The sequence below is a fragment of the Eleutherodactylus coqui genome, chromosome 11 (genome assembly GCF_035609145.1).
Source record: "Eleutherodactylus coqui strain aEleCoq1 chromosome 11, aEleCoq1.hap1, whole genome shotgun sequence".
In the NCBI taxonomy this organism is placed as follows: domain Eukaryota; kingdom Metazoa; phylum Chordata; class Amphibia; order Anura; family Eleutherodactylidae; genus Eleutherodactylus; species Eleutherodactylus coqui.
Genome location: NC_089847.1, coordinates 62776941 through 63260670, shown reverse-complemented (window position 1 = coordinate 63260670; position 483730 = coordinate 62776941). Strand labels below are relative to the sequence as shown.

At 44.1% G+C, this 483730-nt stretch overlaps 3 protein-coding genes and 1 non-coding gene across 11 annotated transcripts; 3 read left to right on the top strand and 1 right to left on the bottom strand.

Annotated features, from left to right (window-relative positions):
• Positions 1–28218: 28218 nt before the first annotated feature.
• On the top strand, positions 28219–28298 carry LOC136582928 (small nucleolar RNA MBII-202). Its single transcript, XR_010787255.1, has one exon. It is a non-coding gene; the product is annotated as a small nucleolar RNA MBII-202 (small nucleolar RNA).
• Positions 28299–40615: 12317 nt separating this feature from the next.
• MBTPS1 (membrane bound transcription factor peptidase, site 1) lies at positions 40616–94992 on the top strand. Of its 4 annotated transcripts, none has more exons than XM_066582232.1 (23): positions 40616–40738; positions 48415–48877; positions 51410–51667; positions 53802–54005; positions 55116–55226; positions 56612–56721; positions 58371–58487; positions 58572–58639; positions 59520–59622; positions 71727–71878; positions 74670–74831; positions 75675–75819; positions 75902–76090; positions 78658–78824; positions 80310–80425; positions 80543–80699; positions 82999–83123; positions 83200–83277; positions 88188–88328; positions 89065–89196; positions 89876–90002; positions 93285–93415; positions 94433–94992. In XM_066582232.1, the coding sequence occupies exons 2-23, from the start codon at positions 48715–48717 to the stop codon at positions 94627–94629; spliced, it is 3153 nt and encodes a 1050-aa protein (XP_066438329.1). In that variant the 5' UTR covers positions 40616–40738; positions 48415–48714; the 3' UTR covers positions 94630–94992. The 4 variants fall into 4 exon arrangements, with proteins under 4 accessions (XP_066438329.1, XP_066438327.1, XP_066438330.1 ...); XM_066582230.1 differs by having other exon boundaries at positions 78655–78824; XM_066582231.1 differs by having other exon boundaries at positions 40687–40840; positions 78655–78824.
• A 35056-nt stretch (positions 94993–130048) lies between these two features.
• SLC38A8 (solute carrier family 38 member 8) lies at positions 130049–164497 on the top strand. 2 transcript variants are annotated; one of them, XR_010787075.1, is made up of 11 exons: positions 130049–130276; positions 132747–132945; positions 133529–133685; positions 149049–149150; positions 151816–151873; positions 152897–153011; positions 153907–154054; positions 157496–157695; positions 158117–158168; positions 161714–162337; positions 164116–164497. XR_010787075.1 is itself a non-coding variant. In XM_066582209.1 (10 exons), exons 1-10 carry the CDS (start codon positions 130088–130090, stop codon positions 161814–161816), a joined length of 1323 nt encoding a protein of 440 aa, XP_066438306.1. In that variant the 5' UTR covers positions 130049–130087; the 3' UTR covers positions 161817–162607. The 2 variants fall into 2 exon arrangements, 1 of the variants encoding a protein (XP_066438306.1); XM_066582209.1 differs by lacking the exon at positions 164116–164497 and having other exon boundaries at positions 161714–162607.
• On the bottom strand, positions 163877–421790 carry NECAB2 (N-terminal EF-hand calcium binding protein 2). Of its 4 annotated transcripts, none has more exons than XM_066582210.1 (13): positions 417915–418142; positions 397192–397216; positions 308417–308525; positions 258709–258734; positions 255311–255408; positions 201878–202014; positions 194929–195038; positions 194304–194383; positions 173490–173546; positions 170520–170632; positions 169206–169283; positions 167815–167906; positions 163877–164747 (listed from the first exon to the last, which is right to left on the bottom strand). In XM_066582210.1, the coding sequence occupies exons 1-13, from the start codon at positions 418128–418130 to the stop codon at positions 164719–164721; spliced, it is 1170 nt and encodes a 389-aa protein (XP_066438307.1). In that variant the 5' UTR covers positions 418131–418142; the 3' UTR covers positions 163877–164718. The 4 variants fall into 4 exon arrangements, with proteins under 4 accessions (XP_066438307.1, XP_066438309.1, XP_066438311.1 ...); XM_066582212.1 differs by having other exon boundaries at positions 194947–195038; XM_066582214.1 differs by lacking the exons at positions 258709–258734; positions 417915–418142 and adding an exon at positions 421713–421790.
• Positions 421791–483730: the final 61940 nt, after the last annotated feature.

Sequence of the window (483730 nt, the reverse complement as noted above, 5' to 3'; positions counted from 1 at the left end):
AGCATAGTGGTGAATACTTGTCCTACTTTTGTAAATTCTCCCCTTAGGCCTAATTTCCACGGGCGGTAATCCGCAGCGTTGCCCCACAGCTATTAGGTTCTATTGAACCTAATAGCGCAATGCTCACGGTGCGGAATTCCACCCCGTGAAATCACCCGTAATCACCCGCGGCATGTTCTATTGCCGCGGGCGTACATGCGTACGGCTTCCATTGCAGTCAAGGTTTTTGTGTCGGGTTCTTGCATGCTAAAAAAAAACCATTGCATGTGTGAAGGAACCCATCAGAAAGCATGAGCTTCACATACATGCAATTTGTAGCATTGTAGCAAAGCGACAAAATCGCATGACTTTGTCGCCCGTGTGAAGGAGGCCTTCTTAGCTAAGAGGTTACAGCTTACATGTTCTTAGGAACATCAATCTGAACCAGCAACCCGGCGAATCCAAACAGTAGTAAGACAGAGTATCTTCTCTAGTAGACAGACAGGCATGACACCTCCTAATCCCGTCACCAAAGGTTCCCCTGAATTCTAAGGGTTCGACAGATATGACACATCCTCATTCTGCCTCCAAAGCTTCCAAGGCTTCCTAAAGTTCCAATGTATTCAAAACTTCCAATTTGACTTGAGAAGAATGGGACTTCCTCTACTATTCTAATACAGATGACTACATAACCACATTCCAGACTTCTGAACAGAAGTGGAAATCAAATAGTAGCATATCATAAATGTTGACTCCTCTTTATCTGTATGCAAACTAAAAATACATCCTCCCTGAAATAAACATTTCTCGTCTGTATCATTGGGGGATACCGTTTGGGTATAGCTACTGCGACTAGGAGGCGTCACTAAGCATAAAAAGTGTTAACTCCTCCCACTAACTATATCCCTCCTGCAGGCATCCAGCTAATTCTGTTTTTAACTTAGTGTCTGTAGGAGGTGGACGGTCTCGCCAGTAAGACCAATTTTTCCGGATGGACCAGGGCTAACTGGAAGGTAGGACTCTCCCTGTTAACCCAATCGAGGAGGGCGAACAGAATGGGACCAACTTTCTGTTGTCGGCCCTGTCCCCTTAGAAGAAAAGGAGGCACATCCAGGTACTCTTGCATGTGTTCCGCCAGCCATAGAGCCCCCCTTTCTTCCGGGCAGTCCGCATCCCTTCCCCATGCAAGCGCAGGCAATGGTGGGGGAGAGCTCTGCTGGAGTTGAAGAGCCATTCTACCTAGGAGAAAGGTAAGTATCCACCGTAGTCCCTCCACACCTTACCCCCCCCCCCCCCTCATTGCGGCTCTTCTGTGGTGTGGTCTTTTACACCTCTGTGCTGAGGGTGCCCGGCCTGGAAGGCCAGTACAGGGCCTTCCCTTGTGCTGGGGCAGGTTCCTTGCAGGCGTGAGTCTCTCCCTTTGCCCTCCATGATGGCCTCCACTGTGCTGGCGTCCTGGGCCGGACTCTGATGGCGTTTCTTACTTTGTGACCGATGCACCTGCGAGCGGTATGTTTGCCAGGAGGCAGGATGGTACAGTGGCAATAGGGGCCTGCTGCTATTTTTTTCTGTGGAGCAGCTGACCGCTGTGCTCTTTCATATTATGCTTAGCCACTGTGCGGCAATATTGGTTGACTGCTGTGCAGGATTATCTTGGTCGCGGTGTGGCGTTATTTCTGGCCACTGAGTGGTGTTATTTCTGGCCACGGTGTGGAGGCATTTCTGGCCACGGTGTGGCGGCATTTCTGGCCACTGTGCGGCATTGTGCTTAGCCGCCATGCAGCATTATTGCTAGCCGCCGTGCGGCACTATTGCTAGCTGCCATGCGGCATTATGCTTAGCTGCTGTGCAGCATTATTGCTCAGACGCAGTGCGGCATTATTGCTCAGGCGCTGTGCGACATTATACTTAGCGGCGGTGCAGCATTATGCTTAGCCACTGTGCGGCATCATGATAGCGCCAGGTGGCATTATTAGTTAACCACAGTGCGGATTTACTGGTTAGCCGCAGGGCGGCATTATTGTTAGCTGCAGTGAGGCAGGTGCGCACACAGCCTGGTATATGTAGCCAGGCGGCATGTGGTTACTGCTGCAGTAACAGATCTTTTGCGCGCAGATGGTCCTGTGGGACAGGGACTGTGAATGAAGGTGCTCCCCACTTCCAGAATGGCAATGTGCCCTATTTCGAGGCGCCAATCAACCTAGGATTGGTTTCTGGCTCGGGTTGAAGCCTTGCCTAGAAGCTAGCTCCCCTCTTGCCCCTCCGGCAGTCCCCTGCAGGCAGCCTTGGTGTAGTGCCCGTGTCCAGGACGATGTGGGGACAGGGGCCTGCCAGATCCACATACAAGTGCAGCATTACTCCGGACTTGCTGACTCCTGTCGGATTCTATGAAATTATCGCTCCTCGTGTCTTCTCCGGACCAGGTTGAGCCTTACCTGTCAGTAGCTCCCCTGTTGCCCCTCCTGCTATTCCCTTCAGTCAGCTTCAGTCCGTATCCAGGATGACACATGGATGGGGCAGCCAGATCCACATACTATGTGCGCTCTCGCTATGATACGACGTGTACATCCAGCAGAGAATATCTCGTCTTATGGACGACAGTGGTCAGACTAATGGTCAGCATTACTTAGGGTTAGCTGACTCCTGTAGTAGCCTCCATAGAGAAGGAGTACTTGCACAGGGAGTCTCTCGACTCATCGCCCCTCATGTCCGCTCCACACCGGGTTGAGCCTGGTCTGTCGGTAGCATCCCTGTTGCCCCTTCTGCAGTTCCCTGCAGGCAGACGTACTGCAGTGTCAGAGTCCAGGATGACATGCGGACGGGGGCGGCTAGAGTTACGTACTAAGTGCGCTACAGTACGAGATTTTCATCCAGCAAATCTCGTATTATGAACAACAATGTTCTAAACAAGTGTGCATGGCAGTACTGAGACCTGTGGTACCTTCCATGGAAAGACTACTTGTACAGAGATTCGCCAGATTCATCGTTTCTCATGACTGCCCCGGTCCAGGTTGAGCCTTGCCTAGCGGCTCACCGGGGGGTGGCCAAATTCTAGTCTCTGCAGACAGTCTTCGTGCACTAACCATGTCCGGGAGTACAGACGGAAGACGTGCTATGTCCGCTCTCGCTCGAGCGTTACATCCAGTAAGAAAGTTTTTTTTCTGAACAAACTGGCTCGAGCTGGTTATCAACAATACGCTGGCCTTTCTGTCACCGGTGGGACCTTCCATATGGAAGGCGTACTGTGCACAGAAAGTCTGTGGTTACATTGCTTCTCTTCTCTGCTCCGGAACGGGTGAACCTTAACTAACTTTTAGCCCTATGATGGCCCGCCTTCAGTTTCCCTGTAGGCAGCTGTAGTGCGATCTCCAATTACAGGATGAGATGCAGGCTGGGGACACCCAGAGACGCATACTATGGGCGCTCCACTACAGTACGAGACTGACGTCCAGTCAGTCGAAGAATATCTCGTCTTTCAGACAGTCTGGTTATCCAAGTACAGCGGGAGTCCAGGGATCTAACCTCCGACAGGGAGTCTGGATGTGGTAGGTCCACCTCCGGTCAGCTCTAACGTGGACTGCTCTGGGTCCGGTCCCTCTCCAGGCGGCCTCAGAATCAATCCAGCATCTAGTGCTTTCTAGGAACACTGGACTGCTAGCTCAGCAACCGTGTCCATGCGGATGTGGGTCACTCATGTCATCGGTGACAGAGTAAGTAGTACTCTGTAGCAGTCCTAGAATGTTTCTTCATGGATCCTTTATACACAGATACTGCGCATTAAGGTAGGGTCCAAGCTGAAGCTTTTCCGACAGCAGCCTTGCTATGCCGAAAGGATGGAGTGTCCTGCATCCTCATTTTGGCGGGAGTCAATTCGCTCTATGGCCGACGCGCCTCCTTTTAAATGGAGCTTGGCGTCAGTGGAGTATGGCCAGAGGTTTCTCAGTAAGGCTGCCTGTCCATGGCCAGGATGAAATATTGCTAGCGATACTCTGCCACGGGGGAGGAGGTGGGAGCACTGACAGGTCTCCGTGATGAGCCGATCTAATAGATTGGCTCCCTGCCGAGAATCGCGACATACCGCAATTTGAATCCCACAAGCAGAGAATCGCTGTGATTCTCTGCTTGTGGACGTCCGGCTGCACTTTCCATAGTTAGCCTATGAAAACCATGCCATGCGAGGTCTGTGGGCTATTTATCATCACAATGAAAACTTGCCCGTGGACAGGCAGCCTTATGATTCAGGTGCCATTTTCTTTCCAGGGTCTTCTCATTTGCGCAGGCACTCTGAAACCAGTTTGGCTAAAAGTCATTGGTAGTGAGTTTTTGTTCTTTCAAAAAAAAAAAACATTTCTGGGTCAGTGCTTGGTCTTCTAGGGCGCAGGCGGGAGTCAAGGCGTTTTATTCACGTGGATCCAGAAGCACGCTGTGATCCTCTGGCGCATGTTCTGCCTGCATGGTGGCGTGCAGGAGACCATGAAACAGTTTACATGGATACGGATTCCAATTCTTAGCGCTCACCCCTCGGATGTTGTTTCCGCAAAGACAGACGAGATCCACACCCATTTTTTTCTGGACATCCAAAAGGGACACCATTTATAAGGCTAGACTTCGTCAAAAAAGCCACAGACTTTCTGCAAAGGTGGATGCTGCGGCCATGTCACAGGCTCAGAGGCTGATACTGATGGTATTTTTGAGCCATGCATTTACAGCTCCTGGTTTTCCTGTTTACACATCTGGTGGTCACATGTCGGGCAGTTACACATCTGATGGTCACACGTAAGACGGTCACAGATCGGACTGTCACACATCAGGCTGTCACACAACGGGCAGGTGTTAACACATCTGGCGCTCATACATATGATGGTACACATATGGCGGTTAAATATCTGGCGGTCACACATCGGGTGGTCATACATCAGACAGTCACATCCGGGGGGGGTCGCACATTGGGCAGTTACACATCTGGCAGTCACAGATTGAGGGGATCACACAACGGGCGGTCAAACATCAGGAGGTCATCTGGCGGTTAGAAATCTGATGGTCACACATCGGATTGTCAAACATCTGGCGGTTACACATCAGGCGGTCAAACATCGGGTGGTTACACACCTGGCGGATACACATCTGATGGCCACACATCGGGGGGCTCACACATCTGGCAGTTGTACGTCTGATGGTCACAGATTGGGCTGTAACACATCTGGCGGTCACGAATGAGGGACCACACATCGGGTGGTCAAAAATCTGGTGGTTACACATCTGCTGGTCACACATCTGGCGGTCACAGATCGGGAGGTCACATCAGAGCGGTCACACATCACACAGGGTGGTCAAAAATCCAGGGGTCAGACATCAGGCGGTTAGACATCGAGGGGTCACACATCGAACAGTCACACATCAGACAGGCGTTTACACATTGGGTGGTCACACATCAAGGGGTCACACATTGGGTGGTCAAACATCGATTGGTCACACATATGGCGGTTACACGTCTGATGGTCAAACATCGTGTGTTTACACATCTGGCGGTCACATCAGGAGGGTTACACATCTGGCGGTCATACATCTGGTGGTTAACCATCTGATGGTCACACATTGGGCGGTCACACATTGGAGGGGGTCACACATCTGGCAGTGACACATCTGGCAGTGACACATCGGGTGGTCACAGATTGGTGGGGTCACACATCTGGGCGGTCACACATCAGGTGATCACACATGCATGCAACATCCATCAATTGCAAAGGGACTGCTGGGAGGAGCTGAGTGTTTGAACTCATCTATCTCCAGCAGCTTCATTGACATGCGCTGAGAACATGCGGCCATTGCTGCAGTCATTCGTAGCACCACACCCCGTTCTCAGGAGTCCCAGCAGTCAGACTTCCACTGATTAGCAGTATCCTGCGGATAAGGGATAACTTGCTTGTGTAGGACAAACTCTTCCAGTCCTCATATTGGCCTTTCTTGCTATCTCTGTGAGTTCTGATAATCCGCCATGGATCAGGATGCCAAAATACTGGCTAGAGGGAATAAGGATTGTATTTGTGAGGTTCCCATTAGAGATGAGCGAGCATATACTCGTTAAGGCAAATTACTCGAGCGAGTATCGCCGTTTTCGAGTACATGCCTGCTCGTTCGAAAAGCTTCGGGGGGTGAGCGGTTAGTTGCGGGAGTGAGCAGGGGGGAGAGAGATCTCCCCCCGTTCCCCCCTGCTCTCCTCCGCCGCCCCCCGAATCTTTTCGGGCAAGCAGGCATGTACTCGAAAACGGCGATACTCGCTCGAGTAATTTGCCTTAACGAGTACGCTCGCCCATCTCTAGTTCCCATCCTTTGATTCCTCCTTTAACAGTCAGCTGACATTTTTTTTAGTTTGTTTCTATAAAATTTGGCCCTTTGGCCCCTGAAAATATGTAAACCAAAAAAGCCCTGGAAAGTATTAATAAAAAAACCTAAACCTTTATGCTTCATACTCTATACTCTGCATCATGTTTGCTTATAATGTTACTGTTTGGAAGTCTCGTGACAAACAATGACAAAAGCGCTGCAGTTTTTGTTTTGCTGTTTATTGCAGTAGAATAAAAACGTGGAAAAACGTAAATGAAGAGAAATTCTGTCATTCTCTGCACCAATTTCTTGGACTCGGTGGCACTCACAAGGCTTTGTTCTCCGCATGATTTCAGGATGCATCTGGCCCACTCTTTAGCATCTCCTGGAAAGCGAGGGCTATCTAAGGCCCAATGACCACGTGCGGATTTTAATTTAAAAATCTGTGCATACCTCCTATGCGGGGGATCTGCACCTCTTCTTGCTCATAGGGATGCATTAGCATCCGCACTGCAAGGAGAGGCATGCGGATGAGATTTTTTTTTTCTGGCGTGCGGATTGCACGCATGGGAAGAAGTCGCAGCATGCTCCATTTTCCTGCGGGTCCTGCAGCAGCGGCTTACATTGAAGTCAATGGCAGCCATCCACGCTGCGGCATACCCACAGCTGTCACTGTAGAGATGCCGTGGATATGTGGGAAAGCAGGGGATTCTAAATAGAAAAAAAGTGGTGCATGCGTCGGCCAGCGCGCCCGGAGATATTCGCTGTGCTGAAGAAAGAAGATTCGGACTGCACAGAGTGGACCAGCACTGGATCCGGAGAGGTAAGAAGCTGCCTTTCTCCTGTCATGTCTGCGGGCACGCACGGATTCCACTGCGGGATTTATCAGTGGAATCTGTGTGTACAAGTGGACATGATGCCTAACAGAAGACAAATACACACAGGGAGGCAGTGGCACAGAGTGTAAGCAGCATGAAAAGGATGGCACTTGCCTGCCCTGCAAACATGATTGGTCGCTGCCCCATGGCATGAGTGTCACAAATGTTCACCTTGATGACCTCACTGAACGGCACCTTGATTCCCTATAGAAGAAACACATCACAAGATCAGAGTCTCATATAAATTGCAGTCACCTTAAAAATCTCAACCACTGTTCATCCGGAGCTTCATGGTTCATGAATAGCATACAAGAAGCGCATAACTACTGTCACAGGAAGAGCTGCAGTAGAGAACGAGGCGAAATGAAGTTGGATGATTGTCCCCATACGGCCACAGTAATCTAAGCTGATATAGGTGTCACACGCTCTATAGTAATGCCGCCACCCCCAAACACCACGCTGCTATATCCATGTGTGAGTAAATTCCCAGCTCGAACACATAGCAAAAAGAACTGAAACTTTATTAAGAACGAGTCTGGGACTTTCACGGGTTTTGTTTTAAGCATTTACAAATCCGACAGATGTGGTTCGCTCTTCAACTCCTCAAATAACTAGGGATTGTGCGCAGCCAACCGCGATTACTAGTTTACCAGTTGCTGTTGAAGTATTGCCTGCTTTATTTCTGATGTGCATTACTACTACTGTTTATATTTGTTACACTATAGAATGCATAGAATAATCGTGTCATTCCATTCCTAGTTAGTGATAGTCAGGTTTGTGCAACGGAGCAAAAGAATTTCTTTATTTTCTCAACTGTTTGCTGACAATTACATAACCATTCTCCTTCTGCAGTTTATTAGTTATAATGACATTCATAATTTTGTAACTCCGTTATTGGCTTCTTATCCCGGTACCTGTATCCCCTACCATCTACCGTGACATCTGCAATCAAGCTGTGACCCAGATAATAAGGCAAAAAACTGAAAACTTTAATATGCAAGTCAATACTTTGTGGAGCCACCTTTTGCTGCAATCACAGACGCTTGGGGTTTGTTTCTGTTAGCACATCTAGACACTGGGGTATCAACCTATTCTCCTTGGCCAAGCTTCTCCAACTCCTTCATAGACGAGTTGTGTTGGTTAGCAGCAGTCTTCGTCCTGCCACAGATTCTCAGTTACATTTGGGTCTGGGCTTTGATTAGACTATTCTTAGACATCTCCATGTCTCCCCTTAGACCCCTTCAATGTGGCATTAGCAGTATGTTTAGGGTCAATGTCCTGCTGGAAGATGAACATCCCAGTCTCACATCTCTGGCACATTGAAACAGATTTCCCTCAAGGCCTTCTCTGTATTTACTGCCATCCATCCTTCCTTCCATCCTGACCAGTTTTCCAGTCCCTGCAATGAAAAGCCTCCCTGTGGCATGATGCCACCACCATCATGCTTCACTGTGAGAATGCTGTTCTTGGGGTGATGGGAAGTGTTGGGTTTACATCACACAGGTGTTTCCCATGATGGCCAAAAAGTAGAATTTTAGGCCTCTTTCCCATGGGCGACACTGATATCGCTGCTAGGTACACATGATTTTGTAGTGTCAGTGATGCTTTTTTCTTGGGAAAAATGTAGCATTGTGTCACTGCTACCCACGAGTTTATAGTGAGAAAGTTAATAGGACTTTCAAATGCTGAAATCGCATCACACGAACATCGCAAGTTCGTGCTATGTGATGCAATGCACAAGGAGGCTCCATAGGCCACCTGCACACGAACAGGTCGGATTCCAGCTACGAGATCTCACAGCGGAATCCAACCCTGTGCCTGGCTTCAATGGAAGCCGTCTGTGCGGAGTCTGCACAGAATCACAACATGCTGCGATTTCTTTTCCACGAGGGGAAAATCACAATCGATTTCTACTCATGCAGATGAAATCGCGTTTTGCCATTGCATGCTATGGGCGGTATTTGTTGCGGAATCCGGAGGCGGACGCCCTGCTATCTGGCTAGACATCATTGCTAGAGAAATCTGTATTCACCTAACTGCACAGTAGAAGAAGGAGATTTGGCTTTTTAAGAGCCATCTCTATACTAACGATACCCAGCTATACACCTCCTCCCGGGACATCACAGCAACATTCCTCCAGAACATCACCAACTGTCTGCCTGCTGTCTCTAACACTATGTCCTCTCTCTACCTAAACTGAACCTCTCAAAAACTGGCCTTCTCCTGTTTCCGCCCTCTACTAACAGACATAATCCTGACATCTCCATCTCAGTGTGTGGCACCACCATAACTCCTAGACAACATGCCTGCTGTCTTGGGGTCATATTCGATTCCGATCTTTCCTTCACCTCCACATCCAATCTCTCGCCCGAACATGTCAGCTGCACCTCAAGAACAGTGCTAGAATATGCCTTTTCTCACTGTGGACATGTTAAAAATGCTCACTGTTGCCCTCATCCACTCTCGGCTCGATTACTGCAACTCGCTGCTGATGGGCGTCGCCTGCTCCAGACTCTCCTCCCTTCTTTACCTTCTGTATCACCCCATTATTTGTAGTATGTAAGCTCGTTGGAGCAAGTCCCTCATCCCTACTGTTTCCATCAACTGATTACTTCATATAACCGTGGCCTTTTTTTATTTCCCCTGTACTGTAAACACTCCGGAATATGTTGGCGCTATATAAATTAAAATTATTATTATTATATATCCTTCTGGTGTTGAACTATTTTATTTGTCTAGGAGATCCACTCTGGGAGAAGGAACATCACAAGTGACAATTGGACTTAAGGTAACCCCCGGTTACTATCCCTGTAATCTCCCCCAGCGGCGAGGGGGTTGGGTCCCGAGCTACCCTCAGAGAAGATGGTAGAGCCCCGTGACAAGGATAACATCTCTACCTGAGGGCCTGCTCCTCAGACGCTGCACCTACACTGATGTCAGGGTCTCGGTGCATCAGGATTGTACAAATGATGCACTGACACCCAGACAGTGCATCACGTCTGTCGGGGAATGAGTGCTGTGAAGGGGAGAAGCTGTCTGCAGCACAGAACAGCTTCTCCATACACAGCATGCTGCCGGGGGAAGACAAGCGGAGGCAAGAGAATAATTAACACAGCGCTGGGGACAGATCCTGTGGCACAGAAGCAATAAAATATATAAAGCAGGCTTTATTAATAAAGTGTTATATGGGAAATGCTGTGTCTACAGCTGCACTAGAAGGAACACTGCAGGCATAGCTGGAGCGCCCTCTTCTGCTATGCAGCTATGTGAATATGGATTTCCCTAGTAACAACTTCGAACTGCATAGCAGAAGAGGGGGTTTGAATAAATAATGTACAGAATAGGCTAAAGAAAACTATTGCTAAATGCTTATAATCACCTATCCAGTACATAAAAAAAGTTAAATGACAGTTACACTTTATTGCTTTCTTTGCTCAGCCTATGAGTTTTGGCCGGCAGCCTTCTCTTATCAGGTTTGTAGTTGCGCCATATTTTTTTTCATTGTGATGTAATGGAGCTCCGGGGGATATTCAAAGTTTGTTATATTCCTTTATAACCAAACCCCAAATCTATACTTCTCTACAATGTTGTCTCTGAACTGTTTAAAGAGCTCCTTAGTCTTCATGTACTTTGCAGTAAATATATATATATATATAAATGGGGGAACTACATATAAATAGGATGAATACATACGCACTCACAACTTTTGGATTTTTACTTATTTCTTAACCTCTTAAGACCGGCTACACATGGGTGAGAAAATTGTGCACAAATCTCACATGAATATGAACCCCATTCTTTTGAATGGGGTCATACACGTGAGCGATGCCTTCCCGCATCGCACCACACCGTGATGTGGGAAACAAATTGCGTCAGTCATATTTTGGAGCATGCTCTCGCATTGCATCTTCCATTTTTCTCAATGGGGCCGGCAGCAGCATCGCACCATATGCTAGGCGCACACAGTGTGATGCAAGGTTTCCCCATTGAAGACATTGGGAGAAACTCCGCGATCCTCTGCCGCGGCTGACAGGATCGCTACTTCCCTGAAGTGATGCAAGGCAGCTTTGAGATAAGAACACCTCACAACGGTGGGGAAATCACATGTTGACAAGCGTGATATCACGCTCACCTGTGTGACGTTAGTCTAAGGATGAGGCCAAGTTGGATACGAAAGGATGAAAAGATTGTTTGAAATTTTCATCTCCAAAAGCCATAACTTTTTTTATTTTTCAATCGAAATAGCCATTTGAGGGCTTGTTCTTTGTGTGGCAAACTGCCATTTTTATAGATACTATTTTATTGCATAACTTTTTTTTTTTTTTCAGGAGGAGGGCAGGGTGAAAAAAAACACATCAATTCTGCCTTAGTGAATGCAATAAAATATCCAAAAAACTGCGTGGTATAAATGACATGATAACTTTTTTGTGGGTCAGTGCAATTACAAGGATGCTAAAATTATATCTTATAGGGTTTTTTCCACTTTTGCACAACAGAAAACCCTTTTTTGGAGGCAAATATATAGTTTTTGCATTATTGCATTTAAAAACCAAGAACATTTTTATATCTCCATGGAGCGAACTGTGTAAAAATGTTTTACTTGTGTGACAAGCTGTATTTTTTAATGGTTTATATATGGTTTTTTTTTGTTACTTTTATTGCGTTTTTTTAGAAGGCGAAATGAATTAAAAAAAGCATTTTGGCTTAGGTTTTTTGCTTTTTTTTAACAGCATTTGCCATGCAGGATAGAAAGTGTGTTAAATTTATTGTACGGATTGTTATAGATGCAACAATATAAAGCAAGGGTTTTGCACAAAAAAGAATTAAAAACATTTTTTTTACCGAAGAATATTTTTTACTATTTTTTTCACCTTTTTATCTTCCTGCAATCTTATGATAGCTCAGATAATACACTGTATTACTTGTTTACTGTAGTGTATTATGTGATTTTACTTGCCAGTGACTGCTATGGCAGACCCAGAGGCTACTGAAGGCCTCCAATTGCAAATGGCAACCCATATGCAATGAGCTGCGGAGCAGCTGTGACTGATAGCTGCTGCATCCAACCAGGAGGCCCCAGCAGTTGTCAATCACAGCTGTTCCACAGCTCATTGTGCATAGAAGAAGAGTACTGGAGGTAGAAGGTCTGCCCCCAAAGCACAACAGTGGGTAGTGTAGGTATGTCTGAACCATGCTTCTTATATTCTTTATTAGTCCATAGGAAAAAAAACGCGACGTTTCAACCTGTCAAAGGGTCTTTATCAAGCTTGGTTAGTATAGACAATATGGCACATATATATACAAAAGTTAAAAATAACAAAATCAAAACACCTGTGAAAAGGTAAATTGCTATTGATCCTTAACCTGCCGGTGATTAACCGGTTCAACACCAAAGTATTACCTTATTCAGTATTACATAAAGGAGCCGTCCCTGCTGGACACCCAAGTAGGGTTAATCAAAGTGTACCGGAGCCAGCGCGTACTCGCTATCAAATGCGCATGCGCAAGATAATCAGAACATAACACGATATCATGGAGAACATATGTCCAACTATTAGCTCCTCAGCCATAAAGGGCGCATGCGTCAGTGACGCGGAATCACATGATCGTCTGACAACCAATTATGTGTATGTCATGTGTCCAAATAAGACGCGCCTACGCACAAATTCAATATCATTCCGGCAAGTCACCTCTACATCAGAGGAAAGTGCACATGCGTACAGATGTAATGTTAATCCAATACATATGCAAAGTGACTATAGCCCACAGCACATATATATATACACCTCCCAAGCCCTCCATGATGTCACAACACAATCATTCCATGAATAACCCAATAGATTGCAATTTAGGAGGTCTTTAAAAAATTGATCATCGCATTAGTGCCACTAGTGGAATAACCATCATAAGGAACCCATGATGTTATATTCTAAATATATGACCAAAGTGCACCGTGGACTTATTAACCAAGTCACAAGATGGATGCACAAAAGATACTCAAGATGTAATCTAATAGTCTGTATACGAGGGGGTGCTGATAAGTCTTTGGCTTTACCCAGAAAGAAACAAGATAGGAAGATGAAACTTTACATTTATTGCACATACTCTCTACTGATGTCAACACACTTCTTAAATCGGTATTCCAAGTTCTGTAAGCCTTGTAAAAAGAAGGATTTCGGTTGTGCCTCAAACCAGTCATCCGTAGCAGCCATGGCATCAGAAATGGTGTAAAATTTGGTACCCTTGAGGTGTTTCTTCAGGTTTGGAAACAGATGATAGTCAGAGGGAACTAGATCTGGTGAATAATGTGGGTGGTCAACCAGCTGGTAGCCTAGCTCCACCAGTTTTGCCGTGGTCGCTTGTGCTTTGTGAGCGGAGGCGTTGTCTTGCAGGAACAAGATTCCTTTGGACAGCTTGCGGCGCCTTCTGGCCTTCAGAGCTGCCTGCAATTGGTCCAAAAGTTCAATGTAATACCTTGCATTGATGGTGGAACCATTTTGAAGGTAGTCCACTAGCAGCACTCCCTCCTTATCCCAGAACACAGACGCCATCACCTTAGTGGCTGATTTTTGCACCCTGAACTTCTGTGGACGAGGAGAACCACTGTGCCTCCACTCTTTTGACTGCTCCTTGGTTTCAGGGTCATACAAATAAATTCAGGTCTCATCCATAGTGACCAGTCGATCCCGGAAGTTCTTATCAGTCCAGAAACGCTGACAAATGGATGGGGAAGTTTCCAATCACATGCTTTTCTGATCTGTTGTAAAACATTTGGGGACCCACTTTGCAGATCGCTTCTTCATGTTCAAATGTTCATGGATAATGACACAAACCCATTCACAAGAAATTCCCATGATGTCTGCTATTCCTTTCGCTGAAATTTGCCGATTCTCCAGTTTGAGGTTGTGCATGGTATCGACGATCTCCGGAACAACAACCTCTCTCGGTCGTCCAGATTGTTCCTGATCATTGGTGCTAAAGTGGCTAAAATTTTGAAAACATATATTAGACACATAAGGCTTTCATGTGATGTAACATTCGTTACCATAGAAACAAAAAAGAACACAAAACCAAAGACTTATCAGCAGACCCTCGTATTATCAACCAAAATAATCACCCATAATCAACAAACGCCAAACTGTCTAAAATTAACCATTAAGCAACCATGGCAAAACATCCATACCCAGAAATATCTTTTACCATTCAATAAGAGGTAACCTTATGAACAATAAGGAGATGATAAATATGTGAATATAGAATCCATTTTATTGGACTATCCAATTTAATACAGATGAATCAATGCATGACAAGTTACGTGAGAAAATATGAGAAATTCATATATGTATTTTTTATTAATAATCACTAAATATCACGTTCACCACAAATAACTTGATTTAGCAAAAAATCAAGGGAATATCCAGCAGAAACGGCATCCAAGCATGGTAATGATCTTCCTAGCAATTCACCTAAAAAATAACAAATCAACATATAAAACATACATAAGAAATATAAAAATATGAGACATATTCAATCCATATGGTAACACATTAGAAGAGACGCCAGATCATAAAATCATAGAAAACGTGTAATCTGATACTCTATATTCATACCACTAGGTTGTAATGTGTCAAGAGTATAACTCTACTGTAATTATTTCTTTTTTTAATAATCTTAGCCTACCCACCCTTTCCAGAATTGGTACATGATCAATAATCTTAAAGCGTAGTTGACTAATGGAGTGCTTGAATTCTAAAAAATGTTTGACAACAGGTAAGTCCTTAACTGCAGTTCTAATTGTGCTCTTATGTTTAGTTATTCTCTGTCTGGCTTCTTGTGTTGTCTCCCCTACATAAGCTATACCGCACGGACAGGTTATCAAATAAATAATAAACGTAGATTTACATGTATAATGTTCCTTGATTTTCTTTCAATATATTTTATTGATTTTACAATATATATATATAACTTTATCTTGTCAAAAGCGATAGAGTCGTGATTTCGCTTCTCCATCGTCTTATTGTAACCATTAAAAGAGAACTTATGAAAACCAACAAGATATAATTGTTACATTCAGTTACTTGACAGACAGAGGCAAAGGGGAGGGTGGAAAGTAGAGGTTGGGATGGAGGAGGGGGGTGTCAGGGGGGGGGTGCTCCAGGTTGGACCCCTTGTCTAGTTTTACCACTTGTGGCGTCGTTAGGTCAGTCATAATTGCCATTCTGCAGCCACCTAGTGAATGAGTGTGAGTTACGTGCGTCTATCCAGACCGCCCAGGTGTGGTAAAAGCTCTCATGTCTGGTTATGTCATCCTGTGTCCTCAGTTTCTCTAGTCGTTCAATCTCGTCCATCGCCCCCACCCACGCACCTCTGGAAATTTCAGTGTCCTGCTTCCAGAATCTGGGAATTACTTGTCTTGTGGCCATAATGAAAAATTTCAGTAGGCCTTTTTTAAATGAGTGGGTGCCGGGTGGCGGGATAGACAAGAGTGCCACCTCAGGTGTCAGAGATAGCGGCTGCCCGCTCACCTTCTCGTATAGCTTCTCTGTGTCTTTCCATATGGGTGTAATCATGGGACACTCCCACCATATGTGTAGCATCGAGCCCACTTCCCCATGGCACCGCCAGCAGGTGTCTGGCGTCGCTGGAAAGAGAGAATGGAGTCTTTCCGGTGTCCTGTACCACCTTGACAAGATTTTAAAATTCAGTTCTTGTAACCTACTGGACACCGACATCTTGTGGGTGTGTTGGAATGCCTTGTTCCAGAGCTCTCCGGGGATGGGTCGACCCAGCGCCTCCTCCCACGCGGCAATCCACCTGGGGGTGTGGTCCCCTAATCGCTCTTCTAGTAGTTGACCATATAATAATGACACAGTATGTCTAGGTGCCTCTTCCATGTCACATAGTTTCTCGAATGGTGTGAGCGTTAAGTTCCACCCTCGTTCGGGTCTTATCTTACTCAGGTAGCTGCGAACCTGCAGATATTGCATCCATGAGCCCGGGGGAGTCCCCCCATTCCCCTGTAAACTCGCCATGTCACGGATGCCCTGCGCGTCCAGCACCTTCCCCACCCTTGCTTCAGTCCCAGAGGGCAAAAATCCCAGACTACGAGTGTCCAGCGTTGCCGGGATCTGTGGGTTTCCTGCTAATGGGGTGAGGGGACCCGGGATGGATGTCCGGCATCCCCCCTTCCATGCCCCTAGGAGCGTGACCATCAGGGCCGAGATCTCCACCCTTAATGTTCCTTGATTTTAAACGTCCGCCCAGTAAGAGGATGTTGAAATGTGTCTCCACGCTCCAGATTACCGCAGCAAGAGCAGTTTAGGAAAGCATAATTTCCAGGTTTTTTAGGACATAAGGTTTTCTGACTGACAACAGATATAGGTCTATAGTAAGGGTTCACCAACGTATCACGAAAGTTGTGTCCCTGTCTATAGGCCATCATTGGTAAGTTCACCAGTTCAGGGATTTCTTGGCAAGTTCTAGCTACAATAGACCAATGTTTATATAGTATGTTCTTAATTGAACCACTAGTATCACAAAACGTGGATACAAAGGGAATTCTCTTGGGTTTGGGTTCTTTAGAACCCGGTGCTAGAAGTTCATTTCTAGATTTAGACAAGGCTCTATCTCTCATAGTCAGTGTCAGATCAGTTGGATATCCTCTATCTTCAAACTTTCGACACATTTCATCCAATCTTTTTTCCTCATACATATCGTCAGTATTATGTCTCACCCTTAAAAACTGACTGTAAGGTAAAGATTCTAACATCCGCCTCGGGTGATAACTGTCAAATCATAATATGTTATTTCTGTCGGTCGATTTGACAAAAAGGTCTGTAATTATTGTACCCGATTGTTTTTTAATCAGAATGTCTAAAAATTGAATACTCTGATTAGATATCGTTAATGTAAACTGAAGGCTAGTGTCAATGCCATTCAGCCAGTCCCTGAACATAAAGAGTTCAGATTCCGAACCATCCCAAACAACAAAGATGTCATCCATAAAATGTAGCCAACACTTAATCTTCTCAAAATGATGTGAACTATAGATGTACTGTTCTTCAAAATACCTCATGAAAGTGTTGGCGTAAGTGGGCGCGACATTTAACCCCATCACAGTGCCCTGTCGCTGCCGGTAATATCGTCCATCAAAGACAAAATAGTTTTTACTAAGAATAAATTCCAGTAGCGACACGGCAAAGGATTGGCTGGCAGGGGAGAAATCAGACTCTTCAAGGTAGTACTCGACTGCTTCAAGACCCTTGTGGTGTTTTATAGATGTGTAGAGAGCAACAACATCAAGTGTGACCAAAAACATAGAATCAGTTTTCGTGAGGTCGTTAAGTTTAGTTAGAAAATGGCTAGTATCTCTTATGTAAGAGGCTGCATCAACAGAAAATCTCCTCAAGATCTTATCGAGATGGCTGCTCTAGAAAAAATAGAATCACACCAGGAGACAATTGGCATCCTGGGTGGATTAATCAAATCCTTAATGTTACCATGTGGTGGTTGCTGGTCCTCCTGGGGCGGCGGTGTGTGGGGCCCCGCGGTCAGGGCGCGTCCCCCTGGCTTGTTGTCTGGCTGCCAGGGGTGCGCGGCACCGTGCGCACCTGTGAGTGCAGCTGCCGTGCAGGAGCTCCCTTTTTGTTACGGTGTACTACCCTTGATACTCCAGCCCGGGTGCCCTAGATCTCACCCACAACCCCTGTCCCTGCTTGCTTGCCTCCACTCCTGGCTAGCCCCAGGCGGGCAACTGGCCGGCAGTCCCTACTCTCACTAGGGACCAAAAAGGGATGCTGGCGTACCTGGATGGAAAGGGTAGAATACCAACAAAAAAGGCAGATGAAAATAACCAACACGAACAATGCTAAACAGAACTGAGGCAGATGGAAAAACTTGGCGGACAATAGCAAAGTATGCAGACAAGATGACAGAGGCAAGAGACCAACAGAGGCAGACTAGCTAGCACACTGAGGGAAACCAATAACTGGCAGTGATTGCAAGTCTCTGTCTGACCTTTAAACAAAAGCCTCCGCCCGGGGCAGCGAGAGGGAGACAGCCAACTCCCAACAGAAAGGGGACAAAAGGTTTCAATAATGACTTATGAAAAACCCTATGAACCCTCCATGTATCTGGCAAATCAAGTTCATAAGCAAGCAGATTTACTACCCGCGTTATGACAAAGGGACCCACGTAACGCGGTGCCAGTTTCAAAGACGGAATCTTCAATTTGAGATTTCTAGAAGACAAATATACCTTCTGTCCCATGCTGTAAGGTTCAGATACTGACAGACTCCTCCCACTATGCAACTGCATACGAGCTCCCGTTGCTTCCAGGTTCTTCTGTACTTCTTTCCATACCCCCTGCAGCGCATCTGTGGTGACATCAGCTGCAGGACAGGCCGACAGAATAGAAATAGCTGTAAGGCAGCGAGGATGCTGACCATATATGCAAAAGAATGGAGATACCCCAGTGGAAGAACAAGTACGGTTGTTTAGTGCAAACTCTGCCAATGGCAGGAATTCTGCCCACTGGTGAGCCTTTTCGCTAGCAAACAACCGTAAATATTGCACTAAATCCTGGTTCTTCCGCTCAGTCTGACCATTAGTTTGTGGGTGGAATGCTGCCGAGAAGGGAAGCAACGTTCCCAGGTTTCTACAGAAGGCTCGCCAAAATTGCGCAACAAACTAAACACCGCAATCAGATACAATATTCTCGGGAACCCCATGTAGACAAATGAATTCTTTTACAAAAATCTTGGATAATTCTATCACAGAAGGTAGTTTCTTTAACGCCACGAAATGTGCCATCTTTGAGAAACGGTCTACAACAACTAAGATGGTGGTGAACTTCTGAGACTCAGGTAGATTGGTGATAAAATCTACCGATAAATGCGACCATAGATGAAAAGGCACCGATTACGGTCTCAGAGGCCCCTCCGGACTCTGATGCTGACTTTTACCACGTGCACAGACAGAGCATTCCTTAACAAAGTCGCGGATCTCCCAAGACATGCCTCGCCACCAGTAGTATCTAGTACAAAGATCCAGAGTCCCCTGAGCCCCTGGATGGCCCGCGAGAACAGATGAGTGAGACTCTTCAATGATTCTGAGACACAAGGTCTCTGGCACAAACCATCTGCCCTCCGGCACCCCCGAAGGAGCATCCTGCTGACAATTTTGTAGATAAGGAACGAGATCAGATTCTACAGCTGCCACCACCACCCCAGGTGCCAAGATATTCTCGGGAGCCACTGTCTCACTTTCCGGCGAACTGAAACTCCGTGAGAGGGCATCTGCCTTCACGTTCTTCTCTCGTGGAATATATGTAACGACGGGGTTAAACCTGGCAAAAAACAACGCCCACCTGCCCTGACAAGCCGTGAGTCTCTTAGCATTGACGAGATATAGTTTTTATGATCAGTATACACGGTAATGGGATGCCTTGCCCCCTCAAGAGACCATTTAATCGCCAATAACTCACGATTACCCACGTCATAGTTACGTTCCCCTGAACTGAACTTCCGCGAGAAGAACGCACATGGACTATACCCAGGTCTTCCACTGACTTCCTGAGACAATACAGCCCCCGCCTCCACCTCAGACGCATCAACCTCAATGAAGAACGGTCGCCGCGCATCAGGCTGTACAAGCACTGGGGCAGCAGTAAACGCCCTTTGGAGACGACTAAAAGCCTCTAGGGCCTCAGGTGACCATCTTACCAAGTCAGCACCCTTGGTAAGATCGGTCAGGGGTTGAGCAATAACAGAATAATTCTTAATGAATCTACGGTAGAAATTTGCGAAACCTAAAAACCGCTGGAGAGCTTTCAGGTTTTCTGGTCTGACCCATTGGGAGATTGCAGCCACTTTATGAGACTCCATTTGAATCTCCGTGGGTGAAATCACATAACCAAGGAAAGACACTTGTTTAGTACCACAAATGCATTTCCCCAACTTGACAAAAAGTTAGCACTCATGCAAACGGGTCAGAACCAGCCTCAGGTGCCGCACATGTGAGTCCCAGTCTGGGGAGTACCCCAGAATGTCATCGAGATATATGACCAAAAATACCCCCAGGAAGTTGTAGAAGACCGTGCTCATAAATCCCTGGAACACAGCGGGGGCATTACAAAGTCCGAAGGGCATGACTAAACATTCAAAATGTCAGAGGTCTTCCACTCATCTCTCTTTTGGATGCAAATTAAATTGTAAGCCCCCTCAAGTCCAATTTGGAAAACCAGTGGGCCCCTACCACCTGATTCAATAAATCAGGAATCAGGGGCAAGGAGCACTGGTTCTTCACTGTAATTTTATTCGAAGACCGATAATCCACACAAGGCCTCAATGTCCCATCCTTCTTCTCTACAAAGAAGAGACCTGCCCCGGCAGGGGAACTGGATGGCCTGATATGTTGTTTGACCAGAGACTCTGAGATATAGGACTTAAAGGGGTTGTCCCGCAAAAGCAATTGAAGTTAAACACTTCTGTATGGCCATATAAATGCACTTTGTAATATACATCGTGCATTAAATATTGGCCATACATAAGTTATATACTTACCCCCCCCCCCCCGGTGTTGGTGTCCCCGTCTCCATGGCGCCGACCGAAGCCTTCTTCTGCCTCGATTAGACACGCTTGCGCAGTCTGCTCTTCTGTCCCGTTGAATGGGGCCGCTCCGGCAGAAGAAGGCTTCGGTCGGCGCCATGGAGACGGGGACGCCAACATCGGGGGGGGGGGGGGAATAAGTATATAACTTCTGTATGGCCAATATTTAATGCACGACGTATATTACAAAGTGCATTTATATGGCCATACAGAAGTGTTTAACTTCAATTGCTTTTGCGGGACAACCCCTTTAAGGGCTTCGTGCTCACGCCCAGACAAATTGAAAATGGCTCCCTTAGGGATGGAACTGTCAGGGATAAAAATCAATACCACAGTCCCACTCCCTATGGGGAGGCAAAGTCTCAGACAGTTTTTTGGAAAATACATCATGAAAATCGGACAAATACTCAGGAATAAGTATGTTATCTGCTGAACACATGGATATAGTAGCTAAGTGACTATAACAGGAGAACCCCCAATGTGTCAATTCCCAAGTGGACCAATCAAATCAGGGATTATGCAGTGCCAACCAGGGCATACCAAGCACTACATCAACAGTCATCCTTTCCATTACCAAGAACGACAGATTCTCAGAATGGAGAACACCCACAGGGAACTGTAACATGGGAGTCCTCCATTGTACAACCCCTGCAGACAGAGGAGTAGAATCAATACTAGTGAAGCGTATGGGAATTTTTAACGCCGAGAATTCAGTCATCAGAAGTCTGACAAAACTTTAAACTAATCAAATTGGTGGCAGCACCTGAATCAATAAAAGCTTGACCGGACCGAGTGAAATTCCGGAAGCCAATCTGACAAGGCACCAACAATTTAGGGAGTACCTGTGATCCTAGGCATTCCTCCCAAAGATGGCCTAGGATCTGAAGTTTTCCGCCAGTTCAGACTGATGTTGTAGACGCTTCTGAGAACAGGTCACTACCCGATGTCCAGCTTTCCCACAATAGAGGCAGAGGCGATGAGGTAGAGGCGATGAGTCATCCGGAATCGTCGCCGTTCCTCGAGACTTAGCTGATCCACTTCCATAGGCTCAGCACCAGAAGTTGGCATGGGAGAAGAAGGAGCGGGCCTGCCGGATTCCTTAGCCTTACGGGCCTGACGTTCCTCTTTTCTAGATCTCAGCTTCCTGTCAGCTTTGAGCGCCAATTTCATTGCATCATTGAGTGTCACAGGAGCAGGATGAGAAATGAGTAGATCCTTGACAGGGTTAGAAAGACCCAACAAGAACACATTCTTAAGGGCGCTATCGTTCCAAGAGGTTTCACCTGCATACAGTCTAAATTTAGAGCAATAGTCCTCAGCCCACTGCTGCCCCTGACGTAGAGACATGAGATGAGATACCGCCAACCCCGCACGGTCTGGCTCATCAAAAATACCTCCAAGTTCCTGAAAAAACAAATAAACTGACTGTAGGCAAGCTGAACTCTCAAGCAAGGAGTAGGCCCATGTCTGGGGGGAAACTTGAAGTAAGGACATAATTAATCCAACTTTCTGGGATTCTGAGCCGGAGGAGCGGGCCGCATCTGAAAATACAATCTGCATGCCTGCTGAAAAACAAAAAACTTGCTCCTCTCCACTGAAAATACCTCAGGAAGCGGACACTTGGGCTTGGGAATAGAAGGGGTGGCAGAAACATGCACTAACTCCCCCTGCTCCTGGGCCACCATACGACCGGACAGGTCTTGGATCACGACCACTAAATCCTGCAACTGACTTGCGAGGGTACTCATGACCTCCATTGGAGAGCAATTTTAAGAGACAGTTATTATGTTACGGTGTACTACCCTTGATACGCCAGCCCGGGTGCCCTAGATCTCACCCACAACTCCTGCTTCTGTTTCAGCTACGCAGTACTCACCTGCCGGTCTCCCTGTCCCTCCTTCTTGGGGTCCCTATCACTAGTGCAGCACAGGAACCGTCGCCCAGTTGTCGCTCTGGGGCCTAGCCAAGGGGGGCAAGAAGGTAGGGACACGGGAAAGGGCTGGCTTAGGGATCCCCTGTCCATCTGCCCCTGCCAGTCCTAACAGAAACACTGGCCGATATTACTGCTGGGTACCCATTGCGACCTTCCCGCTTGACCCCTGATATGGAGGCAATGGCTGCTCTTGCCAATCAAGTGCAAGTATTGACAGGTATGGTGGAAGACCTGTCCACTTGGCTCCAGCAACAGGAGCAGACCGCTCCCAGTACTTCGGTCACAACTGCTACAGCCCCGGGGTCGGGGGTCGAACCTAAGATTTCTCTACCTGACGTTTTCTCTGGTGACTGTAGGACGTTTTTCTGTTCCCGGGAAGCGTTCAGGATGTATTTTGAGGAGCTGACGTAAGACTCGGACCGAACTGCCCGTGACCCGATCTGAGTATCTGTCCATGACCTCAGCTACCGACGAAGTCGAGTCAATGGAAGTGGGCTCTATGTCCCCATGAGAACGCAAGGAATTCCAGCTCAGGAACCGACTATGCCTTTATTGCAGAGGTCCAGGTTATCGGGTCGCCAACTGCCTCAAAAAACAGCCGTCGGAAAACTTCCGCTCTTAGGGCGCCTACCCACTTGCGATTTTTTTTCCTGCGATGTTTTGCGGTTTTTCTCAAGAGCAATTAGTATAGAATGTGTTCTTGTCCATCTGGGGGTTTTTTCCGTTTCGTGAGGTTTTTTCACATAGGAACTGTCAGTTGCATATGTGTCCTTATTTTTCTCTTAATGCACCCATGATTGTCAATGGAGGGCTGCAAAAAACGCGCAAAAAAGCCGCGAAAAATGTGCAAAAAACGCGCAGAAAACGCACAAAAACGCCGCATTTTTCACGCACAAAAATCGGCAACGCAAGTGGGTAGGCGCCCTTAGGCAATGTCCAGAGGGATCGCCTAAGAGCTCAGGTACTTCCGGAATGTTCGAAATTGTTTGTGCCATTCTCTATTTCGTATAATGCTCATCACCTTAACGGTCGGGCCTTCATTGATTTGGGGGCTGCTGCGAACTTCATTAATTTTGAATTTGTCAAGTGCATGTCTGCATGCCTTTTACCATTGAATCCTCCAATCCAGGTCTCGGGTATTGATTCTACTCTGTTGTCTGCCAGGTTAATCAGTACGAGGACTCCTGAGCTAGCTTCTTCTGTAGGGGCGCTACATTCTGAGGTGTGTTCTTTTCTTGTGATGGAGAGCCTCTCATTGGATTTAGTCCTTGGGTTACCCTGGCTCTGGCTTCACAATCTCCAGATTGATTGGTCCACCTCTGAACTAGTGCAATGGGGGCAGGGGTGCAGTGAGCATTTGGTCTCAGTCCAGGTGCATTCCACTGAATGTAAGGGAGGGGGGCTACCTCCATATATTGAGGATTTTTCTGACGTTTTTTCGAAACAACTTTTTGAGACATTACCTCCACACCGTGAATGGGATTGCAAGATCGATCTTATTCCCGGGAGCAAGATCCCCAAGGAGGGAATATATAATGTAACAGTCTCTGAACGCAAGGCGATGAAGGAGTATATTACGGAGATTCTCGCCAAGGGACATATACGTCCTTCCAAATCACCCACAGAGGCAGGGTTATTTTTTATGGAGAAGAAGGATGGTGGCCTTCAGCCCTGTGTTTATTATAGAGCCTTAAACAAGATAACCATTAAGAATCAGTACTCTTTACCCCTGATTCCTGACCTCCTCAACCAGTTTATAGGAGCCCGTTGGTTCTCTAAGCTCGATCTTTGGGGAGCCTATAATCTCATTCGCATCAGAGAGGGGGAAGAATGGAAACGGCGTTTAATACTCCTTTAGGGAATTTTGAATGTCTAGTCATGCCATTTGGGTTATGTAACGCGCCAGGTATTTTTCAAGGTTTTATGAACACCATATTCCATGACATCCTGGGCACGTTCATGGTTGTATATTTAGATGACATTCTGATATTCTCTTCTGAGTGGGAGAGCCATTTCAAGCATTTACGGACAGTTCTTTCCCGCCTTCGAGACCATCATTTGTATGCTAAGCTGGAGAAATGCCTTTTCGGAGTACAGGAGATTGTTTTTCTTGGATATGTCATTTCTTCATCAGCCATTCAACAAGGTCAAGGCCATCACCGAATGGGTGCAACCCGCTAACTTAAAGGCATTACAACGCTTTTTGGGGCTCGCAAACTTTTATCGAAGATTTATTAAGAACTTTTTGGTGGTGGCTGAACCTTCGACTGACCTGACCAAGAAGGGGGCTAGGGTGGATTCCTGGTCGGAGGAGGCTGTGAAGGCCTTTACACTTCTTAAGAAGGCTTTTTCCACAACACTGGTTTTGGCTCAGCCGGATCTAGATCGCCCGTTCATCACTGAAGTGGATGCCTCAGAGTATGGTGTGGGGGCTGTCCTCTCGCAGGAATCTCCTGTCCGATCTGGTCTCAACCCCTGTGCAGTCTTTTCCAGGAAGTTTAATCAGGCAAAACACAACTATGATATTGGCAACAGGGAATTGTTGGCCATAAAATGGGCATTTGATGAATGGAGACATTTCTTAGAGGGCGCTCGTCATACTATACGGTCCTCACGGACCATAAGAATTTGGTTTATCTAGAGTCCACTAAAAGCTTAAACGCTCGTCTCGCAAGGTGGACATTATTTTTTTCGCGCTTCAATTTTGTAGTTACATATGTGCCTGGGTCCAAGAATGTCAAGCTGATGCTTTCTCACGCAGCTTCGGGGTTCCTGAGGTAGAGGAACCTCAGCTGGAGAGTATTCTGGGCCTGGGCGTGGGGTTAGCTGCCCTTAAGTCCGACACCTGTGCTTTACTCCTGGCGGCTCAGCAGTCCATCCCCGAAGGCTTCTCTGAGGGGTGGTTATTTGTTCCCAGTGCCTTGCGGCTTCTCATACTGGAGGAAGTTCATTCATCAATCTTAGCAGGTGATCCAGGAGTCAGAAATGCCCTGGAGCTGTGTGGCCGTTTGTATTGGTGGCCACAAATGTCTCAGGATGTCAGGGAATTTGTCAAGTCCTGCCCTATTTGTGCCCGAGTGAAGAGAGTACAGAGACGGCCGGAAGGTCCGCTTCATCCTTTTCCCGTACCAGAGAGGCCATGGACCCATCTGTCGATGGATTTTATTACCGACTTGCCCGAGTCCCAGGGGTGCTTGGTCATCTTGGTAGTCGTCAACAGATTTTCCAAGATGGTGCATTTTACTGCTCTTAAGAAGTTTCCTTCTACTCCTGAGTTAGCCACCATATTTATCAAGGAGATTGTGTGCCTGCATGGGGTCCCTAAGGATATTGTTTCCTACTGGGGAGTCCAATTTGTTGCCCGGTTTTGGAGGGCTTTTTGTAAGAATATCGTTATCAGGTTGTCTTGGTTAGGAAATGGAGAAAAAAACTTCCACGCTCGTGTGGAATAGATCATGGTATTCAGTCGCTTAGATATCTCTTAGTAAATCGCAATTATTTTATTTAAGAACTATGAGCAATGCGTTTTGGCTAGTGTAGCCTTTTTCAAGCTCTATAATACATACAGTAAAACAACATGGGTATATATAGCACTTACATGTTCTATGATTTTGCTGCGAGAGGACGCCGTGAGTGGTCCTCTGACGTCACAAGGGAAGGAGAATCCCGCTGCGAGGAGTGCCACGTGATCGTACGTCATATGGAGCGCACGTAGCGTTCCAAATTTTAAACAAGCTTTATTACACTTTGACTTAAAAGACAAGGTGTCCGCAAAATATTGTATCTCGAGAGCTAGTATACATCTATATATATATATATATATATATATATATACCTGTTAAAACTAACAACTTTAAACAAATACTAAAACGTCTTTTTCTACCAACATTCATCTACTATTATGTATGAATAAATATTACAAATAATCACTTGAAAAATATAAAGATCGCCATATGCGAATAAAAATTAATTAAATATCCCAATATCGTTTAACCATATTGCTTGGTATTCATTACTCATATCTAAAATTAATATAATTATAGCCATATAGACATTTAGATAATATATTTTGGCTGGATTACTATAAAAACACATTTAAATTTTTTCTAAAATTTCATTTAACCCATTGGGTACCAAGGTGTTCAGTCTATGAATTCAAAACATCTCCTTTCGCCGTAGGCTGATGATGGAATTGGAAGGCATATATTCCAATGGGGTCACCTGCAGCTCACGGTAGTTGGAATCATGATGGTCATTGAAATGTCTTGACACGCTGTGCAGTCGGAAGTTCTTTTTGATGTTTAGTCTATTATTATTAATAGGAGTTTTTAGTTTATTTTTTGTTCTTCCGAACGAATGGGCAGACGGAACGTATGAACCAGGAACTGGTTACCTCAGTAACCTCAGTATTCTCAGTACCTCAGAATGTACGTGAGTGATTGTCAAAGTCTCTGGGTCAATTATTTAGCGTTGGCTGAATTTGCTATCAATAACCATACACATTCAGCGTCTGGCGTGTCTCCCTGCTTCTGTAATTTTGGTTTTAATCCCAGTTTTGCGATGTCTTTCCTCTCTTCCTCTAACAATCCTTCTGCAGACACTCTGGTACAGGACCTGCGGGAGGTATGGGAGAAGGTGTGTGGCAACTTGGAGCAGTCCAGAGGTGCGGTGCTTGGGAGGAGCAGAGGTACACATAGCATTTCTGAACCTTTTTCTGTGGGCTAGTTGGTATACTTGTCTTCCAAGAATCTGAAGTTAAAAGTGCCTTCCTTGAAGCTGGCTCCACGATTTGTGGGCCCTTTTCCAGTCAGCAGAGTGATTCCATGATTAAAATACAAGGCTTGAGGGATATATCTTTTTATAAGAAACAGACTTAATAAAAGGGACGGAGGTATTGCATTGTATGTTAGGAAAACATTCAACTCTACAGAGATTCAAGCTTCAGAGCATGGTAGTTTTGTAGAAACTGTTTGGGTAAGAATACAAGGAGAGAACAACACAAGGGACACCATTGTGATGAAGCAATGGAATGAAACTGAAAGGGAGGGGACACAGATTAGATATTAGAAAAAACTTTTTGACAGTGAGGATGATCCATTAGTGGAACAGGTTGCCACGGGAGGTGGTGAGTTCTCCTTCAATGGAAGTCTTCAAACAGAGGCTGGACAAACATCTGTTTGAGATGATTTAGTGACCCTGCATCGAGCATGCGGTTGGACCTGATGATCCTGCCATCTCTACCATTCTAGGACTTGTTTGTACCTGCTGTTCTATGGGGCTCATGCAACACTCTCTCAAAGAGCCCTTTATAGCCATAGCAATCAAACTTTAGATATTTGGTTTCAAATATAAACAACAAGAGCACTTTTTCTGAGATTGATTAGGTAATATGACGAGGTGGAAAAGCATTTATCCCAGGTCACTGTCCCAGCTGATTGCTCCAATTTATGCCAATGCCATTTTCTCCGTGTATCTCTTTCTATCTATAGTCAGAGAATGACAACTTCTCCGGAATCTCTGCATAGCTGTGATGATTTCTTTGAACCATTTGAAGCTGATGACCCTCTATGTGTAGTCTCTACAACACATCAGTATACTAATATTGTATTCCTTTCCTATTCCAGACTGAGGAGTTGATGATGGCCACCCAACTTAATGCAACTGCCATGCCAATTCATTGTGTAAGTGCTAACCATGTTGCAATTTTTACTGTATAGCGAAGCTTTCCTAGTAATCTTCATTTTTTGGTCTGTTTGTAATTTCCATCCAGCAGATAGATTTGTAGTTACATTTTCTTTCTTCTTTATCAGCTTTGTTTCTGTTTCCTCAGTTGTACCATAGGACTGCACTCCAAATCAAGCCATCTCTTCACTGTGGTCTGGAAGTCACTACATATATGCTTATGAGATTCCCACCGATACAATGAAGAGGCTGCTTGATTCAGGGAGTCTGAGTGCTGTCATATGGTGCAACTAAAGGAAAGGAGGTTGGTAATTCAAGACGAAAACCATCAGTAAGACAATTGAATGGATCTTATCATCAGAATTTTGCATTAAAAGCTTCCAACAGTGCGTTATCAAGGCCATGGAACACTCACTGGCTTGAGAGTAAAGGCGTATTTAGACTGAAAGACGTTCACTCAAAAATTGCTCAAACTACAGTTTGAGTGACAGTTTTGAGTGATCATCTTTGCATAACTCTTAAGTAGCTAATTGGCTACTTAAAGAGTTATGCAGGCAGAGTGGGACACTGCTGGTAACTTCGAGAACAAAGCAGCTGTTTTGTATATGCAAACAGCTGCTTTGTTCTCGCTGTGTCCCGCTGAGCCGATAGCTCTGAGAAACAGCAGGAGCGCTGACAGCTCCCTTGTTCTTGGCGCTTTAAGCCGGTATCCCACTGAGAAGTGCCAGCGGGATACCAGCTGAAAGAATGCTATCAGTGCCGCCCACTGAGAAAATCAGCGTGCGGCACTGATAAGATTCATTGATTTCTAGCTTGCTAAAAATCAACTATGAACGAGTAATGCATGAACAGCGCATGATGGCAGCGCATTTAGACACGATTATTGCTCAAAAAAATGGATTTTGAGCGAATTTTAAGCGATAACCATTGTGTCTAAATGGGCCTTTATGAGAGCCATTGCAATACTGTTTATGGGAGCTAAATGCACAGTTACCGCAGGAAGTTATGTTACTCTGATTACAGCAGATAAATGTTTGCAGGTCATTGACACGCAAAGTCATTAAATATCCTAAAAAACGGTCTTAAAAAATCATTGATGAAATAATCCCCCTGTAAAATATACCTTCTCCTCTGGGTTATCGGCTGTGTCTGACAGCTGAGGACCCAACCTACTAGATTGCAGGTGCAGGAGCTTTAATGCTGCTCTATACTTTTGCAATTAGGGATATGACCAAGAAAAAAAGTAAAAAAAAAGAGGGGTGGAGGAAAATCCATAGGAGTGTGTTGGTGAGGAAAATTGCAGGTTTAAGGAGTGCGATAGTACTATAAGTAGTAGAGGTACCGCCTATCAGATACCGCACCACCTGAGTGGGCGTTAGCGAACAAGAGAATAAGACTAAAAGAACTGGTGGTGATGGCGTAACACTTCTCCTGCTCCTGCCTGACCATCACTACACAGACAAACAGGATCTCATTAACTCTTTTGGGACCCACCAATTGCTTGTATGTTTTAAACACCAGCTGAACTGATGAAGGGGTTTTCCGAAACGCTTTTTCATAAGCTGATCGCGTACTTTATTAAATAAAAGAAGATTCCCAAACGTTTGGTCACTTCTAGAGATGAGCGAGCATACTCGTCTGAGCTTGATGCTCGTTCGAGTATTAGGGTACTCGAGATACTCATTACTCGGGACGAGCACCACGCGTTACTCGAGTCAATTCCATTTCCTTCCCTGAAAGTTTTGCGCCATTTTCTGGCCAATAGACATGCAAGGAAGGCATTACAGCTTCCTCCTGTGACATTCCAGCCCTATCCCACCCCTCTGCAGTGAGTGGCTGGTGAGATCAAGTGATCCCTGAGTATTTAAAGTGGGCCCGCCCGCGGCTCGCCTCAGACACACACTGGCAGAGATTAGGGAATGTGTTGCTACTGCTATAGGGAGAGTGTTAGCGTATACAAGAACCCCAACGGTCCTTCCTTGGGCCACAGCTGACCTAGTGCATTACTGTTGTGGCTGCTGGTAGCAGTTTTGCAAATTTTTTTTTTATATCGGGCGTGCAAGCCATAGCGTTCTCAGGCTGCAGTCTGTACTACATAGTATAGGGGCAGTATTGGTCAGGCAGGGACAGTGCTAGTGTGGAATCCTGTCTACAAGAACTCCAACGGTCCTTCTTAGGGCTACCTGTGACCGTGTGCATTTAACTCCGTGGCTGCTGGGAGTTGTAGTACCTCACTATTGCACAGCTAGGCCTGCGTGCATCCTTCCGTATAATTGTTTTCTGGCTGCAGTTTGTGTAACATAGGCGCTGTCTGCCTCCAACTGCACGCCAATAGTTCAAAAATTTTTTACACTGCTCTGTGTCTGCCGTCAACTGCACGCACATCGTACGGCGACAGCCCCTGATAGAGAGACAGTCAGATACACGCTATATAGCCTGCATTGCATTTCCAAAATTTAAAAAAAACAACAAACTTCTTCTTACGGCTACCTGTGACCGTGTGCATTTCACTGCGTGGCTGCTGGGAGTCGAGGTGCATCACTATTGCATATTGCACAGCTAGGCCTGCTTGCATCCTTCCGTATAATTTTTTTCTGGCTGCAGTTTGCGTAACATAAGCGCTGTCTGCCTCCAACTGCACGCCAATAATTAAAAATTTTATTACACCGCTCTGTGTCTGTCATCAACTGTACGCACAGCGTACGGCGACAGCCCCTGATAGAGGAAAAGTCAGATACACGCTATATAGCCTGCATTGCATTTCCAAAAAATTTTTTTTAAAAACCTCCTTCTTAGGGCTACCTGTGACCGTGTGCATTTAACTGTGTGGCTGCTGGGAGGTGAGGTGCATCACTATTGCATATTGCACAGCTAGGCCCGCTTGCATCCTTCTCTATAATTTTTTTCTGGCTGCAACTTGCGTAACATAAGCGCTGTCTGCCTCCAACTGCACGCCAATAATTGAAAAAATTTTTACACCGCTCTGTGTCTGCCGTCAACTGCACACACAGCGTACGGCGACAGCCCCAGATAGAGGGAAAGTCAGATACACGCTATATAGCCTGCATTGCATTTCAAAAAATGTTTTTTAAAAAACTTCTTCTTACGGTTACCTGTGACCATGTGCATTTAACTGCGTGGCTGCTGGGAGTTGAGGTGCATCGCTATTGCACAGCTAGGCCTGCTTGCAGCCTTCCGTATAATTTATTTCTGGCTGCAGTTTGCGTTACATAACCGCATCAGCCACCAACTGCGCGCCAATAATTCACAAAATTTTTTACACCGCTGAGTGTTTGCTCTATTCGTAATCCACCATGCTAAGGGGTAGGGGTAGGGCTAGAGGATGTGGACGTGGACGCGGAGTTCCAAGTGAGGGTGTGGGCATAGGCCGAGTTCCTGGTCCAGGTGAATCGCAGCCCGCTGCTGTGGGATTAGGAGAGAGAAAAGTTTCTGCCGTCCCCAGCTTCATACCACAATTTTTGGGTCCACGTCGTAGACCTTTATTACAAAATGAGCAGTGTGAGCAGGTCCTGTCATGGATGGCAGAAAGTGCATTCAGCAATGTATTGACCACCCATTCTTCTACGCCGTCCACTGCTGCAACTCTGAATCCTCTTGCTGCTGCTCCTCCTTCCTCCCAGCCTCCTCACTCCATGAAAATGACACATTCTGATGAGCAGGCAGACTCCCAGGAATTGTTCTCGGGCCCCTGCCCTGATTGGGAAAAAATGGTTCCTCTCCCACCTGAGGAGTTTGTCGTGACCGATGCCCAACCTTTGGAAAGTTCCTGGGGTCCGGGTGATGAGGCTGGGGACTTCCGGCAACTGTCTCAAGAGCTTTCAGTGGGTGAGGAGGACGATGATGATGAGACACAGCTGTCTATCAGTGAGGCAGTAGTAAGGGCAGTAAGTCCGACGGAGGAGCGCACAGAGGATTCAGAGGAAGAGCCACTGGACGATGAGGTGACTGACCCCACCTGCTTTGATAAGCCAACTGAGGACAGGTCTTCAGAGGGGGAGGCAAGTGCAGCAGCAGGACAGGTTGGAAGAGGCAGTGGGGTGGCCAGGGGTAGAGGCAGGGCCAGAGCGAATAATCCCCCAACTGTTTCCCAAAGCACCCCCTCGCGCCAAGCCACCGTGCAGAGGCCAAGGTGCTCAAACGTGTGGCAGTTTTTCACTGAGAGCGTGGATGACCGACGAACAGTGGTGTGCAACCTTTGTCGCGCCAAGATCAGCCGAGGAGCCACCACTACCAGCCTCACCACCACCAGCATGCGCAGGCATATGATGGCCAAGCACCCCACAAGGTGGGACGAAGGTCGTTCACCGCCTCTGGGTTTCACCACTGCCTCTCCCCCTGTGCCCCAACCTGCCACTGAGATCCAACCCCCCTCTCAGGACACAGGCACGAGCGTCTCCTGGCCTGCAGCCACACCCTCACCTCCACTGTCCTCGGCCCTATTCAGCAATGTCTCCCAGCGCAGCGTCCAGCTGTCGCTAGCAGAAGTGTTGGAGCGAAAGCGCAAATACGCCGCCACGCACCCGCACGCTCAAGCTTTACACGTCTACATTGCCAAATTGATCAGCCTGGAGATGCTGCCGTACAGGCTTGTGGAAATGGAGGCTTTCAAAAACATGATAGCGGCGGCGGCCCCGCGCTGCTCGGTCCCCAGTCACCACTATTTTTCACGGTGTGCCGTCCCAGCCCTGCACGACCACGTCTCCCGCAACATTGTACGCGCCCTCACCAATGCGGTTACTGGGAAGGTCCACTTAACAACGGACACGTGGACAAGCACAGGCGGGCAGGGCCACTATATCTCCCTGACGGCACATTGGGTGAATTTAGTGGAGGCTGGGACCGAGTCAGAGCCTGGGACCGCTCACGTCCTACCCACCCCCAGAATAGCGGGCCCCAGCTCGATGCTGGTATCTGCGGCGGTGTATGCCACCTCCACTAAACCTTCCCCCTCCTCCTCCTACGCAACCTCTACCTCGCAATTAAGATGTGTCAGCAGCACGTCGCCAGCAGTCGGTGTTGTGCGGCAGTACAGCGGTGGGCAAGCGTCAGCAGGAGAGAAGAGGCACACGGCCCACGAACTATTGCATGGTCTGACAGAGCAGACCGACCGCTGACTTTCGCCGCTGAGCCTCCAACCGGGCATGGTCGTGTGTGACAACGGCTGTAACCTGGTGGCGGCTCAGCAGCTCGGCAGCCTCACGCACATGCCATGCCTGGCCCACGTTTTTAATTTGGTGGTTCAGCGGTTTCTGAAAAACTACCCACACTTGTCAGACCTCCTCGGCAAGGTGCGCCGGGTCAGCGCACATTTCCGCAAGTCCAACACGGACGCTGCCACCCTGCGGACCCTGTAACATCGGTTTAATCTGCCAGTGCACCGACTGCTGTGCGACCTGCCCACATGGTGGAACTCTACGCTGCACATGTTGGCCAGGCTGTATGAGCAGCGTAGAGCTATAGTGGAATTCCAACTCCAACATGGGCGGCGTCTACCCAGATGGCGAGCGGCGATGCTGCAATCATTAGCATCACCATTCCTCTGCTATGCCTGTTGAGAAGTTCCCTGCAAAGCATAAAGGCTGACGCTTTGCGGTCGGAGCAGGAGACGGGGAAAGACAGTATGTCGCTGGATAGTCAGAGCACCCTCATGTCTATATCTTTGGAGGAGGGGGGGAGCCTGAGGAGGAGGAGGGAGAAGAGACAGCTGGGCCCACTGCAGAGGGTACCCATGCTGCTTGCCTCTCATCTGTTCAGTGTGTATGGCCTGTGGAGGAGGAGGAGGATCCTGAAAGTGATGTTCCTAGTGAGGACAGCGATGTCTATTCTGGCCACTACAGATTACTGGGTGTACACACTGCTCGACCCACGGTATAAGGAGAATCTTTCGACTCTCATTCCCGAAGAGGAAAGGGGTTCGAGAGTGATGCAATACCACAGGGCCCTGGTGAGCAAACTGATGGTAAACTTCCCATCTGACAGCGCTAGTGGCAGAAGGCGCAGTTCCGAGGGCCAAGTAGCAGGGGAGGCGCGGAGATCAGGCAGCATGTTCAGCGCAGGCAGGGGAACACTCTCCAAGGCCTTTGCCATCTTTATGGCTTCCCAGTCAAGGCTGAGTCGGAGGGAGCACTGTAAAAAGATGGTGAGGGAGTACGTAGCCGATCGTATCACCGTCCTCCGTGACGCCTCTGCTCCGTACAACTACTGGGTGTCAAAGCTGGACACGTGGCACGAACTCGTGCTGTATGCCCTGGAGGTGCTTGCTTGCCCTGCCGCTAGCGTCTTGTCAGAGAGGGTGTTTAGTGCAGCTGGGGGAATCATCACGGATAAGCGTACCCGCCTGTCAACTGCCAGTGCCGACATGCTTACACTCATAAAGATGAACAAAGCCTGGATTGCCCCAGACTTCTGTTCTCCACCAGCGGAGAGCAGCGTTACCTAAAGATTCTTTTCGCTGCAACCGCGGATGCAAGCATTGTTCTCTATCACCGTAAAAAAGGGGACATTTACCTTTGTCAATCTGTGTATGATATTAGTCCTCCTCCTGCTCCTCCTCCTGAAACATCATGTCATCACGCTGAACTGCCAATTTTTCTGCGGCCCAAAAGGCTCATATAACTTTTTTCAAACAATATTTCTACGTTTCTAACTAAAGCATTGAAACTTCAACATGAACCAATTTTTTTAACAGGGCTGCCTCCAGGCTCTGTTACAAATTAAGCCACAGTAAGGTAAAATATTAATGGGTTTCACCTGCCCACTAGCTTGAGCAATTTTTCTGGGGTACATTTGTACTGTTGGTACACTAATTTTTTGGGCCCTCGCCTACACTGTAATCCAAGTAATTTTTCTGGCCTTCGCCTACACTCATGGTACACCAATGTGTCAGGGGTTGGCCTACACTCTTGCTACAGAAATGTAACTCGTGTCTGCCTGCCTATACTTCTGCCACAGTAATGCTACAGGGGTCTGCCTATACTTCTGCTCCTGAATTGTTACTGTGGTCTGTCTATACTGTTACTGCTGAAATGTTACTAATACTGGGCTCTGCCTATACTGCTGCTATGGAAATGTTACTGGGGTCTGTCTATACTGTTACTACTGAAATGTTACTAATACTGGGCTATGCCTATACTGCTGCTGCTGAAATGTTACTGGGCTCTGCCTATACTGCTGCAACTGAAATGTTACTGGGGTCTACCTAGACTTCTGCAACATAACTGTTAGTGGGGTCAGCTTATACCTTTGCTACAGGAATATTACAGGGGTCTGTGCATAGTATGGGTGCACTAAGTTTTCCCATTGCGGTGTTCTACGTATCTGGCCCCAAAAAAACTCAGCCTGACTAGGGCATGCAGTGTGGCCCGAAGCCAACCTGTACTTTATCTCACGTTACCTCAGCTATCCAGGGCACTGCAATGGGATTAATTTATGTACCGTCGGTGGATTCCTGGGACCCACCCATGCTGTGAGTCCACACAGACTTCCCATAGCGCAGTTGTACCTGCCTGGCACTATGAAAAAAACCCAGCCTGACTAGGGCATGCAGTGTGGGCCGAAGCCAACCTGTACTTTATCTCACGTTAGCTCAGCTATCCGGGGCATTGCAATGGGATTTATTTATGTACCGTCGGTGGGTTCCAGGGAGCCACCCATGCTGTGGGTGCACACAGACTTCCCATAGCGGAGTTGTACCTGCCTGTGACTATGAAAAAAACCCAGCCTGACTAGGGCATGCAGTGTGGGCCAAGGCCAACCAGTATTTTATCTCACGTTACCTCAGCTATCCGGGGCACTGCAATGGGATTTATGTATCTACTGTCGGTGGCTTCCTGGGACCCACCCATGCTGTGGGTCCACACAGACTTCCCATAGCGGAGTTGTACCTGCCTGGCACTATGAAAAAAACCCAGCCTGACTAGGGCATGCAGTGTGGGCCGAAGCCAACCTGTATTTTATCTCATGTTACCTCAGCTATCCGGGGCACTGCAATGAGATTTATTTATGTACCGTCGGTGGCTTCCTGGGACCCACCCATGCTGTGGGTCCACACAGACTTCTCATAGCGGAGTTGAACCTGCCTGGCACTATGAAAAAAACCCAGCCTGACTGGGGCATGCAGTGTGGGCCGAAGCCAACCTGTATTTTATCTCACGTTAGCTCAGCTATCCGGGGCACTGCAATGGGATTTATTTAAGTACCGTCGGTGGGTTCCAGGGAGCCACCCATGCTGTGGGTGCACACAGACTTCCCATAGCGGAGTTGTACCTGCCTGTGACTATGAAAAAAACCCAGTCTGACTAGGGAATGTAGTGTGGGCCGAAGCCAACCTGTATTTTATCTCACATTACCTCAGCTATCCCCCATGCTGTGGGTCCACACAGGCTTCCTATAGCGCAGTTGTACCTGCCTGGCACTATGAAAAAAAACCAGACTGACTAGGGCATGCAGTGTGGGCCGAAGCCAACCTGTATTTTATCTCACGTTAGCTCAGCTATCCATGGCACTGCAATGGGATTTATTTATGTTCCGTCGGTGGGTTCCAGGGAGCCACCCATGCTGTGGGTCCACACAGACTTCCCATAGCGGAGTTGTACCTGCCTGAGACTATGAAAAAAACCCAGCCTGACTAGGGCATGCAGTGTGGGCGGAAGCCAAACTGTATTTTATGTCACGTTACCTCAGCTATCCGGGGCACTGCATTGGGACAAACAAGAGGAGCGATACAGCTCTAATGAGACGTTCACAGCTTCGCTAGCATTGGAGTCCGCTCTAGGCCCGCAATTGCTGAGGGTTTGTGCAGAGGCCTATGTCCTGGGTGCAGTGAAAGTCTGCTTCCTGCCTACGATTGCTGAAGCTGTTGGCCGAGGCCTATGTCCCGGGGGAACTGCAACTGCGCCAGGTTGGGGCTGTGCAACTTTTTCCTGGCTAATCCAGTCATTGGAGCGGTGAAAGGAAAGGTAACTGATTTACTGAGCCCGTCGCAGATGAACTAGCATCGAAGTCCGCTTCATGCCCGCGCTTGCTGAGGGTGTGGGCTGAGGCCTATGTCCCGTGGGAAGTGCAAGTACGCCAGGTTGGGGCTGTGGAGCTTTTTCCTGCTAATCCAGTCATTGGAGCGGTGAAAGGAAAGCTAACTGATTTAATGAGCCAGTCGCAGATTAACTAGCATCGAAGTCCGCTTCATGCCTACGATTGCTGAAGCTGTGGGCCGAGGCCTATGTCGTCAGCGTGGTACAAGTCTGCCATGTTTGGGTGCTCTGATTTATTTATTGTTCATGTCTTGGGTTGCCTAGGACCCACCTATGCTGTTGGTGCACACTTAGTTCTCATCTCGGTGTTTGACCTGTCTGGCGCAAAGACACCGACTGACTTGGGTAGGGGGCTAGTGCAGATGGCTTTCCTCTTGCAGTGTCGATTGAGCTATGCGAAACCTAGACAGAATGAATACTGTGTGGGCACATGGATTCCCCATAGCTATGTAACTCATGCCCACGTTTGCAGCTCCTGACGGAGGTGGCACAGGATTGGAATGATCGAACGTCAATTTCTCATTGATTCTCTACAGCATTGTGGGCTATCGCCCCGCCCCTTTTAAAGAGGGTTGCTGCCTGGCCCTGCCAACCCTCTGCAGTGTGTGCCTCCGGTTCCTCCTCATGGCAGACGCACTTATAAATAGACATGAGGGTGGTATGGCTATGCAGCCAGCGTGTGGCATGAGGGCAGCTGAAGGCTGCGCAGGCACGGTTTTGTGTGCGCTGCGGACGCAGGGTAGTGCAGGGGGGTTGGGCAGCATATAACCCAGGAGAAGAGGCAGCGGTGTGTCCCGCAGGCAGTGATTGTGCTTGGTTGGAGGTAGTGTGGTGCTTAGCTAGGGTGGGCCTTGCTAATGAGGGTTTGTCCGAAGTAAAAATTGTTAGGGGGGGGGGGCTCACTCTTGCCGCTATTGTGACTTAACAGTGGGACCTGGGAGCCTGAGATGCAGCCCAGCATGTTGCCCCCTCGCCTGCCCTATACGTTTCTGTGTTGTTTCCATCACTGAATGAAAACCTTAGCGGAGCATCGGTCATATACAAAAATGCTCGAGTCGCCCATTGACTTCAATGGGGTTCGTTACTCGAAACGAACTCTCGAGCATCGCGGAAAGTTCGACTCGAGCAACGAGCACACGAGCATTTTGGTGCTCGCTCATCTCTAGTCACTTCCTATTTGCTTTCACCTGGAGTGTTGCGCCTTCTCCACTGCCAGTTTTTTAGTCCTATTCTCTTGCTCTGTCACGTCCACTCAGGTGGTGCGTCATTTGGTCAGGCAGCACCTCCACTACTGAAGTCACCACTTCACTCTCTTCACCACATATATAGTATCATTGTTCACAACAAACACAACTGTACGGGTTTTGCTCCACCCCTCTTTTTTCTCCTCATCCACATAATGAGATATATGTCCATTTTCATATTATTCTTTTAGAATATGGCTTCTTTCTTCCAGAAACAGCACTTGTCTGTTTGCCTTATCCGCCTGCTCTGGAAATTATATCTTCGCTGGATTGCAAGCAATGCCATTTCTTGCAGAGTTTAGAACTTAGCGGGATCCACTTCATACAATACAAATGAGGGAGATTCAACAAACCACTAGTAGAAGTGGTGGCCCAACTCACTCACATAATGACTAGAGGTAGAGAGGTACAGGTACTATTGTACATTGCTCACTGTGGGAACCTGGAGGCGCTGGAGGAATCCCCCTGCAGTGAGGCAGTGCCTCTGCTCCCTCACTGCTTCAGCTCTGCTGTCGCCGCTTTCTGTGTGTCTCCTGCTTCCACTCCCAGCCTTGCCGCTGCACTTGTGGGATTAAACATGGCTGTGCGTCTCCTGCTGCCTCTGGATCTTCTGTCGCTGTTGCCGGTGGCGCCGCCACTGCTCCCACGCTTGCCACGGTCGTCCCCTGCTGCCGTTGGCTCTGGATCTTTTGCATCTCCTGCTGCCGTTGCCACCGCTCTGTCAATCTTGTCTCAACCGCTACTTCCGGTGGTGACAAGATACAATAATACCAGAGGCACAAGGAGAAGGGTGCAAAAATACACTTCAAAAAATGAAAGAGATTTCTCTCCTCCCACTTCCCAGAAGCGGAAATATCCTCAATAATAACCCCTTTTAGATATACAGAATGGTACCTAATGGAGGAACTGAGGGGAGCGCTGGGCAGGCTAGTGGTAAGCGAAGAGCAAGCAAGGGGCAGGGAACCCCAACCATAAGGCAAAAACAGCTCCTGGTCTGTCTCTTGTAGTAAATGTGCCGCAATTTTTTTTTCCACTCCAGATCACAGGAGTGAAGACATCGCAAATGGGAATGACACCATCGAAAATCATTGGTTTCATAATTCTGCGTTTTCGCTCCCTCTCGCATCGCTCAAAAAACGGGCAATTTTCTCACGTGTGAAGGCCCCCTTAAAGGGAACCTGTCATCAAGTTGTTACAATGCAATCCACGATGAACCTTAAGGCCTCTCACACAGTGGTTTGTGATAATGCAGCGTTTTTCACGCACCCCATCACTGCGATCGGTGATGCGGTGCATCAATACGCCGAACGCACGAAAATACATGAAACATTCAGCATTCGTTTTAACGCACGTTAGAAATACTTCGCTAAAACGCTCACCTGAGAAGCCGCATTGAAATCCATGCTCAGTACGGCGGTTTAGCGAGCGTTACAGATGGACACTAAACGCTGTAAGACCGCCTGTGTGACAGCGGCCGGCGCAGCGGAGACTTCCTTGTCGCTATTTGGTTTTGTACTGCGGATTTTAATGCAGAATTGAAAATCACTTAATTCTGATGGCAATTCTTCATCAAAATCCGTGATGAGACGTGCAGGTTTTGGGGTGGAATAAGTGGAGGATTTGGTGCATAATGTGAGCTAATTCTGTGTAAAAGCACCCTAATAGTAAAGCAAATGTGACTACAATGTGGAGCCGTTGCCCCTAGCAACTAGATCCCAGCTCTCCTCTTCCTGCAGCCCTTTCAGGAATGGTTGTGATGAAGCCAGCTGTATCGGGGTGTATCTGCCGCTTTCTCCCGTTCACTGAGCCTACTCAACGAAAATCTCTACATCCCTATTTGTGTGCGTACTACGTGGACAATAAAACTTTTCTTGTTCAAACCAATAAAAAAAGTCCAATCCCCAGAAGCCCTCTCTTCTTCCGGTGACGTCACGTAATATTATACATACAGAGAAGGAAATTGAAAAAAAAAGACAAGATGGTGAAGATTGGCGACCGGATCTGAGTCGGAGGAAGTAGTGAGCGGCTCCCGGTATCCCGTGTGAGTGCCCGGTGTGGGGGCGGCGGGCGGTGGTTACACGAGGACCTGCAGCCGCCCTCCATTACTCTGCGCCCTTGTCAGACGTTGGTGGAGGGGTATGAGGTAACGAGGACTGCACGACATGCTGGTACTTGTGGTTCCACCACGGCTGCTGCCGGCGCCTGGTTAGACTTACGGTGCAGCTGTGGTGTGGGGCTCTCCCCGGGCTGTGGTTGGTGTCTGCAGCCCTGATAGTGGCTGCAGGCGGTTGTGTACGACCGCCGGCCGGGGGGTGTGGGTGACAGGCAAGCCGCCGGCCGGGGGGTGTGGGTGACAGGCAAGCCGCCGGCCGGGGGGTGTGGGTGACAGGCAAGCCGCCGGCCGGGGGGTGTGGGTGACAGGCAAGCCGCTGCAGGCTGCCCCCCTGTACTCTGTGCTGCCGGTCCTCCCGCCACAGTGTTTGTGCAGCTTCTGCTGCCCCCTGCTGGCTGAGGCCGCGGCTCACAGGGGCTCCTCTGAGCAGCACGCCACAGCTGCATTAAAAGCCCCACGGTTTTCAATCTCCGTCCGCTCTTTTAGTGCTTGCTAACGCCCCTCTTCACCGCCACAATGATGGCAGCGGTAAAACTCTGCAGTGCCGGACATGGCGGTTTGTGAATGCATGTGAGAGCAGCCTAAGCCTGTGGGGGGCGCTACTAGCTGCGCTCACACTGCGCAGCTGAAGACCGGTGTGTGACCGCTACAGCAGGCCGCATATTGTGATGTATGTATGTATGTGGTATATAGGGCCCATGTGGGAGGCAGGAGGCTTCTAGGGCTAAAACCTTCTTTAGTCTTGGAGAAGCCATGACAGAGCAGTAGTGGCGGAGCCGGATGCTCCCTGACAGCTGCTCTGTCGTGTGTTTTCCCTGAGACTAAAGCAGCTCTTCGCCCCAGGAGCCCCCTGGCTCTCTTACATTTGCCTTGTTACCGGCTGAAGCTGCCGGTTTTCTGGTCTGGGCTCCGTCTAGCATCGCCCGGCTGTGAGGGCCCCACTATAAAGGCTCAGCTCGATTTTGTCTTTCTTACCGCACACTTGACGGTTTTTAAGGACAGCATATCGTCTGCGCGGAAGAACGCGTGCCAGCAGGGAATGGCCTCACAAGGTATCCCAGCCCCCTGGGCACACTCGTCTTTCGCTGAGGTGATATTCTCTTGCGTTGTCGTGGTGAGAGCAGTTCAGAGAGCCTTTGCGGCGGGCCGGTGCCCTGTGGGGCGCCGCTGGTTCATACTACTTTAAAGGGGTTGTCTCGCGGCGAAATCGATTTTTAAATGGACCCCTGCATTATGCCCTGTGAAAAAGAAAGCATGTGTTAGTTTTTAAAAAGCACATTGCACTTGCCTGCATCAGCGTTCTGCAGCTTCTTCATTTCTTCTTTTAAAGATGGCGCCGCTGGTCTTCTCCCATGGTGCACCGCGGGTCTTCCCATGGTGCACCGTGGAGTTTCTTCTTCTGTCTTCCGCGTTCCACTGCCGATACAGCCACCTCATTGGCTGATCGGCACCACGTGACGGAGGCGGAGCTACGATGACGACGTGGTGACCAGCTCTCCGGCGCGCGTGGCCCCATTCACCAGGCAGAAGACCGCACAGCGCAAGCGCGTCTAAAAACGCCAGAAGACAGCGAAATTAGACGGAGCCATGGAGACGGGGACGCTAGCAACGGAGCAGGTAAGTGAATAACTTCTGTATGGCTCATATTTAATGCACGATGTATATTACAAAGTGCATTAATATGGCCATACAGAAGTGTATGACCCCACTTGCTGCCGCGAGACAACCCCTTCAAGGCTGCCTGTCCATGGGCGATGATCCGCTTGCAATAAATCTCACACAGGTCACGCTATGAAAAGCGCAGAGAATCATGGCACTTCTACGCTCGCGGAATTGATATCGCGGCATGCTGCGATTTGCTGTGATTCTCCGCAGTGAGCCTATCGCTAGCGATATTCCGTCACGGCCGTGGGCAGGCAGCCTTACTTGTGGAGGAAGAGCCCAGAAGAACAAGCGGAGGTTGCAGACGGCCCGGGCGGCTTGCTGCTCTGCAGACTGCCCACAAGTTCCTGCTGTCTTTATACATTTGTTATCTGGTCTTCTAGCAAAGTGCGTACGAATCCACACAATGTTAATCGGTATGCACTGCGGACCGGATGCATCCGTAGAGATTAATGGAGTTTATATGCCCGGAATCTGCTGTAAAATGGAGCATGCTGCGGATTCTGCAATTTCTACCTGCTCCCCTAACTCTCCAAATATGGAGAGATCTCTAGGAGATCCCCTGTAGCTCCCCCTCTCTGTCTCTCCCTGCTATGGGGGATTCTCTCACAATCCCACGGAAATTTCACAGCTTGACTGCACCGAAAAACCGCAAGATTTCCGCGGGGGAGCCGCAGCTTCAAACCCCGCGGCATATAGCCCTGGGTTTTGGAGTGGTTCGGCCGCTGGCATTCTGCTGCGGCTTTCTCTACCCATAGAGAGGAGTGAGGCCAGAGTGGGGAAAAAAATCGTCATGCCGTGGAATTGAATTCCGCGCCGCATGACCGTTTCCTCCTGGCTTTGCCGCAGCGGATTGGCCGCCCTGTGTGGACGAAATTTTTGCAAAATCTCATCCACATGGCTGGCTAATCCCGGGATTAGGAGCTGCGGGCAGAATTGCTGCACGGAAATTCCACGGCAATTCCTTCCCGTGTGACCCCAGCCTAAAGGCCCATTTACAGAAGGCACAGGAACGGCTCAACAACTCTTTTTGCTTTCAGATGGTGATTGTTTACACATAAGATAAACCCAGAAGAACAAGTGGAGGTTGCAGGCGGCCGGCTGGACGGATTGTTGCTCCCCAGACTGGCCTGCATTGTCTGCCCACAAATTCCTGCTGTCTTTATACCATTTGTTTGAAATCCTCGCCATTTCCCTGCTTTGCTGGGTTGTTTGGTAGTGTTTATAGGGACATTGATAAGATAAGTGGACGATTTTGTGTGTGTGAGACCCCAATCTCTAGGTCAGTGGTTCACAAACTTTTACAACTATGTAGCAGTTTTTGAAGCAAAAGTTTCTCAAAGCCCCAATGTGTGGTCAGGGGAGGGGTTACAGGCGTGGCTTATCACAACATATGATTTTTACCTCCATCATAATAAAAAGGACAGGGCCGTTTAAGAAAAACAAAAAAAAAAACCAGAGTAAGGCCGCCTTGCAGATGGCCGGTCAGATCCCACTGCGAGAATTCTCAGACCTGCAGCTCACCTGCTCCCGGCATCTCCTCTGCTCTGTGATGTGCTGGCTGCCGCCCAGCCGGCGCATGTGCGGAGTCAGCCTGTCACCACTGACTTTTCTGTGCGGGCCTCTGCGAGATCCGCACAGAAATAGAACATGCCGCGATTTGTTTTCCGCACGTGTTTTCATGTGGACAAATCGCGGTTGTCTGCCTAGGATTGCGTTATGTAATGCAATCCAATCCTATGCAAGCGGGCACAAGCGGAAATTCTGTGGGAAATCCCCGGGTGCAGGGGGCCTAACGCTGGAGCACTGGATGGGCTATTGATATACATCCATATTTAAGATTAACATGCTGTGGAATTAAATCCCCCACCACATGTCAGTGTCTGCACCGTTTTTGTGCAAACTTTTTCCACATTGTGTGGATGGGATTTTCAAAATCTCATCCGCTCTGCTCCTACAGCTACTGTAAATTCTGCAGCAAATCCACCTCTTGTAGTAATAGTGACCTCCTATATTGGTGGCCTCAGTGGCGGTGGCATCCTCCCCCAGTGGCGGTGGCATCCTCCCCCAGTGGCGGTGGCATCCTCCCCCAGTGGCGGTGGCATCCTCCCCCAGTGGCGGTGGCATCCTCCCCCAGTGGCGGTGGCATCCTCCCCCAGTGGCGGTGGCATCCTCCCCCAGTGGCGGTGGCATCCTCCCCCAGTGGCGGTGGCATCCTCCCCCAGTGGCGGTGGCATCCTCCCCCAGTGGCGGTGGCATCCTCCCCCAGTGGCGGTGGCGTCCCCCATTGTTGCTATGCTCTTCTAATCAAGGAAGAGGTTTGGCAGTAAAGATTACAATAGGGGCGATTGGGACGGCCGTGGGCCCCCTTGGACTCTCAGGCCCGGCAGTCGCCCAATTGCCTCTATTATAATCCGCCATTGGTCCCTGCTCTGCTCACGGCTGTAGCAGTATCCGGAAAGCCTGTTCTATCGTACCTTACGCACGACTTATGATTTCACAGTTTGTGCACCTTACGTATGACTTCAGTTTGCACAGTTCTTTCGCACCTAGCGCACGATTTCTGACTGCACGTTCGCGCACCTTACGCATGACTTGAGTTTGCACAGTTCGCACAATGTTATTGCACCTAGCGCATGATTTCTGACTGCACGGTTCGCACAGTTCTATCGCACCTTTCACGATTTCACAGTTCGCACAGTTCGACGCGTCTCCCTGTCAGTCAGTTGTTGACTAAGCTCTTGATTATTCGAACCCTAAAATTGTCTGGCTGCAGTGCATCAGAGAAACAATATGAGACGATGCCCATTAGCCACCAGGATAACTGGCGTGTATTGAGGATAGAGTGCTTGTTAATGGAACTCGGGCCAGAAGCGACTATTTTTCTAGGAATGCGTACTTTTTAGCACTCCACACTTTAATGCCGGCCTTTCTTAAGGTCAGTGAACACAGTGGCATCCATTCTGACTAAGGGTTTAATATTTCAAACATATTGGAGAAAGTAGTTTGTCATGTTGGATCAGAAAGTTGCATAATGCAGATGTGTGGCAATGGGCCAGGAGTGTCTGGAATTGGAGGCCGTTGACTGGATACAGATCGTCTGAATTACAAGATGAAGTGCAAACAATGGGGTTGGACAGACCGGACCTGCTTGACAGATGGAATGGAAACTGAGCTTCTGGATACACTCGATTCTAAAGTGATTACCCGTCATCATTGTACAGCAAAAGCACAATCTCACTATATGAAGGAACTGAAAGTCTGCCAGACTCAGAAATAATAGTGGAACATGACTCTTCAGAAAATGATTCAATAGTAATTTAAAATATGAAACAAGGATTTAATTGGGCAAGTGCTCAGGTCACACGTCATCCTTTCATAATATATTTTTTTATTTTTCCCATGATGACACCAGAAGAGGGAGAGGCTTCTCCCCAAAGACAGGAGACCTGCCTATAAAGGTGGCTCCTCTGATCTCATCCTTGGAGAGAGACCTGGTAGGGTGAAGATACCTGGAGTGAAAGCAGTGTCCTTCCATGGATGTTCTATAGTTTTTATTGGTACCATTTTGGGGAATGTACGGCTTTTTGATCACTTTTATTGCATTTTTTGTGAGGCAAAATGCTAAAAAGTAGCATTTTGCCTCTGTTTTTTAGCGTTTTTTTTACGCTTTTTGTCGTACAAAATAAAAAGCGTGTTCAACTTTTTGTACACGTCGTTACGGACGCGTCAATACCCAATATGTGGGGTTTTTAATTTTTTTTCCCTTTTTTTATGCTAATATTAGAAAAGGCATAAAAAGGGGGGTTTTTAACTTTTTTTTTTTTACATTTTTCTTTTTTTTTTACACTATTTAAGTCCCTCTGAGGGACTTGCCGCACTATGCCTATGATCGCTGTCATAGGGATGGCAGAGCTACTGCTCTGCCATGCCTTATCGCTTGTATAGCGATTATAGGCATAGGCAATACAGGACGCCAGTGTCTGCTATGGTGACAGGCCGGGCTCTCGTGATGACATCGCGAGAGCCGGCCGGAGACACAGAGGGAGCGCAATCCCTCTGTAAACGCTTTCCCTGCCGCGATCTACTTAGATCGCGGCAGGGAAGGGGTTAACAGCGGGGGGTGCATCTCCGATGCCAACCCCCCCCCTCGCTGTTGCAGCGGGACGCCGGCTGTGACTGACAGCCGGCTCCCACTGCGGGATAGCGCGGGATCTTATGTGATCCCGCGCTATCCCCAGGACGTACCGGTACGTCCTGTTGCGGGAAGTACCAGGCTCCCAGGACGTACCAGTACGTCCTGGAGCGGGAAGGGGTTAAGCGTTTTTAAATGCAACGTGTCGCCCATTAAAATCAACGGAGAGCGGTATCAACGCTGTCAAAAAGCATGGTAAAATGCTGTGTGTAGCATCCTATGTCACCTAAGTGGAAGCGGTGACGTCATCGGTCTTCCTTGCCTGCATTGTTACTGTGCTAAGCGCTGTACTGTCAGCACCACAATACACCGTGGGCGAAGCGGAACCTGCAGGCGCGGCTCCTGTTGATTTTAATGCCACTACACATCCACATCTGGAAGACCCATTAAGGTACAAATAAATCCGGTCACTAAAGCCCCATTTGGACGGGACAAGTGTCAGGCAAACTATGCCCGGCACTCGTCCCCACAGACATCGTTTCTGCTGCACCCAACAATCCTGAGTACTCTGGGGGTCTGTACACAGCAGGGGCTGCTTTGGGCTTTTCCCAATGTGGTTGTGTAGGAATTGCTACTTCGGCCCTGTGTTCTTAGATTCTTAACCCTCTGCGTCATTAGTGTTTTGGTGGGACAAGCCTTGAATCCCCATTGGCAGAGAATATCCTGTGTAACTCTGCACTAGTGCACATTGTGGTTTGTCATGTTTGTATTTATGGGCCCAGCTTTACCGCTGCGTTTGGTATCTGTATTCATTAGGTCCTTGGCGTCTTCAGGGTATAATGACTCTTGTCCGTACACTGCCAAGCCTTATTGTATTAGTATTGTTCACTTATTAGAAAAGTCTTGGGCTGGCCATTCACATTCAAGTTCAATTGGCCAAACAGTCCAGCTGATCATCCAATATGTATGGTGGTCTCACAAATTCCTCTCCCCATACAATAAGGATCGGGTAGTGTTTTTTTGTTTTTTTTTTTGTCACCTGATACATTGTCGGCTTGTTCAAATGGTCTGAGCTCTGTAATCCGCTCCTCTATAATCCAGCCCTATGAACAGCGGCGGTTGCGCGTACCTGTACTTTTGTTTCTCTACTGCGGATGATCAACACAGCGAGTTTTTCAAACTCCTGCTTTTCCCCTTTCATTGCCTAGCAATGACGTGGAGTCCGCAACCTTTCCGCAATGTGATTGCAGATCATATGGCTTCCATTTGACTTCAGTGGAATCCTTGAAAAAAATGGAACCGGCTGCAACTTTTCCTTTGCTTGAGGAAACACAACTGGTTTCCGCAAGTGTGCAGAAAGAAACTATTTCCCATACCATGCTATGTGCGCCATTTGCTGCAGTTCCGCGGTGCGGACGCCCGCCTCAGATTCCGCAGGAAATATTCGTTGGTGGGCAGGAGTCCTAAGACAAGCCATAGACTCATAGAATGGTAGAGTTGGAAGGAATCTCCAGGGTCGTCGGGTCCAACCACCTGCTAAGTGCAGGATTCACTAAATCATCTCAGACAGATATTTGTCCAGCCTTTGTTTGAACACTTCCGTTGAAGGAGAACTTGCCACCTCCTGTGGCAACCTGTCACTCCGCATCCAATCAGTCACCTATACTTTGTCCTAGCAAAATGCTAAGGTTAGAGGGGGAGACCCCTTTTGTTGTATGCTCAAGTAAACTTGTATTCTGCTAGAATCTGTATATTTGACCAATACATACATATACTATAAGGTAACTTTTTTTTTTTTTTTTTTAAGTTCTTGCAGCATTTCTTTCTTGGCGGTCGTCTTGTTCTTCCATTATGGATTTTGAATTCTCTTCTTCCCACACCGAATGAGTGAGGAGTCTGTGCCGCCATGGAGAAGAAACGCAGAAAGAAATGAGAGCTGTGCACCCGGGCTCCAGGCCTCTGATATGCGAACTTTCCTGAATCCCTAGAATTATTTGTCATTACCCGGCTGGACATTGCCAGGCTGAGCCTACAAGTGACACGACGCACTGTGCCCATCTTACCTTTGTGAACACGGGCCGTGACTTCATCGTAAATATTTGTGAACATGAGGCTTGCCAAGTTCTGGCTGCAGCTGGTTGTGATTTTACTTTGTCTGAAGAAGCACCAGAGCGCCCAGCCGGGGAACTCCTCCCACGACCTGAAACCCTGCAACGGCTGCTCGCATCTGACACTTAGTGTGGACTTTTCTTCCTCTGTGGTGGAACATGGTGAGTTTTATAACGGTATATGTGTATAATAGGCTGAAATGTAAACTTTTTACACAGATTAAAACCATTTTCAAATTGTTTCTCTAACTTACTCCTGCTTTGGGTTGTGCCGCATGGTCCTCTTCTATAGAATCTGGTATGTTTGCCTATTTAATGGCAAACCTATACACCTGTGAACATGCCATGCTTGCCAGCCAAGCTGATCAGAGAAGTCTCGGCTCCTATCAGCGGTGACTGCTGTGCAATCTTGATACTAGAGTGCACACGTTTTACATTGAGCCTGCCAAGAGCAGCGCTTCTGTGTAGCATCTGTAGCCAGTGTATCAGATACATGTTATCTCCTTTTTGAAGCATTTAAAGGAGATGTCTCGAGGAAGCAGTTAAATTTTTTTTTTGCCCAGTCCCCCCCATTAAGTACACATTACTAAGCCCCCCTGTAAATGACATTTCTAGCTGGTTCGTACTTACCGTTCCAGCGTTTCAGCAACTTATAAAAGTTTCCTCAAGATGGCCGCCGGCTCTTTCCCCGTCGCTCGCTGCAGCCCGACGTGCGCGCTCCCGAGACGCCGCCAGCTGTGTCTCCATGGCAACCGGACGCATCGCAGCCGCCGACCAGACGCCCCGCAGCCGCCGACCAGACGCCCACCGCCAGGCAGCAGGTAAGGCGCTAGCCCCCGGCTCCCCAGCGCTAGACCCTCAGCCCAGGTGAAGGCCCCGGAGCCCAGTGCTAGGTTCCGGAGCCCAGCGCTAGTTCCCCCGGCCTAGCGGCAGCCCCCCCCGGCCTAGCGGCAGCCCCCCCCCCGGCCTAGCGACAGCCCCCCCATCGCAGCGACAGCCCCCCCGGCCTAGCGCTAGTTCCCCCATCACAGCGGCAGCCCCCCCCGGCGCAGCGACAGCCCCCCCATCGCAGCGACAGCCCCCCCCGGCCTAGCGACAGCCCCCCCATCGCAGCGACAGCCCCCCCCCCCCCATCGCAGCGACAGCCCCCCCCCCCGGCCTAGCGCTAGTTCCCCCATCACAGCGGCAGCCCCCCCCGGCGCAGCGGCAGCCCCCCCCATCACAGCGGCAGCCCCCCCCGGCGCAGCGACAGCCCCCCCATCGCAGCGACAGCCCCCCCCGGCCTAGCGACAGCCCCCCCATCGCAGCGACAGCCCCCCCTGGCCTAGCGACAGCCCCCCCGGCGCAGCGACAGCCCCCCCCCCCCGGCGCAGCGACAGCCCCCCCCCCGGCGCAGCGGCAGCCCCCCCCCCCGGCGCAGCCCGGCGCAGCGGCAACCCCCCCCCCCCCCCCCCCCCCAAAATCACTTACCTGGGCGGCTTCTCGGGGCTGCTGGGCTGGGCTTCTCTGCTGGGCAGCTCCAGTTTCTGCACCTTCCTCTAACAGAGGATGGTACAGAATGGCCGCTGCAGCGCGCTCCTGAGCAGTGACAGCTCGTCTGCGCATGCACAGAAGAGCTGTAGCGGGGAGCACACTGAAGCGGCTCGTGCTGAATGGAGAAGACCGGACTGCGCAAGCGCGTCTAAAAAAGCAAGCTGCCAGCGAATTTAGACGGAACCATGGAGACGAGGACGCTAGCAACGGAGCAGGTAAGTGGAATAACTTCTGTATGGCTCATATTTAATGCACGATGTATATTACAAAGTGCATTAATATGGCCATACGGAAGTGTATAACCTCACTTGGTTTCGCGAGACCACCCCTTTAACTTTCACTTTCAATCGCCAAAATATCCCTTTACCCTAAAAAGGTTTGTCTAGTAAAGCTAGGAAACCCATCTTTCAGAAGTCATTTAGACCATACAGCTGCTACCCTGAAAAATTCAATGTACTTTAAATTGGTAACTATAGAAACTACAGGACGTACCCTCAAAAAAAAAAGCTTTCACACAACTATGTCAACAGAGAAAAAGGTATTGCAGTCGGGAGATAACATCAAAAAATTATTTTTTTTTTTACAGCACAGCAAAAAAACTATATAAATTTGGAATCGTCACAATTGTACTGGCCCATAGAATAAAGTTATGTCACTTTTGCTGCAGTGTCTACGCCATAAAAATGAGACCGCTGTACAACGCTACCATTCATTTCAATGGGGCTGTTCACACAAGCATCAAAACGCTGAGCTCTGACAGGGATGCATGTTCTCTCTTTGGCCGATTTCTGCCCTGCTGAAAATGTTGAACTAGCTGCACTACAAAAAAAAAATACTCCCCTAGCAGGCACTTGTCAAGCCGACAGGATCATTTTTCTAGTGAAATCCCTTTGCCTCCAGTAAGAGATTGCTCTGATTTGGCTGAACGCTGCTGAGTGTTAGCTGGCGCTGCCAATTACAGCCAGAGCTGGATGCATGAATCACAGCCGTCTCTTACTTGAGGTAAAAATCCTGTTCTCTCCATGCCTCTCAGGGCAGGCTGGTTGTTTTGTTCTTGTGCCCCCATCCCCCCTGTAATACTGAATTGGGGTGCCCCATCACTTTGGGGACCTCACCTGCTCAGAATTGTTTACTGAAACTTTCATGACAATTTTTATACAGAATACATTGTAGTATTCAAAGGATACTTCACAGCAAATGCACGGAGCAAGTTCATTAGCAGTGCGCTGCGGAGCCGCGGTATTGAGGACTGGAGGATTGTACCAAGGAATAACCCCGCCAGTGATTACCCAAGTGACTTTGAACTTATTGAGATCAAGAGTGCTCAGCATGACACCGTACAGACATTAGAAGACCACCCCAACATCAAGAGAGTCACCCCTCAGAAACGGGTTATTCGCTCTCTCAAGTTTTCAGATGGTGAGTTTCTGGTGGTTATTGCTTTAAATGTTAGTCCCGGTGATATAATTGTATTACCAGTAAGATTCTGTATTCTGATGACGACAAACCTGCCATTCATGTAAATTACCCGGCAGTTGCTCTAATTCAATGTCTAGAGCAGACTTATCAATGCAGTTTCATCACTTTTATCACTGATCTATTTGTATTTGACGTGTTTTTTGCATGGACATCCTATTTGTGACGCGCTCCTCAGTGAGAGGGCCTCCTGCTCCGGTGCCCTCGGCATGACCATTACTGACAACGCTTCAGTTCTCCTATGCTTAACCCTTTTCTATCCAATAACCTTTTCAGAGCTGCCCACTAAAATCCTAATATTTTTGCAAGAAAATTTTAATGCATATATTTTTCATTATAAAGCACAAATACAATAAAAGTTGGTTATTTTGTTGTGTAATGAAAAATTTTGGTAAAGCAGTTTCCAGCAATAGGTGTTCAATTTTTAGAATGGCATGTACCAGGGGACATAGGATGGCTAAGGGGCACTCTGGCAAACAAAACTTTTTTTTTTTTTTTTTTTTTTTCTATCCCTGTAGTGCAGCCTCCTGTCTGATACTTTTCAGGCACCATCTTGATGTTGAGATTTGCTCCTGCTTTCTCTTTCACTTGTCAGTGCTGTCAATCCCATGATGCATCAGCACAACAGCCTATGAGCAGATAGAACCTGCAGCATCAGCCGGCTGGGAAGACTCTATTCTCTCCAGCTACATACCAGACAAGAGGCGGACTTGGGATATCTAATAGAAGTTTGTGTTACCCTTTTAAAAACCTTGTGTTCTACGGTCCATCACACTCGAATTGTGCTGAGTGAAAAACCGACTTTGAGCCAACACAAAGCCTACTGCAACACCCCAGAGGGGTGATCCTGGGCTTCTGGCTGACATGAAGAGCTGGGAGGGATAAGTGCTGTTTTTGTCACGACAGCATTTACCAAGTTCTGGTCCCGGAGGGATGACAAGCAGCCAAGGCCAGAGTAGGATCGCAGGCCAGCTCCCACACTCTTAGGATATTTGACTGCTTATTACGTGCGATAGAGCCCTATTCTCTATGGGTGCGTGTAAAACGCTGTACATATGTAATTAAATTGAATTGCAGCGTTTATGCGTAATGTTGCTAAACGACAGAGCCGGAAACTTTAAAAAAAATGACGCCAGAAAGACCCTGCATGACAGCGTGCCTGTGATACACCGATATATTTTCTATAGATCTTCAGTAATCCAGTTGAGGACAGGCCGGCAGATGAAGTGTTTGCATTTGCATATGACACAATTTTTCAGAGGGGAAAACCCATCTGTCTGTCCTCCTCCCTGCGCCGCTGCCAACAGCAAGCATTCCACATCAGGATCTTCTGCCCGCTGGTTTCTGTCCCTCCCTGATAGTCAGACGTGATGAAATTCAATTCTTAGTAATGGATTTTGGACCCAGATGTACTTTGCTCTTCCTTGCAGATTGTAGTTGAATTCTTATGCTGATATTTAAGAATTGTTCCTTTACTTTTTAGTGCTCTTCACACACTTATGATGGCGCTAGCTATATAGTGTACTACCAAGCTGCAGGCATCGGGGAGTGATACGGTTTTGTATTTCACTATGAACTTAGAATGCTCCGACATCGTGTATTTAGTATTTGCATTGTCAGCGGTTTCATTGTTTGTGCACAAAACAATTGTGAAGGAGGTGTATTGATAGGGGCCAGGTATACAGTAGCTGTATGTGCTGCCTACACCCAGGAGTTTCTATGAATACCTGACTGCAGATTCCCGCAGTGGAAGACCTGCGTGCCATTGTGGAAATTATTTTTAAATGCTTGCTGGCGATGGTGGATTCAATTTCCCTCCCCTCCCCCCCCCACCCCTCGCAGATGTACTGCGGCTCATCTGCGCTGAAAAAATCCACACGGGATCCGCACTGAAATGGAGCATGCTGCGATTTGTATTCTGGACCAAATCAAATTTGCATGCTTAAATTCAGTTGCGTGTGCCCCCTATGTGCACTTTGAATTGCGGAATCCGCCCGTGGACATTGGGCGTTAAGCAAATCTTGAAGTACAGTTTACATTGTATCTTCTACTCAATATATGTCTCCTTCCAAAATAGGTGAATCTTCAGCCTCCTGCAATGAGACAAAGTGGAGTCAGAAATGGCAATCCTCTCGTCCGCTCAGAAGGACCAGCCTTTCTCTTGGCTCTGGATTTTGGCATGCTACCGGGAGACACTCTAGTAGACGCCTCCTGAGAGCCATCCCACGGCAGGTCGCTCAGACTCTTCAGGCTGATGTATTATGGCAACTGGGATACACAGGTCAGTGATGTTAAACCATTGATCCATGTTAAAAAAAAAAAGTAGTCTTTAAAGGGTGCCAATACTTTTAACAATATGAAATATCAATAAGTGTAGTGTTGTAAAAAGGAGTCTTCAATACCTTATTGAAATTCTTACAGCATATACTACATATGCATTGACCGAAAATATAGTAGTATTAAAGTTTATACAGTGAAGACTTAAGGAAAGCTCAAGCAATATATGGCCAGGACAAATGTTGCGCGTTCACGTATGCATCCAACAAGAAGAGTAGTCCGATGTAAGCACACAAGACAGTGTAGCATATTTCAGAAGTGCAACTTTTTGGCTACGTGTTTTGAATATAGGCAAGATGCTCCTCAGCACAGTATACTGATGATGCTGCCACTTGCTAGATGAGAAGTCATTCTAAAAAGCCAGATTTTATTCTGAACTTCAAGGCCCAAAACATCCTACAGGCTAAAGCCCCATTTAGACAGGACGAATGTTGGGCAAACCATGCCCGACACTAGTACCCCCACGTACACGCTCCTGTGCTGCTGCACAGGAGCTTGCATCGCTGGCTCACAGTGGCACGGCAGGAGCAGATTTCAGTTCTCGCTCCCCCCGCCCCACTCCATTCAGTTAACATAGCGGCCGTTCAATACTGAATTGCTGCTATTTACACTGCACTGTTATAGTTAAACTCATATCTTATGCTGCATAAACTATGACCGATGACTTTAACTATGACATTGCAGTGTAAATAGCTGCTGTTTAGTATTAAACGGGCTCTATGTTAACTGAGTGAGTGGAAAGGAGTGGGGGGGGGGGGGGGGGGGCGAGAACTGAAATCTACTCCTGCTGCCCCGGTGTTAGCCAGCGATACAAGCTCCCCTGCAGGAGAAGTCATGTAATGCTATAAATTAGCTGGCTATCTTAGCATCTAAGCTGTATGTTGCACTTCTGATTTTTTATAACCGCTGCATTTTATTTCACTTGGCTTCAAGGATTGACCGCTAAGTTGTACCTTTTATAGATGTACTGATTTATGCAGACATGTAAGGATATTGTATTGACCATTTGTAAGGTGTTTTTATATCTCTTGTGCTTGGTATCCCCTCCGAGCAGGTAGTAATGTAAAAGTTGCTGTGTTTGACACTGGTTTGAGTGAGAGACACCCACACTTCAAAAACGTGAGGGAACGAACCAACTGGACCAATGAGAAAACCTTGGATGATGGTGAGTTGATGACAGTTTGCTATTCACTGTGCAGTTTCCTTATTTACCCCGCCTTGAGAATCTTGTAGTGCTTGGCTACTCCTTCAAGGTAGTTGTGCCAGGCCTTGTAAAGCACCTTTCACATCTTGCTATGTGAGTGGTCATTCCTGGGTCTGCAAAAGATCGATGCCTGGAACAATCCGACATGAGTTCACCGCTTATTCTGAGGATGGTAGGCAATGGGGGTTGTCATGCATCTGATATACTGGGGCTTAAGGTACCTTTACATGGGACAACTGTTAGGGCGTAAGCTCATGAGTCGTCCCAATGACTGTCGCCCCTGTGTTTTCACACAGGAGTGTTCAGTGAATGGAGGTCGAGCAATTAGTTTCCAAATTGTGCCTATGAATCTCAGGATGATTGTCATGTTAAAGAGGTTTTCCAGGGAAATACTATTGATGACAGCTTGCACCCACTCAGCTGATCAGTCGGGGCCCCGAGTCATGGAACCCAGCTGATCAACTATTGATCCATTTGGCCAGAACATATGTGATGAGTCATTTGAATCCTGGTGATAAGTTTCTATGGGATAATTGATGTTTTCTCATTGCAAGTTGATGTGTGTTCTGGAATTTGAGGACTTCTGTTGAATGACAGTCCTTTTAGGACTGTTTTTGGGTTTAAAAAAAAACAACCAAACAAAAAACTTTGGCCTCATTGTTTGTAAAGCGGACATGTCTCCTCTCCTTTACAGTATGTACACTTTGAATCCTGTAGCATTTTGCTTCTGTTGCTCCACAGTTTTCAATATTTACACGGAGTACATTATATGATGTGACGTCAGTGCAACATTGCATGGCATGTGGTTGTCACACCACAAAATACACAATGTAAACCGCAAGGAACAGGGACCTGCAGGCACCATCAATGCCGGAAGACGATAGAACTTAGAAGTTGAGCATTGCAAATGTTTTTCATGTTTTAGGTCCAGTCGGTAAAATTAAAGGGTTCTTGGCACTGGACAAACCCTACTTGTTGCAAGGGTCCCTTAACAATAAGCTGATCAAAGCATACCCCAGCTGGAATATGTGGGTGACCGTGGCAGTAAGTGCTGAATTTCTTTGCAGCACCAACAAAGGAGAAATTGAGTATTACATGGCACCAATTCAAGTGTAATGTGTAACTGGGGGTCTTCCAGAGTGAGTGACATTTTTTTGTACTCGGTCTCCAAGAGATGAGGGTCCTGAACCGGGAGGCCCCATCAAGTAACAAATTCCCTAATTGGGTATATATAAAAAGGTTTCTCTAAACTAGACAATCCCTGATGGATATGAAAGTATCTTGTCTTTGCAGAGCGGTTTCATAGTACTGGCAAACATACATAAACTTTCTTTCTGCTTTTTTAGGACTTGGACACGGGACTTTTGTGGCAGGTGTCATTGCCAGCATGCGAGAATGCCAGGGACTTGCCCCAGACTCTGAATTACACATCTACAGAGTCTTCACCAACAATCAGGTACTTTATTTTGTGTGACTACCTTTTTGACTTGGACTGAAATCTGTACAGAGCTGATCCCATCATTGTGGTTGCAAAACTTTGGGCTCACCTCGTTTAGAACACATGCTCATTCGCAAAGGCATTTTCTTGGGTTAGAAGAAACCCGAGTTTGATTACTGAACCAAGCCCATAAACAGGGGTGACCTTAATTTCTGTTAAAAACAAAAAAACTGTCAACACATCATGATCAATCGGTCATGTCAGGGGTACTATTAAAAAATGATGGCGTGACGCCAGTATAAACACAACCTAAAGAACAGGTCTTCTGCGCATGCGCAGACCAGCTGTGCGGCGCGAGCACGCCGGAGTGGCCCCATTCAACGGGACAGAGAGGCAGACTGCGCAAGCGTGTCTAATCGAGGCAGAAGAAGGCTTCGGTTGGTGCCATGGAGACGGGAGCGCCAACACCGGGGGGGGGGGGGGGGGGGTTTAGTATATAACTTCTGTATGGCCAATATTTAATGCACGATGTATATTACAAAGTGCATTTATATGGCCATACAGAAGTGTTTAACTGCACTTACTTTTGCGGGACAACCCCTTTAAGATGTTGCCCAAACTCCTTTGATCTGATTGTACTTTCAAAACTTGACATGTCCGAGACGTCAAACGTTGTGATTGTTGGGGGTTTGGGTGCGGAGATCCTCACTGATCGCTGGAATGAAGCAGGAGTCCTTATCTGAGCACCGCCTCCTTGTTAGCTGAAGATGGGCTGATAGACTTTCTATTGATTCTGCCTTCAGCTAGTGAGCAGAGACGAGTTGGATGAGCACTCCTGCCACTTCTTTCTAGCGGTCGGTTAGCGTCTCGACATCTTTTGATATATCTGTGACATGTTAAAGTTGTTTTTTGAAAGTAGCTCCACTTTAAACAGACTTTTTTGTGAAAATTTTGACTCAAATCCTAGAAAATGATCTATCCAAGCTCGGCATCTCTTTATATATCGATAGTGTTACATAAGAGACCTGATTGATCCGCTTTTAAATGAAGTTTTCAGCTGACTCTCCTGATGCTGGGTGTGGACTGGGTTAGTCAACTGGCTTTTAATTAAAAGCCTATTAAATATGCAGTGTAAATAGTTTGTAGGACAGGCGGGGATTATTATCTCCAGCTCTGACTTCTACCTTGTACATTAGGTTTAATGACTCTGGACGTTTGTTTCCTTTGGCTATGGACGTTGAGAAGAGGCTTGCTTTGGCTGGAACCCAGTATAATAAACTCCTTCACTTATTTATTTTTTAATTTGGCCCTATTCTTATTTTGTGTATTTAGGGCTTAGAGATGTTTTCTAGCAGGTGGAGTATTTGCTCCTCCTACAAGGAGACAGGATGTGGTGGGTACGTATCTGTCATTATAGTGCTAGACATTTGCCAGGTAACCGCCATCACTTTGGTATGTAGAAAGTCCATTGACAAAAACTGAAACTAAAACCTCTCCTGAAATGTAGTAAAGTGGACTTTCCTCTTGTAGTGACTGATGTGCTTAACTTACAAGTTTCTGGAGCTTCTCTTCCCACTGCTCTACTTGCTCATGTTGGTTTTTCTGCAATATTATCAAAGGATTTTGTGAGAACGTTAGTAAAGAGTTCATATTTCAATTCTCTCCAGGTCTCTTACACATCGTGGTTCCTTGATGCTTTTAACTATGCTATTCTTAAGAAAATAGATGTCCTGAACCTCAGCATTGGTGGGCCGGACTTCATGGATCATCCTTTCGTTGATAAGGTATGTTATCAGCGATGTCTGTATTGTTTATCCCAAACCTTTGACACTGGCCAATGATTAGAGACTCCTTTTTGTACGTTGCAGGTTTGGGAATTAACAGCCAATAATGTGATCATGGTTTCTGCAATTGGAAATGATGGACCGCTCTACGGGTACGAACAGTGGAATGATATGTTCTCAATTGTCCTCCTAAAGCTTTCATATATGCTTTATACAAAATAGACCTCCCCATGCCATCTATAATGTGTATGCCATGTCAAATTAAAAGAAATGAGAGAACCCGTAAAATCTTAATATGAATTATTAATGGAGCAATATGTTAAAGACATGGCCTATTTTGGCCTTGAGGACCAAACAATTTTTGGTAGATTTTCATCTCCATTTTTCAAAAGCCATAACTTTTTTATTTTTCTGTTGACGCGGCCGTATAAGGGCTTGTTTTTTGCGTGGCGAACTTTAGTTTTTATCAGCGCCATTTTTGGGTACATAGACTATATGGTAAAGCTTTCTAATTTTTTTTATGATCGTAGGGAGAAAAACGCATCAATTCTGCCATAGATTAATTATGCAGCATAAATGACACACTACATTTTTTTTTCTGTGGGCTGGTACAATACCAAAATTCTTCCCCCAGCCCCCCCCCCCCCCCCCCCACTTCTCTGCAATAACTTTTTTGGAAATCTTTTTTCTAAATCGCTGCATTTAAAGTCCTATAGATTTTTATTTCTCTATGTACGGAGCTCTGTGGGCTTATTTTTTGCGAGATGAGCTGTAAATTTTATTGGTACCATTTTGGTTACATACTTTTTTTTTCTTTTTTTTTTAATCACTTTTATTGCGTTTTTTGGGAGGCAAAATTCTAAAAACTGCTCGTTAGCTGAGTTTTTATTTTCTGTATGCCCAAACATTAAAGAAGCTGTACATAGAAATAGAACAGGTTGCTCATAAGCCACATTTTATAAGATGTAGCATATGTTTTACCTTTTTGGTAGTATAAAAATACACTTTTTTCTTTTTCCTCATCTTGTTTAGGACTCTGAACAACCCAGCAGACCAAATGGATGTCATAGGAGTTGGCGGCATTGATTTTGAGGACAATATAGCTAGGTTTTCTTCAAGGGGCATGACCACATGGGTAAACCAGTTTACTGATCTTTATAATTTTCTTTATGAACAGCATGGTAACATTGCAGGTTTTCACTGAAACTTTCACGTCAATTATAGTTGGTTTCGAGGGGCTGTCTGGGGCTTTTTGAATTGTTTTTGATTGATGAACCGTCCTCTATGCTGTAGTGACAGCATCAGGAATCGGCTGATTGACAGAGATCCCGAGCAGCGCACTCCTGCCATTCTATTGATGACATATTCCTGAGGACAGGTCATCAATAGAAAATATCCAAAAAGTCACGAAGCCCCTTTAACTTAACCTTAAAGGGGTTGTTTCACGCCGAAACGGTTTTTTTTTTTATTCAATAGGCCCCCCCGTTCGGCGCGAGACAAACCCAAGGGATGGGTTAAAAAAAAAAAAAAAAGTTTATTACTTACCCGAATCCCCGCGCTGCGGCGACTTCTTTCTTCCTTTACCAAGATGGCTGCCGGGATCTTCACCCACGATGCACCGCGGGTCTTCTCCCATGGTGCACCATGGGCTCTGTGCGGTCCATTGCCGATTCCAGCCTCCTGATTGGCTGGAATCGGCACACGTGACGGAGCGGAGCTACGAGGACCAGCTCTCCGGCACGAGCGGCCCCATTCACCAGGGAGAAGACCGGACTGCGCAAGCGCGTCTAAAAACGCCAGAAGACAGCGAATTTAGACGGATCCATGGCGACGGGGACGCTAGCAACGGAGCAGGTAAGTGAATAACTTCTGTATGGCTCATAATTAATGCACGATGTATATTACAAAGTGCATTAATATGGCCATACAGAAGTGCTGAACCCCACTTGATTTCACGAGACAACCCCTTTAACTTGCATGCACATGGTGGGTATAAAGCAGGGTCGTCAGGAGCCATGTGTACCACATAACAGGTTGGTTGTGGCTGTTTGAAGCAGCTGACACTCGCCTCAAATGGCCCTGATCAAAGCGAGTTCCAATTCTGACTGTTGGACAACTTTGCATGCCCAGGTCAATGCTAACATTAATACTACAGTACAGGAGTATTGCAGTGTATTGTACAAGCAATTGTAAGTTCAGGTCCCCTAGTTGGGACAAAAAAAGAGGGGCAAAACATAGCTAAATAATATTACTTTCTCGTCTGTATCATTGGAGCACACAGCTCTGACCTTGGGTATAGCTTCTGCCATATAAGTGTTAACTCCTCCCACTAGCTATTCCCCCTCCTGCAAGCATAATGCTAGCTCAGTTTTTAGTAGGAGGCAGACTGTCTCTTACAGAGATTACTTTTTTAATGTTTTATTTTTCACTTCAACTTTTTTCCAGAAGACCAGGGAATAACGGGGAGGCAGGACACTCCCTGTTAACCCACCGAGGAGGGCGAACAGAGGAGAACTAACCTTCTGTTGTCTGCCTGTTCCCTCAGAAGGCAAGGAGGCACATTCAGGCCCTAACCTGGATGTGACCCGCCAGCCGTAGAGCCCCCCCCCCCCCTCTTTTTTCTCATGGTCCGACATCTCCTCCCTTTCATAAGGCAGGCGATGCTGGGGAGAAGCTCTGCTGGAGCCGGGAGGCCACCCTACCTCGGTCAAGAGGTAAGTATGTGGGTTTATTTTGTTAGTCGGCCGCTGTGCGCACCGTAATGGGGTGTCCCCATGTGTTTTTGCATTTGTGTTGTACGCCTGCGGCGGACAGTGGGCCGCCTGCAGCGGACAGTGGGCCTGTCCCCCGCGCTCGCTATGATTCTCCGCTTGTGGACGCCGGCACTGCAGCTTCCCACAGCGTGATCCGCCGACTATTTATTGTTGCCGATTCTTGCCTGTGGACATGCAGCCTTATTGTGGTGTTGGTGGTATTGGTGTTGGTATTGGCGGTTCATAATCTAACTGTGACAAAAAATTATGTTGAGGTGTTTTTTGTTTTGTTTTTTCTTTTGTAATTGGAAATGAAGAAGAGAAAATGTATAAATTAAAGAATTAAAAATAAATGGTACCATCAGTACCATTTTTGGGTACATACGGCTGATCACGTTTTATTTTTATTTTTTTTTTAAAGTGTTTTTTATTAAACTTTTTTCACCTTTTACATATTATTAAAACATTTCTTACATAACTTTGGTTTCCCCCCCTTCCCTCCCCCCTCCCCCTCTCCCTCCCCCCCTAAGATCTCTCTCTGTGTTCAGTTCTTTGGGTAAACTGTCTCTAATTAAACAATGTGCTTTATCGTAGCCAATAGTAACAGTTCTTGTATTGCTTGTTTGTTTTCTTCTTTGGTCTTTTTGTTGCTTGTCCTCTTGCTGTTTTCTTTTACTGGTTCAGGGTTATTTTTTGTTACATACACGGGGCGGCGCCATATCCTTTGCCCCTTGTCTGGTCTCTCTCTCTCTCCCATCCCTCCCTTCCCATCCTATCTCGTTGATCCTTACCGCTTTATTTTATTATGTAGCGAGTCTGTAAGTTATTCTACATTTCCTAATAAACTCTGTATATATCAATTACATGCTTTGTTATGTCCTATTAGATCCTCGGTTTACTGGTGCTTCCCCACACGGCTCACCACTCCACTTATGCATTTGGTCCAGCACTGTTACTCTGGGCGTGTGTCCATCTCAGCCAAATGTCCTGATATTTTTGGCTGACCTTGCGCTTAGTTATATATGCTCCTTTCCCACGGTAAAATTTGGTTGACCTTGTTTTTGAATTCTCCCAGCGTGGGTGGTTCTTCATCCAACCAACGCTGGGCTATTGTTTTTCTGGCTATGTACAGTAGTCTAGCTACCGCTAGTTTTTCATGGTCATCCAACGCTAGGTCTTGTATGTATCCCAGGATGCACACGTATGGAGTAAAGTCCATACGTATGCCAAATGCTGCGTTTATTGCATTTCTTATTCCCACCCAATATCTATGCAATTTCGGACAACGCCATAGCATGTGGATTAGGTCCGCCGTGTGGGTTTTGCACCTTACACATATCGGGGAGGTTCTCATTCCTATATTGTGTAAGAAGGCCGGGGTGCGGTACACTCTGTGTATTAGGAATATTTGTGAGACTCTGTGTGACTCACTCAGAGATAACTGGGGTGTCATTTGCAGTATTTCCTCCCACTGCGACTCCTCAATGGGCCCTATGTCTGCTTCCCATTTTGCTTTTGTTAGTATCGGGTTTCGTGCATTAACCGTGTCCTGTATGTGGGAATATAGTACAGATATTTTCCCTGTTGTGGTGGTGGCTTTTCCTATTATGTCCGCTACTATATTAGTTGTCACTGCTATTTCTGTCGAGTTTTTTTCCGCTTGTATAGCGTGTCTAAGCTGCAAATATTTGTAAAAGTCACTATTGGGGATGCTGTAATTCTGTCTTATCTGCTCGAGGGTTTTTAGTTCCCCCCCTCCAGTATCTGATCCATTCTCCTGACTCCCCTGTCTTTCCACCCTTGGAAGCCTCTTAGCTTGTTGATTTCTGGCAGGTGTGGGTTATTCCATATGGGGGTATGCTGGGTGCAGCTTTTTATATTGAACATATTTCTGGTCTTCCACCATATTTTATGTGTCATTGTTAGTGTGGGGGCGCTTTGACCGTTTTTTTTAAACGCTCCACGTTCCAGGGTTTCGAGCAGGTGTGACCCCCTGAAAAATTTTTTAAGAATTCTAAAACTAGCATCTTGTGTCTCTTCTGTCTCCCATCCCCTGAGATGCTGCAGCTGTGAGGCCACGAAATACGAGAACGGGTTGGGCAAAGCTAGTCCTCCCTTTTCTTTTGAGTTGTATAATAGCTCCAATTTTATCCTGGGTGTCTTCCCTCCCCATATGAGCTCTCTAAATAATCCCTTGACCTTGTGGAAGAATTTTTGTGTTATCCAGTGTGGGGAATTGTGTATTAGATATAGCAGTTGGGGCATCCATATCATTTTTATTAGATTCACTCTTCCTATGATTGACATGGGTAGTTTCCGCCATATGTGAAGTTTTTGTTTCCATTTTTCCATAAGTGGTTCTAGGTTTATTTTCCCGTATTCGCTGACGTTTTTCGTAATTTTAACTCCCAGGTATTTAATTATTGGGGTGCATTTCAGGGTTAGTTCTCTATTAGCAATTTGCATACCTGGAGTATCTACCGGTAGTATTTCGGATTTCGTCCAATTGATGGTGAGTCCTGAGAAGGCTCCGAATTCTTTTATTGCTAGCATCGCGGTTTCCAAGGATTTTTCCCCATCCCCTAAGAATAATAACATGTCATCCGCATATAGAGCGATTTTTTTTTTTTTTTTTTTTTTTTCCTCTATATTTCCTCTTCTGAATCCCACTATTTCCTGATGTGCTCGAATTTTGCATGCCAGGGGCTCTATTGCAAGCGCAAACAGCAGTGGCGATAGTGGGCACCCTTGCCTTGTCCCTCTATGTAGTGGGAAGGCTTCTGATGACCCCCCGTTAATGGTCACATCCGCCTCCGCTCCAGCATATAGAAGTTTCACCCGTTGCACAAATATTGGGCCACAGCCCATTTTTTCTAAAACCTTCCACAAGTATTGCCACTCGACGCTATCGAACGCCTTGGCCGCGTCTAATGAGCATATGGTTCTATCTCCGGTGTTATCTACGGGTATTTGTAGGTTTAGAAATACCCTACGGATATTCGTTGCCGTTGATCTTGCTGGTATAAATCCACTCTGGTCTGGGTGCACCAGTGTGGATGCCACTTGTGATAGCCGCTTTGCCAGAACTTTTGCTATAATTTTGACGTCCGCGTTTAACAGCGATATTGGTCTATACGAATCCATCGACAGGGGGTCTTTTTCTGGTTTTAGCAGAATTATTATTTTTGCTTTTCGCATTGTTTGTGGCAGTTCCCCTTCCTTCTCCGCCCCCACCCATGTCTCTAGAAGTTGTGGTAGTAAGGTGTCTGCGTGTTGTTTATAAAATTCTATTGGGAAACCATCCTCCCCTGGGGCCTTGTTATTTTGCATGTCTTTCACCGCCTCCTGCATCTCCTCCAAGTCTATTGGTGCATCAAGGAACTCTCTCTGTTCCTCTGACAATTTACGTGTTCCTATGTCCGCTAAGTATTCCTCGATTTGTTCCCCCGTTTTTTCCAGTTTCGAGGAGTACAAAGAGGAGTAGAATTCACGTGCAGTCTCTCTTATGGCTGTTGTATCCCTGACAATCTCGCCTTGTGTGTCTTTTAGTTCAATGATATACGTGGGGCTGGTTTGTGCTCGGGCAATAACTGCCAGCATATGTCCCGTTTTTTCTCCCTCCTCGTAATATGTCTGTTTTCGGAACCCATTTTTAGTTGCCGCCGTGTCTAGTACATAATTATTAAGGGCCTCTTGAGCTTGTTTCCATAGGTTGAGTGCTGTTACTGTTTTCTCTTTTATATAGTTTTCTTCCGATTCTTTTAGTTTGTCACGTATTTTTTGTCCTCTATCTCTATGCCCCTTTTTCGCCTGCGTGATTTGTTGTATGTATACCCCCCTCATATATGCCTTCATGGCCTCCCAGCAGACCGTCATACTTGTGGTACCCTTATTTAGTGTAAAATATTCCTCTAGTGTCGTTTTCACTATTTCCTTGTTTAATATATTTAGCCAGTGCGAGTTCAGATTCCATCTCTTTTGGGGGTGACTATCGGTGTTGCTATGTTGTATGTCCAGGCGTAGTATGGAATGATCAGATACCATTCTTGGCAGATATTCTATCCGGGTTATATCTCTATATATCTGGATATTCCCTACCGCTAGGTCTATTCTAGATAAACATTGGTGTGTGGATGAGTAGCAGGAATATTGTTTATGTGTGGGGTGCCGTGTTCTCCATATATCTATTAATGATATTTCTTTTATTAGTTTACCTAATGGTGTTAGGTTCCTTTCTTCGTTTACGCTTCCTGCCCTTAGTCTGTCCTGTGTAGGGTTAATGACCGAATTAAAGTCGCCTATGATAAGGACTGGGATGTCCGGTTTGTCTGCTATGAATCCTATAACTTGCCGCATTGTCGTGTTATTGTATGGTGGTGGGATATATACTGAAGCTATAATGCATGTATAATTGTATATTCTGCAGTGTAGGCATATGAAGCGGCCTTCCGGATCGATTTTTCGTGATAGGCATTTAAACGGTATATTTCTATGAACCACTATGCTAACCCCCCTGGAGTACCAAGTGTGTGTGGAGTGGAAGCTCTGTCCCATCCCTCCTATTTTGAGTGTGTCCGTATTTTCTTTTGATAGGTGCGTCTCCTGCATACATATAATAGCCGGGCCTTGTTCCTTAATGACTTTCAGTATTGCTGATCGTTTTGTCTGGTCGCTCATACCTCTCACGTTCCACGATACGACCCTAATCTTACTACTCATTTTTTGGGTTTTTTGTTTTTCGCAGGATTATTTTCTGTGTGTTACCACCCCTTTTTGTTTTTGTGAGTGAGTCGCACTGGGAGGACCCCCGTCTCAATATTTGTGTCTCCCCCATGTCTCCCCGTATATGTGTATGTGTACTACTATTTGTTCTCCGCAATGGGCCTCTCCAGCAACATTTTGGTTTGGCCCCCCACCTCCGCCAATACATACATTTATTCACCTTTGCAATGCAGATTTTCGTTATTTGCAGTATACTATTCAACCGTACAATTACATTAACATTTCTTCCCCTTATCCCTCCCTGAACCATTTTTCTATCGTTTAACCTTATCCCTTTTAACTGTATACTATCTAGTATTTCCCAACTATGCGAGAGAGAGACCAAACAACAAACATCCCCAACACATAACTCACTGATCCGTTGTCTCATCGGATCGGGGTACCAGTCCTCCATTCTCCTACGCGATGCATCCTGTCGTCCCAGGAGCTCCTTTCAAAAAATTTTCGGTTCCCTTTGTGTGAACATTTCTTTGGGTGCAGCCTCTTCATGGTGACTTGCGCGGCGATCTTCCCCTCCGGATCTGTTCTTCATTTTGATCTATCCAGTGACCTGCGTCTTTTGGGTTTTCGAAGAATTGTGTTGTACCCAGCGCCGCCACTCTCAGTTTAGCCGGGTACAACATCCCATAGGGCACTTGTAGGTTTCGCAGCCGTCTTTTTATTTCTATAAATGTTGCTCGCTTCTTTTGTATTTCCGTAGAGAAGTCTGGATAAAAGGAGATTTTCGCGCCGTTGTATTGAACTTCACCCTTTTCGCGGGCCTTTTGAAGTATGGTGTCACGGTCTCTATAGTGCAGCACTTTTATGAGTATCGGTCTGGCGGGAGCCCCCGGGGGGAGGGGTCGTGTCGGCACGCGGTGGGCTCTTTCGACTGCAAACATCGCGGTTAGGGTGTTTCTTCCGAACAGTTCGGGCAGCCATGTTTCGAAGAATTCTGCTGCGTTTCTTCCTTCCGTCTTTTCTGGGAGGCCCACAATTCTCACGTTGTTCCTTCTTGACCTATTTTCTAGGTCGTCTACCTTGTTCTGTAGATATTGTATGTCATGCAGATTTTTTCCCACGTCTCGCTGCATCGGCTGTATTGCGTCTTCTACGTCGCTTATACGTTGTTCAGTTTCTGTCAGACGCTCTGATATTTTCCTCATATCTTGCCGTAGCAGGTTTACATTACTTTGCATCGCCCCCATCTGCATGTTAAGGTTGTTCAGTGACGCATTGCCTTTAGTAATTTCGCTGAAGATTTCTTTCAGTGTAGGTTCTCTGGCGCATCTATCGCCCTCCTGTCTTTGGTCTTTTTTGGCAGCATCTTCTGTACTTTGATAGGTGTCTCGTGTAGGGCTGTCTGACGTGTTTGCATATTTTGCGCTGTGCATGCAGATGTCTGGGCTGCTTGTACTGTTCATGCTGTCTCTTGCATGATGTTTTTCTGTGTTGGCACTGTTTGCATCATTATTATTGTGGTTGGTGTTGTGGGCATGATTTATGGCTTCTTGCCTGTTTCCAGCAGAGTCTTGTACAGCATGTGGACTGCTTTGTTTGACTTTATCTTTGCTGTGTTTAACAGGCTCCGTTAGTGTATTTACTTTGTCTGCCCTCTCCTTGTCTCTCTCACTTTCTGTGTATGCTGTGCCGGTGACTTCCTCCTCCCCTCCTGCCCCCACCATCTCCGTGCTTCTCTGCAAACTCTCCTGCTCCCCTGTGTCTCCCTTTTGTTGCTTGGGGCTTATGGGGACTTCTTTACTGCCTCCCTCTTCCCTGGCATACCTTCCAAGTTTGCGTGCAGTGTCTGCACTATTTACACTGAGCCGCGGTATGAGTGTTCTCGGCTCCCTCCCGCCGGCGCCATCTTGCCTCTGCCGGCCACCGGCTTCTTCTGCTTTTCCCCGCTCCTTGCCTCGCACCATTATTGCTGCTGTCACTCGTTTCACCTCCGGAGCTTGCTGCTGTGCCTCCGCTGCTGTTTGGCTGCTTTTCGCTGCCTCTGGGTCCCGTTTTCAGGATGGGATTGTCGGGTCTTTCAGGAGCTACACTGAGGTGCGACTTTCTACATCTCCGGCCAGGCTCCGCCCCCCCACGTTTTATTTTAAATAATGCACAGTGCCAGAGTTGTTAATGGGCAAATTACAGTTTGACCCACAACAACAACAACAAAAAAAGCCATCATACAGGTCCTGCATCTGACTGGGTAAGCTCCGTCCCCAATGTCTCCTCGCCCCTCCATGTACAAGCCATCCCTCTCCCTTATAGTTGGTAACCAAACTACCATAGCAGTAAATCTCCTGTTACAGTCCTCATGCTCAGTCCCTAGCAGGCTCTGATCTGGAGTGGACATGTCTCCTCTATATGACATGCCTCTTTACCTTAGTTACCTTGACCTTACCATATAATCCTGTGTCATATCAGGTGTCACTCAGCTGGACACGTCTCTCTCTGGGACACGGCAACATGTCTGTCAGACAGCTCAGCCATACAGTTTACATGGGCTTGTATGACCCCCTTCCGTAGGAGGAGTAATGGGAACGGGGAGAGGCGTATGTGGGAGTTGTGCCTAAGCGGCCTTGGAGACGCTTACCTGCTTAATTACCCTTATCCATCCAAGGAAGAGTCTTACAACTAGAGACTGTACCTAACGTGACTACACGGTTACAGCGAGCATCTGCAGTCCCTTTGCCCTTTCCGTAGGAAGGCAAGAACATTACTGCTGGTCTCCGTAACACACGGCTACAAGTAACCAGCATCGGATGCTGCATTATTCCTCCCATAAAAAGGCATGGGTCCCAGACTGGGTCCGATACAACTGCACAGTTGCAGTCTTATTACCACTTCGTCTTTCTCAGGGCAAGTACTGCCAGACTTTGTATATGATACACCAATAGGCAGTAAGAGTCATGCGCATTTATTTTTCCCATTCCTTAGAGTAAGTGTAGTACTGCTAGAAACTGTCTCACATGCTAACCACTAATAAGGAGAGCTGGCTGCTCCTAGAAGGGGGATCGTGTATTGCTGCTAGAATCGGTATCTCATGCACACAGTGTTGGTGAGCACTTGCATTTTCATTACCTTTTTACTAATGGGGAATTAACATATTGCTGCAAGACCTAATGGAGGTAAAGAACCTCTTTCCCTCCATAACCAGGATAATACTATTCTCTGATCTGTTATTGCGGCATCGGCCATGTTACCCTCTTCTATTATAGGAGCAGTGACATTGCTATTACTGCTAGAAATTGTTTTCATGCTGATCGTGTGGTACTTGCAGGTATTTGGCAGCTACATCACCCTTTTGCGTCATTTTCTATAGGAAGGATCTTCTCCATGCTGCTACACATCCTTTCTGGCTGTTTCTATCCTAAATTCCTACAAAAATCAGCTGTCCTCAATAAGCGGGTCTCTGCCAGTACTTACTGCCGTCTCATCTGTCCATTTGTTTTCTTCAGCTGTACCTCTTAAAGGGACAAGGGCATCACCCTCCCCCTAGGTACCACCTTACCATCAAAAATCGCCTACTTCACAATCTCCAACCTATTCTGTTGTCACAGTAAGCGATCCAGCCTTCATTATCTCTAAGTCCTACAGAACAGCATTACTTGGCAGCTGCCAGTGGACTTCTTGCTTCCTTGCAGGCACTGCGCACAGGCTAACCACACCACCTTTTCTTTTCCGTGAGTCTTAGTCTGGCCATCCTGCTCTTCAGTAATATATCGGTCTTATACAATTTCAGGACTTCTCTGTTTGTTACTTCCCGTCCAGGGTATACGCAGCAGCTTTTGCCAGGATCACAGCTCAAACACATCAATCCTTCTCCTGTCGGCTTTTTTTTGCAGTTCAGCTTTCACACCCATACATGTCTGTGGGGAAAACGAAGGTTTGCACAAACCTGCGTTTAGTTGTTATGCCGATCCCTACTCTTCCAGATTTTGTCCATGTTTAGTTTCATCTCTGGCATGGATTCTCCAGCCTGGTCAATTTTCGAACCAATTTTTACATTACCATAATTTATCATTCTTATAGTACACAACTCCAGTATAGCAGTCTGTTATAAAGCCTATGAAGCTTCATAGGCCACTGTAGCTGGTAGACCCGCATGCCATGTTCAAGCCTCCGCATGCCATGTTCAAGCCTCCGCATGCCATGTTCAAGCCTCCGCATGCCATGTTCAAGCCTCCGCATGCCATGTTCAAGCCTCCGCATGCCATGTTCAAGCCTCCGCATGCCATGTTCAAGCCTCCGCATGCCATGTTCAAGCCTCCGCATGCCATATTCACCCATCAGGACACTGCAATCACATCAGGGGGGGTCCAGTGGGTAGAAGATGGAGCCCCCTCCCTCTCAGCTTTTTACCTGTAACGATCGCAGTGACCGTGGCACATAGAGGAGGCTAAACAGCTGAGATTAGAGGTTTTCCTAATCCCCACTGTCTGAACAGGTGCCAGGCTGTTATCCAACAGCTGAGCACCCGCTTTCCCTGGCACGGGAGTGCCCGGCTTCGGATACTCCTACCGTAAAAAGGCAATTGCATGAGAATAAAGCCCGTTAACTCCCACCATCAAGATGTATGGGCAACTGTTCAGTGGTTAAAATGTTTAATATATCAAAAGTAGTAAAACCTTATGATACCCCTCCATTTAATTTCACACCACTTAGTTTATCACTGGACAACCCCTTTAAACTTATCGATAGCCTATCCTCAGGATAGATGATCAATAATGGATCAGAAGGAGTCTGTCACCATGGAACCACAATGATTGGCTGTTCTCATGGCCTCTGTACTTTTTCACACACCTGATTTCTGCAGGATGCAGACAGCTCTGCTCTCACTACAGTGGCCCGACTTGGTATCGCAGGGCAAGTTCACATTCATTTCAGACAGCTGCAATCTGCTTCTTGCAGAAATCCGCTTGTTGCATGAGCGCATGGCCCTAAACAGGTGATCAGTAGGGGTTCCTGATGACTGACCCTCTCTGATTTATTAATCACCTAGCCTGAGGATGGCCATCAATTGTTTACAACTGGATAACCCCCTTTTTAAAAGCTTTTCAATACGTTATATGGAACCATCTCATACTACTTATCCTGCAAAAAAATCAAGCCTTCGTGTAGGGTTTTGTCAATGGCAAGAAAAAAATGTTACGGCTCTAGGAAGCCAAAAATGGAAAACCAAAAAGCCAATAAAATGGCTGATTAGTTGAAGGAAATGTCCAGTCGAAATGATCTTCTGATGTTACAGATGCATAGAAGATCACCGGAGTAATGTAGTTTGACATGAATAATAACAGAATTAGGACCATGTAGCACTACTTATAGATCATGTGACTGAGGATTCAGTGCAATATTCTGATTGACTTCTATCCCTCTTGATAACTGCTTTAACCCTTTCCAATCCAATTTGTATCCTGGTTTTCCTAAGGGGCTTACTCTTTTTTCTGCTGTTATACAACAGCGCTATATGCTGGCTAAAGCCAGTACTGCATGAGGTGACGTGTTGGATAGGCTCCGACAGCAGAGAGGTTGGCAATATACAGTAAAAACTCCGGACATCTTCCAACATCAGAGCTGCACAGCCTTAAATCATAATGTCTTTAGACGTCAGTCAGTGGATTGGAAAGGGTTAAATGTAAAAATAAATGTGTGATTTAAAAAAAAAATATATATATATAATAAAATAAAATAACTAAATATATATGAATTATTTCATACATTATAGGAACTACCTGGAGGGTATGGCAGGATGAAGCCTGACATTGTCACCTATGGCTCTGGCGTGAGAGGGTCTGGTATGAAAGGTGGTTGCCGCTCCCTGTCTGGCACAAGTGTTGCTTCCCCTGTTGTGGCCGGAGCAGTCACCCTGCTTGTTAGGTAAGTTATTTTCAGTAAATATTGTGCTGTTCTGTAAATAAATCTTCCATATGCAGATAAGTTGGAGTCTGCTGCATGTTTCTTGTGGCCCTGTGTCCTGCTTGCTCTGGGAAGTGCACATTGTGTAGTTCAGTGCAGAACAATGGACCACTGCACTGCTCAATTGTATGATACATAGCTTCTCTTTGAAGAGAGGAAAAAACAAATATTTTGCTATATACACCTATTAGGCTATGCTCACATCTGCTTTCCATTTTTATGTTCCATAGTGGGAGCATAAAAATGGAAAGGGCAATCCCCCCCCCAATGACAGAACTGATCAGACACATCAACTATCCAGTATTTATTATTTTTTAATCAAACAATGTTTATTGAGGCTAACAAGAAGGCCGCTATCGCACATGAACGTGGCAAAACGCCACGATTTCAAATGCGGCACTTGGATGCGATCTTTCAGCCGCAGCTTGCTGCGGCCAACAGCGTGTTTCAGCACACTCCATCATTGTGATGGGTGATGAGGTGTGTTAAACGGGCAAATATAGAAAAGACTCCACTTGAAAATCGCGGTGTTGAAAAAGTGCCATTGAGCGCTGCGATCGAGCACATCTGTGAGGCTCCATAGATTTCAATGGGAGCATTATACCGCGATTAACGCAGCGTTCAAAATGGCTGGTAAATTGTGGTAAAAAGCACCTGTGTGAGAGTCCTAAGAACTGGGTGAAACAGTGAACCATAAATGTTCGCGCTCGTAGGGAGAAACACAGTATTTTAAACTCTAATACAATTTATTAAACTATTAGTGACAATTTAGTAAATTGTATTAGTTTAAAATACTGTTTCTCCCTACGAGCGCGAAAAATGTTTTTTATTTTTTACGGTATCTTGTCACAAGCGCCCTATATTGGTGTTGCTTGCTATGTCTGCAGCTCTCCGTACTCCTACGGATTTGGGATTGAAAGTACCTGCTTTAAGCCTTCCTGGACTACGGGTGTCAGCGTGGTACGTCTAGTCAGATTTACCTCGCTGTGCACCAGGTCAGTGTTTGGCTGTTCAATTACTAAACTCACCTACTTAATTTACTTGGCACATCCTTAACCTACTATTTGGTTTAAGAACTGGGTGAAAAGACTTAGCTGCATCCAATGAAAGTATGTTGTTGCCCGGCCCTCCCGGAGCTGCCTGCAGATTAAGAAACAACCTACGAAAGTTAATGTCTGTGGACTTTATAGAGCATAAACCCGGTTTGATCCAGATGGATTACCGCAGCAGTCGCCCTACTCTCTGTTCACCAAAACCACTGCCACAAACATTGCAATAGCTTATATTCACTTATGCCATGATAACAGTATCAAATGTATAATGCAGCATACCGATAGCACTTCCTAAAGCCATGGTATGTGTGCCAGTGGTAGCCCTTTACCCCACAAGAAAAACAAAACTTCCCAATATAACTAAAAAAAAACAGACTTCCGGTAGTATTGTATCTTGAAGCCACCAGGAAGTACTGGTGGAGACAAGATTGACAGTGGGGTAACGCCCCCTGTATGTGATTGGCTGGACAGCTTGCTGGACTGCAGGTTTTGTCAGGCCACTAAAGTAATTCTGCTGCTGCACTCCTTTCCATCCACTGTGCCCTCTCCAGCCGCGCATTGCCCCAGCTGAAATGGGCTGCACCCCAATTCCTTCATGGCCCCCGTTCCACAAGTGCATTGCCCCAGCTGAAAGCCCCTTCCCCTCTGGCATTACAGAATGCGCCCCCCCTGCGCGTTGCCCCAGCTGAAAGCCCCTTCCCCGCCAGCGGTACAGAATGTGGGCCCCCTCCCGTATTGAAGCGCAGAGTGGGGTCGCCACCAGCGAGCCCACACTGCCGTAAAGCGCAGCACAATGGGTGTTTGACATAGCGGTCGGCACCAGGGGGGGACAGTGACTCGCACACTTCGCACACACCAGGGAGCCGGCGGCACGGGACAGTCCCTTACATGCCTCCCACTGTCCGCACAGTGTGTTACGTCAGCAGGGACGCAACTGTTGCAGTGGACTGAGTTATAGGCAGTGTCCGCAGACAGCAGGAGGGAGGCCGGGGGACAGCCGGTTAGCTACGGTAACTGCGGTGAAGCACAGCACCAGATCAGGAGCTAGGGGTATGACAGGTGCGTTCCTCCACAGAAGCCATGTCAAACCCCTAGCTTCCGGTGGCGTCAAGATACAATAATACCCAGGCTTCCTTCCCTCCCTAAATAAGCAAATGCAAACAAAGCCTAGTGTTCTGTTGCCTTCTCTGAGGACAGTTGGGGCATTATACAAGCGCCCAGCTATGACCAAGCAGCAGTAGATCAAACATCTAATTGTCTCAAAAAACAGCCATTTTTGTGCATAGAGGATAGCAGTCTAGAGGGCAGAAGACCAGAGAGGCCCCCAGCGCTCTTCTCTGCTGCTCAGAGGGAAGACTGAAGGTAATGTCCACATAGAAGCACCCCAGATTCATCTTTGTTCAGCACAACAATTCGCTTTTTACTGCCCGCTTCATGGATTTTTGTTTGTTTATACTTCTGATTTGTAGTCCCTGAACTGGCACACTTTCACTCAGTCTTGTTTGCTTATCAAAGCGCTGCAGTTTGTAGTTTTGGCGAGTTTACCAGCAGGGAGCATTCCCTGATAAAGCAGTCTGTGATCCAATACAGTATTATACAGGCTTCTGATTGGCTCACACAGAGAACGTCTGCTGTTCCAGAAGCTTGAACTCTGAAACACATCTCATGCGATGTTACTAATAACTTTGTCTTTTCTGAAGTACCGTTCAGAAGAGGGAGTTGGTAAATCCAGGCAGCATGAAACAGGCTCTTATTGCTTCAGCACGTAGACTTCCAGGGGTCAATATGTTTGAACAAGGACATGGTAAATTAGATCTACTTCGAGCCTACCAGATCCTCAACAGCTATAAGCCACAAGCCAGGTATTTTTGGAAATATATTAGCTCAACTAGGACTAATATCTATGCTAGCTTGATATTCCTGTACTTCTATCCTTTTATAGCAGCCTTACACTAGAAGGTGTCACACAGGCATAGAGTATTCACACAATAGGCTGTGTATTTACACAACCGAAATATGGGATGACTGTGTATTTAAGCGCACAAAAAAGGTACAGGAGATTTCTCCTTCCTGTATAAAGACGCACGTATCATGCGTATTCCCTGCGTATTTCTACCACTCCCATAGACTTGCATGGGCTATTTTGTTCCGTAATATATAACGTGCGGCGACACCTTTTTTTTAAAATTTTTTTTACATGTTTTAAAAAAAAATAAAAAAAATGCATGCTTGAATACCACAATGCAAACTTATGGGGTTTCAGCACTGTATTATGTGCGTAAAAAAAAAAAAAAAAAAATCACACATAATACGCAGACAAAATATGCTTGTGTGTGAGCCTTAAGACTAATCCTGTGAATATGCCATACATGGTGTATAATATAAGTCCTAATGACCAGAAAGTGTTTTTTCACCTGTGCAGGTTGTATATCTGATTCTGTTTTTTCGGAACTTGTGGAAGGAGCCTACTGTTATGGTGGCTTCTCTACACTGTGTACAGAGAACTGCAAATTCTGCATTCTGCCAGTAACAGACATAACCTAGTACAGTGTACAGCAGTACTGAGCTATGCAAATACAAAAAAAATCAAATAAATAACTTCCCGTTAGTTTTAAGCAAGTTTATGTGAGTCTCTCCTTTTTTCCCTCCTCTTCCCTCCCTTTTGGCTCTTGGTGCATCTATAATAGGATTTTTTTTTCCTCTAGTTTAAGTCCCAGCTACGTGGACCTCACAGAATGTCCCTATATGTGGCCCTACTGTTCTCAACCTATTTACTATGGAGGGATGCCAACAATTGTAAACATCACTATTCTTAATGGAATGGGAGTTACGGGAAGGATAGTGGACAAGGTGAGTTGGTCAAAAATGAGATTGAATAATATTACAGATTTTATATGTTAATTTACTAAACATTGGTTTTTAACTTTTGCAGCCTGACTGGCAGCCGTATCTACCACACAACGGGGATAACATTGAAGTTGCCTTCTCATTCTCGTCTGTACTGTGGCCATGGTCTGGCTATCTAGCAATCTCCATCTCTGTAGCAAAAAAAGCAGCTTCATGGGAAGGCATTGCCCAGGGTCATGTGATGATTACAGTGGCATCTCCAGAAGAAAACGAGGTGCGTACAGGATTAATGACCTTTATGATTTTACTTTAGCAACACTAATCTTTCTATCTGTCTTTTCTAAATGTCATTGTCTTACCTCTGCGCTATTTTGTCAGGCTCTTTAAGGCTCATTTACACGGCAAGATGATCGCTCATGCGGCAGTTTGAGTGGCAGTTTTGAGCCGTTACTTTGCATAAACTCTTGAGTAGCTAATTAGCTACTTAAGAGCTTATTAGTTTGTAAATGAAGGCTCCCGCTGTATACAGAAGACAGTGGGAGCGCTGTCTTCTGCATACAGCTGCTTTGTTCTCTGAGCTCTCAGCTGGTATCCTGCTGAGAGCTCCGAGTGGGGTATGCAGAAGACAGCTGGAGCACTGACTGCTGCTTTGTTCTTGGATTTTTCAGCTGAGGGCTCCGAGCGGGATACCATCTGAAACAATACTATTAGCTGGTATCCCGCTGAGAACTCTGCACGCAGTGCTGATAAGGCTCATCTCTGATTTTTAGCTAGCTTTTTTTTTATGTCTTAAGGCCCATTTAGACAATGATTAAGTGCAGAGGAAAAGGCAATAGGTCACTAGTTATGTCATTCAGGTCAGCGTCTCCTTGGCCTGCACAATGTTGCCAGAAGACAAATGGTGGTTAAACAGAACAAGCATTCTATTGCTGACAGAATCATGCAGGGTTATGTGAAGATGTGAATGACATCACTAATGACCTTTGGGTGTGTGTCTCCCACCACCATTTAAATATATCTTAATGGCCTGCAAGAGTAGTCAATCCGACTTTGAAATGTGTGGCCAATATCATTCAATCTGTTTCCTGGAGTCGCATTCTTCTACTCAACAGGGCTATTACAGCACCTCTTCACACTCCAGTGTGTAGGTGAGATATGTTTGAAAGCTCTGTATAAGTTCTTTGTACAAGTTCTTTGTACACTATAGCAATTTGGTGATGCTGTCGGGCTGCCTGCCTCCATTCATAGTTAAAAGGTAGAATGGTAGAGTTGGAAGGGACCTCCAGGGTCATCGCTTCCAACCCCCCTGCTCAGTGCAGGATTCACTAAATCATCCCAGACAGATGCCTGTCCAGCCTCTGAAGACTTCTATTGAAGGAGAACTCGCCACCTCCCATGGTAACCTGTTCCACTCATTCATCACCCTCACTGTCTCTTTTTTTAAACATTTATTTATTTTTTCCTCTCCAAGTGGTGATTGGCTGCCTGTTTACATGGGCAGATCGTAGTTTTTATTTTTTTTATGCCTACATGATAGGATTGAATTTTCATGTATCATTCAGATCGTGCAGGCATTTATGATTTATCATTCAGAATCCCTCAATCCAGTCGGAATCTGAATGATTGTTCAATGTTAAAGGACCCTAAAGCAGTTGTGCTGCCATGGCAAGTATCACATAACTACAAAGTTGGTGATCATAAACTGATTTGTGGGAGTTGATGGGTGATAAGTTGCTATGGTGTGACAACCCCTGTGTTCACAAGGATCAGTTGTCTGGCCAGATGTTAGATGCGTGGGTGTATTTTTATCACTGAACTGATTACTTAGTTTTTTTTTCTTCTTATACTGGTTTGCCATCTGTAGCTGGAAAAAACGCTCAATGCAGGCGATATACAGAATTACAATAGTGCATTGTCTTGCAGTCAGTGACACTTGAATAGTAATCACAAACCTGCTCTCAAAGGATATGAGTAGGTGTCATGTGAATGGGCCCCTAGGATGCTTTTAAACGGAACGATTATCATTGAAATGAATGAAAGTGAATATTGATCGTTTGGTCTAAATGTGAACCAGTAAGCGAACAATAATAGTTTGCTTTTCACTCGTCCATTTTATCATAAAAATCCTCATTGGCTCGTTCACTCATCATTCGGTTTAAACAGCGCTCCTTTCAGTCCTTCTCATTCACCCATACAATGAATGTGAAAGACTGAATGACTTCTTGTTTAAACGAGCCAGCGATATATCTTCCTGTTTAAACAAAGTGCATGAGAAAATTATGACATCATTCGGCCAATCCAATGGTAAATCTGCTCGTCTAAAAGAGCCCTTGGAGAATCCTAATCTGTACTTTGCTAGCTATTAAAGGGGTATTCCAGAGACTTAAAACTGCATCACAAACATGCTGTCCTTCCTGGTTGCTGCGACCAGGAAATGTGACTGCTGTAGCCAGTAGTGGGCTATCGAAGGTCACTGCTGTAGCCAGTGACTGGCCGCAGCAATCGCATGCCCTGGTCGGCTGCAACCAGGAAGGACAGCGCGTTTGTGATGCAGTTTTAAGTCTCCAGAGTAATACCTTAGTGACCACCAATGCACCTCTACTGCAGTCACTAAGGAGCCTTCTGATGCATACGCTTTTTCACGCTACAGCATTGGAAGCCCCAAATGGGTATCTTGTTCCAGGTATAGTGGAAGCTTAAATGGCCGGGATGCTCCAGAACAACTCCAGAAAAATACAATTATTTACTAAATTTGTCCTCTCTAGAAGCTATTTTAATTGGTTTCTTATCTCCTGTTGATTGCTGTTTTTTTTTTTTCTTGATTAACTTTTGCAATAGAAGAATGGAGATGACCAATTCTCTACAGTTAAACTGCCAATCAAGGTCAAAATCATTCCCACTCCACCACGTAGTAAGAGGGTTCTTTGGGATCAGTACCATAACCTCCGTTACCCACCAGGCTACTTCCCAAGAGATAACCTAAGGATGAAGAATGATCCCTTAGACTGGTGAGTTCATACTATTTCCCATTGTTTTAATATTTCAGCTCTGCTACCTTCACCAGAAGAAGCCTTATGTGTGTTTTAATTTTTGCTGGCCACTTGTCGGCCATTACAGTAAAAAAAGCAGCGCGCTGTCATAAACTATAAGGGCACTAGTTGGCATGTTAGTCATCCATGTGCACACACACAGACAAGGCAGTCTTCTCTGCACAGGCAATCCATCTCATGGCATTGTTGATGTAACAGGACTCCCTGGCAACCAGCTGAATACAGAAGCTGTTAAGCACTGTTTTGAGCTGATTTTAGTTCCCTCTCGCAGTACAGAATTTAACTGTCCACTGAAGGACCCAGACCTACTGGTGGCACCGCGTGCACAGGGCCTTCTGAGGCTGTATATTAGCACGCTTCTGGCACTGTGCTACAGTATATGGTTTATGGTTCAAGGAAAATTTATTTGAAATCTGACATCAAAAAAGTTTTACAACATGCAGTTCAAAAATGAAAAGAGTTATCCTCTATACAGGCAATGGAGAATGTACAGCATACAAATTAAGGAATTGATGGAGAGATTCCGGTATAATTCAATAGCCTTATATAATTCAACAATAGATGAGAAGAACTGAGTGAAGAAGAAAATGGAGATCGGCAGAAACAAGAGAATTTAGTGGTGTCTGACAGTGGCTTAGCCAATAACACATCTATTTCACAGTGAGATTGAAGATGGAAGGCTAGTCTTAGATAGCCAAGTTGAAAAAGCTGGTGGAATAAAAGTTTGAAGTAGCACTGTCCTCCTAAAGATCTAAGCTCTTCCATATAGTTTAGTGACACCAGGGCCTCAACTCACAATACCCTAAATGGGGAGTGACTGACTTCCAGAGTCTAGGAATTATCGGTCTTGCAGCCATAAGAAAATGTCTCAGGAGACCCCTCTGTGAAAATCTTGCATAGTGTTTCGTATAGGGCACAGATGTCCCTCCATAAGGGAGTTACCAGCGAGCAAATATGGAATGTGGTTCTGGTTGCAGCAGAGCACCTCCAGCATAGGTGAGAGAGCACTGGTTACATGTTATGTAGTGTGGGGAGTTCTGTACCGTTGAGAGAATTTTAAAATTCTAAGCTCCTGCAGGCCCTGGAGGTGCCTTCCAACTCCACCATTCTAGGACTCAAACCGGTCAGATCTGCACCTCCTTTTGTCTGTCTGTAAATTCAAAATTTCAACCTAGAATATAAAGTCATATTGCAGACAGGGCAAATGGGGAAGGGCTGCTGCTGCAACCAGTTGCCTCGCAGCTAGAAACAGCTCTGCTATAGGCTAGTGAAGAAAGTGGAAATGCATGATCTCCTGGGACATCTTGAAGAATATTTTATGTATTTCTCAGCTTTATTTGCAGTGTAAGATGGGATGAAAGGAGAAATTGCTGAGATCGCTCTAAAACATAAATGTGTTCAATCCTGCCCTGATGTATTTGTCTTTGTCTAAATGTCCTGCAGGAATGGTGACCACGTTCATACCAACTTCAGAGATATGTACCAACACCTGAGGAGTATGGGCTACTTTATAGAAGTATTGGGTTCACCCTTCACATGCTTTGATGCCAGTCAATATGGTAAGAGACCGTTATCTTGCAAGTATTAGCCGTTTTCGTGCTGATCAATGTTAGATTATGTAACAGAAATTGTAATTATCTTAACAATGAATTGATTGTCGTGACTTGGATCTCTAGGAACTCTGCTTATGGTCGATAGTGAAGAAGAATTCTTCCCTGAGGAAATATCTAAGCTCCGCAGGGATGTGGCCAATGGACTGTCATTAATTGTCTTCAGTGACTGGTACAACACATCTGTTATGAGGAAAGTCAAATTCTATGATGAGAACACCAGGTACTAATCTGTAGACCTAAACATTTTATTTTTCATACTTGGTTTGATGGGAAACTTTTACCGCTTAATGAAATTGCTTGGTTAATAAGGCACAAAATAGGCCAGTCACGGTGTGCCCCTGCCAATCACTGCTGCACAAACCTTTCATTACACTAAGTGCATCACGTCAAGACCTGTTGACACTTTAATTTTTCCACAAACACAGAGGTATCTTTTTTTGCAGGATGAGTTGGTTTCTGTTCTTGAGAAAATGGCGCACATTTCAGCTGCAGGGGGACTCATCAAATTCTCAGTTTTTGGTTTTGGTTTGTACATCTACCCATTAGTTTCCCAAGCAAATCCCTAAGTTAGTATTGGACAGTGGGGTAATAGAGAAATACACTGAATATTAAGCAGTTTATATCCTTGTACTCTGGATGCTGGATTTGGACAGCAAATGTCCGTCTACTTTCCCCTTTTTACATTTGTCCAATCTGTATATGGAGCTAGTTTTAGGTGACAAATATGGCACCCTCTCCAGAGATAAGAGACCCCCTCCCCCCGCAGAGCGCTCTTCCTGCAATAGGAGATTTTGGCCAGTGTGGAGAGCTTTCCATATAATATCAAGTTAACCTTGTGGGTTTAAAATCTATGCATATGTATGCAATCATCACATAGACCCTGTTGGCTGCCTTCACTGCATGGTTGCTATTGGCTGTGACATGTAAGGGCTTAAAATGGAATTTGAGCTTTTCCCGGTTTGTGACTGTCTGACAGCAGAGTCCTGGCTGTTTCTGGCATGTGACTCCCATGCCAATCTTAGACTAGGCCCCTAATGTGACTGCCATGTAAGAGAGAAAAAGTACTTGAGGTAAGTAACGTGTTAAAGGGTATTTGTGACCAGGAATGATTCCCTTACTGCACTTGGGCACCTAGCAGAAGCATGACCCTTTTCATGACCAGGGCTGTTCAGGACATCTGTGCCTTTTGTGCCCAGAGCAAATTTTCACCTTTCAGAATGTTGCAAATTCGGAAGGTAGCAGGACTTTTGATGTCATAACCATGTAACCTGGAAGCTGCTAGAGGGGGTCATGTATGTCTACACTTGTATGTAGGGGATTTGGTGTTAACAAGATCAGTGTTTTACATGGCAGCTGCCGTTGTGTGCACGTCTGTAGCAGATGTGTGCATGTATGCAGCAGAGGTATATGAGCTGTGAGCATGCAGTGTGTGAAGTCAAGTTCTTGCGCCATTGTTTGGACACACTAGACTTATTAGGAGCTTCCTGCTCTTTTCTATAACTGAACACCAAAGTTAATGGAAGCTCCTCTGTGTTGTTAGACCCCCAGGGACTTTTAAATTAGTGTGAAATAATTTTTCACTGCTTTCTGTTGTCTAAACCTGGGATGCGCCTCATAGTCAAATATATTCTATAATCCGAAAAATAATCCCCCTGACTCCCCCCCCCCCCCCCCATCTATTTTTATTTTATTTTTTTAACTTCAACTTTTTCCAGCACATTATATGGTACATTAAATAGTCATGGAAAAAGCAAGTGGCGCATCCAGCACCAATTAAACTATCCAAAATGTATCCAGACATAAAAAAAAATAAGAAAAGCAAGACCGTGTGTATTGGTGGTGCTTTCAGCTAGTATGAGCTTTAATCCTAGTATACCAGCAATCCAAAAACCACACATTTTGAAGAGTGTGTGTATATAAAGACATAGTCCTGATACAATAGGAACTCCTCCTTTTAATGAATCTGCATGAAGATAAGATGTATAGGTATGTAAAATATATTATGTAGACATTTAGTATATGAACATTTACCACGCAGAATAAATAATGCGTTACTTTAAGAGATTGGACGCATACGGATGCATTGATACCAAATGTTTCTTGGTTTTTTAAAATTTTATTTTGATGTTTTTGTTAAGTATGGGAAAAGGTTTTTAAACCTTTTTTTAAAGAATTCAACTTTTTTTTTTTTTTTGCTAATGTTTACATTTTCTTTTGTCCCTTAGCTGTAAAATGTAGTACTATGGCCTGCAATCTGACAGGCTGTCTATCAAGTCAGACCACAGGCATGGCTTCATAGGCAATCTGCAATGGCTGTTGCCACTTCCCATCCCGCTCTATACACACCCCTTACCTCCATGATGTAACTGTAAGTCATGGAGTGTTAAGCTAGCCACCATGTCCACATTAACCTCTTATGTTTGTGTGCCTGTAAGGGTTTATATCACTATCACAGTTAAGTGGCTGGTTTTACCATAAGCTTACTAAGGTGTTTTTATGGCCCATTTTTCTTCCTGTAGGCAGTGGTGGATGCCAGACACTGGAGGATCAAATATACCCGCCTTAAACGACCTACTGTCTGTTTGGAATATGGCTTTCAGTGATGGTATATATGAAGGCGACTTCACCATGGCTAATCATGACAGTGAGTACATGGAAATAATATACATATTCATTCTTGGCATTCTAGAATATACCTACTGTTTTTTCTGTGATTACAGTGTATTACGCTTCTGGCTGCAGTATTGCTAGGTTTCCTGAAGATGGTGCTGTTTTATCACAAACCTTAAAGGACCAAGGTAAAGTGTAAGACCTTTCATGCCTTCTACAGCATCTTCATCTTGATGTATTTTCCTTTTAACAGTTTTAGTATATTTCTTTCTTGTTTGGTCAGTTCCGCCAGACATCTATTTGTTCTGTGCTCCTGTTTCTGCTACTGTACTACTATATGCTATGGTTCTGTTTTAACCATATTTCTGCTGAAGTGTCATGTAATCATAAACTGCGTGTCTTATAGCTCCTCCATCCTGAAGGTGCGATCACACGTTGCAGATTTGGGGCAGATCTGCAGCTACTTTAACCACTTCAATTTGAATTCAAGAGAGAGCTGCAGATTTGCATCAAAATCTGTAACAAATCGGCCACCCTAAGGGTACTTTGACACAGGCCAACAGTCACCTGGGTAATCACTCAGAAGAGCAATTACAGGCACTTGTCGTCCTGTGTAGACATGGGACTTGACAGGGCAAGTGAGCTCCGCTAAAAACCAAGCCACTGTGTAAGCAGGAAGTCGTTCATCTATGAAGTAAATATAAAAAAAAGTGTAGTTATAGGCGCAATCCCATTTAACTCAGAGGCACGAGACGTATTTTTGAGCTCGACTCCTGTTTTTGTTGAAAATTAATCCTGCATACAGACGTGTTTCGGGGCCGTTGCACCCCTTCCTCAGTAGTTTAGCTGAGGATAAACTGTACATATAATGGAGAATGTTTGTTTGTTTGTTTGTTTGATAGGGAGATCATTTAACATTTTTAAATTTGATAGTAAGGAAAGACTTATCAGAGATTAATAAATAAAAATGAACACAAGCAAACAATTAAATTAACAATTAAGAGTAATTATGTACATAACTTTCAATTTGTTAAATGAACTAGGTGTGACGTTTCGTGGACTGGCTGCAGCCTCTTAGATTCGTCAATCGATCAATTTCACTCCCATACTTAGAATAAGGGAGGAAAAAACAATTTTGAAACCAAAACATCGGTATATAGATTTGCTCTGCTCCTTTTTTTTTTTTTCTTCTCCTCTTTCATTAGTTTACCAGTAAGTATTAGGACATTATGGTAGCAGTGTTTCTGGTGGCACATCACACTCACATTAGCTTGATTACCACAAAATACAAACACAGCTTGGCTCCTCCCACAGCAGTGACATCACCACAGGTCCTTCAGCCCACTGGATCTCTGTGGTGGTGGTAGGTCAATGTGTTCTGTCAGGACCGCTGAGTTGTGTAGGAAATTATAGTCCCAGTGTTTCTGGTGGCGCAGGGGATGCTGGGAGTTTACATGTCTAACACGTTCCCTATAGAATGGTTAGATTCTTAGGTATATTCATATGTGTAGTTAGCATGATACTAGTATCCCAAAGTAAGGGCTTATTCAGATGGGCGTATATCGGTTGGGTTTTCACACCCGGACCATATATACGCTGCCCCTCTCTGCAAAGGGCGGAGGCGGGACGGGAGCTAGTGCACTGAGCTCTCGCGCCCTCTCCGCTGTTTGCAATGGGATGGGGTGGAACTTGGCTCCGCCCCTCCAATTGCAAACAGTGGAGAGGGAGCGTGAAAACCCAACAGATATACGACCGCCTGAATAAGCCCTAAAGGTGTATGAACGTGGCTCAAATCTGCAGTACAGGAGTCACCTAGATAATATGTACTACAGTCTGCAGTTAAAAATCAACACCGCCCCACCGACCTGTTTCACCACAGGACAAGGCCATCTCGGTGGAAAAAGGCTATGTAATTATAGCCCTTTCCCTCTTTAGACTCTAAAAGTCTAACAAGTTCCATACAGAATGGTTAAAGGGGTTGTCCGCCACCCAAACTGATTTTTTTTTCCCCCCCCCCATTAATGCCCTGTGGAGTAGAAGCATCACACACAACAGCCTTTCCCATAAAAATCGATATTCTGCTTACCTTTTCATTCCTTTTCTTCCCTTTATAAAGTTTGCCTGAAGAATTCTTCAAAGATGGCGCCGCTGGGTAGTTCCCATGATGCACTGCTGCCTCTCTCCTCAGCGTGCACGCTCCGGATGACACCGGTCACATGACTGGAGGACCGGCATCATAATGCAGACGCACGCTTCACTGCTTTGAATAGAGCCGGCAGCCGTCCGGTCCCATTCAGAGCAATGAGAGGGCAGGGAGAGCAGTGCGATCTCCTGCTAGAGCTGTGACAGCTGTAGCAGTAGATTCCTTCATCTCCCTGGCATGTCCCCTCATCACTGGATACTGTGACAGCCCTGTCACGGTGTCCAGTAATGAGGGGACATGCTGAGGAGATGAAGGAATCTACTGCTAACAGCTGTCACAGCTCTAGCAGGATCGTGATCTGTAGCAGCACTTTCAATAGCAGAGAATCGCGATCCTCAGCTATTGAAAGTGAAAGTAGCACCAAACATGACTGACACACACACAGCCCCCTCCACACATGCACCCCACAGTGTCCCCCTCCAGTGCCCCCCCTCCCCCGCAAGCCACCAGCTGACAGCTCTGACCAGCAGCATCCTTCTCTCCCCCCCCCTCCCCCCCCCCCCCCCTCTCCCACTGGCTGACAGCTCCGACCAGCAGCATCCTCCTTCCCCCCACTGGCTAACAGCTCCGACCAGCAGTTCCCCCTCACCCCCATCCCGGGACTACTGACTGACAGGTCTGTCACCCCTACACCTCCCCACCTCCACCCCTGACTACTGACAGCTCGCAGCACCCCTCCCCCGTGAAAGACCGGCACTCCACTCCCCCTCCTCCACTCCCCTCCCCCTCCTCCACTCCCCTTACCTGTCAGCTGAAGATCCCGCAGCCGCGCGTCCCCTGCAGGCAGACCAGAGCTTCCTGAAGCAGCTGGCAGAAGAAGACCTACTGCGCATGCGCGGAGTAGAAGAAGCGCGTCCCCATGCAGAGAACACCTGGAGCTTGCCCGACAAGAAGTTTGGAGCCCTGTCTCACTAGTGGTCTTTTCTCTCATTTTGTTGCTTTTTATTAGTGTTGGAACTAAAAATTCACACCTCCTGTTTAGAGCTCATCCCACAAATCAATTGACTTTCAAAGGAAACCTGTATCTAACAATTTGCCCTCAATCCACTACAAGAACTTGGATTTTGTTTTAAAAATGATGTTCCTCTGATCACTAAAAGGCTTTTCAATTACCCCCTTATACCTGAATAATTCTGTGACGGTTTCTGGTGCTGTATACTAATGAAGTGCGATGAGTCCAGTGTGCGCTCTGCAGTCTAGATGGGTCCAGCATAGTCATGAGACACGGTTAACCACTGCTCCTTAGGTTTGATAGCTTTCTCAATCTTCTACGTACAGATGAACGCTTTCATCCGTATATTGATTGTCTTGTCCAGAAGAGAATGCGCTGTACTCTGGTTTGGCCTCACAGATCTGTGTCAGGGCCCACATGTGGGGGATAACGTGACGGCAGTGTCTGTGGTCAGACTTGTGCAGCGTAAGGCGATCAATGTGCAGTATTTTAAACAAGAGTAGGCATATTTATGAGCAGATTGCACAATCACGTGTCAATCGGGCAGGAGGCAGGGTTGCAGAGTAGAAATCTGCCCTACTGACAGTCCTAGTAACTTACATTCTAGTTGGAAAAAGTTTTACCTAAGGCCTCATGTCCGCGGGCAAAAGAAGAATTAAAATCCGCAGCGGATTTTAACTCTTCTCCTGCCCGCGGATCCGCACCCCATAGGGATGCATTGACCACCTGCGGGTAGATAAATACACGCGGATGGTCAATAAAAGTGATTTTTTTTTTTTTTTTTTTTTTTTTAAATGGAGCATGAAAAAATCTGGACCATGTTCCATTTTCGTGCAGGTCTCCCGCGGGCTTCTATTGAAGCCTATTGAAGCCTATGGAAGCTGTCCGGATCCGCGGAAGACCAAAATCGGAATTTACTCACCTGCTCCGGATCTTCCCTTCGCCGCGGCTTCATCTTCTCTCCGTCGCGGTCGGGTCTTTTTTTCTTTGGGCCGGCGCATGCGCGGGGCACGCAATTGACGTGCCCTGCACATCTGCCGGGCTGAAAAAAGATCTGGCCGCGGCGAAGGGAAGATCCGGAGCGGGCGAGAAGTGAGTTAATTCTTATTTTTATGCCTCATGTCCGCGGGGCAGGAGGGACCCACTGCAGATTCTCCATGTAGAATCCATAGCGGGCCTGATTTTCCCCGTGGACATGAGGCCTTAGTATTACTTGAGTTAACTGTGGCTTTATACCCCAAAGAAGAGAAAAAATAATAGTAATTGTACTTGAAGCAACTGCAGCTTGGCAGTAGTATTTTGTGTGGTTAGAAGCTGGTGACAGGGTGCTCTTTAAATCTTACCCGTCAAGAGATTTGCACTACTGTCAATTTTCACAAACTGCCATGGGCTTGGAAGGCAGGTACAGTGGGGTCTCTGCACTTCTGGAAATGCCAAATCCTCGCGTTAATTTTTAAAAATGTCTCCTTTTAGGTGGTGCTGCATTGCACATTCAGTTCAGAGGACCGGTCATTTCTGCCATCTGTTAGTAAATGCTTGTAGTAGTATCATTTCATGAAGAATACATTTTTACTAGGAATACTGTATTTGCTGTTCTACTGTTCCTCTTTTAGAAATTCATGAATTGACAGCTCGGTCTTGCCATTCTCCTCGTCAGAATGGTGTGTACCTATTAGGCCAGCACTGGGTGTGCAGTATCAGACTATGTAAGGACACATCCCTTCGGTAAGGGGAATGGTAACACCCAGATGTCAGTTTGGTCATGTGCACCAAAACTATTTGACGGGGAAGTCCATTTAAAAGACCAGACGCTGGAATGGTGGCAGGTCCTGTTCTAAACCTTGTTCCCCACTCCATCTATATTATAGACCTTTTTAGCTTTTGTCACACAATAGGTTTATTTGTCTTTCTTCCATTACTCATTTTGCTTCTTTTCTGTACAGGACTTGAAGTGTTGAAACAAGAAACTTCTGTGGTTGAAAATGTCCCTGTGCTAGGGCTCTTCCAGACACAAACTGAAGGAGGGGGCAGAATTGTGCTGTATGGAGACTCGAACTGCTTAGATGACAGTCACCGCCAGAAAGGTATCATTAAACCAGCAGTACTTGGGGACAGCTTGGATAAAAAACAGTGCAGCACATTGTCTTGTAAAGTTACAATTGTATTGGCAAATAAGGAACATGAGTTAATTTTTTGTACTCTATATTTTTTTTGCATTGAAAACATGGAGGTGTAGTGAGGGGGAAAAGATTGCAACTGTCCTTTTCCTCCATTCTGTCTCTGTCTCCTATAAAAATCCCTATTTTTTTTTTTTTTTAACAAATACGGTTTCCCTAAAAATAAGACCTACCCAGAAAATGAGCCCTAGCATGATTTTTGAGAGTGCTTGAAAAAAAAGCCCTACCCCAAAAATATAAACCCTAGCTACATTTAATGAGTCACTTTTAAATAGTGTCCGGGCAGCTAGATATGTGAAAAAGTAAAATCTTCTGGAGCAAAATTAATATACCAGTCATGTATGCACAAGAATCCATATTGATTAGTCCCAAAGGTTGGGAGCCGAAAGAAGAAAACATGGCAAACTAATGTGCAGTAACTCACGCTGTCTGGGCATCAAGTAACCCTGAAAAGGGGGACAAATCTAACAACTATCACACTATGAATATGAACTATCTGAATGCCAAGAAGGATCTCCTAACAGGAGACAGCAGAGGCATTTAAGATGCTTCTGACCCATCCCTTCGTGTTCTCGCTCTACAAGACCTATTAAATGTTGATGATACAACATGGAAAGAACTTTTTTTCTTTTAAAATCTGCAGATTGCTTTTGGCTTCTTGACTCGTTACTCCAATACACTTCCTATGGAGTGTTACCAGCAAGCATCAGTCACTCTGAGAACAGACAGAAGCCTCCAACAGGTGAAGGGAGCCAACCGCCAGAGAGAATGGAAGGTAACTATTTCACATTTAGAAGGTTTCCTGATCAAGACGTTAAATACAACTTTCTTTAACCCCTTAAGGACATGGCCTATTTTGGGCTTAAAGGGGTTGTCTCGCAAAAGCAAGTGGGGTTATACACTTCTGTATGGCCATATTAATGCACTTTGTAATATACATCGTGCATTAAATATGAGCCATACAGAAGTTATTCACTTACCTTCCCTGCGCTGACGTCCCCGTCTCCATGGCTCCGTCTAACTTCAGCGTCTAATCGCCCGATTAGACGCGTTGCGCAGAAGGGTCTTCTGCCTTCGGCTCGGTTCGGCAGCAGCGGCGTTCTGGCTCCGCCCCCTTCTACGCGTCATCGCGTAGCTCCGCCCCATCACGTGTGCCGATTCCAGCCTCCTGATTGGCTTGGAAAAATGTGTTTTCACTGGAGTGGCCCTTTTAACCCCGAATTGCATTCGGGTTTTTGAAGTTTACTATTTGAAATTGTCAGATGAACCTCTATCAACTTGTCAGAAAATAACTTCTTGCACTGCCTATATGTAATGGCACTTAACAAAACGCAGATTACAAGAGCAAGTTCTGGGGATGCTTAAAAATCTCAGTTCTGAAGCCTGCAGTGATCTGAATAGAAGTTATGATTTGCACTACAGTAATTCACTTGAAAACTTTGTTCTCTTTCCAGGAAACCATCTTCATCGCTATTCTAAAGTGTTAGAAGCTCATTTGGGAGATCCCAAGCCTCGACCATTGCCAGCTTGTCCTCATCTATCTTGGGCCAAACCACTGCCCCTCAACGAAACTGCTCCTAGGTGTGTAATCCATGGACACATTAGTTTTACTTGGTTAGAAAGATGAAACGTAGTAACTCGACAACCTGTAGTAGCATCTAAATTGTAGTTGCACTAGTGTGGTATGTTGGCTTCCTCTTGTCTGCACTGTAAGTTGGAGGATAGTAAACAAAAGATACAAGTTCATAGAATTTGTGTTCAACTGCTTCTTGGTATAGATGGATATTGGCTTGTGTTATGATGACTTTGAATTTCAAGGGCTGTCTTTTATACCACACACTCAACAGTAATCATGTGTAAGGAAAAGCTAATTATTTTATTATAGGGGCTAAATTATACTTTTTGTTTCTGGCAGCAATCTTATCGGCTGTTTTTAGTAACAACTGTCAGAACTGAGTGCAGTTCTAAACGATCTCACACGGTGTTAACCCCTTAGTGACCGCCCCATTGCCTTTTTGCATCCTGGCTAAGTGGGCTTTAATCCTCAGGGCCATAAAAACACGCTCGCCCTGAGTATTAAAGCCACGGGGCCTGTGTATGGGGGAAGGGGGGGCTGCGGGGAACAACCCCCAGTCATGCGATCGCCGCTACCTACCGCATGACGGCGATTGTATAGAAGTTTTAAAGTTAAATCAAGTTAAAGTTTGAGCTTTCCTCATGGATCGGATCCATGAGGGGAGCTGAAAGTACTCACCCCTGTCTTCTGTGATGTTCTGGCCCTTCCAGGACATGGTGCCCACTTCTGTGCATGCGTGAACAGATGTAAACGTCTGTTGCGTGCTCAGAAGGGCTCGTTGCCCGGGAAATTTAAAATCTATCTGGCTCCTGGCTACCATGTGTTGCCGAGAGCAGAGAGATAGCACCAGAGACCGCTGTATGAGGTTACTGGTAACATGGCTGCCGTTATCCAATGGTTAGCGGTGATCATTTAAAGTAAAAAAGAAAAAAGTGTAAGAAGTAAAAACAAGTTTAAAAAGTTCGTTTCATCTCCCCTCACAGATCATATCCGTGAGAGGAGATGAAATTACGTACATAAGGCCCCCAGATTTATTTGTGGACCTTACCCTGGGTTCTGCACACGTGCCTGTCGCTAGAATGGCGGATGAATGTGCAAAAGCTGCGGATTTCCAGGGTAATTTAAAATCTCCCTGCTCCTAGCTACCAAAAGTAGCTAGGAGATTTCATGGGGGGGGGCGCGGTATACAGTCCCTGGTCATGTGATCGCCGCTATCCAATAGCTAACAGCGATCACTTTAAAAGTAAAAAAAAAAATAAACATTTAATTTCACCTCTTGTCATGAATCCGACTTGTGAGGATAGGTGAAATTAATTACCTAAGTGCTCCAGCAATGGCCCCTGGCGGGGACCTTTCCCCAACTTCGGTGCGTGCGCCCGTCGGCAAAACCGCAGACATAAGCGCGGAAACTGAGGAGGACTCAGAAAATTTAAAATCTACTTACTAAGGTAACTTGAGGAAGTCGCGGTTCTTGTGACGAAACGTGTCGTACTGTTTTATTTTGGAATAAAGACCATTGTCTATTCGGAGGAGTACACTAGGACTTCCCTTTTGAGCGCCGAGACCCCTTTTTTTTGCTGCATTTTTGTTTGATTCTACTTGTTACTAAAGGTAGCCTAGAGCAGTGGTCCCCAGTCATGTGATCAACAGTTTTTAAGTCCATTGGAAAACTGTGAAGTGTAAAGCTCCTTTCGTTTGGGCCCTGTTGTGTATACAGACATAAGATTAGGGCCACAATGGGTAAGTTTCTGAATCCAGTACAAACAGGGGGATCCATTTTTGGGTGCAAATCTTCATTTTCATGTGCATTATAGAAGAATAAAACTGTCTTTTTAAAATGACAGATTTGCAAAAATATATGAAACTTGTTATCCTAAATTGCATTAACTCCTGAAAAACTGTGGGGTCAAAATACTCATGACACCCCTCAGTGAATATATTAACCCTTTGCAATCCAATTTTGGAATCTGGGGTTTTCTTTCTGCCATTTATACAATAGCGCCATCTGCTGGCTAGAGCCAGTACTGTGGTATGGGACATGCTGAAGAGGCCCCTGACAACAGAGCGGCCAGTAATAGACAGTAAGAATACCCTGCCGGACGTCTTCCGACATCGGAGCTGTACAGCCTTCAATCAGAATGTCTTTAGACGTCAGACAGTGGGTTGGAAAGAGTTAAGGGGTGTTTTTAAAATGGGGTCATTTGTGGGGGTATCTATCATTCTGACGTCTATGAGCCTTTGCAATCTTGGCTTGGTGTAGGAAAACAAAATATTCCTCAAAATGTTGATAACTAATGTTAAATTTTGTACGTCTCCTAAATAGTTAAAAATAGTTTTTCAAATGTGTGCCCATATCTTATCAAAAATGTGTACAGTACGTTTGCACATATTTAAAATATTTGCAGTTGAAAATGTGAGACTATTTTTGCTAAATTATCCCAATTGTGGCACTTTTAATAAATATACACAAGTTCTATTGGTCTATCTGTACCACCTAATTGAAGTACAATATGCGGCGAAAAAACAATGTCAGAACCACTCGGATATGCAAAACCTTTACGGAATTACAAAGGGGCAGTTTTCTAAAATTTGGCTTTTGTCACTAAGGTGCAAATGAGCTTCGTCAGTAAGGGGTTTAAATATATAGAAGCTATAGGTTGTATTCAGATGAGATAAACTGTATAACAAGAAAAAGACTTGCGCTGCTTTACTTGTAGGAGACGGATTAATCTCAAAAAATCAGTCTCAAATTTGAGTTTTAGCAAGTATTTGTTACTCTATGAGGCTTTGCCCTCTTTTATTGTATAAATAAACTTCTTTCTCTCAAATTTGAGACTGATTTTTTGAGATTTATTAATCAGTCTCCTACAAGTAAAGCAGCGCAAGTCTATAGTCTTTTTCTTGTTATACAGTTTATTTGTATTATTCGACCTCTTATGAGGGACGGAGTACTTTTATGACTTGCAGCTCTCCAGTGCTCTGGATTATCTATTTGTCGGTGTGTGGATAAAGTAACCGCTATAAGCCTACCAGGATATGGGGTGCTGACATGATCACCTTAGGGTGACATGTCTGGCACCAGGTGAGTTATTACAGTATATCATTTTGATCCCTTTTGAAAAGTGCTCGGCGCTCTCCTTGATTTTGATCTCCTTCAGATGAGATGCAACATAAACATTTTAAGTGGCAGTTTGAGGTCCAGATTTTAGCACAAATCATAACCTATATGTTTAAGAAAAATGTACTTCTTGAGACATAGTCTTCAGAGATGTAATCTTCTCGTTCAGTAACCTGTGGAAGCACCAGAAACTGCTATCTATAGACCTGGATAAAGTGGCTTTACCCAACGTCCGTCAAAGTCGGCCACAAGTGAGACCCTTATCACCCGGTGAAAGTGGAGCCTGGGATATACCTGGAGGTTAGTATATATATATTGCTTTGTATACAAGTATAGATGATATAGGGACGCTAAAGCCAGATGTGAGTAAAGGAGACAAGCTTACCAACAGACTGCTTGTCAATCTGCAGGATTTTCTTTGTTCCTGAAACAAGTCCTGTAGAGAACGGAGCGTAATTTCCTGTTGATCAGTTTTGTTGTTTACTGGTGAACTGAGCAGGTGGGCCTTGACAAAGGGGAGGAGTTTAATCTTTGTGTTTTACTGTAGTGGGAGAGGCTCCTGCTGCTGCCAGTTACTTTAGCTGGGCTGAGCTCATGGGACCCACAGAAGATCTTTTTCCTTTATTTTATATCTCTTCAGTTTTAATCGCATTGTGATCAAAAATGATGGTGAATATTAAGTGTGCATTAGTGGGATATTGTGTATTTAGTGCTCCTTTATAAGGTTACATCACCGCTAACTGAATAAAACACTTTGATGGTTGTGCATTATTTTGCATTAGTGGTGAAGTGTGCTTTTCAGTTACTTGGTAGCGTCTTATGTCTAAGATTTAACTCCTTTTATCATATGTAACTAAAACCTGAATTATAAAATTTCCCATATTTTCTGAGAGACCTCTGTCACATTCTGCCCGTCCCCTAACATCTTGATGCAAAATTGCATAAAGGTAACCAGGAGTCTAAAGCTTAACATCAAATAGGCGAAGAAAGAGCAGCTTGACATGTCTCTGGCAGTTTTGCTCTGCAGGAAGCATGGTGGTGTATTATGGGCAACCCACAGATGCCTATGGGCAGTGTGTAATGCTTCGTTCTCCCTGTGGTGGTCTTCCAGGATGATCCCCTGCAAATTAATGATCTCAGAATATTCTGCTGTAAGAAATCAACTTCTTTTTAAGGGACCCTCCTGATAAAAGGAGGTGTTAAAACACCTTTAACATCTCCCACTGCCATTAGGGGGGTTATGCAAAGGGGCTGCAGATGCGAAATGCATCTGTGGGACTAGTTTTCTCATCATTTGCTGTTTTTCTCTCCTTACAGGCATTATGCCTGGACGGTATAACCAGGACGTGGGCCAGACCATTCCAGTCTTTGCATTTCTTGGCGCTATGGTAGTTCTGGCTTTCTTTGTGGTACAAATTAACAAGGCCAAGAGCAAGCCAAAGAGACGGAAACCTCGAGTCAAACGACCTCAACTTATTCAACCGTTTCACCAACCAAAGACTCCATCTGTCTGAGCTATGGCTGATTTGCCATCTGCTGCCAAAGACGGCTGTACGAGCTCTAAAACAAACTTTACTGTAGCCTCTTTCTCTGACCAAACCGAACATTGGTAGGAATCGCTTCTTTTATATATTATGTAAAATAAATCCCTTTTTCGAAGCGCTTTTCACTACCAAAAAGGGACAGTGGGGCAAATGCAATATGTAAGAAGACTTGTGCTCAGCACAAACCAAAACTAGACACGTCGTTTTAAAAAGGATGTTTACCCCAAATCAGTGACTTTTATTTTTATAAATGTTTTTGTAATTTTGATCATTTTTCCATCTTTACCGGTGGATTTTGTTTTCAATAAATAAACTGCTTGTAATAAAACTCCATGTACTGCCTTCTAAAATCGCACAGATGTAATCATGGGATATGAAGTGCTGCATGTATGGTCTCTATACCCGTATGTGCCTGAAACAGGATGTGTGGACAAACCCAGCATGTTCCTGTATGGTCTACTGTCCTACACAAGGGTATTCATATGACATGTATTGTGAGCCTCTTGTAGGTTGTGATCGGAGCTGGCCAATACACTTATCACCTGCTCACCATGGAATGTACACAATCCGTGCTCATACAACATTCAGTAACTGGATGCCGCCCCACTATGTATATGGAACCAATTAGCTTTTATCTCGCATCCTCTAGCTTTTTACTGGTAGAATAATAATGGACTGCTTCTTCTAAGTAGTGTCATTACTCTGGTCCCTTTTTATTGTATAACTTAATGTTTAAGTACTTTGGGAGTCATGTAAATACTGTGTTGATATTAAGCCTTTAGTGACTGATAAATCCCCCATAAGCAGGTGCTAGTTCCGGTCCCCTGATGTACCTATCAATTATGGACGTGCATAAACATGGTCCCAAGTCTGTGGTTGGTTGGTCCCCTGACACCTTACTGTGTCAATCAGAATGGTACCCATTTGGAGTTCTGTGATTAGTCAGTTCTAATCTTCTGTCACTGTCTGTCTCATCAGACCAGTTAGTCCTTTAGATGCTTTTTGGCAAACTTCAGATGGACTTCCATGTGTGTGTTGGAGAAGCTTCTTTCTGGCCACGCTACCATATTCTCCAGATTGGTGGAGTTCTGCAGTGATGATTGAGCCTCTGGAAGTTTCTTCCATCTGCACACAGGATCTTTTGAACTCTACCAGGGTTGACCATTGGGTTCTTGGTCACCTATCTTACCAAGGCCCTTCTCCCCCCAATTACTTGGACTCTTCCTATAGCTGGCCAACCAAACTTCTATTTAACCCCTTAAGGACCAGGCCCTTTTTAGGGATTTTACCCATGTGGTTTTACTCCCAGATTGCTTTCCTTTTAGTTAACAAAATTATAAAAAAAAAATTTTTCCCGTGATACACAGGGCTATTTTTTTAATTATTTTCACTGATTACTTCCCCCCCCCCCCCCCCCCCCCTTTTTTTTTTAAATTGGGGGTAAAGGGCTAAAATGTTTTATTTTTTTTTTTTTTAAGGCCGCCTGCACACGGGCGGAAATCCCGCAGCGGGATTTCCCACGGGATTTCCACCACTGAAAGCCTGCATAGGAGTGCATTACAATACGCACTCCTATGCAGACAGCCACGGTTTGGCCGCGCGAAATCTCGCGCGGCAAACGACGCGGCATGTCCTATGAGCCCCGCACAGAAACGTCACTCACCCGGCCGCCGGCTCCGGTCTGCGCATGCGCCGGCTGCCCGGCAGCCAGCACATGAAAGAGCCGGGGCCGCCAGGCGCGGGTGAGTACGCGCTCGTCCCTGCAGGCTCTCGGGTCGGGTCCCGCGGCGAGAATTCTCGCCGCCGGATCCGACCCGCTTGTCTGCAGGCGGCCTAACATTTCTAGTTTGTTCGTTTTTTGTTTTTTTTTTAATTTGTATATTTACACTAAAAACATGGGAATGGGTTCCTCATTTTGTTTTGAACATTTTGATATGTAATGTGTATGGTTCTGGTTTACAGGGCGCTTATAACAATGTTTTTGGTTGGCGTCTGTTTTGGGTTATTTTCTTTCTTATGTATTTAGTTTTATTCTGTAACTTTTGTTTTACTTATGTTTTTACTATCTATGTCACCCATGACGTCCTATAAGACCTCTGGGGGACGTTCCCATGTCGTTTTTTTATTTGACACTTTCTCACTGTAGCTGGGGCATCCATAGGAGCCCCAGTTACAGTGGGAAACAACCCCTGCAGTGATATTAGTCACTAGGAGAGTTGGTCAGGGTCTAGTACGACCCTGCAGCTCTGCCATAGCAGAGAATCCGGCAGTCACATGACCCTCCGGCTCCCGTAGTGAAAGTTACACTTTTACTTTCGCTTTTGAGTACACAGCGCTCATTGAGCACTGTGTACTTGGGGAAGGAAAAGGCAGAAAGGGTGAAAGATTCCTCCTGTTAGTGACAGCTGATAACCCGTCCTTCCTCTGATTGCAGAGGAAGGAGGCTTAAAGCGCTGCCGTAATTTTACATACGGCTAGGCTTTAAGCCCAGGACAAGGCACCGTAAATTTACAGTGCTTGGTCCTAAAGGGGTTAAGAATATATATAAGCTCTTGGGAACTTTCAGTGCAGCAGAAACGTTTTTGTAGCCTTCTAGACCTGTGCCTCCATATAATCCTCTTTTTGGAGTCTACATGCAGTTTTTCTTTCCTCTCTTCATGGCTTGCTTTTGGCTATTATATGTATTGTGAGCTGTGAGATTTTTTACAGATGAGGGTGTCTGGACATAATTCTAAAAATCAAGGTTTAGAAACATCCTGAAGATGATCAAGAGAAATGGGACTTCCCCAGAGCCAAATTTCAAGTGTCAAACCAAAGGGTCTGAATACTTATAAGGCATCGGTCAGACGAATGCATTCTTTTTCGCTCCTATGCGTGTTTATTAGAGCAATTGGTGTCCTATGAAGTTTTCACATGTCTGTTTTTTTTTTTTTAGAGGCGCAAAATACTTGCACCTGCAGAAGATGGGACATGCGAGTGCCAATGCACCCATTGACTCGAATTTTGCACATCCGTGGAGCCGTGTTTCTTTTGCACACATAGGTGCGCAAAAAAACACGCTGATCTAACCACGGCTTAACGATGTACAAGACATAACGTAAAAAGTGAAAGGATCTGAAGACTTTCTGGACCAACTATATGTGTCAGGCAGATATGCAGCTGATTATAGTTGTGGCATTATTAAATTAACTGTCTTGCCACCCGAGGCACTAAAAGTGGTTCCTCCATTGGACTATAAAAAGGCTCTCAGAAGTCAACCTCTTTTCCGCTTGTGTAGAACTTCTTGACCACAATCAAAGATTTCGCCCAGCAAACAGTTTTGAGAGGGGCACATTATTGGAGTGCAAGAAGCTGGATTATCGTATCAATGAATTGCCTGTCACCTGGGCCGTTCCAACCAGACTGTTGGGAGGTATGGGGACCAGTAGATGTGTGAGGGCACGCACACAAGGTGACCAGGCCTGGGGTGCCCTCAACAGACCACAGGGAGAGGATCATCTGACAAGCATGAGCCGTTCCCCCTGCCTCTTTGTCCACCATCCAGAGACTGGTAACCGACCCATTGTAACCGACTCCTGTGTCTGTCAGAACCATATCCAGTTGCTTGGCTGGAGGGGTGGAACCAGGTTGTCTTCAGTGATGAATCCAGGTTTATTTTGGGCACAGATGACAGTGTTCATGTCTGGAGACCTCAGGGTGAGCGCCTCAATCCTGCCTTTTCTGTGGAGCGGCACACTGCCCTCTGCTGGCGTGATGGTCTGCGCGGGTCGCATATGGCAGTGTACATTAAGTGTTTATGTACGAAAATAGCAAAACCTAAAAAAACTGTATAAACTTGGTATTGCTGGAATCATGCTGACCCACAGAATGTTATCGCTGTATTTATTTTGCACACTGAATGCGGTAAAAATGAAATCCAAAAAAACAAATGGCAGAATTTTTTACCTAATTCCTCCCCCCACCCCACCAAAAAATTATAAAAAAATGATGGCATTAAAACATACTAGTCCTGCAAGAAAACAAGCCCTGATTTAGCTATGTTAACTGAAAAATTAAAAAGTTATGGTTCTAGAAATTTGAGAAAAAATTTGATAACTGTTCCAACCCTCTGCATGCAGAAAACTGATCGAGCCATTCACTTTTAATAACTGTTTGTTTACAGTGAATGGAGGAAGAGCCCATGTAAATGAGGCATAAGGGGTTAATCTCTTATGGGCGCTGTCATGAGCCTAAGGGAAACAACAACAAAAAATCACTGGGGCAGAGGAATCAAAAGATTCTATAGCACTTTCACTGATTTGATACCTAAAATATAACTTATTTGAATCTTTTAAAATTTGCTCCAAAACAAACAGTGTATATCCCCACCACCTTTTGTCTAGTCAATGCAGTCAAATATAATGTAAGACGGCAGAACCAGACAGGCACACATCTCAGGGCCTATTAAGGGCTTAGCCGATATACGCTACCATGTGATGCACGGGCTCCACGAATATGCTGTCCAGCGGGGTGGAGACAGCTTAGCTCTGCTAAAACTCTCCCCTTCCCTCCCCCCTCGCCGGCTGTTTGCAATGGGAGGGGGCGGAACTAAGCTTAGCTCCATGCCCTCACACTGCAGACAGCTGGAGGGAGGAGAGAAGGGGGAGAGAGTTTAGCAGTCACACTGCTACACTCCCTCCCACCTTCCTTCTCTGGCTGCTGTCATTGGCTGCCATAGCAGTCTATGGCAGCGGCCGTAATCCAGCCAGGAAGAGAGCTCCAGGACTACTCTGGAATCCAATGCCTCAGATGGTAGCGTGAAACGGCTGCTGATATACGCTCGTGTGAATAAGCCCTAAAATAGATCCCAAGTCCATGTTGGCAGAATATATTGGACATGAGATCCTATTATGGTATAACATAGGTGGAAATGCACAACCCGTTTCCCTGTAAATACAGCTACAGAGTGTGTGGGTACATTTTAATAGATGACCATGACCTAACTGAGCATAGCAATGCTTAGCAGCAAGCTGGGCTATAGTTTGCGGGTGGTTTCAGCACTGGCTCATAAAGTAACCCCTTAGGGCAGTGTTGGCGAACCTATGGCACGCGTGCTGGAGAGGGCACGCCGAGCCCTTTCTGCCGGCACGCGTGCTGTTCGCTAGTATCACCCGCTCCTCCGCACTGCAGCTCAATAGGAGAGCTTCCTCCCCTGTCAGAAGTATAGGCGGGCAGTTCAAATCCAGCACTGACGGCAGCCTGAGGTGAAGGGGATGGCCGACACACACTGTTATCTAGCAGCTCCTCGTCCCCCCTCTGCACAGCAGCCTAAATCAGAGCGCTTCCTCCCCTGTCAGAAAGAAGGCGGGCAGTTGAAATGTGGAGCCGATGGCAACCTGCACTCAAAGTGATTGCCCTGTGAGCAGGGTAGAGCGGAGCTGGAGTGCAGCAGTAAGGAAAACCTGGATGGAGGTTTGCGACTTTTCGCTCACGGATGGAAAATGGCAGCATGTTCTATTTTGGCCAAACGCACAAAGCATTGCGGAGTCCACAGCGGGCGTCCACCTCCGGACTCCACAGCAAATACCGCCCATAGCATGCTAGGGAAATACGTGGTTTCACGTGCATGAGCAGAAATTGATTGCGATTTTATGCTAGCAGAGGAGAAATCGCAGCATGCAGCAATTCTGTGAGGACTACGCACGGACGGCTTCCATTGAAGTCAATGGAAGCAGTTTATCCTGCAGACCATTTTGCAGTGTCAACGCGGCATAATCTGTACTGCGCATACACGCTGTCTGACACATCCGCAATACAGATTATGAAGAATCCAGATAGGTACGCGGGGGTCACTGGCCGGGCACAGGGTTGGATTCGGCTGCGGGATCTGACCCAGCTGTGTGCAGGCGTCTCAAAGGTCACATTTAACCCCTTAATGACGTGGCCCCTTTTTTTTTCCCCATTGTTTTTTTCCTCCCCTCTTAAAAAATCGTACCTCCTTTATTTATCCGCCGCTGTATGAGGGCTTGTTGTTTTTTGCAGAACGAGTTGTATTTTTCAATGATGCTATTTAACGCACCATATAATGTGCTGAAAAACTCTTAAAAAATTGTAAGTGGAGTAAAAAATCTTTCAGTGCATCTTGATTCTACGGCGCACAAACTGCAACAAAAGTGACCTGTTAACGTTATACTTTGGGTGAGTACGATTACTACAATACCAAACTTATACCAGACATCTAATTTTTAAAATTTATTTTCTGCCGCCATCTTCTGCGCGCAATAACATTTCGGAATACATAGGACTTTTTGATTGTTTCTTATTGCATTTTTTCTGGAAGACAGGGTGACTGAAAGTGCATTTCTGGCATTCCTTATTTTTTTTTCTGACTATGTTCACCATGCGGGGTAAATATTGTGCTACTTTGATAGATCAGACTTTTACTGACACGGTGATACCAAATATATGTTTTTGTTTTATGATTTTGATTTTTTTATTATAGATATGGCAAAAGGGGGGTGATTTAAACTTTTCTGATTATATTTTTTTAACATTAATAAAACACTATTGCTCTTATTTGTACTTTTTTTTTTTAGCCCTCCCCTAGGGGACCACAACTAGCGATGCTTTCATCGCTTCTGCAGTATGATGTAATGCCGCAGCACTGCATCATACTACAATTCAGCAGGCAGCCTATCAAGCCATCTCACACGGGAGGTGGGCGTACGGGACCCCCAAACATCGTTTGCGGGAATTTAAAAGTTGCTGCCGATTGCAGCTATTGCCCATGGGTGTCAGCTGTAGTAAACAGCTTTCACCCACGCTGTATGAAGAGAGGTCGCCCCGCGATCTCTCTTCATACATACCCTGGACCTGCATGACCTTAATATACGTTATATAGCGGGAAGGGGTTAATAAGCAAACTGTAAACATATCAGTGGGGTTCACACGGAGTGGTATTCTGCAACATTTGCAGTATTGGCAAAGTGGACAAGATTTTGAAAATCTCGCCCACAAGCTGCGGAAAAAACCTGGACAAAAACATGTGCGAAACTGACGTGTTGCGGAATTTAATCCGCGACCTGTCAATTTTATCGCTGTCTTTGTTGCAAAGTTCACCCCTCTCAATAAAGGCTCACACCCACTTGCGTTTTTTTTAACGCTGCGATATCGCTGTGTTTTTTTAAAGCGATTGTCAATGGGACTTTCTAATGTTAAAAACACATTGCAAGTTGGTGATGTGCTATTTTTGGCTTAGGGCTTAGGGCTCACACCCACTTGCGATTTTTTTAACACTGTGATATCGCTGTGTTTTTTTAACACGATTGTCAATGGGACTTTCTAATGTTAAAAACACATTGCACAAAAATAGCACATCACCAACTTGCAATGTGTTTTTAACATTAGAAAGTCCCATTGACAATCGTGTTAAAAAAACACAGCGATATCACAGCGTTAAAAAATCGCAAGTGGCTGTGAGCCCTAAGCCTATTTTATCTCTGCCTACACAACTGAGCTGAAGACCAGAGTAGGCCATTTAGGGTGAAAACAGATGGCCGTATGTGCACCTCCGCTCACCAGCACGGGGAGCAGTTGCGCCTGAATGAGGGCATTTCTTCCCCTTTGCTGGCCATTCATACACTGCACCACAGCGCAGGAGTTTGAAAAAGAAAACTGTGGGAAAATAGGTGTTGCCCGATCTTCCCCGCACGTTCTGTTTACTACAGAGCAGGGCTAATCTTTTCTCGGCCATAGTATTAAAGGGCAAGTAAAGAACTAGTTAAAACAAAACCACTAAAATCCATTGGCTTTAGTGGTTTTTTTTGGTCCCATTATACGACCGTGATTATTACAGCAGCATAAGCGGGGAAACCACGTTTGCCTAAAAACTACCCCTAAGGGTAAAACAGATGGCCATATGTGCAACTATGCTCGCCACTACAGAGCATAGTTGCGCATGAACCGTTTTTTTTTAATCATTCAAACTCCTCTGAACCCACCCTTCCGGTTACATTGCCGCATTGGCACTTTGCAATAAATAAGTCGGTGTTGGGTTGCAAATTGGCCACTCGGTCTCTAAAAGGTTCACCATCACTGCCTTAGGGGAACGGCTGGGAGTGCAGTCTCACCCTGTCTCCAAGAAAAAAATGCAATAAAAAGCAATCAAAGTCATATGTATTCCAAAATGGTACCAACGCAAACTACAGGATGTCCTGCAAAAAATGAGCCTTTGTACAACTATGTAGACGGAAAAAGAAAACCGGTAATGTGGGCATAAGATGGTGGCAGAAAATGTAAAATAATTAAATGTCTTTGAAAAAAAAATAAAAGTAGTGCAGCAAACAAAAAAAAAAAAAACTAAGTTTGGTATCGTAGTAATCATACTGACTCATAGGATAAAGTTATTATAGAAACAAGACGCACCAAAAGATGGTGGAATGTTTTCATTTTACTCCACTTAGAATATTTTTAACATTTTTCAGTACATTATACGGTACATTAACTAGCACCATCGAAAAATACAACTCGACTCGCAATAAACAAGCCCTCATTCAGCGACGTCGATGGATAAATAAAGGAGTTACGGGGAGGGAAAAAAAGGCTATATTAAGGGGTTAAAGAGATCTGGGAGGTTCCTGTTTCCTGTCTGGAAGAAGGCAGACTCTCTCATAGGTGCTGGCATGGGCCCATGGAAAGCTGATTACCGGTGAGTAAGCTTGTTTTTGGGGGAATGGGAACGGGAACATCTATTCTGCTTTTTTATGGTGTTCATCATGCAGTATAAATTCCTGGTTTTTTTTATGACCCTAATTTTAGTTTTTGGTTTAAACAAAAACATTTTGGTATTGCTGGATTCAAATACCCATAACGTTATTTTTCCATAGATGGAGCTGTGTGACGGCTTATTTATATGATGAGTTATAGCTTTTATTGGTACAATTTTGGAGTACATACAACTTTCTTCTGATCACTTTTATTGCATTTGTTTTGGAAGACAAAATGAGCAAAGAGGTTTTTATTCCTCTTTTCTGGGAGGGGTGTTAAGTGTTCTATATATTATACAGGTGGTTAGGAATGTGGCGATGCAAAGTTATTTTCTTTTCTTTTTAATATTAACCTGGATGTTTTTACACCATTATTTATTTATTTGTCTCTTTTCCTATAACCTGGTAGGGGACTTGAACCTATGTTCCTATAATCATGTGGGTAATTCACTGCAGTAATGCAGTGTTTCTTGTCATTTGCACTGTTTCATGGCAGAAACCACTGTTCAGCCTCTAGTTGCCGTGGCAACGCACTGACCATCTGGAGGACCAATTATGTCTCACATGGAGCTCCTTCTATTAACATCTTGCATACTGTGATCAACATCCATTGTGTCTTGTAAAGTGGGTTAACCATTCCTGGCCATTCTCTCCAGTCTGGGCCGATGTAGTGGGACCCCAGCTGTCAGTTACAACCGGGTCTCGATGCAGGCTCAGCTTCTTAGCCCGTGTATGTAACTTCTTGGACAGGTCTTCCCTCCTGTTACATTCGTATATGGCATAGGTTAAAGGGGTATTCCTGGGACTTTCTAATATATCTATGGTATATGCCTTAAAAGTTCAATAGTTGCATATTCCAAAAAAGGAGTTCAGGCCCCTACCAGCCCCGGTATGGCCGTATGCAGTGACTGGGAAATGGCCAAGTGTTTCTGTAACTCCCATAGTAGTCAAAGGGCATTAAGCAAACAGTTTAGCACAGTGAGCCACGTGGTTTCTGTAACCTTAAAGGGGTTGTCCCGCGGCAGCAAGTGGGTCTATACACTTCTGTATGGCCATAATAATGCACTTTGTAATATACATTGTGCATTAATTATGAGCCATACAGAAGTTATAAGAAGTTTTTCACTTACCTGCTCCGTTGCTAGCGTCCTCGTTCCCATGGAGCCGACTAATTTTCGCCGTCTAATGGCCAAATTAGCCGCGCTTGCGCAGTCCGGGTGGTCTTCTGTTCTCAATGGGGCTCCGTGTAGCTCCGCCCCGTCACGTGCCGATTCCAGCCAATCAGGAGGCTGGAATCGGCAATGGACCGCACAGAAGCCCTGCGGTCCACGGAGGGAGAAGATGCCGGCGGCCATCTTCAGCCGGTAAGTAAGAAGTCACCGGAGCGCGGGGATTCAGGTAAGCGCTGTGCGGATTTTTCTTTAGGTCCCTGCATCGGGGTTGTCTCGCGCCGAACGGGGGGGGGGGGGGGTTGAAAAAAAAAAAAAAACCCGTTTCGGCGCGGGACAACCCCTTTAAGGAAATAGACTGTAACTTCCATTGACTTCTTTATAGTAGGAGTTCTGGAAACAACCTGGCACAGCTGTTTTTAGTGCAGCCATGTTTAGCCCAGATGGGAAAATCCTTTTACAAGCTAATGATCACTATCCAATAAGATGAACTTGTATTTTCCATTGAGCAGTATGTACATGTTATAAATGACTTTAAAATAAGAGGGTATCCTATCTCTAAGACCATATGCCTCTCAATTATGTTTCCTATGATCAATACTTCTGGACACACAATTAAACCCGCTCATTGCTGAATTTCAAAGCCAAACACTCACCATGATCAATCTGAAGGGAAATTGCTGTGATTTGTAAAAGAAAAACGTATGTATTTTTTATAATTTTCTTCATCATTGTAAGTAATGTTAAAAATGGCTGCAGATTAGCCACATAACTAATGAGGCTTCTGCCACCCTCCGCTCGGACAGACTGCTAGCAAAACCACTGCACCATTTTGATTTTTATCTTCCAATAGCAGTAGTGCAGATGAGGCGCAGCAGACCCCTGACTAGGTACCTACAGAGTCGTAAATTCCATCTGTTCTGCAATGTAATTCTGTCATGGCATCTGGGCCAATATTATTGGTTTAGAGAATCATTTTTTTAAATTTTTGTTTAGAATGAAAAATTGATAACTGGGTAGACAAACTTATATGTTGCTCGGTTCGTCGCCAATAACCCCACGTCCTGTTATGTCACAGTAAATGTGTGATGCCCTGTCAATGTGGCACATACAGTTTAAAATTTTGTGATGCATTTCAACGATAAATTTGCACCCCTGAAAGAAATATTGTTGTAACAAAGCCCTAATCTTTCTCTCCTCAAGGTCAGTGGCAGTTTAAGTAATATCTGCTGTAGCTGTGCATTACACAGAATGACCTGCAGAGTGTGCTAGTCAGGCATTCTAATACCTGCAAGAGGGAAAGAAAGGGTTAATACCCTAGTTGTAGCAAGAGTTAACTACAAAAGAGGCAGCTGTGCAGGAAGCAGCAGAGATAGGACCAGTACAGCAGAGCTTAGGTGCTGCAGGCTGGTGGCCCAGCAAAGGCCAGAGTCCGACAGGGACAACAACCCTGGACTCACACCCACGGTGGGGTGAATATGAACTGTGTTTTCATTGTATGCTGTGTGCTGTGAAAATAGTCTGGTAGGAGCCAGAGATAAAGAAATCCACGTCTCTGGAGTTTCTACATTTGTGGTGCGCCATTTCCATATAAGAGAGGTCAGCGATCCCGAGGCAAGTGGACCCCACTTGCTACATATGGTGGAGGATGCGCTGGCATGATCTGGAGTGGCGCACAAAGCAACACGTGGATGTTTGCTGGGAGCAGTGCTGCTGTATGCGGTTTAAAGGGCCAGGAGGCCGAAGTTTGCGGTTGCTGTGGGAGCAGCAGAGGACCAGGCAGAGGAAGTCTGCGAGGCAAGTTTGTGAACTTATTTATTATGGACTATACAGTCAAGATGGCGGGTGGTGCAGGAGGCAACCAGAAAGAGCCATGCTAGGGGTGTTTGCAGATGGACTTATTCGGATGTCCAGTGGCAAAGTGGCCAATAACACCCCACTGGTCGGTGTTGGAGTCTGACTACAGCGCTTTGAGGGCACAACAGGAGGTGTGCCTGCTAAAGGACTGTGATAACATTCCATGAAGTGGTGAGACCACTAAAAAGACTGTGCGGTATGGACTTGAAAGTGAAGAAATTGATGCCAATGTGGTTAAAATGCTGCATAACAGAATGTTTTCCTTGCAGGAGAGTACTGAGAAAACTGCAGTGTCTGCACTGGGTGCAAAAAAAGTTAAAAAAAAAACATATGGTACATAATGTGTTGCATGATATGTTTTCTGTGCACGATGATACCATGAAAGCCGCACAGTGTGCACGGACCTTTAAGGAAGATTTGTTCTGAGAACTGTGTTGCTGACTGGGTGGTGCAAGAAATGTCCATTAACCCTGAAATGTCATGTGTGGGGGATGGTGGAATGTATTTTGTACCTAATATGTGTAGATATGTTTCGCAAATGAAGTCAGGATGTGAACAGGTTGCAATGAGGAGTGCAGCCAATGCCCATGTGAGAGCCAGTGCAAGTATACCTCTAGTGAAAGAGGGAAGTAATAATGAAGATAGTGTGTGTAAGACTAGAATTGCTGGAGTGAGTAGTACTATGCCTTTAGAAAGAGAAAGGATAGATTGTACTAAATCTGCAAAAAAGAGAAAAAAGAAAAAAGCTGCTGCTAGTGAGACAAGTGAGGTTGTCAGTGCAGATCCTGAGGTTCAGGGTGAGACAGCAAGAGAACACTTGTTTAAAATTCACGAGGGATTTGCACCAATGCAAGCGCATGTAAAGTTTCTTGAGGAGGCATTGCAAACTGCTAGTAGAAATTATGAAGTTCAGTTACAGAAAGAAAGGACTATCTTGTGTCTGCTTGGAGAAGAGGCCAAGAAGCAAAGGCTGTTAGAGGAGCAGACTGATAAATTCCTAACAGAAAAGGAAAGTATTCTCCAAGACGCTGAGCAGCAGAAAGCAGAGAATGCAGCTCTCAAAGGAGAATGAGCGTCTTGAGAGATTGGCTAAGGAGGAAGCTGATTACTGGGTGTTGCTAGAACAGAAGAATGTTCAGTGTGAACAGAGATGAGAAGTGAGAAAAAGTATGAGGGATATCTTTCAACAGCCCATGAAGAGATACAAGTCCTCAGAGATGTAGCCAGAGATGAGGCTGAACGCAAAGTATGTCTGGAGGCACAATCTGTGCAGTATCAACAGGACTGTAAGAAACTGCAAATGAAAACCCAAGAGTTGGAGTTGACGTGTTGCAAGTTAGAAAGAGCTTCTACAGATGCACGGAATCAAACTACAGGTTTGCAGAATCAGGTTGCAGAGTTGAAAATGCAGTTGGCAAAGAAAAATGGTGACTTGGAGTGCCAAATAAGTCAGCTCAAGGAAGAGCTGGAACTAGAGAAAGCTGTTTGCAGTCAGGCAGAGAAGCAAGCAGAGATCTTGAAAGACGTACTGGGTTACAAGAAATATCAGGAGGCATTGCATGAGAGACTGTTGTCTCAGCTACAGATGAGCCTGGATGAGGAAGCTGAAGAATATGAAGCTCAGATCCAGGACCTTAATCAGACCCATGCGCTAGCTATGAAGGAACTGTCCCAACAGTTAGAACAAGCTGAAAAGATGAATGAAACCTTTGAAGAGGTCAAACAGGCTGTGGAAAACAAGTGTACTGAACTTACCCATAAGTTGAAGGTCCTTTTGCAGGCTAAGCAAGAGTCTGAATGCAAGAGAAATACAGTAGAGATGCAGCTTCAAGAGCTACAAATAAAAATAACTGAAGGTGACCGTGTGCAGACAGCATTGTCTGAGCAGGTGAGCAGACTGCTGGTGGAGCTGGAAGCTCAGAGTGAAGAGTCCCAGAAGTTACTGCAAGAAGAGACACAGCAGAGGCTAGGTCTCAGTGCAGACCTGAGGACTATGGAAGATGAGAAAAATGTGTTCCCCTTAAGCAGGTAGAGGAAGATGCAGAAGCTAAGAGAAACCTGTCAGAGCAGATTGCAACACTTCAGGCTGAGGTGTCTGACCTAGAATATAGACTGGAGAAGAGTGCTGTGTGCTTGGATTCTGTGGAAGAGCAGAAAAGAGAAATACAAGAGGAGTTAGAAGCTACAAGGTAGCAGTATGAAGAGAAGACAGCTGCCTGTGATAAGCTTGAGAAGGTTAAAGTAAGTCTTCAGCAAGAGACAGATGTTTCTGTGGAGCTTGGTCTCCAAAATGAGCTTGTGTTCAAACTCAGATGGACACAGAAAATGTGAACAGCAGCTTACAGAGGAGAAAATCAGGTCTGCAAGATATGTCACTGAATGTGAGCGTGCTGAAGAAAGGGTCTGTATGAAAAAGACTGAAGGGTTAACTTTGACACCCTAAAAATTATGTCAGAGAAAAAGGGGCTGTTCCAAAAGTCTGCCAAGAATTTAAGCGTGAAGATGAAACGCTGGGCAGCAAAGTGGCATGTTGCTGAAAAGAGGGTTCAGAGACTAGTGCGGTCTAGGAGCCAGTTCAGACAGCAAGTCAAAGAGAAGGGCTTGTGGAAGATTCCCAATAATGATGCTGGAAAGCGTACTCTGGTACAAAGAAAACGCAAGGGCGTGGTCCAACAACCGGTGGCAGGAATGAAGAATTGGTAAAAATAAGACACAAGTGGTGAAGCATACCAAATTATGTGAAGGTGACCTGGGCACTCCAGGTGAACAGTTTGTAAAGACTTGGACGGTCAGTTTGAAAGTCTTAACAAGCCGTTGTGCACTGAAATGGGGGACTTAGTTAGCTCCAAGGATGATGGTGAAAAGGGTGAACAAAGTTGCACTGGGAAGTCAACCTGCAAGCTGGGAGGGCACAGTCTGAGAGAGATCTGCAAGGATGTGATGAGCCGAGTGAAGACAAGAATAGAGAACTTGTCAGACAAGTAAAAATAGAAAGAGACCCCCGAGCCTGGAGTTTTGACCCTGGAGGGCCAAAAAAAAGTGTGATACATCCTACGGCCTATATCAAGGGAGGGAGGGGGGGGGGGGGGTAGCGGTGTATTACGCAGAATGACCTGCAGAGTGTGCTAGTCAGGCATTTTAATACCTGCAAGAGGGAAAGTAAGGGTTAATACCCTAGTTGTATCAAGAGTTAGCTACAAAAGAGGCAGCTGTGCAGGAAGCAGTAGAGAGAGGACCAGTGCAGCAGAGCTTAGGTGCTGCAGGCTGGTGGCCTAGCAAAGGCCAGAGTCCGACAGGGACGACAACCCTGGACTCGCACCCACGGTGGGGTGAATATGAACTGTGTTTTCATTGTATGCTGTGTGCTGTGAAAATAGTCTGGTAGGAGCCAGAGATAAAGAAATCCACGTCTCTGGAGTTTCTACATTTTGTTGTGCGCCATTTCTATATAAGAGAGGTCAGCGATCCCGAGGCGAGTGCACCCCGCTTGCTACACTGCCTTGTACGAGGTGCCAACTTGGGCTACAGACTAAAATTCAGGGTCTTTGAGGGGAAAGACACCAAGATCATTCCTGTGGAATGGACTTGCCCTTCACCAAACACAGCAGGAAAAAGTTGTCCTTTGCCTTCCCCTTTTAGATAAAGGGCACCACTTATATATACTACTTTTCAGCTGCCTTTCTGCCCAAAAGACAGTGGCCTGTACCACTGTACACCAGAAACAGAGCCCAAAGGCCCTAGGTAATCAGTAATTGAGGATTTGTAATGTCAGGGGCCTTTTATAAGGCTCTAATCACACGGGTGAGAAAATCATGCAAGTTTTATGCCTTGCAAAACGCACAAAGCTTGCGCAAAAATACAACCCATTATTTGTAATGGGAGTCTTTACATGGGTGATTTTCTCTTGCAGTTGTGCTGACAGAAAAAAAATTGCAGCATATCCTATATTTGTGCGAGTCTCGCTCAAGAATGGAATATGCAGATTTGCGGTTGCCCATGTGAATGCACCCTGATGAGGACTTGCTGCTTCTAAAATATTGTGACAAGAAAGATGTCCTCTGTGTCATCTATCCACCCTGTACACTGGATAACTGTGTGTAAACCTGCTAATATACAGGAATATAATACATACACGGCTATAGTGGACCTTTCGGGCCAAATCCTGCAGCCCTACAGCACAGTGTAGAAATGCCATATTTGGTACAAAACTTGCAGGCCACCTTATTGAAGTGGACCTGTATAGTTCTTGTGCCATCCTTAAGAAAGTCGGGCACCTTCCTGCAATCTCAAGAAAAAATAATTAAAAATGTAATATTTGGAGATCAAGCCCAATGGAGGGGAAGTGGCATAATTTAGTCAGGCCAGCCCAATTATGCCCAGTCAACAATTTCCACCAGAAGTCCCCCAACTGCCAAAAAAGCCGATCCTAAAAGACACAAAATAGAGTATGAATAATCGAAAAAAATCCCTGATTCATGTGCTAATACACTCCCCAGTGGCGAGCATATGAGTGTACATGCCCATTTGTTTAAACTCTTACTATAGTAATATAAGGCACCCTATCGAACCTTATAATAGGCCTTGCAACATATCCCTAGGGCAGTAATCTGATTTAGTTAATTTTAACCTCTCTTGACCAATCTTCCATTTTCTTTTCCAGTCCATTTATTTTGAGTGATGGAATAATTCCCCTCTGCATCACTTATTGGAAATTAGCTTCTTAAGGGCTCCTCCACACTGGCGATCGCGATATCGCCGCAAGAAAATCGCAACTTTGCTCATGAGATTTCTGAGTGTCACCGATACTTTTTCTTGCAATTTTCTCATGTTTTTTCGCACATTTTTTCGCACGACTTTGCCTCGAGGAAGACAGTGGGACTTTCTAATGTTAAAAACGCATGGCATGAAAATCGCAACTTCGTGCATTGTGATTCAATAAAAAGGAGGCTCAATAGGGAAACATTGGAGAGAACAAAACGCAGAAAGATAGGACATGTTGCGATTTATTTATTTTTCCACTCATCGCTTGAGTGAAACAATTAAAAATCATTGGTTTCACAATTCTGCATTTTCACTCACTCTCGCATCGCTCAAAAATTGCGTGATTTTTCTCGCAAGTGAGAAGGCACCCTATCGAACCTTATATTAGGCCTTGCAACATAATGGTAATATAAGACACACCTGAGTATTTCTTCACTCACTGGCAGAGCCTTTTCCTAGGGAGCATTACATGGCTTGTAAGACTCCCCTACAAGACTCTACCCCCTTCTGTAGCTCTCCTTCCCACTGGTCTCACATTGATGGCTTCGCACCCAGCCAACCAGAGCGCTATTGTATAGTGATGAGGGGTAAAAACCCTGAAATAGCTGGCTGTATATAGATACTCTACAGAGAAAATGAACCCGCTCGCCTACAGGATGTACGGACTTGACCGGAATCAATTGCAGAAGACAGCAATAGAAGGATCCAGCATCCATAAACTCTTGGCTTTATATTAAAACCCCAATAGGAAGGACATATAGATGGCGCAACCATCTAACGTGTTTCAAGCTGTCGCAGCAGCTCCTAGTCATAGCATAAGAACATGGTGCACTTGCTCAGTTTAAAAAGAAACGTACAACCAATTGCAGCATCCAAGGAGTGGGCCCCCGCCTAGGAGACAGTGGGATACAGTTTGGGCCTTGTCACTGTGGCTCTACCACCTCCCACCCGGAGGGTAATCAGGGACACGTCCAAGGGGCCGAGGGCAGGCTATGAGAACCGGGAAACCCACTAATGGATTACCTTAGTCCTTTTTATCATGCATGATGCCACTGTTCTATCCTCTGGTGAATCCCAATTGATGTTGGCAATAAAGAGTCCACATACAGGGACTTAACTTTCTGACTCAAACTGGGAACGGTTGGTGGAGCTCGTTTACAGGCAATAACTTGGTAATACACACCAGCAGGAAAAACAGTGCAAACTTTAAAGTGGTGTGACAGGGAGAATTCATGGGTGGACAGTAGAAACTATAGTCCTGTTATTTGTGGGTCCTGGTCCCGGCAACACTTTCTTCTCTCCATCGGTCAACACTCACATTTGGAAAAGAGGGGTGCGCTGCATGGCAGCTCCTCATTCTCTTGCTCTCTCTCTCCTTCCGTGTCCAAGAGCGACACTGGCATCTCCTGGGTGAAGTCGTCCCAGGGTAGGCTTTGGTTATTTCTCAGCCTCTTCCATTCTGGGCCACACAGGACTGAAGGTGACTGTGTGGCTCGCCTGCAGAACTCTTAACACTCCTCTTTTGCAAGCCCAGAACAGAACAGACAGCCCCCACTCATGCACCTTGCATCCACATATATATTACAAGGTCACATGACAAATGAAAGATACATTTCCAGACAGACATCTAACATACCAGACCGTTAACTCTTTCAGTGTTGTAACTATGCAATACACATCATGCAACACAGAAGACACTAACATTAAGTAGACAAATGCATGCATACTGTTATGGAGGGGCCCTATTGTTCTGGGCCACTACACAATGAACAAACAAAGAAGTAATTGTGTGACTAAGCAGAAAAAGGAAGATTGGACACATTAGCATACATCATGGATATTTGCGTTATTTCAAACAATGCAAAGTTTTACCAATCTCACTATTTAATTGGTTAGTTATAGAAAAATGAAACTCTCCCACTGAAAAGCTCTTGATAGTGTGAGTGCGGTGACATGGTACCCCCCCCCCCCCCCCAGAATGTAGACGTATTTACATGTTGATGATTAAGGGCAGCACTCAACTGTAAGGGCCCATTTAGACGGGACGAGTGTCGGGCAAACGATGTCCAACACTAAGGTATTAGTGTATCTTGACGCCACCAGGAAGTCCTGGTGGAGTCAAGATTGACACGGGGTGAATCCCCCTGATGCTGATTTGGCTACACAGCAGCCTTGCATATAGGTCTTTGAAGGTGACTAAAAGGCAATAGAAAATACATACAGCTGTGTCAAAGTGGATGGAAAATACATACTGCATTCTATGCTGATAATGCACTGCCACAGCTGCAACCTCTGCCCCGAGGCAATCTGCGGAACCTGGCTCACGGTTGTAACAACGAGGCAAAAGCGTAATGAAGGGGCCTTTTCCTGCGCCGCCGGCGCACTACAACTAGCACCTCCACCCGATGTAAGTGTGCCATACAGTGTTATGTGGCGACCACACACTGCTGGAGCACACGCCGGCAGCCTCCTACACCCCCCCCCCCCCCTTCACTCACACCCTGACTTCAGGTTGCCTTCCCGGCGCCAGAGCAGAAGTGGAGGACTGGCCGGCAGGGATCTTACTGTGCCGCTGGTGGAGCACAAGTGCTCAAAGCGGCAGCTTTCACCGGGAGAGCACCACCCACAGAGCGGCCAGTACCACCGGAGGAGCTGTAGCGCTGACGGCGGCACCTGTGAGCGTTCCAGCGGGCAACAGGGAGCCGACCGTTCCAGTGACGGAACACAAGTGCTGAGGGCGGCAGCAGTGAGCGGGGTACCTTAGGGTGAGGGTAACATAAGTGGTTAGGCGTACGTTATTACATTTTAATGCTGCCATGTTAGAACAGAAACATGGCAGCATTTATGCACACTCGCCTACTAGCACCTTCCTGACTTGACCCGATCGGGAGCTAGGGGTGTGAGAGGGGGGGGGGTCCTCCTGTCAAACCCCTAGCTTCCGGTGGTGTCACCAAACACTAATACCCAACACTCGTCCCTGCACATACTAGCTCCCGTGCTGCTGCAGGGGAGCTAGTATCGCTGGCTCACAGCACGACAGTTAGGAGGAGATTTCTATCCTCAGTCTCTCCTGCCACTCTCCATTACCTTAACATAGCGGCCGTTCAATACTGAATGACTGCTATTTACACTGAGCGATCAGTCCATCGTTTATGCAGCATGAATTTTGAGCAGATCGCTGAATGCTTAGTGTAAATAGCAGCCGTTCACTACTGAGTGGCCACTATGTTAAGGCAATGGAGAGGGGCAGGAAGAGGGGGAAACGAGGAGTGAAATCTCCTGCAGCCTCCCCGCTGTGAGCAAGCCATACAAGCTCCTGTGCAGGTTTGTCCCATCTAAATGGGCCTTTAATCTAGATAAGAAATAGAAAATGTGTGGAAAGAAAAGGAAACATTCTTGATGGATATAGATACTCTGGTTTGGCTTAACTGCTTCAAGACCAGAGATTTTTTTTCCTCCACCTTCCAAGAACATTTAGAAGTTTTTAGGTGGGTTAAAATGGAAAAAAAACAAAACACAATTCCATGATTTTTTTTTTTCTGGGGGCGCGGCTTACTTCATTCATGGTTTAATACAAATGACATACGCATTTTGTTCTGTGGGTCAGTACGATTACAGCTGTACCACATTTATATAGTTTTTTTTTATGATTTATTACTTTTAAAAGGTAATAAAAAAAGATTGCTTTCCATTGCCAGATTTTATGACCTGTAACTTTTTCGTTGATCGTTCTATGTGAGGGTTCATTTTTTGCGAGGCAGGCTGTAGTTTTTAGTCGTACCATTTTGGGATTCCAGCCTTTTTTTGACCAGTTTTTATTTAATTTTTTTTGAGAGCCAGAGTAACCAAAAAAACCCCACAGTTCTGGCATTCTGTATTTTTTTTTTTTTTTTTTTTTACGGTATTCAGTGATACAAATAGTACAATACTTTAATAGTTCTGACTTTTATGAATGCGGTAATATTAAATATGTGGAGTTTGTTCTTTTTTTCTTTTTATGGCAAAAGAGGCTTTTGGAACTTTTAATATTTTTAATGTTGTAAAAAATGTTTACACCTTTTTTACGTTTTTATTAGGTCTCATAGGGAACTTGTGATCACTTGTACTATACACTGCAATACTTCAGTGAGTGATATATATAGTGATTTTCAATATGCTCATAAACCCCAGCCATAGGCCGCCTGCAGACGAGCGGAAATCCCGCCGCGGGATTTCCCGCGGGATTTCCGCCGCTGAAAGTCTGCATAGGAGTGCATTACAATACGCACTCCTATGCAGATGGCCGCGGTTTGGCCGCGCGAAACAAACCGCGGCATGTTCTAATTTCCTGCGGGGCACGCACTCACCTGGCCGCCGGCTCCGGTCTGCGCATGCGCCGGCTGCGCGGCAGCCGGCACATCAAAGAGCCGGGGCCGCCAGGCGCGGGTGAGTACGCGCTCGTCCCTGCAGGCTCTGGGGTCGGATCGCGCGGCGAGATTTCTCGCTGCCGGATCCGACCCGCTCGTCTGCAGGCGGCCATAGGCAAGACTTTATAAGCATCCATGCATGGCAGCCCTAGACGCCTTCAGTAGACTCCAGTCTGCCATGCTTGCTCATCAGCACCCCATGATCATGTTGCGGGGGGCCAATTGGACTTCGGAAGGGCACACAACTCTTGTCTGAGTGTTTAAATGTATGGTCAACTTTGACTACAGCATCTAAATAGTTAACTGCCATGATTAGAGCTGACTCTTACTGCAGCAGTTGTCAACACCTGGCAGCTTTCAAAAACATCTGATAGGGACTGGGAGTGGAGTGGCCTCAGTTCTCCACCCCTTGCCATTCACAACCACACAGTGTAAATTTATTGTCGATTTGTCACAAAGCAGTTAAATCGACGGCCATTTTGCTCAGGCCTATTAAAAGCTTAGATATTGACTCGTATGGTATTTACCTTGCTATAGGTGGCGCTATGGATGATTATTTCATCAGTTTTGTGTTTTTGTTTTGTTTTTTTTTTGTTTTTTTTTATAAACCCTACATTAAAAAAACACTTCTATTTTTACAACACTTGAAATGGAAATATTTTCTAACTTTATGACAATAGGCTGAAGCCTAAACCAGTGTGACTCAATTTCAATTCTCAAGTCCCCCCAAGAGGTGGATATGCTATAGAGCGAACACTTGTGACAATGTCCGAGGCACTGGCAATAATTACCTGTACCATACTGAGGAAATCCTGAGATCCTGCCCTGTGGTGTGGAGTTGAGAAACACTCACTGGCCTAGAAAACCCTTTGTGAAAAAGTGACTATTGTACTGGCACTTTCTCCTCTGTGTCTGTATAGTTTCCCTACCACTGGAAGACGTAGGAAGCATAAAAGAATTTTAGAATGTTGTTACTGTACAAGTTAGCTAAAGGAAGCTTCACATGCCTGACTGGTGGGATCCAAATACCAGAAAGTGCCGCTCGCCCTTCTAATCTACTTTTCAATAAATCCTGTGTGAAAATGCTGCTTCTGATGTCCTGTCTGTGGGAACCGCCCCTGCTGTACGGTGAAGTGGATACAATCCCTTTTAGGTTGAGGTCAGTTGACCTGGCACATGACCTGTCCTGTTGGATGCTTCCCAGACTGGCAGATCCTCTCTCTGCCTGGTACCTGCGCAGGCAATAAGAGCACTTATGTAGTGTGCCTGATTTGATGTTTGTCTCCAGTTGTATTGGTAGGGCGGATTGGGGTTATTACCAGTGCCTTTGTGTTTGCAGAAAAGGAAGATCCAACGTATCCCTTAGATAATGTTTCATTTTATTTTCACTGTTCTCACCAACCTTGTGTTTGCTGTGCAGTTTCCCAATAATAGCAGATCCTTTTAGTCTCTTTCAAATACAGGATTTACATGGGACGACTGTCGTCGAAACGCTCTGCATGAGCGCTGACCTCACCACTAAGGTTGTTAGCGCTTGTTCAGAGCGTTTAGACAGCCAGATCACTAAAGGTTATTGCTGACTTGCCGCTTAACGCTTCACATTTTACACGAAATGAGAAGTCAGCGATCCAGCGATGATTTTTATGTTGGTTGAAAGTAAGTGACAAATGAAAAGTAAACTGTTTTTGCATTCAGACGTAACGATTATCGCGTATTTTCATACATTTGCACAAATTTTGCACGATAATCATCCCATGTAAATGGCCTTTTATACATTTCAGCTTGTGGACATCTACACAATGATGGCGTTTACGCATTGATGCAAATCTAACGAGGAAAGCATTTAGATTGCCTACTTAATGAAAGTTTGCTTAGGTGCACATTGCTTACGTAATAAAAGTGACTTAAAAGGGTATTCTGGTAAAGTAAAGTTGCCCCCACAGGATAGAGGATAACTAGCTGATCTGTGGGGGTCCGAAAACTGTCCTCCTAAGCAACTGGCAAAATGAATGGAGTAGGGTTGTGCATGCTCATCTGCCACTCCATTCTTTTTTAATGGGAATGCCAAAGCTAGCCAAGTTCAAGCACTTGGCAATCTTTGGCACTCTCGATGAATTGAATTGGAGCGGCGGACATACCATAGCACTTGAACTCTATGCTGCAATTGAAATAAATTGGAACAGTGGCCGAATATGCACACTCCGTTCATTTTGCCAGTTGCGCAGGAGATGCACACCCCCCTTTCTTGCAATTGGTGGGGTCTCAGCAGTTACACCTCTACCAATCAGCTACTGTTTCCCACGAAAATAAACCCTACGCTGATAGTAAGCCCTAAACCTATTTTCAGGGAAAGGGCTTGAAATATAAGCCCTTCCCCCGAAAATAAGCCCTAGCTACACTAGATTTTAAAAAAGAAAAGCAATACTCACCTAGCCACTGGAGTCTGTGTCCCTCATGCTGGTCTCCGGCGCTGTGGCAGGCTGCAGTCCTAGGCGCTGACGGGATCCTCTTCTGGTGATGGGGCTTTGAATACCCCACCTCCAGTAAGAGAGCGCTGTGATTGGATCGAGTGCCAGCAAATCAAAGCCGGCGCTCAATCATTCAAAGCCATTCAGTGAATGACATCACTGAATGGCCGTGATTGGTTCATCGAGCGCTGGCTCTGATTGGTTGGCACTCGATCCAATGACGGCGCTTACCGGAGGCCAGGTATTCAAAGCCCTGTCACCAGAAGAGAATCCTGTCAGCGCTGAGAACTGCAGTAGCGTGGGGACCAGCGCGAGGGACACAGACGCTGGTGGCTAGATGATTATTGCGTTTTTTTTTACCTTATTGCTTATACTCACCCCACCGCTGATCCCCACGCTGTTGCAGGCTGCAGTTCTTAGCGCTGACAGGATTCTCTTCTCCTGTTAATGGGGCTTTGAGTACCCCGTCTCCGGTAAGCACTATGATTGGATCGAGCGCCAGCCAATCAGAGCTGGCACTCGATCATCCAATCACAACGTTTACCAGAGACGGGGTATTCAAAGTCCTGGTACCAGGAGAAGAGAATCCTGTCAGCGCTGAGGTCTGCAGCAGCGCGGGGACCAGCACGAGGGACACAGACGCCGGCGGCTGGGTAAGTGTAAGGCACCCTCCCAAAAAAAGGTAACACGGTAATTAGCCCCTATCGTGTGGATAGAGGATAACTTTATTGAAGTACCCCTTTAATGGAGAAGGTATCTAAACACTGTGTTCCTAAGCTGGCCATATACATTAGAAAGAAGTGGGTTGCTAATTGAACAATCAACTAGTGAATTTTTATTGTAAAACACATCTTAAGCCTGATTTAGACACAACGAGAATTGCTCAAAATTTGCTCAAAAGAATTTTTTGAGCAATTCTTGTTCATTGTGCAGTTTCCGTGCACGAGTCACTGATCGCTGAATTCTAGCTTGCTAGAATTGAGAAATCAGCTGTTATCAGTGGAGCAGGCTGTTATCAGCCGGCTGCACTGATAAGATTCTCTGTGCCTGTGTCCTGCTGTGAATTGTTTGCTTATGCAAAACAGCTGTAGTGTTCGGTGAGAGATTAGCCTTCATATCCCCCTGCACCTGCATAGTTGTACAGCAGCTAATTAGCTACTATAAAGTATGCAAAGATGATCGCTCAAAACTGACACTCAAACTAAAGTTTGAGTGGCTTTTGAGCGATCATCTATCAGTGTAAATGGGGTATTAGTCTGTCTTGGCCATCACAAGCGTTCAAACTGGCCATACATGTTCAATGACATAGGGTGATGGAAGAAAGATCTTTCTGGGAACATTCTTTCAATGAAAGATCTTTTATACAATTATTAGATGAATATTTTAAATGCAGCCAACTCCTTTCCAGACGATGACCCTCTGTCATCGGTCTGCTGAAACAATCATTCCCCGATGGGGAAGGTAAATATAGCACATCTATAGACTCAGCAGGTGACCTACTTTCAACCCATAAACTTCGCTTCTAGCACTAAAAGTAGGTGACAGATTCCCTTCTAGAGTCCTTTCACACAGTTGGAGCATTTGCCCATAATAATGAGTGCTGACTAACAATTTGTATGTCAATCAACACTCATTTAGTATATTTTACGTGATCAGATGATCTGCAGTATGGAAGTGATCATTTGTCCCCATGCAGCTATCATTGGTTGGCTGTATATTATACCGTTTACTCTGGGAGATGTGCCGCTGATGAGTGAGCGTTTTTATGCTTGCAAAAATGAGATAATCAGCAAATGAACAAGACTGCCAGATAGTAATACATCCACGGCTAAAATTGGATTACTTAACCGGCGCTGCTTCACATTATAACTAAAAGGTCAAAATTTGTTCAATCCAATCTCTCACATTTTAATTGTCTTCACCTTGCAACATGTTCAAGCCCAAACCATGCTTTTCATCAGTATCTGAACACAGAGTACATATTAGGTCTCATTCACATGAGCATATGCACTTCTACACTGACCGCATCGCGGCCGAAAACTGCATCAATAAGGAATAGCTGCGCTCAAGTCCTGAGCTTAATTAGGGGCAAGAGTGTCAGGAGACATTCTGAGGGGCCTCTTCTTCCCTTGCCCATTCCGTCCAGGCCCTGTCCATGGACTTCATTGCTGATTTGCCGTCGTCACGGGAATACGGTCATTTGGGTCATTGTAGATCGGTTCTCCAAGACGGCACATTTCTTTCCTCTGAGCAAGTTACCAAATGCCAAACTATTATTGGACATGTTTATCAAGGAGGTTATCAAGCGGTTGCATGGGGTTCCTGAGGACGTGGTCTGGCGAGCTTTCTGCAGGAAATTGAATATTGGTTGGTCCTTTTCGTCGGCTTTTCATCCCGAGTCGAACAGGCAAACAGAGGATGAATCAAGAATTAATTCCATACCTGCGACTGTTCGTTTCAGAAATCAAGATCTGTCGGTTAACTTTCTACCTCTCGCCGAGTTTGCCATTAACAATCAGGTAAATTCGTCCTCTCAGGTGTCGCCGTTCTTTTGTAATTATGGTTTCCATCCTCGATTTTTCTTTTTCTGCGCCCTCCGTTTCTGACATTCCGTCTGCGGATTCTGCCATTGATGAACTGTGCACAGTTTGGGCCCTGGTTCGTAAGAACCTTCAGGGTAAACTTCTTGGTCAAACGAATAAAAGACGCACGATCTCTGCACCATTCGTGGTTGGGGAGCAGGTATTACTAGCCTCAAAAAATTTGAGACTTAAGGTCCCATCCCTAAAGCTGGCTCCCCGCTTCGTTGGTCCATTCATCATCTTCCACAAGGGGCTGCTTAAGGAATATGTAACTCCAGTTCTGTCTGCCCTCTCCTACTCTTGTTCAGGTGGAACTGGAGTATGAGGTAGAGCGTTTGATTGATGCTCGGCATGTGAGAGGCGTTTTACAATATCTGGTACATTGGAAGGGTTTTGGCCCTGAGGACCGTACATGGATTCCCGCCTGGGATGTACATGCACCACTGTTGGTTCGACGGTTCCACAGGGCCTTTCCCCTTAAGCCCGCTCGGGTCTGGTGTCCCCCTGTAGAAGGGGGGTACTGTCAAAACCAGCGGCTCGCGGGTCCCTTGTGCCCTCACCGCCGCTCCTGTCACACGGGTGACTGCGGCGCAGGGGAGCCCCGGTCTTCATCACCTCCCCTCGCCGCTGGGTTGCTAGGGACGCGGCAGGTGTTACCCCGCACCGCGTCCTCCGTTCCATGGCAACTCGGCATGCGTCTCCTTCTCTGCCTCCTGCAGGACTGGGGGCGGGTTCCCCAGTGCTGCTGGGTGCACTCAGCTGCTGTCAGACTCCCCGCCCCAATCAGCTGCTGGGGCGGGAGCTCTGACAGCATTTAAACCTGCTTGTGTCTGCATACCAATGCCAGTGTTAATTTGGTCTTCCTGCTACACCAGCGTTTTGCCTGACCCTCTTGTACTGTGTACCCTCTCGTTGCCGACCCGGATAGTCTGACTCCCCTTGCTGTTGTTTGTTCCAGTGTCTGTCTGTTTGTTAGTCACGGTGTTCCCCTTCCCTAGTGAGTCTAGAGACCGTCGCCCAGTTGTTGCCCTGGGGCTTTTCAGGGACCTCGTGTTTCCCGGACCCCGAGTCCTGACAGGAATAAATCAAATACATTAAAGAATTATTACTTGTGAATACAGCCCAAGGTTGGCCATGTAATGTATTTCATTCTCTTATCATTCATAATTCTGTTTCTGCAAGCATAAAAATCAAATTGTGAGATCTCAGGCCCACCCACCTCCATCCACTGAGCGATCCTCTAAAGTCATCTCTTGTCATCCCTCCTTCGCCCAACATCATCTGTTGGGGGACAGTTGGGAGGTCCCAGTATACATTAGATGTTCAGCTGGTTCTGTTGGGTGTGGTCAACCTCCCATGTGCATGGGGCATTAACAAAATAGCGTTTCTGTAGGATGAAAAGAAAACTATATTTGACCCCTTCACCTTAGCTAGTTTTGAACTAGCTAAGAATTAAGGCCCATTTAGACACAACGATTTTCGCTCAAAATTCGCTCAAAGGCAATCTTTTGAGCGATAATTGTTGTGTGCATTTACACGGCAGTTTGAGTGACATTTTTGAGCGTTTACTTTGCATAAGCTCTTAAGTAGCTAATTAGCTTAGCTGAGCACCCCGACCGGGGTATACAGATGGCTGGAGCGCTGCCTTCTGCATACTTCTTCTGTGTTCATGGAGCGCTCAGCTGGTATACAGCTGAGTGCTCCAAGTGGGGTATACAGAAGACAGCTGGAGCGCTGACTTCTGCATACTCCTCCTGTGTTCTCTGAGTGGGATACCAGCTGAAACAATAGTATCAGCGGTATCTCGCTGAGAACTCAGAGCGCGGTCCTGATAAGGCTCATCGTTAACTTTCAGCTAGCTGAAAGACAACGATGAGCGAATCGTTAACGGAAATTGCACGATGGTCGCGTGTTTAGACACAATGATTATCGCTCAAAAGATAGCTTTTGAGCAAATTTTGAGCGATAATCGTTGTTTCGAAATGGCACTTAATTCCCCAATACTTTATCTTTATGGACCGTTATGGGACATGGCAAATTTAGATTTATTTATGCAATGAAAATGTGAACTTTGCTTAATATTGCAATTTATGTAGTACACCATTTCCATTAATTCATATAATCATTTCAGAAATCTTTCTCTGAAAAGCCTTTCACTTTTACATTAATCTTCTTAACTACATTGTAATTAAAGAAAATAAACAGACTGTGTAATCTGGAAAGATCTATGCAAATTCAGTACTGTTCTACTTCTATAGTTCAAGGACCTCTCAGAGACTCCTGCAATCCTATTAGATCAGGTAAGCACACAATGAGTCATTATATAAAATCACACTTTTCTGACCCAGACTAAGTGACTGCAGTCAATGCTAATGCAATACACACCACTAGACAATAGCAGCTTTGGTAGACCCCTCCTTTGTACAAGAAGGGACCTGTCCGATTTTTTTTTTTTTTTTTTAACTTACAGCGCTCTGGTTATCTCAGTGCAATCTTAACACCCAGTTTATTTCCCATGTGTCCTTGGCTTATATGGAATGACTGTCTATAGCAACTAGTTACTACTGCTCTCTTGTTTTGTAGAGCTAGTGGACGTCTTGGGTATGAACACCATGTTGCAATGCTTGCATTTGGGAAAGGACTGGCCACCAATTGGCCCCCAGTTCTGACATGATTATAGTAACCAGAACCAGACCATATACATGGCAGTTTAATATGCTGACAAATTAGTGTACGTCCGTGCTGCCAAATACTTAATCTGGATTAGACATAATAGTGGTATAGATTTACACACAACTTGTAAAACGTGGAGAACAAAACTATTTATAACAAAACTAAAAATGGGGAAAGGAAAAAAGTAACCTATCACACTTATATGAGGAAACCCTACCTAAAAGTGGGGTAATCACCCTGAAGAAGATGTCCCCATGTCCAGAACCTGGGCGCAACATCAACTGTCCCTAGCTGATGACAATTTACAGAATTCACAATTGACACAACAGTACTAGAAAACAGATGTTACTTAGACAGTCTGACGAAGAGGGTGAGATATCCCTGAAAGCTCGCTATAACATCATGTATTTTGTTAGCCATTAAAAGGTATCATGTCTACAAGATTATTTGGTTTCTCTTACTGAGAACAATCACACTTAACCAATAAAACACTTCAATCAGATTTGAAAGTATGATGGCACTAGGAGGAAGCAGACCGCACCAGAACTCCACCATGCAGATGAATAACCGATACCCTCTGAGAAGGAGGGCTGGAATATACATATACTACAATAATGGTTGATTGGCCAGCTGGGGGAACCACCTCCTAACTGATCAATCAAACCCCACATCATCAAATAGTTGTTAACACGTTGGCACCATTGTCACATGGGCCACGCTGACATGTCGTCACACAGAACCCTCTCCAGTGTTGCAACCGCCGCACTGTGACGTTGGTGTGCTGACAGATCTGCTTTGATTGCAAAGAAGCATCAAAAACTGCATTACACTTATAAAAAATAATTGAGGTAACGGATATAAAACGCCACAGTAAATGAGCATATTAATATATTAATGTAAGAGCAGCTGTGGTAGACTTTCTTCATCAGAACAAAATACACCAAGAACGCTAAATAATAACTAACGATCATAGTGTACATGGTGCCCTCTCTTACAGCCATGTACTGTACAAGATTCAGGAACGCTATATTTTCTCCTTAGGGAGAGCACCTAGAAGATGAGTGAGTGAGGAGACCTATAAGGCCATTCATGCTCCTCTGGGTAATATGCAAATAAGGAGATGGAACAATACTGCTGCAGCGCCACCTATTGGAACACAACAATACCTAAAGTCAATGTTAGACTCTTTATACAAGCCTTGCATCAATGACTGGGAATTGAAAAGTCAGAATCCATACACAGACAGCTGTTTTGGGGTGTTTGACCCTCATCAGTGTGCAGTAGGTTTCTGGTTTAGCTATTGCGGGGCTTATGACGTGGGTGAGGATTAAAACTCTGCACAGTTACCTAGTCTGACCTGTTGTAAGTAACAGCATGTTAGGCCGAAAAAATATATGTATTCCTCAAGTTATTCCTCCCCCTTCTCTCCCAGTGTTTATCCAGAGGAAGGCAAAAAAAACAAAAAACAATGAGGTGTTAGATGGCCAACAGTATTTCTGTGCTACACACTGTATTAGGCTAGGGCTTGATCGAGCCAGGGTTCCACTCTGGTGTTCCAGTGAAACTATGAAATGACCACCTGACTACTGGAGGAAACCCAGCCATATCTGATTTTTTTTTTTTTTTTTTTTGCATTCGTTGTAAGTTGATATATAACATTTTACGCTATGTTCATGACTTTACCGTGAACTGGTTCTCTGTGAGTGGGAATCTGCACATTTCTGAACCACAGCCAGATGAATGAACTGCCCCCCAAAAAGAAAAGGTTGTAGACATTTTTACACCTCTTCTACTCCAAAATCTTCGTTGTGGTACTTTGTATCAATAACTCCCATTTTCCTTTCCAACGTTTAATCACTCTCAGATGCTTTTCACTGCCATGATAGATCTTTTCCCCTCCCATTGTGGGTTCACTGCCAGCTAATACCTGCTCACATTTCCCAAATAGCCGTGCTTTATTCTGCTGCTAAATTCTATCAAAGGCCCGTACAGATTTCACACACTTTCCTGCTGGCTGGAATTTTACAAGTCAATGGCCAATTTTTTTATAAAATCACACAAGCCAATTATTTTGGAATTCTTTTGAGCAGAGCTAATGAGGTAAGGACCACTTTAAATGACTGTACACACCTCCATACACAGATGTTAATCAAGGCGACAGCCACAATTAGCTGTCCAGAATTCCTTTACGCAGCAAAGTTAAATCTCTTTATCCTTTCTAATATGGTCAGGAGGTTGTTTAAGAAACATATCAGTTTACAATATGTGCAAACAATAAAGGGTTAACTTCACTTTCATTTTTATGTGGACAAGACGTTAGGCCGTCTGCACACGAACGGATTTGCATTGCGGAATCTACGATTGGTGTCCGTACCATGAATCCGCAGCAAATCCCATTTGGTACATGCTATGTACCTTGTTCCTGCACACTTCCGCGAGCGGAGGAAAAATCGAATGTTCTGTTTTAGTATGGATTCCGCAGAGACGACTTCCATTGAAGTCAATGGAAGCCATCCAACCCGCGGCCCGTCCGCAATTGTCATTGCAGAAAGGTCACGGATTCCATGTTATTGCTTAACGACTGCGCGGGAAAAAACTGTACTGTGCATGTCCTCCGACGAGCTGTCCGGACTAATTGCAGTTCAGATAAATACAGGTACACGGACGCTGGCTGGGCACAGGATCGGATTCCGCTGCAGGCTCCCGCATGCGGGATCCGACCCGTTCGTGTGCAGCCGACCTTACTGTAAGGCTGGGTTCACACAGGGCGGATTTGTTGCGGTTTTCTGCGTTTTTTTTCGTTGCGGTTTTGCCGCAGAAGAACTGTTTCTGCAGCAAAACCGCTTCAAAGGTTATTGTTTGTCTTGCAGATTTTCCGCAGCGCTTTTTTACTTTTGCAGCATATTTTGGTGCGGATTTTGCTGCGTCCATAGAGGTCTATGGACAAAAAAGCGCTGCGGAAAAGTCAAAAGAATTGACATGCTGCGTCTTGAAAAACCGTGCCGCAGTCGCATTTCCACACTGCGGCAGTGCGGAAAAAATCCGTCCCGTGAGAACAGATTTTTGTCCAAACACATTTGTACTGCATTGCACTGCAAACGCAGCGGTTTTGCCGCAGTGCGGATATGCAACGGCAAACCGCAGCAAATCTGCCCTGTGTGAACCCAGGCTAAGGGTCTGTTTAGACCGGCTGATTTGTTGTTTGAATGACTGAACGATGTCGGACTCGCTCATGCAGGCTGTTTTTTTTGGTCTTGGTTTAATTTTGGATTTTAAAAGCCAAAAGTTGCTGTCTTTTTGTTAGCATACTATTACAATCCAACAATGTTTTATTTTTCGTATAGCAACAATTATAAAAAATGTGTGAATGTTCTTAGTTGTCATGGCAACGTTTGTTTAGTAAACTTCATTGCAGATGACAATTGATAATAATAGTCATAATAATAATGACTAATAACTCAGACATTTTTTCACCATCCCATTAGATCATATAATAATAATTTTTATGCTTTATCTCCCTAATATTATATTTATAATTCATTACTTTTGATAATCTGGAATAACATTAACATAAATTTGTGTTTCCTAACTGGGATTCCCCAGAACTTGGCAGCAGCAGCACGATCTGTCACTTCTACAAAAGGTATAGCAAACTAATTTCAGTCTTTTCACAGATGCTTAGCAAACCACTCATCAAATTTCTGCTATTTGGCTTTTTCTCAACACTCAAATCACGTCCTACATTTTATCTGATGGAAAACTTATTTTAAGTTCAAACGACCGAAAATGAGCGATAATTGTTACATGTAAATGCGGGCATCGTGCACTTTTCGTTTGAACAATGATTTTATGGTGAACTTAAAATCCATCATACAGACACTGAGAGATAAAGTGTCTCTCAATAGACTGAGCTTGTCTCTCAATAGTCACTGAGCTCGGTCATTGACTGCAGCAGCCTGCTTATGGGACATCACAGGCTGCTACAGCCTGTAAGAAATTTGTCCGCAAGACGACCCAAAGCTACGGTGGGAAATGTGAATATAAGCTCTTTATTATTTTTTTCCTATGATTTTACAAAAAAGCTCTACTTCGGACAACGCCTTTAAGGGTTAATACGAAGAAACTGACAACTGTCTCAAAAATCCTCCAAACATGTTAATGAAAGTCCTCTGAACCCACCAATTTTGGTGGATCTGGCCAGCTGTTGCAAGCTGTTGCTGGGGGAAAGAAGGATCAGGCACACTGAATTTCAACACTTAATCCTTTGTAGATAAGCTGCCACCAGAGGTGTCTCGCAGTGAATTTCTTCACTCACCCCATGGAAAACACATGAAAGCTTGGCCCAATCAAGCATTCATGTGTGTGGGGGAGTCGGAGGAAATAGCTGTTGGCCAAAGCCCATGGACACCCACATCAATGTGACAAAATTAAAAGCCCTTTTACACGCGGCGATTATCGGTCAAAATTCATTCAAATGGCTGAAAATGATCAATAATCGTTACATGTAAACGTGGGCAGTCTGGCACTATTCATTCAATTATTGTTAGCCAAGGTTTTTAAGGCTGGCATAAAATCCATTGTTTGACCGCTGGAAATTCTTTCAGTTTGTTCAGTGTTTCCAGGGGCTAAGCAATGGCTTTGTTTTTCTTTGCATATTCAATGAGTGCAATGTTTTACTCAGCTGTGAGGCGAACAATGGAATGTCCCAACCAGATGTTTGCTCAGCAGGGCAGAGTGTTCAGGCAATAACAATCGCATAAACACACGCCCAGCTGAGCAACCAACTAGTGGAGAAAAAGACAGATGATTACTGCAATTAATTTATTCAAAAATGTCAGCAGCTTGCTTGAAGCTCATTGAGTCGTGTGGCAGTTTTAGCGATTATCCTTGCGTGTAAAAGGGCCTTAAGAGTTGGACTTGTTGGACCTGTGTCTTTTTCAACCTTTGAACTATGTAGCTAGGACTCCGCTACTAGTGGCATAATTAATACTAACAGTAGACATCATGAATGTTCATCTCTAGGATTCAGAGTTATCACATCATGGAGACCCTTGGTTGATGTCACTGGAGTTTCCTCCATTTTATCGGAGGGGAAGGCCTCCGATAAAATGGCATTTCGCTGTGGGTTTTGGAGCAGTTTGGCTGCTGGCATTCCGCTGTGGCTTTCTCTCCCCATAGAGAGGCCGCAACGAAAAAAAAAAGAATTGACATTCTGCGGTTGTCACTTCCGTGCCGCATCTCTGGTTCTGCCCAGCTTTGCCATGATGGATTAGCTGCTCTGTGTGGACGAGATTTTTGCACGGGCGGATTTGGCGCACAGAAATTCCGCACGGAATTTCCACGGCAAATCCTTCCCCTGTGAACCCAGCCTATAGGGGTTTTCCAGTGAAATACTATTGATGACCTATCATTAAGATAGGTCATTGATATAGTTGATCGGCTGGGATCCATCGCTTGGGACCCCGACTGATCAGCTGAGTGGCCACATGCTGTCAGCACTGCAAATACACAGATGTCGGAGTGTAAGCCTCCGCAATTACAAGCGCATGAACGGCATGTCCTATCTTTCAGCGTTCCTTAGAACAATGCATCACCCATTGTTTTCAATAGGACTGTAAAACACATTGCATGGCATGCGATGCAAGGTTTTCTATTGCAAACAATGGGATACGCTTGCCGATCCTCGACATCATAGCTGAAAGCTGCTCTGGAGGATCGCAACTTCACAAAAGTGATGGGAGGTATTTTTCCCTGAAAAACGCCTTGCATCGCCGTGAAAGCACGCGTTAGCGAGCGCAATACTGGGCCGAGTTCCGTGGGTTAATATTGCGCTCGTCCATGTGTAGGTAGCCTAAGAAAACGGATACATAAGTGTTATAAACTTGCAATCTTGCAGCTTGTCAACATACCCTCAGGAAGATAACCCCTTTTTAAATGGAAACGTTAAAGATCAACTCTAGAGGGATTTGGCCCTAAAAACATCAGTGCTTTCAAATGCACAAAATGACTGTACATATGCCAATTACATTGACTATAAGAAAACCCTTTAATAATGACTCTTAGCATTATTTGCTATTGTAATTTCTGAAATTTTCTCTATTGATTTAAAAAAAAAAATCTAATTTAAATAATGTAGCTTTTAAAAACTCCCCAGAGCACTTTTTGCTTAGGTTGTACTTATTGACTTCAGTGGGGCAAAACATGTCATGCAAAGAAATGTAAATCTTAATGTAGTTTAGATCTGCCTAGTTTCTAACATCAATGTAATATATTTTACAATGTTGCACCAGACATTTTATGACATTTGATTAGAACCTTAGTGTTTACCCTTTAGTTGGAAATCTCTTTAACCGAGTTGGAGTTGTCCCCAGACACAAAGTCCCACTATCATGAGAGTTAATATGTCTGTTTGCAGAGAGGCTCCTATCTAACCACACACACACCCTGTCAGTATCTCACACAACCCTGTGAGATCAGTTACTTAATTCTGGAATCTTGCTAATTAAACTTGCAGAACTTTCCTCTTGTGAATTAGGGACAGTCCTGAAGCTTGTGCTGACCAGTGATTGGAAGGGCGCCCCCTCCCTCTCTTGTGTCTCTGGTGTGTTAATATGGGTAATTGGAACACACCTATTTAGAGTTTCATCTGAGAGTTCAGGGGTTAAATTAGAACAAAAAGGCTAGAATTATGGGAGGTCTTCCTGGTTAGGTTAAAAAGCTCATACTCAGTCATTGTCCTGGGTCAGTTTCCAAAAAAAGGACTCAAGGATGGAGGAACTGGCTAGGGAGAGCATTAGCTTGCTGTCCAAGTCCGGTTCGGAGTTTGGGACCCCTGGTTTATCTTCCATGGGAGCCATATTTATCATGTTAAAGTCTGCATTGGGAGCCGGACTCCTTAACTTCCCATGGGCATTCAACAAAGCAGGTGGGATGCACACGGCTGTCATGGTGGAATTGGTAAGTCATGGTCTCTGGATGTATGTCAGTATTTACCATCGCTGCTTCCTCACTGTGGGGCCTCGTGCATCTTAAGGGATGGTGATTTTTGGTGATTTGTCACTGCAATTATATGCCAACATTTCTTATTGGTCATTGCTCTGTATTTGACAGCAAAATTCTGGTATCTGTCTCTAAGAACATACCGTACTTGTGCTCACTATGTGTAATATCTTACTACGACCAAATCCATGAACATCTACTATCTGCAGTGAGACTGAGCATCATTTCTGGAATTCTATATCAACCCATAGCTGGTGATTAGGTTAAGCCTTGTGCCATAAATCCTCATGCTTCTTTTGAAACTGCTATAATGTATATTATGAATGGGAGAAATACAAGTTTATCTATCTAGGAGAGGTTTTATATAAATGGGTATTGTACTACAGCTAAACTCAGTTGTTAAGGAGCTTGTATAATGTCTGTTAGTTCCCGGAGTGCTGATCTTGGGGACTACTTTATATCTACGTTGTACACCCTTCATGGATTAAGGCATTTACAGTAAAAACACAATTTCCCCTCCACCAAAGTCACAGTCCCCTGAGATTAGCGCTTTGCAGGCAATACTTCATGTTCATGTAAGCATGGTAAGTATCTAGCTTACACAATATTTTATTTTAAGAGCTTATTTAATGCAAGTGACACTTTCACCACTGGGTTTTAGGCATGGTTATGTGTGACTGCATGTTTTTTAAGATCGGTTCATTGCTTTCTTAATTGTATTGTCTTCAATTTATGAAAACCTTCTATGGATTAACATAACACCTTCTTTTCATCCTTCATATATTAACTGACTTCTGTAGGATAGAAGAATATATCTTTGTATGCACTGTAAGCCCAACTTTATTCTTCCCTGCTTTCCTGATCTGATTATTTTTATTCATGTATTCAAGCTACTTCTCTATTAGACTTGCATTTCGTATACAATGTCATTGTGGTAAAAAAGAGAATGAGTTGTGTCATTCCACAATTCGCTTAACATCACAGTCCAGAATCACTCAAAACAAAGACACTTAAAGGCATGGCAAAAAAAGCAGAAGGGCGTTTAGCTTACCTGTATGAACACTGCAATGTAATCTCTGTGTGTGGAAACCAGTTGTCTCTGCAGATGTACGGACCTGGAGAACGTCCAGCATGTCAAGAATCGCATGAAAAAGTCTTATGCAAAATACGAATACAAAACATACAAAGGTCTAAAAATTTCCTATGTGTGTCAAGCAATAGCTTGGATTCATGACCTGTATTAAAGGCATGCGTTCTGAAAGCAAAAAGAATGATGGTTTGGATTAAAAGGGATTTTTGGTTGCCATATCTATGTCTGGATGGATAGATGGATGGATAGATAGATAGATAGATAGATCTTATTAAATTACAAATGTAGCACATTTCATTTTTCTGTTAGCTCAAATTGAGAAGAAAGAGTTTTAAAACAATTAACTGTATGTCGATTGATGTAAGCTTTTTATTACAAAGCATTAAGAGCATGCTCAGATGTGCCGACCGTTCATGTATATGAGAGCATGGGCTATCTAAAATGTATGAGCCGAGTTACCAGAGCAGTGCTTTATATTCACAATCATTCTACTCAATCACTGAGTAGAATGAAGCCCATAGAAAGGATTACTGATCACAAGTAGTCAGCGTTGTAGCTAAAATTCAAAAGTCCCCAGTCCATGGGCGTTGCGAAGTCCCGCGGCGGGAGCCGCCACCCGGGAGCAGGAGCCAGCAGATGGATCTCCGCGGTCAGCGTATCTGACAGATAGGCTGACCGCGGAGAATTACCGGCCGCGAGCGGAGAATCGCAAGGATTCTCTGCACATTGACACGGGGCCGGCGCTTTTCATAGCAATGCTGTGGAAAGCTTCAGACCGCGTGATTCGCTGGCATTTTACCACCGGCGAAATCACGCCCGTGGACAAGGGGGCCTTATAGCAAATTCAGGACTTCCCCTAAACTGAACTGCAGTAATGCAAACCGCAGCATATTATTGTTACAGCCCTTTTACGTGAGCCGATAAATTGTTCAGATTCCCGCATCCAGCAGATAATTATCGTTCAGCGTAAAGGCATGCCTGACTAAACCACGAATGCAAATTCATTCCCTTCCCATTCATCATTCTGTTTATGCATGCAGAAAACTGAACAACAGATTGGCTTGTGTAAACCTCTATGAACGACTGCCTACTTACTGTGAATGGAGGCGGGTGGCTGGAATGATCCCCGACCCGCTCCGACTCCACTCACTAGCAATGATTATCACTGGGACAACCTGTCAAGCATCTGTGCCCGACAGATCGTCCCATGTAAAAGGACCCTAACTAAGCAATGGATAACGCACAATGCAGAACCCATATAGTAGAGATAAACATTGATTTCACATTCCTTTGTCCATAATCTTACATGTTTTTCTTATGATCTTTCTTTATGTTAAGGTTTCCCTCATCTTTTTGATCAGTGGGCTGGTAATCCTTGGCTACGCCTCATCCATCAGCAGTCATTCTACATATCAAGGTGTGGTTAAAGATGTTTGTGGCCCGGCTATCGGACAACTCTGCGGAGTCTGCTTCATATTCAATCTCTTCATGATCTCTGTAGCTTTTCTCCGTGTGGTAGAGGACCAGTTGGAAAAATGTAAGTTATAGTTTGTGGTACATTTTATGTTCAAACTCCTACAATAAAGACTGTATATGCCAAACCACAAGCATAAAAAGTAACATAAAAAGGTTATATCAATACGCATGATCTGTAAAAACAGCATAAAAAAGAACAGCCGTACATAAGACAATACAGGAGCTGATCAAGGCAAAGTGTAATAAGTCTATGGAATGGTCATTATAACAATATGTAATGATAAGGTTATTGGATATAAGATCATGACTATAAATACAAGAATAATAATCACATATGACGCACCATAATAAATGCAGACCAGTAGAGTGGACGGCTCTGCCCCCCCCTGATATTACATTTGATACTTGTGGTCAAGCCATATACCATGTGCTATGTATAGGACATGGTATATATTCATATATCATGTCCTACCATAAATATGACATGGTATATGAAGTAACATATACCATGTCCTATTTATGGTAGGACATCGTATATGTTACTTCAATATATGTTTTGCTATAGCTATTTTGCCCTATGCTATATATATGTGTGTGTCTTCTATGAACTGTTGTATGTTTAATGGCATTTTGCTTCTACACAGTATGTGAGACTCTTCATACAAATGTAACAACAGACGCCATGGGGGGAAACCTCCGACCATGGTATCTAGATGAAAGATTGGGCATGAGCCTCCTCTGTCTGGTTGTGATCCTTCCACTCTCCATCCCCAAGGAAATCAGTTTTCAGAAGTATACAAGGTAAGTAGCTGCCATGCACAGATAATGTTATGGCATATCCGTTACATATTTCTGCTACCGTAGTAGTTTCATGTAATAAGCTAATCCTAATAGGTAACATCTGCATTTTGCTGACAGCTGTGTAACACAATTGTTAGATGCCTAATTTTAAAAAAACTGTTATCACATGCCCCTATTAGGGAAATTTAATTTGATAGAAGAAGGTCCATAGTGGAGCGGAGAGTATCTACAAAGAGCATGACTCGCTCTGATAGACCTGTCCTTTTTTTGCATTTCACAGACAATGCAGTAATTAAATGGACCCTGTATATCTGTAAATGACCCCTGTGATAGTGCTGCAAAGGAAACAGAACACTTACTGCCGGGGGCCCCCTCAATTACAGCTGATTCCGGGAGGGTCCAGCAGGGGAGCACTTTGTGATTAAAGGATCCTTCTAAAAAGTAGGATTGTGCAGAGGAAATAAACCCCTTTAAACTGTAACTGCCATTTATTGTTAAGTCAATATCTCCTGACCGGGACTTAAGGGATGAGGTGAAAGGGATGCCCCCGCCTGCTGTGACAGACTAGGATGGTGGACTGACACTGGGACGCAACATGGGGAACACAAAACATCCAGTCATACACTTTGAATCATGCATACCATTCATGCAGTTTCATACACACGGGAGCATTTTTAAATTAAGCATTATTTACTTTAAGGGAATAAATTATTTTAGCAAAATAACCATATTTAAATTATTTTAGAAAAATAAGCATATAGTTACTCCCGCACATGACTAGAACATTATAATGTTACATAACATTCTCAATATGAAAAAACATTAGTAGACTTTGAAACAGGTGAATAACTGTGCAGTCCTTTTTATGAAAAGAGGCTTAACAAGGGAAAAACAAGAGTCTTTTACATAAAGAGTCCATCTTTAGGTGAGGAAATGGTTATGGGACTGGAGCAGGGTAGCAACCACCACCTCCTGGACCTCCTCACTCTCAGTCGGTGATTGTGATGGCGGATGACGGTCTGGTACTTACAGGAACCTCCACCACCGAACTCTCCGAAGAACTGCTGTGCAGAAGCCGTCTGACTTCCTCATTGCACTCGGACACAGCATAACTGGCAGTAGAGAGAGAGGCCTGCATGGAGTCTCCCCCTGAAGATGTAGTGTCCCAGATTGTAATTGGAGAAGCAACAGGTCCCCGTTGAGGTTGCCACAGAGGCGGGTTAGACAGAACTTGATGGTTTCCGGCAAAGTAAAGGGAAAAATTGTGATCCTCGAAATCGATCACAAAACATCTTAGGAGATCAGGAAGACAATCCTTCACTACAGCATTGCAGCGATGGATCAGTATCCAAGGGGGTTACTCCGCTTGGGCAGTGACGTCTTCCCATCTGAAGGTATACAGGGGACGAGTGGGTTTTGCAGCATCTCCTGGCTCTGTCTCTTTGGTGGCCACATCAGGTGGTGGAGAAGTGGGAGAGCTGCTAGATAGCAGTAGAAGTCGCAGGTTTTCTCCCCAGTAGCAAGGCTGCCTTCTGGGAGAAGCTCCGGCAGGAGCACCTTCAAATCAACGCAGCCATAGATGCCTTCTTACAGGATCCATCTCTACATAAGCGGTGTCACAAGTGTTCCACTTTGAACAGTCTACAGCTGCAGATAACTCCATCTCTAGTGGACGGGTTTCAAGGCATGAAACTTCTTCAACTTCACTTATTTTTCTCTTTTTACGTACCTCTGCAGTATTGCAGGTGAATTGGTGTGGCACAGAGGAGATGATCTGGTTCGTGACACCATAAAGAAGTAGGGCACTGCACCATCCCCTAGGGTGACTCCGGACACAGGGCTTACGCTGAGGAGCTGGGAGGGTCGAGTGGCCACAGTGGCACTTACCAGACTCCCCCCTGGAGTGACACATGTAGCCTCAGCCAGAGCAGCGCTGGGCCTCTTCCGGACACCCTTAGGAGAGGAATGGCCAATAAACATAGGAACAGGGATAAGGTTGTCACGGGTGACGCCACCGTTCCGTTACCCACCGGAATTGCCCTCAGCGGTAAATAAAGGAGCTGCAGACTGTGTAACATACCTCAGGTCCCTGGGAATGGTCAGGGCCTGGCAAAACTTTACTTGATAAACGTGATAGAAGGCACAATTGCAAAAGACGGCTGTGCAGGCAAAACAACAGATTTGAGATCAGGGAGGAAACACAGGATGGCACCGGTCCTGCAGTCTCCGTTATCTGACAGGAACCGCTCCTAGCAGGGGAACTCTCCACAGAAGGATAGGCGAAGGGTCACTCCATAGATATTCTTGAAGTACAGTACCTCTGCAAGGGGATCTTGCCCTTTTCTGGACACCCTCACTCTCAAACTCTCTCTCTTTCTCTCTATTGGCTCCTGACATTAGGGTCCTCTAGAGACATTTCTTCTTCTTCCATTCTTCACCACATGAGGGTTGAAGGTACCCTCATGTGGCTGGCACTCTCTCTCTCAGGAACCCAGAAGAACAGAACTCCGAGACTCCTCGCTCACTCATACTTTTAATCTCTCACATACCATGTGACAGGACATAAATTGATACATTTGCAGGCATCTCCTAGTCTCATGCAAACATTAACCTCTCACTTGCTGCAGCTGTGCAATACACATAACAAGATGACTAGACAACTTTGCACAGTGCATTTACACAAAAGACATTACATGTATGACATTTATGGAGGGGCCTGAAATATACATTATGGGCCACTGCAGTTGCTCTTCTTTCCCTGCAGTCTTCTAAACACCCTTACTGGCACTCTCTTATCTTCTGTTAGACACTGGGAAAATAAGCCAGACTCTTCACAGGTAGCTGCATTCATCTTCTCTTCACAGTGTGCATGGCTGGCAAAGGAACGGAAGATAAGAAAAAAATAAATTCCAAACTGTCTAAAAGCCAGCAGCATTAATACAATGCTATAATGTGTATTGATGTGTGCCATAAGAGTTAAGTTGGAAAGCAGCTGTCCGCATACTCAGCGGTTGCATTCGGCTATGCGGCTGAAGACAGATCGTCCTTAGCATTGTTTCTCAGTTGCACAGCTGAATATGATGGAGGCGGCCTTTCAAAAACGGTTTCCATTATGGCCTCATGCCCACGGTCGGGTCAGATTCCGCCTGCGAAATATCACAGCAGAATCAGACTCAGCGCTTGCAGAGACCCCATACTCACCTCTCTGGATCTGCAGTGATAGTGTCGGCCGGCAAGCATGCGCAGTGCAGCGCATGACGTCCCGGTGCTGGGTGGTGATGCGATTTCCCGTGATATGTCTGCTGTGCTCACAGTGAAAGTATCGCAGGACGGACGGCTTCCATTGGCTGCCATGGAAGCCATCCGTGCGTTTTTCCGCACAAATTAGAGCATGCTGCAATTCTTCCCCACGAGCGGAAAATTGCAGTAGATTTCTGCTCGTTGGCAGGGGACAATCGATTACCACAGCATGTCTATGGACGGTTATTGATGTGGAATTCACGGCATGTGTCTGGCCGGGAATTCTGCAGCAATAATCCGTCTATGGGCATTAGTCCCAAAAGCAACCTGATTGTGTTAATTGAATAAAATGCAAAAAGTCTTAAAATCGCCTGCTTCTTACTTAAAATAACTATAAATGACAGATACGATGTCACTGCATTTAAAATGAATGTCCAATTGTGAGCTTCAAAATGATGTGTCTGCCTAATGATATGACTCTAAGGACTCCTGCCACAGTCAAAAAGTGATTTACAGAAAACAGGACATAGCCTATTAAAAAAGAGCAAATACCACCAAAACGTTTTCAAAATTTTCTGTTAGAGCCTTATTTAAATAATGACATTTCCATATGATAAAGCCTCTTTAACACAACTGTCCTTACTTGTACATCAAAACTTTTGAAATGTGGTGTTAAAATGTATTTAGTATGATAACCTTCAAGCATACATTATATTATGTACTACAGATTTGCCCTTATATCTTCTGTGGAATAAAAAAAAACCACTACAGACTACAGCTAGCAGGACAGAATAATGTCAGTGGATATATCACCGGTTAGTTGGTCAGATGCCTTTAGGCTATGTTTATTCAGTGTATATAACTTAATTTTAGCACATAAAATCTAGGTCGTTTCAACCTTTTTCTTGTAATTTCACATATCTCCAAGCAGTACGTTGTCCCAAATAAAAAATGGAAACCCAGAGATGTGACCCAATTTACAGTATTTTCCATTGCATGGTTATAATATATGGCAGTGCTTGCAGTAGCATTAGAATGCACTGATCTGAATACAGTATATCCTCTGTATAGTCCTGTTTTAATTGCCTTCAGTCTGCTTATAATGGATTCCAGAATTACCTAGTTTTCAGCATCTTCTACAGTTCACTCGGTTGTGAGCTTTTTCTGTGCTCTGAACTCTTACTTAAGTAGGGTTATATACCACACTATGCAAATATATATTCTGCACTTATATATAATGTGTGTGAAAGCCTTTACTGACTGACTGACTCACTCTCCCCTAATTCTCTAACTTCACGGTGTCATACAAACATGAAATTTGGCAGGAGCATTCTTTAGGTCCTTAATAGGAAAATTAAAGGGGTCACAGCTTGTTATGCAATGCTAATTGCTAAAGTAAGTGTACCCCTATGTAATGTAACTTCCCAATGTTATACAAGCGTGAAATTTGGCACAAGCATTCTTTAGGTCCTAAATAGGAAAATTAAAGGGTTTACAACTCGATTATTCAATGCTAATTACAAAAGAGGTTAGGAGGAAAGTACAGAAACAATACGGCCCTTTAGTCCACGTTATCTATATGTCACCGATCCTGGAAATTGGGTATACTCCAGAGGAGGTAAAAGGTAGGGGTCTCTCCACATACTCTGGCAGACAGTAATAGGGCTTAGCATAGATGCACCCCACACAACATCCTCATGGGTGTCACAATTATGTACCTCTGTGTGGTGATCCTAATGGCGGACGGCCACACAGAAAAAAGATGTCTGTAGTGTGAATGGTTACCTGTTTCAGTAAACTGGGAAGTTGCATGCTCTCTCTCTAGCTGGAAAGGACTCGCACCTTGCCTCTCCTGAATCTGCTGTGAAATCTTTCATTTATGTCATAATCTGTGCGCAAGGGTATGTCCGATTGCTTTATATCAACTGAATCGACTCTATTTGTTACCATATGTATTTTCCTCATCACCTCCCCCAAATAGTTTTCTCCCTCTCTCATTTTAGAGAGTCCGATTCTACCACCCCCGCTGCATTATTCTATGATGGCCTGCAGTTCTCCCAGACCCCCAGATCGGATGACAGGCGCGGAGTAGGCATCATCCTCTCGCCTAACTGTACCTTCCAGGTCATTCCCTCGGCTTCCTCACTCACCTTCCAGTCATTTGAAGTCCACACCTTGCGACTCTTCCGGCCATTGCCCCTGCATGTTGCAGTCATTTAGTGACATCCAGGTCCCACCCGCCTCCTCCTGGACCACCTCGCCGCCTGGCTTCGCTACTTCCTATCCTGTGAAATCCCAACCCTCATCCTTGGCGATTTCAACATCCCTACTAATTACCCCAGCTCCTCATCTTCCTCCCAGCTTTTAACACTTACCTCCTCCCTCGGCCTATCGCTAATCTCTGACTCCCCCACTCATAGACATAGCAACACTCTCGATTTTAATCTTCCTCTGTCTCTGCTCTGCCTCTCACTTTACTAACTCCCCCCTTCCACTCTTAGATCACAACCTTCTCTTTTTCTCCAGGAGGCACCCTAGCATCTCCCCTGACCCTCCAATCTATCGCACCTCTAGAAACCTCCAGTCCGTCTGCACTCAACAGTTCGCCGAGATCATTCAGTCCTCCCTCTTTTCTATCTCTTTCCTCACCTGCCCTAACCTGGCAGCCAAACACTACCACACCACCCTCAGTAGTGCCCTGGATAAAGCAGCACCACCCGTGACCCATGCCATCAACCGCAGACCACAGCAACCTTGGCTCACGTTCCAAATGCGCTTCATCCAGTGGTGCTCTAGGTGTGCCGAGCGGCTGTGGAGAAAATCAAACCCGCCTGTAGACTTCGTCCACTTCAAATTCATGCTTAAAACTTATAACCTAGCCCTTCACCAAGCCAAACAAGTTTATTTCACCTCCCTTGTCTCCTCACTATCCCACAACCCCAAATGACTCTTCAAGACCTTCCTCCCTCCTCAGCCCCAAAGAAAAGACCCCTGTGATGGATCTGACTGCTGGAGAACTAGCTGCCCATTTCATAGACAAAATTGACAACAACCAAAAAGAAATCTCTGAAAAGTCCACGGCTAGCCCTGATCCCACTCTCCTCAGCACTGCATCCAGCACTTGCTCACTTTCTACGTTAGAACCGATGACAGAGGAAGAGGTCTCCAGGCTGTTTTCTGCTGCTTGCCCCACCATCTGCGCTAGCAACCCTCTCACCTCCTCCGGTCCCTTTCCCCAACTCTCATTACTCACCTCACCACAATCTGCAACCTCTCCCTAATCTCTGGCTCTTTCCCCTCCTCATTTAAACACTCCATCATATCCCCTCTGCTTAAAAACCCTGGACCCGACTGATGCTGCCAACTACCAACGCGTCTCAAACCTCCAAATTACTAGAACGCCTGGTCTACTCCTGCCTCACATGCTTTCTCTCTGACAACTCACTCCTCGACCCCCTCCAGTCTGGTTTCCGCTTTCTACACTCGACCAAAACTGCCCTCACAAAAGTATCAAACGACGTGTTGATGGCAAAGTTAAGGGGTGACTACTCCCTATTAATCCTCCTTGACCTGTCTGCTTCATTAGACACTGTTGACTATGACCTCCTTCTCACTATGCTCCGCTCTATTAGTCTAAAGGACACTGTTCTGTCCTGGTTCTCCTCCTACCTCTCTGACCACTCTTTCACTGTCTCCCTTGCTGGCTCTATTTCCTCTCGCTGTTGGGGTACCCCAGGGCTCAGTCCTTGGTGCCCTTATCTTCTCTATTTATTACAGCCCCAATTGGACAAACCATCCATAAATTTGGCCTCCAATACCATCTCTACGCTGACGACACCCAACTATACACCTCTTCTCATGAGATCTCTGAACCATTCCTCCAAAATATCACCATGAAACAATTAGGACAGCGCTCCACTGCCAGAATGGTGTATTCTGATATATATTAGATAATATAAAAACGGGACTTACCCGGTGTCTAGCGGGATCCCCTTCTGGGAATCTACTAGCACCTCCACGTCCCAGTGAACCTGTAATCAATTTACTGTAGGGATCTTCTGGGTCTTCCTTCTTATCCTGTCACTGCAGGAGAGCTGCTAAATACGTACTGTGCCTACTATATACGCACAGGCACAACTGAAGAACGAATTGTAAAGTGAAAAAATAATATCCAGCGCTCAAAGGAATATGTTCTGGATCCTCCTTTACCCCCACATCCAATCTCTGGCCCAAACATGCCACATGAACCTCAGAAATGTTGCTAAAAAAAATAGATTATACCTACCCGCTAATCGGGTTTCCAGGAGTCTCCACGACAGCACTAATTGAGATTGCCTCCTCCTGATAGGACAGGAACATACTGAGAGGTTAAAAGCTCCCCCACTACCCCACTTTCCTCAGTGGATTCTAACGAATTGCCGGGGTAGGAGCTCAACTTAAATTTTTACCCTAACTGGGTTTTTTTTTTGGACAATTATATTCTATAATTTCTTTCCTATGTTCTTGGGGGAAGGTACAGGTACAGGTGCTGTCGTGGAGACTCCTGGAAACCCGATTATTGGGTAGGTATAATCTATTTTTTCCCCAGTCGTCTCCACGACAGCACCAATTGAGATGTACCAACTAAAGTCTTTTCCTAGGGTGGGATTGCTGCCGAGAGGACTTTGCGGCCGAAGGCCATGTCCTTGTCCTGCTGCACTTTTACCCTATAGTGTTTAATGAACGTGTGGGGCTTCTGCCAGACTGTGGCTTTGCATATCTGCTCGACCGAAGCTGAGCTATGTTCGGCCCATGAGGATGCTACTGCCCTTGTAGAATGGGCTTTAAGCGCTAAGGGGATTTCCTTCCCGAGTGCCCTATAGGACTCTATAATGGCCAGGCGGATCCACCTGGCTATGGAGCTTTTTGCTGCTTTACTCCCTTTGTTTGGGCCACTGAACTGGACGAACAGGTTGTCGTCCCGTCTCCAGTGGCTTGTCGCATCTATGTAGCCTAGGACTGCTCTCCTAACGTCCAGGCAGCTTAGGGTTTTTTCTTCCTCGTTTTTTGGCTTACTAAAGAATGAGGGAATTATTATATCTTGGGACCTATAAAAATGTGATACTACTTTCGGCATGAAGGCAGGGTCCGTTTTAAATACTAATTTGGTGTCCGAAATTTTCAGGAACGGGTGGCAAATGGACAAGGACTGCAGCTCGCTAACCCGCCTTGCGGAGGTGATGGCTATTAGGAAAATGGTCTTGATCGTAAGCATCTTTATCGGTAGTGCTTCGATCGGCTCGAATGGTTCCGCTGTCATGGCCCTTAGGGCCCAATTAAGGTTTCAGTCTGGAAAAAGGTTTATGGGCCTAGGTCGTAGTCTCGCTGCTGCTGTCAGGAACCTGCTGACCCATCTGTTGTCCGTGAACTTTGTGTCACATATGGCGCTAAGGGCTGCGACCTGGACCTTCAGGGTACTTGGAGAGAAGCCCATCTCTAGACCCTCCTGCAAGACCTCTAAGATCAAAGGAATATCCGGGATAGAATCCCGGGAATCCCTTCCCTGTCTCCATGAGGAAAACCTTCTCCAAACCTTCTGGTAGATAAGGTGGGTCGTCTTTTTCCTGCTGGACATTAACGTTTCTACTACTCTCTCTGAGAATTCCTTCCCTCTTAGTGAGGATTCCTCAAGAGCCATGCTGTTAAGTGGAGCTTGTCTATGCCCGGGTGGTTCAGTGGCCCCTGTGATAGCAAATCTGTCCAGGTAGGAAAGGTGACTGGGTCCTGGATGCTCAACATTGTCAGAAGACCGAACCAACTTCTCTTGGGCCAGAAAGGGGTCACCAGGATTAGCGTGCATACCTGGGTTCTGAAATGTTGTAAGACTCTGGGGATCAGCGGATCGGAGGAAAGGCGTATGCCAGCCCCTCTCCCCAGTCCTGGCCTAGGGCGTCTGTTGCTGTAGGACAATCTCCTGGCCGGAGGGAGAAGAAGTTGCTTACTTTGGCGTTCTCCCTGGTTGCGAACAGGTCCAATTGTGGGGTCCCCCACCGGTTGGTCAGGATTCTGAACGCTTCCTGGGAGAGAGACCATTCTCCTGGGTCTATTTGCCTCCTGCTGAGAGAGTCCGCTTTTTGGTTTAGCGTCCCCTTCAAGTGTGTTGCCGTGATCGAAAGGATCCGGCCCTCTGCCCAGTAGAAAATTTTTGCAGGGCGGGAGACCTTGTGCCCCCCTGGTGCCGAATATGGGCGACCGCGGTGGTATTGTCCGACAGTATCTTTATATGCTGGTTCTGTAGCGAGTTTCCTAACTGCTGTAGGACCCGCCATACGGCCTGTAGCTCCCTGTAATTTGAGGATTGTTCTCTTATCCTTTGTGGCCATGGGCCCTGAAGGAACTGGTTCCCCACATGCGCTCCCCATCCCCAGGTGCTTGCGTCCGTTGTGATGTGCGTGGCTGGGTTCTGTAGCCAGTGGACCCCTCTCTGCAGGTTCGCTGGGGATGTCCACCAACGCAGGGATGTTTTCACTGCGTTTGGGATGTGCATTCTTGTCCCTAGAGAGGACTGTTTTTTGTCCCACGTGGATAGGACTGAGGCTTGCAGAGCTTTGGTGTGAGCCTGGGCCCATGCTACTCCTGGAATGCATGACGTCAGGCTTCCCAGGAGAGGCATGGCTTCCCGAATTGTGCATGATCGTCTCCGTAGAAAGGTTTTGACCAGCCCTCGGATTTTTTGTATTTTCTCCTCGGGCAGGCAGGAGCATTGCGATTCTGAGTTGAGTGTTATGCCAAGAAACGTTTTTTTCCCTGTCGGGGTCTAAGCTGGATTTTTTCCAGTTTATGATCCATCCTAGGGACTGGAGAAGTTCTAGCACTATCTCCAGGTGTTTCATTAGGAGTTCTCTGGACTCTGCTATTATCAAAATATCGTCCAGGTAGGGTATTATTAGGACCGACTTCTTCCTCAGGTAGGCGGCTACCTCTGCCATAATTTTGGTGAAAATTCTGGGAGCTGAGGAGATCCCGAAAGGCAGGCATCTGAATTGATGGTGCTCTATTCCTTTGCCCATATCCACTGCGAACCTTAGGTATTTCTGGGACCCCTCGTGGATCGGCACGTGGAAATAAGCGTCCTTTAGATCGATGAATGCCATGTAGGCCCCTTTGGGAATCAACTTTATTGCTGAGATGGACTCCATTTTGAATTTCCTGTATTTGACGCAGGCGTTCAGAGGCTTCAGATTCACTATCATCCGCTGTTTCCCGCAGGGTTTTCTTACTAGGAAGAGCCTGGAATAATGGCCATGTGTCTCCTCGTTTCGCGGTACGGGGGATATTGCCTTTAGTTGTTGCAGCTCCCGAACGCTTTGCCTTAGTAGGTGTAACTGTTGCCCTAAGCCTCCCGTGGTAACGAATTTCCTTTTGGGGAGGGACACCAGTTCTATATGGTATCCCTGCTGTAAGATCTTTTGGGATCCATGTGCCTTCGCAAATCGCGGCCCATTGATCCACAAAGCTCCCCAGCCTTGCCCCCACGGGGATGGCGTCAGGGTCTCTGCTTTGGCTCCCCCTGTTGGGGGTTAAAGAGGATATTCCTTCTTCTGCCCCCCCTTGGGGTAACTCCAGCATCCCGTCTTCCCCTTGCCTCGGTAGGTCTCAGGCTGTTGCACTGGAGCCCGGAAGAAGGTCTTCCCTCTCTGTGGTTTTTCTTCCGGGAATCCCCTCTTTCTGTCGGCCGCCTTCTCCAGGATCTTGTCTAAATCCGGTCCGAACAGAAACTGACCGTAGAACGGGAGGGCGCATAGCTTGTTTTTAGAGACTAGGCCGCCTGACCACGACTTCAGCCATAACACCCTTCTGGCTGAGTTAGACCGGGCTGTAGATTTCGCCGAGAGCTTGACTGTTTCGGCCGTGGCATCTGCTAGGAAATTTGTTGCCATCCGCAGGATAGGGAGAGAGTTTAGGATCTGTTCCCTTGGCATCTTATTGGTTAAATGTAGCTCCAGCTGTTCTAGCCATACCCCCAGAGTCCGCGCCACGCAGGTGGCTGCGATCCCTGGCCTAAGTATGTTTGCCGCTGCCTCCCATGATTTTTTTCAGGAGGCCTTCAGCTTTGCAATCCATGGGATCTTTTAATTGTGCGGTGTCCTCGAAGGGCAGGGTCGTCCTCCTAGCTACTTTGGCTACTGGGACATTTACCTTGGGTACCTCCTCCCAGCTTGCGAAAACTTCCTCCTCGAATGGGTACCTTCTTTTTACCCCTGTAGCGGAGAAGGAACCTGTGTCGGGTTTCTTCCACTCTTTTTGGATGATTCTAGTGATATTTTTGTGGACAGGGAAGGTATGCCTACACCTCTCCCCCAGTCCCCCGAATATCTTGCAGGGTGCGTGGTTCTCTGGGCTCTTCCATTTTTAGTGTAGCCCTGACCGAATTAATTAGTTCCGTTAAGTCCTCCTGATGAAAAAGGTACTTTTTGTAGTCTTCATCATCTGAGGACTCCTCGGCCGCCGGTTCCTCTTGCTCCGACCCGATTGAACTCTCGGAGTCGGAAGGCTCGTTGGGAACATACGCCTTTTTCTGGCGCTTAGCTGGCGGCGCTATCTGCGACGTTAGGGCTGATCGAACCTCCACTTTCACCAGCTTCCTAACGTCCTCCATGAATCCCCCCGATTCCTCTTTGACTAGCCTAGCTGCGCATGCCTTGCATAGAGGCCTCTGGTACGTAGCTGGCAGTCTCGTCCCGCACTCCACGCATTTTTTGAGTTTTGTTCTCGGGGGAGGGGACGTCTTTTTTATCCCCCTGACAAAAGAGAGCATTTTTTGCAGGTAAATATGCAATTTTCCATACACAATACACTGCATTTTGCATTTGTATTTTTGCCGCACTGGCTACTTACGGCCGCTGAGGCTGAGGTTTCAGCTGTCTCTGGTGCTGGAGCACTCATTACTATACCGGTGCTGCAGACACCTTGCGACTTGTAGTGCTGGTCCACCTTCTGGCTTCTCGCAGGTTCCTTTTTTTGAATTTCGTGCTCCTGCGCTAAGCCCCGCCCCCTCCGTGCGCCTCCTGATGCTAGCGCGATGACGTCATCGCGCTGGACACGTGACGCGACACCCCGCCCCCGCCGTCAAAGGGCTTCCTGGAGCGCCGAGCTGTAACTCTGCAAGGAGGAGGAGGGGGACTGAGGCTCCCACTTTGTACCCCCCATGGGCCGCCACGGGAGGAACCTGGCCCGGGGGCTACCACCCCATGTGGCGTCCTGGGAGTCGTCTGGCTTGGAAGGGAGGACAGGCTGACCCACTGCCCTCCGATCCGCCCGTGAGTAGATTCTGGCTGGCTTCTCCACCAGCCTCTCTCAGAGATCCTGCCTCCTGGCAGGACAGGAAGACACTGAGGAAAGTGGGGAAGGGGGGGAGCTTTTAACCTCTCAGTATTTTCCTGTCCTATCAGGGAGAGGCAATCTCAATTGGTGCTGTCGTGGAGACGACTGGGGAATACATCTGTTCCTCACCACGAACACGCTAAAGACACTCGTGGTCGCCCTCATCCACTCCCAACTTGACGACTGAAACTCGCTACTCATCGGCCTCCCCTGCACTAGACTCGCTCCACTCCAATCTATACCTAATGTGGCAGCTAGGCTCATTTTTCTATCCAGCCGTTACTCAGACACCTCTGCACTATGCCAGTCGCTGCATTGGCTGCCCATCCATAATCTATTTCCAAGTTTTTTCTTTTGACAAGCGGTTGTGGGTGGTATTTTTTCATATTACATTTCTACATGAGATATGTTCATGCATTTTTCCAGTCATAGATTAAAAAAATAAATAAATAAAAAATACAAGGAAAATGTATGAAAAATTGCTAAATTTAGAACATAATGTGTTTAGACAAATACACCAGTGACCCAAAAAAGTACAATCAATGATGAATAACTCCACAAGAAATAGACTATTTTTATTTAGTCTGTTTTACACTTCAATATTGGCTTGGAGCTAACATCTGCTGCAACATTTTTTTTATAAAAACAAAACGAAAAAAAGAAATGCTGTAAAAAAAGCAATGTTTTGACGAAAAAATGTGATGAAACCACCTAAAGGTTGCATTCACACTTTATGGTAAAAGTGCATATTTCTCAAGCAATTTCATGGTAATTGTGTTTTTCACATATTCTCATGAACTTCTCTATAGGACAGTAGATAAAAAAACATATTTTAAATGTTTACAAAATAAAAAAAAATAATGAAAAACACAGCTTTTTTTATTTTTTTGAACAAGTGTTTAAAAAACGTCACCAACAAAGACCACACACTGGACACAAATAATACCAAAAAGCCACATTTTATCAATATACATTTACAGTCCATACAGTAAGATACAACCAAAAACACAGAAGATAAAACAAGGCATGTAGTCCCTTGCATATGTATTTCACAAATAAATACAATCTGATAGATACCAAACTAGAACCCCCTAAAAGTGCATCAAACTACAATATAAATTAATATATCATACATATATACTAAAGTGCCCGTGCTCATGCAATAATCTCATATAATCACAAGTCCTATAAATAGAGATGAGCGAGCATACTCGCTAAGGACAATTACTCGATCGAGCATTGTCCTTAGCGAGTACCTGCCCGCTCGGAAGAAAAGGTTCGGCTGCTGGTGCAGGTGAGAGGTGAGTTGTGGCAGTGAGCAGGGGGAGCGGGTGGGGGGGAGAGAGATCTCCCCTCCGTTCCTCCCCGCTCTCCCCCACTGCTCCCCGCCCGCCGCCGGCAGCCGAACCTTTTCTTCCGAGCGGGCAGGTACTCGCTAAGGGTAATGCTCGATCGAGTAATTGTCCTTAGCGAGTATGCTCGCTCATCTCTACCTATGAACACATAAATATCATAAACTGCAAGTACATCTAATATGGCATACAAAAACAGGGAGAACCCACTACGCCCAACATGCATTTCACTAAGGCTTGGTCTGTGTTAACCGTAATGCAAGGGACTACATGCCTTATCTTCTGTGTCTATGCGTTTTTGCTTTCATCTCATTATATGGATATTCCGCGTGTTGTGCTTATTGGTGAAACATTTTGTATGCATATAGGACTTTCATAGAAGCTTACATAACTTTTACAGGTGTTTAAGCCTGTGCCTAGGAACCCTAAGCCATCTATCACACATGCCGTTTTGATATGGGTGGATGATTTGGGGGCTTATATTCTAGGTAATTAGCTTTTAATACCAAATTCATATTTTTGCTCTTTTGAGTCCATTATGTGCAGACACCAGCATTGCACATCACATGCATGAATGGATGTCTTTATGGTATTTTGGAGTAGGTTTTAGTGTTTAGTTCAACCGTAATACATTACGCACTTAGGAATCTAAGATTTTCTATTACAGTCCAGGTTTTTTATATATCGTGTCAAATGCTTATGGAGCAATGCAAGCAGACAAGCCTGCTAACTAACCTGTCAAATGTAATTGCATACCCATACACCTCTCCCAAATTACGTACCAGTGGCAAATGGGTGTCAGACATTGAATCAATGTTCTTGTGTCACTGCAGTTTCTGCTTATTTCAGATGACTTTACAGAATAAGTTGCCGTGTGTACATGAGGAATAACACTATTTCTGGCCATTGTATGGCTAGAATCCTACATTTTCTCCCATTTTTTCCCCCCTGTATAGGTGCTGCTAATTCTCAGTTTTCTCTGAGCTGGTGGCTGGAGACTATATACTATGCACTCCTTTATACACTGCTCACAGAGAAAAAAGATTCTACTCTCTAACTCTCTGTACCTCACAAAGACATATCATCATGGAGGACAATAAAAAGCTGTACTGAGCACTGGAGCTATGATTTCAGCAGCTGTAACACAATAAATCACGTAGCTGCTATTCTATACAGAGACCTCCAGTAAGAAAATGCATAGCCTGTGAGCGACATGTATCTATACTGTGACATGTGTTGAATGCAGCATTACAAGAGACTAGTTTTTGTTCTTGGTATGAAGGACAACAGTGCCCATGTTTATAAATGAGTTAAGATGGCAGACTGTAGACTTTTTTTTTTGGTAACTGGGATTCTGGGAATTATAGTTGATACTGATGTTTCTTTTCTTTTTTTTATTATCCTGCAGTATTCTTGGAACATTGGCTGCTTGTTACCTGACTGTGGTAATCATTGTGAAGTTTTACCTGACAGAACACAATGTTCTCCATAGACATGAATATCCCTCTAAGTGAGTATATGGGCCAGAGCCTTCCAAATAAATACTGTTCTTGTACGCCCTGTCCAAGCTCTAATGAGTTTGCCCACAAATCAAATTTGGAATTCACTTATTTAAAGAGCTTTACTGGGAATACAGACAAAAACCATTTAGTTATGTAAAAGACGTAAAGAAACAGTACAGGATGGGATGTAATCTAACTAAACTATTCCAATTTAATGGGGTTGTACTAAGAAACTTTAATCACCTATTCATATGATAGATGATAAAAGTCTAATTGTTGAGGGTCTCAGCACCGAGACCTCCACCGATTCTGAGAATGGGCATCCCATGACCCCCTCTTCTGTCACTCAGGATGCTTCTCTCACACACCATGTATACATCAGACTGAATACATGTGTGGCTGACAATCCATTATTTTCAATGGGGCTAAGTGAAATAGCCAAGAACTTGTACTTGGCTACCTCTGGCAATCCCATTGAAAATGAAAGGACTTCACTGTGCAGCCATCACTCCATTCAGTCTCCTTCTGACTATGGGGGGTGCAGTGAGCCCACAGTGAAAAGTGTAAGGAATGGGGGGGGGGGGGGGAAACACAGGGATCACCTTTACCTGAAACTGTTGCTACTCGAGGTAATTATTTTTATAGGAATCAATGTAAATCCAATTAATTTGTTCTAGACATTTGAAAAAACACACCAAACCACATTTAATGGAGAATAAATATGGTCTTTAATACCAAAAACAATAATAAATGAATATAAATAAATGAACATTTAACGTTATTGAACATGTTACTGTGTGTTATCTGTCGTGTTACATAGAACTGCAGGTGACGTTATCTGTCCTCAGCGTTATCACTGTGTTCTCTGTGGTGTTACATATAACTGCAGGTGACATCATTATCTATCAGTGTTATCACTGTGTTCTCTGTGCTGTTACATTGGAGTGCAATTGTACTGTAGTGGTGTATTACCTGTTGCCGATGATGAAGGGTGGGTTGCATCAGCAGCAGGAGGAGGAGGAGATGCTGAGCAGGAGATAATGTGGGTTCAGCAGCAAGGTCACATTGGCACATGCCAGTGTTGTTAGAAGCAACCAATGTTACTAGAGACAATTTTGGCTAAAAACACTGCCTTACTCGATCGGTCTTAGTAGAGGTTTTACTGTATTTGTAATTCTGTGATATTTTACAAAGTTTCCCTAAAATTTATTTCCATCCAAGTGGTCTTCTCTGCTCATCTACAGTGATCTATATTCAGCAGAATCTATATCTATTCAGATTTCAAACCCAGTGTCGGCATGCGTTAAAAATAAACTCCACATAAGACCATTTTAATACCTGTAATTTATGAACATTTTAATAATGGATTGTAAATCTTAAATCATCAGATAATCTATCCCCATATGTCAACTACGATTAAAAATCAACAGATTCAAAATCCGTATTCTATATTCAGCACATGTTCTCTCACATTTGTAATCCATATAGGCTTTAAGAGCATTAATTCACCAATGTCTGTCTATACTGTCCTAGCAATGGGACGTCTGCTGTTCACACTTTCCACATTAAATGTTGGGATCTGATTCATCCTTACTGCATCTAGCAATCATTAATAATGTATTAACCCTCTGTAGTGAATATTTGCAATCCTAGCCATCATGATTTAATTATGTGACATACTAACAAGTGTGGGGAAGGGGGGATAGCAGTGATCTTTAGTCACTTGCAGTATATCCATATGTAGCCATTGGCAACAAATCGTCTGAAAATCTGCAATGGCAAAAATCACACCAAAACGGTGCGTTTTTTATTATGGATTCTATTACAGAAATGCTGCAGAGTTCACCCTTTGCATTGCAAATCCACAGCATAAATTGACATGGGGCATTTCATACTAGAATTTTGCATTCCATTTAGACTCTATTCATATTTGTGTTATGGCTTCAATCATAATTCTGTTGCTCTTCTGTTTTTGGAGCATAGAAATGGAATTGTGACTGACGTTTTACCGTAGATGTGAATTGAGCCTTAGCTGTTTTGTCGTGGGAACAGGGAAATGTTTCAGTTCTCCAGCCCATAGAAAAGTTACCTTCCACCAGTATTCACTAGCTACGTCTCACCCTTGAGGCTACCTTTATGCCTCATGTACACGGCAGGTCCAGACTCCATCCTTGACCCTGCATACTTGTTGTCTTCTTCACTGGCGTCCGTGTGTACCTGTCTTCTTCTGGCTTCTTTTTACTGTGGATGGTCCGCAAAGCTCGTAGGACAATAGAGCATTTTTTAAAAGATCCGCTAGCGGAAACTGGAATTGGTTTCTACTCGTGTGCATTAAGAATCATTTTTCCATAGCGTGTTATGGAGGGTTATTGCTGTGGAACCCAGAGGTACACACCTTCTCCGCATTCCGCAGAAAAAATCTGCCCGTGTGCATGAGGCCTTACAGCGGCAATGGCTCCTAAGCAACTGCAGGGTCCATGATGATCTCATAGTTACACCCATCATTCTCTGGCAGAATGTGAATGCCCCCTGGCTTGTCTGGTCAGATACAGATGTGATCGGGGTTCACCTGTAGTTGAGACTCAAGGCAATAAAGCAAACACATGGTAAAATGTGGAAAAAAGATGTAACCCGTGACTGCTTTATAACATGCTCTGTTTTGCTCTATTTCAGCATATCTTCTTTGGCTTCAATGTTTAGTGTGATTCCAACCATCTGCTTTGGCTTTCAGGTAATTTGCTGATATTGGTGGAATCAAATAATTAAAAACTGCAGATTCCAGAAAATAAAATATTACAAATGCTAATTTATTGACACAAACAATATGCAGATTTTTTCTAAGTGCATTCAATAACTGAAATCGGTGCCGCTGTATCCTGTAATACATGCACAGTGGCAGAAGATGGCTCATGTATTTCATTCTAGTCTCATTAATTAGATTTAAGTTGATAAAATTAAAATAATGGGGAAGATTTATAAAGACTGTCCATAGGAGCTTTCATTTCTAATTGTGCTTTTGAAAGCTGCAATTGATTGTTATGGGCAACAAAGTTTATTATTTCAGACGACAGAAAAAACTGTCCATTAGGGCGCCTGCAGACAGGCGGAAATTCCACGGCGGGATTCCCCGCAGAATTTCCGCATAGGGTTGCATTACAATACGCAATCCTATGCAGACGGCCGCGGTTTGTCTGCACGAAATAACACGCAGAAAACAAACCGCGGCAAACTGCGTGTTATTTCGCGCAGACAACCCGCGGCATGCTTTAATTCAGTGCGGGGCTCACAGAGCCCCGCACAGAAACGCCACTCACCAGCTGCCGGCTCCGCTCTGCGCACGCACCGGCTGCACGGCAGCCAGCACGTGAAAAAGCTGGAGCTGCAGGAGCTGGTGAGTTCCACGCTGCTCTCTGCAGGCGCTCGGATCAGGTCCCGCTGCGAGAATTCTCGCAGCCGGATCCGACCCGGCCGTCTGCACTCCGCCTTAGGGCGAATTCACAAATAGATGACTTGTTGCAGAATCCCAAAGTACATTCCGCAGCCAAAATTCGGCTACAGTACAGTTGTTAGTGGATGGGGTTCTAACCAACCTCATTCACTCACAATGGAAGATGTACATTTTCAAACGAAGCAAGAATTACATTATAACCTTGGTTTAACCCTTTTGCAATGGATCAATGCAATCTGGCCATCTTAATCTGACTTACCCATCAAATGGACAATGTTCTGAAAGCCATCTGTTTCTGTCTTGCAGTGCCATGAAGCCTGTATTACCATCTATAGCAGTATGAAGAACAAAAGTCTATCAAACTGGGTTGTGGTATCTGTGGTGTCCATGCTGATCTGTCTATTCATTTATTCTCTAACAGGTAAAGACAAAACTCTCATTTTTTGCAAAGATTTCCCTGTAATTGTACTGGCCATTAGAATGGTGAAGAATAGGTGTATCTGATTTTTCTAAACTGGAGAATTCTGGTTTATTAAAGAGGTGGTTCCATCAAAATAATTTATCAACTATCTGCAATATAGGTAATAAATGACTGAGTTTGACTGGTGGATACCCCAGGGATCACGCAAACGTGACATCCTGAGTCCCCTTACTGAATGGAGAGGTGGTGTGCATGCATGACCACCGCTCAATTCACTGTCTAAGGAGATAGCCATGTGCATTGCTTGGTTATCTCCATCAGCCCCATAAAAGTGAATTTAGTGGTGATCACATATGCTGCCCCCCCCAACACACACACACACTATGTTCGTTCTTGTGATCCCTTGTGGTCCTAGCAGTCTGAGCCCCACTGATCAATCAGTCATTTTGGTGGGATAACGCATTTAAGGATTTATGACATTGATTATTCATGCATCACTACTATTCTAATGTGCAACTGTGGTCACTTATTCCTCCTAAATAAACATATGAAGCAAGTCTGCAACATCCCCAGCATAGTGTACTTGTACAGCACTTGTATATTCCTGTTCACGCTATGAATATAACAGTCATGTAAGACTTTTGCGTTCTGCAGCTTGCACTGCGGATTGGATAGGGGAACAACAATTTATAAACATATCTCCCAAGTGGCATAACTATATAATATGCCAATTATATTTAGAAAGCAATCAAGTCAAAAGGAAAGACGCTATCTTGAAAGGCAACAATTTCTGGTGCACAGTTTGGCCACATTAGATTGCGGGTTCTAAAAAATATATATATATATTCACATACTCATCCCTATGAAAACTGTTGTCTCCCTTCTCCACCTTTAGGCATCTATGGATTCCTTACTTTTGGGGAAAGTGTAGCAGCGGACATCCTGATGTCCTACCCAGGGGCTGATGCTGTGGTAATAGTAGCCAGATTGTTGTTTGGTATCTCCATTATCACCATCTACCCAATCATACTCTTACTGGGAAGGTAAGTGGATTCTGATATTCTAGTTTATACCACATTGCGAATTTGTTGCTAAAGGATTACTCCAGATATAGGTACCCCCCCCCCCCCCCACCACCCACTTTCTAAAACTCAACATGGAGAAAATAGAATTAATCATCTTTCCATCCTCTCATTCAAAGCACCCATCAGACCACAGCTAATTACCATTACTGGCCTGCCTCTCCCCTCTGCTAATCCCCCCCCCCCCCATGTCCTGCCCACTGCCCAGTGAAGACAGTTATCAGTGACATACAAGGCTGTCCTCAACCTGCTTCCTATCTCTTAATATACTGACACCTCATCCACACGTAATCTCACAATTCTTCCTCCTGCGCTCTCGTCTAGTCTGCTTCTCTCACAACCATATCCTATGTGTCTCCCATACTCTGGAATTTCAAGAGATATCTCATTCACACTCTGCGGTAAAAACTCAGCATTGTAAGCCGGCCTGCTGTGCAGATTCTCAATCCACAATGTCTCATTTTAAGCAGTGGATTTTCATTATGGATATCATTCCTTCATGTGAAAGGATGACATCTGCAGCAGTTGCACACCAAAATCTGTGGACGTACCCTGAGCAGGGAGCGGAGGTATAAGCTTTGGACAATCCATAGTCCTTAGAACAAAAAGCTGATCACAGGGTGCTGTTGTGCGGTACCCCATGGCGACCGAGACACGAGACCCCCGCTGAGGAGCTGGCGGGGGGTAGAGGTGTCACTTGTCACGGTGGCTCTATCAGACTCCTCCCCGGAGGGACGCACGGAACCTCGGCAAAGGCACCGCTAGGCCTCTTACAGGCAACGCTGAGTGGCGGTTACCTGAATAAGTGTAGTGAACTGGATGACTTGTGACGCCATTGTTCCTTCACACGGTTTATTATCCGGCGGTAGAATAAAAAGAGTCCACACACACGAATTGAACTTGTAAACTCAATCACTGGGAACAGGCAGTGACCGGTGAACTTTACTGTATACTTGAAGACAATACAGCTTACTCGCACATGCAGGAAAGACAGCTTTTCAGTAAACTGTCAGGGAGGAGAACACTGGATGAAATCGGGCCTACAGTCTTAAGTCAGTGATGGCAAACCTTTTAGAGACCGAGTGCCCAAACAACAACTCAAAACCCACTTATTTATCGCAAAGTGCCAACATGTCAGTGGGCGGGGCTTATCATGACGTATGATTTTTTACCTTCGTCGTTATAAATAGGACAGAGCTGTTTTAAAATAGACAAGGTGCAGATTTTGACTACTTTTGGATGCGGAAATGCTGCGGAATTTGCCATAAAAATTTCTGCGGAGAACATTCTGCAGCATTTCCGGCACGTGTAAACATAGCCCGGCAGTGATAGTCACCCCCAGAGTGGCCCCAGCAGTAATAGTCACCCCCAGAGTGGCCCCAGCGGTAATAGTAACCCCCAGATCGGCTTCAATAGTAAGTGACCCCCAAAGCAGCTTCAATGGTAATGGTGACCCCTAGAGCGGCTTCAGAGGTAACCGTCACCCCCGGCGCGGCTTCAGAGGTAACAGTCACCCCCGGAGCGGCTTCAGAGGTAACAGTCACCCCCGGAGCGGCTTCAGAGGTAACAGTCACCCCCGGAGCGGCTTCAGAGGTAACAGTCACCCCCGGAGCGGCTTCAGAGGTAACAGTCACCCCCGGAGCGGCTTCAGCGGTAACAGTCACCCCCGGAGCCCACAGTGGTCCTAGCGGTAATAGTGACATCCCACAGTGACCAAAGCGGTAATAGTGACATCCCACAGTGGCCCCACTAGTAATAGTGGCATCCCATAGTAGCCATAGCAGTATTAGTGACATTCCTCAGTGGTCCCAGTAGTAATTCTATTACTACTGGGGCCGATATAGGGGACACTATTACTAATAGTATCCCCTATATCAGCCCCAGTAGTGATAGTGCCGCCCCCTGAGACCCATATACATACCCCCTCCTCCTCCGCTTGGCGCTGCTGCTGGCACTGATCCCAGGTGCACAGTGAGACGTCAGTGTGTGCAGCCGGAGGAAGGAGGATCCCGGCTGCACACTGACGTCACAGTGTCCGTCGGGATCAGCTCCGCTAGCAGTGCAGCTGAGTGAATACCGTCAGGAGAGCTGCAGCAGTCCTACAAAAATTCACAACTGTGGTGAGTAGCGGATGGTGCGTATGCCAGCAGGGAGGGCTCTGCGTGCCACAGGTTTGCCACCACTGGTTTAAGTTATCTGTAATGCTCCACTCCTAGACACACACACACTCTGGGACTCGGAATAACTCCAGAGGGGAAATGCAACACTCCGCTGACACTCACTCAGTATTCTTGAAGTGGACACTGCATGGTGGATCCTTTACTCCTTTCACTCCTCAGAGGTGGTTCCCAGCATTGAGGGCATCAGGGTACCTTTCCTCCTCTTCTATCACTTCACCACATGAGGAATGAAGGTACCCCTATGTGGCCAGCACTCTCCCTCCTTTTTCTACTGTTGAAGATAATAGAATACCTCACCTTTCTCTCAATCACTCATACTTATAGAAGGTAAGACATCACATGACTAGACACAATTGTTACTTTCCCATACATATCCCAGCCACTTTTTAGATATTAACCTCTTCAATGCTGCAGCTGTGCAATACACATAACAGACAAGACACTTTGCACAGTGCATCCACATAAAAGACATGACCTGTATGTCAATTATGGAGGGGCCGGAAATAGGTGTTTCTGGACACTACAGTTGCTGTCACTGCTGTATTGTCAGACATGTGACCTAGTGAGGGAAATTTGGTATCAAATTAGCTACAATAAAATTGTGGAGCTATTAAAGTAGCAAATTATGGCGCATGTCACATTTGCCTAAAAATTTGTCATTTTACCTTTTTATGCTACATCACTACTTTTTAAAAGTGGTGAGAAAAGTGTGTGAGAGTTTAATAGTAATAGTAACAGATTTACGATCGATTATGCCAGACATTGGTATAAATTATAATGCAAATCTATCCCTGCTCATAGCATGAGGAGATTTCAATTTGCGACGCATGGACAGCCAAAAAAATACCAAGTTTATTAAAAGGTGTGCAACTCTTAATAAATTTGACGCATTTGACTTTAATGTATTTTGGATTTAGGTTGGCCTGTAAAAAACACTAGTAGTCTTAGTAAGTTCTCCCCAGTGTCTCCATTCTAACTATGTACCAGGTACCTGAGCTCCCACAACGCACGGCTCCGTTAACAATTTGCAAATTTAGCTATTTAACTTTTTGTCTGGCTAGATAATAAAGCATCATGTAATTAAAAAGCAGTGCATGGAACACATTTACTAATTTTAATATTTATAGGTGCAGTGTATTTGAATAGATTAATATTGCAGAATGTTGTTCCAATGGAAACTTTCCTTCAAGAATCCACATTTTTCTGATATTCCCATCCACAGATCTGTCATTCAGGAAGCTTGGTTGGATCACAAATACATGACTGCATACGTAACTGTTTCCTATGAACGATTTGTGCGAGTCACACTGACTGTTCTCTGGATCCTGGTTACACTCATCATTGCTTTGTTTGTACCGGACATCAGCGAGGTCATCTCAGTCATAGGAGGCATTAGTGCCTTCTTCATCTTCATCTTCCCAGGTAAGCTTACTCCTTGCCCCTGACCAAAAGTTCTACATCCGAAATTGCATTAGCTATTCCCAAAGTTTGGTGCTGGGTTATCAAGACTGATCCGTTACATCAGGTGTCAGACATGAGGTAAAAGTCTCCTAATTACTATGTTGCATAATTTGTTGCCAAATAAACGAAGTCAGACATTTATCATGTGACTTGTACCTACTAGCTATTCTCACTTACATTGTCAGCTGTGGTGACAAATGGTAATTATCTTGTATACGAACCGATACAACAGCGCTCCCACCTGTCAGCTCTTATACCAATGGAAAGCTGAATCATTCCCTAGAAATAATAGCAGATAAGATTTTAATTGGCACCGTTTATGTAAATGTCATTCATATCCTGACTATATTTTTCACTAGTGTATGTTATCTGATTTTTATAGGGCTGTGCTTGATTTGTGCAATGGAAACAGAAGTAATGGACCAGAGGAAAAAGTGAGTGGTCTACACGTCATACTGTTTATATATGGGGGAGTAACAATTAAGAGATGTATGGTCCTCAGTTCTAGTTTTCCGTATTTTTCTGGGCCGGAGTTCTAGGGAGGGAACATGGAGCATGTTCCCTGAGGCCTCCAGTTCTTCCCAGATACTTTCAGCAGCAAAAATAGTTTTAGAATATTCATGTCTACAGAGATACAAATTAATGGGACTAAACTGCAATACTGTACAGAGGCCAAAGAAAAAACTACTGCAGTTCCCTAATCCTGGTCAATCCCTTTAAGACATTGACATTTTATGACATAAATGTACGTCATGAACTGCCTCACCATAAGGCTCCATGATGTACACTTATACATTTATAAAGATTGTGTGAGCACAACTGTGATTGACAGATGGGATCAGAGTAACCTCTAATTACGGCAATTTGATTCCTTGCATGCCACGGTCATTAGCAACCCTGTAAGCTAAAGCGCCATTTACACTGAAAGATGATCGCTCAAAACGGTCACTCAAACTGTCATTTCAGTGGTTTTTCAGCTATCATCTTTGTGTAAACTGTTAAGTCGCTAAGTCGCTAATTATCTACTTAAGAGTTAAATGAAGGCGGAGCGAGATACTGCTGATAACTCCAAAGAACAGCAGCTGCTTTGTATATGTTAAAGGGGTTGTCCCGCGGCAGCAAGTGGGTCTATACACTTCTGTATGGCCATAATAATGCACTTTGTAATGTACATTGTGCATTAATTATGAGCCATACAGAAGTTATCAAAAGTTTTATACTTACCTGCTCCGTTGCTGGCGTCCTCGTCTCCATGGTGCCGACTAATTTTCGGCCTCCGATGGCCAAATTAGCCGCGCTTGCGCAGTCCGAGTCTTCTTCTTTTATGAATGGGATCGCTCGTGCAGGATGCCGGATCCGTGTAGCTCCGCCCTGTCACGTGCCGATTCCAGCCAATCAGGAGGCTGGAATCGGCAATGGACCGCACAGAAGAGCTGCGGTCCACGGAGGGAGCAGACCCCGGCGGCCATCTTCAGCAGGTGAGTATGAAGACGCCGGACCGCCGGGATTCAGGTAAGCACTCTCCGGTTTGTTTTTTTAACCCCTGCATTGGGGTTGTCTCGGGTTTAAAAAAAAAAAAACCCGTTTCGGCGCGGGACAACCCCTTTAACGGCTGCTTTGTTCTTGGAGCTTTCGAGTGGTTTCCCGCTGAGAACTCAGCATGCGGCGCTGTTAAGAGTCATCGCTGACTTTTAGCTTGCTAAAAAAATCAGCGATGAACGAATAGTGCATGAAGAATGCACAATGGCGGTGCATTTAGACGCAACCGTTATCACTCAAGATGGCTTTTGAGCGATAATGATTGAGTCTAAATGGGCTTTTAGGAGCATGACACTGAGGGGTCTTTCTTAGCCCATTAACTCTCCACACCCAGAGGCATGACCTAATAGACTGCCAATTAGTGATTCATTGACATGCAGTATTGCTTTGCAATACTCAGTATATCAAGCAGTATGCATGTGATCAAATGATTGCAAAAGGATTACTATTAAAATGTAAAGTTCTATTAAAAAAGGTTTAACCAAAAATTATTTGTCCCAGAATGGTGCCAATAAAATCTACAATTTGACCTGCAAAGCCCTCATAAAGTTATGTTAAAAGTTATGGATCTTGGAATGTGGAGACGCAAATGCCTTTTTTCCCCACAATCCATGCTCTTGCTACCAAATATGAGTAGTATATTTACACAAGTTTTTTCCATCTTCCCCCAAAAATTGAATAAATTTTAATCAGCAAGTTATATACATCCCAAAATATTGCTAATAAAAATTAAGACTCTAGTAACTAGAGATGAGCGAGTAGTGCCTTAGTCAAGTATCTGCCCGCTCATGTCTAAAGATTCAGGTGCTGGCGGGGAGGAACGGAGGGGAGATCCCTCTCTCCTGCCCGCTCCCCCTGCTCACTGCCGCAACTCACCTGTCACCCGTGCCGGCAGCCGAATCTTTAGAGACGAGCGGGGAGATAGTCGACTAAGGCACTACTCGCTTGAGTAGTTAGCCTTAGTGAGTATACTCGCTCATCTCTACTAGTAATCAAAAGCAACTCATGATACAGCTTTGTTGAATGGAAAATAAAGTTTTGACCTTTTGAATTGCGTCAATGAAAAAAAAAACCCCTTATTTCGATGGCCCAAAACAGGTAGCAGATTATGTTAAGCAATGAGCATACGGTCTACAGTCAGATGAACAACTAGTCTGTATGAACAAGAAGCTCATTACAACATTTTCACATCTTCCAATGTGATCTGATTGCTATGCTCCTTTTTGTCTATATTATGTGAAGCCTGTACCATGTGAATACATGTGAACTCGGCTTGGTCAATGAGTCTTTATTTATTTATTTTTTTACTTCTGATTGGGATCACTAGAATGATCGCTGGACCTTCAGCCATTTCCCCAAGAGATTTCTGAGCTAATGTTTAAGGGACGACTGTCAGCCAAATTTAGTATATGAAGCTAATCCCAATATGCAATATGCCAATGACAGATACAAGTAACTGCTTCCTTTTTTTCCCGACATTTCTCTGTTCTTTCAAATGTGAGAGATCTCCCTTTCTGTGCTTACCACGCAATATGTAAAAGATCATAGAACCATCCTATGGGAAGCGTAACACTGAAGTCATCTAGGTTCTCTTTCCCTCTACACTTCCCCCACCCTTCCAGTATCTGTGCTTCCGCAATGACACATGTAGCCTCAATGATCTGAAGTGCATCCGCCAAGGTTGGAAGTGCGGCGCAGACACACGGCATCTCCAGCCGGGAGTGTGCTTCCAAGTATGAAGGGGAGGAGAGCCCGGACAACTTTGGCATTAGAACCACCCATCAGACGGGGTTCTATATTGTTTGACATACTGTGTTGGAAGTAAGAAAAATTGAATATTTTGAATTTTAAAGCATGTAGAAAGGAAAAAAAAAAGTAATGTATATTAGGATTAGCTTCATATACAAACATTGGCAGGCAGACTTCCTTTAATGTTAGGTTGGGTTCATATTTCTGTTTAAAGTTTCCATCATGGAACGCACACAAAAAGGAATGCTGGATTTGTCAAAGGACAAATTAGTAGCACCTGCTGGAACCCAAGGCCTATAATGAGGTCTGTCCAGTTTCTGTCATTTTTACCAGAAAAAAGGTCTACAGTTTTGTTTTTTTTAATGGCATTTATGGTGGAAGCTCTGAAGGAAACGGAGCCTTGCAGTCCCACTGAATTGTGCTGTGACTTGGTCAATACTTGTCATCTCAGAGCTCGAAGCTGAAAGGCCAAAGGTCTGGGAAGAGCACAAGGGCTGTTTGTTCAGTATCAGCTCGCAGACCCCATATCTTCACATTGCACCTTCTTATCAATTATACAGCCTGTGTTAAACCATTTCCATAAAAGATTTTGTATATTATCCCTAAAGAACTGCTGCACAAAACTTCATGGCTTGAGTGCTGGTAGACAAATGATTTCTTACAACTGCTACAATGTTTCTTCTATCCGCAGATCATGCCTCACCATCTGGGGGATCATCTCTGTTCTTTGTGGAGCCTATGTATTTGGGCAGAGCACGACTACTGCCGTTATGGAACTAATGCATAAGTTCTGAGATGTCACACCGGCCACTCTACTTGTCCAGATGTTCTGGATTTCATTTTATTTAAGTTAACTTTATTTCTTTTTAAAAGCTTAAACTCCAGAAATCTCTTATCTGTGATTCTTATGATTCAACAATGCTCGCTTATCTACTATAGGTCAATGAATAGTTTGTAGATGTAATATGGAATAAATAGGAGTTCTTGTATAAATAATGTAAAACCCCTTAAAGGGGCTGTACCAAGATCACAAGTTATCTCCAATTCACACAGTCTCATGTCTCCCTCTCCTGTCATTGCAGGATTAATTCTTCCCCCTGCAATGATGTCAGAATAAATGGGAGTGTTGGCTGAGGAGGCGCAGCCATAGCTCCATTCATTTCAGAGGGGCTGACGGAAATACCCGAGAGCTTTTACTTGGACTATCTCCGGCAGTCCTAGTGGAAGAGAATAGTAGTGAGACCTTCACCGATCTACATATCTCCTATCCTCTGGATAGGGGATAACTTGTGATCCTGGTACAACCCCTTTATAGGTAAATACCTCTTATATTACTTAGCTGCATTAGAATTAAATGTAAGTTACTTAGTGGCTTCATGCAACTTGAAAAATAGGGGTGTGTGATCCCCTTACTCCTGCAGCTGAGACCTTATAATGCAGCAATAATAATCCACCATTGTGTTTTGGGTTACATTTTTACAGTGATCACTATATGCACTAAATGTGAGGCATTATGATTAGGGTGATACTAAATGTTATACAGTTTGTTTTACTACTTTTGCATAATAAATATATTTTTTCAATGCTTTGTTTTTCGTGTAGCTGCATTCTGAGAGCCACAACTTTATTCCATTTTGCTATCAACAGTGCTTTATGAAACCTTTTTTTTCTAGTGTGATGAGTCATGCTTTCCCTTTTGTACCATTTTGGAATGCACACGACATACTCATTAACTTTTACTACTTTGATGGTGATAAACAGCATTGTTTTTTTTTTTTTTGCATTTTAAACTATTCTGAACACTTATGAGTCCATTATGGTACTTGACCTTGTGATCCTTTGAGTGCTTACATACAGCAATCTCCATTTCCTTCAAGACTTATGGTTGTTTTTATGGTCACTAACTTTTCAAACAACTTGTGATAGCCTGTGTGGTAACTAGCAACACTTATTTACCTAAATTAACATTTTTGTGCTAAAAAAGTACTCTAACGTGCTGTTGTCTGCCTTCCTCTTAGCTTACATTGCCTGTTCTCAAGTGATTGACAAGAAACCTGGATACGGGGGAAACAGGGTTGGGGGATGCGTATCCTGTACACTGTCCTTCATAATGATTTTACGTCTGTGTGTTACGGACATTTAGAGAGTAGGAGCTGCAGTTCTCTGTGTACACTCTATAGAACATGTCTCACACAGCACAGACCCCAGGCTTCTCCCAATAGTCATAAGAGGATAGAGAATCAGATGTACATCCTGCAGTGGGGAAAGTAAAAAAATACAAAATACAAGTGATGTAATGACGAAAAATAGGGTTATTGCTCATGTACACACACACACAACAACTTATTCTGAGAAGCTGAGTTTGCTTTCAAGACTCTTTCAAAACGGGTACAAACTTCACAATAGCTCTTCACTCCGGCATTACACATTAGCTTTGGAAGTTCCATCCCTCCTGCTAGTTCTTAATTGCCAAAAATAGAGCTTGCAAATGAAGCAAACTTATTCTGGCAATGTTTTCTTCTCCCTTGACCTGGGTTTTATTCCCATTCATGGTAAATAGTAACATGCTAAGAATAAACTCCTGATCACAAAGTGTATATGCAGCCTAGTAGAGGAGCATCCCCCCTCCTACCCCCAAAATGCATATGCCCTCATGAACACATCCAAAAGTTTACGGTGATATTTTTGCCCAGACACAATGCAGAGACAGCTGGGCATCATTCTCTTCACTTGAAACTCTTCATGTCTCCATCACAAGCGGTTCTGGATAGCGCCATGAGCCATTTTTAAAGCAATAGCAATTACTACCAAGAGTGAAAAAAATGGTTTATGGTTAAAATAAGAGAATCCAAAGTAGTGTCAAGACTTTTATTGAGTATAATCTTGGCTGTACATATCCTATCATAAAGAATTCCTTTGGAATGACATTTTCTAGCAACTTGCATTGTACTAGTAAAACCCATACGAATAGTAATCAGTTTACAGAGTTATAGAATATCAAACATGACATTTGAAGAGAAAAAAATCCATGTTCCTGCATATTAATCATTCCAGGATAAAAAGAACTTTATTATTTACCAGCTGTTATATTAGCTCTCTGCGTCTAGCCATACATCAGTGGATGACGCCAGTGGAACCAGAGGGAAGAACACTGCTCAACAGATGGTACAACCTGAACTAACAACATAAGTAGCTCTACCACAACAGTGTGTACGTTCCAGTACTACAGACCAGCAATGTACGGAGTTAATATGGTCAGCTGGCTCACTTGTTTTTCTGTTAAATATTCTCTACTCTAAGATTTCCTCTGGAAGGCAATACTATCTACAACAGTGGTAATATACAAATGCAGGAGGATTCATCATGCATGCACAAGAGAGAAGATCTGTGCCATGGACCTATTTTATCAGCCCCCCCCAGATATTCCTCAAGATTATCCAAGATCCTTTATGTGTTAAATATATGTTTTGAGGCATTTCAAAAGTGGGATATCAGTTCTAGGAGGGTTTCCCTTTTTTAACAAGCAAATACATTCCCCACTATGTGGATTTAAGAGACAGCACTTGGAACAAAGTCATCAGAAGGAGACACATCTCAGCTAGAAGGTTTTTGAAGGCTCCTGGTGAGATGGAGACACAATACTCAGAGCCAACAATGCCACAGCCAGACTTCTGGTCAACTTCACGAATGGTACAGTCAATCCCGACCAAGAATGCACCAAGCAGCTGGAAAGAAGAAACAAAAATCATTTATCCATGGAGGTTCCCAATATTTTCATATTTTACAGCTACTGGGCTACGTTGTGCTGTATTTTACACTTAGCACTAGAGGCGCATGTCTATAGGTTGCCCTGAAGGGAAAGATCCTTAGGAACAGAATGGATTATAATTGATTAGGTAGTCTCCATTCAATACATAAGGCTGGTTTAGACGGGAACTCATTATACTAATTGGCCATTTCAATGGCTGAGAACATTGCTGCTCGTTATTTTGTGTGCGCAATTGCGCATGACTTGCATGCAGTAAAAGTGCAGTAAAAACCGGTGTTGCACATGCAAATATGAACGGCTATTTAGCAAAAACTCTGTGCAAATGTGTGTGTAACACAGGGTTTGAGACTGTCCTTGTTGCCCAGAGCAACCAATCACAGAGCAGTTTTCATTTTACCTTAGCAGCTTTGAAAATGAAAGCTACGCTGTGATTGGTTGCTCTGTGCAACAAGGACAGTCTTATTGTTAGATACTCAAAAATTTTCAGTTATCAAAATTATCTGTTTCCATTGATATCAAATTTATGTATCCGAGTGTCATTAACCCTGATTATGTTGCAGCAGTTCTATTCTTGAGACTCTCCTGTGATAATATAAATTTCAATTTAACCCCTTCTCAACTTCTCCCATAAATGTACGGCACTAGTAGGTGGCATTTTCTTAACAAGAAATGCCCCTAAATGCGATCACATGGTGCTAATGGGCTAAATGAGGCTCCCAAGTCTGCCATCTTTGAACTCCTATTAACCCTTTCCAATCCACTGTCTGCCGTCTTCAGACATTCTGATTGAAGGCTGTACAGCTCTGATGTCGGAAGACATCCGTCAGGGTATTCTTACTGTATATTACTAGTCGCTCTGTTGTCAGGGGTCTCTCCAGCATGTCCCATACTGCAGTACTGGCTCTAGCCAGCAGATGGCGCCATTGTATAATGGCAGAAAGAGAAAGCCCCCTAGGAAACTCTGAATCCAAAATTGGATTGCAAAGGGTTAAGCAATGCCAGAGGCAGGATCTAATACAATGCCTGACAGTTTTAATTGACAGTCAGAATACACTACAAAGAGAAATTTTGCTGTGCATTCTAGAACTGATCAAACAATTGCATGGTCAAGTCCCATAGTGGGGATTAAAAAAAATATATTCAAAAAAGATGAATAAAGATTTTTGAAAGAAGAAAAACATGTTTTTTTTTACAGTAAACTTTAGCTTTTTATAGCTAAAAATTGAAAAAAACCAAGATATTTTGCATCATAACGTCCCTAATGATCGAACTATAAAATGATCATATTATTAAACCTGTATGGTTAATGCTGTAACACAACCTGCAAAACAATGCCAGCATTGAAGGTTTTTTTTCTGTATTCTGCCGCCTACAAAATGGAATAAAAAGTGATCATAAAGGTCATATATACCCAAACAAAATAACATAATATAACATAAAAACTATAGCTTGGAGTGAAAAACAAATCCCTCTTTTGATAGAAAAATAAGGTCATAGGTCTCAAAATATGTTGACCCAAAAATACTTTTTTTTTTAAGTATTGTCATTGTTCAAAATTTGTAAAATCACTACTAAAGCTGTATAAGGGCTCATTCACAGAAGCGCTGTCTGCCCGCAGTGTAGCCGCATGCATAGCTCATAGCTATACTGCCCCAAATATTAGATGAACAGGCTATTTCTAACTACTTTGAAATAGTCCGTTTACACGATCTGAGTTGTGGGCTGTGTGCTTTCCAGCTCCCATAGGGGTGTATGGAAATCACGCAGCAAAGACAGGACATGTCCTATCTTTGTGTGCACCTTGGAGCCGACATGTGAGTTTGCACTCACATGTCCTATCTTTGTTAGATGTGTGGATTCTGCGCATCTAACAATTGTCCATGTGCACGCTTTTATAGGAACCCATTGGTTTCTATAGAAGTGCGTTCTGTGTGCACCTCCTATGCGCGCAGACAGAGCCCGTGTGAATGAGGCCTAAAATTTAGTATTCCCTTATCCACTCACCCATGGCATAAAATTGACATGTCATTTATACTGCCCAGTGAATAGCATGAAAACAAAACATGATGGTGGAATTGGTGTTTGTTTTGTATCCCCAGTACTTTGCCATAAAAGGGCTTATTTTTGGTGGGATATGTTGACAGAAAAACAAAGTTATCGCTCTTGGAATGCAACAATGAAAAAATTACAAAAGTCGCTTCAACCACAAGTCCAAAGCTGGCTGCAGCCTTAAGGCTTTTACCCACTAGCGATTTTTTTAACGCTGCGATATTGCCGCATTTTTTTTAATGGGACTTTCTAATGTTAAAATTACATCACAAAAATCGCAAGTTTGTGCTTTTGCGATTTTTGTGCGATGCAATTTTAACATTATAAAGTGTTATTGAAAAAAAACGCAGCGATATCGCAGCGTTAAAAAAAAAAAAAAACGCTAGTGGGTAGAAGCCCTTAAAGACTATCTGCACTTTCAGAAAACTTTTGACATGTCATAGAGACATATCAGAAGTATGGATCAGTGGGAGTCCCGCTGCTGACACTAGAATGAGGGAGCTGCAGAGCTTGCGAACATAACCAAAGGTGTACAGAGTTTAGGTGAGTGCTGCAGCCCCCTCATTCTAGTGATCAGCAGGGGACTCGGCTGCAGGACCCCTGATCAATACTTTTGACAGTCACTTTTTAAAAGTGTTAGCCCATGCACAAAATGCATGACCTATCCGCTGGATAGGTAATAAATGTAAGATCAACGGGGGTCCGATATCTTGGACTGGTATGGTGGTCATTGTTCATAATGGGCCATCCACGTTAAGGGGTTAAAACATACTTGCCTGCTCTCCAAGGTTGTCAGCTCCCGCTAGTGGCCACTGGGGCAACTAGAATTTTCACACTGAAAACTATGGCTGTGTGAAGGGAGGTAATAGACTGGTGTGGTTTGTAAGTGTGTAAACTTATATTATGGGCAGGAAGCAGGTACGATGCAGAGGCAATGTACAATATGTAACCCAGAGGGGAGCCTCAGGATTTACCTGGCACAAACATTGTGGAGATGGATTCTGGCTGGGTCAGTGTATCCACTTTTACATGTTGGAACTTTTTGCAGGGTCCAGTCTGAAGATGCCTAAATATAAAGACAGGCAAGGTTAATTTACAAATACTTTACAAACCTTTCCACCTAAATTGAATACAACTCCTGGTGTAGCGCTGCTACTCCTTCATGGCAGCAATGATCCTGCAGAAGGAATAAGGTGAAGGGGCCCTAGTAGTTCTGTAATTGTTATGACTAGCACAGGTCACAGAGACCGGATTTCCATCGATTATGTAATATGCTATCCAGATTTTCCAGAAACAGCTATAAAAGACAAATGCATGAAATGCTGTTTAGAAATCCTGCATATTTCATCATATGTAAATGGCTGCAACCAAAAATTGCCAGTATATTTAATATAAGGACAAAAGAGAGCCAAGATGACTACTTTATCTGGTCACCCCCACTGACACTTTTTGCTGTACATACCAATCAGACTTCAGTTTCCATTGTTCCAGAGCAATTAAAGGAAACCCGTTGCCACGTTTTTACTATGTAAATTACCAATACCACTGTATTAAGTGTGTGAAAGAGACGTTGGCAAAGTATCTTTTAAATTGCAGTACCTTTTCTTTAATCTGAACTTTTTCCCGCTGGGCAGGTGATATCATTGTAGAAGCTCTCTAACTCACACCCCTTGGCCCACTTTCTACAGATATCGCTCCAATTCCTGCGCCTGCACCTTATGTGTCAGTGGCAGTGCAGGCACAGAAGTAGCTGTGGATCCCCGTGGACTTCCTCAGATTAATGCTCATGCGTTAGTGGAGGCCTCAGCTGCGTAACGTAATGTCTGAGAGGTCATACTGCCCCCTGAGTCTAACGTGGAAGAGAGGAATCCTCCACCGGAGCATGTGCAATAGAACACGGAAGTCCACCAGGATTCACAGCGACTCCCACCGCTGACACGCAAGATGCAGGTGTGGGATCTGTAGCAGGGACAGCACATAATGAGAACTAGCAGTCAAGCAGAAGGGTGAGAAGCCGACAATATGCTGGACTCAACTTGGCCCCAACAGGCAAACTGGCCTCAAATCTGCCTAATTAGCATACCCAACAGAAAATGTTTGGACCATGACTTCAGGATAGCAAAAAGGTATTGCACTATAAAAAAACCCACTTTGCCAATACGTCTTTCACACTTAGTACAGCGATATTGGTAGTTTAGGTAGTAAAAAATTGGTGACCGGGTCCCTTTAGAGATATTGAAAAGGCCAGAAAAGGACACTAGGTGGCCTAATATTTCACTTGACTAATTGCCATTTTTCAAGCCATAACATATCTGGCTGATTAGAAAACCTTTTGTTTGTGCAGGTCATACATTATCATACTCACCTCTTCCATTCTTCCTCCGCCTCCCAAAATTCATAGATAATAAAAGTATTGGTATCCGGTAGCCGCACAGCAGTTACACTAAGGAAATCACAAACAGAAGATACAAGAAACTACATGAGGATTGTAAAGTTCTTCTTTCCATTGCATCTGTTAATACAAACATTTTCTACAAGAACTAATGCTCTTGCTGCTATGAGGTCCATGTAGAAGGGACAATCATGGCAATGTGTACCTACATGGAGCTCCTTTACCATACTGCTATCTATAGAGGGTGTAAGCCAGAGATACGTTTACAGGATGGTTACAAATATTGAATCAGCAGCATGGAGGGATACAGTAAAATTGTAGTTTTTTTCTCCCACCACACAGAAATAGTAGCAACGTTTCGGCCTTACGGCCTTCTTCAAGAGCTTGAGGAAGGCTGTAAGGCCGATACGTCGCTACAATTTGTGTGATGGGAGAATAAACTACCATTTTACTGCATCCCTACATGCTGCTGATTCAATATTTTATATCTACTGGACTCTCATGGAGTTGAAGGTTTGAGGCTCCTGACCAGATTCAGGAGGATATTGGTGCTGCTCACACAACTTGTACTTCTCACGTTTACAGGATGGGTCAGGGGACTTGACATGATCACCTACCATGCGACTGCAACACCTTGGGTTATGGAGGGGTGCCGTAACTCTGACAAAGTCATACTTATGGTAATGATTGTCTCTTGGAGTTAGCTCAGGAGGCTCAGCACCAAAGAAACACTGCTACAAGCTCGCTTGAAGAATAACAGGTTGGATGGTGGTCTATAGTGTTCCTTCCTTTATGTTGTCAATTCACTTACATGGAAACCCACTTCACACAATTTACCCTTTAGGGCGCTTATATACAGGATAAAATATTCTGCAGAATGCTTCTGAAAAGTCAGCACCAAAGCCTGCATATCCAACATGTGGATTATGATGTGGAATTAAAAGTGGCAGAATTCTTCTGGTAATTCTGTCTCAAAATCTGCACTTAGACTTCAGTATTTGGACAGCAGAATACTCTTCCGTGTGAAGGTCTTTCTGATCGCTGGTTCAGGATCTCATTTTTAGCCATTTAAGATGGCTGCAGCAATTTTCTAGCTACCTAATGCACACTGTGCACTGCTTTCTGATTGGACAGTAGTGCTCTCTTTGATGCTTTCTGACTTCCTGTGACATTTACTGCCCTACGCCTATCATAAATCCTGGTTATCTATACTTATACGTCTACATGGTCATTATTGGCAAAAACACACCATCCTACTACACATGCCCCATAACATCAGACACTCACTGGAAGCATTCCCCTTGTCCTGATACATTCTTCAGATATTGTTTCAGAGAACTGCAAAATTCGCCCACAGATTTCTGGAAAACGTGCATTTCCTGTCGCACCAAATAAAGATACTGAAGAGAGAAGCAGAAAGAGAGAAGTTAAAAGACATCAATACAAGGAGTGGTGCAGAGTTTTGGTTGCACAGTATGTAAAGAAGCAACTTCAGCTCCCTTAGAGCGCACAGCAGAAGGGAGATGGCGATGTCTCTCACTAGGCAGGGGCCGGAGTTTAGACAGCTCGTTGCTGCCTCCGTGTGTGAACTGCCCATTGAACAGTTCACAGGACATTTGCATATCAAGAGAACACCAATTATAGGGCTGGGAAGCAGTATAAGTAACAAAAAGTATCAATACACTGACTTCCTTTAAGCTGAAATTTTTTTTCAAGCTGCACAAAAACCTGCTTGAAAAATGTTTTAGAATTTTGACCCAAGTTTGGTTCAGTAGAATGGGGCATTTCTGAGTCTTGCAGCCCTAATATGGACATTTAAATGGGTATTTCTATCTGGACTTTTCACAGCCGGGATGGGAAACCACTGCTATTGTTACTAACCACCTGCATGGAGTCTGCGCAAACAGCTGAGTGCTTCAGCCCAGCGCTGTTTCCATTGCTCTCATTGAAGTGAATGGGAGATGAAGAAACAACATAACATGGCGCGGTACACTGTTTCCAAATCTTGGGCATAACCAGTTGAAGTGGGAATACCACTTTAAGTGCCCTATTTTACATACCCCAAAAATCAGCCTTACAATAAAAATCAATGTATACTATCAATTGTGATAAGTATATGGATAATATCCAGAATGATATTAACCCTTTCCAACCCACTGTCTGGTGTCTGAAGACATTCTGATTGAAGGCTGTACAGCTCCGGTGTCAGAAGACGTCCGGCAGGGTATTCTTACTGTATATTACTGGCCGCCCTGTTGTCGGGAGCCTCTCCAGCATGCCCCCATACTGCAGTACTGTCTCTGGCCAGCAGATGGCGCCATTGTATAATGGCAGAAAGAGACCCCCCCCCCCTAGGAGACCCTGAATCAAAAATTGGATTGCAACGGGTTAAAACAACTGTGATGAGAAACAATGTGGTGCTGTTAGTAGGTGGGTAAGCCACGCCACTGGATCAAATTACAACATGTACCCAAACTGAAATTAGCCTATAGTTCCTGGAAAAGAAGGGAAGATCAGAAACGAGAATAAGAAGAAAGAAAAAAAGAAAAGATGTTAGGGGGAGCCAAGAGGAGGAAAATAATCCATCCTGAGGTGGGTGGGGTAGAAAGGGAGGTTGGGGATGTTAAATCTGACTATACAAGCTCATTCAGCCAACAGATCCTGACCCACCACACACATGGGACAGAGAATGGACAGAGGGGGGTAAGCTGCTTATTTCACTTGAAAACAAAAAAAGAAGATGTTGAAATCCAACTGCCCAGTTCTCACCTTCCCGTACATCTGTCATTGGTGAGAGTGGGGAGGCCCTATTCACAATAGATGGTTGGCTGACAATAATCTAATATGTATGACCAGCCTTACCTATTCTCTGAAGCACTGACATATTAGCATAATGATGTGTCTGAATAAAAGGTTTTTAAATGGGGTTTCTGGAAACTGGACAACTTTTTTAGGATAACAAAAAATGAGTGGGACAGCGCCTTGATATGCATTAATTAAATAGATAGATAGAAGGGGACTTACCCGGTGCTCAGTGGGGTTCCTGTATAGGATACAACCCGTTAGCAACTCACAGTCCTGGCTTGCTTCTCTATAATCCAGTAATTTTAGGGTCTCACACAAATCCAGATTATGATAATAATAAGGAGAGCGGCAAAAGAGAAAATGCCTAAATATCCAATAAAGGCTCAAGATGAACCAAATAAGCAATATAAAATAAAAAGTTTTTCTCTGTGCTCAAAAATTTCTGGGACTGTTGGAGCTAGTGAAGTTTTAATGTGAGGTATCATTATAATGAAATAACCAAATAGTGCAGGGAGTGTAGATCAAGTAGGTGAATACGCCATGTTTCAACGCACAGATTGCACCTTCTTCAACCATGGGAACATAGACAATATCAGACAAATTTATAGTATGCATAATACACATAGAAAACATCCTCTGCTCCAACAGTCCCAGCATTTTTTGAGCACAGAGAAAAACTTTTTATTTTATATTACTTGTTTGGTCTAACTTCCCAAGGACATCTGTAACTGCATTAAAAAAAAAAAAGATCTGTACTTACCCCTCCTGTGCTTCCGTGATCCCATGCTGTAGCCCGCTGTGGTCCTGCTGTTTATTGTGGAAGATGATGTCCCTGGAAGTCAGGTGACCGCAGCACCACTGCCTGTTCTCCTGGCATCAACTCTCACATTCTGGGCACCACGATGCCCAAGAGTTCAGAACAGCGAAGCTACAGTCTCTGATTTGCTGCAGTGGTCACCTGACTTCTGGCAACATTTGCCACAACAAATGCTGAGACCACGACAGGACTGCAGTGCTGGATGGCGGCAGCACATGAGGGGTAAGTACATTTAATGGAGGAGAATATTGTCTAATTACTGGACAACCCCTTTAAAGCAGCAATTGGCTAACATTCTGCAGGTTACACTTTCAGACATTGGAACAATGTAACACTAATACAGTATGTTAAGCTAAAGATATACTCAGCAAGGTAGCAAGTTGTCTCATGTAAATCCTCGGCAGGGGTGGATAATAGAGCGAGTGCTGCAGGCAGGATATGTCTTAAGGAATAAATTGTGACACATTCTGTACAAAACTGCTTGTGACATCTCACCAAAATGTCAGAGCAGACCGAGCGCATCTGCAAATGATATCACGGCTGCTGTGTAATTACACATCAGCCTGCGTCTTAGCGCAAAGAAAATGGGATTAAAGATCCATCAGAAGGTTCCTCCTGTCATATCCTATACTCACCGCTGAAGATGTATCCTCATTGTCAGTGAGTCTCTGGTGCAAATCAAAGGAAAGTGTCTGAAAGGGAAAGGCAGTATATGGAGTCTACAACCGTTATACCACACAAGGAAAGCCATTTCTGCGGGAAGCTGCTGAACATTGCTGCTAGAAGATACAGTGCAAAATACATTGCTGATCCTTCCATCATATTTAATTATTTATTTATCACTCTTTGTTAATGTAGCACCAACTTATTCTGCACAGCTGTGCATAGAAATACAGCTACATTTCAGCATTTATTACGGACACAAAGCATGAACCCCCAATGCGGTTCTACTAAATTGTACTATGGTGATTTCAGATCAAATGAATTAGTAGAACCAGGAAGGAGTTTTGCAGCCTTAGATGGGTTGTCCAAGTCGGAACTACTGATGACATATCGGCAGAGTAGGTCATCAATAGCAGATTGGCAGGGTTACTATTGCTCAGGTCAACGATGATCAGCTGTTCACAGGGCAGCTGAAAGCAGTCAGCTTCAATCCTTCTGCAGCAATCTGGCGTTGCACTGTAGTACAAGTTCACATTTTTTTACTAAGAACTTGGCCTGCAATACCAAGCAGGGCCACTGGAGTGGGGATGGAGCTGTCTGCTTCCCACACAAATCAGCTATGCTCCCGAGTGCAATGGCCCTCCAAACAGCTAATCAGTAGCAGTACCAAATGGTAGACTTCCGCCAATCAACTATTAATGACCTATTCTGTGGACAACTCATCAATAATTCTGACCTGGACAATCCCTTTAATACAGACCCAAAAAAAGCAGCTATATTATGGTCATGTATAGCTGGCCTAAGGCAAATTTCATAGACAATTACAGAAACAGGAAGTAGCCAAGTCCCCTGTTGACCCCCCCCCCTTCCTTTTACTACTGATGGATACTGGTAGCCATTTTGCTCCTTAGTCAACACTAATATCTGTTGGTTCAAGTTGTTGTAAAGGTTTTAGGACCATTGCTTAGTAACAGTATTTTTAGGAGGTGTAAACTACTTTCTGATGAATAATTACAATACAACACTTGTCTGAGTTACCATTTAACACAAGTTTGCCTATGTGGAAACCTCAGTACTTTGAGAGATAAATGGGTAAAGATACAATGTTCCCTAAACATGATCAATATCTCAGGACTGCTTTAAAGTAACATAGCTGCCTATAAATCAATCAATTGTAACCATGCAACAAGAGTGACGTTACACTCAAAACCAATGACCAGTATGTTAAAAAGCCGTACAGGATAAGAATAGTTCAGTTTTCCTCAGATTACCAGACATACACTATCCTACCAACAGTAATTGGACACCTGAGCAAGAATCAAAAGTAGTATTTATTTACATGCGTTAATACTTAGTGGGGCTCATTTGGTCCTAATGACATCGGATATTCTCTGTGGCATACTTTCTACTAATGTCTGATATATTTCATTTTCCTTCGTTCATCTTGCAAATGTCTGGTGAGTTCACTCAAAGAAGATCGATGTTGTTCATTTTTCCTGACCTGATGTTCCAGTTCATCCCAAAGATGTTCAGTAGGGTTTAAGTTGGGACTCTGTGCAGCCAGTCCAATCGTTGAACATCCATATCCTCAAACTATCACAAGGTGCTGGATTTATGACAAGACGCGTTGTGTTGTTGGCAGTATGGCTGACCATTCTCAGAGCATTGCCACATTATCAGCAGCACATTACTGTCTAGAATGTCAAGGTACATCTCCGTGTTCATGGTTCTTGCACTAAAACCAACAGACTGAGATCAGGCCATGTAAAGCATCCCCCAGACCATAATGGAACCGCTGCCAAACTTAAGTATTCGCACAATACATTCAGGCAAAAGGCCTTCCCCAGGCATCCTTCACATCCAGGTACGTCAGTCTGATATGAAGATGGAGTAGTGCAATTCGTCACTCCATAGAATGTACTTCTATTGCTCAATTGACCAGTGACGATGCTTCATGCCCTATTGTAGACAGACCGATGTATCTTCTTTGAGAGACCTACTCAGATGTTTTCAGGATGAATAGAGGGATATACCAGCTAAAGTGTAACACACGTTAGTAGATAGTATGCCACAGAGAGAATCCAATCTTATTAAGGCCAAAGGAGGCGCACTAAGTATTGACATATGGAAATAAATACTACTTTTGATTCCTGCTCAGGTAATCCAATTACTTTTGGTAAGATAGTGTATAAACCAGGCAGCTTATATGATCTAAGAATGAGAAGAACAAGTTTGATGGTTGCTTCATGGATTTAACGTTCTTTACCGATTTTTGAACCCACATATTAGTCAATATTTACTTGGGACTCTGGATTCTGCAGTAAGCTTGTAGTAGAAGTAACAAGTCTGAGAACTTGTCTTTGTTGTTACCACTTTCAAAGGATCAGCAGTAGAAATGACTGAATAAAGTAAAAATTGCTTGTATTTGGTCTTCACCTAATCAATAAATTGTTATAATGGAAACTTTCCAATCTCAGTTTAAGATCCTAGAGTAGAGCTACAGCCGTAGAGCAATGCTCTCTCATCGCTGAGGTGAATGTCAATCTATACTATAACTAAGTGTGTAAAGATGGTGGAGGTAAATCTTGTCACTACAGTCTGAAGTTTTGACCATTGTAACATCACAATCTTGTATCTTACAGAGTTACTTCCATTACATTCAATGAGATTGACCTATTAATATCAACTATTTTAGATGTCTTAGAGTGTGCCAAGACTGAAGGTTAGGATTATTTACAGTCTTCTGCAAATGGAAGAAGAGGTAAAAGAGGCAAAGAAATTATCACAACCAAACAGGAAAAACGAGGAAACTATTTAACCATAATAGAGAAAAAAAGAAGCCACACAAGTGTTCTGCTGCCAACTACAAGACTATCAGAGCTTTCTTTATACATGAAACATCTCAGCTGGTGCTGTCTGGTTAGGTCTGATGCCACCTAATCATGCCTTCTGTTCTAATTAGCTGCGGTTACCTTTAATACAGTACTCCGCAAAAACTTCACATCCCAAAGCAATTCCCATCTAGTGAGATCAAACAGGTTATTTACCAAGCAAAAATCTATTAATGGGGTATTCTAGGACTTCAAAGGAAAAAATGGGAAGGAACGGAATGACCAACAGAGAATCAAGGATAGGTGGAGGGAATACTCAGGGGAACTATATGCCTGCAACCACATACCTGGTCCAGTCTGTGGCCTTGGAGCTCTTCATTATGGAGTCAGAAGTTGTTATGGCAATGAATCAACTAGCCAAAAATAAAGTGCCAAACATAGATAACATACTGGCAGAGCTATTGCTGGCAGTACCAGTGAAAACCATCACGGCGCTATGTCAGGCAGTATGGGTATTCATTGAATGGCCTCAGGACTTATAAAGCTCTATCTTCATGCCTCTGCCAAAGAAAGACAATTGCCAGAATTGCTCCAACTATCAAACAGCCCCCATTCTGCATGCAAGCAAGATGATTCTCAAAATCATACAAGAAAGAATGAGATCAGTAGTTGAAGCGGCACTCCCTGATGCGCAGGCAGAATGCCGGTGAGGACGTGGCACTCGCGATCATATTGTAAACCTGTGATGGACCATGGAAAAAGCTTGAGAATACCAACAGAATATCTACATGTGCTTCATCGACAAGCTATGGCAGACCTTACAAGAGCTGGGCGTATCGGCACATCTAGTCAAGCTGATAAAATCACTTTATGCCAATCAAGAAGCCACTGTGAGAACACAGTATGGGGACACAGATTGGTTTGGGATCAGCAAAAGCGTCCGACAGGGTTGCACCCGCTCACCCTTCTTGTTTAACCTATATGCAGAAGCAATCATGTGGAAAATGGACCTAGACAGATTAGAAACCGAGGTGAAAACAGGTGGCAGAAACATCAACAATCTCTATTACGTGGATGACACAACTCTGCTTGCAGAAACATAAGCAGGTCTGAAGCAGCTGATATGTAAGATTAAAACTGAAAGCGAAAAAATGGGCCTCTACTAGAGATGAGCAAGCGTACTTGGAAAAGCACTACTCGCTCGAGTAATTTGCTTTATCCGAGTATCGCTGTGCTCGGGTCTGAAGATTCGGGTGCCGGCACGGAGCGGGGAGCTGCAGGGGAGAGCGGGGAGGAACGGAGGGGAGATCTTTCTCTCCCTCTCTCCCGCCCGCTCTCCCCTGCTCCCCGCTGCGACTCACCTGTCAGCCGCAGCGGCACCCGAATCTTCAGACCCGAGCACAGCGATACTCAGATAAAGCACATTACTCGAGCGAGTAGTGCTTTTCCGAGTACGCTCGCTCATCTCTAGCCTCTACCTAATTTAAAGAAGACTAAAATTATGACAACTGCAAAAAACGGCTAAATTCAAGCGCAATGCCTACACATGACAAAATCTGGAAAAAGTAGGGATTTCGGTACAGCAACTAAACGCAGGGTAGGGACTGTGAAAAAAGAGGTGATAGAAGGAGGATTGATGTATTCAACTTGTGGTGCTGGCGAAAGCTGCTGTGTATGCCCTGGACAGCAATGGTAACAAGTAGGGAAGTCTTGAAGACAAGATGGCCGGGCTCAGGCTCATGTATTTTAGCCATGTAATGTGAGCAGAGTCACTAGAAAAATCTTTAATGCTTGGACAGATCAGTGGCAAAAGAAGACCTGGTGCCAAAGAACACAATGGCTTGATGCTGTCAAAGCTGATACTCAAATAAGGGAAATGGAACAATACCTCTGCAGCGCCACCTATTGGAAGACAGCATTCCTGCAAGTCAATGTTAGACTCTTTAGAAAAGCCTATTGTTCCATTGCCCTTATTTGCATATTACCCAGAGAAGCATGAATGACCTTATAAGTCTCCTCACTGACTCACCTTTAAGGTGCTCTCCCTAAGGAGAAAAGATAGTGTTACTCAAAGCTGATATTAGCATGGATATCAATACAACTAAAAGAAGCAGTGCAAAACCGAAAAACATTGAGTGAACTCGCTTTTAGGGTCGTCGAGGATTGTGAACGACTAAATGGCTTCACAAACTTCTAACCTTTTACCACAACCTGCTATGGTGAAGCAGGACATAAGGGTTTATTCACATGAACGAGATTCTCACGTGAGTTTTGTGCGATGTGATAACACACAAAATTAAAAAATATGGGATCCATTTTTTTTAATGAATTTATTCATATGAGTGATTTTTTCCTCACTGTGATGATGCGAGGAATCAATAATAGCAGCATGTTCTATTTATGGTCATTCCCATAGGAGGAATCGCCTATTGTTTCCTTTGGGACCTTGGAAAAAAAAAAATCGCAGGGCACTCACATGCCATGCAATGTGCATGCGAGTGTGATTTTTCCCATTGAAGTCAATGGGAAACAGGTGTGATCTTTTCATGCGCATGAAGATTGCAATTTCACGAAAGCAATGTATTTTTTTAATCAAAAATTCATCACCTCGCAATGAAATTCACAAGTTGCAAAGCGCAGTATGGAGCTGAGTTTCTTGGCTCAATATCACGCTCACCTGTGTGAATGTAGCCTAAATATGCAACCCTTTTTGGCAGGCATTTTCATCTCCACTTTCTTTTTCCAATAAAATGCTTATTGAGATTTTACATTATACTTGACAGTAAGACTAATCAGCAGAGGTTTCGCTGAAATATACATTTAAGTGGTGTCATCTAATAAAAGAACATAGGAGTCACAAAAGTAAAGTGAATAAACTTCAAGTGCCTTTTTCCAGTAGAGAGAATTTCCAGTACAGCCATATTCAGTTTGGATACAGTTGAACACATTGAAATTGAAATATCTATAGCCCTATAGTAACATAGTTTGTAAGGCCGAATGAAGACAATGTCCATCTAGTCCAGCCTGTTTATCCTCTTATGTTGTTGATCCAGAGGAAGGCAAAAAAATCCCAAGAGCAGAAGCCAGTTAGCCCTTTTGGGGGAAAAATTCCTTCCCGACTCCCTAATGGCAATCAGACTAATCCCTGGATCAACCCCTAATATTTCCTACCTGCTGTGTACCCAGATTAACAGTTAACCTAAGATTTATATCCTGTAATATCCTTCCTCTCCAGAAAGACATCAAGTCCCCTTTTAAACTCCTCTATGGATTTTGCCATCACCACTTCCTCAGGCAGAGAGTTCCACAGTCTAACTGCTCTTACAGTAAAGAACCCCTTTCTGTGTTGGTGATGAAACCTGCTTTCCTCTAGACGTAGCGGATGCCCCCTCGTTACCGTCGGAGTCCTGGGTATAAACAGATCATGGGAGAGATCCTTGTATTGTCCCCTCATGTATTTATACATAGTTATTTGATCACCCCTTAGCCGTCTTTTTTCTAGAGTAAATAATTCCAATTTTGATTCATTTGATTCCATGTATTAGTTTAGTTGCCCTTCTTTGAACCCCCTCCAGTACTGTAACATCTTTCCTGAGCACCGGTGACCAGAACAGCTTATCTAGGTCCGTTTGTAGCCGCACATTGTCCTCCATTGCATTAATTATATTGTATAATTTTGTGTCATCTGCAAATATTGATATTTTACTGCGCAGCCCCTCTATCAGGTCGTTAATAAATATATTGAACAGAATGGGGCCTAATACTGAACCCTGTGGCACCCCACTAGCAACGATGGCCTAATCAGAGTACAAACCATTTATTACCACCCTCTGCTTTCTATCATTGAGCCAATTCTTTACCCAGATACACACGTTTTCACCCAATCCGAGCGGTCTCATTTTATATATTAGCCTATTATGCGGCACGGTGTCAAATGCTTTAGAGAAGTCCAGATATACGATATCAATAGACTCTCCAAGGTCCAGCCTAGAGCTTACTTCATCGTAGAAGCTAATCAGATTGGTCTGACATGATCGACCCTTCATGAACCCATGCTAGTGAGGAGTTATTCCGTTGTTCTCCTTGAGGTACTCTTCGATGGCGTCTCTCAGAAACCCCTTAAATATTTTTCCCATTACTGAAGTGAGACTTACCGGCCTGTAGTTACCAGGCTCACTTTTGGTCCCCTTTTTGTAAATTGGAACCACATTGGAAATGTGCCAATCCAATGGTACAACCCCAGTCTTGGTAGTATCCACAAATATTAGATATAGCGGCCTAGCTATCACATCCCTTAGTTCCTTAAGTACCCTTGGGTGTATTCCATCTGGGCCTGGCGAATTATCGATTTTAATTTTCTTTAACCGGTTCCGTACTTCCTCCTGCGTTAGGTATGAGATATTTTGTGAGGGGTTCATTTTATTCCCCTGCATTTCGTGTGGCATTTCCTTTTCGTTTGTGAATACGCTTGAAAAGAAACTATTTAATAGATTTGCCTTCCCTCCATCATCTTCAATGATTTCTCCTACACTATTTGTTAAAGGGCCAGTGCTCTCGATGCAAATCCTTCTGCTGTTAATATAGTTGAAAAATAGTTTTGGGTTGTTTTTGCTCTCTTTGGCGATCAGTCTTTCTGCCTCCTCCTTAGCAATTTTTGATCTTTGCATAATTTGTTTTTTTCCCTGTACGATTTTAGTGCTTCTTCGCTGCCTTCTTGCTTTAGTAGTTTGAACGCTTTCTTTTTTTCATTTATTTCCCCCCTTAGCGTCTTGTCGAACCACATTGGTTTCCTTTTACTTGAAGTTCTTTTATTTTTAAAGGGTATGAACTGCTCACATGAGGTAATTACGATGTTTTAAACTTTTCCCATTTCTCCTCTGTACTGATATTTTTGAGGATGTTGTCCCATTTAATGTTACCGATAGTAGTTTTAAGCTCATCAAATTTTGTTTTACTAAAGTTTAGTTTATTTGTTGCTCCCTGATAAGGCTTCTTATTGAATAACAGCTGGAAGTTGATTATATTGTGATCACTGTTCTCTAAGTGCCCCTAAACCTGTACCCCCTTTATTTGGTCTGGTTTGTTAGTTAGTACTAAGTCCAGAATGGCCCTCCCTCTCGTTGGTTCCCACACAAGTTGGATAAGGTAGTTATCTTTAATTGTTCTCAGAAACTTATCACCCCTGTGAGATTTGCAGGTTTCATTTTCCCATATTATATCTGGATAATTAAAGTCCCCCATGATAATTACTTCATTGTGGTTTGACACCTCTTCTATCTGCCTTAGTAGTAAGGTTTCAGTTTCTTCTGTTGCTTTTGGTGGTCTATAGAAAACCCCTATCAGTATGTTGTTATTTTTTTCTCCCTGTATCTCCCACCCACAGAGATTCAACGTGTACATCTCCTACTCCTATATCTTCCCGTAGTCTCGGCTTTAAGTACGATTTAATGTACAGACATACCCCTCCCCCTTTCTGGTTCCCACGGTCTCTTCTGAAGAGATTGTAACTCTGTAAGTTCGCCGACCAATCGCACTCATCCTCAAGCGATGTTTCCGTTATTCCAACTATATCATAGTTTTCATTGGCCATTTACGCTTCAAGCTCAGCCACTTTACCAATCAGACTTCTTGCATTCGTGGTCATACAATTTATACAGTTTTATTTTGTTCTTTAGGGCTGGCGATATTTTCTTTCTTGCGCTGCGAGAGCACGTGAAAACTCTCGCCTCGCAGCGCAAGAAAGACTCCGAAATAGGACCGGAATATAGCCAGTCTTTTCAATGGGGCCAGCGGCAGCAGCGCTGGCCCCATTGAAAGGATGTGGAGAATTCAGCGGACTTCTGCCACAGCTGTCACACCTGTGGCAGAAGTGCAGCATGCTATCCCACTGCTTTCAATGGGATCGTCGCTGCTGCCGGTCTCATTGAAAGCAATGGTTTGTAGCAAACCCTGCATTATGATTTTCGGGGAAGGGCTTGAAATGTAAGCCCTTCCCCGAAAATCATCAATAAGTGGTAAAAAAAAAATTACTCACCTCTCCACCGCGTTCTCCAGCTGGCTCCCCAACACTGCTGTCCAGCACTTTCAGCAGGCGGGGATTTAAAAATCCCCGACTCCTGAAAGGGCTGTGCTGATTGGCTGAGGGCTCAGCCAATAGCAGCTAGTGCTTAGCTATTGGCTGAGCGCTCAGCCAATTACAGATAGTGTTTCGCTATTCATTCATGAATAGCACTATCTTGGGACGCGTCTGAGTGGCGGAGAGGTGAGTAAAGATTTTTTTTTTTTTAACCAGTTAATGATGATTTTCAGGGAAGGGCTTATATTTCAAGCCCTTCCCCGATAATCATACTGCGGCGCTTGCCAGAAAGCACTGCTTTCAATTGGATCGGCAGCAGTGCCGCTCCCATTGTAAGCAATGGGATATCATTCTGCACTTCTGAAGGAAACTTCTGCCACAGCTGTGACAGAAGTCCATGGTATTTTCCCTATGTTTTCAATGGGGCTAGCGCTGCTGCCGCTGGCCCCATTGAAAACACTGGCGATGTTCCAGTGATTTACCAGCGTTTTTCTCGCACTGTGCTGCGAGACTTTTCACTTACTCTCGCAGCGCAGTGGAGAAAAAAACGACAGTGGGTGTCCACCCTTAAATTCGTACTATTGGCTGATCTGACAGTTCTAACTATACTAACCCCACCCCTGCTCGACCTCCATTCCCATTGCTTAGACCCAGGTCACTAGCTACACTGACTACCCCACTATTTCTCTTTTTGCCCTCCCCCCAGTCCCTAGTTTAAACACTCCTCCAGCCTTCTAGCCATCTTCTCCCACAGCACAGCTGCACCCTCCTCATTAAGATGCAGCCCGTCCCTACGGTAGAGCCTGTAGCCAACAGCAAAGTCAGCCCAGTTCTCCAGGAACCCAAATCCCTCCTTCTTACACCAACTCCAGAGCCACTTGTTTACCTCCTTAAGATCCTGCTGCCTTTCCAGTATGGCCTTAGGTGCAGGTAGTATTTCCGAGAAAACTACCCTGGAGGTCCGTGCCCTAAGCTTGGACCCTAAGTGCCTGAAATCATTGGTCATATAGGTTATTGTATATATAGATCAATCAGAACATCATCTTCAAATAGGGAAGGATTGCAGCCAGGAGTCCCAAGCATTTAAGGCTTAAATTCTACCCTGCTTGGTTGAGAACACATGTTCATACAGGCAGTGTTCAGATATCATTCCCATCAAGGGTTCGATAGATGTAGAGATAGTAGACTTCTCTTTCATCGCTATCATGAATAAAGCTGCTAGCATGATAATAATCTGGTATCTGGAGGGAGGTTTTTTATTCCTAGGGCCAAAAGAGCCATAGCTATGTCAAATAGAATGTTGATCTGAAAAATCTCAGAAAACCGCCTAAAGATAGAGTTCTACCATTGATTAACAGCTGGGCATTCCCAAAAGATGTGAAGGAGAATACCTGTTTATCCACAATTACTCTATCACAGATTAGAGGTACCTGGAAATACTTGGATCAATTTCGAGATGCAGAAGTACCAGAGAAGTAGTAGTTTGTAATATACTTCTTGAAAATTGATGCATATTAAGGCTTTTTAAATGAATTTTATGGCTGAAAGCCATTGGGAGATGGAGAAGGTTTCACCCAGGTCTCTTTTCCAATGAATCATATGTATTCCTTTGAAAGCCTCTGCTTCTCCATTTACACAAGCATACAACAGTCTGATAGAACTGAGTTCTGGTTTAAGATCATCAAACAAAAATTCAAAGACTTATTGTGGAAGCTTTATAATAATTTGTATTTGAGAGTCCAGGTAATGTCTAACCCTGACATATGTAGAAAAAATATCTCTGAGGGAGATGAAATTCTGGCTCTAAAGTTTGAAATTTCTTTATTTTTCCTTGATGAGTTAAATCAGATATGTAAATTATGCCCTTTTTAATCCTGGGTTTGATATCTATGTCAGGGATAAACACGTCCAGGGCCTCTAGTGGGAGATGAATGGAGGTTTGCTGGGTAGATTTTTTAATAGAATCTGTCAAGGTGAACCAAGATTAAAAGGATGCCACTAAGGTGGGACTTAGAACCCATTTACATGCAAAAATAATCTTTCAAAGATTAGTGATCCTTTTGTATAAAGTACTAATGGGCACTAATGCGTGCAAATGAGCCTCCAGTAGCTTCTTGCAGAACTCAGCAGCTGGTTTGAGCTCTGCAATTAGCATCATTGTTCAGCCATGGGCTGCTTAGAGATTACAATGTAATCTCTAGCTCCCATGGAGACAAAACCCTGTGGTCTGTTTTCTCTAACTGGCTGCAGAGAGAATACAATGTAATCTCCAGCTCCCGTGGAGAACACAGTGTGCAGTCTGAACCATGAATCTTAAACTCATTGTTCAGATGAAAAGTGCACGATGGTAGCATTTACACACAACGATTATTGTGCCATCGTTTTAACGATTTTTGAGCGATAATCGTTGTGTGTAAATGGGCCTTTACATCTGTAGGTATATGCCTTACAGTGATGCAAGTCATAAGATGTGTGCATGAGGATATTCTGCCCATTAAGTTTTGTTTAATAGCGGGCAAGCTTTGGGTCAGTGAGGGCTTATAGCATTGCCTAAGCTGGTTCAAAGTGATAGCATTATAATAAGCTCTGAGGTTAGGGACACCCATGCCCCCTCCAGCTTTGCGTTTCTGCAGACTAGATGATGCTATTCTGTGTTTCTTTCCCCAACATACAAAGTCATTTAAGTGGTGTATTATGGAGCTAATAATTGGGATAGTTATAGGTATAATAGTTTCGGTAAAATTATCATCTTGTATAGCATTATTCGGCCTATCGACGGGGGTTCAGTACTTGTAAAAATTTTAATTGGAGGTGTATGTCTTCTAAGAGAGGAGCAAAATTGGCCGTTGCCAAATTTACTAGTGGGAAGAGTAGTTTTGTGCCTAAATAGGGGATGCCATTCTTTGCCCATTGGAATGCAAATTTGTTTTGGATGGCTACATGCAGGCCATTTAATATATAAGGGCCCAGCATCTGGGATTCACTTAGATTAACTATATAGTAGGATATTTCCTCAAACTGTTTCAGAGTGTTAGATACTGCTCACAGAGACAACAGGGGTTTGTCATAGTAATAATACTGACTGCAAAAAAAAACAATCTTATGATCTCTTAGACCAATATGAATACCCTGAATATCGTGATGGGATCTTATAACTTCAGCCAGAGGTTCTATAATGATTGTAAACAGTAGAGGGAAGAGCGGGCAACACTTTCTACTACCATTAGTAATCCCAAAAGGCTCAAGTAAAATGCCATTCGCCAGGACGCGAGCTGAGGGGAAGGTATATGAAACTTGTACAGCCTTTACGATGGCTCCTTGAAAGCCAAATTCTTTCAAAAATAAAATAGCAAAACCCCAGTGTATCCTGTCGAAGGCCTTCTCTGCAGTCAAATTAAGAAACAGGGAAGGTGTCCAATCTCTCTCTACAGAGGCCATCAAATTAATTATTCTTCTAGTACCATCAGATACTTGCCGCCCTTTAAGAAAACTATCTTGGTCCAAATGGATTATATCTGGGGATATGCTTACCAAATGAAGCACTAGGATTTTTGAAAACATATTGTGTTGCAGTTCAAAAGAGATATGGGTCGAACATTTGCGGGGCAGTCCGGAGATTCCTTGGTTTGGGAGAGCTGTCTAGATCAGATTTGGAAACTTTACAGAGCTGAATATTGGAAAGAGAATTGTGGACCATTTTCTCGGTGAGTTGACTGAAGGAGGGGTCGCCTTTGAAGTCATCGAGTCCTGCATAGAATAAACTAAAAGCATCTGCAATGTCCCAAGGTTGGGTCAGTTTATGTTTTTTGTCATTTGACTATATAAAGGGAATTTTAGATTTTATGCAAGCTTATTTGATCCTTTGGGCTATTAGTTTGACTTATAATGGGTCAAACGGTTTCGGGTCTTGTCGTATGTTACCATAGGATGGAAACGAAGTTGCAAGTGTAATTTAGGTAATGGGAAGGGACACATCATTTTGAAGCTGCATTTAAATAATTTTTATCTGCTGAAACAATTGCATTATATCTTTTTGCCTTTGTTTTTATATTGGGAACCCAGTTGAATCATTATACCTCTTGTGCAGGCTTTATGGGCATTCTAGTGAGAAATAGTAGAGATCCCTGGAGCTTGGTTGGTCTGAAAATAATTTTTGAATGGAGTTTCTATTCACTTTTTAAATTCTGGTATTTTCAATAAGTAGGTACTATTCCTCCAGGATGTTGTGGTGTTAACGTAAGGGCCTACATTAAAGAAAAAGTGGATGTTATAGTACCACTTTCAGCCTGTTGTGCATTTTGAAGTGACCAGTTGTAAAGGAGAAGTAAATGTATTCTTGAGAATGTCCTATATGTGGATGAGGCGTTTAGGCATCTATAGGAATCGTACAGTTCCTCTTCGTGTAACCCGGGTGAAAGTACTGAAGAGTGGTGCGTCAGCTTGTTTGTAATGTTGTGTACTCTGTCTGGATTAATATTGTAGTCCCCGCATATTATTAATTTGCCTTGCTGAACCTTTCTAATTTTTTCATTGTTCTATTAAAGAACCGAATTTGTGTGGAGTTGGTAGCGTAGAAGTTAGCCGTAGTCAGAAGATGAGCAGAAGCGCTACAGATAAGTGCTATTTCAATCCAATCCTAAGTGAGTGTGCGTGGCTGACATAACTGTACTGTGTTCTAAGTGTACTGAGTCAAAAGTGTGACTTGGGATTAGTGACTTTGGTTTGGGGGACTTTAAAAGAGTCCCTTGCATTTAATTACTGTTTATCCGTTTGAATTTTTGCATATACTACTTTCATCTAATGTATCTGTACGAACCACATATAGAATGTGCTGCATGACTGACAATGACATCCAGTGTACATCTTGCGCCATGTATGTAGTCTTTGAACGGCCATTAAAAGTTGTATACTGTTGTATGAGATGTGAGTGTGTTGCGCATTTGGAAGCCCATATGCTGGCTCTAAATGAGCAGCTTTCAACACTGAGATCTATTTGCAATATGGAAAGGAGTTTGCTGCTCACTGAGCAGGCACTCGCTGGGGCAGATGTGGCGGTGGATGGTAGTTAGGGAATGCAGGATGAGCAGGCAGCTAGCTTGATAACAGAAGGAGGGGTAGAGGTATGAGTAAAAAAAAAAAAAGTGCCAGTGAAGCTAGTCCTGAACTGGCACATTCCAAAAAATTTGTAAAGTTGGCAAATCAAAGAATGGTAGAGTTGGAAGGGACCTCCAGGGTCATCTGGTCCAACCCACTGCTCAGTGCAGGATTCACTAAATCATCACAGACAGATATTTGTCCAGCCTTTGTTTAAACACTATAATTGAAGGAGAACTCACTACCTCTGGTGGCAACCTGTTCCACTCATTGATCACCCTCACTGGCAGAAAGTTTTTTCTTATATCTAATTTGTGTCTCCTCCCTTTCAGTTTCATCTCATTGCTTCTAGTCTTTCCTTGTACAAATTAGAATAGGGCTGATCCCTCTGCACTGTGACAGCCCTTCAGATATTTGTAGGTAGCTATTAAGTCTCCTCTCAGCCTTCTTTTTTGCAAGCTAAACATTCCCAGATCCTTTAACCGTTCCTCATAGGACATGATTTGCAGACCGTTCACCATCTTCGTAACTCTTCTTTGAATATGCTTTAGTTTATCTATGTCTTTTTTAAAGTGGGGTGCCCAGAACTGGACACAATATTCCAGATGAGGTCTGACTAAGAAAAAGTCAAGGACCTCAAAAGTAGTATTTTCTGAAAAACAACTGGTACCACGTGCCATACCAGAAAGGCAGCAAAAGATTAGAGAGGTAAACAAATGGCTCCAGATTTGGTATAGGAATCAGGGGTTTGGATTCCTGGAACACTGGGCTGACTTTGCTGTTGGTTACAGGTTTTACCGTAGGGATGTGCTGCATCTCAATGGGGAGCATACAGCTGTGCTGGGGGAGAAGATGGCTAGAAGGCTGGAGGAGTGTTTAAACTAGGGACTGTTGGAGAGGGCAACCAGAGAGATAGGGAGCTAGACAGTGACCTGAGACTAAGTAATGGAAATGGGGGTGGAATGGTAGGAGGAGTTAATATAGTTAGAATTGGCAGAACAGTTAGTAGGGATACACGTAACATAAAAAATAGCCAAAACCTTCCAAACTGTATGATGCCTAATGCTAGAAGTCTGACCAATAAGGTGGACAAACTAGAAGTAATAATTTCTGAGGAAAATTACGACATAGGGGGAATAACAGAGATCTGGTTGGATGAAAGCTGTGACTAGGCAGTGACCTTACAGGGTTACAGTCTGTTCAGAATGAATCGTAAAAACTGAAAAGGGGAAGGGATTTGTCTTTATGCAGTCCACATTACGGGAAGAGATATGGAAGGGAGATGAGCATATAAAGTCTCTATGGGTGGAAATATAAGAAGGGAATATTAATAATAAAATCCTCTTAGCGTTTTATAGACCACCAAATATAACGTATAAAAACATTCTAATTACTTACAGTAAGCGGGTCACACCTTAGTGGAATAAAAGTAATAGGAGAAAACCAAAAATGTAAAGGGAGCAAAAAACAGCAAAAATAAAGTGTTTAAACTACTAAAACAAGAAGGCAGCGAAGAAGCACCAAAAACCTATGAGGAAAAAAATAAATTATGTAAAAATAAGATAAAAACAGCAAAGCTAGAGACAGGGAGATTAATTGCCAAAAAGAGTAAAACTAACCCTAAACTGTTCTTTTGCTATAAAAATAGTAAAAAGATTAATACTGAAAGTGTTGGCCCTTTAGTAAATAATGTAGGAGAAATTGTAGAGGGTGACGAGGAGGAAACAAATCTATTAAATAGTGTTTTGTATATTCACAGAGGAAAATGAAATGTCAGATGAGATGCAAAGTGGTAAAGTAAACTCTCCATTCAATGTCACTAGTCTAACCCAGGAAGAAGTGCAAAGCTGTCTTAAAAAGATTAAAATAGACAAAACGCTGGGTCCCAATGGCATACACCCCCAAGATGTAAAGGAATTAACTAATGTGATAGACCCTTGTTTCTCATATTTAAGGACTCTATAGAGTCTGTTCCACTGGATTGGGGCATAGCCAATGTGGTCCTGATAAAAAGGGGTCAAAAAGTGAACCTGGAAATTGCAGGCCGGCAAGTCTTACCTCTACTCTGGGTAAAATGTTTGAAGATTTCTAAGAGATGCTATCCTGGAGGACCTCAAGGAAAATAGCTGTATAACTCTGTATCAGCGTGGGTTTGTGGGAAGTCGCTCTTGTTAAAACAACCTGCTCAGCTTCTACGAAGAGGTAAAGTTCTAAACTGGATCGAGGAGAGCCAAGGATCTTGTATATCTAGACTTTTCCAAAGCATTTTATACTGTGCCACTTAAAAGGTTGGTATATCAAATGAGAATTCTTGGTCTGGGCAAGAATGTATGGAAGTGGGTAAGTAACTGGCTCAGTGATAGAAAGCAGATGGTGGTTATAAAGGGTACATACTCTGATGGGGTCACGGGTACTAGTGGGGTACCACAGGCATCAGTTTTGGGCCATATTCTTTTTAATATATTTATTAATGACCTGGTAGAAGGATTACACAGTTAAATTTCAATATTTGCAGATGACACAAAACTATGTAAAGAAATGAACAGAAGAAAGTACGCAAGGCAGTTGCAAGAGGATCTGGATAAGTTCAGCGTTTGGTCAGAAAAGTGACAGATGATGTTTAGCACTGCTGAAGGATGCACATGGGCAGAGGAAATACATGTCACCATTACACACTAAATGGGAAACCACTGGCTAACACTGACACAGAAGAAGACTTGGGAATTTTAGTTAACTGTAAGCTTAAAGGGGTTGTCCCGCGAAAGCAAGTGGGTCTATACACTTCTGTATGGCCATATTAATGCACTTTTTAATGTACATTGTGCATTAATTATGAGCCATACAGAAGTTATCAGAAGTTTTTCACTTACCTGCTCCGTTGCTAGCGTCCTCGTTTCCATGGAGCCGTCTAATTTTTAGCGTCTAATCGCCGGATTAGACGCGCTTGCGCAGTCCAGTCTTCTTGTTTTCTGAATGGGGCCGCTCGTGCCGGAGACCGGCTCCTGGTAGCTCCGCCCCGTCACGTGCCGATTCCAGCCAATCAGGAGGCTGGAATCGGCAATGGACCGCACAGAAGCCCTGCGGTCCACCGAGGGAGAAGATCCCGGCGGCCATCTTCAGCAGGTAAGTAAGAAAGTAAGAAGTCACCGGAGCGCGGGGATTCAGGTAAGCGCTGTGCGGTGTTCTTTTTTAACCCCTGCATCGGGGTTGTCTTGCGCCGAACGGGGGGGGGGGGGGGGGTTTGAAAAAAAAAAAAAACCCGTTTCGGCGCGGGACAACCCCTCTAAGTTCTTTCATAATGTCAGTGGTTTCCCATTTTGTGCGTAACGGTGACATGTATTTCCCTGGCCATGTGCAGAACGTTACATTCATCAGTGTTAAATCTCATTTGCCATTTTTCTGCCCATCACCTAACCTATCCAGATCCTCTTGCATTCTCCTTGCGACCTCTCTAGTATTAATTTTTTTCTACATAGTTTTGTGTCATCCGCAAATATTGATATTTTCCTATGCAATCCTTCTACCAGATCATTAATAAATATTTACTCTGTATTGCTCCCTTTACATCTTTATATCTTTATTAAACCATATTGGCTTTCTCTTATTACTAAGTCTTTTATTCCTGTAAGGTATGAACCTCTCACAGTAAGTAATTAGGATGTTTTTAAACATTTCACACTTATTGTTTGTGCTCTTATTTTTGATAATGATATCCCAGTCAATACGGTTAAGGCCTCATGTCCACGGGGAAAATCTGGATGGCTGCGGATTCTGCATGCAGAATCCCACAGCGGGTCCCTCCTTTCCCGCGGACATGAGGCCTAAGGCCTCCTTCCCACGAGCGTGACAGGGTCCGCCGCGTAATATTACGCAGTGAAGCCCGTCACGGCGCCCCCCAGAGCCCCTATACTTACCTGCGGGAGATAGCGTGAAATCGCTTCCCCGCCCACCACCGCCGCGTCACCGCCCGTCACCGCCCACCACCGCCGCGTCACCGGCCGTGTCACGTGCACGGCCGGCCGTGTCACGTGACGCGGCCGGCCGCGTCATTTGGCGTCATATGACGCGCGGCGGTGGGCGGGAAAGCGTTTTTTCACGCTATCTCCCGCTGGTTACAGCGGGAGATAGCGTGAACGGACGGCTTCCATTGACTGCAATGGAAGCCGTCAGTGCGTACAGCCCGTCCTCACCCGCAGAAAATAGAGCATGCTGCGGGTGAGGATGGGAGAAATCGCGGTGCGTAATTCCGCGCTGGAATTACGCATCGTGAGCATTGTGCTATTAGGTTCAATAGAACCTAATAGCTGCGGGCAACGCAGCGGATTTTCGCTGCGAATTACGCGGCGGAAATCCGTTCGTGGGAAGGAGGCCTAAAAAGAAGATTTACCTACCTGTCCGGACGCTGCAGATCTTCCTTCCGTCCGATCACTAAAATGGAGCATGCTGCGGGTGTTTTCCCACACACGCAATCTGCGCCTCAAGGGAAAATGACATCCGCAGGTATTTAACTACCTGCGGGTGTCCAATGCATCCCTATGGGGCACGGATCACGCGTGCGGGACACCCGCTGCGGATCTGTCCCAGTGGACATGAGGCCTTAGGGTATCACTAAAGGCCCTTTTATACCAGCAGATGATCGCTTAAAAATCGTTCAAAAGACAGTTTGAGTGACAGCTTTGAGCGATCATTTTGCATAAAGTATTAGATAGCTACTCAGCTACTTAAGTGCCAATTAGGCGTGCAAAGGAAGCCTTCGCTCAACACTGTTAATAGCCCGAGGGCTATTATCTGCGCTCAGATCCTTTGTTCTCCACGGGGAAACAATGCTATCAGCACTCCCCGTGGAGAACTTCTGATAAGAGTGAACAACGATTTTTAGGTTAGCTTGAACTTAACGATTAGCTAACAGTGCCCGAAAAGCGCATGATGGGCGCACATTTAGAAGCACCGATTATCGCTAAAACGATCGCCGATTAGCGATTTGTTAGCGATCATTGGCTGATGTAAATGGGCCTTAAGCTGATCTAACTTGGCCTTCCTAAAGTTTAGTATTTTAGTAGCTCCCCTATAAAACTCTCTCCAGAAGGACAAGATGAAATGTATTATATAATGGTTACTAGTTCCCAGGTGCCCTCCAACCTGCACCCCGGATATTCTGTCAGGTTTATTGGTTAATATTAAGTCCAAAATGGCCATCCCCCTAGTTGGGTCCTGTAACAGGGTGAAGTAATTATCCTTAGTAATTGACAGAAAGTTGTTACCGTTATGAGATCCACAGGTTTTGGCTTCCCAGTTAATATCTGTATAGTTTAAGTTACACATAATAATTACCTCAATGTGATTTGCTGCCTCATCAATCTGTTTCAATAATAGATTTTCAGTAGCTTCTATTATATTTGGTGGTCTATAGAAAACCACTATGAAGATTTTATGGTTGTCTCCACATGTTCATCTCCCTTCCCATATATCTTCCAGTAATGTGGGCTTTAAACAGGATATTACATAAAGACAAACCCTGACTGACTGTAACCCTGTAATTTCACCTTCCAGTCACAGCTTTCATTCAACCAGGTCTACGTTATTCGAACTATATCATAGTTTTCCTCAAACATTATTACTTCTAGATCATCTACTTTATTAGTCAGACTTCTAGCAATAGTTTAGAAGGTTTGGGGTATTTTTTATATTAGGTGTATCCCTACTAACTGTTCTGCCAGTTCTAACTGTACTAATCCCTCCCACCGCTCCACCCCAATTTCCATTACTTAGTCTCAGGTCATAGTCTACATGGTCTTCCCCCTATCTCTCAGGTTGCCTCCCCCCCCCCCCCTAGTTTAAACACTCTTCCAACCTTCTAGCCATCTTCTCTCCTGAACCCTCCCCATTGAGATGCAGTCTATCCCTACAGTAGAACCTGTAACAGCAAAGTCAGCCCAGTTCTCCAGGAATCCAAACCCCTCCTTTTTACACCGTCTCTGGAGGCACTTGTTTACCTCCCTATTCTCCCCCTGCCTTTCTTGTGCTGCACGTAGTACAGGTAGTTTTACCTACTTTGGAGGTCTTTGCCCTAAGCTTATATGAAAGTTTCCTGAAATCATTTTTAAGGACCTCCCACCTACATCTAATTTTGTCAATGGTGCCAATGTGTACCATGACTGCTGGATCATCACCAGCCTCTCCCAGTAATCTGTCAACCCGATCTGCGATCTGTCGAACTCAAGCGCCAAGAAGACAACACACTATTCGACGATCCTGGTAAAAGAGGCCAAATTAACGCGAGCCTAGATTAAACGCGAGTATAGTTTGGCCCAGGCCACAGTATACCCCGGGGAATAAACTGTCCTCTCATTGAAATCAACGTAAGCTGTGTCTACAGTTACAAGCGCCTGCCACTACACAGAGGTCATGTAACTACTACATTAAGGCATGTAAGCTGCCAGTGGCATTTGGAAGAAGCCCATATAACTAGGCATATCAGGCTCAGGCACAGATTGTAATTGAACCGAAGAAGTTAGTTGCGCTTATTCTTTACAGTTTTAGCACAACCAGGTTAACATTTACATTAATTCACTTTAGGTAGAGACTGACTTTGCAGTGCCGTGATTCAGACTTGCTATCACAGTGGGCACAGAAGATAAACCAATGCTATGACATTGACATTACTACTTTGTCTCACTTCATACGTAAAAAGGTTAACAGCACATATGAACCGCATAAACCATCGTGCTAGCTGCTGCCTCATCACTATGATGCATGATGTTCACATCCAGAGCACAAAGAATCACCTTATTTTCCAGTCTCCCGATCAGCTCGGCAAGTCGGTTAATCTGCGCCTCTAGACCTTCCTCTTTCACATCTGAGCAGCCTGAATACAGAGAAAACACAGTATACACATTCAACAGGATTAAAGGAAAACTGCGGTAGTGTCTGATCATCAGATTCAGGACACATAAAGAGCTTAGAATTGTATGACGGGATTACGGGCAGTGGTATCAGAGGAAATAACACTTTAATATGAAGGCTGCCACTAAAACCGCACCTCCATCGTATATGACAAAGCTCAAATCAACTTAAAACATGGCTAACTGGTTAATCAGTGCTAAACTTGATAATAATGTTAATTGGACTGCAGATGAGAAGAAAAGTTTATTGACATGCTGTTTATCCGTATATGTAGTGCCATGTTTCTAGAGCGATATGGAAGTATCTCCTCCATTATTCCCCATTCGTAGATAAAGGGTCCCATCATACACATCAGAAGACCAAATTTCAGTGTTTATTCATTCCCAGGTGGCAATGAAACTTTGCAGTAGAACTAAAAGTCTAGAATTTCCATTAATACAAACTTAGTAGTAAAGAGTTTATTAGGCAGAAACATGTCTTTATATAACTGTAATATAGTGTGCTCACCGCTTTTTATGCTCTTACTTAGTTCCTTGGTGGAACTCCTAGTTGTAGGGTAAGTAAGTACAGGATTTTCATGCCACCCATCAGTCATTACTGGTTCTTTATAGCAGTGTCTGCAAAATAAAGAATTAATAGTAAAACTATTACCGTATATATGAATCAGATCTAGAAAGCCAACAAAATCCAGCTTTATACAAAGCCCTTTTCTCAATTTTCTCCTTTGCTCACATATAGGAGAACATTCTACTCTTCCTTTATAGTGACTAAGATAGATCATTGCAAAAGCAGCTCTGAAATAATGTTCCTGTAATTAATGACACTATTTAAATGTCCCACTGGGCACACAAATCCAAGCAATTTGTCAGCAAATGAGGCTACGCCTGGCACTGAGCGCTCCACATGCTGTCCCCGCATGCCCACTACAGATAACTGTCTATACTCAGAAGCGACTGCTACAGGGTTCTAAGGAAATGTGTCACTCAACATTTGTAGCAACGAACGTGTCACCACCATTTGTCTGGGTCAGTGAAAGATCTCTCCTATATCAGTCTTGTATCGTTCATGTATTACTACTGTATGAGAAACTGCACCTGTAATCTGTAGATAGCAAGTTTTTAAAGGTTGACAACAACTGATCCATACAGTACATTACTCCCCGGCTAATGAAAGTTTTATTATTATCAATTATATTCGACTGCACTGTTTTACGGTTCTGTAATAAGTACCGTATAAGATCATAGTGATCCCATCCTAAAGGCTATGAACACTTTTGTATTACCAGTGATACATATTGAATGTGAGTTCTGCACTAGCTCACATGCATTAGCATGACTTCATTACTGTACTGCTTTCTCCTTTTGAAGCCCACAAGGGATCACTACTCTCTTGTACTTATAGATACTGAGGAGCTTGTGATTTCCTCTCCTCCGCAGTGGGTGTTGTGTGTTCTTTCTAAATTTGTACATGGCCTCCTCCTGCAAACATCTTTGTGCATGTACTTCTAGTTATCTAAAGCCTACGTGATCTGCCCTCCCTGATAACTTGGATGTTTTCTCCCATTCCACATTCTGATCTGCTAAATATGGTACATCCTCCTACCCCTCCTACAGTTATTTCTAATGGCTTGGCTGAGGAAAGAAATAGCAGGTAGTTAAAATCAAACAACATAATCCTTATCCTTCTCGTCATCTGCCATCAGAAGGGTCAGGAAGCCCCTCAGCTGAACAAGCAGAAATCAGTGTGTCCAGCCAATATACGTCTAATATATGTATCTACCTTAAATTAATGAGTAACAGATAACTCCTCCTTATTGGGAAACGTGTCTAAAAAGACTGAATGAGTGAAACAATTTTGTATAAGCTGCAGTTGCTGTCACAGTATAGCTGCTTAAGATAAAGGGCAACATACTCTGTTTCACTGAAAATAAGCTCTACCCTGATTTTTCAGAATTTTCAGGGAGGCTTGAAATATAAGCGCTAATTGCCCCAATGCAATGGCTGTGATTGGTTTATAGAGTGCTGCATTGATTGGCTGAGCAGCTGTCGAAGAACCAATCACAGCCATGGTGCTGTGGAGGCAAGATCTATGAATTGGCCAATCAATGCTGCAACTCAGCCAATTCATAAGTCCTGGAACCAACGCTTCCTGGACACAGGATTTATGAATCCTGTAACCAGTAAGTGATCTTCTGTGGGCGGCTGAGGACTACAAGAAGCACGTCGGAGCTTTGGAGAGCAGTGGGAGAGACCTGGACCGGGTCTGCTAGGTAAGTATAATAAGACATCTTAATAAGCAATGAGGTATGCATTTGTGTCATGTCCTCTTAGTCTGAGTCAATCCTGCCTCTTACACTAAAGTGTATTTGAAAGACCTTTCTGGTGCCTTTTGCACATATCACAAATTTATCACCTTGTGCTTACCTAAAACTCACTTCAGCTTACATATAGAGCAGAGAGGGGACAGTTCTGTGAACCTACTCCAGTCCATGGGGGAGGGGTAACCAGGACTTTTGTTCATACTTGCACTTGGATTGTCACATGTGGGTATCTCTTTTGCCAGAAAAGGAGTGAAGATGAGCAAAAGTAGCAAAAACAAAAATGCCAAAATGACTATAAATATTAAAAGTCTAATTTTATGGAAACTCACACAAAAATTAATCCACAGTACGAAAAAAAAAAATTGCTGTGTCCTAAAAGAAGTTTCCCAGGCTATTTCTACTAATGTCCTATAATCAGGATAGGTCAACAATAGTTGATTGACTGGGGTCCACCACTTGGGACCAAGACCGATCAGCTGTTTCAGTGCTTGCAGTCAGCACCACAGTACAGTGTAGGAAATGGAAGCAAAAAGCCCAGATCCCTCTGTAGTAGTAGCTGGTTTTCGTAATTGCAGGCACAACTTTCATTGATTTTACAATGGCAATGGCCACTACTGAGGGGTTGGAACTCTCTGCTTCCGCCCCTTATACTGTGTTTTGGCACTAATGGAGTGCCCAAACCGCTGTTTGGTCAGGGTCCCGAGAATAGGTCATCAGTAGAAATAGCCCCAAAAAAACAACCCCTTTAAAGGTGTTGTACTATAAAATAAAGTGATCCCCAATCCACGGAATAGGGAATAACTTGTTGACACGATCCCTAAGAATCTCAAAAACTAAAGTGTTCAGCAATGAATGCAGCAGTAGTCACACACGTGCACCACTGCTCCATTTTTTTCTGTGGAATCTCCAGAGATAACAAAGTCCTTGAGCTTGACTTTCTGCAACGGTCCTACTTAAATGAATAGCGGGGTGGTGTGCACATTTGAAAGCTGCTGCCTTCATTGTGGAATACTCTGGACCCCCATTCTCAGGATTGGTGGGAGTCCTGGCCGTCAACCCCCCACATTGCAGTCAGTGATCCCCTATCCTGTGGTTAGGTGATAAAGGAGTTGTTCCACAAAATTAAGTTAAGGCCCAAAAGAGCTTTGTCCTTAACGGGTTAATGCCAAGGACAAACTGGCACTGAAGTCAAATAAGAGGCAAGAAGGTTTGGTAATATTCTTGAAAGACTTGGTTGCAACTCGCATTGTATACAGTAGCGCATGAACACCAGTCCATGTGCTATCTAATATACATGGACATGGCACATTCTGGTGCATTAGTATGGTGCTATAGGTATAGGGCATGCGATGAGTTTATTCACGTGCAACATGTGTACGCATGAAAGACCGTCCATCTATACAGCATCATAGGCTGTAATGGGCCGTGTGCAGTCCATGGAATTACACAGACAGCACACCGACCCAAAATACACTAGTGTGCATGTAGCCTAAAAATGATCCTTACCTAGTGCAGTGCCAGAGAGTGATTCGGAGAACACCAGAGGGAATTTGTCTAGATTGCTCCTTTAATCAGAATTTTGGAACATTTACTGGTTCATAACTTGTTTTCTGTATTTCCAATACAGATCTGCAGAGTAAGCACGGAGAATCTCAAACTCCTTGGAGCTCTACGGTTTATTACTGGAATGCTTCAGGATCTCTCACTACTAAGTACAAAGTCAATTTTACAGCAGTTTGCTGATAAAAGTCTGTAACTGGAGGAGGATGGGTTATGCTGAGATTTGAAATCAGCATTTTTCCTTACGGGTTGTTTTTAACCCCTTAGTGAACAGCCTATTTTGTGCCTTTTTTGTTTTTTCATCTACACATTCCAAGAGCCATAACGTCTTTTTCTCGTTGACATGGCCATAAGTTTGTTTTCTTGTGGGGCAAGCTGCAGTTTCCCTTTGTACCTTGTTCGGGTTCATATGAATGTTTTTAATTGCTTTTTATTGTGTTTTTTTTGTACTGTGGATACACGGCAAAAAGCAATTTGGGCTTTTTTTAACATAATTCACCGTGCAGGAAGGATAAAATAATATATTTATAGCTCGGTTCATTAAAAAGTGGCAATCGTTTTATTAAAGGGTTAAAGAGTTTGTAGGGTATTTTTTAATTAACACTATAAATTGAGATGCAGCACTAGTAAAGAGGGACAATTTCTTTAGATACATTTTTTTAAGAAACGTTTATTGGGTATTCTCATACGATATAATACAAATATGCAAAGGAAGACACATCAGCAATATTTTGTGAATTTCAATAGTCAAAACTGTTGAGCTCTTTTCATCCTTTCTAACTACATAAACTCTTTTATTTGTTTATTCCCCCACACACCCCCTTCCCAAACAACAGAACCCTAGATTCCCAATCTGGGAAATTGTAATAACTACGACATAAAAACAGTCAGTAAAAAAGCAGATTATGAAACCAATGATTTACAATGGTTTCCTCCCATCTGCGATGTTTTCACTGATGCGTTACTGTGAGAACAAAAAAATCGCGCCGCGCTCTATCTTTCTGCGATGTGCAATTTTTTTTATCCCCCATGTTTCTCTATGGAGCCTCCTTTTTGTCACATCGCAATGCAACAAACTTGCGATGTAATGAGATTTTAACATTAGAAAATCCTACTGACTTACATGATAAAAAAATCATGCGTTTTTATTGCGCAATTTTATCGTGGGCAAATTTATTCTACAAAAAAGCATTGCTGACGCCAAAAAATCATGGGAGCAAAGTCTCGATTTTGCCTTGATTTTCTCACAGCAAAATCGCGATCGCCCGTGTGATACTAGCCTAAGGACGCTTTCACAAATAGCTATTTTACCAAAAACGTTGTAAAAAAAACAATGCGGTGGTCAGATTAGTTGTACACAAGAGAAATCCATAAAGCCTCGTACAAAGGGGCCTTTTTGCGGTCTTTTCCCTCACTAGTGGTGCATTTGCAGGTTTTTGATGCCTGTTTTAAAAACGCACGTATGATGCTTTTTCATACACGTGTATAAAAATAATGTCACTAATAACATGCTTGTAAGAAAATACATGAAATTCATGGAGTCTTTCACAAGCCTCAACAAACTATGCAAACTCTTTGTGAAGGAAGCCTTTCAGGACGTAACTATGCAGTTCGCTAACATCAGCTAATATTCTACAAGCCTTCATACGACCACCACTGGTATCCCTCACTTGGATTATAGCAATATGTAGATCTGATCATTGAAATCCCTGGATACATCCCAGACCCAGAGAAGAAGAGGCCACAGAGGAAGATGAAGCCAATGCTATTCATGGAGAGCGTTCTAACACCTTGTGTCCTGAATAGAAGTGGCATTTTTAATATCTCTCTGCTGTTATGCTCCATCAGTTTCCATGGTTACACAGAACGATTCTCATCTCTATGGAGACATATGACCCAGACCAACATCAAACTGTCCTGCACACCGCCATATCTCAGGTACTTTTGTTAGCATCTTTGTTCCTCTCAAAAAGTAGCAATCATTGTCTCTGACAGCTTGCGGCTGCCAGCCTACGCCTACCATGACTGTCAACCTGCTGATTAAGGCTGCCCATACACATTAGATAGCTGTCAGTTGTACGCCCCTTCGACTGTTCCTTAATTTTAGCAATGTTAGAATGCCCAATGGGCTCTTCCTAAAACTGATCTCTCTAGTGTCTGTAGACGCTAACTACCTGCCCAGTATGCCTTTCGGCGTGCCATCATCTGTGTAACCAGTACAATTGTTACATTCCTTTCTTTTATATGTTTCAACCTTCATTAGTCGTTCGTCCTCATACCCAGGTTAGCCCAATATTTATGTGAGGAGAGCTGCATCATCACCTTGCCATGTCTTGTTTGTGAATGCTCATGCACTAACAGACCGATCAGCATAAACTGCCTTAATTATGTATTTAGCTCAAGTATTGAGGCATTCTTATGTTCGCTTACCTTTACAGCTATCATTTTAAGTACCAACTACAAAGGTACATCAACTCTTAGTAAAATGCATCATCTTGCAAGTACAGTTCCAGTGCCGACCTGTGGCGCACTATTCACCCACACAAGAAGGCAAATAGTTTAATGGGATTGTGTCAAGTTATAAAATTATTATCTGTCTATAAGATAGAGGATAACTTTATGATCAGTAGGGACTTCCACTGATCCAGACAATGGAGGTCTGGAAGGTCCCTACATGAATGGAATGGGAGCATCAGAGATTGCTGAGTGCTTATATTTGACAATTTCTGTTGCTCCCATTGAGGACTTTCTGGACCCCTACTCTTAGGATCATTGGTCAGACCCTCGTCTATGATAAAGTTATCTCCTATCCTGTGGATAGAGGAAAACTTTTTAAGTTGGTGCAACCACTTTAATAAAAGACAAAACAGTCTTTCAACAAAAAATAGGTGAGTCACTGATAATGCAAGAGACCCCTGGCAGTCCCTGTCCAAAGCCAGGTAAGCACCTGACACGCTAATTATTTTACCAATATACATATTCTGCAGCGCTGTACACAGATTGTTCTTGGTTGATATTGGGCTTGGTTCCCACATTCTAGGATCACATATGTTTTTGAAGTGTGGAAGGAAACCACACAAACGTGTTGACAACATACAAATTCTATGCAGATGTCCTTGGTCAGATTAGAACCCAGGAGCTCAGTGCTGCAGTTCCACCCCATTTTCAAGGCAAGTTGATTCAGCTGAGCTGACACACTCATTTGTGGATTCAGATTTCTATGCCCACCATTATATTCTCTGAGGGTGCCCATAAACCGTACGTAGTTGTCAGCCATTCAAATACAATTGGGAAGTTAAAGCTTCTAATCTCCTTGACTTTTTTCTGTTGCAAGGCAGGCGGTTAGAGAACACCTGCAATGGAGCTCAGCATACCGTACACCGCTCCAGGGTAGTACCTACCAGCATTTCTTGTACTGTTACCTGAGGAGTCAAGAAATGGCTAAAGGCATCATCTTCAATACTAATACTAGTTTAGGGAATAGTTGATTATATAATGTTACACATATTTTAACTAGAGGTTTAAGCAAAATGAAATATAAGCATTTTGGTTAAATACATTTTGTAGATATCTCACCTGATTGGATTAGTTTGCTCATCTATGGCGTCTACAGCGCTCTCCACGGAGCTGAGAAGAGACTGGATCTGATTTGCTGTCTCCTTCAGCAGAAACCGTGTTACAAACTGGTCAACATTAGTACCCTTCTCGTACACCTGTGGAGATAAGTCAGCATTGTGAAAATAGTTAACCATGGTGGGCAGCGAATTTGAGCACTTCCAGGCAACATATGACATCCTGAAACACTTATGCCGGAATAAGTACCATATTGATACCTCAGCTATATGTGTAGGAATAGAGGGGAGAATTTATCAAAGCAAAAGAGGCGTAGTAAGGTTACAAGTTTTGACGCAGGTCTTTTTTGTGCAAACTTGTTGCCACTTTTTCACTTTTATACTGCTCATGGCACTTTTTAAGAATGTGAGCATAACTTACCGGATGGGGCATGGTCACCTCTGACATGCCAGATGTACCATAATTTATGCCAAAAGCTGGTGTTAACTATACCGAACGTCTCGCTTGTAGCTGGTATAAATTTTAAAGCTTAATTTTTTGCTGCACAGAAGGCCCAAGATATTTCAATTGTGTTATGAGGCATCTTCCTCCAAATTAAGACCATTATATGAAATCCCAGTCTTTAAAAATTCTCCCCACAGAATGTGTAACTCCTTAGACTCTGCTCATCAAGAAGGTCACAGCTTAAGTCATGCATGGCTTTGCAATGCTTGCTTGCTCTTACAACATAAAACTCCATTCACACGGGGCAGTTTGATTGCAATAAAAACCGCACCAAAAAGTGCATTTGCAAAACTGCGTGCGTTTTTTTGCAACATTTTACTACAAACATAGTAAAAACACACATGGTTTTCGCCAATGCACTTTTTGGTGCGTTATTTATTGCAACCGAACTGCCCCATGTGAATGGAGCCTAAAATGGAATATTGGGGTGGATTTCTCACATGTAACAGTTTCTGCAGTTTTCTCTTTGTTCCTTTCTGGGTGTCCGTATTATAGTTTCACAGCAATGTGATCATCTAATTAACTAATACAAATGAATACACTGTTCAATGAGGTTAGCTGGGGAAATGGCCAGCAATCTCCACATCTAGCCATGTATATGGCAGAGAGGAAGATTGTAGCATGCATCGATTTGCATCAGTCCCAAAAATGTGATTTAAGCGGTGGTCAAGCATGAGCACCACTGCTCCATTCACACGGGCAGCTCAGGATGCACAGATGATGGGATCACTGGGGTCCCAGTGGTTTGACCCAAGCGATCAGACAATTATCCCCTATTCCATGGGTAGATGATAAATCACATTGGTGAGAAAACCTCTAAACAGTCTAAATAAAGAAATCCATACTTCTTTTAAAGGGGTTGTCCCGCGGCAGCAAGTGGGTCTATACACTTCTGTATGGCCATAATAATGCACTTTGTAATATACATTGTGCATTAATTATGAGCCATACAGAAGTTATAAAAAGTTTTATACTTACCTGCTCCGTTGCTGGCGTCCTCGTCTCCATGGTGCCGACTAATTTTCGCCCTCCGATGGCCAAATTAGCCGCGCTTGCGCAGTCCGGGTCTTCTGCAGTCTTCTATGGAGCCGCTCGTGCCGAATGCAGGCTCCGTGTAGCTCCGCCCCGTCACGTGCCGATTCCAGCCAATCAGGAGGCTGGAATCGGCAATGGACCGCACAGAAGCCCTGCGGTCCATGGAGACAGAGGATCCCGGCGGCCATCTTCAGCGGTAAGTATTGAAGTCACCGGAGCGCGGGGATTAAGGTAAGCGCTCCGGTAAGCTTTCTTTACCTCCCTGCATCGGGGTTGTCTCGCGCCGACCGGGGGGGGGGTTGAAAAAAAAAAAAACCCGTTTCGGCGCGGGACAACCCCTTTAAGTACCTTGGTGAAGTCCTAGATTGAATTCAATGAAAAAAGACAGCCTGATCATACAAAATCAGATTCAATCACAGTATCAATAACAATCTCTTCCACTCCCCAACTCAATATTGCTTTAGTTTATTCAACCATCTGCTGGCTGAACAGAACAGTAATCCACACGGGCGGATATGCTGCATATTTTCTATCTGGATTTTCCAGGCAGAAAAGTCTGCAATAATTACAGTAAAATCAAAATGGATGTAAAAAATCCACGTGAACTTAAAATCCATAGATTGTTGAGTTATGCTGTGGATTGCACCCCTTTCATTGAATGTAACACTGGGCTAAGATTCCTCAGAAATGCTGTCAGAAGCTGATGTCTGGCCAAGCATCACGTTTAGCGAAGTTCGAACCACAACAGCATTAGACGATTTGGTTCACGCAGCACTAGTGTTGAGCTATTCAAATTGCAAACAGCTAAAAATTTGTATCTTTGTAAAAAAGAAAACAAATTTACAACATGGGTTGAATTTTGATTGCATTCGACGTTCATCACATTACATTTTCAGGACAACAACAAAAAAAGAAGTACAACATGACGGTTTGTAGAGACATCATTGGTCACAGCTAGCACAGTTCACACCAACATACAAACATATATACACTCACACCTAGAAAGCACGTACGGAGGGGTCCATTACCCCACCACTCCAGCAAGTAATAGCAAAACCTATATATTAATTCCCAATATCATTTGTAGAAGCCGAGGCACTTAACCAATCAACCCAGATTTTTACAAAGTTTTGTGGACATTTGCGGTTTATACAAAGGACTTCATAAAATGGGATGTAGAAGTATACAGACTTAAGCAGTGAGTCAGGGAAGGAGAATCTGTAGATTTTGAAGACATAAAATCAAAAGATCTGTGCACAGAATAGCAAAAAGAGGAAAATAAGAGTCTTATATACACTACCGTTCAAAAGTTTGGGGTCACATTGAAATGTCCTTATTTTTGAAGGAAAAGCACTGTACTTTTCAATGAAGATAACTTTAAACTAGTCCTAACTTTAAACAAATGCACTCTATACATTGCTAATGTGGTAAATGACTATTCTAGCTGCAAATGCCTGGTTTTTTGTGCAAAATCTACAAAGGTGAATAGAGGCCCATTTCCAGCAACTATCACTCCAGTGTTCTAATGGTACAATGTGTTTGCTCATTGGCTCAGAAGGCTAATTGATGATTAGAAAAGCCTTGTGCAATCATGTTCACACATCTGAAAACAGTCTAGCTCGTTACAGAAGCTACAAAACTGACCTTCCTGTGAGCAGATTGAGTTTCTGGAGCATCACATTTGTGGGGTCAATTAAACGCTCAAAATGGCCAGAAAAAGAGAACTTTCATCTGAAACTCGACAGTCTATTCTTGTTCTTAGAAATGAAGGCTATTCCATGCGAGAAATTGCTAAGAAATTGAAGATTTCCTACAACGGTGTGTACTACTCCCTTCAGAGGACAGCACAAACAGGCTCTAACCAGAGTAGAAAAAGAAGTGGGAGGCCGCGTTGCACAACTAAGCAAGAAGATAAGCACATTAGAGTCTCTAGTTTGAGAAACAGACGCCTCACAGGTACCCAACTGGCATCTTCATTAAATAGTACCCGCAAAACACCAGTGTCAACATCTACAGTGAAGAGGCGGCTGCGGGATTTTGGGCTTCAGGGCAGAGTGGCAAAGAAAAAGCCATATCTGAGACTGGCCAATAAAAGAAAAAGATTAAGATGGGCAAAAGAACACAGACATTGGATAGAGGAAGACTGGAAAAAAGTGTTGTGGACGGATGAATCCAAGTTTGAGGTGTTTGGATCACAAAGAAGAACGTTTGTGAGACGCAGAACAAATGAAAAGATGCTGGAAGAATGCCTGACGCCATCTGTTAAGCATGGTGGAGGTAATGTGATGGTCTGGGGTTGCTTTGGTGCTGGTAAGGTGGGAGATTTGTACAGGGTAAAAGGGATTCTGAATAAGGAAGGCTATCACTCCATTTTGCAACGCCATGCCATACCCAGTGGACAGCGCTTGATTGGAACCAATTTCATCCTACAACAGGACAATGACCCTAAACACACCTCCAAATTGTGCAAGAACTATTTACAGCAGAAGCAGGCAGCTGGTATTCTATCGGTAATGGAGTGGCCAGCGCAGTCACCAGATCTGAACCCCATTGAGCTGTTGTGGGAGCAGCTTGACCGTATGGTACGCCAGAAGTGCCCATCCAACCAATCCAACTTGTGGGAGATGCTTCTAGAAGCGTGGGGTGCAATTTCACAAGCTTACCTCAACAAATTAACAGCTAGAATGTCAAAGGTGTGCAATGCTGTAATTGCTGCAAAAGGAGGATTCTTTGACGAAAGCAAAGTTTGATGTAAAAACAATGTTATTTCAAATACAAATCATTATTTCTAACCTTGTCAATGTCTTGACTCTATTTTCTATTCATTTCACAACGCATGGTGGTGAATAAGTGTGACTTTTCATGGAAAACACAAAATTGTTTGGGTGACCCCAAACTTTTGAACGGTAGTGTATATCAAATGTTCGGAATCAAATATCCCCAAGAGGTATAGCCAAGGGGACCGAAAAATCAAAATGTGATTAATAGAAGAGGAGAACCAAAACCCAACGAAAGCACAGATCACCATCAGAGATATTCAGTGTTGTTAAACATTCAAGGGTATAGTAAACTTTGTGAAGACATTCGTACTTAATTAGAGTATCACGGGCATTGACCACTATAGGACAGAACGAATCTCCCCCTCTCCCAATCTTCTGCATTGAGCTCTGAGATGTTTACCTTCAAATCATAGAGGACTTTATCAAAAGTTGTCTTCCCCAAGACTGGAGAATAGTGCAAGGGGCTCTGCTAGGTTGGGTGTATGAAGCAAATTCTCCAGATTAGAACCAGCAAATGAATCTCGCTAAGATGTAAATTCTGCCTGAATGGCGTGGGAAAGGTTTTAGATACCTTAAAAAGCCTGAGTCAACTATTTTAATCTCTTAATACATGGAATTTTAAAAAAGATGAGAAGCCAGCAGGCTTAGGGAAGACTTGTTCAATATACTTTATGCCGTATGATGGTCCATCGTAGAGTGCCTATACGGATGAGAGAGATGGGGACTGCACTGTAGTAGGGTTTTGGATGACAGTAAACTGGAACCACCATCTAATTTAGCTTGGGTTACCTTCTAGGTGCTTGAAACCACTCTAATGCGGAGCAGAGACCATCTCTGGGGGATTTCTATATGAATAAGGTATTAGGCAGGCCCTTCCAGGATCCACCTAATGTGCTATAAAGTGCAGTGTTTGCATCACAAAACTTTGTACATGCAAATCTAGCAGCGAGTTCATCTGATGGTTCTATCTTCAGCCCCTCCCCCCCCCCCCCCCCCGCCTTGATGATCTTCCAAGCAGATTTATGACGGCATCAAAGTTTAACTTTGTTTTGGTCATAAATCAACTTATCCGATGAGCTTACTGCCGGATCTGCTAGTGTAAAGCATTCTGCAGCTTGCTGTATAGAATGATATATAAAAGCTGCAGAAACCAAACAATGCAACATTTTTTATTAAAACCCTATTGCAAAAATGCTTTTCAGCCAAAAATTGTTGCACTTAATTTTAAAAAAATGCCCCCAAAATAATCCACAGCCGTTTAAATGGCCCCAAACCTCAGAGTACTGTGGTGTTGCAATAACAAGTGGGTGATGTTATAATAGGGCAACATGAATATTCTATAAGAGCATATATAATTTCAGTCATTCCACCCCCAACAAAGCACAATAGCACATAAAGCAGCATGAAACCTTCAAAAAGAATCACATTAACTCCTCATTATTTTAGGTGCCCTTGTCTACAACTCCCAAGAGATTAATTTAAGACAGAACATTAAAAATCATATTTATAGGAGCGAGAGGCAATTTACCCAAGATAAAATAGTTACAATTACTAATGAGACTACACAGAAAAGATTTAGACGACGGTATGCAATTAACCATTGCAGTGGCAAAAGCTTGGCAAGTGACAGGACGGCTGGCAATGCAGAGAACAGTGATGCCAACAGAGCACGATGTCAGCCATGCACTAATGTCACTGAAATGCCTTTCTGAAGTCACACCTGTAGCGGAATGTGTGTAATTCTGTGTTTTTTGGAGCTCAGGCAGAGAAAGGGTTATCACAATAGGCGAAAGAGAAATTCACGGCTTCCAATTTATAATTAAGAAGTAAAAATTGCTGTGCTCGTTATCTGGATAAAACAAACCGGTCTCCTCACTAATCATCTGTGTAAAACAAACACCCATCTGAACTCTGCTCGCTGCAGTCTGCTCGCCGCTAGCTGCCAAAACGAGATTCTTTTGTTCCTTTATTCTTCGTGACAATTTATTGCAGAGACAGGATATTTTTACTGACTTTATTCTGTCAATATACAGCAGGCAAGTGGAAGGCTTTCATTTTCAAAGATTGAGACACATATGAAGGTTTCAGCTCCCCCAGCAAAAAGAACCGATGGAGTCAGATAAACTTTGGATAACCTGCTTGATTTATGTGTCATTCCCTACTTAACAAGGCAAAGCTGCCTGTAAACACACTGATAGTTTGGTCAATATAACCAGTAACAAGTATAATGACTATAAATGAATGGGTTGTATAAAGGGTCCTGGACAGAGCATCATTCTTGTCCATTGGCTATGTTGGGTCTTGCAGCTGAATGGGGCTCAGCTGCAATACCGCACACAGCCTATGACAAGTGTGGCGCTATTTGTGGGACAAAAGCAACACTGTTTTCTAACCTCATATGTCGGTAATTGCATGGATAGCAGCTTCCTAATACAGTCTTAAAGGGGTTATCCACCTCTACACTATTCATGGCCATACTCAGAATAAGTCATCAATAGTTGATTGATGGTGGCCTTCTGCTTGGGACCCTGGATGGTCAGCTGCTCTGACAGCGGCTGTCAGTGTGTACAGAGCTATAAGCAGATAGTTCCCTACACATTGCAGCTGCCTGGTTTGATAATGCAAGCACTGTTCCCATTGAATTCACCTCCAGGATAGGTCATCAATAATGTAGAGGTGCAAAACCCCTTTAAGACTATGTTAGGCAGCTGCTGTTCATATTCCGATGTGTGAGGTTAGTAGAAAAGTTTTTTTCTCAGAAACAGCGCCACTGTTATATGCTATGTGTGGTATTGCAGCTGAGCCCCATTCAAATGCAATACCCAAACAGCCAATGGACAAGAGTAATGCTCCGTCTCACACCCTTCATGCAACTCTTTTAAGGTGCAAGCATTATACTTGATAATGGTCATACTGCACAAATGATTGGAGTGTTTATGGACAGCTTTACCTTTTAGTTAATCCGTGGGGGTGAATTCTATAGGAGCAGTGAATGCATTAGCAAGCCAGGCAGCTGCAATGCGTAAGAAGCTACCCATTCCAGCTCCGTACACACTAACAGCCACTGGCAAGACAGCTGAAGAACACTAGGACCAAAAATACCATCTACACAGAGAGTATAACCAGCACCTTCTGTCCAGAGGAGCTGCTTTAAATAACCAAAGACTTGCTGATTGACTGGCTGAGCAATCAAAAACCCCTGCCAGCCAATTAACCACTTAACAGCAAAAAGTAATTAACTCCTTGCCAACCAGTGCCGAAAGACAATGGAGCCAACACTGAAATACCACCCTAGGACTATGATCATTCGCCAGCTTACTGCTGTAAGGGTTAAGTCACGAGGCGCAATTTTATGCCATTGAAAAAACTGCTGAAAAAAACTCTTATGTAAGAAATGCAGATTTTGATATGAATATAGCGTTCATTTCTGTGGGTTTTTACAAAGGGTCTAATCTGCAGCAATTGCGCATAAAATTCCACATGTAGGATTTGTCCAGGGTGTAAAATTTTAAATTGCACCCATAGTTCTATCTAATAACGATATGGATGAAACTCGTGTGTGAAATGAGCACACTGATTCCAATGTGTTTTTTCCCGAGCGATTTTTCTGTCGTAGCAATGCGGGAAAATTGAAAAGCTGCTGTGCTCGTATGTTATATTTCAGGGGATTCATTGCAAGGAATCATCCATTATTCTCTGTGGGATCTTTCAAAAAAACGGAATCCCACTCGCATGCCATGCGATTTGTATGTGAGTGCAATGTGATTTTTACCACTGAAACTTTTGGAAGCACTTGGGATTTTTTTAAAAGCATGACAATCGCACGTATACGTATAAACACAATGCGTTTTTAAAGCAAAAATGCACTGTGCTCGCAGCCAGAATTGCACATTTAAAGTTGTTATATCAGTCGGAGTTTATCCCAAACAGATATACTAATTTAAAAGAGATATCCAGCCATAAATGACCTTCTAACGTGTTCCTTCTACTCACCAGGAGATTAGACTGGTGGCAGGCATGAGTTTTTACCACCCTTGATTTCCACAATGGATTGAATATAAAGGAACCCCAAAGCAGTGTAGAAACATGGTTAGCGCAGTAAGGCACAGCAACGTCATCAGAGAGCCACAAAGAGAACTGTACTGTGGTCTTTACGGAGAGAGGAAGAGCTTTTAATGTGGAGGAGGGAGCAGTTGGTCACGGCCATTACACAGTAGCAACACCAGCAGTTTCCCGCCTATTTGAACCTTGGGTTGCGTTGTACGGGATGAGGTAGCGATTGTCAGACCAGTTGGTTGTTTCGAGGTGCGAGCTGAAAAGTTGGCAGCAGGAGTTGGGCAGTGAAGTGTGAGTGAGACTGTGAAGTTGACGTTGTTATGGAGGAGCAGTGTTGAGTTCCCTCTGGGCCTATGACGTGGCTGGAGGATGAAGAGGCAATGAGAACTAGAGCTGCCACTTAGAAGATAATATAGGCAAACCACCTTCTCTCAGATTAGGTTCCCCATTGCAGTGCAATTCACATATTGTTGTTGTCTACGTTTTAACTAGAGATGAGCGAGCATACTCACTAAGGCAAACTACTCGAGCGAGTGGTGCCTTATGCGAGTACCTGCCCGCTCGTCTCTAAAGATTCGGGTGCCAGCAGGGGAGAGCGGTAAGTTGCGGGACTGAGCAGGGAGGAGCAGGGGGGAGAGTGTGAGAGAGAGATCTCCCCCCTGTTCCTCCCCACTGGCACCCGAATCTTTAGAGATGAGCGGGCAGGTACTCGCATAAGGCACTACTCGCTCGAGTACTTTGCCTTAGCGAGTATGCTCGCTCATCTCTAGTTTTAACATTAAGATTTTAAATTGATTGTCATCACCAATACTGACTAACTGCTGTGGCCTATAAAGATCTACTTAGTTTAAGGGGGTTCTGTAGTAATTCACTAGAACAATGGGTTGGTTTTAGAGGGGCAAGCACGTTGACTCTATGCCAGTCATGTTCTATAGAACACTCAAATCTGTTCCGCTCTGTTTAGAACTTCCTGTTCATAGAAATCTCTGAAAGGTTTTAAGGGTCGTTAATTTCCATAGCCTTCCACTAGAATGCCATGTCAGAGGATTCTACTTACAGCCTATTCACACGCTCTATTATTTTGTAATTGGTGTAGGACTGATCTCAAGCTCCACCAATGTAATTACATATCTATGACTAATTATTAAAGCTCACTTTCGTGTGGTTTTCACTTTAGGGAGATCTAGTCAATGATATATGTTCAAAGATAGAAATTCAGTGGAAAAACTATGTATGATTATTACAGTACTAATATTTACAGATGCTGGATGTGTACTAGATTAGGGATTAAAAAATCTAATCATGGCATAGGGCCTTGATCGTGCTGAGAGCAGTACCTTGTATTGTATGCAGCCAGCAGGTACACATTACCAGTCATGCTCAATTACCACTCACTGTGCACATACACTGACACTGATTTCTCTCATACCAACTGTGAATTATTTTATGCGATTTGTATCTACATTTTGTATTGCTTTTAAGTGCCTGTTCATGCTATGATCTATAACCGCCGTTTCATGGTAAACGCTGTTGACATGTAAGATGCAGGTTAGCTGTTATGATGGCGCAGCAGTGGACAGGTGGAGATGACACAGTTTATGCAGTACAAAATAAAACTTTTACTAAATACTTTTATATACTTTTCCACTCCATAGATGAGCACAATTAATATCCTCAAGTGTTGAAAAAACACATTAGAGCATTGGAGTCACAAATAACTGATGGGACGGCTATGCGCTGTGGTAAACAGTCTCTATAATGTAAACTTTCATGCTTGATAGGGTTTACTATTAAACATAAGCACACAGCAGTGTTTATACTACTGTACCTAGTCACCCGAGCAACCTCCTTGAAACAGGGGAGATATAGGTGGCTGGAGCATACTCTTTCCCTGGCTCCGCTGGATGTAGGGGCTGATGCATGGCCCAAAGTATCGCAGTATCCAGGGACATTAACTCTTCATGTTGTCTCCTCCTGGATCCCAGACTGGTCCATGGCTTGGTCTCATACTGTGTCCATGTCATCACCGCAGCCATCATCACATATCAGCCTCTAGTAATGTCGGAGAAAGATACTTCCTCTCCTGCCATGTGCTGCTCATCTGTGGCCTCCTTTTAAAGTGGACACTGTGAGAGAAGCTATAATGTTCTCGTATTCGCCATCTTGTCTTTGTCTATGTATTTCGTTTCCTGTATCTTTTTCCTGTACCTCTTTAAGCGTACATCCATATGTGCTGGCTAATGAAGAGAGCAATCAGAGAAATTCAAGGTCTCCAACAAGGCCACAGATAGGAGCTGCAATTAACTGTCTTTTTTCTTGCCTATACAAGGCTAAACTGCAGCTGAACCCATCTCCCCTATCCCCAGGGCGAGGTCGGCCGTTTGAGGGTTAAAGATAAGGGAGCAGAAACTGGACTTCATTTAAGAAAATATACATGATTAAGCTGTTTAATAAAATTATTATAATCATTTCTCTCTATTCATATGCAAGGCTAGATATGAATCACTTACATGTGATGGGAGTTGTGTGCAGCCTGCGTGTCTCTATCATATAATGTATGACTTTTATAACTCTATGACTCCGCTATAAATCAATAACACTGGATAAACTACAGCACAACCTAACCCTCTGTATTCCATAATGCCGCTGATTGGCTGGAACTGCTTCAAACTTTCACTTGTGTGGGTCTCTGGGAGTTGTATGCCAAGTGTCTTTTCAGAACACTGATATAAACCACAACTCCCAGAGACAATTGAAGGTTCCAGCTAATCAGCGTCATTATGGAATACAACGGGTTAGGTTGTTCTTTAGGTTATCCAGTGTGATTGATTTGTAGCGGAGTCATGGAGTTAAAACAGTCATACATTATATGATATATCATGCATTCTTGAAACATAATTTATAAAAATGGCTGAGAAGAAGAAATGCTACCAATATTCAAATGAATACTTGAAATACGGATTCATCCCTTCTCCTACAAACAGACAGCTTCCATTGTGCCTCGTTTGTGAAAAGGCATTTTCGAATGAAGATTTGAAGGCTTCGAGGCCGAGTGATCACCTTGCAAAAATGCATTCAGAGAAAATGGGTAAGCCTATTTCATTTTTCCAAGGTTTAAAGTAAAAGTTTGAGAACCGCAGCACTGTAGGCAAGCTTTTAGGAAAATCTGCTCTCAATGCTGTCAAAGGCCTCCTTGCTTCCTATTAAAGGAGATGTCCCGAGGCAGCAAGTGGGTCTATACACTTCTGTATGGCCATAATAATGCACTTTGTAATGTACATTGTGCATTAATTATGAGCCATACAGAAGTTATAAAAAGTTTTATACTTACCTGCTCCGTTGCTAGCGTCCTCGTCTCCATGGAGCCGACTAATTTTTGGCCTCCGATGGCCAAATTAGCCGCGCTTGCGCAGTCCGGGTCTTCTGCAGTCTTCTATGGGGCTCCGTGTAGCTCCGTGTAGCTCCGCCCCGTCACGTGCCGATTCCAGCCAATCAGGAGGCTGGAATCGGCAGTGGACCGCACAGAAGAGCTGCGGTCCACGGAGGAAGAGGCCATCTTCAGCGGTGAGTAGAGAAGTCACCGGAGCGCGGGGATTAAGGTAAGCGCTCCGGTGAGCTTTCTTTACCTCCCTGCATCGGGGTTGTCTCGCGCCGAACGGGGGGGGGGTTGAAAAAAAAAAAAACCCGTTTCGGCGCGGGACAACCCCTTTAAGTCTCTTTATTATTAGCGCAATGTATCAAATCACATACAATTGGGAAAACACTTGTTTTACCCGCAGTTAAAGAGATTGTCAGTATTATGCTGGGGCCTGACATGTGTGCTATGTTGAAATCAATTTCTTTGAGTAATGACACAGTTTTAAGAAGAATTGACGAGATAGCTGCTGATGTGGAAGAAACACTTTTGGACATCTTTAAGAACACAGAGTTTGTAATGCAAAGTGACGAGTCAACGGTTAGAGACAATGAAGCATTGCTGCTAGCTTACGTTCCTTTCATTCATTGGAATGAACAGGTAGTAGAGGAACTGTTTACCAGAAATTGAACCACTGGCATGAAAGGCTCCTCTTAAACATCCCTTTAACAAATGTACTTGCTTGTGCAACCGACGGAGCTGCATCAATGATTGGTCTATATCGCGGATTTATAGCCCATTTAAAATCTGCTATACCTTGCATAATGGAAGTCCATTGTGTGATCCATTGGCAGCACTTTGTTGCTAAACATTTATGTGAGAGATTGCTTGATTCTCTTCACTATGTAATTAATACTGTTAACAAGATTAAAGTGCACTCTTTGAATGAATGTCTTTTCCGCAAGCTCTGTCAAGACCATGAAAAAGAATTTGAATGTCTACTCCTACACACCAAAGTGAGGTGGCTGTCAAGAGGAAAGTGCGTACGATACTTCTACGCACTTTTTGACATAGTAGTCGAGTTTCATTGGCCGATTGACCCAAGCCTTTGTGATGCAATCGAACTACAACGTCTTGACATTGCCTATCTTGCAGACATATTTGACAAACTCAACAAAGGTCAACACAAAGCTACAAGGAGACAAAATGAATTTAATTAGGGCTAAAAGTATAATCTCTTCCTTCATTGCCAAACTGGACCTTCATACTAATAATCTGAGTTGATGCGAGCGCTTTCAGATTCTGAGTCTTCAAGAAATTGCACGAGAAGATGGAGACAAACTTCAAGATGTTTTTTGCTCAGACCTCAAACAAGCCAAAGAACACCTGCAAACTAGGTTTCATGATCTATGTACCCTTGAAATACCAACGTGGGTACTCAATCCATTTTCAGCAGATGCAGGAGAATTTCATCCCAGATTACAAGAGCAGTTGATCGACTTGAAACATGATAGTGAAGCCCGAGCACTTTTCCAACAATGTGTCTATGAATGTTTTTGGGTGAAAGTGAAGAATTCCTATCCTATCGTGTGGCAGGAGGTTAAGTTGCTTGTGTTAGCTTTTCCATCTATGTACTTAGAGAAGAGGGGCTTCAGCCCAGTTCATCAGCTCCTGACAAAAGCGAGAAACAAACTTCAGATATGTGTAAGGGGCGATTTGAGTCTGTGGTTGACGAAGATAGAACCAGATATTGGTGTCCGCTCATCAGGCCCATGGCAGTGATTAATGACACGGCTTGATTATGGCAAACATTATTATTAGTTGATTTTCATTGTTCTTGCATTTTAATTAGTTTTCTGACCATTAAGGATTAAGGTGTATCTTGCATTTTCTTTATACGTTGTACATTTCTATCGAATGATAAGGTATTATGGCTTGCTTCCCCCCAAAAATTATCTTCTTCAATAAAACCTATTTATTATTGTATCCGCAATTAACCTGTTTTTAAGTATTTAGCAGCTACAATTTAGCTGATTAAAACCCTTTTTTGGTAATTTTTAGAGACATGTTTTTACAATTTCTGTTAATCTGTTAAACGCTATCAAAGTTAAACTTTTAACTTTGTAAACAAGGTAAACTTTGACTGGGTTTAAACTAGTAAGGCTTGTGGGGCATTGGCCACCATCCCAATACCTACAGGGGAAGCTGGGCTGGAAAAGGTTAAGAACCACTGGACTAGATCTCTTAAAAATGTATATACCCTTATAGGTCCCCCTGTGGAATCTCATGTTTTTTATATCTACAGACAACAGACAACACTGGCAGTCTGGTAAGGATCCCTGTTATCTTATGAAATGTATTGATTAAACCACAAAATATGGTAATACACTTTAATATTTATTTTGCAGTAATGAACAAGTGTACCAGAATTAATCGAGAGTGGTAGGACTCCCTGCTGGGAGGGGTACGTACAGGTATGGGTGTATTAAAAATTAATTAGCATGGAAGTAATGAAGAACACGGTAACATGTGCAGGTGTGGATGTGTCACAACTAGAGATGAGCGAACGTACTCGTCCGAGCTTGATATTCGTGCGAATATTAGGGTGTTCGGGATGCTCGTTACTCGTAACGAGTACCATGCGGTGTTCCGGTTACTTTCAGTTTCCTCTCTGAGACGTTAGCGCGCTTTTCTGGCCAATTGAAAGACAGGGAAGGCATTACAACTTCCCCCTGTGACGTTCAAGCCCTATACCACCCCCCTGCTGTGAGTGGCTGGGGAGATCTGATGTCACCCGAGTATAAAAGTCGGCCCCTCCCGCGGCTCGCCACACATGCCTTGTGAGTTAGCTGAGGGAAAGTACTATCGTGCTGGTGCTGCTGTAGGGAGAGCGTTAGGAGTCAGTGTAGGCTTCAAGAACCCCAACGGTCCTTCTCAGGGCCACATCTACCTGTGTGCAGGCTGCTGCTAGCAGTGTTTTTTTTTTTTTTTCCTCAAAATCGGCAGTGCAGAGCATTGCACCCGGCATTAGGGACAGAAGTGGTGTATAGGCAGGGAGAGTGTTAGGAGTGAGTGTAGCCTTCAAGAACCTCAACGGTCCTTTCTAGGGCCAAATTTAACCGTGTGCAGTACTGTGCTGGCTGCTGTTAGCAGTGTTGCATATTTTTTTTTTTCTAAAAATCGTCTGTGCAGAGCATTGCACCCTCCATTGATACTACAGGGACAGAATTGTGTAGGCAGGGCCACAACACAGTTATTGTTCATTGAATATATGCAGTGGGTCCTTCCCTTTGCTAAAAAGGACAAAAAATTTTATTTGGCCAGCCTGTGTCAGTCCTAAGGTCTCCGTGTACGTGTGTGCTGCGTGGAGAACGTACAAAAATCAGACGCAACCAGCTACGGTTTACTGCAGGCTTGCGCCATTGTCTTTCCTGACTGGCAAATACCTGCTCTGCTAGAGTTAATAACTCTGCTACACTAAAGTTGTGTGTCACTTTTTCAGGGCCACACTACAGTTCTAAAAGTTATTGTTCATTGAATATACGCAGTGGGTCCTTCCCTTTGCAGAAAAGGACAAAAAATTATATTTGGCCAGCCTGTGTCAGTCCTAAGGTCTCCGTGTACGTGTGTGCTGCGTGGACAACGTACAAAAATCAGACGCAACCAGCTACGGTTTACTGCAGGCTTGCGCCATTGTCTTTCCTGACTGGCAAATACCTGCTCTGCTAGAGTTAATAACTCTGCTACACTATAGTTGTGTGACACTTTTTGAGGGCCCCACCACAGATATTAAACTTCTTGTTCATTGAATATACGCAGTGGGTGCTTCCCTTTGCAAAAAAGGAAAAGAAATTGTATTTGGCCTGCCTGTGTCAGTCCTAAGGCCTCCGTGTACGTGTGTGCTGCGTGGACAACGTACAAAAATCAGACGCAACCAGCTACGGTTTACTGCAGGCTTGCGCCATTGTCTTTCCTGACTGGCAAATACCTGCTCTGCTAGAGTTAATAACTCTGCTACACTATAGTTGTGTGACACTTTTTGAGGGCCACACCACAGATATTAAACTTCTTGTTCATTGAATATACGCAGTGGGGTCTTCCCTTTGCTAAAAAGGAAAAGAAATTATATTTGGCCTGCAGGCTTGCGCCAATTTATTTCCTGCCTGGGAAATCAAATCACTGGTAATACAGCATGCTGAGGGGTAGGGGTAAGCCTAGAGGACGTGGACGTGGCCGAGGACGCGTAGGCCCAAGTGAGGGTGTGGGCACAGGCCGAGCTCCTGATCCAGGTGTGTCGCAGCCGACTGCTGCGCGATTAGGAGAGAGGCACGTTTCTGGCGTCCCCACATTCATCGCCCAATTAATGGGTCCACGCGGGAGACCTTTATTAGAAAATGAGCAGTGTGAGCAGGTCCTGTCCTGGATGGCAGAAAGTGCTTCGAGCAACATATCGTCCAGCCACAGTTCTGCGCCGTCCACTGCTGCAAATCCGAATCCTCTGTCTGCTGCTCCTCCTTCCTCCCAGCCTCCTCACTCCACTACAATGACACCTGCTCAGGAGCGGGAACACTCCCAGGAACTGTTCTCGGGCCCCTGCTTAGATTGGGCAGCAGTGGTTCCTCTCCCACCAGAGGAGTTTATCGTCACTGATGCCCAAACATTCGAAAGTTCCCGGGGTCCGGGGGAAGAGGCTGGGGACTTCCGCCAACTGTCTCAAGAACTTTCTGTGGGTGAGGAGGACGATGACGATGAGACACAGTTGTCTTGCAGTGAGGTAGTAGTAAGGGCAGTAAGTCCAAGGGAGCAGCGCACAGAGGATTCGGAGGAAGAGCAGCAGGACGATGAGGTGACTGACCCCACCTGGTGTGCAACACCTACTCAGGACAGGTCTTCAGAGGGGGAGGCAAGGGCATCAGCAGGGCAGGTTGCAAGAGGCAGTGCGGTGGCCAGGGGTAGAGGCAGGGCCAGACTGAATAATCCACCAAGTGTTTCCCAAAGCACACCCTCGCGCCATGCCACCCTGCAGAGGCCGAGGTGCTCTAAGGTCTGGCAGTTTTTCACAGAGACGCCTGACGACCGACGAACAGTGGTGTGCAACCTTTGTCGCGCCAAGATCAGCCGGGGAGCCACCACCAACAGCCTCACCACCACCAGCATGCGCAGACATATGATGGCCAAGCACCCCACAAGGTGGGACAAAGGCCGTTCACCGCCTCCGGTTTGCACCGCTGCCTCTCCCTCTGTGCCCCAACCTGCCACTGAGATCCAACCTCCCTCTCAGGACACAGGCACAACCGTCTCATGGCCTGCACCCACACCCTCACCTCCGCTGTCCTCGGCCCCATCCAGCAATGTCTCGCACCGCACAGTCCAGCCGTCGCTAGCGCAAGTGTTGGAGCGCAAGCGCAAGTACGCCACCACGCACCCGCACGCTCAATCGTTAACCGTCCACATAGCCAAATTTATCAGCCTTGAGATGCTGCCGTATAGGGTTGTGGAAACGGAGTCCTTCAAAGCTATGATGGCGGCGGCGGCCCCGCGCTACTCAGTTCCCAGTCGCCACTACTTTTCCCGATGTGCCGTCCCAGCCCTGCACGACCACGTCTCCCGCAACATTGTACGCGCCCTCACCAATGCGGTTAGTGGCAAGGTCCACTTAACTACGGACACGTGGACAAGCACAGGCGGGCAGGGCCACTACATCTCCCTGACGGCACATTGGGTGAATTTAGTGGAGGCTGGGACAGAGTCAGAGCCTGGGACCGCTCACGTCCTACCCACCCCCAGAATTGCGGGCCACAGCTCGGTGGTGGTATCTGCGGCGGTGTATGCTTCCTCCACTAAAGCACCCTCCTCCTCCTCCTCAACCTCTGTCTCGCAATCTAGATGTGTCAGCAGCAGCAGGACGTCGCCAGCAGTCGGTGTCGCGCGGCGTGGCAGCACAGCGGTGGGCAAGCGTCAGCAGGCCGTGCTGAAACTACTCAGCTTAGGAGATAGGAGGCACACGGCCCACGAATTGCTGCAGGGTCTGACAGAGCAGACGGACCGTTGGCTTGCGCCGCTGAGCCTCCAACCGGGCATGGTCGTGTGTGACAATGGCCGTAACCTGGTGGCGGCTCTGCAGCTCGGCAGCCTCACGCACGTGCCATGCCTGGCCCACGTCTTTAATTTGGTGGTTCAGCGCTTTCTGAAAAGCTACCCACGCTTGTCAGACCTGCTCGTAAAGGTGCGCCGGCTCTGCGCACATTTCCGCAAGTCCCACACGGACGCTGCCACCCTGCGCACCCTGCAACATTGCTTTAATCTGCCAGTGCACCGACTGCTGTGCGACGTGCCCACACGGTGGAACTCTACGCTCCACATGTTGGCTAGGCTCTATGAGCAGCGTAGAGCTATAGTGGAATACCAACTCCAACATGGGCGGCGCAGTGGGAGTCAGCCTCCTCAATTCTTTTCAGAAGAGTGGCCCTGGTTGGCAGACATCTGCCAGGTCCTTCGAAACTTTGATCAGTCTACCCAGGTGGTGAGCGGCGATGCTGCAATCATTAGCGTCACCATTCCTCTGCTATGCATCTTGAGAACTTCCCTGCAAACCATAAAGGCAGCCGCTTTGCGCTCGGAAACAGAGCCGGGGGAAGACAGTATGTCGCTGGATAGTCAGAGCACCCTCCTGTCTATATCTCAGCGCGTTCAGGAGGAGGATGAGGAGGAGGGGGAAGAGACAGCTTGGCCCACTGCTGACGGTACCCATGCTGCTTGCCTGTCATCATTTCAGCGTGTATGGCCTGAGGAGGAGGAGGAGGATCCTGAAAGTGATCTTCCTAGTGCGGACAGCCATGTGTTGCGTACAGATACCCTGGCACACATGGCTGACTTCATGTTAGGATGCCTTTCTCGTGACCCTCGCATTCAACGCATTCTGGCCACTACGGATTACTGGGTGTACACACTGCTCGACCCACGCTATAAGGAGAACCTTCCCAGTCTCATTCCCGAAGAGGAAAGGGGTTCGAGAGTGTTGCTATACCACAGGACCCTGGCGGACAAGCTGATGGTAAAATTCCCATCCGACAGCGCTAGTGGCAGAAGGCGCAGTTCCGAGGGCCAGGTAGCAGGGGAGGTGCGTAGATCGAGCAGCATGTACAGCCCAGACAGTGCAACAGTCTTTAAGGGCCTGGCCAGCTTTATGGCTCCCCAGCAAGACTGTGTCACCGCTCCCCAGTCAAGGCTGAGTCGGCGGGAGCACTGTAAAAGGATGGTGAGGGAGTACGTAGCCGATCACACGACCATCCTCGGTGATGCCTCTGCCCCCTACAACTACTGGGTGTCAAAGCTGGACACGTGGCCTGAACTAGCGCTGTATGCCCTGGAGGTGCTTGCTTGTCCTGCGGCTAGCGTCTTGTCGGAGAGGGTGTTTAGTGCGGCTGGGGGAATCATCACAGATAAGCGTACCCACCTGTCAACCGACAGTGCCGACAGGCTAACACTCATCAAGATGAACAAAGCCTGGATTTCCCCAGACTTCTCTTCTCCACCAGCGGACAGCAGCGATACGTAAGCAATACGTATTATGCACCCGCGGATGGAAGCTACGTTCTCTCTCACCATCCAAAACAGGGACATTTCTGCTTCATCAATCTGTGTCTAATATTCTTCCTCCTCCTCCTGCTCCTCCTCCTGAAACCTCAGGTAATCACGCTGAACGGGCAATTTTTCTTAGGGCCACAAGGCTCACTCATCTAATTTTTCGAAACAATTTTTATATGTTTCAATGCTCTTAAAAGCGTTGAAACTTTAACTTGAACCAATTTTTCGTTAAACTGGGCTGCCTCCAGGCCTAGTTACCACTTAAGCCACATTAACCAAAGCGATTAATGGGTTTCACCTGCCATCTTGGTTGGGCATGGCCAATTTTTACTGAGGTACATTAGTACTGTTGGTACACCAATTTTTTGGGGCCCTCACCTACAGTGTAATCATAGCAATTTGTATGTTCTTCACCTGCACTCATGGTACAGAAGTGTGTGTGGGGTTGGCCTACACTTTAGCTACATAAATGTAACTTGGGCCTTGGCTATACTGCAGCTACTGAAATGGAACGAAGACTGCGCTCCCACTATACTGCTGCTTCGGAATTGTTACTGGGGCCTGTCTTGAGTGCTACTATTGCTGACATGGAACAAAGACTGCGCTCCCGCTATAATGCTGCTAGTGATATGTTAGTGGGGCCTGTCTTGAGTGCTACTATTGCTGACATGGAACGAAGGCTGCGCTCCCGCTATAATGCTGCTAGTGATATGTTAGTGGGGCCTGTCTTGAGTGCTACTATTGCTGACATGGAACGAAGACTGCGCTCCCGCTATAATGCTGCTAGTGATATGTTAGTGGGGCCTGTCCTAATGCTACGGCTGAAATGTTACGAATTCTGGGCTCTGCCTATACCGCTGCTAATGGTATGTCTCTGGGGTGTGGAAACAGAGGCTTCCCAAAGACATGATGGCGGCGAGGCCATTTCCCACCAACGCGGTTACTGTAAAGGTGCATATAACCACGGACACGTGTAGAGGACACGTAGTGCCTCAAAAACATCCCCCTCCTCCTCCAACAGGGAAAACAAACATTCTTGGCAAATGCCTTTGCATTGGTTCGTCTGGTGGCAGTCCAAGAATTTCACCTTTACCGACACTACAAGAGAGACCCCCCACCATCCCCCCGCCACGGCCCACTTAATCCTGGCCACATTCCGAAAACCAACAAAATAAAACCGCGCTACTAGGTCTGCAGTCACCACCACATTACCACCAACGCGGTTACTGTTAAGGTACATATTACCAGTCTGACTGGGGCATGCAGAGACACCTTGACAGAATGAATAGTGTGTGACACATAGGTTCCCCATTGCTATGCCCACGTGTGCAGCTCCTGATGGCGGTGGCACAGGATTCTATTTCTCATTGCTTCTGTACAGCATTGTGGGCTATCGCCCCGCCACTTTTAAAGAGGGTCGCTGCCTAGCCGTGCCTCTGCAGTGTGTGCCTGCGGTTCCTCCTCATGGCAGACGCACTTCTAAATAGACATGAGGGTGGTGAGGCATTAGGGCAGCTGAAAGCTGCGCAGGGACACTTTGGTGTGCGCTGTGGGGGGGGGGGGCGGTTGGGCAGCATGTAACCCAGGAGAAGTGGCAGTGGAGTGTCATGCAGGCAGTGATTGTGCTTTGTTGGAGGTAGTGTGGTGCTTAGCTAAGGTATGCCATGCTAATGAGGGCTTTTCAGAAGTAAAAGTTTTTGGGAGGGGGGGGCCCACTCTTGCCGCTATTGTGGCTTAATAGTGGGACCTGTGAACTTGAGATGCAGCCCAACATGTAGCCCCTCGCCTGCCCTATCCGTTGCTGTGTCGTTCCCATCACTTTCTTGAATTGCCCAGATTTTCACACAAGGAAACCTTAGCGAGCATCGGCGAAATACAAAAATGCTCGGGTCGCCCATTGACTTCAATGGGGTTCGTTACTCGAAACGAACCCTCGAGCATCGCGAAAAGTTCGTCCCGAGTAACGAGCACCCGAGCATTTTGGTGCTCGCTCATCTCTAGTCACAACTAATTTACCTGCAGGCACAATTGATGCCATCCTTGTTTTTGCCACAACATCTGATGTTGGGATATGATAGAGATGTACTTACATTATTTAACCTAAACTTTGCTTTACACTATGATATATTTGGAAATGTTAGCGATTTTATCAAATTTTTGCAATGTAGTTTACAATTTATATATATTTCATGAAAATGATAAAGTACAATTAGATCTAATGACAAATAAAGAGTGAGTTTAGAGAAACATTTTTAGGCATATAATACCTGCTGACGTCTGGACAGCTCAAAACCACAGAGTGTTCAATGTCAAGAGATCTTCTGCTTTGGATAGTTCACCTACTTTACAGTGAAGATTTTTGTGGTACTTATGTGTGAGTTTGTGGTACTTACTGTGATTTTCGGCCCACCTTTATATCACTATCACTGTTGGTTGCCAAGATTTGAGGGTACAGTGATTGACAGCAAGAACGACACTCACAATGATGATAATTGTGTAAGGATTTTGGATGGTTTGGTGCGTGGGCAGAGTACGGCAATATATGAACCCTGCCTATTACAACACTCAGTGCGCATTTACGACTGGACGGAATTGCCACCCACTTTCGTTATGTTTACAGCGATCTGTCTGCAGCACATTTGTGTGGTCACTAGCCAAGAACTACACAAATGTATAATTTAACTCTTCCATTTTCAAGTTGTCTATGAAATGTATTCTTACTACATTGGTTCAATAAAACAAACACCTTTCTGCCAGATGTGGAACAATCTGCAATGCTATATTGGCACCTAGATATACTATCCATGACACAAATCTCTATATCTGTTCAACGTATTGTCCGTTCAATAGTAACCACAAAACACCTAAGGAGCATCTGGAGGTTACAAACTATTCCTTAATTGAAGTAGAAAAACAAATCATAATAACATCCGAATGGCTATTAGAGATAGCCACTAAAATACAGGCAGATACGGGTTGCCATTGGTATGACATATTTACTGGTGGGTCAAATACGCTACCCCGCACTTTAAATTGGTTCATACATCCCATGTTGGTTGTGCCTATACTCTGCATTTTGCTAACTGCGTGGAACGGTTGCCCTACATATCGGCCCTGCAAATACATTAGAGAAGTGACTGCAAGTCACATTGACTTGCTCAGAACAATAAGCCCCGGTTATAATCAAACTGTTGTGTCATACTTCATGTAATTTGTAATTACATCTAGGTGACAGGTAGGGATAGGTAAGCGAGACATACATCCCCCTCCTTGCAGAGGGTAACTCCATGGTAGAGGGCTAGGTAGCCTTGAATCCTTCCTAGATATAGGGATAAGGCCCTTTCCGTTTTTGCACAAATCGTTGTGAAGTACTCACAAAAGGAGCATTTGTGAGAGAAACCATAATTTTCTCTTATACACCATCTTGTCTTTGTCTTGTTACAAGTTTCGTTTCCTGTATCTTTTTCTGTATCTCTTAAAGTGTACATCCAGTTGTGCTGGCTAAGGAAGAGAGCAATCAAAGAAATTCAAGGTCTCCAACAAGGCCACCACAGATAGGAGCAGCAGTCTTTTTTCTTGCCCAAACAAGGCTGAACTGCAGCTAAACCAACCCCCCTATCCCCAGGGCGAAGTGGGGGGTGTGGGGGTTAAGGACGAGATAGCAGAAACTGGACTTCATTTAAGAAAATATAAATGATTAAGTTTTTAATAAAATTATTATAATCAGTTCTCTCTATTCTTATGCAAGGCCTCTATCTATATCTATATCTGTGTATGTAAACCTATATAACTTATAGGTGAATGAGTGTATATATATATATATATATATATATATATATATATATATATATATATTTCACTAGCTGATATACCTGACCTCGCCCGAGTTAATTTGATACAGGTGTTGATGTGTTTGCTTTGAAAATTTTATGAAGTTAAGGTTACTTTAGAGTAACCAAGAAATAAAATATGTATACACATAGAGGAGCGTTAGATTCTACTCAGGTTGCATGTACGGATATCCCTCTGCAGAATGTGCCACCCCTCTCACTCTCCTCATTTAGGACCTAAAGAATGCTCGCGCCAAATTTTACGCTTACATAGGGGTGCACTTAGTTTTATAATTAGCATTGAATAATCAAGTTGTGACCCCTTTACTTTTCCTATTTAGGACCTAAAGAAGGCTTGTGCCAAATTTCATGTTTGTACAACATCGGGAAGTTACATTACATAAAGGCGCCGATACTTTTGCACTTGTCATTGAATAATCGAGTTCTGACCTCTTTACTTGTCCTATTTAGGACCTAAAGAATGCTCGTGCCAAATTTCATGTTTGTATGACACTGGGAAGTTAGAGAATTAGATTTGGTATGTTACATAGGGGGGCTAATACTTTTGCACTTAGCATTGACTTTTTGAGTTGTGACCCCTTTACTTTTCCTATTTAGCACATTAAGAATGCTCCTACAAAATTTCATGTTTGTACAACATCAAGAAGTTAGAGAATTAGTGGCGAGTCAGACAGTCAGTCAGTGAGGGCTTTCACCTTTATATATATAGGTATATAAATTAAAAACACATGAATTTATATGCTTCAAAGAAGCCTTAAAAGACTAATGATTGCCAAACACTGACAATAAGTTTTTGAATGATAATATATATATATATAAAATCAGAGAATCCTAGAATAGTAGGGTTGGAAGGGACCTCCAGGGTCATTGGGTCCAACCCCCCAATCCCTGCTCAATGCAGGATTCATCGAATCATCCTGCGAGCTTGACAAAGACTGGTGCATGCAGTCGAAATGTTGCTGTATCTTCCGATTGTGAGCAAATAAAGACTCATCCTCTTGAGTGTTTGGGCTTTCTGCACCCTAATTTTGCTGTCTTGCAGTTCTATTCTTCTACATACGATTTCTGTGGATTTGGATCCAGCCTAGAACGGAGCGAGCAACATTGGTCACTGATTGTGACTGGAATGGAGTGCTGCTGGATTCAGATTTTTTCCAGGATTAACAGTCAATAATCATGTGAGCAGCTCGAATTTTAACCCCTAATTTGGAACACAAGAATATACCTGTAGTGCTTCATTGCACTAACACTAATGAGCCTTTAACCCCTTAGTGACGTTTGCGCCTTAATGACCAGGCCAAATTTTGTAAATCTGACGTGTCACTTTAACATAGAATAACTCTGTAAAGGTTTTGCATAGCCAAGTGATTCTGACATTGGTTTTTCATCACATGTTGTACTTCATTTAGGTGGTAAAAATAAAACCGATAGAATTTGTGTATATTTATTTAAAGCTCCAAAATAGGAAAATTTTGAAAATATGTGCTAACATACTGTGCAAATTTTTTAATGAGATATAGATTTCCATCTGTTTAGTTTTTTCTGGATGCACATTTGAATAACTATTTTTTTTAGCAATTTATATATACAAATTTAATGTGAAATGGTTATTCCAGACAAAATTTAATATTTACAATCTTGTATGTTGATAAACAATCATCAACATACAAGACTTTACAAAATGCCTACCCTACGAAGATGCAGCCATTTGTCTCCCTGACACGCCAATCACGTGACCCGAGAAGCAGCATTTTCAGGGCTTCTGCTGACGTCCTGACCTCTGTAATCCTGTGCACAGTGGTCGGGTTCTCAGCAGACTGCTGGCTTTACTCCTGTAGTGACATCTTTGTTGGTGTCAGTGTTACAGAAGCAGGAAGTTTCTTCACAATTTGGGCATGCGCAGTAAAACATGGAGGCGGATGGGCTGTGCATGCCCAGTGATATACTCTTCATTGCCCAGTGCTTGTAGAGCAATGAAGGGTGTCTCATATATGCATGTGCTGACAATATCAGCCAGACACTGCAAGTGACTGCCAGCCCTCCCTGCTCCTCCATGGCCAGTGTTTGCATTGTGGGTGTTTCTAGTGCTGGCAGAGCAACCAGCCTGAGGGCTCATGGGAACTGAAGAGGAAAGAAGAAGGAAGTGACGTTACTGAGACTGAGCATGTAAAAAAACAAGGAGCGAGGCTGCAGGAGCATACAATAGCAAAAAGACATGAAAATACAAGATAAAGGGTATTTGGAAGAGCTTATTGAGTTGATTGCTATACAAGAATAGGCTTAGATAAAAAGTGACTTTTGTGACCAGAAAAACCCTTTAATTACTTACATTTTGAAAAAAAATTAGTTTTCCCACACCAAACCAAGATTTCAAAGGCTCATAGGTGACAGAATGATACATACCTCAACAAATGACCGCATTTTAAAAAATACACATCTTAATGTATTCACTGAGGGATGTCAGGAGTATTTTGAGGAGTTAATGCAATTTAGAGAAAAAAATAAAATTTCATATATTTGCAAATATGTCATTTTAAAGACAGTTTTTTTTCTGTAGTGTACATAAAATTGAGGATTTGCACTCCAACGTGCTTCAGGCCCCATTGCACACTTATAGGGCCTTTGAACAGCCAAAACGATGGAGGACCCCCACAAATGACCCCATTTTAAAAACTAGACCTCTGAACAAATTCATCTAGGGTTGTACTGCATATTCCGACCCCACAAATTTTTAATGAATCTAAGCAAAGCAGAAGGAAAAAATACTATTTTACTATTTTTGGGCAATTGCGTCATTTTACAAGCAGTTTTTTATTGTACAGCACACACATAAATGAATACTTGAACCACAAAATGGATACCCCTGTTTGTCCCGTGTTCAGAAACATACCCATTGTAACCCCAATCTGCTTACTGGACACATGGCTAGGCCAGTAATAGAGGGAACACCCTTTGGCTTTCAGGGCACAATTAAGTAAATTGCAAGCCCCACTGCTCACTTGTAGGGCTTACTCAGACGATCATATATGTCGGGTTTTCGCGCCCGACCGATATACACTGTCCCTCTCTGCAAGGAGAGGAGGCGGCATGGGACAAGAGCGAGTGCATTGAGCTCCCACCTCTCACCACTGTTTGCAATGGGAGGGGCGGGATGGGGCGGAGCTAAAACGATAGGTAATTTGTGTGGGGTGTTCAAATTTGAAATCTAGACCCCTTAGCCCATTCATCTAGGTGTGTACTTAGCATTCTGATCCCACAGTTTTTTACAAACGTTATTATAAAGCAGCTAAAAAATAAATGAAATTAAAATATTTTTTTAACATATGTCACTTTCATGACAGTTTTCTTTGTTTTAAGCAGGAAAAACTACGGAGACGCACCCAAAACATTACAGCACTAGTTCTTTTGTGTTTCGCAATACCCCCATTGTAGCCCTCAATCTACTTATAGGTCACATTGCTAGGCCTATAATGGAGGGAATACCTACTGGATTTCAGGGTGCAACTGAATAAATTCCAGGTCCAATTGCTCACTTGTTGAATAACAAAAAAAAAAAAAAAAAACACTTCCTAAAAATATTCCCCACCCCCATCCTTTTTGGCATTTCCTAAATCTTAGATAAAATTAATAATGTAAAACTCTGTGGTATGTTTATAGTATGTAGTGGTACATTATAAAAACAGGGGTAATTACAGTGATCTGCTGGTAACATCTTTGTGCCTGATACCACAGGACACCTTCAGAAACCTTGTAGAATCCATACCTTAATGCATCAGAGCTGTTTGGGAGAGGGACCTACACCAAGTTGGACAGGTGGTTTTAATATTATGTGTATGTTAGGCCTCATTCACACGGGTGATTTTACGCGGCTAATTAGCCATGGTAAAACATCGTCGAAAAATCGCGACCATGTGAAGCATTGGATTCTAATGCATTCATCCACATTGGTGATTTCCTGGCGCGTGAAGAAACTGCACCGTCAAAATGTCAAATTGGCGACTGCTTTTGGTCGCCAATTTTTCACCCTATGTCACAAAGACAGGTCTTTACCTATCTTTTGCCAAAAAATGCTGGAAGCTCCAATGGGAGCTGAAAAAAAGGGAGGGGAAGGGCTTTATTTAGCATTAGAAGTCATTCCAAGGATTTCTGCCAACGAATGGAATTCCGTACTGGAGCGTATTTTTCATGCGATACGCCCATGTGAATGGACGAGAAAATGCTAATTAATCTTGGGACTCGATCACGGCTATTCTTTATTGATGTGATTTTTGGCCACAATGCAACCGGCGTAAAAACGCATCGCCTGTGTGGATGAGCCCTAAGATATATAAAATATCTCCTACAATCAATGAAACTCATATGCGGCTAGATCTGTACCAGGAACCAAGCTCTTCAAGGCAGCAGTACCACCCCCAAAGTCATCATACTGCACAAATAATAATTATATTACCGTTGTAAGTTTATTGATACGGAGCCTTCTAGAAGGAAGGTTTTGTTGTATTTCTAACCGCAGGGCTCAGTGGTGCAGTTGTGTACAATCCGTAGATTCCCACAATTAACATTTATCACCTATCCAGATAAGTAAGATATCCATAAGACCGCTGATAAATGTCTGATCATTGGGGCTCTGACCGATCACAAGAATGGAGGGTCTTGTGTCCCCCTTTCCTACTCAATGCACCCCATGCAATGAGGAGGAGTTTCAGTATAGCAAGAGCCAAGCATATGCACTGCCAGCCTATTCAACTCTACGAGACTACCGAAAATAGCCGAGTACTTGTATTCAGATATCTACAGCAGTAGCGCACATGACTTGCTTCATTTAAGTTCCTCCTCACTGTGTGGGGGTGCAGTGAAGAGAAAACGAGACCCCTGTTCTTGTAATTGGTGGGGGGTCCCAGTGGTGAAGTCCCCATCAATCAGACGTTTATCACCTATCCTATGAATAAGTGATAAATGTAATCCGGCAAAACTGTTTTAAGTGGAATAGAACTTGACACAGATCCCCCACTATTGGAGCCTTTTACAGCACTACTGAGATGGGTTGACTAATTGTGCAACTATGAAGTATATGAAACAGAAACAAAACGATTTGTTTGAAGTGGAGGTGAGCAGATTCACTTTTGAAAAACTGACATTCATAATCTGCCAATAGAGGATATGTTGTTTTTATTTCCAGGTGCCACCTCACAGAACGTCCTTCGACTGACTAGTATTAGGATGTTGTGTGATTCCAGGTCTCAGCAATAATGAGGACTGCATTGATGAATGGTAATTAAATTTAGGCACTTAGTCTGAGGTATGAATTTACTTAGGGGCCTGAAGTCACAGTACCCGGGCCATGCAAAGTATTGGAAGTAGCATTAGACTAAGGAATCTGTGTTACTATAGAAAGTAACTTTTAGAAAAGTGAAATACTAAAGACGTTTGAGAAACTGCAGAGATGCGTTTTAGGAGCAGTCGTCATGGCAGTCTGAGCAGGATGTAGAACATTAGGGAAACAGAACTATAAACACAAAAGAAGTGCTATATGCAGCAAGGAAGTACATCATCCCCTTAATGGTGATGTATCCTCATTCCCAAACAGGAAGGTTTTCTCTTCCCAATTCTCATTCTGTGTAGGTGAGAAGGGAGGCACTAGTCACAGGGCAGGTTTTTTTCTCTATTATTCATCAGCATTGCACTAATTGTCCTTCTGCCCATTTGTAAGTGGAAGTGGGGTAGCCTAAATATAGGTGTACCTTGTACCTTTTCCACACGGTTCAGACAGAGAGTAGCTGCATGGGTGCACCCTCTACGTTACGTATGTCCTTATCTATAGAATAAAACAGGCATGTCTTTAAAGCAACATGAGATCCTATCAGACCTATTTACTGAAAGGCTTCCCACATGCTGGCTTTTAGTACTATTTTCTGTACTTGAGATATATTACTGTTGGTTCAGACAGATATTCCCAGACCCATCAATATGTAGTCATAAAAAGGCTTTGTCCTGACATACTACTGCTTCTTTCTAGGATTAGTAAAAGGAGATAAATGACATCTCAGTCATCAAAAAACTTCCCATCTCCAAGGTCCTAATAATAATTCCCCAGGCACACAGATTATTCTGTGCTCTGTGGAAATACAGGACAATTCATCCTGACAGGGTGATCTCTGTACTTTCTACGAAAGGGACATTTGGTACTAGCTGAGGATTAGAAACTTCACTTACACTGTTATAGATTAATCACAATGTCACAGTTCGAGCAAGAGGGTCCTGAAAACCATCAGTGGGGTTCAATATTTCAAGGGAAGGTGTCATTTAAAAGTGACTTATTGCATACATAATTTTTTTAAAGAATTTTTGTTGATTTTTTAAAATTGTCACAATCTATATTGAAAAAGAATTCTAAAATCCTGCAGTTTTCACACTGAGTACTAAACCTAATAATAGTCTGACACTTCCTGTGCTGTAAAGAAAACTTTTCAGCAGTCATGCCATTATCATCACGGGCAGGATTACACTGAAAGCTGATACTTATCTACAGAAAACACAGGATCCACCATTCACAATAGGTGATTGATACAGCTGACCTCCTCCTCCCTTCTCACCTCTGCACAGGTAACAGAACATGCCCACAACACTCCCCCGTAGAAGTCAATGGGTTAGTTCCTGTCCAGTGTGTGAATGGCACATGAAGTTGCTGTAAAGCATATCTCTGCGGCAAAGGCAAGATGGCCAGCCCCATAGTCATGTATAAACAACAGAATAACCAAAAATAGAAACAGAAAAAAAAACAGAAAAAAATTGAAAATGTTTTACTATCTGATTTTAACCCCTTAAGGACATGGCCTATTTTGGGCTTAAGGATGCAACAATCTTTGGCGGATATTAATCTCCATTTTTCAAAAGCCATAACTTTTTTACTTTTCTGTCGACGCAGACGTATAAGGGCTTGTTTTTTGCATGGCGCACTGTAGTTTTTGATGGTGCCATTTTTGGGTACATAGACTATATTGTAAAACTTTTATTATTTTTTTTATGATAACAGGGTGAGAAAACGCATTAATTCTGCCATAGATTTTTTTACAGCGTTAATCATGCAGCATAAATGATACAATACATTTTTTCTGCGGGTTGGTACGGTTACAACAATACCAAAATTCTTATTTTTTTTTACGTTTCTCCAGTTTTCTGCGATAAATCACTGCATTCAAAGTCCTGTAACTTTTTTATTTTTCTATGTACAGAGCTCTGTGAGGGCTTATTTTTTGCAAGACAAGCTGTAGTTTTTATTGGTACCATTTTGGGGAACATACAGCTTTTTTGATCACTTTTATTGCATTTTTGGGAGGCAAAATGCTAAAAATTAGCATTTTGCCTCTGTTTTTTAGATTTTTTTTTCTAGCTTTTTGCCGTGCAGAATCAAAAGCATGTTCAACTTATTGTACGCGTCGTTATGGACACGTCAATACCAAATATGTTGGATTTTTTTAGCTTTTACTTTTTTGTACATTTTTATTATCTTTTTTTACACTATTTGTGTCCCTCTGAGGGACTTAAAGCACAGCACTGATGATCGCTGTGATATGGCATGGCGGGACTTCTGTCCTGCCATGCCTTATCGCTTATACAGCGATTACAGGCTTTGGCAATACAGGACGCTGGTATCTGGCATCCGGTTGCCATAGCAACTAGCCGGGCTCTCTGCTATTATATAGCGAGAGCCCGGCAACTTTACAGAGGGAGCCCGCTCCCTCTGTGAACCCTTCCCATGCCACAATCTACATAGATCGGGGCAGGGAAGGGGTTAACAGCAGGGGGCGCATCTCTCTATCACTATCCCTATGACGTAAGGGTACGTCATTTTGCGGGAAGTACCCCGCTCCTATGACATACCCTTACGTCATGGGGAGGGAAGGGGTTAATTAGTAAATGACTTATAGGTGATGGATTCCGTTTAAAGGGAGAGATACTGTAAAGTTTGGCTCTCCATCGAGATCACTGCACATAGAATACTGTGTACAGTTTTAGGCACCGGAACTCCTATCAGAGCCTTAGTGGGTAGAAAGGCGGGAAACTAAAGTAATAAATGGAATGGGCGGACTACAATACCCAGAGAGGTTATCAAAATGAGGATTATTCACTTTAGAAAAAAGACAGCTGAGGGGCGATCTAACCATAGCTATGTATAAATATATTGGGAAAATACAGAGATCTCTCTCATGATCTATTTATACGGAGGGCTTTGACTGGAACAAGGGGGCATCATCTGCATCTAGAGGAAAGAAGGTTTCTACACCAACATAAAAGGGGGTTCTTTACTGTAAAAACAGAGAGATTATGGAGCTCTCTGCCTGTGGATTTGGTGACAGGAAATTCGATAAGAGTTTAAGGCCGGCTGCACACGAGCGTGACGGGCTCCGCCATGGAATAGTCCGCAGCGAAGCCCGTCACGGCGCCCCCCAGAGACCCCATACTTACCAGCGTATCCGGCGTCTTCGCTCCCATATGACGCTTCCCCGCCCACCGCCGCCACGTCATATGACACGCCTACCGCGTCACATGACGCGACCGGCCGTGTCATGTGACGCGCCGGCCGCGTCATATGACGCGGCGGCGGTAGGCGGGAAAGCGTTTTCACGCTATCTTCCGCTGTGTTACAGCGGGAGATAGCGTGAACGGACGGCTTCCATTGACTGCAATGAAAGCCGTCAGCGCGTACACCCGCGGCAAATAGAGCATGCCGCGGGTGAGGAAGGGAGATTTCACGGTGCGGAATTCCGCATTGTGTGCCCTGAGCTAATAGCTGCGGGCAATGCAGCGGATTTTCGCCGCGAATTACGTGGCGGAAATCCGTTCGTGGGAAGGAGGCCTAAGAGGGGCCTGGACACCTTTCTTGAGCAATACAATATTACATGTTATAGTCACTGATTACTTTAGAATGGTTGTTGATCCAGGTATTATTAACATAATATGTTCACCCTGCATGATTAACTGTGGCAAAAAAAAAATGCAATGGCAAAATTGCACTTTTTTGGTCACTATGTCTACAATAAAAAAAATTCGAAAACATATGACCTTTGGTAGCTTTTTATTCAAAGTGGTAACAATACAAACTACAGGTCCCTCTGCAAAAACAAGACCTCACACAGCCTCATTAACAGAAAAATAAAAGTTATGGGGGTCAAAATATAGCGACAGGAAGCTATTTTTTAAAAAGATATTACTATACAAAAAAAGCTGTCAATTTGGTATCGCTGTAATCGTACTGACCCACAAAATGAAGATATATAATTTTTAATGCAATGTAAACCCCCCTAAAAGTGTTTTTTTCCCGTTTCTCCCCACTTTGAAATATTTAAAAGTCTTTAAATACATTATATGGCACCACTGAGTAAAAAAATATGGGATCAAAAGCTCTATAAATGCTTCCTGTAACAGAGCTAGTAATAATTAGTAATATAAACCATAGCAGTTCTTAGCCTCAAGCTTCCTGGTTACTTATCACAGACAGTAACCAATGTGGAGTCAGCAATCTTCAATGTTCTGTATTATAGGTAGTGCTGCGCAGAAACCTTTGGGCTATTACAGTTCAGTACAGTGGCAATATTCAATTGGCTCAAAATGAAAAAAACTTTTCACATGATATTCTGCAAATAAAGCTTCAAGGGCTTGTTTAAGGATGGCAGCGCCTGTTCATATGCTGCATTGGAACATTAGAGAGCAGTTCTCCCACTTGGGAACCCTCTTTACGACCTGGAAAGGAAAGCCACTTGGTAAAAGCAGCTCCTATTCTAGCAGACCTTTGGCTATCCTGGTGTTACAGGAAGCCATTCATGTGGATGTCCTACAATATTCCCCACTGCAGGGGGAGTGTGTAGCCGGCTATGTCTTTCCTTTGCAAAATCCGCCGATTATCTGAGATCAAAACATGGGCTGTTCACTCTGGACCCGTATTCTGGGAGGGGTTGAGCATCTCCGTACAGCCCCTTTGATCAGTATACAATGACAATTTCTGTACCTTCTACATATATTTTGTACTTCATTTCCTTGCCATTTTCAAAATCGCTGCTGTCAGATGGGATTAATATGTGTGCAGTCCACATAAGTTACAAATAAAAATTCACAGCTGATGGGCGATTTCAGAGGGGCGTATGTGCAACTACGCTAGCTGGTACGAAGCGTAGTTGCGTTGAAAAAAGAAAAAAACCTCTTTCATGCGCAACTACGCTTCGTACCAGCTAACGTAGTTGCGTATGAAAGAGGTTTTTTTCTTTTTTCAACGGGTTTTCAAACTCCGCTCCATAGCACAGGAGTTTGAAAAAAAAAACTGCAGAAAAATAGGTCCCGTCCGATCTTTCCCACACATAGTATTAACTGTGTGCAAGAAAGATAAGGCAAGTTCTTCCTTTTCTCGGCCCTACAATTGAAGGGCAAGAATCCAAATAATTGAAACTAAACCACTAAAATCAATTGAAATCAGTGGTTTTGTTTGGTCCTGTTATGCGACCGTGAATATCACGGCATCATAACGGGACTAAAACATGTTTATGTGTTTAAGCCCAAAATCTAAGGTTCAGCCACAGATTTCTACCAGTGATTATGTGGCAGAGGAACATCGAATTTTTCCTAGGCAAAAAAACTGCTATATGAATGTGCCCTAATACATTACATAAATCTGCATGGAAAATCCGCAGCAATGCTGGTACTTGAGAGTTTTTCCTCAGGCGTTGTTCATGCATATTGCAAATATGACACGTATTTTACTAGAAGATCCATGACAGAACTTTGAAGCTTACCCTTGGATTTCTGCCATGGATCTGCTGCAAGGGTGCAGCAGATCTGTGCGAGGATTAGTCCCACTGCCATTGAATGGGGCTAATCCTTAACTTTTCCACGCAAAATATGTAGCATGCCACTTATTTTCATTTTCCTTTGCATGTGATACCCATCCTCCACCTATTATTATAATGAGCTTTACTTTTAGTTAATCACGTCACTGTACAGTAAGGCCAGAATCACGTAAACGTTTTTGTACAACGTATTACACACTAAATATTTGAATGCGCACTACGCAGTGAAGAAATTATTGAACAGCATGTATGCAAGTACTTGGAAAAAAAATGGAGCAATTAACCAGAGTCAGCATGGGTTTGTAATAGAGATGAGCGAGCACCAAAATGCTCGGGTGCTCGTTACTCGAGTCGAACTTTCAGTGATGCTCGAGAGTTCGTTTCGAGTAACGAACCCCATTGAAGTCAATGGGTGACTCGAGCATTTTTGTATATCGCCGATGCTCGCTAAGGTTTTCATTTGTGAAAATCTGCAAAACACAAGAAAGTGATGGAAACGACACAGAAACGAATAGGGCAGGCGAGGAGCTACATTTTGGGCTGCATCTCAAGTTCCCAGGTCCCACTATTAAGCCACAATAGCGGCAAGAGTGAGACCCCCCCCCCCCCACTGTCAGCATAAAGATCGTTCTCCTCTGCCACAGCTGTAACAGCTGTGGCAGAGAAGAACGATGTTAGCTCATTGAATTCAATGGAGCCGGCAATACAGCCGGCTCTACTGAAAGCAATGGGTTGCCAGCGTACGCGGGATGAATTGTCGGGAAGGGCTTAAATATATAAGCCCTTCCCTACAATTCATCCAGAAATGTGTAAAAATAAAAAATATATATATACTTACCTGGTCCCGGCAGAACGATGTTAGCCCATTGAATTCAATGGAGCCGGCAATACAGCCGACTCCATTGAAAGCAATGGGCTGCCGGCGATCGCGGGATGAATTGTCGGGAAGGGGTTAAATATATAAGCCCTTCCCTGCAATTCATCCAGAAATGTGTAAAAATAAAAAACATATATATACTTACCTGGTCCCGGCAGACGGAGTTCAGCGCGGCAGGCTGCAGTTCTCCTGAACTGCTCTGAACAGCTGTGAGTAGTATTCAGCAGCCATTCATGAATTCATGAATGGGTGTGAGTGAGGGATGCCTCTGATTGGTCAGGCTGTGACCAATCAGAGGCATCTCATTCAGCAGGCGGGGATTTTAAATCCCCGGCTGCTGAATACTACTCACAGCTGTTTAGAGCAGTTCAGGAGAACTGCAGCCTGCCGCGCTGAACTCCGTCTGCCGGACCAGGTAAGTATATATATATTTTTTATTTTTACACATTTCTGGATGAATTGCAGGGAAGGGCTTATATATTTAACCCCTTCCCGACAATTCAACCCGCGATCGCCGGCAGCCCATTGCTTTCAATGGAGTCGGCTGTATTGCCGGCTCCATTGAATTCAATGGGCTAACATCGTTCTGCTGGGACCAGGTGAGTATATATATATATTTTTTATTTTTACACATTTCTAGATGAATTGTAGGGAAGGGCTTATATATTTAAGCTCTTCCCGACAATTCATCCCGCGTACGCCGGCAGCCCATTGCTTTCAATAGAGCCGGCTGTATTGCTGGCTCCATTGAATTCAATGGTCAGTGCTCGTTTAATCGAGACGAGTACCGCGTGGTGCTCGTCTCGAGTAACGAGCATCTCGCGCACCCTAATACTCGAACGAGCATCAAGCTCGGACGAGTATGCTCGCTCATCTCTAGTTTGTAACAAACAAGTCGAGCCAGACGAATTTAATTTCCTTCTATGACAGAATCACCGACTGGGTTGAACAGAGAAATGCAGTGGATATAGTATATCTTGACTTTAGTAAAGCATTTGACAAAGTATCTCATACCATACTTATTAAAAAAAATAACCAAATATGGGATTGACAGGGCAACTGTTAGGTGGATTCACACCTGGCTGAGTGATCGTACTCAAAGAGTGGTCATAAATGGCTGTACATCCAAGTGGAGGAATGTATCAAGTGGGGTACCACAAGGATCTCTGCTGGGCCCAGTGTTGTTCAACATTTTTATAAATGATCTGGAGGAGGGAATTGATGAGAAACTGATCAAATTTGCCAACGACACAAAGCTAGGAGAGATAGCTAACACTAGGGAAGAGAGCAAGAGCATTCAAAAAGATCTAGAAAAGCTTGAACAATGGAATGCGACTAACAGAATGGTATTTAACAAGCAGAAATGCAAAGTCCTACATCTGGGCAAGAGAAATGAAAAAAAAACACATACAGAATGGCAGGGATTGGGGTAAGCAGCACATGTGCAAAAGACTTGGATATACTAATAGATCATAGACTGAACATGAGTCAACAATGTGATGCAGTAGCCAAAAAGGCAAACACTATTCTGGGATGTATTAAGAGAAGCATAGAGTCTAGATCACGTGAGGTAATTATCCCCCTCTAGTCTTCCTTAATCAGACCTTTAAAAAACCTCTACTCTTCCTTAGGCATCCTATTTTAAAAAAGACAGACAAACTGTAGCAAGTTCAGAAAAGAGTTATTAAGATGGTGAGCAGTCTGCAAATCATGTCCTATGAGGAATGGTTAAAGAATCTGGGAATGATTTTTAGCTTGCAAAAAAGAAGGTTGAGAGGAGACTTAACAGCGACCTACAAATATCTGAAGGGCTGTCACAGTGCAGAGGGATCATCCCTATTCTCATTTGCACAAAGAAAGACTAGAAGCAATGGGATGAAAATGAAAGAGAGGAGACACAAATTAGATATTAGAAAAAAACCTTCTGACAGTCAGGGTGATCAATGAGTGGAACAGGTTACCATGGGAGGTGGTACGTTTCATCTTCAATGGAAGTCTTCAAACAAAGGCTGGACAAATATCTGTCAGGGATGATTTAGTGAATCCTACACTGAGCAGGGGGTTGGACCTGATGACTCTGGAGGTCCCTCCCAATTCTACCATTCTATGTTTCTATTATTAGCTTTAGCTTTTCTGACACTTGCCCTACAGTTTCTGCAGACCGCATTATATTCTTCTTTAGATATTCCCCCTTGTTTGATAATCATATTTTTCTTCCTTTTTAACATGTGTGCAAGTTTTGTGTTTATCCATCCTGGTCTCTTTAAATGCTTCCCATTCTTCCTTCTTTTAGGAATTGTCAACGATTGTGCTTTGAGAATCTCGCAAAATTTCCCAATGGGTTTGTAACAAACATGACTTGCTTGTTACAAACCCATGCTGGTTTTGGTTAATTACTCCATTTTCACCCAAGTACTTGTATATGTGTTGTTTAATCATTTGTTCAAAGATCGTCACAGGCCCATAGTTTCCTGGATCCAGCTTCTTCACTTTCTTGAAGATAGGGACATTTGCCCTTTTCCAAACTTCTGGGACTTCTCCTGTTCTCCATCAATTTTCAAAGATTATGGCGATTGGTTCAGCAATTACCTGTGCTGCTTCCTTTAGTATCCTAGGATGTAATTCATCTGGACCTTGAGACTTGAATTCATTTAAGTTAGCCAAGTGTTCCCTCACCATCTCTCTGCTTATAGATAGCCTGCATTATTTTATTCCCCCAATAGAACAGGGAAGATCAGTTGATGTTACATCTACTTTCTGAGAGAAAACATATACAAAATAAAAATGTAAAAGTTCGGCTTTCTCAAGATCATTCTTCACCAATTCACCATTTTCATCTTGTAAGCATCCAATAGCGTCTTTGACTTTTCTTTTGGTTTTGACATAACCCCAAAATCCTTTTTTATTCCTTTTGGCCTCTGTTGCCAGCCTCAATCCATTATTAGCTTTAGCTTTACTGATACTTTCCCTACAGTTTCTGCAGACCACATTATATTCTTCTTTAGATATTCCCCCCTTTTTGCATTTGATAAACACATTTTTCTTCCTTTTTTAACATGTGTGCTAGTTCTGTGTTCATCCATCCTGGTTTCTTTAAATTCTTTCCATTCTTCCTTCTTTCAGGGATTGTTAATGATTGTGCTTTGAGAATCTCATTTCACAATATTTCCCAGCCTTGTTGGACATTGCTGTCCTTAAGAACATCCAGCCATTGGATTCTTCCTACCATCTTTCTTAGTTCATTAAAATCTGCCTTTCTGAAATCCAACCTCGACGTCTGAGTTTTCTCAGGTCTTCCTCTCCTTCTTATCCAAAATTCAAGGATAGAATGATCACTGGCTCCTAAGGTGCCAGCCACTCTTATTTCCTCAACCATTCCCTCCCTGTTGGTAAGAATTAGGTCCAAGATAGCAGATCCTCTTGTTTTCTCTTCTACCTTTTGGAAGATAAAGTTGTCAACAAGAGTGGATAAGAATTTGTTGGACCCATTACCTTTACCTGAGAGAGATTCCCAACAAATGTCTGGATAGTTAAAATCTCCCATAATCACTATGTCATGCTTTTTTGAGAGCTTGGCCATCTGATGTAAAAAGAGTTCATCAATATCTTCTGCTTGCCCAGGCGGCCAATAGTAAATGCCGACAATAGTGTCCTTTCTGTTGTTCTCTCCTTGTATTCTTACCCAAACAGTTTCCATGGAACTACCATGCTCCGAAGCTTGAATCTGAAGACTAAAGCAGATGAATGTTTTCCTAACATAAAAAACAACACCTCCTCCCCCTTTTTTAGGTCTGTTTCTTATAAATAAGTTATATCCTTCAAGCCTTGTATTCCATTCATGCGTATCATTCCACTAAGTTTCCATGATGCCTATGACATCATATTTCTCTTCCGGTGTTAGGAGCTCCAATTCTCTTGGTTTGTTTTCCATGCTCTGTGCATTTGTGTAGAAACATTTTACTTTGTGATCGGTGTCTTTTGCTCCTCTACTTTCCTTCTGAATTTTTTGTCTTTGTTCTTTCCACTTCTAATAGCAAGGTTCTCAAATGTATTTATTAGCTGTATATGTTTACCTGCCCTTTCACTTCCCTTCGCATGATCTTTGCTGATGGCACCAACAATGTAGTAAGTTGATCACCTCTAGAATCCTGTTCCATCTTTTTATTACATGGCCATCCACTGGAAGGATGGATGAGAAGACCACCTGTGATCCTAGTTTCTTCACCTTCTTTCCAAGGTCTTCAAAGTCTCTGCAGATAGTTGCAAGGTCCTTTTTTGCAGTGTCATTTTCCCTACATGTATTACTAGGAAATGGTGGTGTTTTGTAGGACTGAAGTCTTGACATCCTATCAGACACATCTTTGTGCACCTGGAAGACAGCACACCTCTCGCGAGGTGTCAGGTCTGCAGACAGCGGCCTCTGTTCCTCTCAATAGAGAATCCACCACAACCACCACTCTCCTTTTCTTCTTCACAGCAGCATTTCTTTTTCTCTATTCAAGAGGACTCTGTGTGCTTACTACACAGTTCTTTGTGGGTAGAGTCATTTCTTGCTGTACCTCTTTCTCCTTTGCTCTGTTCTATGTGGGTAGTCATTTCTTGCTGTACCTCTTTCTCCTCTGCTTTGTTCTTTGTGAGAAGAGTCATTTTTTGCTGTGTCCATTTTTCCTTCTGCTTAGGAACAGTACCAGGCTCCCCTGCATGAGAACCTCAAATTATTTTCCCACGCTAACAGTTCCTCAAATCTTTAAAGATGGTTTATTTGTTTGTACCACTGCTGGATGGTAGGGGCGCTTGAGAATGCCAGAGTTGCAGAATTAATTGTTTGGCATCTGTCAGCATTCAGGTTGCACGGTCATGTTCTCTCAGTCTAAAATTTGTGGTAGGGACCCAAAGTAAAATCAATTCTGGTGAGAGACAGATGTCAGTTGAGCATAGCTTTTTAATTACAAGCCTCACTTGACTCCAAAAGCGGGAGAGCATAATGAATGAAAGCCACAAATGAAATAAATTGCCTGGGACTGAATGACACCTCCAGCAAACATCTGATGAGATGACTGGCATCTTACACAATCTAGTCACAGTTTTAGAAGAGTCCGCCTGGATTTTAAGGCAGCCAGAAAAGCCATGAGAGTGCCAGAAGAGAAACTTAATCTCATTCCTTGTAAAATTCTTATTCAATTTGGTCTCCTGAACCCTAATATAGATATGTGTGTGAGTGCAAAGGAGTCAAGTATTAACTTATAAATTCTCAATAGTAACTTAGTGAGCAGTTTAGGAAAAAGCAGGCAATTCTCAGTGCAGTTGGTATCTCGCAGTGGGGTATTAATTTTCCTAGTGAGACCTCTGCATTATTGTCTGAAGGTCAATTTGTGAAGGAACATAAAGTCTCTCATTTTATCAACTGAAGCAAGTTTGTCTACGTCCAATGGTTTATTGTCTGCGAAAAATTTACTGAATGTGAGAACCCACAGATAAGGCCAAGGTAGTGAGCACTCCAACTGGCATTCATACAAGAAAGAGGGGCCACCACAGTGGTGTTCAAGGTGTAGAAGATGACCAAGCAACGTATTCCGACTGAATAGACAGCTATAATCTTAGGGTACCCTTTTTAATCTCACTAGTAATCTGGAAGTGCATGGAAGTAATCACTCGTGGCCAAAGAAAAAATTTAAAGTCTCGTCCCAGAAGGGGTTTTCTCAGTGTTAATGTGTCTTTTGTCTGTATTAGCTGAGAATATGAGCGTCTGTATGAAACTTATGAGAATATGAGATCTTGCTATTCCACCTGATAAATAAATTCCTGGTGGTTTTAATGAAGAAGTGGGGAAGGTGGATTGAGACCGTCTGCATCACTTGACCGTCAGAAAAATAAAACACTATGACTACGTAGAAGTCTGTTCATAATATCATACCTCGTATGCTGTATACATTGTATTCTCACTGTATATACTAATTTTGTATGCACGCCTATATATTAAGCTGTTTTTTCAAGATTCAGGTTAGTAATTTTAGCAAAATAAGGCAGGTTATAATAAAGCATTAAAAACATGTAATCAATTCAAAATCTTTTTTCCCCATTGAAGCACACAGTTTGGGCTTAATTGAGACCGTTCTACAATGACAGGCAAGCTACCTCTGAAACGTTTAAACTCTATTACATGGATTGCCTTGATGAGCAGGTAAACGCACCTTACCAACACAAGTGAAAGCTCTGTTGATACTATTTTCATCATCGCTTCACTGCGGGCAGCAATGGCAACTAAGCCCCTGACAGGAGAATTTGCGCTGTAATTTAATTGGCTACCTATCAGTGGCACTGTGGGGGGCACAGATTAGTTAGAGAGGGCAAAAGCAGCAGGACAAAAAAAGCTATTTAATCTATGGAGAAAATAGACCCAGATTGCCTTGCAATTAAAATAAAAAAACACCTGATTTTCTAAGCCTTTTTAGAGACATATTAGTTTGGAGAAATATGAGACTTTATGACTGGTGACGTATGGCCCAATTCAAAACTTGTAAGGGTACCCTCCCACATATTGGTCACTGCAAGACTGCCACAAGACTGGGCTGCGACAGCGAAGCAGCCAAGAACCTCGCTAGTTTTGCTGGTCTGTGTGACTTACCAGTGAATTAAGTGTTCAGTAGCTGTAGGTTTTTTTAAATTCTTTATTTTCACATTTTCAATTTCCAAAAGAACATTCTACCGCATTTCTGCAGCCATAACATGCATATTACAATGATGATTCCGATAACTATTCCGCAGAAATCACCCATCTTTAAATAACAAAGAAGCCCCTACCCCCTCCTCCAGAAAAACAAAAAACCCAAGATCATCATTATGTCTATTTTCTCCCGACTCTGAGGTTTCTGCATCCTCTCTCTTAATCATAGACCTTCTTGTCTAGAGTTGTCAAGATGGGACTCCACTCACTAGCAATCTGCCTGTTTCACATATACACACGACACATATGGGAACGAACACAAGGGGAAAGAGAGGGGAAAAAAAAAGAAGGAAGAGAGGAGAATGAATCACTACTCAATGAAGAACTAGATAATTGCCTTTATTCTTCTGTATTCTGGAACTCTATTCAATAGAACCATGTCTTTACAAACTTTTCTTGTGTCCCTGTAAGTGCTGCTGTGAGGTCCTCCATTTCCATGATCCAATTCACTGTATTGAACCACATCTTGATAGTGGGTGGAGAGCTCTGTTTCTAAAGTCTGGGAATGCAGGATCTGGCTGCCCCTACCAGATGCCATACCACTGACTTTATATTGGGATATCGCAGTGACGCAGGAGAAAAAGGGCTGTCGATTTTGTCAGAATTGGCTGAGTAAACCTAGAGGTAATTCGCCATACTTCCGAACAGAAGTCCGCCAGCACCGGAAAGTCCCAGAAGACATGTATCAACATCGCTTGTTCAGCCTCGCATCTCCAACACAGGGTGGGGACTGAGGGCAACATCTTGTGGAGGTAGGAGGGCACCCTGTACCAGCGCAAGAGAATCTTATACCCTGATTCTTGTAGCTGACTTGATGTGTCACTGTTAAGATTTTTTCCCTTTCTTCCATACTAAATGTGATATTAATGTATTTTTCCCATTTCTGCAGGAAACATGGGGGCGTGGCCTCTGGATGTGAGTTTATGATACTGTACATTCTTGATAACGTGCGTCTAGAGGGACCTTCTGCACTGCATGACTTTTAGATCGCCACAGATTTTCCACTTGTGTTCAGCATATTTGATTGAGTCGAGGAGGGCTATCATGTTTGCATAAGTCTCCTTCATGTTGGATCATGGTTCAAATTCAAACATTTCATCACGTCATTAATGTCGCAGCAAACAACCAGATAGTTTTTCTTCTCAAAAAAAGGAAGCAGATCCCTTTGACGTTCTCTGTACTGTAAGACCATGACATCACGTTGGAGAAGATTCCATTGCTCTAGTCCTGACCCTTCTCCTTTGACAAGTCAAGGTCTCGAATAAGATCACTCAATTCCGCTTGACTCAGTCTGTGCGGTATATCTTCTTTTACCTCAAAGTCCGGGTCATGGGATGTGGAAGGCTTGTTGGGTTCTTCTTTTTCCACACTTTCTTCATTTTATACTTCAAGCTCATAATGTTGGGATGGAGTAGGAACTGGTAAACTATCTGAATGTGGAATATGTCAAATAGCAGATGGAAGATTCGGGTATTAAACTGTTCCTGTTTTCTTCACTAACAATCCTGCCTTTATAGGCGGAGTCAAGCAGAAATAGCAGTCATCTGTATGGTTTGTAAGCTCCCAACAAACAATAGGCACAGCAAAAGCCATTCTCGTAGTTTAATTGAACAAGAGTTGCAATATATATGTGGAGTCCATGACTTATCCCGGTGTCCTACCTTCATACCAAAATAATGATGATAGGCAGTCTTCACAAGAGGCGTCCGATTGCGTTTCTGTGACGAAAATGTTATTTCACCACAAATGTAACAAAAATTATTCACTAAATTTACACATTTTCGTAGCATTTTGATATAGAAAATTTTACACTTCAAAAGTACTCCAAAACCAAAAATTCTGGAAAAAGAAAAGCAGAAACAATATGAAACTTAGTCATAGCAACATTTATTAAGTCTATAATAACCTACAAACATATCGAGATGTTGTGTTAGGTCGGTTGAGAGGTGCGACAACTCCCCCCCCCCCAAAAAAAAAATTCCCACAACATAAAAATGTAAACTCTAAAAAATGACATGTCGCTGTATCTCTAAAGCAAGAGCTAATCGGTCATTTTTATGGTGACTTTTGAATTCAGCAGATGGAAATACATAGGAATGCACCAATTTTGAGTCCAAAACAAAATCATCGTTGGGCAGTAAAATCATTAAAACGTTTGAAATAGGAATCATTTATTTTCATCAACTTTAGTCTAATGTCTATGGGCACCTTCAGACATCTGAAGATCTCCAAGTCAAAAAATGAAGGGGTAAAGCCCTTGGAGGAGTACCGATGCCCATTATGTCTAGCAACTGGAGGGGTCACTTTAAGACAACATCACCTCCTGGCAGATACATAGGTTTCCTTAATGCTACACTAACTCTTATATAACCCACCATCCAGTTTACCATCTGGATTAGAAATTATTGTGACCTGCTCCATTTTTTAAAACTTTTTGTTTTATTACAATCTTTAGGTTAATGGTCCTTAAATTTCCCTGACAAAATCTTTTTAAGGACAGAAAACCCCAGGATGCTTTTGAGGTCACCCTGTCTAATGGATTTAGGAAATGTTTAAACATGCTGGTTTGACAAGAACTCAGCCAACATTGGCACATCATCTGCTAAATAATGTACAGCATATGGGGGGTTTGCTGTCTTCCCAGAATAACAGAACGCCGTGTTCCACGTCCTCATTAGTCCCACGCCATGACCCGCTGACACCGCAGGCCTCAAAGTATTTTCTTCAAAACTAAGAAGAGAGAAAAAGCTCAGACTGCAAATATATTACAGAACACAGACGCTGCAGTTCTGTGAACAAATGTCCAGATGCAATCTGTGGGGGACACAGCTGATAAAAGGGAAATGCATCACTGCTATCCTATATGACACGGATGGTGATTGTGTAATCAAATTTTGCAAACACACAAAGGACCAGAAAGTCTACAGTAGCTGCTCTGTGCATCATTCATATAACGTGGACATTGATCAATGGTTAAAGAAATTTAATGTGATGACCAAATATGACGAGCAGGTTTCACATGGAATCTTTTTTAATGTTTATTGCTCTTTTTGTAGGCTACAGCATGAAACGTGGTGGAAAGTCAGTGATCCAGTTACCCCAATTCAAAAACTAAATGCGAACTAATGGTGACAGGTCCTCAAATGCAAACATAGCTGTTCAGATTAACCCTAAAAAGGACAAGACATTTTTCATTTTTTTATTCCCACTCTTCAAGAACCATGACTATTTTATTTTTCCATTGTCATAACCATATGAGGGCCTGTTTTTTTGATGGAAGAGTTGTATTTTTTAATGGTACTATGTAAAAATTTAAAATTGTAAACATTTTTAATATAATAGCAGAACGATATGCAGAAAAAAAATCTAATTGCATAATTGCTTTTTCGTTTTGATTTTACGGCATTCGTGGTAAAAATGATTTTATAACTTTATTCTGTGGTACAGTTAATATAGTTTTTTTGGTAATGTTTAATTTTCTCCATTGTATTTACAGAGAAAAACTAAATTTCAGATGACACACAGGTTGATAAAGTAAACTCTCCACTAAATGCCACCAATTTAACCCAAGAAGTACGAAACCGCCTTAAAAAGATCAAAATAGATGTCATACACCTCCAGGTTCTAAGGGAATTAGGTAATGTGATAGACAGACCTTTGTTTCTTATATTTAAAGACTATGGTGACAAGATCTGTTCCACTGCATTGGCACATAGCCAATGTAGAGTTAATATTCAAAAAGGGGTCAAAAAGAGAACCTGAGAACTATAGGCCAGTAGGTCTTACTTTTATTGTAGGTAATATTTCTGAGGGAGTTTTTAAATACCTCAAGGAAAATAACTGTATAACACCATATCAGCATGGGTTCATGAGGGATCACTCCCGTCAAACCAATCTGATCAGCTTCTACAAGGAGGTAAGTTCTAGACTAGTCCAGGGACAGTCATTGGATCTTGAGTTCCTGGACCTTTCCAAAGTGTTTGATACTGTGACACTGCTTGGTCTGAGTGAGAATGTGTGTAAGTGGGTAAGTAACTGGTTCAGTGATAGTAAGCAGAGGGTGGTTATAAATAGTACATACTCTGATTGGGTCACCATTACTAGTGGGGTACCACAGGGACCTGTTTTTAATATATTTAATAATGACCTGGTAGAAGGATTGCATAGTAACATATCAATATTTGCAGCAGATACAAAACGATGTAAAGTAATTAACACGCAAGAGGGCAGAATGTGGTTGCAAGAGGATCTGAATAAGTTTAGGGCTTTTGCAGAAAAGTGAGTGACAAATAAGGTTTAACACGGATAAATGTAAGGTTCTGCACGTGGGCAGAGGAAATATATGTCATCATTACACACTAAATGGGAAACCACTGGGTAACACTGACATAGAAGAAGACTTGTGGATTTTAGCTAACTGTAAGCTTAACTGGGGCAACCAGTGTCAGGTGGCTGCTGCCAAAGCAGACAGGATCATGGGATGCATCAAAAGCGGAATAGGGGCACATGACAAGAACATTGTTCTCCTCTTGGTTAAACTACACATGGAATATTGTGTACAGTTTTGGGCACCGGTACTCAAGAAGGACATATCAGTGCTTGAGCGGGTACAAAGGTGGGCAACTAAAGTAATAAATGGAATGGGCAGACTACAATACCCAGAGAGGTTATCAGAATTGGGGTAATCTAGTTTAGAGAAAAGACGGATGAGGGGCAATCTAATAACTATGTACAAATATATCAGGGGAAAATACAGAGATCTCTCCAATCAACGATTTATAGCCAGGACTGCGACTGTAATAAGGGGGCATTCTCTATGTCTAGAGAAAGGAAGGTTTCTACACTGACATAGAAAGGGGTTCTTTACTGTAAAAGCAGTGAGAGTATGGAACGCTCTGCCTGAGGATGTGGTGATGCCTAATCTTTCGCCTTTTCACTGTGTTCGCTGTGTGGGTTAAATAATTTAATATTTTAATAGTTCAGACTTTTACAGACATGGCGATATTTTTTTTATTGACTATATTTTTTGTAAATATGGGAAAAGTTTATTTGTAACTTTTTTTTTTCACAAAGGGGTTTTACAGCAGTTTGTATTGCTGATCAATTCTCAGGATAGATAAAAGAAATTAGATATTCAAGAGAAAAATAATTAAAAAATAGCAAAAATAGTAAAAAAAATAATAAAATAATAAAAACAGCACATATAAAACCACAGACCAATTAAAAACATTAAAAAATCATAAGATAGCATCATGGAAAAATGGAAAAATACACTCCTCTAATAGTGGTTTCATATATCACTTACAAATGTTCTGTAAAGATGTAAAATATCTCATGCACATTTTACACACATATATACAAAATATTACCACTATGAAATCACAAATAACTCATATCTTAGGTATAGATTACTTACAAAGGCCTTAAATGTATAATCCCATGCATATATTGTACACACATGTACAGAATGTTTCCAATAAGGAGACACAAATGATTCACAATTTATATAACCCAGTATAAAGAATAGAAAACTAGCCTAAATATACTGATATAAGATCAGCCATAAGCAAATGAGCGGCATATGGAGTACACAGCATAGCTGTCTACTGTCTGTGAATTCACGGGCAGTCCTCAAAAACACAATGCTTTTTTTCCCTGCTGTCCATAAAATCATCGTCTATGATTTTTTTTTTGCACAAACTCCAGCGTGCATGCGCTAGAAGTTTGGGCATTTGTAGCATAATCTATAGTAACAAAACAGGAACTCAAACTGGATGGCATGGCAGTCATTAGGAGTCAGAGGGTGAGAGAGAAGCTAGGAGAACAAACTTGACAGGAGGACTAGAGTTGGGGCAGGCTGGTGGCAGCTGTATGTGACGGACCCCGCAGCGTCTCATGTACTGAGAGTCACGCTGAGATGAGCAGGGCACAGACTAAACAGTTGGGGGACTGTGCAGATCCCAGGTAACAACTACTAATATAGTAATGAGAGTGATATAGGTATGTAGTGTATGACATGTTATAAGGGGAAATCTGCCTATAAATAGAGCAAAGCAGCAAGCTCTTACCTATAGCTTATTGCTATGGATATACCTACCCATATATGTGAATCTATATTACCTTTATATATCATAGATATATCCATCTTGTTATTTTGTAAATGTATTTAGTCATCTTCATACACATTTGAGACACATTCTTGATCTACATCTATATTGTCTTTATGTTCAACACCAACATAATTTGCCATTGTCTCCTCCTTATACATATTTTCTGTATAACATAGTCTAATTTAGTCTGAATTAGTCTAAATTAACAGTTCCCAAACTGCGCTCTGCGGAGTCCTTGGGGCTCCACGAGCGACAGTCAGGGTCTCTGACCGAGCCGTGGTGGGGAACCTAGGGCACCTGTGCTGGAGGGGGCACACAGAGCAGCTCCCCAGCTAGTAGTCATGCAGCGATGCTGATCCCGGGGCACACTCTAACGTCAGTGTGCCCCTGGGATCCTCCTCCCCTGAGTCTTCTCCTCCTTAGTTCCACAAGAGAGGATAAGGGAGGAAACTTTCCCGGCTCACGCACTGACGTGTGCACCCGGGATCAGAGCAGAGGAGAGGAGGAGTGGCTCTGACTACAAGGAGGAGGTAAGTAATTGGGTTGGGGGGAGGTGGTTATTACTACTGGGGCTATTATGGGGTTAATATTACTGGGGCTACTTGCTCTGGGGTTAATATTACTGGGGCTACTGAGGGGTTATTATTACTGGAGCTACCTACTGTGGGGTAATATTATTGGAGCTACCTACTGTGGGGTTAATATTACTGAGGGGTTTAATATTATGACTAGGGATACTGTGGGGTTATTATTACTACTGGGGCTAATGTGGGGTTAATATTACTATGGGGTCTGTGGGGATCACTATTACTACAGGGGTTGCTGTGGGGTTATTACTATTACTGGGGCTACTGTGGGGTTAATATTACTACTGGGGCCACTGTGGGGTCAGTATTACTACTGAGGACAAAATAGGGGATGCTATTACTACTAGGGCCACAATAGGGATCGCTATTACTACTGGAGCCACAATAGGGGCCACTATTACTACACAGGGCCAATAAAGGGGACGCTACTACTACTGGGGTCACCGATATAGGGTCACTATTACTATGGGGTGGATTTGCTGTGGAATTTACAGTAGCTGTAGCAGCAAAGTGGATGTGATTTTGAAAATCCCATCCACATCCTGTGGAAAAAATCTGCACAAAACCCGTGCGGATATTGACATGGTCTTAGGCAGGTTGAATCTGGTGACAGGTTCCCTTTAAACAATATAATGGGGGCGACCCGAGCGGGAGGGCTGCTGTGACGGGGAAGACCACAGGGAAACCAAGATGGATGTCACGGGTGGCTCTGCAATCTCTCCTGCCAGCGGCGAAAACTTGGCCTACCTCAGCCGCCCGCATTACATAAATGTAACAGTGAAGAATGTAAATGTCACGTGACACCAGCACCCCTTCAAGGCCGCTATTTACATGGCGCAAAGTAAACAGTCCACAGTCTAATAATGAATTTTGCAGAAAAACAACCGGAGGTGCATGGTTGTACTCTTTACTCACAACCTGGCAGCTTTGAACCTTCATCAAGTAGTTACTGGTGGGAAAACAACAATTTTCTGTACAGATGCTTTTCTTCACATCACCGTTCCATTCTTACTAGGAGACACTCTATCCTCCGAACTCAGAATGTTTTCAGTCCCAGTTATCGGATAGACTGTCCATGGGGCATACGCTTCTGACTTATTAGCAGCGTTCACTCAAGATTCTTGCTCTTGTTCTCAGACTTCTTGCAATAACTTTCTTTCTTTTTCCCTGACAGAAAGACTGTTACTCCATGCTTAGCTTAGCGTAGGCACGTCCACCTCCTCCGAGTACATTTTTCTCTACCTTTTTTCTCCTAAACTCCGCCTCCCAGCTACTCACGTCTCTCAACCACGTCACTCACGCAGTTAAAGGGATACACACACAGAACTCACTTATAGCAACCATCCACATACATACACACTACCGCTTCGGGCCATTACAACAACAGCTCATTTTCTGATGCAACATTCACTTAAAGGGGTTCTATTATTACTATAAAAACTTTTCCAGCAGTTGGTCTTGCTCTAAAATAAAAAGATAGCTAATACTCGACTCTCCTTGAACCCTCAAATTGGAGCCAAGTGGCTCACACTGCTTCGGCTTCCAGGTTGACGGCTGGGCAGAAGCACATGCCTGCTGCGGCCAATCAGATGCCAAAGTGTCCAAACTCCTGGTTTGAAAGCTCACTATAACATCATGTATTTTTGTTAGCCATTAAAAGGTATCATATCTACAAGATTCCTTGGTTTCTCTCACTGAGAACAATCACATTTTACTTTGTAATTAAGATGTGCATGAGCCCACAGCCTTATGAGAGGTTGCGTGTTGTTGAGGGAATGATATCTGTATGAACATGACAATCTGGTGACAGAACCTGACAATTATATGGAATGAGCAAAGATATATAGGTGCTGTTCAGCTCTTCCACATATGTAGTGTCACAGGTCATTTCTGTTACTTCTCCAGAGTCAACCACTGATTGATTTACTATAAGTGATCCACCTCATTAAAAAAAGTTGTTCTTCAGCAACACTAAAGTGTATTATACATCACTGTGTCCCAGATGCTGCAAAAACATCAATCACAACTTACATGCTACTGCTTTTCAAAAGGATGAGTGCGCTTCATATCAATCAATGGTGAACAGGAGTATCTCCTGATGGCTAGTGGAACACAGACGTATTTTTGGACTGTGTGCTGTCAATGTAATTTCACAGATAGCATACACGGTAGCCCCATTTAAGCCTATATGAGGCTCCTGTATACACATGGGCACTGTTAGTCTGCATGAAAAAACCCTCGGCATGTCGTATTCCAGTTTGCTTCATGGCCAAGAAATAGGCCATAAAATAGTGGTGAATATTTACTTTCAAATGCAAGTTGTGGCCAAGTTTCTTGGGCCCAATTCTCAATTACAGTTGTGTGCCACTATGCTTATGGGATCTTCTCATGGGTTAGAAATGCTGCATATTTTCAGCAACAGAATTAGTTGGGGAAATCTGCGTCAAAATCGGCACCATTTGGTGTGGAACCCAAACTGCAGATTTTCTGTTTCAGGAAATCCACAGCAAATCCTCAACATATGAACAAATCTTGAAGGGGTTATCCAGACAGCATATGCCAGAAGCGCTACTCCAACCCCTGTGTAGTGGCCAGAGCTTGTAATTGCAAGCACAGATCTCATTAAAATCAATGGCAGCTGTGCTTGTAATTGACCCCAGTATCCCGGCGGGCTCCTTCTGGATACACACTTTACAGTTCTTTTACACACTTTTTTGTGGTACTTTTTTGAGAGTGTAAAAAAATGCAATGAAATTCATACATTCATACATTTTTTTTCAACTTTTTTTTTTCGGCCACACATTTTTTCCAGGCGTCCTTTGGAAAATGCCCAAAAAATAACGCTATGCCTAGAGCATGTTGCGTTTTGAGAAAAAAAAAAAGACACTCAAAAATGCAGCTAAATGCTGTACTTTTCCAAAAAAATGCTATGCGGCAAAATTACTACTGAGAATGTGACAGTTTTCTGTTTGAAAAATTGCCAGAAAACTGTTGAACACGCTTTATGCCATATTTACTATATGTTTTAGACACTTTCTTACACATTTTCTGGCATGTCTGTTAAAGGGGCATGCCTACGTAGATAAGGAGGCAAGGCCTAAATGTGTCACCGCGTACCAAAAAATGCCCCGAAATAGTCACAATCTTTGTCATAAACTAAGCCATCTAATAGGTGGAATAAATTCAGACTAGACAATCTTAAAAATCAACAGATTTCTCATCCAGCAGAATCACTGTGATAAACCTGATGCATTTGGATTGTTTAGTCCACGTTCGTACTGTCTAATTACACTGCACAACAGCATTGCATCTGGTGTGCAATATATCATTTCTTACTGATTTTTGGGTGTAGACTCTGAGTTTATCTTTAGAAATGATGTATCACGTAAGGTTTTTATGTAATTTTTGGACTTTTTCATTTTTTTTAAAGGTTTTAGTGTTTGTGCTCATTTTCTGGTGAATTATTTATATAAAATTAAATCAGTGACGAAGCTAAACTCTGTATTTGAATATAATACACAGTGGATGAAGTTCTTAAAATGGTCCCTGGATGGCAGCACAATGTAGTTGAGCAGGAAGGTTACCGACATGAGCCTATCTGTACTGCTGTTTAGTGTTTGTTGTAATCTGCATGAAGCACTTCTCTTCATTCATACCTCAGCATATCGGTATTTTTTGAGTTTCATTCACAAACACATTACCAGAAAAACATTACTGAGTTCTAAGTGTTATTTTTCTGTATTTAAAAGCATACAATATTTGGCAATACCGTATTATTGTCTATGTAATAGTGCTGTGTATCTCAGAAATGTGACGTGATAGATAGAATAGGATTCTTCCTCAACTGAATTCAGCACCACAAATTAGCTGAACCAAACTGTTTTCAAACCGGATACAGAAATTTGATTTTGATTTGTTGACCAGTGTTATTAGACAGTATAAGTAATTCTGCCCCAATGTGTGAAATAACTTTTAAGTTCCTGCCTAAGGGCTCACTCACATGGGTATATTGTCCCTGTGCATTATGTGCCCCTTTTTTGACAAGCGTAATATGCAGTGCACAGCAAATGCACATGTAACAAGCAAGGTTTCTGCATATCTTAAATCCCCATATCCTATATTGGTGTGTAACACACACCAAAACAGGACATGCTGCGTCTTTTAATCCCTACTTTTAGTAGGATCACTGTTGGGGCCCCCAATGACCAGATGTAACCTATGTGGAAACCTGTCAGTAAGTGTTCAACTTCTCTGCAGCACCTCCACAGGGGAAATAAACATCACACAGTACGCATATGGAATCAGCGGGTTGTCTGTGCAAAGCAGGACAGCAAAGGACCTCCAAAACAAGAGACGCTCATTGCAACCGCTCTCCTCTCCATTCCAGAATAGAACATCATAGCATGTAAGGCCGAAAAAGACATATATCCATCCAGTTCAGCCTATTAACATAGAGGTCTCTATTAACGCAGATTTACCTAATGAAATGAATATATGAAAATTGTTTATCAAGACTGGACAACCCCTTTAACCAATAAACCAAGTTTTTTAAACTTTTTTTTTGTTTTACAGAAAAATGTGATTAGAAGTTCTACATTAATGGTACTGACAACAGTAATTAATAATTCAGGGGTTTTACCAGAATAACAAATTATTCCCTGTCTACAGGATAGGGGATAACTTGCTGATCGGTGGTGGTCACACCGCTGAGATCTCTGTCAATCTCGAGAACGGGACCCGCATATCCCATTCTCATGCTACTGCGGAAGTTGCTTCTTCAGCAGCAGTGATATCACTCTAAATGGAGCACTGGCTGAGCATGCGCGGTCAGCGTTTCATTCACTTTCAATGTAACAGAAATACCTGAGTGGGGGCCATTCTGTTATCTCGGCAGTCCCATTGAAAGTGAATGGAGCACTGACAGCGCATGCTAAGCCAACGCTCCATTCAGAGACCCCACCATTCAGCAGGTTAACCCCTATTAGGGCATAACGTGTTATTCTGGTAAAACCCCTTTAAGACAGTCAATTAGACAAAACAAAGCTTGTGCTATTAAAGAGCCGGCACAGACAGCTGGTCTTCTATTGGCACAGAATGTAAATGTCTTGATAGTCAGCAAACCTACAGCTCACCTTCTTTGTATAATCCATGGCCTTCAAGATGGACAAATTGAGTGTTTCCAATGAAGAGAGCACATCTTCATAATCTCCCATATGATTTGCAAAATAATCTGTGAAAACAGAATTGCAGAGAATTCAGAGACTGAATACATATCTGAAATGGACGTGTCTTCAGTGAGGGCTTGATGTTCTCTGTGGTTGTTAAATGTGTCTGTATCCCAGTATTAAATGATTTTGTAAATGAAATGCCTCATTTGGTGTACATCAGAACTATGGCCACAATCACTTCTTGTAGAATGCAGTCACTGGCTGTTAAGTAAGGCATGCAAATCTAAGGGCGGCTGCACACGAACAAGTCGCATTCTGTATACAGGGGCCTGCAGCAGAGTCCAGCCCTGACTGCAGCTGGCGTCTGCATGTACCTGTCACTCTTCTCTTTTGTCTGTATTGGGGATGGTCCAGACGGCTCACCGGACGTGCACACTACAGATTTTTTTTAAAATGTTTATTTTTCCCACATCGTCGCTAGGCGATAACGCAGAATCTACAAACTTTCTGCAATGTCAATTGCAGAAGGGCCACAGGTTGGATGGCTTCCATTCAACTAAATGGAAGCTGCCCACGTGCAATCCGCATTACAATAGAACACGCTGTGACTTTTCCTCTGCTCGCGAAAATCGCAATTCGATTCTGTGTATGTGCTTTTCAATAGCATGAAGCGCTTTTCAATAGCATGTAACGAATGGCGTTTGCTGCAGTTCTGCTGTGCGGATGCCGTCCACAGATTCTACAATGCAAATCCATTCGTGTCTGCCTAATTTACAGTGTCATTAACAAGACAGAAAAGCTTAAGGCGTATGTCCACCTGCCTGAACTATTTTGCAGTTTATATATAGAATTAACCTACATAAAACATTTAGTAACTTTGTACATACAGTGCATTACTTGTCTCGTACTGTTCCTGATTTTGGTAGACTTCAAGTCGTATTCACATAGGTAATTTAACTATGCTTCACCCCTGACCTAACCCGACGCCTGCAAACGCCATGCGACTATCAACATAGTTTGGACATAGCATAGACATATAGGGACCAGGCTGCGTAGGAGCTGTGATCCCACCAGCCGTTGTCTCTGTATCACGATGACGTCCTTGCTTCCACTTCAGACCCTAGTGGAACCTCCAAAATCCTGACCATCTGCAATGAAACTGCTGATCCAGAAGTCAACACCGCTGTCCTCAATGACAAATACCTCCACTATGCTACATGACCGGCCGATTTCCATCTGTTCCATCTGACCCGCTTGACCGACCCTCCGCTGGACTCCAGACATCCTCCTCCTCCAGCCGGTTGACAGGGAGGCATCCAGTGCATCACCTGGTGAGCTTCCCCTCATATCTCTGGTGCTCTTTGGTGTCAGCCGGGTGCTAGCCCCTGCTTTTTCTGAGAGAAACCTACCACCCAGTGCTGAGCCTTGCTGTCCCTTAGGATTCCTCCCAGGTAGACAGTGTTGTAAGAGAAACTCTGCGTGGAGGGTCTTCAGAAGGGCTCCCCAGGTGGCGGCAGGCTCTCAGCCTCCTCTCTGACAACAAGGTCAGCTTGCCCACCACATCAACTGTTCTCAGGGCTCCCTCCATCACCATCATCAGCCCTTCAGGACCACGGACAGCAGCAGCAGGTAGCCGCTCTAGTGCAGAAACATTATTATCTATGCTGTAAGTATAAATCTCTGTCTCTGCTTTCTGCTGCCTTCTTTCTTGATTTTTTTCTCCCAAAATGTGAAGCACCCCCCTCAACCCCCTTCCGCACTTTTATGACTCCTCCTCTCCCCCCGCCTATCTCCCCCTTCCTGCTAACTTCTGTTGACCCTTTCCTTTTCACTCCGTTGCCCCTTTCATGTGGGCCTCCACCCACGGCCCCCTAGGTCTCTGTTTCTGCCCTTACTTACCAACTCTGGAATAAAGGCCCGCAGGATAGCTGATAACGTCTCCTAACTGTGTATGTGTGGGGTTACTGCTGAGACCCCCACTGATCCTGAGAACAGGGGTTCCATGTCCCCCTCTCCTCCTCACTATAGGATCACTGCACCCCCACAGTGAGAAGGAGATTACATATGCCTGACCTGGCTGACCCTCTGTTGCCCTCTAACACTACATTACCCCTGTAGCCGTCACTGCAGAGAAAATGTCAGGCTGGCTGTAGCTTTCCCTAGCAAAATCAGCTGTTTGCAAGAGAAGGACTATTCTTAAAGGGGTTCTTTGGCATAACCTCTTTAACTCAAGATCAGTATACTACACATAATGCAATGTGTTTACAAAGTTACTCAGATTTTTATGTAGGTTATATCTACATGTACTCCTAAGAATGGCACTCATAGGTGGACATACCCTTAAAGAGTTATTCCCATCTTTCAAGTGATAGCATGCCTCTATGATATGTCATAGGGTCCAACCTCAATTGAGACCATTCTGCAGTTCTCTGTACAGGATGTGCCCAATATCACCATTGTGCAGAGAAAACATAGCAGAGGTTGCAGCGTTGTGGATCCTTTGTTCTCAGGATCAGAGAGGATCCCAGTGGTTGATATACAATATCTGGCATATCACATGGACATAGTCTCTAAACCTTAAGGCTGGGTTCACACAGGGCATAAATCTCGCAGACTGACCACGAAATTTCCCCGGCAGAAATGCGGCTTCAAAAGTTTCGCCGTTCAGCGCTGGTTTTGAAGCATCTTCGCCGCCTGCATTCCACAGCGGCCGTCTCTACCGATAGAGAGAAGTGAGGTCACAGCGGAGACGGCGATATAAGTGACATGCCACAGCTTTGAATTCCATGCGGCATGTCAGTTTCATCGCGGCTTGGCTTCTCCGCAGCGCGTGGATGAGATTTTTGCAAATCTTGTGCACTTTCTTGCTTTATCCTGGGATAAAAGTTGCCGGTGGAATTTCCATGCAGAAAGTCTGCATGGAACTTCCGCCCCATGTGAACCCAGCCTAAGAGGGCTGTAAGAAAGCAAGTGCTGTATACAGTAAAACAGTTTTTCCTTCTCACGCACTGACTGAAAGGGCTGACCTATGCAGCTCAAAAACACTTTCTATTTTCTAGATAAGATTTTTCAATTAATAAGTTTTTTTTCAATTAGCGTCTTTGTTCATTCATTCAGTAATCATTGTGTGTATTCATTCATTCAGTAATCATTGTGTGTATATGTATGTGCTAATACGGAAGCCATCGCAGGTCACAGAAGTTGTAATTCAGAGGCAGAAACTAAGGAAGAGATGTAACAGGATTTCTTTACAGCTACATACAAGGCAACTCATGGGTTTATAATTTATTGGGTGGGGTAGATTTTTTGTGAAAAAAACTATAATTGCCTAGTGACAGGGCAGGTCATAAGGGAATTCTTACCACAGAGCTCTCTCGTATCCACATTACTGCAGCACAAGACAAGTAAGGAAGGAGAAAAAGCAGAGTTAGTAACAGTACAGCACCTGACTGTTGGTACAATAATACCCACCAGCAGTTCCTTGGTTCATGGACATAATGCTTTTTTTAACCATATTGTGTAAAGACTCTATGTAACTTACAGGCATTGTCTGACCGCTGGAACTCCCACCAATCCCGAACAATGCGCCATTGCTCCGTTTATTTCAGTGATAGAGCTGGAAATTGTTGGGTTTATGCAGTGGGCAATATCTGACGCTGTAATTGACATGAACAAAAAGGAGGCGCTCATATGTGTCCTATAACTTTATATCTTGGCACAACCCCTTTAGGACCCTGAAGGCACAGGCAGTATGGTGCTTAAACTTCTACCCATTAAGTAGGCCACAACTTAAAGGTGTTGTCCAGGTATTAAACAAAATGGCTACTGTCTGTGCAGCCTGTGAGATACCTGTACTAGGAAGAAGTTGAATGCATCTCTACACCAAAGGGGTCAGGGCTACAGGTGGGGGCAGAGCCTAAGGTTACACAGTTTGGTCCTGTTAGGTTGAATAGTAAGCCAGTTAGGCACTTACTGCGAGGTGTTATGCTCCGCCAACGCCCTCCTCCTCCAATCTAGAGATGCACTGAAGACTTCTAAGGATGGGATTTTCATGGGCTGTACTAATGGCAGCCACTTTGTTGAATTCCTCGAAAACCCCTTTAAAGAGTAGCTAAACTTCAATTTTTTCCATAAATCAATAGATCAAACAAAGATAAGAAACTTTGTAATATATCTTCTTATTATAGAATACTGCCTCCACTTATTAGACTCTTCTCCTACACCCTGCCACCTGCACTGAGGGAGTTACTGGAGAGAAGCAGATGGGCACACAGACGCTGCAGAAGCTTCTTTCTAAGTTTTCTACCTTCTCCCAGTGCTGGATAAACAGCTACACTGCTCAATGCTGTAGTATAACATCCTCCATACTGTCGCTGCTTCTGCGTGGGAGCAGGATATCCTCTTCTCTATGTGTGCTAGGTATGGCAGACATCATAGTCTATATCCCCTCTAAACTCAAGGAAAACTGGCAATAAGAGATGCAGCCGGTATTAGTGTATCTTGACGCCACCGGAAGCTAGGGGTTTGACAGGAGGAACGCCCCTATCACACCCCCAGTTCCCGATAGGGCCAGGGCTCACAGGTCCTACTAGGACACTGTGGATAGCTGTGACCGTGATGTGCAAAAGACTTATTAGGCTTACATTATTAGCTGTAAATACTGCCATGTTACCGCTGTAACGTGGCAACAGTAACATGTAATAATGTAAGCCTAAGAATAAAAATTACCCTCGCCCTAATGTCCCCCGCTCTCAGCAGCCAGACTGCAGCTCCGGGTCACCGTTTCCGGTGCTCACAGGTGCCGCGCGTATCGGGTGTGCTCCGGCGCCGGGACTGTCATCAGTGTTGACGCCGCTCCCCATGCTGACACATGGCATCCTCACTGCGTCTTCTCCGCCTGCACTGGGACTGTGCCATCCATGCCCCCACTCCCCCACTGTCAGCTGCCGCTGTGTGCACTTGAGCTTCGGCAGTGGGAAAGGCTCATCAACTTAGAGGAGGGGGGGTAAGTCCCGCTGCGCTTGCTTTTGCTATGGGGGGTGGGGTAGGGGGGGGGGGGGTCTTGCTACGCTTGCTTCTGCTGTGGGGTGGGTGGGGAAAGTCCTGTGGCAGGGCTTGCTTCTGCTGTTGCTGGCCGCTGGATAGCAGTGTACCTTCCTCTAGACCTGTCAGCACGCTGCAGGTGGCATCTGCAAGTTGGGGTTGGGGGTGCTTGTTGTGGCCTTGGTGGCCAGGAAAACCGTGGGATGTGTTGCTCTGCCTTTCAACGAGGCCCCGCTGCATCTCTTTTCCATCAAGTTGTAGTGGCCTTCCAGGACCCATGTGGGAGGCTGCTGTACAGCCAATCAGGTATAGGGGACGTCAACCCCCTGTCAATCTTGACTCCACCAGGAATTGCTGGTGGCGTCAAGATACACTAATACCGATGCAGCCTACAGAGGGGGGAAACTGCTAAAAATACACGGTACAAGTCACATAGTAGTCAGAAAGATTGTTATTCCTCATGTACACATCAGTTTACTTGAATCAGTTATTTGAAAGTTTAATTACATTTTAAATCATGTAGAACTTTAGAATATTTGTCTGCTCTTACAAAACAAAGCAGAGCATCATGGTGAGCTTGTGACAACATCTAGCACCCTCTCCCGCCTCCTCTTGTTCCACCCCTAGTAGCCTCCTCCTATTCCCACAACAATGTAAATGTTTAATTAGCAGATAGAATACACATCATTTACATATACATACTGTTCAGTGCTAACAAACTTTACCTTGGGCCTCTATAGGCATGGGCCTACAGGATCTATAGGTAAATCTGACCCGGATTACTACATGTTTACACAGACTGATCCATTGTTTGACTTTTATGCTTGAATAAATGGAACAATGGACACATTATCATTCGTCATTCAGTAGAAGCTAGCATTAATGAATGACCAATTTACACAGGACAATCATTATTCAGAATTGTTCAAATTCCTGCACTCCAGTGGGAATTTGCATGATAGTTGCCCTATGTAAACACATGCAGCAACTGAATGAGAGTTGTTCAGTCGTTCGGTTTCTGCATGTAGAAAACTCAACAACATGCCGCTCAGTGTAAACAGCAGTTGCTCAGTTTTGTTTCGACTGTCCGTTTAAAGTGAATGGAGACGAGCGGGGGAAGAACGCTCCCCGGCCGCTCTGCCTCTATGCTGGTAGCGCTGTGAGCAATGCCAGCGATACTTGCTTTTGTGTAACAGCACAGAAAGGAGCATCATTGGGAAGCGCTGCCGTTTGCCCGACCGCTTGTCCCTTGTAAATGGGGCATTACTTGTTGTTCACATTTGCACAATCCAGCGATAATCTTCCCAATAATCGTTCGTGTAAAAGAGCCCTAAAGGTGAGTTGTTTATTGTGTTTCAGCTACTGAAATTATATTTCCATGGCTCAGTATTTCTCTAGTGCACTAATGTAGTTATTTCTTAGTGTATGCTGCAGAGAGATAAGGAGCAGGATATGCAATTTTCTCTATGTGCAATGAATAGAAGTAGTCTCACCAACCAGCTCAAGGAAGACTGAAAATTAGATACAGATGGAAAAAGTGGTGGTGGTGAATGAACGCTACAAGTCATAATGGCTAGAAGCAGCATTATTCCTCATGAACACACAAGCCAGGTTATTCTGAGAGGTCATCTGAAAAAGCCAAGCATACTCTAACCCCTTCGAACCGCAGCCCATTTTTGTTATCTCAATTTCTTTTCTCCCCACTTTCCAAAAATTATATTGTTTTATTTTTCCAATTACATAGCTATATGAGGACTTGTTTATTTGCAGGATGAGTTGTATTTTTCAAAAGGTAGCATTTACCATACTATATAATGTACCGGAAAACTTTCAAAAATTTCTTAGTGGGAAGAAATGTAAAAAAATACAACTGCGCAATTTTTGGCAGGCATTTGCTCTCATGATGTTCAAAACATACTAAAAATGACATGTTACTTTGATTCCATGGATTAGTGATACCAAATATATATATATATATATATATATATATATATATATAGCATTACCCTGATTTTCAGGGTCGGGAGTAGGGGGTGTTTGAAATATAAGCCCTCCCCCGAAAATAATCCCTAGCTACACTACATTAGAATACCTCGCCTCCAGCAGGCAAGTGGTGTGATTGCATCACGAGCACCGCTGGCTCAGCCAATCAGATCCGATGCTTGATAATTCACAGCGATTCAGTGAATGACATCACTGAATGGCTGTGATTGGTTCATCGAGCGCCGGCTCTGATTCGCGGTGCTCGTAAATCCAATCACAGTACTTGCCTGCTGGAGGCGGGGTATTCAAAGCCGCACTAGTTACCAGGAAGAGAGTGCTGTCAGCGTGGAGGACACAGCAGCCTGCCACAGCACCGCCGAAGACCAGCGCGAGTCACCGGGATGCCACTGACTAGGTGTGTATAAGACAACCCCTCCCTGAAAATAAGACAGTGTGCCTCTTTTAGGGCAACAAATTAATATAAGACAGTGTCTTATTTTCGGGGAAAATACCTTTTAAAAATTGCTTTTTGTTGACATCTTTTGACCTTCCTAACCTTTTTATTATTTTTTGTTGATCGGGTTGTGTGATGGTTCGTTCTCTTGCTTGGTAAGCTGTAGTTTTTATTAATACCATTTATTTTTATTAATTACCATTAATGCCAGTACAAACGACTTTTGGATCGCTTTTTATTCAATTTTTTCTTGAATATGGGGTGATCAAAAAAAGTGCACTTTTGGCATTCCATATATTATTAAGGCTGATTGTAGCCTGATTGTTGCTGGTGGGTGTCAGCTGTCATAGATGGTTGAGACCCACCATGTATGTAGTGGGCTTGCCTCCCAAGCCCACTCCATACACAGATACTCAAGCTGTGCCGTACATATACGGTGCACATTGGAAAGGAATTAAATGGGTTGTCTGGTTACCAGAAAACATTCCTCCTTTACTACCAAGTGTGCCAAAATAACAAAAGGATCAGTACTTAGTACTACTTACCTCTCCTTTGCCACAATGATCCAGCACTGCAGCACTGCTGTCCTCCCGGTGTATGTTGTGAGAGCAGAAGTCACCTGACCACTGTAGACTATCAGAGACTGCAGTGTCATTACCTGTCCTCCTGGCATCAGCGCTCACATCCTGGGTGCCATGATGCTAAAAGTTCAGGACAGTGACTTCCGCTGACGTCATCTACCACACCTAGAACGAGGGCCATGATGGGGCAGCAGTTGGATCGTGGTGGCAGAGGAGGTATTAGTACTGACCCTTTTGTTATTTTAGCACAGGAATGTTGCCCACTAATAGAACAACCCCTTTAAGTTTCAGCACTGATTACTGTAAATGGTAAAACTCAGTTTTGGGCTTGAACTAGAAATGTATGTCCTCACCCCAAGTACTTTACACCAGGGCTTTGCTATTAATGATGATAGTGATAATGTGCAAAACTTTGTAAAACTGGTGGCATAACCATAACTCCATCAGCATAATGGAATAACTTTTTTTCTATCAAGCACAAAACGCTTAACCATTTACCAATTCTACCATCTAGAAAATGTGCAAAGACACCACTTTAAAACTTCATTGTATAGTTACTAGATTTTTCTCATCCTGCCCCTTGTTAACTCTCCCACCCAAGATAACTGAATGCTTCCCCACAGCAGAGGTATCTTCTCACGTTTTCTTCTCCATTAGCACGCAATGCTGAGATCAGAATTCTTTGATTTTCCCTTGACCAGAAAGAAGAGCCTTGTGGGAGCTCAGATGACAATGACAGATATTAGAGCGTACGGCACAACTCGGTGTTTCTATAAGAGCAAATGGCAGAGTTGAGAAAGCTGCTCTAGGTGTGAAAGGAGGAAAACACTATCTTACTCAATTTCTGCAACAAACAAGTTACTTGGCATATTATGTAGATTTAAACAGTGAAATGTTGTTAAAACTTCTACCCAAGGCTCTACACACTAAGGCTCTGCCAGGGAAGTCTGTAGAAAGACTTGTCAGACTGGTGCCTTGACAGCAAAGCAAAAAAAAACCCCTGAAAACCTTGTCTGTAGATTGCAAGCATGTTACAGAAACAATTACAATGAGTGCAAAGCAGGAATTGAAAAGATAATTGGATTTCTACCTAGAGACCTCAATTATAGTAGAACCAAAGTAGTATTACCTGTGCCCATTCACCTGTCCTATGGCAAACCTAATTACTCTCAATCAGCTGAAGAGAGAAGCATTGGGACACAATGGAATAAATGCATATCTGCGCCATACCAACTACTGAATTCTGGGATGGGAAGAAGGGGTTAACTCGCTCAACCTGCACTAAAATCCGCATCCCAGAAGGTAAGCCTTGGCTCACTACATTGCATGAAAATTAAATTAAAATCTCTGATGCGAAGGGATGTTAATTATTTCCCAAACGAGAATAACTAGGAAGAGAGGGGCAACTCAGACGAAGATTTACAGCACGACAGCCAACAAATGCTATTGTACTACAGTCATTATCAGGTGTGCTGGGAGGCGCTTCGTATGCCTTAAAAACGTATGGACACCTTTGGAGGGGGGGGGGGGGGGTTACAGTTTTTTCACTTAAAGGGGATGTGTAATCAGAGAATGACCTGTTGTATAAAACAAGTTTTTATATCAAACATATTTAAGAATCATTGGGTGTATTTTTTTATTTTCAGTCATGATTTATATTAAAAGAATCTTAAAATTCTGCATTTGAGACACAGAGCCTGTTGTCACCTTCACATGTGGCATAATAGTGGTGGGCAATCCGCAATGGAATTAGCAAACTAGAAAACCGCAGTAGCCAAATCCACACCTATATGGTTGTGTTTTTCCATGCAGATATGCTGCAAGATTGAACTCTTGTATTTTAACCCTTTCCAATCCACTGTCTGACCTCTGAAGACATTATGATTTAAGGCTGTACAGCTCCGATTTTAGAAGACATCTGTCTGGGTTCTCTTACTGTATATTGCCAGCCTCTCTGCTCTTGGAGCCTATCCAACATGTCACATCATGCAGTACTGGCTCTAGCCAGCATATAGCGCCGTTATATAACGGCAGAAAAAGAGTAAGCTCCCTAGGAAAACCAGGATACAAATTGGATTGGAAAGCGTTAAGGGTTGAATGCAACAGAAATCTGCAGCAGGAATAGACCTGCTGCGGATTTAGAATCGGCTGCTTTTTCTGAAAGCATGGCTTGTACTATAAACGCTGTGGAATTTCCATTGCAAAATCTGCTTCAGAAATTACAGGGATTAATAAACAATACAAATTGCTTTGTTCTCAGCTGTGAAAACAAATGTAATATATATTTAATGCCAATTATTTCTATATGTGAGTGTTTTGCTACCCCATTACAAGTGTCAGTCATGTACTCTGAAGTAAGTATATTCACATCTATACATCTATTTTAATACTGCCTGCATTAATCTTGTCCTACATAGCTTCTCTTCCCTCTAGAAGGACTTTGCTGTGCTGACAATATTTAATCTTTATGCAAATAACAGAATTTCAAAGCACCAGGATGACACTAATTTCACCCTCCACATCCTAGAATCTATGGTATGGATGAGAGATAAATCATGGGAGCTGCAATACTCTGCAAATGTCAAAGAGCATACTTCTGTTCATTGGATTTCCAGCAAGGAAAACAATATTAACTGAAAAATGAACAACCTGTAACAAAGAAAAAAGGAAGAAATGATCATTTCAGAAAATTAGACAGAAAATGTGATTTTTGAGTACCCTCCTGCCATTTCACCGCTTATGGAGGGTTCACACCTGCGTTATGACTTTCTGTCAAAATTCCATCTTTCTGTTCCTTTTTGGAGCAGTGGAATAGCATTAAAACAATTGATTGCAATGGGTTTTCAAAAAAAAAACCAAAATAAAAAACGGAACACTTTTCAATTTGTTTTAGTTTTAACTAAACAAATAGCGCTATTTTTTTCCGTTGAACAGAACCCTAATGGAGCAGAAGCAAACTGAATTTTTTTAAGCCCACTGAGCTAAATTGGGAAAAACAGGAAACACTTATTTCTGTTTTAGTTTTGGTTCTCTGCTCACACGGGTGCAGAATATTACGGTTGCATAGCCTGCAGCGTATTTATGTGATTACAATATGTGTATTCCCTGCGTATTTCTAATTTTTTTGTGCTCGTAATTACACGTGCAAAACGAAAACCTGGAAGGTGGAGATTTCACCTTTCTTCCTGTGTAAATATGCATGTATCATGCATATTCGCGGCATATTTTTACCACTTCCACTTATCAGTGTGTGAAAAAGGCAGGTCTGGATAACCCAATGCAAATCTATGGGGAATTCAGCACTGTGTGTTTTGCAGCTTTAAATACACAACATAGGCAAAAATGCGTGCGCAATACAGAGAATAGAACCCATTGTTTTCAATGAGTTCGTTCACATATTCTTTTTTTGTGCATGTATTTCTCTCTCATGCAAAAATAGAACATGCTTATCTGCTCGCCATAAAGGCCTATAGAAGTGTATGGGGGTGTGCAAATGTGCATGCAATATGCAAGGGGATGTGCGACAACAGCGTGAAACAGTGGGAAAAAGAAGACATATGGCGGTCAGCGAGTCTAAAGGTCCAATTACATGGGGCGATTATCGCTCAAACTATGTCTTATAAATGAAAATCGTTGTGTGTAAATGCTACCATTGTTTGCTTTTCAGCCGAACAATGATTTTATGTTGAGTTTAAAATCCATTGTTTGGATGGAGAGCTAATAGCAGGGACCACAGGCTGTGATTCCCCAGGGGAGTGCTGATAACATTGTTTTCAGCTGCTGTCCTGGGCAGAACAAAGGGGCTGTTTACAGATAACAGACCACCTGCTGTTATCTGCCTATAGCAAAGCAATTATGTCCTAATTTAGGTGGGACAGTCCCGCTTTGGGACCCTGTATCCCGCTTGCTGCGGGGACCCGAGTGGGACAGCCTTTGTCTCGCTTTCAGGATGTCTAGTCACCAAGAAGGTGATTACCAGCCAGGGTGCTGCAGCTCCCCAGCTGGTAATCAGTTTGTGGTGCCATGGCCGGATGCACACATTGATAACAGTGTGTGCATACGGGATCTTCCTCCCCTGACCTCTTTTTCTTAGTTCTGCAGGAGAAGAGGTCAAGGGAAGAAGCACTGATGTGGGCGCAAAGACTTTCGCCGGCAGCAGAGGCACTCGGAAGATCAAGAGGAGGGCAAGTATATGGGTTTCGGGGGGGGGGGGGGGGGGGGGGCTCTATAACTATTAGGGCTACTGTGGGGGTCACTACTAGAACTACTGGGGTCGATATAGGGGACACTATTAGTAACAGTGTTCCCTATATCAGCCTCAGTAGTAATAGTATTACCGCTGAGGAAACTGTGGGGGTCACTGTTACTACCAAGGGCACTGTAGGGGGGGGTCACTTTTACTACTGGGGCCACTGTGTGGGTCACTATTACTACTAAGGGCCACTGTAGGGGTCACTATTAGTACTAAGGGCACTGTGGGTCTTTATTAATATTGACACCACTGTGGGGGTCACTATTACTACTGAGGCCACTGTGGGGGTCACTTTTACTAATGAGTATACTGTACGGCTCACCATTATTACTGATGCCACTGTGGGGGGTCACTATTACCACTGGGGCCACAGTGGGGGTCACATTTACTACTGAGGCTACTGTGGGGAGCACTATTATTACTGCGTTCACTTTTGGGGTCACTATTACTACTGAGGTCACTGTGGGGGTCACTATTACTACTGGCACCACTGTTGGGGGTCACTATTACTACTGATGCAACTGTGGGGGTCAGTATTACTACTGATGCCACTGTGGGGGTCACTATTACTACTGCATTCCCGCAGCTGATTTCATACTATGTGGCGCTCCCCCTCACCTCCTCTGAAGGCTTCTTGCGGTCAGTGCCTCCCAGCGGCCTAATTAGGTATGGTGTTGCTGATCAGGTGAGGTGCACTGGGAAGCGGAATCCAGAAAGCACTGACAGCAGGAAGCCTTTGGAGAAGCAGAGAGGGAGCGCCGCATAGTATGAAATCAGCTGCGGATATGCGGCTGATTTCCAGGCAAAATCCGCACCAATGGTACAGATTTTGACTGTTTTTTGGATGCAAAAATGCTGCGAAATTTGCTCTCTGTCTTTTTTGAACTGGCCATGTACTTTCTATAACAATGGAAGTAGAATTATACGTCGCGATAAGGCCCTATTCTATGTTGATGCAATTTCCGTCAGAAATGCGGGCAGCGTTAAAACGCAAGATGCCTGCAGCAGATCCAGAGAGGCGAGTATGGGGTCTCTGAGAGGCGCCGGGTCTGATTCCACTGGGAGATTTCACAGTCGTAATCCAACCCGGGCGTGGGCAGGAGCCCTTAGGCTATGTACACAATGCATTCAACTACTAGGCTGGGTAGGACTGGCTAAAACAGCTACGTATGTCCGACTCTTGACTGCCATTAAAAATGTAAGTGACGCAGAATGTTTTGTATACAATTGTATTGCGATTGTATAGCGATCTACGCTTTTTAAGACAGAGTTGCGATATTCCAAAGTATTCAAGGGAACATATGCAAGTCTGTGGGCATGACAGCACATACAACGATCCTGGACCAAAGACTTAAATGTGTTTTTTGGAAGTTTAAAGGGGTTCTGACACGAATCAGATTTTTATGCTTTAGCAGCCATAGTTCCCTGGTCTGCCTAATGGACACAGGGAACGCATGACTAATGGCTGCTAAAGCATAAAAATCTTACACTAACCTTTTTTCCTGTTGTTGTTGTGCAGCAGGGTCATCTACCAGCAGGCTCTTCTTCTTCCTTCGACGAGCCGCCCCCCTCCAGGAATCCGCGCATGCGCAGAAGAGAGGTGCCCTCTGACAGGAGTCATGACGGGTTGCCTCTCCACCGCACATGCGCAGCACTCGGGAGTTCAGCCAGGATGGACGGGCTGCCCACAGCAAGCACTGCTTGGGACGTGCTTGCTGTGGGCGGCCCGTCCGTTCACCTCGGCAGTGGCTGACAGACGGAACAGAGCAGGAAGCAGTCATTTGGACCGCTCCTGCTCTGCTTCAAGAAGCCACAGAAGAGGATGACGGATGGAGGGGACACGCCTGGCAATCGGTCCTGGCCAGGCAAGGTAAGTAAATTTTTTTTTTCATGTCAGAACCCCTTTAAGGCCACTTTTGCACAAGACGACTGTTAGGTGCTTAAGAGCCCAACAGCCGTCCATATTGTTCTTGTGCTTTTATATGGAGCAATCATTGCTCATAAAATGCCAACAAGCTCCTCCGGCCGCCCGCCTCCACTCACTGCGAGCAAGCAGTTCTTCATAGATGAGCTAAAAGCAAGGTGAACTACAACTAAGGCCAGTATCGCACAGCGCACTTTTTACTGTAAAATGCCTCTATTGATTTCAATAGGCTTCTCAGACTAGCGCTCTAATGCCATATTTCTAATACCACATTTTTCGAGTGTTCTGTCCTATTTTCGGGTGTTTTAAGTGTTTTTAAACGCAATGTGTCGCTCATTGGAAACAATGGAGAGTGTTTTCAATGCTGTCAAAAGTGCGGTAGATGCTGTGTACAGTGTTTTACCGCATTTCTGAACTCAGCGTTCTATGTCACCGGAATGGGAAGTAATAGTGGTGAGGTCATTGGCTGGTTTTACCTGCGTTGCTGCTGCGCTAAAAGCGCAGGCAAAAGCTCACTCTGAATGCCGTACAAAGTAGCTCTGCCCTAGTAAAAACACTGCGTTTACAACTGCCATGTTTTTACTGTTGCCTGCTTGAGAGTGTCCTAAACAACTCCGACAAGTGATCAATTTTTACTCACTCGACTTGTTGGGTCCCGTGTTTACACGGGACAACAGTTGCTTGTAATCGCTCAAAAGCGCAATTCCTGGGGCGACTATTGGTCATGTAAAAGTACCCTAATACTGATGGCTTGTTTGTAGGATAGGCATCAATATCAGAACACGGGGAGCTCCAATCCTGGCCCCCTTAACCATCAGCTGATTGCAGTCATTGCGGCGCTCGGATGTGTGCTGCAGTCTAATATTTACCAGTGAGCACAGCTTCATACATTGTTAGGCCTTAGTCAGACGGGCGTTTTTAGCCGCGATTTGCGCATGCGCAAGTGTCCGGCGATTTTATAAAACCATTGCTTTGCAATGGTATCGGACACACGAGCGCTTTTTATGCGCTCGTCCGATAAATTATAGAACAGAAATCGCAGATCGCACCTATCTGCGATCTGCGATTCCTGTTCTCTTCTCTATATGCGCTCAATGGGGCCGGCGGCAGCAGCGCCAACCCCATTGAGAACATATAGAAGACAAATCATTCCTCTCTGCCACAGCTGTAACAGCTGTGACAGAGAAGAACGATGTTTGCCCATTGAATTCAATGGAGCCGGCAATACAGCCGCTCCATTGAAAGCAATGGGCTGCCGGCGTGCACGGAGTGAATTGTCGGGAAGGGCTTAAATATATAAGCCCTTCCCTGCAATTCATCCTAAAATGTGTTAAAATAAAAAAAAATTGGATACTCACCTTTCCGCTGCAGCCGGAGTCCAGCCGCGGCCGCTGTCAGTTCTCCTGAACTGCTTCACGGCACTATTCAGCCGGCGGGGCTTTAAAATCCCCACCTGCTGAATGATCTGCCTCTGATTGGTCACAGCCCTGACCAATCAGAGGCAGGTTTCACTCACACACCCATTCATGAATTCATGAATGGGTGAGTGACTGCTGCCTCTCAGCGCCGAGCCAATCAGGGGCAGGTCTGACTCACATCCATTCATGAATTCATGAATCGGTGTGAGTGAGACATGCCTCTGATTGGCTCAGCGCTGAGCCAATCAGGGGGCAGGTCTGACACACCCCCTTCACACCCACTGCAGGACAGCCGCGCGGAGCTCCAGCTGCCGGGAGAAGGTGAGTATATATATATTTTTTATTTTTACACATTTTAGGATGAATTGCAGGGAAGGGCTTATATATTTAAGCCCTTCCCGACAATTCATCCCGGGCTCGCCCGCAGCGCATTGCTTTAAATGGAGCCGCCTCTATTGCCGTCTCCATTGAATGCAATGCGCTGGACAGCTCCGGCCTGTTTCTAATGAAACGCGGCTAGGAGCAGATTTTCGGGCGATTTGCGCGCACCGGTCACGCGATTTGCGGATGCGCATCCGTCATGCAATCCGCAAATCGCGTGAAAAAACGCCCGTGTGACTAAGGCCTAAAGCAGCAGTGGTGGTTACTGCAGCTAAGGCTTCCTTCACATGACCATATGCCTTTGTACGTTCGCCTGTACGCACCGTATAATAGCATGAATAAAGAACTACCATGATTGAGTCCCAATCTTTATTTGTGTATTTTCAGCCATTCACACGGGCCACTGCTGAGTATTGGCCCCAAAATACGCAGAAGCGAGGAAAACCATTAATCGCTGTGAAATGCTCGGAATTACGAATAATGGTTAAATTGGGCCAGCTGTGTTCTTTTCCCAGCATTGTACACCGGGTAACTCCCTCCCCCTCCCCTTTTTCAGCTTCCATTGAAGTCTATGAGAGTTTCCTGTGTATCGCAGCAAAAGATAGGGTAAGACCTATCTTTTCACGCTGTGTGTAAAATCAGTGAACAAATACAGTCACGTATGTGCTACTTTTCCCAGCGCATTTTTTTATGCCAAAAATCGCTCATCTGAATGAATACATAGGTATCCAATGCTTCAGATAAATACCTGCATAAATACAGTTGTGTGAATAAGCCCTTAGACCCATTAGACTTTGGCCAAGTAGGAAAAGCTTTGTTCATTCTTTGCATGTAGTGCAACAGAAAAGGCCACTACACTCAGCTATTAAGTGGAGGATGATTAGGCAGCTTCTTATCTATCTTAGATTCCATTGACACAGTTCGGTTGCAAGAAAAAAGTGATATGTCTGCAGCGTGCATATATCTATATTACACTCAAGTTCGGCACTAACAACCAACCAGGTTGAATCAGGGAACCCAAACAACCAATCAGGTTGAATCAGAAAACCCAAACAACCAATCAGCTTGCTGGAATTGTGAATCAGAACCAATGATGTTGCTGGAATTGCTCCATAGTGCCGAACTTGAGTGTAATATAGATATATGCCTTCAGCATGGATCTGTGCAGTAGTTTTGGAGAAATTGACATCTTATTAGTAGCAAACAGACAAAGGAATAGTCCTGGATATTCATAAGCTGTAGCTAGCCACACCCACCCCACCCCCAGCCAATGATTGGCAGCTCTCTCTATATGCACAGTAATAGGCAGACAACAGTCAATCATTGGCTTGGAGGGTGGGGTGGGTGTGGCTAGCCTGCAGTTTAGGAATATCCAGGACTACTTTAAGTAGTCCTCTATGCATGTGCTGCTACTAATAAAATGTAATTTTCTCTAAAACTACTGCACAGATTCACACAGCAAACATATCACTGTAGTCAGCGTGACACCCACTAACTTATGCCACCCTCTGTATAACATACATGTCTGGATACAGCTGAACACCAGGGTGTAAACAAAGGGGAATTATAATTTTTCAATAAGCATGAATGGCACATAATAAAGACTAACAAAGTGTGGGATCTAATGAGCAAAAAAAGCATGCACTGCCAATCAATATGGCTAATTACACAAGTAGGAATTCTGTAGGTCATGCCATTCATACAAAGCATGGACATAGCAGATACTACAAAACTTCACAAATAGCAGTTCCTGAAATGCATTATTGGACGGTACAGATCAGGAAATGGAGCAAGCTGAAACAAAGAAAAGAGGCTGTGCGGACTGTGTTGGATTGAACAACATTGATTATCGTGTGACAAAGGCATGAGTAAAGGACTGGGTTATATTAGGCAGCAAGTGAACAGTCAGTTCTTGAGGTTAATGTCTTAGACCAGTGTTTCCCAACTCCAGTCCTCAGGAACCCCAGCAGGTTATGTTTTCAGGATTTCCTCAGTATTGGACAGGTGATGTAATTATTGTTGGTGCCTCAGACATTGCCACAGGTGTTCTTACTATAGAATATCCTGAAAACATGACTTGTGGGGTTTCCATGAGGACTGGAGTTGGGAAACACTGTGTAAGGGTGCCTACCCACTAGCAATATTTTTTCCTGCAATGCGAGAGCGATGACTATGAAACCAATAAATTTCAATTGTTTCATACTCATTTGCGATTTTTATTCTTAAGTCTCGCAGTGCAGAGAAAAAAATCTGCAATATCGCTCAGTGTATTCAATGGGCCTGGTGGCAGCAGCGGCGGTCCCATTGAAAACATAGGGAGTACATCGCGGACTTCTGCCACAGCTATTGCAGAGGATTCCTTCATCCTTGCAGGGACCACGGGGATGAAGGAATCCTCTACCATAGCTGTCAAAGCTGTGGCCGAAGTCTGTGAAGCTATCCCATTGCTTTCGATGGGGCCGGCACTGCTGCCGCCCCATTGAAAGCAGTAGATTGCAGGCAACCCCCGCAACAATGATTTTCAGGGAAGGGCTTGAAATATAAGTCCTTTCCAGAAAATCAGCCCTAGTTGTAAAAATAAGTTAAAAAATAATTATACTCACCTAGAAGAGCCATCCGGGCAAGACAGTCTTCTTCTGTGTTCTGGAGGCAGGGGACTGAAAAATCCCCACCCCTAGAAAGCGCTGGTCTCATTGGCTGAGCGCTCAGCCAATCGCAGGCAGCACTTAGCCATTGAATGACAGCTGAGCGCTGCCTGTGATTGGTCACAGCGCTCAGCCAATCACAGGCAGCGCTCAGTCATTAAATGACAGCTGAGCGCTGCCTGTGATTGGTAACAGTGCTCAGCCAATTATAGGAAGCGCTCAGCCATTCATCATTGAAAACAATGAGCGATATCGTGTTTTCTCTTTGCTGCGAGGCACTCGATCTCACATCGCTAGAAAAAATATCGCTAGTGAGTAGGCACCCTTAGACACAGAAAAATAGGGCAAGGGTAAGGATTTGAATGGCTTTGACAAGGGCCAAATAGTGATAGCTAAAGGACTGGGTCAGAGCATCTCCAAAACAGCAGGTGTTGTTGGTTATTCCTTTATTCAGTGGTTAGTACCTAGCAAGAGGTCCAAAGATGGACAACCAGTGACCAGGTCCTCAGCAACTGTTGGTTGTTCCTTCTATGCAGTGGTTAGTACCTACCAAGTGGTTCAAGAATGGACAACCAGTGACCGTGTCATCAGCAGGTGTTAGTTGTTCCTTCTATGACAGAATGCAGTCATTAGTACCTACCAAGTGATCCAAGGAAGGACAACCAGTGACCGGGTCATCAGCAGGTGTTAGTTGTTCCTTCTATGCAGTCATTAGTACCTACCAAGTGATCCAAGGAAGGACAACCAGTGACCAGGTCATCAGCAGGAGTTGTTGGTTGTTCCTTCTATGCAGTCATTAGTACCTACCAGATGGTCCAAGGAAGAACAACCAGTGACTGGCTCATAGAAGCCAATGTCTCAATGGTGTGTATGGACACAAAGACTAGCATGTCTGGTCAGATCCTACAGAAAAGCTGTTTTAGCACAAATTGTTGAAAAAGTTAGTGTTGGCTATAATAGAAAGGTGTCAGAACACAGAGTAGAGCAGAATGCTGCATATGGGGCTGTATGCCTGCAGACCCTTTATACTGCAAATGCTGACCCCTGTCCATTGTCAAAAGTGTCTACAATGGGCACGAGAGAATCAGAACCGGACTATGAAACAATGGAAGAAGGTGGCCTGGTCCGTTGAGCTATGTTTTCTTTTATACCATATGAACAGTCAGAAGAATGTGCGTCACTTACCTTGGGAAGAGATGTACCAGAATGCACAATGCGTAGAACACAAGTGGGAGGAGGCAGTGTGATGCTGTGGCAAACATGTGGGTGTTACTATGACATATACCACCTACCTAAACATTGCACAGACTAGGTACACCCTTCCTGGCAGCAGTATTCCCTACAGGCAGAGCCCTCTTTCAGTAGGATAATGTGTCCTGCACACTGCAAAAATCATCATGCTCTCAAAACACTTCTGAACAAAGTGTTCAAGGTGGTGATCTCAATCTCATCGAGCATCTTTGGGATGTTCTAGAAAAACAAATCCGGGCCCACCTCACAACTTATAGGACTTTAAAGAGGTATTCCAGTTGGAAGAAGTTCTACCCTATCCAATGGGATAGAGGATAACTGATTGGTGGGGGTCTGACCGCTGGGACCCTCATTGACCCCAAGAAAGGGGGTCTGATCAGTTCTCAAATGAACAAAACAGAGGGACACTACTCTATTCACTTCAATGAGAGCGCTGGAGATTGCCAAGTGCTTGACAATCCCTCTGCAGTCTATGTAAACTGGAATACCTCTTTAAAGATCTACTGCTAAAGTATTGGTGCCAGATACCACAGGACTCCTTCAGCAGTCTTATTGAGTACATCATGCCTCAACAGGAACTACACAACATTAGGCAGGTGGTTTAATGTTAGGGCTGATCAGAGCATCGATTAAAGGATGCAATTCCATTAATCATTACATAAGGGTATTACCATTTATGCTATTCTCTGATATTTCTTCAAAGCAGCTCCAAATGCTAAAACACCCCCTTAAACTATTTTAAAAGGAATAAAAACATTGAGGGATTAACATAATGTTCTGTATACGTTCTCCTCTTGCTATTTCAACCCGGTTTAGAGATTAACATAATACAAACCATAGCGTGTTGTATTATAGGCAACTGTAAATCATTTCTTCTGAAAATAAAAACCGAGATGCACAACAGATTGAGCAGACTTCCCAGGAGTGAAATCCTTCCTGTGATTATATAGGACATCTACCCTGATAACAGTTAATGGGATTCTGACTGAAGAGCCCTCCACAAGGAGCAGATAATAGGTTCCTGGCTGAAAGTGCGGGGACCGGGAAGATAACAGCAGGGCTCTGGCCATTAATTTGCATCTCCAATGTATTGCATCCTTCTATTTGAGAGGTCACCAAATACAATTTAATTCCAGAACCTACACACTTCAACTATCTTACAACTTTTTAGATGCTGTTGAGACATCTTGTTCAAAAGTTATTGCCTGATAATATCAACGACTTTTTCTGCCTGTTATAATACTTTTGCCAACAAGAAGCTCTGATTTTCTGGAAAAAGCTATGTAGAGTATTGTCATAGAAAGGAAGCCAATATCCCAGTTTCATAAAAGGTAAAAGGGTAAAGCTAATATTAGAGACTCACAGAAACTGCTTTGTGTGGTATTTTTTGTGTCTGTATTAAGTTTAAGGAGTCAAGATGCCTTTAAGATGACCGTAAGAGCCATTTCATCAAAAGGACGTATTTACTAAAGGCTTCATCATACGGCTATGTACAGCCGGTTGGCCTTTGCATCGTAATGCAGCAGAAACTTAACCCTTTGCAATCTAATTTTGGATGCAGGGTTTCCTAGGGGGCTTTCTCTTTCTGCCATTATACTATGCTGGCTAGAGCCAGTATTGCGGTATGGGACATGCTGGAGAGGCCTCTGACCACAGAGTGGCCAGTAATATACAGTAAGAATACCCTGCCGGACATCTTCCGACATCAGAACTGTACAGCCTTTAATCAGAATGTCTTCAGACAGTGGATTGGAAAGGGTTAAGGGAATGCCACAACCGTGGGTCAAATTGGGAGATGATGGTCAGCAGAATGAAGCGTACATTGTCATAGTGGGACTAGAGTACTGAGACGAATGTCGCAACGCACAGATCGAAACATTCGGGGTTCATGGGTCATGCAGTAGCAGCTCCAAGGTCAACAGCTGGCAACATTCTGTGAAATGTGCGGATAGATTTGGATGCTCCAATATCGACAATGATAGTTTCATAAAAAACGATTGAGGCAGATTTAAGGTCAAGCTATTCGTTATGAAGACTGCCTATCACACCACACTGTTGTCAAGAACTCTTGCAGTAGTGACACTCCAGAGCTACCTGGCATGATGAATGACATAGTGTGGTGTTCAATAATGAATTCTGTCTCGGCAATGATCATCGTCCAACAAAGGCCTGTAGACAACATGACAATCAGTTAATCCGTCCACCATTTTGGAAGGCCACACAGTTTACCAACATGGGAGTCAAGATTTGGGGTGCCATCACCAGCTGATCACCTCTAGTTAGAATGCCACTATGTTGACAAAATGCCACAGCCATCTGCAGTGCCATGTCTCCAGGGAGTACTCAATGCTATTTTCCAGTAAGATAACATGTGGCCCCACACAATAGACGTCAGCAGGCAAGCTTTGCAGAGTGTGCAGATAATTTCTTGTCCAGCACAATCCCCAGATCTCCCTCCAACTGAAAATCTGTGGGACATGGTTGGACATCAAGTGAAGGCTTTTCCATAATTTTGTGACAAAAATGAAATTTGAACTATGGTCAATACTAGATGATCAACACTATCCAAAAGACAGTAGTTGAGCACTCATTGAGTCAATGCCATGTCGCGTCAACAACTAACATAGTATGTTAGGCTGAAAAAAAAGACATACGTCAATCTAGTTCAGTCTATTAACTTCCCCCCCCAATGTTGATCCAGAGGAAGGCAAAAATAAAACAAAAACACAATGAGGTAGAAGCCAATTTTCCTCATTTAAGGGAATATAATTCCATCTTGACCCCAATTCTGGCAATCAGAATAATCCCTGGATTAATAACACTTCTAAAGTAATTAGGGTCCAGGACTATAAAATGGAATACTCTCAAGAAAGGCGCCCAGATCTGTTTTAAACTCTTGTATTGAGTTCACCATCACCACATCGTCAGGCAGAGAGTTCCATAGTCTTGCTACTCTTACAGTAAAGAGCCCCCTTCAATGTCAGTGTAGAAACCTTCTTTCCTCTAGACGTAGAAAATGCCCTCTTGTTACAGTCACAGTCCTGGTTATAAATAGATGATGGGAGAGATCTCTGTATTGTCCCCTGATATATCTATACATAGTTATTAAGTCGCCCTCAGCCGTTTTCCTTCTAAAGTGAATAACCTTAATTTTTTTTAATAACCTCTCTGGGTATTGTAGTCTTCCCATGCCATCTATTACTTTAGTTGCCAGCCTTTGTACCCGCTCAAGCTCTGATATGTCCTTCTTGAGTACCAGTGCCCCAAACTGTCCACAATATTCTATGTGTGGTCTGACCAGTGACTTGTAAAGAGGAAGAACATTGTTCTCGTCATGTGCCCCTAGACCTCTTTTGATGCAACCCAAGATCCTATAAATCCCCAAGTTGTTTTCCATGTCAGTGTTTCCCAGTGGTTTCCCATTTAGCATGTAATGGGGACATGTATTTCCCTGCTCATGTGCATAACCTTACATTTATCGGTGATAAACCTTTTTTGCCACTTTTCTGCCCAAGACCCAAACTTATCCAGATCCAAATGCAACTGCATTGTGCCCTCTCTTGTGTTAACTACTTTGCATAGTTTTGTATCATATGCAAAAAACAATATTTTACTGTACAATCCTTCTTCCAGGTCATTAATAAATATATTAAAAAGAGCAGGGCACAATAATGAGCCCTACGGTACCGCACTAGTAATGGTGACGCAATCAGAGTATGTACCATTTATAACCACCCACTGCTTTCTGTCACCAAGTCAGTTACTTACCCACTTACACACATTCTTGCCCAGACCAAGCATTCTTATTTTATATACCAACCTTTTATGCGGCACAGTATCAAATACTTCGGAAAAGTCAAGATATACAAGATCCAGGGGGTCTCCCCGATCCATTCTAGAACTTAGCTCCTCGTAGAAGCTGATCAGGTTGGTTTGACAGGAGCGATCGCTCATAAGCCCATGCTAATAAGGAGTTGAGCTGCTTTTAGATGGAATGATTATTGTTTAAAAATAGTTCAAATGAGCGAAAGTGAACAATAATCGTTCGGTCTAAACGCGAGCCAACAACTGAACAATGTATGAGAAATGTTTGCTTTTCACTCGTCGTTCATTTTACGCAGGCATGAAAACCATTGTTAGCTTGTTCACTTATTGTTAAGTTTAAACAGCGTTCATTCAGCCTTTCACATACAGTGATGGTGAAAGACTGAATGATACTGATCAATGCTGTATAAAAGATGAGTGATGATGCTCATCGTGCAGTTTAAACAGCCACCATTCAATAGCGAACGGCTGCTGTGTATCTCAATGGAGAGAGGCGGGGGAGTGAGAGGAGAAAAATCTCCTGCACTGCCCCGCCCCCCTGCTGGCCACTCCTTGTGTGGGCCAGCTCTGCTAGCTCCCATGCAGGACACTCGTCCTGTGTAAATTGGACTCTACTTAGGAACGACTGCCTGAATACTGTGAATGGAGGTGAACGAACTGGAACGATCCCCGGCCTGCTCCACTTCAATCAGTCAGTGATGCTTCTTCTGTGTAAAAGCAAGAGAACAATTATCACTGGGACGACCCGTCGGACATCTGTGTGCAACAGATCGCCTGGTGTAAAAGCACCCTAAGACTTACTGGCCTGTAGTTTATGGGTTCACTTTTCAACCCCTTTTTAAATATTGGCACCAAATTTGCTATGCACCAATCCAGTGAAACAGACTCTGTCACTACAGAGTCTTTAAATATAAGAAACAATGGTCTATCACATTACTTAATTCTCTCAGAACCCAGAGGTGTATGCCATCAGGACCCAGCAATTTGTCTTGTTTTAATCTTTTTAAAAGGTGCCTCTGCACTTCCTCCTGGGTTAAACTGATGACATTTAGGGGAGAGTTTGCTTTAGAATCCTGTATTTCACCTGACTTTTCATTTTCCACTGTGAATACACGGGATAAACAACCCCATTGATCACCTAATGTCTATATCCTGTAGTAACAGATATAAACATTAGGTGACCAGTGAGGTTGTTTATCTCAAATGTTTATCCAGGGATCACTCTGGCTGCCATTATGGGGTCAGGAAGGAATTCTTTCCTCCATAGGAGCTAACTGGCTCGCTTTTTTTGCCTTCCTCTGGACCAACAAGGGGGAGGTTAAAACAGGCTGAACTAGATGGACATGGTCTTTATTCAGCCTAACATACTATGTTACACTGGAGAAAAAACAATTTAACAGATTTGATTTCTCCTCATCGCCCATATTTATTTATTAAAGGGCCAACAGTTTCAGTATTAATTTTTTTTCACTATTTACATAGTTGAAGAACACTTTAGTGCTAGATTTACTTTCTTTGGCAATAAGTCTCTCTGTCTCCACCTTTGTTGCTTTTATCTGCCTTTTACATTTATTTTTTTTCCTTATAGGTTTATATCAGGACAGTTAAAGTCCTGCATAATAATTCATTGTGATTTACCACTTCATCTATTTGCCTCAGTAATAGATTTTCGGTGGCTTTTCTTATATTTGGTGGCCTATAGAAAACCCTATGAGGATTTTATTATTGTTTTTCCCTTCATGTATCTCTACCTATAGAGACTCCACATGTTCATTTCCCTCACATATCTTCATGCAGTGGGAGCTATAAACAGAATTTTACATAAAGACAAACCTCTCCCCCTTTACAGTTTTAACAATCCCTTCTGAACAGCCTGTAACCCTGTAAGTTATCTGCCCAGTCATAGTTTTTGTCTAACCAGGTCTCTGTTTTTTACACTATAAAAAATAAGAGGGACCGCAAACTTCAGGTGCCATAAAAAAATTACATCCGTTAGGATGTGTCTTTATTTCATCAAAGCCATTAAAAGTAGCAACTTTTCAACTACATCAGGTAGTCTTTGTCAAAGACTACCTGACAAAGACTACCTGATGTAGTTGAAATGTCGTTACTTTTAATGGCTTTGAAGCGATAGAAACACATTCTAACGGATGTAATTCTTTATGGCACCTGAAGTTTGCTGTCCTCCTTATCTTTTACTGTGGGTCTTTTGAGTGCTTGGGTTCTGCCTGTGTTTGGACGTGCAAACTAAACCACTTGCTGTGAATGTGCTGCGAGGAGTGCTGTTGTGAAACAACTGTATACTGGAACGGTTATTCACACTATGTCATAGTTTTCCTCAGACAGCATTACCTCCAGTTCATCAGCTTATTGGTCAGACTTCTAGTATTAGTCACCTTACAGTTTAGAAAGTTTTGGTTATTTATTATATTAAATTGTATCCCTATTAAAGGGGTTGTCCCACGAAAGCAAGTGGGGTAAAGCACTTTGTAATATACATCGTGCATTAAATATTGGCCATACAGAAGTTATACACTTACCCCCTCCGGTGCTGGCGTCCCCGTCTCCATGGCGACGATCAAACTTCTTCTCTGGTCGCATGAACAGTCGGGCTTGCGCAGAGAGGAATCCTCTTCTGGATGGTCCGGGCTCACGAGCTGCGTCCTGGCTCCTCCCCTTCTCAGCATCATTGCGTAGCTCCGCCCCCGTCACATGGTGCCGATCAGCCAATGAGGTGGCTGGAATCAGCAGTGGAACGCAGACAGCAGAAGAACATCCAGAGTGCACCATGGGAGAAGACCCGTGGTGCACTGTGGGAGGAGACCAGCGGCAGCCATCTTGGACAGAAGATTTTTTAAAGTTGCTGAACGGGGATTCAGGTAAGGGAATTTTTTTTTTTAATAACACGTCAGCGGTTTTCCTTTACAGGCACTGGGGGACTGGGCAAAAAAAAATAATGTTATCTTTCGGCGCGGGACAACCCCTTTAACTGTTCTCCCAGTTCTAACAGCACTAACCACTCCCACAGTTCGACTCCCACTTTTATTACTTAGTCCCAAGATCTCTGTCTACACTGTCTTCCCGTCTATCTTTATGGTTACCCCCCCCCCCCCCCCAGTTCCTAGTTTAAACACTCCCCCAACATTTTAGCCATCTTCTCCCCCAGGACATCTGCACCCCCCATTGAGATGAAGCTCATCCCTATGGTAGAATATGTTGTCAAGAGAAAAGTCAACCCAGTTCTCCAGGAATCCAAACCCCTACTTCATACACCAAGTCTTGAGCCACTTTTTACCACCCTAATCTCTCACTGCCTTTCTGGTGTGGTACATGGTACAGGTATTAGTTCAGAAACTACTACTTTGGAGGTCTTTGCTTTAGGGCTAATGCTCATCGCTGGATTTCTGCCGTGTTTCTCGTGGTGGAAATCCGTGGCGGTATTCCGCAGCTATTAGGTTATATTGAACCTAATAGCTTTTTTTGCCAGCCAATGCCGACACACAGAATTTTACCACGGATTTCCACCGGGAAAGTTCTCCATTAATGTAGTATTAATGGAGACCGTGGAAAAACTTGTGTTTTTCCACGATCACCAGCGGGCGCGTTTCGTTTACCAAAGCGGTACTCTTGCAGTGTAAATCCATGGGCATTAGGCCTTAAGCTTACATCCTGAAATAGTTTTAATGGTTCAAAAATATTTTATTATTGTTATTACATGGTACTTCATACATTTTCATGTACACTTTTTGCAAGAATGATACATTACAGATCATCATGAAGTAAAGTGCAGCCTAATAGCCTTAGGGCTCATGTCCACGGGCAAAATAAGAATTAAAATCCGCAGCGGATTTTAACTCTTCTCCCGCCCGCGGATCCGCATCCCATAGGGATGCATTGACCACCCGCGGGGTAGATAAATACCCGCGGATGGTCAATAAAAGTGATTTAAAAAAAAATGGAGCATGAAAAAATCTGGACCATGCTCCATTTTCATGCGGGTCTCCCGCGGGGACGGCTCCCGCGGGCTTCTATTGAAGCCTATGGAAGCCGTCCGGATCCGCGGGACACAAAAATCAGATTTTACTCACACGCTCCGGTTCTTCTCTTCGCCGCGGCGCCATCTTCTCTCAGTCGCGGCCGGATCATTTTGCTTCGGCCCGGCGCATGCGCGGGGCACGTCACCGACGTCATCATGCACATCCGCCGAGCCGAAGAAAGAAGATCCGGCCGCGACGAGAGAAGATGACGCCGCAGCGAAGGAAGTATCCGGAGCATGTGAGAGGTAAGTTAATTCTGATTTATTCCTATTTTCAGCGCTCATGTCCGCGGGGCAGGAGGGACCCGCTGCAGATTCTACATGGAGAATCCGTAGCGGGCCTGATTTTCCCCGTGGACATGAGGCCTTAGGGCTCATGTCCACGGGCAAAATAAGAATTAAAATCCGCAGCGAATTTTAACTCTTCTCCCGCCCGCGGATCCGCACCCCATAGGGATGCATTGACCACCCGCGGGGTAGATAAATACCCGCGGATTGTCAATAAAAGTGATTTAAAAAAAAAATGGAGCATGAAAAAATCTGGACCATGCTTCATTTTCGTGCGGGTCTCCCGCGGGGACGGCTCCCGCAGGCTTCTATTGAAGCCTATGGAAGCCGTCCGGATCCGCGGGACACAAAAATCAGATTTTACTCACACGCTCCGGTTCTTCTCTTCGCCGCGACGCCATCTTCTCTCAGTCGCGGCCGGATCATTTTGCTTCGGCCCGGCGCATGCACGGGGCACGTCACCGACGCCATCATGCACATCCGCCGAGCCGAAGAAAGAAGATCAGGCCGCGACGAGAGAAGATGACGCCGCAGCGAAGGAAGTATCCGGAGCGTGTGAGAGGTAAGTTAATTCTGATTTATTCCTATTTTCAGCGCTCATGTCCGCGGGGCAGGAGGGACCCGCTGCAGATTCTACATGGAGAATCCGTAGCGGGCCTGATTTTCCCCGTGGACATGAGGCCTTAGTGTCCTGGTTCAAACTAATCTATAACTGATAAACCAGCTGGCGTTTTGGTATTAACTAAAGATGAGCAAGCGTACTCGCTAAAGCAAACTACTCGAGCGAGTAGTGCCTTATGCGAGTACTTGCCCGCTCGTCTCTAAAAATTTGGGTGGCGGCGGGGGAGAGCGGTGAGTTGCGGGAGTGAGAGAGAGATCTCACCCCCGTTCCTCCCCGCCCTCCCCCGCCGGCACCTGAATCTTTTGAGACGAGCAGGCAGGTACTCGCAAAAGGCAATACTCATTCGAGTAGTTTGCCTTAGCGAGTACGCTCGCTCATCTCTAGTTTTAAGCTTTGCCTTTCTCCTTGGCGACAAAGGCCAAATAAGTAAGAAAACATACCAAGGAGTTAGGGAATAGTTGACAGGTGCAAAGGAAAAATGTAAGAGTACAAATAGAAAAAGGGAACAAGATTAGAGAGATACTTAGAAAGAGGAAAGTTATATTCTAGGGATAAAAGGGTGGGAAGGGGAGGGGGGGGGTTCCAATGTGAACCTATCACCTAATAATGAACTTAGAGGTTTCTTAGATGATGGTTTGAAACCAAGGCCGCCAACTATGATGTGCTCTTTGCAGCCAGGACTCCCAGTAGGAGAAGCTCAAAACTGGATCCAGATTGCCCATAAGCTGTAGTGCTTAGCAAATTTGTTTTCATCACCCGCGCACAGCTCTTCCATATATTTAAGATTATCCATAGCCTCCAACCACATCAACCTTGTGGGAGGAGTAGTGGATCTCCAACATCTGGGGATAATTTGTCTCATTGCCATGAGAAAGAAATTTAAGAGTGATCTCTTGGTCCTAGTAATTGGGCTCTGTTACACAGAAAGGAGCGCCATCTCTGGTGAGAATTAAATCGTGTTCCTAGTAACCTTATACAGAGCATTCACCTCCTTCCAATGATCTGAAATTAATGGGCATGACCACCATAAATGTATAAGAGAGCCCATGTCCCCTTTGCATCTTCAACATTTAACTGAGTACTGAGGGAAGATCCGGACCAATCACTGCGGGGTTCTATACCACTGTGTGAGAATTTTAAAATTAAAGGAGATGTCCCGCGCCGAAACGGGTTTTTTTTTTTTTAAACCCCCCCCCCGTTCGGCGCGAGACAACCCCGATGCAGGGGTTAAAAAACCCACCCGCACAGCGCTTACCTGAATCCCGGCGGTCCGGCGTCTTCATACTCACCTGCTGAAGATGGCCGCCGGGATCCTCTGTCTTCATGGACCGCAGGGCTTCTGTGCGGTCCATTGCCGATTCCAGCCTCCTGATTGGCTGGAATCGGCACGTGACGGGGCGGAGCTACACGGAGCCCCATAGAGAAGAGGAGAAGACCCGGACTGCGCAAGCGCGGCTAATTTGGCCATCGGAGGGCGAAAATTAGTCGGCACCATGGAGACGAGGACGCCAGCAACGGAGCAGGTAAGTATAAAACTTTTTATAACTTCTGTATGGCTCATAATTAATGCACAATGTACATTACAAAGTGCATTATTATGGCCATGCAGAAGTGTATAGACCCACTTGCTGCCTCGGGACAACCCCTTTAAGTTCTTGGATCTTGCCCGACAAAGACATTTTGTGTGTTAGGATAAAAGCTTTGGTCCAGAATGCCTCTGTCAACTCCAAACCCAGATCCATCTCGCATCCCCTTACATAACTCAGAACCTCCACTTGTGTCTCTTCCTGTATGTTCTCCCACTAGGGGAAAAGCTAAGTTTTTCAAAAGTGGCGAGTGGGGACAGTAGTCTGGCAAGCTCCCCCAGGGAATTGATGTAATGTGCAATTTGCAAGTATTGGAGCCACGTTTCCCTAAGAGGAGCCCCCCCTGCTCCAACAGTTCCCCCAGTGGTTTAGGCCTCGATCCTGACACTAGATCTCTCACCCAAGGAATCGGGTTCTCCAGTCTGTCTAATAACTGTCCTCCCTTGAAACACATGGGTAAATCCAGGGTACTTACCAGTAGTGTTAAAGGTCCCGGTCTAGATATCAGGTGTGATCTAGAGGCATAAAGCCCCCAATGTCTCAAAGAGACTCCTAATAAATGGAGACAGCTCCAGACGCCCGATTCCTTTTCCACCCACTAACCAGGGAGCGCACCACCACCTGGCAAGATGCAGAAATCTGCTCCATCTCCACCTATAATTTTTGTTGACCATTATGGATCAAGTCCATAACACATTTGCTTAGTGCAGCTTTGTAATATGATGTAAAATTGGGAAGGCTCGCACTCTCTTGATTCTTATGACTGGTGAAGATCTCTCTCTTCAACCTGGGTTTATTGCTTCTCCAAATATAGAACATAATTCTCTTCCGGATGCTCCTAAGGAAAGTTATCAGTAATTTAATGGGTAGCGTTTGGAAAAGATAGGGAAGGGTGTTCATTTTGATTATATTCATTTTTCCACGAGATGGCCAATCCCCTCCATTTAGTTAAATCCTCCTCCAAGGCTGACATAAGGGGTTTATAGTTCTTTGAAAATAACTGCTCCAGGTTCGCTGTAATATTGGTTCCTGGGTATTTGATGCTGTCTTCCTTCCACAAGAGGGAGAAAGAGGTTTTTAATGACTCTAACTCGGGTCTGTCTGGGAATGGCTATGTTTAAAATTTCTGACTTACTAATTTTAACTTTAAATTTGGACAGTCTCTGAAATTGTTTTTAAAGACCTTCCACATATTTCTAACTTTGTCATTTGGTGCTGATGTGCACCATGACCGCTGGGCTGACCCCTCCCAGTAATCAGTCAAACCAATCTGGAATGTGTTGAACTTGAGCACTAAGAAGATAACATACCATTCAATAAATCTTGGTCTTTGTAGCAGGTTGCCCTGTCTGTCCACCAAATAATTGAGTCTTCTACTATCATGGCCTATCTAGCCTGCCCTATGGTCCCATCGCCCTTCTTACTGGAGCAGGCATTCCCCTTTTTACTGGCAGTCAGAGGACAAGTAATACTGCACCAGTCCTAATCCTGTAAGGACATTCCCCTCATCTGCCAACTTTGTAAACTTGTTGGGGTGTGCCTTTTCCTTCTAGCCCTCTTTCTGTCACCCAGCAAGCTGATTGATAATCCTGCAATCCAGGTCACCCAACATGGCGGCTGCACTACTTACTGGTCATCCTGTTTATTTGGTCACAGTAGATTTGTAATTCTTTGTAATTAAAAAATCCCTGTGTTGGACCCTGTGGCTATAAAGGAAAAATACAGTGAATATCAAACAGTCCATCTTCCTTTACTTCCTTACCCAGCAGATGGTGGGAGATGCTGTATTTGGACTAGCAAATGCCCATCATCTTTCCCATTTTGAAGTTTGTCAAATTTGCATCAGTTTTCCTATGGAACCAGCGTTAAATGACAAATATGGCGCCATCTCCAAAGATAAGAGCGCCCCACAGACCTCTTTTGCTGCAATAAAGAATATTGGCCACTGTGAAAATCTTACCACATAAGACCAAGTTAACCTTGTTGGCATCAAATATATACAGTTATCTTATGCTGTCATCACAGTCAGATCCTATGGGTTATATACGTTTTTTTGCAGGATGTCTTTGTATAGAAAGATGTAGTCGACTACATTTTTCTATACAGTTGAAGGGCAAATTAGCTCTCCTCCTGAGGAGACCTTTAAACAAGAATAATATAGAACGGAAGTAGAAGACCAGGAAAAAATATACAGCTAATGAATACAATTGAGAACCTTGTTATTAGAAGTGGACAGAATGAACAAAGACAAAAATGTTCAAAAGGAAAGTACATGCATTATTAAAATTGTATATGATTGTATACATTTTTATGTATGTTTATTATAAATACTAAGCATACATAAAAAATGTGATATGATCAGCCATTTACATGACAAAATTGTTGTGGATTTATCATAGTGTAGTGGCCCAGTACATAATCCTGATCCCCTCCATAAATGTCATACAAGTTTGTCCTATGTGGATGCACTGTGCAAGCCTGTCTTGTCGTTTCCAGTATGTGTGCTGCACAGCTAGAAGGGTTAAATGTTTAATAAAATCCAAGGCCTGCATGTAAATGTATCAAGTCTGTCATGTCATGTGGTATGAGAGAAGTTATAAATAGGAGTGATTGAGAGCGGGAAAGGGTTCCATCTTCCGGAGTTGAGTCTAAAGTACAGAGCCACATGGAGGCACCTTCAGCCTCCCTGTGATGAATATGGAGGAGGAAGAAGAGAGATATCCCGGGCTGTTTGTATGTTGGATGTAAGTGGAGTGAGCCCTCAGGGAAGAGAGGGAGCAATTGTAAGTAACTACTTTTTCTCAAGGCCAGTGCAGAGGTACTACTTCACTGTCTAATTTTCCTACGTGGCTGTCTTGAGCCTAGATCACTGCGTAGAGGTACACCTTTTAATTGACACACCCTTGCATCTTCCAGACTCAGTGGAGGTACTACAAGAGAAAATAATCACTGTTCACACGTGCGTCTTTGAGCTTCTGAGAGCTGTGTGGAGGTATTGCGTTTTGAAGACTAACCTTTTACCTGCACTGTGAAGTCTATAAGTGAACTGCCTTGTAATAATTGTTCAAAGTTTTCAAGTAAAGTTTGCTGGGCTCTAACCATTCCCAGGGACCCGTGGTACTAAAAAACTGTCTGAGACTGCATTTATTTCTCCGCTGAGGGTCATACCTGGTGTGTGAAGCAATGGTGGCATCACCCATGACAACTACAACCCCGATTATCCTGTGTAATTGGCATTCCCTATCCTCGGGGTGTCTTTGGTGGCCTGCAGTGATACTCTGGCCTTGGCTGTGTGTGTCCCTCCGAGAAGGAGTTGGTAAGTGCCACCGTGACATGACAGCACTATACCCTCCCAGCTCTCCATGTATGTCAGGTGTCTGGGGTCTCCCTATGGGAGGCTGCAAAATATATTGGTAAAATCTATGGTGAAAATCCACAGCAGAAGTGACATACTGCAGGTTAGAAAAAGCGCAGCATGCTTTCAATTCTGCGGCAGATTTAGTTGACTACAGGGTTTTTACAATGGGTGTGGGTGCACGGTCCTTTAGATTACTGTGGACATGCGGTTTCTTACGTTAATTATCTTCTCTGAGAACTTCACTGCATTATGTTTAGTAAGAGGGCAAAAATCTAATGGAATATATGCAACAACGTGCCAAAGAGGATTAAAATGAAGCACCTAGAAGGAGTTCTTGGAATCTAATAAAACTGTATATGTGTGATTGTAACGTTGATATAAGTGATTACAATATCAGAGCAAAAGGATAATTTATTGGAGAACTCTTGAAGAGAGGCTCTACTACCCAGTTGGGTTGTTTCTAGCTTGGATACAAGCTGTGATATGGATGGGCATGGAGGCACACAGGTTCCATATGGTATATCAGCATATCCATTTACATTTACTGTAACTGAGCCTCTAGATCATGCAAACACAAAAGCTGTCGAAGTTGGTGTCCCAGATGGTCCCATACATGTTCTATTGGCGATAAATCTGGTAAGCGGGCATACTACAAAAGTATGACAATGTTAAGGGGACATTTCTGTGACTTCCTTGTGTGCGGCTGAGTATTATCTTGCTGGAAAACGCCCCTTGGAAGCCTCCATGAGAGGAACACGTGGCTGCAGAATGTCCTGAACACATCAGTGAGCTGTCATTGTCCCTTGTACCATTACTAGGGGTGATCGACTGTCGTATGTGATGGCCCCCCCAGACCAGCAGGGGGCAGTGTGCCGCTCCACAGCAAAGGCAGGATTAAGGCGCTCACTCCGAGATCTCCAGACAAGAACACAGCAGTCGTCAGCGCAGAAACAACCTGGATTAGTCACTGAAGAGAACCTGGTTCCACTCCATAACAGTCCAGTTTTGTCGACCACTGCAAACAGAAGCAGTGGTGGGTATCAAAGGCAGTACATGTAATGGGCACCGTGAGACCAAATGTCCTTTAGCCGGAAATGATTTCTACAAACACAAGGGCATGTAACGACGGTACCACCTGTCTCTGAATGGCGATCAACAAAACAGTTTGAGCCACTCATGCTTGTCAAATGGTCTGTCAAGGGCATCCCAAGCCCGGTCGCCTTGTGTGTGCCCTTATGCATCCACTGGTCCCCATACCTCCTAACAGTCTGGTCATAATAGCCCAGGTGGCGGCAATTCATCTATACGATCATCCAGCTTCTCATATTCCAATAATGCACCCTCTCATACTGTAACTGGGTGAAATCTCTTTGATTGTGTCGCAGAGGCGTGTCTAGTGGTGAACAAGCTCTACACAAGCGGAAAAAGAGGCCCACTATAAGACAAGTAGCCTCTGAGAGCCTTTTTATAGGCCAATGGAACCACTTTTAGGGCCTCAGGTGACAAGACCGTTCATCTAATCATGCCACCACTCTAATCATTGTCATTGCTGCCTGGGATGTAACTGCATGACGAGCTTTTCAACAAAACGGCCACTTGTACTAGACGCTTGATTTATTTTTTACAAAGAGTGTAAATAAACTCAGGGAAATATCTTGACATTGAAATATTGCATATGTAAGATACACCTATATCCATTCTTATAAGGGTCAGCTTCCTGGTGTGCTCCATATCTACAAATGCAATGTGAGGACTCAGAATTAGTACTGAAAACTTATTGTCACTAATAACGCAAACTCTACTAAATGTGTTTAATTTTGATAGCCACTTCTATGAATTTCTATATGATGTGTAATATTGCAAACATGCAGCCAGAGGCAGGAAACGTCATGGGAGCTGAATCCTTAGATTTAATTTGCTTGTTTATTTTTGGTGGTTAAAAATGTGTTGTTTTCTGAGCTACGGGTCATTAAAAGTCTCATATGGATTCATTTTGCGCCGTTTCTATGGTAACCAATATATTGACATACCTGTACTGTACGTATTCAAACCTCACAATTCAGTTACCTAAGAAGTTGTTGGGGCTAAATTTGCCATACTTTGATATTTTACAGGTGCATTATAGATACTTGACCAGCCGTTCCTATTTATGCGGGACAGTCCCGCTTTGGGACCATGTATGCTGCTTTCCAACGGAACCCTAGTGGTACAGCCATTTGTCCTGCCTCCGTGTCACCATTATAGTGATAACCGGCCAGGGTGCTGCAGCTTCCCGGCTAGTAATCACTCTGCAGCGCCGTGGACAGATGCAGGATTTTCGTCCCCTCCTCCCATTACCTCTCCTCTTTGGTTCTGCAAGAGGAGAGGAGGGGGAGGAGGCATGGTGCAGGCGCTGAGAAGATAAGCTGTGCTGTGAACACCAGGAAGAGGTAAGCAAGCATATAGGACTTAGGGGGAGTGCTAATACTCTGTCTGTGTGTGTATGGGGGGGGGGGGGGGGGTCACTATTACAGCTGGGGCTATTGTGGGGTGTCACTATTATTGCTGGGCATCTGTGTGGGGATGTCACTATTATTGCTGGGCGTCTGTGTGGGGGTGTCACTATTATTGCTGGGGATACTGTGGAGTGTCACCATTACTGCTGGAGCTACTGTCAGGGGTCACTATTACTTGCGGGGCTACTGTGGGGTGTCACTATTACTGCTGGGGCTACTGTGGGGTGTCATTATTATTGCTGGGACTACTGTGGGGTGTCACCATTACTGCTGGGGGTCACTATTACTGCTGGGGCTACTGTTGGGTGGTCACTATTACTGCTGGGGCTACTGTTGGGGGGGGGGGCACTATTACTGCTGGAACTACTGTGGGGAGGTCACTTATTACTGGAGCTACTGTGGGATCTCTATTATTCCTGGGGCTACTGTGGGGTGTCACTATTATTGCTGGAGTTACTGTAGGGCATCACTATTATTGTCGCGGTTGGTATATGGAAGCACTAATGCTACTGGGGTACTGTGGAGGTCACTATTATTGCCGGTGCTAGTATAGGAGAGCAATAATACTATTGGGGCTACTGTGGGGGGTCACTATTATTTCTGGGCCTGGTATAGGGGACACTATTACTAATGAGGCCACTCTGCACCTGGCAGCATACCTCATATTGACTTAGGGTATCTTTACACATGGCAGAAATACTGCGGAATGTCCGCTGCGAATTCTGCATTAAAATAAACAGTCAAAATCTGCATCATTTGTGCAGATTTTGACTGGAAATCAGCTGCAGATACGCAGCGGCGCTCCCCCTCACCTACCCTGAAGGATTTCCCACTGTTAGCGCTCCCCAGCTTCCGGTTCCCAGCTGCTGGTCAGCTGAGGCCACTGGAAACTAGAAGCTGGGAAGCGCTGACAGTGGGAAGCCTTCGGGGGAGGTGAGGAGGAGTGTCGCATAGTATGAAATCCGCAGCATCTACCTCTTTTGACTGTTTTATGGATGCAGAATTTGCTCCCTGTCTTTTTTTTTTTAACCAGCCCCGTACTTTTTATAATGATGGAGGTAAAATCATACATTGTGATAAGCCCCGCCCCCTGACCACACCCCTTCATCCTGCTTTGACCCTGGGAAAATCTGGTCACCTTAAAATATTGCACTGTTACTAAACAGTAGATCAAAGGGCAATTCCAAGGCTTGTAATTAATTAGAAATCTAGATTTTACTGTGAGCAAAAATTGTTAATTATCCTAGACATCCCTTTAACAGAGCTTTCTATGGACAGCTGTTGTAGAATTTGCAGCTCAGCAATTTAATTGCATCAAATCAAGCATCAGAGCCCAACACCACCACCTGAATCACTCAGTGTGATTAAACAGGTCTCCCATGTGGACAGTACGAATGTGTATGGGACCAGCTATTAGTAAGCAACGATAAGGGATCATAGAAATCAGGTCACTTTCCTCCTGCTTCATCTGCAATCCTATTTTAACCTGAATGCAGCAGATTTTAGATATGGGCATTTGCAGGCAGGTTTCTTCAACTCGGGATTTCCATCACAAGGAGTTTCAAAATGGGAAGGATGGCCACTGAAAAATGACTTTGCGTTCTCAGATGAAAGCAGGCTTCCACCCTGCACACTGAATCACATAATTAAGTTTAGTGATACAAACTCATAAAATCATAGAATGGTAGAGTTGGAAGGGACCTCCAGGGTCATCGGGTCCATCCCCCTGCTCAATGCAGGATTCACTAAATCATCCCAGATATTAGTCCAGCCTTTGTTTGAACACTTCCATTGAAGGGTTATTCACCACCACCCGTGGTAACCTGTTCCACTCATTGATTACCCTCACTGTCAGAAAGTTTTTTATAATATCTAATTTGTGTCTCCTCCCTTTCAGTTTCATCCCATTGCTTCTAGTCTTTCCTTGTGCAAATGAGAAAAGGGCTGATCCCTCTGCACTGTGACAGCCCTTCAGATATTTGTAGACAGCTATTAAGTCTCCTCTCAGCCTTCTTTTTTGCAAGCTAAACATTCCCAGATCCTTTAACCGTTCCTCATAGGACATGATTTGCAGACCGCTCACCATCTTGGTAACTCTTCTCTGAACCTGCTCCAGTTTGTCTATGTTCTTTTTTATAGTGGGGTGCCCAGAACTGGACACCGTATTACAGATGAGGTATGACTAAGGAAGAGTAAAGGGGGATAATTACCTCACATGATCTAGACTCTATGCTTCTCTTAATACATTCCAGAATAGTGTTTGCCTTTTTGGCTGCTGCATCACATTGTTGACTCATGCTCAGTCTATCATCTATTAGTATGCCCAAGTCTTTTTCACATGTGCTGCTGCTTAGCCCAATTCCTCCCATTCTGTATGTGCCTTTTTCATTTTTCTTGCTCAGATGTAGGACTTTGCATTTCTCCTTGTTAGATACCATTGTGTTAGTTGCTGCCCACTGTTCAAGCTTTTCTAGATCTTTTTGAATACTCTCTCTCTCTTCTCTAGTGTTACCTATGCCTCCTAGCTTTGTGTCGTCGGCAAATTTGATCAGTTTCCCATCAATTCCCTGCTCCAGATCATTTATAAAAATGTTGAACAACACTGGACCTAGGACAGAGCCTTGTGGTATCCCACTTGATACATTCCTCCACTTGGATGTGCAGCCATTTATGACCACTCTTGGAGTACGATCACTTAGCCAGTTGTGAATCCACCTAACAGTTGCCTTGTCAATCCCATATTTGGTCATTTTTTCAATAAGTATGGTATGAGATGCTTTGTCAAATGCTTTACTAAAGTCAAGATATACTATATCCACCGCATTTCCCTGATCAACCCAGTCGGTGATTCTGTCCCAATGATGCCACACATCATCTCCATCAACTACCATAGTGGCCAAACAGCAGTAGCTGATTACCGGTAGACTAGAGAAGGGTCCAGTAGATCTTTTCTTTGCTGGGTTTTATACTGGGGTGAGAGCACTGCCTCCTCATAGGTTTGTATATATTTTCTAATCAAAAGGATTTCTGAGGTTTCATAGCGATATTAACTGGAGCGGTTCACATATGTCTTTAAAGCTAATACAAATTATCATTTTAACAAAGGGGGAAGCAGAATGTTCATGTAATGAAGAAGACCTAATTGTGCCTAGCAAGCACAATAATTAACTAACTATAGCTGCTTATATTGTTACGTTGACATAGGGGTATTTCAAAATGGGTATGCAAAAATTTGCTGTAGTGTCCTCTACACACTATATACGTCTGAAAAGGTTTGGCCACTGGGACCACACAAGGATGGGTTAGTCATATTACATAAAGAAGTGCGGCCAGCAATTCCCCTTTTCAAAATAATTTTGCAGCATGCTCTGCTCAACAATTGATGGGCTCAGTGCAATAATGACACATCTCACTGTTTTCGAGAAATTTGCAGTAAATTTGTTTCCCAATAGGTAGTCATGTACCGTATATTCCGGCGTATAAGACGACCTTTTAACCCCGAAAAATCTGCTTTGCAGTCGGGGGTCGTCTTATACGCTGGGTATACAAAAAAAAAAAAGTACTCCCCTCCCTCGTCATTCTGCGGCGCTGCTGCAGGCTGTCGCTCCCTCCTCGTCTCCGACAGAGCATTGCTTTCTGGAGGCGAGGCTTGAAATCACCGCCTCCAGAAAGCTAATGCTGTGATTGGCTAACTCACGCGGCGTCAGCCAATCACAGTCATTCGCTAACTCACGCGGCGTCAGCCAATCACAGTCATTCAATGACATCATTGAATGGCTGTGATTGGCTGAAGCCATCTGAGTTAGCCAATCACAGCCATTCAATAATGTCATAGAATGGCTGTGATTGGCTGACGCCGCGTGAGTTAGCCAATCACAGCTTTAGCTTTCTGGAGGTCGGGGATTTCAAGCTCCGCATCCAGAAAGCAATGCTCTGTTGGGGACGAGGAGGGAGCGACAGCCTGCAGCAGCGCCGCAGAACGCCGGGGGAGGGGAGTACTGTTTTTTTATTTTTGACACCGTATTCCCAGCGTATAAGGCGACAGTTCGGGGGGGGGGTCGTCTTATACGCCCAGTCACCTTATACGCCGGAATATATGGTATTTCATGTACTATGGGAAAAGTTCCTCTCGTCACGATGAACCCGAAGTTAGGTAGGATTTTAAATGTTTTTGAATTGTTTGGTGTTTGCTATATATAAAGATTATGTTTGATTACATGATAGATGGTGAGAGCCAACTTTTACAACAAAAGCAAAAATGAAAAAATATCCCAAGTGTGCAATGTATGCCAGAAACTGGCGTAAAGCATGCCAGAAGTCTATGCCAGCTCTTTGTAGGCGCATGGAGCAGCTGAGATGCACCTAATACATGAACAGGCATGCACCAATCTTAATAAATCTCACTCATAATTTTTCAGACATGTTTGTAAAGCCCAAGGCCGCCTGCAGACGGGCGGAAATTCCACCGCTGGAAGCCTGCATAGGATTGCGTTAACAAACGCATTCCTATGCAGACGGACGCGGTTTGGCCGCGCGAAATCTAGCGTGGCAAACAAACCGCGGCATGCTCTATTTCTGTGCGGGGCTCGCGGCTATTTAATTAACTGCGGATGGTCAATGCTTTCCTATGGGAGGCGGATTTGCATTTTTTTCACACACGGATTTGCTAAATATAATTTCCCTGTGGACATGAGGCCTAAGGCCCAATGCCCAAGGACGGAAATTCTGCGGCGAGATTCCACGTGGAATTTCCACCGTTGCACACTGCCATAGGATTGCATGCGTGCACGCAATCCTATGTAGACAGCTGCGATTTTGATCACTGAAAATCTGCACAGTAACAAATTCACGGCATGTCCTATTTCTGTGCCAGCACAGAAACGTCATCGCTGACTCGCCAGCTCTGCTCTGCGCATTTATGGCTGTGGGCCAGCCGACACTCCGCAAAGCAGAGAGAGGAGATGCCGGACGAGTAAGTGAGAGGTCACTGCAGGGGCACTGGTCGCATCCTGCTGCGAGAATCTCGCAGTCAGAATCCGACTAGGCTGTCTGCATGAGGCCTAAGGGTTAAAATCCCCAAAGGGCTTTGTTAACAGTTGTAGCAAAGTTTAATTTGAATGTGATAACTTCCTGTAACAAGTTATAGACTCATAGAATGGTAGAGTTGTAAGGGACCTCCAGAGTCATTGGGTCCAACCATCTGCTCAGTGCAGGATTCACTAAATCATCCCAGACAGATATTTGTCCAGCCTTTGTTTGAGCACTTCCATTGAAAGAGAACTCACCACTGGTATTATTGTATCATGTCACCACCGGAAGCTAGGGGTTTGACAGGGTTTGGATGCAGGAACACCGCTGTCACGCCCCTAGCTCCCAATTGGCTGAATTGCAGCAGGTCCTTGAAGGTCCAAGCAGCATCTGTATTGATATTAGCTCTAAATGCTTCCATGTTACAACTGTAATACTCTGCAGTACTGGGGTGCTCTCCTCCTACAGCTGTAACATGGACATATTTACAACTAATAATATAAGACTAACAGGAAACTAACCCTCCAGGCCAGGCAAACATCAATGCAGCCGCTGCTGCTGATATCAGTGTTCCCGGAGCAGGCCGGGCAGGTGTCTAGAGAGCGGCGGGCACGGAGCAGAGGACGAGCAGGCAGCTCCCCCGGCCCCATCTTCCGACCTCCCACCTGCCACAAACTTCTTAGCCCTCAGCCCAAAGTTCACAGCGGCGTCCGACAACTGGGGATGAACATCAGAGCCTGTTCCACTCATTGATCACCCAGTCAAAAAGTTTCTAGAATAATAAAGTCGTAGAGTTAAAGTGCCTTACCATAGAACAATTATTGTTCGGATCCCGCAATCCAGAGATAATCTGTACGATTATTGTTCAGTGTAGCGAGAAGTCTTTCACTTTTCATTTGTTGTCCAGTTTCTGCAGCCAGTTGTTCACTTGCCTGCTTACTATGAATGGAGGCAGGCGGATAGGAACAATCCCTGTCAAAAAGTTTCTAGAATAATAAAGTCGTAGAGTTAAAGTGCCTTACCATGGAACAATTATTGTTCGGATCCCGCAATCCAGAGATAATCTGTACGATTATTGTTCAGTGTAGCGAGAAGTCTTTCACTTTTCATTTGTTGTCCAGTTTCTGCAGCCAGTTGTTCACTTGCCTGCTTACTATGAATGGAGGCAGGCGGATAGGAACAATGCCTGTCCGCACTGCCTCCACTCAGTCAGCGATGTTCGTTTCTGTGTAAAAGCATAGGAACGATTATTGCTGGGATGACCTGATGGGCATCTGCTGCCCGAGAGATTGTTCCGTGTAAAAGTACCCTTTAGAGTTGGATAAATTAGCTTATCTTAAGCAATAGAAAAGCTGCTGTTATCCTAACATAACAAAAGCTATGGAAAAAGCTACTGAAAGAGCAAATAAACTGTGGCACAGAACATTTTCTTAATGTGTTAAGGCCGGGATCACACGACTGTATTGGAATTGCGTATTATGCGAGCTCTGTACGCCCGTGTGATACGTGGTAGCTCTGCTTATATTAGCGTATCGGAATTGAGTAATCAGCAAGTGCAAAATAGAACGCAGCATGTTCTATTTTGCTGTGTATATGCACGAGATAAACCCCCTATTCTTGTGTATATACCCACAGGCCATACGCAAATATATTGCAGGTATACACGTCATCGCTAAGCGGTGACGCTGGAAATATAAACAAAGAGTACGCGGTCATGCGCAGAACAATTTCACCACCCTACGCAGCCGCACACCGAGCATCACCATCAGTTACAAGCCTCCATTTTACTTTTACCCTCAAAGAGAGTCAGAGATTGTGTGGTCTGGCTTTTAGGTACTTATCGGCCATAACTACCTGCTTAATAATGTGTAGGTTCCCCAAGTGTGCATGTGTATGACCCTCTGAGGGTCATAGCATGGACTCCACAGCACCTCCGATTGTGTCCTATAGTATCCATCACCAAAATATTAGCATCAGGCCCTTTATATATTGTACGTTGCTAGGTAGGACTTCCATGGATCATACTTATTTTCCAGGCACATCCCAAAGGTGCTCAATCTGGGGAACTCTGTTATGTTCATAAGGCCAGGCAGGGCACATTATTCTGCCATTTGGGAATACCACTGCCATGAAGGCAGTACTAGGTCTGCAACAACGCTTAGGTAGGTGGTACGTGTAAAATTAATATACAAATGAATGTCAGGACCCAAGTTTTCCCAAATGAATCTACTCAGAAGATCAAACTGGCTCTGCTGACTTCTCTTCTTCCCATAGTACATATCCTGGTGCCTCTGGTAAGTGGTGCACACTCCTAGCTGTATACTTGATATAAAAGAAAATGTGATTTATCAGACCAGCTCACCTTCTTATACTGCTTCATTACCCAATTCTGATGCTCATGTGCCCACTGTAGGTACTTTCGACAGTAGACAGGGACCAACACGGGAAATTCTAAACTGCATGTAGCTACGCAACCCTATACAAGGCAAGCTGCAATAAATTGTGTATTCTGACATTATTCTATCATAGCCAGGATTTATTTTTTTCGGCAAATATTTCTTCAGTAGCTCTTTTGTGTGATCAGACCCAGATGCATGAATGACCCTTGAGTACCTGTGGCCCTGTCACAGGTTGTCCTTCCTTGAGTCACTATTCATAGATACTAACCACTGCATACCGATAACACAGACCTGCTGTTTTGGAGATGCTCTGACCAAGTTGTCTAACCGTCACAGTCTGGCCCTTGTCAGAGGCACTCAGATCCTCATGCTTTTCCATTTTTTCTGCTTCAAAAGAATCAACTTCAAAATCTGATTGTTTACTTGCTGTCTAATATATCCATCCTATTGACAGATTCCATTGTCACCAGATAATCAATGTTGTTCACGTCAACTTTCAGTGGATTCAAAGTTATTATGACTAATTATATACAATAGCTAGTGCACAAATGGTGAGACACTTAGTATAGCTCAAGAAATAGTGGAGTGGTCCACAGGAAAACAGTAGCAAAAGTGGTACCGCACATAGCAAAGTAGAGCTGGAGGTGGCAGGGATGGTATTAGTGTATCTTGACACCACCGGAAGCGCAGGGATTATATAGTACATAAGACGACTGGAGAGGAGTGATCAAAGATATGGAAATGTGGAAGGAGTAGTATAGCTGATAGCAGAAGTAAGGAATATCTGTGGACATCTCTTTGTACTTCATACACACATAATAAGACAGCAGAGGAATGTATGATGTAGTTATTCTCTGTTAGGCATGAGGTGAAAAGAACACCAAAAAGTTGTGTGATGTTGAAGGGAATCTGTCAGCTTAAACAGGTCCAAACTGCAGGCAGCGTGTTATAGAGCAGCAGGAGCTGAGCAGATTGATACATAGTTTTATGGTGAAAGATTGAGTGTAAGTGGTAATTTATTCATTTATATCTCCGCTCACTCTGAGCTGAGCAGTCCAGTGGGCGGTCCTATCAGTGATTGAAATATATCTGTGTATGACTCTGCATATAGGGGAGGCTGTCAATCACTGATAGCTCCACCCATTGGACTGTTCAGCTCAGAGTGAGCAGAGATATAAATGAATAAAATACAAGTTCCAGTGAATCTTTCCCCATAAAACTATATATCAATCTGCTCGGCTCCTCCTTCTCTATAACATGATACCAGCAGTTTAGACACAGTGTTCAAGCTGACAGATTCATTTACATATTCTTGTATAAGAAAAAAGACAAAAATATCATAGAGGATTTCCCTTAATTAGCGATAGGTATCACCTCTTTAATACTTTTGCTTTATTTTATACAAGTGTATTTAAGATCACACTTTTACTGGCTACTACAGTAGGACACCATTTCTGCTGTATACCAAAAGTTGCAAAATTGTGAGAAGGGAGTGTTGGAAAATATGAATTTATATTTGTATAATTACAGCACCATTTCAGAATCTATTGCCTGATATTAGGATGATAATCTCATTAAGGGACTGTAAAAAGGAGGGAGCAGAAATAAAACAATGGAAAGCAATTAAAATAATGACCTTAAGCTGCAGTGAGAGAATAAACACAGTCAAATGCTAATGCTAGTTATATGACCGCTCCTGGGGTTTAAAGTTCAGCTGGTCCTGTCGGCTACAGTGACATCCTGGTAACCCAACCAAGTCATCCCTGCTGGCTGAAAACAACAGGAAGGCACCGCTACTCTGCATAATGATGAAAACCCACATACTGGGCTTCATAATGGTAAAGATCTGATTACTATTGTGGTATCAAGTCTTCTATTGGAAAGTTCATTAAATGACAAAAGCAGATACAAACACATCCGGGACATGAAGGAGTTAACCAAGGTGTTTTCCCTTTAAACCAGAAATAAATGTTTAATCAGAAATGATTAGAGGAATTATGCAGAACTCAATAAAGGAAAAGAGAAAAAGCCGTGCGGCTCAGATCTCTTTTGTTTGATTCTGGATTTGACAATAAATCAAAGGAATATTTTTAGAAAGATTTGTTTTCCTTCATAAAAGCTGTCAGTAAAACGGAGACAAGTATAGAGTGAGAATCTGAACGCGCAGAGGCTCTTCGGTGTTGTATCCGGTCCCACATGAGCTACGGGAGACAAGTGCATACATCTGAACCTGATGGAGCACGCCACAATTGTTTTCCATCAGATCTGTTAATTATCCAATAAGAAGCCCTCTTTATACCTTCATACAAATTAGCGGCAGAAACAGAAACAATATGATGTCTAAGAGATTAGCATCTAGATAAGAAAGACAGAGGACCGCCAGCTCACAGACAGTACCATATATAACATCATAAATGCAGAATCTTCAATGGACTTTGTCAGGTGTTTTATAGATCCGTTGTATGACAGATTATACTGTTGCCACAAAAAGCAGTGGCCCAGTCTGTATCAATACTATTGTGTTTCCCCCAAAATAAGCCCTACCCTGACTATTCAGGATTTTCGGCAGAGGTGCTGAAATATAAGCCGTACCTTGAAAATAAGCCCTAGCCACACTACATAAAAATGGAATACATTACCTAGCAGGCTCCCTCACGCCGCGCCGTGTCCGCACTGTTCTCGCAGTCCTAGCCACTTGCATAACATCACTTCCTGGTTACAGGATTCACAAATTCCACTCTCAGGAAACGTTGTCTGTGATTGGTTCTTCGACCACCGCTCAGCCAATCAATGCTACGCTCGATGAACCAAGCACAGCCATTGCATTGGTTCATTGAATGCTGAACTGATTGGTTCTTTGACCGCTGCTTAGCCAATCACAGCCATTGATTCCTGTAGGCGGGATTCATGAATCCTGTAACCAGGAAGTGATGTTGTACAAGCAGCTAGGACTATGAGAACACCATAGACCTCTGGAGAGTGGCATGAGGGACCTGGACTGCACCTACTAGGTAGGTAAGTAAAATAAGACATTCCCTGAAAATAAGACCTAGTGCCTCTTTTGGGGCAAAAAAGAATGTAAGACAGGGTCTAATTTTTGGGTAAACATGATAGGAGCAGGTGCTGCTATTAGGTTACTAGCAATAACCATTGCTTGTATAAAGCTGTCGAAAAAGTAAAGGCAGCCCAAAATGTGAAGTGAAACAATCCCGGTCTAGTAATCTGCCTACTGGGTTCTGAAAATCGGCAAAACTGGAAACCAGCGAAACTAGAAGACAACAAAACTAGAGGTTTGACTGTGTTGGGGCACCATATGACGGATTTATAAAGGACTGTATAGAAGTCAGACATGCGCAGTGCAGATTTTTTTTTTATGTTTATTTTTTTCCTGCGCTATCGCTAGGCCATGCAGAAGGTCGGATGGCTTCCCTTGACTTTAAGGGAAGCCGTCCGCATAGAATCCGTGCAAAAATGGAGCACGCTGCGATTTTTTTCTCGGCGAGCAAAACCCACAATTAATTTCTGATAGTGTGCAGGAAGAATCAATTTCCCATAGCATGCTATGAACAGTACTGGCTTCGGATCCGCGGTGCGGATGCCCGCTGCAGATTCCTCAGCAAAAATCCACCTGTATGCAGGAGAGTTCTGTTACATTGGTGCAATAGTATAGCTATTACAGTCGCAGTGGTCTCATTAACAATGGGCCCCAAACCAAGTGGGACCCCCACACTACATCAGGGTGAAGTGTCTCATGAAGATGCTGTACAGGTAGTATGAAAGCAGCAGCTGCAGGAGAGAAATCCTGCCCACTAGTCAGCGCCCTCTACAGATCCAACTAGACCCTGCAGATCCTGTAGCTTCATCCTCCTTCCCATCTCTCTCCTGAACCTTCCTGTAGCTTATGTTAATTTTAGTGCGGTTTTCTGCAAAAAATAAATTGTGCAGTTTTGCTGAGATGATAATTACACTAAAATTGCCTAATTCTGCTGCGATTATAAAAAAAGAGCAGGTCTGAAAAGTGACAAGTTATGTGTACTGAAAACTCAGCCCCATCTCCATGTGTATTTAGCACTGATTCAGAGGCATAGCTAAAGGTTTGTGGGTTCTGGTGCAAAAGGTAAAGAGGTTATGAACTAATGATGTGCTATCCTCAGGATAAGTCATGAATAGAAAATTGGTGGGGGTCTGTTGCCAGGGATCGCTACCATATCAGCTGTTCACTGGGCCGGGGTGCTTGTGCACTGGAAGAAGCAGACAGCTTTATTCTCACTGCAAGGCTTGGTATTACAGGCATTAAATGAGTGGGAGCTCAGCCTGCAATACCAAGTCTGAATGCTGCATTGAGAACAGAGCTGCAGAAATTAACTCCATGCACAAGCACATGATCCTGTATGGCAGACCCCCTCCCAAACTATTACTGGTGATGTATCCTGTGGCATCCCCATTGCTGTTGGCACACTGAAGCATACAAGAACCTAAAGAGAGGGTCTAGCACTAGCAAGGATGGAAGAAACACTTAGGCCACCTTCACGCGAGCGAGAAAATCGCGCAGGATTTGTACGTTACGAGACGCAAAAATCTTGCACAAATATGAACCCCATTTCCTATCTTTGTGCGTGCTCTCGCCTCACACAGCCCATTGTTTTCAATGAGGCCAGTGGCAGCATTGCACCACATGCTAGGTACACACAATGCAAGGTCTCCTATTGAAAACTATGGGAGAAACTCAGCGATCTTCCGCCGTGGCTGACAACCACACCGGAGGATTGCTCCTTCCCGAAGTGATGCAAGGCGGTTTTGACACAAAACACCTCGCATCCATAGGGAAAATGGATGTTGTCAGCAACATCATAGGCTGCTGTGGATCTGAAAATCAGCAACATGCTACAACTACTTTTGTCAAAAAAAAAGATCAAGCCCCTAGAGGGAGTTGTCGAAATCAAATGAAACTTTATATGTGTGATTGTAACATTGATATAAGTAAGTGTTTACAATATTAGAGCAAAAGGGTAATTTAGTCGGAAAACTGAACACTTGAAAGGAGGCTCTAGTACCTCTAGCTTGTGATGTGGGTGGGCAAGGAGGCACATAGGTTCCGGATGGTATCCTGCCGTATGTTAGTCCACATTTGCTGTAACTGAGCCTCAAACTAGCAACATTGTGCAAACTTGGCAAAGTTGGTGTCCCAGATGGCCCTCTAAATGTTCTATTGGCAATAAATCTGGTGACTGGGCAGGCCACGGACATGTGGTAATGTTGTGGAGACATTCCTGTGTTACTCTTGCTGTGTGCGGCCGAGCATTATCCTGCTGGAAAATGCCTCTTGGAAGCCCTACATGTGGCTGCAGGATGTCCTGAACATATCGCTGAGCTGTCACTGTCCCTTGTACCACTACTAGGGGTGACTGTCATATTCGATGACCCCCCCAGATCGTCACACCAACAATGGGGGCAGTGGTCCCATACATGAACATGACCGTCATCAGTGCCCAATCCTTCTACAGTGAAGACGATCCTTCAACACTACAGCAGACAAGTTTCATTGCTCACAATGCCACTGCGAATGGAGGTGATGGTGGGTATCAAAGACAGGTGGTGGGCAATACATCAAAAAGACCATACAGCTTCTCACACTACAATAATGTGCCCCCGTCTCAAACTCTGGTAACGGAGCAAAATCTTTTTGATTGCGTTGTAGAAGCATCTAGTAGTCAACAAGCTCTACAGAAGCGGAAAAAGAGACCCACTATACAAAAGGAGCGTCCAAGAGCCTTTTTATAGGCAAAGGTGGAACCACTTTTAGGGCCCCAGGTGACAAAACCATTCATCTAATCAAGCCACAACTCTAATCATTTGCATAGTTGCATTTGATGTAACAGCGAAATGACCATTCCTTCTAGGTGATTGATGTTTTTGGACAAAGAATGTATTTGGCCGCGCTTTAATAATTTGGTGCTGGTGTATTTTGGGACTAGTTAATGATGTTCTATTATCAGATCTAGCAGACATTAAAGCCTTTCTGCTTAGATGTGAAACATATGAAAATGGTCAAACAAAGAAGAATTCCTACACTATGCAGGTCAATCCATTATTCAAAAACCATCCACCCATTTTACCAGTGAACATTGACCAGTATCTTTTGTTGGAAAAGGGGGACACCGTAATTAAAAGAGTCTGCGTTCTTTCTTTCTTACAGTTCATGCACATAATTAGCAATCTCCAGCCAATAGATTATTTTACACCTAAACATAGAAAGCGTCCCATTGGTTGGAGATGGTCAATTACGTGCTGTACATAATGACGCTGATGAGTAGTACATGACTACAGAACGTAGTAACACAGTATTTTCCACACCTTTTGGTGGCCTGTAGTTACTACTTTCTCATCTGCAAGCAGTGTTCCCTCTATGGCTGGGTTCACACTACCATTTTTTTCCCACTGTTCAGATCCATTCTCGGAGCTCAATAACAGAAAACTTGAAGTGCCAAATTCCATTATATGCTGCCGCATCGGTGGCACTGGCTATAATGTGGTCTGTTTACTTCCAGCATGTGGAGAGAAATTTTCCTGAATGAAGTAGTGCAGCATGCCATGTTATTTCATCTGGGATTTCATGCCCGATCTGCGCGGGAGACTTGCAATGGAGCTTCCAAAGAAAATGTGAACTAAGTTTATGCTGTGCACTCTGGAAAGGGAAGGGTCAAAAGCAACATACCAAGGGCTCTTTCACACAAGTGTCTTTTTGACTCAATGTAGTGCGCCAAAAGAAAAATCGCACCTATTAGAACCAATTGTTTCCTATGGAAACATGTTGATGGAGAAATTTTTGCTGCGCCCAAAAAGCGCTCCGACAAAAAAAAAAGGACCTCAGCGACTGACATTCAGTAACTCAAATCTTCTGCTGCGCGAACAGAAATGACCTGACCCAGCTTTGGACCATTGGGCGCAGGAGTTTCTATAGACTCATATGGGAGACTATGCAACCCAGCCGGCAGAGGGAAAATGAGGGATTCCCTGTAGTGGGGAGAGAAGGGTTGCCCTGCAGGATGTAATTACTTTGGCTGTCATTATGCCTTTTAGCCCTTAAAGTACCCAATAGCGGCACAGACGTTAATGGATAGTTTAAGGGCTAAAAGTCATGAGGACAGTCAGTATAATTACCTCCTGCACGGTAATCCTTCTCTCCCTCCAACAGGGAATTCCCCCACAGCGTGGAAAGAGAGAGTGGGACTGGAGGGATTCCCTGAAGGGATCCACCATAGTGGAGGAGAGAGGGGTCATGACTAGAGAGTGGCGAGGCTAGCGGGGAGAGAGAGCAAGGGGCTGAAAGGAACTCTCCAAGGGAATCCATCATAGCAAGGAAAGAGGGGGCGGGGCTAGAGGGAACTTTCTGAGGGATTCCCCCATTCTCTCTACTATGGAGAATTCCCTCAGGGAGTCTCCTCTAGCCCCGCGCTTTCGCTCCCTCCTATGGGGGATTCCTTCTAGCCCTGTAGGTACCAACAGCAGCTAACAGCGGGATATTTAAAACTTGCTGTTTGGGACTTCAGGGATGCTGCTGCGATCTCTTGCTCTCTCGTCCCCGAGCTCCCGAACAGCAATGCTGTGAATGGGTGATTTTAGTTCTAATTAAGCTCGGGACTTGTGCAAACAAAAATCATCCATTCATGCACTTCGTGCGCAGTTAGCCGTGTTTCTTTGACGAGCTGAATTTGGGCGCACGTAGGTCCCTTGTGAGAAAGAGCCTTAAGGGTATGTTCCAATGTAGGGGATTTTCTGCAGCGGAAAATCCACACTGACAGACGTGGATTTTGATGCAGATTTACGCCCCTGCATTTAAAGAGGTAGAATCCATACTGAAAACACTCAGCATAAATTGACATGCTATGTAAAGGTTTAAAATCTGCACCACATGCCTTTAAGGGCTTAAAAAAAAATACATTACCTATATTTATAATGGAAAATACATATTTGTATCGTCTTATCCATAAAACATACCACACAGTAACATAGAAGTCTGATTTATTAAAATAATATTTTTACTGCATAGTGAAAGCCATCAGAAATAAATACACAACTCTAGAATTGCGCTTTTTCTGGCCATCCGGTTTTCAAGAAAAAATGTAATTTAAAGCGATCAAAAAGTCATATATACCCCAATAGTACCAATAGAAACCTCAGGTCATCCCACAAAACACAATTGTTAACACAGATGCATCGAAGAAAAAATTAAAAAAACTATAGTGAACAGAATATGCTGACAGGAGGTAATTTTTAAAAATTTTTAAGTAGTATAAAACAAACTAGATATATTTGGAATTGTTGTAATTGTACAAGCCCACGAAATAAAGTTATATCATGTTTGCTGCAGTGCTATGCCAAAAAAAGAACAATACCCTCCCACCCTAAATGGCGCAATTGCGTTTTTTCCATTTCAGTTCCCTTAGAAATTTTTAAAAAAGGTTTTTAAGTACATTGTAATTATATAGTACAATTGAAAAATACAACTAATCCTGCAAAAAAAAGCTCATATAGTTAAGGCCGCCTGCAGACGGGCAGAAATTCCGTGGCTGGGTTCCCCGCAGAATTTCCACCTGTACACGCCTGCATAGGATTGCATTACAATACGCAATCCTATGCAGACGGCCGCGGTTTGTCTGCACAAAATCTCGCGCAGAAAACAAACTGCGGCATGCTCTAATTCTGTGCGGGGCTCTCAGAGCCCCGCACAGAAACGTCACTCCCCAACCGCCGGCAAATGAAAGGGCCGGAGCTGCGGGAGCGGGTGAGTTCTGCACTGCTCTCTGCAGGCACTCGGGTTGGGTCCCGATGCGAGAATTCTCGCAGCCGGATCCGACCCGGCCATCTGCAGGCGGCCTTTAGGGCGCCCACCCACTGGCGTTAGCGATTTTCGTGCGTGAAAAACGCCGCGTTTTCCGCGGCGTTTTTTGCCGCGTTCTCGCGGCTTTTCCATTAATTTCCATTGACTTTCATGGGTGCATATGCAACTGACAGTTCCTATGTTAAAAAACGCAACGCAACGCAAAAAAAAACGCCAGTGGACAGGAGTACATTCAATTCTAATTGCTCTTGAGAAAAAACGCAAAACGCAAAGAAAAAAAAACCGCCAGTGGGTGGGCGCCCTTAGTCAGCAGAAAAATTTAACATTCACGTAATGAAAGTAGAGAAGAGAAAACAAAGACAAAACAAAAAATGGCCGTGTCCTCAAGGAGTTAAGATTATCAGCCGTCTACTAAATCATATGCAGTATTCAGTGCTATTAAAACATCAAATGACCTTTTATTTTCCTGCAGATCAAAGGATAGATTTCCTATTACAATACTTGATATTTAGTATAGTAATATTTCCTTTGAATGACCAACAACCTTTAGCTGTTGCTCGAATGTTACTAAACACAGCAGGACTGGGGAACAAGAGTGAGGACAGAAGAAACACACGGATATGCTCTATTAACCAGAGGGAAAAACATCACACTCTTACTTGGTGTTGTCAGAGTCGATGGTGTGAAACAGCTTCTCAAGTTCTTCCTCGTTGAGGGTCCCATCTGAGAAAAAGGCCTGGAACTCCTCCAGAGACAACTTCCCATCATCTGGAAGAGAATCATCGGTGAAGAACATGTCCAGAAGAGGGATCACTTACTTCAATCAGGTTTTAAAATACAGCTAAACTCACAATTATCCTTTAAGATGGAAACAGATCTTATGGCAATTATGGCATATAAAAAACAACCATTTGACAAGTTTTTATTAGTGTATTTCATAAGTTAAAATAAAACAAGTGACCCTTGAGCTTCAAAGTTAATTGGGATGATAAGAGCAGATTGGTTCATAATTGATCTACTTAAATTCTATGATCAACGAGTTTAATAAAGTGAATTATCATTCATGACTCATCAGATTGCTAAGGACAGAAAGATAAAAACTTAAAAAAAATGTATTATTGCAATCAGGCTGGTTTGCCAATTACTCCGAGTGCTGACCCATGCATAATTTCCATCATTGTTATGTCTACTACCTGTACTACACTTACACTGTCCAGCAAGGCTCACAGTGTTTCCCAATAGATTTCTATTACATTGGTGAATACACTGGTAAATTTGTCTAAATTCTTCTTTATCAGCAGCGTCTAGTGGTTAGCACTACTGCCCTGTAGTGTTGGGGTCCTAGGTCCAAATCTGGGGCAACATCTGCATGGGGTTTGTATGTTCTCAGTGTTTGTGTGGATTTCCTTCCAAAAACATACGGTGGTAACAGCCAAATACAGATTGTGAGCCCCGTGGTGACAGGGTCCAATATAAGTGATGGCAATCTAAGTACAGGGCTGTGGAATATGTATGTGTTACATGAATGAGTAAAATAAATTATGCTAATGATGTACTCCTTTTGAAAGTCTAGCAAGACCTAGATAACAAAACACACAAATATATGTGTGTAAGCAAACACAAGATGGAAAAATACTGTTATAGCTTTATAAAGGGTAAGAAATGTATAGTATGCGTAAAACTGTCATAGGTATATAGAAGATAAAGATAGTATACGTAAAACTGTCTATTACAGGTCCCCTGTCCACTACATAGGAAATGTATGTCCACTGTCACAGAAATATAGATTTTGCGTATGTCCACTACATTCCGGCGGCAGTATCACACTACGTGCCATGTGCACATGATGTGAGGTCTTCTATTGAAAACAGACGCTGTCAGCCACGGCGGATAATTGTTTCTTTCCCAAAGTGATGCAAGGCTGTTTTGACATCAAAACGTCTCATATCCTCAGGGAATTCACATAGTGGGGAGAGCGATATGGGGGTGGGATTCACGGCCCGATATCGTGCTTGCCAGTGTGAAGTTAGCCATGGAGCGCTCTCACACAAGTGTTTTTTTACTGTGTATTATGCACTGTGTAAAATGCACAGTAACAAACTTTACATTTCTTGCCTCTCACACACAGCGCACAAAATGCATGCGCAAAAAAAATGCAGCATGGACAATCTTGGCGCGTATTACAAGCACACACATGCCAAGGTAGTGTATGGGGAATGGTCGGCAATGCATAGCGCACTGTTGTGTGCTCCCCACACGGTAAACGCTTGTAGGAGAGAGCCCTGAAAAGTACCTGCATTTTTAACTAGCTATTTTCTTGCTAGCTGTATTGTAAAACTTTTCAGCTCATTGTACTTCTATTGAATGGGATAGATACAGTGGTAGAAAAAGGAAGGAGGTGGAGCTACTCTGATGAGGATCCTGTTACGGCATACTACCCGTGATACGCCAGACCAGGTGCCCTAGATTTCATCCACAACCCCTGTCCCTGCTTGCTTGCCTCCACTCCTGGCTAACTGGGCGGCGGTCCCTACTCTAACTAGGGACCGAAAAAGGGACGCTGGCGTACCTGGATGGAAAGGGTGGAATACTGACAGAAAAGGCAGATGTAAATAACCAACACAAACAATACTAAGAAGAACTGAGGCAGATGGAAAAATAGCGAGGTATAGCAGACAAGCTGACAGAAGCAGGAGACTAACAGAGGCAGACTAGCTAGCACACTGAGGGAAACCAATAACTGGCAATGATTGCAAGTCTCTACCTGACCTTTAAACAAAGCCTCTGCCCAGGAACAGAGGGAGACAGCCAACTGCAAACAGAAAATAATAAAAGGGAGCTCGTGCACGGCAGCTGCACTCACAGGTGCGTGCGCGCCTAGCGCCGTGCGCCACCAGCACCACGCAGGCCAGGCACCCGCGCCCCCGACAGCCGAACAACAAGCCGGGGGACGCGTCCCGACTGCAGGACCCCACAATCCGCCGCCCCAGGAGGACCAGCAACCGCCGCATGGTAACAGATTAGGTGTGGAGAAGGTAAAGGTAAAGCCCCCTTGTGCAAGCATCCATTCATGACTGACTCCTAGGGTGATATCACATGGTGACGTTTTCTTGGCAGACTGTTTTTGCGGGGCGGTTTGCCATTGCCTTCCGCAGTCATCTTTTCCACCCCCAGCAAGCTGAGTACTCATTTTACTGACCTCGGAAGGATGGAAGTCTGAGTCAACCTTGAACCGGCTACCTGAACCACACAGGGATTGAATCCGCAACCTTCGGTGTGGAGAAGAGTTGAGTGTAAAAATATATAAATGAAAAGTCAAAAACAAAACTAATTATTATTGTATTATAATATATTTTTACTTTTTTCTCTTTGATTGAAATTTATGACATTTTTAAGTATATTTATATTAACTTTATTCTTTGATTGAACTATTTTAGACTGAATTGATGGGAATGATTTTATGTGTTCTTATGCATATATTTTGTTTAGTATTAGAAGAATTTTTATCACTACAATGCAATTTTAGTCTGATATAAATAATTGTACGCGTTTTCAAACAGAATTTTATTTTATTTCATTTTTTTCAGTTTCAATTCCTTACTTTACCCTTTTGGACTCGTCTTTAAATTATTGTTTTCATTTTTCTACTGACACCACTGTTGTTATTATATTCATTATACGCTAGTGTGTCTCCAGCGAGAATGAAGAAAAGGCACGTTTGCCTCAAAACGTTTTGAGTTAAATGAAAAGGTGTGCCTGCCTCAGAACGCTGCATGTCTATTTGCTGGCTCTCATTAAAAAAACCCCAAAAATTCCTTTCAAACTTCAAGCTTTTGTACGTTTGTCTCTACTTCTATTGAATGGCAATTTTCTGATGCATGCCCTGAGTGTCGCATTTATGCTTTATCACTAATTTGCACTTCATGACGGTCACTTAGCTGTACAATGTACTGATTTTATGTTGATATTAATAAAAAGATTTGCAAAGACAAAAAGAAGACACCTGCATTTGTTTTATTATACATCATATATTGCGATTAGAACGTCTTAACGACTACTTTTTAGCAGTTTTGCACGTTTAATGACCATAACTTTTTGCAGTGTTTTGTTTTTTTGCGACACATAGGCATAGGAATAGAAAAAAAACATAAAATACTGAAATAAAATGGCTTTCCTATTTTGCTAGTCATTTTGATACATAATATGCATAGTCTTGGTTGAACAGGAAGACTATGGTGATGGCTTGGTCTGCTTTTTTAACCTTTATTTGTATTTTATATTTTTTTTACTTTTGTATTTATAATTCTTTTTTTTTATTTTACAGTTTTCCACTGTAAGGCTGGGTTCACACGGGGAGGAATTGCCGTGGAATTTTCGTGCGGACTTTCTGCACTGTAATTCCGGTTGCAATTTTAATCCCAGGATAAAACAGCAAAGTAGAACAGAATTGCAAAAATCTCGTCCACACGCTGCGGAGAAACCGTTGCGGCCAAGCTGCAATGAAACGGACATGCCACGCGTAATTCAAAGCCGCGGTATGTCAATTTTATCGCCGTCTCCGCTGCAGCCATCTCTCCTCTATGGGGAGAAGCAGCCGCAGCGGAATGCAGGCGGCGAAGCAGCTTCAAAATCCATGCTGGATGGCGCTAGTTTTAAAGTAGAAATCGTGCGGCATTTCTGTGCGGTACCGCTGTGGTCATTCTGCAAGATTTCCACGGGATTTACGACCTGTGTGACCGCAGCCTAACTTAAGCATCCATAGGAGCCCCATTTATAGGGGAAACAGCCATCTGTTATGACACTAGAGGCTGTCACAACAAATATGATGCTGCTAAGACTCATAAGCTATGCCATGATGGGAGATCACCCAACAATCACGCGATCACTGGTTTCAAAGTAAGCAACACTGCTTCTGACTCTATTCATTACACAGCACTTAAGTGTTATGAAGACTTCCAAAGAGAAAATAGAAGCAGTAATGCCCCACTTCAATCTTCTCCTGCTCTTACTAGATTTTAGGAGCTGTAAACAAGCAACCAAATACATTGGGACTTGTCAAATAGCAATGGGCAGTTGTTAGAGGGATTGTGCTCCTGGCTATTAGGGCATATGATCATCATAGATTGTGGTCCCTCACTCGGGACTTCCCCCTGTCGGACCCAAAAAGAAGACACATTTAGCAAGAGTTGCTCTTGTTCTAGTGAACCTTCTGCCATCCTGGTATTACAGGACAGTCATTCATGTGAATCGCCATCTCATAATACTACAGATCCTATGCCGGAGAGACAGAAGGGGGAAACATATAGATGGCCAAGGTTTCCCTTGACAAAGTCGTCAGCTTGTCAGGGTCACCAAGAATGCCCACTGCAATCAGACGCTTCCCCCAAGCTCCTCATTCTGTAAGGGGTAGTGCCAGGGGCTTAACTATAAGAGGTGCAGAGGGTGCAGTCGCACTTGGGCCCAGGAGCCCTAGGGGGCCCATAAAGTCTCTCTTCCCCATATTGCAAACCAATACTATCAATGAAGCTTTATAGTTGGGGGCCCAGTTCCAGATTTTGCACTGGGACCCAGCAGCTTCAAGTTACGCCTCTGGGTAGTGCATTTTGGTACAACTCTTTTAAAAGGGTTAAAGAAAATCTGCCATGTAATGGAAAGCCATTAGATGTCCTTATATGTACACAATCCCCTACTTTACAGCATGTGCCCTGTCTCATCCAGCTGATCTACCTGAACTCAGAATTTATCTTTTGTGGTCCTTGTAAATAAATGCAGAGAAATTTTGCTACAATTGGCAAAAATGTTCGATGCAAAACTTATTTTATGTATTTTACGTAGTCCTAAACTGAAATTCATCGCTGTTTAATTGTAAATTCTGCAATTCTCCTGGTGAGCAATCAAAAATTTGTAATTCTTCACTTCATGTAAAAGACAAAACAGTTGGATCTGACAAATTTCGTTGAGCCCAGGTTCCTCCTACATGCCTATAGATTTGACTCATATCAGATAAATATTGATGGATATTTTGATATTATTGAAAAATTATACCCTCCCAGATAATTTCCCAAATTCCTCCCCAACTGTGTCTTGCAGTAGACTTTCAGTTGATAAACTATGAATAAGAGTACAATTTGTGAAGACAATATTTTTAAGCACAATGTATTCCCAGGCACAGGTCATCATTGATTTTATAGGCACAGTTATTTCATGTCTTCACCCAGAAGTGTCTAAAACATATAGTAAATGTGGTGCAAAGCATGTTTGACAATTTTCTATGTAATGTTGACAACACAAGGTTATGTTATAGTCTGCACCAGAAAACTGCCACATTTTTTAAAGCAAATAATCCCCAATATCTACTGAATATGCGCAAAACATAAAAAAATTACTTAAGTTTAACGCTCCAACCAGTTTTGCATTACATGTAGAAATAGGCAGTGTTTGTAATGGGAACCAGTATTCTGCAATACACCCACCTTTATGTTTTCCCCACCCCAGGACATACAAAACAGATTACACCTCCAGCCGGACCATCGCCCCTGAAGCTCTGACTAAAAGTCCCCTGCATTATCATTGGTAGCAGAACATAAACTCCACAAAACTTTCTTACAGTCAAGGAGGCAAGTCAACACAACCAAGTGGGTGAAACACTAACCTTTGACCATTATAAGATGTGGCCCTAAGTTAACAGTTATCATTTAAAGAAGCATATAGATAAAGAAAAAAATAGTCCATAAAACCTTCTCTGTACTTGATCATAAAAAGTTCTATAAAAAAAACAAAAAACACTTTCTCCAAACAATAAGACTCTTCTTCTATGAATCGTATATAGGTTTAAAGGGGATATAGAAAACTCCTACCTGTTTTCAGCTGTGATAGAAAATCTTGGAGCATCCTTTTAGCCATTTTGTAAAGCAAAAAATGAATCTGTGGCATTAAGAAGAGCGATCGAAACGCCCTCCTCAGTGGCAGAGAAAACACACGCTGTCACTTGTTCATCGTCAATAATTTAGGGATCTCATTTAGGAATCTCCTTGAAGATTGGGAGCCCCGCAGAGCGTAATTACCAATGTACATAGAAAGAGCGTCCCTGTTCCGTTTAATTGGATACACAAAGCAGCGTTTAATCTAGTAGGAAAGGTCAGGGCATGGCTGTATTATAAATTAATCTGTTATGGGTCGTTTTAGACTTACTGGAATGTATAAAAAAGAGAGTGTTTAAAGTGTGAATTGCTTGTTTACGTCAATGAATGCAATATAAACAAGTCTTCATTTCATGGCTATAAAGAGTTTCTTTAATTAGGCTCCATATAGGCCGCCTGCAGACGGGCGGGTCGGATCCGGCGGTGAGAATTCTCGCCGCGGGACCCGACCCGAGCGCCTGCAGGGAGGAGCGCGTACTCATCCGCGCCCGGCGGCCCCGGCTCTTTCATGTGCCGGCTGACGGCGCATGCGCATGCGAGCCCCGCACAGAAATAGGACATGGTTGGTTTGTTTGCCGCGGCCGTCTGCATAGGAATGCGTATTGTAATGCACTCCTATGCAGGCTTTAAGTGGCGGAAATCCCGCCGCGGGATTTCCGCCCGTGTGCAGGCGGCCTTACTTTTGACTATTGAAAACCTGAAAATTCAGGTTTGAACATGGCTCAAGGCTCAGGGCTTTCTTGCAGCCATCGCTTATTGTGCACCTTTACACTTAATTCATTTATTTGTTGTATGTGCAGACATTTATTTTCTATATGCAATGCATTTGTGTAGAAGTGGCTAACTACACTTTTGTCATGCATTCCAATCTCCCATCCGTGTCAAGTGGTTCAATGATAGCACATACTAGCTCCCTTGCTGCAGCACGTGAGCTAGTATCGTTAGCTCTCAGCGGGGAGGCTGGGGGAGAGTTCTCTCATCGCGCTCCCACATACCTCTCCATTGACTTCACATACTGAACGGACGCTATTTACACTGAACGATGAGTGATTAGCTCATCGTCCATCATTAATGCAGTACTGAACAGCCGCTATGTTAAGTTAATGGAGAGGGAGTAAGTCGAGAGAAATCTCCTGCAGCTGCCCCGCACTCCTGCGAGCAAACCAGCGCTTCTAGATCCCGTGCAGGAGCACGGGAGAGAGGACACACAGGGACGACTGGCGGGCATCATTTGTCCGACATTCGTCGCGTCTAAATGCACCCTAAGCCAGGTACCCAGCTTTCCTATTCATGCGAAGGCTTTTTAGTCTAAACAGAGGGTCTATAGAGCTAGGTACCCATCCATTAAGTTTCGCCTTGACGTGGCGGATGGGCATACATGGATTTATCCAGATCGTCAAATAAGGGTCTTGCATTTTTATGTGGTTAGTACAAAAAATCATTATGCATTTGTTTACAGATATTAAGTGTATCGGGTGCAGAAGCACATGTTTGTTATAGTGTGAACATGGCTCATGGTTCTTAGGGCTCGTTCACATGGGCTACAAAATCATGCAGGAGTTAGCCACACACAGAAAAAAAAAATTTGGAAAATTCGCCAGAAAACTTTGTGAATGGACGATTTCCCGCTATCAAGTCCTGAGCTTAGTTAGCGGTGAAATTACCAATTCACACGATTGCAAGTTTCTTGTCACTGAAAAAAAAGTGCTGCTGCTCTGGGAGAAGAGAGAGATGAAGGAAAGCCACATGGGGCTTCCCTTCATTGCTGGGGACTCCCTTCATCTAAGCAGGTCTGGAGGAATTCCCCAGCAGCGGGTCTGGATGAACTCCCCAGCAGAGGAGCTGGGGGAATGCCCCCATAGCAGGGAAAACCCTCCAGGTCCCCTGCAGAAAAAACCCTCTCTCCCTGCTACGAGGGAATTACTCCAGCTCCGCTGCTGGGGAATCCCTTCATCCCCACAGCGGGGGAATCCCTCCAGCTCCCCTGCAGGGGAATACCTCTCTCCCCACTGCAGGGAAATTCCTGCAGCTGCACTGCTGGGGAATTCCTCCAGACCTGCTGTGGGAAATTACCACACTGCGGGGAACAGCAGGGGAATCCCTCCAGACTCGCTAAGATGAAGGGAGTCCCCGGCGATAAAGGGGGTTTCCCCATGACTTCCCTTTATCGCTCTCTCTCTCTGAAGTAAAGGGAATTCCCCAGCGCTTCCCTTTATTGTTGTCTTTCTCTCCCCACTGTTGGGAAATCTATTCATCACCCTTTGCCAGCCAGCTCACATAGTCTCCCATTTCCTGCCAAAAGATAGGTCAAGGCCTATTTTTTGATGCAGCAGGGAATTGCAGTCACTGAATTCTGCGGCTGATGTCCTATATTTTCTGTTGCGATTTTTTGACGCTGCTACAAATCACTCATCTGAAGGTTTCCATAGGAAACAATTGCTTTTATTAGTCGCAATTTTTTGACGCATGTAACTTTGCTGCAGAAAATCTTCCATGTGTAAGAGGCCCATAACAATTAATCGTTGGAATGAGTCATTTGCTTTCAAACAATATGTGTTTACTAGAGATGAGCAAACGTACTCGTCCGAGCTTGATACTCGTTCGAGTATTAGCGTGTTCGAGATGCTTGTTATTCGAAAGGAGCACCACGCGATGTTCGAGTTACTTTCACTTTCATCTCTGAGACGTTAGCGCGCTTTTCTGGCCAATAGAAAGACAGGGAAGGCATTACAACTTCCCCCTGCGACGTTCAAGCCCTATACCACCCACCTGCAGTGAGTGGCTGGCAAGATCAGGTGTCACCCGAGTATATAAATCGGCCCCTCCCGCGGCTCGCCACAGATGCGTTCTGACAGAGATCAGGGAAAGTGCTGCTGGTGCCGGAGCTGCTATAGGGAGAGCGTTAGGAGTATTTTAGGCTTCAAGAACCCCAACAGTCCTTCTTAGGGCCACATCTAACCGTGTGCAGTAGTGTGGAGGCTGCTTTTTGCAGTGTTGCACAATTTTTTTTTTGTATATCGGCCGTGCAGAGCATTGCACCCTGCAGTAATTATACATACTCCAGGGCCAGTAGTGGTGGTGAGGCAGGGACAGAAGACATTTATTGAATATAGGCAGTGGGCCTTTCCAAAAACATTTGGGAAAAAAAATGTATTTGGGCTGCCTGTGACTGTCCTCAGTGTACTGGGTCTGTGCTGGGGGTAGTTAGCCTAAGTCATACGCAGCCAGCTAAGTGTTACAGCAGGCTTGCGCAAAATTATTTCCTGGCTCTGTGTTGGCTGTTACATCACCGCTGTATTCCAGTCCACACTGCAACAGTCTGCAGTCATTTTACATACTCCAGGGCCAGTAGTGGTGACGCAGAGAGAGAAGACATATACAGTGTATATAGGCAGTGGGCCTTTCTAAAAACATTTGGGAAAAAAAATCTATTTGGGCTGCCTGTGACCGTCCTCAGTGTACTGGGTCTGTGCTGGGGGTAGTTGTCCTAATTCATACGCAGCCAGCTAAGTGTTACAACAGGCTTGCGCAAAATTATTTCCTGGCTCTGCTGTGCGTTCCGTAAGCGAAGTCAGCCTCCAACCACAGGCCAATAAGTGGCACATTTAATTACAGCGTTCTGTTTCTGCACTACTGGTAATACAGCATGCTGAGGGGTAGGGGTAGGCCTAGAGGACGTGGACGCGGGCGAGGACGCGGAGGCCCAAGTCAGGGTGTGGGCACAGGCCGAGCCAGTGCGGTGGTCAGGGGTAGAGGCAGGGCCAGACCGAATAATCCACCAACTGTTTCCCAAAGCGCCCCCTCGCGCCATGCCACCCTGCAGAGGTCAAGGTGCTCTACGGTGTGGCAGTTTTTCACAGAGACGCCTGACGACCGACGAACAGTGGTGTGCAACCTTTGTCGCGCCAAGATCAGCTGGGGAGCCACCACCACCAGCATGCGCAGGCATATGATGGTCAAGCACCCCACAAGGTGGGACGAAGGCCATTCACCGCCTCCGGTTTGCACCACTGCCTCTCCCCCTGTGCCCCAACCTGCCACTGAGATCCAACCCCCCTCTGAGGACACAGGCACTACCGTCTCCTGGCCTGCACCCACACCCTCACCTCCGCTGTCCTCGACCCCATCCAGCAATGTCTCTCAGCGCAGCGTCCAGACGTCGCTAGCGCCACTGTTTGAGCGCAAGCGCAAGTACGCCGCCACGCACTCGCATGCTCAAACGTTAAACGTGCACATTGCCAAATTGATCAGCCTGGAGATGCTGCTGTATAGGCTTGTGGAAACGGAGGCTTTCAAAAGAATGATGGTGGCGGCGGCCCCGCGCTACTCGGTTCCCAGTTGCCACTACTTTTCCCGATGTGCCGTCCCAGCCCTGCACGACCATATCTCCCGCAACATTGTACACGCCCTCACCAACGCGGTTACTGCCAAGGTCCACTTAACAGCGGACACGTGGACAAGCACAGGCGGGCAGGGCCACTATATCTCCCTGACGGCACATTGGGTGAATTTAGTGGAGGCTGGGACCGAGTCAGAGCTTGGGACTGCTCACGTCCTACCCACCCCCAGAATTGCGGGCCCCAGCTCGGTGCTGGTATCTGCGGCGGTGTATGCTTCCTCCACTAAACCACCCTCCTCCTCCTCCAACGCAACCTCTGTCTCGCAATCAAGATGTGTCAGCAGCAGCAGCAGCACGTCGCCAGCAGTCGGTGTCACGCGGTGTGGCAGCACAGCGGTGGGCAAGCGTCAGCAGGCCGTGCTGAAACTACTCAGCTTAGGAGAGAAGAGGCACACGGCCCACGAACTGCTGCAGGGTCTGACAGAGCAGACCGACCGCTGGCTTTCGCCGCTGAGCCTCCAACCGGGCATGGTCGTGTGTGACAACGGCCGTAACCTGGTGGCGGCTCTGCAGCTCGGCAGCCTCACGCACGTGCCATGCCTGGCCCACGTCTTTAATTTGGTGGTTCAGCGCTTTCTGAAAAGCTACCCACACTTGTCATACCTGCTCGGAAAGGTGCGCCGGGTCAGCGCACATTTCCGCAACTCCAAGACGGACGCTGCCACCCTGCGGACCCTGCAACATCGGTTTAATCTGCCAGTGCACCGACTGCTGTGCGACGTGCCCACACGGTGGAACTCTACGCTCCACATGTTGGCCAGACTCTATGAGCAGCGTAGAGCTATAGTGGAATACCAACTCCAACATGGGCGGCGTAGTGGGAGTCAGCCTCCTCAATTCTTTACAGAAGAGTGGGCCTGGTTGGCAGACATCTGCCAGGTCCTTGGAAACTTTGAGGAGTCTACCCAGATGTTGAGCGGGGATGCTGCAATCATTAGCGTCACCATTCCTCTGCTATGCCTCTTGAGAAGTTCCCTGCAAAGCATAAAGGTAGACGCTTTGCACTCGGAAACAGAGGCGGGGGAAGACAGTATGTCGCTGGATAGTCAGAGCACCCTTATGTCTATATTTCAGCACGTTGAGGAGGAGGAGGAGGGGGAGGAGCATGAGGAGGAGGGGGAAGAGACAGCTTGGCCCACTGCTGAGGGTACCCATGCTGCTTGCCTGTCATCCTTTCAGCTTGTATGGCCGGAGGAGGAGGAGGAGGAGGAGGATCCTGAAAGTGATCTTCCTAGTGAGGACAGCCATGTGTTGCGTACAGGTACCCTGGCACACATGGCTGACTTCATGTTAGGATGCCTTTCTCGTGACTCTCGCGTTACACGCATTCTGGCCACTACGGATTACTGGGTGTACACACTGCTCGACCCACGGTATAAGGAGAACCTTTCCACTCTCATTCCCGAAGAGGAAAGGAGTTCAAGAATGATGCTATACAACAGGGCCCTGGTGGACAAACTGATGGTAAACTTCCCATCCGACAGCGCTAGTGGCAGAAGGCGCAGTTCCGAGGGCCAGGTAGCAGGGGAGGCGCAGAGATCAGGCAGCATGTACAGCGCAGGCAGGGGAACATTCTCCAAGGCCTTTGCCAGCTTTATGGCTCCCCAGCAAGACTGTCACCGCTCCCCAGTCAAGGCTGAGTTGGCGGGAGCACTGTAAAAGGATGGTGAGGGAGTACGTAGCCGATCGCACGACCGTCCTCGGTGACGCCTCTGCCCCCTACAACTACTGGGTGTCGAAGCTGGACATGTGGCCTGAACGCGCACTGTATGCCCTGGAAGTGCTTGCTTGTCCTGCGGCTAGCGTCTTGTCAGAGAGGGTGTTTAGTGCGGCTGGGGCAATCATCACGGATAAGCGTACCCGCCTGTCAACCGACGGTGCCGACAGGCTTACACTCATCAAGATGAACAAAGCCTGGATTTCCCCAGACTTCTCTTCTTCACCAGCGGACAGCAGCGATACCTAAGCAATACGTAGGCTGCACCCGCGGATGGAAGCATCGTTCTCTATCACCATCAAAAACGGGGACATTTTTGCTTCATCAATCTGTGTATAATATTCCTCCTCCTCCTCCTCCTCCTCCTCCTGAAACCTCACGTAATCACGCCGAACGGGCAATTTTTCTTAGGCCCACAAGGCTCAGTCATATAATTTTTGTAAACAATTTTTATACGTTTCAATGCTCATTAAAGCGTTGAAACTTTCACCTGAACCAACTTTTATTTTAACTGGGCTGCCTCCAGGCCTAGTTACCAATTAAGCCACATTAACCAAAGCGATTAATGGGTTTCACCTGCCCTCTTGGTTGGGCATGGGCAATTTTTCTGAGGTACATTAGTACTGTTGGTACACCAATTTTTTGGGGCCCTCGCCTACAGTGTAATCCAATTAATTTTTTGCCCACCTGCATTAAAGCTGACGTTACATCAGCTGTGTTGGGCACTGCAATGGGATATATTTATGTACCGCCGGTGGGTTCCAGGGAGTCACCGATGCTGTCGGTCCACACGGAGTTGTAACTACATGTGTCCACTTCTAAAGAACCCCAGTCTGACTGGGGCATGCACTGTGGGCCGAAGCCCACCTGCATTAAACATGACATTACCTCAGCTGTGATGGGCAATGCTATGGGATATATTTATGTGCCGCCGGTGGCTTCCTGGCACCCACCCATGCTGTCGGTCCACAGGGACTTCACAATAAAGAGTTGTACCTGCCTGTGTCTATGAATTAAAAAGCCCGGTCAGGTTGGGGCATGCAGTGTGGGCCGAAGCCCACCTGCATTTAATCTGACGTTAGCTCTGCTGTCCAGGGCACTGCAATGGGATAGATTTATGTACAGCCGGTGGGTTCCAGGGAGCCACCCATGCTGTGGGTGCACATGGAATTCCCATTGCGGAGTTGTACCTGCCTGTGACTATTTATAAAAAACCGCGGTCTGACTGGGGCATGCAGACACCTTCACAGAATGAATAGTGTGTGGCACATAGGTTCCCCATTGCTATGCCCACGTGTGCAGCTCCTGATGGCGGTGGCACAGGATTATATTTCTCATTGCTTCTGTACAGCATTGTGGGCTATCGCCCGCCCCTTTTAAAAAGGGTCGCTGCCTAGCCGTGCCAACCCTCTGCAGTGTGTGCCTGCGGTTCCTCCTCATGGCAGACGCACTTCTAAATAGACATGAGGGTGGTGTGGCATGAGGGCAGCTGAAGGCTGCGCAGGGACACTTTGGTGTGCGCTGTGGGGGGGGGGGGTTGGGCAGCATGTAACCCAGGAGAAGTGGCAGCGGAGTGTCATGCAGGCAGTGATTGTGCTTTGTTGGAGGTAGTGTGGTGCTTAGCTAAGGTATGCATTGCTAATGAGGGCTTTTCAGAAGTAAAAGTTGTTGGGACGGGTGGGGGGCCCACTCTTGCCGCTATTGTGGCTTAATAGTGGGACCTGGGAACTTGAGATGCAGCCCAACATGTAGCCCCTCGCCTGCCCTATCCGTTGCTGTGTCGTTCCCATCACTTTCTTGAATTGCCCAGATTTTCACAAATGGAAACCTTAGCGAGCATCGGCGATATACAAAAATGCTCGGGTCGCCCATTGACTTCAATGGGGTTCGTTATTCGAAACGAACCCTCGAGCATCGCGAAATTTTCGTCCCGAGTAACGAGCACCCGAGCATTTTGGTGCTCGCTCATCTCTACTGTTTACATGTACAGATAATCGTTTAATGCATTTTGGTATTTGTTTGAGGAAGGAGGCATTGAGCGGACCTCCACCCAAAATGCACTGCATATATTGCAAATGCAAGTTCTTTGTTCTGTTCTTTGAACCTGGAAGGGTGTAGTTGTTTTATTACACTACCCTCTGCACCAAGTTATTATTAAAGCATACTTGAGTTTTCAACAAGTTTTCTAAAATATAATAGGTTGTCCTTGCTGCGGTTTGCAATGTTTTTTTAAGGTGTCCACATCTGCTATTCATGCAGCCATCCGTTCACCATCCACTTTCATGAGGGGTGCGCCTCACAAGCCCATCCTTGTGCTAGTACTCCACAGAATACCTTCCCTTCCCTGACTTTCCAAATCACATAGTGCTGTCTGGGGAGCACACAGTGCTGGTCCAATCAGCAGGAAGGCATTCTTTGAATGCCCACCCATGCTGTCCCTGGCCAATAGTAAGATTCCTGCATTGTGACAAGTGTTCTGGGCCCGCTGACATACTGTTCAGGCCTTCAGAAAACCAAGCTGAAGAAATGGTTAGTGAAGGCAGAATGCTGGATACACATAGGCACGCTGCTCGCCCTCCCAGCAGGTCTACTTAGTCTCTCACGCAATAAAATGTATGCTGTAAACAGGCAAAAAACAAGTTTTAGGAAAGCAGCTAATAAAGATCTTTGGCATAAGGCCTCTTTCACATGACTGTAATGCTTTTTTTTTTATGCACAGCCGATTGCGGCTGAATGAAGAATAGCCAAGATCATCTTAATTAGCATTTTCTTCCCCATTCACATAGGTAGCGTATCGTCAAAAAAATGCGCTGCAGCGTGGAAATCTCTTAGTTGGCAGAAATCCTCAAAATGACTGCTAATGCTAAAATAAAGCCAGCTGTCTTCTTTCCCCAGTGTTGGACACAGCTAAACTTCCTCACCGTCCCTTTTTTTCAGCTCCCATAGAACTCTATGGGAGCTTCCAGGGTATCTAGGCAAAAGATAGGGCAAGACCTATCTGCTGACATGGCATATAAAATCAGGAATGTGCTATTTTTCCTAACATGTTTTTTTTTTTTACGCACTCAAAAAGCGTTCATGTGAATGATACATTGGAATCTAATGCTTCACATTGTCATGATTTTGGGGTGTTTTTTTTATAGCGACGTATATACGATTGTGTGAATAAGGCCTCAAACAAAACAATTCTTGTTTGCTGTTCAGACCTTGGCTCATGTTTAGTCTGAACGATTATCGTTCCCTTACGCTTTTTTGAAGTATACAGTTAAATGAGCCAAAATGAGCAACAATCATTCGGTCTAAACGCGAGCCAATGACTAAAAGACGAACGAGAGTTGTTTGCTTTTCGTTCGCCGTTCATTTCATGCAGGCATAAAACCCATCATCGTTTGCTTTAAACAGAAATCGTTCAGTTCCTTTCATTCGCTTATAAAGGGACTAAACGATTCTGAACTATTCTCGTTTGAATGAGCCAATGATGCATTTGCCTGTCTAAACAGGCTGCACGAGTGCGAATGAGTTCGCAGCCATGTGACTAACTAGTTCGAGAATCGGCTTGTCTTAGAAGGACCCTGATCAAGTTAGATAAACACATCAGAGGGAGAGGCAGAGATTAGTCAGCTCCTTACACACTACCTGCAGAACTTTCAGCCCAGAGCCTCTGAGATCCTGGGAGTGTGCATGTGAAGTTAGCTTCGTCCCTGCCAAGGAAATGTCCAGACGTCCGTGTTTCTAACAAAACTATATACCACCCCACAGAGAATGGATTGTAGAGGGGCTGGAAGGTACACCCCCTAGCGGCAGCAACCCCTATTGTGAGTTACAGGGGTAAGGCAGCTAAATGTTAAATGAAAGTACATTACAAAAGTGATGAGGCTAACATAAGCTATTAGAAGAGCAGAAGTTGTCTGGAAAGTTAGTGCCACTTTAAGTCTTATATAATTATTAACAATACAGTACACACCCCTAAGCACTGAGATATATATATATATATATCAGAAAATACATACGAGAGCAGCACTCCAGGGGTTAAATCCAAGTATAAATCTTTATTGCCCACAACGTTTCAACTCTTACTCAGAGAGTCTTTGTCAAGTGCTCTCTGAGTAAGAGTTGAAACGTTGTGGGCAATAAAGATTTATACTTGGATTTAACCCCTGGAGTGCTGCTCTCGTATGTATTTTCTGCTATTTGGAACACGGTCCAGGATCCAGGACCCCTGAGAGCGGGCACCATCTGGAGAGGAATATCTTCCCTGTATATTGACAGGTGATACGTGTGCTGCGATCCACCTATTATTCAGGACTATATATATATATATCTCCATATATCTCTGGCACCAAGACTGTAAGGTTCCTTGGGTATTATCTGGCGTTCTTCACTTCAGAAGTCCTTAGTGACAGGTGAGGTTTACTCCATGTGGATGCTGTGAAGGTTCCCTTGGCTTTTTGGTGTAATGGAGAGCCATATCGACCTGTATGCCCAGAACACTGGGTGAGTCGTTTCACTTCCACCTATTTGATCTAGTTTTGGAGTGCTGTCTGTTTTTTTAATTGTGAGCTTTTTCCCCTACAAGTTAGTTTGATGGTTGAACAACTGTTGAAAGAACCATCATCTACTAAATGACAGTTCTGAAGATGCAGCTATACACATTATAGGCAATACTGGCCAGCAAAGACCTTCAAACTGGCCGTACAAGTTCACAGACATCAGATGATGGATAAAAGGTCTTTCTGGAAACATTCTTTCAAAGATTGTGAAAATAAAGAAAAAGAAAAGGCTCAAATGAAAGATCTTTCGTTCGCCAGTTGGACAACAATTTCTAGTATGGCTGACTTCTTTCCAGATGATGTCTGAGTCTGGCATTGGATGGCTACAATGATCACTTTGGTTAAAATCCTTCGCTTTCATTAACTTAAGGCCTCTTTCACATGGGCGACAGCGAGATCGCCGCTACAAAAATCACAGCAATATCACTGCTTTGTTCCAGCCATCTTGTAGCAATGGCGATGCTTTTTCTTGTGAAAAATCGCACATTTAATCACTGCTGCCCACAATAAAATCAAGGGATTTTATCGCAAGAAGGTTAAGCCCTATCCTGAATATAGGCCCTAGCTGCATTCTCTGAAAAAAAGAAAATAAATACTTACCTAGCAGGCTCAGTCCGAGTCCTCCTGCTGCTGTCCGGAGCAGTGTGTCCTGCAGTCCTCATTCGCCCACAGGAGATCACTTCCTGGTTGCGGGATTCATAAATCCCTCCTCTAGGAAGTGGTGGCTCTGATTGATTCATCTAGCACTGCTAAGCCAATCAATGCAGCGCTCGATAAACTAATTAAATGGCTGTGATTGGTTCATCCAGCTCTTCATTGATTGGTTCTTCAACCAATGCTCAGCCAATCACAGCCATCGCATTGTGGAAGTGAGCTTTCTGAATTGGCTAAGCCGCGGCATTGATTGGCAATTCATAAATACCGCCTCTACAAAGTACTGGCTGTTGATTGGTTCATCCGGTGCTGTGTTGATTGGTTGAGTAGAGGTCGAAGAACCAATCAACAGCCAGTACTTTGTGGAGGCGGTATTTAAGAATTGGGGAATGTTTAAAAGAAAAAAAAAACAACACAATCGTAAAACACTCAAATATAGAGCATGCCACAATATTTTTTTTATCTCACAGCATCGCATCAATGAAAACATCTCTAATGTGAAGGAACGTAATGAAAAGCATGGGTTTCACAAACATGCGATTTCTCACACTGTCGCATCACAGTAAAATCGTGCGATTTTTTATCACCCATTTGAAAGTGGCCTAAATCTTATGTGTATGGGCTTCATTATAGACTCACATGGAACCAGAAAAATGAGATAAGAGGATTTAGTTGCCCTAGTACCTGTAGAGGCAATGAACGGACAATGTATTTTCTTTTGTTGGCATGCCATACTGTGGGCCGACCATTTTTTTAACTAAATCTATGAAGAACAGAGAAGAATCTTGTGAATCCCCGTGGGGGCTAGAACGAGGCCGCTGACTCAGTATGGGCCTGATTGCTTGATGCTTATTTACTGTTAAGTCAGCAGTTCATTTGATTTATGTTTATTGCATAATGAACTGATCGTGCTGAAGGAATTAAAGCCTTTTATAATTTATGGCTACTTGTCGTGTTCTTTATTTTCATTTCGTACAAGCAGCAGCTTCGTTCTCCTTTCTCGTGCAGTCAGGCAACAGTCACAACATCGTAGGAACACTTTTTCCGATAAATGTTGTGACCATCTCAAGTCTACATTTATTTCCATCCATAGTATTGTAACCTTCACCTGGGCCAGTCACCTGGCCTACTCACCGGCCAATCTCATTATGCACCTGTATGGACAAATACTTTCTATTTAAGCCTAAGATCTTTGATTCCTATATCTAGAAATGTGTTAAGAATGTTTTATCAGTTAAAATCCTTTTTTATTTATAGTCAGAACTTATATTGCAAAGGTTGTTGTATATAAATGATAAAAAAAAATCACCTCTAACACATACCCCACACCCCAATTACCCCATCAGCACCACCCCATGTGGCATGAGCAGAGAAGGAAAAAAGAAGAATAGAGAAGGAAACCATTAAATGCAAGGCTCAGGAGACTTGTAGTTTCTTTCAATTCCGGCATCTGTCAGAATTTATTTCATATACACCAGTCATTTATGAAACACGTTCACAACCCCCAGGGTCCCCGTCACCATCCCCCACCCGGGGCATCTAGAAGGCATACTCCTCTGTCAGACCTTTGCGATGGGCCCAGACGGGTCTGTGCCGGACCTCAGGCTCCTAGTTCTTGATGCGACTTCTACTAGCGCCTCTCACTCTGGCTCTCAGCCAACTTTCCCCTGAGCATGGAAGGAATTGATACATTTATTTTACTTCCTATCACACCCACAGCTGTTACCTCTAATTTCTACAGTCTGAATGCCTGCTACAGCCATCTGCAGGCCATTCTATGTACTGCAGCACCACAATATACATACGGTGGGAAGACAGCTCAGTAGAATGCGGGTTTGTGGCAGTCAGAGATGGAGACAAGTATTTAAAGTCCAAGTGCAGGCGTGACCTGCGTTTATTTCAGTCCAGAAAATCAAACAAATCCAGCCTTAGCTTCAGGCAAAGAAAACAATAGTCCAGCATTAGGATAATCGGCAGTCCCTGCCTGTACAGGTCATGTTCAGCAGGTGCACCACACAGCAGGGTGTTTACCTCCAGCAGGTATCTCGGGCTGCCTGGGTCCAGTAGCCATCCAGACTCTCCCTGTGTCAGTGCACACTTCTATTTATATACACCTCTTCCTGGCCCAGCTTCAGCACCTGTGCTGATTGACCTTGCACATAACCTGGAGTGGAGGAAGTGAAATGGATGGCCCCACTACCAACCTGCCATCCATTCCAAAAATCCAAGCCCATAGACTTTTAAAGAAAAGATCTCCAGCAACTACTTGCTGGAGATTACATTGCACTCCTGGATTTTCATGTCTCAAACAGCAGGACATGAACTTCCTCCAGACCAACTAGGCATAAAAGCGGAACCTGGGGGTGACGAAGCGACCATCCACTATCACGCCCCTCAGTACCTCACAATACATATATATATATATATATATATCTCAAATTTGTTGACTAATGAATAGTAAGGCCTCATTCACACAGCTGTATGCAATAACCGACTGTGTGAAACAGCTATTGCAGCATAGGGCAGTGATTGTGCACTGCACATGACAGCGTATCTCACACACGCTGTCATGCACAGTGTGAGTAGTCTCTTTTTTTTTAAATTCCCAGCTGTCTCTTAGCGGAGTTGCGTATTAAACACTGCACATACGTAATTTATTGCATATGTGCAGTGTTTAATATGCAACACAGAGAACAATAGGGCTGTACGTGTGTATTAGGGCTGTTTCAGACGACCGCATATCGGCCGGGTATTCACACCGGCCAATATACGGCGTCTCTGTCTGCAGGGGGAGGAGGCTGGAAGAGCCGGGAGCAGTGCTCTGAGCTCCCGCCTCCTCTCCGCCCCTCTGCACTACTTGCAATGAGAGGAGGCGGGATGGGGGCAGGGCTAAGTTCTCGGGTATTGGCTCCGCCCCATTCCAGCCTCCCCTCATTGAAAATAGTGCAGAGGGGCGGAGAGGGGGTGGAGAGGAGGCAAAGAGGGGGCGGGAGCTCAGAGCACTGCTCCCGGCTCTTCCAGCCTCCCCCCCTGCAGACAGAGACGCCGTATATCGGCCGGCGTGAATACCTGGCCGATATACGGTCGTCTGAATAAGCCCTAAAGCAGTAAAACAGAACATGCTGCGTTTTTTTACGTGAGTTTTAAATGCAATAGAAAAATGCTAGTGTGAGTGAGTCAATGAGAATCAATTTACTTTCATGGACTCCATTTATGGCGCAATAAGGGGTGAAATTACGTTTGTGTGAATGAGTCCTAAATCTTTTTCATGGATAATAACTTAAAAAGATATGATACCCACATTTTCTTGGCCGGAATATTCTTAGAAATCCAAAGACCCTATATTCAATAGAGGGTGCTTTCAAAGTACCCTCATTCTTAGGCCTTAGTCAGACGGGCGTTTTTTTGCGCGATTTGCGGATCGCATGATGGATGCGCATCCGCAAATCGCGTGACCGGTGCCCGAAAAACGCCCGAAAATCTGCTCCTAGCCGCGTTTCATTAGAAACGGGCCGGAGCTGTCCAGCGCATTGCATTCAATGGAGCCGGCAATACAGCCGGCTCCATTGAAAGCAATGTGCTGCGGGCGAGTGTGGGATGAATTGTCGGGAAGGGCTTAAATATATAAGCCCTTCCCTGCAATTCATCCAGAAAAGTGTTAAAATAAAAAAAATATACATACTCACCTGCTCCCGGCAGCCGGAGTTCCCCGCGGCCGGCCTGCAGTGGGTGTGAAGGGGGTGTGAGTCAGACCTGCCCCCTGATTGGCTCAGCGTTGAGCCAATCAGAGGCAGGTCTGACTCACACCCATTCATGAATTCATGAATGGGTGTGAGTCAGACCTGCCTCTGATTGGCTCAGCGCTGAATGGGTGCGAGTCAGACCTGCCTCTGATTGGCTCAGCGTTGAGCCAATCAGGGGGCAGGTCTGACTCACACCCCCTTCACACCCACTGCAGGCCGGCCGAGCGGAACTCCGGCTGCCGGGAGCAGGTGAGTATGTATATATTTTTTATTTTAACACTTTTCTGGATGAATTGCAGGGAAGGGCTTATATATTTAAGCCCTTCCCGACAATTCATCCCGCGCATGCCGGCAGCCCATTGCTTTCAATGGAGCCGGCTGTATTGCCGGCTCCATTGAATTCAATGGGCAAACATCGTTCTTCTCTGCCGCAGCTGTTACAGCTGTGGCAGAGAAGAATGATTTGTCTTCTATATGTTCTCAATGGGGTCGGCGCTGCTGCCGCCGGCCCCATTGAGCGCATATAGAGAAGAGAACAGGAATCGCAGATCGCAGATAGGTGCGATCTGCGATTTCTGTTCTATAATTTATCGGACGAGCGCATAAAAAGCGCTCATGTGTCCGATACCATTGCAAAGCAATGGTTTAAAAAAAAAAATCAAAAAAAAAAAAAAATCAAAAAAAAAAATCGCTGGACGCATGCGCAAATCGCGCGAAAAAACGCCCGTCTGACTAAGGCCTTAAAGTGACTATATCCATCAGAATGAATGCCGCCCAAAATACAAACCAACAGATTGAATAGAGGATGACCGTTGACTATATTAAGAATTCTAGCTATGACGTCCATCTGATATATATTCTCATATATTTGGACAATTCGGACAATTTTACACGGATTATGACAATTCCAGTGCCTCAAAATATATGCCATTGTATGGTATACAGTTAAATACCTTACCAAGATCCTAACATGGACATTGGGAACAAACTCTATATTTTCTCCAATCATTCCATGAAAGAGGTCTGAGGAGAAAAAAAAGGATTCAGTATGTTGGATTCCAACAAACCAGATCCTTTGCATTGGCAGGAGATAATCCACTGCCCGAGGGATCAGAAGCATCAGCTTATTCACTTATCCTCATTCTCTAATGTGTACATTTATGATGGAGTCAGAAGAGATAGCGGGCAGCCATTTTAATTAGATAACTTGGCCATTTATGTACATCAGTTTAAGGTGGCTTCACACTGGACAACTATCATCCGCTAAATAACGCAAAGGTAAGCAACAGTTGTTCCATATGAACACGAGCAAGTATTCATTCACTAGTCGCTTTGTTTCAGCTCACCTAAAGATAGTCGCTGGTTGATTACATTATTGTCTGGTCTAAACAGAATGACTAGACAACAACTTTGCAGGGAGGTGTGTACTTGGTTGTCTTGCACTTCCCACTGAATGCCACTTTGTCCTCCCATTTAAAACTTATTAGCTCCCGAAAACACATACTGTAAATACGTGAGAGTGATCCTCGAATTGACTGACTAATTAGCGATTGATTAGTACCCTGTCGGGTCCAATTTATGCATGAAACAAATATCGCTGCTAGTCAGCCTGTGTAAATATCCCCTAAATTAATGCCCTTTCAGGTTAGCAGAAATACCTTCCCAAGGCTGCACATGAGTGTAAACACAATTGCGCCCATCAGTACAACAAATTTGAACTTAATGAGGCTTTTTTTACACACGTATCGGTGTATTTTACTGGACTTTTTTTGCCTAAAGCCATGCTCATTTGCGTGCGGCAAACAGACACACTAATTGAAATGGCTTATTAGTTCCAGATGTGTTCTTTTTCTAGCAGAATTATGCAGTGTTTTACGTATCTCCTTGCGTATTGTGCGTGCATTTGGGCATCCCAATCCCACCAGCACCCCTACTGACTTCTATCACACAACCATAATCACACAACCATAAGTTTTTTACATTTATGTGAATATTTGTGTTGAATATTATAAGCTTTGGGAAACACTGAAGGAAGTAGAAGTACCAGCGCACCTGATCATGTTGATCAGGTGGGAATTAGTGTATCTTGACGCCACAAGTAAGTCCTGGTGGAGTCAAAATTGACAGGGGGGTGACGCCCCCTGTACCTGATTGGCTGCAGATGTAACTTGCCTGAAGGTCCTGGAAGCGCACTAATCTTATGCTGGAGGATAATGCGCTGTAGTACAGGACGGCACCCTGCACCTGTGTTCCTTGACGGCCAGCGCTACTGCCCAGGATTGGCCCTGCGAAAAACCCATTTCTCGCCGGCGGAGCAGGAGCCGGCACCCCGCTGTCTATAGTGGTGAGCACATTTGCCCAAACTAACTTAATACAGAGTGTTGTGGAAGAACTTTGCGGCGAGCGGGTCATAAGCATCTCCTTTACCCTGTAAGGGTAGTTTTCTCGGAAATACTACCTGCACCTAAAGCCACACTAGAAAGGCAGCAGGCTCTTATGGAGGTGAACAAATGTCTTCGAAGTTGGTGTAGAAGGAGGGATTTGGGTTCCTGGAGAACTGGGCTGACTTTGCTGTCGGCTACAGGCTCTACCGTAGGGACGGGCTGCATCTTAATGGGGAGGGTGCAGCTGTGCTGGGTGAGAAGATGGCTAGAAGGCTGGAGGAGTGTTTAAACTAGGGACTGGGGGGAGGGCAAAATGAGAAATAGTGGGGTAGCCAGTGTAGCTAGCGACCCGGGTCTAAGCAAGGGGAATGGGGGTCGAGCAGGGGATGGGGTTAGTACAGTTAGAACTGTTTGATCAGCCATTAGTACGAATAGCAACAAAACGAATTTAAAGAACAAAAAAAACTATATAAATTGTATGACCACGAATGCGAGAAGTCTGATCGGTAAAGTGGGTGAGCTTGAAGCGAGAATGACTGATGAAAATTATGATATATTCAAAATAACGGAAACATGGCTTGATGACAAGTGCGATTGGGCGGAAAATTTACAGGGGTACAATCTCTTCAGAAGAGACCGAAGGAACCAGAAAGGGGGAGGGGTATGTCTGTATGTTAAATCGTACTTAAAGCCGAGACTACGGGAGGATATAGAGGTAGGAGAAGAACAGGTGGAATCTCTGTGGGTAGAAATAAAGGGAGGAAAAAATAACAAAAACTTGATACAGGTTTTCTATAGACCACCAAAAGCAACAGAAGAAACTGAAAACTTACTACTAAGGCAGATAGAAGAGGTGTCAAACCGCAACGAAGTAATTATCATGGGGGACTTTAATTATCCAGATATAATATGGGAAAATGAAACCTGCAAATCTCATAGGGGTGATAAGTTCTTGAGAGTAATTAAAGATAATTACCTGAACCAACTTGTGCAGGAACCAACGAGAGGGAGGGCCATTCTGGACCTAGTACTAACTAACAAACTGGACCGAATAAAGGGGGTACAGGTTGAGGGGCACTTGGGGAACAGTGACCACAATACAATCAACTTCCAGCTGTCATTCAATAAGAAGCCTTATCAGGGAGCGACAAACAAACTAAACTTTGGTAAAGCAAAATTTGATCAGCTTAGAACTACTATCGGTAACATTAAATGGGACAACATCCTCAAAAATATCAGTACAGAGGACAAATGGGAAAAGTTTAAAAGGATCCTAATCACCTCATGTGAGCAGTTCATTCCCTTTAAAAATAAAAGAATCTCAACTAAAAGGAAACCAATGTGGCTCGACAAGACGGTACGAGGGGCAATAAACGAAAAGAAGAAAGCGTTCAAACTACTAAAGCAAGAAGGCAGCAAAGAAGCGCTAAAATCATACAGGGAAAAAAACAAAATATGCAAAGATAGGATCAAAATTGCCAAAGAGGAGGCAGAAAGACGGATCGCCAAGGAGAGCAAAAACAACACAAAACTATTTTTCAACTATATTAACAGCAAAAGGATTTGCAGGGAGAGCACTGGCCCTTTAATGATGCAGGAGAAATCATTGAAGATGATGGAGGGAAGGCAAATCTATTAAATAGTTTCTTTTCAAGCGTATTCACAAACGAAAAGGAAATGCCACACGAGATGCAGGGGAATAAAAGGAACCCCTCACAAAATATGTCATACCTAACGCAAGAGGAAGTGCGGAACCGATTAAAGAAGATTAAAATTGATAAATCGCCAAGATGGAATACACCCAAGGATACTAAGGGAACTAAGTGATGAGATAGCTAGGCCGCTATATCTAATATTTCTAGACACTATCAAGACCGGTGTTGTACCATTGGATTGGCGGATTGCCAAAGTGGTTCCAATTTACAAAAAGGGGACCAAAAGTGAGCCTGGTAACTACAGGCCGGTAAGTCGCACTTCAGTAATGGGAAAAATTTTCAAGGGGTTTCTGAGAGACGCCATCGACGAGTACCTCAAGGAGAACAACGGAATAACTCCTCACCAGCATGGGTTCATGAAAGGTGGCTCATGTCAGACAAATCTGATCAGTTTCTACGATGAAGTAAGCTCTAGGCTGGACCTGGGAGAATCTATTGATCTCATATATCTGGACTTCTTTAAAGCATTTGACACCGTGCCTCATAATAGGCTAATATAGAAAATGAGACAGCTCGGATTGGGTGAAAACGTGTGTAATTGGGTAAAGAATTGGCTCAATGATAGAAAGCAGAGGGTGGTAATAAATGGTTCGTACTCTGATTGGGCCACAGTCGCTAGTGGGGTGCCACAGGGTTCAGTATTAGGCCCCATTCAGTTCAATATATTTATCAACGACCTGATAGAGGGGCTGCACAGCAAAATATCAATATTTGTAGATGACACAAAATTATATAACATAATTAATGCAACGGAGGACAATGTACGGCTACAAACGGACCTAGATAAGCTGGGGGCTTGGGCAGAAAAATGGCAAATGAAGTTCAATGTTGAAAAATGTAAGGTTATGCACATGGGCAGCAAAAACAGATGTCACCAATATACACTTAATGGAGTACTGCTAGGGAAAAGTGATATGGAAAAAGACCTGGGGGTACTAGTGGATTGTAGACTAAACTGGAGTAACCAATGCCAGTCAGCTGCTGCAAAGGCAAATAAAGTCTTGGGGTGCATTAAAAGAGGTATAGGGTGAAGGACGAGAACATTATCCTTCCATTATATAAGGCACTAGTCAGGCCCCACATGGAATACTACGCACAGTTCTGGTCACCGGTATTCAGGAAAGATGTTACAGTACTGGAGGGGGTTCAAAGAAGAGCAACTAAACTAATAAACGGAATGACGGGACTGGAATACCCAGAGAGGCTATCCAAATTGGGATTATTTACTCTAGAAAAAAGATGGCTAAGGGGTGGTCAAATAACTATGTATAAATACATGAGGGGACAATACAAGGATATCTCCCATGATCTGTTTATACCCAGGACTACGACGGTAACAAGAGGGCATTCGCTACGTTTAGAGGAAAGCAAGTTTTATCACCAACATAGAAAGGGGTTCTTTACTATAAGAGCAGTTAGACTGTGGAACTCTCTGCCTGAGGAAGTGGTGATGGCAAAATCCATAGAGGACTTTAAAAGGGGACTTGATGTCTTTCTGGAGAGGAAGGATATTATAGGTTATAAATCTTAGGTTAATTGTTAATCCGGGTATACAGGCAGGTAGGAACTATTAGGGGTTGATCCAGGGAACAGTCTGATTGCCATTAGGGAGTCGGAAAGGAATTTTTTCCCCAAAAGGGCAATATGGCTTCTGCTCTTGGGGTTTTTTGCCTTCCTCTGGATCAACAAAACAGGAGGCTAAACAGGCTGGACTAGATGGACATTGTCTTCATTCGGCCTTACGAACTATGTTACTATGTTTTCTTCATCAGGGACCCAAGTGTGCTGGGGGAATGTTCATTACAGCCTGCGGAGGCTTACAGGTGCAGGAGGATGACAACTGGGACCTCATAGCGCCAGCACAGGGCAACAGGGCTGGAGCTGTGCAGGTGTGTTAACTAACCTTGCACATCGTATGTCTCACATACACCGACTTTAGGACCTTCTAGCGCCTTTGTGCTTTCACCCTATCGGGAGCTAGGGGTGTGAGAGGGACGTTCCCCCTGTCAAACCCCTAGCTTCGAGTGGCATCAAGGTACACTAATACCAATCAGGTGCCTCTACAATAATCAAGAAGCCACAGTCAGAACCTGGTATGGGAATACAGAATGGTTTGAGATCAAAAAAGACACAAGACAAGGATGCATTCTATCTCCTTTTTAACCTCTATGTAGAAGTGATCATGAGGCAGCTTGACTAAAAAAAAATCTGGGTATTGGGTTCAAAATAGTTAGAAGAACCATCAGTAATCTAAGATATGCAGACGATACAACCCTAGTAGTAGAGACAGCAAAGCATCTGAAGACGCTGATCCTGAAGCTAAAAGAAGAAAGTGAGAAGATGGGACTCAAGTAGGCAAAGAGCATGACGACTGCCAACAAGGAAGTCCACATAAAGTTCAAAAGTGAGGAAATTGAAGTGATTAATAGGTTCATATTCTTTGGGTCCCTCATCGATCATAGTGGTAGCTCAACAGGTGAGATAAAGTGTCAATTTGAACTGGGGCATATGAACATGGTGAGCATGGACCCAATGTGGAAGTGCAAAAATGTCTCCATCACCATCAAACGAAGGTTAATCACAACCATTGTCTTTCTGACTGCAAAATATGGCTGTGAGACGTGGATATGGAGGATAGCAGACAGAAGAAAAATTGGCGTGTTTTGAGCTGTGGTGTTGGAGATAACTTCTATGAATCCCCTGGACATCTAGGGTCACCAACAAAGCTGGACCATATCACCCTACAAGTGTCCCTGGAAGGCAAGATCATGAGATGGAGACTTACTTAGCTTGGACATGTGATGACGGCAAGTTCGCTGGAAAAAGAGATACTACTTGGAATAGTCAGTGGTAAAAGGAAACAAGGAAGACAAAAGACACGTTGGCTGGACACCATCGAGAAGGGCATGGGAATGGACATCAGGTAATTGAAAGCAGACGCAGAGAATAGAGAAGCATGGAGGGAACTGGCCCACAGATTATCCAAGAGTCAGACATGATTGAATGGGTGGAATTGGAAATTTGAATATTTGCAGTAAAGTAAAACATTTTTAGGATGAGAAACGACAAGATTACTTACCAGTAATCGATTTTCCATGAGCCCATTACAGTACCCATGAGAGACCACCCCCATCTGGGCAGGAAACAGGAACCTCCCAGATCTCTTTTAAAGGTGGGAACACCCTTTACCTCCTCAGTTCTTATGCAAGAATCCATGGACTATTTTGAGGCCTTTTTCTATTTTACATATGTTTATATCTAAGCCTGTGTTTATATCTGTGTTTTTTTTTTAAAACACAGCAATAGAGGGGAATTAGCGGCTCATGGAAAATCAGGCTGCCAACTTTAGAGATCTGGAGAAACTCTTGTTAGTAATGGCAGCCAAGCGGTAGCTACCTCAGCATTCTGTAGCCTGCCCCAAAAACAGGAACTGAGGAGGTGAAGGGTATTACAGCCTTTACAGAGATCTGGGAGGTTCCCGTTACCTGTTCAGATGGTAGGCGATCTCTCATTGGTGCCATCATGGGTGTTAGGGAAAATAATTCATCATTTTATAGGCCGCCTGCAGACGGCCGGGTCGGATCCTGCTGCGAGAATTCTCGCTGCGGGACTAGACCCGAGCCCCTGCAGGGACCAGCGCAGCATCCACCTCTCCCGTGGCTCCGGCTCTTTGATGTGCCGGCTGCCGGCCAGCCGGCGCATGCGCAGAGCGGAACCGTCGGCCGAGGAGTGACATTTCTGTGCGGGGCTCGAAATAGAGCATGCCGCGATTTGTTTTCCGCACGTGATTTCCCACAGACAAATCGTGGCCGTCTGCCTAGGATTGCATTTTCTAATGCAATCCTATGACAACGGCCACGGGCGGAAATTCAGCGGGAAATCACGTGCGGAATTTCTGCCCATGTGCAGGGGGCCTTAGCAAGTAGAGCTTCACTTCAGCATCAGCTGGATATAACCCTGCTGTTCATCACTTAATTATCTTGCAAGAGACTCCAGTTGCTGCCCTTCCTCCTATCCCTAGTGAAAACATGATGACATGTTGAATAACTGCATTTAGAATATTCTTAGAATTTCATCCGTAATGCTAAATTTAAACAGTATTCTCAATTGGCAGCTGAACAAGGCGGCTGATCAGGCAGTCTTCGAACAGGTGGGGGACCTGTCACTCGCTCATTCACATTCAAAAAGCTTTTGACACTCTAAATACAAGGTTAAGGGATTCCACACTGATTGCAATTTATATAGTTGTGTGGATTAATTATCTAATATAGAACATAAAACTCATTTCATATACTACCTATAGTATTTACCATGTAGCAAACTTTAGATTGACATTGATGTGTTACATATTATTGAAATGCATGTGTAACTAGGAAATGTCAAGTTAAGCCACTCTCACACAGGCCGTTTTTTACAACGCTTAGTGCGGAGTTTTAAAAACACCTCCACTTCTTCTCAGACAAGCATTCAAGCGTGGTGCTTCTAACGCCGCAATTTATGAAGTTTGCTTCATTTTAGTGCGTTTTGGCAATTTTTAACGCACCTCATCACCCACTGCGATTATGGGGCCCCTTAACAAACCACTTTCAAACAGGTTTGAAAACGAGTTCGAAAACGCTGTTTTTAAAATTTTCTGTTATTACAGCTGCCTATATGAGAGTAGCCTTAAATTTTGCCACATCTGTATATAAACTGTATGGAAATTAGACCTGTGATCCCACAGTGCAGCATAGAATCAAATGACAAGTTTTCTGTGGATCGGTGGTAGGGCAAATCGAACTAGGTATGTTGATCAGCGCTAGACTCGCCAGGATTACTGCAACAACAATGGGCAATAAATTATATTATTTATATTATATTATTCATTTATTTGAATAAATTATTCAATACATTAATATTATGGACATCTCTGTGATTCAACCATAACCATGATTAACATAAATGAAGCTACTGCCAGATTATTCTAGAAAGAAATTTAATACTAATGTGAAATATGCCAAAATACTGCAAATATGACAATAGTTCAAACATACAAAAGGATCGTAATGGTATTTACAGTCAGACATCGGAATACTAATGTCTTTTTAGTCCAAAAAGAATTGGTGTGTATGCACCGTCTCAATACTCCTGGCAAAACATCCGTCACAGGTAAATACAGAAGAAGGGACCACTTGCTTATCCTATTATCCTTATTACTATTACACACTATATTCCAAAGAAAACAGAGTTACTGCCTTGATAAGAGCAACCCTGAGAATTATCCCTCTTGTGGAGACCCTAAAAATGTTGATATTGAGTAAAGAGTCCTGTTATATGTTACATTGCGTTTCCCTAATCAGTATATCGAAGGTGCATCATGGGACCAATTAACACAGCCATAATATGCAGAGTAACATGTGGGAGCAAACTAGAGTGCCTAAGTGTAGAAGCAGTGGCATACTATTTCAGAAACTGTCAAACAAGAAAAACCCACAAGGTTGGCAGAGTGGATCAATCCAGCCAAAGGGGATTTTGCGAACATAACTTGTCAACGAAAAGCTTCAGTGGAGGATGTCAAGAATTGTTCTGATGAACAGGTGGTGGATAACCATGAAAATGGCAGCTAAATACAATGCTAGTGCTCCAACTAATGTGAACACACAACTCTTTGTTCCTTAGCACAGTTGGGCTGTAATAGCAAATGACCAGCTCAAGTGCCATTAAGGCCTCATGTCCATGAGCGGGTCAGATTGCGTGGGCCGGAGCCCGCAGCAGAATCTCACCCTGCCTGCAGCAAGACGACATTCCTTTTACTTCCGGATCCTCTGCGTTGCTGTTTGGTTCTTCCGTCCTCTCCTCTGTGGATGCGCATGTGCAGTGGATATATATATTTTTTAAATCTCCTGCTTTCCCGCAGGATCCACGGCACATCTTCAGATACAACTGCGGGTGTGCCGAAGATCGGATGGCTTCCATTGACTTCAATGGAAGCTGTTCATGCAGGATCTGTGGCAAAATGGAGCATGCTGCGATTTGTTTTCTGGACCAGAAGGTCCGCAAAACAAATCCACATGCTTTAATTAAGCTGCGGACACTCATGTCTCCCTATGGGCGGCTTGAACTGCGTATCATCCTCACGGGTGTCCCGCAATTCCAACACACCCGTGGATATAAGGCCTAATTTGTAAAAGAAACAGAAAAGCGAGACTCCGCTGCGCAACAGAACACAAAATGGCATCACTGAGCAGTGGAAAAACATCTCCTGGTTAGATGAACTCAGATTTCTACTGCGACATGTTGATGGGAGGGTCAGAATTTGGCGCAAGCAGTATGAACCAGTAAACCCTTCCTGTCAGCTGTTCAGAGCATATCAGTACACCATCTAATCTGCGGCCAGTGCAAGAAGATATCTTGTCCGGATGGAACAGCAGAATGATTTCAATACCTAGTGGAATTTAGGCCACAATGGCTCTGAAGTCTCACAGAGGTCCAGCATCCTACTTGATGGGTATCTTTTATAAAGTGGCCATTCACTGTATGTATACATTCTATATATAGATACAAGAAAAACAGTCATCACCGATATGGTCACACTCCGTATTCCTGACTATGCACAGGACTAGCAGGGAGAACTGCAAGGGCGATGGACAGCCTTAAAGGACATATGTCAGCTTCTCTACAGGATCCTGAAGTATTAACAGCAATTAATTAGTAGTTTGAGAGTCACTTGACAGATGTCCTTTAGGCCGGTTTCACATGGACGATTAAAAAAATAAAAAAAAAATCACACGATTTTCTCACGATGCGACAGCGCTACAAATCGCATGTATGTGAAGCCCATGTTTCCAATGGGTTCCTTCACATTAGCAATGTTTTGTAGGCTGCTACATTGCAAGAATACAAAATCGCAACATGATCTATATAGCCGCAATTTGCTTTATGTTGCATCACCTGAAAATGCGGTTTTCCTGCGGTGCGATGCAACTTTTACAGTAGAAAATCCTATTGTAAGAGCCCTAAAAAAGTCCTGGCTACATAAAAAAACAATACATCACCTAACAGCCGCTGTGCGCCTCCTTGGCAGCTCCAGCAGACTTGCTTGTAGTTTTCAGTCAGCGCTTCCCGGTTTGGAGGTTCAAAATCCCTACCTCCAGGAAGCGTTGGCTGTGATTGGTTCTCGAGCTCCGCAATAAGTGGCTGAGGTCTCTGGAGAACCAATCACATCCAGCACTTCTTGGAGGTGGGGATTTTGAACCTCCAAACTAGGAAGCGCTGACTGAAAACTACAAGCAAGTCTGCCGAAGCTGCAGGGGAGACGCGCGGCAGAGCTGACAGCGCCTGTTAGGTGATATATTGTTTTTTTTATACAGCCAGGGCTTTTTTTTTGAGTAGGGCTTATATTTCAAGTCCCTTAACCCCCGAAAATCCCGGCAAAAGAGCGCTACAAAGTCGCGTGAATTTGTAGCGACACAAAATCGCGATGTCGCCACGAGTAAACGCAGCAATATCGCATAAATACGATATCGCTCCTCTTCTTAATTAAAAGAAAAAATGCTTTTAATACAGTATATGCATCTGAAAATTACAATTCCAGGCCAAACAAGAACAACGGTTAAAAGGAGTGAACAGTACCCAGCGCCCCAGGGAATATGGCCATATAAATAAAGAAGAAGTGAAGGTGATCAACTTACTTTATAAGGGGAAGTCTCAATAGAGAGTAATCCACAGGTGGAGATGAAGCATCCAGGGTTTATTAGTGGAGCTATATAAAAACTCAGCCTTGTTTTTCAAGCACATATCAGAATAACCAGCGAGATCATACACTAATGGAGTTAGGAAGAGAGTGGGGTTGTGTTTCAATTTCCTGCTCTGCAGTTGTTTTGGTGCGGGAGGAAGCCGCCAAAAAGAGCATTCACTGACTGCGTCTGGGTGCAAATCCCTTCACTGGAGTGCATATTCTGCATTCCAAACAACTGGAAGCATCTATGCACTGGTGACCGGATATAGTATACAGTGTGTATAGCACCCTTATTGTCTAGGACCATGGGAGACGTTAAGATATAAAATCATGAACAATGTATCTTATCAAATAACTAACATTGTACATTAGAATAAAGTATAAGAGGTACTAGAAGACAGTGATTAAATGTTTTAATCCTGATTGTTAAAAACAATGGGCTCCAATAAAATGTTTCATACAATGGGGAGAGACAGTGATGGAAGGAAGGAATGGGGAGAAGGACATCGGAAATTATATATGTTAAACAATCTGAAAGATAAAATTGCTTTTAATATATGCATCTGAAAATTACACTTCCAGGCCGAGCAGGAACATTGGATAGGACTAGAGATGAGCGAGCGTACTCGGAAAAGCACTACTCGCTCGAGTAATTTGTTTTATCCGAGTATCGCTGTGCTCGTCCCTGAAGATTCGGGTGCCGCTGCGGCTGACAGGTGAGTCGCAGCGGGGAGCAGGGGAGAGCGGGCGGGAGAGAGGGAGAGAAAGATCTTACCTCCGTTCCTCCCCGCTCTCCCCTGCAGCTCCCCGCTCCGTGCCGGCACCCGAATCTTCAGGGACGAGCACAGCGATATTCGGATAAAGCAAATTACTCGAGCGAGTAGTGCTTTTCCGAGTACGCTCGCTCATCTCTAGATAGGACACTTTGTGTTTCAGACTAAACATTTGGTACATGAACCATATGTTTAGTCTGAAACACTTAAGTATTCTGTCTGACGTTCCTGTTCGGCCTGGAAGTGTAGTTTTAAGACACATAATATAAGGTTTTATTAAATATGTAGAGAGGCAAAATCTATTAAGCTGCATGTCAAAAGTGATGTTGTGTTAGGAAGTCTATAATGACAGTACATACTGTACACGGACACATACCAGTGTGTCTAAATTAAAGGGGGTAACAGGTAAAGAGCTTGTTTCCCTAAAGAACTAATCCCCCATCCACAAGATAGGCCATATGGTAATTATCTGATCGGTGGGGGTCTGACTGCTTGGAACCCCCTCGTCATAAGAATGGGAGTCCAGAAGGTCTTCAAATGAATGGAGCACTGCTCATGTGTGCAGACCACCACACCACGGGACCCCCAGAGAAAGCCAAGCACTTGTACTCAGCTATTTCCTGCAGTCACAGTGAAATGAATGAAGCAGAGGTCTTTTAGGTCTGGTAATGTGACCACTGCTCCATTCATTCAAAGACCTTGGTGACTCCTGTTCTAATTCCAACACTTGGACCACCATCAGAAATCATTAAAGGGGTTGTCTCGCGAAATCAAGTGGGGTTATACACTTCTGTATGGCCATATTAATGCACTTTGTAATGTACATCGTGCATTAAATATGAGCCATACAGAAGTTATTCCACTTACCTGCTCCGTTGCTAGCGTCCTCGTCTCCATGGTTCCGTCTAAATTCGCTGGCGGCTTGCTTTTTTAGACGCGCTTGCGCAGTCCGGTCTTCTGCTCAGCACGAGCCGCTTCAGTGTGTTAGCCGCTACAGCTCTTCTGCGCATGCGCAGACGAGCTGTAACCTCTCGGGAGCGCGCTGGAGCAGCCATTCTGCTACCATCCTCTGTTAGAGAAAGGTGCAGAAACTTCAGCAGCCCAGCCCAGCCGAGCGGAGACGAGAAGCCCAGCCGAGAAGCCCTGCCTAGAAGCCGCCCATGTAAGTGAGGGGTCGGGGGTGATGTGTTAGCCTACCGCCCTGGCCCGTAGCCCACCGCCCTGGCCCGTAGCCCACCGCCCGGCCCCCGATCCCGCCGCCGTGCCCCCGATGCTGCCGCCGTGCCCCCGATGCTGCCGCCGTGCCCCCCGAGCCTGCCGCCGTGCCCCCCGAGCCTGCCGCCGTGCCCCCCGAGCCTGCCGCCGTGCCCCCCGAGCCTGCCGCCGTGCCCCCCGAGCCTGCCGCCGTGCCCCCCGAGCCTGCCGCCGTGCCCCCCGAGCCTGCCGCCGTGCCCCCCGAGCCTGCCGCCGTGGCCCCCGAGCCTGCCGCCGTGGCCCCGATGCTGCCGCCGTGGCCCCGATGCTGCCGCCGTGCCCCCGATGCTGCCGCCGTGCCCCCGATGCTGCCGCCGTGCCCCCGATGCTGCCGCCGTGCCCCCGATGCTGCCGCCGTGCTGCCCGAGCCTCCCGCTGTGCCCCCGATGCTGCCGCCGTGGCCCCGATGCATACACATACATACACACACACACACACACACACACACACACACACACATACATACACACACATACATACACACACACACACGTACACATACATACACACACACACACACACACACACACACACACACACACACACACACACACACACATATACATACACACACACACATACACACACATATACATACACACACATATACATACACACACACACACACACACATATACATACACACACATATACATACATACACACACACACACACACACACACACATATATACACACACATACACACACACACATATATATACAAACACGTGTGGGTATATATATATATATATATATAATGTGTGTGTATATATACACTCACGAATACGCGTATGCGCATACTCGTACACACGTATACTATATCTCTCTCTCTCTATATATATATATAGAGATATATAGAGATATATATATATAAAAAATGTGTACACGCATATATATACACACACACATATATATATATATATATATATATATATATATATATTATATATATACACACACACACACACATATATACACACGCATATAAAAAAACACGTGTGGGTATGTATATATATATATATATAAAATGTGTGTATATACACTCACGAATACGCGTATGCGTATACTCATACACACGTATACTATATATATCTATCTATATATATATAGATATATATATAAAATGTGTACACGCATATATACACACACATATATTTAGGTGAAAAAACTATTTCATCTAAAACAGTGGAAAGTGAATTGCAGGGAGGCATTACAGTACCTTCTGCTGAGAATTCAGCACTGGACAGCTCCCTGCTATTACGAAGCCATGGATTACTTGTGCAGGGGGAAAGGATCAGCACTGGACAGCTCCCTGCTAAAACGAAGTGTGACCGGCGTCTCGGGAGCGAGCACGTCGGGCTGAAGCAAGCGCAGGGAGAAGAAGCGGCGGCCATCTTTCGGAAACTTTTTATAAGTTCATGAAACACCAGAACTGTAAGTAGGAACCGGCTTTAAAAGCCATTTACATTGGTACTTAGTAATGTATGCTGAAGAAGGGGGACTGGGCAAAAAAAATATTTCACTGCTGCCTCGAGACATCTCCTTTAATGTTATAATAGAAATGATGTCCCCCACTATCTTCCTTCTGATTCCCCCTTTTCTGCTTCTTTGATTATTTCCTTGAATTTGAAAAGTATTTAAAATTCTGGGCTGGAGGTGGGGGGGCCCAGATATTTTAAAATGGCATATAACTATTATAATACTGCCCCCTATGTACAAGGATATAACTACTAATACTACTTCCTACGTACAAGAATATAACTACCGTACTAATGCTACTTCCTATGTACTGCCTCCTACGGTCACATTCCATTCCCTTTTTTCTCTGTATTAGGGTGCCTACCCACTAGTGATATTTTTTCTAGCGATGCAAGATTTAGTGCCTTGCAGAGCAGAGAAAATGCTGCGATAACACTCATTGTTTTCAATGGACCGCGGGAATGAAGGAATCCTTTGCCATAGCTGTCACTGTTGTGGCAGAAGTCCGTGATGCTATCCCATTTCTTTCAATAGGGCCGGCACTGCTAGTGGATTGCAGGAAACCCCTGCAGCAATGATTTTCAGGGAAGGGCTTGAAATATAAGCCTTTCCCTGAAAAGCAGCCCTAGCTGTAAAAAAAAAATTTTTTTTAAAAACTATACACACCTAGAAGAGCCATTCGACTCTTCTCTCTGACACGGCAGTCTTTTTCTGTGTTCTGGAGGCCAGGGATTGAAAAATCCCCGCCCCCAGAAAGCGCCTGTCTCATTGGATAAGCGCTCAGCCAATCACAGGCAGCGCTCAGCCATTCATTGATGAATGGCTAAGCACTGCCTGTGATTGGCTGAGCACTGTGCCCAATCACAGGCAGTGCTCAGCTTTCATTCAATGGCTGAGCACTGCCTGTGATTGACTTTGCCCAACATTTGTCCCCGCACATACTCACTCTTGTGCTCCTGCATGGGAGCTAGTATCACTGGCTCACAGCGAGGAATCTGCAGGAGATTTCTCTTCTCGCTCTCCCCCTGCCCCTCTTCATTGACTTAACATAGCAGACGTTCAGCACCGAACAGCTGCTATTTACACTGAGCGATCAGGTCATCGCCCATCATTTATTCAGCATAAACGATGGACGATGAGCTGAATGATGATCGTGCAGTGTAAATAGCAGCCGTTCACAGCCGCTATATTAAGTGAATGGAGAGGGGCGGGAAACGAGAGGAGAGAAATCTCCTCCTGCCGCCCCGCTGTGAGCCAGCGATACTAGCTCCAGTGCAGCAGCACGAGAGTGAGTATGTGCGGGGACGAGTGTCTGGCATAGTTTGCCCGATATTCGTCCCATCTTAATGGGCTTTTAGGCCCTGTTAACATGGGCGATTTTGCGCAGCTAATTTACCCACACAAAAAATTGCAACTATTAGAACCAATGGTTTTTCTATGACAACGTTCGGATCAACAATTTTTAGCCGTGCGAAAAAAATAAAGTTATCAGTGACTGAAGTTAGCAACCAAAATTCCCTGTTGCGTAGGCCTTGACCTACCTTTTGACCGAAAAACGCAGGAGTGTCCATAAAAAAAGGGAGGGGGAGGGAGTTTAACTGCATCCAACGCCCGGAAAAGAAGATAGGTGCCTGTATTTAAGTCATTCAAAGTAATTAGAAGGAGTTCTACTGACCGAGGGAATTCCGAACAGCAAAGCATTTTTCCACAGCAAGCCGCTCCTGATCATGTGAATGGGCGAATTTAACGGTAATGAAGCTTGAAACTCAATCGCGAAAAATCGTGTGATTTTTTTTGCGCGACAAACTTCTGCATCATTTTGACACTCATGTGAATGAACCCTTTAGATAGCCAAGCACCTTAGATATCTGTCAGCAGAAGACAACTATCCTCCCGAATCCCACATACATATGCATGTTTAGCCAAGTGTGCACGTTTTTTTAATAGGAAGATGGGAATAAGTGACTACTAAAGTCCTTTTGACAGCGGCCTGTCTCCTATGGAAGCTAATTATTTGACATATTGCAATCCAACTTGCCCGATCCTTCCCCTGACATCTGTGTCTGGAGGAGAGTCAGTCGGTCCCAACTACAGTAAATCAGCAGGATCGTCTGACTTCAATCTACTATGTATGGACACCCTAATTGCTTGTGTTTTATTAGCCTTCTAATATCTGCATGCAGAAAAGATCCCATCTCTTCAATGAAAAGCCTTTATTCTGCAAATAATCCATTTCCTTTACAAGTGAGTAATTAGGGCACTAGATGCTGAGCGAGTCCTGGCAGCCGAGAGCACCTCATCCAAGAAAATCATTTTCCAATTGTGTTCTCCGAGGAGCCTGATTTTCAGGAACTTGTAAGATCCATTAACAGAGGCAAATGTATTATGAGGCTGCTGAAAAGTAGCAGCTCTTAGAAGTAATATACCTCATCTTCTGGGTCAAACCGTGTCAGTGTAAAGTGAAGAGAAATACATCTAAATATTCCTAATAAAGGAGCTCACAGCTGAAAGGTGTAGAGGTTAAGCGTTACCCTACCTAACTAAGACACATGAAGAATGACTACCAGGACAAACGTATACCAGCCCAAATTCATGCAAAGCTTATTAAAGTCAAGTAATACGCTCAAAGGCTGAGTTCACACATGGTGCAAAAATAGAAACAGCTTGAAAATCCACAATGAAATCCATGCATTATGTGCTTTCATCCATTTCTATCTCCCCCGTTGTACTGCAGTGCCATTCCCTTGTGTTGTACTGGACTTTTACAGCATTTTGAGTGAATTTCGCCATAAATTCTATATGTTTAAACACACCCCTAAATAGCACAATAATAAATGAGAACTAGTCATAATGACAGCTGCAATTTCAATCAATTAAAATAATATCCTGCTAAGAACATGTACCACCTTCAAGATAACTGATGAATATGAGATCATTGGGCTCACAAGTCCACCAACCTTTATAGCTGTGTTCTTGGCGGCTCACGACATTTAAGCTCCTCCTCAAGGCATGACTGGACTCGGCATTCCTGTTCTAGTAATCAGTGGGGGGTCCTAACGGTGGACCCCTAGTGATGACACATCACCTATCCTCTGGTCAGTTGATTAATGTTTTTAGAGGGAGTACACCTTTAAGAAATCAGATCTACGACTAAATAATGTAAGAGAAAGATAAAAAGGGGACACGATCGAAACCTCTAAAGGGAACCTGTTAACAACTAAAACGCACCATAAACAAAGTTATGGTGCTTATAGTTTAGGTGACGGGGAGTCCTATAATCTTTATCTCATACTAATTGGGTTCCCCATTCTTGCGTTGTAACCCAGCAAAGTCAGAGAGCACCAGCAGCTTGACTTTCTGTGCATGCACCTTCCATAGAGATGAATGGGAGATGTGCAGGCAGAGTCACGCTGCTGGCACCTACCGCAGGAATGGGGAACCCGATGAGTATGAGACAAAGATTCCCAGGACTTCCCGTTGCCTAAACTAGAAGCACCATAACTTAGTTTAAGGTGTTTAAAATATTTAAAGGTAACCGTTCAGAAATTCTAAAGGTTTAATCAAGTTTAGGAGAGAAGTGCTTCTAATAGGAAACTAAACACTAAAACAAGGGGGCACAATCCGAGAATAGTTGGGGGAAGATCAGAAGCAATGCCGCAAATTATTATCTTACTGAAAGTGAATGATTGGAAGAAACTTCCAGCAGACGTAGTTGAAAAGTAAGTGACTTTACAGTATTCAGTTAGGAATAATCATACTGTATATCTATCCTTCGAGTAGAATAAAAAGGAAAGAATATATGGAGCAGGTGGTCTTTTTATTATCAATTTTCTTTTTTTCAAACTGAATAGCCACTTTATTAGAGATACCCACTTAGTATTGACCCCTTTTTCCCTTTCTGTACAAATATTGTGAAGTTTTGGCTGCCTTCACTGGGTCGTGCACACATGCAGCCCATTTACCTCCTGTCCCTCCTATTGGAACATCTATATGGTATCCTACCCTCCCTGGTTTTATTTGTAGGCTTAGTCCCAAGAGAGGAGCATTTTGAGAGGTAGGAACGCAGCTTTCCCAGGTTAAGATACACCACCTGGTATTAATGTTAGGACCCATCTGAGAGCTTGGTCACCTGGACGTTGGTAGATGGGCCAATGTAATTTGATCAAATTATATACTGAGAACCTTGCATTATTTAATTTGGTTAGATTATAGGTATGTATACTTCTGATAGTAAATTTATTTTGCGTGCTGTTGCCATTATTGGTTTTTGCTACCCACTTAGTATTGTGTTGGACCTCCTTAAAGGGGTTGTCCCGCGCCGAAACGGTTGTTTTTTTTTTTTCAAACCCCCCCCCCCCCCCCCCCCCGTTCGGCGCGAGACAACCCCGATGCAGGGGTTAAAAAAGAACACCGGAGAGTGCTTACCTGAATCCCCGCGCTCCGGTGACTTCTTACTTACCTGCTGAAGATGGCCGCCGGGATCTTCACCCTCGGTGGACCGCAGGGCTTCTGTGCGGTCCATTGCCGATTCCAGCCTCCTGATTGGCTGGAATCGGCACGTGACGGGGCGGAGCTACACGGAGCCGGCATCCTGCACGAGCGATCCCATTCATAAAAGAAGAAGACCCGGACTGCGCAAGCGCGGCTAATTTGGCCATTAGACGGCGAAAATTAGTCGGCTCCATGGAAACGAGGACGCTAGCAACGGAGCAGGTAAGTGAAAAACTTCTTATAACTTCTGTATGGCTCATAATTAATGCACAATGTACATTACAAAGTGCATTAATATGGCCATACAGAAGTGTATAGACCCACTTGCTGCCGCGGGACAACCCCTTTATAAGAACTGCAACAATTCGTTAAGGCATAGATTCCACTAGGTGTTGAAATCTTCCTGCAAGAATATTGGCCCATGCGGACAGGTCAGCGTCTTGCAGTTGTCGCAAATTACATGCAGGTACTAACATGATCTTAATAGCTGACAACAAGGGCCCATCGATTCATGCTGCTTGCAACAAATTCTGACCCTCCCATTAGAATGGTGCAAGGGAGATCTGGATTCATTTGACCAGACAATATTTTTCCAATGCTCAGTGATCCAATTTTGGGCTCTTTTGCCCACTGGAGTCTTGCCTCTATGCTTGTTCTAGACAGGCACTTGGACTGGGTCTCAGGAAAGGGCAGATGTCTATAATAAATTGGTAATTCTGTGTAAGCATGCTCTTTCTTTTACAAGTTTGCTTTTCAGCCTACAATGTTTGCACTTTGTGTGACAGAAAAACTGAGCCTCTAAAATAGTTGTGGCCGGCTGCGTATTTGCATTGCGGAATCCGGAGCAGGCAAATACTGCCCCTAGCATGTTATTGAAAAACGCTTTTTCCTGCACACGAACAGTAATTTTCCGCTTGCAAAAAAAAATAAATCACAGCATGCTCTATTTTTAAGCAGATTCCATGCGGACGGCTTCCATTAAAGTCAATGGAAGCCGTCCGACACGTGGCCCTTCCGTAATTGACACTGCGGAAAGGTCGCGGATTCCACGTCATCGCCAGGGATTTAAAAAAAATCTGTACTGTGCATGTCTAAAGGCACGCCGTGCAGACCATCTGCCGTACAGAAAAGAGGAAGAAATGACAGGAACGTGCAGATGCCGGCTGAGCACAGGGTCAGATTCCGCTGTGGGCTCCTGCATGCGGAATCCCACTTGGTCGTGTGCAGCCATCTTAAAAAAAAAACTAAATGTCCTATTACATGCTTGAGCAAAAAGTAGTATAGTTATGGGACGTGGTGGAGGCATTACTGCTCAGTAGTGTTGGGTATTTGGTCTCAACTATAAGGTCCAGACATCTAAAGGAGGCCTAGTAGGATAGACTTGTCTAATCTTCTGCTAAGGCTTTATTCACACAGGCACTTTTGCCGCAATAAAACACCGGACAAAAATCGTGAAAATCTGATGCATTGGATTACAATGCATTTGTTCAGATGGGCAATTTTTGGGGGTATAAAAATTGGCCGGCCAGAAAAGAAGCACACACAGCACGTATTTTGGCCGGCTGATTTTACACTGGCCGGAAAAAATAGTTTGGCAACTATCTTTAGCTGGAATATGTTGGCCAATCCCATAGACTCCTATGGGTGCTGCCAGAAAAGTGAGGTGGGATGAAGTTTTGCAGTGGCTGTGCTAAACTCCTTCCCCCTTCTCTCACCCTCTCTGCCCAGTTCCGGCAAAGAGAGGGGGCAGGACGGAATTAGCCAGAGATTAGCACAGCTCTTGCTCAATCCCGCTCCCTCCCGTTGCTGGCAAGAGGTGGAGAGGGGGCGGGAGTTTAACACGCTAGCATCCGCCCCGTCCCTTGGCCAGTAGCCGGCAAGGGGCAGAGAGGGAGTTTAGAAGAGTGAAACTCTCTTCCTCGCCTGACAGTATTCTGGCTTACAGTGTGTACATGCCGCACCCGGCTGTCTAAATGGGCGGAAAAACAGAAGATGCAGCCGCGACTAAGGTGTGTACCCGGACCCGGCCATCTGCATGCGCGGAAAAACAGGAGATGCGGCCGCGACTTAGTCGCTCCTGCCTCCCGTTCATGTGATTTTCCGCCATGATGAAGTCGTGATGCATGCGGCCGAAAATCACATCGCCCATGTGAAGGAGCCCTAAGATTGAATTTCCAGTTTTTGTTTAAGACTGACTTTAAAGCATCTCTCCGATCCTGGATAAACAAAAATGGCTGTACCGCTTCTCTGACTACCTTATGCACACACTGTACATTAGTTTGCATCGATAGTCTAATGCCCCATTTACACAGAACGAGCTGTTGGGCAAACAATGCCTGACAGTGAGTCCCAGGGATGCTCGCTCCTGCGCTTTTACACAGAAGCGAGTATCACTGGTATCTCTAAAAGCGCTGCCAGCATGGAGTAGGGGCGGGCCGGAGAGCGCTCTCCCCCACCCCACTCCACTAAACTGCTGTTTACACTGAAAGGCAAATAGTTCAGTTTTCTGCGTGCAGAATCTGAACAATTATAGTTCAAATTCCAATGGGAGCACGGAATGTGAATGATTCCAAACGATAATCGTCCCGTGTAAATGGCCCTTAAGACACTACATGCTGATGTGACTGGTCAGCACTGCTTAAATAGGCAGCACTGGTCATCAATAGAGATGAGCGAGCATACTCGCTAAGGGCAATTGCTCGAGCGAGCATTGCCCTTAGCGAGTACCTGCCCGCTCGAGAGAAGAGGTTCGGCTGCCGGCGGCAGGTGAGAGGTGAGCTGCGGCACTGAGCAGGGGGGAGCGGGGGGCAGAGAGGGAGAGAGAGATCTCCCCTCCGTTCCTCCCCGCTCGAGCAATTGCCCTTAGCGAGTATGCTCGCTCATTACTAGTCATCAAAGCAAGTGTAGGGACTAATGATGTATACTAATGCACAGCGTACATCATGCCGCCATCTTTACGTGTGCAGGACCAGAGGGTCACTATAAGAGGGTTGTATGAAAAATAGTTGGCCTTTATCTGTAGAAACAGCATTACTTTTCAATGGAACAATACCAACACTGCACATGAATATGGGCTGCACTGTTTATGGGCAATTAAAAAAGAACAATACAACTCCCACCCTTCTCCATAGTCACACAACCCCGTAGGATAAATAGCATAAGCTTCACACGGAGTGATGCCATCTCACTGTCCATCACGGTTTCCAAATAGCATTTAGGTTTAATGTTCCTTTAATCCCTAGAATGACAGGAGGCTGTGAAAGGAGCAATTCCCCTGACATTATAAGCAACATTTGTCTGACGGCAGAAGCTCCTGGATACCTTAATGAACTCATTAATTTGTCCGTTGTTTAACTTTTCTTTCATTTTAATTACTGCACTGGGAAGCGACCCAACATTTCCATGATTGTATCATCGTTGCAGGAAGTCTAAACTGGAGTTAGGAACAGCAGAGTTTCTGCGTGGTAACGAGACAGTAAAGGGAGATGTTCTCTGCAAGATATGGTAGCTGACATTCTTAGCGTGACCTGCAATAATTCGCAATCTGTGGTTTATAAAAAGCCATGTTATGCAATCCAGATAACAAAAAGCAGGAGGGGCAGATTTCATCAGATCCTCAGCATCACTGACTCTTGCAATATGTTTCAATTGCTTTGAACTTCAAACACTTCAGACATGCATTGCGGATTTGCTTTTATGTCAATATAAAAGCACTGAGCTATGGCTATAGCGTAGATTTTCAATGTGCCTAAGTTTCACACAAGGTAAAAAAACATGCCATTAACAAAAGAAAACTTTTGTAAACTCTTTTGGGGGAAAAAAAACTCTGCTATACTTTTCTAAAGATCAACCGTCATAGAAAAATCAGCCATTAAATTTTTGGCGGACCCACCTCTATCACCTCCCCCTCATTAGAGTCTCTCCGAGGCTGTGTAACGAGATTCATCAAACAGGCAACAGGGTGAGCGCACCACATTTTATCTTACCTTACATTACCAACTGTAATTGGTGCCCTTCAAAGTTTCAAGATTCTGCCTATTGGGTCAGACCGGCTTTGAATTATTCACAATGACCCGCGACCCGTGCCTTTTATATGCTGGTGTAAAAAAGATCAAGGCAATGACGTTTTCCCTGTTTCTATTGCAAATGCCAAAGATACAGTATGTGCTAATATGAATGCAGCAGAGACTGCATTTTACATCTCTCCATTGATGCTGGATGGAAGAGGTATTTGATCTCAATAACAGCCTCTTCTAATGTGGTACTTACAGTATCAATGCTATTGTTCAAGCCAACTAATTGGACAAGACCTCCATCTTCCGGTAATTTATAATATGCTATTATATATGTCAAGTCATTGAGAGACAGAATTAAAATGTATTAAGTAGTATAGAGGGTGATTCAAAGGTCTGGGCCACCCAGCATATCTTCTGAGCAAACCAAAAAAAAAAAGAGAGATTCACGTTAGAATGGTGGAAGCCATCTTGGAATCATTGGATACATGACAAAGTCAGAATTTCAACAGAAAGTTGATAGATGCAATCTCTTTTTCAGTACCTGCTACCATTTTCAAGGTTTGGATGATATGTTGAGCGTTAATAAGGCTATTATGTTGAATTATGTTTTATAGAAAACACTAATTGAATGTCTTTTCGGGTACCAGAAGATGCATTATCCCCTTAAGGCTGGATTAACACAGGCTTAAGGCCCCCTGAACACGGGCACAAATTCCGCGGTGGGATTTTCAGCAGAATATCCGCCCGTGCCTGCCTGCATAGGCTTGCATTAGATAACGCAATCCTAGGCAGACGTCCGTGATTTGTCTGAGTCAAAACACACGCAGAAAACAAATCGCGCCATGTTCTATTGCTGTGCGGGACTCGCAGAGGCAAGCACAGAAATGTCAGTGGCGACAGGCCGGCTCCTCTCAGCGCATGCGCCGGCAGCCGGCGCATAGCAGAGAATGAAGACGCCAGGAGCAGGTAAGCCGCAGGCCTCTGCAGGAGCACGGGACCGCATTCCGCTGCGAGAATTCTCGCAGCAGGATCCAACCCGGCCGTCTGCATGCGGCCTATATCAGCCGGGTTTTCATGCTGCCCACTGATGTATTACTGATGGCTTACAATGCATCAGTGCACATGGGTGTATTTCCGCAGGGTAAAAGCACCTGTCTGGCCAAAATAGTGCATTTCGGCCAGGAGCTTTTACGCCAGCGGCTGCACAGACTCCTATGGGAGCTTATGACAGCTGCCAGAGAAGGGAGGTAGGAGGGAGTTTAGTAGCATGGCTGCTAAACTCCCACCCTCTTCCCTGCTTCTCTACGGCAGGCAAACGTAAAAAGGCGGATGCCCATGTGAATCCAACCTAAGGGTGGGTTCACACGAGCGTGTTTTTGTGCGTGCGTACTCATGCACAAAAACACGCTTGTATTTGCAACATTGCATTCCCTATGGTGTGTGCACATGTCCGTACTTTGCAGGTGCGTGCCTGCAAAGATAGGACATGCGTGCACCATTGGGAATGCACACATTATTTTCAATGGAGACGCGGCTGCTGAAAACAATGCTCTGTCAGCACCCCTGTATTCTTTTTCAGGGAAGGGCTTTACATATAAGCCCTTCCCTGAAAAAAAAAATTTTGTGTAAAAAAAAAATTACATCTTCGCCGCTGCCTTGACCCCCGCGGGCATGAAGAACACATCTGCGGCATGCAGCAGATGTTTCCTTCACCCCCGCTAGTCAAAAGAATTCCCTGCTGCTACATCTGCCACATCTGTGGCAGATGCAGCAGAGGAATTCTTCAATTCTCTTGTGTGACAGCTGCGGTAGAGAATCCTGCTGCCGGCATCCCAGTCATTGGATTTCAGGGAAGGGCTTTAAATATAAGCCCTTCCCTTAAAATCTAAGAAAAGTAGTGTAGTAAAAAAAAAAAAAAAAACATACTCACCTCCTTTCAGCTGCCGGGGCTCAGCGTCGACTTCTGGCGCTGTCCCTGGCTCTGTAGTTCTCAGCTATTAGCAGCTGGGGATATAAAATCCCCACCTGCTGGTAGCTCTAATTGTGATTGGCTGAGCACTTCAGCCAATCACGATCAGAGCTACCAGCAGTCGGGAATTTTAAATCCCCACATGCTGATAGCTAAGATCTACAGAGTCGGGGACAGCGGCAGAAGTCGCTGCTGAGACACGGCAGCTGTCAATGGCTTTTCAGGGAAGGGCTTCATAAGCCCTTCCCTGAAAAGGGAGAGGGAGAGAGGGAGAACAAAAAAAAAAAGAAAAGCTCGGCACCCGGTGTCACACATACAAAAATGCTCGTGTCTCCCATTGTAGTCAATGGGGTTCATTACTCGAGTAGAGCTCTCGAATTTTCCGAAAAGCTCGACTCGAATAACGTGGACCCGAGAATTTGGGTGCTCGCTCATCTCTAGTGGTGAGTAATGAATTTTTTTTTTTTTACACTTTTTTAAATGGCTTTTCAGGGAAGGGCTTATGAAGCCTTTCCCTGAAAAGTAATTGATAAGGATGCCAGCAGCAGGATTCTCTACCGCAGCTGACATGTGTGACAGCTGCGGCTGAGAATTGAAGAATTCCTCTGCTGGACCTGCCACAGATGTGGCAGAAGCAGCAGGGAATTCTATCAACTAGCGGGGCTGAAGGAAACATCTGCCGCATGCGGCAGATGTGTTCTTCATGCCCGCGGGGGTCACGGCAGCAGCGGAGAGGTAAGTTTTTTTTTGTTTTGCACTAAAATGTTTCTTTTTCAGGGAAGGGCTTATATGTAAAGCCCTTCCCTGAAAAACAATGCAGGCGGCCAGCAGACCATAGTTTTTAATGGAGCCGCCGGCAGCAGCCGCGGCTCCATTGACAACAAGCACGCAGCTGTGTTCACGCGTGTTTCTGTTCATACCTAGGTGCGCACAAAAACACGCTCATGTGAACCCACCCTAATGACCAGGGTATTGTGGTCCTTACAGTTTTTGATCAGCAAGTTTTTGGGGATTTTACTAATGTGGTGGTTGTTTTAACTGCCCTATATTTTTTTCTTCAGCTATAAACATTATTTTTGCTACATTTTTTTTCTGTGACATAAAAGGCTATTTTTTTAATATCTTTTTTTATTTTTTTGGCAGTAAAAACCTAAAAAGGAAATTATTTTTAAATTTATAGCTTATTTAAAAAATTAGTATATTGACGACAAGATAAACTACAGGAATGGGTTCCTCATTTTGTTTTGGATGTTTTAATATATATTATGCAGAGTTTTGGATTACAGGGCACATATGGCGGCAGTTTTGATTGGCGCCGCTGGTGTTTCATTTTTTTTTTTTTTCTTCTTATTTTTGTAAATATATATATTTTTTAACATCTATACCCTCAATGGATGTCATATAAGACCTCTGGGGAACATTCACATTGGGTTTTTTTTTATTATTTTTTATTTCACACTTTTCCACTGTAGCTGAGGCATCAATACAAACCCCAGTTACAGGAAAAAAACATCCCCCTGTGGTGACATCAGTCCCTAACAGAGTTGATCAGGGTCTGCTAGGACTCTGCAGCTATGCTGTGGCATGGGGCACCAGCGATCTTGGGACGAATAGCGGTAGTAACATTTCCGCTTTCTCTTTTTAGTACATAGCACTCATTGAATGCTATGTAGCATGGAAAGGAGAAGGCAGAAGTATTACTTGAATCAAGTAGGACTAAGTGTTCCCAGAGATGAAAATAGCGAAAGAAAGCAGGTTGGTCCTAGTACAATCTTGGCATTGGTGTTGTGTACAATGATTAACTGCTGCAGTCACCCAACCCCCCATATCTTTATTCACAACTTAGTTAAGGCTGTCCACACACATTAGATAGATGGCGGTGTCATTTGGCCCACAGCTAACTTCCAATTTCCCCATACACATTTGGCTCGACTGAGCGCCTGCTTGTCTTTTGTGTGTAATGCGGAAAGAAAGTTACTGCCAGACACATCTGTCAGTGGTTTATCTACCAATAACAAAGTAATTGGGCAGTTGAAGTCCAAATACCCGAATCTTATCTCTAAGCATCTGGATAGAGTAGAGAGGCTGCCACACACATGAGATGATTCTCCAGTCCCATCGAAATCAGCAGGTTTGGCCTGTGTGGAGTTTTCCACCTAGATGCATAACTAAACTCAGGGGCGTACCTAAAGGCTCAGGGGCCTGGGTGCAAAAGTTCAGCTCGGGGCCCCCCCTTGGGCCTCCACTCCACACTTTCCCAAAATCGTGCTGCATACATGATCTGCCCCTTGGCGTAATCTTTCCAAACATGACGCATTTCCTGAACATGAAAATTTGTTTGCAGCCCCGCAGGCCACTCTCACACACACCGCTTTTTACTGCTATTAGCACAGCGCCCCGAGCGCCGTACTAACCGCGGTACAACACTGCAATAGATTTTAATGAGGTTACTCAAATTTGCGCTCGAACGCGGTGTCCCTATCGCTGTGATTTTCAAGAGCTGTCTGTTCTATTTTTGCGATTTCGCGGTAAATTGAGATTTTGCGCGGTCACTATTTTAACAGTACAAGTCCCATAGACCCCTGCAGAAAAAAAAACGCTGCGAATTTCGCTGTGAAAAAAAACTGTAGTGGGCAGTCACCCTAAAGGAGCTGCAGACACTATTAATAACCGCATGCGGTTTTCATGCTTTTTTTAATTGTGTGTAAAGAGTGCAAATAAATACAGTAAATCCAGAGAGATGTATAAAGAGAGAGATGGGTAGGAGAGAGATGGGTAGGAGAGAGATGGGTAGGAGAGAGATGGGTAGGAGAGAGATGGGTAGGAGAGAGATGGGTAGGAGAGAGATGGGTAGGAGAGAGATGGGTAGGAGAGAGATGGGTAGGAGAGAGATGGGTAGGAGAGAGATGGGTAGGAGAGAGATGGGTAGGAGAGAGATGGGTAGGAGAGAGATGGGTAGGAGAGAGATGGGTAGGAGAGAGATGGGTAGGAGAGAGATGGGTAGGAGAGAGATGGGTAGGAGAGAGATGGGTAGGAGAGAGATGGGTAGGAGAGAGATGGGTAGGAGAGAGATGGGTAGGAGAGAGATGGGTAGGAGAGAGATGGGTAGGAGAGAGATGGGTAGGAGAGAGATGGGTAGGAGAGAGATGGGTAGGAGAGAGATGGGTAGGAGAGAGATGGGTAGGAGAGAGATGGGTAGGAGAGAGATGGGTAGGAGAGAGATGGGTAGGAGAGAGATGGGTAGGAGAGAGATGGGTAGGAGAGAGATGGGTAGGAGAGAGATGGGTAGGAGAGAGATGGGTAGGAGAGAGATGGGTAGGAGAGAGATGGGTAGGAGAGAGATGGGTAGGAGAGAGATGGGTAGGAGAGAGATGGGTAGGAGAGAGATGGGTAGGAGAGAGATGGGTAGGAGAGAGATGGGTAGGAGAGAGATGGGTAGGAGAGAGATGGGTAGGAGAGAGATGGGTAGGAGAGAGATGGGTAGGAGAGAGATGGGTAGGAGAGAGATGGGTAGGAGAGAGATGGGTAGGAGAGAGATGGGTAGGAGAGAGATGGGTAGGAGAGAGATGGGTAGGAGAGAGATGGGTAGGAGAGAGATGGGTAGGAGAGAGATGGGTAGGAGAGAGATGGGTAGGAGAGAGATGGGTAGGAGAGAGATGGGTAGGAGAGAGATGGGTAGGAGAGAGATGGGTAGGAGAGAGATGGGTAGGAGAGAGATGGGTAGGAGAGAGATGGGTAGGAGAGAGATGGGTAGGAGAGAGATGGGTAGGAGAGAGATGGGTAGGAGAGAGATGGGTAGGAGAGAGATGGGTAGGAGAGAGATGGGTAGCAGAGAGATGGGTAGCAGAGAGATGGGTAGCAGAGAGATGGGTAGCAGAGAGATGGGTAGCAGAGAGATGGGTAGCAGAGAGATGGGTAGCAGAGAGATGGGTAGCAGAGAGATGGGTAGCAGAGAGATGGGTAGCAGAGAGATGGGTAGCAGAGAGATGGGTAGCAGAGAGATGGGTAGCAGAGAGATGGGTAGCAGAGAGATGGGTAGCAGAGAGATGGGTAGCAGAGAGATGGGTAGCAGAGAGATGGGTAGCAGAGAGATGGGTAGCAGAGAGATGGGTAGGAGAGAGATGGGTAGGAGAGAGATGGGTAGGAGAGAGATGGGTAGGAGAGAGATGGGTAGGAGAGAGATGGGTAGGAGAGAGATGGGTAGGAGAGAGATGGGTAGGAGAGAGATGGTAGGAGAGAGATGGGTAGGAGAGAGATGGTAGAGAGAGATGGTAGGAGAGAGATGGGTAGGAGAGAGATGGGTAGGAGAGGGTAGGAGAGATGGGGAGATGGGTAGGAGAGAAGAGATGGGTAGGAGAGAGATGGGTAGGAGAGAGATGGGTAGGAGAGAGATGGGTAGGAGAGAGATGGGTAGGAGAGAGATGGGTAGGAGAGAGATGGGTAGGAGAGAGATGGGTAGGAGAGAGATGGGTAGGAGAGAGATGGGTAGGAGAGAGATGGGTAGGAGAGAGATGGGTAGGAGAGAGATGGGTAGGAGAGAGATGGGTAGGAGAGAGATGGGTAGGAGAGAGATGGGTAGGAGAGAGATGGGTAGGAGAGAGATGGGTAGGAGAGAGATGGGTAGGAGAGAGATGGGTAGGAGAGAGATGGGTAGGAGAGAGATGGGTAGGAGAGAGATGGGTAGGAGAGAGATGGGTAGGAGAGAGATGGGTAGGAGAGAGATGGGTAGGAGAGAGATGGGTAGGAGAGAGATGGGTAGGAGAGAGATGGGTAGGAGAGAGATGGGTAGGAGAGAGATGGGTAGGAGAGAGATGGGTAGGAGAGAGATGGGTAGGAGAGAGATGGGTAGGAGAGAGATGGGTAGGAGAGAGATGGGTAGGAGAGAGATGGGTAGGAGAGAGATGGGTAGGAGAGAGATGGGTAGGAGAGAGATGGGTAGGAGAGAGATGGGTAGGAGAGAGATGGGTAGGAGAGAGATGGGTAGGAGAGAGATGGGTAGGAGAGAGATGGGTAGGAGAGAGATGGGTAGGAGAGAGATGGGTAGGAGAGAGATGGGTAGGAGAGAGATGGGTAGGAGAGAGATGGGTAGGAGAGAGATGGGTAGGAGAGAGATGGGTAGGAGAGAGATGGGTAGGAGAGAGATGGGTAGGAGAGAGATGGGTAGGAGAGAGATGGGTAGGAGAGAGATGGATAGGAGAGAGATGGATAGGAGAGTGATAGATATGTGATAGATAGATAGGTGATAGATAGATAGGAGATAGATAGATAGATAGATAGGAGATAGATAGATAGATAGATAGATAGGAGATAGATAGATAGATAGATAGGAGATAGATAGATAGATAGGAGATAGATAGATAGATAGGAGATAGATAGATAGATAGATAGGAGATAGATAGATAGATAGGAGATAGATAGATAGATAGGAGATAGATAGATAGATAGGAGATAGATAGATAGATAGATAGATAGATAGGAGATAGATAGACAGATAGGAGACAGATAGATAGACAGATAGGAGATAGATAGATAGATAGATAGGAGATAGATAGATAGATAGATAGATAGGAGATAGATAGATAGACAGATAGGAGATAGATAGATAGATAGATAGATAGATAGGAGATAGATAGATAGGAGATAGATAGATAGGAGATAGATAGACAGATAGGAGATAGATAGATAGACAGATAGGAGATAGATAGATAGATAGATAGATAGATAGATAGATAGATAGATAGATAGATAGATAGGAGATAGATAGACAGATAGGAGATAGATAGATAGACAGATAGGAGATAGATAGATAGATAGATAGATAGATAGATAGATAGATAGATAGATAGATAGATAGATAGGAGATAGATAGACAGATAGGAGATAGATAGATAGATAGATAGATAGATAGATAGACAGATAGGAGATAGATAGATAGATAGGAGATAGATAGATAGATAGATAGACAGATAGGAGATAGATAGATAGACAGATAGGAGATAGATAGATAGACAGATAGGAGATAGATAGATAGATAGATAGATAGGAGATAGATAGATAGGAGATAGATAGATAGATATGTGATAGATAGATATGTGATAGATAGATAGGTGATAGATAGATAGATAGATAGATAGATAGATAGATAGATAGATAGATAGATAGATAGATAGATAGGAGATAGATACATAGGAGACAGATAGATAGGAGACAGATAGATAGGAGACAGATAGATAGGAGATAGATAGGTGATAGATAGGAGATAGATAGGAGATAGATAGGTGATAGATAGGTGATAGATAGGTGATAGATAGGTGATAGATAGGTGATAGATAGGTGATAGATAGGTGATAGATAGGTGATAGATAGGTGATAGATAGGTGATAGATAGGTAGATAGGAGATAGATAGATAGATAGGAGATAGATAGATAGATAGATAGATAGATAGATAGGAGATAGATATGTGATAGATAGGTGATAGATAGGTGATAGATAGATAGATAGGAGATAGATAGATAGATAGGAGATAGATAGATAGATAGGAGATAGATAGATAGATAGGAGATAGATAGATAGGAGATAGATAGATAGGAGATAGATAGATAGGAGATAGATAGATAGGAGATAGATAGATAGGAGATAGATAGATAGGAGATAGATAGATAGGAGATAGATAGATAGGAGATAGATAGATAGGAGATAGATAGATAGGAGATAGATAGATAGGAGATAGATAGATAGGAGATAGATAGATAGGAGATAGATAGATAGGAGATAGATAGATAGGAGATAGATAGATAGGAGATAGATAGATAGGAGATAGATAGATAGGAGATAGATAGATAGGAGATAGATAGATAGATAGATACGAGATAGATAGATAGGAGATAGATAGATAGGAGATAGATAGATAGATAGATAGGAGATAGATAGATAGATAGGAGATAGATAGATAGGAGATAGATAGATAGGAGATAGATAGATAGGAGATAGATAGATAGGAGATAGATAGATAGGAGATAGATAGATAGATAGGAGATAGATAGATAGGAGATAGATAGATAGATAGATAGATAGATAGATAGATAGATAGATAGGAGATAGATAGATAGGAGATAGATAGATAGGAGATAGATAGATAGATAGATATGAGATAGATAGATAGGAGATAGATAGATAGATAGATAGGAGATAGATAGATAGATAGATACATAGGAGATAGAAAGATAGGTGATAGATAGACAGATAGATAGAAAGATAGGTGATAGATAGACAGATAGATAGATAGATAGATGATAGATATGAGATAGATAGATAGATAGATAGATAGATAGATAGGAGACAGATAGATAGGAGATAGATAGGAGATAGATAGATAGGAGATAGATAGATAGATAGATAGGAGATAGATAGATAGGAGATAGATAGATAGATAGATAGATAGATATGAGATAGATAGATAGGAGATAGATAGATAGATAGATAGGAGATAGATAGATAGATAGATACATAGGAGATAGAAAGATAGGTGATAGATAGACAGATAGATAGAAAGATAGGTGATAGATAGACAGATAGATAGATAGATAGATAGATAGATAGATAGATAGATAGGAGACAGATAGATAGGAGATAGATAGATAGGAGATAGATAGATAGGAGATAGATAGATAGATAGATAGGAGATAGATAGATAGATAGGAGATAGATAGATAGATAGATAGGAGATAGATAGATAGGAGATAGATAGATAGTTAGGTGATAGATAGATAGATAGATACATAGGCGATAGCTAGATAGGTGATAGATAGACAGATAGATAGATAGATAGGAGATAGATAGATAGATAGATAGGAGATAGATAGATAGATAGGAGATAGATAGATAGATAGATAGATAGATAGATAGATAGGTGATAGATAGATAGATACATAGGAGATAGATAGATAGATAGATAGATAGATAGATAGATAGATAGATAGATAGATAGGAGATAGATAGATAGATAGATAGATAGATAGGAGATAGATAGATAGATAGATAGATAGGTGATAGATAGGTGATAGATAGGTGATAGATAGGTGATAGATAGGTGATAGATAGATAGATAGATAGATAGGTGATAGATAGATAGATATGAGATAGATAGATAGATAGGAGATAGATAGATAGATAGGAGATAGATAGATAGATAGGAGATAGATAAATAGATAGGAGATAGATAGATAGGAGATAGATAGATAGATAGATAGGAGATAGATAGATAGATACATAGGAGATAGAAAGATAGGTGATAGATAGACAGATAGATAGGAGATAGATAGATATGAGATAGATAGATAGATAGATAGATAGATAGGAGATAGATAGATAGGAGACAGATAGGAGATAGATAGATAGGAGACAGATAGATAGATAGGAGATAGATAGGAGATAGATAGATAGATAGGAGATAGATAGATAGATAGATAGATAGATAGATAGATAGATAGATAGATAGATAGGAGATAGATAGATAGATAGATAGATATGTAATAGATATGTGATAGATAGGAGACAGATAGATAGATAGATAGATAGATAGATAGATAGATAGATAGATAGATAGATAGATAGATAGATAGATAGGTGATAGATAGGTGATAGATAGGTGATAGATAGATAGATAGATAGATAGATAGATAGATAGGTGATAGATAGATAGATAGGAGATAGATAGATAGATAGGAGATAGATAGATAGATAGGAGATAGATAGATAGATAGATAGATAGGAGATAGATAGATAGATAGGAGATAGATAGATAGGAGATAGATAGATAGATAGGAGATAGATAGATAGATACATAGGAGATAGAAAGATAGGTGATAGATAGACAGATAGATAGGAGATAGATAGATATGAGATAGATAGATAGATAGATAGATAGGAGATAGATAGATAGATAGGAGATAGATAGATAGATAGGAGATAGATAGATAGATAGATAGATAGATAGATAGATAGATAGATAGGAGATAGATAGATATTGATAGATATGTGATAGATATGTGATAGATATGTGATAGATATGTGATAGATATGTGATAGATAGGAGATAGATATGTGATAGATAGGAGATAGATATGTGATAGATAGGAGATAGATATGTGATAGATATGTGATAGATATGTGATAGATAGGAGACAGATATGTGATAGATAGGAGACAGATATGTGATAGATAGGAGACAGATAGATAGGAGACAGATAGATAGGAGACAGATAGATAGGAGACAGATAGATAGGAGACAGATAGATAGGAGACAGATAGATAGGAGACAGATAGATAGGAGACAGATAGATAGGAGACAGATAGATAGGAGACAGATAGATAGATAGGAGATAGATAGATAGGAGATAGATAGATAGGAGATAGATAGATAGGAGATAGATAGATAGGAGATAGATAGATAGGAGATAGATAGATAGGAGATAGATAGATAGATAGATAGATAGGAGATAGATAGATAGGAGATAGATAGATAGATAGATAGGAGATAGATAGATAGGAGACAGATAGGAGATAGATAGATAGGAGACAGATAGATAGATAGGAGATAGATAGATAGGAGATAGATAGATAGATAGGAGATAGATAGATAGGAGATAGATAGATAGATAGGAGATAGATAGATAGATAGATAGGAGATAGATAGATAGATAGATATGTGATAGATATGTGATAGATAGGAGACAGATAGATAGGAGACAGATAGATAGATAGGAGATAGATAGATAGATAGGAGATAGATAGATAGATAGATAGGAGATAGATAGATAGATAGGAGATAGATAGATAGGAGATAGATAGATAGATAGATAGATAGGAGATAGATAGATAGGAGATAGATAGATAGGAGATAGATAGATAGGAGATAGATAGATAGGAGATAGATAGATAGATAGATAGGAGATAGATAGATAGATAGATAGGAGATAGATAGATAGATAGGAGATAGATAGATAGATAGATAGGAGATAGATAGATAGGAGATAGATAGATAGATAGATAGATAGGAGATAGATAGGAGATAGATAGATAGATAGGAGATAGCTAGATAGGAGATAGATAGATAGATATGTGATAGATATGTGATAGATAGGAGACAGATAGATAGGAGACAGATAGATAGGAGACAGATAGGAGATAGATAGATAGATAGATAGGAGATAGATAGATAGATAGATAGGAGATAGATAGATAGATAGGAGATAGATAGATAGGAGATAGATAGATAGATAGATAGGAGATAGATAGATAGGAGATAGATAGATAGATAGATAGGAGATAGCTAGATAGGAGATAGATAGATAGATATGTGATAGATATGTGATAGATAGGAGACAGATAGATAGATAGGAGACAGATAGATAGATAGGAGATAGATAGATAGATAGATAGATAGATAGATAGATAGATAGGAGATAGATAGATAGATAGATAGATAGATAGATAGGAGATAGATAGATAGATAGATAGATAGATAGATAGATAGATAGATAGATAGGAGATAGATAGATAGATAGATAGATAGATAGATAGGAGATAGATAGATAGGAGATAGATAGATAGATAGATACATAGATAGATAGATAGGAGATAGCTAGATAGGAGATAGATAGATAGATAGATAGATAGATAGATAGATAGATATGAGATAGATATGTGATAGATATTGATAGATAGGAGACAGATAGGAGATAGATAGATAGGAGACAGATAGATAGGAGACAGATAGATAGGAGACAGATAGATAGGAGACAGATAGATAGGAGACAGATAGATAGGAGACAGATAGATAGGAGATAGATAGATAGGAGATAGATAGGTGATAGATAGGTGATAGATAGGTGATAGATAGGTGATAGATAGGTGATAGATAGGTGATAGATAGGTGATAGATAGATAGATAGGAGATAGATAGATAGATAGGAGATAGATAGATAGGAGATAGATAGGAGATAGATAGGTAGGTGATAGATAGGAGATAGATAGATAGGAGATAGATAGATAGGAGATAGATAGATAGGAGATAGATAGATAGGAGATAGATAGATAGGAGATAGATAGATAGGAGATAGATAGATAGGAGATAGATAGATAGGAGATAGATAGATAGGAGATAGATAGATAGATAGATAGGAGATAGATAGATAGATACGAGATAGATAGATAGGAGATAGATAGATAGGAGATAGATAGATAGGAGATAGATAGATAGATAGATAGGAGATAGATAGATAGATAGGAGATAGATAGATAGGAGATAGATAGATAGGAGATAGATAGATAGGAGATAGATAGATAGATAGGAGATAGATAGATAGATAGATAGATAGGAGATAGATAGATAGACAGATAGGAGATAGATAGATAGATAGATAGATAGATAGGAGATAGATAGATAGATAGATAGATAGATAGATAGATAGGAGATAGATAGATAGATAGGAGATAGATAGATAGATAGATAGGAGATAGATAGATAGGAGATAGATAGATAGTTAGGTGATAGATAGATAGATAGATACATAGGAGATAGCTAGATAGGTGATAGATAGACAGATAGATAGATAGATAGGAGATAGATAGATAGATAGATAGGAGATAGATAGATAGATAGGAGATAGATAGATAGATAGATAGATAGATAGATAGATAGATAGATAGATAGGTGATAGATAGATAGATACATAGGAGATAGAAAGATAGGTGATAGATAGACAGATAGATAGATAGATAGATAGATAGGAGATAGATAGATAGATAGATAGATAGGTGATAGATAGGTGATAGATAGGTGATAGATAGGTGATAGATAGGTGATAGATAGATAGATAGGTGATAGATAGATAGATATGAGATAGATAGATAGATAGGAGATAGATAGATAGATAGGAGATAGATAGATAGATAGGAGATAGATAGATAGGAGACAGATAGATAGGAGATAGATAGATAGGAGATAGATAGGAGATAGATAGATAGATAGGAGATAGATAGATAGATAGGAGATAGATAGATAGGAGACAGATAGATAGGAGATAGATAGATAGGTGATAGATAGGTGATAGATAGGTGATAGATAGGTGATAGATAGGTGATAGATAGGTGATAGATAGGTGATAGATAGGTGATAGATAGGTGATAGATAGGTGATAGATAGGTAGATAGGAGATAGATAGATAGATAGATAGATAGGAGATAGATAGATAGATAGGAGATAGATAGGTGATAGATAGGTGATAGATAGGTGATAGATAGATAGATAGATAGGAGATAGATAGATAGATAGGAGATAGATAGATAGGAGATAGATAGATAGGAGATAGATAGGAGATAGATAGGTAGGTGATAGATAGGAGATAGATAGATAGGAGATAGATAGATAGGAGATAGATAGATAGGAGATAGATAGATAGGAGATAGATAGATAGGAGATAGATAGATAGGAGATAGATAGATAGGAGATAGATAGATAGGAGATAGATAGATAGGAGATAGATAGATAGGAGATAGATAGATAGGAGATAGATAGATAGATAGGAGATAGATAGATAGATAGATAGATAGATAGATAGATAGATAGATAGATACGAGATAGATAGATAGGAGATAGATAGATAGGAGATAGATAGATAGGAGATAGATAGATAGATAGATAGATAGGAGATAGATAGATAGATAGGAGATAGATAGATAGGAGATAGATAGATAGGAGATAGATAGATAGGAGATAGATAGATAGATAGGAGATAGATAGATAGATAGATAGATAGGAGATAGATAGATAGATAGGAGATAGATAGATAGATAGATAGGAGATAGATAGATAGGAGATAGATAGATAGATAGATAGGAGATAGATAGATAGGAGATAGATAGATAGTTAGGTGATAGATAGATAGATAGATACATAGGAGATAGCTAGATAGGTGATAGATAGACAGATAGATAGATAGATAGGAGATAGATAGATAGATAGATAGATAGGAGATAGATAGATAGGAGACAGATAGATAGGAGACAGATAGATAGGAGACAGATAGATAGGAGACAGATAGATAGGAGACAGATAGATAGATAGGAGATAGATAGATAGGAGATAGATAGATAGGAGATAGATAGATAGGAGATAGATAGATAGATAGATAGGAGATAGATAGATAGGAGATAGATAGATAGATAGGAGATAGATAGATAGATAGATAGGAGATAGATAGATAGGAGACAGATAGGAGATAGATAGATAGGAGACAGATAGATAGATAGGAGATAGATAGATAGGAGATAGATAGATAGATAGGAGATAGATAGATAGATAGATAGGAGATAGATAGATAGATAGATATGTGATAGATATGTGATAGATAGGAGACAGATAGATAGATAGGAGATAGATAGATAGATAGGAGATAGATAGATAGATAGATAGGAGATAGATAGATAGATAGGAGATAGATAGATAGGAGATAGATAGATAGATAGATAGATAGGAGATAGATAGATAGATAGATAGATAGGAGATAGATAGATAGATAGGAGATAGATAGATAGATAGGAGATAGATAGGAGATAGATAGATAGATAGGAGATAGCTAGATAGGAGATAGATAGATAGATATGTGATAGATATGTGATAGATAGGAGACAGATAGATAGGAGACAGATAGATAGGAGACAGATAGATAGGAGATAGATAGATAGGAGATAGATAGATAGATAGGAGATAGATAGATAGGAGATAGATAGATAGGAGATAGATAGATAGATAGATAGATAGATAGGAGATAGATAGATAGGAGATAGATAGATAGATAGATAGGAGATAGATAGATAGGAGATAGATAGATAGATAGATAGATAGATAGATAGATAGATAGATAGATAGATAGGAGATAGCTAGATAGGAGATAGATAGATAGATATGTGATAGATATGTGATAGATAGGAGACAGATAGATAGATAGGAGACAGATAGATAGATAGGAGATAGATAGATAGATAGATAGATAGATAGATAGATAGATAGGAGATAGATAGATAGATAGATAGATAGGAGATAGATAGATAGATAGATAGATAGGAGATAGATAGATAGATAGATAGGAGATAGATAGATAGGAGATAGATAGATAGATAGATACATAGATAGATAGATAGGAGATAGCTAGATAGGAGATAGATAGATAGATAGATAGATAGATATGAGATAGATATGTGATAGATATTGATAGATATGTGATAGATATGTGATAGATTGGAGACAGATAGGAGATAGATAGATAGGAGATAGATAGATAGGAGACAGATAGATAGGAGACAGATAGATAGGAGACAGATAGATAGGAGACAGATAGATAGGAGACAGATAGATAGGAGATAGATAGATAGGAGATAGATAGATAGGAGATAGATAGGTGATAGATAGGTGATAGATAGGTGATAGATAGGTGATAGATAGGTGATAGATAGGTGATAGATAGGTGATAGATAGGTAGATAGATAGGTAGATAGATAGGTAGATAGGAGATAGATAGATAGATAGATAGGAGATAGATAGATAGATAGATAGATAGGAGATAGATATGTGATAGATAGGTGATAGATAGGTGATAGATAGATAGATAGATAGATAGGAGATAGATAGATAGATAGGAGATAGATAGATAGGAGATAGATAGATAGGAGATAGATAGATAGGAGATAGATAGGTAGGTGATAGATAGATAGGAGATAGATAGATAGGAGATAGATAGATAGGAGATAGATAGATAGGAGATAGATAGATAGGAGATAGATAGATAGGAGATAGATAGATAGATAGGAGATAGATAGATAGGAGATAGATAGATAGGAGATAGATAGATAGGAGATAGATATGAGATAGATAGATAGGAGATAGATAGATAGATAGATAGGAGATAGATAGATAGATAGATACATAGGAGATAGAAAGATAGGTGATAGATAGACAGATAGATAGAAAGATAGGTGATAGACAGATAGATAGATAGATAGATAGATAGATAGATAGATATGAGATAGATAGATAGATAGATAGATAGATAGGAGATAGATAGATAGATAGATAGATAGATAGGAGATAGATAGATAGATAGGAGATAGATAGATAGATAGATAGGAGATAGATAGATAGTTAGGTGATAGATAGATAGATAGATACATAGGAGATAGCTAGATAGGTGATAGATAGACAGATAGATAGATAGATAGGAGATAGATAGATAGATAGATAGGAGATAGATAGATAGATAGATAGATAGATAGATAGATAGATAGATAGATAGATAGATAGATAGGTGATAGATAGATAGATACATAGGAGATAGAAAGATAGGTGATAGATAGACAGATAGATAGATAGATAGGAGATAGATAGGTGATAGATAGGTGATAGATAGATAGATAGATAGGTGATAGATAGATAGATATGAGATAGATAGATAGATAGGAGATAGATAGATAGATAGATAGGAGATAGATAGATAGATAGGAGATAGATAGATAGGAGATAGATAGATAGATAGATAGATAGGAGATAGATAGATAGATACATAGGAGATAGAAAGATAGGTGATAGATAGACAGATAGATAGGAGATAGATAGATATGAGATAGATAGATAGATAGATAGATAGATAGGAGATAGATAGATAGGAGACAGATAGGAGATAGATAGATAGGAGACAGATAGATAGATAGGAGATAGATAGGAGATAGATAGATAGATAGGAGATAGATAGATAGATAGGAGATAGATAGATAGATAGATAGATAGATAGATAGGAGATAGATAGATAGATATGTAATAGATATGTGATAGATAGGAGACAGATAGATAGGAGACAGATAGATAGGAGACAGATAGATAGATAGATAGATAGATAGATAGGAGATAGATAGATAGGAGATAGATAGATAGGAGATAGATAGATAGGAGATAGATAGATAGGAGATAGATAGATAGGAGATAGATAGATAGGAGATAGATAGATAGGAGATAGATAGATAGATAGGAGATAGATAGATAGATAGATAGATAGATAGATAGGAGATAGATATGTGATAGATATGTGATAGATATGTGATAGATATGTGATAGATATGTGATAGATATGTGATAGATATGTGATAGATAGGAGACAGATATGTGATAGATAGGAGACAGATAGATAGGAGACAGATAGATAGGAGACAGATAGATAGGAGACAGATAGATAGGAGACAGATAGATAGGAGACAGATAGATAGGAGACAGATAGATAGATAGGAGACAGATAGATAGGAGATAGATAGATAGGAGATAGATAGATAGGAGATAGATAGATAGGAGATAGATAGATAGATAGATAGGAGATAGATAGATAGGAGATAGATAGATAGATAGATAGGAGATAGATAGATAGATATGTAATAGATATGTGATAGATAGGAGACAGATAGATAGGAGACAGATAGATAGGAGACAGATAGATAGATAGGAGATAGATAGATAGGAGATAGATAGATAGGAGATAGATAGATAGATATGAGATAGATATGTGATAGATATGTGATAGATATGTGATAGATATGTGATAGATATGTGATAGATATGTGATAGATATGTGATAGATAGGAGACAGATAGATAGGAGACAGATAGATAGGAGACAGATAGATAGGAGACAGATAGATAGGAGACAGATAGATAGGAGACAGATAGATAGGAGACAGATAGATAGGAGACAGATAGATAGGAGACAGATAGATAGGAGACAGATAGATAGGAGACAGATAGATAGGAGACAGATAGATAGGAGACAGATAGATAGGAGACAGATAGATAGGAGACAGATAGATAGGAGACAGATAGATAGGAGACAGATAGATAGGAGACAGATAGATAGGAGACAGATAGATAGATAGGAGACAGATAGATAGATAGGAGACAGATAGATAGATAGGAGACAGATAGATAGATAGGAGACAGATAGATAGATAGGAGATAGATAGATAGATAGGAGATAGATAGATAGGAGATAGATAGATAGATAGATAGGAGATAGATAGATAGATAGATAGGAGATAGATAGATAGATAGATAGGAGATAGATAGATAGATATGTGATAGATAGGAGACAGATAGATAGGAGACAGATAGATAGATAGGAGATAGATAGATAGGAGATAGATAGATAGGAGATAGATAGATAGGAGATAGATAGATATGAGATAGATAGATAGATATGAGATAGATAGATAGATATGAGATAGATAGATAGATATGTGATAGATATGTGATAGATATGTGATAGATATGTGATAGATATGTGATAGATATGTGATAGATAGGAGACAGATAGATAGGAGACAGATAGATAGGAGACAGATAGATAGGAGACAGATAGATAGGAGACAGATAGATAGGAGACAGATAGATAGGAGACAGATAGATAGGAGACAGATAGATAGGAGACAGATAGATAGGAGACAGATAGATAGGAGACAGATAGATAGGAGACAGATAGATAGGAGACAGATAGATAGGAGACAGATAGATAGGAGACAGATAGATAGGAGACAGATAGATAGGAGACAGATAGATAGGAGACAGATAGATAGGAGACAGATAGATAGGAGACAGATAGATAGGAGACAGATAGATAGGAGACAGATAGATAGGAGACAGATAGATAGGAGACAGATAGATAGGAGACAGATAGATAGGAGACAGATAGATAGGAGACAGATAGATAGGAGACAGATAGATAGGAGACAGATAGATAGGAGACAGATAGATAGGAGACAGATAGATAGGAGACAGATAGATAGATAGGAGATAGACAGATAGATAGGAGATAGATAGATAGATAGATAGATAGGAGATAGATAGATAGATAGATAGGAGATAGATAGATAGATAGATAGATAGGAGATAGATAGATAGATAGATAGGAGATAGATAGATAGGAGATAGATAGATAGGTGATAGATAGGTGATAGATAGGTGATAGATAGGTGATAGATAGGTGATAGATAGATAGGAGATAGATAGATAGATAGGAGACAGATAGATAGGAGACAGATAGATAGATAGGAGATAGATAGATAGATAGGTGATAGATAGATAGATAGATAGATAGATAGATAGATAGATAGGAGATAGATAGATAGATAGGAGATAGATAGATAGATAGATAGATAGGAGATAGATAGATAGATAGATAGATAGGAGATAGATAGATAGATAGATAGATAGGAGATAGATAGATAGATAGATAGGAGATAGATAGATAGATAGATAGATAGATAGATAGATAGATAGATAGATAGATAGATAGATAGATAGGTGATAGATAGGTGATAGATAGGTGATAGATAGGTGATAGATAGGTGATAGATAGGTGATAGATAGGTGATAGATAGGTGATAGATAGGTGATAGATAGATAGGAGATAGATAGATAGATAGGAGATAGATAGATAGGAGATAGATTGATAGATAGGAGATAGATAGATAGATAGGAGATAGATAGATAGATATGAGATAGATAGATAGATATGAGGTAGATAGATAGATATGAGATAGATAGATAGATAGATAGATAGATAGATATGAGATAGATAGATAGATATGAGATAGATAGATATGAGATAGATAGATAGATATGAGATAGATAGATAGATATGAGATAGATAGATAGATATGAGATAGATAGATAGATATGAGATAGATAGATAGATATGAGATAGATAGATAGATAGATAGATATGAGATAGATAGATAGATATGAGATAGATAGATAGATAGATAGATAGATAGATAGATAGATATGAGATAGATAGATAGATATGAGATAGATAGATAGATAGATAGATAGATATGAGATAGATAGATAGATATGAGATAGATAGATAGATAGATAGATATGAGATAGATAGATAGATAGATAGATAGATATGAGATAGATAGATAGATAGGAGATAGATAGATAGGAGATAGATAGATAGATAGATAGATAGATAGATAGATATGAGATAGATAGATAGATATGAGATAGATAGATAGATATGAGATAGATAGATAGATATGAGATAGATAGATAGATATGAGATAGATAGATAGATAGATAGATAGATAGATAGATAGATAGATAGATAGATATGAGATAGATATGTGATAGATATAACATAGATATATAGATATGAGATAGATGGATAGATAGATAGGATAGCTATGTGATAGATAGATAGCTATGTGATAGATAGATAGCTATGTGATAGATAGATAGATAGATAGATAGATAGATAGGAGATAGATAGGAGATAGATAGATATATAGATATGAGATAGATAAATAGATAGATATGTGATAGATATGTGATAGATAGATAGATATATAAATATGAGATAGATATATAAATATGAGATAGATATATAAATATGAGATAGATAGATAGATATGTGATAGATAGATAGATAGATATAACATAGATATATAGATATGAGATAGATGGATAGATAGATAGATAGATAGGATAGCTATGTGATAGATAGCTATGTGATAGATAGATATGAGATAGATAGATAGGAGATAGATATATAGATAGGAGATAGATAGATAGATATGACATAGATATATAGATATGTGATAGATAGATATGTGATAGATAGATAGATATGGGATAGATAGATAGATAGATAGATATGACATAGATATATAGATATGAGATAGATAAATAGATAGATATGTGATAGATATGTGATAGATAGATATGTGATAGATAGATAGATAGATATGTGATAGATAGATAGATAGATAGATAGATAGATAGATAGATAGATAGATATGGGACAGATAGATAGATATGGGACAGATAGATAGATATGGGACAGATAGATAGATATGGGATAGATAGATATGGGATAGATAGATATGGGATAGATAGATATGGGATAGATAGATATGGGATAGATAGATAGATAGGAGATAGATAGGAGATAGATAGATAGATAGATAGAGGAGGGAGACAGATAGATACACACACATATATACACTTACCCCAGGGCTCGGTCCACTTCCCCTCCATGTGACAGCAGCAGCAGGAGAGGTAAACTCAGAGGCTTCCGTGCAACAGGAAGCAAGGGGCAGCACATGATCATTGTGCCCTACCGTCCCATGTGACCTCCTGCCTCCTCCCCTGCTGGCCCATGTGAGTACCTCCCTGCTTTTCCTCTCAGGCTGGCCGTTCAGGCTGCCGCATCATGCGGGGGAAAGAACGGCCAGCCATTAATGCACTTAAAGGAGATGTCTCGAGGCAGCAGTGAAATATTTTTTTTGCCCAGTCCCCCTTCTTCAGCATACATTACTAAGTACCAATGTAAATGGCTTTTAAAGCCGGTTCCTACTTACAGTTCTGGCGTTTCATGAACTTATAAAAAGTTTCCCAAAGATGGCCGCCGCTTCTTCTCCCTGCGCTTGCTTCAGCCCGACGTGCTCGCTCCCGAGACGCCGGTCACGCTTCGTATTAGCAGGGAGCTGTCCAGTGCTGATCCTTTCCCCCTGCACAAGTAACCCAGGCTTCGTAATAGCAGGGAGCTGTCCAGTGCTGAATTCTCAGCAGAAGGTACTGTAATGCCTCCCTGCAATTCACTTTCCACTGTTTTAGATTAAATAGTTTTTTCACCTAAATATATATGTGTGTGTATATATGCGTGTACACATTTTATATATATATCTATATATATATATAGATAGATATATATAGTATACGTGTGTATGAGTATACGCATACGCGTATTCGTGAGTGTATATACACACACACATAGATAGATAGATAGATAGATACACATACACGTTTTTTTTATATGCGTGTGTATATATGTGTATGTGTATATATAGATATATATATATATAATGTGTGTGTGTATATATGCGTGTACACATCTTTTATATATATATATATATCTATATATAGATATATAGAGAGATATATATATAGTATACGTGTGTACGAGTATACGCATACGCGTATTCGTGAGTATATATATACACACACATTATATATATATATATATATATATATATATATACATACACACACACACATATATATATATACCCACACGTGTTTGTATATGTGTGTATATATATATATATATATATATATATATATATATATATATATGTGTGTGTGTGTGTGTGTGTGTGTATATGTGTGTGTGTGTGTGTGTGTGTGTGTGTGTGTGTGTGTGTGTATATGTGTATATATATATATATGTGTCTGTCTGTGTGTCCCGGCGGCGGGAGGCTCGGGCAGCATCGGGGGCACGGCGGCGGGGGGCATGGCGGCGGGAGGCTCGAGCAGCATCGGGGGCATGGCGGCGGGAGGCTCGGGCAGCATCGGGGGCACGGCGGCGGGAGGCTCGGGCAGCATCGGGGGCACGGCGGCGGGAGGCTCGGGCAGCATCGGGGGCACGGCGGCGGGAGGCTCGGGCAGCATCGGGAGCAGCATCGGGGGCATGGCGGCGAGAGGCTCGGGCAGCATCGGGGGCACGGCGGCGAGAGGCTCGGGCAGCATCGGGGGCACGGCGGCGGGAGGCTCGGGCAGCATCGGGGGCACGGCGGCGGGAGGCTCGGGCAGCATCGGGGGCACGGCGGCGGGAGGCTCGGGCAGCATCGGGGGCACGGCGGCGGGAGGCTCGGGCAGCTACGGAGCTACGATGACCAGCTCTCCGGCACGAGCGGCCCCATTCACCAGGAAGAAGACCGCACAGCGCAAGCGCGTCTAAAAACGCCAGATGAAAGCGAAATTAGACGGATCCATGGCGACGGGGACGCTAGCAACGGAGCAGGTAAGTGAATAACTTCTGTATGGCTCATATTTAATGCACGATGTATATTACAAAGTGCATTAATATGGCCATATAGAAGTGTATAACCCCACTTGCTTTCGTGAGACAACCCCTTTAACATAACGTGCATAAAGTGCTGAAGGAGTTGCATGAACCTGAAATAAAGGACATGTACCTGCAAGGTTATTGCTGTGGAAGGAAATTTAAAACACAATGTTTTAATCTTTAGCAATCCACAGATATTGTGCCATAAAACAACTTAAAATTTAATACAGTGCAGCCTTCACGCATTTCTGCCATAGCCTTTGGGGAATCTATTGCGGTTACACTGGACATCCCTGTAGTAGATGATACTGGAAGGAAAAAAAAACTAAGATCAAGGCTGTCTTCCTAACATGCTTGCATCTTTGTGCTAAGCAATTACTTATTCAATGTAGTTGTAGTCAGACAAGGAACCACCAAATTAAGTCATGAGCAACTTGGTTCTATCAACAGCATTATTCATATAGCTAACGGGTAATTAAAAAAGTGAAACTCAAGAAAGCTGTATATGATTTGTTGAAACAAAATTTCACTTGGGGAGCAACAGGGAAAAACAAAGTTCTAGATCTAACACTCATTTGTCAATGTACATTCTCCTTACTTCCTTGTCCTTTCTTAACCATATAAACTATGTAACTTACTTCCTATAATCTCAATTATTTTTGTGTTATCCACTTGTTTCTCTTGGCGCAGAGTGTTAAGGCAGCAGCAATGCAGTCCTAAGCTCTCGCTCACGATCTAAAGGTTGTGGGTTCAATCCCCGCATGGCTCAGGTAGCCGGCTCAAGGTTGACTTCAGCCTTCCATCCTTCCGAGGCTGGTAGAATGAGTGACCAGCTTGCTAGAGAGTAAAAATGACTGGGGAAGTCAATGGCAAACCACCCCGCAAGAACAGTCTGCCAAGAAATGTCACACTGTGACGTCACCCTAGCAGTCAGTCAGGGGATTTACCTTTACCTTCCCTTTGCCAAGACAGGAATCTTAGAAGCTTGTTTACATGTTCAAAAGAATGAGAAAGCTAGCTTCATTCACCAGACACCTAAGGAGTAACTGATCATTGGGCAAGTAAATCTATGATTCTCTCTTTCCTGAATCAATGAATGGCTTCCTTCACAGGAGTACCATGGATCAGAAAAGTAGTCCAGACAGATAAAGATTAATACACATGTTGGGAGAAGCAAAAAAAAAACAAAACAACAACTTGTGGGCACCATGAGCAACAAATAGGGTTCTACGTGTATATAAAAAATGTAACCCGTAGTACCAAACAAAAAAGCAACACAATGAATTCTGCACTCCTATAAATAAATGCAAGAATTTTTATTATCATAAGAAGGAACACATACTGATGAAAACAATTAAAAACAAAAGACACATAAATTGCCAAAATTGTTTATAAATTTAAAAGACACAGTTTATAAGGATTATAATCCAGAATAATTTAAGTCTCCAAAACAGCTCCAAAAAGTTCCTCTAATAAAGTTCATACAATAAATTCAAGCATGAGTACTAGAATCCAATATGGAACAATTAAAATAGGAAATAACATCTAGAAATGTGTGAAAATGAAACCTAAAGCAATTTGACATCTAAATTAAAGAATGCCCATAATGGAGCATAGAGGATGCTTACCAAGAAAAAATAAAGCTGTCAGGGAGCCATATGTGGCAGTTCAATAATAAAGAAGCCATGCCAAGAACTCAGACCCACGCATATCGCTACAATGAGGCTTCATCAGGGAAGTGATTCCTTGATACTTGTCGTTCAGAAAACAGAGCATCGGGTCATGTGCAATTGCAGTAAGGAGTTAAAGGGAGCCGGTCATAAATTTGCAGCCTCCTAAACTGTCTGCGGCGGCCGAATTCTGGCATACATCTGTTACCAAAACTAACTTTGTCTACTGAAAATTGCATAGCTGCAGAAGTACGATTTTTTAATTTCTTGCACTGCATACAAATGGGTGCAGATCGGTCTGGTGGGCAGGCCAGTACGACTCTGCTGGTCAGAGCTTCTCACCTAAACCAGCCCCTCTCTACTGGTGTGACACAGAAATGTAGTAGGCATCATCCATGGAGCCATCCACTACTTGTGCATGTGCCTCAGGTTTGTGGACCAGTGCTGCAAATCTGCCCACAAAAGTAACAGATGATCTGTGCATGCACCGCTCTGCAAACTCAAGGCAGATGCACAGGACTTGAGTGGCCCTGTGGATGACGTCTGCTACATCTCCATGTCATATCAGCAGAGAGGGACAGCTAGCAGAAGTTATCTGATCTGCCCAACGAACTTGACTGTAGCCTATCGCATATGGCACGGGACATTTAAAAACTGCATTTTGCAGCTATTAGATGTTCAACAGACCGAAAGTATGTTTTGGTAGCAGATGTATGTCAGTATTCTGCAGCTTTAGGCAGTTTAATAGGTCGGAAATCGATGACAAGTTCCCTTTAAGAGCAATGCTGTAAAGTCAAATTAGGAAAACTGTGAAGAGAATGCAGACCCTTTTGAAGATGTGCCACATGTCTCCATGATAAGGTCTGGTCACATGGATTAGCCAGGCTTCGTTCCACACATTGTTTTATATTCATTACTTGCACAGTTTGTTTGCTATGAAATAATAGATATCAATTACTGTATTGTCACACGTTGAAAATCTCTTTGCACATAACCGCAGTAGACTGGACTGGGACTGTAGGCCATGGTTTGCTGTAGCTTTTTTTTTAAAAATATGCTTTGGTGGGATTTAATTCTCAAAGCTAATTATCACATAAACATAAGCCATACAGCGGATATTCCATAGTTATTTTACTGAAACATTTGTATTTATTATGGTGACGTCGATACTCTGTCTGTGTTGCTGTAACAGTCCGGTTCAGGGTTGGTGTCTCTTCGTTGTAACCAGTGCGGACTGGTAGCGTAGTCAGTGGATGTCAGAGGTCAGTACACGGGTATTATCAGTTCGCAGTACAAGAGGCGCAGGCATGTAGTGGAGTCGGGGAAAGCCACAGGTCGGTATACAGACCAGCTGTTTGTAGATGGAGGAGCAGGAAAGAGAGCTTGATTACCACAGGGAGTGTAGTGGGCCGGAGGTAACGGGGCCCCTCCATAATGTATGCATGCATTTGCTTTGTATTGTCAGTGTCTTTCATGTTGTATGAATATGATTGCACTGCTTGCATAACTGCAGCACTGAATGAGTTAACTGTCTGGTATGTGAGATGTCTGAGAAATGTATCTTGCTGTTAGTCATGTGACCGTGCTTTATATATATGTTTTGCAAGGTGTCTGCAAGTCAGTTTGTTCCAGTCTGAGGTGCAAGTGAGCCACACAGACACCTTCAGTTCTGTGTGGCTAGGAATGGAAGCGGTTGAGAAGTAACCTCAACCTTCCCTGGGTCTGCTTTACCCAGGGGATGCCAGTGGTATTCTGAACCGCTGATGAATGGAGAGAAAGTGGAACCACCATCGCAGTGTGGAGTGCCTGCCAAATATTAGTGCTGATCGGTACAGAGCTGCCGAGAGTAAAAGCAGTTTGTACTGGGAACAGAACCCTGCAGATAACTGGGACTGTAGTTTCTTCTGTCAACCTGTGATTTCCTCCCTGTCGCACCACTTTGTGATTTATGCAGCATTTTCCTGCTGGCGCAAGTTTATACTTCTGGACTGTAAATAATTTTCTGCAAGTAAAAGAGCACTGCTGACTGTTCCTGGCTTTGCTATTTAAAAGTTCCCTGTGAATGTGGACCATTTATTTCACCATCCTGATTCACCGCAGAGGAAGGCACGGTGGCCAGTGACTTAGATGAGTCTCGAACTACCCTCAGGGTGGGAGATGGTAGAGCCCCGTGACAAGGCCCGAACTCTACCCCGCTGTCTCATAAGCTGTGGGCCAGCTCCTCGTTGCTGACTGCAGCATGGGAGTTCCCAGATTCTAACCCTGACAGTTGCTTTGTAAATCTTCCATACTACATGACTACCTACGGTCCAGACCATGTGTAAATCATTGGATTCAGCTCATATTCCCACCAGAGGAATTCGTCTGCTGCAATTCTAAACACAATATACATGTACGTTACAGACAGGGAATGCTTATTAAAGTTTCCTATAGCCAAGTTAAACCTTGATTGGAGCTTTGAAATAGGTTTTGTAATGCAGGATATGTGAGTGAGGGAAAAAAATAACTGCATAACCAAGCAGATTTGCCATTCAAGCATCTGGCAAAGCTGGGTACCAACATTTTGCATACCCCCCTTTGTCAGGATCACAACCACCCCTGTATCTCCCCTGACACTGGACTCATTGGATGCCAGCTCACTCTACCATCTTGGTTTTCATAAAAGGTGCAGCACTCTTCCTCTACACCCTTATCTGTTGAACTGGCCTGCTCTGCAGCGCATACACAATAGATATGCAAGACATTGCATATCATAGACTACAGCAGGTGTGTGGGCAATAGGTCTTACAAACTGGGCATGCATCGGAGAAGAACAGTGCAGATGGAAAGGCCAACACAGATGCTGAAGTGGGAGATGACTTACCCATACACTGAGCCACAAAAGCTCATGGATTTACCTAAACGTGCCAAAATTAATGGGATAGCAGTATGTAAATTGATTATGAAGTGGTGTTACCTCAGCTGAAGGGGAGCACACCACTATAAGTATTAAGGCATTATCTTGTGAGCGAGGTTAAACACTGTCAAGTGTTCTAATGGCAAGGTGATGTGAACTATTGGAGCCTGAACGAGGCATGAAAGTGGTTGCCAGATGGATGAGATATTCCATTTCTGAAGTTGTGTGGGCATTTAATATTCCTCAATCCACAGTGACACGTCTATACTGGGAATACATCACTGGTCCACTGATCCGACTAAACATGTCATTGGCTGGTGCCTGCTACATTTCACTGCTTGGTGACCATTTGCAGCCTTTCATGTACTAAATGTACGTCCACAATGATGGGATATTCCAGCAGGTTAATACACCATGACATCAGGCCCAATTTCTCCAGAACTGATTTGCGGACTATTCTGGAGAGCTTCTACAAATGGTGTGGCCTGCAAGTTCGTCCAACTTGAGCCCAATCGAAAGTTTATAGTATGTGGTGGAGAGGTTTATTCACACCCAAGATCCTGCACCTACAAATACCACAGAGCTGTGGATGGCTAACCATGGGTGCTAGCCCATGGCTCAACAGCCCTCCATTCACTTGTGGAATCAATTTCAAGTTGAGTTGCTGCACTTCACCAAGCTAGAAAGGGTCCTACATTATAAAAAATTCATATCCCATGACTTTTGGCATTTCTGTGTAATGTATGTGATGTCAGTGGAAACTGAATGAATTCGTCTGCAGGATCATGTGACTAACATCCAGTACAGTTTTGGCAAAGTAAATACGTTATACACTTGCTTATTGCCCTCTGACTATTTGATTCAAAGAAGGTTTTGGGTGTTGGAAAGCCCCTTTAATTGAAACACCTTTTGCCAGTTAATTTTTGCAGAAGTTATTTACAGAGGAGGTTCACTTATTTCTCCCTGCATTGTGGATGTCTACTCAATGTGCCCAATAAAAGACATGAGCAATGCAACTGTTTATGCATTAGTATTTTATTTGTGGACATCGAATTGTAACTTCGATAACACAATCAGACCACATTTTAGTAGCAATCCAGATAATTCCAAAGGGTTCACTTACTTTTTCTTGCAACTGTAAATGGCCACGTTGGGATTATCCCTTTAAACATGAATTTACAGTTTTTCGCTCTGACCTTACAAAACTATCCGAAATGTAGTAACGAGCACATCTGAAAATCACAAATGAGTTCTCTCTGACAATATAGGAAAAACACGATCTTGTTTACGCCGCAGCGAGGGACTGCAATCCCTGAAGAGAGAGGTTTTAATTTACTGGGTGCCTGGGGATATACATTTACAAGGAATTGTACTCACAAAACATGGGGCATGTGAGTCCATGTGCCTCCATTGGCTTAATGAGCTCCCACGGGTGGCCGACACAGTCCCAGGAGGCTCACAAACACCATGAGGTTATACAGTGGACGTGCTTTCAGTGTATTTACACAGAGACGTAGAGAGATTTTAGGGCATGCAGACACTGGGGTGTCTTATCTCCTCTCTACCCCGGCTAAGGGCCTGCTCACATCACATTTCACTAATCTGTTGTAACGTCTGTTTGATTTTTTTTTAAACTAATCCGGTTGCAGAATGATAATGTCCCAATGGTCGAAGTGAGCCGGTTTTGGCCGCAATCGGTCACATGTCACTGCAGCCAGTGAACTTATCATTGGTGAGCCCAATGATGCACCTTCCTGTACCTGTACCAATCAGGAGGCTGGAATCGGCAATGGACCGCACAGAAGCCCTGCGGTCCACCGAGGGTGAAGATCCCGGCGGCCATCTTCACCAGGTAAGTAAGAAGTCACCGGAGCGCGGGGATTCAGGTAAGCACTATCCGGTTTTCTTTTTTAACCCCTGCATCGGGTTTGTCTCGCGCCGAACGGGGGGGCTATTGAAAAAAAAAAACCCGTTTCGGCGCGGGACAACCCCTTTAAGCCTAAAGAAGAATCCTGTGTTGGTTCGGAAGCTCACATTAACATCATGTAATTTTGTTAGCCAGTAAAAGGTATCATATCTACAAGATTACTTGGTTTCTCTTGCTGGGAACAATTACACGGGGAAGGGCACAGCCTACAGTCAGTGGAGCCAAAGCCGACAGTGAAATGCTTCTAATTTGCATCTGTGACTACAAATAATTCAGCGGGGCAGTCCTATGTAACAAGTAGGGATGTGACGCCCTTAGTCCTGTTTCATCTGACCCTGGATGCCGCTGACACAATAGAGTGTAAGCTCTTGGGCTGCTTTGTCTTTACTGTATATTACCTATTTTCTTCTGATCTCATGCGCTGTGATGGACATTAGACTCAGGAACACTATCTTGGTATTAGTGTATCTTGACGCCACCAGAAGGACCTGGTGGAGTCAAGATTGAGAGGAGGTGACGCCCCTTGATGCTGATTGGCTGGACAGCGCTGTGGGCTGCAGGTCCTGACAATCCACTAAGCAGAAAAGGAAAATGCAAGGCTTTAATATGACAAGCATACGTCGGCCTGCAGCATAGTTCCAAGCGCAGGCACACAAAGCGGGCCCTCTTTTCCCCCATGTCACTTTCACATAAGGCCTGGTTGCACGGAGGCCCCAGCGATGGCGGGGAGACGCTCTCAAAGACGGCCACCGCTGTGTGCAGCAGAAGAGCCGCAATGGAACACAGCCGCGGGGCACTCAGGTCTGACAGTGGCCGGCGTCCACTCTGCAGGCAAGCAGCAGCAGCAGCAAAATTACAGGCTGTGGCCGGGACGGAGGGCTAATCCTGCGGTCGGCCGGCAAGCATCTGCTGTGACAGGAGGCCCCGTGGACTGAGCAGCCAGCCGGAACACTCCAGAAAGGCTGTGTCTGGGACTGGCGGCTGACCTGGGTGAGGAAATGAAGCATCCCTCAGAAGAGCCGCAATAAGCAGCGGTGAGAGTCCATGCAGCAGCGTGTGCTTAGCTTTTTGCCGGCCCTGCTGCAGCACGGCCAGCACAAAAGCTGTGCACACTGTGCTGCTAGGACCTTTGTGCCTTCACCCTATCGGGAGCTGGGGGTGTGAGAGGGGCGTTACCCCTGTCAAACCCCTAGCTTCTGGTGGCGTCAAGGTACATTAATACCCACTATCTTTTCTCCTTAGGAATAGAACCTAAAAGGTGAGTGACTGAGAAGACTTATATGGCCATTCAAGCTTTTCTGGGTAATATGCAGAGAAGGGAGATGGAACAATAACTCTGCAGAGCCACTTATTGGAAGGCAGCACTCCTGCAAGTCAATGTTAGACTCTTTATACAAGTCTTGTAACAATTCATTTTTACAAGGCTTGTATAAAGAGTCTAACATTGACTTGCAGGAATGCTGCCTTCCAATAGGTGACACTGCAGAGATATAGGTTCCATCTCCCTATTTGGACATTAGACTGTGATCCCACCCACATGATAGAAACCAGGGATGCAGATGTGCGACAAAACCTCACTTTATCACAGAAATACTTACTATCCATTCAAAGCCCCAAAATAAGAAGGTCCTGGGTGACCCCCGAAGAGACCATAGATGGGGAGAGTCCCTGAGAAAAGTCACAGGGGTTGTACCTGTGAAAATAGTTGTTTACAGGGAGCACCTCAGCAGGATGTTTGGTCCTAGTGACCCCTCTCCAAAAAATGGGTAAGAAAGTGGCGTCAGCAAGACATACAGCTGCCTATACGTCTAGCTGGCGTGTGACTGCTCTTGACAGAGCATAATCAGGATGTGTTGTGGGAAGCGCCGGCCTCGGGCCTCACTGGGCCCCTCCAGACAATGTCTGATCGTGGCTCGGTAGGCCCAAGTGTCTCTTAACAGCTGCTGCCCACCCCAGGGCCCTATCCATCCTCACAGGCCACTTCTTCCACGCCCCGATATAGTCAGCATCCTGCTTTCAGAGCGGCTTACCTCCCTTCCTATCTTACTAGTTCCGCTGCTTTGGGAGTGTTCACTTCTCAGTAAGTCAAAACTGGTCTCCAAGTTCTGGTGTAGTGATGCTAGCAATGGTCCTTTTACGAAAGCGGATTATTGGACGCAAACATTCTGCCTCAATTGGGCTGCGTAAAGGGACCAACAATCAGCCGACAAATGAGTAAACATTTGTTCTCCAGCTGATGGGCGTGTTCATACGAACATAAAAATCCTCCCTGGTCAGATCTCCCAAGGTAAGGGCTCACTCACACAGGCGTAGCGTATTCGGTTGTGTAAATCGCTGCATGTTTACACGACCAAAATGAGTGTATTCCCTGTGTATTTCGGTTTATTTTGCATGCATAACTATGCAGCAACACTGCGTATTTACGTGCGTTAAAAAAAAAAAAAAACGCAAGAAGGTGCAGGAACTTTCTCCTTCCTTAGGCCGCCTGCACACGGGCGGAAATCCCGCGGCGGGATTATCCGCGGGATTTCCGCCGCTGAAAGCCTGCATAGGAGTGCATTACAATACACACTCCTATGCAGACGGCCACGGTTTGGCCGCGCGGCAAACAAACCGTGGCATGTCCTATTTCTGTGCGGGGCTCGCAGACCCTCACACAGAAACGTCACTCACCCGGCTGCCGGCTCCGGTCTGCGCATGCGCCGGCTGCCCGCACATGAAAGAGCCAGGGCCGCCAGGCGCGGGTGAGTACGCGCTGCTCTCTGCAGGCGCTCGGGTCGGGTCCTGCGGCGAGAATTCTCGCCGCCGGATCCGACCCGCCTGTCTGCAGACGGCCTTACTGTCTACCTTTACTGCTCCCATAGACTTGCATAGACTATTTAAGCCTGTAATTTTTTACACATGTTTGAATACCCCAATCTAAGGGGTTTCAGCAGTGCATATTACGCACATAATAGGCAGGCAAAATACGCTTGTGTGAGTGAGCCCTAAATAGGGAGTTGTGCAAGTGATCAGCCCAAAGCCGTATAGCGTTGAATAATTGCGTTCACGATTGGTCATGCCCATAGAACAGATAATCTGCGCATGTACACAGAGGTAACAAGCGTATACTGCCCTGACGTGCTCATTCTTGGTCAGTGGTCACTAGCACGGACAGATTATAAGCATCATATAAACGGACCAAGATACAAGAAGGGGGACGAGCTCTTCCAGCTTGTTATCAATGCTCGGCCCAGGCGGACATCAAGATGGGATAGCAGAGCCGGTTTTGACCCTACAACAAGCACTACCCCATTTGTCTATACTCCTACCTCATGTAAATAATAAGAATCTATAAGGAAATAAGAGTTTTGTATCAATATAGAGGATAGCAGTGACCGCCATGCAGTCACTTCATTCTTTTATAGAAGGGAATTAGACAAAATGATCTTCTGATGTGGGTCAAGAGGGGTGTCATCTCTCCTTGAGGAGAACACCTGAAAAGGGTGTGGAGACACCTAAGGGATGAGTAGGTCGGGGGAAGGCATCGTTTTTACCCAAGGAGAGCACCCAGAAGGGGTATGAGAAGACACCTGATAGGTGAGTGAGGAGACTTATAAGGCACTGCATGCGCCTCTGGGTAATTTATGCCAATAAGGAAGATGGAACAATACCTCTGCAGCGCCACCTATTGGAGGTCAGCATTCCCCCAAATCAATGTACAACTTTTTAACAAGTCTGTAAAACAACGATTGGGAATAGGATGTGTCATACATACACGCGAGGAGATCACATTATCATCTTGCACCACCACTGATTTTTAGTACAAACCTGCTTTTAGAGAGCTCAAACCCCTTCCCTCAACATGGCTCAGAGATTTCTGAAAATGTATTACAACCTCTTAAGCAAAGGGGCATTAAAATCAATGACAGTTGGCCTAGAATTGAGGGTCCTGGACTTTAAAAGGGTTGTACGAGTATGAGACAATTGCATCCAAATCTGTTAAACAATAAAAGGAGTGGTACCTTCTGATCCTCTCCTCTGGCAATCCAGCAGGTCTTTATTTAGGAACGGCTACCACTAGAGATGAGCGAGCACACTCGATAAGGCAAACTACTCAAGCGAGTAGTGTCTTATTCGAGTACCTGCCCGCTCGTCTCTAAAGATTCGGGTGCTGGCAGGGGGCGGGGAGCGGCGGGGGAGAGCGGGGAGGAATGGAGGGGAGATCTCTCGCTCCCCCTCTCTCCTCTCCCCTGCTCACTGCCGCAACTCACCTGTCACCCGCGCCGGCAGCTGAATCTTTAGAGACGAGCGGGCAGGTACTCGAATAAGGCACTACTCGCTCGAGTAGTTTGCCTTAGCGAGTATGCTCGCTCATCTCTAGCTACCAACTGACTGCTACAGCCAATCAGAGCCTGCAGCAGTCACATGCCTTCACGCATTCATATGTTGGGGGCTATCATGGAGGAGAACAGCACCTGACCACTATGGCCTCTGATTGGCTGCAGCGGTCAAGTTGCAGCCATTCCTAAACAAAGACCGATAGGATCGCAGGGTTGAGCACTGGGTTGACAAGGAGAGGACTGGTAATTACCAGTGTTATATTGTTTTAACAGATCTGGACCAATTTAAAAAAAAATGTCTCACACCCAGACAACCCCTTTCAGGTGGGATCCACATGCAATTGCAGTCATCCCTTATGTGGATCCACATGTGCCAAGGATAGAAACAGCTGTCACACCGATTATATAGGAAGTATTCGCATCCTACCAAAATATCACTGCATCCAAATAATCCTTGAACTAGTGTAGTATTACCCAGACCCGTTTACTATATAGCATGCTCCTAGTCATTTTTTCGTCTTCTAACTATGTAAGAATTCCAATATTGTTACAAGTTCTATATTTTCCCCAGCTCCAGATGTCTGAATGGAAGTTCATGCATAACATACATTCTGTAGAATAGGGTTCACTGAGAAATGAAGCGTGGTTACATATTGTCTTCTTCCATTCCCATGAACACAGATGTCAAGCAAGACTCAGTCGTCTGTTACAGCAAGCACTGCGAACATTATATCCTGATTGTTAACCCTTTCCCAATAATAGGCCGCCACTGCCCACAACATAAACCTGACATCTCTATCCAGACGGGGGATAGAGTTCATGTCCATCAGTGTCCACAGCACATCAATATTTGGATGGCATCCAAGCATTTTGCCCCATAGGGTATGTTCACACAGGTTGGAAATACTCTGGATTCTCCGCAGTGGAATTAGCTGCCAAGAATCTGAAGAGATTACAGTACGGGCAATGAGGATGGGATCTTAAGAAACCCCATCTACAAGCTGTGCGTTGCAGATATATCAATGTATGCTGTAGATTTTCCTAGTAGACTTCACTCCTTCACATGAGGGTGGGGTAGGAGTGAAACCTCTGGTGAACCCTTACAAAAATCAGCATCAAAACTCGTACTGTTTGGTGCAGATTTGCTCCTCTGGAAAAACAGCGGCAAATCTGCAAAGTGCGAACATACTCTAAGGCTAGGTGCACACTTGTGCATTTTAGGCCTCTTTCACTCGGACGACAGCGATATATATCTCCGCAAGAAAATCACAGCGATATCGCATCTGTGTTCTGTGCGATATCACTACATTTTCTCATGGCGATATTGTAGCGCTCTTTTGCTGGGATTTTCAGGGGTGCTTGAAGTACAAGCCCTATCCCAAAAATAAGCCCTAGCTGCATTTAAGAAAAACGAAAAACAATACATTACCTAACAAGCGCTGTCTGCTCCGCCAGATTTCTCCTTCTGAAAACACCGACGCAATTGTTTGCAATCTGGCTGTGATTGGTTCATTGAGCTGCGGCGCTCGAGAACCAATCAGAGCCAGTGCTTCCTGAAGGCGGGGTTTAAGAACCCCCGGATCAGGAAGCGGCGGCTGAGGACTACAAATAAGTGTGCTGGAGTTGCGGAGGAGAAGTGCAACAGAGCGGCCAGCGCCTGTTAGCTAATGTATTGTTTTGTTTTTTTTAATGCAGCCATTTTAGGGACAAACATTAGGACTTCCTACTGTTAAAGTTGCATTGCATCAGACGAAAACCGCAATTTTGTGCGATGCAACACAAAGGAAGGCTCCATAGGGAAACATGGTCTACAAATCATCGCAAATCGCAGCAATATTCAACATGGCACATTTTTTTTCTCTCTCGCAATGTAGCAGCCTCAAAACATCGTTAATGTGAAGGAACCCATTGGAAAGCACGGGCTTCACATACAGGCGATTTGTATCACTGTTTCATCGCAAACAAATCGTACTATTTTGACGCCCGTGTGAGAGCGGTATTAGGGCCACGTGATATCTACGTAATTCCATGGACAGTAGAAGGCCGATTACAATCTATGGAGTTATACACATGGAGGTTTTTTCGCACAGACCAACGATCCATATATCCAATGTATATCAGACAGCACACGTTCTGGGGTCTATGTGCTGTCTGATGCAAGTTGCAACTCACAGATTCAGAAATCCTTTTATGCTGCGGATTTGTACATCAGGCTACTACAATCTGCACGCGGATTTAGCCTTTTTCAATAAGCAAACCCATTGTGGATTTCCCAATGCAGAATCTGCATCAGTAAGTGACAGGTCATTCCTTTTTATTCTATGTGAATTTCAAGTAGACTACTTCAGTACAGACTTCAGACTGTCTGGATTCCCATTCAAATGAATGGGACACTTAGATGACACAATTTGAAGAAGAATCCACATGGACTTCAAGTCAAATACACGGCAAGAATCTGCAAGGTTAAATCCTGGAAGGAGCCGGTATAGATTTTTATACAAATATTTTTCCTAAGGCTGCCTGTCCATGGGCAATGATCCACTTGCGATAAATCACCCACGGATCATGCTGTGGAAAACTTTCCATAGGCTAACTATGGAAAGCGCAGCCCGACGTCCACGAGCAGAGAATCATAGCGATTCTCCGCTCCCGGGATTGAAATCGCAGCATGCCGCGATTTGCTGCGATTCTCCCCGGTCAGCCTATCTAAACTGTCAGTGCTCCTCCTCCTCCCCCGCAGCGGAATATCACTAGCTATATTCCGTCACGGCCGTGGACAGGCAGCCTTAATCCTACGTCATGCATCTCAAGTACAGCAGAATCGGTAGGACAGTCCCAACCTTCAGGCACTCATCTGTGCTTCTCCTTATCTTTGGGACTCTTAAGGGTGAATGCCCAGGAACAAATTTGTACCCCAGTTCCCAGAGCTTAAATCCGCAGCTATTAGGTTCTATTTAACCTAATAGCTTTTCTGCCAGCCAATGCCGACATGTGGAATTTTACAGTGGATTTGCGCGAGCTGTAAAAAAAGTGGCATGTTTTATTTTCCTGCAGATTTACACTGCAGGTCTCCATTAATACAGTATTAATGGAGATCGCTGAAAAAAATGAGTTTTTCTGTGATCACCAGTGGGTGCGTTTTGTTTACCACCACAGTAATCGCATGGCATAAATCTGCTGGCATATCCTGCGACGGTCGTGGGCATGAGCCCCAAAGCTTCTATTAAAGGAAAACTACTACTAATGTATCAATGAGACGTTACTGCTTTTCCTGGCTGCTGTCAACAGAGGACAGCATAACTGGTGAATTTACACCCAGCAGGATTGTTGCAGGCATCCGGCTGTAGAATATGCTGAAACCTCATAACAAACTGCAGTAAACAAAGCCCTTCACTCACAGTAGAAGAATGCGCAGCACAAGCTCGTCATGCTGCGAATGTCCAAATCCACAGCGTTCTCGGCCATGGAAAAGGCAGCTTTTCACAGCGGATTACATTCATTTCAGTGAAAGCCACGTGTGGATTTTGTTGTAGGTTTTGGTGCAGATTTACTTGTGGAAATGTTTTGCTGTGTGCGCTCATAGCCATGCACCCCTGAAGATTGCAGGAGCTCCCAGAAATCGCTTTGCAACTCTGATTGGGAACACCGCAAGCACTAAATGGGGACTGCATGCATCATTTGTGTCATTAGTTCTTTTAGATTTATGCAAGTACCATAAGTGCAAAAAAACCCCAAAAAAACATAAAAGGTAAATTGGGAACTTTCATTAGATCCAAATTTGCCAATCACTGAAACTGGTATATCCAGAGATAATTTTAGCACCAGCTGCAATGCATTTTGTTGGTATCCTTGAAATATAAGCTAGTCCACAAAAACTCATGAGAGTGACTCTAGCCTTAAGCCAGTTTCACACGGGCGACAAAAATTGTGCAATTTTCTCACAATGCAACAGTGCTACAAATCGCCTGTATGTGAAGCCCGTGCTTTCCAATTGGTTCCTTCACATTAGCGATGTTTTGTAGCCGGCTACATTGTGAGAAAAAAAAAAATTACGGGTTGCTAAATATTGGTGTGACTTTTATTGTTTTGTAGACCATGTTTCCCTATGGAGCCTTCCTTTTTTTTGCATTGCATCACACGAAAACGCGGTATTCGTGCGGTGCAATGCAACTTTTGCAGTAGAAAGTCCTACTTTTAAAGCCCTAAAATAACCCCTAGCTACATTAAATAAATAAATAAATAAATAGATCACCTAGGAGGCGCTGTCAGCTCTGTGGCACTACTACTTGCAGGTCCCTGGCACTTCTTTGAAGTCTTCTGTCAGCGCTTCCTGGATTACAGGTTCAAAATCCCTGCCTCCAAGAAGCACTGGCTGTGATTGGTTCTCGAATGCCGCTCAGCCAGAGTCAGCGCTTGATGAACCAATCACAGCCGTGAGTGGCTGTGATTGGTTCTCAAGTGCCATGTCTCAGCCAATCAGAGGCAGCACTTCATGGAGGTGGGATTTTTCAAACCCCTGACCAGGAAGAGTTGGCTGTAGACTGAAGACAAGTGCCAGGGACCTGCAGAGGAGAAGTGCAGAGGAGCAGACAGCGCCTCTTAGGTGATATATTTATTTTTTATGCAGCCAGGGCTTATATTTCAAGCCACGCCCCACCCCCGAAAATCCTGTCAAAAAAATGCTACAAAGTTGCGCGACTTTGTAGCACCACCTACGACTTTGTAGTGACACAGAGTCGCGATATCTCTACGTGAAAACGCAGTGATATCGCACAGAACACCAATGCAATTTTCTTGTGGCGATATTGCTGACGCCCGTGTGAAAGAGGCCTTAGGGCATGATTACACACTGTGGAATAAATCATGTGACTTTGCAGCAGAGTTTGGTCTGGATTTTTGTGCAGTTTTTACTTATTGATTTGCAGTGAATAAAATTTGTAATGAAAAGCTGTCGCTCTTCCACAATTAATAGCGCATGGTGCAGATTTGAACATCCACAGCATATCTATTGGCCACTGCAGAGTTCTTCCACTCTGAGTGAAAGGGTCAGTACTACTTGGATCAGTATTCATTCAGTAGAAAATAAAACCAGATGACAGCAGATACGGAGACGAGTACAGATCAAGCAGTGATGATACAAGGGACCTACGGCTGCAATGTCTGCATTATGGTATGTAACAATATGCGGATCTGAAACGGTCCTTATGCTGCATTGTCTCCATATTCTACAGAAAAGAATACATCTTGGAGTATAAAGAGCTGCCCTAAATAGAAAACTAAGACGCGCTATAGATTGTCACTGCAGGTGAAGCTTTTTATTTTATAAAATTCCTCTCAGAGCTAGAAATCAATAATGTTTTAAGAAAATACAATTTCTTAGTCAGAAGTCTAAGAAGAAATCTATATAAAGAGCAAGTCTAGCCACAAGAAGTAAGAAGCGGTCACTCAGGAAATACAGGGTGCTCGGCATGTACTGTACAGACCACACCGTGTTACTGAGTATTACCAACTCTATTATTAGTAGTTTCCATTTATTATGAACATTTAACACATACACATAATGCAGAATTACAGAAATATTTCCTGGCACAGTTGGATGTAGAACACAATTAACTAGTCGGGGGTCTTTAGTAATCAGAGCAATCTACAACTGAAGGAAGTTTTAATATTTCTTCCGTATAAGCCAGCTGTAGCATAATGGGATTCCAACCACTTATTATTGTCTATATACTGTATTCAATAAGCAGCAAAGTTTGGGTATGGCATATACCCGAATACTGCCGGCATGAAGCACACTGTACAATTGATACATCTACTTCAAAGGGTTGTCTAATTTACGAAAAAACTATTTTCATAACACCCTTTTAAAGAATTCTGAAATGATAATGAAGTCACCTTGCCAGAAAGTAAATTTTTTTGACAAGAGAGGAGAGTAGTCGCCAAAGGTGTCTCTTGGTCTGAAGAAGGAACCGTTCTGTCTAGCCCTGATTTGAATGGGAACTGTGTAATTCTTAAAGAGACTATGTCACCTACAGCTAAGCTTATGTGCTGAAAGTAGGTGACCCGCTGAGTCTGGGGATGGAAGTGCTATACTTATCTCCCCCAGTGTTTCCCCAGGGTGAGCATCGGAAGCCGCTCAGTGCATTGAATGACGTGCTAAGCAGTCCGCCCATTATAAAATTAGAACTGGAGGACTACTTAGTGCTCACACTAGGGAATGTAAGTATAACACTTACATCCCTCGACTCAGCGGGTCACCTACTTAAAGGGGTTGTCCCGCGCCGAAACGGGTTTTTTTTTTTTTTCAACCCCCCCCCCCCCCGTTCGGCGCGAGACAACCCCGATGCAGGGACCTAAAGAAAGCTTACCGGAGCGCTTACCTTAATCCCCGCGCTCCAGTGACTTCTATACTTACCGGTGAAGATGGCCGCCGGCATCCTCTTCCTCCGTGGACCGCAGCTCTTCTGTGCGGTCCATTGCCGATTCCAGCCTCCTGATTGGCTGGAATCGGCACGTGACGGGGCGGAGCTACATGGAGCTACACGGAGCCCCATAGAGAACAGGAGAAGACCTGGACTGCGCAAGCGCGGCTAATTTGGCCATCGGAGGGCGAAAATTAGTCGGCACCATGGAGACGAGGACGCCAGCAACGGAGCAGGTAAGTATAAAACTTTTTATAACTTCTGTATGGCTCATAATTAATGCACAATGTATATTACAAAGTGCATTATTATGGCCATACAGAAGTGTATAGACCCACTTGCTGCCGCGGGACAACCCCTTTAAGTAGAGAGTCACAGAGAGACTTGCACTGAGGTAAGAAGCTAGTAGCAAAGGATTTATGGTCTCTGAATTACTGTTGGACCACAGTAATTCAGAGACCATAAAACCTTCACTCCCTTATCAGTGTCTGGTTGAAAATGTTTGTTTCTGTTGTAGTATTCTTTTAAGTGCAAAGCAGTCACATCCATATCTGTACCTTGTCGTAAGTATGTGTGTATAAATATGCATGCCTCTTTGGATCTATTTCATTTAAGCCTGAAGAAGAACCCCTTGTTGGTTCGGAAGCTCGCATTAACATCATGTATTTTTGTTAGCCATTAAAAGGTATCATATCTACAAGATTACTTGGTTTCTCTTGCTGAGAACAATCACATTTTGCTCTTCTGGCTAACACGGTACTAAACCCCTTTTTTTCATTTTTGTTAATAAGTAATGAAGGACTCCTAAGCATATATTTAGTTAGGTCTTAAAACAACATCAAAACTTGGCATATCCAAAGGACATGTCATGAAAGGCTGATATACTCCTCTGGGACCCCCACCTATTTCCAGTTCTGCCCCAAGTCAAGACTAGCTGTGGGTGTTATCAGAACATACAGAAAAATCCGAACAGGCTTTACTATACTGTTTCTGTAACCATCATTGAAATTAATGCGGGTTACAAAAACAGTTTAGCACAGTAAGCAACACTCTAAGTTACCTTAGCATTCTGTTGTCCCTACCTTAGCATTCTCCAACCTGTGGCCATGCCAGAGTCCAGGCACAAGCAGTGCGATTACATCACTGCATGCATGTCATATGAATCAGTATAGGACACTGCGGTCGTCATGGTTGGGAAAGTTTTTTTTCTTCTGTGGCATGTTTCTGTTCGGGGACACTCAGTGGGGCCTATTACTTTTAAAGTGGCCCTTGGAGGCATCATTATTCCTAAAGGCGCACTATAACTTTTAATTATAAAATTAGGGGGCACTATAACGTTTAGTGGGGCACTCAAGAGCATTACTACCATCAAAGACACGCTAAAAACGCTTATTGTTGCCCTCATCCACTCTCGGCTCGATTACTGCAACTAGCTGCTGATCAGCACCCCCTGCATCAGACTCTACCCTCTCCAATCCATCCTGAATGCGGCAGCCAGGCTCATCTTCCTTTCCAGACGCTACTCGGACACCTCTACCCTTTCACTTAAGCATGATTCTGACTTCGGTCAGAATTGTAAAATAGATGTTAGTCCAGACTCCTGCAAGAAGTACCTACTCCTGTTTGACTTCCTATTGGGCTTAGACGTGCTTTTTTCAAGTTCTGAGGGGGTAGATGGATTACACGATAATGTAGAAGGCCGAGGAGTTGTATAGTGTAGTAACCCACTATCACCTGTAACGTCAGTTTTACAACAGCTGCATATGGACAGACATGATCAAGAGGTGCGTACCGTACATGTCCAACCCTGCATACAGAGCTGGGTCATGTTAAAAGGATGGATCCATTAGAGACAAATGGGTACAGTGCTATAAGTAGAGAGGTAGCCAATACTACCTCTCTGGTCATAGCACTGAAATGACCCTTAGCGAGTCACTTTGCATAATTGTCCCTTTTGAGAGTACGGTCCAATGGTGATACACCGATTGCCAAAAATCACATGGTTTTGCAAGTTTACTTGCAAAAATGTGTAGCCATTAACAATCACCAATTTTAAGGAGTTTTAAAAACAAGCACGTTGCATAGTTTTAGACTGCATGTGGGCCCATACAGGCGATGACTATACTTATACTAGTATATCTGTAGTCTGAAATTAATACACTGACTTGTATGCAGTCTTGTGGTCCAATAGTTAAAAATCAGGCCATTTTAGAAGTGTAAACTTATCTTTGCAGGCGGCAGTGACGTTTGTGCAGACATAATTACAACCTTTTTATTGGGACCTAGAGGTCTTCATATAAGCACACAGAGATTATAAATTTACTTTCTTTGCTCATCTTACATTACAGATTACACAAGGTTAGATACATGCAGACAAACAAGCTGATCCTCCCAGAAGCTGAGAAAAGCTGCTTCAAAAGACTCCTTTTTAAAAATATTAGCTTCCATAGGAAACAAAAAGCTAACTTACCATTCTTATCAGCTCTACGGAAGATCTGGAAAGAAGAAGAAGATAGGCACATTAAACTCAATAAAACAGTTTGTGAAAAGACAGTTATGATGATTAATCAAGTATATTAGACTCGCATGTAGAATACCCTTAAAGGAAATGTTTCATCAGAAAATGACCTATTGCATAAATCAAATTGTTATGTTAACATATTTTTACAGAATTTTGAGTGATTTTTTTTTTAAAATTAATGTTGAGATCTATATTTTTTTTGTTTCAAAAGCTTCTATTAGAATTTTACATAGCTTAAAGATTAAGGATGAGCGAGTATACGCGCTAAGGCACTACTTGTCCGAGCAATGTGTCTTAGACGAGTATCTCCCTGCTCGTCCTTAAAGATTCGGGGGCCGCCGCGGGGCGGGGAGCAGGGGAGAGCGGGCGGGAGAGAGGGAGAGAGAGATCTCCCCTCCGTTCCTCCCCGCTCTCCCCCGCAGCTCCCCGCTCCGCAGCGGTCTCCGAGTCTTTAAGGACGAGCAGGGAAATACTCGTCTAAGGCACATTACTCGGACAGGTAGTGCCTTAGCGAGTATACTCGCTCATCCTTATTAAAGATCTATATGTTAAAGGGAACCTGTCACATTAATGAAGCACTTTGATACACAGCTTTGTGAGGAAAAGATACAGTACAGTATAGCTTATTTTAATTACTGCTCATTCAGGACCTATGAGTCCAGTGGGAGGTCCTACTCAGAAATTGACAGCTATTTCTGTATGCACAGTTATAAAAGGAAGGCTGTGAATCCCAGATAAGACTGTCCAGTGGGCTCCTCAGCCTAGAGTGAACCAGAATTCCCATGAAAGAACACATGAAATACAAGTCGTATTGCATCGCTTTCCATTAAACTATATATCAATCTGCTCTGTAATGTAATACTCATAGAACACATGCATGTTGAATGTGACTGTAGAGAAAATGTTTTAGCAGTTATGTCATTATCATCACCATCACAGACAGCATTACAATGAAAGGTAACAAACACTAGATCCATTATTCACAATAGGAGATAATTACAGCTTATCTACTCCAACACCCTGTACAATGACTACTGTACAGATCACAGATCATGCCCACAACGGCCCTTCATAAAAGCGAATGGATCAGGTCCTATCAATTGTTACCTATGGCCTATGAGGATGCTGTAAGGCATAACCTAAATGCTGTTAAAGGGGTTGTACCAAAATCCACTTTTATCACCTATCCACAGGTGTACAGGTGCTTGGCTATCTCTGGCAGTTCCACTGAAGATGGATAGCGTGGCAACATGCATGCTGGACCACTGCCCCATTCAACTTCCTCTTCGCTGCGGGACGTGCAGTGAAAAGAATGAAGCATGGGACCCTGTTCTTGGAATTGGTGGGAGTCTCAACGATTAGACCCCCAATCAATCAGTCTTTTATCACCTACCCTACCAAGATGAAATAGGTGACAGAAAGGAACAATGTGTTCTATCCAAGTACACAAGAAATGGAGATAGAATTTTAGGCCTAAAACACTTTTACATGAGTGAGCATTTCCAGATTCTCGCTTGCCCGACGGAAGGAGCTGGTGAGGTCATCACCACCTTGTTCGCGCTCAGGGAAGTCCTTTAAACGGCATAATTTTCACTGAGAATTACGCAGTCCTCAGGCACTTATTCCTATGTAAAGCACTGAACGATCAGTGTTTAAATGGCACGATAAGTGACCAAGCCACCGCTGATTTTTATCCCGGCTGAATCGAGCGACGAGCGAGAACCTCACAATTCTCACGCATCGTTCAGTCGTTTTCATGAGTTTAAAATAAATGATTACTGTTCCGTTTCTTTTGTTTGAATGATTAGTGTCCCCTTAAATGTACTCTAATTGTCTGTATAATAAGAAATGCAGACATCCAGCATGTATCGGCACTAGCTGATTTTGGTTATAAATTGCTCAGATAACTTTTAACCCTTTCCAATCCAATTTGTATCCTGGTTTTCCTAGGGGGCTTACTCTTTTTCTGCCATTATACAACGGCGCTATATGCTGGATAAAGCCAGTACTGCATGAGGCGACACATTGGATAGGCTCCAACAGCAGAGAGGCTGACAATATACAGTAAGAGACCCCTGACGGATGTCTTCCAACATCGGAGCTGTACAGCCTTAAATCATAATGTCTTCAGACGTCAGACATGGATTGGAAAGGGTTAAATTAAATAGCTTAGAATTCACTAGGAACTGCCACCCACAACACTGAACCACACAGTATTATGGCAAGAAGCATGGCTTAATATTCTCTCCTAAGATCTCCTAAAAGAGCTTGAAAAAGGTTTTTTTATTACCGAAACGCGTTGCTCGTTGTATTATTATTATTATTAATAAAGAAGGACGCTTGTTCCTGAAGTCGTATCCTTTATCCTTGGAGCGCGGATAGTATATATTTTTCACTCTGCATACTCTCCTAAGATCTATTCCTTGAAGAGTTCACAGCTACAAACATCTAACAATTTTTGGTCCAATGCAACTGCTAGCAAAGTGTTAATCAGGAGCAAGGAAAGAAGTCACAATGCAACTTTCTGATCTTCATGTCATACAACCACAGTCACCATGTAGCCCATGCCTTACGTTAAGGGGGAAATTTATTTAGCCTTTTATGCCTGTTTTCTGGTTTAAAAAAGTCATAATATCTTGTGCTAGTTGTACTTGCACACTTTTTAGCCTTTTTGCTCCTAGCCCTTTTCTAAAAAGGGAAATGGCTTAACAGTAAAAGCGATATGAGCTCCTGCAGTCCATTGTGTTGGTTTGCTATTGTATACACCAGAGAGTGTCGCAAATCATAGTGGAAATCCACGCCAGGTCATAGCTGGCATAGATATCACATTCTGGCCAGACATGCACCACAATTAGGAGGTGGGCATAGCTGTAAGGTTCCAGAAATAGCCCTTCAATTAAGAACTAAAGATCTGTGTATATAAATGTTTAAGGCCAGTTTCATGCGAGCGTATTGTAACACATCCGTAATACGGATCCATAATAAGGATATGTTACAGATGACATTGCACCATATGCCATCAGTATTTCATCACTGTTTGATCTGTATTTTCCTTCAATTATTTTATTTTCTACTGGGTGAAGACAGATCTGTATTTGCCGAATATAAAATAATACCAGTGAGTGCAGATACAGACAAAAGTAGCGCATGCTGCATTTTTAAAACACGACCGTGAAAATACAGCCATGTAATTAGAAACATAGATTCATTTTAGTTCTGGGTTATGGTCCACAAAACCCATACCAAAAATGGACCAAAAATGCGCTAGTTTGAATACAGCCGAAGGGCTTGTTCACTCAGCCATTGGCGTTTTTACGTGTGCCTGCCAGCGCTGTAAAACCGCGTGAACGGGTGCACAAACCTAAAGTTTGTGCGCCTGTTCAGACAGCCCGAGCCCGGAGCATATACGTCAAGTCCGCAATTCTGTTGGGCGGGGGGGAGACAGTTTAGCTCTGCTAAACTATTCTCCCCCTTGTCATCACGCTGCTAAACTCCCTTCCACCTCCCTTCTCCGGCAGCTGTCATAAGCTTTCATAGGAGTCTATGCAGCTGCTGCCAGGGTAAAAGCGCCTGGACGAAATGCACTATCTTGGCTGGCCGGGTGCTTTTACGCCGCGGAAATAAGCCCATGTGCACTGATGCATTGTAAACCAATGCATCAGAGGGGCAGCGTATATATCGGTCAGGCATGAAAACCTGGCCGATATACACCCGTGTGAATCCAGCCAAAATCTGTGTTTTCTGAAGCTGTGTAGTTCCTTAGGGTGCTCTCAAACATGGTAGAAAAATCTGCCATGGACAAATCAGCACCAAATTCTACAAATTGTAGACGTGGATTTTAACACCCAGATATGCACAGGGTGAAATCTGCATGTAAAACACATAGATTTTGGTGCAGATTTGTCCATGGCAGATTTTTCTCTATGAATGCACCCTTTCATATTACTAACAGTGAAATAAGAGTGAGGTGATGGCACAGTTTTATAACACAAGTAATAAAGGCTTCTTCCATTGTTCATGTCCATAACGCGGTGGTGCTGAGTATCTGATCAGCCCTGCAGAAATCATTGGTAAAACAAGAGTTAATATAATAACAGACTTGGTGACTTAAACTCTTGTCTTGCCATGTTAAAGGGGTTGTCTTGCGGCAGCAAGTGGGTCTATACACTTCTGTATGGCCATATTAATGCACTTTGTAATGTACATTGTGCATTAATTATGAGCCATACAGAAGTTATAAAAAGTTTTTCACTTACCTGCTCCGCTGCTGGCGTCCTCGTCTCCATGGTTGCCGTCTAATTTTCGCCGTCTAAAATGGTCGAATGGCCAAATTAGACGCGCTTGCGCAGTCCGGGTCTTCTGTTTTTCTGAATGGGGCTCCGTGTAGCTCCGCCCCGTCACGTGCCGATTCCAGCCAATCAGGAGGCTGGAATCGGCAATGGACCGCACAGAAGAGCTGCGGTCCACGGAGGGAGCAGACCCCGGCGGCCATCTTCAACCGGTAAGTATAGAAGTCACCGGAGCGCGGGGATTCAGGTAAGCGCTGAGCCTTTTTTTTTTTAAGTCCCTGCATCGGGGTTGTCTTGCGCCGAACGGGGGGGGGGGGGGGGGGGGGGGGGGGTTTGAAAAAAAAAAAACCCGTTTCGGCGCGGGACAACCCCTTTAAGGCTTCTGCAGTAATTGCTTGAGGTGGCTGAGCGCTCCCGTCCTACGCAGAGCTTTTGTCATCTTAAAGCTTTTTAAATTGATGCAAAATGTGATGCTTCAATTTACCGAAGCAGCATCGTACAGCGCCATGACCGGCCAACACATAAGTAGTATCCCTCTACTATAGGTAATGAGTCCCACATTGACATCTCTATTGGAGGAGAAGGCACAAGTATAGGGTGTTCTGCATCAATTATTATATCGCTTACTCATTCATGTACATCTATCTATATACTGTATTATTTCACACTTTATTATGGGCTTTGGCCACAGTTACCACAGATACCCAAGGAGCCACAAGTCTGCGTACATAGAGATTTGCTATCAATTTTCTATTGATACTTATGAAAGTATCTTTCGCTGAGCTGTATAAAACTTTCCTAGAGTTGTCCGACTGAGTCCTGAAGGCTACTGTAGAGGATTTTATCCATCCCCGATTTCACGCCTATTTATGGAGCTTGACTATTGCCTCTTTCGGAAAACAGGGATCGGACAGACTGGATTTGAACCCACCCATCCTACTAAGCACAGGAGTTGTCTGGAAACTCCACCCTGCCATCACTTGTCCATAAGGTCAAGTCAAATAAGCATGTTAAAGGGGAAGTTAGATGTGGATTGTACATGATCTTATGTCTATAAGCAGTTTTAGGAATACTACTATTAATATGTATCTAATAGCATCACAAGAAGTCAGAAAATAACATTTGTAATGCACAAACTTTTGGAATAAACAGATCATGCTGGTTAGTAATACAATAGCGCTTCAAAATGCGACTTATCTCAATTTGATCTAAGAAGAGCAAAGTGCTTCCTAACATGCTGAGCTGGTGATTCGGAGTAAAAGCAACCTCCTTGTAGCACTGAAGGGTCTTATATTACTAAGGCCCAATGCACACGGGCCACGGAATCCACATCCTCGCCTAGCGACGGCACAGCGTCATCTGAACTGCGCACGTGCGCCAGCAAGTCCATCCGAATTACAGATGAAAACGCAGCGGACAGGTAAGCAGGGGTCCGCAGGTGTCACCAGCCTGGCACCAGGTCAGATTCCGCTGCAGGATCCCGAATGTGGACTCGGACCCGGCCATGTGCATTCGGCCTTACTGCCACATTGTCTTTGTTCATCTGTGGGGGTTTGGCTTATAGACCCTCATTAACACATCTCAATGACATAAGTAATAGTGTTACTCAGCAGTCAGTAATTAATTGAACCAGTGCAGTACATAAAGTTGCCATAGTAAAATGTGGCCCCTCAGTGGTGTGTTATCATGCCACATTAAACTATTAGAGGGCAGCAGTTGCTGTGATTGTATTGAGGGGAATTTCTGCATAGATTTCCACAGCCCGTGATATAGGGAGACTATTCTACCCTGAGCTATACCATCGCTTTCTCAGGGGTTGACCCATATAACATATAGACTCTTGAAACAGACATATTGTGGTCATATTTGGACACTGTTTGTAGATTGTATTTAAACAACCATCTCATGCTACATTACAATAGTAATGACATAATGGAAGGCTTGAGGGACAGTTAGGAGGGAAAGCCTCATGGGATCTGGGAGCTTTATGTACATGATGGATGGATGATGTGTCACCTTCTATGGAGCCTCATGGGATCTGGGAGCTTTATGTACATGATGGATGGATGATATGTCACCCTCTATGGAGCCTCATGGGATCTGGGAGCTTTATGTACATGATGGATGGATGATATGTCACCCTCTATGGAGCCTCATGGGATCTGGGAGCTTTATGTGCATGATGGATGGATGATATGTCACCCTCTATGGAGGAGGTTTTCTGGTTAACCAAGATATGTTACAAAGGTCATTACTGGGTCAGATGAGATGGCAGAGAGTGAGTTCTGCCCAGTGATGGACTGGTTGGCAGCAGCAGATGATTGGCTGAAGAAAAATGGCGGGAAATGCCTGTGGTTGTCAGGCAGAATCTGGTGGCCTGACAGCGGCTGGTGATTGGCCCAGAGGAGCAAGCTGAGAGGAGCAGCAGTGAGATATGGAGGTGCAGAGATGTGGGCCATCATCATCTGGAAAGGAAGCAGCATGCCGCCCTCCCTCCATTAGGTCTGTCGTGGTGTAGTTAATGGGGGATTGTCGCCCGCACTAGGCGGGTGGGCAGGTAAACTTGGGGAGAGTTTGGTGATGGTAAACTCGTGTCTGTAAGACAGAGTTTACATTAACTGTGATGGTTATTGATTGGTTAATAAACTTGGGTCTATAAAACAGAGTTTACAGCAAGTGTTATGGTTATTATTGGTTACATTTCTCCCCAATGTTTGTAACCCCGTTAATAAACACCGCGTGCCTTCTTTATCCACTATTGGTGTCTGTGTCGGTTATTTATAAGAGTTTGGTAAGGTTTTATTAAAGCGCAAGATTCCATGGCTTCTGTCCACGGGTGTAGCAATATCCCGCTGCGGATATCCGCTGCGGGAGCCGCCGCCGGGGAGCAGGGAAGAGCTGACGGCTCTCCGTGCTGAGCCTATCTGACAGATAGGCTCACTGCAGAGAATCACGGTGATTCGCAGTATGCTGCAATTTAAATCCCGCGAGCGGAGAATCGCTATGATTCTCCGCTCATGGACAGCGGGGCTGCGTTTCCACAATAAGTTTATGGAAAGCATTCACTGCGTTCGCCGCGGTCGGATTATCGCCGCAGTGAAAATTTGCCCGTGGACAGCATGGAGGATATTATACTGTAGTACTGAGCAGTTAATTTAGCATTGGTATAAGATAATACACAACTTACTAGATGTGTCAGCATCTCTGTGTCTCTGTTCTCTCACTTTCTACAGCTGATCCCTCCTCCTCTCCCTCCCCACTTCATAGACTTCTATGATCAGCATCTGTAACCTGATCTCTAAGTGAGCTGAGCCATCTTGGCTCACTCAAGATGTATTTTAGCAGTAAAGAGAGTGAATGATCAGTGCAGGAAGTAAGAAGAGGGGAAGAAGTGGCTGATAAGTGGAGAAAGAGGCATTGTTCTCTACAAAGATATATAACAAAGTTTCTTATTTTCGCCCATAGTATTGATTTGATTTATACTAAGTATGTTGAAATGCTAGTGTCTATTAAGGTAGGGTCACATAACAGAAACAGGATTTTAGAAGCAAGGCTATATAAAAATCCTGTCATGGTCCAAAAAAAAAAAAAACAAGCAACTTTCCAAACAGAAGAGGAGCAGAAAGACATATTACAGCTAAGTGCTAAATAAAGCAAGTATTGTGAGCGTGCGAGCCGGGTGTATTGGAGGGTTATATTGTTAAACATTGTTACATTTTAAAGCACATATAGTCTGATAGTGGGTTTCAGTCTCCCTTACTTTGCTCAGCGGGGTTACCCAATCAGAGTGTGATAAATTGCATCTGTATTATTGTACCTTATCACCACCGGAAGTGTGGGTGGTGACAAGATACAGGCTGCTGGACAGCCTGGGCACGCTCCCAGTTTTTAATTGGCTGCAGGGCTGCCTCCCTGATACTTTGAAAAAAGTTGACAAGCTGCTTGTGTTTGAAGATCCTAAGCCTTTATTATTAAAGTGTCAATACATAACAATCCAACAGAGAGGACGCGTTTCGGTCTATAGCAGACCTTGTTCACCTAACCTTTTTAAAACGTCACTTCCTTTTAAATCTAATACCACTAAAAAATACCAAGGACAGCTGACAATTAACTCCTGCACTGCCAGTGTCAAGAGAATTGTGTCAATTGCAATCCACAGACATGGTTGTCATATTGACATAGGTTATTTTTGTTATATCCACCATTGGCGTGGATTTAATTTACAACCCATATTGGGAGGGGATAAAAAAAAATAAAAAATAATATATATGTATCCTTAATGAAAAATTATCAGGATAAATACAAATATAAACATTGAATATACAAAACATACAGAGGATACAGAGAATGCAGAGTATAAACGGATGTTATCCTGTTCATTAAGCACTGATGGTTACTATATATTAATACCAAGTCACCAAATAAATAAATGCCTTAGCTATAAACTATTATTTATGATTGAGTGAGGCGGTAAGCATACCAATTTTTCTTATGTGGTCTGCTTCCCCCTGCTGGGGCTCTCAGGTCCTGGCACTCACCAAGAGCGGCTTCCCCGGCGGCACAGCGACTTCTTAATACTGCTAACCTCAACTCCCATCCAGCCTTGCCCCCACCCCCGCCACACCCTCGCTCTCCCTCACAGTCACTCAGCACTATCCCTGGAGTGTCACCCACCACTGTCCACTAACCCTCCAGCCTTCCTCTGCAGCCTTCCCCTCAGCATCCCCCTCCCTTACTGTCACCCAGTGCTGTCCTGTGCAGTCTTACTGCAGTGTCCCTGCTCCCCTCCAGCCTTCCTCACAGCCTCCCCGTCCCCCCTCCTCACTCTCACCCAGCGATGTGCTTTCGAGTCCCGGATGCTGCGCCACCGCAATTCCCTCAGTGTCCGCCCATGCTCTCTGGTTTCACGTGCTGCCAGTGCAGGGAGGCCCCCAGGCAAGCCGCTATCGCCACCATAGAAGCCACTGTACAGCCGGGGAAGGCAGCCCTGCAGCCAATTAAAAACTGGGTGTGTGCCCAGGCTGTCAAGCAGCCTGTATCTTGTTACCACTCACACTTCAGGTGGTGACAAGATACAATAATACCAATTGCATCTAAGGAACATCCTGTGTTCTTCCCAAACAGAGGAGGAGCAGGAGTAGTACAGATAAGTGCTACATAAAGCAAACATAAGTGAGCCTGCGTACTGTCATCATATATGTGTGACTTTGGATTCATGGACTTCGGAAGAGTTACTTGCAGTTATTTACTGCTTATCTATTTGAATTTTTGCATGTATTACTTTCATCTGATCTGTTACATCCCCATTAAGAATGTGCTCCATGACTGACTATGCCGTCCAGTGTAAATCTTGTGCCATGTATGTAGTCCTTGAACAGCCAGGGGTGCATACTACTGTACACGATGTGAGTGTGTTGTGCATTTGGAAGCCCAGATCCTGGGTCTAAATGAGCAGCTTGCAACACTGAGATCGTTTGGCAACCTGGAAAGGAGTTTGCTGTTCATCAAGCAGGCGCTCGTTGGGGATGATGTAGAGATGAATGTGCGGGATGATCAGGCAGCTAGCTGGGTGACAGAAGGAGGAGTAGAGAGAAGAGAATCAGGGAGGTTAGTCCTGAAGTGGCACACTCCAACAAGTTTGCAAAGTTGGCAGATGAGGGAAAAGCCATTACAGGATTAGCACTGCTGCAGCAGGACATGCCCTTTGACTGCCAGGGGGGTGTTTGCTCCAGTAAGAAGGGGAATAGGAGCACAGGGCAGGCTAGACAGATCCTGGTAGTGGGAGACTCAATTATTGAGGGCAAAGATAAAACAAACAATCTGCCACAAAGACCAGGATTATCGGTGTGTTGTCTTCCTGGCGCTCAAGTTTCAACACATCACAGATCAGGTTGACAGATTCCTGGGAGGGGCTGGTGAGGACCCAGTGGTTATGGTGCACATTGGCACCAACGACAGAGTTAGAGATAGGTGGAAGGTCCTTAAAAATAATTTCAGGGAACTAGAATGTAAGATTAGGGCAAGGACCTTCAGAGTAGTATTTTCTGAACCGCGTGCCATACCAGAAAGGCAGCGGGAGATTAGGGAGCTAAACAAGTGGCACCGGAGTTGGTGTAAGCAAAAGTGGTTTGGGTTCCTGGAAAACTGGGCTGACTTTGCTGTTCGCAACAGGTTCTACCGTAGGGATGGGCTTTATCTCAATGTGGAGGCAGCAGGTAGAAGATAGATAGAAGTTTGGAGGTGTATAAACCCTTAAGGACCTTTTTTTTCTTTTTCATTATTTTTTTCCGTTTTTTAGTTTTATTAGGGGTAAAAAGCTAAAAAACCTTTTTATTTACAGTTTATTTTTAAAATGAGTATATGTACGCTAAAATAAAGTATATGAATGGGTTCCTCATTTTTTGGGGACGTTTGGATATATTATTTGTATAGTTTTGGATTACAGGGTGCATATGGTGCCAGTTTACGTTGATATTGGTGGTGGGTCATTTTCTTTTTTATGTATATATTTTCATATTATTCTGCTTTTTTTTTTTTACTTATTTTTGTAACAATTGTTTTTTAACATCTATGTCTACACATTGTATTTTTTTCTTAATTTCACACTTTTCCACTGTAACTTGGGCATCCATAGAAGCCCCAATTACAGGGGAAACCATCCCCCTGCAGTGACAGTAGTCACTAATAGAGAGTTAATCTGGGTTAGCTAGGACCCTGCAGCTTTGCTCTGGCAGGTGGCTCCCGGCAGTCACATGATTGCCATGTCGAACAGCAGAAGTGACAGTTAGAACAGTTAATAGCGATACAAATAATATTTAAAAAAACACCCCAAACATTCTAAACTGTATAGTGACTAATGCTAGAAGTCTGACCAATAAGGTTGACTAACTGGAAGTAATAATGTCTAAGGAAAACTACGACATAGGGAGAATATTTGTCTGGATCGGCATGCTCCAGGCTCTTCCTTGACATTTTCATACACAGATGTGGATTCCTCAAGAATTTTAGCTGGATCTATGGTGGATGGGGCCTTTTTGAGCTCTCCAATGATGTTCATGCTACAAAGAAAATGGGAAAGTGACCAGAAAGTATCATCTTCCTGACCCTGCATATGGTTACGTTGACTGAATATTATAAAGTGAGGAGGATTCCTCGAGGGTTACGACGACATCTTAAACCCACTCTCCTTCCTAATAATACCTTATTTTATTCAACGTTCGACAAAAATACATTTAATATTATGCTATTGAATATTGAATTATTGCAAGTAGAGATTGGGCTTTGTCCCTCAATCTCCTTCAAGTTATCCTTATATTTGTTACAAATGATGAATCCCAAGGACTGGGATATGTATAAGAATTAGATGGATGTAGCCCTTAAACAATTCAAGGATGGGATTGAACAGATAAAGAAAATGAAGTGGTTGCGCGATATGGAGGATTATAATAACGGACACGTATTTAAATGGCAATTTTTTTTAGATAAACTCAACAGGATTCAAATGGATTTAAGATGAGCAAATGGAGACGGAGGAGACGCAACAGAAAGGTTCATCATCAATATGGCTTTTCAACGGCTGGTTCCAAATTGACCTATGAATACACTAGAAATTCGAATGATGGTTCTTTAAAAGGAACAGAGTAGCCATTACTCAAGAGAAAGAAAAAAAGGCAACAGCCAGCAGAGAAGGTGTCGGAAAAGTAGACGATCATACAAGAGATGCTCCATACAAAGTGACCAGGTTTAGGGCCAAATGTACCTTCAAGAACAACAGGAAGACTTATTAGTGAATATTTGATCAAAATCCCTGACTTAACTAAAAAATGTTAAATAATATGGAAGGGTTTTCTTTCTGGCTGATTTCTAATGGAATGGTACCAGCTGGATCTTTATTTGCACAGATTTTTTTTAAAGACTTAGTTTAAAGGCTTTCTTTTCTGAACAGATGGCCAGATCTGATGATGCTGTGCAGACCAACACCGATAAAGGATTTTCCTTGAAAGGTATTGGTCTGAATAACAAAAGTAAATTTAAGACTCCGCACACCAATCATTTTCTTGACTCATATATTAAATTGGTACAGGACAATATTTAAGAGAAATGTACATTTCCAGCATGTATATGATCACTTAAACAAGGAAGAACGTGAAGCTTTGTCACAACTAACCAATGATGAATTGATCAACATCAAGTTGACTGATAAGGGTGGGGCTGTGGTAGTAATGGATTCTATACAATAGCAGGAGGATATTTTGCGACAGCTTGGTGATGCTGAGGTTTATTAACGTCTGAGGGAGGATCCTCCTGAGTTTTTCCAAACTAGCATTAAGATTCTGCTTGAGAAAGTTTTGGTTGATGGTATCATAGATCAGAAATTGACCCACTGCTGACTGTGTCCTCCCGCTTGGTGCCAGTATTGTATACACTCCCTAAAATACACAAAAATTTGGAGACTCATCCTGGTAGTCAATCCTATTATTTCGGGACAGGGGTCTCGATACAGGGACAGGGTTCAATAATATTGCTAAATTCCTTGATAGGGTGCTCCGCACCTATGCGGTGACTGTGAGATCCTACATATGGGATAATAGGTATTTTCTTACTAAGATCAGTAATTTCAAGGTGACTGATAGGACCATTTAGACCTCTTCCGATGTGGTATCTTTATATGCTTCTATTGTACATGGCAAAGGTTTGATGGCAATGCAGTATGTGCTGACTAGCTCGGATCTCTCGCCAGGGTGTACACAGTTCGTGCTAGTGCTTCTGGAGTTAATCCTCAAAAACAATTATTTTGTTTTGGGGGATTTTTTTTTTTTTTTTTTTTACAGTCAGCAGCAAGAGATAGCCATGTGTTCTAATGGGTTTTAAAGCTCTTACACCAAGCAACGATCATTCATTATTAGTTCTGCGAAAAATTGTGAGAAACAGAGAGAGAAGGAGAGAAGGGAAAGCGAAGAAAGCCCGAGGGGGACAGAGAGCCGGGAGGGGAGGGGACAGAGAGCCGGGAGGGGAGGGGAGGGGACAGAGAGCCGGGAGGGGAGGGGAGGGGACAGAGAGCCGGGAGGGGAAAGAGGAGAGGAGGGAGGGGAAAGAGGAGAGGAGGGAAGGGAAAGAGGAGAGGAGGGAAGGGCAGGGAAAAAGAAAAGCAGGAGGGGAGGGGAGGGCAGGGAAAAAGAAAAGCAGGAGGGCAGGGCAGGAAAAAGAAAAGCAGGAGGGGAGGGGAGGGCAGGGCAGGAAAAAGAAAAGCAGGAGGGGAGGGGAGGGCAGGGCAGGAAAAAGAAAAGCAGGAGGGGAGGGGAGGGCAGGGCAGGAAAAAGAAAAGCAGGAGGGGAGGGGAGGGCAGGGCAGGAAAAAGAAAAGCAGGAGGGGAGGGGAGGGCAGGGCAGGAAAAAGAAAAGCAGGAGGGGAGGGGAGGGCAGGGCAGGAAAAAGAAAAGCAGGAGGGGAGGGGAGGGCAGGGCAGGAAAAAGAAAAGCAGGAGGGGAGGGGAGGGCAGGGCAGGAAAAAGAAAAGCAGGAGGGGAGGGGAGGGCAGGGCAGGAAAAAGAAAAGCAGGAGGGGAGGGGAGGGCAGGGCAGGAAAAAGAAAAGCAGGAGGGGAGGGGAGGGCAGGGCAGGAAAAAGAAAAGCAGGAGGGGAGGGGAGGGCAGGGCAGGAAAAAGAAAAGCAGGAGGGGAGGGGAGGGCAGGGCAGGAAAAAGAAAAGCAGGAGGGGAGGGGAGGGCAGGGCAGGAAAAAGAAAAGCAGGAGGGGAGGGGAGGGGAGGGCAGGAAAAAGAAAAGCAGGAGGGGAGGGGAGGGGAGGGCAGGAAAAAGAAAAGCAGGAGGGGAGGGGAGGGGAGGGCAGGAAAAAGAAAAGCAGGAGGGGAGGGGAGGGGAGGGCAGGAAAAAGAAAAGCAGGAGGGGAGGGGAGGGGAGGGCAGGAAAAAGAAAAGCAGGAGGGGAGGGGAGGGGAGGGCAGGAAAAAGAAAAGCAGGAGGGGAGGGGAGGGGAGGGCAGGAAAAAGAAAAGCAGGAGGGGAGGGGAGGGGAGGGCAGGAAAAAGAAAAGCAGGAGGGGAGGGGAGGGGAGGGCAGGAAAAAGAAAAGCAGGAGGGGAGGGGAGGGGAGGGCAGGAAAAAGAAAAGCAGGAGGGGAGGGGAGGGGAGGGCAGGAAAAAGAAAAGCAGGAGGGGAGGGGAGGGGAGGGCAGGAAAAAGAAAAGCAGGAGGGGAGGGGAGGGGAGGGCAGGAAAAAGAAAAGCAGGAGGGGAGGGGAGGGGAGGGCAGGAAAAAGAAAAGCAGGAGGGGAGGGGAGGGGAGGGCAGGAAAAAGAAAAGCAGGAGGGGAGGGGAGGGGAGGGCAGGAAAAAGAAAAGCAGGAGGGGAGGGGAGGGGAGGGCAGGAAAAAGAAAAGCAGGAGGGGAGGGGAGGGGAGGGCAGGAAAAAGAAAAGCAGGAGGGGAGGGGAGGGGAGGGCAGGAAAAAGAAAAGCAGGAGGGGAGGGGAGGGGAGGGCAGGAAAAAGAAAAGCAGGAGGGGAGGGGAGGGGAGGGCAGGAAAAAGAAAAGCAGGAGGGGAGGGGAGGGGAGGGCAGGAAAAAGAAAAGCAGGAGGGGAGGGGAGGGGAGGGCAGGAAAAAGAAAAGCAGGAGGGGAGGGGAGGGCAGGAAAAAGAAAAGCAGGAGGGGAGGGGAGGGCAGGAAAAAGAAAAGCAGGAGGGGAGGGGAGGGCAGGAAAAAGAAAAGCAGGAGGGGAGGGGAGGGCAGGAAAAAGAAAAGCAGGAGGGGAGGGGAGGGCAGGAAAAAAAAGCAGGAGGGGAGGGGAGGGCAGGAAAAAGAAAAGCAGGAGGGGAGGGCAGGGCAGGAAAAAGAAAAGCAGGAGGGGAGGGGAGGGCAGGAAAAAGAAAAGCAGGAGGGGAGGGGAGGGCAGGAAAAAGAAAAGCAGGAGGGGAGGGGAGGGCAGGAAAAAGAAAAGCAGGAGGGGAGGGGAGGGCAGGAAAAAGAAAAGCAGGAGGGGAGGGGAGGGCAGGAAAAAGAAAAGCAGGAGGGGAGGGGAGGGCAGGAAAAAAAAGCAGGAGGGGAGGGGAGGGCAGGAAAAAAAAGCAGGAGGGGAGGGGAGGGCAGGAAAAAGAAAAGCAGGAGGGGAGGGGAGGGCAGGAAAAAGAAAAGCAGGAGGGGAGGGCAGGGCAGGAAAAAGAAAAGCAGGAGGGGAGGGCAGGAAAAAGAAAAGCAGGAGGGGAGGGCAGGAAAAAGAAAAGCAGGAGGGGAGGGCAGGGAAAAGAAAAGCAGGAGGGGAGGGCAGGGAAAAGAAAAGCAGGAGGGGAGGGCAGGGAAAAGAAAAGCAGGAGGGGAGGGCAGGGAAAAGAAAAGCAGGAGGGGAGGGCAGGGAAAAGAAAAGCAGGAGGGGAGGGCAGGGAAAAGAAAAGCAGGAGGGGAGGGCAGGGAAAAGAAAAGCAGGAGGGGAGGGCAGGGAAAAGAAAAGCAGGAGGGGAGGGAAGGGAAAGAAAGCAGGAGGGGAGGGAAGGGAAAGAAAGCAGGAGGAGAGGGAAGGGAAAGAAAGCAGGAGGAGAGGGAAGGGAAAGAAAGCAGGAGGAGAGGGAAGGGAAAGAAAGCAGGAGGAGAGGGAAGGGAAAGAAAGCAGGAGGAGAGGGAAGGGAAAGAAAGCAGGAGAGGGAAGGGAAATAATAATAATAATAATCTTTATTTGTATAGCGCCATCATATTCCGCAGCGCTTACATAGACAGGGGATAGAGAAAGACAAAAGTACAAACATTACAGAACCACGGTTACATAGTAATCAATTGATGGAAACAATAGGGGTGCGGGTCCTGCTCCAACGAGCTTACATACTACAAGTAATGGGGTGATACAGAAGGTAAGGGGCTGGCAGTGTGCACGGCATGGCGAGGTGGAGAGTGAGGGATGCTATACACATAGACAATGGTCAGACATTTAGCCATGTGACGGCAGAAACAGTATGACTGCAGGAGCGGTTTAAGATGGCTAGCAGGGATTGCAGTCAGTAGGTCAGGGAGCATGTTATCAGGCGGAGTACAGAGGGGTTTGTTTAGGGAATTCGGTATGCCTCCCTGAAGAGGTGCGTTTTTAGAGCACGCCTGAAGTTCTGCGAGTCCTGGATTGCTCGGGTAGCCTTTGGTAGTGCGTTCCAGAGGACCGGTGCTGCTCTGGAGAAGTCTTGGAGGCGGGAATGAGAAGTTCGAATTAAAGGGGCGCTCAGTCTGGTTTCGTTAGCAGAGCGGAGAGCCCGGGCTGGTTGATGGATTGAGATGAGGGAGGCGATATAGGGGGGCGCTGCACTGTGGAGGGCTTTGTGGATGAAGGTGGCGAGTTTAAATTGAATTCTGTATTTAACGGGCAGCCAGTGCAGTGACTGGCACAGGGCAGAGGCGTCCGAGTAGCGGCTGGACAGGAAGATGAGCCTGGCTGTCGCTTTCAGGATGGATTGGAGAGGGTAGAGTCTGGTGCAGGGGAGGCCGATCAGCAATGAGTTGCAATAATCGAGCCGGGAGTGGATGAGGGCGACAGTAAGCGTTTTTAGCGTGTCCACAGTGAGAAGAGAAAAGAGCGGATTCTTGCGGTGTTCTTGAGGTGCAGCTGACATGTTCGGGCCAGAGATTGGATGTAGGGGGTAAAAGAGATCAGAATCAAATATGACTCCAAGGCAGCGGGCATGTTGTCTAGGAGTTATGGTGGCGCCACACACTGAGATGGAGATGTCAGGAGGAGGTCAGTTAGTGGAGGGTGGAAATACCAGCAGGTCAGTTTTAGAGAGGTTTAGTTTTAGGTAGAGAGAGGACATGGTGTTAGAGACAGCGGACAGACAGTTAGTGATATTTTGGAGTAAAGGTGCAGAGATGTCACGGGAAGAGGTGTATAGCTGGGTGTCATCAGCGTAGAGGTGGTATTGGAGGCCAAATCTCCTGATGGTTTGTCCAGTAGGGGCTGTGTAGATAGAGAAAAGAAGGGGGCCGAGGACAGAGCCCTGGGGGACCCCAACAGCAAGGGGAAGAGAAGGGGAGGTAGAGCCAGCAAAGGAGACACTGAAAGAGCGGTCAGATAGGTAGGAAGAGAACCAGGAGAGGGCAGTATCCTTTAGGCCAATGGAGCGTAGCAAACTGAGGAGGAGTTTGTGGTCAACAGTGTCAAATGCTGCGGAGAGGTCGAGGAGGATCTCGATTTAGCTGTCAGTAGGTCATTGGATACCCTAGTAAGGGCAGTTTCTGTCGAGTGTTGAGGTCGAAAGCCAGACTGTAGGGGGTCTAGGAGAGAGTGCTCTGATAGGTAGCTTACAAGGCGGGAGTAAACCAGCCGTTCTAGTAGTTTGGAGATAAAGGGGAGCTTTGAGATGGGTCGGTAGTTGGCAGCATCAGTCGCGTCCAGAGTCGGCTTCTTTAGCAGTGGGGATATGATGGCGTGTTTGAAAGAAGAGGGAAAGATGCCAGAGGTCAGAGAGAGATTGAATATAGTGGTGAGATGGGAGATGACCACTGGGGAGAAGGAACGGAGGAGGTGTGAGGGGAGGGGGTCGCTAGCGCAGGTGGTGGGGCGAGCAGAGAAGAGCAATTTGGAGACTTCTTCCTCTGTCGCTGGTCTGAGTACAGACAGTGAGCAGGAGCTAGATGCAGTGCTGACAAGACTAGGGTCAGGGCTAGTCTGGGATTGGGAAGTTATTTCCTGACGGATGTCATCAATTTTCTTTTTGAAGTAAGCAGCCAACTCTTCGGCACTGAGATCCGTCACCGGGGGCTGTGGTTTAGGGCTGAGAAGGGAGTGAAAAGTATCAAAGAGCCTTTTAGGGTTGTGGGATAGTGAGGAGACTAGAGAGGTGAAATAGACTCGTTTGGCGTGGTGGAGGGCGAGGTTGTAGGTTCTAAGCATGAATTTGTAGTGGAGGAAGTCTGCGGACGTTTGCGATTTCCTCCACAGCCGTTCAGCACTTCTAGAGCACCGCCGGATGAAGCGCGTTTGAGGCGTGAGCCAGGGTTGCCGAGGTCTACATCGGATGGCTTGGGTCCTGGGGGGCGCCGCTTCATCCAGGGCATGTTTGAGAGCGGTGTTGTAGTGAGCGGCAGCTAGGTTGGGGCAGGTGAGGAGAGAGATGGGGGACAGAGAGGACTGTAGGGATTCAGCAAAGTTCTGGGTGTGAATGGCCTTAAGGTTCCTGTAGGTACTGTAGGTAGGTGGGTCTGGAGAGATGTTAGGGAGCGTGACAGAGAAAGAGAGGAGGTTATGATCCGAGAGCGGGAGAGGGGAGTTAGTGAAGTTGGAAGCAGAGCAGAGCCGGAGGAAGACCAGATCCAGAGTATTGCCATCCCTGTGAGTGGGAGAGGCTGTGAGTTGAGAGCGACCAAGGGAGGAGGTGAGTGAAAGAAGCTGAGAGGCAGATGGAGAGTTGGGGTCATTAGTGGGGATGTTAAAATCACCTAAGATGAGGGTTGGAATTTCACAGGATAGGAAGTGGGGGAGCCAGGCAGCAAAGTGGTCCAAAAACAGGCGCGCAGCACCTGGGGGGCGATAGATAACTGCTACTCGCATGGACAGCAGGCGGAAAAGCCGTAGCATATGTACTTCAAAGGATGGAAAAGTGAGTGAGGGTACAGGGGGAATGACCTGGTAGGTGCATTTCGGGGAGAGAAGAGCACCTACTCCTCCGCCACACCTGTCATCTGGTCTCGGGGTATGGAAAGAAAGCAGGAGGAGAGGGAAGGGAAAGAAAGCAGGAGGAGAGGGAAGGGAAAGAAAGCAGGAGAGGGGGGAATGAAAAGAGAGCAGGATGGGAGGGAAGGGAGAGAGGAGAGAAGAAGGGGAGAGAAAGAGAGTAGGAGGTAGTACTGCATACAAGGACAATGTGGTTGTTAAAAAAAGCTGTGCCAGCCTCCTGTTTATAGGGGGTATATACTGTCACCCAACTTTCTAAAAGGTGAATAGAGAGTCCAGCACTCTGACAGAAGAGAACAGTTTTCTGTATTAAAAGTCATTAATATCTATCCGGTTAAGCAAGAACCATCTTCTAATATGTTCACTTGCTCACCTTAAATAGAATCACGTCAGGCTCAACTAGTACAGAAGATGTGAGAGAGCATTGGTCAACTTCATGGATGAACGGAAACCGCATTAAGAACACCTAATTTGGCTACCCATTTGCCATGTTTAGATTCTCGTTTGAGGCTAATGATCGGCTCTGGAGGACAGAAGATACAGAACTATCACGGCTACAGTGGAATTTCCACAGCAATTAACCCCTTCATTACCTAATAAGCAAAGTGTATACATTCACCCTGAAACTCTTGATAACACATCTTCAACTGAAGCATCCGAGTCTTTTCCATTTCCATGGTGACATAACTATGAAGCTATATGACAGATATATTGTGAAGTTGACATACTGGCGGTCTATATTTAGTCAACCTTACGGCTTGTCGAAAAGGAAATAATTATATAAATAACCAGAGCAGAATAAAACAACAATGTGAAAACTTTCTTGCCAACATCCAGAAGATTATTAGATGGCATAGTTTGGCAAGAATTCCCAGGAAACGTTTAACCTATTACTTGCCCCCCAAAATCCCATAGTGCAACCCTTATACGAGCTACAAATCTCCTGTGTGCATTAAGTCTCTTCTGCATGCTGGAAGCTCTAAGAGTTGAGGCACACAGCGTGCTTGCACAACGCACGGGCAGTGCAGAATATTTAGATACACATGAAGCTACTTTGAGGATGCTGAAAATGTAACATGTAGACCGGATTTACCGCATGGTTGAAGATTTGGTTTCTACTTAGACCCATTGTAGCAAACTGTGGGGCATAACAGGATCTTCTGCAAGGTCGTCATTATTCAGGCAAGTCAGATACAGTGATTGGTGTGGAAAGATTTTAAGTTGAGCCCCAGTTGACATGATCATTTTACCCACTGACATGTAGAAACTACAGCTGTGGTCAGTCACATTTGCGCCGTTAAGATGGCCATATACAGGTCCTATTGCCCGAGTACAACAGCTAGGTCACTGCTCATTAAAAGGGGCATACACTTATAATTACAATTATTCCAAATCTCAATATTTCCATAGGTCGTAACTATTTGTTTTAGCATAAAACAATTCCATTTAATGTCATTTTCCGGTCAGATGGTGAACATTTCTCATTACAGGTGGGGAGGCTCTGGTGAAGAAGTACTGCAGTCTGACTGTCTACTACTGAACTCTACTATACAGCTTCTACTGTGCACTCCTATAGACTGGAGAGCAGATGCTAAAGACTTTTTTAACCCCTGCATGCCCCAAAAGAGTAAATGCATAGGTCTCAGTATATGTAAAATAGCTCCCGGCACTGTAAACAGGTAGAATAAATATGTAGCACATAGCATGCCTCATGGCTACATAGCGCTACTCACATCCAGGATGACAGAGATGCCCCTCCTGCAACCGGGCTCGGGCATGTCCTGCACCAGCCTGACAGCCTCCTCTCCCCGCAGCTCTTTGTCACTCTTGTCGCTCATCTTGGTGACGATCCAGCGGAGCAGACCGTCCAGTCCCCGGACCTGAGAGTGCTGCTGCTGCAGGAGCTTGTGGACGCTGGTCCTGCAGTACCGGGCTGCCTGCTCACACATGTCTGAGCCCGGGAGGGGGAGAGCAGCCCGCCCCCTGCTTGGAGGCACGCCCCTCCGGCTCCTGGCCACGCCCTGGCCACACCTCCTGCAGTAAAGCGCAGACCGTCCCGTGTCAGTGTTCCGCGGCGGAGCACCGCTCCGGATCGAATCTCTGTGCGTGCCGGTGAGCTGTCCGGGCCGCCATGCTAATTCAGAAGATAATTTTCTGTAAGCACCTTGAAGAAGAGGCTAAGAGCCACCACGGGGGAGGGGGGAGGAGGGGAGTTAGTATTGACTCCGCCCCTTCTTTTCTGAATGCAAGAGAATGAGCCAATCAGGATGTGCGGCCGCTGTGGAAGGGGTTGAGATGGTCCCGCCCCCGCAGCTTCATTAGGGGGATCCGCTGACCCGTTAGTCGTCCCTCCAGGAGCAGCAGCGGGCGTCCATAGTGGTGGCAGTTGTAGAAGAGCTCCTGCACACCTACCTTGGGACGTGGGGAGATTTCTGTTGTTCTGAGCCTTCTTCAAACCTGAAGAACAAGAACAGCAGATCTGCCAGATGTAGCGCATATGCTAGAGCTGAACCACGCCATTACCTCATTAAGTAGAATGGGCTCACCAGCATGCTGTAAGAGAAAATACGAAAAAAGTTTGGTACAGTTAGCCAGTAGAGCAAAGTGTGATTGTTCTCAGTATGAGAAACCAAGCAATCTTGTAGATATGATACCTTTTAATGGCTAACAAAAATACATGATGTTATAGCGAGCTTTCAAACCTCCCAGGTTCCTTCTTCAGGCTTAATGGAACAGATCTAAAAACGTATTTATATAAAAACATATACACATTGATCACATGAGAGGGCACAACCATGGTGACTTTAATTTGCACTTAGATATATACCAGAGAAAGGATAAGAGGGCACAGACATGTTGTGATTAATAGCACTTAGATAAATACCAGGGAGGGATGAGTACTGTTGTATCTTGATGCCACTGGAAGCTAGGGGTTTCATAGGGCTTAGATGGAGGAAAGCCCCTGTCAGGCCCCTAGCTCCTGATTGGCTGCCCACCCAGCACAGCTCAGAGATCGAGAGCACCGTGGAAGGAGTTTGTGCTGGGCTGGAGGGTTAGGGGTAGTTTAACAGTTAGGCTTACATTATTAGCTGTAAATGCTTCCATGTGAGTGCCGGCTGGCATTTACATGGAAGAACTGACACCTAATAATGTACGCCTAACAGGGAAACTAACCCTAACCCTCTATCCCAGGCTAAAGTCAGTGCATGCTCCTAGGACCTTGCTGCCGCTGTCCCCTGCAGTCTGAACCCCCGCCGCCGCCATCAAAGTCAGTGCACGTTCCTAGGACCTTGCCGCCACTGTCCCCTGCAGTCTGAACCACCGCCATCAAAGTCAGTGCACATTCCTAGGACCTTGCCGCCCCTGCCCCCTGCAGTCAGAGCCCCCGCCGCCGGCAGCACCTTGCTGTGTCAGCTAATGCGTTATGACGTCTGAAGCCCTTCCTTCTCACCGTCAGCAACTAAGGCAGAAAGGGGGGGGGGGGGTAAGTGCTGGCACCCGTGAGGTCCTGCACGCATTAAGGGGAGACAGCAGGAGGCAAGGAGAATCCAGAGCGCCGGGCGTGTTACTCACTGCAGCCGCCGGGGACAATTCTGTGCAGCCCAGCAGAAGATACAGCGGCGGAGGAATGAGTGCAGCCTATCAGCGCCAGAGTGATGCGTGCAGCCAATCAGCCACTGGGGGGGTGACCTGGCTGTCAAGCTCCCTTAGGCCTCCTTCACACGGTCGCGCGCTTTTGTAGTATTGCTACAATGCTACAAATCGCATGTATGAGAAGCCCATGCTTTCCTATGGGTTCCTTCGCACATGAGATGTTTTGTAGCATGCTACAAAACGACACACGAACCTTGCAGGTCCAGCGATATGCCCACGACACGCTAGGTTTTGTAGCCCATGTTTCTCTATGGAGCCTTCCTCTCTGTTGCATCGCACGAAAACGCGGTTTGCATGTGATGCAACTTTGACAGTAGCAGATGCTACAAAGTCGCGTGATTCTGTAGCGTCACATGCGACTGTAGCGCTACAAAATCGCAGTATTGCTGCGAGAAAATATCAGTGATATCATACGGTGCAGCGATGTGATATCGCTGCGATTTTCTCTCAGCGATGCGGTGTCGCCTGTGTGAAGGAGGCCTTACACTTTGCTACACCCACCACATCCGATGGAAATCCAGGTACAACAGTACCGGAGGGATGACCATAACAGTAAAGAATTAGTCCAGTAACAAGGAATATGAAATTTATAGTCTCTAAATTGATGTTAGGGGATCAACACCAGGCCAACATGTTACCTCTGCTCTGGGATTCTCATATCTCGTAATCTCCACTAATGTAGAAACCCTCCTCCGAGATTCATACCGTTTCTGATAGTACCGAAGGTGGTTTTAAACTTATATTCCCAAATTCTTCTGTGACGCTGGGACATAAAAGTGCCTTTAAGTCTAATAACATTCATATGTTGTGCCCGTGACTAGAAAAATGCTCAGCCGCCGGTAATTCTGTCTTTCTCTTTAATCATGTGGCGATGCGATCTCATCCTCGCTTTCAGTTTTTGTCCTGTTTCTCCAACATAAAATAGTACAGCATGCAGCACTGTTTTCTTCTGGATTTTCTGCTGCATCTGCACCGAAGGTTCCGAACGGATTCCATCTGGGGGCTACTGCACAGATGCCGAAAACCGCAGACAGCCTCCGAACATAAACTAAGGCCCCCTGTCCACGGCAGTTTATTCGCCGGCGGTAAACCACCGGCGAATCACGCCGGCCGATGCTTCCCATAGCATTGCTATGGAAAGTGCCGGCCCCTGTCCACGAGCGGAGAATCATTGCGATTCTCTGCTCGTGGCAGGCAATTCGCAGCATGCTGCGAATTGCCCCGATTCTCCGCGGTCAGCCTATCTATTAGATAGGGCTGACCGGCGGAGATTCGCCGGCGGCTCCTGCTCCCGCATCGCCTGTGGACAGCCGGCCTTACGCAACTATTCACTGTAATTAGTTAAACGGACAGCACTTGGGTGCCCATTTGACAAGATTTCTATTTGTTTCCCTTATATCTTGAGTATATAATAATGTAGTCATCTGCGCTATACTCCAATGTAACAGAAGCCGTGTTCGGAGGTCTGGTCACATGGCTGTTTTCGGCACCTATAATTTAACCTCCAGACAGAATCCCACAGCATAGCGAAAAGCGCTGTGCCAACACTCCCTAAGAGGATGGAAAGAAGCAAGGGAGGATTTCCCGTCCATATGCAGTCTAGTTCATGGACAGCACATAGAACCATTATAGCCTATGTGGCAATACTCATGTGAGTTTTCTCCAGTCGCTTTCATTCTCAAGTCAAACTTCAAAGTGTATTTATTCCGAAAGGCTGCAGCGTTTTTGAATAAAACACACTCCGGGCAAAGAAAATACTTGTCTGGGGTTCATGTTGCCCGTGGTTAGGACGGCATGAAGTTAGTGACAGAATCCCTTTAAATTATAGACCCTGCTAGATACAATGCATCCCTCCTACATCACATTCCACTGATTACCTGCTATGAGCGCGGTGTACTTTATGCTCCGTGATGTATGTATGTGTCATGGTGATCTCCCAGATATTGACACTGAGCTCAGGGAATCAGCGACAAGATCCCAGTTGATGCACATAGCAAGCCCTCTGTTGCAGCTGTTGGAATTAGAGCTAGCTCCAATTCGGGCGGTTTAACCCCTTAGGTGTTGTAGTCATTGCTACCCACAGTATAGAAGTGCTTGAGAGAGTGAGGGAACTCTTGTCGCCCCACTTCCCCCTACTCCCACAATGCAATTTTGGGATACCAATGCAATATATAGAGATATGTCAGCAGCACACTTCCATATACCCATAAGGGATGGACTATAAATGCATAGCCACCTGTAAAGATCCTGATCCGGCCAGATCCGTGGGTTCCAAGATAAAGAAAGTATGATGGCAGCATAAACGGTGCTATTTCAAAAAGGATATTCCATTCTGGAAGAAATAAAAGGAATATCCTTTTTGAAATAGCACCGTTTATGATGCCATCATACTTTCTTTATTTTGGGATACCAATGCAATAGAAAATGACATAATAGAAATCACTATATTTGTAACATCTCATGCTGTAAAGCATTATTTATTCCAAATGGTGAATTCAGTAATAAAAAATACAACTGCAACAGTTGTTACATGGGCAAGGTATGTTATATGAGAGTATATAAGGATTGTAATTGTTTCATATGTCACTTGAAAAAGTCGCTATAGGCGACGAAACGCGTCGGACATATCTTCAATAAAAGTCATTTTATGTTTTGATACCTAAGGAGCCTTCTAGTGATCTAGTCAATAAGGCTTCTTTTGCTTTGGAGCGCTGGATCTTTTTTTCTTTTTGTATTCCATTTTATCCAGTCGCATCCCTGTCTAGGGATGTGATAGATCCCTGCTTGCTTTGTCGCATCATTTCCTTATTTCCGGACGGGAGAGAGGAGATTGTACCTTATATACAACGCCTACCAGGACGTGGAGGTGTTAGGTGGTGGGTCCCTCAGCAGAGGCCCATCCACCTTCACCGGGTAAGTCCCTAGTTTTCCGTTTCATTGTATTTCAAAAATTGTATTCCAGTGGGTGGAGCGCCGTCTCTCATCAGCGTTTCAATGCAATATATAGAGATATGTCAGCAGCACACTTCCATATACCCATAAGGGATGGACTATAAATGCATAGCCACCTGTAAAGATCCTGATCCGGCCAGATCCGTGGGTTCCAAGATAAAGAAAGTATGATGGCAGCATAAACGGTGCTATTTCAAAAAGGATATTCCATTCTGGAAGAAATAAAAGGAATATCCTTTTTGAAATAGCACCGTTTATGCTGCCATCATACTTTCTTTATTTTGGGATACCAATGCAATAGAAAATGACATAATAGAAATCACTATATTTGTAACATCTCATGCTGTAAAGCTAAAGCATTATTTATTCCAAATGGTGAATTCAGTAATAAAAAATACATTTCAAAATAATACCAGTATTGCGGTTTTTGGTTACCTTACTGCCAAACAATGAAGAAAAAAATGATCTAAAATTTATATGTAACGCAGAAAAAACGCACATACAGCTCCAGAGAATAAAAAAAAACAAGTTTTGGCTCTCTGAAAAAACAGTAGAAAAACATGCAAAACATATAAATATGATATTGCTGTAGTTATACTAAAACAAAGAAGAGAGGCATTGTCATTTATACCACACAGTGAATACTGCAGTGCCAACAGTGTTGGCTTTAAGTTAGATGGCACCCAGTGCAGAAAATATATACATATATTTTATAGCACTAGTTCTTCTGTGTTTAGCAATACCCCCACTGTAGCCCCAATCTACTTGTAGGACACATAGCTAGGCCTATAATGGAGGGAGCACCCATTGGATTTTAGGGCACAATTGAATAAATTCCAGGCCCAATTGCTCACTTCACTTGTGCAGAAAAAAAATTGACTCCCAAAAAAAAATCCCATACTTTTTGGCATTCCTTAAACTTTAGATAAAAGTAATAATGTAAAGCTTTGTGGTATGTCTCAAAACAAGGGTCTTAATTACAGAGGCCTGGTTGTGATGGGCACATGAGACAATAAAACCGGGTATCCCTCCTCCTCTCATGTTTGCTGCAAACCCAACACTTTTTTGGGGGGTATTTCTGGATCTCAGTGGCAGGGATGGGGTGTAAAAAGTGGTGCTCTGTGAGGCTTCGTAAGCTTGCTGAGGTGCAGCAGTCTCAAACAGAAGGTGCTCAACAAGCTGTTCCTGGAACTGCAGGAAGGTAACCGTTCCCTGGGACATTTTGTAAATTACGTAGGCATTACAGGTAGTGATCTAAATAATGCCGGGCTCACACGGCCATATGTGGAATCCACTTGCGGAGATCCACAGTGTATCCCAGCTGTGAGCCCGGCCGTGGCCATGCATGTGGCCGTGTAATGTACTGCGTATAACTGCATAGTCACGCAGGCAGTCATGGGCAGTACACCTTTTCTTTGTTTTTTTATATTTACTGCACCACCGCTTAGCCATGATGTGGGTACCCGCAGCCCATATGAAATGTAATTGCATATAGGCTTCGGGTATACTCACAACTAGGGATGAGCGAGTATACTCGCTAAGGCACTACTCGCTCGAGTAATGTGCCTTAGCCGAGTATCTCCCCGCTCGTCCCGAAAGATTCGGGTGCCGCCGCGGGGCGGGGAGCTGCAGGGGAGAGCAGGGAGGAACGGAGGGGAGATCTCTCTCTCCCTCTCTCCCGCACGCTCTGCCCTGCTTCCCGCCGCAACTCACCTGTCAGCTGCGGCGGCCCCCGAATCTTTAAGGACGAGCAGGGAGATACTCGGCTAAGGCACATTACTCGAGCGAGTAGTGCCTTAGCGAGTATACTCGCTCATCCCTACTCACAACCATAGAGAACAATGGACTTTATGTCGCCTATATCTGCAGTAAAATAAAACATTCTGCATTCTGTTCCCTGTGAGTGTATTATGTAATTTTGACCCGCGAATGTGAGCGGAATTGTTTAAGCCAATGTATTTGAACAGCGTATTACTGCAGGTGAAATCCACAATTCCTATACGGTCCTGTCAGACTAGCCTAAGGTAGATTTCTATCTTTTCATACCATTTAATAATGGTGATCACGTGACCGGGAGCAAGGAAATTTTAAATTTCTCAGGCCCTGCCCTGCTTCTCCGCTTGCGTCCGCAATTTTGCTGACAGGCACTTGCGCATATGCAGAACATCCCATTGGGGAACAAACAGCGATCACATGACCGGGGACCACATACTGCAGCCCCTGGTGATGTCTCGTTGCTCTCGGGTATCTCTGACAGCCAAGAGCAGGAAGACTTTAAATTTTTTGGAACCTCCAGGCTTCTGCGCATGCTCCCGACATTTCGACATCTGGTGTGCTTGTGCATAAGGAGGTGTCAGGTCCTTGCAGGACCAGAGCACCACGGGACCTCGCGGAGACCTGAGGTGTGCATTTTCAGTTACCCTCATGGACTGATCCGTGAGGGGAGATGAAGCTCATGGCTTTCATGCGACTGCCGTTATCCGGCAGCCAATAGCAGAGTGCTGTCACACACACAGACCCGGGGGCTTTAGTCTACAGGCTGGCATGTTTTTACTGCCCTGTAGATTAAAGTCCAGACACCCAGGATGTGAAAACATGTATGGATGGTCACTAAGGGGTTAAAAACTGTTTCATAAATACTCTATGGTGTACAATCTATAATAAATCCTCAGTCAAATTTTTCTTGAACGTCTCTACTAGACTTTTTACTTTACTTTTCATTTCTTCGTTTTCAATATCCATAAAGTTCAAGACCAGGCTGTTAGTGCAAATAAATCTATTTACTAAATAGTATGCTTTTAGGTTCCAAAGTAGTTGTTTATATTCAAGCCTGACGTAACTTGCAGTCCACACACGCATTGGATGTGAACGAAAGTCATCTGTTTATTCCTGTAACAAGCAGCAGTATATATACTAAAGACATTTGTGATTAGGCTAGAACACACCTCACTTATAATAATTATTATTTATGATAATTAATTTAGCATCATTAGTTCGAAAAACTAAACAAAAGCATTAACATCTTAGTCGCCAGGCAGACTTCTCTCAAGCAGAGTGGAATTATGGGCGATATATTTCTCAAAACAAAATGTACAGAAATGTATAAATAATAAGATATTTAAGGACATGAGTCCTTCTCACAGAACAAGTTGGTCTGACATGAGATCACCAGTCTGGATTGTTATCTCCCCAGCATGGGACATTCTATTTGACCAAGGCCTTTTTGAACTGTTATTGCATATGTGCAAAATTCTGTTTTTAAAGGAAAATGGCAGTGATATAACAGATTGTATGTTCACAAGAAGGATACCTGATACAAAATGGATACACATTTACAAATGGATACAAGATACAATATTTATTATTCTAACAGTCCCCCCTTTTGCAACTCCTTCATCGTGCTACATAGCTTTCACACTTACAGCAACATGACCTGCAATATCATCCCAAAAACTTGAGCTAACCACTAGGAAATGTGTCGCCTTACATAACTAGGAAGATGGATTTTCCTAAAAACTATCCATGGTCCTCTGGTTATACCCACATAGGGTGGCCCCAGCCCATCCCTAAGGGCTCTATTTTAACTGTGGGTCTGAGGGCAGGAGGTTTATATATGCCGTGTACTGGGATAGATATAGCATGACAAAGCATGCAACAATTTAGACATAACGGAGTTGGATGTCCTTTAAATAAAACATAACCATATTTTTCCTTTAAATAACAAATCATGAATCTGTGTATTTATGGACCTGTGAACAAATTATTATTTAACCTACTAGATTAGGTGTGCACTGAATGCGACAACTAAGGAGTATCAAACCTTCCACTACAACACAAAGTATACTAAAAAGTAGACGAAAACAAAAATACACTAAACCTGGAACCACAAGGCCAATCAAACTATCCCTGGTCCTCATTCTGCCTGACTATCTGTACTAACTTTCTGAACATTTCCATTAATAGACTTCAAATTATCAGTTAGGTCGAAACAACACATACCCTAAAATTTCTCACATCTATGATCAAATGCCATTAACCCCTTAACGACCGCCCCATCGGGAAACTACGTCCTGCTGTTGCAGGACGTGTATGGAGGGAGGTAGCGGCGCTATCTCCCTCCATACAGCGTGGGCATCAGCTGTTTATTACAGCTGACACCCGCGGGCAATAGCTGCGCTCGGCCGTTCGGCCGATCGCAGCTATTAACCCTTTAAATGCCGCTGTCAATTCTGACAGCGGCATTTAAATCCCCCGAACGCTGTTCAGGGGTCCCGCACGGCCCCCCCGCGGTGAGATCGGGGGAGCCGTGCAGGTGTCACGGCAGCCGGGGGTCTAATGAATGGCCCCAGGGCTGCCTTAGCAGACTGCCTATCAAGCCATCCACACAGGGTGGCTTCATAGACTGCCTGTAAAAAAGCAGTATGACGTAATGCTATAGCATTACGTCATACTGCAGGAGCGATCAAAGCATCGCATGTTAAAGTCCCCCAGGGGGACTTCAAAGTAAAGTAAAAAAAAAGATCAATAAAGTTTTTTTAATTGTTAAAAAAAAAAAAAAGTTATAAAAGTTTAAATCACCCCCCTTTTGCCATATCCATTATTAAAAAATTAAAATAATAAAATAAAAATATATATTTGATATCGCCGCGTCCGTAAAAGTCCGATCTATCAAAGTAGTGCATTATTTTTCCCGCACAGTGAACATCGTGTGAAAAAAAAAATAAAGAACGCCAGAAATACACTTTTTTAGTTAGCCTGTCTCCCAGAAAAAACGCAATAAAAAGTGATCAAAAAGTCATATGTATTCCAAATTGATACTATCGGAAACTTCAGGACATCCCGCAAAAAATGAGCCCTTGCTCAACTACGTCGACGAAAAAATAAAAAAGGTATTGCGTGCACAAAATGACCGCATGAATATAATTGAAAAAAATTAAATATCTTAAAAAAAAAATAAATGTACTACAGCAAAAAAAATACTATACAAGTTTGGTATCGTAGCAATCGTACTGACCCATAGAATAAAAATATCAGGTCGTTTTTGTTGCAATTTGTGTGCTGTAGAAACAGGACGCACCGAAAGATGGTGGAATGTCGTTTTTTTTTCCATTTCTCTCCGCTAAGAATTTTTAAAAAGTTTTTCAGTAAATTATATGGTACAATAAATAGTGCCATTGAAAAATACAACTCATCCCGCAAAAAACAAGCCCACATACAGCGACGTCGATGGATAAATAAAGGAGCTACGATTTTTTAAAAGGGAGTAGGAAAAAACAAAAATGGAAAAAAGCAAAAAAGCTCCGTCACTAAGGGGTTAATTATAGTTTTGTTCGGCAGAACAGCTTCCTAAGTACCCTGTACATACACCAGTAATTAGTCAAAAGCTTATGAGGTAGTGTTAAGTGCTCTTGCCATATCGAATGCTATACAATTTATTACCCCATCATTTGTTATTGCTAGTTGCCAACCGCCACTAGTGATACTTCCAGAGCTATTACTTCACTATTACTCAGTAGTGTGGGAGGTCTCTCACAGGTTTCATCTAGCTGACAGGATTCCCTTTTTGCTCTAAATTGTAGTCAGGTGTTTGATGCATGAGAATATCTAAGTGTCACAAAATACAAAACATACTGACATATGTCACTGTTGGGCAGCTGTAACATAATCTAGCACTATTGTGTGTTGGTTAGTAGCAACAATAAATTAAGCTTGAATTGTATTAGTTTAATTAGCCAGCCCTAATACTGTAAAAATGTGATAATCTATAAAATAATAATAATCTTTATTTATATAGCGCCAACATATTCCGCAACACTTACATAGGCAGGGGAAATACAGAAAGACACAAAAACGCAAAAAATTACAGAACCACGGTTACATATAGTAATCAGTTGATGGAAACAATAGGGGTGAGGGTCCTGCTCCAACGAGCTTACATACTACAAATAATGGGGTGATACAAAAGGTAAAGGGCTGGAGATGTGCACAGTAGGGCGAGGTGGAGAGTGAGGGAAAATATGTGGCTTTCACTAACTAATCCCTCATCCTTAGTATGAATGGACAAATAAAATCATCTTGTTAGCTATGCCCATAGGCTTTACATGAGGGTTACCATATGGCGTTTGACAATTAACTGCAACTCTCTTATAGAGCGTGTGTTCAGGGTTTACTGTTTATGACTGACCATCATGTGGTAACACAAAATTATCAAAGCTACTACTGTGTGATCTAGGACTCTAGAAAACTTATCATCCAAGAGCAGGGCATCCCATATTCTGGCCCATTGTACACATTTATTGAATAGCCTAATGCATTTATTGAATAGCCTAATGCAATCTCTACAGGGGGTGGTTCAAAAACAGGTTTTCACACTATTTGTGACTTCCACACAAGCACATTTTGTCCAGGAGGGATAAGAGTCTATAGTGACACTTTTTCCTGAGCAAGGAAATGGCATGATGATCCTCAGTCCATTATTGATCAAGCACCAACCAGCATTATTCGGACAGTTGTGCTCCGGTATTTTTGTGATAATGCAGGGGCACCAAGAATTTTATTAAACCACGACCTGATTTCCTCCATAATGAGTAGTACAGGCAACTAGGGCCTAGAGGAGGACACTATAGGAGCAAGAGTACCTATTCAATAATTATTTAGTTTTCTACAACAAGTACTTCATGCTTTTTAACAAATTTATTGTCCCAATTGACACAGAAGGGAGAGATGGGAAGACCCTGATCGATCCTGTCTCTATCACCAATTTGTCACAGATCCACTAATCTGAGCGCTCTCACTCATGCAAACACTTGTCATGGCAGAGCCTCGATCGATCACCCTAACAGGATTGCAAGAGTGGAGTCATTATAATACAGGCGGATTTGTATCCAACTTTCCCAGGCTTCTCCACGCACACTCACTGCCACCACTAGCTTTTGTTTCCCAGGTAAGCTGGAACCAACACTTATGAATTATTAACACAATTTGCGGAGTTATGGTTCGTTTTAAAATGGAAAAGTTTGACTAATAAATTGCAGATTTATTCTAAAAAAGACTAGCAGTGCTATATATATATATATTTACAAAGATATACAGAAAAAAGTTAAAGTGGAGATATGGTTCACAGGTTTGCACAGCAGACAGTGCTTAAAATAAAACAAGGAAGAAATAAAGAAAGATACCAGATTTGGGATGTTCAGCCCAAGTTTCCGATTGTGCAGAGTCACTGGAAACAATGAAAAAGTACTTACTCTGGGGCGTACGTCCGAAGGTCTGGCCTCTCTGACCCCTGAGTTTTTAAAGTTTCGCCACAACACACATCCACATATGCCATTTGAGGTACGGTGGGGTAAATGCATACTTAGCAGTTAAAAACCATAATTCCCCATTTCAGCCATATCTCCGCAGGAGATCCTCTGATCAGGAATATATCCATGGCATATTTCCAGTTATGATTTTAGCTACTGGATCTGGAGCATTTGAGAAATCAGTTGCTAGATGATTTTCCTTAGACTTTATTAACAAGTAAATAGTCACACAATTTTGTATCCTCATGCTAATACTATACCGCAGGGACAGGTGGGGAAGAAGAAAGGAATGGGGTTATTTACATCACAGCTCTGGTCCAGGGTAAGGGGAGACCAGTTGTCTTTCTAAATGAAAATAATCAAAAGGCAGGGTTGGGGGGGGGGGGGGGGGGTACAGAAAAACTTTACAAAATGGATCACAGTGTAGCTATGCCTAAAACACACAGCAAAATGGCTGACGGCCTTCAAGTCTCTTAATCACCCCAATTATTTTCCACCATATCATTCGAGCCCCAAACCCATGATACCATAACCATAATTTAAAAGATATGCATAGTCTAGTGGGTATTTGATTCTTCTTTTTGGATGGAGACTCGCATACAGTGGTGGATACAGACCCAATTAACTTTTCTTTTTAATTTAACAGAAGTGGTAGTTGCAATTTGGATCTCGTATGTTCCATCAAATCTCGGTTCCAATATGTCCTTTTGAAGACAACCCAGTCACCTAAAATCAAAACTATATTACTCCTCTTTTGAGTCTGAATCTGGACAAGAAAAAATATACATTTATGAGTGACAGTTAACTCCTGACATGCTGGGATTGGAGAAAGTATAGATCTGTTACAGGGGCCCTACCAAACAAAACTACATAGGGACTCAACTCAGTCTTATGGTTAGGCACAGGTCTGACTCAGTAGAGGACTTATAAAATGTGTAACGCTATTATTTTTATTTTCTATGACTTCTGGTAAACCATATATATGCATTCATTTAACAATTTCTTAGCCATAGTTTTGGCATTGACATTATTTATCTTATTTTACAAGCCATGCCTGTTGCTAGGAAGAGGTTTATGCAAACCAATATAAAATCCAAAACACCTACCTCTGGTAGCTGTATGCAGTCAATCTGCAGTCACTGAAACAAATAGTCTGGCTTGCAGTGAGGAGGTACTTTGACCAATTGGTCTGGATTGTGATGGGCATATACCATGCTTCCTGTACAAACCAGGTCACAGCAGTGTTGAACCCTGGGCAAGTCAAGCAGAAGACACTATACCACACGTTACCTCCTGGGATTGATTGGTTAGCTCATGGCTCAGGTGGGACATCATGGAGTAGAGAGTGCAGGGAAGGAACAGGAGATGATTCTTCCTTCTGACCTAGTCATTGTGCAGTTCTTTCTTCTGCCAGTCCTTCTTTATTCCCTTTGAGGCCTGTTCCTGCAATTTAAGCAACAGAGAGATATTCACACCCACTTTGGGTGCAACCAGGTTAATAGGTGTTACCTCAGTCAAGGAGAGTCCGGCTGCTGTGTCTATTCTCCGGTTCTTAAATGCTATGCCTTACCGACACTGGATAGGAGCCACAGGTGTAGTAGCCATGCTGGTCACTGGAGAAGTGACCAGCATGGTTACTACAAAATAGCCAGGAGTCGTTATCGGGAAGTCATGGCATGCAATACAATGGGATGAGACGGAAGCATAGTCAATGGAGGACAGAAGTTAGCAGCAGGGGGTATCAGTATGCAGTACAATTGCAGAGGAACAGGAAGAAGAAAAGCTTGATCAAGGTGGTGGAGCACAATACTGCACTGGATCTGAGGCAGGGTCAGACTAGAAGGGTGGAGCCAGAACAGGGAGACAGGAAGGGGATTTAGCAGAAACAAGGAAACATATGACAAGGCTGGGTTTCAGCCAGTAACTGTCCAAACCCTGGATAGCCCAGGGGAGAGAGCTGCTGACTGGAGCGCAAGAGGTCCCAGGTTCAAGTCCTGGCATTTAGAGTTCTGGATTGGTTTACCGATGATTCAACAACATTTTCACTGTGATTTGGAATACGATTCCAAAAGCGTACCTCAAATTGGTGCCGACATTCCTTGGATATAGTCACAGGAAGGGAGGTGTTTTTTTCCTTCGATTACCAATATAGGCTATCAATGCATAACCTGTTCTGCTGGTCCATCTAAATGATATTCTGGAACAATCTATAAAAAAACCTATTTCAATGACTGCCTATTGTGCAGGGTGTCAGGGGGTACTGAGGCGCAAGAGGAAACGCAGACCCTTCTTTGAGCTTGATTGAGACAGGTGGGACTGGAAGCTTCTCAATTTCTGTTTGGCTGGTCACTAGAGATGAGCAAGCACCCAAATGCTCGAGTCTGCGTTATTCGAGTCAAGATTTTCGCAAAATTCGAGAGCTCTACTCCAGTAATGAACCCCATTGACTACAATGGGAGACTCGAGCATTTTTGTATGTGGGACGCCGGGTGCTGAGCCTTTTTTTTTCTTCCTAGGTTTGTTTCTCTCTCTCCCCTGCCTGCCAGACAAATAATTTGTCAATGACGCCCACTGCGTCGCGGTGGGGAGGGGCCAAAACAGGCACGTCACAGTGGGGAGGAGCCAAAAACTGGGCGGGGTCGAACACGGCTTGATGCTTGTTCGAGTAACGAGCACCATCGAGTATGCTAATACTCGAACAAGCATCAAGCTCGGCAGAGTATGTTCGCTTAACTCTACTGGTCATTCATAGAATTTATGGGACCTGAGTACCAGACCCCTTGCACACAAGGGGCCCAATGTTGGTCATTTCCAGCAAAAGTGATCCAACACTTATTGGCTCGTATCACTTACTGCTCCCTGTTGCCTCGTTCTCCTTATTTCCAGGCACCATTTTACACAGAGTTGTGCAAGAATCCTGTGTGTGACCAGTAGTTTCCAAGAGGAACTGGTAGCAAAAAGTACTCAAAAGGGGGTTGTCTAGTCATGGGTTACCGATGGCTCACCCTAAGGATAAGCTAACATTAGCTATTTGCTGGGTAGCTTCACTCTGGCATCTGCCATATTGCAATGGCCCAGCTTGGGACTGCAGGCTAAATTCCCATTGAAAGAAATTAAAATTGTGCCATATAGCTCATCAGTTTCATATTGCGTCCTTACTATTCAGTAACATTATATTACTGGTATTAATTATTAGCCCCTTAGTGACCAGGACAAATTTTTGAAATCTGACATATGTCACTTTAAAGTAAAGGTTTTGCATATCCAAGTAATTTTTTTGCCACATATTGTATTTCATTTAAATGGTAAAAATAGACTGATCGAATTTGTGTATATTTATAAAAAATGCCAAAATTGGGACAATTTTCAACAAAAATATGTCAAATATGTGCAAACATACTGTACAAATTTTTGATAAGATATATATTTCCATCTGCTAACTTTATTCTGGAATCACATTTGAAAAATGTTAGGCTTTTTTAACCATTTCAGAGATGCACAAATTTAACATTAATTATTACAATTTTGAGGAACATTTTGGTCTTGTATACCAAGTCAAGATTGCAAAGGCTCATGGGTGTCAGAATGATAGATACCCCCACAAATTACCCCATTTTAAAAATATACCCCTAATGTATTCACTAAAAGGTGTCATGAGTACTTTGAGGACACACTTTTTTTCAGGAGCTCATGCAATTTAGAGTAGAAAAAATAAAATTTCATATTTTTGCAAATATGTCATTTTAAAGGCAATTTTGTTTTTCTATAGTACACAAGAAAATGAGGATTTTCACCCCAAAATGAATAGCCCTATTTGTCCTGTGTTCAGAAACATACCTATTGTGGCCCCCAATCTTATGTCTGTATGCACAACAGGGCCCAAAATGTAAGGAGCAGCTGGTGGCTTTCAGAACAGAAATTTTCCATGAAGGTGTTTCAGGCCCCATTGCTCGCTTGTAGAGTTCTTGAGTTGTCAAAACAATAGAAACCCCCCACAAATGACCCCATTTTGAAAGCTAGAGCCCTTAACAAATTCATCTAGGGGTGTACTGTGTATTTTGACCCCACAGTTTTTGAATGAATCTAAGAAAAGCAGAATGAAAAAAATTACAATTTTCATTTTTAGGCAATTGTGTATTTTTAAAAACAGGTTTTCTTGTAAAACACATATACGAATGAAGACTTGCACCCCAAAATGGATACCGTGGTTTGTCATGTGTTCAGAAACATACCCTGTATGCACAGCGAGGGCCCAAATTGAAAGGAACAGCCAGTGGCGTTCTGAACAGAAATTTTGCTTAAAGGTGTTTTGGGCCCATTGCACACTTGTAGAGCCCTTGAGCAGCCAAAACGATAGAGAACCCCCACAAAGTATCCAATTTTGAAAATTAGACCCTTTAACCAATTCCTCTAGAGGTGTACTGTATATTTAAACACTCCATTTTTTGAATGAATCTAAGCAAAGCAGAATGAAAAAAATTACGATTTTCATTTTTTTGGCAATTGCAAATTTTTTGTATAGCACACACCTGCGCAAAAGCTATAATAGGGCAGGTCTCTGACACCATAAATCTACCCACATTGGAAATGTTAAAACCTTTAAGCAAAATTGTTATTAAATTAATTACGTTTACAATGCACTCATCAAGTTTGTCAAGGAAAAAAAAAAAAATAATTGTTTTTTTTTACTCAGCTTTGCTTAGGCACTTTTATCCAACTTTCCACACAGCAAAAATCAAATTTTTCCAATTCACATTGCACAGACCACCTTTAAATCACTTTAGATAATCATCCTATTCAACTTTCTTTTTACCTTTTGCACACATGCACTTGCTAAGCCACCTTAATTCACTTCATTAATTTTCTTCACTCATCTCTGAAGCTGCATTGTATTAAATTACATATTTTTCACATGAGAATGACAGTCTTATTATTGCACTAGTGTCTAAGCATTAGTCAGTCTGATATTCACAGTTTCACAGATAAAATACTGTATAGTCCTAACACCACAATTAACTCAATATGCTGCACAGGTTTATTCAATTTAAAGGGGTTGTCCCGCGGCAGCAAGTGGGTCTATACACTTCTGTATGGCCATAATAATGCACTTTGTAATATACATTGTGCATTAATTATGAGCCATACAGAAGTTATAAAAAATTTTATACTTACCTGCTCCGTTGCTGGCGTCCTCGTCTCCATGGTGCCGACTAATTTTCGCCCTCCGATGGCCAAATTAGCCGCGCTTGCGCAGTCCGGGTCTTCTGCAGTCTTCTATGGAGCCGCTCGTGCAGAATGCAGGCTCCGTGTAGCTCCGCCCCGTCACGTGCCGATTCCAGCCAATCAGGAGGCTGGAATCGGCAATGGACCGCACAGAAGAGCTGCGGTCCACGGAGACAGAGGATCCCGGCGGCCATCTTCAGCGGTAAGTATTGAAGTCACCGGAGCGCGGGGATTAAGGTAAGCGCTCCGGTAAGCTTTCTTTACCTCCCTGCATCGGGGTTGTCTCGCGCCGACCGGGGGGGGGGTTGAAAAAAAAAACAACCCGTTTCGGCGCGGGACAACCCCTTTAAGCAAGCAGTGTATAGTTTAGTAAGACTAATACAAGTTTACACAACCCTAAAGCTGACAACCCTACACTTGAAATTCCATCTTATCTCTCTCTGAGAAGCAACTATTTGGTAAATATTCACCACTTAAAAACTTTTAAACTTTTTATACATAGCCATTTCAGCACTGCTACATCTAAGTAGCAATATGAAAAGAATATGAAAACGCTCCCTCCCCTCCTAGCAGATTATATAAAGAGTGGGTTTGCAAGTGGAAAACGGAGTCCATAACTGCACGGAATAGCCAAAAATGTATTGTACACAAACAGGTAGGGAAAACCCCACACAGTGCATTGAAGTGTCTGTCCACTGACTACCCAATGCTGTTGACAATACTCAAAAGCCTATTGGCCAATTTCCACTTGCACAACTGTTCAGGCAATCTTTTGGCTTAATACTAACTCTTTTTATGTGATTGACATTCTTTTTAACTACATTTTTAACCCCTTAGTGACGGAGCTTTTTTGCTTTTTTCCATTTTTGTTTTTTCCTACTCCCTTTTAAAAAATCGTAGTTCTTTTATTTATCCATCAACATCGCTGTATGAGGGCTTGTTTTTTGCGGGATGAGTTGTATTTTTCAATGGCACTATTTATTGTACCATATAATTTACTGAAAAACTTTTTAAAAATTCTAAGCGGAGAGAAATGGGAAAAAAACGACATTCCACCATCTTTCGGTGCGTCCTGTTTCTACGGCGCACAAACTGCAACAAAAATGACCTGATATTTTTATTCTATGGGTCAGTACGATTACTACGATACCAAACTTATATGGTATTTTTTTTGCTGTAGTACTTGCATTTTTTTTTTAAGATATTTAATTTTTTTCAATTATTTTCTGCGGTCATATTGTGTGCGCAATAACTTTTTAATTTTTTCATTGATGTAGTTGAGCAAGGGCTCATTTTTTGCGGGATGTTCTGTAGTTTCCGATAGTATCAATTTGGAATACATACAACTTTTTGATCGCTTTTTATTGCATTTTTACTGGGAGACAGGCTAACTAAAAAAGTGTATTTCTGGTGTTCTTTATTTTTTTTTTCGAACGACGTTCACCGTGTAGGAAAAATAATGTGCTACTTTGATAGATCGAACTTTTACAGACGTGGCGATACCAAAAACATATTTTTTTATTTAGATTTTTTTATAATAGATATGGCAAAAGGGGGGTGATTTAAACTTTTATAACTTTTTTTTTTTTTACCATTAAAAAAAACTTTATTGATTTTTTTTTTACTTTACTTTGAAGTCCCCCTGGGGGACTTTAACATGCGATGCTTTGATTGCTCCTGCAGTATGACGTAATGCTATAGCATTACGTCATACTGCTATTTCACAGGCAGTCTATGAAGCCACCCCACGGGGATGGCTTGATAGGCAGTCTGTTAAGGCAGCCCTGGGGCCTTTCATTAGGCCCCTGGCTGCCATAAAACCTGCAACGCTCTGCCGATCTTACCGCGGGGGGGGGGGGGGGGGGCCGTGCGGGATCCCCGAACAGAATTGACAGCGGCATTTAAAGGGTTAATAGCCACGATCGGCCGAACGGCCTAGCGTGGCCATTGCCAGCGTGTGTCAGCTGTAATAAACAGCTGACGCCCGCGCTGTATGGAGGGAGATAGCGGCGCTATCTCCCTCCATACATGTCCTGCAACAGCAGGACGTAGAAAGACGATGGCGCCATCACTAAGGGGTTAAATCACTTTCCCCCCTCTTGCTGGGGAGAAGAGCATCTCATAAGGGGGGCTCGACAGGAGCTTTTTGTATGTCTCTTTTCTACAGTTGTAACAAACTATGCTGTTGTGTCTGCATTTTCCCTTATCTCTGCTTGAGGGTTAAAAATCCATTACCTCTCTGGGCTAAGATTGCAGCTTCTCTTCTACTCCTTTAGCCACATGCAACAATTGAGTGGGAGCTTGCATTTGCCATTCTGGCTGTACTGTGATAAGCTCCTCCCTCAATGCTTTCCCAAACCCATCCACAAAAGCTGAAACAAGCAGTCGAGGGTCTGAAAGATTACGTTGGTTATACCCCATCGGTAGTCTGGCAAATAATTTCACTACTGTCTTGTCCCTTTCCTGCGTCATGTTAGTAAGAGTATGTGCCAGACATACACATTGATAAAGAGACTGGACAGTTTGCAAGTGTCGCTTGCATGTCCAATATGGTGCATTGCTAAAAAGTACTGTCAGTATATAGTCAGGATGGGTGCAAGGATTTTCTCTGTCACAGTTGTCATTAATTTCATATGTTATCATCTTGCCCTCATACTCTTTAAAACCACATCTTGTCACTTCCTCTGAAACCTTTTTCCACTTGTTAACCATTTCAGTAAACCCATTATCCCTCAACTATTCCCTATAGTCATTGGTAAATTTTCTCCATTTCACCATATCCAAAAGATCCTCTGGCCACATGACTCCTTGTTTAAGCATCTTTTCACACCTGACTACATTTCTGTTCTCTCACTGCTCCACAAGTTATTTGGCTGTATTCCGGCCCTGTTTAACACTATTACTTAGCACACCACCCATAGTTTACCTCAGGTTTCTCTAACTTCTTACAGCCCCTGTCTGGCTTGTATCCACTCTACACACATAAGCACTTACTGTTTTGTCCCCTTGTTGCAATTAGAGAAACCCCCTGGAGTGTTTTCTTCCCACAACTCACGGCATAGATCTGTATTATTGGAAGGGCGAACTTCTCCCTGAACAGTGTATTTAGCTCACCATAATTTGAGAAACGCTCAAATGCGCACCATATGCCACACCCTGAAATAGTATACTGCAAGGTAACTCTCTGGGGGATATATGTAAGCAATAAGCAACTAAGCACTTCTTTAGTTCTTCTGATTAAATCTCAAATTCTATAGTCAATAAGGAAGGACACACTCAGTATAGTAGAAAAAAAACAAGCACTTCAGACCTTACATGATCTCTGTCTACTGCAGCAAGAAGAGGGTTTGGGAAATCTTTATTTGGACACACAGTCCTTGTGAGAAATGCGCAGTGGGAAAATCTTTTTTGGTCAGATACAACTTTCCACATAAAGCAATGACAAAACAATGCTATGATAATTAACAAAATAATTTAATGTCTACTCTCATTCACATTTGCCAGATTCAATTAACTTCATCTACATTGTTAAATCATAACAATTATCTGTAAATTGTAGTCAATGTAGTCACTATGGTATTATCTAGTGCACTGTCTTCCTGTCTTAGAATACTCAGGAATGTCAGTCAGAGGGGAAGAAGAGAGAGGAGGGTGAAACGTCACTAAGACCCACGTATTCCAAAGAAACCAGGCTTTTTAACTATTTGTAAGACCAACCATATAACATAGTTTTACTTTTTTCTACCTTTTTCTCTCAGATGCATTAATTCATTACTATCCCAGGACAATAAAATCATTCACATTCGCAGCGTCAAAATGTTAACCTTTTGTGACAGGTTCACACTAAACACACCATTTACACATTTATATAGAGATTTCTTACCCCAAAACATACAACATTCTTTAAAATTGGAGGTTGTATCACACGCCGTAACTTCACTACAATTCTTGACATTTAGAAGTTTGGAAGTGGACATCATCTGACAACATGGAAAAGGAGAGGAGCCATATGGTGACCTGCAATGTATGGTATATGTTTACAGAACTACTAGAGGAAAAGCCAAACATCACCTGCCAGAAAGCAAGCTTGTGTCTCTACTAAAGGAAAAGGTGCATAGTTTTCGGGAGAGAATAGCTACATTAAAACTTATTAAGGAAGGTGAGGATTTCCTTGACAGAGTAGAAGAAAGTCTTCAAAATGTTAAAGGAAAAGAAATGTCCAGTGTACCTGCAAAAGGAGAGGAATGCAAGCATGTGATCCAAAGAAGCTGGAGCATCAAGAGTCAGCCAGCACCCATACTGCTCGAGAACCAGTACCAGGTTGTCATGCAGGTGGACCTGGTACTGGTTCCTGAGCAGAAGGAAAAAGAGGTACAGCAAGAAATGACTCAACCCACAAAGAACAGAGCAGAGGAGAAATAGGTACAGCAGGAAATGTCTCTACCCACAAATAACAAAGCAGAGGAGAAAGAGGTAGAGCAAGAAATGACTTTACCCACAAAGAACAGAGTAAAGGAGAAAGCGGTACTGCAAGAAATTACTCCTCCCACAAAGAATTAAGAATTACAGCAAAAAATGGTTGTGGGGGATTCCCTATTGAGAGGAACAGAGGCCGTTGTCTGCAGACAAGAAACCTCAGGAGAGGTGTGCTGTCTTCCAGGTGCACAAATCAAAGATGTGTCTGATAGGCTGTCAAGACTCTTCAGTCCTACAGAACACCATTCCTACTAATACATGTAGGGACAAATAACACTGCAAAAAAGGACCTTGTAACTATCTGAAGACACTTTAAAGACCTTGGAAAGAAGGTGAAGGAACTAGGAGCACGGGTGGTCTTCTCATCCATCGTCCCAGTGGATGGCCATGAAATAAGAAGATGGAACAGGATTCTAGAGGTGAGCAACTGGCTACATCGATGGTGCAGTCAGCAAAGATTTGGATTTCTAGACCTTACATCTAGAATTACATGTACGATGGACTGCTTGCTAGAGACGGGTTGCACCTTACAAAAACAGGTAAGCATATATGTGGTGGGCGCCTTGCTTCACTCATTAGGATAGCTTTAAACTAGAACAATATGCGAAGGGAAGTGAAAGGCCAGGTTAAAATATACAGTTAATTAATACATTTGAGAACCTTGCTATTAGAACTCAAAATTAGGAACAAAGACAAAAAAAGTCAGAAGCAAAGTAGAGGAGCAAGAGACACCGATCACAAACTAAAATGTTTTTATACAAATGCACAGAGCATGGGAAACAAACAAGGAGAATTGGAGCTCCTAACACAGGAAGAGAAATATGATGTCATAGGCATCCCGGAAACTTGGTGGAATGATACACATGATTGGAATAAAAAGCTTGAATGATCTAACTTATCTATAAGAAGCAGATCTAAAAAAAGGGGAGGAGGTATTGCGTTGTATGTTAGGAAAACATTCATCTCCACAGACATTCAAGCTTCAGACCATAGTAGTTCTGTAGAAACTGTTTGGGTAAGAATACAAGGAGAGAACAACAGAAAGGACACGATTGTGGGCATTTACTATGGGCCACCTGGACAAGCAGAAAATCTTGATGAACTCTTTCTATATCAGATGGACAAGCTCTCTAAGAAGCATGACATAGAGATCATGTGAGATTTTAACTATCCAGACATTTGTTGGGAATCTCTCTCAGGTAAAACTAATGGATCTAACAAATTCTTATCTGCTCTTGCTGATAACTTTGTCTTCCAAAAGGTAGAAGAGAAAGCAAGGGGATCTGCTATCTTGGACCTAATTCTTACCAAGAGGGATGGAATGTTTGAAGAAGTAAGAGTGGCATGGACCTTAGGATTAAGTGATCATGCTATCCCTGAATTTTGGATAGCAAGGGGAGGAAGACCTGAGTAAAAATTCAGACCTCAAGGTTGGATTTCAGAAAGGCAGATTTTAATCAACTCAGAAAGAGGATAGGAAAAATCCAAGAAGGCTGGATGTTCTTAAGGACAGAAATATCCAAGAAGGTTGGGAAATATTGCGAAATGAGATTCTCAAAGCACAATCGTTAACAATTCCTAAAAGAAGGAAGAATGGGAAGCATTTAAAGAGACCAGGATGAATGAACACAGAACTTGCACACAAGTAAAAAAAATGAAGGAAAATATGTTTATCAATGGAAAGAGGGGGGAATATCCAAAGAAGGGCAAGTGTCAGAAAAGCTAAAGCTAATAATGAATTGAGGCTTGCAACACAGGCCAAAAGCAATAAAAAAGGATTTTGGGGGTATGTCAAAAGCAAAAGAAAACTCAAAGATGGTTTTGGATGCTTATAAGATGAAAATGGTGAATTGGTGAAGAATGATGTTGAGAAGGCCGAATTTTTAAATTCCTATTTTGTATATGTTTTCTTTCAGAAAGTATATGGAACACTATCTGATCTTCCCTGTGCTATTTGGGGAAAAAAAGAGTGCAGACTATCTATAAGCAGAGAGATGGTGAGGGAACACATAGCTAACTTAAAGGGGTTGTCCGGCCATAAACATTAGGTCTCATTACTTCTGTTTGCCAATTTCCATGCACTTTGTAATATACATTGTGCATGGAAAATGAAGCAAACAGAAGTTTTGGACTTACCTGAAGGGATGCCCCCCCCTGTGTTGCTCCTCCGTCGTCCCTGGTTACCACAAGAATCTTCTCTTCTTGTCGGGCCAGCTCTTGTCGGCGCGGGAACGAGCCCCTTCTCATCCGCGCATGCGCAGTTATTCTCTCTGCAGCCGGGACCGATATACGATCTTCTTGTGTGCAGGGGGGGGGGGGAGGATGGAAGAGCCTCAGAGCAGGAACTGAGCTCCCGCCCCCTCTCTGCCTCCTTTCCGCCCCTCTGCACTATTTTCAATGAGGAGAGGCGGGACGGGGCGGGGCTAATTCTCGGACCTTAGCCCCGCCCCGTCCCGCCTCTCCTCATTGAAAATAGTGCAGAGGGGCGGAAAGGAGGCAGAGAGGGGGCGGGAGCTCAGTTCCTGCTCTGAGGCTCTTCCATCCTCCCCCCTGCACACAAGAAGATCGTATATCGGTCCCGGCTGCAGAGAGAAGAACTGCGCATGCGCGGATGAGAAGGGGCTCGTTCCGCGCCGACAAGAGCTGGCCCGACAAGAAGAGAAGATTCTTGTGGTAACCAGGGACGACGGAGGAGCAACACAGGGGGGGGCATCCCTTCAGGTAAGTCCAAAACTTCTGTTTGCTTCATTTTCCATGCACAATGTATATTACAAAGTGCATGGAAATTGGCAAACAGAAGTAATGAGACCTAATGTTTATGGCCGGACAACCCCTTTAAATGAATTCAAGTCTCAAAGTCCAGATGAATTACATCCTAGGATACTAAAGGAAGCAGCAAAGGTAATTGCTGAACCACTTGCCATAATCTTTGAAAAATCCTGGAGAACAGGAGTCCCAGAAGATTGGAAAAGGGCAAATGTTGTCCCTATCTTCAAAAAAGGGAAGAAGGTGGATCCAGGAAATTACAGACCTGTGAGCCTGACGTCTATACCGGAAGAGATCTTTGAACAAATTACTAAACAGCATGTATGCAAATACTTGGATAAGAAGGAAGTAATTAACCAGAGCCAGCATGGGTTTGTAAGAAACAAGTCATTTACTTTAATTTCCTTCTGTGACAGAATCACCAACTGGGTTGATCAGGGAAATGCGGTGGATTTAGTATATCTTAGAAGCAGAAACCAAAAAGTGGCAACAGTTTAAATAAATACACTAAACACATTAAATAATGCAAGGTGGAAAAGAGAAAACTGGAAAAGATAGGTACCTACCTTTAAGAATGCTTCTCTCTTGGGAAAAAGCCTACAAGTGAAACCAGGAAAGGTAAGATACCATTTATATGGTCCAATAGGAGGGACAGAAGGTAAATAGTCCCCAGAGAGGAGCACTCAGCATAGGTACCCATCTTTTCCAGGTTAAGATTAAACCACCTGGTATTAGCGTTAGGACCCATCTGAAAGCTTGGTCACCTGGACGTTGGTAGATGGGACAATATGGTTTGATCAAATTATATTTCAAGAACTTTGCATTATTTAATGTGGTTTGTGTATTTATTATAGGTATGTATACTTCTGATAGTAAATGTATTTTGAGTGCTGTTGCCACTTTTTTGTTTCTGCTTCTATTGTATGTTGCAGCCATGGTTTAACGTGCACCTATAGATTACTATTGGGAAGTGCTGACTTAGTATATCTTGACTTTAGTAAAGCATTTGACAAAGTATCTCATACCATACTTATTGAAAAAAAGACCAAATATGGAATTGACAAGGCAACTGTCAGGTGGATTCACAACTGGCTGAGTGATAGTACTCAAAGATTGGTAATAAATGTCTGAATATCCAAGTAGAAGAATATATCAAATGGGGTACCACAAGGCTCTGTCCTGGGCTCAGTGTTGTTCAATGTTTTTATAAATGATCTGCAGGAGGGAATTGATGGGAAACTGATCAAATTTGCTGACGTCACAAAGCTAGGAGGGATAGCTAACACTAGAGAAGAGAGAGAGAGAATTCAAAAAGATCTAGAAAAGCTTGAACAGTGGGCGGCGACTAACAGAATGGTATTTAACAAGGAGAAATGCAAAGTCCTTCATCTGGGCAAGAAAAATGAAAATAGCACATACAGAATGGCAGGAATTGGGCTAAGCAGCAGCACATGTACAAAAGACTTGGGTATACTAATAGATCATAGACTAAACATGAATCAACAATAGGATGTAGCAACCAAAAAGGCAAACACAATTCTGGGATGTATTAAGAGAAGCATAGAGTCTAGATCGCGTGAGGTAATTATCCCCCTCTACTCTTCCTCAGTCGGACATCATCTGGAATACTATGTCCATTTCTGCTTCCTTTAGTATCCTAGGATGTAATTCATCTGGACCTTGAGGCTTGAATTCATTTAAGTTAGCTAAGTGTTTCCTCACCATCTCTCTGCTTATAGATAGCCTGCATTCTTTCATCCCCCCAATAGCACAGGGAAGATCAGTTGATGTTCCATCTACTTTCTGAGAGAAAACATATACAAAATAGGAATTTAAAAGTTCGGGCCTCTCAACATCATTCTTCACCAATTCACCATTTTCATCTTATAAGCATCCAATTGCATCTTTGATTTTCCTTTTGTTTTTGACATACCCCCAAAATCCTTTTTTATTGCTTTTAGCCTCTGTTGCAAGCCTCAATTCATTATTAGCTTTAGCTTTTCTATTATTCAATAATTTTTATTGAGTTTGTTTGCCTTAACATCATAGAGTAATAACAATGCATGCCTTGAATGTCCAATTAGATTTGACATTATATATATTTTTTCATATCATGGTGTTATCGATATACGGACATTCATACATTTGTGAACATTTTTTTTTCTCAGAAATTTTAAAATCAAATACTTGTAACAAATAGTTTGACAAATAATAAGGGAGGGGAAGGGGGAAAGGGGAGGGAGCTTAGAGAAAAAAAAACCCAAAAAACCCTAAAGTATAAACTATAAGGATCCTATCCATGATTGCACAATTAGCTTTAGCTTTTCTGACACTTGCTCTACAGTTTCTGCAGACTGCATTATATTCTCCTTTAGATATTCCCCCCTCTTTACATTTGATAAACATATTTCTTCCTTTTTAACATGTGTGTAAGTTCTGTATTCATCCATCCTGGTCTCTGTTAATTCTTCCCATTCTTACTTCTTTTAGAGATTGTTAACAATTGTGCTTTGAGAATCTCAGTTCGCAATATTTCCCAACCTTCTTGGACATTTCTGTCCTTAAGAACATCCAGCCATTGGATTCTTCCTATTGTCTTTCTGAGTTCTGGGTACTCACAGCCTGAAGAATACATTACCACTTTATCTGTTGCATGGTTACTGTCCTGTTGGGGGCTCTGGTGTTGTACATCCTCTCTGCCCTTGCCTATCTGGTGTGTCAAGCATAGTTGGGGAGATTTGGTATGCACCTCTATGTGGAGCCTGTAAAAAAATATATCAGGGAGAGCGCCTAGTATACGGACGGAATGGAAAATAGACAATTCGATGTACTCACCCGGTGTTAGGCGAGACAACAAAATGGATTTGTGTCCCGCCTACACCTGGAATCCAAGAGAGCCTTCAGCAGGTTTCTTTATCCTTGATCCTCCATTACATCCAAAAGAAATACTTGTGTATGTTCTAAAATACACGTTCTAATTCTTATTGGAGAGCTGCAGCTCTAAAGGTACCCCAAATTTCTGACAGAAAAATGGGGGTGATGCATATACAGAAAAAAAGAAAAACACCTTTCTCCAGCTGCGCTCTATTGCAGGATCTCAAAAACGCTTAGGGAATGAGCTACTACCACAACCATATATAGTGAGCCAACTTTTATTCCCAATACAAAGGTATAGCATAAAAAAATAGGGTAAAAATACCTCTAATGACAAGTATGCAACGCGTTTCTGCGTCTTCTGACGCCTTTATCAAGCATAACATATAATAACCCACTGCATATATATATATATATATATATATATATATATATATATATATATATAAAATAGGCATACTTTAATCATGTGTCCAAATGGAGAACAACTGTTATCACACTCTCGCTAGACGCCGACCCCGCGTGTAAACACGGGGAGTGGAGATTGATATATTTCCGCTTGCGTCATCAAGCTGTGCTGAGATCTCCATACCAAGCGTTTTTGAGATCCTGCAATAGAGCGCAGCTGGAGAAAGGTGTTTTTCTTTTTTTCTGTATGTGGAGCCTGTAGTAGCGTTGCCTCTGCAGTCTCTTGGATCGAGAAAACCCTGAAAGTGCTGTCTGCATTAATAACTTTAAGCACTGCTGGATACTGGAGTTGGAAACTGGTCTTTTTCTTGTACAGTGATTGCTGATGGTGCTGAATGCTCTCCTGCATTTCGCTACCTCCGCAAAGTAGTCCTCGAACAGTAGATTTTCACAATTGTTTATGGGTAGGGGCTTTTTCCTAGCTCGGAAAGCCTGCAGGAGTGCAACTTTATTATTAAAGTCTAGTAGGCACATGATAATTTGGCGCAGATGCACTTGCTGCGTGTTTCCCTTGGGGGAACTCCTTCGTGCTACCAGCCTCGGGCCTGAATAATGGACCTTTTCCATTCTACAATAGTAGTCCAGTCCAAGAATGTCTGGTAGCTCTTTCTCGCATATGTTGTACAGATCCTGTGGTTTTATATCTTCTGGTCGTCCCACTATTCTCAAATTGTTTCTTCGTGAGCGATTTTCCAGGTTGTCTATTTTATCTGTCATGCGTTGGATAGTGAGAGACTGTTCTCCAACGGCCAGTTCCACCTCATTCTCCATGTTGTGTAGCTGCTGCACCGACTGCTCCAATGCATCCACTCTCTGCACAGTAGATGCAATTTCCTGCAGGGCATGCTCCAGTGTTTTTTTTGTATGTCTGGAGCTATCTGCTGTGCCACTAGTGCTAACTGCTTAAAGTCAAGAGAATGTCTGCTCACCTCAGCTGCAGGGGTTAATTGTAACTTCTGCTGCTCACTCTCTGCCTGGCCTCTGCTCACCAACATGACGAGCTCCTGTGTATGTGCTATCTTGTCAGAGCTGTGTGATGAATGTGCTGGATGAGCTTTCTGGCAGCTCCATAGTGGGTAATAGTCCATGAATCACCCCAAATTCTCTCTCTGTATCTCCTGCACCTTATCTCTTCCAGTGGGGATGAATAACTGTGTGTCGCTCCACTAATCCACTTTCTGCAGCCTTAATTTGTGTGGGAGCTCCCTGCTTTGCCTCCTCACATGGCAGCGCCGGAACCAGAAGTCGATTCTATCTGCATATGGCCAAAACCTAATGTATATGTGGTGACCAATGGCCTGAAAAGTTTGCTACTTAAACGTCTATACTACCTGCAAAATCTTTCTGCCATTCTCGGACAGAAGAAGAGAAATTTGCAAAACTTGAGTCTGACTGCAACAGATTTAGCCAAAGGATGAAAAGTCTAAGGTTTCAGCTATGAGACTCACACCGAACCAGAGAACAGCAGCCCCATGACCCCAGCTTGTCAATTTGGTCTCTCTACACCCACTCACAGTGACAGCAGACTGAATGGAGTGGCAATTGTGCATACGCAGCACATTTCCATTCCTTTCAATGGGATGACGAAAATAGCTCAGTGCAAGTGATTGGCTGTCTACGGCACTCCCATTAAAGATAAATGGAAAGCATCACACATGTGGGACTGCAGCTCTGTTCAATCTCCTCCTCACTTTGGTGGGTGCAGTGATATCATAGTCAGGAGGAGGAGATGGGGACACAGGACCCCCATCCTCGGGATCGATCAGTGACTCAGATGTGAGACCCTAACACATTACCTTTCTTGTGGTCCATTATCATGTCATCAAAGATCATTCAGACACAACACAGAGCTATACAATATAGCTGAATAATTTGGGGATTTACTGGCAGCAAAGCACTAAAATTATATACCGTGGTGAGAGTCATCATCATCATCATCAAAGGAGGAGCCATCAACATGGCCAAGATGGGAACATCGCTCATTATGATGTGGCGGGTTGGCGGAATGTCGAAAGCAGCTCAGCTTGACTGAGCTTTGCAGTTTCTATAACTCCCATAGAGGTAGATGGGAGTTACAGTAACAGTGTAGCACAGGGTCGGCTATTTCTGTCCTTTACATTCAGGGTGGGTGGAGGTCCTAGGTGTTCAATCAGCATCTATAAGACTTTTATGGCAATTCCCATTTAATGAGATTCCTATATTTAGAGATTCTCATAATCAGTTCAGCTGTAAGTCTTATAACTTCACATGTTCTATATTACTTTAATATTTGTATTCAATTTGCAGCCTCCTTAAAAGATATTAACTTCCTCACTTTACGTTTTTTTACAATAATTGCCTTTTGCCAATTTTGCTTGCAGTTTTGAAGACACCACTTTCAAGTAAAGTGCTTCAATTTACTAATCATATTCCATGAAAAATTTGAAGTTTGAATATGTTAAAGTAATTAATACAAATAATTATTCGCTCTTCTTTCCACAGAGAGGCAAATTAAACGTCTGATTACTTACAAGGCCACTGCTATTCCTGGGCGGGGGGGGGGGGGGGGGGGGAATAGAAACATTGTCCGTGTGTTCATGTTATTCACTTCAGGCTTTAATAGGATTCACCAACACAATTAAACCCATACAGTATTGCAGCTCTGTGAGAGAAGCCATAATGTTCTCTTATATGCCATCTTTCCTTTGTTCTGTCCTAAGTTTCTTTTTTGTGTCTTGCTTACATAAGTATCTAGGTGCTCTGTAAGCACCAGTAATGTAAATTAATGGGAGTTTTCATTAATTTAATTAGCATTGCTATTGCTAAGTTAGGGTGCCTACCCACTAGCGATTTTTTTTCTTGCGCTGCAGGAGCGAGTCAAAACATATGCCTCGCGGTGCAAAAAAACCTCTGTGATATCACTACGTACTTTCAATGGAGCCAGCAGCAGCAGCTCCAGCCCCATTGACCATATAGAGAGTATATCACGGACCTCTGTCACAGCTGTGACAGCTGGGGCAGGGGTTTCCTTCATCCCAACAGGGGATGTTCTTCTGAGGAGTGTATTCACCACGAACATAACAGAACTCGTCAGGGCAGTTCAAGCAACCTCTTCATGAAGAACTCATATTTCACAAAAAAAAAAAATAGAAATTGTGAAATTAATATTTAATTTGACAAAATATAATGTTACCCACAAATAAACAATAAAACAGAAATTAAGAAACAGAAAGCTTCTCCTACATAAGTCGGCGGACACAGGTAATGTCAGAATACAAAGCTTATTTGATGAACACCCTGTATTTTAAAAACTAGAGCCAATTTGGAAAAAACAATGGCACATTCGGATTCAGCAATACCAAACTGCGCCATATTTGTTGAAACTTCCCTGGCACCTCAGGAAAAAAAATTTTTGTCGGCCTGTGAAGTGTTCTGTGTAAAAGCACACTAACTCCTTAAACACATGGACATTCACTGAAGCCAGACGTTCTTGTGTACAGATGAGTCGATAGGAACAACTTGACTTTTAATGGAAACACTGTCTGCAACATCAACCTGGCTCGCTGTGATGTGTATATAGCCATCAGTTTCTGGCTCTGTACACACTGACAGTGGCCTGGCAAACGCTCCCGAGTGGTGGACTTCCGCTGAAAAACTGCAAGTGACCTGTTCTGAGGATAGATCATCAATAGTTCAGACCTGGAATTCCCATTAATGCTATTTTAGATACAGGAAAATGGAGAGCAATACTTCTACTGTATACGGGCTCCTTCGCACGAGCGCGTGTTTTGATGGTCGGTCGCACGTGAATGAAGAAATGTTGCGATCAAGTTCCAAGCTTAATTAGCATTTTCTTGTCCATTTACACAGCTGGGTGCAACATGTTAGCAAAAAAAAAATACGCTACAGCCCGGAAATCCTCGGAATGACTTCAAATGCCTAAATAAAGGCACCTGTACGTTTTCACATGTTGGACACTGCTAAACTACCTCCCCCTCCCTATTTTTCCAGCTCTCATAGGAATCTGTGGGAGCCGCCGGTAAGATAGAACCAGAACTATCTTTTCCAGCCGCACATAAAAACAGCCACCGGAATCGGCAGTGTATATGCTATTTTTGTTCACAGGGCAAAATTGCCCATGTGAGTGAATGCATTGGAATCCAATGCCTCAGATGGTCATGATATTCGGCCATTTCAAATGCCACTGTGACAGTGCAGTAGCACGAGTGGCCTGCAGGGGACCTCTGAGCACAGTCACTGTGTTTGGTTTAGTTAAAGGGGTTGTCCCGCGCCGAAACGGGGTTTTTTTTTTTCAAACCCCCCCCCGTTCGGCGCGAGACAACCCCGATGCAGGGGTTAAAAAAGAACACCGCATAGCGCTTACCTGAATCCCCGCGCTCCGGTGACTTCTTACTTACCGGTTGAAGATGGCCGCCGGGATCTTCTACCTCCGTGGACCGCAGCTCTTCTGTGCGGTCCATTGCCGATTCCAGCCTCCTGATTGGCTGGAATCGGCACGTGACGGGGCAGAGCTACACGGAGCTACACGGAGCCCCATTGAGAAGAGAAGAAGACCCGGACTGCGCAAGCGCGTCTAATTTGGCCATTAGACGGCGAAAATTAGACGGCAACCATGGAGACGAGGACGCCAGCAACGGAACAGGTAAGTGAATAACTTTTGATAACTTCTGTATGGCTCATAATTAATGCACAATGTACATTACAAAGTGCATTAATATGGCCATACAGAAGTGTATAGACCCACTTGCTTTCGCGGGACAACCCCTTTAACCTGCAAGGGTGCGGCTACACAGTTTAAATTTCCCCTCCCTTACAAATTCAGTGTCCTTGAAGCCTGTGGTCTATGAGGCACCTGGAAGCACGGAGTGGACATGGGGTAGTCGGCCCCTCGCTCATCGCCTGTCAGGGCGAAGTCCCCTTCCTGGAAGGTCCACTAAATGAGGCGGTTTGCGTTGCTGTGTGCATTGTGACGGACAACAGTGTGAAGTTGCATATGATATGCTGGACTGTTTGTAAACTGAATACGCTGCTATGCTAAAATAAATGCTGGAGGAACCAGCATTTGGACTTTACCCTGTTTCTTCATGTCATTGCGGTGCTGCCACCCCTGGGCCAGAAGAAAGTAGGCAGGAGATCCTGGGCAAGTAACCCCAACTTGCCCCATATGGTGTTTGGATGCGGGCAGTGAATTTTTACACCGGTGATGTCCATTAAAAGTAAAGTCCTGTATGTGCAGCTAAAGAGCCAGCAGGCTGAAGTTTAAAGGGCCATGAGGCCGAAAACTCTGGTTGTTGAGGAGCAACGCAAGCTGCGGTAAAAGGGTCAGGAGGCCAAAGTCTGTGGTCAACAGCGGGAGGCGATTTGCCAGGAGACCGATGGACGGTGTCTTGAGGTGCGACCATATGGACGGTTGGGCACCAGAGAATCCAGTGTGGAGGTGAGAACCTGCCAGCTGATAGTGGGTGGGATCCCAATGTGGGTGGACTTGGATCCACAGCAGGACACGTCAGCAGTTATGCCAGACATTTTTCTATTCCTTCGTTGCGGTCAAGAGACTGACAGTGGTGAGTCTAACCTTTGAGACTCCATGTAGCACTGTGACATGGCACTTGACTAAATGTGAGAGTCTGCAAGTGGAGTTTGTGTTGGGTACAGACTTTCCCCATTTTTTTTTCAGCTGTGGGAGGGAAAGGATACGCTGCAGTCTCCTACAAAAACTGCAGGTGTGAACAGGATTCAAGGACTGTTACCTGTGTGTCCAGAGGAGCAGCTGCAGTGCCACACATCAACTTGGGGAAGTGAGGACCGCACTCCGAGGACTGATGAAAGGGGGCCAAATGGACTGGAACATTCTGATAATGTGGTTTTCTTGCAGGATAGGGGAAAACATAATAATGCAAAGTCGTATGCAGTACATAATACAGATTTGTTGAAGGTTGGTGCAGGAAAATCTGCACAATATGAACACGTCTACTAGAAATGCTCATGCTAATGAAGGGAAATCTACACAATCTGAACTAGTGTCTAAAAATGCATATGTGGGGAATTGCTCAGGCTTGGTTAGACTAGCTAATAACCATGAAAAGGTGCTCTGTGGCACACCTAGATTTAAAGGGATTAACCCCTCAGGTTCTGACACTTCAGTGCAGCTGAAAAGGAAGAAGAAAAGCTACTTTCTGCTGCTAGAAATGAAATGGCATTATTGAAGGGTCCGTGTAGTTAACTCGGGCAGGAATTGTTAGTAGAGAAACAGGAATCCAACATGGTGGAAGAAATTCAAGAGAACACATCAGCTGGTTGGAGGAAGAATTGAATGGTTAAAAACAGTCGCTTGGGACAAGAGGTTGTTCATGCAAATGCGGTATGGCAGAAATGTATGGAGGTTTCTAGAGAAACCTAGGAGCAGCAGACTGCTGGGCTAGAGCAGAAATGGGAAGCTACAGTTGCGCTCCTTAAAAGTAGTCACAAGCAAGAATTGCAGCAGTTGTGTTCAAGACTGAACATGGAGGAACAGGAGCAAGAGAGGCTTCAGGATGAAATTGAGAGAAAGTCAGAGGACTTAAAGGACAGCGTGCGATCATCCAAGCATTGCAAGGAGACATGGCTCCAGCGGTTTGCGTTGCTGTGTGCACTGTGATGGACAACAGTGTGAAGGTGCATATGACATGCTGGACTGTATGTATACTAAATACGCTGCTATGCTAAAATGAATGCTGGAGGAACTGGCATTTGGACTTTACCCTGTTTCTTCGTGTCATTGCAGTGCTGCCACCCCTGGACAGGGGAAAGTAAGCAGGAGATTCCAGGCAAGTAACCCCAACTTGCCACACCACGTAAAAATGCTTGTGTGAATAAAGCCTAACTCGGAGCTACTCAATCCTTCTTTGTTGGAGCCTTACTAGCCAGAACATGATGATGCATGAATGTCCCCTTGGCCAAAGTCTTCGCCCATTTGGTTTTGTTACTTGGTTTACAGATGTGGCAGATGTAAAGTGACATTTTGCTCATTATGATAATTTAACCACAATGTACTACAATGCTGTTAATTGAGGTGTGTTTTCTATTAAATCATAGTAATCTTCTAGTTTATACATTGTGCTATATTGTCTTTTTTTCTTAGACGTTAAATACATTGTGCTGAGGGGTGTATTGGAGGGTTACATTGTTACATTTTAAAGCACATATAGTCTGATAGTGGGTTTCAGTCTCCCTTACTTTGCACAGCGGGGTTACCCAATCAGGGTGTGATAAATTGCATCAGTATTATTGTATCTTGTCACCACCGGAAATGGGGGTGATGACAAGATACAGGCTGCTTGACAGCCTGGGCACTCCTCCAGTTTTTAATTGGATGCAGGGCTGCCTCCCCGATACTTTGTGTCCTCTCTATTGGATTGTTATGTATTGGCAATTTAATAATAAAGGCTTAGGACAGTCATGTTAACGATTGTTACATCTGTACTTTAATATTGACAGGGGAAGAAAAAATGTCGCATAGTAAGAATTTTTTTTCAAAAATAGGTGTCTGCTTCACTCCAATGGTCTCAAACCTATAGCCAATGTCATTAGGAACTATGCTCAGTGTAAAGAAAAACAGGGAGACCTGGAATGATGATATGGCCCCCACAGAACCCTGATCTCAACATTATAGAGACTGTAGAGGATTACACGAAGAGACAGAAGGATTTGAGCAAGCCTACATCCACAGAAGAACGTGGGGCACAGATTTTCTTTTTGTTGCCGCCGCATCTTTTCTTCATTCACTCTTTTTGTTATTTGACTAAAAAGTGTGTGTGTGTGTATGTATGTAATATTTTTATATATATATATATATATATATATATATATATATATATATTAGCTGATATACCCGGCTTCACCCGAGTGAATTTGGTACTGGTGTTTATCTGGTGTTCACACGGAAAATCTTATGAAGTCGTGGTTACTTTAGAGATACCGGGAAAAACATATGTTCACCATTTTGCATAGTTCTCTGCGTTACCCAGGAAACGCCACGGGGAGGTAACCAAGCGACGTTTCCTTTATATAAAATGACATCAGGAAGTGAGAGAATTAGATTCCATACATAAAATTTAGACGCTAATTCTTTTGCACTTAGAATTGAATAATCAAGTTGGGACTAGAGATGAGCGAACCTACTAGTTTCGAGTAATTACATGATCGAGCACCGCGACTTTTGAGTACTTCTGTACTCGGGTGAAAAGATTCGGGGGGCGCCGGGGGGGGGGGGGGAAGTGTGGCGGAGCGGGGGGTAGCAGCGGGGAACAGGGGGGAGCCCTCTTTCTCTCCCTCTCCCCCCCCCCCACTCACCTACGGCGCCCCCCGAATCTTTTCGCCCGAGTACGGAAGTACTCGAAAATCGCGGCGCTCGGGCAAAAAAGGGGCGTGGCAGAGTACGCTCACTCATCTCTAGTTGGGACCCATTAACTTTTCCTATTTATGACATAATCAATGCCCATGCCAAATTTCAAGTTTCTATGACATCGGAAAGTGAGAATTAGATTTTGTACATAAAATGTGGACGCTAGTTCTTTGGCGCATAGAATTGAATAATCGAGTTGGGACCCATTAGCTTTTCCTATTTATGACATATTCAATGCTTATGGCAAATTTCATGTTTCTATGACATTGGGGAGTGAGATTTAGATTATGTACATAAAATTTTGACGCTAATTATTTTGCGCTAGAATTAAATAATCGAATTGGGACCCATTAACTCTTCCTATTTATGACATAATCAATGCTCGTGCCAAATTTCACGTTTCTATGACACCGGAAAGTGAGAAAAATACATTCCGTACATAAAATTTGGACGCTAATTCTTTTGCACATAGGATTGAATAATCGAGTTGGGACCCATTAGCTTTTCCTATTTATGACATAATTAATGCTCATGCCAAATTTCACGTTTCTATGACACCGGAAAGTGAGAAAATTACATTCCGTATGTAAAATTTGGGCACTAATTCTTTTGCGCATAGAATTGAATAATCAAGTTGGGACCTATTAACTTTTCCTATTTATGACATATTCAACGCCTGTGCCAAATTTTCAGTTTCTATGACATTGGGAAGTGAGAGATTTAGATTAGCGTCAAAATTTAACATACATAATTCTCTCGCGCTAGAATTGAATAATCAAGTTGGGACCCAATTACTTTTCCTATTTTGGAGATAATCTATGCTTGTGCCAAAATTCATGTTTCTACGACATCGGGAAGTTGGAGAACTTTTGACTTTAAGTCAGTGAGGTCTTTCAACTTTTTATAGACACCACATGTATGCTCACTTACTAACAACTTTCCCAACTTCCCCTTCGCTAACATGGAGATCCCATTGCAAATTCCATAACTTCATTTCAAGGGCAATCGCAGATGCCAATTTTCCATTGATTGTTATCACTGGTACCTATTGCCTGGACCCCCCACAAACCTGATTTATATGACATGTATAATGGGTATATTGCATATTACCCTCTGTGGTTTCCTTATTCAGTAGTCTTAAGGCTCATTTTGATGGGACAAATGTTGGGCCAACGATGCCTGACACTCGTCTCTGCACACACTCAATCTCGTGTTGCTGCATGGGAGCTAGTATCGCTGGCTCACAGTGGGGAGGCTGTAGGAGATTTCTCTCCTCGCGCTCTCCTGCCCCTCTCCATTGACTTAACATAGCGGCTGTTCAATACTGAACGGCTGCTATTTTCACTGAACGATCAACATTCAGCTCATCGTCCATCGTTTTTGCTGCCTCCTTGCTGACCGCTCTGTGAGTAAGCCAGCGAGTGTATGCCGGGACGAGTGTTGGGCATCATTTGCCCGACATTCGTCCCGTCTAAATGGACCCTTACTTGCAACCCTATGAAAATCCACAGATAACTCAGTGCTATCACGATGTGGCATGCTATATGATAAAATTTGCTTGCTTGCATGGATAGCACAAGTCCGTACCACTGCATATTTAAATCAGGCCACTTCCTCTCTATCACTATTATGTTTAAAGCCATATTCAGATGACTATATGCTAGTTGCGCCCGAAAAACTCGGGAGCAACCCACAGCTGACAGCACATGGACACCCATCTGAGTACTGGTCAATATACACCAACTCTGCACATTGCATGTGCTATTCTCATTTGTGAAAACAGACAAGGATAGGTCATGCAGTGATCTCCATGTTTCATGTGAATAGCCTCATAAGCTATAATGAGACCATGTGCATAAAGAGCCAGCATATGGTCCAAATATATGGCTCTTTGAATGGGCCCCAAGATGGATACGCTCCTAGATAATTAATTTCCATATGCTCTATTAGGCCTCATGACCACGGGCGGTTTTGAATTGTGGAATCCGCCCAGGTGCCCCGCAATTCAACCCTCCCATAGGGAGATATGAGCGTCTGCAGCTTAATTAAGGCATAACAAAGCATTAAATAAAATGCACCAGTATACGTGTCAGTATTCATGATAGCTCGGGCATTCTACTCAGAAATGAGAAATAATTGGATGAATACTTGTTTAGATCCCACCCAGAATGTCTCATATTTTGCTGCACTGCATGAAATTATGAAACAGTTGATAAAAATGGAATTGAAATTCTAATTGTTATTACATAAGATTACTGTAGCTGTGTATTCTAAGGGGCCTCCTGGAATAGAGCTTATGTGTCTTCATAGCAGTTAGGCAGTAATCTTAGTAATTCTGAGACATTAGTGCTCCAACAATAATACATTTCTGATTACCAGAGCACTTTCTGCAGAGCTGCAGCACTGTTGTATGTCAAGTGTTCTGTTACCTTTGCGGTCAGTCCGATGAGTGAACAGCACTCAAGATACAGCTGATAGATTAGCGCTCTGCACTTACACGTATCTCATTATTAAGAGAGGCTGAAAGTCAGCTGGATAACAAATGCAAACGATATTGTTTTATGAATACACACAGGCCATAAAATTACACCTATAGCATATAGGTGACAGGGTTTTTATATGCAGTGCACATGTGTGTATGAAAGATGGGAGTATTAAAAATATGGAGTGCTGTTTGTAATAGAAACCCTGTTCAGTTCTCCCCAATCTCCAAAAGTGTTAGCTCAATTGGACAACCCTCATTCTTGAGATCCCATGGGGTGATATGTGTGTTTCAGCATGTTATATAGAGCACTCCTAGCAGCTGACCACATTGCCAATGTTCGGCATTGCTGCCTATATAAGCTGTGGTTTTCAATGAGACCCCCGCTATAAGGCTCCCCATACCACCCTTTATATATGACTATATGCATTTGCTACAATATGACATCTACATTAGGAACATTGAAGACATAGATTATCATGCTTTTACATGGAGTGAGATATTGTTCGCCGAAGCGAACAACTCATTTGCTTTCAAGTGACGACTGTACGTGTGGATCCCTGTTTAAATTTTTCATTATTTTGTTCATTCGGTTACTCGTTTCTCTGTCATGGGTAGACTGAACAATTAATTGCTCAGGTAGGCATAGAAATGTGCAAACAAAGCTGTAACTATGTGCATATGGAAGTGTGTGATTGGCTGTTAGAAAAACAAAAGCAGTTTTTAACACACCCACAAACTGCTTTACTATTGGCTGCTCAGTGCAGGATTCACTAAATCGGCCCAAACAGATATCAGTCCTGCTACCTATACCAGCACTGCTGCAACTGTAGTGGCCTAGAGGGTCCTCCAGAATAGTCACATCAACTTCTTTCCTGTCACACCTGTCTATGTGCTTCTCTTAGGCATAGAAGGTCCTGCGCATCAGAGAAACCCTGTTTCTCCCCTTCCTAAGAGCTTAGTGTTGGCAAATAGCTGGTTTCCTATTGGCTTTTTGTCATGCCTCCACTTATTGGCGAGTGAGTCCAGAGTGGAAAACACTAACATGGGTCCCTATGCAGTGGGGGTGGAGCTGTGGAAACTGTGCGGGAAGGGGAGAGGAAGTGAAGGGGAAGTTAGACAGTCTGTTGCAGTCATTGGAGAGTAGAGGCAGCAAGACGTGGTCAGAGAGGAGGAATGTTAGCAGCTTAGCCGTGTGAGCAGTATCTTCAACAAGTTGGCAAGGGTAGCAAGGTTCCATTCTGCTCCTTTGTAAAGCCTGCAGGGAGGAGATCTGAGTTGGAGACCAGTGTTCCACAAACAGTGAGTTTAACTATCTCATGAATTCAAAGCCTGGATTAGTTAAGCAGCCATCTCTAACTTTCAACCAACACCTGCATCATACACTTGCAGTGATCACACCAGCTAAACAATACTGAGTAACCTCTAGGAGAATAGAGAGAGAGAGAGAGAGCATTAACCCCTTAGTGACCAAGCCTGTTTGCGCCTTAATGACCAGGCCAAATTTTGCCAATCTGACACGTGTCACTTTAGCATGGAAAAACACCAGAAAGGTTTTGCATATCCAAGCGATTTTGACATTGTTTTTTCGCCACATGTTGTACTTCATTTAGGCGGAAAAAAAAGACCGATAGAATTTGTGTTTATTTATTAAAAGCGCCAAAATTGGGAAAATTTTGAAAAAAATCATCATTTTTTCACATTTACAACTGCAATATCTCAAACATGTGCAAACATAATATAGAAATTTTTGCTAAGATATATATTTCCATCCGTTTACTTTATTTTGGGTACACATTTTTTTTTTAACCATTTAGGAGACGTACAAATTTAACATTACTTTTCAGCATTTTGAGGAACACTTTGTTTTCCTACACCAAGCCAAGATTGGAAAGGCTCATAGGAGTCAAAATTATAGATACTCCCACAAATGACCCCATTTTATAAACTACACCCCTTAACTTATTCACTGAGGGCTGTCATGAGTATTTAAACCCCACAGTTTTTTTAGGAGTCAATACAATTTAGAAGAGAAAAACTAAAATTTCATATTTTTGCAAATATGTCATTTTAAAGACAGGAATTTTTTCTATAGTACATATGAAAATGAGGATTTGCACCCCAGAATGGATACGCCTGTTTGTCCCGTGCTCAAAAACATACCCATTGTGGCCCTAGTATTACGTTTGTATGCACAATGGGGCCCAAAATGAAACCGGAGCAACCGGTGGCTTTCGGAACAGAAATTTTGCTTGAAGGAGATTTAGGTGTTAGCGCAAAATTCGCTATCTTAGATATACTGTGCGTTTCCAAATTAAGATAATATGTGCAGGCCTGGAGAGCCTTTCAAAGAAACACACGGCTACATCATGTGCCCCTAAAAGCAAACTCTGTCTTTATTCAGCGCGCGTAAACTTAAATAATCTTAACACAGGAAATGAAGTAATTTACAGTTACAGTATTTAGGGAGCCGATTGGTTATTCTCAGAGGGAGGTATTTGTGAGGTAGCTTGTGATCTCATCCATCTGGGAGGAACTTCAGTGAGCGCGCTCAGTTCATTCTTGAATTTAGCTTCATGAGAGAAACATCCTGTGTTTCTCCTCTCTGTTTGCCAAGGACAGAGACATTCCTATGCCATGTGCTTTCTGCCAGTTAGAACCGGTTTTTCCAGTTCTTGAGCACACGGCACTAGCTGTGGAGGTGGGGGGGAGGTGATGTTCCCTTCTCCCAGAAGTTCAGACCATTATAGAAAATACATTATATTCACAGTTGATAACAGAAAATATATACAAAATGGTGAACATATAGGATATCTCCCACAATTCCCTCCTTTGTTGTGCGTATTTTCATTCTCCTGGATGGTTTTTCCTTCCTATTTGTGTTCTCGGGCCTTTCCCTACCACCTACAGGGGACCCTAGCTGTCACCTCCGCCATGTGGCTGCCTCCTGCCTTATCCCTTCCTGCTGCTGGGTGATATCCAGGATATGGAAAATACCACACAACACGTTACAGTTTTCCACCGGTATTCTAGGTAGATGGCTCCTGAAAGATTGATCTTTATTCCACGTTTTCTGCATAAGCCACCTTGTTCATAGTTTAGATGATATAACATGTCTATTGTGATCGGCTTTCCAAGTGTGTTCTCAGGTTATATTGTTTGTTACATATTAACATTGGTCTGATTACACAATATGGCTGAAACATTGTTACACTTACTGCTACCTTATTGTATCTGTTGACATTTTTGTCCTATTTTTGTACTATTGCGGATTTTCTTAAAACAGCGACATTTTTACACTATGCCAGATTATCACAATCTTCTTTTAAAAACAAACTAGTATATTACTCTCTGCGTAATCCTGTTTCCAGCGCCATTTATGTATTGCTGCAAGGAGCAAGACTTAAGTTCAGATTACGCTTTTTAAGAGAGTAAGACACTATAAAAGGTTTTACGATAAGAATTTATTAAAACCAAAATGATAATTGAGCATAGTGAATAATTGTCCTACATTTGTAAACTATCAGATCTATATACAAAACATAAAGGTTGCAGATGTCACATCACAAAGTATAAAGATAGCAAGTTACATTATTACCTATCTATTACAGATCACATATTACCATCACCAAAGGTTCCCTCACTTCTAGGGGTTCAACAGATGTCATCTTAATCTGGTATTGAAGTGTACGGACTACCCAGAGCTTCTCATCCTAGATTCCAAAAGCTACCACTCCTTAGTCCCTCTCCTGTCCTTCATACTAGTATAACTTGTTGAGTCATAGGCCATATTCTCCAAGCTTTTCAAACCAAGATGTTATCAGTCTGAGACCCCCCCACCATCTGAAGGAGCCAGTTTCATTGATCAAAGGTTCAGAATCAACAACTCAATTCCCTAGACAATGCTGATGGTATCACAGGATTAACAAGACAACAGATTCCTGGCCATACAATGTATGTGGACAGAGTTCAAACAAACCTATACAAATGGAACTGTAGTTAATGCAGTTAGCATTGTTCTGTCACATTTCACAGTTACATCAAAGCTTCCTACACCAAAAAGGTTTGAAGTCCACATGAATGTTCATAGCTATTTGCATGTAAAATACAAAATGGAGGATAAAAGACAAAATGGAGGATGAAGGACAAAATGGAGGGCTACAAATAGCCAATTATTATTGTACCACAATCCACCCTTTTGCTATTTGTAGCCATCATACAACTATTTCATCAAGATACATAAAATTAGCATACAATTTAGGGTTGGAAATATGTACTTTGACATATCATGGTTTGATCTTCAAGTTCTATTTATCAACTTCTGAAATATATTACATAAACAATCAAATATCTGTTCCCTATATATATCCATTTGCTATCAACATAAAACCAATCTTGTCAAATCTGGGCTCGAGAAAATAACGAAAAACAAAAAATTCAAAAACCGTTAGATGTTGAATACAAATGTCTCTTCCTGTAAAATTGTTTCTTCTTCTCTTGATCTTCTTTAGATCCTAAACCTATAGGATCTCCGATGCAGGGATGCAGGGGGATTATTGTGCCCTCACTGCTTTCCCTGGTTAGCCAAAGAACAGACCCTAAGGAGGAATCTGTTCTCGCCCATTATATTGGTATCAAACAATCTTCTCCATTCTCCATATCCAGAAGTATCCACAGCTGACTATAGAGCCCCTTTATTCCAATGTAGCAGCTGCCTCTGTACAGCATTTTGTTGCCCAAGGTCTTCAGGGAGGAGCTGTGATGCTTCACCCTCCTTTGTCGTCATCTGCTGGCGGTTATTGTGCAGAGTATGAGGATCACCCCAGTGGCAATTTAGCAGCAGTCAGGCACACTTGTCAGTTCTTCAGGCTCAGTTGAATAGTCATAGCGTGTGGATAGGTGCAGCATGCACTTAGAGAAGATGACATTTCAAATCACACTTAGAAAGTTCCAATGTCCTGGTGGAAATAAATCAGTTCATAAATTTTCTCAGTCCCAAATAAACTTGATCCAAAATAATTCAGTCCATGGCAAATCAAACAAAAACAAAAACAAAATCACAATCTGGGGCCTTGTGTGCTTTTCTTCACCCCTTCATAAAAATAGATGAAACAAAAAAATCTGTAGCTCAAAATTATCAATGCAACAATCTCTGCCCAGAGAGACTTGATAAGTTTTCAGCTGTAGCAAATGAATATTTTTAATATTCCTAATCTTCCTACATTATAGCACAAATAATGTCTATATACAGTAGACATATCATTTAAACAAATAAAATAATATCAAATATTGCAAGTAAAATCAATCAAGTAACCATACAATAATCTTCAATTTATCATTATCATCAGCACTATTCTTGGTTTATCACATATGTTAATAAACACTGCAAACCAAGTTAATCAAATATATAACCCAATATTCCTAGATTTGTCATGATCCTCTTCATCAGTAGTTATGTATTTACCACATCCCTTATGAGGAAGAAGAGAAATGACAGCCCAATGACCGCAGGGGTCCTACATATAACAAAGGATTATGGGCCACATTTGTCTCCTTCCTTGATTATCTTTATTCAATGTCTGACATGAACCCAAATTAGCTTTTCTTGAGGTTTCACTGAGATCGTAGTGGTTAACAGTGCTTGAAAAGATTCTTTGCATTTTGATCTGAAAACACGGAGAATACACATTTATGAGTGACAGATGATATAACTCCTGATATAAGGCACTCACATGGGAGGTGAGGCCCTCCTTTTTGGCCTGGAATAAGCATAGGCCTATTACAGCAGCATTACCAAACAAAACCTTCATAGGGCCTCAACTTAGTCTTATATTTAGGCGTGGTTCTAACCAAGTAGATGACTAATAAAATGTTTACCTTTTTTTTTTTTTTTTTTTATTAAATATTATTTATTTATTTATTTATCTTTTTATTTCTCAAGCCACGCCTCCAAATAACATGAAAAGAGGTCTATGCAAACCAACAACTCCAAACACCTACCTGTGGTAGCTGTATGCTATCATCCTGCAGTCACTGATACAGATAGTCTGGCTCGCATCGAGAAAGTACCTTGACCAATTGGCCTGGATTGTAACGGGCGCATATCGTGCATCCCTGTACAAACCCTATTGCAGCAGTGTTGAACCCTGGGGTAAGCCAAGCAGAAGACACCATACCACACATTACCTCCTTGGATGAATGGGTTAGCTCAGGGATCAGGTGTGACATCATGGAGTACAGCGTGCAGGGGAGGCACAGGCTTTTACCTTTCTGCCAGACCCCAGTAGCATTCCGTTCGCTTTTCCACTCCTCCTTTTTCTTCTTTTGAGGCCTGTTCCTGTAATTCAAGCAACAGAGAAATATCTACACCTGTTTCAGGTGCAAGCAGGTTACCAGCCGTTACCTCATTCAAGGGACGTCAGGCTGCTGCGGTGCCTGCTCTCTGGTTCCTTCCAGCCTCAGTAGTGGTCTCTTTGGCATGAGCCTGGACTCTGATGATAAGTCACCTGTGCGGAAAGAGCTAAAACCTTGTAGAACAAAGACACTGCTTCTGCGTTCTGGATTGGCTTACTCAAGGACCCCATGAAACTTCCACTGTGCCCCATAAGATGTGAAATCGTGTACGATTCCCAATGTGTACCTTAAGTCAGTGCAGACTCAAACAGTCTTACCTGCAGCCAGCTTACATATTTCAGTGAGCGCCATCACCTCTATTTCCTGAGTAACTGAGTGTCTCAGGAGGGAAAGAGTGGTTTTTGTATAATTACCTCTTTCTGTCGGTTACCACTGCATAGCCTGTTTTGCTTGTCCATTTCCTCAATATTTGGAACCATCTATGGGTAAAACTCAAGATTTACATTAATCATGGCAGTTACAACATTAATGTTAGGACCCCTAGTTTTCTGTTTTCATTAATCTTCAGACAATTGTACAATCATGTGCTTGCTATTTAATGTCATGGTCTGCACCTGCTGCCCCTCCTCTCAACCTTCTGAATTCAGTAAAAGACATGAAACGACATTTGGAACTCTACCCCTCTTGATTGCGATATGTGAGGGTGCTAGCAGGGCAGTCTCATACATAGCTAGTCTGGAAGCTGAAAGATGTTTAGTTTGCACTCTATACAGTATTTTATGACCCCTTGAGGAAGCATGATATTAAGGGGCCCCACATCATTTCTGGTACCTGTACGAAAACATACTGCAAACAGGAGATGAAATATTGTTATTACAATCTGCAACCATAACAACTGCACCAATGATGGTTAACTACTGGTTTACTAAGGGACTCGTATCCCTGGATACCTTTTGGGATATACTCAAATTCTGTCATTAAAAATTTTCTTATTTTTCAAATGTAACGATTTTTCATGTAAAATACTGTTGTTAATTGAAAATGAGATACATTATAAAATAGAACTTTTGCTATTAATTTGACTAAAGTACTTATCAGATGTCCCAAGTACACAATTATCTCATTTTAGTATCTTAATTCAATAATATTCAAAATAAATACAACTCAATATTTTTAAATTCTCCCCATACTCCATGAACCTATATATATATATATATATATATATATATATATATATATATATATATAAATATACTGTGGTAACCCTGGACTATTATCTCACACAACTACCCTCAGGAATAAATTAGATGCCCCTCCTTTGGTCACCTACATTTGTTCAAGTGAGAGACTTAACATGGAGTCTAAGAGTGACCTCCCCTTTATACATTACCACAATATACATATATATACACGAACATCCACTTAAATGGAGACACTCTTCTCTCCTAGGCTGGTCTGTGTTGAGGGTGGAGCAGGACCCCCTTCTATTGTTCTTCCCTCCCATCTCCTTACATCACCTAGCTCCACCCCCTGTGGCCTGGCTCAGCGTTTGGTCTTTCTTGCCTCATTTCATTCCTGGTTACGGACAGTACACACCATATAACACAATCTAACTCTCATACGGGCCCTTCATTTATACACACAAATTCACACTCACTGGGGTTTTAATTCACTCATATATATAGACTGATAAGTATATCATGTGAAGTAGAAACTGGGATTGTATTTACTGTTCATAGAACTTCCCATATTGAACAAAGTATATATATAAGAAAACTCTTATGTACCGCGGTTTTTACATATTTTGTTCAGAATAGGCTATCCAATGACAAACACAATACAACTTATGCCCATTTCCACCCACATACTTATATTCACCACTCCAGATAGCAGCCATTTTCACCGTTCATTGTTAAACCTTCTACCTTTCCTTAACTCATTGACTTGCTTTTTCCTTTCCCATTTTTGTGTGTCCAGTTATGTTTACAAACATCATCTCACTGAATTTGCTTGCGAGTCTTAGATTTTTCTCACACCTCACGACGCAGGTTTGGCTTATCTCACTAATAAGCACTTACAGTTTCGACCCTGCTCTTTTATGTCGTAATTAGAAAAATCCTATTATTATTGAGATTCTCTACTCCCGCACCTCATGGCGCAGATCTGTACTTTTGGCACCACATTGTGGAACCTCAACAGCCTGCTTGGCCTGCCATAATCGGAGGAGACTTCTCTGGCGCGCCCACATCTACCATCAGACAGGCCTCTCTGCTGTCTGGTATCAATTACTCCAAGCCAAAATCCTTTGAGTTGATGTATGCCAACATGGCAAATGCAAGCACTCCATGTGCGCCCCTCCCCCCACATAACAAAGGGAGACCTCTTCAGCCACATGTTGCACAATGGACACTCTCTGACCGCATGGACACACGACTCTGTTTTTAATCACTACTATAACCTTCAGCTAAAATTGCTTATATCAACTTTCCTTTTTGCTTTTCTTTTTAACAAGTTATACTACACATTCTTTGTTCCTTATTAACCTGCACAGTCTGTTCACACCATTTACTACTACAGAGACAATACAAAACCCCATAGCTCACACCTTCTTACAATCAAGACATTACTTCACAGACAACATTAAAACCACACAGTATATCTGCTTAATAGTTCTTTTGATACAGACTTATCATATTTCAACTCACCCGGCCTGGGGCGGATCATAGCAGAGAGGGAGAGATGGGACAGGTACAAGAATAACCTATTACCTTGTTTGAGCTCATTATCTATCCGTCTCTGCTTCGAAGTCCCCTTGTGTCCGGATAACGATGAAATATCTTCATATCTCTGTATCTTCATTATCCCAGCGGTGCCTCCAAATTTGTTAGCGCAAAATTCGCTATCTTAGATATACTGTGCGTTTCCAAATTAAGATAATATGTGCAGGCCTGGAGAGCCTTTCAAAGAAACACACGGCTACATCATGTGCCCCTAAAAGCAAACTCTGTCTTTATTCAGCGCGCGTAAACTTAAATAATCTTAACACAGGAAATGAAGTAATTTACAGTTACAGTATTTAGGGAGCCGATTGGTTATTCTCAGAGGGAGGTATTTGTGAGGTAGCTTGTGATCTCATCCATCTGGGAGGAACTTCAGTGAGCGCGCTCAGTTCATTCTTGAATTTAGCTTCATGAGAGAAACATCCTGTGTTTCTCCTCTCTGTTTGCCAAGGACAGAGACATTCCTATGCCATGTGCTTTCTGCCAGTTAGAACCGGTTTTTCCAGTTCTTGAGCACACGGCACTAGCTGTGGAGGTGGGGGGGAGGTGATGTTCCCTTCTCCCAGAAGTTCAGACCATTATAGAAAATACATTATATTCACAGTTGATAACAGAAAATATATACAAAATGGTGAACATATAGGATATCTCCCACAAGGCCCTATTGCACACTTGTAGAGCCATTGAGTGACCAAAACGATTAGAAGGCCCACAAGTGACCCCATTTTGAAAAGTAGACCCCTTAACGAATTTATCTAGAGGTACGCTGACTTTTTTGACTTCACAGTTTTTGAATTAATCTAAGCCGAGCCGAAGGAAAAAAATTACGATTTTCATTTTTTTGGTAATTCTGTCATTTTAAAAGCAGTTTTTTTTGTACAGCACATATATGAATGAAGACTTGCACCCCAAAATGGATACCCCTGTTTGTCCTGTGCTCAGAAACATACCCATTGTGGCCCTAATCGTATGTCTGGATGCACAATGGGGCCCAAAATGAAAGGAGCAACCGGTGGCTTTCGGAACACAAATTTTGCTTGAAGGAGATTTAGACCCTATTGCACACTTGTAGAGCCATTGAGTGACCAAAACGATAGAGAACGCCCACAAGTGACCCCATTTTGAAAAGTAGACCCCTTAACAAATTTATCTAGGGGTCTGATGACTTTTTTGACTTCACAGTTTTTGAATGAATCTAAGTCAAGCCGAAGGAAAAAAATTACGATTTTCATTTTTGGCAATTGTGTCAATTTAAAAACTGGTTTCTTTTTGTCCTGTGTACATAGGAATGAAGATGTTCACCCCAAAATGGATACCCCCGTTTGTCCCGTGTTCAGAAACATACCCATTGTGGCCCTAATCTACTTAAAGGAAACATGGCTAGGCCTATAATGGAAGGAGCAGCCGTTGGATTTCAGGGTACAACGGAATAAATTCCAGGCCCCATTGCCCACTTGTAGAGCCATTGAGCGGCCAAAACGATAGAGAACCCCAACAAATGACCCCATTTTGAAAACTAGACCCCTTAACAAATTCATCTAGGGGTGTACTGCATATTTTGACCCCACAGTATTTGAATGAATCTATGCAAAGCAGAAGGAAAAAATTACGATTTTTATTTTTTGGCCAATTTTGTCAATTTAAAAACAGTTTTTTTTGTACAGTGTACATAGGAATGAAGACGTTCACCCCAAAATGGATACCCCTGTTTGTCCCGTGTTCAGAAACATATCCATTGTGGCCCTAATCTACTTAGAGGACACATGGCTAGGCCCATAATGGAGGGAATGCCCGCTGGATTTCAGGGCAGAACTGAATAAATTCCAGGCCCCATTGCTCACTTATACGGAAAAAAAATTGACTTCCTAAAAATAATCCCCCCCCCCCCCCGCCATCCCCATTTTTTGGCATTCCCTAAATATTAGATAAAGGTAATAATATAAACTGCGTTTTATGTCCGAAGACAGGGGTAATTACGGAGGCTGGTTGGGTTGGGCACATGGGGCAAGAAAACCGGGTATCCCCCCTCCTCTCATGCTTCTTGGGGGATATTTCGTAACCTCAGCGGCAGGTATGGGGTGTAAAAAGTGGCGCTCTGTGAGGCTTTGTAATCTTGCTGCGGTGCAGCGGTCTCACAGAGAAGGTGCTCAACAAGCTGCTCCTGGAACTGCATGAAGGCGAGCGTTCCCAGGGTTTCTTGTAAATTACGGATTACAGGTAGCGGTCTGAATAACGCCAGGCTCACGCAGCCATAGGTGGAATCCGCTTGCGGAGGCCCGCAGCGGATCCCAGCTGTGAGCCCGGGTGTGACCCTCCGTACAGCCGCGTAATGTACTGCGCATAACTGTCTATTTACACAGGCGGTCATGCGCAGTACACCGTTTTTTGTTTATATTTCCCGCGCCGTCGCTTAGAGATGACCCGGGTACCCGCAGCCCGTACACAATGTATTTGCATATGGGCTGCGAGTATATCCGCGGTCATAGAGCACAATGGGCTCTAGGTCGTGGATATCCGCGGTAAAATATAGCATGCCGTGTTGTGTTTCTGCAAGTGGATTCCGTAATTCCGACCCACTAATTGGGGGGAATTGTGTAATCCAATGCATGCTATTGATCCGTGGATTACCGCTGATCAAGCGCATGCAGAACCCGTAATTCCTCTCCGGTCATGCGTGACCGGCCTAATGTTAGTTCGCTACTTTATCACGTGACCGGGGACCGCTCAACGAGACCTCCGGTCACTGCTCCAAGCACTCAGTGACCGTTGGTCGCTGGGAGCAAGGAGATGTAAAATTTCCTGGGCTCCCCGGCTCCTGCAAATGTGTCCGGTATTTTGCCAGCGGGCGCATGCGGAGCAGCCGGAAGGGTCCATGGAGGATAATCGCATCTGGATTCAAATGCGGAAGCCTCCGAGAAGATGTTTCATCTTCCCCCACTGATGCGATCGGTGAGGGGAGATGAAACTGCCACTTTTTAAAGAACTTTTACGTGATCGCCATTATGCATTGGATAACGGCGATCACGTGAACAGGAACCACATACCGCGGCTCCCCGTGACATCTCCAGGCTCTTGGCTACCTTTGGTAGCCAGTAGAGATGAGCGAACGTACTCGTCCGAGCTTGATACTCGTTCGAGTATTAGCGTGCTTGAGATGCTCGTTACTAGAGGCGAGCACCACACGATGTTCGAGTTACTTTCACTTTCATCTCTGAGACGCTAGCGCGCTTTTCTGGCCAATAGAAAGACAGGAAAGCCATTACAACTTCCCCCTGCGATGTTCAAGCCCTATACCACCCCCCTGCAGTGAGTGGCTGGCGAGATCAGGTGTCACCCGAGTATATAAATCGGCCCCTCCCGCGGCTCGCCACAGATGCATTCTGACAGAAATCAGGGAAAGTGCTGCTGATGCCGGAGCTGCTATAGGGAGAGCGTTAGGAGTGATTTTAGGTTTCAAGAACCCCAACGGTCCTTCTTAGGGCCACATCTGACTGTGTGCAGTACTGTTGAGGCTGCTTTTTGCAGTGTTGCACTTTTTTTTTTTGTATATCGGCCGTGCAGAGCATTGCGTCCTGCAGTAATTTTACATAGTCCATGGCCAGTAGTGGTGGTGAGGCAGGGACAGTGAAAGACATATCCAGTCTATATACGCAGTGGGCTTTTCCAAAAAAATTTGGGGAAAAAAATCTATTTGGGCTGCCTGTGACCGTCCTGACTGTACTGTGTCTCTGCTTGGGGGTAGTTGTCCTAATTCATACGCAGCCAGCTAAGTGTTACAGCAGGCTTGCGCAAAATTCTTTCCTGCATCTGCTGTGCGTTCCGTAAGCGAAGTCAGCCTCCAACCACAGGCCAATAAGCGGCACATTTAATTACAGCATTCTGTTTCTGCACTACTAGTAATACAGCATGCTGAGGGGTAGGGGTAGGCCGAGAGGACGTGGACGCGGGCGAGGACGCGGAGGCCCAAGTCAGGGTGTGGGCACAGGCCGAGCTCCTGATCCAGGTGTATCACAGCCGACTGCTGCGGGATTAGAAGAGAGGCACGTTTCTGGCGTCCCCACATTCATCTCACAATTAATGGGTCCACGCGGTAGACCTTTATTAGAAAATGAGCAGTGTGAGCAGGTCCTGTCGTGGATGGCAGAAAGTGCATCCAGCAATCTATCGACCACCCAGAATTCTGCACCGTCCACTGCTGCAACTCTGAATCCTCTGGCTGCTGCTCCTCCTTCCTCCCAGCCTCCTCACTTCATTACAATGACACATTCTGAGGAGCAGGCAGACTCCCAGGAACTGTTCTCGGGCCCCTGCCCAGAATGGGCAGCAAAGGTTCCGAATCCTCTCCCACTGGAGGAGTTTGTCGTGACCGATGCCCAACCTTTGGAAAGTTCCCGGGGTCCGGGGAATGAGGCTGGGGACTTCCGGCAACTGTCTCAAGAGCTTTCAGTGGGTGAGGAGGACGATGACGATGAGACACAGTTGTCTATCACTCAGGTAGTAGTAATTGGAGTAAGTCCAAGGGAGGAGCACACAGAGGATTCGGAGGAAGAGCAGCAGGACGATGAGGTGACTGACCCCACCTGGTTTGCTACGCCTACTGAGGACAGGTCTTCAGAGGGGGAGGCAAGTGCAGCAGCAGGGCAGGTTGGAAGAGGCAGTGCGGTGTCCAGGGGTAGAGGCAGGCCCAGACCGAATAATCCACCAAGTGTTTCCCAAAGCGCCCCCTCGTGCCATGCCACCCTGCAGAGGCCGAGGTGCTCAAAGGTGTGGCAGTTTTTCACTGAGAGTGCAGACGACCGACGAACAGTGGTGTGCAACCTTTGTCGTGCCAAGATCAGCCGGGGAGCCACCACCACCAGCCTCACCACCACGAGTATGCGCAGACATATGATGGCCAAGCACCCCACAAGGTGGGACGAAGGCCGTTCACCGCCTCCGGTTTGCACCGATGCCTCTCCCCCTGTGCCCCAACCTGCCACTGAGATCCAACCCCCCTCTCAGGACACAGGCATTACCGTCTCCTGGCCTGCACCCACACCCTCAACTCCGCTGACCTCGGCCCCATCCATCAATTTCTCTCAGCGCACCGTCCAGCCGTCGCTAGCGCAAGTACGCCGCCACGCACCCGCACGCTCAAGCGTTAAACGTGCTCATAGCCAAATTTATCAGCCTGGAGATGCTGCCGTATAGGGTTGTGGAAACGGAGGCTTTCAAAGGTATGATGGCGGCGGCGGCCCCGCGCTACTCAGTCCCCAGTCGCCACTACTTTTCCCGATGTGCCGTCCCAGCCCTGCGCGACCACGTCTCCCGCAACATTGTACGCGCCCTCACCAACGCCGTTACTGCCAAGGTCCACTTAACAACGGACACGTGGACAAGCACAGGCAGGCAGAGCCACTATATCTCCCTGACGGCACATTGGGTGAATTTAGTGGAGGCTGGGACAGAGTCAGAGCCTGGGACCGCTCACGTCCTACCCACCCCCAGAATTGCGGGCCCCAGCTCGGTGGTGGTATCTGAGGCGGTGTATGCTTCCTCCCCTAAACCACCCTCCACCTCCTATGCAACCTCTGTCTCGCAATCAAGATGTGTCAGCAGCAGCACGTCACCAGCAGTCGGTGTCGTGCGGCACAGCAGCACAGCGGTGGGCAAGCGTCAGCACGCCATGCTGAAACTACTCAGCTTAGGAGAGAAGAGGCACACGGCCCACGAACTGCTGCAGGGTCTGACAGAGCAGACCGACCGCTGGCTTGCGCCGCTGAGCCTCCAACCGGGCATGGTCGTGTGTGACAACGGCCGTAACCTGGTGGCGGCTCTGCAGCTCGGCAGCCTCACGCACATGCCATGCCTGGCCCACGTCTTTAATTTGGTGGTTCAGCGCTTTCTGAAAAGCTACCCACTCTTGTCAGACCTGCTCGGAAGGGTGCGCTGACTCTGCGCACATTTCCGCAAGTCCCACACGGACGCTGCCACCCTGCGCACCCTGCAACATCGGTTTCATCTGCCAGTGCACCGACTGCTGTGCGAAGTGCCCACACGGTGGAACTCTACGGTCCACATGTTGGCCAGGCTCTATGAGCAGCGTAGAGCTATAGTGGAATACCAACTCCAACATGGGCGGCGCAGTGGGAGTCAGCCTCCTCAATTCTTTTCAGAAGAGTGGGCCTGGTTGGCAGACATCTGCCAGGTCCTTGGAAACTTTGAGGAGTCTACCCAGATGGTGAGCGGCGATGCTGCAATCATTAGCGTCACCATTCCTCTGCTATGCCTCTTGAGAAGTTCCCTGCAAAGCATAAAGGCAGACGCTTTGCGCTCGGAAACAGAGGCGGGGGAAGACAGTATGTCGCTGGATAGTCAGAGCACCCTCCTGTCTATATCTCAGCGCGTTGAGGAGGAGGATGAGGAGGGGGAAGAGACAGCTTGGCCCACTGCTGAGGGTACCCATGCTGCTTGCCTGTCATCCTTTCAGCGTGTATGGCCTGAGGAGGAGGAGGAGGAGGATCCTGAAAGTGATCTTCCTAGTGAGGACAGCCATGTGTTGCGTACAGGTACCCTGGCACACATGGCTGACTTCATGTTAGGATGCCTTTCTCGTGACCCTCGCGTTACACGCATTCTGGCCACTACGGATTACTGGGTGTACACACTGCTCGACCCACGGTATAAGGAGAACCTTTCCACTCTCATACCCGAAGAGGAAAGGGGTTCGAGAGTGATGCTATACCACAGGACCCTGGCGGACAAGCTGATGGTAAAATTCCCATCCGACAGCACTAGTGGCCGAAGGCGCAGTTCCGAGGGCCAGGTAGCAGGGGAGCGCGCGGAGATCAGGCAGCATGTACAGCACAGGCAGGGGTACACTCTCTAAGGCCTTTGTCAGCTTTCTGGCTCCCCAGCAAGACTGTGTCACCGCTCCCCAGTCAAGGCTGAGTCGGCGGGAGCACTGTAAAAGGATGGTGAGGGAGTACGTAGCCGATCGCACGACCGTCCTCCGTTACGCCTCTGCCCCCCTACAACTACTGGATGTCGAAGCTGGACACGTGGCCTGAACTCGAGCTGTATGCCCTGGAGGTGCTTGCGTGTCCTGCAGCTAGCGTCTTGTCAGAGAGGGTGTTTAGTGCGGCTGGGGGAATCATCACAGATAAGCGTACCCGCCTGTCAACCGACAGTGCCGACAGGCTTACACTCATCAAGATGAACAAAGCCTGGATTTCCCCAGACTTCTCTTCTCCACCAGCGGACAGCAGCGATACCTAAACAATACGTAGGCTGCACCCGCGGATGGAAGCATTGTTCTCTATCACCATCAAAAATGTGGACCTTTTAGCTTCATCAATCTGTGTATAATATTCATCCTCCTCCTTCTGAAACCTGACGTAATCACGCCGAACGGGCAATTTTTCTTAGGCCCACAAGGCTCAGTCATATAATTTTTGTAAACAATTTTTAGACGTTTCAATGCTCATTAAAGCGTTGAAACTTGCACTTGAACCAATTTTTATTTTAACTGGGCTGCCTCGAGGCCTAGTTACAAATTAAGCCACATTAACCAAAGCGATTAATAGGTTTCACCTGCCCTCTTGGTTGGGCATGGGCAATTTTTCTGACGTACATTAGTACTATTGGTACACCAATTTTTTGGGGCCCTCGCCTACAGTGTAATCCAATTAATTTTTTGCCCACCTGCATTAAAGCTGACGTTACATCAGCTGTGCTGGGCACTGCAATGGGATATATTTATGTACCGCCGGTGGGTTCCAGGGAGCCACCCATGCTGTCGGTCCACACGGAGTTATAACTGCTTGTGTCCACTTCTAAAGAACCCCAGTCTGACTGGGGCATGCAGTGTGGGCCGAAGCCCACCTGCATTTAACATGACATTACCTCAGCTGTGATGGGCAATGCAATGGGATATATTTATGTACCGCCGGTGGCTTCCTGGCACCCACCCATGCTGTCGGTCCACACAGAGTTGTAACTGCATGTGTCCACTTCTAAAGAACCCCAGTCTGACTGGGGCATGCAGTGTGGGCCGAAGCCCACCTGCATTTAACATGACATTACCTCAGCTGTGATGGGCAATGCAATGGGATATATTTATGTACCGCCTGTGGCTTCCTGGGACCCTCCCATGCTGTCGGTCCACACAGTCTTCACAATAGGGAGTTGTACCTGCCTGTGTCTTTGAATTAAAAACCCCGGTCAGGTGTGGGCATGCAGTGTGGGCCGAAGCCCACCTGCATTTAATCTGACGTTAGCTCTGCTGTCCAGGGCACTGCAATGGGATACATTTATGTACAGCCGGTGGGTTCCAGGGAGCCACCCATGCTGTGGGTGCACACGGAATTCCCATTGCGGAGTTGTACCTGCCTGTGACTATTTATAAAAAACCGCGGTCTGACTGGGGCATGCAGACACCTTGACAGAATGAATAGTGTGTGGCACATAGGTTCCCCATTGCTATGCCCACGTGTGCAGCTCCTGATGGCGGTGGCACAGGATTATATTTCTCATTGCTTCTGTACAGCATTGTGGGCTATCGCCCCGCCCCTTTTAAAGAGGGTCGCTGCCTAGCCGTGCCAACCCTCTGCAGTGTGTGCCTGCGGTTCCTCCTCATGGCAGACGCACTTATAAATAGACATGAGGGTGGTGTGGCATGAGGGCAGCTGAAGGCTGTGCAGGGACACTTTGGTGTGCGCTGTGGACACTGGGTCTTGCAGGGGGGGGGGGTTGGGCAGCATGTAACACAGGAGAAGTGGCAGCAGAGTGTCATGCAGGCAGTGATTGTGCTTTGTTGGAGGTAGTGTGGTGCTTAGCTAAGGTATGCATTGCTAATGAGGGCTTTTCAGAAGTAAAAATTGTTGGGAGGGGGGGGCCCACTCCTGCCGCTATTGTGGCTTAATAGTGGGACCTGGGAACTTGAGATGCAGCCCAATATGTAGCCCCTCGCCTGCCCTATCCGTTGCTGTGTCGTTCCCATCACTTTCTTGAATTGCCCAGATTTTCACAAATGGAAACCTTAGCGAGCATCGGCGATATACAAAAATGCTCGGGTCGCCCATTGACTCGAAACGAACCCTCGAGCATCGCGAAAATTTCGTCCCTAGTAACGAGCACCCGAGCATTTTGGTGCTCGCTCATCTCTAGTAGCCAGGAGCAGGGAGATTTTAAATTTCTTGGGCAATATTTCAGTTTTGCGCATGCGTCCGCCATCATGCTGACGGGCGCATGCGCCGAAGCTGGGTAAGGTTCGCGGAGGAACATCCCATCAGGGAACAAATCCGGGACCTTGGGTAAGTAATCTCATCCACCCTTACGGATACGATCCGTAAGGGGAGATGAAACTTTAACTTTATAAACTTTTTTTAACTTTTAACTTTTTTTTTTTTTACTTTTTAACTTTATATGATCAGTGTTATCCGATGGATAACGGTGATCATATGACTGGAAACTGCATACAGCGGTCCCCAGTCATATCTCCCTGCACTTGGCTATCTGTGACAGCCGGGTGCAGTGAGATTTTGAATTTGCCGGGCTCGCCGGCCTTCTGCGCATGCGCGCCACATCGGCGCATGCGCAGAAGCCAGCGGGGGGTCCGGAAACCGGCCAGAAGACATGGAGGAAGCGGGGTGCGTATTTTCACCTCCCCTCATGGATCCGATCCATGAGGGGAGGTGAAACTTTTCTTTTTTTAACATCTTTGTTTACTTTTCCGCGATCGCCGTTATCCATTGGATAACGGCGATTGCGGTACCGGGGACTGCTCACCGCGGTCCCCGCTGATATCTCCTGCCTCCCGGCTACCTACAGGAGCCGGGAGCCAGGAGATTTTAAATTTCCCGTGCCGCCGGGCCTTCTGCGCATCGGCTGACGTAATGCCGCCTGGAGCGAATGTGCAGAAGGATGGCTTCGTGGTTCGGAGGACCAGGAGAGCGGGGAGTAGTGCGGCAGACCCCGGTGAGTAATTTCAGCTGCCCTGAATGGAGCTGTCACGTGCAGAGCCCGAGGGGCTTTATTCTCTGCAGCATGCATGTTTTTACGTCCTCAGAGTATGAAGTCCACTTCTGGAGGGCATAAAACCACTATGGGCTGGTAGTTAAGGGGTTAAAGGAAAGTGTTATCTAAAGTGCAAAATCTACTGTTTTCTTATAAAATTACTGCACATTTGTCAGCTCTGCTACATCCTTGTTGCTGCTAAGTTCATCTGTATTCCTATTTGTTATCACAAAAGCTTCAGTAAATCTGCATGGTCCCAGTTTACTAATACAAGCTACTGGACTTGTCTTAAGTTATTCCGCCATCATTAGACTTGTAAGTTCAGGTTGGAGTACTGGCATCCCCCGTGACAAAACAACTGTTTATTTCAGATGTATCCTTATATGTTGATCTTGCTACTGTTGATCTTGACAGCTGAGCAGAGCACCGTTTTTGCCACTGTCGGGAGGGATTACAGAGCCACCCGTGACAACCATATTGCAGACCCCGTGGTCTCACCCACTTTGGTGCGCTCAGCTCGACCATTGCACAACTACCTGCTGCCTGTACTACTGCTGCTGCAAATACCCGCTACCTGTACCAGCCTTGCTGCATCTGCCTGTCTCCTGTACCAGCTCAGCATCATCCTCCTGTACTTATTCAGCTCTGCGCCATTATCCTGTAGCTGCCGACAGCCATCTATAATCAGCTGCCTGGTGTTTGCGCCCTCCTTGTCTCCATCACTGAAACTTCAGTGGCTCGGCTATCAACTCATCTATGAAGCCGTCAAGATAGCCCCTACGTCAAACTGCTGAGTTGGTCAAGTGGGTCCACAACCCCGTGTTGTAACAATCACCCTCACTGTCAAAGTTTTTTTCTAATATCTAATTTGTGTCTCCTCCCTTTCAGTTTCATCCCATTGCTTCTAGTCTTTCCTTGTGCAAATAAGAATAGGGCTAATTCCTCTGCAATGTAACAGCCATTCAGATATTTGTAGACAGCTATTAAGTCTACTATCAGCCTTAGTTAAACATTCCCAGATCCTTTAATCACTTGTCCGTATTTACACTGCTGTAAGATCTTCAAAAGTGAGGTGGAAGGAGCCTCTTAGTCTCAGCATTTGTCTCTTTTTGTAATACTGTAGTTCCCCAGAGTTGGGTACTCCAGCACTTTCTGTGATGATTACATAGTTAAATCAGGTTTAATGTTATATATGCAAAAAGGGAAATATTATGTGTTCTGGTAATATTCTCCAGACCCTGGTGAGTACAGGTTACCTAGCAACAGTCAGGGGAGTGGTTAGCCACGTGTAGAGACAGTACAAAAGAAGAGTGGGCGGAGTTAATTTAGTCTTCCAAGTGCAGAGCTAAGTTTGAGTTTGAGAGAGGCTGGGGAGGAACAAAGAGAAAGCCAGTGCGATAGGAAGTGGAACATCAAAAGTGTGAGTAACCAAGGACAAGTTGTTCTGGAGAGTTAGCAGTAGAGATAGATAGAGTGAGAGAAGGCAAGGAGTTTGGCCAGGAGGGAACTGCAGCCAGAAGTTGGTGCAAACAAGTAAGCCAGAAACCAGTCAGCTCTTTGTAATCCCAGCCAGAAAAATAAAGCTGGAGTGTAAAGTCAGGAGGTAAAGAAGGGGAAATTCAACCCTCTCCTCTCGAGTCTAATCAAAGTGTTTTTCTAATGAGAATGGACATGGAAGCAGAGCAGAGTGGAAGCAGAAGTGATGTCAGACACGTGCCATGAGCTGAACCGCAAGCAAGGAGCAGGGATACATTGGCGCGGCACCAAAGCCACCACAAGGAGACCAAGGGAGCCAAGGAATTGTCAAATGGTTTGTTGTCTTCCTGGCGCTCGAGTTCTACACATTGCGGACTAGGTTGACAGATTATTGGAAGGGACTGGTGAGGATCCAGCAGTCATTGTGCACATTGGAATCAATGAACAAATTAGAGGTCAATGGAGGGCCCTCAAAAACAATTTCAGGGATCTAGGACCCAAGCTTAGGAAGAGGATCTCCAAGGTGGTTTTCTCCTAAATACTACCTGCACCACAAGCCACACTAGAAAGGCAATAGGAACTTAGGGAAATAAACAAGTGGCTCTGGAGTTGGTGTAAGAAGGAGGGGTTTGGGTTCCTAGAGAACTTGGCTGACTTTGCTGTCAGCTACAGGCTCTACTGTAGGGATGGGCTGCATTTCAATGGGGAGGGTGCAGCTGTGCTGGGAAGAAAATGGATAGAAGGTTGGAGGAGTGTTTAAACTAGGGAGGGGCACCAAAAGAAGTAGAGGGGTAGATAGTGTAGACAGCAACCCTGGACCAAAAAATGGGAGTGGGAATTGAGCAGGAGGTGGGGTTAGTACAATTAGAACTGGCAGTATAGCTAATGGGACCAAAGGTAGAACAATGAAAATAAAGAATAACAACCACCGTATAAATTGTATGGCAACAAATGCAAGAAGTCTGATCAGTAAAGTGGGTGAGCTCAAAGTGAGAATCTCTGAAGAAAATGACAATATAGTGGGAATTACAGAAACATGGCTTGATGATAAGTGCGATTGGGCAGTGAATTTACAGGGTTACAATCTCTTCAGAAGAGATCGTGGCAACCAGAAAGTGGAAGGGGTATGTCTGTATGTTAAATCGTACCTAATGCCGAAGCTATGAGAAGTTGTAGGTGTAGGAGATGATCATGCGGAATCTCTGTAGGTAGAAATATAGAGAACAAAGAATAACAAAATCCTGATAGGGGTTTTCTATAGGCCACCAAAAGCAACAGAAGAAACTGAGAACTTATTATTAAGGCAAATAGAAGAGGTGTCAAACCACAGTGAAGTAATTGTTATGGGGGATAACTACCTTTTCCAACTTGTGCTGGAGCCAACTAGAGGGGGGGCCACTCTGGACTTATTATTAATAGAGATGAGCGAACGTACTCGTCCGAGCTTGATATTCGTGCGAATATTAGGGTGTTCGGGATGCTCATTACTCGTAACGAGCACCACGCGGTGTTCCGGTTACTTTCAGTTTCCTCTCTGAGACGTTTGCGCGCTTTTCTGGCCAATTGAAAGACAGGGAAGGCATTACAACTTCCCCCTGTGACGTTCAAGCCCTATACCACCCCCCTGCTGTGAGTGGCTGGGGAGATCTGATGTCACCCGAGTATATAAATCGGCCCCTCCCGCGGCTCGCCACACATGCCTTGTGACTTAGCTGAGGGAAAGTGCTGCTGGTGCTGCCGTAGGGAGAGCGTTAGGAGTCAGTGTAGGCTTCAAGAACCCCAACGGCCCTTCTCAGGGCCACATCTACTAGTGTGCAGTACTGTGTTAGCACAGTAATTTTTTTTTTTTTTGTCCAAAATTGGATCTGCAGAGCAGTGCGCCCAGCAATAGGGAAGTGGGGGTTAGGCAGGGAGAGTGTTAGGAGTTAGTGTAGGCTTCAAGAACCCCAACGGTCCTTTCTAGGGCCACTTCTATCCGTGTGCAGTACTGTCCAGGCTGCTGTTAGCAGTGTTGCATTTTTTTTTTTTCTTCTCAAAACCGGCTGTGCAGAGCATTGCACCCGGCATTAATACTACAGGGATAGAATTGTGTAGGCAGGGCCAGAAGACATTTATTATTCATTGAATATACGCAGTGGGGTCTTCCCTTTGCTAAAAAGGAAAAGAAATTATATTTGGCCAGCCTGTGTCAGTCCTAAGGTCTGCGTGTACGTGTGTGCTGCGTGTACAACGTACAAAAATCAGACGCAACCAGCTACGCTTTACTGCAGCCTAGCGCCATTGTCTTTCCTGACTGGCAAATACCTGCTGTGCTAGAGTTAATAACTCTGCTACACTATAGTTGTGTGACACTTTTTGAGGGCCACACCACAGATATTAAACTTCTTGTTCATTGAATATACGCAGTGGGTGCTTCCCTAAGCTAAAAAGGAAAAGAAATTATATTTGGCCTGCCTGTGTCAGTCCTAAGGTCTGCGTGTACGTGTGTGCTGCGTGTACTACGTACAAAAATCAGACGCAACCAGCTACGCTTTACTGCAGCCTAGCGCCATTGTCTTTCCTGACTGGCAAATACCTGCTCTGCTAGAGTTAATAACTCTGCTACACTATAGTTGTGTGACACTTTTTGAGGGCCACACCACAGATATTAAACTTCTTGTTCATTGAATATACGCAGTGGGTGCTTCCCTAAGCTAAAAAGGAAAAGAAATTATATTTGGCCTGCCTGTGTCAGTCCTAAGGTCTGCGTGTACGTGTGTGCTGCGTGTACTACGTACAAAAATCAGACGCAACCAGCTACGCTTTACTGCAGCCTAGCGCCATTGTCTTTCCTGACTGGCAAATACCTGCTCTGCTAGAGTTAATAACTCTGCTACACTATAGTTGTGTGACACTTTTTGAGGGCCACACCACAGATATTAAACTTCTTGTTTTTCATTGAATACACGCAGTGGGGTCTTCCCTTTGCAAAAAAGCGAAAACATTATATTTGGCCTGCAGGCTTGCGCCAATTTATTTCCTGCCTGGGAAATCAAATCACTGGTAATACAGCATGCTGAGGGGTAGGGGTAAGCCTAGAGGACGTGGACGTGGCCGAGGACGCGGAGGGCCAAGTGAGGGTGTGGGCACAGGCCGAGCTCCTGATCCAGGTGTGTCGCAGCCGACTGCTGCGCGATTAGGAGAGAGGCACGTTTCTGGCGTCCCCACATTCATCGCCCAATTAATGGGTCCACGCGGGAGACCTTTATTAGAAAATGAGCAGTGTGAGCAGGTCCTGTCCTGGATGGCAGAAAGTGCTTCGAGCAAGCTATCATCCACCCACAGTTCTGCGCCGTCCAGTGCTGCAAATCCGAATCCTCTGTCTGCTGCTCCTCCTTCCTCCCAGCCTCCTCACTCCACTACAATGACACCAGCTCAGGAGCGGGAACACTCCCAGGAACTGTTCTCGGGCCCCTGCTTAGATTGGGCAGGAGTGGTTCCTCTCCCACCAGAGGAGTTTATCGTCACTGATGCCCAACCATTCGAAAGTTCCCGGGGTCCGGGGGAAGAGGCTGGGGACTTCCGCCAACTGTCTCAAGAACTTTCTGTGGGTGAGGAGGACGATGACGATGAGACACAGTTGTCTTGCAGTGAGGTAGTAGTAAGGGCAGTAAGTCCAAGGGAGCAGCGCACAGAGGATTCGGAGGAAGAGCAGCAGGACGATGAGGTGACTGACCCCACCTGGTGTGCAACGCCTACTCAGGACAGGTCTTCAGAGGGGGAGGCAAGGGCATCAGCAGGGCAGGTTGCAAGAGGCAGTGCGGTGGCCAGGGGTAGAGGCAGGGCCAGACCGAATAATCCACCAAGTGTTTCCCAAAGCACACCCTCGCGCCATGCCACCCTGCAGAGGCCGAGGTGCGCTAAGGTCTGGCAGTTTTTCACAGAGACGCCTGACGACCGACGAACAGTGGTGTGCAACCTTTGTCGCGCCAAGATCAGCCGGGGAGCCACCACCAACAGCCTCACCACCACCAGCATGCGCAGACATATGATGGCCAAGCACCCCACAAGGTGGGACGAAGGCCGTTCACCGCCTCCGGTTTGCACCGCTGCCTCTCCCCCTGTGCCCCAACCTGCCACTGAGATCCAACCTCCCTCTCAGGACACAGGCACAACCGTCTCATGGCCTGCACCCACAGCCTCACCTCCGCTGTCCTCGGCCCCATCCACCAATGTCTCAAACCGCACAGTCCAGCCGTCGCTAGCGCAACTGTTGGAGCGCAAGCGCAAGTACGCCACCACGCACCCGCACGCTCAATCGTTAACCGTCCACATAGCCAAATTTATCAGCCTTGAGATGCTGCCGTATAGGGTTGTGGAAACGGAGTCCTTCAAAGCTATGATGGCGGCGGCGGCCCCGCGCTACTCAGTTCCCAGTCGCCACTACTTTTCCCGATGTGCCGTCCCAGCCCTGCACGACCATGTCTCCCGCAACATTGTACGCGCCCTCACCAATGCGGTTAGTGGCAAGGTCCACTTAACTACGGACACGTGGACAAGCACAGGCGGGCAGGGCCACTACATCTCCCTGACGGCACATTGGGTGAATTTAGTGGAGGCTGGGACCGAGTCAGAGCCTGGGACCGCTCACGTCCTACCCACCCCCAGAATTGCAGGCCCCAGCTCGGTGGTGGTATCTGCGGCGGTGTATGCTTCTTCCACTAAAGCACCCTCCTCCTCCTCCTCCTCCTCCTCCTCAACCTCTGTCTCACAATCTAGATGTGTCAGCAGCAGCAGGACGTCGCCAGCAGTCGGTGTCGCGCGGCGTGGCAGCACAGAGGTGGGCAAGCGTCAGCAGGCCGTGCTGAAACTACTCAGCTTAGGAGATAGGAGGCACACGGCCCACGAACTGCTGCAGGGTCTGACAGAGCAGACGGACTGTTGGCTTGCGCCGCTGAGCCTTCAACCGGACATGGTCGTGTGTGACAACGGGCGTAACCTGGTGGCGGCTCTGCAGCTCGGCAGCCTCACGCACGTGCCATGCCTGGCCCACGTCTTTAATTTGGTGGTTCAGCGCTTTCTGAAAAGCTACCCACGCTTGTCAGACCTGCTCGTAAAGGTGCGCCGGCTCTGCGCACATTTCCGCAAGTCCCACACGGACGCTGCCACCCTGCGCACCCTGCAACATCGCTTTAATCTGCCAGTGCACCGACTGCTGTGCGACGTGCCCACACGGTGGAACTCTACGCTCCACATGTTGGCCAGGCTCTATGAGCAGCGTAGAGCTATCGTGGAATACCAACTCCAACATGGGCGGCGCAGTGGGAGTCAGCCTCCTCAATTCTTTTCAGAAGAGTGGGTCTGGTTGGCAGACATCTGCCAGGTCCTTCGAAACTTTGATCAGTCTACCCAGGTGGTGAGCGGCGATGCTGCAATCATTAGCGTCACCATTCCTCTGCTATGCATCTTGAGAAGTTCCCTGCAAACCATAAAGGCAGCCGCTTTGCGCTCGGAAACAGAGCCGGGGGAAGACAGTATGTCGCTGGATAGTCAGAGCACCCTCCTGTCTATATCTCAGCGCGTTCAGGAGGAGGAGGAGGAGGAGGAGGAGGATGAGGAGGAGGGGGAAGAGACAGCTTGGCCCACTGCTGACGGTACCCATGCTGGTTGCCTGTCATCATTTCAGCGTGTATGGCCGGAGGAGGAGGAGGAGGAGGATCCTGAAAGTGATCTTCCTAGAGCGAACAGCCATGTGTTGCGTACAGGTACCCTGGCACACATGGCTGACTTCATGTTAGGATGCCTTTCTCGTGACCCTCGCATTCAACGCATTCTGGCCACTACGGATTACTGGGTGTACACACTGCTCGACCCACGCTATAAGGAGAACCTTCCCAGTCTCATTCCCGAAGAGGAAAGGGGTTCGAGAGTGTTGCTATACCACAGGACCCTGGAGGACAAGCTGATGGTAAAATTCCCATCCGACAGCGCTAGTGGCAGAAGGCGCAGTTCCGAGGGCCATGTAGCAGGGGAGGTGCGTAGATCGAGCAGCATGTACAGCCCAGACAGTGCAACAGTCTTTAAGGGCCTGGCCAGCTTTATGGCTCCCCAGCAAGACTGTGTCACCGCTCCCCAGTCAAGGCTGAGTCGGCGGGAGCACTGTAAAAGGATGGTGAGGGAGTACGTAGCCGATCGCACGACCATCCTCGGTGACGCCTCTGCCCCCTACAACTACTGGGTGTCGAAGCTGGACACGTGGCCTGAACTAGCGCTGTATGCCCTGGAGGTGCTTGCTTGTCCTGCGGCTAGCGTGTTGTCGGAGAGGGTGTTTAGTGCGGCTGGGGGAATCATCACAGATAAGCGTACCCGCCTGTCAACCGAC

What these genes read in the sequence shown, in the direction of transcription:
- MBTPS1 (XM_066582230.1), top strand. Translation starts at nt 48,715, where the DNA reads ATGAGGCTTGCCAAGTTCTGGCTGCAGCTGGTTGTGATTTTACTTTGT. An exon ending in ATGGCAACTGGGATACACAG is followed by an intron (nt 54,006 to 55,115) that starts GTCAGTGATGTT and finishes CCCTCCGAGCAG; the next exon opens with GTAGTAATGTAAAAGTTGCT. An exon ending in ACCGCCAGAGAGAATGGAAG is followed by an intron (nt 89,197 to 89,875) that starts GTAACTATTTCA and finishes TTCTCTTTCCAG; the next exon opens with GAAACCATCTTCATCGCTAT.
- NECAB2 (XM_066582210.1), bottom strand. Translation starts at nt 418,130, where the DNA reads ATGTGTGAGCAGGCAGCCCGGTACTGCAGGACCAGCGTCCACAAGCTC. An exon ending in ATCGACTCTGACAACACCAA is followed by an intron (nt 258,735 to 308,416) that starts GTAAGAGTGTGA and finishes CTTGTGCTGCAG; the next exon opens with TAATGTGGATACGAGAGAGC. An exon ending in CTCCACAATGTTTGTGCCAG is followed by an intron (nt 164,748 to 167,814) that starts GTAAATCCTGAG and finishes TCTTCTTTCCAG; the next exon opens with CTGCTTGGTGCATTCTTGGT.
- SLC38A8 (XM_066582209.1), top strand. Translation starts at nt 130,088, where the DNA reads ATGGAGGAACTGGCTAGGGAGAGCATTAGCTTGCTGTCCAAGTCCGGT. An exon ending in AGAGGACCAGTTGGAAAAAT is followed by an intron (nt 132,946 to 133,528) that starts GTAAGTTATAGT and finishes GCTTCTACACAG; the next exon opens with TATGTGAGACTCTTCATACA. An exon ending in ATCATACTCTTACTGGGAAG is followed by an intron (nt 154,055 to 157,495) that starts GTAAGTGGATTC and finishes TCCCATCCACAG; the next exon opens with ATCTGTCATTCAGGAAGCTT.